The following is a 557,650-nucleotide window of genomic DNA, read 5'->3' as shown; positions in this document are numbered from 1 at the left end:
AAATATATTTTTTTCAAATAAGCATAGAGATGGTCCAAGACCAAAGACTCATAAACCTTAGCCAAAGCCGATTGGATCACAATTGGTCTATAATTTGAAATACTACTTCGGTCACCAGACTTGTAGATCGGTACGACAAAGCCTTGTTTTAAGGCTGATGGAAAGATACCAGAGAAAAGTAGGGCATTGAATAGGATGGCCAAATGAGCGGCAAGAACAGGAGAGCAGAGTTTCAGAACAGCTGGGGGTATGCCTTCTGGACCAGGGCCTTTGCATGGGTCGAGTTTGTCAAGCCTCGATTGGACCTCAGTGGCTGATATTTTGATCGAAGAAAGGGAGTCACCAGTAGTGAAATTGAAGATAGGAATTGGAACATCACTGACACCAAACACTGAAGAAAAGTGAATTTGACCTCACCCGTCGTTCTACAACATCCCAGTCCATCACAATTTTGACGCAAATAATCACCTTACGTAATTATAGATTACCACTTTACTCGCTGATATTAATAGTACAGATTAGGCACATAACTTTAGAAAAACTCATAACATAAGGAACGCTTTAACCACAAATGCAAATTGTGAATAACAACAATATGTAAACAAAGAAAAATCTATTAAATAACAATATAACAATCAGCTTTTAATATTAACACATGTTTCACACGATTAGATTATGCATACTGGCAACCCAATTACTGACATAAATATTTAAACAAAATCAAACTTTCATAACTATTTGCAAATCTACATGGATGAAGTTTTCGATTGACCTATTAATTAATAAAATCAGTCCAGCAGAACTGTAGATTTAATTGTACAAAGTCTAACAACAATGTATCTCTAATTCAGTATTTTTCTATACATTTGGAGGCTGCTTAGCTTTTTTGCAAATGACATTTAAATGGTGAGGAAATCGACCAAAGTGGATGTGATATTCTGAAAGAAAATAAATTTTCCTACAAATTGATACTATGCATTTCTTGAAAATACTTTATAAAGGCAGCCAAAAGTTGGCTACAAATAGAAACTTGTAAACAGAAACTTAAAAAAGCAGTTTTAATATATTTTTGTTATTTTTACTTTTTTACCACGAAAGTTTTATAATACCCCCGCCGCAGCAAACCTGCAGACTAAGCGAATTTCAACTTGTCTGATTAAATTTTTACTAAAATATTTCCATAAATAAGACATATTATTCCCTATTTTAATAAACATTAGATTTAACAAGTGCTTAGGTTTGCTGCTACGGGGAAGGTAAAAAGTGTTTTTTGACCATACATCAATAGTATACGGTGAAATAAATAAATTTGCCAAATTTTATCAATATATACCCATAAACAAGTAAACTACAACAATTTTCATTTTCTCCATAAGAATAACATGGGAATTTTTAATTACACTATTTTTGAATTTTCTCCGTGACCGTTAGGCATACAACAGCGCTTCAATATACTAAATTATTTCTTTTTTAAGCTCTACAAAACGTTTTAGAAAGAAATCGCAAAATTTTTTGTTTTTAGGTTCAAAAATGGGAAAAACCCATTTTTACCCCATAAAACCCCCCATAATCCCCCGTTCCCATGGTCCGATTATGCTGGATTGTGAACTCGTTCGAATAAACGTAGGTTTACACGTTTGTACCAAATTTCATCAAAATCGGATCATTTTTGCTCGAGTTATCGCGCTAACGGACACATATATATATTAGATCGGTCTCGGGTCCAGGTCTTACCATGAGTACTACGGTAATAGCTTATTCCCTATATGGGAAATTCGCTAAAATCACACATTTATAATTAATTATTTCCAAAATCTTCACAAGTTAGGCTTTCCAACGACCTAATAATTAACAAAATCGGTCCAGTAGAAGCCTAAGTTAGTTGTACAAAGTGTAACAAAAATATCTAACTCAGTATTTTCTCACTACTTTTTGCCCTAGGACGGTAGGCACGAGCCCGAAATTGTTTTTCACATTACTTCAGCCTATACCTAGGGGTTGCGGCATTATCACATGAATAAAAATCCATCGGCGATTTGGCGGGATTTGAACCCGAGACCTCTGGAACCGAAGTCCCGCGTTCTAACCACTAGACCAGCTTACTCCCCGGTATTTTCTCACTACTACTATACTATAATGCGTAGGTTGCTTAGCATTTTCGCAAATACTGTAAATAAAATGGTAAGGAAATTGACGAAAGTGGAAGTGGATATTCTGAAAGAGAATAAAATTTCCTACAAATTAATACTATAGGCCTACATTTCTTTAAAATACTTAAAAAAGGCAGCCAAAAATTGCATCCAAATAAAAGATTTGAAAACCCCAGTTTTCAATGTATTTCTTAGAGAAAACATGTATTTTTTATTTCACCATAAATCATACCAAACAAACTTTCATAATTATTTGCAAATCTATACGAATTAAGCTTTCTAACGACCATTGATTAATAAAATCGGTCCAACTGAACTCTAGTTTTACAAAGATTTTCAAAACTGAATTATAAATACAGTAAGTATATTACTACAGTATATGAAAGAATGAACTGTTGGACCTATTCATACTAGTTTACAGTTGTCCATCTATTTTCCTATGTGATTTGATAACAGGTTAGTTATAGTATAATTTTCATCAAGAAACTTGTACAATAAAGGTTTTTCATATTGATATGACTGAGCTTTTAAAATAGGTAGGTAGGTGAACTCAACTATTAAACCAAACAATACCCACAAAATGATTGAATTTACATTCTGAAGAAATAATTAATAACTGTACAATATGTAATCTACCTGAAATTGTTGTTGCTTTCCGTTTCAATTAGTGAAATACATTCAAACAAGCTTTCAAAACTATTCTTAACCTTAAAAATATATCCTAAAAATTGATATAAATGTTTTGATTAAATAAAACATCTAATAATTCTTGAAATACTTTCTTGAGAATACTTTAGAAATCTGAAAGATGTTAAAAAGTTTTAGATGCATAGTGTAAAACTCACATAGGGATCAAGCTTTATCAAAAACAATTTCCTCCTCATTTCACTTTTAAGATATACAGTAATTAAACACGATTAAATATCTTCATTGTTCTTGCACAGAGAATAATGTAGTCGATATAGAAGCGGTATGACGGAAGATACTGTCATAGCCTATTGTCCATCCTTTGTGTCGTTTATCAAATCTACCTCTGATGACGTTTACTAGAGTGTTATGTTATAGTGGACAGTAAGTCTCTGATCACCGGTATCGTTGGTAATCAAGGTCTCCATATGACTGTGACGTCATCAACAGATGCTGCAATATGACTCCTACAGTTGGAGAGTACATCACCATCACCATGTAGAAATGTGTAGTACACTTCTCGAGTCGAAAAGAAAGCCACCTCACGCAACCAAAGTAAACACAAAACACAGGACAGCTCCGATGACGTGAACCGGTGGCTGTGCGTGAACGCATGGCTCCGAGGCAGTGATGTACAAGTCAGTTTTGAACAATCTACTTACTTATTGAATAATATTTTTCAAATCTAACTCAAAATAATCGCAGTTTCGGATTTATAATTGTACGATGGTTAGTTAGCAAAGACATCTAACCCTTATCTAAGAAATCTATCCTTGATATTTTTTGATATCACATAAACGGAAACATTAAAAACATGGTCTTTTGTATGTAGGTATCAGGAGTTGGCCTATTTTCTAAATAACTCAATCGTGAGCTAACATAGTTTTATAAGTCGATGTTTTGTATAGTTTACTTTAGGTAACGAACTATAAACAATAGTGAACTTCGCCTTTAGACAGTAGTCGTGTACTCCCATAACATATCCAAGAAGATTATAAATCCTATAAATTAGTCGTATCCCACAATGGTTTTGGATTCGTGTTCAAGCCTTGGCCTAATTATCAGATAAGTGCCTTCTGAATACCATGCACAAATTTGTGCGTCATTTAGTCCCTACATGCTCGTCGAATTGGGATGTCTCGCTTTTATGCATTCAAAACCAACACACTGTGACTGCTAATTTTAAACGTAGGCTACTATCTCAGAAATAATAAAATTGTTTTTGCTTAGTTTGTTTTACACAAATTACACAGTATGTAAAAATAAGATTTTAAGTACCGGCACAAAACTCTTATACACCACTCAAACTTAACTGATAAAAAAATATCTAATTTAAATTCCTGTTTAGGATGTGCTATCACTGTTAGATGCATTCAGCTCTAAGTTTGGATTGCCACCACTATCAAGTTGACTATAAAGAAACTATTTAAATTTGACTATGATTCGCGGTTCGGATTAATTGACATTGGCAACTGTCCCGGAGTTTGTGGATCTGCAGACCAAGAGCAGAGGTAGTGAGGTAGTGGCTGCGGGTCGTGGGAATATTGACGCAACGGAGGGAAAGTTAGGACTGGGAACTGCTACAGATCACTGGTATCTCGCCACTCTCATCTCTGCTCTAGCAACAACGGGACTGACGTTGTGTAACATTGTTATGAATCAACTGTCATGGTGTTTTCTTTAAATGCATTTCTGTCGACTGTTTTAGCTTAGCTACAGTTCTCCAAGTCATCCGCCCGTTTGGTCGTAGGTCGTAGATGGGGTGGCTTGGTATAAGAGGTTTTATAAATGACTTTGCATAACGTTTTTCGAGTAGTTCATGGTATCTTCATGATAAATTTAAAACGATATGGATTATTTTTCACCTGTAAAGACCTGTGGTATCAATTAATTATGTCCAAACATTGTAATTGGTTTGTTATGTTTGTTTGTTAATTTTTATCAACTTAACTTGCATTTTTATACCCTGCAATTAATGTTTATTTGGTTGTTATCGGATTAAATATCGGATTAAACCAACTAACTGTTTACTGTTAGAACAATTTGCATTGTTGGTAACATATTAAGTAAAAGACAAGTTTAAAAAGATGAAAAGGAAACTAAATGTTAGAAAAAGTCGGCGTGGATAAAAATATATTGGTAATGTACGAAGGCGCAAATTCAGGAAATTATGTTTATAAATGTGCAAAGAAGTAGTATTCAAAATGTCACATCCTTTGACTAAAGAATGTAGTAAGAAAATTCAATTGCAAATGTTATAATTTTATTGAAGATTTTAGCTGAAGTAAGGGTTGAGCTGTTACAGATATTCACTCCACTCTATTGGCTGCAAACGAGTACGTCAAAGCACCTTTATTGAAGATTTTAGCTGAAGTAAGGATTGAGCTATGTTACAGATATTCACTCCACTCTATTGGCTGCAAACGAGTACGTCAAAGCACCTTTATTGAAGATTTTAGCTGAAGTAAGGATTGAGCTATGTTGCAGATATTCACTCCACTCTATTGGCTGCAAACGAGTACGTCCAAGCATCTTTATTTAAGATTTTAGCTGTAGTAAGGATTGAGCTATGTTACAGATATTCAGTCCACTCTATTGGCTGCAAACGAGTACGTCCAAGCACCTTTATTGAAGATTTTAGCTGAAGTAAGGATTGAGCTATGTTACAGATATTCACTTCACTCTATTGGCTGCAAACGAGTACGTCCAAGCATCTTTATTGAAGATTTTAGCTGTAGTAAGGATTGAGCTATGTTACAGATATTCACTCCACTCCATTGACTGCAAACGAGTACGTCCAAGCATCTTTATTGAAGATTTTAGCTGAAGTAAGGATTGAGCTATGTTACAGATATTCACTCCACTCTATTGGCTGCAAACGAGTACGTCCAAGCATCTTTATTGAAGAGTTTAGCTGAAGTAAGGATTGAGCTATGTTACAGATATTCACTCCACTCTATTGGCTGCAAACGAGTACGTCCAAGCATCTTCATTGAAGATTTTAGCAGAAGTAAGGATTGAGCTATGTTACAGATATTCACTCCACTCTATTGGCTGCAAACGAGTACGTCCAAGCATCTTTATTGAAGACTTTAGCAGAAGTAAGGATTGAGCTGTTGCAGATATTCACTCCACTCTATTGGCTGCAAACGAGTACGTCCAATTATCTTTATTGAAGATTTTAGCTGAAGTAAGGATTGAGCTATGTTACAGATATTCACTCCTCTCTATTTTCATAAACGAGTACGTCCAAGCATCTTTATTGAAGAGTTAAGCTGAAGTAAGGATTGAGCTATGTTGCAGATATTCACTCCACTCTATTGGCTGCAAACGAGTACGTCAAAGCATCTTTATTGATGATTTTAGCTGTAGTAAGGATTGAGCTATGTTACAGATATTCACTCCACTCTATTGGCTGCAAACGAGTACGTCCAAGCATCTTTATTGAAGACTTTAGCTGAAGTAAGGAATGAGCTATGTTACAGATATTCACTCCACTCTATTGGCTGCACAAGATTACGTCCAAGCATCTTTATTGAAGACTTTAGCTGAAGGAAGGATTGAGCTATGTTACAGAGATTCACTCCACTCTATTGGCTGCAAACGAGTACGTCCAAGCATCTTTATTGAAGATTTTAGCTGAAGTAAGGATTTAGCTATGTTACAGATATTCACTCCACTCTATTGGCTGCAAACGAGTACGTCCATGCATCTTTATTGAAGACTTTAGCTGAAGTAAGGATTGAGCTATGTTCAAATAAAATCAAATCAAAATCTCTTTATTCCTGAATAAGTGTTACATGTTTGTTACAAATTGTGTATGTACAGGAAAAATAATTTCCAAGTAGACTATTCGTCTGTGTTTGGGAATGAGTTGCTAATACAGCTATACACAGGTCCATAAACATTCAGGAGTACTTAGACACTTAATGATGATAGTAATAAAAAAATATTAACAAGATGAAAATAAAAAAAAACCTAACTGCATCGAAACATCCAAAACTCAAATTTAGTGATTATAAGTAGTATATAGCAATGAAGGAAAAAAAGTGATTTGGTGATGCATGAAACTGCACAAAATTATGAGTACAATGATTTGAGTAATCTTCTGATTGCTCCCTGCCGAGATTTAAAAGCCAGCTCATGACTACGCTTAAACACAGCGACGCTGTCACTCTCCGCCTCTCCGAATATGTGGAGGCAAGTTTTTATACAATGTATGACAAACATAAAAAGGAATAGTTTTAAGGGTTGAATGGGAGAGTCTGGGAAAAGAAAAGCCGAAGTTTATGTTACTTCTAGTCAAATAACGATGTTGAACTGGAGAAAAAACCGAACATTTATTAAGTTTTATGAAAATAAGAAGATTTTTTATGAACAATTGGCGAATGTTTAAAACTGGAAAGTCGCAAAACAGTTGCAAGGAAGAAAATCTAGAGTTTTTATTTAAAATAGTTTTTATAACAGTTCGTTGAACAACAGAAAGTGGTTCCAAAACAGTGGGAAGGGCACCACCCCAAGCCAGGATACCATACTGCAACATCGACTACACGTAGGCAAAGTACACGGTCCGTTAAAAATACTTAAAGAGAAATTGGAAAATAATATGTTTTGAGGGTTTAAAAATGAGAAACTCAATGTTTACCCCATAAAACTATGTTCCCATAGTCCGATCATGCTGGTTCGCGAACTCATTCAAGTTTATCCCACCCACCCTACACTTTTAAGCCAAATTTCATCAAAATCGGAAGCGCATAGCTTGACCTTGAAGCTATTAGCCGATATATTTTCATTGTTATGCTTCCATTTTATGTTTGTCAAATCAACCGTAATGTTTCAAAAACAATAATGTGGGAAACTACTGCATATAAATAAGGGTCAAAAAATTGTTAAATATACAATGCATTTCAACACATTAGACTAAAGAGACACAATATTTATAAAGTTGTCTTGGCATTTTAAATGGATAATGGGGTTATGTAACATAATTTTAGAGGCATCTATATTGACCATAGTTGATCCGCCACCTGGTCAAAGCTCAAAACAATACATATCCTACTGAAAAAACTGGACCTCACTGCTATTTACCTTATTATGTTAAGTTCTCAAGTGGAACTGTGCAAATGAGGTACGTTAAACAAATCAAATGTACTAGAGGGTATAAATAGCAAATCAACTACTGTACTTACATTTTTAGATAACATCTTACACTCGTTTTTTATGACCATTAGTTAATTTTTAAATGTCCCAAAAAAAGACCTTATTTTTTTTCTTATGTTACGGCTGTGGCCCTCAAACCCCCCTCCAGATCAGATATGTGAAAACCCCCCTTGACATAATCCTGACCACGCTACTGCTTTCAGTGGTTTATTTTTATGTAAACAAAAAGCTGCAGTTCGGCGAGACGTGATGTGAAGGTCTAGTGAAAGGGGAAGTTAGGAAGCTAGAGTCTGTGGGAGGGAGGGGGCGGGGGCGGTCAAAGGTCAGGACTTTCTCGCAGGATGGTCCGTGGTCCTCTGCCGAAGGTGAACTGGCAACCGCACATGGCGTAACCTTCGATCTCCTTACCTTTAACCTGATTATGAAACGAAATATTGGCGGTTCAAGGTAGAAATAATCATTGACGTCATTACACTGAATTTTGAAAAGGTATGCCTATATAAAGTTTAAATGTGTGATAGGTTAACCACGTACATGAAGGAAAAGGAAACAGTTTTGTTAATAGAAGCAATACACATTTTCAACAAATTTAGATAAACAAAAAAGTTAACGTCGTATTATCTAAGGAAGGGACCGACAAAGAAACCAGTCTTTTATGTTTGTTTATTCTGCGATATCCCTCCCCACCAATAAAACAGTGTTTTTGGTGGTAGTAGTGTTTTGTAATATGGGGCCAATGTAATTTGAAATAATTTGCTAACACACAATTAATTAATTCTCCCATTAAGTTTGTAAATTAGACCCTTCTGTTTTGGAGAGTACAGTATGATACATGGCCATTAACTCCGTGTAATCTGATGGCCCACATTATTGTCTGTTACAGAAAGAGGGTACTGTATACGGGTTCAGGACCTTTCTTTAGTCTTCCTAATATGGAAAAAATTGTCTTTCCCAGGACATGGAACTTACGAATCACAAACCTAACAAACCGGCAATGTGACAGATGTTTTGATTTGTCATGGCTTTTATGGAATAGAGTGAAACAAATTATGCTTAAAGATTACATAGATTTTATAAGTCCTGAAAATAATTTAATAGCCTAGATGGTTCTACAAATATAGCCATAAATAGACTTAATCATTCTTTACCAACGTAATAACAGTGATTTGTTTCCGAAACATCACTTTTGACGAGTAGGTATACGTTCAGAGAATTGTCCATGAATGAGCAGTAACTCGTCGTCAGATTACGATTATCATGTGCAATATGGTAATTTAATCGATTCGCAGCGTCATCCGCATTGTCGTGTTGAACACTACTACTAATAATGTTTACTAATGGTTAATATAATGGTTACTAACTATGTAATAATGGCTACTTATAATGTTTTCTCGGCAGTAAAGATTAGTCAGCCTCAAGCCATTGCAGTTTGGGACATCCTCTTCCTAATAGGTCTGTAGAGGTGCCGAGGTGGAGGTGCCCAGTTCAAGGGTGGCAGCAATAACGTCCGCAGGCGATGGGCGACCTTCCCGGCGTGAGAGGTTACCAGGCTCTAGCATCTCATTCATTCAGACTAGAGTCAGCTGCGCGAGCAAACCTAAACATGGTATAATCGAAGACACGTCGTAGACGTATATTTAAGTAATTTTAAGTGGAGTTGGCTAATAGTTTTGTTGAAAGGCAATGATGCACATAAGATCATGCATTTGTGCACAGCGCATAACCAGAACCGTAACCACAAGATATGAAATGTCAACGGGAAACAAAGTAACACTGGATTGTTCACAGTTGTAATTACCCTGTCAAAGATTTCGGCCAGTGGGGCGCTATCTCGCTCAATATTGACTAGGATGGACAATGTCTCGTTTCTTTGTACCTGGAGTGCATTGAGTAATGGTCCACAGTCTATTAATTTCACCGACACCAGAAGTGAAGCGAGTCCGCAAAACAACTTATATCACTGATAATAGAAATGAGGCAAATCTCCGAAGAACCCAAACCACTGGCACAAGAAGTATAGTGATTTCACAAACAATCAATACCAATTATGCTATAAATGTAAAGAGTTTACAAACACAAACCTTATGAAATGAACCTGTGATGGCTGATGCCCAATTGCACCGATGGTCAAGGGAATTCGCAAGGGTCGACAAAGTTCGAATGCTTTTATATACCTATCCTCTCTTTTAAGTTCCATCGTATACGGGTAAGTTTCTACTAAGTGCGTTAATTTTTACCAGTCATTCTACTCACTAAAAGGAACAAAAAATGACAAACAAAAATTTTCCATCCCCACCGGTTATGCTGTATGTTATCTCTCACATAACATAAAAAAGAAGTTTCAAAATTAATTCTTTACAACTTCAAAGTGGTTTTATAACTGATATATGTGATGTTTTGTCAAATTACGTAAAAAACTTTCCCATTTCGTGCCCTTTATAATGATGTAACCCATAAGGTTATTGTTGTATTAAAAGTTCAAAAAATTAGGTCAAAACCGCGTCAAGGTCAGAGTTTTCGGAATCAAAACATTGAACCAAATGTAATACAGTATCTTATAATCAGCTGACATCTGATCAGCTGGGTGTTAAACTTTGTTTACAAAACCAGCTGATTTCAATTGTTGGCTTGTAAACATTCAAATTATTAACTATTTCATTATTTTATAATTCTATGACAAAAATTCAAAATAAATTTGATAACAATCTAGGTTAATACATTTGTACAAATAAACAAAATGAATCCTGTAAAGTCTGGTTTCTGGATTTTTAATCAAAGTAAGTTTTCAAAATGTCCACCATTTTTGCTCTAATACATGTGGTCATAAATATGGTCTTTTCTGAAAGTTTCTCACTGTTGCCTTTAATTTTAGCTCCTCTTGAAGAAGGTTGGAAGCTTAAGTCCGATTTCTTAGCTCATCCGCTGTTTGAACTAGTGTTCGGTAATTTTCCTGTTTGAGGTAACCTCAATCGTAGTAGTCCATTGGAGTCTGGTGACTGTGGTGGCCAAGCAATTGATCCGCCTCTTCCAATCCACATTGGGAAAGTATTTCCAATGTAAATTCGCACACCATTATTGAAGTGGGGAGGTGCACCATATGCTTGCTAAACTATTCGCTTACGTACATCCAACGGGACGTCTTCAATGAGCCTTGGTAGAGTATCAGTAAGGACGTTGAGATACTGACAGCAGTTTAATGAATGTGGAAGATCAATGAAAGAGCCAACTAACTGGTTTTAGAGTAATCTATTACAATCTATCTTGTTTGGTTTCGACACTAGTGTATCACATGTGGGTTTTCTGTAGCATAGTGATGTCCATTATGGATGTTGTAAATACAATCCCGAGTAATTGTGTGTGTGTAATGTGGACTCGTCTGTCCACAAAATCGACTTGAGGAAGTCACGATGATCAAGTCAACTAACAGAGCGACATAACTGAAGTCACTGTAGACAATCTCTTGGTTCAATAATCTGTACTCGTGTAAAATGGTAGGGATGCAATTTTTCCTTTCTCAATAGCTGAGAAATACCTAAGTCGCGACAAACTGTCCTTGTTCTTGTCCGTGGATCGTCCTCAAACCACCCCAACACATCTGACACAGCTTCTTAAAAACACATACACAATACACATCTTGTATCACGTTCCTAACAGAATGATGTTTAGTGCCCATAGAAACTTGTATGGACACTGATGAATATTCGTTCATTTGAAAGACACCTATTAGGAAACTGACGACTGTATTCACGTCAGATTACAGCCGCATTTCAGAACACAACCCGGAAAATAAAATCATATCAAGCCACTTTGTTGGTGAACACCGACATAGCACTAAACAATTATAATATTTTCCAAGTATGTTCATGAAATAGTTAATAATTTGAATGTTTACAAGCCAACAATTGAAATTTGCTGGTTTTGTAAACAACGTTTAACACCCAGCTTATCAGATGTCAGCTGATTATAAGATAGCAAAGAAATTAACAGATACTGTATAACATTTTGTTCAATGTTTTGATTCCGAAAACTCTGACCTTGACGCGGTTTTGACCTAATTTTTCGAACTTTTAATACAGCAATAACCTTATGGATTACATCATTTTAAAGGGCATGAAATGGGAAAGTTTTTTACGTAATTTGACAAAACATCACATTAGTGTTAATAGTTGTAACACACCTTTGAAGTTATTTATTTATGTTATGTGAGACATACAACGGTGAAAATATGGTTGTATGTTAAAGGTGTTGCAATGGTTTTGTAGGAAATTTAACTCTCTTTTCATTGTTATAAGGTATTATGCTGTACGTGTATCGGCTTAATTTCTATGCTCGTTTTAGTGTAGCTACTACAGGTAATTTTAAAAATTCACATAATCGGCCATTACAGCATAACGGGTGGGGATGGAAAATTTTTCTTTGTTATTTTTTGTTCCTTTTAGTGAGTAGAATAACTGGTAAAAATTAACGCACTTAGTAGAAACTCACCCTGTATAGTCTGCGCTAAATATTTACCATATACACATTATACACATATGTATAGGGAGCTATATAGCAGCTAACCCTTTCTTAGCTACGGGGTAAAGAGTAACAAACAAACATTACAAACACATAGGCTGATACCAACACTCTATCCTATCCTAACCCAACCCAACTTAACCTAACCTAACCGTTTACCGTATTAACTACGTTTAACAACATTTCAAAGGGAAAGGAGGGTGTCAGGGATCTTTGACCACCGGTGCAACTGGGCATCACCCTAAAATGACCATCGGTGCAACCGGGCATTCGAGATTAGGGCCACCCCTGACCATCGGTGCAACTGGGTAACTGACCCTTTGATAGAACCATTTTAACGAATGTAACGTAATATTTAGAGCAACGTCCCATAGCGGTATAATGGTAGATTGTGTAAGGGGGTTTAACCACAACTACCAGCTTAGCTTATGTAAGTGAGCTAAGTGCTAAGTACTTGTTAGTTATGGTTGGTAACTAAATGATCAATAACTAGAAGTATATAAATTATGAGCCTTCATGAAATATTACATTAAAGCACATCAAGATGTACAAATGACATCGATTCACAATGTCAAGGGACTGTTTCACATAATGTGCGTAGTTGATGTTGATGAGAAATTTTATTTTTTTAAGTTTAGGATGATGAAATGAAGGTTTCATTATTTAACTAAGACCGTTAACGCAATATCTTTAAATAAGTATAATTATGTTGTTGAGGTTATCTATATGAAACATTTTAGTAACTCTTTTCAATTGACTTTTATTGAGCTGAGCGAGCTAAGCTCTTATACTACACTCCTGTTTTTGTTTTACAAATACAGTACTCCTCCTGAACGGCTGAAGGGATCCGCACGAAATTTTGCACAATCATAGTAATCACGTATGGGAAGGTATAAATCTGATATGGTACAAATCGGACTAAAGGTTTTTTATTCGTTAATTAAACTTTAAAAAAATGTAACATGGCTTTATTGGTCGCCATGACATTATTTGCAAGATGAATAAAAAGGTAAACAAATGAGTCGTAACATTTTTATGTTAGTCAACAAATTGTCTAAGCCAGCGCATTACGAAATAATACAGAACAAAAGGGAGTAACAATCCTATTAATAACGTTGAGCATAATTTACTACAAAATGAAAAACCAATATTATGGTCGCCAAAATTAGACTAATGCACCATTGACTTTGGATAGGTACTCCAAATAGCCATTCCATGCATGTGAACCAAATATACCATTATAATAATAATAATAATAATAATCTTTTTATTGCTTTTTGACAATTGTACATTGTATAGCAAACGTCAGTCAATACAAAAAATGCAACAAATAAGATAAAATATAACATGTAGCTGTGTAAACTAAGGTCGGATATTGGGTAGGTGTTTATTTATAAAATCTGTATATATATACTTTGTAAAAACAGTAAATGAATAAACTATTAATTAATAACAATAAATAAACTCCTATTAAAAGAAATAACAGTAATTATTTTAATAAACATTGACTAAAATCTAACTAAACCCCTGGGGAAGAGAATTTTGTGATCAATTCAACTCCAACGGTATTTAGTGAACTCATCCACCCCGTAGAACACAAGATTCGTCAACTCTCTCTTCAGTCTTGTTTTGAACAAATGAGAACTTTCCAGGCTTTTTAGTCTCTCAGGAAGAGCGTTAAGGAACCCGACACCTACTTGGGAAGGGAGTTTCGCAAACGCAGCTGTGCGGTGTTGGACAGTGCGAAAATCGTCCCTTGCTCTAGTTCCATAGCTGTGGATAGCATTGCCTTGAATTGGTAAGTGTTGGAAACGGCAATAAACCACAGTCTCCAAAATGTAAAGGGAAGGTAAGGTCAAGATTCCAAGCTCCCTGAAAGCAAGCCTACACGTCTCTCTTTCATGTTGACTTAGATTTGCAATAAGTCTGATGGCTCTTTTCTGGAGTATAAACACCCTTTCAAAATCTCGATTGGAACAACCACCCCATAACCTAATTCCATAGGTAAGGTGGGGGTGAACAAGGCCATAATAGGCCATGATTAGAACTTGTTTTGTGCAGGTCTGTTTGAGATTCCTTTATTGATCTCCATTGACTTTGGATACTCCAAGTAGACATTCTATTTAGGTGAACCAGACGTTCCATTGACTTTGGATACTGCAACTGAGCATTCCATTTATGTGAATCAAAGATACCAGTAAATTTGGATACCAAAATTAGACATTCCATTTACGTGTATAAAATGTACCACTGAGTTTGGATACTGCAAGTAGCCATAGGCTAGGCATCTCATAAATTTTATGAGAATCAAATGACCCATTGACTTTGGATACTGCCAAGTAGAGATCTCATTTACGAGAAACAGATGTAGCACTGACTTTGCATACTGCAAATAGACATCCCATTGTAAAGTATATGTACCATTTATTTTCGATATTTACGTCAATCAGATGTAGCATTGACTTTGGTAAAGTATTGGATTAATATGGCCGCTCCGTTCAATATTGCAAGCAGACAACTGCATTGTTTACCTAATGTTAGTTTTCTTTGTCTTCTGTTGTATAACTCTGTCTCCTGTACTTTTTTATCAATTTAATACTCTCTTGTATTTAGGTCTCCTTATTAATAAAACCTCAATTAACACTCAAAAGAGGCAATATTTTCCGGATAAGTATAGAGACCATCTCGTACATTTCAAGAACGCTATATTCTATAGAATTTAAATGCATTGTTTTTCGGAAAATGCACAACGACTTTAGAGATCGCCATTGACATCGTTATATTGTACTGATGTTCCATTTCTTTGACGTTGATCTTTAGAACCGGAAAATTCTAGTACTGAAGGATAAAATGCACAAGAGCTTTGAAGCCGTCGAGGCAGGATGACATTTGGCGTAGGATGAACTCAAGAGGTCGCATTCTCAGGGGTTACACAATCTGAGCAAGGTGTAACAACGATACAACACAATAATACACAGTACACGACCAGCGACCACCCGCAACAAGTTGTGCTACAGATAAGGAATAAGTAGCTATTACTTGTCTATGATTATTATACCCTTGTCTGTAGTAGTCGTATTCAAAAAGTAAATCTATTTAAAATGTATTTCATTATCAAACATTAACAGTTGAAATGAAAAAATAACTATTTTAAGGTACTTTTCTTTTCAATTATCATATATATTATGTCTACAGTCAAATTACATTTTTATCCGCCATTTATTATGTTTTATGTAGAGTGTGTACATGTAAAAGGCGGGGTTTGGAAGCTGTGACTGACAACTCGCATGCCTTTAATTGAAAGGTAAACCATTCCCATTTGAGACTAAAGCAAGGAACGTGAACCATGATTGAGTGAATGAGGAGATAATGAGTCAGTGTTATGGTTTCAACAATTAGCTGCCACTTAGGCTGGGGCCACACTTAGCGACCTTGTCAAATGACAACAAATTCGCTGCGGGTGGCCACAATAGGCGACAATTTCAACCATTCAGTTTACTTATTTCCCATACCAGTAAAAATAGAGTTTCGAGATGTTATATTGTATTTTCAAAATCGTGTCATTGATCATATAAATAAATAAGGATCCATGACAGTTTTTGTATGTTTTAGGGCCACCTTAGAATACATCGATGTGTTTACTATTATTTGCAGTATTACCTATACAATTTAAGCAAATCTTTTACAAATTAAATCATACTAGGTGAAAACCGTCGAAATCTACGGTTACTTTCAAGGTTTACGATAATTCATCTAACTGCAATAAATTGAGTGAAGATATACATATTTTGAGCATTTAGCATTGTTTAAAGAGTAATAGGTGTAAAAACAATAACTATATTATTTGCTTTAGTTACCGAATATGGTTGTTCATTCAATGAATAAAATATTTCCCATACCGTACGTCATCGGAGTTATTATTAGTATGTTAACTATCTCTTACTTTGGAAGAACCTTTAAATAGTATTAAAATTGTATTGGTGAATTTTTTGTAGTCAAACACTTCCGCGATTTCATCAGTGTAATGCAGATTAATCTATGATTTTATTTGAGAAAAAATATCTGTCCGTTGAGAAGACACGAACTAACTTCAAAGGGAGGTATATCCGGTACAGTGTAAGTTTGATTTTTCCTTCGTCACGTCGCGTTAGTTCTTATCGTACTTCTGTGCCAATGAACAACCTACTTTCATAGTTTTGATAAATTGGTTGTGGGGTTACTGTTTAAGCTGGAATTCCTTGACATGGGGGATGTCATTTAGTTGTCTCAGCCTTATCAATTACGTAAAGTTGTCAATATAATCTCTCTATTGAATGTTATGTGTAGTGGAATATACTTCAAGTGAAGTTGGTTAGGGACCTCATCAATTATCAATTATCAATTATTTAAGATCGTTTATATGGTCATGCGGCTTCATTTGCAACAAATAATGCAAATAACATAGCAATGTGCTATTTCCAAAAAGAAAAAAATCCTGTAAATTGGCTGTTACGTAATTATTGACGTTTACATGCATTGTTAATCAATGTATCTTACAAAGGATGATGTAATCTAGTTTAAAAGGAATATGACCTTTCTGTCATGACAGTAGCTGCTTAGATAGTATTTACTCTTTGTGCTATTGTTTACAGCCAAAATGTCGTGTTATTTTCAATGATGTTATCAACCCAGTGGGCCACGGTCCGTAAAATAGGCCACACTGCAAATAATTTGTCAAGATAGGTACCATTTTAGGCAAGGTTTCTGTGTTTGGATGTTATTAGACACGATAAGTGCACAATGAACTTCTTCTGCAGATGAATAATCTGTTGGAGAAATATAATCCGAATTATAAATGTACTTGATCTACAGCCATTGACCGATTAATTGCAGACGTCAATAATCTATTATCTATTATATTATTCAAGTGATACAATCAAATTTTATGTAAACGGTTAAAGCCATTTAGCAAATAAAAATATAGACATATGGCACACCAAAATGAAGCTTAGAGTGTAGATTTGCCGAAAGGTTGTATATACGTTTTTTTTTGTATTGCTCAAAGTTTCATTTTGTAATTGATAAGCTACAGGTAAAGAGGCTTGACTAGAATTAAAGAATTAAGGTAAAACATTACATTCATGAAGCATCAATATGAAGCAATTGATGCTATTGCTACACTATGTTGTCATATTCTTTTGGATCTATCAACATTAAAAGTAGGTGTTTGAAAGTAAGTAGGTTTACACTTTAAATCAGTTTTTATTTTCAAACTAAATCATAGAGTTGCTGTATTTTAAAACAACCGTTCACTAAACTCAATCAAACTAAAACAAGACAACCAGTAGTTTAATTGTTTTATAGGCTTTTGTTTATCACAAAAAACCCCATCATCACCACTTTAATAGCTCTCTAGGTCACATGTTCTTCCCGTTGCAAAGCACGGGTATAGAAGCTTGTCTCCTATTAATCTGTTGTATCTCATTGGTTGAATGGTAGAGTAGTTGTACCAAAGAAGTGAAAAGTGATCATAGAAAGAGAAGAAGTCAGGACACTACTAAGCGAAAAAGATTTCAATAATTTTGTAAATTAACCTTCATTACCTGAATTTTATCCTGTATGCGTTTTTTTCTTTAATTCTACAAAATTCATATAAAATGTTCACAATATATAGAGAATCATTGGCAATTTTTTTCTTTTCATATTAGAATAAATGTACTATTTCCGTAAGATGTACTTGTGAAATGGTCATACTATCCGAAAGATTAGCATATTTATTCCTTATAAACTGTTGATAAGGACAACAAAATTATAGTACTGAGCGATCTGTGTTTCATTTCAATAAGTGTTAATGAATAGGTACACACGTATTCTTACATTCCTTGGAAACGTTTTGCGGTAGAGTGTTAAAATGATTGTGGTTTTCCTAAATTGTAACTTTATATTAGGCTGGCTCATGAATTACAAATGACTAAAATGCAGCAATTACCGCCGCATTGTAACAGCAGAATGGCGCTTGGAGTTGGTATAAGGGTGATGTAAACGTGTAAACCGTATTTACAGTAACCGCCATCTTGGTTTCCATCGCAACAATGTGCTGTACGCAACAGCAAGCGCGGGAACACTGAAGTAACTAAGCGTGTGCAAAGCAATTCATTTCTACCAAAACTATTTTAATGTACTTCCAAAACAATACAGTATTACTTTTGAAAGCACCTTCATTTGAGAAATTGCTTGTATGGCTTTGTAATGGTATTCTAGTAACGTGTTTAAGAAAACTTCAACTCTATAATGTTAATGCTAATGTTGATTATATCACATCGGATTATTGTAAAGTTTTAAATATTTACTTAGTTTACAATTAGAATAAGTGGTAATTAAATGAGAATAGTTATGGGTACGTTTTTATATACGTACTAATATTAAGAAATTGGCTGAATCTTTATGCATGTAAAACAAAAAAGCCAAATACAATATTATTATTTTAACAGAAGTTTAATAGACTGCAAAACAATATGTTTTTGATAGCTGGCATTGACCAAAGAATACCCTCTGAGTATATACTAATGATTTTCCCCGAGCAAAGCTCGGTTCTCAGGTACTTTATTTGAAGAATGGTATAAGACAAAAATAGGTGACACATTTTGAAATGGGAGGACTGGGATTTAAAACGCACCTGTTCCGTTCAAAACCGAGTTTGGAAGTGTATCTTCTTATAGGGGACAGATCGGGACATTTTTCTCTACCACATCCCATACAACATTGAAGAATAGTTCTACTGGACCAATTTTATTAATTAATAGGCCATTAGAAAGCCTAATTCTATTGGATTTGCAAAAATTATGAAAGTTTGATTTTTTAAAGATTTACTAGGTGAAACCCGTCAAAGTCTGACAGTTGCTGTTGAGGTGCAAGGAAGACAGTTTGACTATAAATCGATGATAAATAACTCCATTTTTTTTTTTATTTAAGTTGTTCGTGATTTAGCAGTGTGCTTTAGGCACGTCCGATCTTAATAATCAGGTAGCTCAAATGAAAGCTGGTATTTCACTAAAGGTTAATAGACCAAAACATATAGGGTAATGTAATTAGAACTGCAGGAATACATCTTTAATTAAAGTAAACAATAAAAAAAATCAGAAAATATTTTTTTGTCGAGTAATACATTAGATAAATTAACTATGATACTTGATGACAAATATGTGCTTGCATAGCTTTGTGTTAATACAAAAATTATGAAAATCGGGCTGGTAGAAGAGCCAAACGAACTCGAAAAAAAAATTAACTCCCATAAGAAATGTACAGGGACGCATTTTGTGAATAACTCAAAATATATTTCAAAATTAATGCCGATGATTGATGGAAAATCTGTGTTGCGTCCATGCCTTTAGTTTAAGGCCAAAATTATGAAAATCGGTCATGTAGAAGACCTTTATCCCGACTCGGAAAAGAAAAACCAATAATTTTTATAGATGGCAATAATTGGTTTACCAGTATGCATAATCTAAGAATCCGAAACATGCGTTAATAATTTAACAGCTTATTGTTGGTTATATTGTTATTTAATTGATTTTTCTTTTGATTAAATGTTGTTGTTAACAATTTGCATTTGTGTTTAAAGTGAGTTCCTTATGTTAAGTATGCGATTCTAATGTTATGTGCTTAATCTGTACCATTAATATTAGTGAGTAAAGTGGTGTATGGATTTCACAAACATAATTTTACTAGAGCCCGTTGTATTTAACCGAAACGGGCTCTGTTGCTAGTTGTAAAATAGTTCGACATTTTGATAGCATAATGTACACTAACACAATCTAATCGTAATAGACGAAACAATTGAATCATTTAATAAACAGCTGCTTGTTTCCATCAGCAAATTAAATTTAAAACAAGTTAGAAGTAGCTTTGAGAGGCTATTATTAAAAGAAAACTTTTTACTTTTGTAACAATTAAAGTTTTTTCTAATAATTATGCAATATGACGAAAATATATATTTCATCGCACAAGCAAAATGTGTCTCTTCAACTGTCGCGCATTTTCCGACTTGGGCTCAGGTCGAAGAGAGTCACTTTTCGTTATAGTGATGAAATATACTCTTTCATTTAGAAAAGAAAATTGTTGTATTAAAAAGATTACTTAATAAACAGCAATCGAGATCAATCTTGGCCACTCCAATCGAAATCAATCACCACTTACCATCTTTTACATACATTTACCGTCTTGTGAGTTAACATAAGTGTAAATAAGTTTTCAATATTTTCTCCGTAGCCATTTAGCAAAATACAACGTTAAAATAACGTATACTTAATTATTTCTTTTTTGAGCTCTACGAAATAGTTTGGAAGGAAATTGCAAAGTTTTATGTATTGACCCTCCATATCAACTCCATAAAACCCCGTTCCCATAGTTCGATCATGTTGGTTCCTAAACTCGTTCGAATAAACGTACATTTACACGTTTGTACCAAATTTCTCATAGGATCACTTTTGCTAAATACATCGGCTATGAATTTGAACGGTTAGTGTTTTTTCCTCTGGGGTTTTTTTCCTCCAAACAAAATAGTAAATCGGTCCCGGGTCTATGTCTTGCCATGGGACCCACGGTAATGGATCATTCCCTAAATGGGTAATTCGCTAAAACCACCACGGAACTGCAACATGGGCACACACTTCGATTTGCCTGTTTGAGAACTGTTGTATAATCAGCTCGTCATTCTTATAATCGTTGTATTACAGTACTTTCTGGTAAATGTTTAAAAACGTGTAGATGGCTTTTGTGTCTACCAGTCTACCTGCTGTCAGAAATTTTCCGGTTCAAAACTGAACACAATAGGCATTATTAATTGGCTTTTAAATGCATAATACTTTCAGTAGAGTCATGTAAGCATGTTTCTTAAACACCTTTTTTCTCAGCTCGTGTGCATCGCATGGAAAATTACGCATACTGTTAGAAAGATATTATTCTGTAGATGTGCACTGTGCAGAATCCCTTTATAAATTGAAATAGGCTAAAAAAGAACCACAAAAGTTAACTTAAAATGTAAAATACCCCCGCCGCAGCAAACCTGTAGACTTAAGCGAATTTACATTTGTATGGTTGGTTTTCCACTGAAATATTTCCTTAAAATTGTCACATTTGTTTCCTATATAAATAACATTAATTTAAATGATTACTTAGGTTTGCTGCTACAGGAAAGGTAAATACCCCCGCCGCAACAAACCTGCAGACTTAGCGAATTTCCATTTGCTTGATTGGATTTACACTAAAATGTCTCCTTAAAAATATCACATTTGTTCCCTATTTAAACAGAATTCGTTTAACGAGTCCTTAGGTTTGCTGCAACAGGGAGGGTAAAAAAGTTTTTTTTAATGTAAAATGTTAAAAGGTACTGTAGTTTAGTAAGAAATTAATGTATTTTCCAAATTTTATCAAAATATGTTCATAAACAAGCAAACTACAACAGTTGACTTATTCTCCATAACAATAACATGTGAATTTTAAAATTACAATTTTTTTGAATTTTATCCGTAACAATTAGGCGCATAATAACGCTTCTATATACAAAATTATTTGTTTTTTAAGCTCTACAAAATGGTTTAGAAAGAAATTGTGAATTTTTGTGTTTTTAGGGTCCAAAATGGAAAAAAACCTATTTTTACCCCATAAAACCCCCCATAAACCCCCGTTCCCATACAGTAGTCCGATCATGCTGGTTCGCGAACTCATTCAAGATTATCCCGCCTTACACCTTCAAATCAAATTTTATCAAAATCGGACAAAAATTACTCAAGTTATCATGCGGATGAACACACTCATGTATATATATATATATATACAGTATATATATATATATATATATATATATATATATATATATATATAGAGAGAGAGAGAGAGAGATACAAATTTGAACGAATCGTGTTTTTGGCCTCTGGGGACATCAAAATGAAAAAGTAAATCGGTCCCGGGCCTAGGTCTTACCATGAGACCTACGGTAGCTTGGTATGGAATAAACAAATTTGCAAAATTCCATCAAAATATATCCATAAAAAAGCAAACTACAACAGTTTACTTATTTTCTCCTTAAGAATAACATGGGAATTTAAATTTTGTTGGAATTTTCTCCGTAACTATTAGGCGCATAACAACGCTTCAATAAACTAAATTATTCGTTTTTTTGACCTCTACAAAATGGTTTGGAAATAAATTGCAAAATATTACGACTTTATGAGGTCAAAAATGAGAAAAACCCCATAAAAATTTTCACCCCATAAAACCCCCCTTAAACCCCCGTTTCCATAGTCCGAACATAATGGTTCGTGAACTCGTTCGAATAAATGTAGGTTTACACGTTGGAACCAAATTTCATCAAAATCTGATCATTTGTGCTCGAGTTATCGTGCAAACAGATATATATATATATATGTGTGTGTGTGTGTGTGATTAATATACATACATATATATTAATTGGAACGGATGATGTTTTTAGGCTCTAGGGCCCTCAAAATGGAAAATGATTTAATTTTCTAACTAAACTAAATGATTTATTTCCCGAGTTCAGGTCTTACCATGAGTACTACGGTATAGCTTATTAGCGAATTTCCCATATAGGGAATAAACTATTACCGTAGTACTCATGGTAAGACCTGGACGCGGGACCGATTTTCATTTTGAGGTCCCAAGAGGTCAAAAACACCATAAGTTCAAATTCATATATATATATATATATATATATATATATATGTTTGAATTCGCAGCAGTTTGAAGTCAACTTGCACTGATATCCAGCACTTCGGCGTCAAATCGTGACGCCGAAAGCATGACGCCGAAATGCTGCACTTTGAGTTATTTCACAGTACTTTGAAGTCAGACTCCGAAAGTCTGTGACGCCAAAATGCTTTGTGTCTCGTGACTTCAAAATGCCATAGCACTTCGGAGTCAGGGTATATAACTTTTGTCCTAATTTAATCGTTAAAGTGGTTTTTATAAAAGTTAGTTTTATCACAGTTAGTTTTACTTCGTTTATTCCACTGACACCATACTTACACTAAGTTTTGTGTGATTCTAAATTTTATATCCAGACCTGGTTTTGTGAAGCTACAAGTAGGCTTTGCAAACGTGATTTTATACATAAGGTATAAAGAATTTTTTGTTTACGACATTTTGAGTTTTGGGAGCGAGTTGTGGGATTTAGTGGTTAGAGCGCGGGACTCTGGTCCCTGAGGCCCTGGGTTCATATCCCACCAAATCACCAATGGATTTGATGTAAGTGATATTGCCACAATCCCTAAGTCTAATCTGAAGAATTTTGAAAAGCAATTCGGGGTTCGTTCCTCGCGTACTTGAAAAAAAATTGAGTTTTAGTTTTGGCTAGAATTGTTTGTTTAGGCCCCCTTATTAAAGAAATGGGCTTCCAAGTTATGTCTGTGAGTGTGTGTGCATGTGTTTGTTTTTGGGTATATATAACTTTAGATAACAACAGATAATTTCTAATAGTTATCATAAGCGCTATAATTTGCGGATGCATTGCACGACGTCCAATGATATAAGTCAATGTCATGATGTCCAAAATACAATTATTGAGCTGTTAAACTACGTCCAATATAAACTATTTGACTGATGCACGACGTCCAAATCTCACCATGTCAAAAAGTACAGTAATAAACATAAGTCTTTCTACAAGCTCTAGCGTCATGAGATTGGTCGTCATTCTCTCCAATCTGCTGTCAAGATTGCCAACCTTATTCTGTATTAATTGCATCATGTATATTTTAGTTATTTTCTTTAAATCAATAATATTCATATAAATATAAGAATGTGTTTCAAAATATTATAAACACAGTTACAGCTTTTTAAAGTAATCGTCCTTTGGTTTTGTAATGTATGTGCAAAATGTACGTTTGCAGTATTCCGGTGTCATCCAATTATCAATTACTGATGTAAAAGTCCGAGGTATATTTTATGGGTTTCTTTTGAATTACCTATCAAATTGAGATATTTCTATTATGAAAATGTATTTCCTAGTACTGTATTTATATTACTAACGCAATTAGTTAATCTGTATATTAATACGCAAGCAGTTTTTTTTTCACAGTTATAACTCGATAAAAGCTTGACGGATTTTAACGTTTGAGGTGTCAAATTAAAGGTATTTTTATGTAGATGTGCATATATGTCTCGGAAAATAAAGAAAGGGCATCCCATAAGTACAGTTAAGGCCAAAAGTTAGGGAATGGCAGCGCTATCTGTTGGCATTGTATAAAACTCACTTCCCTTTGTTTACAACTAAACATATGAACGTAGTTTGAAATGATTTTTAAGGTTAACCACAGACTGCAGGGCTTATTACTTCTAGAGCAAAGCCGGAATTTATACTTTTATTTAAACATCTGTTAAATAAGTCTGGATCATAAATTAATAGTTTCTTAGCAAGACTTGACAACAAATCGTTTGTAATAGTTTAATTTATTTACCTTACATTGTATTTTACTGAATTATCGAGTTGTTTTGGTTACAGTTCGGTGTGATGAAATGGATGTTTGAAAGTGATTATTTACAGTGCAGTTACCCGTTATATTACCATATCATGTAATTAACAAAATTCTGTTGTAGTGTTTTCTGTTTTTTTATTAACCATAGTATTTTATCCAAATTTAAAATTAAATGCCACCAGTAAGATGAAGAACTTTGAGTAGCTGGTGGAAATTCGAACGTGGCCGCTTGCATCAATCTCCCAATGTATCATTTTAAGGTTACAGAGTGGCAGTACCACCGTGGTGATACATCCAACCTCGGAAAAATGAATGTTAAATGTTAACATTGTGGTGGCTTACATTTTAAGCAAAAAAAAAAAGACTGGCCGAGACAGTTCAATTGTTACTCTTTGTTGCCATAAATGAGAGAACCGTGTACCTTATCTGCGGTATTCACCACACTTTCAGGAACTTACTGGAAACTCCCAATCTGAAAACAGAGCTCTGAGGCTTAAATCTAGAAATTATTTGAAAAAAATTCGTCAATTGAATTCCGCCTTTGCCATGGTCAGCTCTGAAGCTCATTTATATGAGAGGATCACCCAGGGGATCTACAATTTCAAGATCCATGACAGGTTTTACCTCCGAGTAGGTAATCTAATTCCTTAAGAAGGTCATCCTGAACACACACAGATGTATAATAAGGACGATGTTGGCTCTGGAACCCAACAGCGCATGAAACACAATTCAAAGAAAGAATGCAATGACAAAAATATGCGGGAAATAGGGCCCATTTGCCAACCCATTTGCCCAATCTTTCAAAAATGTGACAGAAAAATGTGTAGGGACGAGAGCTCCGAGGAGTCAAGTGAGATTCTTATGTAGGTACATAATAAGACTCAAAAGAAGTGACTTTCCTCGCTACCAAAGGTGCTACCTGTATAGATGATGCAGCTATTTAAAGCTGAAAACAGAGCACCACCTGGCCGAATAAATCTTAGTTTCTTTTTTCATAAACTAATGTTAAACGCGAATCTGTTATAGATCCGTCGTCAGATCCACTTGCTAACCCTCTAATTTTCCCAACCGGAGACTTTGGTTGGGGCCCCTAATTTAAACAAGACAAAAACAGAACCTATCGTAGAAATAATTTAACAATGCTATAGTACGTCCCATACTGGTTGGCGTCAAGAGAGGAATTTAGCTTGCTACATTAGGTCTGAAAAACTCACTTTAAAGTGTGTGGTTGACATTTACGTTCTCATATGGCTACGTCAGCTTATGGCTTCTAATATGCATTTTGGGGGTTTTGTAAGTGCAATGCATTTCTTGTGAAATAATTCATTTAGGACTATATTCAGAATATTTTTTGCGATTAAAAAAACATCTGAGCCCTCATAAACTTAAAGTCATGCAAAACTTACTGCTTACTTAAAGTAAGCGTGTGTTTTTCAATACCAGTTAGAAGAAAACAATAAATGACTGTACATGATAAAGAAGTCAAATAAAAATAGCAAGCCTATAAAATAGCCTCAAAGTGCTGCGTAATGTTTTTCTCAAAACCCAATATGTCATAATTAAAGCAATGCTTATTTATTCTATTGTTATTCACTATTGTAAAACTATCAGCATATGATTCAAAAATACACGGGAATTTCTAAGTATTACTTTGAATATTAGAACAATAATATGATTTCAGCATTTTTATTTTACACCAACATCAATTGGCTCTAAGTAACTTAAGAAATTGAAAGTTTTTGGTGTCGTTGGTTGCAATATAAGCTATAATTGTCTATAATTTATTTTCCATGATAATGTTCTACGAAATAAATAAATGACGTCAATGTGATGCGTACAGCTATAGGGAACTAACAGCATTTTGGCGTCATAATTGCACTGTGGTTTCAAAGTGCTGCGAACGTTTTTGAAAAGTTGCAGCTATTTGGCGTCATTGATCGATTTACTTAGGTGATTGGGATTTGTTTGTAAGCAATGTGTCATCCATTCCATTACAAAACTTTCTCGTGTTATTTACCATTTTACAAATCCTATAGGCGTACTCTAAAATAAGCATGTTGACGGGCAAAGTTTTTTCGTTCTAGGATATTTGATTTTTTGTTTAAAATAGGGTATTTGGCCACGAAAAAACTATTGGAGTTGGTCACAAGGCTGGGAAAATCCAGTTACCGTCCTACACTGCTCATGTTATCGTCAATGTCTTTTTGTAGCTGTAGTTAACCAAATCAATTGTTTAAACAGGTAATATATTGTCCATGGATCATGCTCTACCAAATAAATGACTGACCTATCTGTGATTCGTACAATTAAAGAAGACTTAGAGTTTTTTTGCGTCATAAGCATTCACATATTTCCTAGTGTTGGAAAATTATTGAAATTTTACAGCATATAAGCGTTATTAATGCTACCCTCCTCTATTAGCTGTGCACAATATTAAAAATCTCAGAGATTTTGTGTTATTTGTTTAAATTTTTTACCTATACTCATTTTTTTACTATAAATCATTCAATAAATCTATAAATGTATGTCTATGGTTGATATGCCATGATAAAACCAAATACAACTGCTGACTTCAATGTGCTGCGTAAAATTTAATAAACTTACAGCGATTTGACGTCGTCAATGCACTCTGTTTTCAAAGTGCTGCGTAAATTGTAGAAATCTTACAGCATTTTGGCGTCATAATTTTACTATGTATATTATACTCACTTTTTATGCATACACTAATTTCTAAATGTTGCAGGAAATTATAGAATTCTCACAGCATAGTAATGTGATTATTGCTAACTTCCTCCATTAGCTGCGTACAATATTAAAAATCACAGCATTTTGGTGTCTTTAGTTTTAATTTATAACCTATACTTATTTGTTTTTACTATAAAACATTCAATAAATCTATAAATGTATGTCAATAGTTTATATTCTATGAAAAAACTAAATACAACTGCTGACTTCAATGTGCTACGTAAAATTCAATAAGCTTACAGCACTTTGGCGTCATCAATGCACTCTGTTTTCAAAGTGCTGGATAGTTTTTTTTTTTTTAAATCTTACAGCATTTTGGCATCACTATGTCATGGCGTCTCCTTTTGGCATCACTTTGTATATTATACACACTTTTTTATGCATACATTAATTTTTAAGTGTTGCGGGAAATTATGGATATTTTAGAGCATATTAGCGTTATTATTGCTACATTCCATTATTAGCTGCGTACAATATTAAAATGTCAGCATTTTAGCATTTTTAAATTATAACCTATACTTATTTGTTTTTACTATAAATCATTCAATAAATCTATAAATGTATGTCAATGTTTGATATTCTATGAAAAAGCGAAATACAACTACTGACTTCAATGTGCTGTGTAAAATTCAATAAACTTACAGCACTTTTGCGTCGTCAATGCACACTGATTTTGGAGTGCTGTGTGCATTTTAGAAATCGTATAGCATTGTGGCGTCATAATTGCACTCTAAATATTATACACTTTGTATATGCAAATACGGTAATTTCTAAGTGTTGCGGAAAATTATAGAAATCTTACAGCATATCAGCGTCATTGTATTTTGCCAGCTTATGTGGCATTTTCAGTGTTCTTCTTAAGTTATCTTCTTATTACGAACACTATGGTCTATAATTACAAAATATAGACGCCACATATCCAACTTTGAGTTGACCGATCAACCCAGCCACAATAGTCGTGACTGACTGCGCTTGTGTAAATATGATTATCCTCAATAAGACTCCTTAAGATGCTACACAAGCTGGCAAAATGCCTAGTGTGAAACAAAAATCTTACCTACTCAAGAAGTACAGGCAACATCAACAATCTCATATAATCAAAGTTCTTGAAATTTTGATAGAAAAATGGGTATATAGTAAATAATTGTTCATTGACATTGATAATCTACCGACTTTAATATAACTGTTTTTTGTCGGAGTGAAACTCAAATTTTCAAAACTCCTGAATAGTGTTATGTATTCTTTTCTAAGTCCATTTAACCAATACTAAAAGTGTCATGCAGTTTCAAACAAAATCTCAAACCAAAGAGGCAAAGCAAATATTTTGATTTTAACTGATTCATTAAGTCAAATAGATCAACACATGTTTCCATTATAAACAATCTAATTATAACCAGCTCTTTACAAAGTTAATAGTTTAATGTAAAAAGGTGCAACTTGTTAAAAAGTATACACCTATTTAAATGTAAAAAAAAATTGTTCTCCATAAGGATAGCCTACAAACCTTAAAGACCACTGGGGCAGAGCCCTGATAGATTTTTTTAAAGCTTAGTATTGCGTATCAATTGCTTTAAGTGAAACCTTAGTCAATTCATGAGCTCTTGCGGATTGTAGTTTTTGAAATATAGCCATCAGTGACTGAATCAGTCATTTGTCCAGTAAGTAAGTACATGGCAATTACTTTCTTTATGTATAGATATATTCTCTTTAGTTTCAAAACATGTGTATGTGTTTGTAGTATATAAGAAAAACACTGATCTCTATAAGTTTTCCATTAAATTATGGAAAGTTGGAGCATTTCATGTCGTAAATTTGAGGTTATATAAGCTTCCATTGCTTTCATTATTTATTGTATACTTATAAATGTATGTCTTTGGATCATATTGCATGAAACAAACGAAATAAAAAATACTGACTTCAATGTGTTGCGTGATACTATAGAAAACAAACAGCATTTTGGCGTCATCATTGCATTCTGAATCTGAAGTGCTGTGTAAATTTCAGAAATGTTGCAGAACTTCAGCGTCATGGATATAGAATTAGGAAAAGATTACAACTTAAACAATGTTTTATGTTTTCCATTATAAATCACGCTCTTTAATTTCCAACATACGTCTCTATACTGAAAAAAAATATTTCTAAGTTTAGTGTAAAGTTATGAAAACTAATTTCTGAGTGATGCATATAATCATAGAACAATTACAGTATGTCAGCTGATTATTGCATTCTGACCTATATTAGGTGCATAAAATACAGGGTCATCGAAAAAGGTGTCCGTAATTTTAAAGCTTAATAAAAAAGGCCCTATATATAGTAAAATATTCAGAGATGCATTAAAGCATGCAGAAACTCATAAACTTTTACCTTAATCTTACATATTTATAACGTAACCCTATTAAAACAATTGTTGTAAATTCATCAGATCGCTTAACAACGTACCGAAACCTAGATCGCATAGATCGACTTATTTTGAACTGGGGACTTAAGGTATTTAAACCATCACAATAGTTCTTATTTAATAAAATAGGATAGAAAAAGGATGGACTACTTTCCTTCTCAGGCTTCATTCATTACTTTATTTTCGACTTGAGTCAATATATAACACGATGGATTTGTTGTCTAAATTCGTATGTTATTTTGCGGCACGTTGAGCCGCTCGGGTTCACTAGTATTCAATAAACTTCTAAATGTATATTCACCATATTTTATAAAACAAAATAAATGCAAATACTGAATTCTATGTGCTGTGCAAAATAAAAAAAAAACCTACAGCATTTTTGTGTTATCATTGCACTCTCGTTTCAAAGTGTTGGGTACATTGTTCAAATGTTGCAGCATTTGCATTTCGGCATCATGGAAAGATGCATTAGGAATCAAAGATTATTACTTAAGCTACGTTTTTATCTTTTCCATTATAAATCCATTAAATTCCATATAAATTCCATTATGCTCCTTTATTTCTAAACGTATGTCTGTATATGGAAAAACTAATGTTTAAGTTTTGCGTGGAATTAGAAAAAAGTACAGCATATTGATATCATTAGTGCGTTCTCATCTCAAATAGCTGCATAAAGCCTTGAAGGTTGCAGCATTTCGGTGTTATAGTTATATTCTATATGAGCTATTATTATCTGTTTAACTATAAACAACTCTACAAATGGTATCTATAAAGTATTCCCACAATTTTGATTCTTTTTAAATGTAAATAATTTTAACTGGATTACATTCCACGAAACAAAATAATATAAAAAAAACCTAATTCATCTGATGAATGAATGTGATGAAACCTGCAACATTTTAGCTTCATTTTTCAATGTGCTGAGTAAATTGTTGAGAATTGCAGATTTTTGTTGTTAGGCCTATTTATACGTTTTTAACATTTTTATTACCATTATCAATCACACGGGGACATAGTTACAAAAACCCTAATGTACAGTTACAACTCAAGACAAATGCTCTTTATTGTGCCTAGAACAACAAATAAGTATTCTAAAAGAACAAGGGAATATTTGGTTCCATTCATGTTATAGTTTACCGATACAGCTGAGGAATATATGTTACTGTAGAGTTTTAAAGTTAAAGCTTTGACTATGTTAAGGTTAAAGAATTTATATCTAGATCTGATTTTAAACTAACTGTGTTTCGTTCCCTTAATATTTGTTGTTAACTGCTTCAAATGTTTATTATTGTTACTTTACCATAGTTTAATAATTTTTAAAATTCGTTTATTACTGTTACCTTATTCATTGCTTATCAATAATTGTTTATATCTGACTACTTGAAATTCTATGATTGGTTTGTTCTTTAATTTGGTATATTATTGTATTCTGTTTAATGGTACTAAGTTAAGTGTTTAATGGTATTTTACTTACAGAAGAACAAGGGAAGCAAAAGACTGATTGAAAAAGAAAAGACCGATTGAATAAAAAAGCACTGTGAAATAAAAATTTATAATAATTGCTACCAATAAGCCATTAAAAGCTTTTGTAGCTAAATTGTATAAGTTTTGTAATTTTGTATTTTCGGAAACAAATAAGTAAATAAATAATACTTTTACAGGAAGAAAACATCCACATCATTAGAAATACGGATTCTGAGACTAATAAACTTAATTATAAAGATAATATTGCAAACATTCTTTGGGAATAAGTAGATAAACTTAGTGTAGCATTGCAATGAAATTTAGTGGTTACAAACGAAAGTACAATCTCTCATAGAAGATATGGGTAGCGGTAGTGACTGTTAAGTCCTTAAGTCAAATGTAACATAAAATAGATTTTGAAAATTGGTTTATTGTTAGGTAAGTTTAGGGTAGTAAAGGCTAAAGATAACGTACGTTACTCGTCAAAAATGTGTTTACCGTACTTGTATCACACCCTCGACTTCGACTTACGCAGGAACGACCACACTTGTCCTAGTAAGCACTGACTTTCCGTACTAGTAACGTAATATACTATTTCACCATCTCATCAGTTATTACATTAACGAACAATAAAATAGTAATAAGGATTATCTTTCTGTTTAAAGCCTTTATGAGTCGTGCGGAAGTTATATCATTTTCTAATTTATTCTATACTTTTCTATTAATACAAAACTAACATTCCTTATGCAAGGAAAGTCACCTAATCTATTTGCATTCCTCATGACAAAAAAAATTAAAAGGTAATATAAAGGTAGGTTAGCTAAAGGTCGCATCATGGGTAAAACACTTTTATCACAGAATGGATTGGAATGATGGATACTTCCCATACCATGAAATAAAGAACGTTTTTAATAAGATTTTGGAAGACTGACTCTATTTACGTCAAAGGGTAGGAAAAACTAACTGTTATTAAAGGTATTTTGACAGACAAGAATAAACATGTTTTTGATATAGACACAATATTTTGCCCTCGAATAAACGAATTAAAAAAACAAACACGTTTTAGAAAATGCTTTTATCACATACAAAAAACAGATCAATGTGCTAGTGAAAATGTCCGATTGCTTCTAAACTGGTATACGGATAACGTTTTAAAAAAGTCCACACTTTTGCAAACTGAAGAAGGTGTCTTAAGAAAAATTGGTGAAATAATTGGTAAATTCAATAAACGTGATGAATATGGAAATCCACCATTATCGAATCTGCACATACCGGAAATATCATATTTCCCAAAGGAGTACATAGTCCATCACGTGTCACTGCCCGACCTCCAGTATGTGTGGGACTTTCTTCCGAGCTGCACGAAGAATAAACTGAGGGATCTCATCTATTGTACCGGTCACAATAATAAGCCTAAGGACGTGGACCACATCGACGGACCACCACCGAAGAAGGAGCATTGCCAACTATGTATGCAGCAGAACTAGAACTTTTCATCTCCGGAGATTCCCATATCACTCAACATTTTAATGGGATTTTTGACACAAGAGTAAATCTACATCGCTTCATCAAATATCCAAGTTCGTATATTTGTAATACTGGAAATCGTTGGGTTGCAGTATTTACCACTGTATTTATTTAGATTTTAGTATTAGTATTTATTTAAGCTAGGATACCATACTGCAACACCGACTGCACGTAGGCAAAGTACACGGTCTTTAACTGCTGCCCCGAAAGCACCTCCCGAAGCTGCGTGAATGCGTAAATGAGATTACGTACTTTGTTTTTGACGTATTGAACATGCGGAGCCCAAGTAAATTTACTATCGATCACAACCCCTAAATACTTATACTGCTCCACACGCTCAATCACTCCACATGCGCAGCCAATCACGAGTGCATCGCCGCAACAGTGCAGCCTCAAAGATCTCTCACCTAGTCCAAAGTTATTTCTAAGAAAAATAGGAAGACATTCTGTTTTTCCAACATTGACTGTAAGTGTATTATAATCAAACCATGATTTTAAATTGTGGAGATCTGTCGATGCAGAACCGTACACCTCGTCCCACGTACTGGTGGTCACAACCGCCGTGTCATCAGCGAACAGTATCACCTTGCTATTTAATTTAACTTTAGATATGTCATTTATGTAAATATAAAATAATAGAGGTCCGAGAGTACTGCCTTGAACCACACCATATTCTACCGGTGTTACATCACTCACAACTCCATTTATGGAAACTACTTGTTCCCGAGACTTAAAATAGTTCGCAAACCATCTTAGAGTTGGCCCTTCGATACCTATACACACTAATTTACTTATTAGCATGTTTCTGTTAATTGAATCAAAGGCTTTGGTAAGATCCAAAAAAGTTATAAGAATTTTTCGTTTTCACTGAATGATTCAAAGATAAATTTTGTAAGATCAAATAGGGCGTCTGAAGTATTTCTGTCGTTTCGAAAACCATACTGTGGACTGGAAACTATATTTTCTTGATTTAAGTAATTTGACAATTGGATTTTCACACATTTTTCAAGTATTTTGGAAAACACCGTTAGAAGGGAAATAGGTCTATAGTTAGATTTATCAGATTTTGGTCCAGATTTATATAAGGGAATGAATTTAGCTATTTTGAAGATATTTGGAAACTCCAGTTTTTAAACTACGATTGATAATATAGTAAAGTGGTTCAATAATACAGATAATAGATTCCTTTACAAATTTTGCTGAAATATTGTCAAGGCCTGGTGCAGAACCTCCTCTAATACTCCTGACGACCTCAGTAATCTGCTCCCTGGTGACCGGCTGGAATCGGAAGACAGACTCCTGGCTGGGATCGGCCCCCACCAACACTGGAGGAGGGCCATCAGGCTGTAAAGCTGTAGCGAGCTCTACTCCAACCGATGCAAAATATTTGTTGAATGAATTGGAAATAGATTTGACATGGTTGGGAGTGACAGCGTCGTTTGAATCTGCAAACTCCTGCACAGGGAATAGTTGTTTTCTAACTGGTAAACACAAGATGGCTTTTAAAACAAATACCCTGAACACATCTTTGATAAGTAGCTCGGATGAGCAAGAAAAGAAGTCGGAAGTAGAGCGAGACCCTTTTGTGCGAAGCTCCAAGGTCCAGAGATCGCCAACATTGAAAGGCGTGAAGACGTCCCCACCACCTGCAACTTTCAGGGGTACAAAAGACTTGACTTTGGGATCTCCCTTGACAAGTGGAGAAGGAAACGGTGGACCACCCTCTAAGTCTGGTGAAGGGATGCCGGAGGAATCCCTAACAGCAGCGTTAGATTTGGAAGTGTCGGGAATGGTACTTCTGCGTCAGCAATATCTTGACGCAGAAAATGACATTGAACACCGGCTTCGAAACATGGAGCAGACCATAAAGGCAATGCTTGAAACCTTTAAGACGCAGAGAGGAGTTAACCAAGTTGTTAAAAATGGTATGGCTAAGCTCGAGGACGACCTTGGTTTTGTCTTCGCCTGCCGGCTGGTGAGCGAGGCGGCCATGGAAAGGATCGCCGGGAAGGTGGTGTCCCTACCTGACGACAATGCGCGACCATCCAAGAAACGCAGGAGGCCTACATCAGAAAGCCCTCCAAAAAGAGAAGAGGTTGTTCAGACAGCAAAGCCTAAAGTTAAGGTCAAGGCGACCCAGACTTCTAGGTCCTTCTCTGACGTAGTTGCCGCTCAAGCGAAACCTCAACAGCCACAGCAACCTGCGACACCCATTGAGGGTAGCTCCCGAAAGGGATCAGTCGTAGAAACACCATCTGGGACTGTGTGGGAAAAGCGCCTTACGAAAAAGGAGAAGAGGAAATTGAGGCATGCGGAAGTCGGCTCCAAGACATATGTGGCAGTGAGGGTGCAGTCGACCGGCGTTGCCCAAGCTGTGCCTGGCTCGGCACTCGCTTCTAAAAAGTCGCGGCCCAAAAAGCCCAGGACTGAGGCAATTTTGGTCAAGCCTTTGGAGGGAAGATCATTCGCCGAAGTCTTAGGTGTTATCAAGGCTAAGCCAGAGCAAACCGACACGGTTGTACGGTCGATTAGACAAACCCGGGACGGGGACGTCCTCCTCAAACTGGGTAAGTCTAAAGATAAAGCCGCCTTTGCTGCCGAACTAAAGGCAGCTGTGGAAGGTCAGGGCACCGTTCGTGCTCTCGAACCCAAGACGTCCGTCGAGGTTCGGGATATGGATTGTGTGTCAACGGAGGATGACGTCATTGATGCCCTAAAAAAAGCTGTCCCCGAGCTTGCCGGACAAACGGCCAGTCTGAGGGTGTGGCTTACGAAACCAAACCGGAGTCAACAGTGGATGGCGGTTGCCGAAATGGCAGACGCAAACGCCGGTAAGGTTTTGGCACTCCAGCATTTGAGGGTTGGATGGGTTAATTGCAGGTTGAGACGGAGGGTGGAAGTAACGAGGTGTTTTAAATGCCTTGATTTCGGCCATTCCTCCCGAAACTGCGAAGGGCCTGACCGAGGCAAGTACTGCCTTCGATGCGGGGAGGTGGGTCACACTCGTAGGGACTGTAAAGTCGAGACCTGTTTCCTCTGTAAGGAGAAAGGCCTCAATGATAAAAACGCTAAACATATAGCTGGGTCTGGGCATTGCAGTGCATTTAAAGGCGCACTTCAACAAGCGAAAGCCCAACCACGAAGATAAGGATCCTCCAGTGCAATGTAGATCGATCCAGGACGGCTGACAAGCTTCTCAGTCAGCTTGCCCTCGAACACGGTGTTGACGCACTCTTGGTCAGCGAACAGTACCAGTACCGGGACAGGGACCCATCTCTTTGGTTTCCCGATACACTTGGTACTGCTGCGTTCTGGGTTCGTAATACAGCTAAAGTGCAGGTGAGGAGTCACGCGAAAGGCCGAGGATTCGTTTGGGTCCGGTGCGGGGATGTCACTTACTTTAGTGTATACCTCACCCCCAACGAGGCTATCCGTGACTTTCGTGGAAAGATAGACCGCCTGGAAGAGAGCGTGCGCGATGCCGCCGGGCACGTTGTCGTGGCGGGGGATTTCAATGCTAGGGCTGTCGAGTGGGGAATGACTCTCACTAATTCCCGGGGGAAGTACATCCTGGACTTTGCTGCCAGGGCTGGACTTGTTGTCATAAACGAGGGAAACACGCCAACTTTCCAGCGTCCCGGAATGAGGGGAACGATCCCAGACATCACGCTTGCATCTGAGTCCCTCTTGCCGAGGCTACGAGCCTGGAGAGTCCTAGAGGATTATACGGCTAGTGACCACCAGTACATCATTTTTGATGTCCTGGATAGTCATCAGAGACAAGCTACCGTGTCTCGGCAGGTGCCCGTTCGGTGGAACACCAAAAAGCTGGACGTGGCCAAATTCACCGAAGTCATACTACGGGGAGAGCCAGTGGTACCTGCTGCATCTGGCGTGGCTCACACAGAGACATTAGTTACATCATTGACGAGGCTGATAGTCTCGGCCTGCGAAGAGTCAATGCCTTGCAGGAGATCCCGGTGCGATAAGCGACCTGTGTACTGGTGGACAACCGAGATCGCAGAACTGCGACGGGCAGCATTGAGAGCCAGACGTCTTGCTACCAGGGCCAGAGAACCTGAAGATAGACGTCTTAAGTCTGACGCTTACAAGGTGGCTAGGAAGTCTCCTCGCCGGGCCATTAACCGGAGCAAACGCTGGGAGAAATTAATGGACGATGTCGATTCCGATCCGTGGGGCCTGGGTAACAAGATAGTAACCAAGAAGCTTGGCACCCGCTCTCCACCTTCCGTTATGGACGGGGCCTCTATGGAGAGGATCGTAAAGTCCCTTTTCCCGACTCACACACTGCGCCCATTGCGGGAGTTCGGAAGGGTGGACGACGTACCGCTGTTTAGTCTCGAGGAATTGGAGGCAGCCGTTCTATCCCTGAAGAACAACAAGGCTCCTGGACCGGATGGGGTACCTGGTGAGGCCCTGAAGAAAGTCTTTTTAATAAATCCACAAATCCTTTTGAGCACGTACAATGCCTGTCTGGCCGAGGGGAAGTTTCCCTTCTGCTGGAAAACAGCTAGGCTTGTGCTCGTGGGGAAGGGAAAAGGAAACCCAGACCTACCCTCCTCTTACAGACCTCTCTGTATGTTGGACACTGCTGGGAAAGTCTTGGAAAAGTTAATCCGTTCTCGGCTGAATTCAGCCGTGGTTGCTGCAGGAAATCTATCCCCTCGTCAGTACGGTTTCAGGAAGGGACGGTCAACGGTTGACGCTATTGAGGAGGTAAAGCGATCCGTAATGAGAGCTGAGGAGTTTAACAACTATTCTCGTCGGGTTGTGCTGCTTGTAACACTTGATGTGCGAAACGCATTTAATTCCGCGAGGTGGTGCGATATGCTGGACGCACTGGAGAACACTTTCCACGTCCCGGCATACCTCATGCGCATGATAGAGGACTACCTCCGGTACCGCCTCATCATTTACGACACTACAGAAGGCTCCAGGACGATGGATGTAACTTCTGGTGCTGCTCAAGGATCCATACTGGGCCCGGACCTCTGGAACGTCGCCTACGACAGCCTCTTGAGATCCGAGATGCCTGAGGAAACTGTCCTAGTTGGGTACGCAGATGACGTTGCGGCTTTAATAGCTGCACGTAGCATTGAGCTTGCCCAGCTGAAACTAAATCGAGTCATGCGAACCATTAACGCATGGATGGCAGAACATGGTCTCTCGCTCGCTCTGAGCAAAACTGAGATTGTGATTCTGACTAAAAAGAGGATTTACACCATCATGCCTTTGATGGTGTTGAACGTTGAAGTCCAAACCACTCGTGCCGCAAAGTACCTTGGGGTCATGGTGGACAGCAAGCTCAGCTGGCGAGACCAGATCACCCGTACGGCGGACAAGGCCGCTAAAATGGTTTCTTCACTTAGTCGGTTAATGGCCAATGTCGGAGGTCCGCGGTCCAGCCGCAGAAGGCTGTTGATGTCTGCGGTCCAGTCCGTGCTCCTGTACGGTGCGGAAGTCTGGGCAGACGCTCTCAATAAGCAGATATATCGGATGAGGCTCGCCCGAGTGCAGCGTCAGGCAGCACTAAGGGTAGCATCTGCCTATCGATCCCGAACCCGCCATCCTGGTGGTTGCTGGAGTCATCCCCGTCAAACTTTTGGCGGTGGAGAGGAAGGCAATTTATCAGCGCCGTGGGGAGGACCAGGCAAGAATTGAGGAACGCACCCGGACCTTCCAGCTGTGGCAGGAGAGCTGGGAACAGGAGACAAGGGGGCTCTGGACCAGGCGACTGATACAACAGGTCCAACCTTGGGTTAATCGGCGGTGCGGAGAGGTGAACTTCTACCTCACCCAGTCACCCAATTTCTGACGGGTCACGGCTTTTTCCGGTCGTACTTGTTCAGGATGGGCAAAGCCGTGTCACCCGATTGCATATACTGCCCAGGCATTCCTGATGACGTGGAACACACTTTCTTCCACTGCCAGCATTGGGAAAGGCCCCGCCTAGAGGTTCAACAGTTCGTAGGACTGCTGTCGGTGGACACGGTCATACCGATGATGATGGAGGGTGAGGACAATTGGACCTGTGTGTCACTTTACATCCAGGGTGTTCTCCGCGCCAAGAAGCTTGACCTCGACTGGGATGCGGTGTAGGTAAAAAAAAAAATAAGTAATACCAGAAACGGTGCGAGCCCTGTGGGCTTAGGTCACATGTTGGCCTGACTTGAAGTAATGTGAAAAACAATTCCAGGTCTGTGTCCAACAGAGTAGAGGGGGTTTTTTAGTGAGTAGTCTGTGATAAACTCAGGAGTCTCACACTACAGGCTGGCTACCTGTGTGCGTAAAAGCATTTTACCTCCTCACCTTAAAAAAAAATAAAAAATAAATAAATAACATAGAAACGGTGCTCGGCCTTGCTAAGATAAGAAACTAAAATGTTAGTCCGAGTGACAACCCAGAAAACAAATTTTTAATATGTCCAAATAATAAACAAAAATAATAATATAATAATAAAATTTAATAATACACAATATTTTATTTACCTTAATAAACTGTTTTACATTGGGCATAAAACAAAATATTTTTTAAATTTCTTCAGCTAGAATCAACTTTGTACTACTGATAAACCTTACTATTGTTTTAATTGTGTGTCCTATTGAAACTTGAAAGTTTGAACGAATTACTCCAAAATGCTGTAAGATTTGTAAAATTTACGCAGCACTTCGAAATCGGAGAGCATTGGTGCCGCCAAAGTGCTGTAAATTTATTGAATTTTATGCAGCACATTGAAGTCAGCAGTTGTATGTAGTTTTTTTCGTAGAATATGAACCATAGACATACGTTTATAGATTTATTAAATTATTTATAGTAAAATCAAATAAATATAGGTTATAAGTTTGAACTAATGACTTCAAAATGCTGTAAGATTTGTAAAATTTACGCAGCACTTCGAAATCAGAGAGCATATACGACGCCAAAGTACTGTAAGTTTATTGAATTTTACGCAGCACATTGAAGTCAGCAGTTGTATTTAGTTTATTCGTAGAATATGAACCATAGACATTCGTTTATAGATTTATTGAACGATTTTATTAAAAACAATTAGGTATAGGTAATAAATTAAGACTAATGACAGCAAAATGCTTAGATTTTTAATATGGCACGAAGGTAATAGAGTAAGGCAACAATAATAACGCTAATATGTTGTTGAATTTCTATAATTTCCTGCAAAACTTAGAAAGTAATGTGTGCATAGGAAAAGTGTGTATAATATACAGAGAGCAATTATGACTCCAAAATGCTGTAAGATTTGTAAAATTTACGCAACACTTCGAAATCAGAGAGCATTGACGTCGCCAAAGTGCTGTAAGTTTATTGAATTTTACGCAGCACATTGAAGTCAGCAGTTGTATTTAGTTTATTCGTATAATATGAACCATAGACATACATTTATAGATTTATTGAATGATTTATAATAAAATCAAATCAATTAAATATAGATGATAAGTTTAAACTAATGACACCAAAATGTTGAGATTTTTAATATTGCATGAAGCTAATAGAGGAAGACAGCAATAATAACGTTAATATGCTGTAACATTTCTATAATTTCCCGCAACACATAGAAATTAGTGTGTGCATAAAGAATTGTGTATAATATACAGAGAGCAATTATGATTCCAAAATGCTGTAAGATTTGAAAAATTTACGCAGCACTTCGAAATCGGAGAGCATTGACGACGCCGAAGTGCTGTAAGTTTATTGAATTTTATGCAGCACATTGAAGTCAGCAGTTGTATTTAGTTTATTCGTAGAATATGAACCATAGACATACGTTTATAGATTTATTGAACGATTTATATTAAAAACAAGTAAGTATAGGTTATAAATTAAAACTAATGACAGCAAAATGCTTAGAATTTTAAAATGGCACGAAGCTAATAGAGTAAGACAGCAATCATAACGCTAATACGCTGTTAAATTTCTATAATTTCCCGCAACGCTTAAAAAATTAGTGTGTGCATAAGAAAAGTGTGTATAATATACAGAGAGCAATTATGACTCCAAAATGCTGTAAGATTTGTAAAATTTACGCAGCACATTGAAGTCAGCAGTTGTATTTAATTTAAAAAATGTATTTAATTTTTAAAAACAAATAAGTATGGGTTATAAATAAAACTAATGACACCAAAATGCTGAGAGTACTCGTCTAATTGAGGTAGATAGCAATAATGACGCTGATATGCGGTACAATTTTCCGCAAAACTTAGAAATTCGTGTATGCTTATACAGATTGTATAATATACAGAGTGCAATTATATTGGTACAAAAAGGTGTTGACGATAACATGGGCACTTTAAAAGGGCCGTATGACGGTAAATTGATTTTCCCAGCCTTGTGAACAACTCCAATAGGTTTTTCGTGGCCAAATACCCCATTTTAAACAAAAAAATCAAATATCGTAGTACGAAAAAAATGTGTCTGTCAACTTGCTTGTTTTAGAGTATAGGATTTTGTATATGGTAAATAACTCGAGAATGTTTTATGATGGAATGGATAACACATTGCTTACGATAAAATCCAAATTCCTTAATAGGGCATAAATCGATCAATGACGCCAACGTGCTGCAAATTTTCAAAATGTTTCACAGTACTTTGAAACCACAGTGCAATTATGACGCCAAAATGCTGTTAGTCTTCTATAATTGTATGCATCACAATGACGTCAGTTATTTATTTTGTTGAACATGATTCACTGAATAGTATATTTAATAACAAGAGTGGAAAATGAGTCATTTCATATTTGAGACCTTGTTTGAAGTGTGAGATTTATCGGGTCGAGAATATGTTTAAACCCAATTTTACTCGTGTTTTGAACGTCACTTTTCGCTAAACTACAAAGAATAATTATTTTCTTCATTACAAGACTCATAGAGTTTTTTAGGTTATGCCTTCAATATAAAGTTAACATAAATAATTTATAGACAATTATAGCTTATACTGCAACCAATGACACCGAAAAGTATCAATTTTTAAAGTTTCCTTACGATCAGTTGTAGCTTCTCTCTCTTGCAGATTATATATGAATTTTCGCTTCAGAGGTCTTCCAAAGCTAAAAGCTAAAAACTGCAGCTATTGAGTTGATTATGCTACACTTTAATTCCGGAGTGTAAAGATGTCATAAACATACTGTAAATTATTTTAAAGGAGAACAATTTTATATAATGCATAAATCCAACGTTGCGATATAGCCTTTATTAAATATCATACTCATTGATTGTTCTGTTGGTAAGTAGTAACTGAAAAAAAAACTTTTTCGGAAAAGCAAGTATTCGGAGCAGGCGACTAATTGACTAATTGATTATTGAAAGTCAAAGGGCGTTCCACGTTGTCATTCATTATTAGCAGCTACAAATCAGTTAGGTTAGGTTTGGTTTGGTTTAGTTAGGCTAGGTTAGGTTAGGTTCTTTAAGTTAGGTTCGCTTATAGGCATATCTAGCACTATTTTAAACGCTAATCGTTTTACCGGAAACATAAAATAACTGACTAAACTTACCGAACCTAACCTCCAAATACTATCTTTCCGGCAAAAAATTCTCGCATTTTCCTGTTACTACTAGGTTAGGTTAGGTTAGGTTAGGCATATCTAGCAGTTTTTAACCCTAATATTTTTGCCGAAAACATAACATAACTGACTAAAATAACCTAACCTAACCTATACTCCAAATAATTTCATTCTGGCAAAGCATTCCAGCATTGTCCTGTTACTACTAGGTTAGGTTAGTTTAGGCACATGTAGCAGTATTTATAACCCAAATATTTTTACTGGATACATAAAATAACTGACTAAACTAACCTAACTTAACTTAACTGATTTCTAGCGTCTGATAATAAATGACACGGAACGCCCTTTGACCTCCAAATAGTCGCCTGCTCTGAATGCTTGCTTCCCGGCAAAAAAGTTCTTGCATTTTCCAGTTACTACCAACTAACAGAACAATCAACGGTAATATGAAAAAAATTTAAGTAGACCAATACTTGGCTAAGAAATTAACCCCAAACGGTAAAAATGTGTCGCAAAACATATACCTTCTTATACGTCTTCACATATCAATTCATTTAGAAAATAAATAATCAATAATGATAATATTGGTACACATAACCGTTCACCATAGCATTTTAAATCTAAAGACAATGGAGGTACGTTGACTATTATATGCTCGTACAAACAGTCTTCAAGACCAAATAATACAAATTGGCTTATAAAAAGGTTAGTAATCGCTTATAAAAAGGTTACTAGCATAATAAATATTTATATTTCTTGAAAATATAGGTATTTAAAAATTATATTTAGTGATTATGTGCAATGTAAGCGAGGACTTAATAATCCCGTTAACAATTATGAGCAAATAGGTATGACTTCAAACTGCTGGATTTTCGCAACGAAATCATACCATTTTCGATCCAAACTTTTAGCATTTTGACGTCATGGTATAATTGCCCGTGACGCCGAAGTTCTGTGAAAACGTCTATATATATATATATATATATATATATATATGTGTGTGTGTGTGTGTGTGTGTGTGTGTGTGTGTGTGTGTGTCCGTTAGCACGATAACACGAGCAAATGTGATCCGATTTTGATGAAATTTGGTATAAACGTGTAAACCTACATTTTTATTCGAACGAGTTCGCGAACCAGCATGATCGAACTATGGGAACAGGGGTTTACGGGGATTTATGGGGTAAAAATAGATTTTTCCCATTTTTGACCCAAAAAACATAACATTTAGCAATTTCTTTCCAAACCATTTTGTAGAGCTTAAAAACAAATAATTTAGTATATTGAAGCGTTATTATGCGCCTAATGGTTACGGATAAATTAAAAAAAAATTAAATTTAAAATTCCCATGTTATTCTTTTGGATAACAAGTAAACTGTTGTAGTTTGCTTGTTTACGAACATATTTTGACCAAATTTGGAAAATGCTTTTATTTCTTACTGACTATTAACATTTTACAAAAAAAAACAGTTTTACACCTCCCTGATGCAGCAAACCTAAGTAGCCTACTTGTTAAACTAATTCTATTTAAATAGGAAATAAATGTTTTTTTTTTTAAGTAGACATTTTAGTGTAAATCCAATCAGGCAAATGGAAATTCGCTTAGTCTGCAGGTTTGCTGCGGTGGGGGTATATCATTCTCTACATATGGAAAATTCGCAAAAAACACGGGCCTTATGACAAAATAACTCATGGAACGTAAATAGGAACATGGGTTGCCATTCTGGGGACTAAACAGAACATAAAAATAATGACAATCACAGAGTATTATCATTGTATTATACTCCTACATCGATGGTTTTATATACAGCGTGGGGTGAAAATAGAGAAAACTGTACATTACATATTTTTGGTCAAGCTTTCAACCACTGGAAGACTCCAGTACAGTTAAAACTACAATAAGGTACATTCAACTCATTTTACTTCGATAATCACGATTGGAGGAAGGAACCAAAGTATAAAGGAATTAATTAATAAAACTACACTTCAGTTGTTGTGTCCCTATCTTACATGTACAGTGGTTAAAAAACATTCGTTGATTTCCTATTAACTTTAGTTAGGCACTCTAATACGTTTAAACAAACAAATATATACTTTTTTACTATGTTTGTACTAAGTACTTACAGCAGACAGGAGAGCGGCAGGAGATCCATGGTGTTTCACTGCGCGCGCATCACTAACACTGGCGAGGCGCATCCTCCCCTCGGCGACGGCTTCCAGCAACCTTCACCACCACTACCACTAACACACACACACACACAACGGTGGTAACGGCGACGATTATCTCACGGATCATCGCAACCTTGCGTTCACAAGTGGTTTCGTTTCCTAAATGTGTGAAATATCCAGTTCCGAAAAATTTAATCACAAACATTCTGTTGAAAGTTATCTGTCATCAACAATTTTCAGGTCTTCATGAAATGAATGGATTCCAAGCTGGATGCAAAACCCCCGTTGTTCCGGTTCTTCATAGCTGTGTAGGATTCATAATCCTTGTAAATTAACTGTGATAGTCTTGTTATATGTTTAAACAGTTTATGTTCTCTTTTCCTTCAAGTGATACTAGATAAACAGCAACACTACTGTAGTTTCGGACTACTCGAGTACTAGTGTCCATCTTCAAGAGCGACAAAATCAGTCATCCATCCAATAAGTTTGGGTAGATCGTTTCAAAACCATGAACAAGGCACAAGATACAAACACAGAACCAAAATACACAAAACATAACAAAGAAACTGGCCGGTGCTATCACAGGAAACGCGTTTGGATCTATTTTTAACCGACTTCCCCACTACCAACAAAAGGAGGAGGTTCTCAGTTTGTCTGTGGCGATGTTTTTTTTTTTCTATGTATGTTCACCAATTTCTCTGTGATTCTTTTACCGATCAGTGTGGTTCCACCACCAAAATAACCAGGAGAGTTTCTATTTGGTACCTTATATATTATGTTTAAGTATAATATTAGTTTCGGTGAAAAATTCTGAAAACCTTAAATATTCAACATTTATTTTGTTTACATTTGTGCAGATTGTTTACATTTGTGCAGAGAAGGCAATAAATAATAATAACATTCCTACAGCTGTTAGTTGAAACCATTTAAATTAAGCTACAGACAATTCTTCATGAAACAGTTGCTTCATATTGATCAATAAACTATTTCTTGCCATGGAGCCTAAATTAATTACATTGAGAAAAATGATTTTTGTTTTGGTTACTGTTGTATTAAGTCTGTTCTTCTAGTCATATGATTTATTTGTGTTTAAATATCTTTTGTTGACAGATGATTTTTGTAAACATGTTTTTGTAAACATTGGTTTAGTTTTGAAATAGAGTTTGTTGAAACAAGATGTGTGTTTAATATTCTTGGATTAGAAATAGAACAGTTACTATAGAAAATGTATTTTAACGTTTGACCTGATTTGTGTATACAGTAATTCTGTTTTTAGTATTGAATATTCTGACTTACAAAAACATATATGTTTCAGTGAATAGCTGTATGATATCGACAAATAAAGGTGTATTGTGAAAACCAAAGCATTCGTAAAACAGGTCTAAATATAAATTAAATGCAATTATTCCTTACACGACCTAAGAAGTGTGACAGTGCATAATCGTCAATTGTCTTAAAAGTGTTAAATATTTTAATTACTAAACATGCATTTGCAGATGTGGAATGTTTATTAATATTCTCTACCCAGTTACTATTATCATATCAGTACTATTATGCCTGCTTTGGAAAGTTCTAGGGGAAGATGATTTGCAATTTCGACTAGGCTTTAAATCTTGATCAAACAAAACCCCCTACATGACTTACACCACTTTTAGCTGAACCAATCTTTCATATAATATTTTCCAAAGGTACTATACGTGTTAACGACCAATTTTCCACTTTTGAGAGATTGTTTAGTGCTGGTAGCTGAGGAATAACTTTCATATTGTTCCAAAAGGCTTGAGACGTTACTGTATTTCTTTTTATAATGTAGATGTACACCGATTGCAGGAAACGATGATGTCTGACATTTCAATGTATATAGAAAAGACAATCAGTTTTTCATCAGGCCTAATGTAATGGACAACTCTTTCTTTCTTAAAATGTTTATTTTCATAACCAATGATTATGTAACCTGAACAGGTGACTCAAGCAGTTTTAAAATAATTATTGTTTTGTGGAACTTTTGATTGTTTCAAACAGTTTTGCTTATCAAAAAACCTCAAGTGATTGATATATAAAAAATTATACAGTCACTAAAAATCATGAAATAATTTCTTTTTGTAAAAAAATACAACCGACTTCAAACGCTCTAAAAAGAATGAAATAATTTCAATAAAGTAAACTTTTGTATTAGGCAAGCTCACGTATTTCAAGTCGGCGCGGCTCAAAGTGCAAATATTATTGAAATTAAATATCGTGTGTGTATTTTGAAAATCAATAAATTGTAGCTGGATAACATAAATATATAAAAAACATACTGAACTGTTTTGTTTATATATTAAAGGAAATATTTTCTTGTATTTTATGTTTACCGTACTTCAGAATAAATGCATTATGAAAATAACACACACAAATGTTCTAGATGAATAGGAAAATAATTTAGTTTGATATTATGATAGGGAAAAGAAGCTAGTTTAGTATTAAAACGTTACTTTTCAAAGTTAGAAACATTTAAATGCGTTATAATCTTTTTAAAGATACTTTAAAGAATACCACATAATGCCGATCTCTGATTACGGTAATAAAATAACACTTAACGCATAACTATGAAAAACACATGCAGATTAACACCTTTAGTTATAGATAGTCACCTGCAATATGGACACCCTCTTTCAATTTTGTATCAAAAATCATCATAGAGCCGCGCCGACTTAAAATACGTGAGCTTGCCTAATACAAAAGTTTACTTTATTGAAATTATTTCATTCTTTTTAGAGCGTTTGAAGTCGGTTGTATTTTTTTACAAAAAGAAATTATGTGTTATAATGATTGTCATTACGATACCAGTATGCTGTTAAAATAATCACTGTCGTTACTTAACAGTCTAGTGAAAATAAGAAAGTACTGTAAAATAATTGCGTATCGACCAAATCTTAAGGGTGAAAATAGTTAGGAAAGTACGCTCCGTCGCCCCGAGAGGACAAAGTCTCAAAATGTTTGCTTTAGGCCTTCAAACATGGTTTAGCATCGCTTTTCTTGAACGGTAATGGGTTCACAATCGCGTACCTTTCCACCCGTAGCGACTAGACCATTCTGTAAACACAATCAGAAGTTTTGCCTTCCCTCTAAACTTTTTATTTTGAGACGTTATTTATATGCATTGAGGCTGCTTTATCTTACTGACCCACAGAGTCATCTTACTGGATTAAAGTGGCAATTGCCAGTTATAGTGTCAGAGGTGTGAGGATGATCCGTAAGATATGACGTCACTAGACTGAACGCCCACATCAATGTGTCCTCACTTTCACCAATAAATGCAGCAGCACCCAGACATTCAGCATACAGGAACATAGTGACAATTCCAGTTTTCAGAGGTGTGAGGATGATCCGTAAGATATGACGTTACTAGACTAAACACCCACATCAATATGTCCTCACTTTCACCCATAAATACAGCAGCACCCAGACATTCAGCATACAGGAACATAGTGACAATTCCAGTTTTCAGAGGTGTGAGGATGATCCGTAAGATATGACGTTACTAGACTGAACACCCACATCAATATGTCCTCACTTTCACCCATAAATACAGCAGCACCCAGACATTCAGCATACAGGAACATAGTGACAATTCCAGTTTTCAGAGGTGTGAGGATGATCCGTAAGATATGACGTCACTAGACTGAACGCCCACATCAATGTGTCCTCACTTTCACCAATAAATGCAGTAGCACCCAGACATTCAGCATACAGGAACATAGTGACAATTCCAGTTTTCAGAGGTGTGAGGATGATCCGTAAGATATGACGTTACTAGACTAAACACCCACATCAATATGTCCTCACTTTCACCCATAAATACAGCAGCACCCAGACATTCAGCATACAGGAACATAGTGACAATTCCAGTTTTCAGAGGTGTGAGGATGATCCGTAAGATATGACGTTACTAGACTGAACACCCACATCAATATGTCCTCACTTTCACCCATAAATACAGCAGCGCCCAGACATTCAGCATACAGGAACATAGTGACATTTCCAGTTTTCAGAGGTGTGAGGATGATCAAGATATAACGTTGCTAGATTAAGCCCATACACAAAATGTAACCCATTAAACCTGCACCATGCGTATGCAACTATCACTGTGGATTCGTTGGGTTGTAATTGCTAATTGTTAAATTACGCTGGAGTTGCCAATCCTTCAAAGTAATGAGAAATAATTAATCATTGATCTGCGAGGAAAAGCCGCAACGCGGAAATGCGGGTAGCGACATACAATGGTGTTGAAAGTGTGGGAGTCACTTGTGTCTGTGTGTGTAGCGAAAGTGGATCATTAGCACCGACCTATGGGAATCGGTAAACTGTGGATGCGCTTTGACTCTATACTCTTCACTCAGCACGCAGCACGCAGCTATTTGTTAACGTCAACTGTGCACCACCAGGCTCAGCGTGTAGAGTGTATAGAGACAGTAGGCGAGAGCTGTGCTATATCCACTCAGCACGCAGCTATTTGTTAACGTCGACTGTGCACCACCAGGCTCAGCGTGTAGAGTGTATAGAGACAGTAGGCGAGAGCTGTGCTATATCCACTCAGCACGCAGCTATTTGTTAACGTCGACTGTGCACCACCAGGCTAAGCGTGTAGAGTGTATAGAGACAGTAGGCGAGAGCTGTGCTATATCCACGCAGCACGCAGCTATTTGTTAACGTCGGTTGTGCACCACCAGGCTCAGCGTGTAGAGTGTATAGAGACAGTAGGCGAGAGCTGTGCTATATCCACTCAGCACGCAGCTATTTGTTAACGTCGACTGTGCACCACCAGGCTCAGCGTGTAGAGTGTATAGAGACAGTAGGCGAGACCTATGCGATATTTACTCAGCACGCTGAGCCTGGGGGTGCACAACAGTCCCGTCGTAAACAAATAGCTGCGTGCTGAGTGAATATAGCATAGGTCTCACCTACTGTCTCTACCCTCTACACGCTGAGCCTGGGGGTGCACAACAGCCCCGTCGTAAACAAATAGCTGCGTGCTGAGTGAATATAGCATAGGTCTCGCCTACTGTCTCTACACTCTACACGCTGAGCCTGGGGGTGCACAACCGTCGCGTCGTAAACAAATAGCTGCGTGCTGAGTAAATACAGTATAGGTCTCGCCTTCTGTCATTTACATTTGCATTGACGTATGTCCAGTCCACTGATAACTGAGGTACTAAATCTGCTTCATGGACTCGTTAAAGGTTGTGTACATAAAAATGCAGTGCTTTAGAACAGAAACATACTGTTGTTGGTTTGAACTTCATATACATGACATATTAACAATGTATAAAACTGCAAGATAAAATTCTGGCTTCCTAATCTTATGTTAAGATAGCTAATAAATGAGTGCTCAATGCATCTCAGCGATGAGACACGGTTACTTGGCTGGAGACTCTTCCTCGAGCTGCGGGAATGGCGGGCTGCTGAGGCCAGAAGGTCGCTCTCCAGCCTTGACATTTTTAACACCATCACTTAGACCAAATACCAACCAATGGGTATCAATTGTTCATTGGTATTAGCCGAGCGCACTCAACATGAGGCATGCAATCGTGCCACGACACCCGGAAATAATGAAAGACTGCACAAAATAACATTAGATCAATTGTCATCGCACAGTATGCTGTTATTATTGCAGATTCGCAGCAGAATGTAGAGTACTTTACAATGATGACAGCTCATATAATAATCATATAATAATGTCTAGTTGACGTCCCCATCTCATTGATAATCCTCCCCATTTATAATTGACTAGCTGTGTGCCCGTTCTACGCACGGGGATCTTATCATAGTCAGTTAAAACCTCCTTATTTAAAGCACAAAGCACGGCAGTTGGTTTGCATACTTTCAGATATGCTGACAAAACTATTCCTTCGCAAATACAGTATCTGACAGTTTCAAGCCAAAACTAATGCTTCGCAATTAAATGTCACCCGGATCTTGTTGGTCCATATGTTAAATCCAATGATTAAACTAAATAAACGGTATCAGCATTCTGACACATACTTTCTCCCATAAGTTTGTCAACAAACTTTATCATGTGTAAGTGGTCAGAGTAAATATACGGAAATGGGATTTGTACAATTTTGTTCAGAATTTAAAGGACAATAACATAATGGTTAAAGGTATTTAAGATACTACCTCAACCTCATAATTTAACACTTTATTCGGGTTGACATTTTCATTATCAAGGTGCTCTTGTCCTTTCCGTGAAACACTGAGAAATAAGGACATTAATGCGTTACCAACAGGCATACACACAAAAATACAGAACTTAATTAGGGAATTTGCTACGCTTTAAGCATAAAAAAGTACATATAAAATTAGTATTTGAAATCTTTGTTAATGTCATAAAATTTTATCATAACAATTTATATTTGCTTGGACCGGAGATGACCCGAAATTCTGTCGAAATGCTATCTGAATCGGTTTGCTATATGATATGAAGTACAGTAGGCCTACTATAGACGATATAGATTGGTGATTTATAATAAAAATTACCAAAATAGGCCACAAACTATTGATACATAAACAACGTTCAAAGCGTTTGAACAATTCATGATGGTTTGCTGAATAAATGTTTTACTAAAATGCGTTATCGTTTTCTTAGCATAAACTAACATTTTGGAATCCAGACAGAAAAAGCAAAAATTATACAGTAAAGACATCAATAAATTGAATAGGCCTACGCCTGTAATAAATAAGGTGCAACAGCAATGATAACTAATTTGTAAATTACTGTGATGTGTTGGTACGTAAAAATGATTCTTGCTGCTACCAATGGTTAAAAGGAAAAGAACCAGTACCGTACCAAAAACCAACGTTTACAGTTAAGAACTGTAGTACATCCGACCAATAGCCTTATATGCGTTAATCAAGGTTATTGATCTCTTGGTTTTGGATTTTCTCGTAAAAAGTTATCGGCAATCAAAGTTATTTCCCATTAATTGCTTTATTTGTACACAACTCTTAATGTAAACTTATCGGTGTCAGTTTGAAAAAAAAAACAACCTTATAGAACAAAACTTTCTGTTATTTAATAGATTACGTATTCTCTAAACAATGATTGCTGGTATATCTATTAACATTATAAGAAAATGTGACAAAAATCACACAACGTTGTGTTTTTGGACGTTTGTAATTTTATTTCTTAAGTACCTAGGTAGGCCGTGTATTCTATGGAAAAGTACCGGTATCATTGATCGTTGTCGAAAAGGTTGTTATAAATAATTGGGTAAGCGTACGTACCTAAGAGATGGGCTATGGGTCTATTGGCTGTATGGTCCAGCGATTGCATCACACGGTGAGTAGGAACTATTGACTATATAGTCAATGGTAGGAACAGAAAGTGACACATTGGAAAATCATCGAGTTTAGCATCATCCGTAAACCTCTGTTACAATCACCCTCTGCAGTTGTGATTTTTTACTTTACACTTTACACAACCACCATTGAAGAGCCGTCAATGAGTGGAACCTTGTTTCTAAGCTATTGGTGACGATCATTAGTAAATTTAAGTTTCCCAGCCGTATACAACACTGATTCAATGTCTTCTTTCTGGTTATCAAAACTCAAGAACAATTTTCTACACAAAGAATCTCTGGTACCAGACCTGGATGATGCCTAGTTATTTAATTTACGATTACACTATATTATTCCACTTGCGATTAATTAAATCCTTTATGTAAGAAAAACGTTTTTAATCTCACTTTGATGGGATTTGCCTTCAAAACGTGATCGGAAATGGTTGCGGTGTTTGTAAACAACATTTGTAAACATTTCAGTGACAGCTAGAAAAAAATAATCTTGATCCGAACAGCTGTTCATTATTTCATAGATGATTATGTGATAAAAATTGGACGAAAACTTGACAAAAATCACACAAAACTGCATTTTTGAACGTCCGTAATTTTAACTACAAAGTAGTTAGGCCATATTTTAATGGCTAAAGACACTCTCGCCAATCCAGTGAATACATTAAAATGACTTGGGTCTTGATAGGTACTCTCGTTTTCCTGGAGAAGATTGCGTAAAATGCCATCTTGAGTGTTGCAGAAAGACAGAAAGACAGACAGACAGACAGAAATTTAGATAAGACTTGTTTCGGCTTCTTTAATGTATAAAACGTAAAAATAACCTAAAAATTTATGATTCTGAGCAATGTACAGACAAAACTCTAATTTTATTTATATAGATAATGATAAATGATAATAACTATGATTTTGAATAAGTATAACTTTGAATTACCTTTACGTTACCGTTACTATCTCACGTCATATTGAGTTAATCCACGAATCCTAGAAAAGTTCTAACGAGTTAATCTATGAGAAAACTATTCAGCTTTGAATGAACGTGTGACTTATGCACATTAACACCAAAGCCGTTCAGTGATTTCCTTTATCCGCAAACAAATATCCATTCGCTATGATATAACCGTAAGACAATATACAAGTTATTTGTTTCGCTGAACTAAATTACCTAATAAGCGCTCCACTTTAACCGGTAGATTCGTGACGTAGAGTTCAATTAACGTAACTACTGTAGTACACGGTAGCTACAGTGCCTGGCCATGATACGATTGTAGAGGAACGTGTCACTGGGCCAATGTCACAAAATAACAGACCCAGTCTCATTTCAAAATTACACTCAACTCTTTTCACAGAAATGAAGCCACATTTAGAAATAGATTAAAAATTAATTCTCTCCGTGTGCAATTATAATTATCTCACCCGGAGAAAAGGTGTTGAAACTTTGATTGAGTCAGAGATTTAGTATAATTAAAAGTCTTAAAGGAATTTAAGAAAAAAACCAACAAAACAATTGAATTGTCTAGGGTAATTTAAAATAGTTAAACCCTGTTGGATTCTAGATTTGTTTTACAAAATAATAGGCCTATAGTTTTCCTTTCACCCAGTTACTTTTGACATTTACGAACAAAATACACAAGGCTAGATACTAACCGTCACACCATTGTTCGTGGGCCCTCTGGTCCTCCTTATCTGTCAGCAGTTGTTGTATAGATCGTTAACACGTTTTCTGCATATTAACATTCTACATTGTAAGGTAAAAGGGGTTATTTATGGTTTCAACTAATTTCTAATATATGTTTCATTAATTAATTGTCCTCGTTGATAGGAGAAGGTGACCATACAAAGTAGGTATTTTAGGCCAAGTAATAATGGAGATGAGTGTAGGATGAGTGGCGCGATCTTGTAGTCTTATTAGTGACTAAGGCCGACATATTCCTTAGACATATTCCACAGCTGTTAATTAATAGCACATACAGCTAATGACAACTAAGGCACCTACAGTTTATAGTGAAATCCGAACCACATTTTTGTCTATTAACGGTATTGACGAATTGGTCTTATTACCAGGATAGTAATGCATATAGTCGTAGTTCTCACTAGTGCGGGCACATTCCACATTGCATACCTATAAATATCCACAAAACTCCTACAAAGACGGCTGATGCAATCGTTATCAAATTTTGTATGGTGATAGAGACTATAGCGGTGTGTGCCAACACGTGGTGTTAAAACTTAAAACCGCCTAAGGGGGTCTCAAAGTTCCAATGTAATCCGTATGCAAGCAGTATTTGACGAATAAACAAATGCATGAGATCAGCTGTTTACTTAAATGCATGCAGTACATCAAGAAACAGGCGATGGAATTATTGTAATTAATTATTGTTAATCACGGATATTATAAGAAAAACAATACCCCCGCCGCAGCAAACCTGCATACTAATCGAATTTCCATTTGTCTGAGTTGATTTTTAAATAAATCTACTTAAATAACATAAGACTGAGTACCTAGGTTTGCTGCTACAAGAAAACTAATAAAATGTATTTTTTAGTAAAATATTCATAGCTTAGTATAAAATAAATAAATTTGCCAAGTTTGATCAAAATATATCCATAAACTAAACAAGCAAACAACAACATTTTAAAATATTCTCCATAAGAGTAACATGGGAATTTTAAATTTAAATAACAAAAACACTTTAATATACTAAATGATTTGTTTTTTTAAGCTCTTTAAAAAGGTCTAGAGAGAAATTGGGAAATTTTGTATTTTGAGGGTCAAAAATGAGAAAAACCATTTTCACCCCATAAAACCCCCTGTAAAACCCCGTTCATTCGCGAACTCATTCAAGTTTATCCCGCGTTACACCTTTAAACCAAATTTCATCAAAATCGGACAAAAATTACTCAAGTTATCGCGTTCACGGACGTATATATATATATATAAGTCTACATATATACAAATTTGAACGAATGGTGTTTTAGCCTCTGGGGACATCAAAATGAAAAAGTAAATCGGTCCCGGGCCTGGGTCTTACCGTGCCACCTACGGTAATAGCTCTTCCCTACTTGGAGGTCACGAATTGTGGATATTTATAGCCATGCACTGTGGATGCGATACTTTCTGACGTGGATTAACGTCCGCACTAGTGAGTACTACGACTATCCGCAGTACTATCCTGATAATTAGACCAATTCGTATATACCAAGGCAAAAATGTGGTTCGGATTCCACTATAAACTGTAGGTCCCATGGTTGCCATAGCTGTATTGGCTATTAACTTTCTATTAATTAACAGCTGTGTCTAAGGAATATGTCAGCCTTAGTCCCTAACAATACTACAAGATCGCGCCACTCATCCTACACTCATCTCCATTCATACTTGGCTTAAAATACCTACTTTGTATGGTCGCCATTTCATCGAAAAGTATAAAATATAAAGAATTTCAATGGCTTCCACACCTTTAGCACTTAAACATCTAATTCAAGCACACACTTCACAGCAGTAGCGTAACAGAAGGGCCCGCAGGGCCCGCAATGCGGGGAGGGGGCCGGGAGCCGTGGGGGGGCGCGAACCGGTGGAGCGGAAACTGGCGAGCAGAGAGGCCCGTGAGCGTGAGACGAGTGGGGCAGAAAAATTGGAGTAAATTCTTAATGAAATGTATTATAAATCATTTAATAATTGTATTGAACAAGTATTAACATTAATGGTATTATACGTTGTTATCGTTTAGGCCTATTCAGTGATAATGAACTAAGGGAACAAATGTAAAGTTTTATAACGTGGGTCATTGAATATTGTGCAATCTTACTTTCATCACAGAGAAGTAAGTATTTTACTTCTCTGTGCTTTTGTACACTGCTTTAAGTCTGAAAGCATTTTGAAACATTGTTGCCTGGTGCAGTCATGAACGTTAACTGGGCTTTTAATATTGTACTATTTTACATTTTAGTTTTGCCCTAATATTAATTTTATTTAGTTAAATACAATATTATTTCTACTCTATACTGACTTTGTTTGTTAGCCTATTATCTTATTTACCTTACAATTAATCATCAATACTAAAGACATAGGTTTGTAAGGCAAACGCATGAAATCCGTACAAAGATCAAACAAAAAATAAAATTGGCTATTTTAGCCTCTGTGATAAAAGTACGTTAATCTTTTAAATCAACCAACTTTAAGTGCATTAGTTAATTTTAACCATCGATATAAAAGCTAACCGAATAAATAACTGAAAACATGTTAAGAATTTGATTATTGACATACCAAGGTGTTTGCAGGACGAATGTTAAAACTTTTGATTGAAATCTTTAGATAGTATTTATGTTTCAAATACTTGCTGATGTTCCTCACAGTTAGATAACGAACATCCCAAAATTGGGTTTCAGAATAGTTTTGTATAACTTTTGTATTACAACTTATACTGACACAGCAAAAAATACCAAAATAAAAAAAATCTTCATTTGAAAATAGTATCATTGTCATTATTAAAGCAGAACCATGTTAACCACCAGCGGAGCGAAGCGAAGCTTTCTCTTAGGCTCGGCCACAGAGTAAAGAATAATACGGGGCGCCCGTATTGCGCCAGAGAGTCCAGGTAGCAGGCCCGTACTGCGCCAGCACTATAATCTACCACCCAAAATCAGACCTGTACTGCGCCAGAGCGGCTTTTTCTTTGTAATAATAGTTCTGAGAGAAACTGCCCTATTAATGAGTCTGGGAGTTCATTTAGCGTTGTATAAACACTCTGTGACTTATCCTACTAATATTATATAACTAAACTATTATATATCCTAATATATTATATAATATATATATAACAAAGTCGTTTTAGTTCAACAGTTTGTAACTTGAGACCGGCTGGATCGATTTTAATGATTTCTGATTTGTTGGATTCGAGCTTGATTCGAAGTTGATTTTTCAGAGCCAGATAATTAATTTAGTTTCCTCAATGCTGTTAGGCAACTTAGATTTCTTTTGGAACCCGAAAAGTTCCACTTATTAATTTATGCTAGGCCATGATGGTCATGGCTCTATTACATAGCAAAATCCCATTAGTTATTGGAAGAATTTGAACCTGGGACCTTGCGGACTAAAGCCCCGCGCTTTGCCACGATATCATCCCTCACATAAAGATATTCAGAGCGAATTAAACAAATCAGTAGGGAAATATTTTTTCCGTTAATTTCGCAACATATCTAAGCGTTTAAACTATTCAATAAATAGCTTAATTTTATCCAGCTTTTTTGTCTGATGGATCAGATTTTTCGAAAATTTACTAGCAACTGGCCTAATACTCAACTAGTCTTACTCAACTTAAAAATTTTTTAAAAATGGTAAAATTTGACTAATTATAATTATAATTATATTATTTGACTAAGTATAATTGACATTTTTTCGTAGAATTAGCCGTTTTTGAGTTATTTAAGTTATAAAAGTTCAAACGGCCGCCATTTTGAAATTTACAATCGGAACAACTTTAAAATTTTTTCTATTATAGGTCTTGTGTATGTTAACATGTTTACCAAATTTCATAATCATCGGATAAAAAACTTCACAGATAAAAATATGTTTGTATAAAAAACAAAATGGCGGATATCTGGGTTAATATGCATTTTCGGACATACCTTCCCATAAACTTTTTTCTTCCTTTTAGTATGGGGATTCATTTCCCAAAGTCCTGAAACGTTTTTTTATGGACACCCTGTATAATTCTGTAAGACCAAATTTTTACCAGAAAATTGAGGACGTCTGGTAAGTCGCAGAAACGTGGGAGGGGCCTTAAATAAAAGGTCTTGACCCCAGGGACTCGGGAAAAATAGCAGAATCCCCATAAAGTTACCAGAAAACGAGATATAACGTAAAATATCCACCATAAGAAATGCATGGTGACTGAAAAACGTCTGCATTCTATCAGCTGTTACTTATTTATTTGCAATGTTTACATTTATTCCGAAAGTCAATGTTGGTAAATAATGTTTCAAAATGAATTGTGTTTAATTTTTTTTTTTCCGTTTTATAATGACTAATGAGTGAAGTAAAAATTGGGGTTTTGAACTAGACAGGGTAGGGGAAGACTTGCAAGACGTGGAAGAGTGTCCAGGAATTCAACAGCCTTAAGAAATGCCAAAGAGAACGTCATGTAGGGCCTAATTGTGAAAGAAATCCAGAAGCTGTTTTACAACCTGTCTTTAGAAGAACGCTGGAAAATGAGTTGAGTGTTGTTTCTCACAATCTATGTCCTCTTAAAGCACTTGCATGTATTGTGGCGCATTTAACTTCGCAGAGGAGGCCACAAATGGACATTTCAACGCATGTTGCCACAATGGACATGCCACAACCACAAGTAAATGACGAACTAAAATAACTGTTTTTACATGATTCGAAAATAATAAAAAACATAAGGCAATACAACAGTACAATGGCTTTTGCGTCGCTTTGCGCTACACAAAAAGAGATTCCGGGAAATGGGCCTTACTGTCAGGGACAAATTCATAGATATATTTCTGACTTACTACTGTACCGCGAAATGGGGAGTTGCCATCATAATAATCAATAATAATTTTAACCTTTACATTTGGTTCTCAAAATGGAAACTATAACATAGTTCGTAAGATTACAAAACAAAACTTCAATTTCAAACTAAAAAAGATGTGCAATGTTTGGCTGTATGATTTCAGCTCTGATTCGTCGTTCTCCGGGCTCAGGCCAATTCGTGTGCACGTTTCCATTTGTTAATATAGTATGTTGTGTTATTGATTTAATCATTATTTTACAATTGTATTTCATTGACACATCAGAAGCAACTAATATACGACTCCAACGGAAGGAAACCCAAGATATAAAACCAAAAAACACTGTTAAATTTAAGTAACATAAAATTGATAATTTTAAAAACATATTTCGAATATTTGTCTTTTTATATATGGTTTTTTTTTACTGTAGTCTAAATTAGGGGCTATGGCCCCTACAGGCCACTAGTCTTGTGATTAAATCAAGAAGATGTTGTAATTCACTTATTGTATTACAAAATAATGGAAATAATGGATGGAAATACTTACGTTGCTAGTTTTGAATTGTCAATTAGAAAACAAATGTGAAGTTTTCATTGGAATAATTACTTTTTATATACCGAAACGAATACAAAGATTCAGAGAGCACAGTACAAATTATATTATTGTCTCTTGAGTTTTCTTTACTATGGTGATGACATTGACAAGAAGTTATAGTTCCAACATGTTTTCCTGAATTGGCTAGGTTTAAAGTACTGCTGTTAAAATGACACAAATCAAATTATGGACAGCAGTACACTCTCAGGCTGATATTAGGTTGTCGGTTTGATTCAATTTAATTTGATAATGCGAATTTTATTCCAAGAGTATGCTATTTGTTTTGTGCTAGACTAAAACAATACCTCGATACTATATTGAAACGCATATATTTCATTTTTCGAATACAAATTAAGGTTCAACTTGAATTTTTCATAAGGTTCTAGGATTTTCAAAGTTCTTGAAAGAAGCTTTCTCTAGACGCTATACACACCTAGTATAGTTTGGCAAACCTCTCATTTCATTCCCAACAATCCGTTGTATGTACGGTACAGGCCCAGTTGTCGACCCACCTAGTGACTGTGATGGCTCAAGAAATATTTCTTCTCTGGTTCATTTAGGTGTTTCCGTTGAAATTGAGGATCATTCAATAGAACTGCAATGTCCGATTACAAAGCCATCTTGGGAAAATAATTTACACAGTAAGAAGTTAGCAGTACGCAAGTACATCTACTGTAGTAGTTAGCATCTACTGTTTAATCTTCTAAATTAACACAGTTTTCACTGGGGACACACTTTATGTAGGATATTATAATTTCAATGCTACTGCGCTTTGAAATATTAAGAATTAAACTTATATGGATTTACAGAACCTGTCAGTAGTTCTAATTGTAAAATTTGTGATTGTTTGCCTGTTCTGTTTGTTCATGAAATGCCAATCGTACCACCACTATTAAACTACTACACTAAAAAAAATTAAACTATTAAACTACACTATCAAAGATTTATCATTGTTAGTCAACATTGCTCAGATTTTAGTTGTTGTTCTTGTTGTCTTGTCAAGTTCTCTCATTAAGTAGATTCTAAGCCCCTTTGCATGTTTGGCTTGACCCTTAGTTATAGGAACATTGAGTAAGCATTATATAAAAAAATAATTGTAAATTGGTTTGTTTGGACCGTTGGAAGCAAAATAAAATAAAATAAACATTTTGTTGCATTTGTCGTGTTAAATATGTGTTGTAAAGTTTAAATTTACCATAGAAAAGCAACTCAAGTGTTATTAACATGCTTACTGGAAGGCGTTTGAAAATAGCATTATTAAAATACGAAACACAATTGTTACAATTTTAACTGCTGAAATGCAGGTCTAATGTAAACTTAATATAAATGCTGTAAATATATAAAACATCACAGACTATTATGGCATAGTCCAATGGTCTATTGGCTGTGATAACATTCAATATTGTATTTTTAGGCTACGCATGAATGGTTATGGAAGGAGGTAAAATTTGACTTCTGAAAGTTGTGTGAATGTTAATTCATTTAATACAATAATTATATCAGTATTATCTGTAATAAAATTGAGGATTAAAGTTAATGTAACTCACCTAAGGTTCAGTTCAGAAATGTGTTGCTTTCAAATTTACATCATTAGTCAAGTTTTCAACACTTCCATCGATGCTGCAGTTTTGGTGTGACTCTCAACATACGTACACAAACATGAAATAATAAAAGTGTATTAGGGTTTACTCAAATTGAGAAAATGTTTCATTTCATATTTCTATAAATATATATATCTTCGTTTCTGTCAGTTTTAAGCTAATGCATATTAATTGAATCCTTATTGACCACATCAATCTTTAGATGGCAATTTGTAAGGGTAGCTAATTCCTAAACTAGCCGCCAGAGATATACCCCAATGCCATCTGGTGGTAAACCCCTGAACTATTGCAGGCCCAATGTAAACAAAGCAATATTTTGCATTGTGAGAGCTCTGTTTTATACAAGTTATACAATTTAAACAAACTTCTGCTATCGTTTATATAAATTTTAAAAGCTACTTAACTTTTTACTATTATATTTATTAAACTCATAAGAAGTTTTTTTACTAAAATACATAAAATGTAAGTAATTGCATTTGCCTCTCGCAGGGATGTAAGTGAATTAATACATCCATATGAGAGTATGGATAACATTGCTGTGTCCATTCCATTGGTGTGATCGTGGTATCACAAGTGTCAAAAGTATCTTTGCCAAGCTGTGACTCGACTCGAGGAGCGGCTTAAAATTCATAATGATAATTTAGAGAAAATAACATAATATACCGTACGTGTATACTAACTCCTCCAGTCTCTAGTCCAATCCCACTCCTGCGTTAAATCTGAGACAAATCATATTTTATTTTAATTTCTGACGTTTATTTTAGCATTTAAATTTAGTAATCTTTTTCAACAATATTTCCTTTAGAAGTCACAGTTTACATTTATAAAGCATAATTTCCCCAACTCGTAACATATTACAACTGAAGGTAATATGAAAGATTCGGAAGTAAACATATCACACACATTAGTCGACCTCTTATGTCTCAATGAGATATCCTTTGACAATATAATGCAAACGTTTAACCGGAAATTTTCTCTCAATTTAAAAAAAGGATAATATTTAACATGAAATCTGATGACAATACGACGTGGTAAAGTAATCCAAATTTCAAAATCCAGAGAGATTTGAGTTTACAAATTGGATAACAAAATATTTGATTTAATTTAATCAACATAATCATAATGGAGGGACTTAAGTATCCAATATCTAGGAATAACTTATCGTCTAATATGTCTATCCTTGTTTTGTTTTCTAGATACTGTAGATGCTTGGATCTAGTGCAGGGTGATGCCCAACACATAGTGTTACGACCTTATTGATATTACTAATCAAATAGATTACGTTATTATTACGCATCAAATTTACCAAATTGATATCTTTGTCGTCCAACTTCAAAGTCTCAAAATAATGTATTGCTTCCTAACGTTTTACTTCCTTCTGTAGATGTTATGTGCTAAGTTTGTATTTAAAACTACAAATACATTTCGAGCGATTTGTATTGCTTTAGATTTAGTCCTATTAATTGAACAATTACATTCTATTTATATGTAGGCTATTGCTCTGATATTAACACTCTATAGACGTGTACTTACTCAATCAAATAGTACAACGTAGCCGTGTATATCCAAATATTTGACGTGACGTGACAATCTCTTACTCTTGAACGTTGAGAGGTCAGATCCCATGTCTTCCGGGTTGAACAATCTTCTTAGGAGATGACAGATCCACTTGTTTATACAAAGAAGTTACTTATATAGGCATATTTTTATTAAACTATGTTTTGTTGAAATTACTGCGTGCATTGATTGAATTAATATAAATGCAGTTTTCAATATCCATGGTAACAAAAATAAATCGGTTGTATGAAAAACTATGGCAAAAGCGATAAACAAAGATACAACAATGATTCGAAGACACATTTAAGTTGATGAATTAGTAATTCAGTATTTTTTGCTACCGTATTAATAGAAAACCTTTCAAAATTTCAATTGCGATATAATGTCACGCTTTCCACGGTAAAATAATTAATTTAGCGTTCAACTAAAGCAAATTAGTTAAGTAAACATTCTGAGCACCATCCCACTAGCTAAAGTGATAAAATGGGAAGCAAATGCGTGCGTAACATCCGTGACAATTTTCTGTGATGACAGAAACGACCGATATTATTACTTGCTATCACGGAAACGCCTAAAAATGGAGAATAGTCGTAAGAAAAGTACCGATGGAAAAGTACCTGCTTCTGTATATGGTGTAAAGGCCATTTCACAGTAGTGTAGCAAAAAGTAATGTTTTTGTTTAGGCCTAAATGGGTGCAAAATTGATAGCAACACACTTCAAGAAACAAAGTAGGTCCAAGTCACCGGCTCTTAATTGATTAATTTTTGTTTTGACAAACTGTTGTCGAAGAAGCGTGGCTTTCTTTCTTGTACTTTTTTCATTTTCCAAAGCACCGTTGATTGCTAAACATGTATCTATTTGTGATTCTTCAATGGCACTGATTTGAGCAAGATTTGTTAAATTAGCGACAAGGGGTGTTGACCTAGGTGAAATAACGAAAGCTGTGATGTTTGTTTACATTCGCAATACCAATGATGCGTAAGGGTGTGGGTTAACCAGAAGGCGCCCCCTCGCCTACCTGGACTAGTGCTGGCCGCAGTACGGGCGTTTGCTAGAGAGGGATTTTTTAGACCTGGCGCAGTACGGGTCTACCCGAATAATAATGCAAACTTCCTAACACTATCACTCAATAACGGCTGAACGTAGCCTATTTCAGTCAAAAACTTACCAAAGTTGTTTAGACAAATGCTTGGAATGTTTGAGACGAAACAATTTTTGATAATGTCTATACAATTTAAAAAGTAACTCAATTGATGATAGTTGCAAAATAATGACGTAAATGTAAACAAAACAAAGAATCGTATCATACGTTTAAAATCATCTAGCGGCTTGTTTCATAGCCCCTTTATATATATATATATATATATATATATATATTCTAGTAATTATTTTGTACAAATTATTAGTATAATGGGTTACCGTACCCTGCCTTGAATTATCGTTTAACATTTTTGTATATTGTAATGTGTTAAATAGTTATTACATACATACATAATGCTTTTTGATGTCTGCTCTCTGTTTAAAATAAAAATTCCAAAAGACTGATCATGCGTGTGTTTGTTTATAATATAAACTTTCTAAACATAATACAACTAAGGAACATTTACAATAATCTTCATGACTATTAATTAAATATACTGTATATAAATTTCTTTGAATATAGACAAATTCACTTAGATAAAACGCAGATATAATGTCATCCTCCAAATTGTAAAATGCCAATTCTATAGCAAAATCTCTCTGGAAACACCATTTGTTGTACAGTATCATTGACTAGGTATATATAGTCAATGGTATCATTAGTCAATGATAGAATCCATTTTGGTCGATTCCTTGGTCTTAATTTGGTTCTAGTACTATTTTAACGTATCTGGCCGCTTTACCTGGCTAAAAGCAACATAAAGTTGACCATGGGTAAACACAGTTTTTCTTTTTTTTCAAATAAATGCCAACTTTTGTGAAGGTTTGGCCTTGCCCTTTAATAATAAGTAATAGTGAAAGCAAATTTCGATGGATATTGAATCCTTGTAAACTTAAACGTAATATTAGGATCTGTAGATATTAGTTTTATTTTTGGCATAAAAAATACGTTCCCTTTGCCTACTCCAGTAATTACTTTTAACTTTAAATGTTTTTCAGACATACCGAATACAACCAATCGTACTCCATTAACTAATCCAGACCCTTAAAATTGTGAAAAAGTATATTTCAGCTTTTTAATAGTATACATTTACCATATGCTTTAAATAAAGTTAAACCACATGTTTTAAAGTAAACAAAGCAGACATGACCTAAATTCCCATGCTATTTAAATGTGAATTATTTTACTCCGTAACAACCTTTTGGTAAAATACCCCCGCCGCAGCAAACCTGCCGACTAAGCGAATTTCCATTTGTCTGAATTGAATTTCAGTTAAATATATTTTAATAACATAAGGTTTAACGAGTACCTAGGTTTGCTGCTACAAGGAAACTAATAAAGTGTGTTTTTTAGTAAAATATTGATAGCTTAGTACAAAATAAATAAATTTGCCAAGTTTGATCAAAATATATCCATAAACAAGCAAACTACAACATTTGACAATATTCTCCATAAGAATAACATGGGAATTTTAAATTTACAATTTTTTAAATTTTCTCCGTTACTAATAACCGAACAAAAATACTTTAATATACTAAATTATTTTTTAAGTTCTTTAAAAAGGTCTAAAGAGAAATTGAGAAATTTTTTGTTTTGAGGGTCAAAAATTAGAAAAACTAATTTTTACCCCATAAAACCCCCCGTAAAGCCCCGTTCCCATGGTCCGATCATGCTGGTTCGCGAACTCATTCAAGTTTATCCCGCTTTACACCTTTAAACCAAATTTCATCAAAATCGGACCAAAATTACTCAATTTATCGCGTTTACGGACGTATATATATCTATCTAATATATAAAATTCTCGTGTCACAGTGTTTGTCTGCAAACTCCTCCGGAACGACTTCACCGATCGTTATGAAATTTGGTGTGTAAATTCTGTAGGTATGCGAATCGGACGTAAACTATTTCCCGTTTCGAAATTCTTAAAAGGGCTCCGCCCCAGTGGCTCTGGAGTTTCCCATGTTAACCTTATGAGAAATGGAATTAATGAAACTTAACAGCTGTTTCAATTAAACAAGTTGGTTCTGTTCTATGATGTTCAATAGCATTAAAGTTACAAGGATTACCAACAGGGTGCAGCACTATTATTTCTTTTACATTTATGACAACAGCTAATTTGCAACCAAAAGGTGAGTGAGCGTAGCGAACGAACTTCAACCTGGAGGCGAGTTAGCGTAGCGAACGAGCTAACCTGAAGGCAAGTGAGCGCAGCGAACGAGCTCCAACCTAAAGGTGAGTGAGCGTAGCGAACGAGCTCCAACCCAAAGGTGAGTGAGCGTAGCGAACGAACTTCAACCAGGACGTGATTGAGCGATGCGAACGAGATCATCTTGAAAATTAAACGTAACGGTACTTTCTTTCCATCGGTCTGTCTTAGGGGAAACCTATAACTTAGGCGATACGAAGTTCGCCGGGTCAGCTAGTATATATATATATATATATAAACATATATAAAAATTTGAACGAATGGTGTTTTTGGCCTCTGGGGGACATCAAAATGAAAAAGTAAATCGGTCCTGGGTCTAGGTCTTACCGTGCCACCTACGGTAATAGCTACTTCCCTATATGGAAATTTGCTAAAATTAAGAAGAATGAATAATTTCCCCCAAAATTTCATAATGAGACCTCTCCCAGCTTTCTACGGCCTCCCGTTCGCTCACAATTTCATTGTAAAATTTTGGGCTTACGGAATTAGATATATAGATATGAACGATATACATTTCATGTACAAATAATATAGAGATAGTATTACACGCCATTCGGAAACTACCACTGGACGAATAGGTACAGTATTTTACAGATTTTATTTAAAAATGTATTTTAAATTAGGTTAATATTTATCTCATGTGATTGGGAATTAAAACAACTACATGGACCACCAGTTTTAAATAACTAGATATTATCAAATCAATATTTTTCCTACAGTCACCCGACAAAGTTGGCTTCCTTGCACTGATTTTAGTACAGAAAGCTGCTAATTGTTGCATTTACTTACTTTGTCGCACCGTTTTTACTTTGTCGCACGGTTTATACTTTTGTGCACACCAGAATTCCAACCAAGCAACACAAAACAGCGTGGTTTTATTATGCACGTAATCCGTGTATGCTTGGAAATAGGTTGGCAACACTTAAAGATTACTATGATCAGCTGATTGTGATTGACTATTGATACTACGATTTAACCTGTCATTTTGTGTTTATATTCTATTTTCGTCCTACGCTTGGTTTGAACATAACCTAAAGTGTAGTATTTTAAAGACTGTGTTAGTGGGCCTAGCATGACGAGAATGATGAACTCAGTGATTGTGAATGTGTAGGCCTACACCAGAAGAAGTATGTAGCAGAAACTGCAAAACATGTTTCATTATACCTGTTTCCTAAAAAATAAAGAAATAAGTATAAACGAGCATACGAACTGTTTTCTTCTTGGCGCGTAAGTAAGAAAGTTACAAAATTACTTGTTTATTCTGCTTATACTGATTGTTACTATAGGAGAATATTGTAGTTTGCTTGTTTGTGGAAATATTTTGATTAAACTCGGAAAATTTATTTACTAAAAGACAAACTTTATTAGTTTCCTTGTAGCAGCAAACCTAGGTACTCGTTAAACCTAATGTTATTTAAATTTAACTGAAAATTTAGACAAATTAGTCGGCAGGTTTTCTGGGGCAGGGGTATTATAAAAGAGTTACTTATTGAACAAAATATGTTTTGCTTCTACCATTGTCCTGGTATCACTGGACAAAAAAAGGTGGTGAAGCCCACAAACAATTTTTATAAATGATTACCTCACCTCTCCTAAAATCATGTAATTTAAAAACGTAACGTAATCTGGATTTCATTCAAACCAAATCATCACTAATAAGTTACTATTAAAAATGCAATTATATTTTTACGGCACACTACATTATTTTGACGAACTTCCCACGCAAGGATTTAGTCCAGAAAACAGCTGTTTGCCGCCAGCTTATTCAAATGGGGTTTCATTGCGTAATACTGTTCTGCAATGAGTTTTACCGGACACCAATCAGCTGATTATACTGTATTTGCGTGGCAATGATTGGTTATAAACAAAAACGTAACCTCTCTTACAGGTTATGACTGACTGGTGATGTTTAGTCCTTTAGTTTGGTGGAAATATATAAGGATTTGTACGAATTAAGTAGTATGGCGTAAATTATCGTACGTAACTCGTCCAAAATGTGTGTACCGGACTCGTATGGTATAATCACGTACTCGACTTCGTCTCGCACGGGAACGACCATACTCGTCCGGTAAACACTTATTTTCAGGATTGGTAACGTAATATACTATTTCAAGTAGGCCTACCCATGTCCCATTAAAACAATTTTAACCAAGAGCCTAATATGTGTATGATAACTGTATGGCTAATAATGGTGACAACTTAATTGTTCACGCTATGTTGTCCCGTCCTATCAGATTGAAATCCCACGTTTTCGATTAGGGGACAGCCCAACTCCACGCGGTGATCACTTTTAGTGTATATAGTACTATTCCACATCCACACGTGGCTACATTTAATATCTACGCTACCTTGTTGTGTGGATGAGATATGAAGACTTGAATATACGAGGCATGTTTTTTAAGTAAGTACCGTTTTTAAATTTCTCCGTTCCAGCACTGCTATTGTAATTTTTGACATTTGCGCTGTGTATGGGCATCTACTGATAAGACCTAGCCAGAAATTCGAGAACAATCGGCCGTGTTTACATCCGGATTTGAGCATTCAAAATGGTGCCACCAATTGAGACTGCCACTGACTGTGAAGTGCACGCTGTAATTAGATTTGTAAGTGCTAAAGGTGTGAAAAACATTGAAAATCATCGACAGATTAGTGAAATGTATGGCAAGAACATTAAGAGTGACGGAATAGTACGCAAGTAGGTAAGGGCATTTTGACGGCCCCACCAACGTTCATGATGAGCAACGCACTGGGTACGGGGACAGTAATGACGCCGCTCAGTGCATTTATCATCATGAACTTTGGTGGGGCCGTATTTAACTGCCCTTATCCACTTGCGTACCATTATGGCAATCATAATGTTCTCGCCATAAACCTCACTAATCTGTCGATGATTTTCAATGGTTTTCACACCTTTAGCCCTTAAAAATCTAATTACAGCGCGCACTTCACAGTCGGCGGCAGTCTCAATTGGTGGCACCATTTTGAATGCTTGAAACCGGATGTAAACACGGCAGGTTGTTATCGAATTTCCGGCTAGGTCTTAGGCCCCGTTTATGCACCAAGAGCGGGAGCGATTTCTAACACCATTGAGTTAAATGGGGCTGTTTATGCACGAAGAGCGATAGCGATAGCGGTTGACCTCCCGCTGCGGTTTCTAATTCGCCCGCTGTGTAGTTAGAAATCGCAGCAGTTGCCTGGAATAGAGCGGTTTTCAACTACATTGAGTCAAATGGGACTGCTTATGCAAGGCGGGAGCGGGAGCGGTTGCAGCCAGGGTTGCCTATTTGACCCACGCGCACGTGCACTTAGGACAAATAGTTGAGTTAATTATTTGGCAGAGTTTGAGTTGGCAAGACTGTGTCCCCCTTCCATTCTCCTTTAGCCAACCGCTACCGCTATCGCTCTTCGTGCATAAACACTAAACAGCCCCATTCACAGCGGGAGCGGGCCCGCTATCGCCCCGCTCCCGCTCTTGGTGCATAAACGGGGCCTTACCAATAGATGCCCAGACATAGCGCAAATGTCAAAAATTCCAATCGCAGTGCTGGAACGGATAAATTAAAAAACGGTACTTACTTAAAAAACATGCCTCGTAAAATATTCCACATATACCGTGTGTCCCAAAAGTATAATGTTAAACTTTTATTTGATCATAGCTATTTTATTCATATGACAGGTTAGATTGGGCTAGGTTAGATAATGTAGTTCATGTTATTGATTATGTATTGTAGACTTTGGAACATATAAATTCACATCCACTCTTTCTCAGGGACTTTTTTTCAACACTGCGCGGAGTTGGACACGTGCCGCGAGGGACCCGAAGTGACCACCGCGCGGAGTTGGACAGTCGGTTTTGACAGATTTCTGACCACCGCGTGGAGTTGGGATAAGCCCTTCCATTCAAACTAATTCATCGCTAATAATATGGGGGCTAATATAAAAGCTAGTAAATTCCCTATTAGCTTAGGGAATTTCAATACAGCTATGGCAACCATGGGACCTACAGTTTATAGTGGAATCCGAACCACATTTTTGCCTTGGTATATACGAATTGGTCTAATTATCAGGATAGTACTGCGGATAGTCGTAGTACTCACTAGTGCGGACGTTACTCCACGCCAGAAAGTATCGCATCCACAGTGCATGCCTATAAATATCCACAATTCGTGACCTCCAAGTAGCCGGATTACAGGACGACACCACCCGTCCCAGTCAATTATTCATTGTCAGATTAGTGAAGTGCATGGCGAGAACATCATGAGTAAAGGAAACTCCTCAGATAATGATGAGATGGTAAACCGACTGTTCTCTCTCACTTTTTCATCGACTTTACGCACCAAGTCATTAGTAATTACAGATGGCCGCCCAGTAGCCGTTCATCATGAACGTTGGGTCAGGGTGCGGCCATCTCCTTTAAATGCCCTTATCCACTTGCGTACCATTCCGTCAATCATAATGTTCTGGCCATACACTTTACTAGTCTGTCGATGAATGTCAATGGCTTTCACACCTTTAGCACTTAAAAATCTAATTACAGCGCACACTTCAGAGTCGGCGGCAGTCTCAATTGGCGGCACCATTTTGAATGCTCAAAACCAGATGTAAACACGATCGATTGTTGCCAAATTTCCGGCGCAGGCTTGCCGATAGGTGCACATACAAAGCACAAATGTCCAAAATGCCAATCGCAGCGCTGGAATGGAGAAATTTAAAAACGGCACCTACTTAAAAAAAACATGCCTCGTATCCTATCGTAACAACCTGACGAGTGACTTTGTTCTGAGGAACACGTCTTTGGGAATTATGAATGAAATACGAGTAACGTTTGTGCACAATGAATTAAAATAGCTACTTCCCTGTAGGGAAATTCGCTAAAACAGCTCCAATGATTTCCTCAAAATTATTAGAATATCTTCGTAGGCATACTAATAATTTTGAAACTGTGGTGGAGCATGAAAGGATGTTTTGATAAGGTTTGGCCTATAATGTTAATCGTGGGGGGTATTATGGTGTCAGTAGAAACAAAAATCGATTCATACCATACTATAACTATCCCAGTAGTACTGTATGGTTGATGGTTCAGAAACTTGGGCTTATTCAGAAAAGTGGCAGGGAATATGAGAGAATGGGAGGTCTGAATCCTTGTAAGGTTTCAGTGGCCACGGATACCTAGGTACGGTAAGTGATAGTATGCAAATTTGATGGTGGTATGTAGTTACTAATCAAAAAAAGTGTTTGTGAATCGCCCAGCAATCTCACTTCAAGGCTCTTTAACAACATTGCTGTTTTATTGTAAAATTGTCGGATTTAAAATGCACATCGTAGGCCTATAAACGGGTGAAAGAAATATGGGTCACTTGACATTTGTTTACAAGATGATTTTCCCCATCACTGCCAGAATTTGACTTTATGCGTGTAAACCATAGATCTGTATATAATACCTTTAACTATTTCAATGATAATACGTTGTATTATAAAATATAGAGATCTATGGTGTAAACTAGCTGTTTTTAATTATATTAATTTTTAAATAGCTACTCGATTCCTGTACGAAGGATGGGACAACCCGGGGTTAACAGTTCGTAATTATTTAGTTCGTATATATATGCCTAATAGATTATTATAAGAATTAGGGTTATAATAAGAATCCAGGAGGCATCTTAACGAATAACAAATCAATACATTATCTTCCTATTATACTTCCAAATAAAAAAAAAATACTTGATATTTACTTTAAACCAAAGTCGTTGCTTATTTTGAATAATAAATCAATAACATCATGTAGCTATCTGTCTTATCAAAAATGGATAAATACGATCCAGACATAAAGAAATACGCATATCATGAAGACACACGCGTTTTATACTATATCATTGGTGGAAATATAAAATCAAAGACTAAGCATTCTTAGTTCAATGTTTGTCAGTATTCTCCCCGGACCTGTGGCGATGGGCACGCAACATACTGTATTATTGTAAAGTTATCTGTTTGGTTGCTTATTTACAACACAACAACACTGTATTTGAGTTTGATTTTTACATTCTACCTTTGACTGATTCTACTAAGTAGAAAAGTTGACATTAAAGATTTGTATTATTGTGAAACCTAAACTAATGTTTATAAACATGTTTTCTCTCTCGAAATTAGTCGTTCCCGCTGCGAGGTATGCTGTAGTACGTCCCAGCATTGCAAATGTAATGCCTCCAAGCATTACCAATTTGAGGCCTCAAAGCATTGCCAATGCAAGGCATCTAAGCATTGTTAATGTTAAGCCTATTAGCATTGCCATTACTGAAGTAGATCGGATGATGAGTCGACCCTCGCCAACACTACCCGTCAGTCTATTGCCCTCGAAGAGACAGTTCCAAACCTCATCCACCATCAGAGACATCGACTCGGCAGCCAAGTTCATCGGTGCTGGAACTGCGACCATCGGAGTAGCTGGTTCAGGAATGGGAATTGGAGTTGTCTTCGGTGCACTTATCATCGGCTACTCTCGCAACCCTACCCTCAAGGCCCAATTGTTTTCCTATGCAATCCTTGGGTTTGCTCTCTCAGAAGCCATGGGACTGTTCTGCTTGATGATAGCATTCCTACTTTTGTTTGCCTTTTAAAGACAGAATTGTAACACCTTTTAACTGTATCTCTATGAAATAAGAGTAGCATTGTCAAAAATAAAGTTCTAACATTTTATTATTTTACCCTAGGCTACTTTATTTATAACTTACTGCTTGAGAAGGATGGAAACTGTGAAACATTCCACTAAAAAGAAATTTCATAACAGGGTTCCCACAAAAATATCCTTACTCTTTCAGTGCTATGCAATGATATATCGTTAAGTGCGTCTTTTTCCTGAAAAGTAGTTCCATTTAAGTTACTTTTCCATCTAGTTGATGGAACGATATATCGTTGTTCGCGTTTCATCTGAAAAGTGCTAAGCGACGATATTGTGCCGGCGCGACTTTTGATCGTTTGAGTTTAAATGGGCAAATCTATCAGTTGACTCAGTCGTTGTTTCAAAACAGTGATGGTTTCTTTTGATTCCTCATACAATCTAGGCCTTAAGTTACTAAGTTAGCCTATAACTTATCGTTCCTTAGCACTTGAGAAGAAAAATTCATTTTTGCAGATTTTTTCTCGCAAACTAAGCTTAGACTTTGCCCCTGTGGCAAGCCTAGCACTTTTCGGACAAAGTAAAATAACTCCAACAATTTTCGGAAAATTAGGCTACCGGTACCTAAGTACGATAAAAATTCTAGCATCGAAAGGGTTAATTGAATTCACTGACCGTTTTCTCTTGATTTCCCTGACCACGGTTATTTTAGAAGCCTAACTTACTGTAAGTGAGATTTCTTAATATTTAGGTATTAAGTTAAGCAACTTATTTATCGCTTAAAAACAGCATTGATTTAATATGGCCTTCACCATCCCCATAGCAGCCCTTACACCTGCTTTTGGTTAATTTCCAATATTATAGGGAATTAGCAATTACCGCAGGTCTCATGGTAAGTTAAGACCTAATGTAGACCCAGGCCGATTTACATTTTTGTTTTTGCGAATTTGTTGAGTTCATACTAAGCTCTCAAGATTTAAATAAAAAAAAAAACACTCCTTTAAGTTTATTACATTCCATGTATAGCAGCAAACATCCTTATTAAAATGAATCTTAAGTTATTTGATTAGAAAATAATTTCAAAGGAATTAAGAAATCCAGCCAGGTAACTTAAATGGAAATTTGTTTACGCCTAGTCTGCAGGTTTGTGGCGGTGAGGGTATTAATATAACACCAAATAAGAAATCAAATTCTAAATACTTACAGCTCTTAACTAAGCAAATATATTGTAATAAAAATTAGATACTCAGATTTTTCAGAACTTGAATAATCTTTTCAGCAACTAAGTTAAGTAAGTATCTCATTTCAACATAACTAACTTAGTCATCCGAAAAATTAAAATGATCTACGACTAAGGTTTTAGTAAATTTCCCTGACTTAACACTATTCTCAAAGGTTTTTCCCTACCTTCCGGACAGTATTTTTTTTTAACTTTCCCTGACCCTCTACCTGTTTCCCTGACTTTCCAGGTCCATAGGAACCCTGCATAAGTATTTATAATTTTACCAAAAGTTTTATTCAATAATGCATTACTGAAATAAAACCATTTGATAACATAATGTACTAGGCCTATACCAAATTTGAGTTTTTTTTAGAAGCTTGATTTTGGTTTGATTCATTAAAACATTTAGATGCCAATTTTAAATAGCAATTGATACGATTTATTACTCGAGGACTGACAAAGCGAAGTAAAAATGTTACTTCAGGTTATTTTAGGAGTATTCATACCAGATAACTTATAAAATTGTCTAGTATCATAATTTTTGAGGATTTTAAAAACCTTTAAGTTTACTATATGCTAGGAAACTTGACAATAACTCAATTATTTTGAAGTAACCAAATAATACACCAAATAAGTGTACCCTAAGACTGAGTTAAGTTAGTTAATTGGCCTTTATCAACATTACTTTTAAAGGACACGTTCCATTCCCGGCACAACCACAAAACAGTTATTTAGGGTTGAATCGCTTATTCTAGAAGTTTGTGTACCTTTGATGGTGTGATAACATACCTCCTTTGAAAATTCTACAGATATAAATACGTTTTAATGAGGCAGACCATTTAAAAAATTTCACATATTTTATCTCCATATAAAAAACTATGAAGATCATGATTAAATAAATTAGCCTAAATATAGCGTGCATGGCTAGCCTTAGAAAATAATAAATTTAGCGTTGTGGTACTACCTGAGCATGTCCAAATGCTTCTTCCTGAAGTATTAAGAAAACTTGCACCATAGACATAATTTAATTTTGGCTAGAGGTTCAAAGTGTCTATTTATTGTTCATCAAAGTTTAGGGCATATTTTGTTTAGGGCACTTTTGAGGAGGAGTACGAGTGTCTATTGTAAAAAAATTATTGCCAGATTAAGCAAAAAATAGGCAGGCCTACCCAGTAACCAATTATACCCAGGGCAGAAAACCTTAAGAATTTGGTTTGACAACTCTGATACAAAATTTTGCGTGTATCTGATACAATGTTTGCATTGGGATTGGGATTATAACACTTAGAGGTTACTATTTATATGGAAAAATATTGTCTGGGTAGGCCTAGCAAAGAGGTTATAGTGCACGTCTTCAAATCATCATAGGTCATTGGTCCAATTCCTAACGAAATCATTAGGTTGCCTATGGACCCAGATGCCATTTGTAGTTGGGCTATAAATTATTTATGTTAGCTATATTCACATTGGTTGTAAAAAGACCAGGTTTTGGACCATTTCCTCAGAAAAATGCCATTTGTGTAGAAAAACAAATAAATACAGATTAAACTTGTATGACTACAAAACCTTTCACATTTATGTTCATCTCGTGTGGATTTCAGCTTCTTAATCTCAATTAGCTAAATGCATGGTGATTTTTTTAAATAAGCTTTTTGAACGGGCCAAATTTGGACTATTGTCCAATTTTAAGGGATTTAAATAATTAACTTAAAATAAATCATTAAATATTTAATATTTTATTAAATAGCCTACCAACGCATATCATTCAACATTACAAAATAAAACAAATATAAAAATATATTGCATCAATTTTGTATAAAAAAGCTAACCTTATTAATTTTGTTGTACTCAATATATTTTTATAGTAGGCCTACACAATATTTAATACAATTTACAAGCTCTTAATATAAAAAAAATTTTAACATACTATCAGTAACATCATAGCATAGACAAAATAATTAAATATAGACCGTCAGCTGTGCTGCGGTTACCATAGGTTCTGGCGAACACCGCTGGGAGCGCCATGTAGTTATGGCGTACACGCTACGTAAACTACACGGCGCTCCCAGCCGTGTGCGCCAGAAGCTATGGTAACCGCAGCATGGCTGATAGTCTATATTTAATTCTTTTTGTCTATGATCATAGCCTCCTCTAATACAAGGCCCCGGCGAGACATAAGTGGCAATGCCGCATTCCCGGCCTGAAGCAGCTGCTACAAAAATTCATAATGGAGCGTCTGCACAATTTGTTTACACGTTTTTTATTTACTGTTATTACCATGGCAATAAGCTGGCAGGTGCAATATGCCACACAACAACGATGCAGCCTTAGGTTAGAGGAGGCTATGCCCTATAGACATCTCAAATAATTGATAATACATAAAAATTAACAATGATAAATTAGCAACATCCAGCCAACAATAACTTAACTAACTTATGTGCATGTTTGTGGTTTATGATTAGCCTATATGGCATATGGACTGACTAGAGTGTTAAAGTTGCACTATTACAGTTCAATTAATAACTAAACAAATTTATAGTACAGAGCAACGTAGTATAACTAAAGGGTAAAGGCTCAATTAAACATGAGTTTACAAGCTAGCTACTAACCAGCTTTTACACGCAGCTCAATAGCGTAGTTTTCTCATCTCGTTACTTTGCTCATCACTCACCGGATTTTGAGCTGTTGCAGGAACTGGTTAGTTGCAACAGTTGTACATACTCACTGATAAGCCTGCTTTTTTACTCGTTTGCTGGTAGCTTACAGTAAACAAGCCTTGTTTAGCCCCTCCAAGTGACATGCAATATGTGCATCATTGCCATTGAAATGCTACACTTTGATTGGTTGTTGTTTTCATAACTAGGGTATTGGTTTAACGGGATAGGAAAAACTAATATAATAAACTGTTGTGTAGGCAAAATAATATCGTTATCAATTACAGTCTTCATTATTTGGACTAGCTAATATGACTGGGACCGTGTCGTCCTGTAATCCAGCTACTTGGAGGTCACAAATTGTGGATATTTTATAGGCATGATATCAGTGCCGGATTTACCACTAGGTCCATAGGGCCGCAGAGGAAACCACCAGTTTGCCGCGATCACAAGTGACCATAATGATGTCTCCGCGCACCGAGATAGATGATCTTGATTGTGCCGTGGCCGCGGATGATGTCCCCGTTATTGAGTCCTCATGATCGCAGTCCACGGGAGACGTTCAAGAATTAGCCGCTGTCGCAAGTTAACAACGATGATGTCCCCGTGATTGCGGCCCGCGGGAGACGTTCACTATTTAGCCGTGGTGGCCGCGGGTGACGGTGATGTATAATTTCAATTTTGTAGATAATTTCAAGAGCAGAAAATGTTATGTTTAAAGTCAAGACAGACACTGGACTCACTTGGACTCGTCACTCAGACCAAATACTTCCCTTACACTAAGGGGGGAGATTTGATGTAATTAAACCTTCCCGACAGGAACACCCCCCACCACCGCGTGGCTCTCATGGCGTGACGTCAGTCTCATCTCTTGAGGGAACACCATTACCGCAACGATACGGTGAAAAGCCATCTGCCTCGTTGGTGTAGTGGATAGCGTACCAAGCTGATGAACCAGTTCAGCTATGTGGCTATGCTCGGTATGATTCGGTAACGTTTGGCACGGCGCGGTGGTGGGGTAGACTGATCGAATCCTGTCAAAGACACTAACTTTTTGTCAATGATTTAGCTTAGAATGTGATTATGTTACTTCTTAACTGTACGTCTTTTTTTAGAATATGAGGCATTTATAATTTTATTTTATGAACAGAACTATTTTTTCGATTGGTAAACCTTCATTCAATTTTTTCATTATCAGCAAGTTTGGTTAGGTTATGACAGTTTAATTAAACTTAAATTCAACCTACAAACGAATAAAACGATACTTTTGACAGCGACAGTGATAGAGATATTAATTTGCCGTGAACAGTTCAGCTATGTGGCTATGCTCGGTATGATTCTGAAGCGTTTGGCACGGCGCGGTGGTGAGGGGTGTTCCTGTTGGGAACGTCTCGTGTTGATGTATAGTTTAGTTATGTTATTCTTACAAACATGTGTTAATTAATTTATTATTTACTATCAGAGGAGCTGTCCTTCGTCCGGGGTTGATGTATGTTTGATAAAAAGTTATTCATTATCAGAATAGAACGTGAAATCTACAGGAAGTGTCAAAAGTTATAATATAGATAGGTAGTAGCTACCTCTGGATTAGAAAACATCATAACTAATCTATGGGTAGTAATATGAAATTATGATTTAAAAATGTGTGAAAAGGCAAATGGTGTGAACAACACTTCTCTCAAAATGGCAAAAATATACAATTAATTATATCCTTGAGAAAAATTTCAATTTTTAAGGTGTGTGTGTCCTACTCTAAATATATTTTAAGTGTCCAAAAATGTTAAAATGATTCAAGTAAATGTGACTTTATAATTTCACTATTTTTTACACCAAAATCTTTCAATACAATTATTCACATTAGGGAATTTTAAAATAATTAATTAGGGTTGGATACAGAAACAGATATACAATCTCACTTATTTCATGAAATCAATAATCAATGAACCATCAAATATAAGAATAAATAAACATGTCACATGATCGTAGAGAATATTATATGCCTATTTATAAACCAGCTGTTGAATTGTGAATTAATGTGGTTTGACAGTTCAGCTTGTTTACATTTGGGTGGCATAGCAAATTTCAAACATTGTATGTGTACTCATGGCAGCCATGGAGACCAATCAATATTTACTTTTAAAATCCTCACCTCAGAACTTTTAAAGCCAAAGGGGCAAAGCCCACGGTCAGTATCGAAGTGTGAATAGTCCTATAAACAGGGCCGGTATAACCCATACGCGAACTACGCGGCCGCTTATGGCGCCAACAGAACACAATTTATCATAGTGAACAACGTAATTTTGTTTATTTTCGCCCAGAGTTCAAGTATTCAAAGGAACACAATAAAGACATTTATTCTGTTTGTACCAACATCACTTTAAAAATTTGTATATTTGTACAGCACTACAACTCAAGGACTCAATGCCATTTGCAGTTTCGATTTGTAGTGAGCTGACGCTCGGCAGCCGGCAGCGTGAGCGTACAGCGCGGCGCCTGTGGGGGTTTCATTTCATGACTCATGCTCGAGATAAGCAAGCACGCAGCTTGTCACAACAAGAAACTTCCCCCTCCCTTCTACCTCTGATAACTCTCCCCTCCTAGAGCAGAGCATTACATTGTATTGCACTCTTTTAGTTGTATACGAGTATATGTATACCGTATCGGTATCGTATTGGTATTGTTTCTATGATTCATGATTGTTGATAAGTGAATTTATAATTAGTGCATTAAATAAGAAGAAAGTATTATAAACTATATGAATGAGTAAAACATCTTGCAAGCCGATACTAAGAAAACAATGGCAGAAAATAGAAACCGTCGGGTACTTATTATAGAAAAAAATCCTCTCTTGTCATCTAACTACACCTGTTTTTCATTGTAATAGGCTTTATAAAAACTTATATCGTATCCAAGTTATCCTGTAAATATTGTTTTCACATTTAGAATTGTTAACTTTGGGTTTTGCCAAGCTAATGTTTATATGATGAGTAAAAGTGTAAAGTGTTAAATTTCTGTGAATAATAAACAGTCTTTTATTGCAAGTATTCTTCTAACCTAAACTAAACTTATAAACAAGTTTCACAAATAGAGTTATGTTCAAGGGTTGTGGGGGGTGGGGGGGGGGAATTCTAAGTGGCGCTGATTCGGGTGTTCGCTTAACTCTGAAAAATTCCTAGAACCGGCCCTGCCTATAAAGGTCCTTGGTATAGTAGCTATATTTTTGTAAAATTTAAGCCCAGTCAGTTCAGTAGTTTATAAAACAACAGTTTAGTATATCAAAGTGTTTTTGTACGGTTATAAGTAACGGATAAAATTTAAAAAATTATAAATTTAAAATTCCAATGTTATTCTTAAGGAGAATATTGTAAAATGTTGTAGTTTGCTTGTTTATGGATATATTTTAATAAAACTTGGCAAATTATTTTACACTAAGCTATTAATATTTTAGGTAATTATATCGACCTCCGGACCTCATGCGAAATTAACATTTTTTTTCAAAATGGTCGAAATTTCACGCTGATTTCAAAAATGATTGTCGTTTTTTTCGGAAACGTCCTGTTTTCCCAGAAAATGGGAATAACGGGAAAAATATTTTTTTGCTCAAAACCCATGGTGTGGGTACTCAAATTATGCGGAACTTCCTCCTGAACAAGAATATGTAGTTTTTATTACCATCGCTTTTTAGTAAAATATCACCGGACAGGTTAACTAACCTAACATAACCTAACTTAGGTTTAGATTAGGTTAGTTTAGGTTAGGTTAAGTTAGGTTGGTTTAGGTTAGGTTAGTCTAAGTTTGGTTAGGTTAGGTTAGGTTAAGTTTGGTTAGGTTAGGTTATGTTATGTTAGGTTAGTTTACTTACAATACTCATGTTATTAATAAACTAACCCAACCTAACCTAACTTACGAACTTAGGTTAGGTTAGGATAGGTTAGTTTAGGTTAGGTTAGTTTAGGTTAAGTTTGGTTAGGTTAGGTTAGTTTAAGTTAGTTGACTTAGTTTACTTACAATACTAACCTAACCTAACCTAAACCAACCAAACCTAACCTAACTTAAACTAACCTAACCTAAACTAACTTATCCTAACCTAACCTAACTTAAGTTCCTAAGTTAGGTTAGGTTAGTTTATCAATAACATGAGTATTGTAAGTAAACTAACCTAACCCAACCCTAAGCTAACCTAACAAAACTCAACCTAACCTAAACCAACCTAACCTAACCTAACTTAACCTAACCTAACCTAACCTAAACTAACCTATCCTAACCTAACCTAATATAAACCTAAGTTAGGTTATTTTAGGTTAGTTAACCTGTCCGGTGATGTTTTACTTAAAATGGATCGTAATAAAAACTACATATTCATGTTCAGGATGAAATTCCGTACAATTTGAGTACCCACAACATGGGTTTTGAGCAAAAAAGAATTTCCCCATTTTCCCGTTTTTCGGTGATATTTTACTTAATAGTGGTCCGATCGTAATAAAATTTACATATTCTTGTTCAGGAGGAAATTCCGCATAATTTGAGTGGACAACATGGGTTTTGAGCAAAAAAATATTTTTCCCGTTTTTCCCATTTTCCAAGAAAACAGGACGTTAAAAAAAAAAACTACAATCATTTTTGAAATCAGCGTAAAATTTCGACCATTTTGAACAAAAATTCGCGTGAGGTCTGGAGGTCGATATAATTACCATTTTGTACTAAAAAAACCCCACAGTAGTTTCCTTGTAGCAGCAAACCTAGGTACTCGTTAAACCTAATATTATTTAAATAGATTTAATTAAAAATCAATTCAGACAAATGGAAATTCGCTTAGTCGGCAGGTTTGCTGTGGCGGGGGTATTTATATAATAGTATAGATTTATAAACCAGCTGTTGAATTGTGAATTAATGTGGTTTGACAGTTCAGCTTGTTTACATTTGGGTGGCATAGCAAATTGCAAACATTGTATGTGTTCTCATGGCAGCCATGGAGACCAATCAATATTTACTTTTAAAATCCTCACCTCAGATCTTTTAAAGCCAAAGGGGCAAAGCCCATGATCAGTATCGAAGTGTGAATAGTCCTATAAAGGTCCTTGGTATGGTAGCTATATTTTTGTAAAATTTAAGCCCAGTCAGTTCAGTAGTTTATGTGCCTAGTAACAAACATACAGACAGACACCACTAGATTTTTATATAATAGTATAGATGTTTATCATTTTTTGTAAATTAGAAAGGATTCAGAAACCTAATGTGTATTTTGAATTGAATCTTATTTAAATATACAATAGTATTGATAGTTTCCAGAAATAGGCCATAGCACTTTGGAATGTCTACGTTAAGTATTTATGAAGTGAATAAAGATGTTCCTTTGAAAGTTTCAACACAAAACCATGTCTTCAACCTTTAACTATGTATAGGAACTTCAGTATCCTAAAGACAATATGATTCAACTTCAACTAATAAGTTAATCTACACCTAAAGCTACAATCAGTAAGATATGAATATTGAGACCATTAAAATAGGTAGGTAGCCTTAGAGCTTGTGGGATTTCTAACATCTCTCAATCCTCTATCTTTTCTCTTTTTTTCAATCTTTATCTTTCACTAACCTCTGATTTGCCCAAGGAACTTTTAATAAAGGATCGTCCAAAAGGTTTCAAAGGCATGTAACAGTTAGCCACTCTAAACATAAGTCTTGTCATTTTATGGGCTTCGGTGATAACAAAGTTTTGACTAATCTGACCAACTATTCCAGGAATTCTCAGAAAAATTTTTCAGCCATTCTCAAACCCCAATATGTCTAAAGTAAGTTATAATACTGTACTTAAAAAGTACGATTGTTTACAAAATGACTTCATAAAAACTTGATTGTCACCTAAATAATCCCTGTAAACAGTATGAAATACATGTTATCTTTAATAGAATACTTCTTAAAATATGTTCTTCTCTGGTTTGCTGATGTCAGGACGCCATAGCTACAAGTTCTGCAGCTTCCTTGGGAGGGTTGTATATACAGCGCTTTTCTGCAATAAAATGTTAAATATCATTAGTAAGTTTAAATTTGTTAGTGTTTGATATTTAGACAATGGTTAAAGAAAAGCTGAAACATGTATATTGAAGAAGTAGGTTCTTCTTTAACTATGTTTGTTACTTTTATGATAAAATGATTCAAGAAACTGACAGGAAATAGAATTTAATAGGTACAAGTGGTCGTCCAGTGGTTGAAAACTCTGCCAAAAATATGTCATGTAGGCGAGTGAAAATTTGAAAACTTATGTTTTCATGTCCCTGGCATTTTACTTCGTAGATACTGGATTTGTAGTTTATTATTATGTGTTTAATATTTGATGGGACGGGGTCGTTTGGGGTCGACTGGTTTGTGCCAGTCGTTTTATGTTGAAAGAAGTAGTTACAAGATTAATAAAGGTAAGTTTGTGTTTTTTGTAATTTTGGTGTGTCCATGACCGTACGTAGTCATTTGATGAAGTAGACGTGGTTTTAATTTTTGTTGATATGATATTTCAATTGCTACATTAACCTAGAAGTCCACTTTGTATCCTCGAACATGAGGTGCAGGGCTACCGCCAGAACAGAGCCAAATAACACGTGATGTCACGACCAAAGTTTCACGACCATCGCAGGTTTTTTCAAGACCAATCCAGCCTTATGGATTATACTGTGTTTGGTCATGACAATAACTTTAATATCAATATCATTGTAAATTGATCAGTTTAGTTAAATTGAAACACATGTTTTTATTATAACTAACAGTATAGTTGAAGGATTGTTTAGAAAGATTTAGATTATTCCAGACAATTCACGACCGTACCACTTGTCCCTGACCATCACGTTGACGATTTCTATCAAAAAATGTAAAAAATTTAAATATCAACATATTTTAATGATTTATACACAAAAGAAGCAAACCTCTACAAAAACATAACAATTTTTCAGGTCTCAGGTAAGTGTTTTCGGAGTTATACAAACTTAAAAGATTTTATTGGCTTTTTTATACTTTTTTAGTTTTTTTTAATTTTCTCTAGAAAGACCAAATATACCAAAAGCTTAGTGAGCTGTTTATTGTATAATGGCCATAAAAGTAAATTCATTTATAGCAAAACATAGTTATACAAATAATATTAAACTATTTTTAATATTCAGTTTTATGTCCGCGATGGTCGTGACAAAATTTTGTGTTTCTCCATCAAAGATGCTCGATTTATAAAAAATCACCAAAGATATTGCGTTACCATGGACATTTTATGAAACTTCAAATGTCAATGAAATAAAAAAAATAAAAAAAGTTTCAAAAAACGGAACAACAAATTTTAAAAGTGCTCTTCCTGAAAACGTACGTTTTTAAATTTTCACTCAGGTACCCTCATTGAATATTTTATACTGAAGAAGACATTCCATTTATATGGACCAGTTGTTGCCATTTTTTAAATAAAAACATGTAGTTGTGTGAACCATTCACAGTGTGCTTGTCTAAAGTTATATTTTCTATCTTATTTTTTGTTGCTGACATTTTTTATTGATGGGTCATAACAGTAGCTCTTAATAAGTCATTCCATAAGTTTGACTTGGTAAAAACCATCGTATATTCAAGAGAAATTTTCATTTAGATCAGCGCAATTTGTTGGTGGCTCACATCAACTACGACGAATTTAATTGAAACTGGCAACAACTTTAACATAGGGATGGAATGTCAGTTGTAAGTCAAAGGTACAGGCTTCTCTATTTTCACCCCAAGCTGTAAATAAAACATGTGATTGTAATTTCTTCCATTTGTTTTGATTTCTCGTTGTTATTTCTTCACCAGCATGGCAATCCATAAAACCCTTGTTAAATTTTTTAAATTTAAAATCCATTTTTTGGGCTTATATTTGAGCCTATTTGAATTTTTAAAGGGATTCTACACTTCTACAGGAAAATATCTTCCTAACGGTACGTAGATTTTCCCTGTGATGCACACGAGGTGAGAAAAAAGGTTTTAAAGAAACATGCTTGCCTATTAATATGTAGATAGATGACAAAAACATTAGTGTATAAATTACAAAAACCAGGAATGAACTAATTTGGTAACTATGGAAACTTATTAGAATAAATAAAAACAAAATTTAGACTATTTAAAACAAATCATTGTCCACCTGGTTTTGAACAGTCTATTGGTGCACTCACCACATATCTATTTATTTATCACCATTAATGTAATCTAGAGGCATTAAATTGCAGAAGGTTGTGAATTGTCAAATACAAGAAATCAATTACATCAAAATTCCATTAATCTGAAGTAGAAGTACTTGGGGATCCAGTTGTCAAAATTAATGTCGCAATGAAAGAAAGGCAGCACTATTTTAGAACTTTTAGGTTTATCTTGTGTACCTATAACCCTCCGAGTGTTATGTGTCATAAAAGCGACTTATAACACATCCGCTGTAGTGTTATGTGTCGCTTTTGCGACTCACAAACACTGTTTACGGCGACGTATAACATCAGCTTGTCTATTGTTTACGGCGACGGCTCTGGGACTGACTGAATCGGATTGAACTGGATCGAGTTAGGTATAGTTTTTTTCAGCAGATTCAGAGCTTTCTCCTGATGTCTGTTTCTATACGCTTTTCATTTTAGTTCCGTAAATATTGTAGTAGACAGCTGACGTGCGTATTTGTAAACAGCTTGGTTAACCTCGCACCGAAGACTGATGTGTTTTATTACGTTTATCATTGTTTTAGTGTTAAAAATCAAAAGTAGTGATATACGTGGTGCATTATAAGAAGATTTAAGTCATTTTGAAGGGCTGGTTGATGATCCTGAAGAAGTAGGTAGTGATATTGATGTAAATTATCAGCCAGATTCCTAGCTATTAACATTAAGAACATTAAGGCTATGCATTCTTTGCTAAACGCTATGTACCGAAATCTGTTTTTTGCCCATAACTTATTTATTTGCAAACCTACTTCCTTATATTATTATATTTTTGGAATCCTCATAAAATTTTGAACAAAGTGGCTATTTTAAAATATTTGTAGACCTATAAATTATAACAAGTTATTGAGCGCAAACATAATTTTTTTTCATTTATTTTATAATTTTTGAGAAATGTTAACCCCACAAAAATTGTTGAACATTTTTTTTGTAATGTTTTATATGTTACATTGAAGCCCATAATTTTCCAAACAAAATGATATATAAAATAGTATACTTTACATTGTTTTTAAGTTTCTAAGATACATTTTAATAAAACCCTGCGATTGCGCAATAAATGGGCGAACATTAAGACCAAAACTAGAGACACTTGGAGGGTGAGAGACACTTTTTACACACAACATAAGCTATGTTTAAGCTGATATTACAGAGCTAATAGTAATCATTTCAAAGGTATGTAGAGGCCTACACCTAATTTTGTTTTCACTGGTGTGATTGCACAGAGACTATTAGGCCAGACTAAACCAAATGTCGTGTTCCCAATTTATGTATTTTATAGTGATGTATTTCTTTCTCGCCTGTATGCAATTTTTACAAACTGCTTTAAATGCCTTTCTGGACAAACGCTGTAAAGTCCGGATAAATTTGCGTTTAGCAAACTGTAGGCCTATATAGAACTTAAAATATCCAATAAATAATATAGGCTAATACGAGTAATGTTTGGGTGTACAATGATTTCAAAAATAGCTACAAAAATTTTCTGCAAATTGTTAGAAATGAGAGGGTTGTTTTATAAGTAAGAGCTGTTTTTGCGTACAGCCCTGTAGTTTGTGTGTATCAATCAATCAATCAATCAATCAAATAAATCTTTATTCAACACATACAAAGAAAGAGTACATGAATGTGTACAAGAATATTTACTGCAATTTCTCATACACAATATTTTACATAATATTATTTGTTCACAGTTGAGAAATAATTAAAAACGATTTCATACATTAGCCCAAATCAACTATACAACAAAAAACATGTTTAAGTTATGTTTTTATGAATTCTCCTTAATTGCCTATAAAACTCAAGGTCAATCAGAAATCTTTTAATTTGTTTTTGAATTTGTTTAAGTTTTCCTTATTTTTTATACAAGGGAGGGAATGAATGAATTTAATTTCAACATAATTCCAACTTTTCTAGAATTTATTTTTTATGCTTTTAATGATAAAGTTTTGTTTGTTTCTTGTGTTGTAATTATGTATGTCTTGCTGTTTTAGTAATTTTGACTCATGGTTTTTAACGTGCAATATTGTTTTATAAATGTAGAGGACGTAAACTCTCAATAATCCAATTCTCAGAAATCATTTAAACAAGATACATTTTTATCAAGGTTAAGGATGCATGTTATAGCTCCTTTTGTAAATGTAAAATTGTATTTAAGTTTGCACTTACTTGTTCCTCCATAAATCTCTATTCCATAAGAAATATGAGATTGTATGTTGGTAAAGTAAACTGCTTGCAAAAAATATCTACTGCACAATGGATATAGGCGTCCAAAAGGCGGTTCACCGTTTACTGGCATCATTGGTGAACACATGGCTCCATTTTCAGCTCTATAGCTGACGTGAATGTTTCGCTGTTTTTTTAAATCGTAAAATCTTCCGCCACATGCGAGATAAGGTGAGTGATACATATTTTGTTTTGACCACAAGAAACATATTCGATGCCAACATTCATTGTCAGATGACTGAGGGTTATGGCCATAATGCAAAGAATGAGGATTAAGTGCGAAAATGGGTTGGGGTAAATATGATTGACCGTGAAAACCTTTTTCCTTTGTGGTGTTCTGTGAGAAGTCTGGGTACCCAATCAAAACACAATTACCTCCAAAATGGGTATTTTTAACCATTTTTGCACTTAACCCTCTATTATTGCATTAGGGAGAAAAAACTTCACAAATTTCTTGGCGATAAATTTTCAGCCTAAATGTTTCTTACAGTCAAACATATATCACTGACCTAATCTCGCATACGGCAGGATGTTCAATAGTTTTACAAATTTAAAAAACACACAGTGAAGTATAGATGTAAGCTACAGAGCTGCCGGTTCAACAATGATGCCAGTAACTAGTGAGCCACCTCATTGCAGTGTACATGTGATCCACAGAGCTATGCCCAAACACAGTGAAGTATAGATGTCAGCTACAGAGCTGCCGGTTCAACAATGATGCCAGTAACTAGTGAGCCACCTCATTGCAGTGTACATGTGGTCCACAGAGCTATGCCCAAACACAGTGAAGTATAGATGTCAGCTACAGAGCTGCCGGTTCAACAATGATGCCAGTAACTAGTGAGCCACCTCATTGCAGTGTACATGTGATCCACAGAGCTATGCCCAAACACAGTGAAGTATAGATGTCAGCTACAGAGCTGCCGGTTCAACAATGATGCCAGTAACTAGTGAGCCACCTCATTGCAGTGTACATGTGATCCACAGAGCTATGCCCAAACACAGTGAAGTATAGATGTCAGCTACAGAGCTGCCGGTTCAACAATGATGCCAGTAACTAGTGAGCCACCTCATTGCAGTGTACATGTGGTCCACAGAGCTATGCCCAAACACAGTGAAGTATAGATGTCAGCTACAGAGCTGCCGGTTCAACAATGATGCCAGTAACTAGTGAGCCACCTCATTGCAGTGTACATGTGATCCACAGAGCTATGCCCAAACACAGTGAAGTATAGATGTAAGCTACAGAGCTGCCGGTTCAACAATGATGCCAGTAACTAGTGAGCCACCTCATTGCAGTGTACATGTGATCCACAGAGCTATGCCCAAACACAGTGAAGTATAGATGTAAGCTACAGAGCTGCCGGTTCAACAATGATGCCAGTAACTAGTGAGCCACCTCATTGCAGTGTACATGTGATCCACAGAGCTATGCCCAAACACAGTGAAGTATAGATGTCAGCTACAGAGCTGCCGGTTCAACAATGATGCCAGTAACTAGTGAGCCACCTCATTGCAGTGTACATGTGATCCACAGAGCTATGCCCAAACACAGTGAAGTATAGATGTCAGCTACAGAGCTGCCGGTTCAACAATGATGCCAGTAACTAGTGAGCCACCTCATTGCAGTGTACATGTGATCCACAGAGCTATGCCCAAACACAGTGAAGTATAGATGTCAGCTACAGAGCTGCCGGTTCAACAATGATGCCAGTAACTAGTGAGCCACCTCATTGCAGTGTACATGTGATCCACAGAGCTATGCCCAAACACAGTGAAGTATAGATGTCAGCTACAGAGCTGCCGGTTCAACAATGATGCCAGTAACTAGTGAGCCACCTCATTGCAGTGTACATGTGATCCACAGAGCTATGCCCAAACACAGTGAAGTATAGATGTCAGCTACAGAGCTGCCGGTTCAACAATGATGCCAGTAACTAGTGAGCCACCTCATTGCAGTGTACATGTGGTCCACAGAGCTATGCCCAAACACAGTGAAGTATAGATGTAAGCTACAGAGCTGCCGGTTCAACAATGATGCCAGTAACTAGTGAGCCACCTCATTGCAGTGTACATGTGGTCCACAGAGCTATGCCCAAACACAGTGAAGTATAGATGTAAGCTACAGAGCTGCCGGTTCAACAATGATGCCAGTAACTAGTGAGCCACCTCATTGCAGTGTACATGTGATCCACAGAGCTATGCCCAAACACAGTGAAGTATAGATGTCAGCTACAGAGCTGCCGGTTCAACAATGATGCCAGTAACTAGTGAGCCACCTCATTGCAGTGTACATGTGGTCCACAGAGCTATGCCCAAACACAGTGAAGTATAGATGTAAGCTACAGAGCTGCCGGTTCAACAATGATGCCAGTAACTAGTGAGCCACCTCATTGCAGTGTACATGTGATCCACAGAGCTATGCCCAAACACAGTGAAGTATAGATGTCAGCTACAGAGCTGCCGGTTCAACAATGATGCCAGTAACTAGTGAGCCACCTCATTGCAGTGTACATGTGATCCACAGAGCTATGCCCAAACACAGTGAAGTATAGATGTAAGCTACAGAGCTGCCGGTTCAACAATGATGCCAGTAACTAGTGAGCCACCTCATTGCAGTGTACATGTGATCCACAGAGCTATGCCCAAACACAGTGAAGTATAGATGTCAGCTACAGAGCTGCCGGTTCAACAATGATGCCAGTAACTAGTGAGCCACCTCATTGCAGTGTACATGTGGTCCACAGAGCTATGCCCAAACACAGTGAAGTATAGATGTCAGCTACAGAGCTGCCGGTTCAACAATGATGCCAGTAACTAGTGAGCCACCTCATTGCAGTGTACATGTGATCCACAGAGCTATGCCCAAACACAGTGAAGTATAGATGTCAGCTACAGAGCTGCCGGTTCAACAATGATGCCAGTAACTAGTGAGCCACCTCATTGCAGTGTACATGTGGTCCACAGAGCTATGCCCAAACACAGTGAAGTATAGATGTCAGCTACAGAGCTGCCGGTTCAACAATGATGCCAGTAACTAGTGAGCCACCTCATTGCAGTGTACATGTGGTCCACAGAGCTATGCCCAAACACAGTGAAGTATAGATGTAAGCTACAGAGCTGCCGGTTCAACAATGATGCCAGTAACTAGTGAGCCACCTCATTGCAGTGTACATGTGGTCCACAGAGCTATGCCCAAACACAGTGAAGTATAGATGTCAGCTACAGAGCTGCCGGTTCAACAATGATGCCAGTAACTAGTGAGCCACCTCATTGCAGTGTACATGTGATCCACAGAGCTATGCCCAAACACAGTGAAGTATAGATGTAAGCTACAGAGCTGCCGGTTCAACAATGATGCCAGTAACTAGTGAGCCACCTCATTGCAGTGTACATGTGATCCACAGAGCTATGCCCAAACACAGTGAAGTATAGATGTCAGCTACAGAGCTGCCGGTTCAACAATGATGCCAGTAACTAGTGAGCCACCTCATTGCAGTGTACATGTGGTCCACAGAGCTATGCCCAAAATTATTTCCAAAATTAATAATTTCTTTTATTTTAATTAAATTTTAATATTTTTAACATTGGCCTTATGGGTTGCCTAGTAGCCATGATGGTTTTACGAAAATAGAAACAAAAGAAACATTACACATGTTTATGACAAACCAGCAATTGCAAAGTATTACAGGCGTTATTTCAAAACGAGTAACAGTCACAATTTCCGATGACTTAAAAGAGTCAACTCAAAGATAATGTAATCAATCACTCCAGTCATCAAAACTGAAAACGAACTCACTCTCAAAACGAACGCTCTTGTGTGTATCATGTGTGTACTATGAACAGCTGTAATAAATACAAACTATTCGTCTGTTTAAGTAAACAAGATCTTTTCTTCATAAGATACTAGCTGTACCCGCGGGCTTTGCCCCGTTTAACTTCATAAGTGAGCTCGTTCGCATGGCTCAATCAAGTCCTGGTTGAAGTTCGTTCGCTACGCTCACTCACCTTTTGGTTGCAAATTAGCTGTTGTCGTAAATGTAAAAGAAATAATAGTGCTGCACTCTGTTGGTAATCCTTGTAACTTAAATGCTATTGATAATCATAGAACAGAACCAACTTGTTTAATTGAAACATCTGTTAAGATTCATTAATTCCATTTAAATATGAGAACTCATAAGGTTAACGTGGGAAACTCCAGAGCCACTGGGGCGGAGCCCGAGAGTCCGATCAGAATAAAAACAGCTTAGTTTTCCTATTTAATGCCTAAAGAATCAGTGTACCAAATTTCAGCCTCCTAGGTAAATGGGAAGTAAGAGAATTAGTGATGAGTGAGTGAGTGAGTCAGTCAGTCAGTGAGGGCTTTGCCTTTTATATATATAGATGCCTTGTGATTTTGATGGCCTGTGGGGCAAAGCCCATGGACTTGTATTACGTAGGAATTGCTGAAAGGGGGTGTGCTAAAAAATAGCATATTGAAGTGTTTTTGTAAGGTTATTGGTTAGAGAGAAACCACAAAAAATAGTAAATTTAAAATTCCCATGTTATTCTTATGAAGAATAAGTTAACTGTTGTAGTTTGCTTGTTAAAGGATATAGATCAAACATGGTAAATCTATTAATTATTTACTTGCTCCTGCCTGTTCTGAAGTATGAACTGAGGAAAGTTGATTGGGCAAATGAAACAAGTATAGGCCTAACTCAGAACCAACTGCCTTTTGATAGCTTTATCAGTGTTTTTAACTATAAATTCAATTCTATCTTTCCTACAACAATTTTCAAAAAAAAGTCAAATAGGCCTTGTAATGCCAGGCGTGGATGTGCGCAGCAGGATAAACCATGGTATTCACCTTACCTACGTCATCTTAAAAACCTCGTTAAGATTATCAATGACCATGTCAAGTCCACCGAGTCACCGATTGAGAGAAATAAATTATTTGCCCTATATCTTAAAACAAATAGGCTGTACAGAAATAAAGTTTCAGAGGCCAAAAAGGCTTTCAATGTAAAAGTTATAGAGCAGTCCTCTAATAAATGCAAAGCTGCCTGGAGTATCGTTAACCAGCATCGACCAAAAAGGCCTAAAGTTGGCTGTTCTGCCAGCCCTGATGACTTCAACGGCTTCTTCCTTGATTCCGTGGATGAAATAGTGGCCAGCCTACCCTCCGTCAACTTTAACCCTCTGAACAACGTAGTGGGACCAGGTCTTCGAAACTGGCGTGAAGTAACCCCAGAAGAGATCTGTCAGATTGTTAAGAACTTAAAGAACTCTAAAAGCCCGGACATCTATGGGGTCTCATGTAATGTTCTAAAATCTGTAATCAGTGATATTGCCTCTCCTCTGTCATCGGCTATAAACAACTGTCTCAGGGATGGTATTTTCCCGGATTCCCTCAAGATAGCGCGGACAGTTCCAGTCTATAAAAAAGGTGAAACCGAAGAAATTAAAAACTATAGGCCTATATCTGTGCTACCAGTGTTGTCTAAGGTAATAGAGACTACGATCAAGAACCAACTATGCAGCTACTTTGAGTCGAACAACTTACTGAATGAAGCTCAACATGGTTTTCGTAGAGGGCGTTCCACAACAACTGCTGTTTTATCCTTGGCTTCCAGAATAACTGACACCTTTGAATCTGGAAACTCACTGGTTCTCACCCTCTGTGATTTGAGTCGTGCGTTTGATTGCGTGCCACACGACATTCTGCTTAGCAAGCTAAAATCATATGGGGTTGAAGGCACCACGCTACAAACAATCTCCAGTTATTTAACTAATAGGAGGCAAATTGTATCCCTGGAGGGAGCGAATTCGGCCAGTAAAGAAATCTCCTATGGTGTTCCCCAGGGCTCTGTCCTAGGGCCTCTCCTTTTCCTGATATTAATTAATGACCTAGGAATAGACGGACAGGCATTACTATTTGCTGATGACACAACATTGGTGACGGAAGGTAGATGTATTGAACGGGTTAAGAGGGAAGCAAGTACATTGCTGGAGACAACAATGGAGTGGTTCGCTTCAAATAAGTTAAAATTAAACGAGGACAAGACCCAACTCCTGATCTGCACTCTTGGGAGACAAATTGCTGCTGAAGAGAATCAACCAGTAAAGTTGCTTGGTTTCTGGCTTGACCAGAAATTAAACTGGGATCACCATATAGCCCAGATTTGCACCAAATTATCTCGAGTGATCTTCCTCCTCAGAAAGCTACGTCATGTGGTCACTGAGCAGTACCTTGTTACTGTCTATTTCTCGCTGTTCCACAGCCATATCTTGTATGGTATACTCATTTGGGGTCACGCTCCCGCATGCAGTAGATTGTTGATACTCCAAAAGGAGGCGTTGAGAGTGATAACCTCTACTGAAATAACAGGCAAAGATTTTACTCATAGGCCTATCTTTCAACGTCTCGGCATACTGACTGTTTATGGACAATATGTCCTCAATTGTCTGATACACGTACGCCAGAACATCTCTGAGTATGGAAGAAGACAAGATATACATCAGCATAACACCAGGAACGCTAGAAATCTCGACACCCCTCAATGCAGACAGTCCAAATCCCTGAATAGCTTCCCAGTGACCGCAATTAAACTCTACAATAGTCTGCCTGAAGAAGTCAGAAGTATGGATGTGGCTGGGTTTAAAACCTCAGTGAAGGAAAAACTTCAAAATAGGCCTATTTACACATTTAAAGAATTAGATGACGTGCCACTTTTTTAACTCGCCGCCATCTCAGTTTACTTTTTAAAATAAATTTGACGCAGTCCATCCGGAATCCCGGTCAGAGACGAAGCCTTCAAGTATCAAGTACAAGTATCAAGTATTAAGCTATTAATGTTTTACAAAAAAACACACTTTATTACCCCTGTAACAGCAAACCTAGGTACCTACTCGTTAAACCTAATGTTATTGAAATAGATTTAATTGAAAATCAAATCAGGCAAATGGAAATTCGCTTAGTCTGCAGGTTTGCTGCGGCGGGGGTATTTTAGTATTTGACAGCAAAACATTATACACTAATATTGACTAATACAGTAGACCCCTCTTATCCGGACACCTTTTAACCGGACATAGGTTTAACACCGTACATACACATAGGTTTAACACATAGGGCTACACTCGGCGGAATCGACATCTCTTTAACTGAAAAATTATTATTAGCATATCCTTTTAACCAGACTAGATCGGCAGGAAGTGGGAGGCACTGAAATGAATGTTCTCGTGGGATCGATATGAGACCAGTGATCACCTATCTAAATACAATGCTCTCCTAAATTTGTCAACTATTTGGGGTAGTTTTTGAGTGATTCCCGTGGTGTGCACATGTATCGTTAGTCGCATTCATACCATGTGTACAGTACCCTACAGTAAATTGTGGTTGTTGTGAATGTTTGTACCGAACGTTAAAGTACAGTATATTACCATGTCCAGTATACTGCTGCATGCATTTTCTTTTTTGTACGTAGGCTAGTAGTTTCAATGTGACTATCCATATATTTAGTGTGTTTTCTTTAAGAGAATGAGTGAGAAACGTAGGCTAAGTTGTGACAGTTGAACCAAAGCTTAATGCAACTGAACGCCTGGATAAAGGAGAATCGGTAAAAATAATTTGCGATGAACTGAATGTAGGAAAGAGTACAATTTACAACTGGCAAAACAGCAGCCTCTAAAATGAACACAAAGGACATACATTGGAAAACTGGCATGAAACAGGACGAAGTTTCAAAACAAGGTTTAAAGAGCACAGACCATTAAATACCTTTAAAATTATGTATAACATGAAATATGTTTACATTTTAAAATTTTGAGATTCAAACTAGTGACCCTCAGTTTTCGGCACAACTTATATTGGAAAAAAGTATATCAAGATATTTTTACGTTATTCCTTGGGGTCGATTTATGGGGAAATGATTTTATTTCATCCTTGTACGGTAAGCCGTTTTTCCGTAATCAATTTGAGACACCTTACTTGGGACACCCTGTATAGGCCTATGAAATTATAGTATGAGATTAACTACTTTTACCTACGACCGTTTTTTTTAAGAAGCCGTTTCAGTTCAGTTATTAGAATTGAAATGTTTCACATAACAGCATTGTTTACTTTCATAACAGCATAGTTTTACTCATAACAACACGGGTAATGGACCAATGAAGTTCAAGGATTGAGAGAGAAGAATTAAAATTGTAATGATTCGAACTTCAACTAATTAGTTGTTCAGGCCAATTAATTTAATTGTTGAGTGGTGCAATTAGGTTTTGGTACTGTTGTTTTACACTACACACCTACCTTCTTAAAGTGATGAAAACTATAAAGATAAAATTAGAAAAAAACTAGACTTTTTAAAACCACACTTCTATTTTCAACAACTCATATAAAACTATTATGACAACAACAAAACAAAACCATATGACAATTTAAATTAGTCAAAAGTAAATATGCATCAAATCACAGACTAGGAGATATAACATCCTCCCACCGAGTAGTATTACTACTCAAACATGAACCTTTTTTGAACTTTGATTTTTAGTCCAGCTTGTGAGACGTGCTCCCACCGTGGCGGCTAATAATTCCAACCTTGGAATCGTAGTTTTATTCAGAGGAGCAACTCTTGATTTTGCAGACAATAATTGGACTCTTACTTCATCTTCAATTTCAACTCTCAAGTAAATAACTGTAGCATAGGCATCTTTACTTGCGTCGCAAAATGTATGAATACTACAACCATTTGAATCCATAGTCATTTTACCTATCCATCGGGGTATTTTCACTTTTTCAACAGCGCTTAACTCATTATACCACAGTATGAATCGTTTACTGATGTCTGAACTTACTTCAGTGTCCCAGTCAATTTTCAAGTCCCACATACTTTGCAGAAGAAGTTTAGGAAACAAAGTAACAGGGCAAAGGATACCAATTGGATCAAAGATCTTGTGAGATATGGATAAAATGTCTCTCTTTGTGATTCGAGACACGTCCAAATCTTTAACCCTCCGAGTGTCCATAGTTTAGGCCTTAATGTCCACCTATTTTTGGCCCCTTTGCAAGGTTTTATTAAAACGGATCTGAGAAGCTTAAAACAATGTTAATTCTAATGTTCTATATACCATTTTGTTTGGAAAATCATGGGCTTCAATATTATATATAAAACATAAGGAACATTTTTTCAAAAAAAAAATTTTTAGGTAAAAAAAAATATAATTTCGAAAATTTTCAAAAAAAAAATAAGTTCGCGCTCAATGAAATTGTATAAATTATAGGCCTATAAATATTTGAAAATAGCCACTTTGTTCTAAATTTAATGAGGATTACAAATATATAATCATATAGCGAGGTAAGTTATCAAATAAATAAGTTATGAGCGAAAAACGGATTTCATTACATAGCGTTTAGCTAAGAATGCATAGCCTAACCATAGCTAGGAATCTGGCTGATAATTTACATCAATATCACTACCTACTTCTTCAGGATCATCAACCAGCACTTCAAAACCACTTAAATCTTCTTATAATGCACCACGTATATCACTACTTTTGATTTTTAACACTAAAACAATGATAAACGTAATAAAACACATCAGTCATCGGTCCGGGGGAACCTAGCTGTTTACAAATACACGCACGTCAGCTGTCTGCTACAATATTTTCGGAACTAAAATGAATAGCGCTTAGAGATAGACCTCTTTAGAAAGCTTAGAATATTACGGAAAGAACGATACCTAACTCGATCCAGTTCAATCCGATTCAGTCAGTCATAGAGCCTTCGCCGTAAACGATGTTTGTGCGTCTTAAAAGCGACGCGTGACCCTACACAAAGTGTGTTGTGCGTCGTTTTTATGACGCGTGACACTCGGAGGGTTAATACAGTTCGTCACGTTAAAAAACAGAACGTCCTCAATATAGTTCCATTGAACTCCCAAAACATTAGTGACGAACTTGTTATCTCCTTCTTCAATGACGCTCGTGGCATGCCATCCTCTTAAATCAAACTTAGCGGCAGCCATAACTTGTTTCGATTCTTCAACAAAGTGTTTTAGTTCCTCATAAGTATCTACACTGGTCGAAACATTGTCCACGTAAAAACTTTTACTCAGCTTCTTTACCACATTATCATCAAACTCCTGAGAAGTCATAGATTTTTGAAGATGCAGATCAATTACTGCCCCTAGAAGAAATGGACTACATTTCACTCCAAAAACAACTCTTTTATGGCGGTAAACAATACTTCGGCTTCTTTCATTGATGTCAAACCATAAAAACCGAAGAAAATTTCTATCTTGTACATTTAACGATATCTGTAAGAAGGCTTTTGCTATATCAGCAATAACTCCAAACTTCCCTTCCCTAAAACGCATCATAACAGAAGGAATCAGTTCAATTAAATTTGGTCCATTTTCAATACAGTCGTTCAATGAGGGTGAAAACTTGGTCTTTGCTGATGCATCAAACACTGGACGAATTCGTGTGGTAATACTACTCTCCTTCAATACAGGTCTATGTGGCAGGTAGTGAAAGTTGTTGTTCAAATCGTCAGAAGGTACAGCTTCAATGATGCCATCACTTAACCACTGTTTAAAAACTGAGTCATAGTCTTCGGTTAAATTGTTACCATCCAATTTCTTTACAACTGTTGATAACCTCTTTTCGGCTAACTCTCTGTTACTAGGCAAAGGAGGATGACAATCAACCCAGGGCAAACTTACTTCATATCGACCTTCTTCATTTATAGTGGTAGTTTTTATAAAATGCTTTTTAACTGCCAAAGCCTTTTGCTCTTTGGAAACTGATTCACTTGTATCAGTAATGCCTATAGTGTCTAATCTCCACAGTTCCGATATGTCAGCATCAATAATAAACATTGATGTTACAACAGTGGAGAGTGTAGTTGAACCTGTACTACAACTAATTATAGCCTTACCCATCAGTGTCCATCCCAGAAGAGTTTCCATAGCCACTAGTCCAGATTTCAGTTGAATCATATTTCCAGTGAATAGTTTACCCGCTATATCCGCTCCAATCAAAATACCAATTGGTAGCTCGGTCTCATGTATGTCAGTCAGAGAAACATTTTTCTCTAAAAGTTCCTGTATCCAGGGACCTTCGGTAACAGGTGGAATTTCCCCACATATGGTAGTTTGACTCAATACCTCAAAGTTGCAGTTGTAACTGTAATCTTGACTGGTTAGAAACACACGATGTCTGTTATGAATTACTTCACCAGATTTGACATTACCAAAAAGAGAGTGTATGATTGTTTCTTCTCCTAAGCTTTCGTAATTCATTTTTTCAGCCAAGTCCTTTAAAATGTAAGAACGCTGTGAACCAGAATCAAAAAGAATGTGAACAGTCTCAAATTGATTACTACCTGGGGTTCTTAATCTTGCCTTAACTGTTTGCAGAAACACTTTCACTTTGCTACTTGATTTATTGGCCAAAGCGGTATCTTCCACTACTGTCATTTCTTTAGATACCTCATCAACACATTTGCTTACACACTCATTCACTACTTCTTTGGAATGAATACTAGGACACATTATAGGATAATGTTTCCTTTTACAATTAGAACATGACAAATGAGCTCTACAATTCTTAATACGGTGACCAGGCTGCAAGCAAAGGAAACAGCACCTCTTTTCCTTTAAAGTGGACACCTTATGAGACAATGGCAATTTCTGAGCAGCAAAACAGTTACTACTCTTATGATTCTTATCACAAAAGACACACTTTGTATAAGAGTTTTGAGTTTTACCAGAGGACATGAGGCATGAAGCTGTTGGTATGTCTATCTTACCTGGTTGAGTTTGAGGTGACCTTTTAAAAGATTTCTCCTTCCCAGAGCTACTTATCCCAAAACCTGCCATGGCTAGACCGATTCTCTGTTCCCCTTCAACTTCAGACAACATAAACTTCATTAAATTGTTGAGTCTTTCCTGAGGGTCTGTACCTACTTTCAAAGGGCTTCTTTGCCACGCCCTTAAGAGATCTTCAGGCATACAACTTTCAACTAACGGGTATAACATGGAGGAACATTTATCTGTTGTAACTCCCAAGGTATCTAATGCACGCATATGAGACTCAAGTTTGTCATATAAACTTTGTAAGTTCATTGTGTTCTTGCCTCCTAGAGCATTTTGTAAAACAATTTTCAAGAGTTCCCTGACATAAACCTCTACCAATAGGTCATCTTTACCAAATCTGGCTTTCAAACATTCAATTGCTTTTGGATAGTTTGCACCAGTTGGAGGAAAACTCTGAACTACATCAAAAGCTCTTGATCCGGTAACTATGGATTGCAATAAATATTGAAACTTATCTTCTGAATCAATGTCTGAGTCACTATGAATTTTGCTAAACTGACTCCAGAAAGGTAGCCAATTGATCAATTCTCCATCAAACTTTTTGATCTCAATTTTAGGGAGCTTAAATTTCTTCTTACTAGCATTGTTACAGCAAGATCCAGAATGAGCACTAACTACATCGTTACTTTGTTGTAGTAAATTCTGGACTCTTAATTTTACAGCTTCAAACAAAGCTAAATATTCTCCAGCTAAGATTGTTTCAGCTAACAGCTCATCTTCAGAAACATTATCATTATTCAATAACAAATCAAAGATCTGAGAATTCAAAACCTGGAGTTCATCAACCTTTATCTCCAAAAGCTTTAGAGTGGTTTGAATTTCAATTTTGTTTGTGGTTTCATTTTCAACTAATCTGTTTAGTTTGTTCAATGTTTTAGAAAAATAAGCCCTATATACTGTTCTATTTTTCTTTAGATTTTCCATCATAGAGATAGGTGAAAAACAAGTCCTGTCACGGTCGCCAAATGTTGTTTTACACTACCTTCTTAAAGTGATGAAAACTATAAAGATAAAATTAGAAAAAAACTAGACTTTTTAAAACCACACTTCTATTTTCAACAACTCATATAAAACTATTATGACAACAACAAAACAAAACCATATGACAGTTTAAATTAGTCAAAAGTAAATATGCATCAAATCACAGACTAGGAGATATAACAGGTACAATGAGAGGTTACAAACGAAAACATAACCTCTCTTAGAAGTTATGAGTAGTGATAAAGTGATTAAAACACTGTCGTAGGTAAAGTAGCAACTCGCGTAAACAACATTCGCCAAGGCTCGTACCTTAAATTTTCTACTTGTGTCGTTAACAATATCTTTACGCAATTGTTGCATAAACTACTATAATAGCTTACTAAGACTTGTATAATGGACCAGTTTACAATAAATATTCAATTTAGTTAATAAATAGATGAATTATTAGCTTAAGGAAATTGAAAAATATAGTAGTTATTGTAAGACTTATTTTTAATGGTAAACCACATATGGCATGTGAAATTAGCTTTTTAAGTGTTAAGTTTGTGCTTAAAAAATGTTTTAATTAGTAATTTCAAAACTACGAGTACATTAGAATACCATCATGTAGGCCTATGTCAAATTTACAATAATGAATGTGTTGGTTACATGAATAGTAACAAAATGTATAAATTATATAGGAATCATAACTGCTGCTTACATTAACAAAGTCTACAATATTACTATTTTAACAGATTAGGCTATAGACTAAAAAAGAAGATTTGGCTGGATGACATTGATCAAAGACTGCTCAGAGTATACTAATAGTTTTCCCCTGGCACTAAGAATTAATGATTTAGTTTAGATTAAATCACGAATTACAAAAAAGAAATTAACAACTTATAAACTTAATAACTTATCCCACTTTGATGAAGAAATAAAAATGAGATACGGATGTCTCACTTGACTCTGCTTTGTCAAAAGTCTGATCTTCATCTTAAAAGTTCCGACCTGTAGCAAACAGAAATAATGCATTAGTAGGCCTAGGCCTACTACGACGGAAGCAAATATCTGACTCAGTTAAAAAAATGGAGTGTGAAGGCCTATTCGGTTTATTCATTGTAGATGGAACATCTGCCATCAGCACTTGATCTATGTGCAAAATGTAGCCCTTAACAACAAAAAATATCAGAAAAGAGGTACTGATCACCAAAGTGCTTACAAGCGCTGATAACCTAGATGTAACTCTGGTTGATTGGTCTGTACCTGTTGTGTGCTGTATAAATTGCACTGATAACTGGTAATCCCTACTTAAATAATGTTTTGTGTTCCTTAATTAATATGTTTCTATAAATTAAGCTTTACTAAACACAAGACATACCAAGTTTTTGTTCACTAACAGACTTTACGTTAGTTTCCTTGAAGAAAATGACATTAAGAAGCCAGTGTGAAATGCTGCATACTAAGGCAAAGACACTGAACACTCTGAAAGCTGAACTTCCTCCTAGAGACCTGTACAGGATTCCCCCCATCAGGCTGCCTACAGAGTAGCCTGCAATTCCAAACACAACATATTAGTATTAGACAATAAAAATGTCAACTGACTAAACTAGGGTTGCTTTCAGAGAGGTGAAAGCTAGTTGAGCGGAACAAACAAGATTTGTTATTTGTATAAGTAACTAAGTTAAAAATTCAATAGATGTACTAATGCTTGTTTTATTGATTAAAATTATAACTTAATTCAAATTTTTTTTACTACATCTTGTTATTCAGATACCTCTTCCAAAAGTGGATTATGGTAGTTTTGACCAGGAAAGTATTACAGTAGTTGGAATCCGATATTAACATCCAAAAAGCTAGCTTTGATGTTATATTAACATCAAATTCAACTGTAGCTTACAACAAAAACATTGGACTTCATTTTTCACCCTTACAATCGGTTAAAGTATTTAAGTATAAAATACCCCCGCCGCAGCAAACCTGCAGACTTAGCGAATTTCCATTTGCCTGATTATATTTAAACTAAAATGTCTCCTTAAAAATATCACATTTATTCCCAATTCAAACAGAGTTAGTTTAATGAGTACTAGGTTTGCTGCAACAGGGAGGGTAAAAAGTTTTTTTTAATGTAAAATATTAAAAGGTACTGTGGTTTAGTAAGAAATTAATGTATTTTCCAAATTTGATCAAAATATGTTCATAAACAAGCAAACAACAACAGTTGACTTATTCTCCATTAGAACTAGTAGTACGCTTATTCTGCGCGTAACAGGATGAGTGAACATGAGCGCAATAATGAAAGAGTCAACCTACACCTAGCACACTTACCGGTGTCACTGGTGTACACAATAATGTTATTTGTATGGGCAAATCAACCCATGAGTCGGGGCAAATAATGGTGAGTCGGTGACTCAAGTCGGTAGCGTCACGCGAACTTCGGGCCCAAGGCAGTGATGTCGTGAGTTCGGATCCTGGTCACTGCCACTAAATTTTATCAGTACAGTTCACCTTTGTACTGTACCGGCTCACCAATTGCTTTGCTGTAAACGATCCACGCACGGGCGAGGTTAAAAGAGGCTGGACCAACCTCTTAAAAAAACCAAATCTCAGTCAACAACAATCCTAACTTCTCGTCCATTAATTAACCAAAGTCATTGGTAATATACGTAATGTATTTCCTGTTTCCCTCTCTTCTCATAGCATTTTATTATTGCAGATACGTTAATCTAACTGTCACAAAGAGTTCCCACACCCTGGACTGTTCACCTTGACTACTTTCTTTACCACTTCCTACGTCGTGGACCTGTTTACCACTCCTCTCATAGCATTTTATTATTGCAGATACATTAATCTAACTGTCAAAAAGGGTTCCCACACTCCGGACTCCTCGCCTCGACTACTCCCTTCACCACTTCCTACGTCGTGGACCTGTTTCCCTCCCTTCCCATAGCATTTTTAGAATTGCAGATAATCTACATTATTCTAATTATCACAAAGGGTTTCTACACTCCGGAATGCTCGCCTCGACTATTTCCTTCACCACTTCCTACGTCGTAGACCTGTTTCCCTCCCTTCCTATAGCATTTTAGAATTTCAAATAGATTAATTTAACTTTCACAAAGGGTTCCCACACTCCTGACTGTTCACCTTGACTACATCCTTCACCACTTCCTACGTCGTGGACCTGTTTCCCTCCCTTCCTAGAGCATTTTAGAATTTCAAATAGATTAATTTAACTTTCACAAAGGGTTCCCACACTCCGGACTGCTCACCTTGACTAAATCCTTCACCGCTTCCTACGTCGTGGACCTGTTTCCCTCCCTTCCCATAGCATTTTAGAATTGCAGTTACATTAATCTAACTATCACAAAGGGGTGTTACACTCCAGAATGCTCGCCTCGACTACTTCCATTACCACTTCCTACCTCGTGGACCTGTTTCCCTCCCTTCCTATAGCATTTTAATATTGCAGGTATATTAATCAAACTGTCAAAAGGGTTTCTACACTCCGGACTGCTCGTCTAGACTACTTCCATTACCTTTTCCTACATCGTGGACCTGTTTCCCTCCCTTCCTATAGCATTTTAGTATTGCAGGTATATTAATCTAACTGTCACAAAGAGTTCCCACACTCCGGACTGCTCGCCTTGACTACTTCCATAACGGCTTCCTACGTCGTAAACCTGTTTCCCTCCCTTCCCATAGCATTTTCGAATTGCAGTTACACTAATCTAACTGTCACAAAGGGTTTCTACACACCAGAATGCTCGCCTCGACTACTTCCATTACCATTTCCTACGTCGTGGACCTGTTTCCCTCCCTTCCTATAGCATTTTAGTATTGCAGGTATATTAATCTAACTGTCACAAAGGGTTTCTACGCTCCGGCCTGCTCGCCTTGACTACTTCCATCACCGCTTCCTACGTCGTGGACCTGTTTCCCTCCCTTCCCATAGCATTTTAGAATTGCAGTTACATTAATCTAACTATCACAAAGGGGGTTTACACTCCAGAATGCTCGCCTCGACTACTTCCATTACCACTTCCTACCTCGTGGACCTGTTTCCCTCCCTTCGTATAGCATTTTAGTATTGCATGTATATTAATCAAACTGTCAAAAGGGTTTCTACACTCCGGACTGCTCGCCTCGACTACTTCCATTACCACTTCCTACATCGTGGACCTGTTTCCCTCCCTTCCTATAGCATTTTAGTATTGCAGGTATATTAATCTAACTGTCACAAAGGGTTTCTACTCTCCAGACTGCTCGCCTTGACTACTTCCATCACCACTTCCTTCGTCGTGGACCTGTTTCCCTCCCTTCCGATAGCATTTTAGAATTGCAGTTACACTAATCTATCTTTCACAAAGGGTTTCTACACTCCAGAATGCTCACCTCAACTAATTACATTACCACTTCCTACGTCGTGGACCTGTTTCCCTCCCTTCCTGTAGCATTTAAGTATTGCAGGTATATTAATCTAACTGTCACAAAGGGTTTCTACACTCCGGACTGCTCGCCTCGACTACTTCCATTACCACTTCCTACGTCGTGGACCTGTTTTCCTCCCTTCCTATAGCATTTAAGAATTGCAGTTACACTAATCTAACTGTCACAAAGGGTTTTTACACTTCAGAATGCTCGCCTCGACTACTTCCATTACCACTTCCTAAGTCGTGGACCTGTTTCCCTCCTTTCCTATATTATTTTAATATTGCAGTTACATTAATCTAACTGTCACAAAGAGTTCCCACACTCCGGACTGCTCGCCTTGACTACTTCCATCACGGCTTCCTACGTCGTAAACCTGTTTCCCTCCCTTCCCATAGCATTTTCGAATTGCAGTTACACTAATCTAACTGTCACAAAGGGTTTCTACACTCCAGAATGCTCGCCTCGACTACTTCCATTACCATTTCCTACGTCGTGGACCTGTTTCCCTCCCTTCCTATAGCATTTTAGTATTGCAGGTATATTAATCTAACTGTCACAAAGGGTTTCTACGCTCCGGACTGCTCGCCTTGACTACTTCCATCACCGCTTCCTACGTCGTGGACCTGTTTCTCTCCCTTCCTATAGCATTTCATTAAGGCAGATACATTAATCTAACTGCCACAAAGGGTTCTCACACTCCGGAATGCTCGCCTTGACTACTTCCATCACCGCTTTCTTCGTCGTGGACCTGTTTCCCTCCCTTCCTATAGCATTTTATGATGGCAGATACATTAATCTAACTGCCACAAAGGGTTCCCACACTCCGGAACGCTCGCCTTGACTACTTCCTTCACCACTTCCTAAGTGTCGTGAACCTGTTTCCCTCCCTTCCCATAGCATTTTTAGAATTGCAGATACATTATTCTAATTGTCACAAAGGCTTCCCACACTCCGGACTGCTCACTTTGACTACTTCCTTCACCACTTCCTACATCGTGGACCTGTTTCTCTCCCTTCCCATAGCATTTTTAGAATTGTAGATACATTATTCTAACTGTCATAAAGGCCCCCCACACTCCGCAGCGCTCGCCTTGACTACTTCCTTCAACATTTCCTTCACTACTTCCTACATCGTAGACCTGTTTCCCTATCTTTCCATAGCATTTAAGTATTACAGATACGTTAATTTAACAGTCATAAAGGGTTTCCATACTCCTTTCTTTTCACTGCTCACCTTTCCGCTTTCTTTACTACTCTCTACGTCGGGGACCTGTCCCCCCCCCCCCCTTCGCATAGCATTTTAGTATAAAAATATACCAACATTTTTGAATATTTAATATTCAATGCCAACATTAAATTGAATAATGTAAAAAGCTGCTTTGTTCTAAATACATACATATATACTTTTAATTAAAAGGCGAAATTTTAATACTGAATATAAACTGTATATAACTGCCGACTAATATTGTTAAGTTCAATTTATTATTATGAAAGTTGTGAAATTGAATTAGCTTAAATAACATTATTCTGAAAGCTGTGAAATTAAAATTATATATATTCATAGACGCCAAACTGTTTACTCCATGAATGAAAGAGCTTAGAGTAAAAGTCGTTCTCTCTGTCTTAAGTAGACAACAAAATTGTTGGTCGCAAAACGTAAACAAATAAAAAGAAGAAGAAGGTAGCTCCTAATGTTATTCTTATGGGACAAATTTAAAAATGTTTTTTAAGTATTTTATAATTACTACTGAGCGGAATCGTCTAGAATTTTAATGGTGTCTTTACACTGGTGTGATAACTATTTGTGCAAAATTTGAACGCTATAAGTGCAACGGTTCTTGAGTTCTAGGTGCGAACACACACACACACATACTCCAGCGGACAACTTTTCTCCGACTCCGCTATACACGATACATAGATTCGTTCACTTCGTTCACTCATCTATAACATGGGAATTTCAAAATTACAATTTTTTTGAATTTTCTCCGTAACAATTAGGCGCATAATAACGCTTCAATATACTAAATTATTTGTTTTTTTAAGCTCTACAAAATGGTTTAAAAAGAAATTGTGAAATTTTGTGTTTTTAGGGTCAAAAATGAGAAAACCCTATTTTTACCCCATAAAACCCCCCATAAACCCCCGTTCCCATAGTCCGATCATGCTGGTTCGCGAAGTCATTCAAGTTTATCCCGCCTTACACCTTCAAACCAAATGTTATCAAAATCGGACAAAAATTACTCAAGTTATCGTGCGGATGGACACATATATATATATATATATATAGATATATAAAAATTTGAACGAATGGTGTTTTTGGCCTCTGGGGACATCAAAATGAAAAAGTAAATCGGTCCCGGGCTTAGGTCTTACCATGAGACCTACGGTATTAGCTACTTCCCTATAGGGAAATTCGCTAAAAACAGTAACTATTAAAAAAAAAATAGTATTAAAGTATATTAACAGGAGGGGAAATTTGACATTTAAATTCAACTGTGCAACATAAACATTTGTCTTCATTTCAACCCTTGCAATCGGTTAAACTCAGCTTTCTTTGCTGGAAATAATTTATGATTGTTAATACCAAGTATTCTTGATGGAGGATATGATTGTAATGTAACTGGAATGTAGGTCTTCTACCAATATTAGGACGATTTAGAGACGGCATTTTAATACTGAAAACCATTTTGACTATTGGATACAGAAGGTTTTGATGAAAAAGATGGCTACAAATTTAACATGGGGATGGAATGTCTAGTTGTATTGATAGTCAAAGATACAACATAGGCCTACGAAAAATGTAGGGCTATTTTAATGTAAGACTCAAATGTATAACCCCTTTAAAAGACTAAAATGAACTGAATTTTCAATCATGTATTTCAATGTCTAAAAACGTAAAAACTGCAAAGACTAACTTATTGAACAATAAAATAAGATGGCTGAAATGTAGACCTCAACTTAAGTAATAAGTAAACATCGCATTCAGCTGATTTAAGTGAAAACAGAATAATAATAAGAACCCAACGGCTTTTAGAAGGATATGGCGGTAGTCTATAGTTTGTTTTGAAATTCATGAATGCTATCGTCATAGTTTAATTTTTTAAATGTCTATTTGCTCATGACAAACAACAGGTGAAATGGGAGTTTATGGACAATTGGGCACGGTTTTGTTTTAGGTGTTAAAAATGGCTTTAGAAAGTCATCAAACCGCTTTGAAAATTCCCGGAGGAGGACCCCCGGACTTGGCAAGGTCCTAGAACCGCCGCTGTAGGCTACTGTTATCATCATTTGAAATTACTGAATTGTTACCAAATTACTGTTTCACAAAATGCAGATTCCATTTTCAGCCGAGCCATTAAAATGAGGATTTGCCAAAAATTTTTTATTATTACAGAATAGTATTTAATGATATACAACTTTTCACATATCATAAATTATATGTAAGTTTTGCTATGGTCAAAGGTCCAAATCCAAATGTTCTTTTCTTTTGGTCTGTATGTAGTAATTTGCTAGAATCATTGGCTTTATACAGGGTGGCTGAAAAGTAACTTGCACCCCCCTTAACTTTTCAACCATTTGAGATATTTGAAATCGGTTTAAGGCAACCTTCTTAGATTTGAGGGGCTACAATAATTATGGTCAGTTTTGAAAATTTTGCCCTTAGGGGTAGCAGGGGTAGGGGTCCGGTAGCTCAAAATTTTCAAATGACAAGTATAGTCGAGTTTGGTATCATTTTACAGGTCTTGACGAAACATAAAAATGAACATAAAGAAGATATAAATCGGACCATTAATAACAAAATGGCAGCTAACAATTATTAAGACAATGGTTATTAAAAGTAATTTTTAACTGCCATTTTGTTTTTAGTGGTCCGATTTCAATTTTCTTTATGTTAATTGTTTAGTTATGTCAAGACCTGTAAAATGATACAAAACTCGACCATACTTCCTGTTTGCAAATTTTAAGCTACCACCAACCCCCACTACCCCTAAGGGCAAAATTTTTGAAATTAACCATCATTACTGTAGCCATTCATATCCAAACAGGTTGCCGCAAACCAATTTCAAATACTATCTCAAATAGTTAAAAAGATAAAGGGGGGTGCAAGTTAATTTTCAGCCACCCTCGTGTTTATTTGGATTTGATACGTTTTAGGGCGCCATTTTGTTATTAGTGGGCCGATTTTAGTTTAGCCCCGAAATTGGGCTTTCCTGGCGAGTATTGAACGATACTTTTCATCACGATGAAAAAAACAACTTCATCAGACTTAAAAAATAAAAAATAAACAGTTGTAACTTTGTTGACGTCAGGCAAAGTATTGTTCCTTTAGCAAAAGTAATGTTAATGTAGCAAAAGTAATGTTTATGTCAGGAAATGTCAGCTGATCACTATTTGTTTTTGGTGTATGGCAATTGACAATTTTCAAAGATCTCAGTTGTATGGAAATGGGCTATTTTTTAATACAGAGTGATGAACCCCTCTACCCCTCTCCTGTTAAACATTTGTTTGTTCGTTCACACAAAAAAATTAGCAGGTTTCAGCATGATAATTATTTATAATTTTAGCGAATTTCCCATATAGGGAATAAGCTATTACCGTAGGTCTCATGGTAAGACCTAGACGCGGAACCGATTTACTTTTTCGTTTTGAGGTCTCCAGAGGCCAAAAACACCCGTTAAATTTATATATATATATGTGTCCGTTAGTGCGATAACTCGAACTAAATTGATTTAATTTTAAGGAAATTTGGTACGAACATGTAAACCTACGTTTATTCCAACAAGTTCGCGACCTAGCATGATCAGACTATGGGAACAGGGGGTTTATGGGGTAGAAATTGGGTTTTCCCATTTTTGAAAAAAAAAACACAATATTTCAAAATTTCTTTCCAAATCATTTTGTAGAGCTTAAAAAAGAAATAAATTGAAGCGTTGTTTTATGCCTAACCTAATGGTTGTGGAGATAATTCAAGAAACTGTAAATTTAAAATTCCCATGTTATTCTTATGGAGAATAAATAAACTGTTGTAGTTTACTTGTTTATGGATATATGCTAATGAAATTTGGCAAATGTGTTGATTTCATACTAAGCTATAAACATTTTAATAACAACACACACCTGGATACCTTCTCTGTAGCAGCAAACCTAATGACTCATTAAAATCATGTTATTTAAATAGGAAATAAATCTTGACAATTTTAAGGGAATATTTTAGTAGAAATCTTGCCAGGTAAATGGAAATCCGCTTAGTCTGCAGGTTTGCTGCAGCGGGGGGCATTTGAAGAAAATGGTACAGCTCCTGGTGATAGATTGTCAAACCTGTATTACTATTACTCAGCATATTAGAGCAATACTGTTTGTGTAATACATTGAAATACATTCTTTGATTTTACATCACAAAACTGGAAAGATTTACCTGTTCTTTTTTGTGGATTTGATCAAACCTGCCTTGTAACCTTGGAACAAGGTTTCCATGCCATAAACCATCCTGCTTTATCATCTGATATGAATATTGTTGTATCTCTATGTTTCAAATGCTATGCATTTAATAATTTAATCACCTGTTAGTTCAAAAATGTGATTCAATTAATGTAAATAAACTAGTGACAAAATAAGGCTAATTTTTCATCTTACATTTATTTAACTATTTATTTCAATATATAAACTTACAATACATAACAGGAATGGCGACGAGGAGAGCCTAACGTGTGTTTTTTTATTTGTTTTTATAGTTTATTCTATATATATTTTCAAAATGAACCAAGAACAGTTTGAAATATTAATCAAGACCTTGTCTTCAGCTATTCAAGGTATGTCAACCAGGTATGGTTCAACAATCCAACATCACATTAATTTCCAATTTTGAACAATTTGACTCAAACAAAGAAACTTTTCAACTAGTATACAAAGAAAGATTTTAAAATTACCTAAAGATAAAGAATGCTTTTGATGATAAAACTATTTGTGCCCAGCTTTTTCTCAATAGTGTAGTTTCTAAAACATATGACCTTTTGTCTTCACTCTTAGCTCCAAAAAGTATTAATGAGCAAACCTATGATGAAATTACAAAATTATTAGACAATTACTTTCCAAAAACCAATGAAATTGTAGAACAACATGAGTTTTTATCCAGAATCCAGGCACAAAATGAATCAATAACAGACTATGTAACAGCTCTTAGGAAACAAATTGCAACTTGCAAACTTACCTGTACATCATGTGAAGCATCTGTATCAGACTTATTCTTAAGATCACAGTTTATCATGGGAATTCATGACTCTTCAATTAGAGAACAATTAATCCAGACCAAGGACTTAACATTTGACATTGCCGTAGAAAAGGCAATAGCAATTGAAGCTTCGAAAATAGACAGCGCAACTCTGAACAACTTTTCTAGTCCTCAAACATCGTCACAGTCGGAAGTCAACAAGTTATTGACAAGACCAACACACCAGAAGTATACACCAAGAAGGACAGCCTACCTCAACAACAGATCTAACAACAGACTAAATCACCCTTCCACAAGACGAAATAAGGTCGATTTGGCAACACTTGGAATTGGAAACCTGTGTTTAATCAAATCAAATATAATTTATTCCATAGAATTAAATGGTTACAGAAATTGCAATAATTCTATCCCTCCAAGTGTTTCTAGTTTTGGTCGCCCATTTATTGCGCAATCGCAGGGTTTTATTAAAATGTATCTTAGAAACTTAAAAACAATGTAAAGTATACTGTTTTATATATCATTTTGTTTGAAAAATTATGGGCTTCAATGTAACACATAAAACATTACAAAAAAATGTTCAACAATTTTTGTGGGGTTAACATTTCTCAAAAATTATAAAATAAATGAAAAAAATTTATGTTTGCGCTTAATAAATTGTTATAATTTATAGGTCTACAAATATTTTAAAATAGCCAGAATTTTATGAGGATTCCAAAAATAAAATAATATAAGGAAGTAGGTTTACAAATAAATAAGTTATGGGCAAAAAACAGATTTCGGTACATAGCTTTTAGCTAAGAATGCATAGCCTAACCATAGCTAGGAATCTGGCTGATAATTTACATCAATATCACTACCTACTTCTTCAGGATCATCAACCAGCCCTTCAAAATCACTTAAATCTTCTTAAAATGCACCACGTATATCACTACTTTTGATTTTTAACACTAAAACAATGATAAACGTAATAAAACACATCAGTCTTCGGTGCGAGGTTAACCAAGCTGTTTACAAATACGCACGTCAGCTGTCTGCTACAATATTTTCGGAACTAAAATGAAAAGCGTATAGAAACAGACATCAGGAGAAAGCTCTGAATCTGCTGAAAAAAACTATACCTAACTCGATCCAGTTCAATCCGATTCAGTCAGTCCCAGAGCCGTCGCCGTAAAGTGTTTGTGAGTCGCAAATGTGACACATAACACTACAGCGGATGTGTTATGAGTCGCTTTTACGACACATAACACTCGGAGGGTTAAAAATAATGGATGATCCCCAAATAGGCAAAGCCTGTGCGTGAGGAACGAGTACATCAGTCCATACATATTTAATAGCAAAAACATTGTTATATAGACAATACAAAAAGGAGGAGAAAAATCATTTACCAGGAAGCCACAGGAGATAACGTTAACACTATGAAAAATAACTAGCAAATGTAAATAAAAAGAAAAATCAAATTAAGAAAGTATTTAATAATGATGTCAAAAATCACTGGGACTTGGAAACCATTCATACACCTTTTACACACACGCACACACACACAATACACGCATGCAACGACTCACTACAGGGCCTGTACAGGCGGCTGGTAGCCCCAAAGGGCTGTCACTGCTCTGTCCCTGTAGGCCAGCGGCGAGCCGACTCTCTCTCTCTTTTCTCTCTCTCTCTCTCTCTCTCTCTCTCTCCCTCTCTCTCTCCCTCTCTCTGAGAGAAAGAAAGAAAAAAAAAAAGAAAAACCGATGACCCTAGTACAGAGGGTACTAGGTGAGGGGAGAGGTGTTGGTTAGGCACAGAATGTGCCTGGAAGGACATGGATTGAAGCTGACAGCAGGAAGAGGAATCCGAAGATATTTCAGGAAAGCGGCCTGGTGAATAAGTCTCTGTCTTAAACCAGGGGTGGTGGAGGGACCGCTGGGCTTCGGCCAAACACCTCTCTCTGAGAGAAGAGGAAGGATAGGAAAGCGCCGGGAATGGATGGAATAAAGAACGAAGTAGTAAAGAGAATGTTTGGAAGGATCAAGGGGACGCTGTTGAACCTGTACAACAAGATGCTGAGAGAAGGCAGGTATCCTGATGTGTGGAAAAAAGGAATCGTCAAAGTTTTTCTAAAGAGCGAGGAAAAGGACCCAAGTAAGGTAAAATCGTACAGGCCAGTAACCCTCTTACCTGTCTTAGGAAATTTAGGCGAAAGATTAATAGTGAAAAGGATGAAAAATGGATGGATAGGGAAAATAGGGCAAATCCACTGCAATATGGATTCACGGAAAGTGTTGGAACTGCAGACGCACTTCTGGATATGAGAAGAGAAGTAGAAGAGACAGATGAAAAGTACGTAGTAGGCTTGTTCCTGGATATTTCTGGAGCCTTCGAATCCGCCTGGTGGCCAGAGATTCTGAGAGTTTTGAGGAGATGGAGATGTCCGAACAACATCTACCGATTGGTAAGGGACTACTTCCGAGGCAGAACCGTGACACTAAGAGCTGGCAACGGAGAGGTGAACAAGAACATCACTAAAGGATGCCCCCAAGGGTCTGTGGTGGGCCCTCTGTTGTGGAACATCCTGTTCGATGGGTTTTTGCGGCTGCCTTTCGAGGAAGGTATCTCCACGAGAGCCTATGCGGATGACGGACTGCTTTTGGTGAAGTCGAACACAAGCCCTGATCTCATGAGGAAGGCATCAAGAACCTTGGAACTGGTCACTAGGTGGGGGGAAGACAGGAAGATGACTTTTTCGAGGGAAAAGACAGTGATGGTGCTCCTGAAAGGAAGGTTGGTTGAAAGATTCATCCGTGTCAACATGGGAGACGTGACAATTCGGTGTTCAAATGAGACAAAGTACTTAGGAGTCGCAGTAAGAAGTGGATTGAAATTTGCCGGACATTATGAGCAAGTAATCGACAAGACTATGAAGGCATTCGGAAAGTTAAAAGGACTGGCCAAGGCAAACAACGGCATGAGATGCGAGAACTTGAGAAGATTGTACATCGGTGCGCTTGAACCAATGATGCTGTACGGCTGTGAGATGTGGGGCCAACGAATGAGGGGACGAGGTGAGAAGTCTAAGTTGATGAGTCTGCAGAGGAAACTGTTGTTGGGTGTGATCAAGGGCTACAGCACGATATCCCACGAAGCTGTCCGAGTGATTGCCAGGGTCATCCCTCTTGACTTGATGGTTGAAGAAAGGATTAAGAGAAGAAGGGACAAAGAAGAAGGTATCAACATCAAGGATAGCATGAGGATCCGAAGAGAAGAAACACTCGTTGACTGGCAGAGACGGTGGGAGTCTAGAACAAAAGGAAGGGAAACCTTTGCGTTCGTTCCGGATGTGAGGTTCAGAAAGAAAGTCCATTGGGAAACCGATCACTACACGACACAGTTCGTCAGCGGGCACGGCAACTTCAAGGCAAAGCTGAAAAGTTTCAACCTCGTCGATGATGATCATTGCACTCATTGCGGAGAGCTGGAGACATCGCAGCACGTACTGATGGAGTGCCCATTCTATGAAGAAGAAAGAAGCGACATGAGGGAATTCCTCCAACAAAAGAGATGGGATTGGGAGAAGATCAACTTCTTGAGAACAAAAGAATCTGCGCTGGAGTTTGCTAGAATGTGCCGAAGGATAGGGAAGAAAAAGCATGAATTTGAAAATGCAGGAAGACAGGCTGGAATTTGAAAAGAAAAATGTTAGGAAAGAAAGATAAGAATTAAGAAGATTGGAAAGAAGAAAATAAATAATACGATGATCCTAGTACAGAGGGTACTAGGTGAGGGGAGAGGTGTTGGTTAGGCACAGAATGTGCCTGGAAGGACATAGATTGAAGCTGACAGCAGGAAGAGGAATCCGAAGATATTTCAGGAAAGCGGCCTGGTGAATAAGTCTCTGACTTAAACCAGGGGTGGTGGAGGGACCGCTGGGCTTCGGCCAAACACCTCATGCAACTCACTCACTCACTCACTCACTCGCTCTCCCCCTCACACACTCAAACACATCATCGACAAAACACGCACACGCACCCTACGAATACAATGACACAAGATAACGATCAATCTGGCCACGGCCTGCTTCCATTAACCATTTGTCTACTAGATTTTTATATGTTTTCAAACTGCAAGGTTTGGGATACTTTAAACTATTAGGTAATTTTGAGAACATTATTTTTGCAATGTATTGGGGAGAAGTTTTATTGACCGATTTATTAACTTTTGGAAATTGGATACCAATATTAACTGAAAATCTAGTTGGATAGTTGTGAGTTGGTTGGCAAAAAATATATTGTTTATTTTTAAAAATATATATTAGTAAGGATCTTGTATATAGCTGGGAAACATTAAGTACTTTGAACTCGTCGAAAACTGTTTCAGAGGGATATCGAATAGGTTTGTGGAGTGCAATCTTGATTATTCTTTTTTGAATAATTTCTATGGGTGAAAGTATACTTTTGTATCCTCCACCCCAGGCCAGATTTCCATATTGCAAAACAGATTGTACATAAGCATAGTACACATTCTTTAACAAATTAATTGGTAAATAATTTGATAGGTTTGCAAAAACAAAGATAAATTTACGTAGTTTGAGCCTGATTTGATTGATATGGCCAGACCATTTTAAACGTCGATCAAATATCACACCTAAATATTTAAATGTTTAAGATATGTTAAATATTTAAGATGTGGTAAAGCAAATCACACATCCAGGGAATGTAAAACCAACACATCACGCCTTCACTGCCAAAGCTGTGACAAGGATGGACACATAGCCAAGGTCTGTATATCAACTCTACTCTCTAAGAAATCCAGGCCTACAGTTAATACAATAAGTACTACTCCAAATAATTCACAGGACTTAAACTCACTTTATGGAATAGGGCAACTTCAAATTCTCAATGTATCTGACTACAATTCATCAGACACAGAAAAATTTGTCCACAACTATTCTTATCAATTGGAAACCACAAAAGTTTGCAGCTCATACCCTTCTACCAAAAGCTCAATTTGATAGACGACTTAATCTTCCTCAAAACACAATCCAGAATACAAATATAAGGTTTCGTTTTTACACAAATGAGGTTTTCCAACCCTTTAGGCTTAGTTAATGTTCAGGTTGAATACAACGGACGCTCATCTACACAGCAGTTGTTTGTAGTAACTGACATGTACAGCCCTCTACTAGGTACGACATGGATAAGACAACTGCACTCCGGGATAGAGCGGGACATGATCTTGACAAACTCGAACAAGACAAAATCATCACTAAAATCGAATCATGCGACTGGGGTTCACCCTTAGTTGTAGTGCCTAAGCCTGATGGTACACTTAGGCTATGCGCAGACTATAAAGTCACAGTCAACCCTCAACTCTACGATTCACACTATCCGATTCCTAGGATCGACGAAACACTCCACAAACTGAGAAATGCCAAGTTTTTCTGTACTCTCGACCTCTTTAAACAGGGTTGGTACTGATTTTGGAAAATGAAATTCCCTGACTTTCCAGGTTTTCCAGACTGATATTATACTTTTTCCAGGTATACCGTAGGACGATATCGAATAGTCAGAACCAAGAATTATTAGAAAAAATGTAGGCCTAAATAGTTTACTCATAAAACCAATAAGAAAAGAATTAAACATCTGGAATCTGGAAAATTAACAGTACCAACTAACTTAACCTCACACTTTATGTTCTACTTGGCCTTGACTTGACACTAGCAGATAGACGATACGGTGCTTCTGATACTGATATATATCGATATTTTGCTTGCGATATCATCGGCTTATATCAGAAGAAACATGTGATATTGGAAAAATAACTACCATGCTTGTACCGGAGACAAAAAGTAGTACCAAACTAAACTATTAAATGTTTCAACTAACAGAATAAATTTTTTTTTATAAACTCCTACAAGTGCAGTTTTTTTTTAGTTTATTAAAGAAAGGTTGAATCAGTATTGGTATAAATTCAATGAGGAATTGTATTCAGTATCGTATTGAAATTGAAAAGATGAATGTAGGCCTATCCTTCCGCGCATCGCGGTACTAACCGTGTTTCCATACGTGGGATTATTATCCCGAAAACAGGATGATTTTTAGAGCATGAGCGGTATTTGAACGGGCTGTGGGATAAAACAGGAGTTCTGGCTATGACATCCTTTTTTATTTACTATGCTTTATTTTAGTGAAAAACTAACCCCAATGGAAAAAAATACCTTAACAAAATATAATAGCAATGTTAAAACAACTATTTAAACACAATATGTCTAATTTAACACTCAGAATTTAACAAAAAAAATCTTAAGGGATTAAACGGGATTTCTTAACCCGGTAAAGCGACAACAGGACTGAATTTGACCTGGGCCAGCCTGGGCCCCCTGGGGCAGTCGTGCGGCATAATGTGAGGGTGCGACATTAGGACTGAATGGAATCTCCCCGTTCTCCCTGCCTAATTCCCATCATCCTACCCCCGAACACATAGTGAACTAGTGGGATAATGAACGGACCCGTCTCATGGAATCGTTCACGGAAATATTTACTCCGTGTAATTTGTTAGCATTCGTATTTATTAATATAATTTAGCCGCTATTCCAGTGCCTCGCAACGAGATCAAGATTCAGAAGAGACAATTTTGGTTCCTTTAAAATGCCGTAAAGTGGTTGTTTGATCAGCCATTTTAATTAGATACAAAATTCAACTGTACCACTTGACTTGATTCAAAAGTCCGTTTTTTTTTACTCAGATTGTGAACACTTATTTAAGACAAATAAATAAAAGGTTAAAATACCTGCTTGTCGCCTTGTGGTCCAAATTGTTGTCCTAGTGGATTATGTACGATTATGTACATTTCGGCCTGTTAAACGACAAAAACACCCTGCAATCCAACATTCTTTTTGAAACCTTAATACAGTTGAATAATAGCCGAAACAATGCTGCACTAGCTACGTCACCAGGACAAAGGTCAGATCACGACCAACTACCGTCTTCAGTCGAGTCTCGACACACGTCTGGCGCGCCTCCATATCCTGCCCGTGCACGCGTACCAAAAGTTAAAAAATGTTAATTAACGGTCGACCGATTTTTATGTGTCTTTTGTGTTGTGAACATCTTACGCACCTCTTCAGGGAAGTTTAGTGTAAACAGTTCTTATACGGATCCGACGATGGCGCTCGCGCCGAAATGTACATAATCCACTAGGACAACAATTTGGACCACAAGGCGACAAGCAGGTATTTTAACCTTTTATTTATTTGTCAATCAATTGGTCCGGAAACACCACAACAAAATATGAACTTATTTAAGGCCCGTATACACGTAGCTAGTTTACTAGCAGCTAATATTCGCTATTAGCACTAGCTGGGCACACTAGCGCAAAAATTTCCATCTACACGTAGCTAGTTGTTAGCGCTAGTCATGTAGAAATGAAGTGTTCATTGGTCACAATTTTCATTTCAGTTCTGCACAAAATGTCTTCTGTTCCCTAAATCGCAATGTGTTGAGACAAATTTTAAGAATTATTATTATTATTATACAAATTGGTATACACAAGTTGTGTGAACATGAAATTAATAAAAAGAGAAAAACTGTTTGGGGTCGTCGAATATAAAGGATAAAAACCCGGTTTTGATTTAACTAAGTACATTTTATAATTATTAAAAAATTGAATTTTTTTAAAAATTTTTCTTATTTTGATTTTTATTGGAAACTTTCCCTTAAATCCTGTAAAATAACGGAAGATCGGATTTTCTCAAAAAATAGCCTAAACGATTTTCTTAGAAATTTAGTATGTTATATACCTTTAAATTATGAACAAAATGGTACAAATTCCATTTCCGTAAACATTACAGTTCAAAAGTTATTGTAGCTTATGTTATTTTCCCCTAAAAACCATAAAAAACAAAAAAATATGATGTTTTAGAAAAGCTGGTTTTGATCCAAATTAATATGTTATGGTCCTGATAATTCTGAAGAAAATAGTACAACACCCTGTTGCTGTGTATCAATTTCGGTCCAAAAGTATTTTTTAACTTTTGTGATTTTTAACTATAACATATCACATTACTCTCACTGATTATGATAAAGGTTGTTGACAAGCTTATGGGAGAAAGTATGTGTCAGAATGCTGATGTAGTTTACCACCCCCTCCACTTATTAGCGCTAGTATTATCAAACATGTTCAAAATGACTAGCAGCGAGTAAAATGCTAGCGCACTAGTAATTTTTAGGCTAGTAGACCGTTTACAGGGAGCGAATTTACTAGCGCTAATCAACTAGCTGCTAATACTAGCCTCGAGTAACATCCTAGGCTACCTAGGATGGTACTTTCATGGGTACTTTGGGATTTATATGTGGATAACATTAACATATGATTTGAGAGTTTTATTTAAGTAATGTTAATAGTAGTTTTTATAGTCTCAAAAGCGACTTATTACGGAGAGTGATTGCACTTACCCGTGCATTTAGCCCGTGGGTAACAAAACCCCCTGTTGGGTAACTTCATTGCGTTGAAATTAACTCATAATAAGAAATAATTAAAGAGCTTTAAGTGGACTGTAATTGTGTATATTTAGAAAAACTTAGAATATAACAGATGTTAATTAAATCATTCCAAATACAAATGTCAGAGAGGAAACAAGCAATTATGAGAATATGGCAAAGAGTATCAAACACCCCTGGAGTTGCTAGTTAGTATAAGATTCGTTCAGTTCCGTCATTTGTTTATGCTAATCATCCATAGGTTACCAAATTTTATGAGAGTTATTAACCAGATTTATTTGTTTGGAAAAATCTATCGAGCCCCGCAATGGCACTTTTGAGGCGAGTATTTAACATTATTTTTCATTATGATATCGAAAAACGTGTAAACAACACGAATACCTTTATTTATTTAATATGGGGTCTGCACAGCAAAATCCCATACCGGTTACGTTCCGTGCACCACAAATGCACAGAAAGTTAACGTTATCTAATTTTGCTGCAGTAGCAGGAATAGCCTATTTTCTTAGCTCATTTTACGTTTAAAGGTCGATTCACACATATCAGTTCTGCCAAAGTTCCGCCACAGACCAGTCACAGTTCAGTCTCAGTTGAATCCACAATTTCTCAGTCAAATTATATAAGTATAGAGTATAGGAATGAGTAATTTTTACCATCGACTGTAACATAAATTAATGTGTTGTGGATTGTCAGGGTCATTAATTTGGTTTCAGTCAGACTTGCGTTACTATATTTACGGTGATGTCACGGTCAAAAATGGTAAATTTAAAACTTAATATTCTATCAACATTTCATCCTAAATTTTGTTCATTGTTACAAACAGTACTTAAAATATAAACACGATAATTTAAATAAAAATACCCCCGCCGCAGCAAACCTGCCGACTAAGCGAATTTCCATTTGTCTGAATTGATTTTCAGTTAAATATATTTTAATAACATTAGGTTTAACGAGTACCTAGGTTTGCTGCTACAAGGAAACTAATAAAGTGTGTTTTTGAATAAAATATTGATAGCTTAGTACAAAATAAATAAATTTGCCAAGTTTGATCAAAATATATCCATAAACAAGCAAACTACAACGTTTGACAATATTCTCCATAAGAATAACATGGGAATTTTAAATTTACAATTTTTTTAATTTTCTCCGTTACTAATAATCGAACAAAAATACTTTGATATACTAAATTATTTGTTTTTTTAAGCTCTTTAAAAAGGTTTCAAGAGAAATCTGGACATTTTGTGTTTTGAGGGTCAAAAGTGAGAAAAACCAATTTTTACCCCATAAAACCCCCCAAGCCCTGTTCCCATGGTCCGATCGTGCTGGTTCGCGAACTCATTCAAGTTTATCCCGCTTTACACCTTTAAACCAAATTTCATCAAAATCGGACAAAAATTACTCAAGTTATCGCGTTCACGGACGTATATATATATATATATATATATATAAGTCTATATATATATATATATATACATATATAAAAATTTGAACGAATGGTGTTTCTGGCCTCTGGGGACATCAAAATGAAAAAGTAAATCGGTCCCGGGTCTAGGTCTTACCGTGCCACCTACGGTAATAGCTACTTCCCTATAGGGAAATTCGCTAAAAACACTTCACTATTTTCCTAATCTCAAACACGTCCGACAGGAGGCCGAACAATCCAAAAATGTTGGTGGAAAGAAATCTGGAATTGACTGACGGACGCCGAGAGAGCGACTGACGGATTTGCGCCGGATGAGTGTATATAAAGCAATAGAAAATCCATTAAAGAATATTTTGGCTAACTGTGACGTGACTGATATCTCTGAACTGTGACGTGTCATAACTGTTATGTGTGAATCGACCTCAAAAAGTGTACTTTCGTGTGTAGAGTAATGAGAATTACTATTACATTTTGGCAAGCGACACCATTTATTTATGTTTATGATCCGTACAGTTTCTGTTTAAATATTTATGCTTACTAGCAGTTACCCGGTGCGCGTTGCAGACGCTAACAACTATTATTTTAAACTAGTGCTTCTGTTGCTCGTATTCTAGCATTGCAAAGTATTTCAGACATTATTTCAAAACGAATAACAGTAATAATTTCTGATGACTTAAAAGAGTCGTCTCAAATATGATGTAATCAATCACTCCACTCAAGTTATCGAAATTAAAACCATAACCAAATGAAATGACCATTTATATCGAACCTCGCGTTGAAGGAGGAAACTACATGAAATTTAAAATTACAATATTTTAAATATTTGTTCGGAATGTATAAAATCATAAATGTATTATGATACTATCTAAATATATAAATGACAATCAAAAGTGTGTCACTGATGTAGCATGTAACTTCAAGTAGTATAAATATTTTGTTACTTAAGTTCTAGCAATGTGATGGACAGTATCCTCTGTTAAGCAAAACTGGCTGCTGGAAGATTGAAATATATTAGTGACAGTAAAGAAATATTTTATTTCTTAAACAACACTTCACGACAACATTTAGTACCGTTAATTATCGAGATTTTCTATTATTTAGCAACTTCCCGTTCTCTTGACACATAGTTAACAAAGAGAAACGTCTGCGTCGAGCTAGGAATTCCAGGAAGGGTCACACATTCAGGCTTTAAACTAGGAAGCACTGATGAACCAAAGGCCCAGAATCAACTTTCCTCATTGTTTACACCTCTTTCACCATCAAACGATTCTTCAGTGCTTATTCCAAAAATCAGAATTTTACGGCCTTTTTCTTTATATAACTTTGAGAACAAATTTGACATTTTACCCAACATTAGCAACATTATGTGTGATCGGAACTTCTTACTCCAAGATGACTTAAAGAACACAAATAATTTTCTTGAAAATACTAATAATACTTACAAATGTCCTGAAATTAGTCTATTTGTAAATAATGTACCAACCACAGCTCTTTTAGATACAGGAGCAAATATAACTTGTATATCTGAACAATGGATATTAGAAAATAAAACAAGACTAGGACAATTTGAAGAGTTACCCCTGACAGGAGTTCATATAAAGACCGCAGTTGGCGAAAAATCTAAATGAGTATCAAAAATACTACTTATGAATGTCAGTATTAATGGTGTAAAAAGTACTTTACAATTAATCATGGTACCTAACTTAGTACACAATCTTATATTAGGAATGGATACGATTACATTATGGAAGATGGCAATAAACTTTAATGACTATATAATAAAATTGAATATAAATAACAATGTCATGTTATTGAAGTTTGACGGGAATTATTATGAAGGAATTTTGTGCTATTTAATGAACAACTATGATGATGATTATGATGATATATCCCTCCGAGTGTCACGTGTTTTGGCCTTAATGTCAGCCTATTTTTTGCTCATTTGCAAGGTTTTATTAAAACGGATCTGAGAAGCTTAAAAACAATGTTAATTATACTGTTCTATTTACCATTTTGTTTGGAAAATCATGGACTTCAATATTATATACAAAACATAAGAAACATTTTTTAAAAAAAAATTTTTTAGGTAAAAAAAATATAATTTGGAAAATTTTCAAAAAAAAAAAGAAGTTCGCGCTCAATGAAATTGTATAAATTATAAATTATAGGCCTATAAATATTTGAAAATAGCCACTTTGTTCTAAATTTTATGAGGATTACAAATATATAATCATATAGTGAGGTAAGTTATCAAATAAATAAGTTATGAGTGAAAAACATGTTTTGCGCGTTTGAAAGAAAATACCGAAATCGCCAAATGACTCAACACCTTTCATAAAAACACATATTGAACCAACCAGAGTATTTCATGTTGTATGAAATTTTATTTACAGTTAGTACAAAATCAGCCTACTAGTAAATGAGAAAAATACAGCATGGTTTTACCTTGATTGGGGCCAGAAATATGTGTTTTTATATTAGATTAAGAAATGTCATTGTATTTTTATTTATTTATATTTAAGTTTGTCAGGTTAAGTGTAAGAGAGGGCCATGTGGCCCTAACTTTGCCTGGTAAAATAAAGAATTTTTCATTTCATTTCATTTCATTTCAGAATCCTTTGCCGAACTTGAAGAATTTGTTTGCTGAACTTGATAAATTACAAAGTATCCAAAATATATTTACAAAAAGTCACAAAAGTTAGACAAAAAACTACGTAGCAAAGTTGTTGCTGTCAATAGTTTTCAACACTTGTAAATAAAAACCAAACACTTATGAAAAGAAATATTATATACAGAAGAATTAACACATGGGCCTAATCAGAGTCCTCACCGCTACTTTGGTCTAGGGTCACTTTGGCCCTTTTTCTGCCCCTCTTTAGCCTCAAAAAGTGCTGCATTTTGTGGAAGCATTCTCTGTGAACACCCACATTACAACTGGGGCACCAAAATCTATACCTGCCTCTAGTTTTGGTGTGACCACAAACGATACACTTTCTTTCTTGTCTTTGAGGCAGTTTTTCAAGTCGGTGGTCACCGCAATCTCCGTGGGGTCCAGGAACTGGTCCAGGTAAGGCATCGCAGGTTGCTTGGCCTACGAGGGATTCTACAATAGATATGTGGAAATCTCTTCTTGATACAGGTTTGTCAGTGCTCTCTTTGTACAGAATGTAAGCATTTACGAGCGCAATATCAATAAAATTGAAGAACAGCTTCTTCCAGTACTTAGAAGTGGTGCGGTTGCAAGACATATGGTACACAGATTTATCGCTTACATCGACACCACCCATAAACTGGTTGTAATGGTGTATCAAAACTGGTTTCATACCTCTCAGTCCCTTTTCACTGGTAACAATTTGATCTTCCGCATGGTATGCTGTAGAAATCAAATACACAATTTTCCTACTCAGTTTCTGACGGTAACCAACCAATAACAGATTTCCCTTTCTAAAGTATACTGTTTCCCTTTCTCCTAAGTAATAGTTTTTAATTCTTTTTGATAAAAATTTTGACTTTTTGTTTATGGTTCCGGTGATGAATGTTTGTCGTTCAAGGAGGTTCTCAGCCAACGGAATTTTTGTGTAAAAATTGTCTGTAAAGACATGATATCCTTTGTCAAACAATGAAGATTTTTCAACCAAGTTCTTTACTACCCTCTCAGTAAATAACTCTTCATCATAATTAGATTCAGCAAGGTAATCACGTCCACTGTATAGTTCCATGTGCATAACATAATTGGTGGCACTATCGCAAAGTTCGAACTTCTTAATTCCGTATTGTTTGTGTTTCTTATTTGGCATATATTGAATAAATATGCATCGGTTCTTTGTTCCTACTACACTTTCGTCGATGGAGAGTTCCTGATTTGGTACAAAGTGTTTTTTGAAACTTGAATTCAGATGATCTAACAACCACCTTACTTTTATCCAATGGTCATGTCCAGGCTGACCCCTCTCAACAGTGCGGGCCGATGTCAAATGCAAGAAACTTCTTATGAGTAAAAACCTATTTATCGCCATGGTGTTTGAATAAAATGCTATATGTTCTGTTTTTCTAGTGTCCCAATATGATTTGATGTTTTTTCTAACTGTCATTCCCATATTGATAAGAATGGCAAAAAACTTTTTCATTTCCTGTATGGAAACATTGGACCATTTTTTGAGCCTAGACTGTGGACTCAAATTATCTCTCTTTTCATCTAATGTTCTTTGAGCATAGGCATTTGTCTCTCTAGTAATGAGATTCCAAAAGGCAGCTGTCAAAAATAGGTTCAAATAATTGATAGGGGAAGAATTTCTGGGGGGTAAATCTTTGGGTCCTGTAGCCCTAACTTGAAACTGAGGTCTGACATCTTTCGGAGGTTCGGGGGGATACACCCTAATCCAAGGTTCTATCATAGATAAAACATACTCCCTTAGTAGATTTCTCATCCTAATGGAACAGCTGAAGACGATTTTATTGTTAGTTCTGTACGGTTTATGTAGAGGTCGTGTTTTGTTTACAATTTGTTTCCCGTTAATACAGTCATTTAAAACCTCGTTTAGCCAAATAATACTATGTAATCATAAACAATAAATTGTCCCCTAGTTATTTAACCAAACAGTAAAGTACAAATCAAGAAATTAACCCTAAAATAATACAGTAGAAACAAAATTTCGTCGACACTAGCGCCCAGTGTGGCGTACATGAACTAGACATGAAAAACGAGCTTCAAAATTTACAATGGGATGAGAAGTCTACTTGTGTTGGTTAGTCTATGGTTCTATGTTTTGCTGTAACTTACTGGTATTAGCCTAGGCCTACCTGCATTAGGGTCTTGTTCATTTTCAATTTCAAGATTTTCGTCAATATCTGACGTCTCTAAATCGTTCAAATCGGGCACATACTCCTCTCCACTCCCTGACGAAAAGTCTAGCAAAGATAGTTCAGAATCTGAATGATAATTAACATCAATGTCACTACCAACTTCATCCGGATCGTCAATAAGTCCTTCAACATCACTAATTTCATCTTCTAGTGCATTACGTATATCACTACTGTCCATTTTTACCACTAAAAACGACGATAAACGTACAAAAACACACAAGTCACCGATGTGAAATAACCAAGTTGTCTAAAACACGAACGTCAGCTGTCTGCTACCATTACGATCGGCTCAGAGAACATACAGCGCTGAGACAGACCTCTGGAGAAAGCTTAGAATATACAGGGTGTCCACAAAAAATTTGTCATTAATTTCCATGACTTTCCATGACTATCCATGACCATTTACCGTTGATTTCCATGACTCACGAACCATGACTATCCATGACCATTTACCGTTGATTTCCATGACTCACGAACTTTACACACAAATTATAATATAACATACACACACAAATAATACTGCCTGGACATGTTATTTTGCAGAAAATACTGAAATATGTAATAACAGATAACAATGGAGTACAATAGGTACAACAGTGAACTAAAAGAAACCGAAAACTCATAGAATAATACAACTGTAATAAATTGAATTGTCGAACATTTGTGAAAAATCCTGAAAAATGCTATAACAGTCCGGGTTACGGCTGACTAGAGCATTGAATGGTCCCCTCAAATCCATCCATAATAGGAAATTTCCATGACTTTCCATGACTTCTTGCCTATTTCCCTGACTTTCAATGACCAAAATTTTTTTCCATGACTATCCCTGACTTTCCAGAATGTGGACACCCTGATATAACGAAAAGAACGATACCTAACTCGATCCAATTCAATCCGATTCAGTCAGTCATAGAGCCTTCGCCGTAAACAGTGTTCGTGAGTCGCTGCAGCGACGCATGACACTCGGAGGGTTAAATGATTATGATGAAAACTCACATGAAAATAATATACTAAATAAATATGATAATTATGGTACATTACACCACTCCAATACACCAACACTCACAATTAATTCTGACACTATCACTGATACTATTGAACAAAACCAACTACTAGACACCGAACAGAAAAGTCAACTTGTCAACTTACTCCTCAAATATCAAGATACATTTTCGGACGCTCCAGGATTATGTAACAAATACCAGCATCACCTTGAAGTAAAGGAACCAACTACATTCCAAATGAAGAACCCGAAGAATAATCAAGCATTATTTACCCCAAGCAATGAAGAGATCTAATCACCTCAAACCTGTTAAGTGTATTCATGACCTAATTGTAAATATTGTATATAATATCATTCTATTCAAGTGAATTCGTATACCTCATTAATCTTCCAAGAACTTATAAACTTGTATTTGTTTCACCTTGTTCATTACTATGTTTTCTCTTATTCAGATGATATAACTTGTTAATTTTAAGTATTTTCCTGTTCAAATATTAATGTTTTCTATGATAATTTTGTTTACATTATTCGAAATCTAGTATTGGATACTCAAATACCAGATTTCTGAGGGGATATTTGAGATGTTCAAAAATTATCCTCATTGTTTACTTTTGAATTTGTATATATAAGTTGTTTATAAACCATGTGTTATGTATCCAAACACCTAGGCCTACTATTAGCTAAATTAATACCTCTAAATTATCACATGTTTACATACAGTAAGAGGGCAAAAGGTTTCACCTATTGTAAATTTCCATATTTCACATTCTCATCAACCACTTTCTTTTATTATTTAATAAGCTGGAATTTATGTAATCACTGGAAGTTATTTATACAGTTTGAATTATTTTACAAAATTATTCTTCTCTTTCACTTTCAAAAATATAATTAAAATACTCGATATAATACCAACCAATCATAAGTAACAGTGAATAGTGAGTGACATCAAGAAACCAGTGATAACCAATTGTTGCAACAGATGTATGAAATTTAACATCAAGATTTTCAATTGCATAGTAAGTGACGAAGAAGCAAGGAAGGAATCTGATTTGAAAATTTTAATTGGTGATTTAACTTAACAGTATTTAAACCTCAAGATCTATCTCAATTACTTAATACCTATCATTTCTACATCAAGAAATATTTTGTGATGAAGACTACTATAAACTTTTGGGTGAGATCAAACTGAACTTGACTTAGGCCTACTTTGCTAAAATACTCACATTGCAAAATTTCTATTGACTTTTGCCGTTTTGAACTTTAACCTAAATTATCATTTTACTAAATTCAAAATTTGAACTTTCATCTTTTCAAAAGTGTATACCTAATTGAACTGTAACTTTTGATGAACATTAGGCTTATGCCTATCCAAAATCACATAAGCCTACTTTGAGCCGGCCCGATACTCCTAGAACCCTGAGATAATAATTCCATCTAAATTTATAACCATATTTGTACAATTTGATAAATAAAAAGGTTTATATGTGTTCATTATTGTAAACCCTGGACATTTATTTATTTACCAACACACATAGACTAATAAAGAACTTTACACGCTATTGTATTTTCTATTGGAAAATTTTTCAACTACCTCTATAGAAGAAAGTTTGAATTGATAACAGATAACCAACCACTCACACGAATATTTCACCCAAAGAATGTTCCTCCAATGACAGCTGGTCGACTTTTACGCTATGCAGTTTTCCTTTAGAGGATTTGAATACAACATCAAACATCGGAAAGCAGAACAACACCAAAATGTAGACTTTCTATCCAGGATTTTTCAAACAACGGAACATCATGGTATCGACACAGCACTGAATAAAGAAGAAGATGAAATAGAACAGAACTCAATCCTTCAAATCTCATCAATCAACATCACAAGTGATTCAATTTCAAAAGAAACTGCGTACGATCCAGGAATGAAAGATCTTATGAAACAAATAAAAGAAAGTGCAAATGATCCAATCTACTCAACCAATCAAGGAATTGTATTCAGAGGAGAACGTTTCTACACTCCAAGATCACTACGCTCTCATGTTTTAGAAGAGCTTCATGCAACACACATAGGAATGGTAAGAATGAAGCGACTCGCAAGACTCCACTGTTATTGGCCCGGAATTGACCAAGACATTGAAAATAAAGTTCGATCATGTGCAGCTTGCTATTTACAGTCAAAACAGCCGACAAAAGTTTTTCACCCTTGGGAAATCCCTAAGGAAAACTTTGAAAGAGTTCACATGGACTACGCAGGACCATTTAATGGACACCATTTCCTATTAGTGATTGATGCTAAATCTAAATGGCCTGAGGTTCGAATAACCAAAAACACACCATCCACGGCTACGACAATAGAATTTCTAAATGATATATTCTCTACAAATGGATATCCTGCTGTACTAGTTTCCGATAATGCCACCATTTTTACTAGCCAAGAATTTACAGACTTTTGCCGACAAACAGGCATATTTCAAAAATTTATCGCCCCAGGACACCCAGCAACCAATGGGTTAGCGGAACGCTATGTGCAAACGTTAAAGACATCTTTGAAAAATTGTGCTGAAGATCCTCAAAAGAATATTAAATCACAAATTCAAGACATACTGCTTCGCTACCGAGCTGTACCTCAACAATGCGGACAATCACCGGCTGAACTGTATTTGAATCGAAAGATCAGAACAAAACTAGATGCTCTCAAACCACCTAAGAAAAACACATCATTACATCCAGGCTTTCAACAAGTAAGCCGCTCATTTAAAGTGGGGGAGAGAATATTAGTACGTTCCTTAGACGGCTGGAAGTTCGGAAAGGTGGAGCTTCAACTTGGAGCTCTGCACTACAAAGTCAAACTGGACAACGGTTACATTGGCAAGAGATGAGGTTACACTGATCAAGTTCAAGAAAACATCAGTTCCAGAAACAACAGACAACACACACTCCAGCTCATCTTCTAAAGAAAATACCAGTTTGCAACAACAGAACGTGACATTCAAGGACAATGATCTGGAAAATACAGAAGTTTCAGCAGAAATCAGGCTTAAAAGCAGAGAAGATAATAATGATCAATTTAAAAATGCAGAAATCAGGCTTCAACCCAGTGAACATAATAATCATCAAACAGATGACAATGCTTCAACAGATGTTCCTCGCAAATCAGCCAGAACAAGAAAGCAACAAAAAAGACTGGACTTATGAATCAAATTTAGTGGGGAAGAAACTGTGTATCTCTATGTTTCAAATGCTATGCATTTAATAATTTAATCATCTGTTAGTTCAAAAATTTGATTAAATCAATGTAAATAAACTAGTGACAAAATAAGGCTCATTTTTCATCTTACATTTATTTAACTATTTATTTCAATATATAAACTTACAATACATAACAAATATGGTTACTGTTAACAAATTGTTTGTATGTATGGAATTGTCTTAGTTCATTCTCATACATGACTTGTACTCCAAGTTCTATATTTGATTAGAAATTAAATAAAGTTACAATATTCTGGAGGTTATGAGTTTGCAATAAAAGTTGCTTTTATAACAAGACATATTAGATTATATCAAGGCCACACTAAAAAAACAGGCCGTAATGCTCGTCAAGCATGACGTCAAGATAGAAGACGGCAATGACGTAATTTTGCCGTTTGTGATCAGCTGCTTGATTTAATCTTTCAGTGGAAAATAAATAAATAAATATACGTCATAGCCGTCTAGAAGACGTCATGCTTGATGAGCATTACGGCCTGTTTTTTTAGTGTGGCCTTGATTATATCCTAAAAACTAGTACACTACTAGACAACTTACCGGTATAAGTAGTTTAGTTATGAATATTTGGATACCAGTACAAGATAGACAGTTATTGCCATTGAAGCCCTACGTACCAAAGCCATCGTCCATGCCAGCAGCAATGCCCTGCATAGTAGCAGAGGCGCCTGGGGGACTGATGTTGCTTGCATAGGCTACTACTGTTGTGTATCCAAGAGCGTAGCTTGGTCCTTGTAGTAGCTCCACACCCAGCACCCACCAAGGGTTGGATATCAGCGACAGAAGTCCAAGTCTCAGCATGTAGAACAGGAAACACAAGGACATGCAATGTTTGTAGCCTACTGCAGCTAATATATTACCTAGAACAATCAAACAAACCTAATACTATCAGCTATAAAATATGCACTTCAACTATTCACTTCACTTTTCAACAGAGGAAATTAAATCGGTAAAGCAATAAAACTATAGTTCGGCCACTTAGAAAACGACCTGCGCGCTAATGCTAAACCTATAGCAACTATAGGAACAAATTTTAGGTTATACATCTAAAACCTTCAGTTACACCTTCAGTGTTTAGACATGAATGCCTTAAAAAAGTGTCAATGGTTGAGTGAAAAGATGTACAAAATGTTGTTGTTAGCCTTATAGAACAAGAAAGGAATCTATCGAACTAGGCCTAGTCAGGACTATGACCAAAAGGTTGGTTCTTAAAACTCCCAATATCTATTTCGTTAGGTTAGAATCAATATGCAATTCAATACCAATCCATAATATTACTGTTTGAATTAATTGTCAAGTTAATTTTGTCATTACGTGTTTTCTTTGTTTAAAATTTAATTTAGTTCAAAAAGCAATCAAAAAAGTTAAAGAAGTAAAATCATATCAAAGTGATATGTTGTGAAGAACTGTGCTAAAATAAACTCAGTGTTGTTATTACTTGTTATTTGTAACTTTGCCTGTGATATCACTGGGTGTAGAGTGGAACGAATCGTGAAAAACCTTAACTTAGGTTACAAATTTAAGAATCACAAAACTTGGTTTTTTCTAACCTTAGAGCTTACCCCGTTAAATGCCTTATTTAGAGTAAAGATGAGCTAGATATTCTCATTAGGACAGACAACTATTTTAAGAGTCCTTGGAGCCTAGATAGTCTAACTCGTAAAACAATAAAAGAGCTACAAAGGAAATGTATAATGTTTGAAAAAATATTTTGAAATGGTAAATAACTCTTCAGCAGCTGTTTGGAATTAACAAAATTAAATTGCTCTTATGGTGGGCAAATCCAAGATGGCCGTTAGCTTCCATAGACTCCCTTGGTGACCAATTCAAAACTACAAAGAACATTTCTAATCACACAATATACTAGACAAGGTGAAACCCGTCGAAATCGACGGTTACTTTCAAGGCTTACGTTAATTCATCTAACTGTGATAAATTGGGTGAAATATACATATTTTGAGAATTTTGCATTGTTTAAAAAGTAATAAGTGTAAAAACAATAATGATATTAATTAATTGTGTTAGTTGCCAAATTTGGTTGATCATTCAATGAATAAAATATTCCCCATACCAAAAGTCATCGGAGTTTTAGTATGTTATATGGCATCTCTTCCTTTGGAAGAACCTTAAAATAGTATTGAAATCGTATTGGTGGATCTTTTGTAGTTAAACACCGTGATTTCATCAGTGTAATATGATTTTATTTGAAAATAAAATATTTTTTGGGAAGACATACTCTAATTTCAAAGGGAGGTATATCCGTTACAGTGTAAGTTTAATTTTTCCTTCGTCACGTCGCGTCAGTTCATATCGTACTTCTGTGCCTATGAATGAACCCTCTAGCATAGTTCTGAGACATTGACTGTGGGGTTACTGTTAAAGGTGGAATTCCTTGACATGGGGGATGTCAGTTAGTTTGTCTCAGCCTTATCAATAACATAAAGTTGTCAATATAATCTCTCTACGATATGTTAGGTGTAGTGGAATATACTTGAAGTGAAGTTGGCTTTTATTCTTGAACTGTTAGGGGCCTCCTAGTTCATATGGTCTTGTGACTTCATTGGCAACAAATAATACAAATGACATAGCAATGGGACATTTCCAAAAAGCAAAAATACTGTAAATTGGCTGTTACGTATATATTGAGGTTTACATACATCAACGTATCTTATAAAGGATTATGTGATCTAGTTTAAAAGGAATATGACCTTTCTGTCATGACAGTAGCTGCTTAAATAGTATTTTCTCCTTGTACCATATTTTACAGCCAAAATGTTGTGTTATTTTCAATAATGTTACCAACCCAGTGCGCCAAAGTCCGTAATGTAGGCAGGTGCAAATAATTTGTCAAGATGGGTACCATTTTAAGCAAGGTTTCTATGTTTGAATTTTATTAGACACGAAAAGAGCAGATATTTCTACATAAATATATGATATGTGTAGAATAATATGACTAGGGTTGCTTTCAGAGAGGTGAAAGCCAGTTGAGCGGAACAAACGTGATTTGATATTTGTATAAGTAACTAAATGTAAAAAAAGTCAATAGATGTACTAATGCTGGTTTTATTGATTAAAATTATTATAATAATTCAGATTTGTTTTTACTACATCTTGTTAATCAGATACCTCTTCCAAAAGTGCATTATGGTAGTTTTGACCAGGAAAATATTACAGTAGTTGGAATCTGGTATTAACATCCAAAAAGGGCATTAAAGTATAAAAAAGAGAAAGGAAATTTAACATTCAAATTCAACTGTAGCCTACAACAAAAACATTGGACTTTATTTTTCACCCTTACAATCGGTTAAAGTAGGCTATATTAAAGTATAAAAAAACAATAACTATTAAAAAAACGAGTATTAAAAGTATTACAACAGGAGGGGAAATTTGACATTTAAATTCAACTGTGCAACATAAACATTGGTCTTCATTTCAACCCCTGCAATCGGTTAAACTCAGCTTTCTTTGCTAGAAATAATTTATGATTGTTAATACCAAGTATTCTTGATGGAGGATATGATTGTAATGTAACTGGAATGTAGGTCTTCTACCATTATTAGGACGATTAAGAGACGGTATTTTAATACTGTCCTTAATAATACCATTGGCCATTGGATACAGAAGATTTTGATGAAAAAGCTGGTTACAAATTTAACATGGGGATGGAATGTCTCTAGTTGTATTGCTAGTCAAAGATAAAACATAGGCCTACGAAAAATGTAGGGCTATTTTAACGTAAGACTCAAATGTAAAACACCTTTAAAAGACTAAAATGAACTGGCTGAAATGTAGGCCTAAACATAAGTAATAAGTAAACATCGCATTCAGCCACAGCCACCTCTAATACTGTATTAGAGGTGGCTGTGATTCAGCTGATTTAAGGGAAAACAGAATAATAATAAGAAGGGAAGTCATGCCTTAAAAATACAATGTAGATAATATAATTAGAAATTAGTAGCCTACTTCTGGACAGGCCTAGACGATTATCCATACCTTGGTTAAAAGTGTACTTCTATAAGTCCAGGTAATTAATTATTTACTTATTACAGTTGTAACTGGACGTATGTATAGTCCGTGGCTTGGCAATCAAATAACAGTATTTATATAGGAGAGGCTACTGTTGTCAACATTTGAAATTACTGAATTGTTACCAAATTACTGTTTCACAAAACGCAGATTCCATTTTCAGCCGAGCCATTAAAATGAGGATTTGACGAACAATTATTAATATTACAGAATAGTATTTAATGATATACAACTTTTCACATTTCATAAATTATATGTTAGTTTTGCTATGGTCAAAGGTCCAAATCCAAATGTTCTTTTCATTTGGTTTTTATGTAGTAATTTGCTAGAATCATTGACTTTATATAAAGTCAATGCTAGAATACAGTAGATGGTTTGTTAAGACCATATGCAAACATTTTTGAAATCGTTTCCCCGTTTAACCAACTGTTCCAAAAGATAGAAATTATATGGTGCAACACAAATAAACAACTCGATCACCTAACTATAACCTACACTTTACCTCCCTAATCTAACCTTACTTCAAAACACTTAATGTAGTCACGAATACTCATAAACCCCGACCTACCTTCCCTACATGCCTAAATTAGATCAGTGTTCAATCTGCGTTTTATTAATAAGTGTAATAACTTACTGCACCGTCGATGTAATTCAACATAATATAACCTGTGATGTATTATCGGATTAAATATCGATTTCGATGCGGTTCGATATATCGCTTATTAAATCCTGATTTCTAACATTGGCTGTTATTAATCAGCTGGCAACACAAATAGTTTCCCAAGAAAGTAGTCACTGGTCCGTATCCCTCCGCTCCTTGTTTATGCTCCGCGCATTGAGAAAGTAGTTCCGTATATTTTCTCGATTTTCAGTGAATTCCGCGTCTTAAAAAAATGTTTTAACGGCATTTTCTTGTTTATTAAAATCATAGGAATGGTTTAAAAACGTTTGAAAGAAAAGTCTAGAAAGTTCAGAAATACCTTATGATTATCTTGTTTACATTTTTCTTGTAAACAAAAAACTTTCATATGGCTACTTTAGTCCCATAAGCCTAATGTTAAAATTTTGAAATTTTAAGTTAGTTTTAAATTGCGTTAGCATTATCTAATTGAAATTTGTTTGTTTATTAACCATCTCACTATTAGTCTGAGTAATCTTGTTAAATTTAGCTGAAATGTGTTCTGCCGTTATTGAGTGATGTTGCTTTATTTGTTGCATTGAAGTTGATCCCAAAGTGCTACGCTCAATAAAATGTAGGCAAAAGTGGTGAAAAAGGCAGACACCAACCCGTACAATAGATATAGGCCTAAGAATAATTTAAGAATTCAAGAATTGTTCTGATAAAAGGATTTTCTACTGATTTCATAATGGAACGTTATATTGCAAAACATGACATGATAAAGAAGAAAATCAATTTTAAAATCTGAAAATAATGTTGCAAATACTTATTTGGTAAGATTCGGTAACTCCCAATAAATGTGTGTTGTTTGAAATGCAATTTAAAAATGAACAGCTGTTTTATTAAAAAGTATTATTCACATGGCCAAAATGTAAACAACTCTGTGGAGGGATCTTTAAAGGCTCCTGGGGCAGAGTCCTAAGGGATTTTGCTTAGTTTTTCTTTTGATAACTTTGATCTACAGACCAAGACCTTTCTTTGGACAACCCTACCAAGTTTCTACGCCCAGCCGTTCTCTCAAATTAGTGGGGACAAAGTTTCCAATTAAATATTTAAATTCCCCCATGTTAATCTTATGGGAGAAACTCCAACTTTGGTGGCCTGTGGGGCAAAGCCCGAGGATTTTTATTACAGGAAATGGTGAAAGGGGGCGTCTACACAAAAAATACTTTATTTTGACACGTCGTTTGTAAAAATCCGTCCATTATTAACGGAGGAGCAGTGTTTCGTAGAAATCGCCTTCACGTATTATATATAAGGATATTTAAATTATAATCACTTTGGTGTTTGAAAAAAAAAATATTTTAGGACAATAAATAACTATTAAGCAGCTGTTTGAAACAATCCAACATGGCCACCAGCCTCCAAGGACTAAGTCAAATCAAATCAAATCAAATAATTTATTGTCCATAAACATATAAACAATGCATAGACAAAAGTCACAAATGTCAAAATAAAAGTCATAAAGCATTAAGCATAAAGCATAAAGTGTTCAAAAGCCTTGGGTAAAAGAGCAAAGGAGATGGGTACTTCTGTATTATATTGATGAAAAAATTCTCGTTATAGGTGTAAACAAGCAGCTTTTAAATATAGACAAACAGGTTTTATTTACTAAATCAATAAATAGAGTTACCTTCGTCAATCAGCTCATTGTAGTATTATATTGTTACGGCCGTTTCAGCATATTCGTGCCATCATCAGCCGTTCAGCCTTAGTGGCTGATATTTGAAATCAGAAGAAGGATTCAATACCAAGAGGGCAAAGTACAAATGATAATGCAGCCGCTGACACGACACCGCAAGCAGGGCCGGCTTAAGGGCCGGGCAACCCGGGCGGCTGCCCGGGGCGCCGTGGGTTAGGGGGCGCCGAAACGCCGAAAAATTTTTTTTTTTTTTAAATAATATTTTGCACACAATTAATTGTTCTGTCGCGGGGGCGAAAGCGCCCGCCATAAGAGATCATGAAAATAACTTGCATTACATTTTTAGAACTTAAAGCAACGTAAACTTTGATAATATGGGTCCATAACATAACAGTTGTTTAGTAGTTTTGCATAGGCTACCTCATATAAAATACTAAATATTTACAAGCTTACTCGAGCTCAATACATAATAGCGGCCAGGTTACGTTACGTGCGCCCCACCCCCTTTTAGAATCATAGACTCGTCCGATGACTCATGCAACCAGTGGTGAGTGAAACGTCAAATGGACAGCTCTTAATCCGCACGCTGCGTTGCAGGTTGAATTAAGATTACAATTAATTATACGTATCTAATTGTGTTAAGTGTGTGTGTATGTCATGTGAGTATTTACGTGTGCTACAAACAAATTGGAAATGTCCGGTAATAAAAAACCTTCGGGAGCATTTCACCGCAAAAGGAAACTAGAGCGTTCTAAAGAAGATGAGAAGCAATCCAAAGTGTTGCAAAAGTTCTTGACAACTGCATCATCAAGTGAGAAAATTGACAATACTACAAATAAGGTAACAAAACCCGATGGAAACGAAAAGGAGATATTATCTGAGAATACTTCGCTTCTTCCTGAACCACCAGTTATTGACAAATCCGTTGAAGTAAGTAAAGAGATCATGATATGTGTTTTTATTTTAGTACTTAGGATTAAGGGTGCGCTAGACCTGGGCTCAAAAGTCTCAGCACGATGTTGCTAACCGCCGCTAGGAACGGGGAGTACGAAAATCAGTCGGAACGCTGTACAGTACAGGAATTGGGGGGGGGGGGGGCGACTGAAAGAGCGGCGCGGACGGAGGGGAAATTGACAAGATGGCGGCGGTAGTCTGGAGCTCCTGTCGCCCCTATTCACCCGCACGCGCATTGTCACACCGATCCGTTCCATCCGCGGCCTGGTCTCCGATCCGGGCATGAGATCGGGGACTTCTTTTACGCTTATTGAGTACCGTAAAACAGAGAACCATTAACACTCGTAATTTGGGTCTATTATTTTTTTTATGTACCTGTAGGTTTCTTTTTTTAAACGTAAATTTAAAAAGGCTTAATTTTTATGTTAAAAATTCAAGCAAACCATTCAAAGGCAAATTTAGTTTGAAAATGTAAATGTCAAGTCACAGTAATTGTGTAATAGTTGTTATGATAATGGTTAACACAGTAAAACATATGGTTTTACATGTGTCTGATATCTCTAGATATTTATCACCAAGTATAATTGTTAATTTCTCCATGTTTATTCCAGTTTATCGAGGTAAATTTATAAATAATGGTTTGATTACGATACTGCTCTTTTAATCCAACTGCATTTTTTTGTGTCCATTTCCATTTAAACTTACCTACATTTGAAATATAAGTATAATTTTACTTTCTCCCCCCTATACATAGTATAAGGAGAAAGTATTGTTTTCGTCAGAATTAACAGTGATCCGGATGATTCGGGCCCGGATAATCCGAGGTTTACTGTAAATGCAAATTTATTTGCTGGTATTTTTTTTGAAAGATAAGATGTGAACGTTAAAATAATTGTAAGCATCAGAGTCTTAACTGCTTGTAGTCAAAACAATTTTGTAAGCCTTTATACAATTTTTATATGCTCGGGCTCGGGCTGGTACTTAATTTTTCTTATTTTTTCGCAGGAACCGAAACCTGTAGAAAACGAAGTTGTATCTCATGATCCCGGAAACTGGCCTGCTAACATACCGACCTCTATTAGCGACATCATCGTACAACGAGGACCTGAACAAGTATTTGATGTAGAATTCCCGGTTAATAATCAAGGACGTCGTTTCAGCGTAAATTCCTACCGTAGGCGCATGGACAATGGTGAAGAAATTTCGCGTCCCTGGCTTGTATACTCAATATGTAAAGACGCAATTTTTTGTTTTGCCAGAAAACTGTGGCAGCAAGCCTATGGACGTATTGAAGTACTTAACGAAAAACAGGTTGTGTGAAAACTTTCCTAACCTGTGTATTGCCCTCAGGATAATATTAACTATACCGGTAAGCGTAGCCTCGGGAGAAAGGAGTTTCTCCAAACTGAAGCTAATCAAAAACTACCTAAGATCTAACATGTCCCAAGAACGACTAGTAGGACTGTCACTAATGTCAATCGAATATGACGTGTTACAAAAAATAGATATAGACACTTTTATTAAGGACTTTGCGGAAAAGAAAGCTCGAAAAGTTTCATTCTAACTTTCATTTATCTCTGTCCGTGTCCGTAGGATTAAGTTTGTTTATGTAAAATAAAATTCTATGTTGAATTATACATTGTTTATAATATCTTCATCTAACCCCGAAAAATACTTTCGAACAACTCTTAAACGCAAAACATACACTTTAATGTTTGCACAAAATTGATGGACATTTTTCTACAATAATTTTTCTATTTTGCTAAAGTATTGTTTTTTTTTTTTACTTAAAACTAATTCAACTAAGTAATATGTTCAAATTGAAAACTATATCACTGAAAATTATTATAAACTCACTGTTAGTTTTAATGCTTCAAAAAACCAGTTGGAGGGTATATTTCTCCCATTGCTTGATTTTGATTCAACCGGGAGCATCACCGGGGAGGGGGGGGGGCGCCAAAACAGCAGTTTGCCCGGGTTAGTATTTTGCCTTGAGCCGGCCCTGACCGCAAGAATGATTCCAGTCAGCTACTTGCTTGAGTGCGGATATGTGTAATAAAAAGGCCTGTTTAGTTAAAAAAAACCCCCGTTTATGTTTATGTATGTGTACGTCGCGTGTGACAGTTTGTGTTTTTGTATATTAACAACGCCACTAAGGCTGAACGTCTGATGATGGCACGAAGATGCTGAAACGGCCGTAACAATTTAATACTACTATGAGCTGATTGACGAAGGTAACTATATTTATTGATTTAGTCACAGGATCAACTCAGGGGCTAAAAAATATGGATTTTAAAAAGGTTTTATTTAATTTTTTGTTAATAGAACAAAGCTTAGGATTGCCTAATGGACTTAAGTGCTAAAATAACATTCAGCCAGATCAATAGGTATCCTTACTGACCACATAAGAAAAATTAAATTAGAATGAATTTATTCTCATTAACAAAAATAAGAACGTGCAGTTTGTTTTTTACCTGATAAAGGAAAGAAAATTATCTCTCCAATGAGAGTTTCCGCTGCCACTGTTAATCCCTGGAGTAGTTTGATATGCTCCATCATTCCTTGAGCCAATGCCAGATCCTCTAAATACCTGTTGATGATCAAACGAATAATAAACTTATCAATTTTAAAACTAAACTCATTTTATCTTATACCAATTTTCTTTATACCAACAGTTTGGCTGTCTGTGCTGTATTTGTTATATGTTGCCAGGATTCAGAGTTATAGAACATAATCTTTGGCTTACTGTTTTCTAGGTCTATTTTATCTAGAATTAGATTTTATTGTTTCATGAAATTAGATAGTAAACTAAGGTATCCAACGAGATCCAGTCACCAAGAAACAGGCTAGTTGAAACCTGACACCCGTGCCATGATATTCGCTTCGCTCACTATTCCTCATCCCTCATCTAGTCAATTGCCATCCATGTGTGATAAAATGTAGGGGATAATCAATGCTCTGTCATAAAATAATGAAAAAGTGGCAAATAATGTTGTTGTATTTATATACAATTGGGAGCTCAGTTTATTAAGTCCAATAATATTCATCATTAACATATTCTTTCTAAAAGTCAAATAATATCAAGGATTTTGCAGGTACCAACTGCCTGAACTTTGGGTGGAAATGGTTAAATCATCATCACTTGCAATTCCTGATATCTTAGCACACTTACATTCAGAGGTAATAAATATCACTATACTAGCAGAGTACCCCTCCTTCGTACGGGGTTGGCATATAAGTAAAATGCTTATTGCAACTATGGGAGAGGACACGGTTCAAGAAAATTTGTTCTTTTAATTTATCGTCCTATAGTGTAGCACACATCTACGATAGCCCTTATGTTCTACCACTGCACCTAAACCATAGAAAAAAGTGAAGTTCTCATTGTGTACCACAACTTTTTGTTGCTAGTTGGTTCAAATTAGCTGTTGTCATAAATGCAAAAACATACTAGTGTTGCACCCTGTTGGTAAGCCTTATAACCTTTTGATGATATTTAATATCATAGAACCAACTTGTGCAGTTGAAACGGCTGACAAAATTCTTTAATCTATCTATAATATTAAAACGAAACAGTGTTTTTTTATTTCACGATTCTGAATCAACCACTAGACGGATTTTCATGATTTTTGTGTTGAAAGAAAGATAATTTTGAGAACTAGGGAATGTCGAAGCCATAATTTTAGTTTAGGGTCCCAGATTTTTATAAATTAAGTTTTAATTTTTAAAAAGTCTAGCAGCCGACGCTAAGATTCTAAGCTAGCTTTTGGCAAAAAATAATTTGCTTAACATAACAGCTGTAAACATTCAGCGTTTGTGTCACAAATTCAGCATTTGGATAAAAATGTAAAGACATACTTAGGGTTGACTTATTTATACTATGTGTAATGCTAATCATTGATATGTTCTATTCTTCTGTAAGAGCAACCTTTGTAATCTTCGATTTGTTTTAGAGCAATATAATTTGTTTTAACTAACAGCTGGTTAAATATAAACTATGGAACTATGAGGTTATTTTATTTACTCTTATTTTGTCATTGATTATAGGAAATAAGTAAAATTAGTAGAGATAATTAGACCACAGTTTAAAATAGTTTAGACCAAAATTAATTAAACCACAGTACAAATCGAGCCTCTGTACACGAGTCTTAATAAAAAAGGATAAATGCAAATTATTTTACTGCTCCACTTTTCAAGGAAAGAATAGAAAAATAACAACGTTTACATGTTTTAATTCTTCATGGTAGCTTTTCTTTACAATTAATGTTTGTCTGCTTTAACTTTGTTTGAATTATGCCTGGAAATATTGATGTCATAAAAAGAAGATCAATAATAATCAGGAATCAAATTTTAAATTACCACCACAACCTCAGCCGGGTTTTATGCAAAGATAAACAGATGGATGACATAGATTGAACACAACGTCAACATTGACCTAGGATACTGCAATTAGACAAACCATCCTTTTAAGAAATCGTGTTCAGTTGTGGTTACGTTTGGGGGTGCCTATATCAGCGCCCCCAAACGTGAAAATATCACTTTTATTTAAACTATGAATATATTGTAGTTTAAATTAACTAATATGGGAAATTACGATGTACATTTATTCAATGAGGGTGGTTAATTATCAAGGATAGAACTGATAATGGTATGGATAATAAACATTGACGATTACGTCATTATTTTTACTAGCGTGTTTACTTTTTATATTCCTGCTACATGTGACCAGTTCTTTTTTCAAATAAATGTTATTTGAACCAAACAGCTGTTTCAAAACAAACTGTTATTGTTTTTACTTTTCTTTGTTTACTTTCTTTTATTTAGCAATTAATGCAGAGAAATTGATATAAAGGATAGGTGTGACGATTAGTTTTGATGTTAGGACACCAAAGTTAAATTATATTGTGTACTGTGAATTTTATTGGATATTATCGTTTTATTTTAGGTCGTTTCTATTCAGACCTACTGGAAATTGTGTATAGTAGTTGTATTGTGGTGATAATAATTATGGAAGAGGCAGGTATGCTATGGAAGGTGGTATCGTTGACTAGGTCTATACACTTCTCAATTGACTATTACCACAGAAAACGTACTACTATAACCATTACTCTCTCTACTGTAGGCTACTTATAATCAGTGTGCGTCTGTGCGAATCTGCTGCAAATCTCACTTCAACGCTTTTCACTTCGTAAAAATTGCAGAATTGCTGTTTTATTGTAAAATTATAGGATTTAAAATGCATATCGTATAGGCCTATGATGGAATAAAAACATATTTGGTCACACAACATTTGTTTACAAGAGGATTTTTCACTTTAAAACTGTAAGAAACTTTGTCTTTATAAGTGTAAACTAGCTGATCTGAATTGTACACGGTTTTAACTGACTACTGAATTCCCGTGCGTAGGACGGGCTAACACCTCGTACTTATTTAATACGCAAGCAGGATTTTTGTGACAATTACTCCTCTGAAACTACTGAACCGATTGACATGTTTTTGGTGTCATTGGAAAGAGCGTAACGTGAAGTAGTGCAGGAAACTTTCTTTTTAGGGAAATAATTAGAGAGTGAGGCCCTGGGGCTCTTAAAAGTTTTGTATTTCTCCATAAGATTAACATGGGAAACAAACATTGTTTTGAAACTTCAGCTGTTGTCAGAAATTAAATATTAAATATCGGTCTCCATGGAAGCATAAGAAAATTCACAATGTTTAAATTTGCTTTGACATTTAAATGTAAACAACCAGAACTGTCAAATGCCTATTTCAGACAGCTGATCCAAAAAAATAAAACAACTATGTAGTAGGTTTATTAATCTTAAACTTTATGATGGATTATTTATTATAAATCTATTTCAATGATTATGAAACAGATTTTTGCCGTTGCGAACCAAAGATTAAAAGTGAGAAGAAAAACATGTGTTAATTGTAAACAGTCAATGTGCAAATTATCTAATGTTGTATTAAAAATGGGTATAGTTTTGGATGTTCATTTCAGAGTTCTGCCAGTTTTTGCCTAACTCTGTTCTGTAGAGTTTAAAGTAGCCTACACCTTATTGTCTACAAATTGGCTAAATAACTTAGGTACGGTACATTATAAAAGCTGACAGCCTTTTTACGTTGACTCAAATTGTAAGCTTACCATTTCCCGTCCATGGGCAGTTTGATAGTTAAAAATTAACCCTTTAAACTGGAATGGGACTGTTATGTAAATTGTGAGTATTTCAATTTGTTAATAATCTTTTAGTCGACTCTTTTAAAATAATCGGGAATTATGACTCTTATTAGTTTTTAAACAAGTCATTTGTTTATAGATAACTCCTGTACTTCTTTGCAATTGCTCGATTTCGAGCAACATGTACACTAGTTCCTTTGAATATGAATACTCATATTTAACTCATAGATTAACATGAGAAACTGAAGAGCCACCGGGGCAGAGCCCGAATGGATTTTTGAGGTAAGAATATGTCTATATGTTAATCGGGGATGTCAGCTATCACCATACCAAATTTCAACCTTGTCGTTTTAGTATTTTTCGAAGTTTACTTGTCACAAACATCCAACCATACATCCAAACTTTCTTACTTATAATATTAGTAGGATAAGTAAACTGTTGTAATGTTGCTTGTTTATGGATAGTACCTGAGGACCGAGCTTTGCTCGGAGAAAATCATTAGTTTACTCTGAAAGCAGTTTAGTATTGCAGATAGATTAATCCATTCCCAAATTAGCGGAAAACCCGTGCTTCGCTACGGAAACGTTCAAATTGGTTGACATTTTTAATAAATTAGTGTTTAAGTGCCAGATTATCCTATACTCTAATATGAGCAATGCTTGTATGTATGTATGCTTGCACCAATATCTCGAAAACGGCTCTGACGATTTTCTATAAATGTTGTAAATAGTTTATTCCTGGCCTAAAAACGAGTTTACTGCAGTTAGATTTGCCAACAAAAATCTAATTACGTAGAAAAATTAAACTGAAAGTCACATTTTTTTAACATTGGTCTTATGTGTTGCTAAGTAACCATCTTGGCTGAATGAAATAACAAGGAAAAAGTAAACAAAAGACTTGTAAAGTAGTAGTCTATCTACAGTATACTAGCAAATTACAAATACAGTTCAAAAGGAAAAACATCAGTTGTTACTATTAGACCAGGCCGTGGTTGGGGTTGAGTATGCAAAATTATTCGGACGCACTTTCTCTTTTGATTGTTGTCAGGGACACTTTGGACAGTAAGAAAACGCATGTTGCCACGATCGGCGTTGGTCGAGTACCAATATGGCTGCCATCCAAAATAGCGGACCACCTGACTTGACCTTGATTGAGAAAAATTCAAATAACTCCATTGTTTTTCGACTGATTTTAATAATTCTTTTATAGTTGAAAAGAAGAAGAAATTTCCTTTAAGAGTATCCATTACACTTATAGTGATACCCCGTTTAAAAAAGTGATAAATTAGATTTTAATAAAGATTTTACTTTTAAAACGGATTAAATATACGTTGAGGTGATTATATTTGAGTTTTTACTGACGAAATATGTCCGAAATCAACCCTGAAGCTGCTTGGGTAACAAAAACATAATTATTAATTATCATTTAATAACCAAAATCTAATAATTTGTAATGTAATTATCTATATTATTAATGTTATTAATTTACAACTAAACACAATTGGAGAAGATACGTTTTTAAAAAAGAGCTATGCAAGAAAAGTTTCATGTAACAATTGGGTAAACAGCTTTTTAGGATAATATCGACCCTGCTGAGTACAAATCTGCGTGTTGCCAAATCGAAATTTGAACCGGAAGTGCCGTATCCAAGATGGCGGCCAGACCCTGTTTGCCCCATTACTCTTTTGTTATTTGGCCTAAAATATTGGTTTAAAAATCTGCATAGGGGTTTTCTCAGATGCCAAACACATTGCAATACTCAAAATCTACTTACATCAACTTTTAGGGGCATATATTCCAAGATGGCACCCAAGATGGCGTTCCAAAACTCTGTTACGCATATCTCTCTTCTTAGTTGGCCTAAGATAATAGTTTTAACATCTGCATAGGGGTTTTATCGGATTCCAAACACATTGCAATACTCCAAATTTACATACATAAACTTTTAGGGGCATATGTTCCAAGATTGCACCCAAGATGGCGTCCCAAAACTCTGTTTACGCATATCTCTCTTATTAGTTGACCTAAAATAATAGTTTTAACATCCGCATAGGGGTTTTATCGGATTACAAACACATTGCAATACTCCAAATTTACTTACATAAACTTTTAGGGGCATATGTTCCAAGATGACACCCAAGATGGCGTCCTAAAACTCTGTTTTCGCATATCTCTCTTATTAGTTGGCTTAAAATAATAATTTAAACGTCTGCATAGGGGTTTTCTTGGAATGCCAAAAACATTTCAATACTCAAAACTTAATTACAACAACCTTTGAGGTCATATTTTTCAAGATGGCACACAATATGGCCACCAAAAAAAACTCTGTTTCCGTATACGTGCCTTGTTTGCTTGTTTGAAATTATTATTTAACCGTCCATAAAGGCTTTTCCTCTGATGCCAAATGGATTGAAACACTCATTATATGCTTCCTACGATTGTGTAGGACCTAGGTTCCAACATCGGCCACCAAAACTTCTGTCCTCGGTAGTTGGAAGAGAACAAGAAATGTGAGAAAAAGGCCATTTAAGAGAAATTAAATTGTTAATTGCAATATTTAAAAGAAGATATGAACAAAATGAATGAACCATTTAAAAGGGTCAAACATTGTCGAGAACGGTAGCACAATATGGCGCGAGTCTTTCGGTTCTTCTTGCGCGTTTACATTGTAGATATACACTTGGATAAACAATTACTTCCTAGGTATAATTACAATTATAGTATGCCCCTAATAAAAATCGTGTCTTTACCTAACGACATCTTACGAATTGTAGTCACCGTACACTACGTGTTGGAGGCAAGGCTTCCTGATTTTTTATAACAGCAAAAAGAAGATGCGTTTGAAGCGCCCCAAAATTATGATGGAAAATATCCTGAGAAAAGTTCCACTCCCGAAAGATTGGAACAATTTTTTAGCACTGAGGAAAACAAATCTGGTCTCGCCCTCTTCATCTCGCAAGAGTCCATCATAATTTTGGGACGTTTGAAGTTGTTGTATCCGGAAATCTCTCACCTGAACAGGTGGGCAAAGACGTAACCAGCAGGGATGAGGCTATACACCTTTTTTGTTGTTATGAAAAAAACCGTAACCCTAGCTTCCAAAAGGTAATGTACTGTGATTCCTAAGATGTCATTAGGCAAAGACACGATCGTAAGATACTATCATCAATGGTTTTACAAACTAAATGATTTGTTGTACTGAAAGATTTGAAAACGTTCCATTTGAACGTGTTGGAAAATGCTCATCTCGTCCGACCGGTGAAGATGGACTCCGAGTCATATAGCTGGGGGCTTCACTGACACCAGTACATCCCATCCTTGTGAGATTTGAGTCAGTCCCAAAAGCCTCCACAGATATCCTAGGGTTTAATTGTTTATGAAAGTGTCTATCTACAATGTAAACGCGCAAGAAGAATCGAAAGACTTGCGCCAAATTGTGCTAACGTTCTCGACAATGTTTGACTCTTTTAAATGGTTCATTGAATTTGTTCATATCTTCTTTTAAATATTGCAATTAACAATTTAATTTCTCTTAAATGGCCTTTTTCTCATATTTCTTGTTCTCTTCCAACTTCCGAGGACAGAAGTTTTGGTGGCCGATGTTGGAACCTAGGTCCTACACAATCGTAGGAAGTATATAATGAGTGTTTCAATCCATTTGGCATCAGAGGAAAAGCCTTTATGGACGGTTAAATAATAATTTCAAACAAGCAAACAAGGCACGTATATGGAAACAGAGTTTTTTTTGGCCGCCATATTGTGTGCCATCTTGAAAAATATGACCTCAAAGGTTGTTGTAATTAAGTTTTGAGTATTGAAATGTTTTTGGCATTCCAAGAAAACCTCTATGCAGACGTTTAAATTATTATTTTAAGCCAACTAATAAGAGAGATATGCGAAAACAGAGTTTTAGGACGCCATCTTGGGTGTCATCTTGGAACATATGCCCCTAAAAGTTTATGTAAGTAAATTTGGAGTATTGCAATGTGTTTGTATTCCGATAAAACCCCTATGCGGATGTTAAAACTATTATTTTAGGTCAACTAATAAGAGAGATATGCGTAAACAGAGTTTTGGGACGCCATCTTGGGTGCCATCTTGGAATATATGCCCCTAAAAGTTGATGTAAGTAGATTTTGAGTATTGCAATGTGTTTGGCATCTGAGAAAACCCCTATGCAGATTTTTAAACCAATATTTTAGGCCAAATAACAAAAGAGTAATGGGGCAAACAGGGTCTGGCCGCCATCTTGGATACGGCACTTCCGGTTCAAATTTCGATTTGGCAACACGCAGATTTGTACTCAGCAGGGTCGATATTATCCTAAAAAGCTGTTTACCCAATTGTTACATGAAACTTTTCTTGCATAGCTCTTTTTTAAAAACGTATCTTCTCCAATTGTGTTTAGTTGTAAATTAATAACATTAATAATATAGATAATTAAATTACAAATTATTAGATTTTGGTTATTAAATGATAATTAATAATTATGTTTTTGTTACCCAAGCAGCTTCATGGTTGATTTCGGACATATTTCGTCAGTAAAAACTCAAATATAATCACCTCAACGTATATTTAATCCGTTTTAAAAGTAAAATCTTTATTAAAATCTAATTTATCACTTTTTTAAACGGGGTATCACTATAAGTGTAATGGATACTCTTAAAGGAAATTTCTTCTTCTTTTCAACTATAAAAGAATTATTAAAATCAGTCGAAAAACAATGGAGTTATTTGAATTTTTCTCGATCAAGGTCAAGTCAGGTGGTCCGCCATTTTGGATGGCAGCCATATTGGTACTCGACCAACGCCGATCGTGGCAACATGCGTTTTCTTACTGTCCAAAGTGTCCCTGACAACAATCAAAAGAGAAAGTGCGTCGAATACACGTCGAGAAAGATTACTCGATACATTGTAGTCAAGGGTATCAGTGTGTAGTGTGGGATCTGTTTATGACGATTAGATTAAGGTATCTGTAACCCTAAATTACTATGGGAAGGGAGAGAAACAGGTCCTTGACGTAGGAACTAGTGAAGGAAGTAGTCAAGGCGAGCTGTGGAACTGGAAGTGCGTCCGAATAATTTTGCATACTCAACCCCAACCACGGCCTGGTCTATATTGATTGAGCAAAGATTATACTGAAGATTACTCGATACATTGTAGTCAAGGGTATCAGTGTGTAGTGTGGGAACTGTTTATGACGATTAGATTAAGATATCTGCAATCCTAAAATGCTATGGGAAGGGAGAGAAACAGGTCCGCGACGTAGGAAGTGATGAAGGAAATAGTAAAGGCGAGCAGTCTGGAGTGTGGGAACTGTTTTTGGCGATTAGATTAAGGTATCTGCAATTCGAAAATGCTATGGGGAGGGAGGAAATAGGTCAGACGTAGGAAGTGGGGAAGGAAGTGGTAAAGGAAAGTAGTGTGGAGAGTTGGAACTGGAAACGTTGGTAGCAGTTAGATTAATGTATCTGCAATACTGAAATGCTATGAAAAGGGAAGGAAATATGTCCACGACATAGGAAATGATGAAAGAAGTAGTAAAGGTTAGCAGTGCGGAGTCTGGGGAATGTTTGTGGCAATTATGTTAATCTATTTAAATACTAAAATGCTATGGAAAGAGATGAAAAAAGGTACACGACGTAGGAAGTGGCGTAGGAAGTAGTAAAGTTTAGCATTGCAGAGTGTGGGAACCGTGTGTGGCAGTTAGATTAATGTATCTTCCATCCTAAAATGCTATGAGAAGGGAAGAACACAGGTCCATGACGTAGGAAATGGTGAAAGAAGTAGTAAGGCCACCAGTGCAGAGTGTGGGAACTATCTGTGGCAATTGTGTATCTGCAATTCTAAAATGGTATAGGGAAGGAGGGCAAACAGATCCACGACGTAGGGAGTGGTGAACTCTGCTTTCAGAGTAAACTAAAAATTTTACCTGAGCAAAGCTCGGTCCCCAGGTACTGATAAAGTAAATCACATTAAATAAACATTTAAGTATTTTAGTTTTTATATTTCATTTTATGATAATGATTAAAACTGCAGTTAACAGTTTGTTCATTATTTGTACTATTTTTGATTATTTACAGAGAATTTCTTTGTATACAACATTTTTTGTTTTCTCAGAAGGTGCTAGCACCACCAGACTCGTGACTGAGCTGACCAGTGAATATGCAACATAAAATTGTCCATGTAAAAAACAATCCTCTCTTAAGTCTAGTCCTGCGATCTTAAGTGACTGTCCCTGCTCTTTGTTGATGGTAAGGGCGAAGTACACTTTCAAAGGGAATTGCAACCTTTAAACGGGTATTCCGTAGGAACCAGGGGAAGTCGTGGTATAAAAACTGATTCCCCTCGGCCACATGCAGGGTGATCACTATGGCTTCGATTACATTTTTGTCAAGATAAACGTTGAAGTGCCCGCTAGACAGGGATTGTGTAAATCTGAGTCTGTTTAAAGGATTACGTTCATCACCAAACTTGACATATAATTCACCATTTCGATAAACCTCAAAAACAAATGTGAATAGTTGTCAACCAGCTCACACAACCCACCAAAGGTAAACGGCTTAGACATTACATAGAAGTATTCCCTTAATTAATTGTTCCCGTCACTGTCGTAAGATAAGACTGAGAAGTAGACCCAGTTTCTCACAACATGTTCAACAATTGCTTTGTGCACAGTTAGTGTATGTATGTGTGTAAGGTATATTATTAATGAGAGGGAAGTAAATAAACACGCACCATCTCCTGTGATGTGAATGATATTGTGTGGAACAAACCCTCCATTAACATTTAAAACTTCATTCTCCGTACTATGAGACGGTTTAAACAACTACAAAAATATTAACAGAACAATATCATAAGTTCTTAAAAATTCAAATGCAATAAAAACTAAGTTCAATTCTACTTTCTGGGTGAGGTTCATAATATCCAAATTTCACAAACTCCAACGTCTAAAATATTAAATAAACAGTGCGTTTCATAACCTCCAAATTTCATAAACTCCAAAACTATAACTTTCAAATAAGCACCGTTTCACAATGTCCAAATTTCACAAACTCCAACGTCTAAAATATTAAATAAACAGTGCGTTTCATAACCTCCAAATTTCATAAACTTCAAAACTATAACTTTCAAATAATCACTGATTCACAATGTCCAAATTTCACAAACTCCAACGTTTAAATATCAAATAAACAGAGCGGTTCATAACCTCCAAGTTTCATAAGCTCCAACGGTACAGTCTCTGCCAGAAGTCGCTGCAGAGGTTGCCGTGGTTCGGTATGTAGGCGCTACACGTTCTACTGTTGTTGTTGTTGAGTTTTAAAAAATTAAAAATAATTTCAGGGTACTGAGTTAGTATGATTTCTTTAATATATATACAGACTGTCCCAAAAGTCCCGGACCGGTTTAATATTTTCTAAACGACAACAGATAAATATATAAGATTCAAAATTCAACAGATCGCTCAAAGATTCAAAATGGCAGATTCAAGAAATCTTTGAACGGCTGCCATTTTTTACTCAGTTATTCGTTTGAGTTCAAATTTGGGGCATTATATTCTGCTAGTAAAGTTCTTTAATTTGATGGACATTTCAACCTATGCTTCTATTTAAGGTTTCCTTCTGATTCCTTGTGGGACGTCCCCATGATATGACAGAAAATTGATAGTTCCTTACAAAAGTAGATTTTCAGGTAGTGGTGTTGATGTGCAAAATCTTATTGATTTATCTGTTGTCGTTTAGAAAATATTAAACCGGTCCGGGACTTTTGGGACAGTCTGTATATATATATGAATTTGAACTGACGGTGTTTTTGGTCTCTAGGGACCTCAAAACGAAAAAGTAAATCGGTCCCGGGACCAGGTCTTACCATGAGTACTACGGTAATAGCTTATTCCCTATAGGGGAAATTCGCTAAAATGTAAATTTGATTTGCACATTGTGTGCTAACACATATTTGAGTCACACAGCTGAGTATTCTTCAATCATTAAAATGTACGTATAATCAGTAGTTGAGCGCTGGCGAACGGTGCCTGCTATCTGACTGTGGCAACCCTGGTGGCATCCACTAGAGAGACTTCTGGCCCAGACTGTACCGTTGGAGGTTATGAAATTTGGAGATTATGAACCGCTCTGTTTATTTAATATTTAAACGTTGGAGTTTGTGAAACTTGGACATTGTGAAACAGTGATTATTTGAATGTTATAGTTTTGGAGCTTATGAAATTTGGACATTATGAAATGCGCTGTTCATTTAATATTTTAAGCGTTGGAGTTTGTGAAGTTTGGAGTTTATGAAACACTCCCTACTTTCTTCGACACTAATCACACGAATTAGAAGTTGATAAAACTAAAATGCCACAATTAATTATTCACTGGCACACAACTGTGATGTTTATATGGTCCGAAATAACCTTAGTAAACTTTTTTATTCTAACAGCTGATGATTAAATAAATTGCAGACAAATGTAAACAAAAACCCCAAAAAAATTATTCTTCCTATACAAACTCCATGCTAAGTTTGACCTTCTGTGGGGCCCATTGGGAATTTTGTAGGGGTCTGCGGGTCCCCGATTTTTTCGGGTCGGGTCAGAGATTTGATCGGGCCAAGATTGGGTCGGGCCAAAAAAAATAATTAAATTATTATTTTCAAAGTTATAATAAGTTATTTTCAAAGAAACACTCTTATATATATTATTACAGAGGAATTAAAACGTTAAAATTCGAATTAAATATTAAGTTTGCTCACGATGGTTTAAGAACAAAGACACAACAGAGCAATTATTGCCGTACTGTCACTAGCCAGAGCCAGTCGTCTACTGACAAAAGCCGTGACGCAACAGTGCAAAGAAAACAAAGTCAAAAGAAAGACTATTTATCCAGAGGTACCAGTTTAATTATTTATTGTTTATTCCATACCTAGTTTAAAATATATTTTAGTATTTTACATAATAAATTATAAACAAAAGAAATATCTGATATAGTGTACAGATCTGTATCTTGTTCTTTTATTTTCCTATTGTCCTTTTTGTCATTCAGTAACAAAACAAAACAACACTTCTGATCGTCTGGTTCTGCATTGTATGGTCACCATTTCATTTAAAAAAAAAGTATCAAGTATCAGCAAGTCTACAAAGAGGTTAGGCCTAAATATTTTATAATTTTTATGAAAGTTTTCATCAGTAAAATTATTTTTTCTTAAGTTAGATTGAGTTTTAAAAAGGATATTTCTAAGATCCAATACAATATTTACAAGACACATACTACCATGAATTAATTTCTTTGGAAATTATCTGTAACAGTTTTTTTTTATTTTTTAATAAAGAAATAATATATCTTTTTGTCTCTACTTACTTGTTTCGTTACTTGCATTTTGTCAGCAATTGGACAACCGGGTGGTGTAATGGGGCGGGGGAGGGGGAGGGTCTATGACCTTGAGTGTCCCCGAGCCGGGTTGTGCAAGAGGTGAGGGGAGGGGGAGGGTCTGTAACCTTGAGTGTCCCCGGGCCCGGACCTGGCTGTGAGTGTGATTCATGGTTTTTTGTTTACATTCTACTACCCTTCCTTCCGAGAAAAAGACCTTACAGTTTCAAAAACATTGACCTACAGTATAAAAACATTGAGTTGTGTTGCTAATTAGGGCACTATAATTTCTGTGCTGTCTGCTTATGTTGCCAAATTAGCATTTAACTTTCTTTTCTCTTGATTTAATATAATTTTCTATAATTATATTAAGAGTTCCTTTTCGGGTAGGCTACCTAATTAATTGTGATATTGTTTGACTTGACTTTATGGATTTTTAATTCTTTTCATTTATTAGCTATCAAAATCAGTTGTTTTAGGATTTTAATCTCTTGCAATACCGTAGGTCTATACTACTGTGTATGACATGATATGCAATTTTTACAGCCTTTACTATAACTATACCATAAACAATGTATGTGTGTTATTTACTGTTTTAGAGTGTTATAGTAAATTAGTTTACACAATATCTTTTCTTCAATGAGTTCTCCACTTGTCATGTTGCTTAGCCTATTACTATAAAAATTAATTCCTATGTAAAGCTGTAGGCCTAAATGCCAATAATAGATAATTCTTTATTTATGATGATGTAACTAATAATGCTATTGTAAATGTGAGGTTTTTATACTTAGAAGGTTAGGAGGCAGGGAATGAATGATTCATATTGCATGGTGGAAACATAGAATTTTTATTTTCTTCTTGCTTGCAGCCTTGAAGCCAGTCCACAGGCCCTAAACTTGTGATAAGGTTAATTGATTTGTTTATGACCCTTTTATATTAAGTTCCATTTCAAACTTGTTGTAATATAACTATTTAGATATTTCAACAGTTATGAAAATGGGAAAGAATGGCTTGATAAAAAAAATTATTTTCTTCTTTCTTGCAGTTGATTCAACTCCTAAGCTGTAAATAAGTTATGAACATGAAATAATATACATAAATACAATCTTTTTTCATATTTTATTTTCAAGTAATATTATAAACACAGAGTTAAAAGAAAAAAAATCCGGTAATTAATAATTTTTGGCCCGACCCGATTTTGGCCCGAAACCCGAGGACCAAAATTATCGGCCCGACCCGACCCGACCCGAACCAAAAAAGTCTGACCCGCAGACCCCTAGAATTTTGTAAAATTTCTTCTTATTGTCTGCCTTCGCTATGAGAGGAATATGTATGCAAAATCTCATACCTCTAGGTGCTATGGTTTGGCCTGTGTGTTGATTGGAATTTCACATTTGATATATAGAGCTGTGAGGTATATGTATGTAATCATAATATAGAAAACAGATAGTGTTGATAGTTGCTGTATAGTGAGATTTACTGAACAGTGAACAGCATGTTATTTTTTCAAAGGAAACATTAATGAGATACCAATGGCTTAATAAAAAACTGCTGCAATATTTCATTCTGATAACCTCAAAAAGATTACATGAACATTATCGTAAAACTGTAAAATTACTCTTGGACCACCAAGTATTTGAATGCAACCCAAATATTAAAGTGATTTGTCCAAGCTGAACTAATCAAGAAGTATTGGCAGTTGTTTGGTTAAAATTATAGGCCTATTTGATGAAATCCAAAATTAACTCTTTATGAAATACAATTTGATAAGGTTGCAAATAAATATTAAATCAGGGACAGTTTTTGAAGACGGAGATTTACAATACTAACTAGTACAGGGACAGTTTTGGTAGAGGGAGATTTTTAATACCAGTACAGAGAGAGATTTTTTGGGAGATTTACAATACCAGTACAGAGACAGTTTTGGAGACGGAGATTTACAATACTAGTACAGGGACAATTTTTGTAAAGGGAGTTTTTTAACACCAGTAGAGAGACAATTTTGTAGAGAGAGATTTTCAATACCACTACACGGACAGTTTTAGCATCTACGTCTCTATTTTACTTGATAAATGGACTTACAGAGTTTATGGCTGGTGGGTTGTTTTAAAATTTAGCTAAACGATATTCTTCATTTTAGTCCAGTTCTTTGCTATGAAAAACATCAATGAATTAAGTGCAGTATTTGTTTCATAAATCGTTAAATAAAATCCAGACCAAATGTCATGTACCGTACTTGTTAAAGACATGTTTGTGCCTAATTTTATATTCACAAATAGCACTGAATTTTGTTTACTACTCCATGGCAAGATAAACTGGGACGGGTGGGGTCGTCCTGTAATCCAGCTACTAGGAGGTTACGAATTGTGGATATTAATAGGCATGCACTGTGGATGCATTACTCCCTGGTGTGGATTAACAGTTAGTTAATGCGTGATTGAACTTCAAACAAACACACAAACTTTCACATTTATAATATTAGTAAGATTAATTAACAGCTGTGTCTAAGGAATAATCGGCCTTAGTCACTAACAAGACTACAAGATCGCGCCACACTCATCCTACACTCATCTCCATTCATACTTGGCTTAAAATACCTACTTTGTATGGTCACCACTTCATTGAAAAGTATAAAGTATAAAATATAAATCTGTCATACTCACCAAAATAGGAAAAATATTATGAAGCTTTCACAGATACCAAGAAATGCAGCAAATACTAAAAAGGTGGCGATGGAGAGATCTTTCACCAATGTTATAACATCTTTGATGATGTTTGCAGCCACTGGAAGTTCAGGCAACTAAGGAAAAACAAGATAATCAAGCAGAATATTTAAGCATTGGTTACTTTTAAAACCAATTTGTAGCTATAGGTCGGCCGTTTAGAAAACGACCTGCGCGAAATTTTTAGCGCATGTAGGGGAGGTAACGGCGAGGGAGGGTACGTTCCCCCTCTCCGCCAATTGCTGTTTTCACAAAATGTGTGCATAGTGACGTCACGTGCTAGCTGAACGTGTTTTATTTTACCAAATCATATGTTTTCTTGTAGTTTCCCAAAGACTTTCGAATGACAATCATTACGAATTAGCATTGAATATATAACACTATTTAGCGTTTTATATCCAATAGTGTTGTATTCAATACTGAATATAGTCATAGTGTTATAAAGTACAGGGTGTGGCAAAAAACCGATCCATTTTCTGCAGAGCACTGTTCAGCGACAGGTTGTCTGAAAGTGGTGGGAGTAAGCTCGTTGGAAAGTCTACACAATGCCATTTTTTCTAGTCACAGAGCAGTGGTCGCCTGAGCTACGTGAGGTTGTTATGGAGTTGTTTTTAAAAAGTATTGAATTCATTCATTGCAACTCAGCAGCATAAGCAGTTTCGTGCGTTCTTTCAATTAACACTACTATACACTAGTAATACCAACTATACTCATCCCCCAGTAACAGAGTAGTGTGACGGTCGGTAGGGAACGTAAGGCGACATGGAGAAGTTCCGTTGCGTATAACAATAATGCGGTGGGTTACTAACTTGAGAACAACGGCTTCTGCGTTGAAAAGGAAGCTGAAAGGCCGACCAAAGTCAGATCGGATGCCAGACAATGAACATTCGACAGAGTTCGTACTGCTGTGGAAAACAGTCCCTCGCAGGCCCGCCCGAAAACAAGAGGCTTGCCGAAAATGTCTGACTGCTCAGTTACACGAATTTTAAGGTTAATTTTCATCCCTACAGATTAGTTAGAATAATAATCTGTTTAATGGTGTTATCCATACAGATAATCACGACAGAACCTTTTTTGCAGCTCATACTTATGTTTTATATAATTGAAAATCTCTCATTTAAGTAGCCTTAGTGGAAAATAAATAGTTACAAATAAATTGACAAGATTCTTTTTACATATATTTAACAAAAACAGCACAAAACGACATATAGCGTAAGTTGTCGAGATTTTATTACACTAAAATGACATACACTAAACCCAAGCACTAAACTACTAAACCCTTAGGATCCCCTCGGACTATGGTTTTTCTTAATAACTTCAAAAATTTACTAGACGCTTACCGAATGGCCTCTCTCGTTTTAAGAAGTGGAAAATCATGACCTCAGCAAACAATCACGAATACAGGACCCACTGCAATGGCTGTTGCCGCGATAGGGACAATCATCACGAATCTCGCCGCGATTAAGATATAACGTGATTAACGTGATTGCAATTATAATGGCGTTGCCACCAACGATCACACATCTTAGTGACGGCCTTTTAGTGAATTTCCTATAAAGGGTATAAGCTATTACCGTAGTACTCATGGTAATACCTCTGGACCCAGGATGGCTAGGCGTATAAAAGAAGGTGTGTGCACGCACATCCCCCACCCCTCCAATCAGCCAATCAAGTATTTACTGCTTTACTGTTTTTCGGTTAAATGGTACCATATAACTGTACAATATAACTAACTGTGGTAGTGTTATATTGTATAACACTACTACAGTATATTCATTCAATGTTGAATACAACGCTATATTGGATATATAAAACTAAATAGTGTTATATATTCAATGCTGATTCCTAATGATTGTCATTCGAAAGTCTTTGGAAAAAAACAAGAAAACATATGATTTGTTAAAATAAAATAATGGGTGATGGTGGGGTGGTAGCGGAGTGGGGGAAGAGCCATATTCTGTCTCACTCCCACAGCTCGGTATCTCTCTCTCGCACCAATGCTACGAGGAGGACGCTTTCTAAGTGGCCGACCTATAGCCTTTTTGCTAATTACATTGAAGACTGTAGGCCTAGTTTGTATGTAAAGTTTAATAATTCATAACATCTAATAAATTAAAATGTATGCCACAATTCATATTTGAAGTCACATTCAATTATTTGGCTTTTGTTTAGTTTGATATACAAAAATCAAAGTCCACCCCATCAATACTAACACCTTTTTTATATAGCCTATTTAAACAATCTTTACAGATCACAGCAGAAAAAATTCCTATATAACTGCTGCTGGTAGTGCGGTTTGTCCACTTAAAATCCTGCTGACGTTTGAAAAAAGCTCTTTGGGTCTTTTGGGATCTCTAAAGTAAAATATTTTGATGAAACCTCCCAAACTGATGATCCAATCTTATTCTTCTTAAATCCTATTAACTAAAATTAAGAAATGTCGCAGAGTAATCTGAGTTGTTTCTCAATATTTCCTTAGAGCATTTTTATATTCAACAATTAGTAGACTTAAGTCTGAACAATTCAAACTATTTTTATCTATCACAAAAGTGTATAAAATATTGAGCAACAACTCTTAAGTGATAGGGAGTGCCATATTTAGGATACTGGCGGCCCTTGGCCAAATTAACCTGAGCATACATCCCCCTTAGGTAGCACTTCCCTGCTATCGTTGCAATATTGTTACCATCTTCCGCTATGACGGGAAATCATCACTGCCATTCACAATTGTGGAAAAATATTAAACACCTCCTGCAATTATGGAGACATCCTCATCGCCATCTGTGATCAAGAAAAATTTTTTTAAATTAAAATTTTTCTTTTATCCTAAAAAATGGTTTTAGTACATAACTCCGAGGCACTTTTGTTAGGATTATTTTATTTATAAAATTGTAGGGCCCATTGCTAGAAGTATAACAACATATAATAACCTGCAGTTTGGAGCAACACAGTACATCAACTGATGTGAATGTAATGGCCAGGAGGAAGGCAGGGGAGTAGTCCTTGAAGTCACCAGGGCCAGACCACCAGTCTATGCAGTAACCTCCTAGCAGGGCGCTCAGTCCGAACCCCACTGTGCCCCAGACTCTCTGCTGGCCGTACTTTTTCTCATTACCTCCACCTGTACATCAAAGTTATGTTAAACTTTAACCATTACATTGCTAGAACATTCACACACCTGGTAAAAATCTTTGGATAAACAAAACACAAAATGGAAGGGAGTAGAGAATCAATAAAAATAGGGAAATGTATGGGAGCATTTTGGAGAAATCGAATGATGCAATTCCTGAAGCAATAAGCTGATGATTGAAGTTAACAGTATATTGGATTAATAGGAGGGATGAATAAAACAAATAAGGAAGGAAATCTCAGATAGGTGAAACTCCTTGATGCCCAAAAGAGAGGTGTAAAGATGAAGTAGGTCAAAGAAACTAGAATATTGAGAGCCAATGGAGAACAGTATTGATGGCCTGTGGAACTAATATAACCTGTATATATAGGCCTACACAAACTACTAAATACAAGATAATTTGTATGTACCAGTAATTTCCCATTTATGGGTTCAACAATGTAGGTAAAGCTATGTTAATATAACATGAGTTAATATTTTAAGTAGATTATGTTACTACTTACTGCTGTATTTAAACTAATAATTTTCTCTTATTGTGTATTCAATAGGCCTACGGTACTCTAATCAGAAATTCAAATTATGTAAATAATAGGAAAAAACAATATAATGTTCAGGTAAAAGCCCGCAAATCCAGAATCCAATCGTTTGGCACTTTAAATATTCCGGCATCAGTCTAAAATGCTCTTTTTAACAGACTACCAACAAAAGGAGGAGGTTCTCAATTTGTTTGTGGCAATTTTTTTTTCTATGTATGTTCACCAATTTCTCTGTGATTCTTTTACCGATCAGTGTGGTTCCACCACCAAAATAACCAGGAGAGTTTCTATTTGGTCCCATATATATTGTGTTTAAGTGTAATACTTCTTTCGGTGAAAAATGCTGAAAACCACAAATATTCAACATTTATTTTGTTTATATTTGTGCAGGGAAGGCAATAAATAATAGATGAGTGAACGAAGTGAACGAATCTATGTATCGTGTATAGCGGAGTCGGAGAAAAGTTGTCCACTTGTCCGTGTGTGAGTGTGTGTGTTCGTTCGCACCTAAAACTCAAGAACCGTTGCACTTATAGTGTTCAAATTTTGCACAAATAGTTATGACACCAGTGTAAAGACACCATTAAAATTCTAGACGATTCCGCTCAGTAGTAATTACAAAATACTTAAAAAACATTTTTAAATTTGTCCCATAAGAATAACATTAGGAGCTACCTTCTTCTTCTTTTTATTTGTTTACGTTTTACGACCAACAATTTTGTTGTCTACTTAAGACAGAGAGAACGACTTTTACTCTAAGCTCTTTCATTCATGGAGTAAACAGTTTGGCGTCTATGAATATGTATCATTATAATTTCACAGCTTTCTCAATAATGTTATTTAAGCTAATTAAATTTCACAACTTTCAGAATAATAAATTGAACTTGACAATATTAGTCGGCAGTTATATACCGTTTATGTTCAGTATTAAAATTCCCCTTTTAAATTAAAAGTATATAGGTATGTATGTATTTAGAACAAAGCACCTTTTTACATTATTCAATTTAATGTTGGCATTGAATATTAAATATTCAAAGATGTTGGTATATTTTTATTCTAAAATGCTATGCAAAGAGGGGGTGGGAAACAGGTCCACGACGTAGAGAGTGGTAAAGGAAGCGGAAAGGTGAGCAGTGAAAATAAAGGAGTACAGAAACCCTTTATGACTGTTAAATTAACGTATCTGTAATACTTAAATGCTATGGAAAGATAGGGAAACAGGTCTACGATGTAGGAAGTAGTGAAGGAAATAGTGAAGGAAGTAGTCAAGGCGAGCGCTGAGGAGTGTGGGGGGCCTTTATGACAGTTAGAATAATGAATCTGCAATTCTAAAAATGCTATGGGAAGGGAGAGAAACAGGTCCACAATGTAGGAAGTGGTGAAGGAAGTAGTCAATGTGAGCAGTCCGGAGTGTAGAAACTCTTTGTGACAGTTAGATTAATATACCTGCAATACTAAAGTGCTATAGGAAGGGAGGGAAACAGGTCCACGACGTAGGAAGCGGTGATGGAAGTAGTCAAGGCGAGCAGTCCGGAGTGTAGAAACACTTTGTGACAGTTGGATTAATGTAACTACGATTCTAAAATGCTATGGGAAGGGAGGGAAACAGGTCCACGACGTAGGAAGTGGTAATGGAAGTAGTCGAGGCGAGCATTCTGGAGTGTACAAACCCATTGTGACAGTTAGATTAGTGTAACTGCAATTCTAAAATGCTATAGGAAGGGAGGGAAACAGGTCCACGACGTAGGAAGTGGTAAAGGAAGTAGTCGATGCGAGCATTCTGGAGTGTAAAAACCCTTTGTGACAGTTAGATTAATGTAACTAGAATTCTAAAATGCTATGGGAAGGGAGGGAAACAGGTCCACGACGTAGGAAGCGGTGAAGGATGTAGTCAAAGTGAGCAGTCCGGAGTGTGGGAACCCTTTGTGAAAGTTAAATTAATTCTTTTGAAATTCTAAAATGGTATAGGAAGGGAGGGAAACAGGTCCACAACGTAGGAAGCGGTGAAGGATGTAGTCAAGGTGAACAGTCCGGAGTGTGGGAACCCTTTGTGAAAGTTAAATTAATCTATTTGAAATTCCAAAATTCTATAGGAAGGGAGGGAAACAGGTCTACGACGTAGGAAGTGGTGAAGGAAGTAGTCGAGGCGAGCATTCCGGAGTGTAGAAACCCTTTGTGATAATTATAATAATGTACAGTATCTGCAATTTTAAAAATGCTATGGGAAGGGAGGGAAACAGGTCCACGACGTAGGAAGTGGTGAAGGGAGTAGTCGAGGCGAGGAGTCCGGAGTGTAGAAACCCTTTGTGACAGTTAGATTAATGTATCTGCAATAATAAAATGCTATGAGAAGAGAGGGAAACAGGTCCACGACGTAGGAAGTGGTGAAGGAAGTAGTCAAGGTAAAAAGTCCAGAGTGAGGGAACTCTTTGTGATTAACTCTTTGTGATGGGAACTCTTTGACAGTTAGATTAATGTATCTGCAATAATAAAATGCTACGAGAAGAGAGGGAAACAGGAAATACATTATGTATATTACCAATGACTTTGGTTAATTAATGGACGAGAAGTTAGGATTGTTGTTGACTGAGATTTGGTTTTTTTTTAAGAGGTTGGCAGCCTCTTTTAACCTTGCATTTGCCCGTCCACATAGACTAAGCGCCCGTGCGTGGATCGTTTACAGCAATGCAAGGGGTGAGCCGGTACAGGACAAAGGTGAACTGTACTGATAAAATTTAGTGGCAGTGACCAGGATCCGAGCCCACGACATCGCTGCCTTGGGCCCGAAGTCCGCGTGACACTACCGACTGAGCCACCGACTCACCATTATTTGCCCCGACTCATGGGTTGATTTGCCTATACAAATAACATTATTGTGTTCACCAGTGACACCGGTAAGTATGCTAGGTGTGGGTGGACTCTTTCATTATTGCGCTCATGTTCACTCATCCCGTTACGCGCAGAATAAGCGTACTACTAGAAATAACATTCCTACAGCTGTTAGTTGAAACCATTTAAATGAAGCTACAGACAATTCTTCATGAAACAGTTGCTTCATATCAAAACTATTTCTTGCCATGGAGAAAATATATTACATTGAAAAAATGCATTTTGTTTTGGTTACTATAAAAAAAGTATTTCAATGTTTGACCTGATTTATGTATACAGTAATTCTGTTTTTAGTATTGAATATTCTGACTTATAAAAACATATATGTTTCAGTGAATAGCTGTATGATATTGACAAATAAAGGTGTATTGTGAAAACCAAAGCATTCGTAAAAGAGTTCTAAATATAAATTAAATGCAATTATTCCTTACACGACACGACCTAAGAAGTGTGAGAGTGCATAATCGTCAATTGTCTTAAAAGTGTTAAATATTTTAATTACTAAACATGCATTTGCAGATGTGGAATCTATATATATAATACGCTAAGCCGATTTTTGTAAACAGAACTCCTCCCTCATTTTTGGACCGATTTTAATTATTAAAGTGTAAAAAAATGGCCCTGATCTGTAGTTTTGCAAAGTGTTTTTCATTTTTGGAAATCATCATTAGTTTGGGCAGGATCTTCCATCAAACTTGAGTTTTCTCCCATAAGATTAACATGGGGGGATCTAAATATTTAATTGGAAAATTTGTCTCCACTAATTTGACAGAACGGCTGGGCATAGAAACTTCGTAGAGGTGTCCAAAGAAAGGTCTTGGTCTGTAGATGATTTATCAAAAGAAAAACGAAGTAAATTCCCTTAGGGCTCTGCCCCAGAAGCCTTTAAAGATGCCTCCACAGATTTGTATACATTTACTTACATATAATTTTTAATGAAACAGCTGTTAATTTTTAAATAGTAAATCAAACAACACATATTTATTGTTAGTTACTGAATTGTCTAAAAGAAGTATTTGCAATGTTATTTTATGATTTTAAAATTGATTTCCTACTGTATCATGTCATGTTTTGCAATATAACGTTCCATTACGAAATCAGTGAAAAATCCTTTTATCACAGAAACTCTTGCAATTATTTCTTATAGAACTATCTTATATCTATTTTACGGGTTGGTGTCTGCCTACCACTTTTGCTTATCATATAATATGTTATAATATGTATAATATGTTAATATATATTATGTTATCATAATATGTTAGCTTAACTTATAATATGTTATCATATTATTTTAGACATATCATCATAGGTTCATGAAATTATTGTCATACATGAAATGAAATGAAATGAAAAATGAAATGAAATGTTTATTCGTCACATAAGTTTACAAGATTGTGATTTTCACATATAAACATATGACATGTCAATACCACTTTACTATCTAATAATACCTTATGCTAAATTCTTTGTTTTTATCAATCCATAAAACCTAAAGCTAAGTTTTTATAAAATCATCTAGGGAATAAGGAGACAAGAGAATGAGATAAGATTTTAGTTTTCTTTTAAAGGATGACATATTTTCTTCAGTTTTAATTTGATCTGGGAGGTTATTGTAAATTTTCCTACCCATGTACCATGGCGATCCTTCATACAGAGCTGTTCTATGCACAGGATATTGAAGATCATTCCTGTGTCGGGTGTTATATTGATGAGTGTAATTTTTCAACATAAATTCCTTATAATTTCTTTTTACAAAGATGCACAGTTGAAAAATATAAACTGCATAAATTGTCAAGAGTTTCATCTGAATAAAAAGGGGGCGGCAAGAGGAACGTGGTCTGGTATCAGCTAAAATTCTAACGGCAATTTTTTGTAAGATAAAAATATTCTTGGTAATGGGGGAGCTGCCCCATGAGATAATACCATAGGAAGACCTAGACATAAAATAAGAATGATACACAGCAAGAGCTGCATGCAAACCCGAAGACTTATAAACCACCCTTAGACCAAACAGTGCTTTTGCTAGAGACAAGCTAATTTGTATTTGATGATCAGACCATTTTAGATTTTCATTTATGTTTACACCCAGGAATTTAGTATTTGCAGAAGATTTTATGGAATCACCTGATTTTAGTTTGATTGTTATCTCACCTGCCTTCAGTTGTGGATTATGGAAATGAAGAAGATGAGTTTTGGAACAGTTTAGATGTAGTCCGTTTTGTGCAAACCAAGTTATCATGGAATCTAAATCTCGGGATGCAATGTTAGTTGCGGAAAAAATAGAAGGTGCTCTTACTAGCATTGTTGTGTCATCAGCAAATTGAATAATTTTGGAAGAAATTGAAAAAGACAAGTCATTGATGTAGAGGATGAACAGAAGAGGCCCCAATTTAGATCCCTGCGGAACACCATGGGTTACTGAGCTCCATTCAGAAAAATGTTTGACACCGGATTTATCTTTGATGACAACCTGCTGATATCTGTTAGTGATGTAACTAGAAAACCATGAAAAAGATGATCCAGATATCCCATACAATCTCAATTTCTCCAAGAGAATGTCATGCCTGACACAATCAAAGGCCTTAGACAAATCACAGAAAACACCAAACACATGTTTTCAATCATTAGAAAAATCTTCGATAATTAAGGCTGAGACAACTAACTGACATTCCCTTGTCAAGGAATTCCAGCTTTAACAGTAATCCCACAACCAATTTGTCAAACCTATGATAGAGGGTTATTCATTGGCACAGAAGTACGATATGAACTGACGCGACGTGACGAAGGAAAAATCAAACTTACACTGTAACGGATATACCTCCCTTTGAAGTTAGAACGTGTCTTCCCAACAATGCTAAATGCTCAAAATATGTATAATTTCACTCAATTTATCGCAGTTAGATGAATTAGTGTAAGCCTTGAAAGTAACCGTCGATTTCGACGGGTTTCACCTAGTGTTAATTAATATTCTCTACCCAGTTACTATATCATATCAATACTATTATGCCTGCTCCGGAAAGTCCTAGAGGAAAATGATTTGCAATTTCGACTAGGCTATATCTTGAGCAAACAAAACACCACCTACCCGGCTTACACCACTTTTAGCTGAACTGAACCAATCTTTCATATACATATTTTCCAAAGGTACTATACGTGATAACAACCAATTTTCTACTTTTGAGAGATTTTTTTAGTGCTGGTAGCTGAGGAATAACTTTCATATTGTTCCAAAAGGCTTGAGACGTTACTGTATTTCTTTTTATAATGTAGAAGTACACCGATTGCAGGAAACTATGATGTCTGACATTTCAATGTCTCTAGAAAACAATTTAGTTTTTAATTGGGCCTAATGTAATGGACAACTCTTTGTTTTTTAAGGAATATCTAAAAATGTTTATTTTTATACCCATTGATTATGTAACCTGAACCACCTGTTCAGTATGCTACTCAAGCAGTTTTAAAATAATGATTGTTCTGTGGCACTTTTGATTGTTTGAAACAGTTTTGCTTATCAAAAAACCTCAAGTAATTAATATATAACAAATTATACAGTCACTAAAAATCATAAAATAATTTATTTTTGTAAAAAAATACAACCGACTTCAAACGCTCTAAGAAGAATGAAATAATTTCAATAAAGTAAACTTTTGTATTGGTCAAGCTCTCGTACTTCAAGTCTGTACTAACTGGCTCTAACTACAAATATGATTAAAATAAAATATTGTGTGTGTATTTTGAAAATCAATAAATTGTAGCTGGATAACATAAATATATAAAAAACATACTGAACTGTTTTGTTTATATATCAAAGGAAGTATTTTCTTGTATTTTATATTTACTTCAGAATGAATTCATTATGAAAATAACACACACAAATGTTCTATGAATAGGAAAATAATTTATTTTGATATTATGATAGGGGGAAAAAGATAGTTTAATATTAAAACGTTACTTTTCCGAGTCAGAAACATTCAAATGCATTGTAATCTTTTTAAAGATACTAGTTAATACCACTATAATGCCAATCTTTGGTTACGGTAATAAAATAACACCCAACGCATAACTATGAAAAAGACATGCAGATTAACACCTTTAGTTATAGATAGTCACCTGCAATATGGACATCCTCATTCAATTTTGTATCAAAAATCATCATAGCATAATAAAACAAAAGCTTTATGGAATATTGTAAATAAACATAAAAATAAGTCAAGCAAATGTAGAGTAGATAATTATTTTAAGTCAGATGAATTTAATGAATATTTTGTGAATACTGCCTGTGATAATGTAAATTCTAGTCAAAATGTAGGAATAAGTAATTGTTGTAACTTTACTAATTATTTAAGGAAAAAAGTAGTACCTGATAGTGTTAGAGATTTAGTTTTTAAATATGTGACGGAAAATGATGTTTTAGATGTAGTAAAACAGTTAGCTCCAAAAAAAAGCACGGATCATTTTGGAATGACAAATGCTCTCAATAAGGAGACCATACCTTACTTAGTAACCCCATTAACAATTTTGATTAACAACTGTATGGCTCAAGGTGTGTTTCCTGATATCATTAAAATAAGTAAAGTTCATCCTATTTACAAAAAAGGGAAAAAAGATGAAATAGGTAACTATAGGCCTGTTGCCATTGTTCCTGTTCTGTCTAAAGTTCTTGAAATAGTTATTGGTAAACAGTTAATGCAACACTTAGAATCAAATCAACTCCTTTGTACAGAACAGTTTGGATTTCGTAAAGGGCTTTCAACGACACATGCCATTACTTCCTTGGTTGATGAAATTCTCGACTGTTATGAAAATAAGGATTTTGCTGCAATTACATTCTGTGATCTTAGTAAAGCTTTCGATCGAGTATCACATGAAATTTTGTTAAAAAAATTAGAATATTATAACATTAAAGGTAAAGTGTTAGATTTATTTAGATCTTATTTGTCAAACAGAACACAGTATGTAGTTTTGGGAGAGGATGCATCATCTATTAAGCCTGTGTATTGTGGAGTTCCCCAAGGATCTGTGCTTGGGCCTCTGTTGTTTTTGGTAGTAGTTAATGATTTAAGTGTTAATATCCCTGCAAATATTGTATTATATGCCGACGACACAACCATCATTACTAGACATGCAGATCATGAACAACTTTTGGTTGACTCTATGCATAATCTAAAGCTAGCTGAAAACTGGTTAATTTCTAATAATCTTGTTCTAAATAATGATAAGACAAAAACTGTTTTGTTTAACCTTCGTGAAGCACACAGTAGGCCAATGGATGAGAGAAATCCAACATTTTTAGGATTAACTTTTGATTCTACTTTGACCTGGCATGACCATGTTATAGTTTTAAAAAATAAACTGAGTTCAAGTATATTTGCTCTTAAACAATTATGTGGCGAACTAGAACGGCCTTCTCTCATACAGGCATACTATGGACTTTTTCATAGCCATATAAGCTATGGGTTGCTTGTTTGGGGGTCTTCTGCTCATGCAAAAGAAATTTTCAATTTGCAGCAAAAGGCAATTAGGGTAATAGCTGCTGTAGATAGGCACCATGATTGCACTGAATTTTTTAAAGAATACCAAATATTAACACTGTTTTCTCTATTTATTAAGCAATGCCTGTTATGCTTAAGACCACAATTAGATAAGTTAGATTATAGGAGAGATATACACTGCCATAATACTCGCCATAAATGTAATATAAATCTTCCTTATGTTAGACTTGCTAAAACTGATAAAAAACCATTAATTTTAAGCAGTAAATTTTATAATAAGTTACCAATAGCCATAAGATTACTTAATGATAAGGATTTCAATATTAAAATAAATAACTTTCTTTGTAATCAGCCATTATATTCAATAGAAGATTATATGTCAAGAACACTGACTCCACTAGATTTTAATTAATGTTATATTTTATGACTAATTTGACGTGCCAATGTATTTGTATGGATTATTAACTGGCAAATAAAAATCTCATTCTCATTCTCATACTCATTCTCATTCTCATTCTCATTCATAGAGCCGCAAAGACTTAAAATACAAATTAACGCTTGACTAATACAAAAGTTTACTTTATTGAAATTATTTCATTCTTTTTAGAGCGTTTGAAGTCGGTTGTATTTTTTTACAAAAATAAACTATAAGATATATTGGTGCGTTTGGCAGGGTCGATAGCGATCAGCAGACTTGGGAGCGATCCGCAGATCACAAGATTGGGAGACGAAGGAAGCAAACAGCAGACGTCGGTTGCACTCAGTTGAATTCAGGGGTGTTGAATTTAATTAAATTTTAGCATTTTATATCACAACTAAAGTAAGAAAAAGCACAGTTAAACACATAATAGTGGCTTGCCGGCCAACAATTTAACTTTGAAAATCACAAAAGTAGTATTTTGTCACCAGCCTTGTAATAATGTCTGGTTTTAGAAGCTGTTCAGTAATCCGGCACCATCAATGTCACGAAGGTTCCAGATTTGCGAGAGTCTAGAGTATTTAGTTTACTATTTGTTTTTACTAACCTAATAGATCAAAACAAATGGCATCGCTAACACTATTGGCAACGTTGTAACCAACGCTTCCTGCAGATAACAATATCACAAAGAGCCAAAACGGGTAGCTCTGGTAGAACTCTGTTGAACTTTGGCTGCAGCTCAAAGTGACATTCATTTGTGGGTCAGGACAGGTCAAACTATCCATGGAACAGAATGTTTGGTTGGCCAACTCAATGTGTTTAGTTGGAAAACTTCCATTGTCGTAACTCAACTTGCAGAAGCTGTTTCCCACATCACTCTAAAACACATATTAACTTTGTTAGCTGTCAAATAAATTCAAATTCTTTTGCACGGTCGTAATTAGGTTTTCAGCATTTATGCACACAGAGAATATTGGCACCCCTCTTCTGATGTTTAAATGATAACTTACATAATTTTGACACGATAATTTAGCACAGTAAAATTGTAAAACCCTAGTTCAGGAACTAATAGCATTGACTATTGGATAAAGAAGTAGACATCCCATCTATATGGACCAGCTGTCACTGATTTTTACAAAAAAAATAATGTAGTTGTGTGAGTCAGTCACAGAATGTGCTAGTGCCTAAAATGTTATTTTCAACCTTATTTTTCCTTGCTGACAAAGTTGATGGGTCATAACAGTTGCTATAGCCCATAAGAAGTCGTTCCATCAGTTTAACTTTGTAAACAACATTGAGTATTCAACAGAAATTCGTTAGATCAGCACAATCTGTAGGTGGCTCACATCAACTACAACAAATAATTTTAAAAACTGGTGCTAACTTTAACATGGGAGCTAATAGTACAAGGCTATCTTTGTTCCTAACCAACTGATGTTTGTTCCTGTTAAATGCCATGTCAGTTGATTGGCTGGTAGCCTACCTAGGCTAGTATATCTAGTACCATTGACTAGTCAAAGAGGGGTAGCGGATTTCTACCCCCGGATATTTACCCCCATGAAAAAACTCCTACGTCATTTTGACGTCACGAGGGGCGGGGCCTATGCACGGTCGAGAAACAGCCCGCGACTGGAAATTTACCCACAATATATTATTAAATAATCAACATGTAATTGTTTGATTATAAAGTGATTTGCCATAGCACGGAAATCTACCCCCGGACATCTACCCCCAGAAATCCACCCCCAGACATTTACCCCCGGATATCTACCCCCAGACATTTACCCCCGGATATCTACCCCCGGACATCTACCCCCAGACATCTACCCCCGGACATCTACCCCCAGACATCTACCCCCGGACATCTACCCCCAGATATCTACCCCCGGACATCTACCCCCAGACATCTACCCCCGGACATCTACCCCCGGATATCAACGGCTCTTTGGTTAAGCATTGTCTTGAAATATCCAGTATAAAGCATGCGATATGTCATTGTCTTGTTTAACATTATCTATCTTCCTAATTCAATAAGCTGTAACAGTCCTTTTTCACCCTACCTACTTCGCCGATTGTTACGATTTAGGTGTCATTTTAAAGCTTAAGATCTTGCGCAGAGCAAAATGGCAATTAAAAAGGATATTTTGATTAGGGCTTCAAAAGGTTGACCCCTAAGCCTTTGATTTATTCCTAGAAGGTGCTTCCAATGGTTGACCAACTTTCACACTATACAGTAACAGTTTTAAAGGTGAAATGTGAGCAGATTACTAATCAGTTCAATTTTTAAGTCAGGTTAAAAACAAGAATAAATCGTCTGCAACTGTAAACAAGAGATGGAACACTACCCCAAAACGACTTTTCGTTCTCAATTGGCCCTCTGTCAATAACCTGTGTTGCCTGTACAGCGAGGCATTTTGAGAAGAAGAAAACCGGCCGGATGAATGCTTTAAGTTTATCAATAACGAAGATAAACATGATTTTAGTTACACACCGGTAATCTTTGAGTTGACTCATTTAAACTCATTGTAAATATTCATTGTTATTCATTTTGAAATAACTCCTTTAATACTTTGCAATTGCTCGAACTTGAGCAACATGTACACTAGTTACATATTATTGCACTTACGATTTATTTGATCCGTTTATTTAAGTGAGTCACAACGTTTTTAATCTTACTTGGTTTTGGATTTTATTACAAAACGTGATCGGAAATGGTTGCAGTATTTGTAAACAAAATGTAATAACAAATTTCCAGTGACAGCAAGAAAACTTTATCCAGCTTTTCATCTTTCTCAGCTGTTCGTTATTTCATTGATGTCGTATTCTCCAAACAAACATAGGAGTAGCCTAAACTTGACAAAAATGCAAAAAATTGGGGGTTTGAACAAAATTTATTTTAATTCAAAAGTAGTGAGGCCATATTTTAATGTCACTTGTTAGTTACTCGTGTCAATCCACCGAATCCAAAAAGACTATTTAAATCGAATCACGATCGATGCTCTAGTTTTTGAGAAGAAGGCCACGTAAAATGCCTTCTGGGCCTTGACAGACAAGACAGAAATTGAGATAAAGACTTGTTTTGGCTTCTTTAATGTATGCAGCGTAAAAATTACCAAAAAATATATAATTTTAAGTAATGTTCATACTAAGCTCTAATTTCATTAAAATAAATTCGTAAAACCAAAGAACCATGAGGTAAAAATACCTTCCCTATCCCGAAATATCCAATTTTATTCTTTTACATTATTCTCCGTTATTTCACAACCAGCATTGACAACCAGAACCAATCATAAAATATGTTTATGTTTTATTTTTTACGATTAATTATTTGTGTAAACAACTAGACTTTTTAGTCAATGTAAAACTCCAGATAGTGTCTACGACGAAGGGATTATGCTATTTCGTATTACTAGGAGGTAAATTGATAGTGAAAAAATTATTAATTCATTAATCAACGTGTGGCAGGCTTTTTATCAACATTTAATTGCATTTTTACCACTAGTAATCAGAAAATAGCCTCCTTCAGTGATATGTTTTAAATTTCACGATCTGCGCTCGTGCATATGCCGTTAGCTATGAGTGTATGTGAAAATCACTGTCTGAAAATAAATCAAATGCTTATGGGTTAAATTTTTTGAGCCCTTTATCAAAATATCCTTTTTCTTTAACATTTGCGTTGCACTGAATCTTAAGCTTAAAAATGACACCTAAATCAGTTACAGCTTAATGAATTGGGAAGATGGATGGCATTAAACAAGACAACGACATATCACATGCTTAATACTAGATGTTAGAGGGTAATTATTAAACGAAGAGCCATTGATTTTTTTTATAAACCAATTACTAAAATCAACTACAACAATAAATATTGGCCGATACGTAGTTTAGCACAGGGGGGTAGACCTCCGGGTGTCGGAAATAAATAATTCCGGGGTCGGGCATTTATTATTTGACCACTGGGGGTATATTTCTGGGGGTAGATTTCCGGGGGTAGATGTCTGGGGGTAAATGTCCGGGGGTAGATGTCCGGGGGTAGATGTCTGGGGGTAGATGACTGGGGGTAGATTTCCGGGGGTAGATGTCCGGGGGTAGATGTCCGGGGGTGGATGTCTGGGGGTAGATTTCCGGGGGTAAAGTTCCGGTGTCAGGTTTATTAGCATTTTGATTAATTACAACTGTTAAGTAAACCGTGAAATGCGAGTTGATTGAATATATAATAATGTATCCATCCTAAAAGTTCGCGGCCGGAAATCTACCCCCATACATGTGACGTCAAAGTGACGTAGGCGTTTTTTCATGGGGGTAAATATCCGGGGTAGAAATCCGGCGACCCATCAAAGATAATAATCTTAGTAGTAATAGGCTAGTACTCTTGTATGTGAGTGATCCATAAGAAAACCGAGAGCACCGAGAATACATAGAATATTACTTATTCTATTTATCACTAGCAGCTGTACCCACGCTTTGCAACAGGGAGGACAAAAAATAATAATAGTGTTCCCCATTGTACACATATTACTAACTATTTTACTATATTTAAACTAATTTACTATACAGGGTGTTTTTTTAAAAACTTGCATCTTTATTTATGTAAAAACCGCAATAGATAGAAATATGCAGTTTGCGGGAATCATCTATTGACGTAGGGGGCCCAATTGTTTTGAATTCAACGTTACATTCACATTCCCTCCCTTTCCCCCCCTGCCCACAACTTAATTTTTTTAAATAGCAAGGTACCCCTTGTGACATATCAAATAAAAGAGCATGAAAAAGAAAATGTTTGATGAAAAAAAATTGAAAATCGGTTCATAAATTTGTGAGATATTTCCCCCCCCCCTTCCCCGGAACTTGATTTTTTTTAATAGCAAAGTACCCCTTGTGACCTATCAAATGAAAGAGCATGAAAAAAGAAAATGTTTTGTGTAATTTATTTTTCATTTGATATGTCACAAGGGCGGGTACCTTGCTATTAAAAAACAAGTTATGCGTAGGGGAAAAGGGGGGGGATTAACTCACAAATTCATGAGCTGATTTTAAATTTTTTTTCACCAAAAATTTTCTTTGTTCATGCTCTTTTATTTGATATGTCACAAGGGGTACCTTGCTTTAAAAAAAAAATTAAGTTCCGGGGGGGGGAGGGGGGGAATATCTAACAAATTTATGAATCGATTTTCAATTTTTTTTCATCAAACATTTTCTTTTTTCATGCTCTTTTATTTGATATGTCACAAGGGGTACCTTGCTATTTAAAAACATTAAGTTGTGGGCAGGGGGGGAAAGGGGGGGAATGTAAATGTTACGTTGAATTAAAAAAAAATGTGCCCCCTACGTCAATAGATGATTCCCGCCAACTGCATATTTCTATCTATTGCGGTTTTTACATAAATAAAGATGCAAGTTTAAAAAAAAACACCCTGTATAATTACAGTGGAATTACAAATTTAAATGATAGTCTTTTGGAGATATCTAAAAAATAGTAGCCACTGGCTTTCCTTTAAGGCCAGCCCATCCAGCTTGAACTTTTGTGTGACACTATCCAACACTTGTCAATTGTAGATTAGTTCACAACTTTTTCCAGCCGAAAAGCCTTTGTAAAACTAAAAAGCTAAATTTAGCAAGATCTTCAGATTAGCTAGTAAAGTTGGAAGGGTTTCCCTGCGATGTATGCATAATGCAATCGTACATGCACAAAATGGCATAGGAAAACCTACTTACTAGTGCACCAATTTTTTAGTTAAAAAATAATTTCTATACTTGGTATTACTGTAGATTTATAACTTAAAATTTTACACAGCTTTTTTTAAGTATTGTAAAAATAGTTTAATCAGTATGTCAATAAAATATTTTTTAAACTTATAGTTCAGTAAGAAGTTATGAGTTTAAACCAAGTGAGTTTATTATTTACTCTAATATTTCATTGTTTGTGATTTTCATCTATCTATAATATGCTAGGCAAATTTTTGCCATAATTGTTTTGGAGTGGTGGTGCTACCGATCACCATGTCCAAGGGGTCGTTAGAAAGGTCTTAGCATGTAGTTTTGCCATCAAACAAAAAAACTTTGGAATTCCAACAGGGCTCTGCCCCAGTGGCCTTCAAATTCCCCATAGGGAGAAAATGTTTGTTTACATTTGAACAGATGAATACTTTGAAATTGACACTAATATTTGAAGCAGCTGGTTATACAAAAATTTTGCACAAAATCAAAACATAACCAAAAAACATTCGACCTAATAGAGACTATAAGACATTGACCAGGACGCCCAATAGGAGCAGGCCAACAAACTTTAACTGGTAGACGCGAACGAAATACAAATAATACTATTATTGTCGTTGATAACCGAATACAGCAAGCACCCTTCCGTGTTGGGTTTAAGTGTGCTCTCCAACGGCCGCCTGAAGATTTCACATTCAATTTAGGACTGTTGGTTAATCGCTGCATAAGCTGTTGATTTTGGAAGACAAGGAGTACATTGGTAGGAGTACATTGGTAGGAGTACATTGGAAACAGAAGAGAGGAGATATTAGATGAGTGGCAAATGCGTTAGGAACAGAGTGTTTTATGTTAACGTTTTAAAGGTAAACGTTCGGATATATACCTAAATCAGAAAGAGACTGGAACAAGATTGGGAGACGGGCCATTATGAAACGCAGTTTGTCACAGAACATGGAAAATGTCAAGGCAAATTTGTGAAGATTTCACATGGTGGAAGAGGAAGTATGTAGATGTGGAGAAATAAAAACCGCGAGTCACGTATCTATAAATTTGTCACTTCAGGAAACAAATTGGAGAGAACCGGAATAAGTCTTGGATAAGATAGGTCTAGAGATGAGAAAATAAAACATGATGAGAGACATGAAACAATTGAGACGTTTAGGAAATTAGCTAGGGAAATAGGAAAACTCAGGGATACATACAGACGTTAAAAAAACAACCAACAAAAACTAAGAAAGAAAAGGAATGAAAACTTGCCCATAAAGGGAAGAGGAAATGTCGTGCTGTTAGGCTTTTGGACACATAATGTGTCTGGAAACATAATGCGGCTATGAGTAAAGGCCATTTGTAGAAAACACTATTTACAATAAATGTTGATTATATCGATCTGTTATGTACATCTTGAGTATTTCCATAATCTTTGAGTTGAATATTTTAACCCTTCGAGTGTCCCTAGTTTTGGCCTTAATGTCTGCCTATTTTTTGCGCATTTGCAAGGTTTTATTAAAACGGATCTGAGAAGCTTAAAAACAATGTTAACTGTTCTATATACCATTTTGTTTGGAAAATCATGGGCTTCAATATTATACATAAAACATAAGGAACATTTGTTTCAAAAAAATTTTTTAGGTAAAAAAAATATTTTGGAAAATTTTCTAAAGAAAAATAAGTTTGCGCTCAATGAAATTGTATAAATTATAGGCCTATAAATATTTGAAAATAGCCACTTTGTTCTAAATTTTATGAGGATTACAAATATATAATAATATAAGGAAGTAGATTTGCAAATAAATAAGTTATGGGCAAAAAACAGATTTCAGTACATAGCGTTTGTTTAGCTAAGAATGCATAGCCTAACCATAGCTAGGAATCTGGCAGATAATTTACATCAATATCACTACCTACTTCTTCAGGATTATCAACCAGCCCTTCAGAATCACTTAAATCTTCTTATAATGCACCACGTATATCACTACTTTTGATTTTTAACCCTAAAACAATGATAAACGTAATAAAACACATCAGTCATCGGTGCGAGGTTAACCAAGCTGTTTACAAATACGCACGTCAGCTGTCTGCTACAATTATGATCGGCTCGAGAAAAAAAAGCGCTTAGAGACAGACCTCCGGAGAAAGCTTAGAATCTGCCAAATAAAACGATACCTAACTCGATCCAGTTCAATCTGATTTTGTCAGTCATAGAGCCTTCGCCGTAAACAGTGTTTGTGAGTCGAAATTTTGACACAAAACACTACACAAATTGTGTTATGTGTTGAAGCTTCAACAAATAACACTCGGAGGGTTAAAGTCATAAGAAATTATGACTGCTATTCGTTTTAAAATAACGCCTTTAATACTTAGCAATTGCTAGAATCCTAGCAACAGGTACACTAGTACTTATTTAATACGCAAGCAGGTTTTTTGTGACAATTACTCCTCCGAAACTACTGAACCGATTGACATGTTTTTGGTGTCATTGGAAAAAGCGTAATGTGAAGTTGTGCAGGAAACTTTCTGTTTAAGTAAATAATAAGAGAGTGAGGCCCTGGGGCCCTTTAAGTTTTCGTATTTCTCCATAAGATTAACATGGGAAACAAACATTGTTATGAAACTCCAGCTGTTGTCAGAAATTAAAAGTGAGAAGAAGAACATATGTTAATTGTAAACAGTAAAAAAGTTTGCTAATTTAACAGTTTGCTACAAACTTGTACTGACTTGGTTGAAATGAAATATTTACTATTTGAATTTGTACATCTTGTTATGTACATCTTGAGTATTTCCATAATCTTTTTGAATCTTTTAAAATCATCAGAAATTATGACTGTTGTTTGTTTTAAAATAACGCATGTAATACTTAGCAATTGCTCGAATTCGAGCAACAGGGTCAGTAGTAATTGTTTAAATAATAGAAAAAAAACCATAGTACCTTTTTTTTAATAGTACCATATAGCGAGAAATAAATGTTATACATAAAAATACATAAACAAATGTTACTATTAAAGTATGATATATAGGGTGTCCCACGAAGGGGTTTAAACGTTTGATTTTATATTACGCGCCCATTCATGCACCAAACTTTTTGAAACTTTACACAGTTTACAAAGTAGGTTCTAAAAATATTCTGGAAAAATTTCAACTCCCTAACCTTAGTAGAAACAAAATGGCGGCATATTGAAAAAGTTACTTTAAAAACATTAAAAAAGGTATTTTTGGTTTTATAAAATATTTTTATTGTTACTTTCCAGGGCAATATGACTTTTAAACAACAAAAAATTAGAACATAGCCAAATGGAAAACTAAAAACTAATCAAATAACTAATAAATAAAAATAATAAATAAATAACTAATAATAAATCATGAAAGTAGTTTTTATAGAAAGCACATTGGTAAATTTGTCAATAAGCCGCCATTTTGTTTATACTAAGGTTAGGGAGTTGAAATTTTTCCAGAATATTTTTAGAACCTACTTTGTAAACTGTGTAAAGTTTAAAAAGGTTCGGTGAATGAATGGGCACGTAATATAAAATCAAACGTTTAAACCCCTTCGTGGGACACCCGGTATAACAGAAACAGTATAAGCCTTCATGGGTTTTTCTAAAGATTAACTATTCCACAGCTGATAAGATAATGCTTCATCTTGCCAAGATAATACAACTTCTGAGAGCCTGATAATTAACTGAGGAAGAATTCAATGTATTTCTTTATTGTGTAACAAAGCTATTTTGTAGATATATTTTAAGCAAATTGAAAACACACATCATAATCATGATACTCCTACAAATCATAAATGGGCTAAGCTATTTTGTTCTTACATTATTATGACATGCTGCTATTGATCCACATGGTGTTTGAACATGAACGTCTTTGTAATGAGGAACAAACTTGATTAGTGAGAATTGCACTGTGGTTGAAATTACTAAAGCTAAAAATACAGTTTTCCTCTGGTTTTGAAAGTAGTCAACAATAAATCCAAATACTGGTTTGGCAATCAAGAAAAATATTGGTATGACAGACATTAGTAAACCCATTGCAACTTCGGACACGCCAAGTTGTTTACCCATCACAGGCAAGAAGGGAAGTATAGGTCCCATTCCTAAAACAAATAGGCTATATCATCATTGTATCAAATCTAGGAAAACACTGAAATGAGCAAAATTCACAGCTACCGGTACCTAAGATGCAGTTTTAAGGGTTCTTAAGAAAAGATTGTCCACAGTTAAGTAGTACCATAAGATTGTGTCATCTTCCATTAACGCAAATTATATATATATATATATATAATATATTCATATTCTTAAAATACACCACAGTAGACAGTATATTTAAACCTTTAGAGTAGGAAAATAAAAAATAAAAAACAATTTATTGATTCTGGAGCCTGCTCTGAGAGGGGTCCTAAACCCAAACCAACTAGGATCACCACACAATATATATGTTACTCTCAAACTTACCAGGGTCACAACTCGATGTGTTGACTCAAACATACCAGGGTCACACATTGTTTCATTAAACTTTACAGTGGCTAAAATGTATTCTTTCCTTCGGCAGAATCTTATGGAGAAACTAATGAAGACTCAATTCAACCACGCGGAAGATAAATCCTACTAATTGGGGCTGGAAGTCATCTAAGCATGGGATACTTCCAAATCCAACATATGTTGAAGCTGCACCACCAGATATTCTTAACACAATCTCACGTACGTGTGCAAAAGGGTGTAGGGTGTGTTTATGTCGGAGCTGCGACTAGCGATAAGAGCAGCGATGCGAGCAGCGATGCAAGCTGTGATTATTTCTCTGCTCTCATACTGTGTTTATGTTGGAGCTGAGATAGTAGCGTTGTGTCAAGTGGTTGAAGATGAGTGACTCTGAAGAAGAAAATTTAGTTTTTTCTTCTTTTTCCATATAGGCCCTACTTTGTATAGAGAAAGAAAGTAATAGACCTTAGACGTTATTGGCTTTTACAATTCAAGGATTAACCAATCATTTTTGTTATAATTTTTCAAAAACCACATTTTATAATGAGTTTTGAATATTGATATGGTCTTATTTGTCAAGTTCTTTCATCTAATATTTTTTCTTTCGCAGAGGATACGCGACCGGTAACCGGACGTGGATTAGGCGTCCGGCAGTTACTGTCATAACCTAACCTAACCAACCAAACTTGCTGATAGTGAAAAAAATCAAATGAAGGTTCAATTCTCTTCATAACATAAAATTATAAATGCCAAAAATTCTAACAAAAGATGTACAGTTAAGAAGAAATTACATTCAAAGCAAAATCTGTGACAAAAAGTTAATGATACCGATGGGTTTCGAACCGGGGACCCCTCTCATATCAGCCGAGCACTCTATCCACTACACCACAAACACTGATGGCTGAAAATCGTATCATTGTGGTAATGGCGTTCCGGGACCCCCTACCGGACGCGTAATCCACGTCTGGTTACCGGACGCCTAATCCACGTCTGGTTACCGGACGCGTATCCTCTGTGTTTTTCTTTAGCCTTTTTAGAATTAATTGGAACAGCTGATGATTTTAAAATGATTCATATTGTACAAATAAAACATTCCTTTCTGTTCTTCTTGTAAACATGGTTTACTATTTTTTTCTCTCTAGGTGAAAACAACGATAGAGATCACAACGAACCTGTTGTGATGGTTTTTGTCCGGTTTCGTAAATATTTCCGCCACTAAACTTTCAATATCCATCTTTGCACGACCAACGACACTAGCTGAGAAAAAGGACTGAAGCATTGTCACAGCTACTATCGCTGGTCGGGACCCAAGAGAGATTTAAAGCGCAGCTCCAAAGTAAACAGACCCATTGAAATACACGCACTAATTGTCTAGGCTCTAATGGCATCGCTGCTCTTATCGCTAGTCGCAGCTCCGACATAAACGCACCCTAAAAGTGTTTGCAATTGTAGGAAGAACGGAGTCAAATGCACAACAATTTGCTACCACTGTAAATGTGTTTCATGCACCAACCAACCAGAGAAAGAAAAACCACAAATAAGCTATGACGCGCAATGTGACTTGGATGAGGTGTACAGTACAGAGGAGGAGGCAATATGACCTGCAATTCCGGATTCACCACTAAAGACACAAAAAAATCTCATGAGTTTTTTGTAATTTGTATTAATTACTTTGTGTCGCCTATAATAATGCACTTGGAATCCATTTTCTATAAGTATATAAATGTTAAATTATTTCTAAATAAAATAATTTAAATAAACTTTTTTAAATTATGATAAATCACTTAATATTGGTTTGATTTTTATCACCAGATGCTCAATGGATGTGAAATTTTGTGTTCTACAATTCTTTTACGATGTGTTTTTCTTTAGAATGGATGGTTTTTTTACGCTTTATAGCAAAAAATAAAAATTAACCCTAAATTTCAAGGTTTTTGTAGTTGCAGGTCAGAAGCTCGCCTGAAAAAATGGGACAAACATCAAATCCTTTTACTTCTATATAAAACAATTAAAACGATTTTAACCTTTCCAGGAATTATTTCCGGGCAAAAACCTATTTTTACTGGCCTAATAACCAATTTAACTTAACTGTGAAAAAACACTTCAATATAGTAAATTATTTGTTGTTTTTGGCATTTGAGTTAATCAGTTTACCCACAACACTTTCTGGGCGTTTTGCTTCGGTAATGGTTAAATAAAAGGTACTTACGTATTAAACGGAGGCCCCCTAACATGCGATTTTTTCACCATCAGCAAGTTTGGTTGGTTAGGTTAGGTTAAGATAGTTTAATTTGATAAAAAAACATATATTTATGATAACCCAACCTAACATAACCGCTGCAGCGCGCTGTTGACCAGACACAGTGACAGGCGATGACAGGTAATGGCGCACGCTCCGGTCAACGACCCTGACCTTGGCCTACTTGGAGGGGATTCTGCGAGTAGACACATGATTCATTTGATAACGCTCGACTCACAACAATACTAGAATAGTTCTACTACAACATCTATAACAATTTAACCCTCTATAAGTGCCGCGGCGCGTTTCGTAATGGTGGCCTCCGTTTAATACGTAAGTACCAAATAAAATGTCCATTCCGCATCATGAGTATTTCACACTGTCCACATCGCGACGTGGGTACGCATTTCGAACTTTTTCCGAATTCGGGGTTTGAGCGTAACATATACATTACAGTCAAGATTAGTCATCCTAATCTAAAGAACACCTTAAAAAAGTTTACCTATAGTTACTTAGATTTTTGAACACTGTGTACCATCAACTCAAAAAAATATTATACTTAAGGGGATGTTTGGGGTTTACAATTCAGAGTAAAATATTAGAATAATAAATGTAATATTACTTACCTGCCATGAAGAAAAAATAATGCGCCTTCACAGGGAGTAAATATGGATTTATTTTCACCATGATTGTGTTCTTATAGTCAATGACAAAAGGGGGTTATGGATAGATTAAGGCATCAACACATCTGGAAACAATAAAATTAAGTTTTAGTTCAAATCAACTGATAAAGAATTCTAATCATCACATTATGTAGTTATATTCAACTAGCTATTTTTGGTGTTGTATACTTATGTTGTGGAGAAACAATCACTTCACTACAACAATTTAAAATGATAAATACCAAACAACCCCGCCACAGCAAACCTGCAGACTAAGCCAATTTCCATTTGCCTAATTGGATTTACTCAAATGTCTCCTTATAAATATCACATTTATTCCCTACTAGCAGAGCACCCGTCCTTCGTACGGGGTTGGCATATAAGTACAAAATGCTTATTGCAGTTATACTCAAGCTTTGCGTTTGCAATGGGGAGAGGACACAGTTTGATAAAATTTGGTTAATAAATTTACGGTATGATATAGTATAACACATCTACTATTGCCATAATGTTCTACCATTGCACTTAAACAATAGAAAAAAATAAATTATCAAACATTCGCACAATATCACAAATCTATATATTAATTTGAAACTGTTTTTCTTTGTCATAGCTAAATTGAGAGAACGGCTGGGCGTAGAAACTCGGTAGAGGTGTCTAAAGAAAGGTCTTGGTCTGTAGATGAGCCATCAAAAGAGAAACGTGGTAAATTACCTTGGGGCTCTGCCCCAGTGGCCTTTGAATTCCCATCCCATGTTATTCTTATGGAGGAAAAACTGGGTTTTTGTCCCAGCAAATTTGACAGAACGGCTGGGCGTAGAAACTTGGTAGGGGTCTCTAAAGAAAGGTCTTGGTCTATAGATGAGCCATCAAAAGAGGAACGAGGTAAATTCCCTTGGGGCTCTGCCCCAGAAGCCTTTAAAGTTGCCTCTTCAAATTTGTTTACCATATGCATAATTCTACACTACTGTTTAATGAAACAGCTGTTAATATTTAAATAGTGATTTATTGAATTTTTCAAAATGAAGTACAGTATTTGCAATGGGTTTTTCTGATTTTAAAATCGATTTTATTCAGCATCGTGTCATGTTTTGCAATATAATGTTCTATTACCAAATCAGTGGAAAATCCTAATATCACAGTAACTCTTAAAATTATTTCTTATGGAGTTAACTTATATCTATTGTATGGCTTGGTTTCTGCCTTTTTTTACCACTTCTAGGAGATTGTACGTAGGTGATATTCTTTGGCGTATTGCATCTGTAGACGAAACTTGGGTTGGTGAAATTATTACAATGGAAAACAGCGAGAAATCCTGGACAATTTGATATAGGTAGGCTAAAAATAAAACTGAATTAACAATATGCTACATTTCTTGAGCAATCATTGAAATAACCGATTTGCAAACAATGGAAACATAGAAAGTCATAGAACACAACCAAGTAGAAGAAATGAAATAATGTTTTTTTTTTATTTATAATCGTTATTATAGAACGAACTACTAAAAACGAAACTAATGCAACTATGAGAGGGAAATTTTTTAGAAACACTAAAAAACAAGATCAGCTTTTTGAGAAAAGATAAGATATTTACAAAAGTTTTTGATTATATCTAACTGTTGCGTAAATTGTGAGTATTTCCATAATCTTCGTGAGTCGCCTGTAATGCTTCGCAATTGCTCGAATTCGAGCAACAGGTACACTAGTTATTCATTAAATTAAAAACTCAAACCTAACTGTAAACAATCCTACTTTGACAGTTCTCATTGTGTATCACAGCTTTTTATTGCTGCTTAGTTCAAATTAGCTGTTGTCATATATGCGCAAACAAAATAATAATAGTGCTGCACCCTGTTGGGAAACCTTATAACTTTTTAATGCTATTGCATATTATCATAGGCATATAGAATGAATATGCTAAACGTAGCACAGCTGGCGGTCTATATTTATTCTATTTGGCTATGATATTATAGAACCAACTTGTAAAGTTGAAAAAGCTGACTAAATTCTTTAATTCCCTTTAAATATGAATACTCATAAGGTTAACATGGGGAACTACAGACCCACTGGGGCGGAGCCCGAAAGGATTTTTGAGATAAGAATATGCCTAAATTTTAATAGGGAATGTGAGCTATCATCATGCCAAATTTCAGCCCAATCCGTCAAGTAGTTTATGCGTGATTGAGCAACACACAAACATACACACAAACTTTCAGATTTATAATATTAGTAAGATATGAATTTAAACGGATGGTGTTTTTGGCCTCTGGGGACCTCAAAACGAAAAAGTAAATCAGGCCCGGTCTAGGTCTTACCATGAGACCTACGGTAAAAGCCTATTCCCTATATGTGAAATTCGCTAAAAGCAAGTAGCCCCTACAAGATAAACGTATTAGTGACGAACAGGAGCAACTGTTGCGGGCATCATGACTGACGAGCGACTGGATCAGTTCCTGTCTTTAATAGCATACTAAATCATTTGTTTTTTTAAGCTCTACAAAGTGGTTTGGAAAGAAATTGCTAAATTTTATGTTTTTAGGGTCAAAATTGAGAAAAACCAATTCTTACCACATAAAACCCCCCATAAATCCACGTTCCCATGGTTTGATTATGCTGGTTTGCGAACTCGTTTGAATAAAAGTTAGTAGGTTTACACGTTTGTACCAAATTAATCAAAATCAGATCATTTCTGCTTGAGTTATCGCGGTAACAGACACACATATATATATGTGTTTGTGAAAGACTGTGACCATGACCTAAGTGTCGAAATGCATCAGTCATACAAAATTTTTTTTTTTTAAAAGGGTACTATGGTGTTTTGTTATTAATATTAATTACAGTAGCCCTACACATGAACAATATCAAATACAATATGTATATATATATACCTATATATCTTACTAATATTATATATCTGAAAGTTTGTGAGTTTGTGCGTTTGTGTGTGTTTGTATGTATAATATATGAATTTGAACGGTTGGTGTTTATGGCCTCTAGGGACCTCAAAACGAAGTAATTCGGTCCCGGGTCCAGGTCTTGCCATAGCTTATTCCCTATATGGGAGATTCGCTAAAAAGACTTTGGGTGCAAGAGTGCAAACTCAACAAAAAAAATAAATTGCTGAAACAAAATTTAATTTGTTTCTGAATACCATTATCAAGGAGAATAATTTTATTTGTTTTCGCTACACTACACAGTATGCAGCTGGTTTTAGCGAATTTCCCATATAGGGAATATTAGCGAATTTCCCATATAGGGAATATCAGCGAATTTCCCATATAGGGAATAAGCTATTACCGTAGTACTCATGGTAAGACCAGGACGCGGGACCGATTTTTTTTTTTCGTTTTGAGGTCCCTAGAGGCCAAAAACACCATTCGTTCAAATTCATATATATATATATTTATACAGGATGGAACGTTAGTGTTAAAAAATTTTATGTGTTAAACTACTAAGTATTGGTGACAAAATGGCACCAATTTAAGTTTCCATACCCTCACAGGTAAGGGATAACAGACAATTTAAGACTTTTTCAAAATATTTGTACTTACTTACATAAAATGGCCATAAGTGCATTAAACATTGTTTTTATTCCAAATTCATTGTCATTTTCAGAATCCTCGTTAAATTTCCAATAGTAATAGTACAAATTCATTGAGATTAAACATCTGCCCTATTAACATAAGCCTTTATTTGGCTATGGAAGTTTGAATTTGAGATTTTTTATAAAAAAGTACCTTTATTATAACCTTTATTTGATTTTTCCATTATCAGCACAATGGAAAAATCAAATAAAGGTTTACTAATCTAAAAAATAGTTTTGTTCATAAAATAAAATTATAATAAAATTATAATTGTCTAAAATTCAATTTTATAGGCCTAATCTTTTAATTATAAAATTAAACTGTCATAACCTAACCAAACCAACCAAACTTGCTGATATGAAAAAATTGTTGATAAAAAGTTAGTGCCGCCGGCGAGATTCGAACCCGGATCATTCGGATGATCAACCCGCAACGCTATCCACTGCACCACCGATGCCGATGGCTAAAAACCGTATCGTTGCGGTATTGGTGTTCCCTCAAAGTGACGTCAGCAGTAGTGACGTCAAACGGCACCTGAGAAATCTTCCGTGTGCCGTTTCGACTGTTTTGTAGGTTTGAATAATCACAACATTCTGTATTAGCATTAGTCATGATTTGAAATAGTGCCACAGTGTTTCTACAGAGTGCAGCACAGAAAACTATTTTACTTTTGAATAAGTCCAAATGTATTAAACCCCAATCGCAGCACACCTGTGCACTTAACAACGTTTAAATTCTCCAATGTTAAATATTAAAACATAAAAACCTTTATCAAAGTATTATAAACAATAAAAGGGATGACTTTTTTAAATTTATGACAACAGCTAATTTTCAACCAAAAGGTGAGTGAGCGTAGCGAACGAACATCAACCTGGAGGCGAGTTAGCGTAGCGAACGAGCTAACCTGAAAACAAGTGAGCGCAGCGAACGAGCTCCAACCTAAAGGTGAGAGAGCGTAGCGAACGAACTTCAACCAGAACGTGATTGAGCCATGCTAATACTTATGAAGTTAAACGGGGCAAAGCCCGTGGGTACAGCTAGTCTAAATATATAAAAGGCAAAGCCCTCACTGGCTGACTCACTCACTCACTCACTCATCACTAATTCTCCCACTTCCCATTTACCTAGGAGGCTGAAATTCGGTACACCAATTCTTTGGGCATTAAATAGGAAAACTAAGTAGTTTTTATTCTGATCGGGCTTTCGGGCTCCGCCCCAGTTGCTCTGGAGTTTCCCATGTTAACCTTATGATTTTTCATATTTAAAAGGAATTTCTTAACAGCTGTTTCAATTAAACAAGTTGGTTCTGTTCTATGATGTTCAATAGCATTAGTTACAAAGATTACCAACAGGGTGCAGCACTATTATTTTTTTAAATTTATGACTACAGCCAATTTGCAACCAAAAGGTGAGCGAGCGTAGCGAACGAACTTCAACCCGGAAGCGAGTTAGCGTAGCGAACGAGCTAACCTGAAGGTAAGTGAGCGGAGCGAATGAGCTCCAACCTAAAGGTGAGTGAGCGTAGCGAACGAACTTCAACCAGGACGTGATTGAGCCATGCAAACGAGCTCACTTGTGGAAAGTTAAACGGGGCAATGCCCGCGGGTACAGCTAGTTGTTACATAAAGGGATGTTTAATAGTAGGTATATTTCAACCTAGGGCCAAAAATGAGGTTTTGCCAGCTTGTGATCATTTTTTAAGTTCGAGGTCTGTGGTACGAACGCTATTTTTCACCACTCTATACATAATTAATTGAGATTGAGACTATATATACAATAAATGCACACAAGTACAACTTTAAGGTTATGTGAAGAAATATTTGGTGGAATCAATAAATAAATCATCTACAGGCACCCATTGTTCCAACGAATAACTCCCTTTACAAAAATAATAGCCCATACATATGCATGTATAATTATTTTAAGTCTTATTGGTAACATTGGGTACAGTTCCGCAGAGAACCTGCTTGATGATGATATTGATGAACCGGATTGATATTTAATCTGATAGGCCTAATATATCAAAGGTTTTCTGCGGAACTTTACCAGCAAGTTAACAGCGTGCCTGGTTTGCTAGATATTGTAAGTAGACCTACAATACAACATTCAAATGTGGAAGACTTGTTTGAGGAATAGCCAGGTTTCTTTGGTTAATTTTCTAAACAAAAGATTTTACACAGGACCAGATGGATAGGGTTGCCATATTCCCAGATTTCCCCGGAGATTATCAGATTACATGGAGATTTTCACGTTCAAAATAAAATTTACCTCCAGGGGATTTCTGCAAAAAGTGAGAAATCTCCTTTTTTACGCTCTATTGAAATAAGTTACATTATATAACATAATGGCATTTTTGGAATAAAATAAATGTTTGCGTTCACAAACATTGTTAGGTATGCAATAACTAAAAAATGCTATTACTCTCGTACTCTCTACTAACGTTTTCTTTTTCCTTGGTTTAACTTTGGCCAGCAACGTTCTTAGCCTGTATCGTCTGTTTCATTGCTCCCAGTCCCCCAATTTGCATCTGCGAGCCAGTCTGAAGGTATCCATGTTCACCACCAAAGCCTAGCAGACAGCAAGTTTTGTTGCCTTTATTCGGAACCGGTAATTATGTCGACCTCCAGTCAACGCTCTAAATTTTTTTTTTATCTGTTAGTTTTTTAGCACTTATTACAAAAAAGATAGTAATTTTTTGCGGAAAAGCACCGTTTTCCCAGAAAAGCGGATAGCGGAAAAAAACACTTTTTTTGCCCAAAATCCGTGCTGTGGGTACTCAAATTGTCAGTATTTCACGATGAATTCAACGGTATATTTCTCATTCTGATCCGAGAATTAATAACTGAAAAAGCCCGCAAAATGTTAGGTTAGGTTTGGTTAGGTTAGTTTAATTTAGGTAAAGTTACGTTTTAGTTAACCTAAAAACAACCTAAACTAGCCTAATCACAAAATGTTAGGTTAGGTAATGTTGGGTTAGGTTAGTTTAGTTAAGTTTAATTTAGATTAAATAATTAAGTTTAATGTTAATTAAAAACCTAGCCCAACGTGGGTTAGGTAAAGTCAGGTTTGGTTAGGTTAGGTAAGTATAGTTTAGTTTAGGTTAATAACCTAAGAAAAACACCCACAACAGCAACCTGTATTGACAACATCATAACTAATAATTATTTAACTTTTGATGAAAGTATGTGTAAAACAGTAGATTTTTGAATTTCTGATCATTTAGGTCAAATAATTTGCCACAAGGCTGAGATTGTAAATAGTAATGTAAAAAAGTATTCCTCAAAACGTATAATAAGTCAAGAAAATATCAGATCCCTATACAACTGCTTATCAGCTGAGAATTGGAATAATTGTATGTCACAGCTTAGATGTAATGAGAGTTTTAATTTTTTTTTCAATACTGTATATAACTCCTTTGTAAATAATTGTCCTATCACCACAAAAGTTGTTAATAAAGGGAAAAGTGCTTGGGTAACAAGGGGAATTAAAGTGTCGAGTAGGAGGAAATGGGAACTGTATAAAATCTCTAGATATAATTCGAATCCTGCTTTTATGGAGTACTTTAAGAATTATAAACGGGTGTTTAGAAAAGTAGTTTCTGCAGCAAAAAAGTTGTATAATGTTAATTTGATAAAAGAAAGTGACAATGTAACTAGAACAACTTGGAATATTGTTAAAAGAGAGTAAGGGCAATGTGTAGAAGATCAGTCGTGTCCAGAGATTAGAATTAATGGAGAGGTGGTAGTAAAACCAATATCAGTAGCTAACAGTATGAACAATTTTTTTACAAGCGTAGCAAAAGATTTTCATTCTCATGTTTCTGTTGCAGAATCTGTTAAGAGCGCAAAAAAGGCATCTTTAAAAGTTCCTAATTCTTTCAAGTTTCAACCGGTATCAGAATCTTTTGTCTTTTCATGTATAAAAAAACTCAAAAACAAAACATCCACAGGATGGGACGAAATTCCAGCACATCTTATAAAATCTTTAGCTCCTTGCATCTTAAAACCTTTAACTCATTGTATCAATATATCACTGTTAACAGGCTCTTTTCCAGACAAATTAAAATATGCACAAATCAAACCAGTATTTAAAAAAGGTGACTCCCATGAAATATCTAACTATCGACCAATCGCTCTTTTGCCAGTCATCTCAAAGTTGTTTGAAGAGGCTGCTCTATCACAGCTAGTTCCATTCCTTGAAACAAACGAATTACTCAACAAAGATCAGTTTGGTTTTAGACAAAATAGGAGTACCTCAGATGCAGTAGTTGAGCTTATTTCTGATACTGTGGAGGCCCTGGATAGATCCCAGAGGGCAATTGGTGTTTTCTGTGATCTTTCCAAGGCCTTCGACTGTGTGAGGCATGACATTCTTCTGGAAAAACTTAAACTATATGGAATTGTTGGTTCTTCCTTGGCCTGGTTCAAATGCTATCTTCAGGGACGTTATCAACGAGTTGTCATCAAAGATAAATCTAACATTAAAAATTTCTCAAACTGGTGTCCGGTTCTTCATGGCGTTCCTCAAGGGTCTAAAGTTGGACCTCTTCTTTTTATTCTCTACATAAATGATCTAGCTGCTACATTGGATTCTGTAATATATCTTAAGAATATTAATATCCGTTGTAACTATGATTTCCTTGTACATCACGCCACTGTGAATCGTATGATTTTCAATAAATCTCATTGGCTACAAACATCACCTGATCCCCTCTCCACCTACATCACACCACCGTCCATGTACGTCCGTCCCTACAACAGACAGTCTACCTCCAAAACTCAAACCTTAACCACCCGTCTGTAGCTGTGTGTTAAACATGTAAAACTATCGTATTTATTTTATCAGTCCACTTCCTAAGTCCAATTCAACCCACGAACACAACAAATGGCGACGAGGTCGGTCAAATTTACATACCGCGCAATGCAACTGTTCGATTGTGCCGCGTAGGGTAAATTTCGAACGCGTTTGTGAATGTCGAACGACGTAGTGGACTTAGACTTACTACCGTTGTTTGAAGATAGTAGTGAAGTGTCGGGTTACTCCAGCATGGCCGGGATAATTGGCAGCATCGGCGAGTACGACCAGAACTCCGAAACGTGGTCTTCATACATAGAAAGATTCGAACTGTTCGTCGAATGTAACAATATTAAGGAGGAGAAGAAGGTTAGCACTTTATTGACTGTTGCTGGTGTTAAAACGTATAGTTTACTACGGGATCTGTGCACGCCCGACGTACCATCGAAGAAGAGTTTTAAGGAAATAGTGACCATCATTAAGGATCATCTCTACCCGAAACCATCGTTCATCGCCGAGAGATACAAGTTCAGCAAAAGAATTCAACATGAGGGAGAATCAGCTGCGGAATACATCGTGCAGTTAAGGAAGATGTCTACACATTGCGATTTCGGCGCATCTTTAAATGACTACCTGAGGGATCGTCTAGTCTCCGGAATCAGGAACGAATCGACCAAACAAAAATTGTTAGCAGAAACCAGCCTAACTTTGGACCAAGCCGTCAAAATCATCACGTCTGCAGAAGCCGCTGAGAAAAATGCCGCAGCCTTGTCGATCAACGGAAGCCGCAACGTCGAGCGACTACAAAAGATGACGTCACACCATCGCAGAGTACCAGGCGGAAGCAGCGCACCATCAAGTGTCACCGTCACCGCACCTTCAGGTCACCACAATCACCCCAAAAGCAGCTCTTCGCACGACAACAAAGTGCAGTGTTCGTGTTGTGGAAGTTCATTTCATTTACGTAATCAGTGTCGATTGTTAGGTGTAACGTGTAACGCGTGTGGAAAGAAGAATCACATTGCTAAGGTTTGCCGATCTAAGAGTAAGTCACAAAAACAACATTCTCATCATTTTAGTAATAGAAATAACAGTAGGCATAATTATGTAGAAGCAGTAACGAGTGCAAGCGATGATAACCCTAAAGCTGAAAGCTATGAGGAAGATATTCCAAATTTATTCAAAATGAATGAAAGTAAAGTAGAAAATGCTAAAGTAAGCCCTATTAAATTAGAATTAACAGTTCAGGGAAAACCAATTCATTTTGAAGTTGACACAGGCGCAAGCGTAAGTGTATGTAGTGAAAACTTTTACAATGAAAATCTTAACTATTGTAAATTGTTATCCACTGACTTATCTCTGAGTTCGTACACAAATGAACCAATCGTTCCGTTAGGGAAAATTGAAGTAGATGTACAGTATCAAGGAGTAAACAAATGTCTAGAATTGTATGTAATTAAGAAGGGAGCTCATCCTCTGATAGGACGAAATTGGCTTCAGAGCCTTGGTGTGGAAATATCTTTCAAAGATAAAATTTTTGGCATTGAAAATAACGCTAGTATCGATCAAACTGTACATAGTAAACATTGCACTGAACTAACCAAAGAATTGTTTAAAGAATTTCCCGAGGTTTTCACTGATAAATTAGGTCAATACAAAGGTGAACCAGTTCAATTAAAATTGAAAGCTAACGCCACACCTCGGTACTTTAAGCCACGGTCTATACCTTTTTCACTTAAAGCTAAAGTAGAAAAAGAGCTTGAGAAGTTAACAGAAGAAGGTGTACTTCTCCCAGTCAAAAGTTCTGATTGGGGCACTCCCATAGTTCCAGTTCTTAAACCAGACGGTGGAATCCGTATTTGCGGAGATTTTAAGGTTACATTAAACCCAAGTCTAGAGGTAGAAAAGTACCCAATCCCTAGAATAGATGATTTGTTTACTAGTTTACAGAAAGGTGAAAAATTTAGTAAGATAGATCTGTGCCAAGCATATATGCAACTTGAATTAGATGAAGAGTCTAAAAAACTATGTACCATAAGTACGCATAAAGGGTTGTTTAGTTATCAAAGAATGCCGTTCGGAATCTCATCCGCAACCAGCATATTTCAGTACAGAATTGAACAATGCTTACAAGATTTACCTAATGTAGTTTGCTTTCTAGATGACATTTTGATTACAGATGTAAATGATGAATTACATTATCAAAAGCTTAGGGAAGTTTGCAGACGTCTTAAAGAAAATGGTCTTACCGTTAAGAAGAGTAAATGTACATTTTTTGCACCTAAAGTAGAGTATTTAGGTTTCTGTATTGACAAACAAGGTCTACACACTTCCGAATCTAAGGTAGAAGCTATAAAAAACGCTCCAGTTCCTAAAACAGTGACAGAAGTCAAAGCTTTGGTAGGTCTAATTAACTACTATTCGAAGTTCATTCCTAATTGTTCCACTATATTAAGTCCTATGTACAACCTGCTCAAAAAGGACACACCCTTCAATTTTGATAAGAATTGTATTGCAGCTTTTGACAAAGTAAAAGAGCTACTCTCTAATGCCCCTATTTTGGCTCACTATGACACCAATTTACCTTTAAAATTAGCCGTAGACGCTAGCTCAGTAGGCCTAGGCGCCGTGTTAAGTATTGTCTCACCAGATGGCGTAGAGAAACCGATAGCGTATCAGTCACGCACACTCTCAACAGCTGAGCGAAACTATTCACAAATAGAAAAAGAGGCTCTTGCTATTGTTTTTGCAGTCAAAAAATTCAATCAATATTTGTATGGGAGAAAGTTTGTTTTGTACACTGATCACAAACCACTTCTAAGTATTTTTGGCTCAAAAAAGGGATTACCTATTTTTGCTGCTGGTCGCATGCAAAGATATGCTTTGTTCTTGTCCGGTTACGAATTTGACATTCAATATGTAAAATCGGATCAAAACAACGCAGATATGTTATCTAGATTGCCGTTGAGTGTTAATCACAACAATGCTACTGATGAGTTTGCGTGGCAAGGTACTTATTTACATTGTTTACAGGAGAGTTCATTACCTTTGACATTTGAACATGTAAAGTCAGAAACACAGAAAGACCCAGTTTTAAGTAAAATTTATGGTTATATTGTAAACGGATGGCCTAATGTCATTCCAGAGGGAAACGAAGAACTTGCTCCGTATTTCCAAAGACAGAACGAACTGACAGTTGAATTTGGGATTATTTTGTGGGGCTATAAAGTAGTCGTACCAGTAACTTTAAGGGACTATGTACTTAAAGAGCTTCATTCTAGCCATTTAGGCATCGTGAAAATGAAGTCAGTTGCTCGATCCTATGTCTGGTGGCCGCGTATTGATGAACACATCACCAACATAGCTAACAGCTGTTCTTCCTGTCTTTGGGAACGGAACAATCCGTCCAAAAGCCAATTGGTTATATAATTAACAAAATAACCTAAACTAACCTAACCTAACCTAAGCACAAAATGTTAGGTTAAATTAAGTTAATTAAAACCTAACCTAGCTCAACGCTTGGTTAGGTTAGTTTAGGTTATTAGGTTAACTTAAACCTGACCTAAACTAGGTTGCACTTAAGTTTAATCGTCCTACATCTATCTATACTTATATAATACGCAAGCAGGTTTTTTGTGACAATTACTCCTCCGAAACTACTGAACAGATGGACATGTTTTTGGTGTCATTGGAATGAGGGTAACGTGAAGTTGTGCAGGAAACTTTCTTTTTAGGGAAATAATGAGAGAGTGAGGCCATGGAGCTCTTTAAAGTTTCGTATTTCTCCATAAGATTAACATTGGAAACAACAATTTTTATGAAACTCCACCTGTTGTCAGAAATCAAAAGTGAGAAGAAGAGCATATGTTAATTGTAAACCGTCAATAAGTTTGCTAATTTAACAGTTTGCTATAAACTTGCTGACTTGGTTGAAATTCGTTTTAAAATAAGCCTGTAATACTTAGCAATTGCTCGAATTCGAGCAACAGGGACACTAGTCTATACTTATTTAATACGCAAGCAGGTTTTTTGTGACAATTACTCCTCCGAAACTACTGAACCGATTGACATGTTTTTGGTGTCATTGGAAAGAACGTAACGTGAAGTTGTGAAGGAAACTTTCTTTTTATGAAAATAATTAGAGAGTGAGGCCCTGGGGCCCTTTAAAGTTTCATATATCTCCATAAGATTAACATGGGAAACAAAAATTGTTATGAAACTCCAGCTGTTAACAGAAATTAAAAGTGAGAAGAAGAACATATGTTAATTGTAAACAGTCAATAAGTTTGCTACAAACATTTACTGATTTGGTTGAAATGAAATATTTACTATTTGAATTTGGGTTGGCGTAAATATTACAACGGAAAAAAGCGAGAGAGCCTAGATAAAATTATATAATCTGTTATGTACATCTTGAGTTATTTACATAATCTTTGAGTCAAATCTTTTAAAGTCATCAGAAATTATGACTGTTATTCGTTTTAAAATAACACCTGTAATACTTAGCAATTGCTCGAATTCGAGCAACAGGGACACTAGTTTACTGTTAAACATTATACATTAACTTCCAGCTGATTATAAAATGGAACTGTTCTACACTAAGCCTAACCTTAAAAAGCCGCGTTTACACCGGAGTTTGAAACACGAGTTGCAAACAGAAATTGCATACATCTCTAAACACAACAATTTTTAGACGAAACTTTTTGCTGTTGCAAACAGTTTTTCAGTGTTTGCAACAGAATTTTTTGTTTCCACTTGAAGTCGGTAAAGATCAAATGGAGTTGCAAACTCTTTGTTTCCAACACTAGTTTCGGTCACTATGAGCCGTTGAAACACGAAACAGAAACATTTCTCCGCCATCCCCTACGCGACCACCTCCTGTCTCACTCACGTGATCACTCGCACCACCCTGTATCTCGACTCAGTGTTATTAACCTGTCTGTACTGATACTAGCCTGGCTACTAGCTACCTCCTGTTTGTTGTGACTTATCTCGTATCGTGCGTGTTGTGAGTAATGGAAAATCTACTGAGTGAGATGGAGAGGGGGAGATGACAATATTATTAAGTCAATTAGCTTGTACAGAGAACAGGAAGTGCTTTGGAATCAAACTATTTCTGACTATACAAACAAAAACAAGAAAAACTATGACATTTTACGGGAAATGAACTTAAGCAAGGCAGAGGTCCAAAATAAGATGAGGAACCTCATAATTAAATTTAACAGAGAATCTAAAAAGGGCAATAAGTCTGGATCGGGGGCCGACGATGTGAAAACCAAGCTGAAGTTTTTTTCAATCAATGATGTTTCAATCAAGGTCGAAATTATTTCAAACAATATCATGAAACATGGAAACAAAACCATGAAATAAAAATTGCAAACTTTTATTTGAAACTACTGTTTGCAATAAAAGTTTTCAACTTTTTGTTTGAAACTCCGGTGTAAACGCGGCTTAACCAAACTGCAGTATGTGAGTAAAATTAATATCTATGAAACCATCATCCATTCCTTAACATCAAACAACAATAGAAGAGAAGACATACATGACCACAAAACAAAAAGAAAACAACAATTTGACCTACCATACAATAGACTTAAAAAATCTCAAAACCATCCAAACTACATAGGACTAAAAATTTTCAACCACCTCCCAGATCAGTTAAAAAATATTCAAAACACAAACTGCATTAAAAATAAACTTAAAGACTTCTCCTTAACAAGACCCTACTACAAAATAAATGATTTCTTAGAGACTGTTGATGACTAGAGATGATGTGATGAAATAAATCCGGACGAGCCCCCTTTCTTAAGGACAGCGGAGGCGAACACCCACAAGTAACAAGTAAGTAAGTAAGTAGCAAGTGGCCCAAATGTATATAGCCTAGGCTAAGTGGTAACAACTGGTTTTGATGGTTTTGGACAGTTCCATTTAAAATAATAATAAAAACGTGTTTACTTTCGGGCCAGTGACATCATTTTGTTTAAGTTTATGATCCATACAGTTTCTGTTATAATATTTTTGGGGTACACTTCCATATCTGTTGGCACAAACAACCGAATGAAAATATCGATCGATACCGTATATCGTTTGGTTAAGTAGTTAGGTAAGGTTAACCTAACCTAACTAACCAAACGATATATCGAATAATCTATAATACTCATTCAGTTGTTTGTGCCAAATGATATGGCAGTGTACGGTACTAGGCCTAGGCTATTTTTGTTATGTACTAGGTATAACCATAGACTAAGCAACACAAGTAGACTCCTCATCCCATTGTAAATTTTGAAGCTTGTTTTTTGCGTCTAGTTCATGTACGTCCACACTGATCGCTAGTGTAGACAACATTTTGTTTCTATTATTTTAGGGTTATTTTCATGATTTGTGCTTTACTATTTGGTTATATAACTAGGAGACCAGTTATTGTTTATGATTATATCGTTTTATTAGGTTAAACGAGGTTTTAAATTACTGAAATAACAAGAAACAAATTGTAAACTAAACATAACCTCTACAGTTGGACGTACAGAACTAACAATAAAATTGGCTTCAGCTGTCCCATTAGGATGACTAATCTACTAAGGGAGTATGTTTTATCTATGGTATAACTTACAATTTTGCTAGCCCATTAATTTTTATCTAGGTAGGCCTAGGGCCGCACAATTTGTTTTTCAGGATTAATTTTGCCAACGTGTCATTTAGAGGCTTCTGATTGACTATAACGAAGGTTTAGCAATTGAAAAATTATTTTTGTTCGTAGAATAAAATTATAAATGCCTCAAATTCAGTTTTATATTTTTTTATTATGAAATTAAACCGTCACAACCTAACCAAACCAACCAAACGTGCTGACAATGAAAAAATCTAATGAAGGATTATTAATCGAAAAAATAGTTCTGTTCATAAAATAAAATTATAACCTAAATGCCTCAAATCATATTTTACCTATAATTTTTTTATTATAAAATTAAACTATCATAACCTAACCAAACTAACCAGACTTGCTAATAATGAAAAATCAAATGAAGGTTTAACAGAAAAAAATATTTCTGTTCATAAAATAAAACTATAAATGGGTCAAATTCAATTTCATAATGTTTTAATTTTAAAATTAAACCCTCATAACCTAAAGGCCTTTTCACACCGGCGTACTGGACGTACTGTACGTACAGTACGCGGTCCTTTCACACCGCACAGAAACTTCCAAAACGTACACTTGTTCGTTTGCAGTCAGACAAGTAACACTGGCTGAGCACGTGGTTTGGAAGTGTTCACTGCGCATGCGCGAGCCCATGTACGCCACGTACGTTTTAGAAAAATCGCTCTCCGAGCGATTCACACAAAATCATCGCGTACATACTGGACGTACAGTACGATCTGTACGCGCGGTGTGAACGAGCTCATATGATAACATGGACAGCGATTTGTTGAAAAAAAACGTACCAAACGTACAGTACGTCCAGTACGCCGGTGTGAAAAGGCCTTAACCAAACCAACCAAACTTGTTGATAATGAAAAAAATCCAATATAAAAAAATAGTGCTACGGATGGGTTTCGAACCCGGGTCCTACGGATCATCAGCCCAGCACTCTATCCACTACACCACCGAGGCCGTTGGCATCAGCCGTATCGTCGCTGTAATGATGTTCCCTCAGCCAATCAGAAGCCTCAAAATAATACTGTAGGCAACACTAATCCTGAAATAAAAATTCAGCCCTAGGCACTACTATTACAGTGGGGGCCACCAGCATAAATATCCTCTTTTTTACACATTACCATATGGCAACCCTACCTACAGACGAACCAAGTACAGTATTTTTTTAATTAATTAATTTGAAACTGTTTTTCTTTGTCACAGCTATTTTGTAAAAACGGCTAGGCGTATAAACTTGGTAGAGGTGTCTAAAGAAAGGTCTTGGTCTGTAGATGAGCCATCAAAAGAGAAACATGGTGAATTCCCTTGGGGCTCTGCCCCCGTGGCCTTTAAATTCCCATCCCATGTTATTCTTATGGAGGAAAATGGGGTTTTTGTCACAGCTAATTTGAGAGAACGGCTGGGCGTAGAAACTTGGTAGGGGTCTCTAGAGAAAGGTCTTGGTCTGTAGATGAGCCATCAAAAGAGGAATGAGGCAAATTCCCTTGGGGCTCTGCCCCAGAAGCTTTTAAAGTTGCCTCTTCAGATTTGTTTACATTACGACCATATGCATAATTCTACACTTTTTAATGCAAAAGCTGTTAATATTTAAATTGCGATTTATTGAATTTGTCAAAATGAAGTGCAGTATTTGCAAATGGATTTTTCTGATTTTAAAATTGATTTTCTTCTGCATCGTGTCATGTTTTGCAATATAATGTTCTATTACCATATCAGTGGAAAATCCTAATATCACAGTAACTTAACTTTTAAAATTATTTCTTATGGAGTTAACTTAAGTTATATCTATTGTAGGCCTATGGTTTGGTTTCTGCCTTTTTTACCACTTCTTGGAGATTGTACGTAAGTGATATTCTTTGGCATATTGCATCTGTAGACGAAAAATGGGTTGGTGTAATTATTACAATGGAAAAGAGCGAGAAATCCTGGACAATTTGATATGGGCTAAAAATAAAACTGAATTAACACTGTGCTACATTTCTTGAGCAATCATTGAATAACCGAATTTTTGAAATAACCGATTTGCAAACAATGGAAGCATAGAAAAAGTCATAGAACACAACCAAGTAGAAGAAATAGAAATATTTTTTTTACACTAAAAACACTAAAAGAACAAGATTAGCTTTTTGAAAAAAAGATAAGATGTTTACAAAAGATTTTGATTATATCTAACTGTTGTGTAGATCATGAGTAATTCCATAATCTTTGAATCACCTGTAATGCTTCGCAATTGCTCGAATTCGAGCAACAGGTACACTAGTTTTAATTAATTGTATTAAGTAAAAAGCAGAAAGAGTTTATTTAAGAATGGCTAGAAAATTATTCCGGAATAATATAGGCTACTGTATGGATAGAGGACAAAAAAAAACTTTAGCCTAACTAATTTAAAATCATATTGAAGCAGGACATTAAAAAAATTTAAGGTAAGTTACCAATAGTAATTTTTAAAATAACATAAGTTAGATCAAATCACTTCACTTGGCTGAATTGATATGCAAGTGCGTGTGACAAACACTCCACTAGAGCCTATTCTTAAAATTATTTAAGTAAGTTTAGCAAGACCTTAGTAAAGTTAGTTAAAATGTATGATCCATACTTAAATAGGTGACTTTTACCTTTGTTGTTTGTTTTTTTTTTAACAACATCAATCTCAATCACAAATTATGTAAACAGTAAACACAAACACTGCTTTTGAGTTTAGGGTTTGACATTTAATTCATTCATAAATTAATTATTCAACAAACTTGCTCAGCTGTAACCAAACCAACCACCAGACCAGTCACCAGACCACACACCAGTCAGGCACACCGGTGGGGCACACGGGAGGGACTAAGGCTAACATATCTTGTACTGTCAGCGTTCGCCGCTAGAACCGAGTTGAACAAATTTAAATTATTTTTTTTTTTTTAGTTATAAAATTAACTTTTCCTACAGTTACCTAACAATGTACATGTTCTCTCACTGATTTGAGAAAGCAAAGTGGCCAATTCGCTCATCAGTGAGACAATGTTAACATTGTCTCACTCTAATTACTTTGTCTCACTCCAGATTTGCAACGTGAAGGCACGAAATAGTGAGCGCGTAACATGCAGGCAACGTCATATGCGCGCGAAATACGTTGGCAGCTCTGGCTGTAAATCAGCTGGTCAGCTGTTGTACTGTTGTATTTGTCACTTCGCATTAAATGTTATATTAAAAGTTCACTTCTGTGTAAAAATAGGTTATGTTTCTTCACCAATTTATTTGTTTTATGGTAACTGTAGGAAAAGTATAATGTGCAACTCGAGTTCAAAGTACAATTGCCTCACTCGAGAAACCATTCCTCACTCGCCTACGGCTCGTGAGTAAGGATTTCTCTCGAGTGAGTCAATTGCTCACTTTTCTCACTAGTTGCACAAATAACTATTTCAATTATAAAATAAATTTAAAATTTTTAGAATTAAACTGTCATAACATAACCTAACCAACCAGACTTGCTAATAATATAAAAACTATATAAGATAAAATCTAATTAATGATTACTTATAATTTTTAATTATAAAATTAATTTTAAAATTAAGTATTATAATACCCCCGCCGCAGCGAACCTGCAGACTAAGCGAATTTCCTTTTGCCTGACTGGATTTACACTAAAATGCCTCCTAAAAAAATATTACATTTATTCCTTATTTAATAGAATTATTTTAACAAGTACTTAGGTTTGCTGCAACAGGGCGGGTAAAAAGTGCTTTTTTGTTGTATAATGTTAATAGTTTAGTAAGAAATGAATGAATTTTCCAAATTCCATCAAAACATGTTCATAAAATAAGCAAACTACAACAGTTGATTTATTCTCCATAAGAATAACATGGAAATTTTAAATTTATAATTTTTTGGAATTTTCTCCATAACCTTTAGGCGCACAATAACGCTTCAATATACTAAATTATTTGTTTTTTTAAGCTCTACAAAATGATTTGGAAAGAAATTGTGAAATTTTGGATTTTTAGGGTCAAAAATTGGAAAAAACTATTTTTACCCCATAAAACCCCCCATAAACCCCTGTTCTCATAGCCCGAGCATGCTAGTAGTCAGCCCAGCGACTTGGCAGAAATTGACCTTGAGATGATCTAGGTGTACTCTCAGCTGGTTTAACTACAGCTGATTAGTTGACCACGTGACATTAGTTGACCACGTGATGTCAGTAGGTGTTTATATTAAATAAATTATTAAATTAAATAATGGATAAAAAGTGTTGGCCTGACCGGGTTTCGAACCCCGGTCTTTTTGTTGGTAGTTGGAGTCGTTACCATATGAGCCACAACAGTAGTTATGGGTATAGAGTTTATAGTGGTAAATGACACCTTATACAGGGTACCTATACCCTTGTACCTATACCTTGCATATACAGGGTGTGTATTGGAGATTTGATTTTAACATGGAGGTTCACGGGTTTGAATCTAACCTATGTTAGAGGTTTCGAATCTAAACTGAGGTCTATGGGTTTAATGCTAACCTATCATTGGAGGTTCACGGGTTCGAATCTAACCTATGTTAGAGGTTCACGGGTTCGAATCTAACCAACCACTAATGGTAACTGAGGTTTACTGGTTCAATCCTAACCTATGCTAGAGGTCTATGGGTTTAATGCTAACCTATCATTGGAGGTTCACGGGTTCGAATCTAACCTATGTTAGAGGTTCACGGGTTCGAATCTAACCAACCACTAATGGTAACTGAGGTTTACTGGTTCAATCCTAACCTATGCTAGAGGTTTATGGGTTCAATCCTAACCAATCACAACTGTTTATTTCAGCTGATCACGTGATCTAGTTTAGAGGTTCACGGGTTCAATCCTATCCTAGTAGGATTTGTAAAAAAAACGTTTTATATAGTGTATAATGCTTAAACCTTACTGTTGATCATAATTGGTAAATGTTGGAGGTTATTTTATAGTGTATAATAAATATAAATCAGCTGAAAGAGGGCTTAAGTGGAATTTTACCGTTGATCATAAAAGAATGTTAAATGTGTAGTAGTATTGGAGGTTATGTTGATATTATAATTTGTATATGTGTATCTCTGTAACCTACATATACAGGGTGTGTAAGTATTGGTTGGAGGTCTGTGGGTTCGATTCTAGCCTATACTAGAGGTTTAATGCTAACTAATATATCATTGGAGGTTATTCTATATATGCTATAGTGTGATAAAACAAATGATAATTTATGTATCTGATGTTAAAAACAGCTGAAAGAAGGCTTAAGTTTACCACTGAGTATAAAAATGGTCTTTGTAAAGGCTATTAAATATCATATGTCAAACTTACATCTAATCTATGCTAAACGAGTTACTTAGGTTGTTTTTTGTATAGTGAGAGGTTCATAGGTTTGATCCTTAGCGGGTTATATGAATTTATGTATGTAACCACAAGTGAAACAGGTCTATTATACTAGAGTACTAGTGTTGATGCAGTAATAAATGTATAAATATATAAGATTTACTATGTATTACTTGTACTATATGTACATCTTGTATAAATGTTTTAAGTCTAAGTTGTCAGAGCTTTCTTTAATGTAGCAGTGATTCTTACTATCTTGGTTGATTACGTGACCTCAAACCAATGCTTTGTTAATTAGTAACAACTGATTATATGACATTGGAGCGACCTCTACAGTGTAGCTTGTTTGTGTAGTTCAACACTTGTGTAGTTCAATGTGAGATCAATGTTACAGCTTCTATTATGGGTAAGTGTTAGAAGTAACTATTTATTAAAACTATTACTATTTTGAAATTTGTATTATAATACAAATGTATTAACAATAAAGGGTTTTTGAGGTTAAATAAAAACAGTAGATTTTACTCAGAGAAATATATATTTAGCCTATCGGCTATAAATTTTCTGCAAAAGGGACATCTATATACCCTGTGCGCGCAATTAGGGCACAGGGTATGCCCACATGGTTGTAAAGCAACTGTGGGGGCATTCTCTAGGCAAATTTGACACGTTACCGAATTAATTGGGGGATTTGATGGTCGTGGAACTCGTTCTGATATCATAGTGTCTATTTGGCCGGTAGTCTGCCTCAATACACCTTCTAAAGTGTTACGGAGGTCCTCCCATAGAGCTGATATAACTGCTGGCTGTAGTCCACAAGCATTTGAATAACCCTCTAATGTATTTCCGGCTAAGCTAGCTACAGCTAGGAGTTCGGTTCGTAGCGTAGCAATCCTACCAGCTGCAGCTGCAGGTAGGGTAAATTCCGGGTTATTCATAGCCTGAAAGATATTATACAAGAATTAATGTTTTTATCTATTTATATAAAATAGTATAAACCATAAATCAGCTGGTTAGTAAAATTTATTACAGTAGTATATAATAAATCTCTCTCAAGTTGGAGGTAAACAATAGTTAAATTTTGTGTGGAAAGTTTAGTGTAAACATATTAATTTATTTATGCTTAATTTCTCTTTAAAGGATACCTACCCTTTGAAGTAACCTCCAGCGAAAGGTTTCAAGGCGAGCGCTCTGCCGGCAGCTGCGACATTCATGTGTTTCAGGTATAGTTGAAGTAGAATTCTGAAAATAGAAACATATATATTAAGCTGACTTTTATTTACTTCAATATATAGTTGATTTATCATCAAGGTAATATTATATTTGGATCACTCATTTACTAGTTAATCTGTATCATATAAAACTGGGGTAGCTTTCTCTTCTAATTTAAATTTATTGTTGAAGGAATAAAAATAACTGAATAAACCTCTGTTATAAAAACATATACTACAGATTTATATAAACATTTTGTAGATTTAATAATGTAGTGTTTAACTAATATTCTTTCTATAGATTTGTATAGGTGAAATATTTGTTTAAGTACTATATCAAGTCCCAATAAGTGGAAAATAATATGGATAAACCAGGTGTAGCCCACTGTTGGAATGTAAAACTTATTAGAACTAAAAATATATGTGTTGAAGTAACTTTGTGATTAGTTAACTAATGCAACTCTATTTAAGTGTAACAGTTTATTAGATTAATAGCTATAAAGATTAATAAGTTTGATAAATGTGGTGTTTTATTTTTAAATCTTTAAAAAAGAGATAAATAATAACAGAAAAAATCTAATAGCTGTAATTGTATCTCAACACTTTTATTTGTTGTATATATATAAGAAATTTATCATTAGTAACTAAAGCAAGCTTAGGAAGCTAATATGTTTAGTAGAGTTAAAACCATTGAAGTAATTACTTAACTATATCAGCAAAAATAAAAAGTATGTTGAGTTGAATGATTTGATTTTGAGTTTGTTCTTACAGGCTATCAGTATTACACTTATATGTCTTGTAATGTTAAAATACTTATTACAGGTTGTATATGTTGGGGAGGTTGGGATGGACCGGCTAATTCATCAGCTGTTGGCCGCTGTCTAGCAACATCAGCTGGGGTATTCACTGTTGAAGGTGTTTGGGATATAGCTGAAGTTGAAGGTATTGTAGGTCTAATGATATTAGTTATATCGGAAGATGGCTATTGAAAACAAAATAAGTATTAGTAATAGCTTAGGTAGTAATTACTTGATTACATCAGTAAAAATTAAAAAATGTCGAGTTAATTAAATTGATTTTGTTAAAATACTATAATAATTTGTACTTGTTTCTACATGTATGTTTTATTAAACAGAACCTTACTGTTGAGCATAAAAGAATATTAAATATGTAGTAGTATTGGATGTTTATAATAAATGTGGAACAAACGATAATTTATCTATCTGATGTTAAAAACAGCTAAAAGAGGGCTTAACTTTATCATTAAAAGCTACTAAATATAGTAGGTTTGACTTGAAGGTGGTTGATAATTATCTAACTTCTTTGGTAATTATCTAACTACATTAGTAAAATAAAAAGTATGTTGAGTTGAATGATTTGATTTTGAGTTTGTTCTTACAGGCTATTAGTATTACACTTATATGTCTTGTAATGTTAAAATACTTACTACAGGTTGTACTCGTCTGGAAGGTTGGGATGGTCCAGCTAATTCATCAGCTGTTGCTGTCTGCTGTCTAGCAACACCAGCTGGGGTATTCACTGTTGAAGGTGTCTGGGATATACCTGAAGTTGAAGGTATTGTAGGTCTAACGATATTACCTATATCGGAAGATGGCTATTGAAAACAAAATAAGTATTAGTAATAGCTTAGGTAGTAATTACTTGATTACATCAGTAAAAATAAAAAAATGTCGAGTTAATTAAATTGATTTTTTTAAAATACTATAATAATTTGTACTTGTTTCTACATGTATGTTTTATTAAACAGAACCTTACTGTTGAGCATAAAAGAATATTAAATATGTAGTAGTATTGGATGTTTATAATAAATGTGGAACAAACGATAATTTATCTATCTGATATTAAAAACAGCTAAAAGAGGGCTTAACTTTATCATTAAAAGCTACTAAATATAGTAGGTTTGACTTGAAGGTGGTTGATAATTACCTAACTTCTTTGGTAATTATCTAACTACATTAGTAAAATAAAAAGTATGTTGAGTTGAATGATTTGATTTTGAGTTTGTTCTTACAGGCTATTAGTATTACACTTATATGTCTTGTAATGTTAAAATACTTACTACAGGTTGTACTCGTCTGGAAGGTTGGGATGGTCCAGCTAATTCAGCAGTCATTGCTCGCCGCATTGCAACATTAGCTGACGACGACCTATCTACAGATAGCCAAATTCCATCGGTTGAGGATGCCTGGGCTACAGCTGAAGTTGAAGGTATTGAATGAGGTGTAATAGGAGGTACTACTAATGAGGGTCTAACAACAGAAACTATTGTTGGTGAGAGCTGTTGAAAATAAAATTAGTATTAGTAATAGGCGGGGTGTTATTAAAATAATATTAAATTGTTTAGGTAATACTACCTACATGTTCTGATGAAAACATTCGTAGAAAACTTGAAGGTTCCAGTATTATCATATTTGTAATTTCTTCATGTGGAAATCCAGAAATAGGGATTGAAGCTGAAGGGATGTTTGTTAGGTCCCTCTCATAAAACACACCATCTCTCTGAAACAAATAGTTTAAAATGTAAATAGGTATAAGATTCTCTTAAACTATAAAAATCTTTTTGTCTCTATATAACTCACCATAAGAATTCGTAGAACACAGGTAACATCATTAATCCTTGAAGTTATATAATAATCCTCAACTAACAGCTCCTGCAAAGCTGTTGTATAAAGCTCGCTTACACACCTCTCAGCATAATCTTGGTCTACTTGCCGGAAGTTGGTGGGTATAGCAAGTCTAGCTATAACTTCTTCCTGAAACACAATCTTAGCTAAATAATGATATACAGTATAAACATATATAATATAAATTATATTTTAATATTGTTTTAAAAATATTTAAAATGTATTTTACCGAAAAAATGTGAAGAACTATCCCTCTTGTGTGTACGAACCAAAGGCCAAAGTTATTTGATCTGTTAATCTGAAACATAAAATGGTTATAATATAATCCTAGTAAATATTTGTTGTATTGTTTTTGCTTGTATATTTTTGGACTTTTTAAATACTTCTTTTAAAATATTTCTTACTGAGTCTCCACGGGGTAAAAGCACTCGTTCTGTATTTAGCCGCCTACGTCTAGTGGGTGGTGGTGAAGAACTCTCAGATATCTGTAAAAATAAAGCTTATTAAAAATAGAATAATAATAACTAACTGTTAGTTTAACTATTATTGAAATCAACTCATCTGTTGGTTGCTAGACTTTTTTAAAATCACAACCTTAAACTAAAATTAAAGTTTTAATATTTTTTATCATAAAACTCTGTTACATACCTAGGATTATTTAATATCTAAGATATGTATTATATAAGGAAAACTATAACTTACATTATTTATAGCTCTTCTTTGTTCATTTTGTCTACTCTGTAAATAGAAGGAAATAATATTATTACCCTATTTGAACTAGTAATATTATATAACTCTAAAAGAATTTTTTGTCAAAACATTTTGTTGGTTAGGAATCTAAATATATACACCTGTGTGTTTAATCATGCTTAACATTATATGTTGTAGCTTTCTGAAATTATAAGGCTCTCTTATAAATAAAAATTAAATCACAAACTATGATCAAGTATATATATAGTATAGTTGAGATAAATAGAACTTGTTTGAAATGTAGAACTTTGTGATTGGTTTGTAATAGAAAAAAAGCTATTAAAATAAGTAGAATTTAAAATCTTGTTTAACAAACTCTAACTAATTCTAATCTATAAATATACTTACAGCTGATCTTAGAATATCACGATCATCTTGAAAGAAGGAATCTCTTGAACTCTGACTTGGTGGAACTACAGATCCAGGGCTTGAAGGTGGTGAATCTATGATGCTTGAATTTGGGCTTGATGGTGAACTAGCTGGTGAGTTGTTTTGTATAGGAGTTACTAAATAGTTATAGATGTGATCATTTATGTGTATCCAGTTTGTATTAGCTGTAAAACGCCTTGTTGTTGTTTGCCAAGCCCAAATAGGGTTGTCTTGAAGTGTATACATTCTGATCAATTGCCAATTATATCCATCAATGTTTTCATGTATGATAACTATACAATTAGAGGGACCTGCTCCTTGTATTTGTATTTCATGTGTTAGTTGTTGCACTGTTTGCTAAAAAACAAATAATTAAATTATATAGCTGATTAAAATATAAACAATAATCTAGAAACTTTTAAAACAGCTAGAGCAGAGCCTAAGAGTATAAGACTAGTTTGCAACATATTATTTATATAGATTATAAATATGTTTGTTGCTTAAATTATAAATACTAATAACTTTTAAAGAGTTAACTTAATCACCTCACTATAGTCATCAAAACTAAAAACAAATTCTTAAAGCTCTTGTGTAATTGATTACTGTGTAAAATCTGTCTAAATAAAAGGTTTAGTAAAATATATTTGATTTAGAGTAAAGTTTAAGATATGAGAGGTGACAAAAATACTTAATCTTGATATATTGTAAAAATCTAATTATATATATTCAAGTTATATAGCTTACCCAGGTAATTGGATAAAAGTTGCTTAATACATGTGGCGGGGAGCGAGGCGGTAAAAGCGGGTTAGCTTCTAAAATGAGAAGATGGCCAAGATCGTTTTGAAAAAAACTATCTGTCTCCATAGCAACAAATGGCTGAAAACATAAGTAGAATTAAAAACCTAATAAGTTTAATTTAACACTTAGATAAGTAGAAGTTTATCTATATAAAGCTTCTACTTACAACAAGAACAGAAGATTCAGCCTCTCTTAACATATCTCTTAAGTGTGAGTTAAGGACAATCCTTTTTGATATAGGTGCTTGCCGAACATTAGGTCTTGCAAGCAGTTGACGTTCTTCATTAAGAGTTATAGATGCACCATTTCTCTATAAAAAACATATTATGATTAATAAAAAATACTTTTTAAAAGAGACACATTATCTATATAAATAAAATTAGAGTTTTGTCTGTATATCGGATAAAATTATAAACTTTTTATCTTTTGGTTTTTTGATTTCTGATAACTAGGAAAAAGACTTTGAAATAGTGTTGTATATAGGTGGGAAATTATATTTTTAAATAAGCATTTTTAGTCAAGATTTAGTATATAATTGATAGATAAAACTGATAGTAAAAATAAAAGTAGGCCTATTATGTTTTATTTGTCACCACTGGTGGTTTAATTTTGTTAAAGTGCATCTCATGTGATAGGATATATTAGGGTTAACTAGTAGATACAGATAATTAATCCTTTTATTGATTATTATATTGGTTTAAAACAAACAACATAAATTAAGTTATATATAATAGTTAGCATATCTAAAAATACATAAACCAACTGTTTTATAAGGTTTTAACTAAATACCATAAAAGTTTTATATTACACAGTTAGTGATTATATATTTTTAAATAAAACCTACCATTAATCGAAGTAAAGTCCAGACAAGATTAGGATATTCTTGTGATGACTCTATGATATGGACTCCAGTTTGTTCGGGAGGGTTACTTATCGACCACATATCTCGAATCCTATTTTGAGCATATTCCTAAAAAACCATACATATATAGATTAAAAATAAAGAATTAGACAAACTACTTCTACTACTATTAGAGGTACTTAAACTACATAGAGACCTACATACCTCAGAAATTGTCCAGAAGCCCGTAGGTATAGGTGGTATTAGGTCTAGATTATCATAGTCTAATGTGACAAAGGAAAGGACATCCCCATGCACATTAATGAAGTAATGTTCCAAGTCAGCATTGTAGGGATATTGATCCAAAAAGGTCTCCAAACCACCGCCCCACTGTAATAACAAATATATATTTATACAAAAGTTATGAATTAACTATCAAATTAAACTATAATTTGGCTCACAGCCCTAATTAACATATAGGCAAAATTTTATAAATATTTAAAGTCAGCTGTTGGTAAAAGTTGGTTCTATGATATACATTAAAATTACCAATAGGGTGCAGTCTATTATATTTATAAAACAGCTTCAGCATAGACAAAAATATACAATGAGAACTAGTAAAATTGTTTACAGTTAGGTTTTTAAATTTGTGATATCTTTTTAGGCTAAATAATAAAACATTATAGTAAATGTGTATACAACAAATATAAATAAAGATGAATAATAGTTTACTTACAGTTTCCAAAATTGATCGTTCTCTTTCATCTCTTGTATCTCCTTCTATTGTTGCCCTATCCTATAAAAACATATTCATTGATAAAAAACACTAACAAAGAGCTTTTCCTAATTAAAAATAAATAATTATTTTATAATAAATATATTAAAAAACACAAAGCTACTTTTAATTATTTATCTAAAGTTGTATAATTATATAGTACTACTTACTTGACCATTTGGGGGCAGATTTTCATCAACTGCTTCAGAGCTGATTAGTAGTCTCAATACAAGTAGTATGAAGAATAATAACACCATATTAGCTATGATGAAAACTAACATAACAATAATCCATATAGCAGCTAGCAGCTACAGCTTATATATATATGATTGGAGGGAGGGAACATCTGAGTTAACCACATTTTCCACCTCCTTCCTAAGACAGTATTATCTGTCACTATTTCCCCTCCTCTCCAAAGCAATATTATCTGTTACTATCATCATTTTCTAACAAGATGCTCAACACTAAAGACTGTTGGAGCTGTCGCCGCACCGTCTTTTGCTGCTCATTCGAGTACCTCTGGGATAGTTGGCTTCCCCTTTGTTGCCAGTACGTATCTTTAAACTTAGTTTTTAAAATTTTTTTCTTAAAGGTTTTTAACTTTATGCTGATTCTAATACTCTTTTAAATGATTTATAGGTGTTCGGAGCTAGCTTCAGAGGAGGAGATCCTAACTGTCCATTATGGACAGTTTAGGGAATACGTGGCCGAGTGCAGCCACGAGATTGAGGAAGAGGACGAGGAGCAAGAAGAAGAAATAGAAGAAGATGAAGGAATTGTGGCCGATTTAGAAGAAAATTGGTAAATTTATTAAATATATTTTCACTTAGGTGACACAGGTTTAAGTTTATAGTAGGATCATTATTTTATATAACCATATAAAAACATATATAATGTCTAAAGTTTAAATATCACAAATATTTTTAGGTAGGTATCCACTTTTATTTTAGGGTCCACTAAATCCCGACACATATATTTTTACATAAAAAACATACACTTAACTAATTAACCCACCCCCGACTAAGTTATTTGTCCAGTTAAAACTAAGCAAATTTTAACTTATATTTTTACTAAAAATATTTATCCCTAATTTAAATATCATTAAATTTAACAAACACTTAGGGTTGCTACAGCAGAGAGTAGTAAAAGTATTTTTAACTTTAATTGTATAAAATAATACAAGCAAACTATAACAGTTTACAATTTTCTCCATAAAAATAACATAGAAGTAACTATTTGGCACACAATAATGTTTTAATCTACTAAATTATTTTTAGGTTAAAAACCTGTTTTACTTTATAAAACTCTTGGTTCAGCTATGTTGGTAGCCTCTAGGGTTATCAAAATAAAATTGGTTCTAGGTCTTATTATAATATATTAGCTTATTTCCTATATAGAAATTTTGCTAAAACCAAAATTTTTATACAACTTTTACTAATTTAAATGATAAAAACTTATTAACAATTAAACTAAGTATTTTAAAACACAATTGTTATACAAATTGTCAAACAGCTACTATAGTTTTAACAATAACTTTCCTTAAAGATGTTTTTTTTTACATAATAATAAATATAGACTATAATAGGGATCAAGATATATATCATTTTACTTTATTTATATTGAAACTATAATTATAATATCCTACTAAAAAATCAATTTCTTATCTATATTATAAATTTAAAAGTTTGTGTGATTATATATATTACTCTTAAACAACTAAATAGATTAAGCTAAAGTTTAACACAATAATAATATATAGCCTCAAATATATACATATTTTATGAGTATTTAAAGTTAGCTGTTAAATCTATACATTAAAAATTATAAAATTCTCTAATAAGGTATAAGGTATTTATCTTTGTATTTATAAAAACAGCTTCAGCAAAGACAAAAATATATAATATAAACAATAAGTAGGATTGTTAACAATTAGATTTTCAAAATTGTGATATCTTTTTAGGTTAAATAGTAATATTCCAACTAAATTACAAATTAACTTTTGTCCTTCATTAATGCATAACTTGAGTATAACTGCAATACACCTTATATGCTAACCCAAAATAGGTATTTTGTTAGTAAAATAAATCACCGAGATTTGCTTATAAATATTTTATACAATAGTATTATATTTTTAATTCCCCAATAAATTCTCTATAATTTATATATCTCAAGATTTTTTTGTAAAGATTACACAAAATCATATTCGACATTGGTTTTACCACAGATAATAGACCGGATAAAACATGATAATAATTGACCATTTTTATAATTCTTATCTGACCCTATGCCACTAAAGATATCAAAGTCCGTTACAAGAAACCATACATCCTGTTGTACTATCCTCATCGTTATCGAGTACACTTATCACAGCGGATGTGTGTTTTTATTTAGATAACCCTTTCCGCCTGACAAATAATTTATATCTAGTATAGTTTTTCCTTATAAAAATTATATATACACATCTTTTAGCTTTATATTGGATAGGGTTTGAGACTATCCCCTCATTAAGTGAGGCCAAGTTAAGCGTTATACAACCTATCCAGTTTATAATATTATATACCAGTTTATAATATTATATAATATTATATTGGTTGATGTCGTAAAACGTCCTCTCCTTTATTTATAAAGCTTTTTTTTGTCAAGTCTATAGATTTAGTTATATAACCCTACCAAAGTTAACATTCAAAGTTTGCGGGCGGTTTAGTTGGCCTCGCCAGTGACTTTCACTCATGGTTTACGGGCTGTTTAGTTGGCCGCGCCAGTGACCAATAACATTCACACAAGTACAAAGAGGGGCACAGGTTATATCCAATCTGAATCCCTCAGTGTACACATTCACACAAGTACAAGGAGTAGCACAGGTTCTTCTAAATCTGAACTACTCAATGTACACACACACTCACACCTTGGTCAGGTTACATAAGTATATATCTATAGACTTGTTTTTTTTTACTAGGAGAGCTATATACATTAATATACAGTGAAAATTACAAAATTATTTACAAAGAAGTTTACATTTACAATACACTTTATGTGGCCCTTTGGACTTTTCTATATCCAAAAGGTAAAGTATCATATTGACCTTCATACCTCCTTTTAGGACCAGTTATTTTAAACACTTTGCTCTCAGCGATGGTGACGATGTCTCTGTCTCTAGTCCTTCTGATTCTACTTTCTTCAATTTCAACAGTCTGTTTTGCTTCACTCAGAACCATCTCTTTTAATTTTTCAAAATTTACAACTTTTGATGTTTTAAAGTTAAGGGTGAGGCCCTTGATTTTACATATTGGGATCAATTTTTGTTGATTAGTTGACCAGACAAGGTACGCGTAAGTTTTAGGCCCCCCAGAGACAAACTCAGTGATATAAGAGCCAGGTCCATACTCTACTAATTCGTCAGTCATTTCACCGAGGTAATCTCCTGTAGACACCCTATAAAGACCGTTTCCATATATGTAAACAAAACTGTCAGTATCATAATATAATACTTGAGCTCCTAGGGCCTCAAGGTGTTCATAGAGCTTGAGTCTTGCCTGCGAGGTAGTGTAGGCCGCAATACAAACGTTTATGTTACCAAGACATTCACCTACCTCTGTTAAATATTCCCATGAAACTACAACAACCTCATCATTAACAATCTGAATTCTGTTTACTTTAATTTCGGGGCTAGAGAGCATTTGAAATAATGTTTTCGAGTCTCTAACAATAGTAGCCTTAGTTTGATTTTCCCTCTGTCCAAATTTTCCCCAAAAACTGTTTAGCATTAATTTTGCCAAAGATCTCAAACCTCCATTCTTAACAATCTTTTCTTTCTCCAACTTAATTCCCTCGTGTCCCAAATACTCTGCAATATACTTATTTTTGTCCTCCTCAGTCTTACACCATTCCGGATAGCCCGAAGCTTCCTGTTTCATCTTAAGAAATTTATTGATAAAATCGGTGAACAAACCCCCATTTTCATAAGTCGCTACCTGATACTCCCACAACTCATACATATCCAATACAATATACCCTTTCTCTACTGCCTTTCTGATTTCATCCATTGTCCATGTCCCAACTAATGCCCTATTATCACTGTCATGATTACACTCTCCCTGATACATCATTTCCCCACACGTTCTACACAACACAAACATCAATTTATCATTCATTTTTGTAGGGAGTACAGGGTGGTAGAGATCACGAGGCGGCAATACTTTACATTTTAACAAACCCTCTACACCCATACCTCTTTCACGACACTCCCTGTCTCCTACATAGATGGTTGGGTGGCCTATGGGGTACTTCCCATACTTACAAACATAAGGGTATAGGGAACAAACATCAACATACTGTATAGTTTCCCCCTCAACACATTTGTGATACGATTTTGCGTTGCCCGTCCTACCTCCAAAAAAAGCCTACCTTGGATCAAGTGGGAGATTGTTTAAGATAGGCAAACTATCCAGATATTTAAGCTGCTGATCTTTTTTTTGTTTACGAAATTCGCATTCCCACATCTCTACTAGTGCGTGTTCTGTAAACTTTGCATTTTTAGCCTTGGTTCGCTCATAGCGAAGATGTAGGCTATCAGAAGGATCCTCTTTTAAAGGAGCGTGACGGTTGTAAGGAAAACATTTAACACATCCGTGGAAATAACAACCATTAAATTCGTAGATGTTCCTGCCATCAAAACCATCTACTTTCATTCCATTGACTTTGACTTCTTTACCTCGACCTGCGTGGCCAATCCTAATCCCGTTGGTTTCCTCGACCCAAGAAAGCCATTGGAGCGCTATATTTGATTGATTGTCTACTAATCGATAGCCGTTCTTAGGGATAAGTCCGATAGTATTGGGTTTCAGGAAATTACGGCGGAAAGCTAGATTACAAGCACTCGCAATGGTAACAGCCTCGAGAAACGGGTCAACATTACACTCTTTTAGAAAAATTGAACGAAACTTTAGACAGGCTTGGGCTAAGATATCAACATCTGAAATACAATAGACTAGGATCTCATTTTTAAAGTTGAACTCATAGTTACTAATGACCTGGTCGCTGTACCATTTTTCAAAGTCATTGTGGGATTTCTCAAACATAGATTCGGGACAGTAGTACTTTTTGTCCGGCATAGGGCCTACATAGTCTTGATTTGCCAGAGTATTGAACAGGTGGGGAAAGTAGCCTTTCTTTTTCTCTGGAGGTAGGTCAAAGGCTTTAGGCAGAGCATACAGAGCCATAGGGAAGTAGCTAAGGGAGTCAACAAACCTCACATTATCAATTTCCATTAGAATGATTTTAGTTCCCCACATTACAAGTTCCGGTGTGAATTTTGTTTCTTCCAACAAGTACTTTAACAAAAATTGAAAGTCAAACCCCTGCCCATTATGTGCAATTACACAGATTTTTTTAAACTGTTTCCTCACTGACATGACATAGTTCATAAACTGATTGATAGGGTCAGAGTCAAACACTCGTGTACGATTTTTACATGCTATACAGAATTTCCCCTCAATACACTGATAACAAAATTGCTGGGACACACACAAGTTTACTTTATGCACTTTACTTTCAGGGTCAGAGGGCAGAGGCTCATCCTGACGGGTTTCCAAGTCAAAGAAAATAAAAGCATAATCTTTAGATTTAGGTTTACCCTCATTAGGTTTCATATAACATTTATGGTTAGGATCTTTAAATGCTCCACAAGGTTTACAAAATACTTCCCCACACTTATGTGGGGTTGATCGTTCCTTAAGCAAAACTAGTTTCCCGCAATCAAGACATTTCTTTACATGTTTACACCTATCAACCTGATGCGCAATGAAACAGCGTTGGTTTTTATAAGTTAGATTGCATTTAGGACACAAGATTCCCCCATACACCTCTACACAAGGAGGTGAGATAGTCTGACAACAGGGACAAATGTTTGAACAGCGGTGCTCACCTTTATGATCATACGGGACATAACAACCATCACAGAAATAGTTACATACAAAAGCAGCAGTCAGGCTAGTAATTACATTGTAATGTCCATTATGAAACAACAAGTTAATTTTAAACTTGGGGTTCTCTACATTTCCCTCAAAATACACATCCCGACCTTTAGCGTTGTAGTTGTACACAGTGATTTTATAGTCTTTAAGCAGATGTTGGAATTTTTCAAGCTCAGAAATACCTGCACCACCCTCAGGCATCACGACTCTTGCTCTACGTACAAGTTCCTGAGCCCTAATAGTCTGTCTTTTTCTATCATCTTGTCTCACAGCTTTGTATTCGGGATCTTTAGTTATATTAGCTATAGCCACTACAATAGCACGAGGAAGACACAGGTTATCTTTATTATTAATTACAACAATCCCTTTCCTAGCTTTACATTCTTCATCAAAAGTGTTGTACAAGCCTGGTCTTTTGCGGCACCCTGAACCTACAGGGAGATTAACTCGGGTACATTCAACTTGAAACGTGTCCGTGGACTTGATTGATTCAGCGTTTGATTGCACAATTCCCCCAAAAATTTGCCATAAGACATCCTCGTTTACTTCATTTGCAGGGCGAAAAGCAACAAACCCTGGCTCTTTACTTTTTAGGTTAAGTGAACGCAAAGTAAATCCCAATTGGTCGCCCTCCTGACAAACTTCTTTCATTTCATTTACAATTTGACCAAACCCTTGTCTTAGCCAGTCAATCTCACTAGTTTCTGGTGGGGGGTTAGAAAACTTAAAAACAGTATTAATTCCATGAATGCGAAATCTCTTTACATAATTTTCATGTTTATCTAGAATATTTACAGGGACAATTACTTCAACAGAATCTTCTACAACATTTACAGGTTCATTATTATCAACAGATTCATTGGAATCTACTGGAGCAGAGTTACTTACATCCGTCATCTTGAAGCACTGGGAGCAAAGTGATGCAATAATGGCAGGGTTGCGATAAGGGTTTATATAGGGACAAGAATGACCACAAATGTGGTTATCAAAGGTGACGTGGTACACAAGAGGAAGTGATAGCTGTTGTTTTAGATGATGCAATACCACAAAAGTGGTTATCAAAGGTGGTTATCCGGTTGTGATTTGGTACACAGGAAATGATAGTTGCTATTTTAGATGATGCAATACCACACAAGATGTCGACATTATATTTAATATTATATACTATATAATTATTATATACTAATTATGTTTATTATTTGTTTCAGATGGCTGCCCCTCTCCTCCTCCTCTACTAGCACTAAGTATTTAGTTGTAGAAATATCAAAATATGTATATAATATAAATAGAAATAATATAAGTTTGTATATATAAATAAATTCATATTTAGCTTTCACAGTTGTTTTTATTATTCTTTCAACTAAATATCCAACAAGTTTTAAAATTACATAATCTAATAGGGGGAGGCAATGGAAAAATTGGCGGGAAAGCATATAAGACAGAAGTGAGGTTATGTTACAAGAGCACCTAACCTGTAGTTGGCTAGACACTAGTGCTGTAACCTAGTAGAGAATTTGTAAACTAATACCTCAACTTAGAGTAACATACTGTTAACACTTAGTAATAAATTATTAAGTAAAAAGTGAGGTTATGTTACATATACAAAGTCACATAAGTGGCTAACAGTAGTTGGTAGCACTAGTGCTGCAACCTAGTAGAGAATTTATAAACTAATACCTCAACTCAGAGTAATCTGTTATGATGAATCTTATATCAAGTCATCAATCATAATTATAATCAAGTCATAAATTATAATCATAAGTAATCATTATTATAATTATACCATCAACACTAGCGCTCTAGTGGTGAATTAACAAAGTGGTTTGGGTAAAAGTGAGGTTATGTTACATATACAATAAAATCAGTAGTTGGTAGCACTAGTACTGCTACCTAGTAGAGAATTTGTAAACTAATACCTCAACTCAGAGTAACATACCATCGACACTTAATAATAAATTAATAAGTAAAAAGTGAGGTTATGTTACATATACAAAGTCACATAAGTGGCTAACAGTAGTTGGTAGCACTAGTGCTGCAACCTAGTAGAGAATTTATAAACTAATACCTCAACTCAGAGTGATCTGTTATGATGAATCTTATATCAAGTCATCAATCATAATTATAATCATAAGTAATCATTATTATAATTATACCATCAACACTAGCGCTCTAGTGGTGAATTAACAGACTGGTTTAGGTAAAAAGTGAGGTTATGTTACATATACAAGAGATCAAACCTCCAAGACTCATATACAAACAGTTAACTATACCAACAAAAAAAACACCCCTACCGGAAATGATTGGTGATTGGTAAGGATTAAACCTCTAAAACACCCACTACAATACAACACTATACAAAAAACAACCTAAGTAACTCGTTTAGCATAGATTAGATGTAAGTTTGACATATGATATTTAATAGCCTTTACAAAGACCATTTTTATACTCAGTGGTAAACTTAAGCCTTCTTTCAGCTGTTTTTAACATCAGATACATAAATTATCATTTGTTTTATCACACTATAGCATATATAGAATAACCTCCAATGATATATTAGTTAGCATTAAACCTCTAGTATAGGCTAGAATCGAACCCACAGACCTCCAACCAATACTTACACACCCTGTATATGTAGGTTACAGAGATACACATATACAAATTATAATATCAACATAACCTCCAATACTACTACACATTTAACATTCTTTTATGATCAACGGTAAAATTCCACTTAAGCCCTCTTTCAGCTGATTTATATTTATTATACACTATAAAATAACCTCCAACATTTACCAATTATGATCAACAGTAAGGTTTAAGCATTATACACTATATAAAACGTTTTTTTTACAAATCCTACTAGGATAGGATTGAACCCGTGAACCTCTAAACTAGATCACGTGATCAGCTGAAATAAACAGTTGTGATTGGTTAGGATTGAACCCATAAACCTCTAGCATAGGTTAGGATTGAACCAGTAAACCTCAGTTACCATTAGTGGTTGGTTAGATTCGAACCCGTGAACCTCTAACATAGGTTAGATTCGAACCCGTGAACCTCCAATGATAGGTTAGCATTAAACCCATAGACCTCTAGCATAGGTTAGGATTGAACCAGTAAACCTCAGTTACCATTAGTGGTTGGTTAGATTCGAACCCGTGAACCTCTAACATAGGTTAGATTCAAACCCGTGAACCTCCAATGATAGGTTAGCATTAAACCCATAGACCTCAGTTTAGATTCGAAACCTCTAACATAGGTTAGATTCAAACCCGTGAACCTCCATGTTAAAATCAAATCTCCAATACACACCCTGTATATGCAAGGTATAGGTACAAGGGTATAGGTACCCTGTATAAGGTGTCATTTACCACTATAAACTCTATACCCAAAACTACTGTTGTGGCTCATATGGTAACGACTCCAACTACCAACAAAAAGACCGGGGTTCGAAACCCGGTCAGGCCAACACTTTTTATCCATTATTTAATTTAATAATTTATTTAATATAAACACCTACTGACGTCACGTGGTCAACTAATGTCACGTGGTCAACTAATCAGCTGTAGTTAAACCAGCTGAGAGTACCCTATCTACACCTAGATCATCTCAAGGTCAATTTCTGCCAAGTCGCTGGGCTGACTGCTCATGCTGGTTCGCGAACACACAGAAATCTTTAAATTTTGATCCATTAATTCACGAAAATAATTCCAATCTGTATTTTTGTTGCACAAATGTGGTGGAATATGTTTAAATATAACATTTGAAGCGATCGTTAAAATTACAGGTGAGTGGTCTGAGGAAAGGTCCAGAGATTGCTCGATTGTCACAAAATCTCGGGATACACCTTTTGTAACAAAAAATGCGACGACCAATATTTACGACGTGGCCTTTGAGGCATGCTCAAAACAAATATAGCAAAACTGTTACTTCCATTGATAAACTGTTACATTACGACTTTAACCTAGGATGAAAGTAAACATTGAAATGTAAACAAAACAGTTACAAACAATTAACATATGTTTATCTTATTTAAATGAAACGAGATAAACCCATATGTCATAAACCCAATATAATTTTTCTTTCAACTTACATTAAAATAACAAGCGAAATTGCGTGACCCGTAAAATAAAATCCAGAAGGAAATTTGCAATAGTATATTACGTTACTAGTCCTGAAAATAAGTGTTTACCGGACGAGTGTGGTCGTTCCCGTGCGAGACGAAGTCGAGTACGGGATTACCATACGAGTCCGGTAAACACATTTTGGACGAGTTACGTACGATAGTTTACGCCATACTACTAAATCTCTACAAATCCTTATATATTACCACCAACTAAAGGACTAAAAATCACTAGTCATAACCTCTAAGCGAGGTTATGTTTTTGTCTACAACCAAACCACTCATTGCCACCCAAATACAGTATAATCAGCTGATTGGTGTCCGGTAAAACTCATTGCATAACAGTAGTACGCAATGAAACCCCATTTGATTAAGCTGGCGGCAAACAGCTGTTTTCTGGACTAAATACTTGCGTGGGAAGTTCGTTAAAACAGTGTAGTATGGCGTAAATATTTTTTTACCAAAACATTGTGCTCAGTATTCTTTAGCTGTTGGCCAAATTTCATATCAATTGGTCAAGCCATTACATTCTGATGCCCTTAAAAAGAAGTTACAAAGTGAGGGAAAGTGAGCTTCGCTCAATAATACGATTAGATACAAATTTGACATAGGATTATAACCTAAAAAAAGTCAAATCCAAAGTCCTTTATTTTTGTTAACCTGATTTTTGTTTTGATAAAAAATTTGTTTTTTCGCAAGATAATGACCATTGGTACCATTTTCCTCCGTTTAATAATTGATCAACGCTGTTTGGCGAAATAATATTACATTTGGATGGTAAAAATGTAACTGGCCTAAGCGTTTATTTCAAGTTACGGCCTGATTCATACCATAGATAAAACATTCTCATACGTTGAAGTACAGTCATAGATTAAACATGTACAGTGCTGCTAATTATACTAATATTACAAATGAAAGTTTGTGTTTTTGTTTGGGGTTCAATCGCTCAATAACAACTCATTGGGCACATCGGGATTATGCTGAAATTTGGCATGATGATAACACTTTCCTGATAAAAAAAATATTATACAGTATTATAGTACAGTATATTATAGTACAGTATAATTATACAGTATTATGGGTATTATACCAGGTATACACCTACAAAAAATCCTAAGAAACTAATAACTTATTTTTCAAAATTATTAAAGTTTCACGTTTTTGTCTTTAATAAAAATATGCTAAAACATAACAAATATTGTTATTTTAATTCTAAAATGACCCTTAATCGTTAATTTGTAGTCAGTTTATCTTAAATTTTTTTTAAACAATAACCGTTGATTAAAAGAAAAAGTTGTCTTGTTGTGTGCGTGGATGCGTGTACTTTATTTTTATGGCAGATCTTTAAAGGAAAAAGAAAATTAATGAATTAACAATACTAATGCATAGTTAACTTAACAGTAAACTAGATAACACATGTCCAGGTAAACTGCAAAAAGTGATGCATTTTATAATACACAGACAAAAGCGGCTTTTAAGCGGCTTTTGCCAACAAAGATGGCGGGTTGTCATGTACACCCTATGTTAACTCTCGTCAACCCGCCACCTCGCATGTAAGCGACAACGTGCCACCACGTCAACCCACCATCACTATTTTTATGAGGTGGCGGGTTGTCGTGTACGCTCAATGTTCGGTGTCGTCAACCCGCCACCTCACACGTAGACGTCAACCAGCCACCACACTAAAGAGGTGGCTGGTTGACGTGTATGAACACGTCTAAGCACCACCAGGACAACGTGCCCTCACGACAAACCACCACCACACATTTTTCCGAGGTGGCGGGTTGCCGTACACGCTAGAGTCAAAATGCCACTCCGACAACGAGCCACCACGTCAACCCACCACCTCAAACTTCTTCTTCTTTATGATGGCGGGTTGACGTGGTGGCGCCTTGGCGCGTTCCCATCTGAAGGACCTGGGTTCGAATCCCACCCGTAGCACTATTTTTTTATTGGTTTTTTTCATTATCAACAAGCTTGGTTGGTTTGGTTAAACATTAAAACATTATGAAATTGAATTTGACCCTTTTATAGTTTTATTTTATGAACAGAAATATTTTTTTCTGTTAAACCTTTATTTGATTTTTCATTGTTAGCAAGTCTGGTTAGTTTGGTTAGGTTATGATAGTTTAATTTTGTAATAAAAAAATTATGAAATAGGATTTGAGGCATTTATAGTTTTTATTTTATGAACAGAACTATTTTTTCGATTAATAAACCTTCATTAGATTTTTTCATTGGCAGCACGTTTTGCCAACGAATGAGTCACCCGAAGGTTGGTTTGGTTAGGCTATGACGGTTTGATTTCATAATAAAAAAATATAAAATTGAATTTGAGGCATTTATAATTTTATTCTATGAACAAAAATAATTGTTCAATTACTAAACCTTCGTTATAGTCAATCAGAAGCCTCTTAATGACACTGTTGGCAAAATTAATCCTGAAAAACAAATTGTGCACACTGCCAGCCAACCAATTATAGCGCAATAGCCTAACCACTCAGTAACAGTCACTTAAATAGTCACTGTTAAACAAGAACATTGATTAAACAAACACATTGCATAACATAAAGTATAATATATTATTTTACAGCATTTATTTCTGGTTCAATGAGGACATTATTCACAGAAGTGTTAACAAAATAAGAACAAGAAATTTACAATAATAACTTCGTGGGTTCGCCCAGACCCGATACCCAGACACCCTGTAACATAATTAATTTAGATTTTAAACATATTCAATTTTCTTTAGGCTTCATTATGTACGCGTCTAATTAATTGGCACCACGTCAGATTGGCACCCTTCCTTGAGGTGACGATCAGACGTGTATGGTAGCCGACAGATTGAAACCCGGAGAAAGGGGTGGTGCCAATCTGTCGTGGTGACAACCTGACAGCGGCCACAGAGGGTGACAATCCGTCGTAATAGCCCCGACAAGTTTGAACCCCGAGAAAGGGGTGGTGCCAATCTGTCGTGGTGACAACCTGACAGCGGCCACAGAGGGTGACAATCCGTCGTAATAGCCCCGACAAGTTTGTACCCCGAGAAAGGGGTGGTGGCAATCTGTCGTGGTGACAACCTGATTGCGGCCGCAGAGGGTGACAATCAGTCGTAACAGTACCCGACAGAATGGCACCCCTGGCCTCAATAGGCCATTCTTATAGTTTTACATGACCGAAGCAACCGAAGCAAACTAGAGAAAAAAAGAAGAAAAAAAACCAAAACCAGACCAAGAAAAAAAATAAAGAACTAAAAAAATGCAATGATGAATTACCCAATAACCCAATTACCTATAACCTAACCTACCCATTCCAACAAAATAAACAATAAACTACTAATAAAAATAAAATCATTTAAGACAAAACTGCTGACAGCTAGTTGAGTGGTAAAGAAATTAGTATCGTGAACTCGAAATTCTTACCTGTGGTTGCCTAATAAGTTATTACACTTACCTCAATATTAATTGTTTTGTCAATGTGACTAACCTCCAACATGTTCAAGTAACTAGGTGAGTGTTATGTTTTTATTTCCTAAAACCATTCTTATCCTTATTTACCGGTACCTTATACTTTGGTCATTTTATCACTATTAATACATAGGGCCAACATAGCACACGAATACACAATTTGCACAATTGGGTTGGCCCGACTAGGGATCGGGTCCAGCCGCACAGATGGATCTAGGCCCAGGCCTAGAGAATGATCCGAATGACATAGAAACCCAAAAAGCAGTGGCTAATATTAAACTTATAGGCGTAAAGATGGAAAACTTCAACACCACCGGTACTCATATTAGGCTACATCTGAGTAATGTTGAAATTGAAGACTTACAACTAGGAATAGGCCTAAATGAAATAGATAAGCTAGGTCTAGATCGAAGTCGACCAAAAAAAATTGAGTGTTGATAAGCCTACGTCCGATCAGGGTAGGGCCTATTTGATAATGTAGGGGCTTCTACAAAGTTTTGAAAAAAAATGGGTTTTCTCATTATAACTTATTTGGCCTATTTTTTTAACACTTCACATTTGGAACTTTTGGGACAAACGCCTATTTCACCCTAAAAATTGCCTAAAAGTGCAAACAAAAATCTGTGTTTTTTCATATTTTTAATGTGTTTTCGGCTGCACTTTACTTTAGGTCCTTACACTCATTCGATTGAAAATATCGATCGATATATCGATTAATCAATTGTTTCATTTGATATAGGCCTATCGTTTGGTTAGTTAGGTAAAGTTAACCTAACCTAACTAACCAAACGATACATCGAATGAAACAATCGAATAATCAATATTTTCATTCGAATGAGTGTAGGACCTAAAGTAAAGTGCAGCCGTGTTTTCTACTAAGTTAGGTATTAAGTTACTTTAGGACATTTTAACCCTAGCAGTGTTGGCCAATGTTAAGTGTGGAAAGGCTAGCCAATTTTGGTGATTTTGCAGACCTTTTTGTGAAAATTCGGCAAATATTTGATATATCTACAATGCGATATCAATAATAATAGTAATTTTTAGATGTCTACTTACAGCATATTTCACGCTGAATCCAAAAATGCAATCAGTTTTTGTCGGAGAGATTCATAAGTGGTCGTAAAACTAAGGTTATTCTGAGTCTAAGGTTCATTGAGCTATACTGATAGTAATATGGCGTGGTCTGGGCGGGTCTGTACAGTGGACTGTGGACTGAGTGAGGAGGAGAGCAAACAGCTGTTTATACTCGGCTTAATGCGGAATATAATCAATTCGTTTTGAAACCAAATAATCAGTTCTTATTTAGGCATGTGAGGAAGGTAGGTCGGGTTTTATGCGGATTCGTGACTGTATTAAGTGTTTTGAAGTGAGGTTAGGCCTAGATTAGGAAGATAAAGGTTAGGTTATAATGAACCGACTCATTAATTTATGCTTCTTCCAGACTGTTTTTGCACAATTAAATAGTAGGTGAAACACAATGAAATAACGATATCAAAAATGCGTAATGGCACCAAAGTACGAGTTATTGAATATTGTAACTCTGATTTTGCTCTCATAGCTTCGTGTGTGGTTTTGTCTGTTTAGTATCGAATGTAAACAACTGACAGCTGCTTCCACTCCACAAACCTTCCACCTGTTCAGTGTTAGTCGCCACTAGAACTTGGACTCGTCCAAACCACAAATAGGTGAATAACCCAACAAAACTGAAGCTTAATATTAATTATTTAACTGTAGGCCTACCGCAACTTAGGAATCTCTCCAACAAAAACTGATTGCATTTTTGGATTCAGCGTGAAAAATACTGTAAGTAGACATCTAAAAATTACGTACGACATCGCATTGTAGATACATATGTAAAATAATTACAGAATATTCATAAATATTCAACTAAAAGTAAACTTCGCCAACCTTATATTCCTTTTGTTCGGAAAGAACACGAGATTCTAGAAATAGTAGGCCAATTATAATAATGATTTAGAAAGTTTTTTTTTTCGGTAAAATGAAAAGAATACAAAAAATTTAGAATTTTCTTGTTGAAATTTCAAAAGCAGTCTGGGTTAAATTTTTTTAACAGATTTTTTATGGGAAATTCATTATATAGGCTACATTTAGTTATACAGTAATCTAATTCCCTAGGTAACATGTTAGGAAAATATTTTTTTTTTGTAAGTTTTTTGGGCGTAGTAAGTTATAATAACAAACGGAGAACCAGAAAAATGAAAAACCTTACAGTGTTAGGCCTAGTTTGTGTTGTAAAAAAGTTATATAATATATTTACGATAGGCCTATACTAATATAATGATTTACATATTTGTAAAGCTAATGAAGTAAGGAATCAGGAATCCAAAAAGTCACAAAGTTTATGGTAAAAATAATTTTTTATTTAGGCCTACCGGTACCTTTAAATAAAATAATTTTTTATAAATTATCTTAGCAATTTCGTGAGAAAAAAATCTCAGTAGGCCTAGGCCTATTTAGTAGCCCATAAAACTTTTGTACCAAATGTTTAATACTTCAAACTAACATAATCATCTTGTAGTGTATTCAATTACCTGCCGGTACATACAAATTTATAACACGTTGGGTAGCAATTTTTGTTTTTACGTGTTAGGGGCATAAAATCAAATCAAATCAAATCAAATCATGTTTATTAGCACATAAACGTACAGAGGTTTTAGATAAATGCACAGGTGCTTCGTCATTCTTCTTATAGTCTAATATTCTAATATTATATAATGTCCTTTTTTACAATGTATTTATTAATAATAAATAAAATAGTTTTTAATATTTGAGGAACTCTTTAAATAGACTAGTCAAAAGGTTTAATAAAACAGATAACGTCAAGCTTAAAACTAAATAACAAGATTTATAGAATTTAATTATAAATAAAACATAAAAAATGTACAAAACATGTAATTTTAGTCAATAACGAGGTCTTCATTAAAATTTCACAACAAAAACGATATATATAAAATATGTAACATTTAAAAATCAACAAGATTAACATGGAGAAGGAACTTTTTACCCTATAAAATATTATGGAAGTAACAGGACCTGCTTATAACATTTGAGAGTCATTTAGAAAATCGTCAACTTTATAATAGGCCTTTCTGATCAAAATACTCTTAATGTTATCTGCAAATTGTGCTGGACTCATTGCTGTATTTTTTAAGTCATTTGGAAGTTTATTGAACAATTTAATTCCCATGTAATGAATACTTCTTTCTAAAGATGTTGTAGAATGATGAGTGTATATAAGCAAATTCTGGTTTCTAGTATTGTAATTGTGGCTATTTTTTTCTATAGAGTACCAATTTAAATTATTTTTTACATGACACAGAACCTCAAAAATGTAGATACATGGTACTGTAAGTATTTTTAAACTTTTAAATACTTCTTTACATGAGCTTCCAGGCTGTTTGAGGGTCATGGCTCTTAGGCATTTCTTTTGTACTTTCAATACATTTTTTTTTAAATTTGTTGCGCCCCATAATGTTATCATAATGTTAGTCATAATAATATAATAAACGGAAAACCGCAAAATACAACCGCAAGAAAAATACAACCGTTTATAAACACAATTTCACACTATTAAGTAAATATTCATGCATAATAAAATGCATGAAGATTACCGTTACATAGGCCTACACACACATTTCTCTAACAATACGAAATAATAACGAATTTAGTAATAAATCGTGGATAACGCGAGAGTGAAAAGTCACCGGCAACAACACGCAATGGTGAATACAAGGCACTTTGTGTATGAGACCTTGACAGTAGTGACGCACTTTCGTTGTCTTCCTGAGAGAACGGAAATAATCCTGAGCGCAGGACTGCCACTACCACAAGCTACATTTCTTCCTCTTCAAAATGACATATTATATGACTAGTAATAATAACTTACACTGTATGTAATTCGTTTGCCGTACTAGCGTATTATGATGGTTGGCCATTTGTTATAAATTTCGAAAACAGCTGTTTTCATAAAATCGTACCCATTGTGCAATCAATATTTCGTTCTAAATATCAATACTACAATGAAGATAAAATCAATGGCTATCCAGTGGTACCACCCGCAACATCCCAAGACGAAAATTATCCGAGCAGGGTAATGCCAAACAAGTCGTGTTTTGACAGTTTCCAAGTGTCAGCTGCAAAAGTTGTGCTACGCCAAAAATTTATATGATTTCTAATCGTCGTGGCCTTAGAAACCTAGCAGGCTTCACCTTAAACAGAGACAAATGTTTGTTCTCTCAAACCTCCTTAACCTACTTAGGTCACCATCTATCCGAATCAGGAATCAAAGTCGATGAGACCAAAGTCGAAGCTATAAGAAAAATGGCACCTCCAACAGATATTTTGGGTGTACAAAGGTTACTTGGCATGGTTAACTTTATTGGTAAATACATACCTAACAAAAGTAGATTACTAATACCCCCGCCGCAGCAAACCTGCCGACTAAGCGAATTTCCATTTGTCTGAATTGATTTTCAGTTAAATATATTTTAATAACATTAGGTTTAACGAGTACCTAGGTTTGCTGCTACAAGGAAACTAATAAAGTGTGTTTTTGAGTAAAATATTGATAGCTTAGTACAAAATAAATAAATTTGCCAAGTTTGATCAAAATATATCCATAAACAAGCAAACTACAACATTTGACAATATTCTCCATAAGAATAACATGGGAATTTTAAATTTACAATTTTTTTAATTTTCTCCGTTACTAATAATCGAACAAAAATACTTTTATATACTAAATTATTTGTTTTTTTAAGCTCTTTAAAAAGGTCTAAAGAGAAATCGGGAAATTTTGTGTTTTGAGGGTCAAAAGTGAGAAAAACCAATTTTTACCCCATAAAACCCCCCATAAAGCCCCGTTCCCATGGTCCGATCGTGCTGGTTCGCGAACTCATTCAAGTTTATCCCGCTTTACACCTTTAAACCAAATTTCATCAAAATCGGACAAAAATTACTCAAGTTATCGCGTTCACGGACGTATATATATATAAGTCTATATATATATATATATATACATATATAAAAATTTGAACGAATGGTGTTTTTGGCCTCTGGGGACATCAAAATGAAAAAGTAAATCGCTCCCGGGTCTAGGTCTTACCGTGCCACCTACGGTAATAGCTACTTCCCTATAGGGAAATTCGCTAAAACCCATTAACGACCTTCTAAGTAGAAAAAACGAATGGTGTTGGGGGTTTGAACAACAGAAAGCATTCAATGAACTGAAAGAATTATTGGCATCTCCACCTCAACTAGCATTCTATGACAAGGATAAACCAACTATGATTTCTACTGACTCTTCTACACAAGGCTTAGGTGGAGTACTTTCACAACAACAAACGGATGGAAATTGGAAACCGATTTCTTTATATTTCACGTACTCTGAGCGAAACTGAACGAAACTACTCTAACATTGAACAAGAAGCTCTATCTTTAACATGGAGCTGTGACAAGTTTAAAGACTATATTGTGGGCAAGCACATCATGTTGGAAACAGATCACAAACCTTTGGTAAGTATTTTGACTACTAAAGAGATCAATTGACACCCCGTCTTCAAAGGCTCAGACTTCGAATGATGAGATACTCCTACTATGTTACATATACTCCTGGCAAACATTTAGCAACTGCTGATTGTCTCTCAAGAAGCCCTGTAGCAACTAATGAGAGTTAAGATTTAGATGAGGAAGTTGAACTAGCCATCCAAACAGTAACAAGAAACATTGCCTATGTAACTGACATGGTTCTTGATAGAATTTCCTCGGCACAGCGGGCTAGTTCAGAACTCAGGTTAATTAAATCTTACTGCTCAACTGAATGGCCTGATAAAACTAAGATTCCCGATAATCTTAAGCCGTACTTCACAGTTTGGGATGAAATATCTTTTTGTGACGGACTGTTGCTTAGAGGAGAACGTCTCATAATCCCGGAAACTCTTAGACAAGAAATGTTGACAAGAATACACACAGGTCACCTAGGAATTACTAAATGTCGACTTAGGGCCAACAATATTATGTGGTGGCCGGGAATGTCATCACTTGATATTGAGAAATATGCAAACCCTAATAACTCCCGGAAAGTAATCCATAGCTAAAATAAAAGTCAATAATTTGGTGAATTATTTAAGACTATAAAGAGTTTTGGGAGTTATTTAGAATTGGGGATATATGTCTTTAACTAAAGATAAATTTCAAAATAAATACATTTTAATGTTAAATTAAGAACCATGACTTATTTTAAAATTGTCAGATTTTGTTTAATGATCAATAAAATTAAAGCCAAACATTTACTGAGTAATTTGAGACCAGAAATAACTTTGTGACGTATTAACAACCCGAGTTATAAATCTTTTAATAAAAATATATTTCTAAAAAGTTAAATTTAATATTGTTCTGAGGTTCATCGCTGGTCTTCAACTCGTCTGATTTTAATTATCAAGAGCTCAAATGAAAGCCCTTACATTACTGAATATTTTAAGCCTAGAACGAACTACAAGCGTCAATAAGAACTGGAGATATAAGAAACATAATGTTAAAACAATTATCAAACTACGAAACGTCCATAAGAAATGTATGGTGGAGAGTTTTCGTTTGAATATAAATTTCTAAATGAATAAAGATATTTAAAAACGGATTTTGACTTTTAAATCAGTGTAAAAATGTAGTTGGTAACGATGTGTCACAACACTATCATTGCATTGAAAAAAAATTATGTATGTCCAATATGGCGGATCCAAGATGGCGGCCAAAAACATGTTCCCTATCAAAATGAAGTACTAACCACCCAATAAATACAGGCGGTGGTCCTAAGTCAATATCTCGAAAAATGTGCATAACAAATGCATGTGAAATATGTTTTTTTCAATTTGTCCAATGTTGGGAAAAGCCGCCATTTTAAATTCTGATTTTAGTCACTTTCCCATGGATGGATTTTGTGGGATTTTGGATATGTTGTAAAGCGACATTTGTTGAGTAGAATACCACTTCAATCGCTTATGAAGCAATTTTGCCCAGGTCAAATCATAATTTTACTAGACTAAAGATGTTCAACCTCTATGGTTATTTAATTATTATTTCACCATATGTTTTTATTTACTTTCTTTAATAATATTTTCTTGTATTTGTGTCTTGATTAAAAACCGTTTAGTTTCACACGATTAGCCGATATTTATACTATAGAAAGGATTTCATGTGTTCTAAATAACAATCTCTCTAGACATCAATAATCAATAGCATTCAAAGTCAAAGTCAAGTCAAAGTCAAATCATTTATTTTCACACAACGTTTTACAGATCCAGCATAGCTGGGAAACAGGTGAAATGGTCATGGACAATTAAAATACATAAAACTATAATAACTATACAATATGTTGTTCAAAGGTTTATTGCGGACATTTTCCATCACGAATGTAAAAAACAATACACAACGTTTCGGGATCTGGAATCTGATCCCGTCTTCAGGTGAAAAAAACTTAACTAACACATTACAACTAACAATACACAAACGCCCAACCTAAGTTGGAATACACTACCGAAGGTAGTAGTCAAAAAATATGCACTGTATAGCAGTCAAGTCATGATACAACATGCAATTAATAACAAATCACAAAACACTATAATCTATAAAAGGTTTACGTACAAAAAACTCACACAATGGAACACTAACAACACGTACGCTATGACTCCACCAATGAGACTGAACCAACATGGCTGACCAATCGGAAACACGGAGACAACAGAAATGGCTTCCGGTCCCTGGAAAAGTAAAACCAACAAAAAGGCGGAGCGATGTACGATGCCGCAAGATGGGTGTTAATTATGTTTATTCCTATCACGAGTTTTACTACGAGTTAACATAACGTGCGAATTTTGAGGAGAACTCGTTATTTCCCTATTTATTGAACAATTAAGTTCCCTATCCTTTAGTTCCTTGTTCAAAATGGGTAGCCAAAGTGGCCTTATTTCAACCGATGACTGACTGATTGGTTGGTCTGCTAATTTAATGTATGAGGCTTCAATGAGTTTACGTTTGAAAAAATGAGGTTCCTTATGGACAATTTTTGCCTCTTCAAAATTCATTCGATGATTTTCGGACCAGCAGTGATGAGCGATCTTAGATTTGTCCACTAAACCTTTTTTGGTGTTTTCTCTGTGTTCTTTGATTCTAATGTTCAACGGTCTTTTTGTCTCGCCATAGTAAGGCCTGGAACAATCATTGCAATTTATTCTGTAAACACAGTTTTTAGTATCCTGAGTGTCATTTTTGGGTTTTGTTTTGACGAGACTCTGCCTAAGTGTGTTTTGTGTCCTAAATGCTGTTTGCACATTAAATTTCCTAGCAACCCTTCTGATTTTTTCCGACAGTCCTGACACATACGGGATTGACATGTGGACGAGTTTTTCCTTGCGATTTTGTAAAGGTTCACGCGTAGCCCTATCTTTCTTGCATTTGTTTATAATGGATCGAGGGTATCCGTTACTAGCCAAATCCTGTTCTACTTTCTTAATTTCATCCTTTAACTCATCCTGATTGGAGCAAATGCTCTTAGCCCTGTCAAACAGAGAGTAAGCAACCCCCTCCTTGACAGAAATTTGGTGGTTTGATTGAAAGTTTAGATACTGCCCTGTGTGTGTCTTTTTTCTAAAAACAGATGTTCTAAGACTGTTCAAATGCTTTTCTACGCACACGTCCAAAAAGGGGAGTTTGTTTTGTGATTCCACCTCCATGGTTAGTTTTATGGAGGATGAAACGCTATTAAGATGCTCTAAAAACTCATTCAATTTATCATCTCCATGAGGGAAAACCACGAAAGTGTCATCGACATATCTCCACCATATCCTCGGTTTGAGCCGAGCTGAAGCCAAAGCTTTTTGCTCAAACTCCTCCATAAAGATGTTGGCAAAGATAGGTGACAATGGTGACCCTATGGCCATACCCTCATCTTGACGGTATAATTTACCCTCTAATTGGAAATAGTTACATTGAGTACACAACTCCAAAAGTTCCATTATGACGTTAACAGGGAGTTTAGTTCTGTTTGCTAAAGTATCGTCGTTTGTGAGACGAGTCTCAATTATTTTTAGGGTTTCCGAAACGGGGACATTCGTAAACAGACTTTCAACATCGAAGCTGACCAGCTTGTCAGTATCAGCCAGTACGATAGATTTAGACTTTTCTACAAAATCTTTGGAGTTTTTGATAAACGAATCAGTGTTTCCTACTAAAGGCTTTAAAATGTCCAGAAGGACTTTAGACAATTCCCTACAAGCAGAATCACGGGAGCTAACTATTGGTCTCAGAGGAACGTTAGGTTTGTGGATCTTAGGTAACCCGTACATGTGTGGAATTTTGGAATGGTGTGGTGTCAACCGAGTCCTTTGTTTGTCGCTAAAAAACTTTTTGTGTTTTCTTAGAGTACTGGCGATTTTACGCTCGAAAGTTTCTGTGGGGTCTTTTTTCAATTGGGTGTATTGGCCAGATTGCAAAGTTTCTAACATTTTTTCTTCGTATGTCACAGTATCAAGAACTACCGTGGCATTCCCTTTATCCGCGGGCAAAATCTTTACAGTACCGTCTTTCCCAAGGACTGATACTGCTTTGGTTTCCTCTTTACTAAGATTAGGTTTAGGAGTAGGAATTTTCTTTAGTAAAATACTAGCTTCACAACGGAACTGATCCCCCTGAGACTCAGGTAACTGAGAAACAGCAGACTCAATCCCTGTCACAAAATCCAGCGTTTTAACTGATTTAGGCACAACGGAAAAATTTAGCCCTCTGCTCAAAACAGAAATCTCAACTGGGTTTAGAACTTTAGAAGACAGATTCACAACTTGGTTTTTTGCATCATCACACTGTGAAATTTGAGTATTCCTATCAATGTTATCGGGAGGTCTGAGATGTTGTAGTTTAGCCTTTTGCCTAGCCTTCACATTTTCCGATTCTTTGTTGAACCTATTTTGTATGCTTTGAAAAATGTTTTGAAAATCAGAACCTATTATTAGTGCCAATTCAGCTTTTTTGTTCTCAATAGAGCTTTTCAGAAGTCTTTTTTCTAAACGGTGGTGTTCAATTCTTTCATTGATTAGAGATTTAGAAGCTAAAGACATTATTTTGCTGGCTTTGAAACTTTTGTAAGGAGGCTTTAGGTAAAAACCTTTAGGTATCAAATTATCACGTTTGCATTTCACAAGAAAGGTCAAATGGTTTGTGTGATTAGCCAATTTTAAATGCATTTGTTCCAATTCACTTATTTGATTACTTACTCCGGGTCCGTACCGAGAATCAATTCTTTGTTTGAAGTTCATTGTTGGTGATGGTGAGTTAATGTTGTTCAAAGGTTTATTGCGGACATTTTCCATCACGAATGTAAAAAACAATACACAACGTTTCGGGATCTGGAATCTGATCCCGTCTTCAGGTGAAAAAAACTTAACTAACACATTACAACTAACAATACACAAACGCCCAACCTAAGTTGGAATACACTACCGAAGGTAGTAGTCAAAAAATATGCACTGTATAGCAGTCAAGTCATGATACAACATGCAATTAATAACAAATCACAAAACACTATAATCTATAAAAGGTTTACGTACAAAAAACTCACACAATGGAACACTAACAACACGTACGCTATGTTAATTGTTCAATAAATAGGGAAATAACGAGTTCTCCTCAAAATTCGCACGTTATGTTAACTCGTAGTAAAACTCGTGATAGGAATAAACATAATTAACACCCATCTTGCGGCATCGTACATCGCTCCGCCTTTTTGTTGGTTTTACTTTTCCAGGGACCGGAAGCCATTTCTGTTGTCTCCGTGTTTCCGATTGGTCAGCCATGTTGGTTCAGTCTCATTGGTGGAGTCATAGCGTACGTGTTGTTAGTGTTCCATTGTGTGAGTTTTTTGTACGTAAACCTTTTATAGATTATAGTGTTTTGTGATTTGTTATTAATTGCATGTTGTATCATGACTTGACTGCTATACAGTGCATATTTTTTGACTACTACCTTCGGTAGTGTATTCCAACTTAGGTTGGGCGTTTGTGTATTGTTAGTTGTAATGTGTTAGTTAAGTTTTTTTCACCTGAAGACGGGATCAGATTCCAGATCCCGAAACGTTGTGTATTGTTTTTTACATTCGTGATGGAAAATGTCCGCAATAAACCTTTGAACAACATTAACTCACCATCACCAACAATGAACTTCAAACAAAGAATTGATTCTCGGTACGGACCCGGAGTAAGTAATCAAATAAGTGAATTGGAACAAATGCATTTAAAATTGGCTAATCACACAAACCATTTGACCTTTCTTGTGAAATGCAAACGTGATAATTTGATACCTAAAGGTTTTTACCTAAAGCCTCCTTACAAAAGTTTCAAAGCCAGCAAAATAATGTCTTTAGCTTCTAAATCTCTAATCAATGAAAGAATTGAACACCACCGTTTAGAAAAAAGACTTCTGAAAAGCTCTATTGAGAACAAAAAAGCTGAATTGGCACTAATAATAGGTTCTGATTTTCAAAACATTTTTCAAAGCATACAAAATAGGTTCAACAAAGAATCGGAAAATGTGAAGGCTAGGCAAAAGGCTAAACTACAACATCTCAGACCTCCCGATAACATTGATAGGAATACTCAAATTTCACAGTGTGATGATGCAAAAAACCAAGTTGTGAATCTGTCTTCTAAAGTTCTAAACCCAGTTGAGATTTCTGTTTTGAGCAGAGGGCTAAATTTTTCCGTTGTGCCTAAATCAGTTAAAACGCTGGATTTTGTGACAGGGATTGAGTCTGCTGTTTCTCAGTTACCTGAGTCTCAGGGGGATCAGTTCCGTTGTGAAGCTAGTATTTTACTAAAGAAAATTCCTACTCCTAAACCTAATCTTAGTAAAGAGGAAACCAAAGCAGTATCAGTCCTTGGGAAAGACGGTACTGTAAAGATTTTGCCCGCGGATAAAGGGAATGCCACGGTAGTTCTTGATACTGTGACATACGAAGAAAAAATGTTAGAAACTTTGCAATCTGGCCAATACACCCAATTGAAAAAAGACCCCACAGAAACTTTCGAGCGTAAAATCGCCAGTACTCTAAGAAAACACAAAAAGTTTTTTAGCGACAAACAAAGGACTCGGTTGACACCACACCATTCCAAAATTCCACACATGTACGGGTTACCTAAGATCCACAAACCTAACGTTCCTCTGAGACCAATAGTTAGCTCCCGTGATTCTGCTTGTAGGGAATTGTCTAAAGTCCTTCTGGACATTTTAAAGCCTTTAGTAGGAAACACTGATTCGTTTATCAAAAACTCCAAAGATTTTGTAGAAAAGTCTAAATCTATCGTACTGGCTGATACTGACAAGCTGGTCAGCTTCGATGTTGAAAGTCTGTTTACGAATGTCCCCGTTTCGGAAACCCTAAAAATAATTGAGACTCGTCTCACAAACGACGATACTTTAGCAAACAGAACTAAACTCCCTGTTAACGTCATAATGGAACTTTTGGAGTTGTGTACTCAATGTAACTATTTCCAATTAGAGGGTAAATTATACCGTCAAGATGAGGGTATGGCCATGGGGTCACCATTGTCACCTATCTTTGCCAACATCTTTATGGAGGAGTTTGAGCAAAAAGCTTTGGCTTCAGCTCGGCTCAAACCGAGGATATGGTGGAGATATGTCGATGACACTTTCGTGGTTTTCCCTCATGGAGATGATAAATTGAATGAGTTTTTAGAGCATCTTAATAGCGTTTCATCCTCCATAAAACTAACCATGGAGGTGGAATCACAAAACAAACTCCCCTTTTTGGACGTGTGCGTAGAAAAGCATTTGAACAGTCTTAGAACATCTGTTTTTAGAAAAAAGACACACACAGGGCAGTATCTAAACTTTCAATCAAACCACCAAATTTCTGTCAAGGAGGGGGTTGCTTACTCTCTGTTTGACAGGGCTAAGAGCATTTGCTCCAATCAGGATGAGTTAAAGGATGAAATTAAGAAAGTAGAACAGGATTTGGCTAGTAACGGATACCCTCGATCCATTATAAACAAATGCAAGAAAGATAGGGCTACGCGTGAACCTTTACAAAATCGCAAGGAAAAACTCGTCCACATGTCAATCCCGTATGTGTCAGGACTGTCGGAAAAAATCAGAAGGGTTGCTAGGAAATTTAATGTGCAAACAGCATTTAGGACACAAAACACACTTAGGCAGAGTCTCGTCAAAACAAAACCCAAAAATGACACTCAGGATACTAAAAACTGTGTTTACAGAATAAATTGCAATGATTGTTCCAGGCCTTACTATGGCGAGACAAAAAGACCGTTGAACATTAGAATCAAAGAACACAGAGAAAACACCAAAAAAGGTTTAGTGGACAAATCTAAGATCGCTCATCACTGCTGGTCCGAAAATCATCGAATGAATTTTGAAGAGGCAAAAATTGTCCATAAGGAACCTCATTTTTTCAAACGTAAACTCATTGAAGCCTCATACATTAAATTAGCAGACCAACCAATCAGTCAGTCATCGGTTGAAATAAGGCCACTTTGGCTACCCATTTTGAACAAGGAACTAAAGGATAGGGAACTTAATTGTTCAATAAATAGGGAAATAACGAGTTCTCCTCAAAATTCGCACGTTATGTTAACTCGTAGTAAAACTCGTGATAGGAATAAACATAATTAACACCCATCTTGCGGCATCGTACATCGCTCCGCCTTTTTGTTGGTTTTACTTTTCCAGGGACCGGAAGCCATTTCTGTTGTCTCCGTGTTTCCGATTGGTCAGCCATGTTGGTTCAGTCTCATTGGTGGAGTCATAGCGTACGTGTTGTTAGTGTTCCATTGTGTGAGTTTTTTGTACGTAAACCTTTTATAGATTATAGTGTTTTGTGATTTGTTATTAATTGCATGTTGTATCATGACTTGACTGCTATACAGTGCATATTTTTTGACTACTACCTTCGGTAGTGTATTCCAACTTAGGTTGGGCGTTTGTGTATTGTTAGTTGTAATGTGTTAGTTAAGTTTTTTTCACCTGAAGACGGGATCAGATTCCAGATCCCGAAACGTTGTGTATTGTTTTTTACATTCGTGATGGAAAATGTCCGCAATAAACCTTTGAACAACATTAACTCACCATCACCAACAATGAACTTCAAACAAAGTATACAATATGCTAAAAAAACAAATATATACATCATTTTAAAAAAATCATTAACTTTGTAATACCCTTTATTAAGCAGCAATTTGGTAACTTCTTTTTTGTATTTTTCAAGAGATTCTAATGATTTAATATTATCAGGCAGTTTATTATACAGTTTTTTCCCTAGATATTGTGGAAGGGTTTCAAGTTAGGTAAGGCTATGAATGGGCAGTTGTAAATCATTTCGATGTCGTGTTAAATAATTATGGTTATGGTTTTCATTCATAAAAGATTCAAGATTTTTTTTATCAAGATTATAAAAACATAAGCAAGATATAAACTGACGGAAGTGTTAATATTTTCAATTCTCTAAATAATAATTTACAGGATCGCCGAACATTCATAGAAATGTTATTTTCCTTTGTATTGTATTTTGTAATTTGTTACTGCGCTATAGATTATTTGTTACAAGCCTATGTTACAATTAATGTTTATGTTATGTTTGTTGGCTAAGGTAGCTGTGCTATTGTCAACAAAACACGTGGTTCACTACTGAGCTTAAACAACGCGTTCTATATAGATTCTATATGCTGCAGAGTGAATGTGGTACCTAACTTTATGTAAGTTATTGTACTGGGCCCAAATATGTATTTACTAACAATTGACTTGTCTATGCATTATATATGTAAAAGTGACAAATAAATGTCTTATGTCTTAACCCTATTGTTCTATTGATTAAATAATGAATAATTACTAATTGTTAAACTAGGCCTACCTTCTAGTCTTTTACCTTCGATCTCTTTACCACATTTGAAAGCATTAATGTAGTTAGTGACCTCCGAGTGCCTAAGTTTATGTTGCCAGTCTAAGGTAGATAAGTTAGGGTTAAAAAAGATCTACCATATGGGCACTAATCATCTTAATCTGAATTTCAACCCAAACATGAAAGATAGGCCTAGGCCTGAGTCATGTTGTGAAGCTGAAGTTTTAGTCAAGAGTTGGGTACAGTTCCACAGAGAGTTTACGATAGCCTAAGTTATATTTATAAATATAAGCTAATTTAGATATAACTATCTAATCTACGATTAAAATATTTCAATCAATATAAGTTAAATTGATTTATTTAAAGTTTTCTGGATGTGCCGGAAATTGAAACCGTCCCTCCAGCACCGAAGTCTTGGTAGGAAACTTACATATGTGCTCTGGTCTTTGTTTCAGAAGCGGCAAACTTACTTGGAGAAGAGATAATCTTTTTTGGACAATGAGTAAGAGCAATACAATTATTTGTGCTGCTAAAAACTGCTATAGTTCATTAGTGACACACCCAAATAAAAGTTTCTTTGGTTTTCCCACTGACACATCTTTGTAAGTACTGTAACTTATTTCAAAAAAATTTGTCATGGGAGTATTTTAGTTGTTTTTATTGATACTTACTATCAGCACTGTTTTGTGCACAAAATGCAATTTTGGTAATTGTATTAAGTATAACAGCTGCTTATCTCTAGCTCCATATCCAATTGCTGGTCAAGGATTTGCAGTGTTGGGAAGTAGCGTGCTACTTTTTTTGTAGCGTTAGCTGTAGCAGCCTACTTTTAAGATTTTGTAGCTTTATCTGTAGCTAGCTAGATTTCTTAGCTACTTTTCTCGCTACATTAACCCTAGCCTATAATTACATTAAACACATTAACATGATGCCTATAATGGCCACTATCGTAATGTGATAGTACGGGCCGAAATTTTTGTAACGGTAAAAAAACCACCAATAATCAGCTATACCCCTACTATAATTGCAAATTAGGTAGTATACTTTAATTTGGAATAAACCCTGTTAAGCAGGTAGTAGATGTGAGATAATAACACGTTCGCTACTGCAATAGTACAAAATTTTTCATCCACATGGACCAGCGACGCTCACATGCGACGGCCGGTTTCCACCCAGGCTAGTCACATTAAAATAGACCGCCGTCGCATATTTGCTGCAGGGCTCTAATGTTATTAAAATGGGATACGATTTTAAAACGATACGTACGATACTTAAAAATTCATAAAACAAAATGGCGGCCATTTAATGTTTTGTTTCTTAAATAACTCAAAAACCGTTGATTTTACCTAAATTTTAAATGGCTGCCATTTTGTTTTATAAATTTGAAAAATCGTCATAATTTTTTTGTAGCTTTGTCTACTTGTCATAAATGTTTGTGCAAAGTTTCCATTTCGTATGTTTAACCATCCTTTAGAAAAAAATTTATTACTGAAATAAACAAAATGGCGGCTATGTGAGTAACTAAGGACTTCCGGACAATTTAAATATGATATTTAGGTATGTTTCTTACCCAGGAGCAATGCCCTAAAATATTGGTAGAGAGTTCCGGGACACCCTGTATATACAGGGTGATTGATATAAGTGTGCCTGCTGTTTTTTTTTTTTTTTTTTGAAAGTTATAGGAGATATAAAAAAAATGTAAAATTGTAATATAAAAAAAAATAATTAATAAATAATAGCCTAAATAATTAATAAAATTAATAATGTAATATAAAAAATTGTAAGATGGCGGAAAGCAGTGGTCACTTGTAAATTAGCTCTCTATAAAAGTTCATATTTCAGTGATATTAGGAAGTATATTTTGTAAAATACAGTATAAGTGAATTTTTGAACATACCTTTGGCTGTTTCCAAGTGAATTAAAGGAGGAGTCAGTAGTGATAGGTTTTAAAAACTGATAATAAGATTGCAGTGGTGAAGGGTTCGGGATTAGACTGGTTTGATAAGGAAAGGAAGTCCAGCCAAGGCCAAGGTCAACTCAGGTACCCGAACTCTTATCAGTCAGCAGAGATAACAAGTGAATCTATGATTTTAACCTTCACTACTTAGAATTTTTCAGCTTGAAAAATAAACGTTATATTTCTTATTAATAATTTTTATAAAATAAAATAAAATTATTTTTTTAAGTTAATTTTAATACAATTATTTATTTAACTTATATTGACACTGGACTGAGAATTTCTATGAACAGAGTGTTTTAAGGCCTGAATTATAAAGGCATACATTTTGTTTTAAATTACATTTATTGTTGACTTCAGAGTATTTTTGAAATATGTCTAAAACTTTATGTGGCATTTGTTCAAAAGGGGTGAGGTCTTCAGCAATATTTTGTAATAGCTGTGATAACTGGTTTCATTTAAGCTGTTTGAATTTGGACTACTCAACGGTAAAAAAATTTTCAACGGAAGAAGTAAATCAATGGCAATGTACTGGATGCTTACAAAATACTAATAAAAATGAAACAGAACTGAAAAACGATATTCAACGAGAGGGGGTGTCTCTGGCAGAAGAAATAGACAGTGTGCTGTTGAAAGAAAATGAAAACCTTAGGCAACAGCTACATGAGGCAAAAAATAAAAGCTCTTTTTTCGAACTTCAACTTGAAGATGATTTAAAACAAAAAGAAGAAGAACTGGAAGAAATGAAAAAGTGTCATGAAAACCAAGTACTTGATTTAGAGGATAAAATAAAGACCCTTGAAGGTAAACTAAAAAAGGAAAAGGAATTGAAAGAAATTATAATATCGCAAGCAGAAGAGGAAAAAACGTGTCCAACAGAAAAACAGTGGTATTTCTAATCAAACAACAGTAAATAACAAATGCATGGAGTGTAACATACTTAGAGAAGAATCAAACAACATGATGTCATCTCTAAGAACCTTAGAAACCATTATATCACTGTTGAAATCAGAAAATAATGATCTAGAAAAAAAACTACAGTCTATGGAAAATGTTAAATCCACCTGTTTAAGTTGTTTTCCCCCTCTAGCTACTCAATCAAGCATTAGGGTTGAATCTGACAGTTTATCAGAATGGCAGGAAGTTAAAATCTCCAAAAAAAGACAGTCTCAAGTTCTAATGACAAGTACACCTACACTCAACATAAACAATCGCTTTGACGCTCTCTCAGAAACCCATGAGAACAGACAAGAAGATGACGCAGAATTAGTTCCTTCTACAACAATTAAACAAACCAATACAACTGCAAACAAAAATATTGGAAAAAACAAAATCAAGAAAAAAACTAAAATGCTTTTGTGTGCTGATAGCCATGGCAGGGATCTCTCGCATCATCTAAATGGAAACACTAAATCTCTTGAGGCAGTAGGTTTTGTAAGACCTGGAGCCTGTGCAAATGAAGTCTTAATTGAGAAGAATATTGACGGGGAGAAACTTAAAGAAGAAGATTTTTTGCTAATAATGGCTGGTTCTAATGACATTGCTAGAAATGAGGCCCAGCATGCCCTGGATAGTATATCAAAAACAATAAAAAAATACAGCAAGCAAAAAATAATAGTTGCAGATTTTCCATTAAGATATGACTTGACAGAATGGTCTTGCGTGAACACTGAAATCAGGATCTCGAATGAAACTTTGAAACAAGTGTGTTGTCAGCACAGTAATGTAACACTGGTAAAAGTGAGTTCAAGTGAGCGTTATCATCACACACGACATGGACAACACGTTAATAGAATCGGCAAGAGGTGGCTGGCCAATAAAATCATTGAGGCAGCATCTGAAACCCATGCAGCAACGAATGAGGCCCTTACATCCAAATACAATGATGAGTTCTACAAGCTACCGGAAGGAACATCGCAGGATGTCAGTCCCATCACAGACAGAGAGGTGAGCCACAGCAGTCCACAACCACAGGGAAACGGCCAAGAGATGACAACACCAGCCAAATTAGGTTAGGTAGCTCTAGATTAGATTTTAAGATTACGCATAATTTAGATTCATTAATGCACATAAACATTCAAGGAATAAAAGAAAAATTTGATGACTTGAGCTTAATTTTGGATCAAATAAATAAAAAAACTTTAATTATATCTTTAAATGAACATTGGTTGCCTAAAGAAAATATAGAACTGTTGAACAAAATCGATGGATTCTGTGTAGCTGACTACTATGCTAGGAAAAATGGTTCAAGAGGTGGGTCAGCAATTTTATTAAAACAAAATGCAGGTATAGAATATAAAATAAGAAATGACCTTAAAATTTTTAATGAAGATTTTTATTTTGAATGTTCCATCATTGAAATTCTGAACTTTGTAAAACCGACAATAATTGTATCGTTATACAGAGTACCATACAAGTTCACATTAGCTAGTTTTCTGAAAAAGTTACAGTATTTATTAAATAAGTTGAAAGGGAGGAAAATCTTAAATGTATTAATAGCTACTGATTGTAATATTAATGTCTTAGATAATAAGGCTTCAGATGGATTTTTGAATGTTCTATATTTTAATGGTTTCAAAGTCAATGTTATGGAGGTGACCAGACCTAGCAGTGGAACTTGCATTGATAATATTATTACTAATGAGAAACATGAGATAGAAGACATTCTCCTTAAAGATATAGGTATTTCCGATCATAGTGCCATTTGGGCTACATTACCCAGATTTAAAGAAAAGAAAAAAAATAAAGAACATGTCCTTAAAAGATATTTTGTGACGCAAAATTCTAGGGGGGAATAAACTGGTATTCACCTAAGTCAGGCTAGGCCTACCCCTAGAACCAGCCACACTCAAATTTCTTCCCCGGAGTGCTCAGAAGGAGCCGAGAAAAATCCAGGGGTCGATACGAAGTTGTCACGGCTTTGACTGATCAATTTATTAAAATTCTATCGAAGGCTCAGAGCTCCAGAAGCGCTCAGGAAATCCTGCAGACGCTCAGTAGGAGCTATTTCATCCTCACCTTCGCTAACGTGTTTTGGAGAATTTTGCCTAACTTTTATACTGACTCTATAGGACTGACGAGTATTCAATCTTAGCCAATGTGATTTAAATACTCGTAATAAACTGTGAACTATCTGGCTAAAGTCGTTGGTAAATAATATAAAATCGAATATAAGGTAAAAGTAATTCCTACAGAGTCGTCGGGCCTAATTAATGTAATTGGACGGATAATTTAACGTGAGTGGTTTAAAATAAATTTAATATTAATTTTCGTAGCTGATTGTTCAAATCAGCCTGCTCCCAAGACTTGATTCTTTCACCCGCCAAAGACGGGGTTTAGAACTTAGACGACAAGTCTCGGGGTATTAAAACGTCGAGTCAATTAAAATAATATAAGTAATAATCACGCGTTAAGTGAACGGAGAAATCGTAATTTCGAAACTAATTGATTAAAATAAAATAAACGGTCGCCACCGCTAGTCACTGGCAGGCAGGAACTGGCGGGTCAAGACTCAAGTTACGATATTAAATTTAGATAATTCGAATCGGTAATTTAAGAAAACGAAGAAGTAAAATAAGTTAAGTATGCGTATAATAAAGATAAAACAAAAATAACGTGAAACGTAAAAAGGAGCCTAACTGGTGTGTTAGCTAACCTCCGTAATCGAATCGTAGGGTCGTATTCGTAAGTCGTGTGTGAGCTAGTCGGCGGTCAAATAGCGAATAATCTTGTCCGGCTCAAATCATGATTTCCTCGGTCGAGGCTTAATCGCTCTGGTGGTGAGTTCGAGAACTAGCCAACAGCTGATCGGAAATTCACCTGTTGAGCCGGTCTAGTTTCGTCTGTCGTCTGTCAACAAATAAACACCAGTTTGGGGTTATGTCGTCGTCGGCGTTAAATACCTGTAAAATCGGCCGGTTTAACTTTATTATGTGAAACGAAGTGCTATTATGAATAAATATGTAGTTGTGGATGTGTTTGTGTACTTCACTGTGAATAAAAATAGGCCTACGTTCTTTGGCCCATAGCCCAAGCTATGGCCAACACATAGGCCTCGGAGTAGGCTATTGTGGTTAAAAATCGGGTAAGTTCTGGTGTTCATTTATTCATAGTACGTTTTTACCCCCCTCAAAATTTGGTACCTTACACCCCTTACCAACTTCAGCAAAAAAAAGAAAAAAAAGATCTTAAACGTAGGGGTTCGGACGGGGTCGGAATGGTCTCGAAGAAGGGGTGCCTGTGTAAGTCGTCGTTTAGTCGTAATCGTTCGTATCGTATCGCGTCAACCAACGGGAGGGATATCACCAGCTCCGTCGGGGCGTGCGTCGGAGTTCGTTGCGTTGTTCGATCGGCTGTTCGGTTTTGAAGAATCTACGTCGTGTCGGGCGTCGTCCACGAGGCACGTCGGCCACCTCCGATGTGAGGTGACTCACCACGACAAGGCCTGATTGGCCGTCGTTCGTCGCGGTTGGCCTCGATGCGTCATCTTTCCGGTCTCGGCGAATTAGTACGTTGGAACGTTCACGAGGCACGTCGGCCACCTCCGATGTGAGGTGACTCACCGTGGCCAGGCCCGTTTGGCCCTCGTTTGCCACGGGTTGCCTCGGGAAAGCGTCCTTTACGATAAATTGCGTTACAGGATTTCTGGGGTACCTCTGTTTGACAGGGGTTGCAATTGCCCTGAGCCACTGCGTCTGCTCAGTCAACGCCGACTACCCCTAATCGTTGTAAAACAGCGGTATTTCGCGTTCCAGAAATTCTGCAAATTTCGTGTTTGTTTTTCGTGTAATTTTGAAAATTTGGATTTCGTGGTTGATGTTTTTGACCAGAAAGGGCGGGGAGACATCGTCGTTGTGAAGGTTTCGTACTGCGGTGTGTACTCTGACGAGAGCGAGGTCAGCAGTACACCGAATGCCGAGTACCACCTCCACACTTAGGCCAGGGACGTGGATATCCCGTGAATAAGGTTGGTCAGCGATTTCGTCGTCTACTCGGTATCGATCCGAAACACACGCTCCGTTGGCCATTCGTTGGTTGACGTCAGTCTGTTCGGGTACGACGCCGCACGTCCGAAGGTGACGTGCGATCTCCAATCAGACTGACTGACGAGCCGGTATCGACGAGGGCGCTGAACGTCTCACCTGAGATGACCGCGTCGACGAAGGGTCGGTCATCTCTGGGGCGCGTTCGCGGCTGACGGTTCCCGTGAATTGCGTTATGAAATGGAGCAAACGGCTCCACTCGGAGGTCGTACGGCGTCAGGTAAATCATTGCGTCTATCGAACGTTATGTGGTGATCGTGTTCCGTCGTTGGACCGAAAAACGTGATGCGCGACGGAATATCTTGCCTGCGCGATGGGATGTTGGCTGGCAGCTTTACCAACACTTTGAGGGTTCGTTGAACAGGTGAAGAACGTTCGGTGGGAGTCCGAGTATCTCTCGCGCGCTGGCCGTCTCCTTTTGCGTGGAAGGAGGTTCCAGCAACTGCGGTCGAATTCAGATATCATGGGCCGCATAAGCGGTAGTCCACGACATCGTAGTCACCGTCGGGTTCATCGGCTGACCGATGCTTCCCAACGGGTTTCTCAAAGACTCGCAAAAGCGTTTGCGAAGCTCGGCGACGCTACTCCCAGTTCCCAGCTGATACTTCGTCGTCTCAGCTATTACCGTCCGCTCAAAGTGTGGATCTAACCGACGCGCGGGTCGTCTATCGGCGATCTCGCTAAGCTCTCCATCATCGAAGACATTTTTTCGGGAATTTCATCGTGGTTGTTATCGTAACGTGGCTAATCGATAACGTATCGGGTCGAGTAATGGTCGTCGTAGTAGTCGAAGTCGTCGTATATTTCGTTCATCTCGTCATTTCGTTTGAATGTTCGAGTCAAAACCGTGTTTTCGAGTCCAAATGTTCGGGCGCCAGAGATGTGACGCAAAATTCTAGGGGGGAATAAACTGGTATTCACCTAAGTCAGGCTAGGCCTACCCCTAGAACCAGCCACACTCAAATTTCTTCCCCGGAGTGCTCAGAAGGAGCCGAGAAAAATCCAGGGGTCGATACGAAGTTGTCACGGCTTTGACTGATCAATTTATTAAAATTCTATCGAAGGCTCCGAGTTCTAGAAGCGCTCAGGAAATCCTGCAGACGCTCAGTAGGAGCTATTTCATCCTCACCTTCGCTAACGTGTTTTGGAGAATTTTGCCTAACTTTTATACTGACTCTATAGGACTGACGAGTATTCAATCTTAGCCAATGTGATTTAAATACTCGTAATAAACTGTGAACTATCTGGCTAAAGTCGTTGGTAAATAATATAAAATCGAATATAAGGTAAAAGTAATTCCTACAGAGTCGTCGGGCCTAATTAATGTAATTGGACGGATAATTTAACGTGAGTGGTTTAAAATAAATTTAATATTAATTTTCGTAGCTGATTGTTCAAATCAGCCTGCTCCCAAGACTTGATTCTTTCACCCGCCAAAGACGGGGTTTAGAACTTAGACGACAAGTCTCGGGGTATTAAAACGTCGAGTCAATTAAAATAATATAAGTAATAATTACGCGTTAAGTGAACGGAGAAATCGTAATTTCGAAACTAATTGGTTAAAATAAAATAAACGGTCGCCACCGCTAGTCACTGGCAGGCAGGAACTGGCGGGTCAAGACTCAAGTTACGATATTAAAATTAGATAATTCGAATCGGTAATTTAAGAAAACGAAGAAGTAAAATAAGTTAAGTATGCGTATAATAAAGATAAAACAAAAATAACGTGAAACGTAAAAAGGAGCCTAACTGGTGTGTTAGCTAACCTCCGTAATCGAATCGTAGGGTCGTATTCGTAAGTCGTGTGTGAGCTAGTCGGCGGTCAAATAGCGAATAATCTTGTCCGGCTCAAATCATGATTTCCTCGGTCGAGGCTTAATCGCTCTGGTGGTGAGTTCGAGAACTAGCCAACAGCTGATCGGAAATTCACCTATTGAGCCGGTCTAGTTTCGTCTGTCGTCTGTCAACAAATAAACACCAGTTTGGGGTTATGTCGTCGTCGGCGTTAAATACCTGTAAAATCGGCCGGTTTAACTTTATTATGTGAAACGAAGTGCTATTATGAATAAATATGTAGTTGTGGATGTGTTTGTGTACTTCACTGTGAATAAAAATAGGCCTACGTTCTTTGGCCCATAGCCCAAGCTATGGCCAACACATAGGCCTCGGAGTAGGCTATTGTGGTTAAAAATCGGGTAAGTTCTGGTGTTCATTTATTCATAGTACGTTTTTACCCCCCTCAAAATTTGGTACCTTACAATTTTACTCCAAATGATATAGCTGAGTTTAAGAATAAAATTAAAAACTTGAAATGGAAGGTAGAGCTTGGGAAAAGCGTAAATGATAATTATAACAATTTTTTAAACGACTTCATTTTGACCATGAATGAAGTATTTCCACCTAGACCTCAGAGAGTAAAAAACAAAAAAGAAATACAATGGGTGACAGAGGGGATCAAAGTTTCAAGTAGAAACAAACGACGTCTTCACAGAGAGGCAAAAGAGAATGGAAGTGCTGAAGCAAAACATTATTACAGAACTTACAGACAGGTGTTTAAAAAAGTGGTTAGAGCAGCAAAGCGAAGGGCAAATGATCAATATATCAAACAAGCAAAGTGCAAAAGTCAAGCATCTTGGAAAGTGATTAAAAATGAGCTAGGAATGAATACAAAGAAAAATAACGATTTTACAGAAGTACTAATTAACGGAACCATAGTTAAAGACCCCAAAGTTATTCCAGATTATTTCAATGATCATTATCTAGACATAAGAAAGAAACTGAATATTAAAAGTTCACCAGAAAAAGCTGTTAACTGTTGTAAAACAGGGATAAACTCAAAAAGTTTGTTTTTTGAGTTCAGAGAAGTACATGTTAATGAAATTTTAAAGATCATACAATCACTACCAAATAAGAAAGCTACTGGTTGGGACGAGATTCCTGTAACCTTAATCAAGGAGTGTAAAGATCATCTTGCTTTGCCAATCTGCACATTAATAAATCAATCATTGTTAACTGGTGATTTTCCATCAAAACTTAAAATTTCAATTGTTAGGCCAATTTATAAAAAAGGTGATAAAAATTTAATTGAAAACTATCGTCCTGTCTCACTGTTACCTGTTATTTCAAAGATATTTGAGAAAGCTGAAAACTTACAATTAAAGGAATATCTAGAGAAAAATAAATTAATAACTAAAAGTCAACACGGTTTTAGAAAATCCCATTCTACCAACTCAGCGCTCATCTCTTTAACAGATAATATTTACAGAGCATGGGACAGATCACAAACTACTGCAGCAATTTGTTGTGACCTGTCAAAGGCATTTGATTGTGTAGACCATGATGTCCTGTTAAAAAAATTAGAAGTATACTAGCTGACCCGGCGAACTTCGTATCGCCTAAGTTATAGGTTTCCCCTAAGACAGACCGATGGAAAGAAAGTACCGTTACGTTTAATTTTCAAGATGATCTCGTTCGCATCGCTCAATCACGTCCTGGTTGAAGTTCGTTCGCTACGCTCACTCACCTTTGGGTTGGAGCTCGTTCGCTACGCTCACTCACCTTTAGGTTGGAGCTCGTTCGCTGCGCTCACTTGCCTTCAGGTTAGCTCGTTCGCTACGCTAACTCGCCTCCAGGTTGAAGTTTGTTCGCTACGCTCACTCACCTTTGGGTTGGAGCTCGTTCGCTACGCTCACTCACCTTTAGGTTGGAGCTCGTTCGCTGCGCTCACTTGCCTTCAGGTTAGCTCGTTCGCTACGCTAACTCGCCTCCAGGTTGAAGTTCGTTCGCTACGCTCACTCACCTTTGGGTTGGAGCTCGTTCGCTACGCTCACTCACCTTTAGGTTGGAGCTCGTTCGCTGCGCTCACTTGCCTTCAGGTTAGCTCGTTCGCTACGCTAACTCGCCTCCAGGTTGAAGTTTGTTCGCTACGCTCACTCACCTTTTGGTTGCAAATTAGCTGTTGTCATAAATGTAAAAGAAATAATAGTGCTGCACCCTGTTGGTAATCCTTGTAACTTTAATGCTATTGAACATCATAGAACAGAACCAACTTGTTTAATTGAAACAGCTGTTAAGATTCATTAATTCCATTTCTCATAAGGTTAACATGGGAAACTCCAGAGCCACTGGGGCGGAGCCCTTTTAAGAATTTCGAAACGGGAAATAGTTTACGTCCGATTCGCATACCTACAGAATTTACACACCAAATTTCATAACGATCGGTGAAGTCGTTCTGGAGGAGTTTGCAGACAAACACTGTGACACGAGAATTTTATATATTAGATGGAATCAGAGGGTACAGTTTGAAATGGTTTAGATCGTACTTAACTAATAGAAAGCAAAAAACATCTTTAATAATAGATAACATGAAATATGAATCAAAATATGATACTGTAAAGTCAGGAGTTCCTCAGGGATCAATTTTAGGCCCAGCTTTGTTTGTAATATATGCTAATGACCTTCCAATGAATATTAAGGCAGAAATAGTTATGTTTGCAGATGATACTACAGCATTAATTAGAGATAATAGCACGAAAAAAATAGAATTTACAGCTGTGACAATAATAAATGAATTAGAACATTGGTTTAAAATAAATGGACTATTGCTGAATGCTGACAAGACAAATATAATTCACTTCAGAAGTATACAATATAGAGAGGGTGAAATAAAGATTAAAGTTGGCAACGATGATTTAAGTAATCAGAAATCTGTAAAATTATTAGGTGTAATATGCGATGAAAATCTAAACTGGCATGAACATATTATACCATTATGCAAGAGACTAAATACAATTTGTTTTAACATGAGCTGCCTTGCACACTGTACCAGCATAGAAACTAAACTAATATTGTACTATGGCTATTTTTATCCGTTTGTGAAATATGGAATAACATTATGGGGTTCATCTAATTTAATAAAAAACGTCTTAAAAGTACAAAAGAAATTCCTAAGAGCCATGACCCTCAAACAGCCTGGAAGCTCATGTAAAGAGATTTTTAGAGGTTTAAAGATACTTACAGTACCATGTATATACATCTTTGAGGTTCTGTGTCATGTTAAAAATAATTTAAATTGGTACTCTATTGAAAAAAATTGCCACAATTACAACACTAGAAACCGGGATTTACTTATATACCCTCATCACTCTACGACATCTTTAGAAAAGAGCATTCACTACATGGGAATTAAATTGTACAATAAACTCCCAAATGCCTTGAAAAGTCTAGCAATGACTCCAACACAATTTGCAGATAATGTTAAGAGCATTCTGATTAGAAAGTTAGTGATTTTTTATATGATTCTCAAATATTATAAGCTGGTCCTGTTCCTCGCCATAACATTTGATGATAGGTAAATTTGATTTTTCAATGTTAGCCTACAAAGATAGATATTTTTTTTTTTTGTTATGCAATTTTACAAATATTTTATTGACTACCGTAAACTTTTTGTTCATTTTTGATGTTTTACAGATATGTTTTATTATTAAATTATTTAAGTCCTGTTATTTAGTTTTAAGCTTGACAATATCTATATCTTTATAAATTTTCAGATAGACTATGCAATGTTTTTAGATGTTACAAATTTTTTTTGATTATTAATACTAAATATACGTTTAAGTCTGTTATTTAGTTTTAAGAAAGGACTATTTTTAAATGTTATAAGAAGATGACGAAGCACCTGTACATTTACCTGTAAACTCTGTACGTTATGTGCCAATAAACATGATTATGATTATGATTATGATTATAATACCATGGGTTTTTTATTTACACAATTTTGGGTCAAGTTAAAAAAATAATTTTAGCCACTATTTTTCCAATATGGCCACCAACTTTGATTTTTCTTATAGCATACCCTATATAAATGCCATTTTAAAACTTTTATTGTTGAAATTTTTCTCTAAAGCTACTCATGTAGGAGTTACAACCAGGGCCGGATTTCCCAATACTGTAGGCCCGGTAGGCCCGGGCCTATGGGCGCAAGGTCCCAGAGGGCGCACGCCCAGGATTTTTTTTATATCTAAAAATGAAAATAAATAGTCTTAGTTGATAAAAAAAAAAAAAAACTGCCTATTAAAACATTGTGATTCTGAGGGTCATAAGAAGAAATAATTGTTAGGTAACTTAAACTATTTTTCAGAACTACGCATCAATTTCGTTACAAAATTGGTAGCGAACACTTGTTATACGGGAGTAGGCTGTAGGGATGTTGACGTTGACGAGCGCCCAAGGGGTACGCATCATATTGCCACTGCACTGCCACACTATGCTGGCTCGGGCTCGGTACTAACCGATCAGAGTGATTGGGGGCGCATGCATGGTAGACATTGTTACCACCCTCACAAAACAAAACAAAAGTTATTAGCCTAACTAATAAAAATATAAAGGGTGGCTGAAAAGTAACTTGCACCCCCCCTTAACTTTTCAACCGCGTTGAGATATTTGAAATCTGTTTGTGGCAACCTTCTTAGATATGAAGGGCTACAATAATTATGGTCAGTTTTGAAAATTTTGCCCTTAGGGGTGTGGTGGTAGGGGGTAGCTCAAAAATATCAAATAGCAAGTATAGTCGAATTTGGTATCATTTTACAGGTCTTGACGAAACATAAACATTAACATAAAGAAAATAGAAATCGGACCATTAATAACAAAATGGCAGCTAAAAATTATTAAGACAATGGTCATTGAAAGTAATTTTGAACTACCATTTTTTTATTAATGCTCCGATTTCTATTTTCTTTATGTCAATTCTTCAAGACCTCTAAAATGATACCAAAATCGACTATACTTGTCATTTGAAAATTTTGAGCTACCTCCTACCCCCACACCCCTAAGGGCAAAATGTTCAAAATCGACCATAATTATTGTAGCCCCTCATATCTAAGAAGGTTGCCGGAAACATATTGCAAATATCTCAAATGGTTGAAAAGTTAAGGGGGGGTGCAAGTTACTTTTCAGCCACCCTGTATAATACCATAAGACATCCCATCTATATGGATCAGCTGTCGCCAATTTTTTACTAAAAAAGAATGTAGTTGTGTGAGCAAGTCACAGATTGCGCTAGTGTCTAAAACTCTATTTTGTACCTTATTTTTCGTTACTGACATAGTTGCTGGGTCACAACAGTTGCTATAGCTCATAATAAGTCATTCCATCAGTTTGACTTGGTAAAAACCATCATGCAATCGGCAGAAATCAGTAATTTAGATCAGCGCAATCTGTAGGTGGCTCACATCAACTAAGACAAATTTTATTAAAAACCTGGCTACAACTTTAATATGGGGATGGAATGTCTAATACGCTGTGTTGAATATTAAAACAACGACGAATTTACCTTTAAAATTTACAAAAAAATATTAATTTCAGTTTGCATTAGATTTTAGAAAAATGCAATTTCCTCCAAAGCACCATTAATGCTGTCATTTTCTCCTCAGACCTAAGGATCTGTTGGCCAGAATATTGCTATGTTTTGCTTTGGAAATATAACCTAGATCATTTAATAGTCAAAGCCTAGATGCAGTACAACCATAGATTAAATATAACTCACTCAAGTCGACTTCTTATGACATTGTTAATTAAAAATTTTTCAATGTCTAGTTTATGTTGGTGAAACTTGACGTTACTTATCACGTAATTTTGTTTCTATTATTTTAGGGTTAGTTCTATGATGTGGGTTTTAATTTCTTGTAATATAAACAGGAGACGATCTATTGTTAATGATTAGATTGTTTTATTTTGGATAAACTAGGTTTAAACATAGATAAAACATACTCCGTAAATAAAAAGAATTGTTTTCAGCTAGGCTAATCCAAAACGATGACAAATCTACTAAAGGAGTATGTTTAATCTATGGTATCACGTACTGTATGGAGTTCATATTTTTGGCCCTGAATTGGAATCAATGGCCATGTTTTTTTGCATGAATGCTCGGTGAGTTGAGTTGTTTTGTTTCGTTTCAGTCCCACGGCGGCCACAAACGTGAGCATTTAGTAAAGGCACAAATTTGCTAAAAGTGTTTAAGACGGCATTTTGTTAATGCAAACAAGTCAATTCTTAAAAAAAACTTGCAATGCAATGATTCCGACGAGGAGTGGTATTCAAGAAATTAACTTAGGCATATGGGCATGATATAGTTTTTAATAAAGGTTTGAAGGAAAGTAACTGTGACCAGACCAGACCAGACTAGGGGGCGGAAAATTGTTTTCAGCCTAGGGGCGCAAAAATGCTAAATCCGGCACTGGTTACAACATGTTAAAACTAAAAAAAAGTGACTTGCAATGTACATCCTGTGCCACTTAGCTCCTAAATTAGTAAGTTTAGAGGGAAAATGGTAAGAGTAAATAAGTCATAAAATTGCATCTACATTCCAAAAAGATCATTTAAATTAAAATATTGGTTCCATTATATCAATAATGGCCACCATTTTCCAAAATCGCAGAAAAAAAAGAAGAAAACTATCTATTTTATGGGGTTTATAGAATGTAGATGCAATTTTAAAACCTATTTACTCTTACCATTTTCCATCTAAACTTACTCATTTAGGAGCTACAGGGAAGAATGTACATTGCAAGTAATTTTTTCTTAGTTTTAACATGGTGTAACTCCTTTTTAATGTGTAACTAATTATTGTTACACTTGTTGTGTTACTAATTCCTTTTTTGGTGTAACTAATTATTAATGCCTTAAACTGGAAATTCAACCTATCAAGTAAGATTCGTATTATGGAAACCCACATAGAAAAATCAATAAAGAAATTCCATGACAAGAAGAACACTGCATTTTCACATTGCATTTCAGCCGATGTCCACAAAACAGCAAATGAGTGCAGGAGTGGCTGTGGTGTCTAGGGATCATTTTGGCAAACCTAATACTACGGACTTCATTCACAAACACTTAACCCATCAAAGAGCTAAACACGGTGCCTCAGTCTATGGCCTGGTAACAAAAGCTAAATATAATGATAAACCCACGCTAGAAGACTACGATGCTGCCTTTCAACTGCTAACAGAAGATTTCAAGAGGAAAAACCTGGAAAGGCTTATTTGCTCTCCCATGGGATGCATCCGAGACAATATTCCCGTTGATCTATTTGTCCACAACCTGGTTAAATTTCAAAAGGAAACCTCCCTCCGCCTTGGTTACGATCGTTGTGTCCAATGAAAGAGAAAGATGGCCGAAAAAAAGGAACAACATTTTCTCAGTTTGTTGAACAGCTGCACACTAAAATCAAGAATGCTTTATCCTTAACAAGTCAGGTGGAGGGGTCTACTTTGCAGATGGACAAACAAGCCCTACCAATGCAGGAGAAACATCTTATGTTGAGATCTGGACCTCCTACACCTTCCTGCACGGCTGATGAATCTGCAGAGAGTCACCCCAAGCTACCCAAATCTACTGAGACATCTGTTACAACATATCCAACAACCACCAAAGTGAGCCAAGCTGTTTCTACAGCCTCAAAGGACCCCAGCTCTCAGCTTGACGTGGATAGTGTCACGTGCAGTTCAAAAAAGCAGTCTAGTGAAAGTGTAAATAGTTGCAGGAAAGAAATCAGAATTCTTAGCAATAGTAATAGCAATAGTCCAAGCATTGGTAGGGATCTTTTTTTAGAAAAGTAAAAAATCCAACAAAAAATAATAACATAAATATTTTGTTTTTAAATATTCAGGGACTAAAAGATAAAGTCTTCCTGCTGGAAGGATTTTTAATTGGCCTAGATATTCACATAATTTGCCTGTCAGAACATTGCCTTAAGTCAAATGAAGTTGATTTTTCAAATCCAAGTGAATATACTTTAGGTAGCTCCTTTTGTAGAAGTGATTTTAAAAGAGGAGGCTCCTTAATATTCGTTAATAATTATTTTTTGTCATGTTTTACTGAATTGGATGTAACGTTTCTTTGTCAAGAATTACATTTTGAAATATCAGCTATTATTTCACTAAAATTAAAATTAATTGTACTCTCTGTATACCGATCCCCTGATGGTAGTCCAGCCATTTTCTTAGATAAGCTAGATATTTTGTTTAACTTTCTTTCTCAGTGGCTTGATTACACTGTTGTGATAGGTGGAGATTTTAACATTGAATTTGATGTCACTAAAGATAAACATACTCTAAAAGAATTTTGAAATTTATTAAGACAATTCAACTTTTTCTGCCAGAATTTCAATCCTACTAGAGGTCCAAACTGTCTGGACAATTTGTTTATTAACCGTACTAATAGGGAATCTGTCCATTTTTGTGCTATTGAACTATTTCCTTTTTCAGATCATGTCAGCCTAAAATTTACCATAACCCTAGATATTAAGAAAAACCCAACTGCATCTAATGGTACCAAACCAAGTATGTTTAAAACAATTTTACCACAACGTAGGTTAAGTGATTTATTGGAAATGCTTTTTTGTACTGACTGGGAGCAGGTTATGTATGGTATAACTGACTCTATATCTTTGTTTTCATGTTTTTTCCAGAAAATTTGCAACTCAATCTATTTCTATTGTAAGAAAAAATCATAAATAGTTCTGATAACAAAACAATTGGGTTACCAAAACAAAAATGGTACACAACCGAACTTGCAGGTCTTAAGCAAGAGATTTTAGTTGTAAGTAAGTTCCTTAAAGAATCTTTTTCTTTTAATCCAAGGGTTTGTGAACAACTTAGAAATCTAAAAAAAATTATAGACAGAAAAACATTAAGGCAAAACTAGACTTTAATCAAAGGCAGATTGAAAATAGTAGTACTTAAGAAGTGTAAAGCTGCTTGGAATATCATAAAATCAAACACCCAAAACTTAAGAAATGAGCCTTCACCAAATATTACACCATCTCAATTTAATGCATATTTTGTTGAATCAGTTCAGACTATAAAACGGAACATAGGCAACCCAAATCTTTTCCCAAAGCATTTTGTCAATAATATTCAGGCTGCTCCAGTAAAATTCAATTTCAAATTAGTAAACCAAAAATGTATCATTGATGCTATTAAAAAATTGAAAAACTCAAATTCATTGGACTGTTACAACTTGTCAAATAATATTCTCAAAAAAATAATCCCTGCTATCGTACACACTTTAACTATAGTAATTAATAGTCTTTTATCTGATGGACATTTCCCAGAACAATTAAAACTATCCCGCATCTGTCCTATTTTCAAGAAAGGAGATAGAGACAAACCTGAAAGCTACAGGCCGATTTCAATAGTTCCGATTCTATCTAAGGTAATTGAAATAGTAGTTTTTGAACAAATTTATGAGTTTCTTGAAAACAATAACCTTTTTTCTACTTCACAATTTGGTTTTCGAAGTGGTAGATCAACTTTAGATGCCATTGATACCTTAGTTTGTGATGTCATTGAAGCCTTTGAGTCAAGGGCCTTTGCTTGGGCCACTCTGTGTGACCTGAGCAAGGCTTTTGACTGTGTGAATCACCAGGATCTTTTGATGAAACTTCAACACTATGGCTTTGGAGATACCGTTCTTCAGTTTCTTAAATCTTATCTCAGTAATCGAAGACAGATTGTCTCTGTTAACGGTGAGATGTCAAATGAGATGATAGTGGATTACGGAGTGCCTCAGGACTTGGTCAGTACTTGGACCACTCATGTTCTTAATTTCTATTAATGATCTTCAAATCAAATCAAATCAAAAGATCTTTATTCATATTTGTAAATACATGTTTACATGAATAGTGTCAAACAATTAACATAAAAATAATTACATGAATAGGTAGGCTACAATCAAAATTATTAGTAGGACAGTATTGATCACACTACTCCAGGTTGCAATGGTTGGTCTGAATTTTAAGATCTATTATCTGTTCTAAACTTAAAAAAGTCATCAAATGAATAAAGTGCCCTCTGTATCAAAAATTCTTTCAATTTCACTTTGAAACCTCTATCATCCTGCATGCTTCTTATGTGATCTGGTATGTGATTTAGGAATCTGATACCGTTGTATGAAGTTTTTCTTTTGAACAATTATAATTTATGATTTGGTAATACTACTTTATTTTTATTCCTAGTGTTATAGCTGTGGATATCTTTATTTGTAATAAAACTATTTATATTATTTTTTACAAACATTATGCATTCTAAAATGTATAAGCTGTAAACAGTCAAAATTTCAAATTTAGTAAAGAAAGTTTTGACAGATTCATTGTTCTTAAAGTTTAATATGGCCCTTAATGCTCTTTTCTGTCCAATTAGTATCTTTGTCAAATTTTGAGCAGATGTTCCACCGTAGACACAGATCCCATAAGAAACATGGGATTGAACATTGGCAAAATAAACACTTTTTAATACATTCGTATCGCAGAGATAATACAGTCTTCTGATGGCATAGATTCCTGAGTTAATTTTCTTTAAGACATTATCCACGTGCAGATCCCAACTTAGATTTCTATCAATGATAAGGCCAAGAAATTTAGTATTTTCAACTTGCATAATTTCTTCACTATCTATGTAAATATTTATTTCCTCTTTAATTTGTCTTTGTTTAGTGCAAAATGATATGCAGTTAGTCTTTTGAGTGTTCAAAATTAAATCGTGAGTGATAAAGAAATCTTTAATTTTTGCTAACTCCACAAAGGAGTGAATTTCTAATTCTATACCAGTTTTTGCAGACATTATAAGGTTTGAATCATCGGCGTACAAACAGAGCTGATTTTTGATAGAGTTTAATTTACTTAGGCAATTCGGCATATCACTTATGTAGCAGATAAATAATAATGGTCCAAGTATTGACCCTTGGGGTACTCCATATTTAACTTTTTCTGATGTAGACTGAAATTTAATGACTTGATTTTTCTCAGTTCTTGATACTTCTACATATTGTTCTCTATCAGTTAGGTATGATTCAAACCATTTTAAATATGAATTCCTGATTCCTAGACTATTAAGTTTGTCAATCATTTTTGGGTGGGAAATAATACTGTCAAACGCTTTGGATAAGTCCATAAAAATTCCGGTGACTTTCTCTTGCTTATCTAACGACTCTATGATTGATTCAACAAAACTTATTAAAGCAGTGGTAGTGGATTTATTTTTCCGAAAGCCATGTTGTTCGTGATTAAAAAGATCATATAGTTCTAGGTGTCTTATGAGATTTAATTGCATTGCTTTTTCAAAAATTTTTGATATAGATGGAAGAATAGAAATTGGTCTATAATTTTGAATATCTGATTCTTCACCCTTTTTGTACACTGGTATGACCTTAGAGATTTTAAGTTGTTTTGGAAAAATACCTGAAATAAAGGAAGAATTTATTATATGCTTTAAGGGTTTTAATAGGGACTCCTTAGCATATTTAATAATCTTTATTGGAACTTCGTCAAAGCCACTGGACCATTTATTTTTAAGAGCGTCGATTATTTTATTTATATCACTTTCGTCAATTGGCGGACACCTGAAAGTTGGGATCTGTTTATTACTTTCCTTCATAGAACCAACAGCTTGATTTGATCTATCATCTAACATATTTTCAATTATACTGACAAAAAAGTTATTAAAACTATTGGCAACATGCAATGGGTTTGAGATTTCACAATTACCTAGTTTTAAAACATGATTTTGTTGTAAGTTGGCTGGAGTTTTTCTTGTCTCCTTATTAATAATTTCCCACACAGTTTTACTTATATTTTCAGAGTTTTTAACTTTATCACTATAATAATTACGTTTTGCACTCATGACATTTAATTTATATTGCTGCGTTTTTTTCTTTAATTGAGTTTTAAGAACCTCCGACCCAGATTCTTTAACTAGATTGTTTAATTCAATGAGATCATTTTTGTTCTTTTTTAGATTCTCTGTAATCCAATTTTTGCTGTTTTGGTGCTTGTAAATTTTTTTCCTGACTTTTGGAAAAGATAAATTAAAGTAATATTGAAAAATATTGTGGAACGTGTCATATTTACTCTCTATATTTGAATTAAAAAGAGTTAACCAATTTTCTTTTTCCAATAATGATTTGAACAGTTTCATATTGTCTACAGAAAAATTTCTACCCCAGTAATTTAGAGTATCTTTTTAGGACATGTGAGTAGTTCCATGAGTTGACCGTCATGATCTGATAAGGCTGTTACAATACCCTCAGTTTTAATTTGATCCTTATTAATGTTAGTTAAAATATTATCTATGCAAGTTTTTGAGGTATTTGTGACTCTTGTGGGAAAATCTATTATATAATTCATACCACATCTCAGGAGAATACTTTTTAACTCTTTTAGCTCTGGTGAATCTTTAAGAGTGTCAATATTAAAGTCCCCAATTATAATCAAATTTTTTTCTTTTCTTACTAGATTATTAATTAGTTTATTTAGTCGGTTTAAAAACTCTGAGTTTTCAAACTGTGGGGTTCTATAAATTCCTACCAGCAAAAAGTGGAAATTATCTACTTTAAATTTAACACAACAAAACTCCAACAATTTATCTTGGCAAAGCTCTTCTCCCATTTTTAAGAGCAGTGGTTTCCCCTTTATGCTCTCCTTTGATAAGATTAAAACACCTTCTCCAGTTGTTGTGGTGCGAGAATAATGAGCTATTTTTTTGTAGTTATCAAGGTTAAATCTTTCCATATCATAGTTATTCATGTTATGTTCTGTTAAAACAATTATATCAGGATCTATCTCTGCTAATGATACTTCCAATTGTTCAATTCGAGTTATTAAATTTTGAATATTTTGATGAAAAATCTTTAGATTTTGAGATTTAGGTTGTTTTTATCTAACCGGGACTCTGAGATGTAATTTTTTGAGAGTTTAAAGTTGAGCTTAAAGGGTTCACATCTGCTGTTTGTGTATTAAATTCATTTCCCTTGATCACTTCACTTTGCACTATGCTCTGCTTTTCCACAACACAATCACTAAACTGCTGCTGGCTTGTCTCGCTGCACTGAAGCCTGCTGTGGGACGAAGATGCTGGCATGGTTGAAGGGAGGCTGCTGGTGATTGGGTTGTGTACAGTGGCTGATTGATGCTGTGCCCCCTGACTTGTGTTGCCAGTAGGTTGCACTTTGCCACCATATGGGCATATACGTGGATCAGTCTGGTGAGGATGTTCTGGCTGGCTGCGCGACCCAAAAGTGAGATCAGTTCCTCCTGCGTCTACTGTAATACCTGCATCGTTGTCAGTCGTCAAAACCACTTCTACAGGAGGATTACTACTTGTGAGATGTTGGTTGTAAGAATCTCGAGGCATGAGCTCTGTTGTATTTGAGCAGTCCACTTCATCGTACTCCTTCACCGTTCTTCTCAGAGCACTAACAAAGTCAGGGTGAGAGAGACCATTCCTCAAAACCCGAGCCGATATTTGATTATAACACACAATATAAATTGTGGCATCTGTAGCGCGTTGGAATTCAAAGAGGTTGTTGATGAAATGGTCTATTTTGATTAAGTCCCTCACGCATCCCATCGGGGAACAAACTAATGTCTTTAGTTCTCTTTTTGTAAAATCGTCTGTCAATTGCCTGAAAGCACTGTCATATTCTTGAATTGAGGGTTTACCATAGTAATTTGGTTTGGTTACCAGGCTGTATACTACTGGTCCATTCAAAATCTTTTGGCATGTTAGTCTTTCAGATATGTAATCTGATTCTGTAGGCTTACCCCATTTACGCCTGAATTTGACCGCAACTCCAGCAGACATGTGACGAGGATGAGTAAAATCAGCAGATATTGTGTGCGCAAAAGCTGCTGAGGCGTCCGTTTCCCATTTACTCATGGCATCAAACATGTCATTCTCAACTATGTTGATTTTTCTTGTTGAATTGATTTTTATACTGTTTACTTCTCTATATTTTCTTGTAAAGATCTCTTTGTTGGTGGTTAGCATGGAAGAAACTGCTTTAGCAATACTGGTTTTCCCTCGTTTATTAAAGTGTAAACCATGGTTGGTATATAGATGCCGTGGAAATAAATGTAATGGTAGAAGTCCCACCTGTGTACAGTCCTCAACTATCCTCTCCAATTCTGAATTTATTTTTGAAATTTTAATATCTAAATCCGGTCTATCGTGTCTCATTGGTATGGAAGCTAGTATTAAGTTTGTGTGTGCTGATTCTCTTATAAGGCTATGAATTCTGTCGGTAAGATGTATTGTTTCCCTAGATTCTACATCATTTGTACCCCCTATTACTAGAAGGTAGTCGTTTGTTGTTAAACCTTTCCCAAGGCTCTTAACCTCTTCTACTACTTGTTCAAATTGAGCTCCTGACCTGACATAAGAGCAAACATTCAGTGATGTCCGCTGTTCAATCAGAGTTCCGAGGTTTTTCCCATGGCTGTCACTTAAGATCACGAGTTTAGATTTTAAGTTTTTTGTGTTTGTTTCAGTATGTTTTCTTGTATTGTGTAGCTTATTTTTAGGACCCGTAGAATTTATTTTTTTAGTTAGTAAGTTACTACCGGTACCCATGAGTGAACTTTCTTCTGTTGTGTTTTCTTGCATAAGTATGTCATAGTTATTTCTGCACTCTAGAGCTAGATTGATAGTACTAGAACTAGACACAGTTTTTGATTTCCCTTTAGTTACAACTTCCTGCCAGGAGTTATCTATGGATAGATTTCCTAAAGGTGGATAACAGTGTAGACACTTTCTGTCATTCTTTTTTATTTAATCCTCTAACTTTCTATTTTCGTTTTGTACAATTTGAATTGCTGCCTGAAGATTTTTGATTTCTAACTTACTTTGGTCTAGTTCTTGTTTAAGAATCTTTGTTAAATAGTCTTCTTTAAGAGATTTCTTGAGTTCATCGTCAAGAGCTCTTTGTTGTATTAACTGATTTTCCAATTCAACACACTTATTCGTCAGTGTTAACAAATTTAAATTATCATTTGAGTGTTCCTCATTTACAGATGTAGATCCACAGGATTGATGGGATAATGGTGTAGAGGAATGAAAGATAACATCTTTTTCATCTTTCCTATTGCTTGGTAATCTTAACCCGCTTGAGGATAAGGGACTCATTGTTTTATTTGATTTTACAAGCTCCCAAGCATCTCTGATTTCAGATAATGCTCTTTTAAACATTTCCTTGTGTTTTTTTGCCACTGACTCTATCGTGAAATGCAATCTTTTGTCACAATAGTGATACAAGTCACCTTTGTTTAAATTTGCTGTTTCATTAGATGCAAAGAATTTAACCTTGTATTTGATGACATTTCGATAAGTTTCTCTATCCACATTAATTATTTTACCTGGCCAATATGGATAACCCTTAACTTTGCCAAAAACTAAATCATTTTCTTTAAATGTCATGTTGTTGCTCATTTTTATTATTATTCAGATAGATATATTATATAGGCCTATACGTAATATTTTCCATATGTTAATTTTACTAATCCTTTATTTTAAAAATGACAGCTCTTTATAAGTAGTCCATAAGCTTTTAGAGTACTAAAGTATATACTATGTACTAAGTATGTACTATATACTATATATTATCATAATAAACTCCTCAAGGATTAGGATTCAAAGGAAACCTCTTATCACTGATAACAGTTCTATGCCTTTGACCTAGGCTGAGTTTGAGGCTAATCAGTAATCAGTTTGTGGGATACCACCTTTGCAGTAGTGTGTTATCTCTAGGATGTAATGTAGTTTATTTTTCTGTTTAGTGATTATATTACTTACATTGTTATTTAAAAAACAAATAAATTGATTAAATTATTATTTTGTAAAGTGCAATGGTAAGTCCTATCTATGATCTGCTTGTAGGTATATTCTTGTGTTACTTGCCTGTATTAATGCCGTTTCCTAGGTTTACTAGTACTTTAACAGGTTTGTAGTTTTCAATTGCACAATTCAGTAGCTTCTTTAACACTTTGTTCAATAAAAATTAAAATTAAAACAATTTTTGTAAGCAAAAGATAGGTTAACTTTATATCCAGTACTTTAAAACCAGTTATCTCCAGTGTTAAAAGCTGTTTTCAAAAAGTTATTTACTTAAAACTAGTGGCTTGTAGGGGCAATAGCCCCTATATACAGTATATGTAATATATTCTAATAATTATTTTGTAGAAATTATTTGTCTCATGGGTTACCGTACCCTACCTTGAATTATCGTTTAAATTTTGTGTATATTATAATAATGTATAACAGTTATCACATACCTGCATAATTCATTTTTATGTCTGCTCTGTTTAGGATAAAAATTCAAAAGGACTCTTCATGTGGTGGGTTTGTAACATAAATTTTCTAATCATAATACAGCAAAAGAACATTTTCAATAATCTTCACTATTAATTAAATATATATACATTTTTTTTAATATAGACAAATTCACTTAGAAAAACACAACACATAGAGATAATGTCATCTTCCAAATTGTAAAATACTAATTCTGTAACAAAATCTCTCTGAAAACAACATTTGTTGTGTAGTATCCATTTTGGTCCATTCCTTTGTCTTTATTTGTTTCTATTTCTATTTTAACGTCATCTGGCCGCTTTACCCGGCTAAAAGCAACATAAAGTTGACCATGGGTAAACACTGTTTTTTTTTCAAATAAATTCCAACTTTTGGGAAGGTTTGGCCTTGCGCTTTATTTATAGTAATGGTGAAAGATAATCGCAATGGGAATTGAATCCTTTGTAAATTTAAAGGGCATATTAGGATCTGTAGATATTAGTTTTATTTTTGGCATGAAAAATATGTTCCCTTTCCCTACTCCAGTAATTACTACTAACTTTACACTTTTTTCAGACATACCCAACACAACCAATCGTACTCCATTAACTAATCCAGACCCTATTTCTTATGAGCATCACTATTGAACCAACTTTTAAAACTAATTTGTGTAGTGGCATTCCAGATGGTGTAATTGAATTTATAAACTCAATTGGTATGTTCAACCTCTCTGTAGGGTCTTCTGAAACTACTTCATAATTACTGTAGTAGATTTTTAATACTTCTTCATTTAAATTATCACAATGTTCATTTAAAGGACATACAATTATTTGATTGGAGTAGTTTTGAATATTTTCTGGATTTATTAAGTTGCCATAAACAATTGCACAATCAGAGAGAACAAAGTTATCTGGAATGTCAATTGCCGGTGTTGCCCTATTGCTCTCTAAGATTCCATTACCTAATATAAGCGTAGAAGCCAATCACAAAATGCTGTTTCATTTTCATTTGCACGCATGTTTACTTTCAAATGCACTATAGTTACATACAATACATATATTACATACTACCTTTAACACTATTAATACAACTTTTGTAGCCAATAGTCAATGATATTACCATATGCTTTAAATAAATCTAAACCACATGTTTTAAAGTAAACAAATCGGACATGACCTGGATTCCCAAGCTATTTAAATGTGATTTATTTTATCCTGTAATAACCTTTTGGTGCATAAGTAAGAAAAATTAGTATTTTTCCCCAAAACTTCATGCCCAGACCTTTAAAATGAGACCCCTCCCAGCTTTCTACGGCCTCCAGTTCGCTCACAATTTCATTGTAAAATTTTGGGCTTACGGAATTAGATATATAGATATTTTAAAGTACTATTAAAATCACTTTGATTAGTTTTTTTGAAACTATACACATTTAAAATCACTTTTAAAAGACTTTAAAAATCAGATATTGTAATGCCTGTCCATTCAAGTTGTAGGTTAGGTTAGGTCTCCCTAACCTAAACAGCTCAAAACAGTTCTTTGGAAATCTTCCAAGTAACATTTCAAAACCTACTAAATCTATTTTATAAGCAGATGATACAACTTTCTTTTCAAAGAGCAGAACAATAATTGAATTAGAACAAATAACCCAAACTGCAATGAGTGATGCCTCAGCATGGTTTCAGTCAAATAATTTTCTTCTGAACAACAATAAAACTCAAAACATTCTTTTCAGTTTAAGACCCACGGATCACGTGTTTCATAATATACAACACAGTGTGAAATTCCTAGGTATGCACATTGATAACCAGCTCAGCTGGGAATCCCACGTAGATTATCTATCAACAAGATTATCTTGCGTTTTTTATCTAATTAGAAGACTGATCTCACTTGTTGACAGTAGCTATGTAAGAATGTCTTATTTCGCCTTTTTTCAAAGTATTTATCGCTATGGCTTGATATTTTTGGGAAGCAGTTCAGGAATTCAGGATATTTTACTGATTCAGAAAAATATTGTTAGAATTATATGTAACTAGCTGTAACCCGTGGGCTTTGCCCCGTTTAACTTCTTAATTTTCAAGATGATCTCGTTTGCATGGCTCAATCACGTCCTGGTTGAAGTTCATTCGCTACGCTCACTCACCTTCAGGTTAGCTCGTTCGCTACGCTCACTTGCATTCAGGTTAGCTCGTTCGCTACGCTCACTCGCCTCCAGGTTGAAGTTCGTTCGCTACGCTCACTCACCTTTTGGTTGCAAATTAGCTGTTGTCATAAATGTACTTACTTACTTACTTACTTGATACTTGTGTCCTTAATCCTTGACCGACAATGTCGGATAGATTGCGTCAGTGGCATATTAACATACTATTTACACATTAATTAAAAACTAATATTTACAGACTTCTTGTATAAAATACACTTAAAAAAATTTTTGTTTTTTGGCTGTGGCGGTTGTATTCCTAACCTACTGGAGTGCTGTTTTCAACTGACTTTTAGTGGCACCTCCTTCAATTCCTCTAATGAATAGAGGGGTCTATTTACCAGTTGGCCGTGCAGTACTGCCTTGAACTTCGCACTGTCCAGCCCTCTCACTTCTTTTGGCAGCGTATTAAAAATCTTAATAGCTGAGCGAGGGTAGCTCTTGATGGAGTGGCTAAGCCTACACCGCGGCAGATCAAGGTCTTGGGCCTTACGGGTGTTATGGCTATGTTGGTTTTCCCTCAATTCAAAACGGTGAAGGTTTTCTTTCAGGAGTAGCAGGCTGCTTAGGACATATTGGCTGTGCACTGTTAGTATTCCTAACCTCATGAAGAGAGGCCGGCAGTGTTCATCAATGTCTGAGGATGTTATGATTCTTACAGCCTTCTTCTGTAAGAGGAGAATGTCCTGAGTTTGTGGTGCGTGTCCCCACATTGCTATGCCATAGGTGACATGGCTATGGAAAAGTGCATAGTACACATTTAGTAGATAGGTCGTTGAGATGACGTAACGAAGCTTTCTTAAAAGACACAGTACTCTCGAAAGTTTAGTACATACCTTATCTATATGTGTATTCCAACTTAGCCTGGGGTCCAGCCAAAACCCAAGAAGTTTCACGGCCTCATCTTTGTGCAAGTCAAGCTTCAGGGTGCACAGCAGCGATTGTGTTTTGTCTTCGTTCAGCTTGAAACGGTTCATGTTGAACCAGTCTTTGGCCCGTTCCAGTAGATGGTCGGCCTCAGTCCGAACCTGTCCAATATCCTTTCCTTGTGATATGAGGGTGGTGTCATCTGCAAATAACATGGTGGATCCATCAAGCCACAGGTCATTTATCATCAAGGTAAAGAGGATTGGGCCTAGCTCCGAGCCCTGAGGTACTCCGTGTGGAACGTCTCTAATACAAGAGGAAGCACCATTCAGGGAGACAACCTGCTTGCGGTCGGCCAGGTAGCATGACAAGGTATCAAGGACAGCACCTCCAACTCCATACTTCCTAAGCTTCGCTATGAGCAGATCATGACCCACGACATCGAAGGCCTTGCTTAGATCGCAGAGTCTCAGAAGGACTGACTCGCTTTGCTCAAAGGCTTCGGTGATTTTCTCAACAAGGAACGTCAATGCAGTGGTCGTTGAGCGCCCGCGCCTAAAGCCGTGTTGCGCCTCAGAAAGTAAGTGATTGTTTTCAAGGTAGGCCATCATTTGGATTTTCATGACGGTCTCAAAGATCTTGGAGAACACTGGTAGTATAGAGATTGGCCTATAGTTAGACATCACTGAAGGATCTCCCTTTTTGAAAATTGGAATGGTTCTTGCTATTTTAAGACAGTTTGGAAAAATACTATTGCTTAGGCATAAATTTATCAGGTAAGTTAGGGGTTTTACTATTTCATTAATCGTACTCTTAAGTATGGAGGTTGACAGGCCATTTATATCTTGGCAAGTTGAGTCTTTAAAGCCCTTGACTATACTAGTAATTTGTTTTTCACTCACCTTGCTCCAATGGGTTAGTGTATGGTTTGAGGAAAAATCTTCAAGTTGGTCTATGGGGTCCTGATGCTGTAACAAAGGTAAAGTAGAGATTATGTCATCCGCAACTTCAACAAAAAAATCATTAAATTCGTCAGGTGACACTACAGCAATGGGGCCAGGAGTTTGTTTGCGGTGTTCATTAACAATCCCCCACGCGGCTTTACAGGCATTTGTGGATTCTGAGATCACTTTAACATTGTGAGCCTTCTTTGCATTCCTAACTTCAGAACTATAGTGCTGTTTTATTTTAGTATAGAGTAGGAAGTAGCGATTTTTTTTATTTTCATCATCGGCAAGTTTGTTGAGGGGTATACCATGATTTATTGCTATTTGGGGGCTTAGGCTTATTTGAGGTACTAGATTTAAATTTGCAAACTTTTAGCGGAAAAATCTCATCAAATTTATCATGGTATGCTTTAGAAAAGACGGAAAAAGCAGATTCGGCATGTTGAATATGTTGAATTGGGTCCCAGTTTACTTTCCCTAGCTCTTGGCACAAAGAAGGCAGATAGGTCTTATCTACAACTCTCTTTTTAATGTAAAAGAAATAATAGTGCTAGTGCTGCACCCTGTTGGTAATCCTTGTAACTTTAATGCTATTGAACATCACAGAACAGAACCAACTTGTTTAATTGAAACAGCTGTTAAGATTCAATAATTTCATTTCTCATAAGGTTAACATGGGATGGGAAACTCCAGAGCCACTGGGGCGGAGCCCGAAAGGATTTTTGAAATAAGAATATGCCTATATGTTAATCGGGAATGTGAGCTATCATCATGCCAAATTTCAGCCCAATCCGACCAGTATTTTTCGCGTTTACTTTTCCCATACATACAGCAACCACCTCTTTTTTATAATAGTATAGATGAACATCCTGATACTCATTGTAAACCTCTTTTTATTAAACTTGAATTCCAAACGGCTATTAATTTGTACATATATGATATCATGGCTTACAGCCTTAAAAAATTACCCTTTCAAACCTTATGTAATGATATCCATAGTCACAATCCGAGAAACAATTTAAATATTAAAAGAAGTTTTTTTCAAATTAAATTTGACTCTAAAAAGCCACATAGTGATGTCACAGGTAATATATAACAAACTCAGTAACATTGTTCTATCATATCCAACACACTCAATGTTTTTAAAACAAATTTATAATTGGCTTTTAAAATATCCCTTTTATTCCCTCTCAGAGTTTTTAGAGAAGAAGAAAATTGTATTTGAGCTTGTAAGCTTTATATTAAATTTTTTGACCTATGACTAGTTATATTCTTGACTGTTGCTAATACATGTATAATGTCAATGGCAAATAAAGATTTCTATTTCTATTTCTATTTTAAATGAGTAGCTTCAGAGAAAAAATCCCAAGAATAAGAATGTTTTAAATGGCATTTACATTCAAAAAAATCATAAAATATAGGGTATTCCATAAGAAAAATCAAAGTTGGCGGCCATATTTGAAAAATTGCGGCTAAAATTATTTTTTTAACTTGATCAACATTTTTTAAAATAAAAATCCAAAGTCAGTTACAATTTAACTTTTTTTTTATCTCTTATAACTTTTGAATAAAACAGCTGGCACACTTGTATCAATCGCCCTGTATATGTGTCCGTTTGCACGATAACTTGTACTTAAATGATCTAATTATAATCGTGTAAACCTACATTTATTCGAACAAGTTCACGAACCAGCATGATCGGACTATGGGAACGGGGATTTATGGGGGGTTTTATGGGATAAAAATTGGTTTTTCCCATTTTTGACCAAAAAAACATAAAATTTTGAAATTTATTTACAAACCATTTTGTAGAGCTTAAAAAACAAATAATTTAGTATATTGAAGCATTGTTATGTGCCTAATGGTTACGAGGAAAATTCCAAAAAAATTGTAAATTTAAAATTCCCATGTTATTCTTATGGAGAATAAGTAAACTGTTGTAGTTTGCTTGTTTATGAACATATTTTGATCAAATTTGGAAAATGCATTTACTTCTTACTACACTAATTACATTTTACAAAAAAAATCCAAACACTTTTACCCTCATTGTTGCAGCAAACCTAAGGCTGCAACCTCGGGCATGGTCGCACTGTATCTAATGGATACAGGAATGTGTAATTGAGAAATGCTTAGACAGTGTGAAAAATGTATGAAATCTATAGGTCAAGTGTTGTTATATAAAGTAAAATAAAAATTAGGGGGGAATATAATGTCTCAAGTACTCAAAAAAATTTTTAAGGAAAAATGTATCTGAGAGATATAGTGTGACCAGTCAGGTTAAAAAATAGGTGCGACCGACAGAGGGTTAAGAACTAGGGGAAGAATATGGTTGTAATTTTAGGAATAGATCATTTTGGAGCTAACAAATTTACTGGTGGACCAAAAAGTGAAAAATCGTTGTCACAAGTAATTTTGAAACTAATATGTTTTTGTTTATATCATATTTCTACCTGCTTTCATTGGTGAGGGTAAAGGCCAAACAAGGAGTTCTAATGACTAGAGAGCGGAGAATAATTTGGTGTGAGTAGCACTTAAACCAGGAAAGTGTCTTAATTTTTGTGTCCATCTTATTTTTGTTTAGTTGCATACATTTACATTACATAGTTGTTATTATTTAAGCTATCAAATATTAACATGTTTAGCCTCTGAATCACGTAATTTACTAATAAAAAGGTTAAATACCTGTAGTACTTGTCAGCGACCCAGGTTTCGAGTCAAATGTAGTCTATAATAGAGCAATAGATATGATAGATGGCAGTGTCAACGTAATGCGAGGATCTGACAAAGACAACGGGAGTGGGAGGGGGCACATACGTCATGCTCCGACATCGTCGCGTACGCGTGCCCAGTCATGACTCATCTTTGGCCGGCTACACCACGCCCCCTACCGTACCAGTATTATATTAATTGGCCAATTTTATTTAATGTTTGTGTTTTCTTGTTCGTGTTTGAGTGTTTAACGACTCTTCACAGTTATGAAGAGGACTTGCCTTTGGCTCGCTGGGGGCTCGCCCCCAGGCCCCCTTTTTTGGTTGGGGGTAAATACGAATAGGCCGTGGCGCAAGACCTACAATCGTGCCAAATTTCAGACATCCAGTTAATCTAGAAATGGGTTAACGTGATTTTGACTTGTGAACCTGTAAGAATAACATTGCGGCGGGGGGGGGGAAGAATGTATTTGTAAAATTTACCTTTCCGTAATGGGCGCAATACCTACAATCGTGCCAAATTTCAGATCTTTAGCTAATCTAGAAGTGGGTAAAATTGATTTAGACCGATGCACCTGTAGTAATAACATTGGGGGGGGATTCTATATTTCGTGGGGGGGGGAATTATATTTGTAAAATTTCACTTTTCGGAAAGGGCGCAAGATGTACAATCATGCCAAATTTCAGATATCCAGTCAATCTAGAAATGGGTAAACGTGATTTAGAATTATGCACCTGTAAGAATAACACTGGGGGGATTTAATATTTGGGGGGGGGGGGGTTGTAAATACGATAGGGGGATAAAACCTTAAGTAAACCAGAGTAAATCTATAGCATGGACGGACCATGGGAACGGGGATTTATGGTGGTTTTTATGGGGTAAATGTTATTCTCCATAAGAATAACATAGGGCTAGTAAAAACTTTCAAATTTTGACATTAAACCTAAGTTTTGGGGGTCAAGGAGTAAAGTTACGAAGAAACACGAAATGTGTAAAATTTAAAGTGAATTAAGGAGAATACAAAGAAATATTAATTTTTGCAAAAACAAATTATTTAAGTATGAAAAAATGGCGAAAACCGGTAAAAATTTAAAAAAATTACCAAATTTTGAAAGTAGGGCGTTTTTTGAAGGTTAAGGAGTGCGATTTTCGGAAAACGCCTCTGAGGGATTTTTAGGAAATTTGATTCCCGTTCATGAAAATCCTTTCAAATCTTTTCTATCTCTTACCGTTTGCGAGCTATAGGCGATTGAAAAAAAATGTGTTTTGTCGTTTTTAGAGGTCCGCCATTTTGGATTTTTAGGGTGGTTAAAATTTGAAAATGGGACTTTTGCAAAATTCACCATAAACTTATGATCCCTTACTACAATAGTACCAAATTCCAAGTCTCTAGCACGTTTCTAAACGATTCATATGACCATACCAAAGTCATTATATTTCAATCTTATTCTCCATAAGAATAACATTGGGCTAGTAAAAGTGGCAAAAAATCTTCAAATTTTCAGATTAAAATTAAGTTTTGGAGGTCAAGGAGTAAAGTTACAAAAAAAACAAGTAAATAGTAAAGTTTAAAGTAAAGTAAGGAGAATACAAAGCAATGATAATTTTTGAAAAAAAAAAATTATTTAAGTATGAAAAAATGGCGAAAACCGGTAAAAGTTTTATAAAAATTTACCAAATTTTGAAAGTAGGGCGTTTTTTGAAGCTGGAGGAATGCGATTTTCAGAAAACGCTGAAGAGGGTTTTGTAGAAAATTTAATTTCATTTCGCTAAGATCCTTTCAAATCTTTTCTAGCTCCTACCGTTTTCGAGCTATAGCCGTTTGAAAAAAACCGTGTTTTTCTCAAAAAAGGGGTGATTTAAGGGAATTTTTTGGGGGGGTTAAAATATGAAATTGCTACTTTTTTTGATTTTTCTAGGTGGTTTGGGACCGAGACGGACACTCCACAAAAAATTTCAGCTTCCTAGCTACTCTAGAAGTGCCTTAGAATTAGTATACCTGATGAGTGAGTCAGTGAGTGAGTGAGTTACACATGCGGCTGTATATTTAATTAGACTAGTTAACCGCCCGTGCTCCGCCACGGGAATATTGTCAGCAATAAAAGAAATAATAATTAACAAATAGGCTACTATTTATCTTTGTATTTTATTTAGGGGTTGTTAAATTTTTTACATGAAATAGAACTGATAGTTTGCCTGTATAAACTATTTTATGTTAATCAAACCGATATATTATTTTAACCAAATGAATGTTTTATTCGAGTTTCATTTGAAAAATAAATAGTATACCAACTGGTCGATGCTGATAACTTAATAAGCAGCTATTTATGCTATTTAGATAATTTGCTCAAGTATACAGTATTCCTATATTCGTCGTTTTTTTTTTCATTACATTTGTTGTATGGAATCAAGATAGTCACTTAGCCTACATGTAAATCACGCATCAGCAGTTGGTCGCATTTCACAAATCTTTGACCCACTGTGAGTAAAAGCTGTGTTTACGCCGTATATATAAAGTTGGGCATACTTTGTTCAATGTTAGAGGGTATTAACGGTCTAATTTGATGGAAAAGGAGTCGTGGATTTTAAAACTATGTAGACTACCACTACCAGAAAGATGTTGATTCAAGCGAGACTTAGAACTGGCCATTTCAAATGCAGATTTGTATTATATTTTACTCAAATAGTTTTTTTATCTCTTTTGACCATTAATACTTTTTTTATAGTCGCTGTTGAAAAGATTTTCCATAAACTCACAATGTTGATAAGGAGTTCATTTTACCTTCCCCTTGTGACAATATAAGGAAAAAATATTTGTGTCCCAGTTAGTCTGCTCTGACTCAAAATTCATAGATTTGCCGTACTGACAAATCCAATCTAACGACCCCAATTTAAAAAAATTGGTATTTTTTAGAAGGGACTTCCAGAGCACATTTAACACCATCACTGCTCTTTACCTTTTTAGTTCGATGGTTCTCTACATGTTTTTTTTCGTTCTGTATGTCTCTTTACGCCCAGTTAATGATTACCTTTTCTTTTTCTTTTTGTACTTTTCACATCCTGGGGTTAATGATAAAGTTTTATAACGCTATAATGACCCGAGTCAACATTGCCATTAAACATCAAGTCAGATACTTCTTCGCCAGAACCAAAATCGTAAGTCACAGTTTTTCAAGCAACTTCCCTGTGTAGGCCTACTCGAAAAAATATAGTTAGGGTATAGTTCGCTGATAAATTGTAGTTCCAAATATCCCAGCATACTCACCATCTCGAGAAGGTAAAATTTGGACATCGAACACTGATCTTGAGTAATGAAATGAAATGAAATGAAATGAAATGAAATGATTTATTTGCCGTTGATCATGTACATGAAATGGGCATTGTCATATGATTAATGAAATTAATTAAAACAGATTGTCATATATCTATAAAGACTAACTAAAATCTAATTTCTATACATGTATTAAGATATTCATATGTATTGTAAAAGGGATTGTCTAAAAGCCAAGCAGTTACCTTTTTTTTGAAGACTTTAGGTGTGCAGGTCCTTGATGATTCATGTAGTTTGTTAAAAAATTTGATGCAATTTGCCTTGTGTGATATGCCGAATTTTGTCAATCTGTGCTGTGGAATATCTAATTTTGTCCTGTTGCGTGTTTCATGTTCATGTATTTCTTGCCTGGTGGGAAAAAGGCACATCGTAAGATTATTCACTTACGATAAAATGTTTGTATGTTTACCAATCATTAGCAATTATCTATACAACTTGCAAGCGGATTTCCCTATGATTGTTCTGGTGGCTACAGAGAATAAATTGTATTGATCAAAACAATAAGTTTCCGTCCCCTACTATGGGTATTATTTCACATTCCATACTCAAACTTAAACTCAATTACCACTTTCCTTCAGATCACTTTGCAGGAAAACTAAAACATTTTTGTGTCCCAGTTAGTCTGTTCTGACTCGAAATTCATAGATTTGAAGTAGTGACAAATCCAATCTAACGACCCCAATTCATAAGAGTTGGTATTTTTTGTAGGGACTTCCAGAGCACATTTAACACCAACACCAACACTGCACTTTACCTTTTTAGTTCGATGCTTCTCTACATGTTTTTTCGTTCGGTATGTCTCTTTACGCCCGGTTAATGATTACCTTTTCTTTTTCTTTTTGTACTTTTCACACCCTGGGGTTAATGATAAAGTTTTATAACGCTATAATGACCCGAGTCAACATTGCCATTAAACATCAAGTCGCATAGGCTACTTCTTCGCCAGAACCGAATGGTAAGTCTCAGTTTCTCAAGCAACTTCCCTGTGTACTTGAAAAAAATTCACTGATATATTGTAGTTCCACGTATCCCAGCGTACTCGCCATCTCGAGAAGGTAAAGTTTGGTACCACTGAACGTCTAACACTGATCTTGAGTAAGATTCGTCACTTACTATAAAATGTTTGTATGTTTCCCACTCATTAGCAATTATGTGTACAACTTGCAAGCGGATTTCCCCATGATTATTCTGGTGGCCGTAGAGAATAAATTATATTGATCAAAACAATAAGTTTCCGTTCCCTACTATGGGTATTATTTCACATTCCATACTCAAACTTAAACTCAATTACCACTTTCCTTCAGATCACTTTCCAGGAAAACTAAAACATTTCAAAAATAATTTAACAAATACACTTTCCTTGATCAAAATCGTGTTTATAAACAGAAACTCCAAGTTTAATAATTGCATACTGAAAGTGAGGTTATAAAAATAATAACAAATGTCTGACAAACATTAAACAGCTGACGAATAATTTATAAACTGTGTATTATATTCTTCAATAAGAATTGTATTGACTCGGCCTTTAAAGGGCTGTAGGTCTTAGCCCTTAGAAAAAACGTAAATTCTAAGGAAGTTCGGCAAATCTACGCACTATCCCCTTTAATTTGAGACATAAATCTTGTAGATCGGTCCAGCAATTACTGAGAAAACAGTGTTACAACTGTGTATTAAATATATAGATTTGTGTGTTTAGAAGGAGTTTAACCAAGGTATCAGCTTGAAAATGAACCTTTAGGTTCGAAACCTGGGTCGCTGAGTAAAACCAGGAAGTACTACGCGTATTTATCCTTTTTATTACTATCAAATATCTAAACTTACTTATGGTTTGTAAATGTAATACAAATGTTTTTTGTAAGCTATAACTTAAAATGTCTGTTTACGATTAAATCAATTAAACCCAATTAACCACAACGGAGCAAGACTCTGTCCCCGATACTAATTATTAATATGATACAATTTACCTCGTCACCATCAGGAATGTTGGTGGAAGTAACCGGCCACCTGACTTTTGTCCTACTGATAACATGGACGAGGAAGGAGTGTGACACTACAGTCTGCTAGCTGCGCCGGGGCCATCTGTATCGAGTGATAGTCCTATCAATAGTAATTAAATGTTCGTTTCGTGTTATTTATTTTTGTGTTACAGCAATGACGTATATGTTAAATAACCCTGATGATTCCGTATTAACGGCGAAACATGTAGGTTATTAACCTGACATCTACAACAATTTGGATAACTTGACGAGGTAAATTGTATGAAAATAATTATTAGTCATTATACAGGGTGGTAAAAAAGTCCCAGGACAGTTAAATATTTTAAAATATAATGCAGATAGAGCTACAATACTTGGTACAAAGTTACAGGGCTTAAAACTCTATTTTATCACATATTCAGTGATCCAATAACTCTGCAGGGGGACGGCCCACAAGGAGTCGGAAGAAAATCTGAAATGGAAGCATAGGTCACTATGCACATCACATTAAAGGTCTTTTTTAGTAGAATACAATGCCGCAAACCGCACTTCAAAAGGTTGATCCTGCGCAAAATGACAGTTGTTCAAAGATTCATTTAATTTACATTGCTATTATACGCTTACTCCTCAGGGGAACGCTTAGCCCTAGGAATCGGAAGAAAATTGTTAACGTAAGCATAGGTCGATATGCAACCCTTATATTATTATTATTATTATTATTATGCACATCAAAATAAAGGTCTTCACTAGTAGATTACGATACCGTAAATTCAAGCTTGAAAGAATGCCTGAGTAAAAAATGGCAGTCGTTCAAAGATTCAAAATGGCGGAATCAAGAAATCTTTGAACATCTGCCATTTTGCGCAGGATCAACCTTTTGAAGTGCGGTTTGCGACATTGTATTCTACTAAAAAAGACCTTTAATTCGATGTGCATATTGACCTATGCTTCCATTTAAGATTTTCTTCCGACTTCTTGTGGGCCGTTCCCCTGAAGAGTTATTGGATCACTGAATATGTGTTAAAATAGAGTTTTATGCCCTGTAACTTTGTACCAAGTATTGTAGCTCTATCTGCATTATTTTTAAAAATATTTAACTGTCCTGGGACTTTTTACCACCCTGTATAGTAATTCAAGGGCCATACACATGGAACTATATGATCTGAAAATATGCTCTGTCATAGGAGGGCATGGACATTGGTGTGGTGTAACGCTACAACAGTGTTAAGCTACAGAAATTTTTAGCAGTTAAACTTGTATCACAAGACTGTCATGGAGATTATTAAATACAACTTGTTATCAAGGTTGGCAATAACGATCAGGGGTTAAATAAATTCAAGGGCACTGAAAATTACATTTGTTATCAAGGGTGACTTGTTATCGAGGTTCTACTATACCATACTTAACTTTTTAGGGTGGTTATTTCATAAAGTTGTGCTATTTATTGTTGATAATATGCATTTATAGTGATTCAAGCATTTTATAGATTTGTGTGTGTAGTAAGGGCCTACTTTGGTGGTTACAGATGTAAAGTATGGTTGGAGAATACCGGAAGAACTGATTTACAAACCAAACAAGTTAGCAAAAATAGATATTGGAGACTCTGTGAAGACCACTTTGAGGATAAGTGGTTTACTGATGGCACTAAAAAAGTTTTGAAAAGAAGACTCAACCCTATACCAACTGTTTTAGTCAATAATATTTGCAGTTTGGTTCCATCAAGGTCTGAATCGCTAGTCAATAATATTTGCAGTTTGGTCCCATCGAGGTCTGAATCACAGTTATCACAGTATAAAGGTAGGAGGCTTTATATCTCATTTTATTAAATTAGTCAGGTTGGGTAGCAGGAAAATATTTCAGTTCTGGCAGAGAGGCTGCAATTTTAGGTGGTTATAGTATACAAGTTTCTGAACCTAAAACCGCCCAGACCCCAATTTTTAAGGACCTCGGTCGTCCGTAATGACGTCATCAAAATGGCGGCCGTAAGAGGATGCTGGGTCCCCATGAATTGGCTATAACGACCGAATGCCTGAACCGATTTTCATGAAATTTGGCACACAAGTGCTTGAATACATTATCTCGGCCTGGGTTGAAAATGGTCAAGTTTCATCAAAGTCATTTCAAAATGGCGGCTGTGTTTCAAACAAGACTTTTACACTGAATACGATGCTGCAATCCGTTAAAAAAAATGTTTATCCATTCTAAAGTTATGATAACTTTTTATAACTTTATTTTTAGTCCATTATAACATTGTGCATTTACAAACTAAGGCCATAATCTCAAAATAGTGCTGGATAAAGATAAGTGGACACCACCTTTTATTGTTGACCTATTTTCACTCGGTTATGAAGGATGCATTTTTTTCAGCTGCCATCTTGGATCCGCCATTTTGAAGTGTGATAAATTATTTTAAATATGAAGGTGGTGTTGTGACCCATCATTGTGAACTACTTTTTTATGTTGAATTCAATGCCGCAATCCGTTTTTCATTGTCATATTTGGTTTTTGAAATATTGACATTTTAAATCAAAATAATTGTTATATTTTATCAAGAAAGCTTGATAACAAAAAACGGATAAAATAAAACCCAGTCAAAATTAAGTACTCGCTACTCTACAATTATCTGACCTAGTTCGGAGTTGATATCTTAACCCTCCGAGTGTCCATAGTTTAGGCCTTAATGTCCACCTATTTTTGGCCCCTTTGCAAGGTTTTATTAAAACGGATCTGAGAAGCTTAAAACAATGTTAATTCTAATGTTCTATATACCATTTTGTTTGGAAAATCATGGGCTTCAATATTATATATAAAACATAAGGAACATTTTTTCAAAAAAAAAATTTTTAGGTAAAAAAAAATATAATTTCGATAATTTAAAAAAAAAAAATAAGTTCGCGCTCAATGAAATTGTATAAATTATAGGCCTATAAATATTTGAAAATAGCCACTTTGTTCTAAATTTAATGAGGATTACAAATATATAATCATATAGCGAGGTAAGTTATCAAATAAATAAGTTATGAGCGAAAAACGGATTTCAGTACATAGCGTTTAGCTAAGAATGCATAGCCTAACCATAGCTAGGAATCTGGCCAATAATTTACATCAATATCACTACCTACTTCTTCAGGATCATCAACCAGCACTTCAAAACCACTTAAATCTTCTTATAATGCACCACGTATATCACTACTTTTGATTTTTAACACTAAAACAATGATAAACGTAATAAAACACATCAGTCATCGGTCCGGGGGAACCTAGCTGTTTACAAATACACGCACGTCAGCTGTCTGCTACAATATTTTCGGAACTAAAATGAATAGCGCTTAGAGACAGACCTCTGGAGAAAGCTTAAAATATTACGGAAAGAACGATACCTAACTCGATCCAGTTCAATCCGATTCAGTCAGTCATAGAGCCTTCGCCGTAAACGATGTTTGTGCGTCTTAAAAGCGACGCGTGACCCTACACAAAGTGTGTTGTGCGTCGTTTTTATGACGCGTGACACTCGGAGGGTTAAGAAATGTATAAAAAAGTAGGGGGGAACTCATTTGAAACTCACCCTGTATAAAACAATTCACAATTATTTTCCTCATATTTTTTTTAGTTTTGAACAGCCGCCATTTTGAAATGACTTGATGAAACTTGACCATTTTCAAACCAGGCCGAGATAATGTATTCAAGCACTTTTGTGCCAAATTTCATGAAAATCGGTTCAGGCATTCGGTCATTATAGCCAATTCATGGGGACCCAGCATCCTCTTACGGCCGCCATTTTGATGACGTCATTACGGACGACCGAGGTCCTTAAAAATTGGGGTCTGGGCGGTTTTAGGTTCAGAAACTTGTATACTATAACCACCTAAAATTGCAGCCTCTCTGCCAGAACTGAAATATTCTGCCATCATATGCAGCTATACGACCCCACTAAATAGCAATGTGTTTTAAGAAGAACCTTATCAGTTATTAGTGCATTGCATAACAATATTATTCACCACCTTGATGAAACTAATAACTTACTATTAGAAAATATAAACAAAATAATCTTGTCTAATCCATCTGTTAAAATTATAGTAACTTTTATTTTATTTACATTAGACTCTTGATTATCCATATCCATGATAATGTGTGGCTGAGTGATCGTGGATAATCAAAATTGCTAACCCAACCTAAAATGCCTGGAAATCAACTAAGAGAATGTATAAGTAAGCTTTAATACAGGTTTAGGTAATAATACATGTAAATCCATATCCTCTCCCGTTGAGGTTATCTCTGGGTCTGGATGTTTACTAGGCCTCTCCATCTTCTGTCCCTTCACGATTCCTCTCTTCCTCCACAAACTGCCACTGCACTCCTCTTGTTTCAACATCTCATCTCACCTCGTCTTTCCACCTCCTTCTAGGTCTTCCTCTTGGTCTTCTTCCGTTCGTGTGAAGTTCACTAATTTTTCGGGGATTCTATCATTTTCCATTCTTAAGTGGCCAAATCATCTCAATCTCGATTTCTCTACTCGTTCTCTCAAACTTTCTTCAACTATTCCTCTTCTCAACTTTTTCATTGCTAATTCTATTTAGGCCTAATCTTTTTTTCCTTGAATACCTCTTACAAACTTCATTTCCCCCCGCCTGAACCCTACTCCATTCCTTCTCTGTTATATTCCAAACTTCTACACCATTGGGAACTATCGGTATAAAATAAGTTTTATAAATGGTAACTTTTGCAGTCTTTTGTCCTTATATCTGCATCTATATTTATTAGATAATAATAACACATTTTAAACACCATATAGGCTACATACCTTTTTCCAAAATAAAAATTATTGGAAAGTCTCTGCATAGGCCTAGTACCGTAGTTAAAAAAAATCAAACAAGTATAAAAAATGTCTCATCGATTTGTCAGTTGTAAACAGTGGTTTGTCAAGTAAATAACAGTAACTTTGCAGTCTACTTGCGAGATGATGGGCCTCCTCATGTTTAATATATTACTGTAGCTGTCGCTGTATAACGTAAATTTAAGATGCATAGTATTTTGTTAAATTCTGATTTTTTTATTGTGGTTAATCCACACGTGGATAATCGATAGTCTACAATACTAGGTTAATTGAAGACTAAAAAGCTCACAAGCTACAGTTAGGCTACATTACCAAAAAGATAACAAATAGGTTTTTAATGTGTATTAAAAATCGCAAAGGCTGTTCATATCCTATGAAATTTTATTTTGTATAAGTTTACTTATTTTGTTTCCAGGCCTGTGGATTGTAATAGTAAAAATATATTTATCCTAAAAACAATTTTATTGGTGAACATGGTGTTTTACAGGAAAAATCATAACCATGTAATCAATCATTGTTCTAAAAACTAATGAATCTACGGTCACGATGAACATAAGACATATTGAGCTTCCCCTCAAGTTGCTAAATAATATTAGGTAAATCTCAAGATCAAAAAGACCTATTTACTAACATGTGGATTGCTTTGAGAATATTGCTGACAACACCCCTTACTGTGGCAAGTGCAAAGTTTTAGCAAGTTGAAACTAATCAAAACGTATCTACGATCTACAATAACACCGAATTGAGCCAAGCTAAATGCGTTGGCAATTTTATCCATAGATAATAAAGTTTCAAAACAGTTGAACATTTTAACATTTTTTCAAAAGCCAAAGCAAGGAAAAATACATTGTGTGTTAAAATTTGTGTAGTGATTTTAATGCTGTTTGTTAAGTCAAAAGGCTTGTTAACGCAAGTTTTGTTTGTTATATTTTATTTTCTCTATTATAATTAGTATTTTTTTTTAATGTAAACAAAGTGATGTTTTTAATTTGCATTCTTACCAATACAAATATCTCTAGCCCTTTGGCGGCAGCACCTAGCGAGACGGTGTTCCAAAACGGTAGTGTAAAAAAGGAATAATTAGTAGGCATTCAATATATGTGCAATACAATTTTTTTAAACCAATTTCAAAGATGTTTTTCTGTTTTATGCTCTTCTATGGACTTTTATTATGTTGTGTTAGTGAAATGTTGACATTTGAAACTAGTATTGTTTTACAGAGAAAACATTTTTTTATTTTAATTTTTTTTCACTTTTAGCAAACAAATTGTGTTTGAATAAAAATATGGATGTTGTCGGAAGTTTGTGTATTTTGAAAAGCATATAAATGAACTTGTATAAAAAATGCTGGTCCATATACTAAATATGAAGTTTTATGTACTAAAATCTTGAAATGTGTGTACTGCAGAACAGTCTAAGGGTAGAAACACACATATGCAACTGGGAGCGGAGCGGTGCGATTTAGAGCGACAAAATCAAACCTATACATACAATCAATTAGTAATGTGCACACAAACAGCTGTTGCGAAGTGGATAACTTTGGAACAATCTCGTTTGATTTTCTAGCTTTTGGGAGCGGAGTGTGCAACGATCTTGTGAACATTTTTAGTTACACTTTAGCCAGTAGGCCGCTCTGTATGCCCATTCTACCAGAAAAGGAACTTACACGGAGCGTTTAGGAACCTTCTCGAACTTTCGAACCTTCTCTTTTTGAAAGAATGTATTCAAAGGTCAAGGTAGACATGTATTGCATGAATCGCGATTAATGTTTCTTAAGAGCTGGAAACAAATGTACCTCCATTCACTCCATGCAACCAGTCATATCGGTTTGAAGCGTGCAAAATGAATGTTTTTAGCCACGTACTGCAAATTGCGTGCAAACTTACTATGTGATATCTTGGAAATGATCGAGCTCCCGTTCGTGTCGCTCTCGCTAGTCGCTGCATGTGTGGCACGTCAGTCGCGCTGCTACAGCTCGCTCTGTATCGCCCCTCCCGCTCCGCTCTGAATCGCTGTATGTGTATTTTTACCCTAATCTGTTTAATTATGGTAGAGGAATGCCTGCAGTTTAGGCCTAATACGAACAGCATAACTAACATTACTAACATTGTTTACATTGACCCCATTCTTATTGTTAAACAGTCTCAATACAGTATGTATTAGGTTTTATAAAAATTACTTACAAGATATCTGATATATCGGATGTTAGGTCTACTGGCACAAAAAAATGCAAATAGGCCTACCCTTTTGTAGTGTGAGACACGGATTGAAACCTCGACCCGGGTGTCTAATTACGCTTGGGGTTGTCCTGGTTGTTTCGTTGTTATCACACATACAGTCTCAATAACCAACAATTCTTGATAGCTAATGTATTTCAGACCACTGTACCTCTACTCCTGATGATTTCCTAAGCATTGAATTGCTTGAAGGAGACGTTATGGATAAGTGTATTTTTGACTTTGGTGAATTTTCTGTTGAGAAGCCGCAGTTTCCTCTAACGTATTGTAAGTATTGTTAAAATTAGTTAAAAATGGTTTGTACATTAACAAAAATATTAAATAGTTGTATTATAAGCTTAGTAATATTTGTTTTGTTTATAAAAAAAACTGATTTAAATCTTGACTCTGTTATGTTGTTCAACTTAACCCAAATTAACAAGCAGCTAGATTATTGCAAACTCTATCCTAACTTAACTATCTGTCGTTACACTTACTTAAAGTCAATTGGATGTGGTACACATTCGATTTTGATACTAATCTCAATCCATACACATCTTTCACATCAATCCTAGATACTAAGTACGCCTATGGTTATCTTTTTCATAAGTATTTTTTTTCTTTTCAATATCAACCATAATTATTTGTGATTGCAGATCAACCAAACCCAGCACACTTGTATGGATATTAAAAACTAACATTTTTTTGTTACTGTACTTTAATAAATTAAGATACACCATTAATAACACCCTTTTCAAAAAGAATTTTCAGTTTCCGATTCACCGATTAAAATTAATAGGAAAAACACCAAAATATATGGAAAAGAAATTTGTTAATAAACTGTAACCAAAATATAAAGATTTAATAAACAAAACGTCTTTTAAAAGCAGCCTTGCCTCATTTCTTGTAAACAAAATATATTACAGTATTGACAAATTTTTTAAAAACCTTTATGTGACAATAAAGATATATTTATTTATTTATTTAAGACTATGGGAGGCTTACCGGTGGTGCCCTTCTTAAAAGTAGTCTTAATAACTATTCTCAAAATATTTTATATCAATATACAATAAAAGGATTAATCCGACTATCAAAGTCTTTAACTTTTACTGATTTTATAAATTTGTCATTCAAATAATAATTTCAATGTTGATTTTCTGGCGTGTAGCACACTTTTGACAATGTTGCATTTGCAAGGAAACTAGTCAACATCATAGATGTTGATACAATTTTTGGACTACAGACGGAAGTAAAAATTGACAAATTTGTCCTAAAAGGAGTCCCAGGGCTGTGATATGGATTGTAATAATGTCAAATTATCAACTAAGTAATTTGTCAGTAAACATTTTAAGGTTTGTGGAGGTACTTCTCACTTCTCAAAAATAATATTTCTTAGTGAGTAACTTCAACCAAAAAGGGACCTTAAGTTAAAAATTCATCCCATCACATTTATAGGATTAATGTTGATTTCTAAAAATAGCACTACACTCAACCAGCAGACATGGCTCTACAAAAAACAGTGAAACAATACACAGAATTAGATTAGTGCATTTATTTGTACATGTCTGAAAAGAAAACCCGGAATGCCATTCCACTCTGTTCTCGCTTTTAATTGTGACGGTATCTGAGTAATGATGTTTTCGCCACAATACACAGTAAGCAGATAGTTTATGTACTCCTTTTAGATCAGAAAGTCGTTTTTTATAGAAAGGGCAAAATCAAACCCCCCCCCCCTACCAAAGCTATGTCAGCTGGAGTATGATAAATTTATATAAATAATTCAGTAGTTTGAATGACTTCCATTTGACAACGCCCATTGTGTAGAGTATTGTATCATTTACAAATGAGTTTATTACAGAAGATGCATTACAATAGAGTCCCCACCACCCTTGCGTTACGTAACTCGATTGTAGTAGATTTTAATAACAGCTTAAACATAATTTTAAATTTTACTAATAGAATACTGTATGGATTGAAATAAATTATTAATCTTGTAATGACTTTTGTTTAATAACATTTTTATAATCAAAGCGAAATTGATACAAACAAACAAGATTGTTACTAATAATATAATAAACAACAAAATAAGTTATCCCAAATAAAACAAAGCTTTAATTTATAACCACAAAACAATTACAAAAAACAAAGCTGTACCGATTATTTGTATGGTATCTTAACTAACTGATTTGGATATCAATTTGATTATTTTTGTATTTTTAAAGAGGAATGTGTTCGTTACGTAGCATAAGCCAAACCTCCCCCCCCCCACCACCATATAACTCAGCGTAACGCTGTGCCATACCCCTTCCCCCCCACCCTACAAGCGTTACGTAATATGTGTATGGCCCCTAATAGTTAAGTCAAAAGAAATCAGCTCAAATCTGTTGCATGACATATCCTAAAACAGGTATGAGTTAGAGTATTTAGTGTTTTCAAAGTGGCGAAATGATTGAAATATTAGTAAAATTAATTTATGATGTTATGTTAGTCTACATGTCTAAATTGGCAAAACTTGTAAAAATTAATGCTGGTAGTATGGGAAAAAATATTTTACGCAACTCATCTTTGAAGGTGTAAACTCTCCTCACGTGAAATCCTATGCAAGGCTTGCTGAGCAGGAACTAACCATACCATTATCACGTCTACTATCCGGCCTTGTAGTTGATAGAAAAAGTGTAATATACTGTACTTAACTTACTGCGGTGTCCACTGGTAGCCTTAGAATAGAAGTGTAATATACTATTTAAAAAAATATGGTTATTTTTTTTTAACTATTTAGTAAGTATTGTTGAATGTTGCGATGTTGTTATGGGTTTTAGACACCAAGCCACTTTTGGAACCTAAAGAGTTGAGGAGTCTAACATTGAAAATATCAGAAAATCCATACAGCGGACAACATGATCTGCTAATTTTATGCAGATTCTGTATGAATGAGGCACCTCATTCCTATGTTGAACTTTTCTCTAACACTGCTGATGCAAAGGAAATCAGAAAAATTAGTGATATAGTTCTACTAAAAAAGGTAATAGCAAATTGTTGTAATCAATTTAGTAAAATAATCTAAATACCTACTTAAAACCGTAGCGGGGATTGAACCCGTCCCTCCTGCACCGAAGTCCGAGACGCTAACCACTAGGCTAGCAACACAACCTTAACTCAACCAACCAAACAACCACAACCCCTCTTTAACTGATATAGGCCTATTTAAGATTGAGGTGTCATTTTAAAGCTTACCATCCAATGGAGTGACAATGGTAGTTAAAAAGGCAATTACCATTTATGCTCTACCCTTTGTTCTATTTAAGGAAAGTGCTTTCAAAGGTCCAGTGTTAAAGATTAACTTTCTTTATAACCGGTTTAAAAGTGGACAAGTTGCTCTACCCGTGCCTCGCAATGGGAGGAGAAGGAGGCAGAAGAGAATAATGCTGTTTTTTTTATATCTGCTGTATGAAAATATTGTGCAACTAGGCTATTATTAATTTCAGAAACAAAACTTAATTTTACCTCTTAGTGTAGTAACATTATTTTCCTTATATGTTAGAAGAGGGTTCAATTTCCCAAGCAACCATTACAGTGTATAAATGGTGTTGTGTGTTTAAAAATACTGTAACTCTATGATTTAATTTGAAAAGATAAACGATAAACCTATTTAAAAGAGTGGGCCTACTTACTTTCAAAACCTTATATTTTATGTAGGGTGAATCCGTATCAAATCAACACAATTTAAATCAAAATCTGACCATCTCCGATTTTTAAGAAATTTGATATACATCCTGTAGAGACTAAGAAAAAAACCAAAATTCAACTTGATATCCCAACTAGTTTCAAAATTACGCCTGGCTAAAATATACAAAAAAAACGCTAAAATACGACCCGTAAATGAAACTTTAAACAGCTCTCAAAATTAAGCTAGGAAGATTATAGAGGTGTCATTTTGAAGGCCATAAAAGTTGAATTTTGTTTCTAAAAGCATTGGCGGATGTGTATAACTATTATATTAGTGATAGGCGGATCCAAGAAAATGTCGGTACCGGATCCGGATCCGGATCTTGAAAAATTTGGAGATACACACTGTCATAAGGGCTTGTTAAAAAACGTATTTAACAGAATGCCAATTTAAATCATACTGTTTAAAATTAAACTAGTAAAGTTTAAAGGTTAATATATCTTATATATAGAGTAATCTCCAGTTGAGCCCATATTCCCTAATTTTTTGGGGACACTAAAACTTTTCCAAATTTTAAAATAAAACTATTAGTTGATGATATTAGTTGGGCAATGTCACAATACAGTTTATTACGACGTCAATAACCTGTATGGTTAGGCAATGACACAGTACTGTATATTACGATGTCAATAACCTCTATGGTTAGGCAATGTCACAGTACTGTATATTACGACGTCAATAACCTGTATGGATGGGCAATGTCACAGTACTGTATATTACGAAGTCAATAACCTGTATGGTTAGGCAATGTCACAGTACTGTATATTACGACGTCAATAACCTGTATGGTTAGGCAATTTCACAGTACTGTATATTGCGATGTCAATAACCTTTATGGTTGGGCAATGTCAAGGTACTGTATATTACGACGTCAATAACTTCTATGGTTGGGAAATGTCACAGTACTGTATATTACGACGTCAATAACCTCTATACAGTATATGCCTCATAATTATATTCTAAAAAAATATATTCTCGAATCCCGATCTTTTCTTAAGATTCGGTGAATTGGAGATCCGGATTCGACACATCCCTAGTCGTAATATACAGTACTGTGACATTGCCTAACCATACAGGTTATTTACGTCGTAATATACAGTGCTGTAACATTGACTAACCATACAGGTTATTGTTATTTTATGTATTATATTATTTTTATGTTGGTATTCTTAATAATTGACACTATTCATGTATATATTGTACATTATGAATAAAGGATGATTTTATTTTATTTGATTGACGTCGTAATTGTACAGTACTGTGACATTGCCCAACCATAGAGGTTATTGACGTCGTAATATACAATACTGTGACATTGCCTAACCATACAGGTTAATGACGACAGTACTGTGACATTGCCCAACCATACAGGTTATTGACGTCGCATACAGTACTGTGACATTGCCCAGCCATACAGGTTATTGACGTCGTAATATACAGTACCGTGACATTGCACAATTATAGAGGTTATTTACGTCGTAATATACAGTACTGTGACATTGCCCAACCATACAGGTTATTGACTACAGTACTGTGACATTGCCCAACCATACAGGTTATTGACGTTGTATACAGTACTGTGACATTGCCCAGCCATACAGGTTATTGACGTCGTATACAGTACTGTGACATTGCCCAGCCATACAGGTTATTGACGTTGTAATATACAGCACTGTGACATTGCACAACCATAGAGGTTGTTGACGTCGTAATATACAGTACTGTGACAGTGCCCAACCATACAGGTTATTGACGACAGTACTGTGACATTGCCCAACCATACAGGTTATTGATGGCGTAATATACAGTACTGTGACATTGCACAACCATAGAGGTTATTGGCGTCGTAATATACAGTACTGTGACATTGCCTAACTATAGAGGTTATTAACGTCGTAATATACAGCACTGTGACATTGAGTAAAAATCGGGAAAAAATCGGTCTTTTACATGGATACAGACAGCTTTGTGACAGTAAAAAAAATCGGGGAAAATCGGAAAAAATCGGATCTATCAAAACCAGATCCAGCCCAAGATCCGGAATTTTTTTGGATCCGATCTGGTGCCGGTTCTAGCTTGGATCCGGCGGATCCGGTAGTCCGATATCCGGATCCGACCATCACTATATTATATGCAACAGATGTAAAGATTAAAATGTATCTAATATGTGTCCTCTTCCTGTTGCAAAACACGGGTACAACAGCTAGTTTTATTTATAAAAATAACAAAATACTTAAAAATTGTTACTTGATACAGTAGAACCTTGATAACAAGACTCTCGTGGGGATTGTGAAATAAGACTTGTTATCAAGGTTGACTTTTTTTTCGAGGTTTGTAATAACATGTGATTAGGGGTAAAATAATTTTGAGGGGATTTGAAAATGACACTTGTTATCAAGGGTGACTTGTTATTGAGGGTCTTCTTATCAAGGTTCTACTGTACTTAACTAGTAATACTGTCGTTTTAGACTTATAAATTTGATATTTTTCAAAGTTGAACCATATACTAAACTAACTGATATCTCCATGTTTCCTATGCCGAAGCGAAGAGTTATATTTAATAAGTTAGGGCTTTTTTTGTTTTTTAATAAAAGATTTTTAATTTTTTGTCTATTATTTTTATTATTATTATTATTATTTTATTTAACCAGTCTGGCATAAATCAGTAGGTATTTAAAAATGTAAAAAAGAATCAAGTGTATATAATACTATTTATCTTTTATGAAAGACTATGTATTTTTTTAATGAATTAATGCTATTTTTCAGGTATCAATTTGTGATGGTCTACCCCACAGAGTGTGCCAACAATGTACAATTGATCTTAAAAATTGTGCAAATCTAATCGAGAAATTCCAGAAAGCTGACGAATATTTTAGGTCCATTACAAAGTATTGCTTGTTTATTGAAAATGACAATGTCTCAGAAATACAAATTGAAAAGGTATTAATATTTAACTGTAATCATATACAAATTCAACATAGGAGTTTTATCTGAAATTAAATTCTTTAATACAACGACACACACTTGGGTCTGTATCTTAAGCTGAATTCGAATGAAGGGTGAATGTAGGATGGAGTGAGATGATCTCTGTTGCTTTGTTACTAAGACCAGCTGTTTCTTAGCTAGACCCATTTATTCAAAACACAGTTATCAAGGGCAGCTGGGTCCAGTTTCAAACTATCAAAAAGCTATTGACTTTTTAAAAAGAGGAAGGAATACTTGTTTAGTCCATGAGCTAGAAGAGAACCTGAGCTGACCTGCAAGTCAAGGCATTGACACTCACTGTTACTGTTACCCACTGGCAGTATTTAGCCAATCAGAACACATCATAAGACAATCAGAATTTATTAGTTAACTAGCTGTTACCCCCGTTTGACTTCATGAGTATCAATAAAACTATTGATTGGTAAGATGAAATATAAAATACCCCTGTCGCAGCAAACCTGCATACTAAGCGAATTTCCATTTACCCGGCTTGATTTCTACTAAAATATTATGTATAAATTTTCAGATTTATTTCCTATAACATTAGTTTTAGTGAGTAGTTAGGTTTGCTGCTACGGGGAAGATGTGAGGTGTGTTTTTTCAATTGAAATATTGATAGCTTAGTATGAAATAAACCAAATTGCCAAATTTGATTAAAATATATCCATAAACAAGCAAACTAGAACAGTTTATTTATTCTCCATAAGAATAAGTTGGGAATTTTAAATTTACAATTTTTTTAATTTTCTCCGTAGTCAATGAACATTCAAAAACACTTCAATATACTAAATTATTTGTTTTTTTAAGCTCTTCAAAATGGTCTAGAGAGAAATTTAGAAATTTAATGTTTTTAGGGTCAAAAATGAGAAAAACCCATTTTTACCCCATAAAACCCCCCATAAACCCCTGATCCCATGGTCCGATTATGCTGGTTTGCGAACTCGTTTGAATAAATGTAGGTTTACACGTTTGTACCAAATTTCATCAAAATCGGATCAATTTTGCTCGAGTTATCGCGCTAACGGACACATATAAATATATATATATATATGAATTTGAACGGATGGTGTTTTTGGCCTCTGGGGTCCTCAAAACGAAAAAGTAAATCGGTCCCAGGTCTAGGTCTTACCATGAGACCTACGGTAATAGCTTATTCCCTATATGGGAAATTCGCTAAAAAACAGAATACAGTAATACAAACAAATAATCACACCTGATTTTAATAAGGTAATGAATTCAAAGAGGTGAAGTATTTTTTAACATTAGGTATATGGAAAGTTCCCTTTAGAAAGGAATTACGCCCTCTTAAAGTGCAATTTATGAAATAATGGATAGTTTTGCGCAAGGTTTCTCGCCATGACAAACATTTTAAAAGTATAAGGTTTATGGGGGTGTGACTTTAAGTTTTCTCAAAAGTTCATAGGTTCTTTGGAATTTATATATGGATTTTAGCAAATTTTACATGTAGAAGATTACTGTCTCATAATAATACCTAAATCTGTGACCAATTTACTTTTTCATTTTGATGTCACTAGAGGCCAAAACACAAGTAGCTAAAATTGATATTTAAATAAATATTTATGTGCGTGTGGGCATAGGTTTGATAACCCCATCAGTTCAGTATAATCAACATTTTATTCCTATGAAGTATTTATGACCATCAGATTATGTGAAAGATTTGTTTATTGTTTGCCGTACTTTATTCATTGCCTAGTACCTAATAAATTTTTATCACTTACCTGCATTTAAAATAAACGGTATCAGCATCGTTCACATACTAACTTCCTCCCATTAGCGTGTCAACAACCTTTATCATGGGTAAGCGGTGAAAGTGACAAAGATATTTTATGAGGAAAATCACAAAAGTTGCAATAACTTTTGAACTGTAATTCTTGCACTGATATGGATTGTACTACTTTGTCTGGAGTTATAAGGACCATTTCATACTAAATTTGAACCAAAATTGGTCAAACAGTTTATTTTTATCTGATTTTTACGTTTTTTTATAGGTAAATTGCAAGTTAAAATGAAAAGTTAAATGTTCTAATAACTTGTGAACTGTAATTTTAACATCAGTGAGGAGTGTACCATTTTCTATGTGTAAAGAAAGACTGTAACAACTAAATTTTAATAAAAACCATTCAAGTCGTACAAATTTTTACCGTACAAATGTGATTTTTCCCGTTGTTTTATGAAACAAATTACCATTTAAAATAAAAAAATTTTTAAAAAATCCTGGAGATATATACTATAATACTTTTTAATACCATAGATTAGTACATATAAAAATTGCATCAAAATCGGACCACGTGTGGTCTGTAGCTCTGTACACATACAGACAGAAACCACTCCAAAAACTACTTTTTTGGGTTCAGGGGGATCCAAAACAGATATATCCACTCAAAACTCAATCTCGGAAAATTTTGACGAAAATAAAACTGTCTCCGTACCGTATAGGCTATGTATAGGGGGAGAAAGTAAAAATGATACTTTTTATACTAAAATCAGTGCAATTGAATTTTTTTCCAAAACCGTTGATAAATCTGTAATTATTTCATGCAATAAAATTGAAGAACCAACTTTTTCTCTTCCATGTCATCATCCCTGATGCAAAGCACAGGCATATCGGTTAGTACAATAAATAGTATTTTTGACCTCCCCACATCGAAATGGTAAAAGTAAATCAGTCTTCAGTCTAGCTCTTCTAATATTGAAATTGGCTTAGTCTGCAGGTTTGCAGCGGCGAGGGTGTTTAAGAGTGTTACTGGTCAGAGGTTTTCGAACATACACACACTTTTTAGTAGTGATGGGCGGATCCATGAAAATGTCGGTACCAGATCCGGATCCAGGTACGGAGTTAAGGACGGGTTTAAAAAAAAAACTTAATATTTAAAGAAATCCAATTTATATCATAACTAGCTGTCCCCGCGGGCTTTGCCCCGTTTAACTTCATATGTGAGGTCGTTCGCATGGCTCAATCACGTCCTGGTTGAAGTTCATTCGCTACGCTCACTCACCTTTAGGTTGGAGCTCATTCGCTGCGCTCACACGTCCTGGTTGAAGTTCGTTCGCTACGCTCACTCACCTTTACGGTTGGAGCTCGTTCGCTGCGCTCACTTGCCTTCGGGTTAGCTCGTTCGCTACGCTAACTCGCCTGTTGTCAAATATTAAAAAAAATAATAGTGCTGCACTCTGTTGGTAATCCTTGTAACTTTAATGCTATTGAACATCATAGAACAGAACCAACTTGTTTAATTGAAACAGCTGTTAAGATTCATTAATTCCATTTAAATATGAGTACTCATTAGGTTAACATGGGAAACTCCAGAGCCACTGGGCGGAGCCCGAGAGTCTGATCAGAATAAAAACCACTTAGTTTTCCTATTTAATGCCTAAAGAATCAGTATACCAAATTTCAGCCTCCTAGGTAAGTGGGAAGTGGGAGAATTAGTGATGAGTGAGTGAGTGAGTCAGTCAGTCAGTCAGTGAGGGCTTTACCTTTTATATATACGAGGTGTTAGCCCGTCCTAAGTACGGGAATTCAGAAGTGAGTTAAAACCGTGTACAATTCAGATCAGCTAGTTTACACATATAAAGACAAAGTTTCTTGCAGTTTTAATGTGAAAAATCATCTTGTAAACAAATGTTGTGTGACCAAATATGTTTTTATTCCATCATAGGCCTATATGATATGCATTTTAAATCCGACAATTTTACAATAAAACAGCAATTCTGCAATTTTTACGATGTGAAAAGCGTTGAAGTGAGATTTGCAGCCGATTCGCACAGACGCACACTGATTATAAGTAACCTACAGTAGAGAGAGTAATAGTCAATTGAGAACATCAATGTATAATAACTCTACATAATAACGGGAGTTATTATACATCGATGATTGAGAAGTGTATAGACCTAGTCAACGATACCAACTTCCATAGCATACCTCCCTCTTCCATAATTATTATCACCACAATACAACTACTATACACAATTTCCAGTAGGTCTGAATAGAAACGACCTAAAATAAAACGATAGTATCCAATAAAATTCACAGTACACATAATTTAACTTTGGTGTCCTAACATCAAAACTAATCGTCACACCTATCCTTTATATCAATTTCACTGCATTAATTGCTAAATAAATAAGCGTAAACAAAGAAAAGTAAAAACAATAACAGTTTGTTTTGAAACAGCTGTTTGGTTCAAATCATTCATTTGAAAAAAAGAACTGGTCAGATGTAGCAGGAATATAAAAAGTAAACACGCTACGCTAGTAAAGCTAATGACGTAATTGTCAATGTTTATTATCATCCATACCGTTATCAGTTCTATCCTTGATAATTACCCACCCTCATTGAATAAATGTACATTGCTATAATTTCCCGTATTAGTTAATTTAAACTACAATATATTCATAGTTGAAATAAGTGATATTTTCACATTTTGGGGCGCTGATATAGGCGCCCCCAAACGTAACCACAACTGAACACGATTTCATAAAAGGATGGTTTGTCTAATTGCAGTATCCTAGGTCAATGTTGATGTTGTGTTCAATCTATGTCATCTATCTGTTTATCTTTGTATAAAACCCGGCTGAGGTTGTGGTGGTAATTTAAAATCGTGATTCCTGATTATTCTTGATCTTCTTTTTATGACATATTTCCGGGCCTAATCCAAACAAAGTTAAAGCAGACAAACATTAATTGCAAACAAAAAGCTACCATGAAGAATTAAAACATGTTAACTTTGTTATTTTTCTAATCTTTCCTTGAAAAGTGGAGCGGTAAAATAATTTGCATTTACCCTTTTTTATTGACTCATGTACAGAGCCTCTATTTGTACTGTGGTGTAATTAATTTCAGTGCCGGATTTGCCACTAGGCCGATTAGGCCGCGGCCTAGGGCCGCAAGCAAGAGGGGGCCGCAGAGGATTGCACAACAATTTTTTTAGATAAACAAATAATTTTTTTAACCATTAGTTTGCCGCGATCACAGGTGACCATAATAATGTTTCCGTGATTGCGGCCCACAGAAGATGTTCACAATTTTGCCGCGGCCGTGGGTGTTGATGATGATGTCCCTGTGATTGCGGCCCACGGGAGATGTTCACGATTTTGCCGCGGCCGTGGGTGTTGATGATGATGTCCCTGTGATTGCGGCCCACGGGAGATGTTAACGATTTCGCCGCGGCCGTGGGTGTCGATGATTATATCCCCGTGATTGCGGCCCGCGGGAGATGTTCACGATTTTACTGCGGTCGCGGGTGACGGCGATAATGTCCCTTTTTGCAGCCCGTGGGGGATGTTCATGATTTTGCCACGCTCTCGGATACCTATGATGGCTTTGACTTGATTTAGGAGAGATGTCCACGATTTCATCCATGATCACGGGTCTCAATGATGATGTCCCCTTGATGCATAAGAGATATTCACGATTATTTCCGCGATTGCAAGGAATTTCCACCACAGGGGGAGGGGGAGGGCCGCTCAAGTAATTTGGCCTAGGGCCTCAAGTACCCTAAATCCGGCACTGATTAATTTTGGTTAAAACTGTGGTCTAATTATCTCTACTAATCTTACTTATTTTCTATAATCAATGACAAAAATAAAATAACCTCATAGTTCCATAGTTTATATTTAACCAGCTGTTAGTTAAAACAAATTATATTGCTCTAAAACAAATCAAAGATTACATAGATTGCTTAAAAAATAATTTGAACATCCTAGTATTTTACTGTGTATATTTAATAATCTGTCATCCTCTTACAGAAGAATTAAACGTATGAATAATTAGCATTACTTATAGTATAAATAAGTCAACCCTAAGTATGTCTTTAAATTTTTATCCAAATGCTGAATTTGTGACACAAAAGCTGAATGTTTGCAGCTGTTATGTTAAGCAAATTATTTATGCCAAAAGCTAGTTTAGAATCTTAGCATCGGCTGCTAGACTTTTTAAAAATTAAAACTTAATTTCTAAAAAACTGGGACCCTAAAATAAAACTATGGCTTCGACATTCCCTAGTTCTCAAAATTATCTTTCTTTCAACACAAAAATCATAAAATATCCGTCGAGTGGTTGATTCAGAATCGTGAAATAAAAAAACACTGTTTCGTTTTAATATTATAGATACTGTAGATATTTAAAATTAAATTGGAAATGTTTAAAGGTTGATTTACTAAGATATAAGATTAATATCAGAAAAATATAAGATGGAGTGGTTTTGACTTTTTATTCACCGTGTATGGACACAGTCTTGTATATGGACACTGACAGTCTTGTATATTTACACTGTTAGTCTTGTTCATTGACATTGACACAGATAGATTGTCTTGTATATCGACACTGACAGTCTTGTACATAGACACTGACAGTCTTGTATATGGACACAGATAGTCTTGTACATGGACACATATAGTCTTGTACATAGACATTTGGCAGTCTTGTATTTTGACACTGTCAGTCTTGTACAACATGGACACATAAAGTCTTGTATTTCGACCCTGTTAGTCTTGTACAACATGGACACAGGTAGTCTTGTATTTCGACCCTGTTAGTCTCGTACAACATGGACACAGATAGTCTTGTATATTGACACTGATAGTCTTGTACATGGACACAGATTATCTTGTACATGGACACTGACAGACTTGTATATGAACAGAGATAGTCTTGTATTTCGACACTGTAAGTCTTGTACAACATGAACACAGATAGTCTTGTATATGGACACAGATAGTCTTGCATATCGACACTGTAAGTCTTGTACAACATGAACACTGATAGTCTTGTATATGAACACTGGTATTTCGACACTGTTAATCTTGTACAACATAAACACAGATAGTCTTGTATATGGACACAGATAGTCTTGTATTTCGACACTGTTAGTTGTAACAGGCCAAATGTGTAGGGGGGTAAAATAACGGTTTGTTGGTATCTCGTCACTACCATGAAACTTAAACAGCTAGAGGTAAGCTGTTGTGGAGGCCTAGTCGCGACACTAAACTGACATTATACATAACCTTTAAATCCAAGACCGCAGACGACGTCTGTTAAGTGCCCGCAGCAACCAAATTCTTATGATTGTGGCATTTTTGTATGTTGGTTTATCGGATACTTAGTTAATGACATTATTACCAACAAAGCTGTAGATATTGACTCTATTCAAAATGCAAACTCGCTAAAAGACATAGATTTGATCAAATTTCGCTCTACGATGGCATATTTTTTGCTTAATGACTGCTGTGACAACCTTTTCTATTCTGCAATGATAAAATCCCCTAGTAAACAGAAATTGCATCAAATTCATCTAATTGAAAGTAGTAAATTGCCTACCGACAATGTATGGAAGGAAGTCAGCTCAAATAGAAGATCAGCACAATTCACTACAACGCCAGGTATTTGCGTACAAAATAGATTTACAGTCCTTCAGGATTCAAAAAGTAGTGAAGACACAAGCTCATCTGAACATTATAACACTACTGGAACTTTCAAGAAACCAAACAAGAGAAAAAAAAATGTCAATAAGAAGTTAGTGCCTAAAATCAACCACCATCCAAAAACTAGGAAAAAAGGCTCAAAACAATTGAAACAGTTTCCTAAAATTAAATTAACAATCTGTGCTGATAGCCAGGGTAAGGATGTGGCAAGTAAAGTGGAGGTTTTAAGCCGAGGGAATATTAGAACCTTTGGATATGTTCAGGCAAACAGAACATTAACAGGTATAGTGGACTCCATCTCTTTTGAAGAGAAAACCCCGGTGGTAATTATAGGCGGGACAAACAATTCTTTGGACTGTGGCTTAAACAGTATTTAACAAGATCTTGAGAGAAAGCTGAAACTGTTGAGTAGAGAGAGGACTGTTTTCATAACTACAATACCTCTTAGACATGACAAACCATCTCATCATGTTTGCAAACAAAGAGCTGCCATTGGTGAATGAATATTTGGAAGAACTATCATTGAGACTCAACAATGTCTTTTTGATTGATATGAGGAATCTGAATCGGATGGACCACACTAGGCCTACACCTGAATAATAGAGGCAAAACTAAGTTAGCTTATTACATCATCGGCAATTTAAAGGGGAGATCAGTAAATACCATGCCAAACATAGCCAATGATCAGGAAAGAAATAAAATAATAAGAATTTTACATCAAAATATTAATTCACTGCCTTGTAAAATTGAAGCACTAGAAATTACACTTGAAGAGATTCCAGCCGAAGTGGTGGTGATCACTGAACATAAAATGGCTGAACAGGAATTAAAACGGTTAAATATTCTTAATTATCAAGTAAAGTAATTTTTTTACAGGAAGAATAAATTTGGTGGTGGGGTTGCTATTCTTACAAAAAATGGATTTAACATAAAAGAATTAAGCTTTACCTTCAGTACAAGAACTATTAATAGAACAAACTTTTGAGCTATCTCTTGTAGAATTAAAACTTAATAAAGATAAAATACTAATAGCAGGTATTTACAGATCTCCAATAGCAGCTAATTTGTCTTTGTTCTTGGAAAAATTAAGAAATTTTTTAGATATAGTTCACTCAATGTACAGAAACATATTGGTAGTAGGTGATGTAAACATAAATACCATGGCTGAAACAATTTCTGTTGAATCAAGAAAACTTTATAATTTGTTAAGACAGTTCAAAATTATACATTTAATAGATTTTCCTACTAGAATTACAGCTTATTCAAAATCAGCTATCAATAATGTATTCACAAACTTGAGTCGGTCAGAGGTTCAAGTTGAAGGATATAACACAATGCTGTCAGACCATGATGCACAATTGATAAAAATAATAGATAAGAGTAAAATGTATAAAAAACAACCTAGAATAGTATATATGAAAAAAAGAAAGTTTACTGATAACATTAAACAATTTATCCAGGATTTAAAGTGTGAGAATTGGTTTGAACTGTACTATACTCCAAATGAATCAAAGTTTAGTACCTTTTATGACATCTTTATGTTTCATTTTAATAATAATTTTCCGGTTACAAGTGTTAGAGAGCATCTTGATAAAATACCCTGGTTCACAAATGAGCTAAAAAACGAATATAAAAACTTACTGATGGAAACTAAGAGCTACAGAAATTCAGCTTCGGACCAAAAGAGAATAACCACCAAAAGTAAGTTTAAATCATACAAAACTACATTGAGTAGTCATAAAAAATCCTTTTATGAGAATAAAATAAAAAATCTACTAATATAATTAAAACATCATGGAAGGTCATAAATTCAGAGGTGGGTAACAATTCTTAAGTTGTAACACACAACATAGAGCTTAACCACCAAGGTTCAATAGTAAGCAATCCTCAACAAATTTGTGAATTTTTTTAATAACTTTTTTGTAAGTCAATCACAAAATAAACTTCACAAAAATGATAAAAAATATACAGCTAAAAAATTTAAGTTTAGGGAAATAAATGAAAAAGAAACCGATAAAATAATAAGCAATCTCAAAAATAGTTTTAGCACAGGGTATGATGAAGTTCCTCGACCAATAATTAAAAAAGCAAAAGAAGTATTGATTAAACCCATTACATTTTTGATAAATTCATCATTGATAACTGGAATTTTTCCACAAATATTGAAAATAACAAAAATTAAACCAATTTAAAAAAAGGGAAGTCATCAGAAGTGGATAATTTTAGACCAATTGCTCTAATTACTATATTTTCAAAAATTTTTTAAAGAGTTGTTGCGAACCAGCTGATTGAGTACCTTGAAACTAACAAGTTGTTTGATTGTTGCCAGCATGGTTATCGTAAAGGAAGGTAACTGCAGCAACAGAGTTTATTGAATCTGTGATCGACTCAGTTGATAAAGGCAAGAAAGTTGTAGGCATATTTATGGACTTGAGTAAAGCCTTTGATAGCATTAATCATGGGACTTTATTACATAAATTGAAATTGTTTGGGATTGAAGGGAAAGAATATAATTGGCTTAGTACATATTTATGTAACCGACAACAGTTTGTAGAAATTTTAAATTTCAAAAACAATAGATTGCTCAAATACAAATCCACTCTTAAACAGGTAATAAGAGGTGTTCCTCAAGGGTCCATATTAGGACCTTTGTTATTCACATGCTACATAAAAGACATGCCAAAATTACATAATAATTATAGCTTATGTCTTTATGCTGATGACACTAATCTTCAAATAAATGGGCACTCTATTGAGGAGGTTGAGTCGTCATCATTTTCAAACCTGGCTCTTTTAGATCAGTTTTTCCAAAATAATAGTTTAGTACTAAACTCTACTAAAACAAATTTCATTGAATTCAAAACTTATCAAAATAATAAAAATATGTTGACACCTACCATCATTCTAAATGAAACTGAATTAGAGAAGGTGTATGAATCTAAATTTTTAGGATTAACTATAGACAGCAACTTGTCTTGGAACAGCCATGTCAATAATCTAGTTTCTAAATTAAACTCTGGGGTATATGCACTAAGGAGGCTCTCAAAAATTTGTTCAACAGAGACTCTGAAAATAGTCTATTTCGCCTATATTCATTCAAATATCGCCTTTGGTCTTTCATTATATGGGGCAACTTCCATTCAAAATTTGAACAAAATACTAAAAATTCAGGAACAATCTATTCAGATTATATTAAGATTAAATTATAATGAATCGGTAAAACTCTTTTTTTCTAAAATTGGTATCATGACTTTATATGCAATGTACATTTATGAAACTATAATTTCTGTGAAAAACCGTCAGGACCAACTTCATTTTGTTGGAGATACTCATAATTATAATACAAGATTCAGGAATAGAATTGGCATTGACAAACATAAACTTGGATTTTATGAAAAAAAGCCAATGTATATGGGGTCAAAATTTTATAATATGTTACCAAAAGCCATTAAAACTGAGAAAAATATTAATAAATTCAAAAATCAACTAAAAAAATATCTTATTGATTTAACATTATATTCTTTCTCCGAATTCCCATGTAAAAATGACGTGTAAAGAAAGTTTTTAGTTCTGTTTTCTTTTCATGCATATAACTAAACTATCTTTTGTTTTGACAGCCTTAGTATTAATCAATCTTAGTTATAATGTATCTTAGTATTAATTAATATTGACACCATTCTATGTACAGAGTACTAATATTGAATAAAGATTTTATTGATTGATTGATTGATTGATTGATTGACGTCAGTGCCAGTGTATGGTTGTTTGATGGTTCGACTACGTCTGGGACAGGCTCCGGGAGAAAAAAATGAGGACAAGCCACCTTTCCAGTGATTTCGCTGCTTGGATCAGCACCTGCCTTCGCTTTCAGTTTTTTTCTGTTTTCTGTAACTCGTTGACCAATCAGCGAGTGATTTAGCCTTCGTCTAGAATTATGACAGAGGTGAAGAAAGTCTGACTCTCGTCCCGGCTATTCGTTCGCTCGTTTTGAAGTGATTTTGTTTGACCCGTACTTCGTAGTTTTGATAAATTCGTATTAGTTACATTTCGCAAGCTCTGAATACTTGAGTTTAGATTTTATTTCGTCGTTTGGTGAGTGGTGTAGCAACACTTTTGTTGCATTATTTAAATTTTAACTTATACCAGTTAAAAATTTGTTGAAACTTGAAGGCCTGCCTCTCGGACCTAGTCCTACGTTGTAACCAACCAATTTAGTGGGTAAATTGGAGTTGGTGTCTCTAGTATTAAATTAACATCTTGAAATTTATGTTGGGACTTATTGTTTTTTGTGTTTTTATTTTTGTAATCGGAAATAGTTTGGTTCCACAGGACTTGCTGCTCTCTGTAGAAGCTAATTAACTTTAGAATGTTTTCATCTACCCACTCCATCTCATTCAGTTGATTTTCCATTGTCACTCACCTCTGATCACTCACAACAAGCACGAGGTAACTAGTAGCAGTTAGCAGTCCAGACAGGGTGATGACACTTGAGTTGAGACACAGGGTTGTGCAAGTGATCAAGTAAGAGAGAGTGGAGGTGGCAGCGTAGGGGATGGCGGGGAAATGTTTCTGTTTCGTGTTTCAACGGCACATAGTGACCGAAACCAGTGTTGCAAACAAAAGTTTGCAACTCCCTTTGATCTTTACCGACTTCAGGTGGAAACAAAAACTGAAAAACTGTTTGCAACAGCAAAATGTTTTGTCTAAAAATGCGTGTTTTCAAAGATGTCGGCAGATTCTGTTTGCAGCTCGTGTTTCAAACTCCGGTGTAAACTTGGCTTAAAAAGCATAAAACTTAATTTATTAGAATTTATTTACTAAAAAAATTAATAAATCTGTATTCTACAGAGGCTTTGCAATTATTTTGCATGCAAAACTGACTGCAAAGTTTACTTTTAAAGTCAAATTAAAGGCAAATAGGGCCTAAGGACTTACCTCCCAGAAATAGTCCTCCACTTGATTACCTTTCCCTATTTTTGACCGCTCCTTTTTGGCAATTGTTAGCCAGAGAAACTAACTCTTATGCCAAGAGTTATCGCTGCAAAGTTTGATACACTGAGCCCAAAATCACGTTTTAGAAAATGGACAAATGTCACTGTTATCGAATTGAAAAAATGCTTTGCAATTCTAATGGCTAACAGTGAAAAATAATGTCAGACACTACTGGGACACAAGGAGCTTACAATGCTGTCCATTTTATGGCAAGCAAATGACAGTGAACCGCTTTGCCCTGATAAGTTCTTTTTTGCACATGACCTCAGCTCGAGATGTTCCTAGAGATGACCCCAACTACGATCCGTGGTTGAAAGTGAGATGGCTCTTGGACCATGTAAATTCACAGTTCAAGAATGCATATTGGTTACATATTAAAGCTATGTATTACATATTGAAATCTATAGTAGCAAAGACTACATACCTGCAGATCCTGACAATTCAGATGAACTGTTCACTGAACGAGTGGTGATGGAGGTGATGACAAAAGGCAACTTATTAGACAAAGGTCACCATTTGTACACGGACAATTTCTATACCAAAATTCCGCTTGCTGAAGGTTTGCTTGAACGTAGTACATTTATTATTGGTACATTAAATAAGGAATCAAAATTTTGGTTAAAAACAGTAAAGAGAACTAAACTTGGTGAGAGGGAAAACTTTCGCGAGGGGAAATTGTTAATGGTCGGCTACAGGCAAAAGACAACTTGCAAACCAGTCCTAGTCATCTCAACCGGTTATCATGCTGAAGACGGAATTGTAACAAGCAAGAAGGGGTTAGTTGGAGGGACGCCCTTGCTCATCCACAATTACAATCAAAATATGGGTGGAGTGGATGTGAGTGATAAGTGTGTGTATGCCTTATCAATAAACCGACAAACCAGCAAATACTGGAAGAAGATATTCTTCAACTTGATCGATCTTGCCCTGTTCAATGGGTATATCTTATACAGGGTGCGGCAGAAAGAACTCCCCGATTTCTAAGGCTAGCGGTAGCGAGCAGCGGCGAGGTAAATTGGTGGGGTTGTGTCCTTGAATAGATGCGTACGTGCCGTTTTAGTGTACGCCATGGCTTGGTCAGGGCAGCATCACGCGTTTGTTGTGGAGCAGTTCATTCAAAATGGCAGATCGCCTGTAGCCACTCAACGCGCCTTTCGCGTTCACTTCACGCTTGGTCAACGGGAACCTGTTCCCGATAAAAAAACTATATACTCGTAGGTTACCAATTTTCGACAGACTGACCGAGAACTGGTCAAGGACGACCGAGAACTGTTACCGGCCTAGAAAATGTTGCTGCTATTCGGGAGTCAGTTGAACAATCCCCTCGACGTTCCACGAGAAAACACGCAGCGGCATTACGAATGTCTGATCATAGTGCCAGAAGAATTCTTCATCGAGATTTGAATATGCATCCCTACAAGATCGTCGTGGTACAGAAGCCGAATGATCGAGACTTTGATATGCTTACACCATTGTGTCAACATGTTCTTTGACTCATTCAGGAAGAAGATGTTGTGATCTTTTCAGATGAGGCACATTTTCATCTCTCTGGTAAGGTGAACAAGCAAAATTGTAGGTATTGGGCTGAAAACAACTCCCATGAACTTTACCAACGACCACTTCATAGTCTAAAGGTTACAGTGTGATGCGGTGTGTTTAACAGGGGTATAATCGGGTCGTAATTTTTGGAAGAAAATGGTGCGACTGTGACTGTGAACAGCGATCGTTATTGTACAATGCTCCATACTTTTTTGCAGCCAAAACTAGCTGAAATCTTTCGTGATCTGGCCAATGTATGGTTCCAACAAGATGGTGCTACTTCACACACGTCCCGTCAATCATTGACATTGGTCAAGGTAATGTTTCCTGGTCATGTCATTTCAATGTGCGGTGACATCGGATGGCCACCGCGATCGCTAGACTTGAGCCCGTGTGACTTTTTTTGTGGAGCTATCTAAAGGTATACAAACATCGCCCTCAAAGTTTGGAAGCCCTCAAGGAAAGAATAAGGCATGAAGTTGCAGCCATCTCACCCAAGATGATCCGAAAGGTAATGGACAACTACTGGGAACGTTTGAACCAATGTGTTAACACTGGAGGCCACCATTTAAATGTCATTTTATTTAAAACACGATAATTTTTAATTATCGGTTACTAAAACAACGTTTTATTTAAAGCACTATAATTTTATATTTTTTTTAAATGGCATAATGTGTGTTTTTGGCTAATAGCAATAAAAATGTCATGTCTTACTTGGTTTTGTTTTTATTACCTTTCCTAATAACGGAGCTCTTTCTGCCACGCCCTTTATAAGCTCCACAGTGACAAACCAAAGAACAGGAGGGAGTTTCATATTTCTGTGTTGGATTCTCTTGCAGATGCAGGAAATGAACAAGATGTAAAGCCTGGACCTGGACCTGAAGGTGACCATCCCCACTGCCTTGACCACTTACCACGCAAACAAGAACGGAAGTGTGTATCATGTGGTAGAGGAAGGCCAAGCTTTTGGTGCCCTGGTTGCAATTCTGGCATCCACAGGGAGTGCTTCCACAAACTGCAACATTATTGGAGGCCCAAAATGGGGGTAAAGAGAACTCTGGTTCCAGATGACCCCGACTCCGACTAAGCTCCTAGTGCGTAATTGTGTTCTTTTCGTATGTATGGATTTTCCTAGGAGTCGATAGTGATTAGGATAGCTTCAGTGTTGATAGCCTCGGTTATCAGAGCTCGGAACAAACCTAGCAGGTTACCAGATACCAAAATTTTAATCACCGCTCTAGTCATGGGAGTTTGTGGGGAATCGATAAATTTGGTGGGACTCTGTGGGTAATTACTACTTGACACGCTACTAACTACTTAATTAGGCAAACAGTAATCTAAGTAGTCACCCTGCTTACCTACAGGGTTAAGGTACACGTGATAACCTGAAACAGACAAGGTTAGCTTAAGATAGGCCTAGCCTACGTCCCACGGAGTCTAAATTTACGAAAAAAAAAACAAGCTGGCTTAAGTTGCCTTAGAAACGAAACGAGAAAAATAGGAACAAAAAATAAAACTGCTGCATGAGCTCAAAAACAAAACTAAAACTTATACTTACTTGCGTGGTCAACTTAAGCAAACGTCTGCAAAACTAGTTCAGCAGAAACCTGTCTGCTGGGGCAAACTTAGGGACTTCAACGAACTTTAAAGATTTAAAACTTAGAAGAAAGTCCCAATATAAATTTCAAGACGTTAATTTAATACGAGAGACACCAACTCCAATTTACCCACTGAATTGGACTAGGTTTGAGAGGCAGGCCTAGCCTTCAAGTTTCACCAAAGTTTTTTTAACTGGTATAGGTTAAAATTTAAATAATGCAACAAAAGTGTTGCTGCACCACTCACCAAGTGACGAAATAAAAGATAAACGATGTACACGTTCACCACAAAATGGTAAATCTAAACTCAAGATTTCAGAGCTTGCTAAACGTAACTGAATTTATCAAAACGACGAAGTACGAGTCAAACAAAATAACTTCAAAACAAAAGAACGAATAGCCGGGACGAGAGTGAGACTTTCTTCACCTTTGTCATAATTCTAGACGAAGGTTAAATCACTCGCTGATTGGTCAACGAGTTACAGAAAACAGAAAAAAACTTACATCGAAGGCAGGTGCGAGACGCTGATCCAAGCAGCAAAATCACTGAAAAGGTGGCTTGTCCTCCTTTTTTTTCTCCCGGAGCCTGTCCCAGACATAGTCGAACCACCAAACAACCATACACTGGCACTGACTTACGAGCGTTACTCTTACGGCCGCTGCAGGCCCGGCGGCTGACTTACGAGTGCCACTTGTCTCACCGCCATGCAGCGCAACTAGCTATTTAACCCTTTCAGTGCTAGGCCAATAATTCATATTTTGTAAGACTTTTTTGTTTGCCTTTTAATTCCATTACCCGTTGTTGAATTTTAACTGTCATGTTGTCACTATTTTATTAATTAGGCTAATTTTGAATAATAACATAATAAGAAAATATATAAGAAAGATAAATCCCGGTATTTGTAGTAAACATAAAAGAAAACTTAGTTTTTGTTGTAATTTTCCTGGTTTTCCTATAAGTTTTTATGTTCTGATAGCATTATTTGAAACCAAAATCTTACAAAATCAAAAGACATATACTTTACAATGTAATATTGAATTTAACCCTGATTTAGTTGGACGAGGTTATTGTAATATAGCAATTTTAGGGAAACTAATGTTTTGCAGCAAAGTCTCAGGAACACATTTACTACTACTAAAACTAAAAGATTGCATCTAAATAGTCCATGACTAGCTGGTGCTGCTACCTAGTAACGCATTGAACAACCATCTGCAGCGCCATCTGTTCGCAATCGGTGGCGACAGCTTAAATACCGGGTTTTGACTCCCCAGTCTTCAAGCACAGATAGCCGAGAAGGCTAGGGCGTGTGTCACTTGGCCAGTGGCATTCGTCTGCTCGGGTTCGAATCCCGTCCTGTGTGGCAAATAATTGGTGACCTGTGTGTTTGTAGCGATATACTACAACCACTGGGGCATAGTGAGGTGTTCATAATCCTTGGTTTAGACATACACCTCGAAATCATCGGATTGGGCGAATCTTTTAGCTAAGTGGTTGGTAGTGTATCCTATGAACATGCAGGTCACCAATGGCCGTTTTGCTATTTTTTTTTAAATAACCTTCCTCTCTATATCCCTTAGAGTTTTTTTAAAACAACGATATATCGTTTCATAGCACTGAAAGGGTTAATTATTATTATTTTTCCCCCTTTTTGTGTCTTCTTACTTTTTTGATGTTTTTTAATATGCTTCTTGTTTTTTCATATTTCTTTATCTATTTTTGCAAATAACAAACAAGGTTATGTTGCCATGGAAACCATATATCACCCAAAATCACCTTACCGCAAGGTAAAACAAACATTTTTTCGTTTATACTTAAAAAAGTAAATAACTTGTGATTATGTAGGGAGTAAATTGAACTTTATAACATTGTTGTCATTTGGTGTCTGGATTAATCTTGGAATTTGTAAATAAAGTTTACTTTTAAAAAATTGTTTTAAAAGATTTTAATTTTATAATCTTCATAATTTTATTTTTTTATTTTACACTTTGACTATCCTATTACCACTTTTTTCGTAGACAAATTTTACTGTGAACAAAATGGGGAAAGAATGATTAATTTATTACCTAAGGTTTTCTTTCTATAACAATTAGAGTAAAAGTCTACACATTTGGTAAAATTAATTGCCGACAGAGGGCACTGCAGGCAGTGCATTAATTCCTTCCCCAATGGGTTAATGTTTCTGGATAAATTTCGCAACACACATTCAATGCATCAATTTCATATTGCAGGAAAATACAACGGACGTATCAAGTAATAATGTCATTGTTCAATATCTACCAAAAACTACTAGTCTAAATCTACCAAAAACTGTTATGGGTTTGCCTGGAAGCTCTGTTAAAAGAACTTCAGAAGAACCTTACAATATTTCAACTGGAATAGATGTTTCAAATTCTTCAAAATTCAAGGTAAGGAAAAAAATGTAATCATTTTGTTTTAAATTAATAAATTATAAAACTTTGAGTTTGCAAGCTGCAAGAACTTTACTAAAAGTTGTTGCTTATAACTGTTCTGTCTTTTCTAATTTATTAAGTTCTTTCCAGGAATAAATTCCATCCTAACAATAGAGTTTGTAAAATTACATTCTGTCCTTTAGTGTTCTTACACTAGAAGTCCAAACTGTACAATTTATCTGTTAAATACCACCCTTTAACTTACATTTATTTATAAAAATATTTTGTTGGAAGACCATATTAATAAAACAATAAAGAAATACACAAATATTAGTCTTGGAGTTACAAAAATTATTAAAGTATTAAACATTTAAATTGTATTAAATCCTGGAGGCCTTCAGTTGCAGATAATGGGTCTATCAATCAAAGTAATTAGTGAACTAATTGTTTATGATAATCAAAAAACTATATACCTTTACTCCAGTTAATTATTTTACTCTTCAGGTACCACTCCTAAGTGACAACTGTAACTACTCTAGCCGCACGGTTAAGAGTTGGCAGTACCGCTGGCCATCTTGGATTGTATGCCCATAACAGCAAAGTTAATGGTTGAAGCATATTAAGGCATTGTCTATTAAGATAAAAAAGTTGCAACAAATCTTATTTTAAAGCTTTTGAAACAAAAAATTTGTTTTGCTAGCTACTTTTTAATTTTAATTGTTATTATTTTGTTAAACTACATAAATATATTGACTTAAACTGTGATTTTTTCAACCTCTACAAGTTTTAAAAATCGGAAAAGAAATTCACATGGAAAATATATTTAAGAATCACATTCAATTTTCTGCTCGGTAATTAAGCTTACGGTGCATGATTAATATGCTTCAACGTGAACGCATGTTTTTGCCGATTGGTTCTCGGACAACCGCTGTTTCGCCTGGCATCTGACGGTCAACAATAATGCAAAATGATTGACTCCTGCCAAGGCTTAAGGCTTTGTGTCTACGACTCATACTGCTTAACATGTAAATAAACAGAACCCATCCCTACGACCGGGGATGCAGCGGATGCGGCTCTAGTGAGGCGGCTCGAGCAATTCAGCCGCGTCAGCCGCTATGACTAAAGCTCTGCTATAAATAATTAGTCTGGTAACCAACCTTCTGCTTTATCAGGTTTTCATAATGTTTTTTTCAAATTAAATACTGATCCAATAAAATATATTATGTTTTAAAGGGGTTTCTACTTTATTATATTATTCTTACAATCGATTCTCTTCCCTATTTTTTCTGTAGGATGATATGCTGCTTCACTATGGTACATGAGTTAATTAATATTCAAACCACTTATGTTTGACTAACAATAGTACATAGTTAAAGTTAACTCTGTTGAAACAAAAAACGTTATAAACATTGAATTTCAGATCTCTCCAAACCAGTTCGCCAAAGCATGTCTTCTTCCTCCTGTGACGTCGCCAGTCACTGTCATGGAATGCCCCTATAGGCTATAGCCCTTAAAGCTCTGTGCAGGTTATGGCCGTGCACCTACACCTTACGGCTAGAGTTGCTACAGTTGTCCCTAAAGGGTTCTACCTTTACAATTCCCACTTTATATGGTTTGCTTCATATATCATTTTGTCAGAATAGTGAGCACTACCTCTACCTGTAAATATTTATACAATTGTTGTGCTTTATAGTTGATTCTTCAGCATAACTCACCATCATATTTTTTCTAGATTGATCAAAATCCATCCAAGTACCTCCAAACATATATGAACAGTGAATTAAAGTAAGTAATGTGATGTATTTGTAAGAAATATTACATTTGAAAGTAGTTAGTGATCTCTGTTAGTAAAAACAAATATTGTTAAAATCTGTCAATACAATGGTGAATACTAAGAAGTTTCCATTCCGCATTTAGAATATCCTATAAAATCCTATCCTATACTCTAAAACAGGCGCGTGTACAGACAAACTTTTATTTTTGTCCGAGTATTTGAATTTCGTTGTTGTTTATTATGGGGTCCTGTAATCCAGCTACTAGGAGGTTAGGAATTGTGGATATTTATAGGCATGCACTGTGGATACGATACTACCTGGTGTAGATTAACCATCGAAGTATATAACACAACTGGAGCACGGGGTTAAATTCCCATGTTATTCTTATAGAGAATAAGTAAACGGTTGTATTTTGCTTGTTTATGAACACGTTTTGATCAAATTTGGAAAATGTATTAATTTCATACTAAACTATTAACATTTCACACAACAAATATTATCCTCCCTGTTGCATTAAACCTAAGTACTCGTTAAACCAATACTACTTAAATTGGGAATAAATGTGCTATTTTTAAAGAGAGTTTTTAGAGTAAATCCAATCAGGGAAATGGAAAATCACTTAGTCTGCAGGTTTGCTGTGGTGGGCGTATTTTACGTGGTGTAATTGCAAAGGAGAACCCCAAACCCAATTAAAACTATGGTTCCGCTGTTAACAATTTTTTTTCCTTTTATTTATTTATTTTAATTGTCTGTTTATACTGCAGATGATCAATTTGAGCTATAAATGTTAACATAGTTTATCGTGTTAAATCAAGGCTATAAAAATAGTTTTTGCTTAGAAGATACAGTACCTACTTCGAGTCGTGGGAATTATTTGTAACGGAAGCTCGGAGAGATAAGTAAACTCGCCAGCAGTTGTTCATTATTCCATGAACCAATGGTCATTGTTGAAATAGGTCATGGTTTTCTACAGAGTAATTTTGTATTTAATTGTACAACGGCCAATTAATATGATTTCAATCTTAACTATAAATGCCAGTATCATAGGAAAATAATAGGATATGAAAAATGTTGAACATCCAGTAGTACCAATTAAACCTCTATGAAATCTAAATATATAGATTTCATAGAGGTTTTAAGTCTGTTTTCTCAGTCATTACTGGACCGATTTACAAGATTGATGTCTCAAATTAAGGGGGATAGTGTGTAGATTTGCCTAACTTCTTTAGAATTTACATTTTTTTTTAAGGACTTCGACCTACAGCCCTTGAAAGGTTGAGTCAATTAAATTCTTATTGAAGAATATAATACACAGTTTATAAATTATTCGTCAGCTGTTTAATGTTTGTCAGATATTTGTTATTATTTTTATAACCTCACTTTCGGTATGTATTATTAATCTAGGAGTTCCTGTTTATAAGCACACGATTTTGATCTAGGAAAAGTGTATTTGTTAACTGTTTGAGTTTAATTTTGAGTACGGAATGTGAAATAATACCCATATTAGTGGACGGAAACTTATTGTTTTGGTTTTGATCAATATAATTTATTCTCTATAGCCCCCAAAACAATTATAGGAAAATCCGCTTGCAAGTTGTACAGATAATTGCTAATGAATGGGAAACATATGAACATTTTGTCGTAGGTGATGAATCTTACTCAAGATCAGTGTTTGACGTTCAGCAGTGTACCATTACAGCATTATAAAACTTTATCATTAACCCTAGAGTGAGAAAAGTTCAAAAAGAAATAGAAATCCGGGCGTAAAGATACATACAGAATGAAAAAAACACGTAGAGAACCATCAAACTAAACAATACTTTTATTAATACTTTTATGATGTCAAAAGGGGGTAACAAAAGGGGAAGCCCGTGGGTAACAGCTAGTTTGAATAATATAAGATCATAGAACTCTGCATTTAAAATGGCGAGTTCTAAGTCTCACTTAATTGAATCAACATCTTTCTCGTAGTCTATATAATTTTAAGATCCGGAACTCCTTTTACCATCGGATTGGAACGTTAATACCCTCTAACGTTGATCCAAAGTATGCCCTTCATGCAACTTTATATATATGACGAAAACACAGCTGTTACTCACAGAATAGGTCAAAGATTCGTGAAATGCGACCAACTGCTGATGCGTGATTTACATGTAAGTGACTATCATTATTCCATACAACAAAATGTAATGAACAAAAAACAACGAATATAAGAATATACATAAACAAATTATATCCATAGCATAAGTAGGCTATTAGGTTATCAACATTGCGCAGTTCGTATACTATTTATTTTTTCAAATGAAACTGGAATTAAATGTAAAACATTCATTTAGTTAAACTAATATATCGGTTTGATTACCATAAAATAGTTTATACAGGCCAACTATCAGTTCTGTTTCATGTACAAAATTAAGCAGCCTCTAATTAAAATACAAAGATTAACAGATTTGTTAATTATTATGTCTTTTTCTTTTATTGCTGAAAATATTCCCGTGGCGGAGCACGGGGGGGGGGGGGGGGGGTTAACTAGTTAATCTAAAATACACGCAAGTTTTCACGGAAAACAAGTTTAATCGTGATGTCATAATAAATTAAAACCATTAATTGATACAGTCATTAACCATTGTAACTTTCATAACTAATTCATAGATTTAAAATTAAAGGTTCGTCGGTGAATCGTCCAACTTACGTGTACAAATATGACATAATTGATTTGCTTTGATTTGATTGACATAGGCTACGTTTTATAACAATTTATAGAATAAAGCATTGTGGGCCTACTAGTAAATGCTAGTAGCGAGTTCTAAAATTTGTTGAATTTGAATGTTACATGTTTTAATAACAGTTTTTAGATTGTAAACCTAACTAAGGCCCACTAGTAAATAATAGGAGAGGATAAAATATCTCTTATATTAATACGTGAGGGCTGTTTTTTGTAAACACTACTCCTCCCTTATTTGTGGACCAATTTCAACGTTTAAGGTGTCAAAAGATTCGGCCCAATTCGTAGTTTTGCATTAAGATTTTAGAATGTAAATGTTCCTACCCTTAAGGTCGTGAGACCCTTTGAAAGGTCGGGTTTTCACCATACGAATTACATTGAACAAATTTAAAACAAAAAACAGCTGTATATAAAAAAGAAACTGAAACTGGTGAGGACATCTAGATGAAAGATCACAAAAGTGCTTCCTATTTATAAGAAAGGTAAAAAAGAGGATATAGGTAACTATAGGCCTGTTGCGATTGTACCTGTTTTATCTAAGATAGTGGAACTAGTAGTTGGTACACAATTGATGGAATATTTGGAATCCCATGATTTGATATGCAAACAACAGTTTGGATTCCGAAAAGGTTTATCAACAACTCAAGCAATTATTTCTTTGGTTGATAAGGTGCTAGATTGTTTTGAAAAAAATGACTTTGCTGCAATCACTTTCTGTGATCTAAGTAAAGCCTTCGATCGAGTTTCACATACAGTACTGTTAGAAAAATTAAAGCACTACAATATCAAAGGTGTGGCTTTAGATTTATTTAGGTCTTATCTGCAAAATAGATCTCAGTATGTGGCATTAGGAAATAACCTGTCTCAATGTAAACCTGTAACCTGTGGAGTCCCTCAGGGCTCGGTACTTGGGCCATTATTGTTCTTGATAGTGGTCAATGACTTAAGTGTAAATGTCCCTACAGATATTGTTTTATACGCAGATGACACCACGGTAATCACCAGGAGTTCAGACTATAGTCAACTTTTAGAAAACTGTGAGTTGAATAAAAATGTTGTTGAGAACTGGCTCACAGCAAATAATTTAATTCTTAATAAAGATAAAACATCAACTGTAGTATTTAGTCTTAGAGAAATTACTGAGATGCCAAATGAAAATCTGCATCCAAAGTTTTTGGGACTAACTTTTGATACTACTCTAAATTGGCAATATCATGTTCATTTGGTAAAGGCAAGACTTAGTTCGAGTATATTTGCTATGAAATGTTTGTGTGGTGAATTGAATCAGAATTCTTTAATACAGGCTTATTATGGACTATTTCATAGCCATTTAAGGTATGGTTTGATTGTTTGGTGATCTTCTCCTCATGCAAATTAAGTTTTTATTATGCAAAAAAAAGTTCTTAGAGTCATTGTTGGTGTAAATATATATGTGTCATAGTTGTAAAAATCTATTCAAGGAGTTTAAAGTTTTGACTTTGTTTTCTTTATTTATACAACAATGTCTACTTTATATTAGAGCCAATATTCATTTATTAGACTGTAGAAAAGATGTGCACAGTTATAATACTCGTTTTTGTAATAACATTAATTTGCCAAAAGTAAGACTAGCCAAGACAGATAAAAGACCAATGATGATTGCAATTAAGTTGTACAATAAGTTACCATTAGATATAAGACTGCTTAGTGATAAGGATTTTAAAATAAAATTAAATTATTTTCTATGTAAAGGATCCTTTTATTCTATAGAAGAGTATATGTCAAGACAATGGACTGTTAAGGACTTCTGTTGAATATTATTTATTTATAAAATTGACGTGCCAATGTATTTGCATGAAATATTTTCTGGCTGAATAAAGTTCTTATTCTTATTCTTAACCACAGTCTGACTTGAAATTACATCTTATAAATTCTAATTTGTTTGTTGGAGCTGGTTTTAGGTCAGTCATTATAGGAAGTTGTTTATTGCTTTATAATCTCCAACCAGACTCCAAGGGTGATAGGGTGGAAAATTTGGTGGAAAACCCTCATGCTGTGATATTTGGCAGCAGCTGAGGTAGGTGGAAGAGACTGAGGCTGCACAGCTTGTGTCGTTCTCTTACTTGTTCCCTTGGCATAAAAACGTTCATAACGTACAGGGTGTCTAGTAGTCGGGAAAATCGGGAAAGTCGGGAATTAGTATTGAATTTCAAAATGGTCTTGAAAAGTCGGGATTTAGTCTTAAATTTGATTTCAAAGTCGGGAATTTTCATGATTTTGCCGCGATCGTCGTCTTGCGTTTACGTAACCGCGAAAGCCAATGATGATGATGTCTACACGGCCTCGAGAAATGTTCACGATTTTGCCGCAATAGTGGACGACGACGATAACGTTTCCGAAACCGCGGGAGATGACGATGATTTTTCCGTGACCGCGGGAGACGACATTGATGTCTACACGGCCGCGGGAAATGTTCATGATTTTGCCGTGATCGCGGACGACGACGATAACGTTTCCGTGACCGCGAGAGATGACGGTGATATCTAAACAGCCGCGGGAAATGTTCATGATTTTGCCGCGATCGCGGACGACGACGATGACGTTTCCGTGACCGCGGGAGACGACGATGACGTTTCCGTGACCGCGGGAGACGACGATGACGTTTCCGTGACCGCGGGAGACGACGATGACGTTTCCGTGACAGCGGGAGACGACGATGACGTTTCCGTGACCGCGGGAGACGACGATGATATCTGCTCGGCCGCGGGAAATATTCATGATTTTATCGCGATCGCGGACGACGACGATGACGTTTCCGTGACCGCGGGAGACGACGATGATATCTGCTCGGCCGCGGGAAATGTTCATGATTTTGCCGCGATCGCGGACTACGACAATGACGTTTCCGTGACCGCGGGAGACGACGATGATATCTGCTCGGCCGCGGGAAATATTCATGATTTTATCGCGATCGCGGACGACGACGATGACGTTTCCGTGACCGGGGGAGACGACGATGATATCTGCTCGGCCGCGGGAAATGTTCATGATTTTGCCGCGATCGCGGACTACGACAATGACGTTTCCGTGACCGCGGGAGACGACGATGACGTTTCCGTGACCGCGGGAGACGACGATGACGTTTCCGTGACCGCGGGAGACGGCGATGATATCTGCTCGGCCGCGGGAAATGTTTATGATTTTGTCGCGATCGCGGACGACGACGATGACGTTTCAGTGACCGCGGGAGATTGACGGTGATGTCTAAACAGCCGCGGGAAATGTTCATGATTTTCCCGCGATCGCAGACGACGACGATGTCGTTTCCGTGATCGCGGGAAACGACGATGACGTTTCCGTGACCGCGGGGGAAGACGATGATGTCTACACGACCGCGGGAGATGTTCATGATTTTGCCGTGATCGCGGACGACGACGATAACGTTTCCGTGACCGCGGGAGATGATGGTGGTGTCTAAACAACCGCCGGAAATGTTCACGATTTTGCCGCGATCGCGGACGATGGCTATGTCGTTTCCGTGACCGCGGGAGACGACGATGATATCTGCTCGGCCGCGGGAAATGCTCATGATTTTGTCGCGATCGCGGGAGTTGACGATGATGTTTCCGTGACCGCGGAAGATGACGATGACGTTTCCGTGACCGCGGGAGACGACGATGATATCTGCTCGGCCGCGGGAAATGTTCACGATTTTGTCGCGATCGCGGACGACGATGGTGAAGTTTCCGTGACCGCGGGAGATGACGATGACGTTTCCGTGACCGCGGGAGATGACGGTGATGTCGAAACAGCCGCGGGAAATGTTCATGATTTTGCCGCGACGCGGACGATGACGATGACGTTTCTGAGACCGCGGGAGACGACGATGATAACTAAACGTACGGTACACGGAAGATATCATGATCAAAAAAACCAAATTTGCTAGTTAGAATTTTTTATTGCTGCATTATTTCTTTACTTGAAAACACCACATTATTATAATAGGTACTACTTTATGACAAAGACAGGGGTTGGTGTAGTATTATTTAGAGAATTTGGTTAAGCTATAAAAATTGGTATCGGTATCAGGAATCGAGAATCGATACATTTTGGTATCAACACCCACTTATTGTTGAAAAAACTAGTCTTGAAAAATCTGGAATTAGTCTTGAAAAGTCTGGAATTAGTCTTGAATTTGATAATGGAAATAAACTAGACACCCTGAACGTATGTCATCGAGTGTCTCAGAAACCCTTCCACAATATAATGACACTAAAGCCTTTTTCCGGCAGAGATGGTTTCATCTTTCGTGAAGGTACATCAGAATACTGCCTGAATAAAGGATTTTTCATCATCATTGATAATCCTTGGCCTTTTCCAATGCCATGAAGTTGTGATGTTGTATCACAACTAGGGATGGACGGGATTTAATTTTTAGTTCAGGACGGACGGGATTTTTATTTCCTTCCCGATTTTTGGGACGGGACAGGATTTTTTCCTGTGCAAGTAAAGGGTTTGTTTTAAAAGTCTTAAGTATTCCAGTTACCAAAAAAGACAAACAAAACCAATTTTTACTGTTTGTGGCACGGATCTATAAAAACTAATAATTAAAACTTGTGACTAAATAATGTCATATCTGGTCCAATTTAACTGTAAATCATCAATCTCATTATAAAATACCTAACCTAACCACAAAAAGGTATTGAAACAGAACTTCATTTAAAAAACTGTGTAGATTTTTAAGGCCTGAATTGGTTATGAGTAGAAAAACAGTTTTGCTTAATAAATCCTAAACGTTGACATGTGTATAGCAATATTGCTACCTAACACAATGTCATCATGACTTTAATCCGCAATAGCGGCATCATTGTGTTAGCAACTACCATGGTCACAGCACTGTCGTCAACATATGTGCCTTCAAAATGACTCGCCGTCACCGCAAGATCATAGAAAATACTCGTGGTCACGGCGCGATCTTCAAAATGACTCGCGGTAACAGGGTGATCATCAGTATGACTCCATGGTCATGGCGTGATTGTCGGAATGACTCGCTGTTACGGTGTGGTCGTCGGTATGCTCGGGGTCACGTGATCGTCTGTATGCTCGTAGTCACAGCGGTACGGTATCGTCGAAATTATTCCGCGGTCATGGTGCGATCGTCGACATGACTCATGGTCATGGCGCGATCATCGACATGACTCATGGTCATGGCGCGATCATCGAAATGACTCGGGATCGTCAACATGTCAACTTGTATAAAGAATTTTGATTTCTGATTAATTAATATAACTGTAAATAATCACATAACGAGAATATATCATTACTAAATTATATCATATAGCAAGAGAAAATCTAATATCTCCTTTTAATTTACCCTACTCAACAAACTATTGGACAATAAGCATAAAAGGATATTATCAGAATTCACTTTCCTATTATGTCTGGGTATTAATTTATATTAATAGAATTATTTTGTTACGTTAAAATAATATCCTTATCCATAAGGCCAAACTACATGTTTCGCGGGAACTGCCACACCATCAGGTTCATCCTCTTCTTTGATTCGTCATACATTTAAAATTGAAAACACACGTTGACATGAAGCATTTAACAAAAAACTTAACATTAATTAAAACAACCGTGGCGGTGCATGCATGCATTTGTTGGGGCCGACGGCGACTCGCCAAATAAGCCAAATATGGCATCCACAGTAAATGTGTATATTTAACTAGGGTGGTCTGCCGTTACACTTTAGACGCATAAATGAGCGAAGCATTATTTAAAGATTGTCAATGGCTAAAGCAGCTAACAACCTACAATATGTTCCCTATCAACAGATTAACCGTTTGTTTGCCCGATATTATTTAAGTTCTAAAGAATATGACAAACTTATCTGATAGTATGTGAACAAAATCATTGACTGGTAGTTGGTGTAGCGCTTCATCACTAATGGTTATGTCAAAATAGAATGGGTTATTTGCCTTCAGCCAAACAAGTGCTTGCTGTAGTTTCACTTCGAACTTTGAAATCTATATGGCCAAAGACACCTTGACGTTGGACAATGATTACTTTTAAGTTTTCGGGCAATGTAGGTAAGACAGATGCTATTTCATTAATATCTTGCTCAACATTAATAATGTTACCTCTGTAGTGAAACTGGCCATCCTGACCATTTGCTTGTACTTTTTAAATGTGCATAGCGCGATGTACTCATGCAATCAAAATTTGTTCTACAATCGTCAGGTCAGTTAATTCTTTCGGGACACTTGACACATCCATATTATTTAACGCCGAATTTAGCATTTGAACGACAACGCGAACAAATCGGCGATTGGTTTGAAGCTGTTAGTTGTTGGCGATGACAGTTAGTGCAAGTGTAAAATTTTAGTTCATCTAATTCATGTTGGAATTGATTAGCCAACTGCCTATCAATATCAGCTTCTTCCGCCACTGCTTCATCTGGTTCTTCTTGTTCACGACACCACTCTCTTACAATATTTGCATTATTGGTGCAACGACCAATATTACGACGTGGCCTTTGAGGCATGCTCAAAACGAATATAGCAAAACTGTTACTTCCATTGATAAACTGTTACATTACGACTTTATCCTAGGATGAAAGTAAACATTGAAATGTAAACAAAACAGTTACAAACAATTAACATATGTTTATCTTATTTAAATGAAACGAAATAAATCCATATGTCATAAACCCAATATAATTTTTCTTTCAACTTACATTAAAATAACAAGCGAAATTGCGTGACCCGTAAAATAAAATCCAGAAGGAAATTTGCAAATATTTTTTACCAAAACATTGTGCTCAGTAGTCTTTAGCTGTTGGCCAAATTTCATATCAATTGGTCAAGCCATTACATTCTGATGCTCTTACAAAGAAGTTACAAAGTGAGGGAAAGTGAGCTTCGCTCAATAAAACTACTGAGTAATAATACAGCGTAAACAAGTACCTGGAACATTATCTTTCAACTAACATTAGAAGCAATATTAAGCTTTTTACCAAGCACCATTATACTGTTTTAAAGCCCTTATTTTTGATACGGATGGTGAACATACCGTTTTGTTCATTCTTCTAAACCCTTAACTTGTTTTTTTTATGTTTCAGAAACTTCAACTGGCCAGAAAGAAGTTTAAATATTGATGACACTGAGAGTCAAAGTCCACTTAATTTCAACAAACCAAACCATTTACATTTAGAAAAAAACTTGAAGTGTTACAAGAAAAGAAAACTACTTCCAGATAAAGAAATTCCAAGCAAAATAGCTGTGTTGACCCAAGAACATTTTGATAATAACGGAACACAGGATTCAACAATTCATATGTCTAATTATAAAATTGTAAATTTTGAAGAAATTGATTATATAAATCGTCCATGTTCAATTTGTTCAGAAGTATTTAATTCAGACCAATCATTAGAAAAGCATTTGAATGAAACACATAATATGTAATTATTAATCACATATACGCTACTTCCAACTTCATACAATACCTCATGGCACTATTTTGCTTGCCAAGTTTTTACATTAAAACTATAATTCTGTTAACTTTAAACCACTAACGTATTGAGATTCTATGTTCTTTTATTTCAGTACTTGTATATTTCGATTTGAGTCTAAAGATTTTGTGGGTTTTATTTTAATTGTAAGGTAAATTGTACCTAGCATTTAAATTAAAATCGACACCAATACTTGGTTAATATCACAATCAACCTGGAATAATCATTGTTAATATAGGTGTTTGTGTAAACAGTGTGTGCTGAACAAGTCATTTTTTCATTTTATATATTCAGCATTTGCTGATTTGCTCATAATCATGATATTTATAAAACTGCAAATCAGTTGTGGTTTCTGTATCTGTTGCAAGTACATTATCTGAACTTTTTAAACACTTGAAACGGATGGCACCTGTACCATAATGTAACAGCTGTGTGCAAAAACATACCTAGCAATATGATCCTGAGTCATGCTAAAATGCCATAAAAACTTAAACTTTCATGGCACTAGGGTCAAATTTCTTTTGTATAACAAATAGAGAATTTGTATTTGTAACAATATAATTTTTACACAAAATGTTATTGCGTTTTATTCATCTGCCTACTGAAAAGAATATTTCTTTCTAAACAATTTTGCAGAGTTTAAGAATTAAAGAATTTGTCCTACAGTTACCTGACGAAGTGTGTCTTCTTGCACTGATAATATCATGCAAAGTAATTGATTCCTGAATTCCCACACTTTCCCACACTCATTTAACTTTCTCACTATCCCGCACTCCGGTATTTCAACCTATCAACACAAAATAGTGTGCATGTATTAGGCACGTTAGTAATAAAAAATACCCTCGCCGCAGCAAACGAATTTTCAGAATTCACTCTCAAAAACTGCCTGATATATTTGTAGAAAATGAAGATGAGCAATAACGCGCAAAACGCACAAACAACTAATCCTGGCAATGTTTTGAGATGGTTGAATGTAGAACACTGCTTGAAAACAATGCTTTTCATAATTATGTTAAATTTACAAAATTTAAGAAAACAAACCTCGTAAAGGTATGGTGACAACTATTTGTGCAATTCTCTCTAAGCAGGCAAGTCTTCAAAAAGTTACATCTGCTAATTGTATGGATCCATGCAGGATTATCTCTGCCTGAACTGCAAAATCTGGCCTTGATTGAGAAAATGTCGATTGGATTAGGATCAAGGTTGGAATCAACCAGAACTGTGGGTTCACCAGATGACATTAGCAAGCAAACACAGGAAAAATACCCATACAAAGGATGTGTATGTAATGTCCACATATTTACTAATGAAACTTGTTATAGATGTTGATAGTTCTTAGCAAAACTGATAAGTTAAATTAATTGATGAAATAGTTGTATTTTGTAAAACCTGATCATAGCATTAAGTATTTCAGATACATTAATCTAACTGCCACAAACGGTTCCCACACTCCACTTGTTTATGAACATATTTTGATCAAATTTGAAACATTTATTTTATTTCATACTAAACTACAAAAAAAATGAAAACTGACTCATGGTGTTTGAAAATAAAGTCCTAAGAAAAATATTTGGTCCAGTACAGGAGGGACAAATGTGGAGAATGAGGAAAAATAGAGAGTTAAGATCACTATACACCGACCCAGATATTGTTGCAATAGTTAAAGGAAGAAGGTTAAGTTAAATATGGCATGTGCTAAGAAGAGAGAAAGGAACAAGACTGTATGAAGTTTGGAGAGCCACACCTGGAAGTAAACGTCCATTGGGAAGGCCGAAATTGAGATGGACTGACCAAGTATTGAACGACATCAGGACAATGGGTGCAAATGTCAACTTGGCAGAAGACAGAGAAGGGTGGAAGAGGCTGGTACACAAGGCGAAGAACCAACTGAGATTTGTGGAGCCACGGCAGTAAGTAAGTAAACTACAAAAAACACTGTGTTATTTTGCTAAAAACACTATTATTTATTACCTCAAACCAAACATCAGCAGCAAACTTAATTACTTGTTAAAATAGTTATTTAAACTAGAGGTCGTCCAGTGGTCGAGAACTCGGCCAAAATAATGTAATGTACAGGCTTCTCTATTTTCATCCCTCGCTGTAAATAAAACCATAGACAAAAAGAATTAAATATAGACTGTCAGCCGTGTTGCGGTTGCCATGGTTACCATAGGTTCCGGCGCACACCGCTGTAGTTTACGTAGCGCGTACGCCGTAACTACCGTGGTGCTCCAAGCGGTGTGCGCCAGAACCTATGGTAACCGCAGCACAGCTGACGGTCTATATTTAATTCTTTTTGTCTATGATAAAACATGTGACTGTAATTTCTTCCATTTGTTTTATTTTCTGTTTATATTTTGTTCTTATTTCGTCACCATTATTTATTACCTCAAACCAAACAGTAGCAGCAAACTTAATTACTTGTTAAAATAGTTATTTAATACTAGAGGTCGTCCAGTGGTCGAGAACTCGACCAAAATAATGTAATGTACAGGCTTCTCTATTTTCATCCCTCGCTGTAAATAAAACATGTGACTGTATTTTCTTCCATTTGTTTTGATTTTCTGTTTATATTTTGTTCTTATTTCGTCACCAGCATGGCAAGTAAAGCCAATGTTAATTTTTTTTAAATTTCAAATTCAATTTTTGTGCTTATATTTGAGCCTATTTTAATTCTTAAAGAGATTCTGCACATGTACATGAAAATATCTTTCTAACAGTACCGGTATGCATAGATTTTTCCTGCGATGCACACGAGCTGAGAAAAAAAATGTATTAAAGAAACATGCTTGCCTATTAATATATAGACTAGTGTACACGTTGCTCAAAATCTAGCAATTGCAAAGAAGTAAAGTAGTTATTTAAAAACAAATAAAAGCCATCATAATTTCCGATGAGTGTAAAAGACTCGACTCATAGATATGTACCTAACAGTTCCATATAATCAACATTTCTTATAAATATTTTATCATTTTTCAAAAGCTGATCTGGTTTTTAAATGTTTCCCACTTATAGTCGTATTAGGTTATAGGTATTAGGGTCGTATAGGTATTAGGTGTATTAGGTTGTCCATGTTGATCTTGATCAATGATAATGTAGTCTGCATGGTACCACCCATTGTCACTAGTACGTTTACGTTTACAAATTTCAGTAAATTTTTTATATCGAAAACATTTTGTTAACATGACTAAGAACTACCTTATTTTCTACATAACCTCGCTGTCACAATTTTATTTGCATCAATTGGCATTCATTTGGCTAGTTACTGTTATATCGTAAATTATATTTACCTGAAAAAATGCAGAATTGAAAGGCCTAATGTCGTTCAGATGGTTTTTTTGTTTCCCTTAAATGTGAATAATAATATGAATCTTTCAATGAAAGTTTTATTAAAATTTCTTGGATGTAGTCACATTCTTTTAAAACCACTTGACTTTTATGAAAACATATATTTAATGATTAATGTCCTTGCTGTACCAGTTTAATTCAGACTTAGAGGGGGTTCCTTTGCCAATCATTAAAGTTAAGTCCATGTTTCCTACAAAATAGTAGCACTTAGGCTAATTATCCTTGTTCATTGATTGTGGGAATCTTCATATTGTAGCTGTAGGTGTTCTTCATTATATAGGTTGATAACAATAGTAAATTTTTTTAAATCTATATTATTTTATACTTGGTGGCGTTCTATGATTTTGCTACGTTTCCATTGTTAACAAATCGGCTCTTTCAATGATTTCTCAAGAAATACAGTACTACATCAATTCATTTTTCTTATTTGGTAAAATTTATCAAATTGTCCAGGCTTTCTCGATTTTTCACATTGAAATATGTACGATTGTAAATTAAAATAGTAATTATTTAATTTCAACAAAATCAGTAAATGTACCCAATGCGTTTCATTGAATTGAATAATAAATAACAGCAATTAAATTTTACAGCTGATCAAAATGTAAACAATTATGCTCTTCATAAGGATAACATGGGAACTTTAACAGCCACTGGGGCAGAGCCCAAGGGACTTTTTCAAAAATGTAAGGTTAGTTTATAAATCTACACGACATGCTCTTTCCAACGAGACGTCAATGGATAAAATCGGTTAAGAAATGGCGGAGGAGTTCATCCGACAAAGATTCATGTAGCGTATTAATTTTATAGATAGGGGATAAACAAGGCCACACTAAAAAAAACAGGCCGTAATGCTCGTCAAGCATGACGTCACGATGGAAGACGGCAATGACGTAATGTTTGCCGTTTGTGATCAGCTGCTTGTTTTAATCTTTCCTTGGAAAATAAATAAATAAATACCCTCTGTCACAAAAATATCAAATATTACGTCATTACCGTCTTCTATCGTGACGTCATGCTTGACGAGCATTACGGCCTGTTTTTTTGGTGTGGCCTTGGGATAAATCTGACATTTTAAAGGAGTTGTTTTAGAGAAAATCGAATTACCAAATGGAAATTAGCTTAGTTACCTAATTTTCAACCAAAATACTGAAGTAAAGCTACAACTAACAATGTTTATTCTAAAGTATCAATGTGTAACGATGAATCAGCTTTTCAGATATTATGAATTAAAATCAACCTTAAAAAACATTATGTGGGGTCAAGGAGGGGGATGTGTTGGTGTTACCATGACAATACTGTCAACTAGGTTAGAGATTGGAGTTGTATTCATCACTGGCATTACTAGCAGTACCTTTTGTTTTGTGAACAAATCTTATTATTATTTACATAATTCTTAAATTTTAGGTAAAAAGAAACACAATTTTTTTCAAAATTTTAAATACCTGTATTTTTGCTGATGTAGAGGTTTACAACATGCAGTTGTGGAATTTATTAGTGGTGGAAAAGAGGTTTGGCCAATCGAATAGAAAAATGGGTCGATAAATATTTACTCAACATAGGCTGTTATAAAAAAAACATTAAAGCTAGAAACTATTTAAAGAAGGGCAAAATCTTCTACAATTTAAAATATTACGTAACTTATTTAATAAATATTGTAAGGTAAAAATATATTTGTAAGTGGGATCTATCATAGTTGTAACCATTAAAATCAGTAGTCTATTATAGTTTAAATGTGCGGCAAAGATGGATCCTCTAAGGCTAACATATGTATCTAACACTCGACACAGCATAACAATGTCCTGGCAACCAATCAGAGAGGAAGGTGTGGCTTACAGGATGCAGCTAAAAGACCAACACCATGGCTGGCTGTCCAAGTATTGGTAAGTCTATTGCAGTATAGACTGTCTGTAGTAGTGTGGTGGCTTAGCAAAATGATCGTGACCTGGTGGATTAAAGCTACAGACTTTGCATGTTTCTTCCATACCCTAATAAATAGAAACAGTTTATGGGGGGTGCCCGATTTTTTGGTCCCCCATCTTGAAATACGATGTGATCTTTGTTTTCTTTAGAGGAATTGAACTATTCATTGAAAATGACCTAATATCACCCAAAAGGACACATTTACGCCATTTTGTATAGGTACACAACATGTTTTGTCCACAATTAAATTTGCTAAAAAATGAGATAAAAACCACTTCGATAACTTAAATAGTCTTGAAGATATAAGCTGTTAAAGTAGAAAAAATGATATATTCCTCTACGCTACATGTAACTTTTGCTATACCTATATCACCCAAACGGTCAAGGCTACGTATCTATTATAAGAATATATTTTATTTGTAATTAAATATGGTACAAAATGAGATAAAAATCTCTTATGTAACTTAAATAGTTTTTAAGATTGAAACTGTTAAAGTTATAAATCAGGTCCGTGCGTTAAAAGTCCCCGCCCCTTTGTTTTTCAAGAAGACTGCAACTTCACACATCAATGCTGGACCTAAAATAGTACTTTCTAAAGTACTTCTTGATCCCCCCCCCCCCAAAGGGAGGTCAGCCCACAAGGAGTAAGTTGAAAATCTTAAATAAAAGCATAGGTACCAAAATATGACCAATTTACTACTTTCAAGCTCCATATCTCCCTTAATATTCAACATAAAAAATTATTACTTATATATTTGTATCTCTAATTTTTAGTCTAATTTAACAATAACAACAAATCCGAGATAAAATTTTTGACCAAACACCCTTAATCAGTAAAACATGTTGCCGCAATCTGGAGTTCAAAAGAACGATCCAGTCATAAATGGCTGCCAGTCAAAGTTTGCATGAACACTCCATAAGCGTTGCTAGATACAAGCATTGCTGGATATATAGGTTTGGCCGCTCCCTGATATCCAGTTAAAAAAAAGAGTGGTGGTGGCTGTAAACAGTCGATTGTCTTCTTGGAGTGTCGATAGCCAAAATTGCTCTGTGCATTTTCGTTGCCGTTAAGCTACCTCTTCAGACACTTATTGTAGGGGAAGTATATTTGCCTCTGAATCGTCCTGATACCCAGTACTGTAGGGCCTACTTAGATTTCTGTTTAACTTTTGAGATCATGCTTGGAAATCCACTAAAAAACCATTAACTGGCTGGGGACTTCACTCTCCCACATGCAAACTGGCATGACATGGAAGGCTCTTCTTGCTCTCAGGCAGTCAATGTTGTCTATGAGATCTGCCGTCTTTTTCAGTTACAGCAGCATAACCTGATTGTGAATTAGCATGGTGCCCTTTTGGACCTTGTATTCTCTTCTGTTGAGCATACTAAAGTATATCGAGCACTGGACCCTCTACTGCCAAGCGAATCACAACATCCACCTTTGGAGATAGAACATGAAACTACTCGTACAAATTGCCGTGTCAATGGCACAATGGTCCCTGACTTGAGAAGATGCAATTCCCAGGAGATTTTTGACCTTATACAGAGATGACCTTACTCTCAATTGCATCCTGCTAGTGATGTCGCCCAAGAATTTGCAGATCTATGTAAATATATTGCGGAGATCGTGAGAATGTGTTCCCCCCTCAAGAGCACCAAGAGAAGTTTGTTCCGTGTTGGTTTTCTCCTGAATTGAAAGAACTATTTTTTTTAAAGAAGAGATTACATAAGCGATACAAACAGTACTCGAATGAACACGTGTACATAGAGTTTTGTAATGTCCGCAGTCGGTGCAAGATCCTGTCTCAGTCCTGCTATAAACACTATATCAACAGAGTAAATGATAATCTCCAAACAAATATCAAGGCTTTCTGGGGTATCCTTAATAGAACCAAAGGAAGACAGTCAACTCCAACGGTAGTACTACTCGGCGATGATGTCACTGAAAACCCTGAGGAGATGTGTAATTTTTTCCGTACCTTTTTTCACCTTTGGGAGTGAAAATTTAAAAACGTACATTTTCAGAAAAAGCACTTTGCAAATTTTTTTCCCCTTTTTTCAAAACTTTTATTATTATTTTTATTTCGTTAACATTTGAAGTTTCATAAAATGTCCATGGTAACGCAATATCTTTGGTAGTTTCTTTTTAAAAGAGCATCTTAAGTGGAAAAACACAAAATCCTGTCACGACCATAACGGACGTTTAAATGAATATTAAAAATGGTTAATATTATTTTTATAACTATGTTTTGCTATAAACTAATTTACTTTTATGACCATTATACAATAAAAAGGTCACTAAGCTTTTAGTATATTTGGTCTTTCCAGAAAAAAATAAAAAAACTCAAAAAATTGAAATAAAGCCAATAAAATCTTTTTAAGTTTGTATAACTACGAAAGAACTTACCTGAGACCCGAAAAATCGTTATGTTTGTATAGAGGTGTGCTTCTTTTGTGTATAAAACATTGAAATATGACGATATTTTAATTTTTGAAATTGTTATGATAGAAATCATAAACGTGATGGTCAGGGACAAGCGGTACGGTCGTGAATTGTCTGGGATAATTTAAATCTTTCTAGGCAATCCTTCAATTATACTGTTAGTTATAATAAAAATATGTGTTTCAATTGAACTAAACTGTTCAATTCACAATTATATTAAAGTTATTGTCACGACCAAACACACTATAATCCATAAGACTGGATTGGTCGTGAAAAAACCCGCGATGGTCGTGAAACTTTGGTCGTGAAATTACGTGTTATTTGGCTCTGTTCTGGCGGTAGCCCTGCACCTCATGTTCGAGGATACAAAGTGGACTTCTAGGTTAATCTAGCAATTGAAATATCTTATAAACAAAAATTAACACCATGTCTACTTCATCGAATGACTACGTACGGTCATGGACACACCAAAATTACAAAAAACACAATCTTTCCTTTATTAATCTTGTAATTCCTCCTTTCAACTCGAAACGACCGGCACTACAATCCTGACGTACACCCCGAACTAGTCTCTCAAACCAACTGACTCCATCGACGCCAGGCTTGCCACTGTCGGGCTCCAAAGTTGAAAATTTTTCCCAAATGGTCGTGACGCCAAATCGAGGGACAGACTTTTTTTGTCATGGTAGTCAGTTTGCAATGACAATAAAATTATAATATGCTCCTTTTTTGTAAGTTTAATAACCATTGATGACATAAAAATATGGCTTTATATATTTCGGCATGAATAATTAGTCTAAAAACAGCGTGAAAGTTGGAAAATGTACCCTAGGGACACGTCATGGTCGTGAATTTTGAGACTTTAAAAATACGAAAAAAATACCTAGAACCTATTTAAAACCAAATAAATGTGTGTAACGTGTTGCCCCCGTCCCAAAAAATATTAAAACACATAATAATAAACTACAAATCAAGTATCTACGAAGTAAAAGGCCAGGGACATGAAAACGTACGTTTTTAAATTTTCACTCTTATATCAAGAGGAATCAGTGGATATATTACCTTCAAATTAGAATTTGATCTCTGCTTGACTGACTTTCATGTTACGTGTGGTGAGGTTTTGGAGCGCTTATCTCATCTAGATGCAAGGAAGGGATCTGGCTGGCCCGGATGGCATTCCACCAGCAATACTAAAATACTGTTGCAGTGTGAAATGAAATGAAAATCCTTCTTTATTGAGGCGAACTTAGGACCTCACGGTCCTTTCTTACAGTTATCCTCAGTGTGCTTGCTCCACATATTACTGTGTATTTCAACACCTTGATGAAGCTTGGAAAGTTCCCTCGGGTTCTTAAAAATGGTTTTTTGGTACCAATTTTCAAGAAAGGTGACCCATCTGATGTCAAGAATTATCGTCCCGTGGTGATACAACCTGCATTGGCTAAGATCTTTGAAGCAATTGTACTTCATAGACTCTCTTTCCCTTTGGTCTATGTCATCGTGCCCTGTCAGCATGGCTTCAAGAAAGGGTGATCGGCCTCGACCAATTTCGTTCTGTACCAGGATGACATTTTGCAAGCCTTTTCTCGTAACCATCAAGTCGATTCTATCTATTTGAACCTATCCAAGACCCTGTATGTCACACTTATCTCGTGGCAAAGCTTGGTGGATTGGGGATCACTGGATCACTACTCGCATGGTTTGAGGACTATTTGCAGAATCACTTTTTAACTGTGAAATTTTCTGGAGTGAAGTCTTGTGAGTTTGAAGCTTCTTCTGGTGTACCTCAAGGATCGCTACTGGGACCAATTTTATTTTCAATTATCATTAATGATATGGCTGATAATGTCAAAAATTCAAGACTATTTGTTGTTCGCTGACGATGCCAAAGTATACATAGAGGTGAAGTCATTGCAAGATTATCAGTGCTTGTTGATGTGCTTGTTTTTTATAATCCTTTGAGCATTATAGAGTGGCCCTATGATCCAGTTTGTTATTGCATTTCTTGTTTGCTTTCATATTTATTAAAATGTTGATGCAAGTTGATAGAATTTATAAATGTTATTACTTTTAATTAAACCGATCAATTTATGGAATTCCAGATTTATTTTATATCTTTTTATTCAATTCTTGTTAAAAAGTTAGTTATACATTTATTCTTGTTGGTCATTGTTTTGCTTGTTAATATTAGTGTTGGTTATAAATTATCCTAGTTATTAAGTTCCGCTATGTTTGTTATATGATATGCAATGAGATGAAATGGTGTAGACCATTGATTAATAAATAAATAAATATGCAAAACTATAAAATGGCATAGCTTTTGGCCCACTTTCCTTTTAAAGTGCAGTTTGTGGTAACGTGTTCTACTAGTAAATCCCTTTAATTTGATATGCATCATGACCTATGCTTTTGTTTAGGATTTTCAACTTACTCCTTGTGGGCCGACCTCCCTTGGGGGAAAAAGTCAAGAAGTGCTTTAGAAAATACTATTTTGGGTCCAGTATTGCAGTGTGAAGTTGCAGTCTTCTAACGCAATATGTGGAGGAAAAACAAAGGGTCGGGGACTTTTAAGACACACGGACCTATTGCATACAGTAAGTTAATAAATCAAATTCATAACATTAACAGTTTCTATCATAAAAACTATTTAAGTTACTTAAGAGATTTTTATGTCATTTTGTAGCAAATTTATTTACGAATCAAATATATTCTTATATCAAATAAATAGCCTTGACCGTTTGGGTGATATATAGCAAAAGCTACATGTAGCGTAGAGGAATATGTCAAATTTTCAACTTTAACAGATTATACCTTCAAGACTATTATTGAAGTGGTTTTTATCTCATTTTATAGCAAATTTATTTGTAAACAAAGCATCAATCAATCAATCAATTATTTAAGATGGGGACGCCATGTGCGTGTTTTAACCGAAATATAAATGAAGGATGAGTGGCGCGATCTTGTAGTCTTGTTAGTGACTAAGGCTGACATATTCCTTAGACACAGCTGTTAATTAATAGCCCAAACAGCTAATGGCAACTTAGGGACCTACAGTTTATTGTGGAATCCGAACCACATATTCTTGCCTTTGGATAATGAATTGGTCTAATTATAAGGATAGTACTGCGGATAGTCGTAGTACTCACTAGTGCGGCCGTTAATCCACACCAGGGAGTATCGCATCCACAGTCCATCTCTATAAATATCCAAAATTCGTGACCTCCTAGTAGCTGGATTACAGGACGTCCCCACCGTCCCAGTCGTTGTATACAAAATGGTGTAAATGTGTCCTTTGGGTGATATTAGGCCATTTTCAATGAAAAGTTCAATTCCTCTAAAGAAAACAAAGATGGCGTCGTATTTCAAGATGGCGGACATGAAAATTGGGCATCCCCCCATAAATTGTTTGTATTTAGAGTATGGAAGAAATGTGCAAAAGCTGCAGCTTTAATCCATCAGGTCACGATCCTTGCTGATATATTGTCTCTAAACCACCACACTATAGCTAACACCCTTCACAGAATAATCATCTCAAATCAAATCATGAATCAAAAAAATTGAAAATAAATATCAATTTTTCCTATTTTTGACCCTAAAAACAAAATTTCATAGTTTCTCTCCAAACTATTTTGTAGAGCTTAAAAAAAGAAATAATTTTGTATAGCGAAGCGTTGTTGTATGCCCAACGGTTAAGGAGATAATAAAAAAAATTGTAATTTATAACTCCCATGTTATTCTTATGGAGAATAAATAAACTGTTGTAGTTTGATTGTTTATGGCTACATTTTATTTAAATTTGGTAATTTTGTTTATTTCATAATAAGCTATCAATATTTCAGTAAAAAAACAAACCTCAATATCTTCCCGTAGCAGCAAACCTAAGTACTCACTAAAATTAATGTTATTCAAATAGGAAATAAATCTGACAATTTTTAGGGAATATTTTAGTAGAAATCAAGCCAGGTAAATGGAAATTCGCTTAGTCTGCAGGTTTGCTGTGACGGGGGTATTTTGATAATAGGAGAGGATATATATTAAGGCTAATTTAGTGTCCCTAGTAAATTAATTATTACCGTACAAAAACATTATATGACAATGACAGTAGCCATTTTGTCTAAAAAGATTCAATGAAAATTAGGCAATACCGGCGTAGAATGCTACTTATATTTTGTAATAAAATGTCAGTAAATAGAGAACTAAGTGCCAAAAGTTAATTACTAGTCTTATTAAGTTTTTCAAGAGTGAATAGTGTTTAATCAATTATGCACTACAAAATGATAATAAAGTGAGAGTACATAAAGGCAGTACCGGTAGCTAAAAACTATTAATATTGCAATATCCTCACTTAAATAATAATACACTAGGTACACATTATCTATAATTGCAGTAATGGTAACTAGTGTAGGCCTACATGTTGCTTTAAATCGAGCAATTGCAAAGAAGTAAATTTGTTATTTAAAAACAAATAATTTTTTTTTACGAATAAAAGTCATAATTTCCGATGAGTTTTAAAGACTCAACTCATAGATTACGTACCTAACAGTTCCATATGATCAACATTTCTTGTAATATTTTCAAAAGCTGAACTGGTTTTTTAGTGTATTCTACAAATATTTCCCACTTATAGCCCGCATTATGTTGTCCGAGTTGATATTCGTCAAGTTTTATTAAAGTTTCTTGGATGTAGTCATATTATTTTAAAATCACTTGACTTTTATGAAAACATATATTTAATGTCCTTGCCGTACCAGTTTAATTCAGCCTTAGAGTGTTTTCCTTTGCCAATCATCATTAAGTTAAGTCCGTGTTTCCTACAAAATAGTAACACTATCGGCTAACATCCTTGTTCATTGTTTGTGGGAATCTTCATATTGTAGGTGTTCTTCTTTATATAAGGAGGTAAAATATATTTTAAATTGCCCAGGCTTTCTCGATTATTTACATTGTATATTAAAGTAGGACATATTTAATTTCAACAAAATCGGTAAATGAACCCAATGCATTTTGTTGAAATGAAAAATAAATAACAGCAATTAAATTATACAGCTGACCAAAATGTAAACATTATGTTCTTCATAAGGATAACATGAGAACTTTCGAAGCCACTGGGGCAGAGCCCAAGGGACTTTTTCAAAAATGTAAGGCCAGTTTGCAAATCTACGCGACACGCTCTTTCCAATGAGACGTCAATGGATAAAATCAGTTAAGAAATGGCGGAGGAGTTCAACCGACAAACTTTGTGTTCCCGTATTAATTATATAGATAATAATTACATTATTAAAAAATTACATAATATACTGTACGATACAATGTTCTCTACTGTAAACAGGTATCAGCTGAGTTCTGTGTACAAACAATAGTATATTAGGTTACCGGTACTGGAAAACAGGTGTTAAACACATTTTGAACGATTGACGTATGATATTTTTTGCCATACTATCAACTAACCTAACAATAAAAAGACTACAAATCCACTATATATTCCCACCAACTAATGGACTTAACATATTATACTACTCTTAACTTCTAAGAAATGTGTAAACTCAATTGGCTACTCAATTGGTTTCAATAGGTACAGATTCAAATTTTTTTTTTAAAGAGGTTGGCGGCCTCTTTTAACTTTGCATTTGCCCGTCCACATAGACTAAGCGCCCGTGCGTGGATCGTTTATAGCAAAGCAAGGAGTGAGCCGGTACAGTACAAAGGTAAACTGTACTGATAAATTTTAGTGGCACTGGCAGTGACCAGGATCCGAACCCACGACATCGCTGCCTTGGGCCTGAAGTCCGCGACGCTACCGACTGAGCCACCGACTCACATAACACAAATAATTATAATAATTATTATAATTATAATTGGATGACAAAATTTTACTATATACAGTTATGATCAAACCAATTTGGACTCGGCATTCAACTTTGGGGGACCTCGAGCAAATCCTACATCAAAATTCTTGAACGATATCAGGCTAAGACTTTAAGAAGAATTATTGGCGCACCCTGTTTCGTATCTAACACTACAATTAATTAGGAATGATTAAAAATTAAATCAGTGAAAGAAGAAATTACAGACCATAGCAAAAAGTACCAAGAAAAATTAGAATATCATCCAAACAGTCTGGCTGTTAATCTGCTGGACAATATAGTCAGTGTATAACCAGACTAAAAAGTGTTGTTCATATTTTGGACCTTAACTACAGATTTCTTTAAAATATTGATCAAATATTTGGCAAAACTTGTTGATGAACAGGTGCTTGCTTCCTGCCATTTTAAAAAAATATTTTACTCATTGTTCTTGTATTCTTATGAACAGATTGTAAAATAAATTCTGAGTTTAAAAAAATCTTCTAAGAGAGGTTATGATTTTGTTTATAACCACTCATTGTCAATTATTAAATCAGCTGGTATCCAGTAAAAATTAACTACAGTACGTGGATAATGAAATCCCATTTGATTAAAGTAGGCGGCAAACAGCAGTTTCCGGACTAAATCCTTACGTGGAAAGTCTAAAGCGGAAAGTATAGTGTAACGAAACTTGTTTACAACAAAGTACAACAGTATTAGTTTTATGTCAGCATATGCTTTTAGAAATCGTGTTCTCACAGTGCCTGGGAATGCCCAGGACACCGATCATAATTTTGTGACCTGAGAGAGAGGTGTTTGGCCGAAGCCCAGCGGTCCCACCACCACCCCTGGTTTAAGTCAGAGACTTATTCACCAGGCCGCTTTCCTGAAAAATCTTAGGATCCTCTTCCAGCTGTCGGCTTCATTCTTTGTCCTTCCAGGCACATTCTGTGCCTAACCAACACCTCTCCCCTCACCTAGTACCCTCTGTACTAGGATCATCGGATTTTGTTTTTCAATCTTCTTTAATTTATTTCATCTTTCCTAACTTTTTTCCATTTCAAATTCCAGCCTGTCTTCCTGCATTTTCAAATTCATGCTTTTTCTTTCTTATCCTTCGGCACATACTGGCAAACTCCAGCGCAGATTCTTTGGTTCTCAAGAAGTTGATCTTCTCCCAATCCCATGCCTTTTGTTGGAGGAATTCCCTCATGTCGCTTCTTTCTTCTTCATAGAATGGACACTCCATCAGTATGTGCTGCGATGTCTCCAGCTCTCCGCAATGAGTACAATGATCATCATCGATGAGGTTGAAACTTTTCAGCTTTGCCTTGAAGTTGCTGTGTCCGCTGACGAACTGTGTCGTGTAGTGATCGGTTTCCCAATGGACTTTCTTTCTGAACCTCACATCCGGAACGAACGCAAAGGTTTCCCTTCCTTTTGTGCTAGACTCCCACCGTCTCTGCCAGTCAACGAGTGTTTCTTCTCTTCGGATCCTCATGCTATCCTTGATGTTGATACCTTCTTCTTTGTCCCTTCTTCTCTTAATCCTTTCTTCAACCATCAAGTCAAGCGGGATGACCCCGGCAATCACTCGGACAGCTTCGTGGGATATCGTGCTGTAGCCCTTGATCACACCCAACAACAGTTTTCTTTGCAGACTCATCAACTTAGACTTCTCACCTCGTCCCCTCATTCGTTGGCCCCACATCTCACAGCCGTACAGCATCATTGGTTCAAGCGCACCGATGTACAATCTTCTCAAAGTTCTCGCATCCCATGCCGTTGTTTGCCTTGGCCAGTCCTTTTAACTTTACGAATGCCTTCATAGTCTTGTCGATTACTTGCTCATAATGTCCTGCAAATTTCAATCCACTTCTTACTACGACTCCTGAATACTTTGTCTCATTTGAACACCGGATTGTCACGTCTCCCATGCTGACAGAATGTTCCACAACAGAGGGCGTACCACAGATCCTTGGGGGCATCCTTTAGTGATGTTCTTGTTCACCTCTCCGTTGCCAGCTCTTAGTGTCACGGTTCTGCCTCGGAAGTAGTCCCTTACCAATCGGCAGATGTTGTTCGGACATCGCCATCTTCTCAGCACTATCAGAATCTCTGGTCATCAGGCGGAGTCAAAAGCTCCAGAGATGTTAAGGAACAATCCTACTACATATTTTTCTTCCGCCTCTTCAACTTCTCTTCTCATATCCAGAAGTGCGTCTACCGTTCCAACACTTTCCGTGAATCCATATTGTAGAGGATTTGCCCAATTTTCCCTATCCATCCATTCCTTCATCCTTTTCACTATTAATCTTTCGCCTAACTTTCCTAAGACAGGTAAGAGGGTAACTGGCCTGTACAATTTAACCTTACTTGGGTCCTTTTCCTTGCTCTTTAGAAAAACTTTGACGATTCCTTTTTTCCACACATCAGGATACCTGCCTTCTCTCAACATCTTGTTGTACAGGTTCAACAGTGTCCCCTTGATCCTTCCAAACATTCTCTTAACTACTTTGTTCTTTATTCCATCCACTCCCGGGGATTTCCTATCCTTCAGCAGTGCAATGCATGCAGTTAGCTCTCCTTCCTTGAAATCTTCCTCATCTGTTCCTGTGCTTTCATCAGCCATCCTACTTCTAATTCTTGCTTGTTCCTCTGTATCATCTTCTTCCCTATCGTCTGGCAGCAATCCTTGTATCATTCTCTCCAGGGTCTCTTGCACTGTCTCCATCATTGTACCATCTTCTTTTTCCAGGCTAACCATCACAGTATTTATTTTTTCAGCTTCTCTGCAGCAATCTTATAAACCTTTCCCCATGGGTCACCCTCTTCCTCCGCAATTAACTTTCCCCACATCTTCTCCTTTTGCCTCCTGATTCCCCATATGTAATCTGTCATTGACCTAACAAACGCTCTCCTGTCCACTTCACTCCCTGTCCTTCTCCAGATACTACTTTTCCTTCTCATATTTAATTGCAATTCATCCAGCTCTTCTGTCAACCAGTATACCTTTTTCGTACCTACTTTTGCTTTTGGGAACTGTTCCTCCATCAGTTTGCACATCATTTCTCCATGACCATCCTTTCTGCATGAACTTCTGCTGTAGCCATCTCAACTTCCATTTCCTGAATGCTTCTCTGTAGAGTCTCGTCAAATTTCGCCCAATTTACCTTCCTTAAGCAGTATGATCCTTGCCTCTGTTCATTCTGGATTATCCGATTACTTTGATCTCCTCGCAATTTCATTGTAATTAGCCTATGATCACTTAATGTCTCTTCATGAACTAACCAGTCCTCCATTTTTCCTAAAAGATCCCTTGTCGCCAATGTCACGTCAATGTTTGATTTTCCTCCCTGTGTATTTTCAAACGTCGTCCACCTACTGAATTTATTAAGAACCTGCAGATCCCAAGCCAGTGCAACATCTTCTACCTTAGATCCTCTCTCATCCGTTGATCCACTGAGCCATAACCCTGACCTTGCATTCAAATCCCGACCACACAACACTCCTTTGTTTCCTTTCTTTCTAATGATGTCAGCTACCCAAGTCATATGCCCGTCGATGGGTTCCGATGGCCTACAGTACAAACTGATCACTTGTATCGCCTTTCCATCATGTTCCAGCATAACACTGATGCATGTTCCATTTGTTTCTCTGGCTTCCATGATAGCTCCGATCTTCTCATTAAACACAAGAATCACGCTCCAAATATCCTCCCTTCCGCTTCGATCATGAAAAACCTTACATCCTGAAATCTTTACCTTTCTACCCATGGTGTATGGCTCCTGGACCAGAAGAACATCAATCTTTTCCTGTAAACACCTCCTAATTGCCTCATTTGTAGCTGCCTTTCCCGTACCTAAATTCCACTGGGCTATCCTACAATCCATAATAAATCTTCTTGTTGTTCCTCTTCACTGTCTTTTCATAAGCAGGACACTTTCTTGACCCTGCGTCATGCCTCAGATCACCTCAATTTTCTCTTTTGCAGTTGGCACAACAGACTGCTTCTTTCTTTTTCTTATTTGGACAATCCTTGTAGTCATGCTCACCAGCGCAGTATGAGCAGCTAGGCGTTGTCGCTGTACAATGCTTCGCTATGTGGCCAAACCTTTGACACTTGAAACATCTGGCTATATCTACGTAGTCCTTAACCCTACAGCATTGCCATTCTACAAATATCTTGTCCTGCCATCGTAACCAATTGTATACTCTCACAGAGCACTCCACTACGATGTGATTCTTCTTCCCAGCTAATTTAACGTGTTTGTACTTATGTCGCACCTCAGACTCCTGTATGAATTGCTCCTGCTCAATTTCACTTCCTTGCATATTTCTGTTGAAGACTTCTTCCTTAACCTCGTTTTCTGCCAGCTCAGCGTTCACGTCATAAATCATTATGACGGGTCTCTTCTTTGTCGGCTTCTCAACTTTTAATCCTGCATCCGCCAGAGATTTCTCTTTCATCTGATTGTCTATTCCTTCTTCGTTCTCTGCTTCCACAATGACTCCATTCCGGATGTTAACTATCCTTCTAACCTTTAATCCTATTTGCTGCGGTTTCACTAACCTCTTGAGGGGGCTTAGAACTTCGGCGCTCTCCTGGTTGTCACTCTTCACTGTTACAATCTTAGGCAGTGGAAGCACGGGGCCTTTCACACCTGTAACCTTTGGCACCGTTACTCTGGGAACGATTGGGGAATCTTTCTTCAGAGCTGCAGAGTAGCTCACTCCACCTGTGCCTGATCCGATCTTATCCTTCAGATTTTCCATTTCATGCCGCACAGTTGAGCTCACGATCTTCAAAAACTCTCTTCGTTCCTCCAACCTTGTCTCCATCCTGACTCTATCCTCTCTAGCCCTAATCAGCTTTTCCTGGAACTTGTTTAGGTACCTCCTGAACTTCTCCATCTGAGGCTTTGTCACCATTTTTATGATGGTTGGCTGCTTGAACCATCCCTTAATCTTCTCCAATACCAAGCTCAAGCCTACTAATGGTTCCTCATCATCCTCCTCAATTTCCTCACCCGATTCCAAATCCTCAGTCTTCCTGGCTTTCCGCTTTTTCTCTTTCTACTTTTCCTCCGGACTTCTAATTCTCTTACTTCTTAGCTTCTCCGCCTCGGACTCCGACTCCGCCATACTGCTGGTCCACGAACGATATCCTTCTCCTAACCCAGGCATCCTGGAGCTACTCAACCTTCTTTCCCTCTCATGTCTCTCCAGGAACTCCTTTTCCACCGCTATCCGGTCCTCATCAGCCTTTCTGGCTTCTTGTTTCCTAGCCTCCTCTTCCTCCTTACGTCTTATTTTTTCCTTCTGTATTTGATCCATGATTTTCTTAAAATTCAAAATGCTATTTAGTATGTCAAAAGTTTTTTTTTCTATTAAAAAACCTGAGAGAGAGAGAGAGAGGGAGTGAACGAGAGAGCAGGGAATAAGTTGTCTGATGCATGCTTTGAAATCTTCCTCCATCTTATATTGTTACTGCGTATTGGAGGGCTGGGTCCTGAGGAGAACTAGCACTCACAGTAAGAGTGACCTGGCCTGGGGAACACAACCCTTGTATGTGTTGTGAGACCATGTTAGTGTTTGTGTTACAGGGGGTTCAAGACCCATGTAGAGGTAGGAGGGCTGGGTCCTGATGAGAGCTGCCACTTCAGAGTGGGGGTGACCAGGCCTGGGGAGGACAACCCTTTGTATGTGTTGTGAGACTATGTTAGTGTTTGTGTTGCAGGGGGTTCAAGACCCATGTAGAGGTAGGAGGGCTGGGTCCTGATGAGAGCTGCCACTTCAGAGTGGGGGTGACCAGGCCTGGGGAGGACAACCCTTTGTATGTGTTGTGAGACTATGTTAGTGTTTGTGTTGCAGGGGGTTCAAGACCCATGTAGAGGTAGGAGGGCTGGGTCCTGATGAGAGCTGCCACTTCAGAGTGGGGGTGACCAGGCCTGGGGAGGACAACCCTTTGTATGTGTTGTGAGACTATGCTAGTGTTTGTGTTACAGGGGGTTCAAGACCCATGTAGAGGTAGGAGGGCTGGGTCCTGAGGAGAGCTATCACTTCAGAGTGGGGGTGACCAGGCCTGGGGAGGACAACCCTTTGTATGTGTTGTGAGACTATGTTAGTGTTTGTGTTGCAGGGGGTTCAAGACCCATGTAGAGGTAGGAGGGCTGGGTCCTGAGGAGAGCTATCACTTCAGAGTGGGAGTGACCAGGCCTGGGGAGGACAACCCTTTGTATGTGTTGTGAGACTATGTTAGTGTTTGTGTTACAGGGGGTTCAAGACCCATGTAGAGGTAGGAGGGCTGGGTCCTGAGGAGAGCTATCACTTCAGAGTGGGAGTGACCAGGCCTGGGGAGGACAACCCTTGTATGTGGAGTAAGGTCTTGGCAGCAAACACTAAAGGTAACTCACTACAATCACCCATTGTTATTCAAGCATGTGTGTATAACTATTTGTTTTCTGTGGGTATACAGTTGGTCTAGTTTTACATACCTATTTAATATGCTACATGCAATTTTTGTTCCGATATGGCTTTTTGGTTTTAACACGTTCGCTACTGACCGAGGTATACATTTGAATCTTACACATAGACCGGCTGTCACTTGGATAACAGTACACACAGACCACGGGCGAAAACCTGTAAAACAGTGATCATTTACATTGTAATACGCTACAATCGTGTTTGTAAATATTCTAAATATTTGTAAATTATTCTTGTTTCTTTGTATTTTTTATAACCTTTTGTAACATCGCATATTTGCGACGCCCGGTCTACAGCGAAGACAATAGTGAAAATTATCACAGTTTTCTTAAAATAGACTAAACGTTGCATATATGCAACAGTTCATTTTTTTTGTGTTTTAAGGTAAAAGTAAGTAAAAAATAAACAGACTATTCAAGAACAGTTTATAACTGAACAAATATAAAAGCTACATAGGATTATGCAGCATATATACTGCATACATACATGAGTGAAAATTTAAAAACATACGTTTTCAGGAAAAGCACTTTTAAAATTTTTTGTTCCGTTTTTTGAAACTTTTTTTATTTTTTTAATTCTATTGGCATTTGAAGTTTCATAAAATGTCCATGGTAACGCAATATCTTTGATGATTTTTTATTAATAGAGCATCTTTGATGGAAAAATACGAAATTTTGTCACGACCATCACGGACATAAAACTGAATATTAAAAATAGTTAATATTATTTTTATAACTATGTTTTGCTATAAATTAATTTACTTTTATGGCCATTATACAATAAACAGCCCACTAAGCTTTTGGTATATTTGGTCTTTCTAGAAAAAAATAAAAACAACAAAAAAAATTTAAAAAAAGCCAATAAAATCTTTTAAGTTTGTATAACTCCGAAAAAACTTACCTGAGACCCGAAAAATCGTTATGATTTTATAGAGGTGTGCTTCTTTTGTGTATAAAACATTGAAATATGACGATATTTTAATTTTTGAAATTTTTATGATAGAAATCATCAACGTGATGATCAGGGACAAGGGGTACGGCCGTGAATTGTCTGGAATAATCTAAATCTTTCTAAACAATCCTTCAATTATACTGTTAGTTATAATAAAAATATTTGTTTCAATTGAACTAAACTGTTCAGTTTGCAATGATTTTTAAGTTATTGTCACGACCAAACATAGTATAATCCATAAGGCTGGATTGGTCGTGAAAAAACCCGCGATGGTCGTGAAACTTTGGTCGTGACATTACGTGTTATTTGGCTTTGTTCTGGCGGTAGCCCTGCACCTCATGTTCGAGGATACAAAGTGGACTTCTAGGTTAATGTAGCAATTGAAATATCATATCAACAAAAATTAACACCACGTCTACTTCAAAAAATCACTACGTACAGTCATGGACACACCAAAATTACAAAAAACACAAACTTACCTTTATTTATCTTGTAACTACTTCTTTCAACACAAAACGACCGGCACAACAAACTTAAACGTACACCCCGAACTAGTCTCTAAAACAAACTGACGCAATCGACGCCAGGCTTGCCACTGTCGTGCTCCAAAGTTCAAAATTTTTCCCAAATGGTAGTGACGCCAAATCGAGGGACAGACTTATTTTGTCATGGTAGTCAGTTTGCAATGACAATAAAATTATAATATGCTCCTTTTTTGTAAGTTTAATAATATTGATGACATAAAAAAATGGCTTTACATATTTCGCCATGAATAATTAGTCTAAAAACAGCGTGAAAGTTGGAAAATGTACCCTAGGGACACATCATGGTCGTGAATTTCGATACTTTAAAAATACAAAAAAAAAATACTTAGAACCTATTTAAAACCAAATAAATGTGTGTAACATGTTGCCCCGTCCCAAAAAATATTAAAACACATAATAATAAACTACAAATCCAGTATCTACAAAGTAAAAGGCCAGGGACATGAAAACGTACGTTTTTAAATTTTCACTCACATACGGTGATGCAGAAAAGTAAAGACCAGTTTTCCAACTATTATATGACGTCACCAATCATCATATCCACAGACCAAGCGACGCAGTTGTGCGTCAGACATCTCTGTAGACCACTGCAGGGTATTCAGTGCCTTCAAATAGACCACTACAAATATATAAGCATTTTAATAACATTAGAACTCCGACGCAAATATGCGTCGGCCGGCAGTCTATTTTAATGTGACTAGCCGTCGCATATATGCGACAGCAGTCTATGGGTGGAAACCGGCCGTCGCATATGTGCGTCGCTGGTCCATGTAAATGGAAAATTTCGTACTATTGCAGTAGCGAACGTGTTAATTTCCACATATTACACATAAAAGCACACTCAGACTGTAAAGCAGATTTGCAAACTGGCTTTCTATTTTCCATTTAAGCCATAAACCTAAAACAAAATGTGAAAAACACATTTATTTATTTAGATCAGAGCCATATTTCCGAATAGGCGGGTTAGGCGCGAGCCTAGAGCGGCAAATTTTAGAGCTGCCGGCCGCTGTGTACGTGTAGAGTAGGCTACCTCCCCCTGCTATTGTTTGTTACCATGCAGTGGCAGCGTATGACATAAGTAATATGGACCTACGGATTTTGCATGAGTTTTGCATGAAAACGGTTAATCAAAAACGTTTTTAAAATACACCCGCCGCAGCAAACCTGCAGACTAAGCGAATTTCCATTAACCTGATTGGATTTACACTAAAATGCCTCCATAAAAATAACACATTTATTTCCTATTTAAATAGAATTAGTTTAACGAGTACTTAGGTTTGCTGCAACAGGGAGGGTAAAAAAGATTTTTTTTTATAAAATGATAATAGTTTAGTAAGAAATAAAAGTATTTTCCAAAATCGATCAAAATATGTTCATAAACAAGCAAACTACAACAGTTGACTTATTCTCCATAAGAATATCATGGGAATTTTAAAATTACAATTTTTTTGAATTTTCTCCGTAACAATTAGGCGCATAATAACGCTTAAATATACTAAATTGTTTGTTTTTTTAAGCTCTACAAAATAGTTTGAATAAAAATTGTCAAATTTTGTGTTTTTAGGGTAAAAAATGGGAAAAACCTATTTTTACCCCATAAAACCCCGTTCCCATAGTCCGATCATGCTGGTTCGCGAACTCATTCAAGTTTATCCCGCCTTACACCTTCAAACCAAATTTTATCAAAATCGGACAAAAATTACTCAAGTTATCGTGCCGATGGACACACACACACACATATATATATATATATACTAGCTGACCCGGCGAACTTCGTATCGCCTAAGTTATAGGTTTCCCCTAAGACAGACCGATGGAAAGAAAGTACCGTTACGTTTAATTTTCAAGATGATCTCGTTCGCATCGCTCAATCACGTCCTGGTTGAAGTTCGTTCGCTACGCTCACTCACCTTTGGGTTGGAGCTCGTTCGCTACGCTCACTCACCTTTAGGTTGGAGCTCGTTCGCTGCGCTCACTTGCCTTCAGGTTAGCTCGTTCGCTACGCTCACTCGCCTCCAGGTTGAAGTTCGTTCGCTACGCTCACTCACCTTTTGGTTGCAAATTAGCTGTTGTCATAAATGTAAAAGAAATAATAGTGCTGCACCCTGTTGGTAATCCTTGTAACTTTAATGCTATTGAACATCATAGAACAGAACCAACTTGTTTAATTGAAACAGCTGTTAAGATTCATTAATTCCATTTCTCATAAGGTTAACATGGGAAACTCCAGAGCCACTGGGGCGGAGCCCTTTTAAGAATTTCGAAACGGGAAATAGTTTACGTCCGATTCGCATACCTACAGAATTTACACACCAAATTTCATAACGATCGGTGAAGTCGTTCCGGAGGAGTTTGCAGACAAACACTGTGACACGAGAATTTTATATATTAGATATATATATATATATATATATAGATATATAAAAATTTGAACGAATGTGTTTTTGGCCTCTGGGGACATCAAAATGAAAAAGTAAATCGGTCCCGGGCTTAGGTCTTACCATGAGACCTACGGTAATAGCTACTTCCCTATAGGGAAATTCGCTAAAAGGGCTCAAAATTGTATTAGATTTGTTGATGCAGCATGCAATTGCCAATTACTTTTCTACAAAAATCAGCTGTACAACAGGGCATGTATTGGGGTAATCTTAGTGACGATTGGTGGTGGGAGGGGGTGGCTAACTTCGCTGCCTAAAGGCGGCAGATAGTTAAATACGTCCCTAATTAAGATAGGTACTTATAATTATAAGCTTAGAAAGCCCAGCCGTTTCAATTAATTATCCTCTATAACCAAACCCAGATTCTCATATTTTTTTTATTGACAATTGAGATGGGGATGCAATTATGAAAATGTTAACCCATTTTTGAGTGAGGTATCACTGTGGCATTTTTTTTTTAGGGGACCAGACCAAATTTTTTTTTTTATTTACACAAATTTTGTTTTTGGCTTATGATTGGTTCTCGACAAATAAACTATCTTGTAATTTGGAAAAAACACAACATATAACATTGAGTTTAAAAAGAGAAGTCAATATGGAATCGGTCAAGCTTTTAGGAATACATATGGCACATGTAATATATGGATTGCTTACATGGGGTCACTCACCACATGTTAATGACATCCTATTGCTTAAAAAGAAAAAAAACTATTTGTAATATGGCAGGAGTAGATCACCTAGCACTCTGTAAGCAACCTTTTGTAGAGTTCAAAATTCCTACAGTACCTATTCAATCTATACATCTTTTAAGTTCTGGTTTATGCTAAAACTAACTTAAATATGTTTCGTACTAGGCAAAATATTCATAATCATTATACGAGGGAGAGGAGGAACTTGGATGTAGTACCACATAGGCTTACCAAACTAAAACTTCTTTTTGAGCGAAGCTCATATACGTCGACATTTATGCATTTCGTAATACGCAAACTCCTCCTAAACGGCTGAATCAATCGTTTTCAAATTTTGCATGGCGATAAAGACCATATCGGTGAGTGCCAACATCTATATAGCGTTAAAAAAGTCTCTCAGGAATCCGCCCCACTGGGTCTCAAAGTTTCATTGTAATCCTTATGGAAACAGTATTTGACACATAAACAAAGACCTCAGCTGTTCAGATCAGCTGTTGACTTTTTAATGCAGTAGATAAATAAATAGCTGATAGCATTATTCCACAGATATTAGAACATAAACGATGGTATGGATCATAAATATAATCAAATGACGACACTAGCTTGAGGTCCGTGACGTGGTGAAGGAAGTACTAAAGGTCTGGAGTGTGGAAACTGTTTAAGACTGATTAGATTTAGGTGTAGGTATCTGCATTCCTAAAATTCTATGGGAAGGGAGGAAAACGGGTCCGTGACATAGGAAGTGGTGAAGGAAGTAGTCAAGGCGAGCTGCCGGTTTTTTGTGACAATTACTCCTCCGAAACTACTGAACCGATTGACATGTTTTTGGTATCATTGTAAAGAGCGTAACGTGAAGTTGTGCAGGAAACTTTCTTTGTAGGGAAATAATTAGAGAGTGAGGCCCTGGGGCCCTTTAAAGTTTCGTATTTCTCCATAAGGATAACATGGGAGATAATTTTTATTTACAGAAACATATGTTTGTTACTTGTAAATTGTCAAAGTATACTACATAATAATAATTGCTGTGTATTATGACTCTTAATGTATACCTACTACATTTCAATCAAAGATTGTGTACCTTAAAGTTGACCCATAATGGATCTTACTACTTTATTTTAATGCTGGGAATAGTAAAATTTAGTGGAGAATAAGTTACAAATCAAACAAATCATCTACTTAATGTGAATAATGTTATTACACAAACATAGTTTTTTTAACCAATAACATGATTCCTTTTTACTTGTGGGTGTATTTTGAGTTTGCAGTTATGAAAGCACCAAGCCAAGTAACTTTTATCTAATTTTCTTTATAAACTAACAGTATTAATGAATTACTACATGAACTTGACAAGTCAGGTAATTAATTGTCAGTATACCAAGGGGAAGAAGAGTGGGTCCTCGAAAACAGCCGAATGCGGAGATATCCATCTAGAAAATCCAACTGAGTTTTTTTAATATAGAGGTCAGTGGATTGCCAAGACACAGATTAGACTAATAAAAGGGGGCAGTGGTTTTATTGATGAGGAATATTAATACACCAAAAATGGCCTCATTAATGGCACAAGGCTTCATGTGATCAGAATGGTTAACAACTTAATAGAATGTAAAGTCTTAACTGGAACAAGTGAGTGGGGACATATTTTGATTTTGAGGATAAAAATTTACCCGTCTGAAACAAACTTACCTTTTAAAATGGAAAGATGCTAATTTCTGTTATCTTTGGCATTTGCAGCATGGTTCTACCTTCTACCCAGACCAATTTCAGTCATGAGCAACTATATTGTACCGGTATGTTGTTTTAAGTAAGGTTACATCTTTTAATAGGATACGCATATTCGTTACGGAAAGCTCTGACCAGGGTAATCTTCCTGAAGGTAAATTTAAGAGTAAAATCGTAGTATTCATGGAAGTGCTTTTGTGATAAAAATATTGTTTTTTAGTGTTTGTTATTAAAAGTGTTTTTTCTTCAAGCAGCATTTTTATGACCCTCAAAATATGCTTCATTGTCCAATTATTGGTTTGATATGATAAAATGTTTTGTTAAATGTGTTTTAAAAATCTTTAAAAAATGACTAAGTTTACCCTATAACCTTGCTCGCTGCCTATAACATAGGCTACTTGAACTTGAACACTTATTAATTTACTAAATATAATGCACATACAGCTAAAATTGGCTGGACTGCTTCCCTTCTATTATTATTACTTTATTATTACTGTATTTAATTTTCGACGTCGAGTCAATATATAACACGATGAATTTGTTTTCTAAATTCATATGTTATTTTGCGGGGCATTGAACCGCACCGGTTCACTAGTACTTATTTAATACGCAAGCAGGATTTTTGTGACAATTACTCCTCCGAAACTACTGAACCGATTGACATGTGAAGATTTTTGGTGTCATTGGAAAGAGCGTAACGTGGAGCTGTGCAGGAAACTTTCTTTTTAGGTAAATAATTAGAGGGCCCTGGGGCCCTTTAAAGATTCGTATGTCTCCATATGATTAACATGGGAAACAAACATTGTTTGGAAACTCCAGCTGTTGCTTTGACATTTAAATGTAAACAACCAGAACTGTCAAATGCCTATTTCACAATTTCAGACAGCTGATCCAAAAAAATAAAACAACTATGTGGTAGGTTTATTTAATCTTAGACTTTATGATAGATTATTTATTATAAATGTATTTCCATGATTATGAAACAGATTTTTCCCATTGCGAAGCAAAAATTCAAAGTAAAAAGAAGAAGAACATATGTTAATTGTAAACAGTCAATGTGTAAATTATCTATGTTGCATTAAAAATGTGTATAGTTTTGGATGTTGGTTTGTGTTTAATGATGTTATATAATTATAGAATTTTTATTTTAAGGATTGGCATATGAGTAAGCCTATGATAAATAACACCATTTCAGAGTTCTGCCAGTTTTTGCCTAACTCTGTCCTGTAGAGTTTAAAGTATTCTACACCTTATTGTCTACAAATTGGCTAAATAATTTAGGTACGGTACTTTATAAAAGCTGACAGCCTTTTTACGTTGACTTAAATTGTAAGCTTACTTTTTCCCATCCATGGGCAGTTTGATTGTTATAAATTTACGCTTTAAACTGGAATAGGACTGTTATGTAAATTGTGAGTATTTCCATTAGTTAATAATCTTTTAATTAACTCTTTTAAAATCATCGGAAATTATTACTGTTATTAGTTTTTAAACAAGTTATTTGTTTATAAATAACTCCTGTACTTCTTTGCAATTGCTCGATTTTGAGCAACATGTACACTAGTAATTTAATATGTTAGGTGTATAATTTTGTGTCATTGGCACTTATTTTTAAAGGCAGACGTGTTTATTTTATTAATAAATTTGTTTCTCTCAACCAAAGAAATTTTTAATCTCTCACAAAGATAGAAGACCAAAAAATACCTGTAAAGCAAGAGATCTAAACAAACATGACACTATTGTATTTCTTGAAGAAAATAATAGTAAAGAAATTTGTCTATTGTGTTTGTTTACGCTTTTGGCCAATTTTAAAATTTGTTTTAAAGTGAATCATGCTAACGCTAACCCCCTTCTTGTTACTATTTAGTGTTGATCTTTTTAGATAGCATCATTATTTGTTAGTCCAATGACAAATTCTGGGTCTGGAATCTGGAAACGATCTACATGTGCAGATGCTTAGAACAGTGTAGCTCTTTAGGTGAGAACAGAAAATTCAGTGATTATTGACTCTGTTTTCTCCAATCTTCTGCATCCTAAAATGTATACACATATTATATGAATAGTCAATGGTAAAATTCATTAATTATTAGTAGTTGCATGTGTTACCTAAGCATTAATTGTAATTTAAGCCGCATTTACACAAAGCCAGTTGGCGGACTACCTGCCTCGTCTAACTTGAAAGCAATTCCTTCCCCGTAAACTGCCTGCTCTACTGGCCTCTTGTAAACACGGCTTTATGGATAACCTTGTAATACTTATTACCTTAATTTGTTTTGTCCAGATGACTTCATTCTTGTCGCCAACCTTCACAGATCAGTAAAGTATGGGAATGTGAGTGCTGTTCGAAAGTTCATAAATAATAGGTAAATATATCTTTTAATTTTAATAAGGGCTACCAGCCACCTGTTTGTTTTTGTACAGGGTGGTGCAGAGACACGGACAATTTTGAAATCATTGTAATAAACCAAGAAAATTGTAAACAAAAATTTAATGCTGAAAATGTATTGGTCAAGAGTGGAAAAATACATGAGAAATGTTGAAAATAAGAATAAAGTTAAAAATATTTCTTTTTTTAAATCATATCAGTAAAGTGCTATCCATTGCGCTAACACATTCGTTCAATCGATTTTGAAGACTTAGCATTGTGTGGCGCAATGTGTCCTCTGAGATGTTGGCGACGTGTTCTTCTATCCGAGTCTTGAGCTCAATAAGTTTTCTTGGCCTTGTCTGGTACACAACTCTCTATAGATGTCCCCAAAGAGAGAAGTCGCATACTGAGAGGTCTTGACACCGTGGGGGCCAATCGATGTTAGTGTTCCTTGAAACTATGCGCTCCCCAAACAAACGTCTCAATGCAGCCATTGACAGATTGACAGTGTGTAAAGTGGCTCCGTCCTGTTGAAACTAGGTTTGCTAAATTTCAATATCTGGAAAAACATGAAGCCGTGGAGTAAAAAATGTCTCCAGCATATGAATGTAACGTTGAGATGTGACAGATACACTGGAACCATTTGCATCCTCAAAAAGTAAGGTCCAATCACACCACACAAGACACTGCACACCATACAGTAACTTCGGGGCTGTGTAACGGACGTTGATGAAATTTAGTGGGATTTCGTTGAGCCCAGTAAGGCATGTTCTGCTTCAGTGGCGTAGCCAGGTTTGGAGGGATGGCCCAAGCAAAGGGGGGGGGGGAGTTTGTGGTTAAAATTTGAAAAATAATAACTGTAAACTAGCGTTTTTGTGCAAAGAAATAATAATTTTAAAACATAAATTGGAATTTTAACTGGGTTTATTATATTTAATTTATTTGATTAGGGTGTTCAAAAATAAAAACATGAATTTAAATTAAGTTCATTGGACGGAACTTATCCTTAATTAGAAACCTCCTCAAAACATGATAGCTTTACCAAGTGCACGTAAACAGCGGGAACTTAGCAAAGGACGCAAATTTACAAATGGCGGGTAGATGTCAGTGACATTTAAGCACTTAGTTAGGCCCGACTGGGCATTATCTAAGGCATGATTGAACAGTACAAACATAAATCCTTTTCTACTTTTACAGGATTTTTGACATTGTGTAATAACTAAATCGGGTTTTGGCGGGCCTAGCAGCTTTAACTCAACTATCTGTTCAAAACTTACCACCTGACCACTCGCATACTTTGTAGAATTTATTTAACTTAATTCATAGTTCATTATTAGCACTAATCAACACTTCTAAAGAAACAGTGGTATATTAATAAATTAACAACTCGAATACCGGCGTGAGCACATACATATATGTAAACATAACTTCACGAATCAGTACTGGTACAGTGGGTCGCCGGAATTTTATCCCCCTCGAATTTCACCCCCTGGGCAAAGCTGACGTCACTATGACGTAGTAATCTGAGCGCTCAAAAGTTTGTTCGCGTGCAGAATTTTACTCCCGCGGATTTGGAAGTCTAATGAAAATAGACAGAGCGTGATTAATTAGATTAGCAATAAAAACCGGAATTTTATCCCCTGTCAATATAACTCGCGTTTAGACAACTGAAGATGTACAGGCCGGATTTTTACCCCCCAGAACTTTACCCCCAGGCCGGATATAGAAGTTATTAAGAATGAATCGACTATCAACACACCAAATTGCAGCCCAATCCGACCAGTATTTTTCACGTTTACTTGTCACAAACATCCATCCATCCATCCATACATCCAAACTTTCTCACTAATAATATTAGTAGGATATTGTGTACCTATATAAGATAAACTGATGTGTTTTTAATGTGTACACATTGGCAATACTGTTTCAGCAACTCTACCATTAGACCTGAGGAAACTCTCACTTTCATAGTTGTATAATGTACCAGTGACAGTGGAATATTCTAATGTTCTATAAAGTAAAGTTTTGTGTTGCTCGTGCCAGTTTGGACTCTTTCCCGTTAAGGTAAGCCTATGTTGTCCTCACAAAAAATCCTAAAAACCTAGGTTTTTGTTATGACACATCCCTAACAAAAAATCCCTTTACTCTATCATCTTTTTTGTGAATATCTTGCAAACCAGGGCCGGATTCCTGATGAGTTGGTGTTTCTCAATTGACTGACAGGATTCCAGCATATTTTGTCCTCCATGGTTCATCAATATATATGAAGTAAGTCAGTACGAGTACGGAGTAAGTCAGTATGGAGTTTTATGATACAATCAGATCTCTGTGTTCCAGACCACATGCTCTTGATAGTTACAACCAGCTGGGACAGCCGACTGTATCCATGGCCTCTAACCCACAGATCACAGCTCTGCTCCTCAACTCTGGTACTACTGTGGACCAGGCTGCTAGGTGTGCAATATATGCAATATATGCATTTATATGTCCACAGTCATTTTTGTACATAACCGTTATAATAAACAATAGAAAAATTTGCTTTATACAGGGTGAAAGCACCCCAATTTTATTTTGCTGTCACATGATAAGTAAAGTAAAAGTAATGCAACAAAGAGAATATCTACGTTTATAACATCAATTAATTAAACTACGCCATATTACATAAACATCATGCTATGGGATTATTGACACTGTGATTTTGCTGTAGCTGTGGAAACCTAATTTAAATAAACGGTATCAGTATTCTGACACATACTTTCTCCCAGAAGTTTGTCAACAACCTTTATCATGTGTAAGCAAAAAAAATATAAATATCTTATATCTTATTTATATAAATATAAATATAAAATATATAAAATATAAATATAAATATAAAAATATAAAAGTATAAATATAAATATAAATAAAATATCTTGCAAAAGAAATATATGGCAGTATTCAAATCTGATGATGGTTCTCCCAAAGATTTTCCTGAGTTTGTTATATACCCAAAAATAGAGTTCCAGAGAATTTAACATATTGCTCTGATCTTGACCCTGAGGCATATCCTTTTTTGTTTCCCAATAGATATGAAGGCTGGTCTCTACCGGTATGCCTTAAGTTGCCAACGGTCACAGTAACACACCACAACACCGCAACATAGCAAAACAGTTGCAGTTCGCAGTCCTAAAATTCTCTATCAGACAAGACTTATCACCTATCATACCTGGTTGTATATTATTTCTTCAATACATTGCTAATATGTTAAAAAAGAAGACAAAGATACCTACTTATTAGTGAATTTCCCATAATAGGGAATAAGTACTCATGGTAAGACCTGGACCCGGGACCGATTTACTTTTCGTTTTGAGGTCCTTAGAGGCCAAAAACACCATCCGTTCAAATTCATATATATATATATATATATTTATATATTTATATATATATATATTTGTGTCCGTCAGCACGATAACTCGAGTAAAAATGATCCGATTTCGATGAAATTTGGTACAAACGTGTAAACCTACGTTTATTCGAACGAGTTCCCGAGCCAGCATGATCGGACCATGGGAACGGGGTTTTATGGGGGGATTTATGGGGTAAAAATTGGTTTTTCTCATTTTTGACCCTCAAAACATAAAATTTCCCAAATTTCTTCTAGACCATTTTGAAGAGCTTAAAAAAACAAATAATTCAGTATATTGAAGTGTTTTTGTATGGTTATTGGTTACGGAGAAAATTATAAATTAAAAATGCCCATGTTATTCTTATGGAGAATAAGTAAACGTTTGTAGTTTGCTTGTTTATGCATATATTTGGATCAAACTTGGACAATCGATTTATTTTATACTAAGCTGTTAATATTTTACTGAAAAACACACTTTATTACCCTGTAGGCAGCAAACCTAGGTACTCGTTAAACCTAATGTTATTTGAATAGATTTAATTGAAAATCAAATCAGGCAAATGGAAATTCGCTTAGTCTGCAGGTTTGCTGCGGCGGGGGTATTATTCCCTATTTAAATATATTTAATTTAACAAATACTTAGGTTTGCTGCAACAGGGGGGGGGGTTAAAAAAGTGTTTTTAGCGAATTTCCCTATAGGGAAGTATTTAGCGAATTTCCCTATAGGGAAGTATTTAGCAAATTTCCCTATAGGGAAGTATTTAGTGAATTTCCCTATAGGGAATTTAGCGAATTTCCCTATAGGGAAGTAGCTGTTAAGCGAATTTCCCTATAGGGAATTTAGCGAATTTCCCTATAGGGAAGTAGCTATTACCGTAGGTGGTACGGTAAGACCTAGGCCCGGGACCGATTTAATTTTTCATTTTGATGTCCCCAGAGGCCAAAAACACCATTCGTTCAAATTTTTATATATGTATATATATATACGTCCGTGAACGCGATAACTTAAGTAATTTTTGTCCGATTTTGATGAAATTTGGTTCAAAGGCGTAAGGCAGGATAAACTTGAATGAGTTTGCGAACCAGCATTGAGTTCGGGGTACCTCAAGGAAGTATTTTGGGCCCAATCTTATATATAATATATGCAAATACACTCCCAAAATATATAAAAGAAGCCACGGTTTTTATGTACGCTGATGACACTGCAATTGTCGTATCAAACAAAAATATAATAGAGGCAGAAAAAAATATGCAGAATGCTGTTAACAACCTTTTAGAATGGTGTCATGACTATGGATTGATAATAAATTACAAAATGTCCAAGGTCATGCATGTGCATTCACCTGCATTTAAATGTTATAATGTAAGCATTACTTACCATAATTTTGATTGTTTACATAATCATACTTACTCACTTATCCCAAAACGTTGTCAATGTAAGAGTTTTAGAGAATGTGCATGATTTTAAATATTTAGGGGTTCATGTTGACCACAATTTTAAATGGGATATACATGTTAATTATGTTTGTAAAAAAATCAGGACATGCGTTTGCAAAATTTTTTATTTAAAAAGTGTCCTGCCATTTAATGTTCTATTGGTGATTTACCAGTCCACTGTGTGAATCAATTTTAAGATATGGTGTGAGAGCATGGGGCAATGCTTCAAAGACTTGTCTGAGGAAAATTGAGCATCTGCAGGAGCAAGCGCTCAAATGTATTGTTCCAGTGCACATTAAGCAGTTACCAATAATAAAGATTTTACATTTTGTTAGACTGCTACCTGTTAGTAAGTTGTATGTTTTTAGCGAATTTCCCATATAGGGAATAAGCTATTACCGTAGTACTCATGGTAAGACCTGGACGCGGGACCGATTTTTTGTTTTGTTTTGAGGTCCCTAGAGACCAAAAACACCATCCGTTCAAATTCATATATATATATATATATGTCCGTTAGCACGATAACTCGAGCAAAAATGATCCGATTTTGATGAAATTCGGTACAAACGTGTAAACCTACGTTTATTCGAACGAGTTCGCGATCCAGCATGATCGGACCATGGGAACGGGGGTTTACGGGGGGGGGGGTTTTATGGGGTAAAAATAGGTTTTTCGTATTTTTGACCAAAAAGACATAAAATTTAGCAATTTCTTTCCAAACCATTTTGTAGAGCTTAAAAAAAAGAAATAATTTAGTATATTGAAGCGTTATTATGCGCCAAATGGTTACAGAGAAAATTCCAAAAAATTGTAAATTTAAAATTCCCATGTTATTCTTATGGAGAATAAGTAAACTGTTGTAGTTTGCTTGTTTATGAACATATTTTGATCAAATTTGAAAAATGTTTTTATTTCTTACTAACTATTAACATAAAAAAAAAACAGTTTTACCTCCCTGATGCAGCAAACCTAAGTACTTGTTAAACTAATTGAGCGGAGCGAGCGAAGCTCTTTGAGATCGGACCTTATGCAAACTATGTAATCAATTAACTCAATAACGGCTGAACATATTGAATCCAAACTTACCAGGGGTATTTCGACAAATATTTTTGATGTTTCGAAACAAACAAATTTCAATTTGATGATACCTGTACAATTTAAGACTGACATAAAATTTGCAATGTTTAACATGAGTCTTATGAGTTGCCATGATGGTTACGAGATAACAACGTAGATGTAAACAAAGCATCGTAGCGAATGCGACTCGACATTCTGTACCCACGGGCACCTCTGCTTGCACATGCACATATGGCCTATTTACAAAAGACAGTACAAAAGAAAAGGAGTCCAATGAATGCCATTAAGCGTTGATTAACAATACACCGATTCGCATAATTACTGGCGGCCTTACTGAATTATTCCAAGCAGATTATTTCTTTTAATTGTTGTTATTAGTTTTGTGGTAAATATTAGTCCGGAGTGTGGTAACTGTTTATGAAGATTAGATTAAGGTATCTGTTATCCTTAAATGCTATGGGAAGGGAGGGAAACAGGTCCGCGACGTAGGACTTCGTGAAGGAAGCAGTAAAGGTGAGCGGTCCGGAGTGTGGGAACTGTTTATGACGATTAGATTAAGGTATCTACAATTCTAAAATGCTATGGGAAGGGAGGGAAACAGGTCCGCGGCGTAGGAAGGGGTGAAGGAAGTAGTAAAGGCGAGTAGTCCGGAGTGTGGGAACTGTTAATGACGATTAGATTAAGGTATCTGCAATCCTAAAATGCTTTGGGAAGGGAGGGAAACAGGTCCGTGACGTAGGAAGTCGTGATGGAAGCAGTAAAGGTGAGCGGTCCGGAGTGTGGGACATGTTTATGACGATTAGATTAAGGTATCCACAATCTTAAAATGCTATGGGGAGGGATGGAAATAGGTCCGCGGCGTAGGAAGGGGTGAAGGAAGTAGTAAAGACGAGTAGTCCGGAGTGTGGGAACTGTTTATGACGATTAGATTAAGGTATCCACAATCTTAAAATGCTATGGGGAGGGATGGAAATAGGTCCGCGGCGTAGGAAGGGGTGAAGGAAGTAGTAAAGACGAGTAGTCCGGAGTGTGGGAACTGTTTATGACGATTAGATTAAGGTATCTACAATTCTAAAATGCTATGGGAAGGGAGGGAAACAGGTCCGCGGCGTAGGAAGGGGTGAAGGAAGTAGTAAAGGCGAGTAGTCCGGAGTGTAGGAACTGTTAACGTCGATTAGATTAAGGTATCTACAATCTTAAAATGCTATGGGAAAACAGGTCCGAAACGTAGGAAGTGGTAAAGGAAGTACCCATGTAGCACAGATGGTTGGGCCAACGTTGGTAAATTGTGGAGCCACACAGTTGGCCAACGGTAGAAATGTCACCTCTTTAAACTGTTTTCCAGCCAACCATTGTCCAACAATGGCCCAACCATCCAAAAATACTGATGGCCAACTAACCATAACACAACTGATATCCAACCAACCGTTTTATTTCACACAAAATAATAAAGATTTAGTACGAAAAGCATAATTATTAGTTGAGTAAATTGATTAAATAGTTCATAAAAACACATTTTGAAAATCACGTTTTAGATAATCATTTTCTGGAAATCTATAATATTTTATTTGGGAGTCTTTAGTTTTGCGATAGTAATTTTTACAACCGGCAACTGCACAAAACGCCATTCCACTATTTTGAAAACATTACAAAAACAATAACAACCAAATCAAAACAAATACATAGCCTATACTAATTTGACAGTTACAATCAGGTGACCGTTTGTTTGCAATCCGAGTGACGTCAGAATTGACGGGAATAGCACACCTAAGTTATTTTGTTTTTTAGTTAGAGAGGATACTGGTATTTGAATATAGATTAATTAATTACCGTTAGATTATTAATGCTATTATAATTGACTGTTATATGATTAATTACTCTTTCCCCTTAAATTGTTGCAAATAAGTTAAAGAATATTAATTTAAAAAATATTTGCATTATTATAATTATTAAAATTCATTGTTGTAGCCCCGGAACTGTAATATATAAAATATCTGGTTTTACAATACCTTTATCAGTTCCAAAAACTTTTGGAAACTCTTGGAACTGATAAAGGTATTGTAAAACCAGATATTTTATTATAATTATGTTGTGAAAGCTAGACCCAGAGAATGAAAGTCGTGTAAACTCAACTATGGACCATCGTTGGTCCAACAAAAGTATCTTTTGTTGGTCCAACGGAGTGAAAAACGGTTGGACAACGGTTGGCTTGATGTATGATACCCAGCAATTCATATTAATGTATTTCATTAACAATGAACCAATGTTGGTCCACTGGTCCACAGTTGTAAATATTGGTTGGCCCAACTACGAGATATACAGTTGGACAACGGTTGGTTGGTTGTGGAAGCTCCAACCAACCATCAACCAACTGTCCCACAGTTGGCCAACGTTGGCCCAACCATCTGTGCTACATGGGTAGTAAAGGCGAGCAGTCCGGAGTGTGGGAACTGTTTATAAGGATTAATTTAAGGTACCTATCTGCAATCTTAAAATGCAATGGGAAGGGAGGGAAACAGGTCCGCGGCGTAGGAAGAGGTGAAGGAAGTAGTAAAGGCGAGCACTGTGGAGTTTGGGAACTGGAAACCATTTGTTACAGTTCGATTTCTGCATCTGAAATTGAAATACTGAAATGCTATGAGATGGGATGGAAAGATGTCCAAGACATAGGCAATGGTAAAAAATGCTAGCAGTGCGGAGTGTGGGAAATGTTGTTGGCAATTAGATTAATGTATTTAAAATACTAAAATGCAAAGGAAAGAGATGACAACATATGTCCACGACGTAGGAAGTAGTAAAGTTTAGCATTGCAGAGTATGGGAACCGTTTGTGGCAGTTATATTAATGTATCTGTAATACTTAAATGCTATGAGAAGGGAATGAAACAATGACGTAGGAAATGGTGAAGGAAGTAGTAAAGGCTGGCATCGCAGCGTGGGGAAATGATTTAATATTCCTATTTTTTCCGTAATACTATAAGATGAATTATTACAGCTAACAGAACAGCATGTTGGCATTTTTATGTCAGGTTGAAAATTTAGTACAACCCAATAAATAGGCTTTACATCAACACAGTGCAGGTTCTCAAATTAAATTGCCATAGCCTAATACACTGTATAAAAACGTCTTTTATATTTGATTTTAATAATTTTGTTGTACAGTAGTTTATTATGCATATACAATATTTTACTTAATCATGCTGTAATTTAGCACGAGGAATAAATATATTCTTGTTTAATTCATCAAATTTCTATCCAGTGCCGTCTTTAAAATCCAATCTATTTATTGAGTACAGTAAGCCTATTTTGGCAACGGGCCGGAGCTAGCGCAAACGTCACCAATTCAATGCCACTAGCGTCGCGGCAACCACCATCTTTTTCAGGATATCATCAGTTCGTGAAATTAGCCACGCCTTATTTCCTGTGGTGACCATTGACTATGGTATTGCTATATATAGTCACCTTCTTCTGTCATTCTGTTCGCTGTGCAAAGTTTACTAATTGGCTAAATGTTTCAGTTGGAGAAATAGAGAAGGAAGCCTATAGGCCTATTACATAAATGGGAGCTAAACAAACATTAGGATATTGACAAAATAATACTTATATTTATGCTATTACAAACACACAGTTTTACTATTACTCATATATACAAGTAAAAATCAATGACTTAATATAAACAGCTGACTGGATTCATATTTCCTTCAACTCTTCCAACCAACCACGAGAATTCAATTGGATTGTTGCTATGGTGACGTCATCATGTATTCAATTTGAATCATGAAAACAAATTAAAGTTATTTGTTTATATCAAAGCTAGCTTACTCCGCTCAATATGCGGACCTGAGGCCGCATGCCTAGTTATATTTAAATCGGGAATAAATGTTATATTTTTAAGTAGACATTTCAGTGTAAATCAAATGGAAATTCGCTTAGTCTGCAGGTTTGCTGCGGCGGGTGTATTATTATTACTGATACGTATTTCGGCACTAAGGCCATGATCACAGTATGAGCTATATAAAAGTATGTAAACAAATAAAATAAATAAATAGTTAATAACATGTGTTTTGAATTCATATTAAATTTTGATTAAATGGTTAGGTGTATTTTTTAACATGTGAATGTGCAAGATTCTTCACTGATTTGTCTAATTTTTTCATGTATTGGATTTTGCTTTTGTTTTTGCATTACATTGAGAATTTGGTCCCCATGTTCTTTTGAATGTAGGTATATTTGCAGCTCTTCTTTTATATCAATTTTTTCACCCTTTTTCTCATAATTTAGAATTTTGACACATTCTTCTAATTTACCATAATTATGATTACTAGTTTACATGTTGCTCGAATTCGAGCAATTGCAAAGTATTACAGGAGTTATTTCAAAACGAATAACAGTCATATTTACAATGAGTTTAAAAGAGTCAACTCAAAGATTACCGGTGTGTAACTCAGACCATGTTTATATCATTCCGGCCGGTTTTCTCCTTCTCAAAATGCCTTGCTGTACAGGCAACACAGGTCATTAGATAGAGGGCCAATTGAGAACGAAATGTCGTTTTGGGGTAGTGTTAGGGCGCATTAATTTGTAAGTGTAACCTAATAGTTGAGATTGTCCCGGGTCAGGTGCTGACTGTGATGAGTTAAGCCTTATTACTGTACGCGCCACTGTTCTGTAGCTACGGTCGTTATCACAATTACGCCTCCTGTCTATGTTTCGTTGTCGTCACGTCGGAGGCATTTAAAAGAAAAAAACAACAAATAAACAAATTATAGGTACACAAAACAACGACAAATGCACAAATTTAAGTTACAATCATGCTAACACGATCCGTCATAGCGACACAAAACAACGATAAATACATAAATTTAAGATACAACCATCCTATCACGATCCGTCTTGGAGGTTATGTTTTCACAAACTCAAATAGTAAATAAATGTACTCAGTGCGTTTCATTGAATTGAAAAATAAATAACAGCAAATATACAGCTGATCAAAATGTAAACAATTATGACCTCCATAAGGATAACATGGGAACTTTAACAGCCACTGGGGCAGAGCCCAAGGGACTTTAAAAAAAAATGTAAGGCCAGTTTGCAAATCTACACGACACGCTCTTTCCAATGACATCTCAAAATGGATAAAATCGGTTAAGAAATGGTGGAGGAGTTCATTCGACAAAGTTTCATGTATCATATTAATTATATAGATTTTCTAATATGTGTTCTGCATACATTGAGCGTTGGGATGTTTTATTGTTTGATTTTACGCCTTGGATATGTTTTTTGAATCTGCATGAAAATGCTCTTCCAGTCTGACCAATGTAGAATTTGGGACAATTTTGACATTTAATTTTATATATTCCAGATTTGTTATATTTGTCAATTGTTTGTGGGTTCTTGTTTGATAGTTTATTAATTAAATTGAATGCGTTGTTTCTAGATCTGGTTCTAGGTTTTTCCCATTTTTGACCCTAAAAACACAAAATTTCACAATTTCTTTCCAAACCATTTTGTAGGGCTTAAAAAACAAATAATTTAGTATGTTGAAGCGTTATTATGCGCCTAATGGTTGCGGAGAAAATTCCAAAAAATCTTAAATTTAAAATTCCCATGTTATTCTTATGGAGAATAAGTCAACTGTTGTAGTTTGCTTGTTTATGAACAAATTTTGTTCGAATTTGGAAAATACATTCATTTCTTACTAAACTATTAAGATTTTACAACAATACCCCCGCCGCAGCAAACCTCCCGATCAAGCGAATTTCCATTTGTCTGAATTGATTTTTAATTAAATCTATTTAAATAACATTAGGTTTACCGAGTACCTAGGTTTGCTGCTACAAGGAAACTGTGGGGTTTTTTAGTAAAATATTAATAGCTTAGTGTAAAATAAATAATTTGCCAAGTTTTATCAAAATATATCCATAAACAAGCAAACTACAACATTTTACAATATTCTCCGTAAGAATAACATTGGAATTTTAAATTTATAATTTTTTGAATTTTCTCCGTTACTAATAACCGTACAAAAACACTTTGATATACTAAATTATTTGTTTTTTTAAGCTCTTTAAAAATGTCTAGAGAGAAATTGGGAAATTTTGTGTTTCGAGGGTCAAAAATTAGAAAAACCATTTTTTACCCCGTAAAACCCCGTTCCCATGGTCCGATCATGCTTATCAATCAATCAAGAAATTTATTTACACAATAATTAACAATACATAGGTTACAAAAGTGCAAAAACCACAAAAAATATGGTTTGTCTGCACTAAAAATATTGTTTCCTTTTTTACCATACAGTTTTGTCAGTTTGAATCAGTAGCATGCAGTTTTATGAGTCCTTGATTGTCTCTTCAAAGAGTGATTAATAACAAAAAAAAAGACAACAAAGACACAAATATCTGTAAAAATTAAACAGTAACAATAATAAATAAACTATTAGAATAAATAACAATAATATATTACTTTAACTTCAACTAAAAATGTAAATAAATTAAATGCATATTATTGTCATAAATGAAACTTGAAACTAATCATTCCAAACAAGTTCCTTTAAATAATTTTCAAACATGCTATAACTATTTACAAAAACCATGTGATTTGTGAGGTTATTAAAACATTTGGGAACAAAAACTTCAAGTGTTCTACTTCCATACTTATTCCTGTGCTTTGGTACAAAATAATAGTTCCTTCTAACATCATATGGGTGATTATTGACAATTTTCAAGCTGTCATCAAATAAATGATCAGTGGATATCAAAATACCCCCGCCGCAGCAACCTGCAGACTAAGCGAATTTCCATTTGATTTACACTGAAATGTCTACTTAAAAATATAACATTTATTCCCGACTAGCTGTTTGCCCGTTCTATTTACGGGAATCTTGTAGTAAGTTGAAACCTTATATTTCAGAACAGGAGTTGGTTTGCATATTTAGTGTGCATTTTTCCAGATATGCTGCCAAAACTACTACTGTATAGGAATACATATAAACCTTCGCAAATACAATATCTGACAGTTTCAAAGCCAAAACGAATGCTTCGCAATTAAATGTCACCCGATCGTGTTAGTCCATATATTATATCTAATGATAAAAGGACTTGCTTTATAGATATATGAGGCATAGCCCTAAGGTAGGCCTGTAATTGAAAGTTACTTTTCACACTGAAAATACCACCTCAACCTCACTACTGCACACTTTATTCGGGTTGAAATTTTCATTAACAAAGGTGATATTGTCTTTTCCACGAAACACTGAGAAATAAAGACATTAATGCATTACCAACAGACATACACACACAAATGCAGAATTTTATTAAGGGATTTGCTACGCTTTAACCAAAGCAAAGTAGTCTACAAACAAAATAATTATTTGAAAGTTTTGATATTGTCATCAAATTTTATGATAATGGATTTTTCAAACTGCTTAAAAAAATCATGATGGTTTGCTAAAAAAATCTTTCACTAATGTTTGATCATTTTCATACGATAAACTAATATTTTGGATAAATATATCTATGGTTCTTACCGTCAGTATAATATTTTGGAGTCCAGACAGAAAACGCAAAAATTATACAGTAAGACATCAATTAAATTTAATAAGAAATAAGGTGCAGCTCTACCGATAACTATAGTTGTAAATAGTGATGTGTTTGTACGTAAAAATTATTCTTACTGCTACCACCGGTTCTAAGAAAAAGTAGCAGTACCATAAACCAACGTTTATATTTATGAAAAGAACTATAGTACTTAAGAACAATTCAAACTGTCCATGTAATCAACCTGTATTATTTGTGTTAATCCGTTGGCAAATATATAAATAAATAAATACACAGGCCACAAAACATGTAACATTTATGTTAACAACGTAAAGCTTTAAAAACTCCCTTTGGTTTTCTCAAAAAAACTTTCACTTGATGTGGTGCAGTACCGTAGTTATTATAATCTCACTTGGTTTTATATTTTTTAAGTTTTCGAAAATCAAAGTTATTTCCCATTAATAGCATTATTTGTAATTAACTTTTAATGTTAACATATTATTGCCAGTTTGAAGAAACCACCTTTATCCAAAACAAAGGTTTCTTATAAAATATTACGTAATCTCTAATCGATAATCGATACATATACCTAGCAAACATTCGGAGGAAATGAGACAGAAAACTCACAAATCTGGGGTTTTGGACGTGTGTAGTTTTACTTCCTAAGTAGAAAAAATGTACCGATATCGTTTTCAAAATGTAAGTAGACACAAAAATGACACTTTGGAAAAGCGAGTTTAGCTACATCTGTAAGTTAAACCTCTGTTACGATCACAGTGAAATCAGAAAGTTCTTCCAAGATCGCAGCAACATCCACGATCACCCACTGCAGTTGGGGTTTTTTACTTTGCACTTTACACAACTGTCCTTGAAGGGCCATAAATGAGTGCGGAAACATTTTTGTAAGCATTGGTGACGACGATTTAAAAAATTTAAGTTTCCCAGCACTAATACAACACCGATTCACAGTATTTTCCCCGGTTATATAAACTCAAGAACACTCATTGCACTTGCGATTAATTAAACAGGTTAAGTAAGGCACAACGTTTCTAATCTCACTTGGTTTGGATGTGCTAACAATACTTGATCGGAAATGGTTGCGGTATTTGTAAACAACTTTTAATGTAAACATATCAGTGACAGCTAGAAGTGAGAACTAATCCAAACAGCTGATCGTTATTTCATAAAATGTAATAGAAACAAGAAAAAATTGGGAGAAATTGTTCATTGGGAGAAAATTTGACAAAAATCAAACAAAATTGGGTTTTTGATGGTTCGTTATTTTGTTTTCAAAGAAGCGAGGCCATGTTTTTATAGCCCAAGACACTCTCACCAATCCAGTAAATACAGAAAAATGATTAGAACCTTGATCGGAACTCTAGTTTCCTAGGAGTAAGCCGCGTAAAATGACAATTTGGCGTTACAGACAGAGTCACAGAATGGACAGACAGATATACAGACAGAAATTGAGATAAGAGTCGTTTCGGCTTTCTTAGGCTATGAAACGTAAAAATAACCAAAAACTGCACGATTCTAAGCAATGTACAGACAAAACTGTAATTTTATTTATATAGATTTAAATATAATTAGTTTAACAAGTACTTAGGTTTGCTGCATCAGGGAGGTAAAACAGTTTTTTTTTATGTTAATAGTTAGTAAGAAATAAAAACATTTTTCAAATTTGATCAAAATATGTTCATAAACAAGCAAACTACAACAGTTTACTTATTCTCCATAAGAATAACATGGGAATTTTAAATTTACAATTTTTTGGAATTTTCTCCGTAACCATTTGGCGCATAATAACGCTTCAATATACTAAATTATTTGTTTTTTTAAGCTCTACAAAATGGTTTGGAAAGAAATTGCTAAATTTTATGTTTTTTGGGTCAAAAATGCAAAAAATCTATCGACCTCGAAACAAAACAAAAAATCGGTCCCGCGTCCAGGTCTTACCATGAGTACTACGGTAATAGCTTATTCCCTATATGGGAAATTCGCTAAAAACATACAACTTACTAACAGGTAGCAGTCTAACAAAATGTAAAATCTTTATTATTGGTAACTGCTTAATGTGCACTGGAACAATACATTTGAGCGCTTGCTCCTGCAGATGCTCAATTTTCCTCAGACAAGTCTTTGAAGCATTGCCCCATGCTCTCACACCATATCTTAAAATTGATTCACACAGTGGACTGGTAAATCACCAATAGAACATTAAATGGCAGGACACTTTTTAAATAAAAAATTTTGCAAACGCATGTCCTGATTTTTTTACAAACATAATTAACATGTATATCCCATTTAAAATTGTGGTCAACATGAACCCCTAAATATTTAAAATCATGCACATTCTCTAAAACTCTTACATTGACAACGTTTTGGGATAAGTGAGTAAGTATGATTATGTAAACAATCAAAATTATGGTAAGTAATGCTTACATTATAACATTTAAATGCAGGTGAATGCACATGCATGACCTTGGACTTTTTGTAATTTATTATCAATCCATAGTCATGACACCATTCTAAAAGGTTGTTAACAGCATTCTGCATATTTTTTTCTGCCTCTATTATATTTTTGTTTGATACGACAATTGCAGTGTCATCAGCGTACATAAAAACCGTGGCTTCTTTTATATATTTTGGGAGTGTATTTGCATATATTATATATAAGATTGGGCCCAAAATACTTCCTTGAGGTACCCCGAACTCAATGCTGGTTTGCAAACTCATTCAAGTTTATCCTGCCTTACGCCTTTGAACCAAATTTCATCAAAATCGGACAAAAATTACTTAAGTTATCGCGTTCACGGACGTATATATATATATACATATATAAAAATTTGAACGAATGGTGTTTTTGGCCTCTGGGGACATCAAAATGAAAAATTAAATCGGTCCCGGGCCTAGGTCTTACCGTGCCACCTACGGTAATAGCTACTTCCCTATAGGGAAATTCGCTAAATTCCCTATAGGGAAATTCGCTTAATAGCTACTTCCCTATAGGGAAATTTGCTAAATTCCCTATAGGGAAATTCACTAAATACTTCCCTATAGGGAAATATGCTAAATACTTCCCTATAGGGAAATTCGTTAAATACTTCCCTATAGGGAAATTCGCTAAAAAACACTTTTTTTACCCCCCCCCCTGTTGCAGCAAACCTAAGTATTTGTTAAACTAAATATATTTAAATAGGGAATAATACCCCCGCCGCAGCAAACCTGCAGACTAAGCGAATTTCCATTTGCCTGATTTGGTTTTCAATTAAATCTATTCAAATAACATTAGGTTTAACGAGTACCTAGGTTTGCTGCCTACAGGGTAATAAAGTGTGTTTTTAAGTAAAATATTAACAGCTTAGTATAAAATAAATCGATTGGCCAAGTTTGATCCAAATATATGCATAAACAAGCAAACTACAAAAGTTTACTTATTCTCCATAAGAATAACATGGGCATTTTTAATTTATAATTTTCTCCGTAGCCAATAACCATACAAAAACACTTCAATATATTGAATTATTTGTTTTTTTAAGCTCTTCAAAATGGTCTAGAAGAAATTTGGGAAATTTTATGTTTTGAGGGTCAAAAATGAGAAAAACCAATTTTTACCCCATAAATCCCCCCATAAAACCCCGTTCCCATGGTCCGATCATGCTGGCTCGCGAACTCGTTCGAATAAACGTAGGTTTACACGTTTTTTACCAAATTTCATCGAAATCGGATCATTTTTGCTCGAGTTATCGTGCTGACGGACACATATATATATATAAATATATAAATATATATATATAAATATATAAATATATATATATATGAATTTGAACGGATGGTGTTTTTGGCTTCTAGGAACATCAAAATGAAAAAGTAAATCGGTCCCGGGACTAAGTCTTACCATGAGACCTACGGTAATAGCTTATTCCCTATAGGGAAATTCGCTAAAATGTGATATTTTTAAGGAGACATTTTAATGTAAATCCAATCAGGCAAATGGAAATTCGCTAAGTCTGCAGGTTTGCTGCGGCGGTTGTATGTTTGTTTATGTAATAGTAATTATTTAATCTTTTGTTGTATGATGCAGCAGCCTTGACTATCCAGTGACATGAAGGGGAGCAGATTGCACAGAGGGCCAAAATACCTAGCTTCTCCTCTGAGTTTTCTAACCTTCCATGTTATCTGACCCTCCTTGTGAACGATTACTACTTATGTGTTGTATTACTAAATGATATCAATTACGTCATCTTGGACCATCGCCCCACCTATTTTAAAAAGACATTCACAACATCTATAAACTTGATTGTACTTTTTTATTGTAGCCTACATATTAACACGCTGCATCCTACACAGTTAGTCAACTCCTCATGCATGAAATATACATACCCCTCTGCTACACCTCAATAATCTGTCTTGAAACTAACCAAATGAATAGTGCAAATATTTTTTAAATTCTTTTCTAGTTGTGTAAATTCAGTTATAAGTTCAAAGTTTTTCACTAAATTTTAAGAGTCGGCAGGACCACCGGCCATCTTGGATTATCTGCCCATAAGGGCAATGTTAATGGTTGAAGCATATTACGTCATTGTTTATTAAGATAAAAAGTTGCAAATTATCTCATTTTAAAGCTATTGAAACCGTGAATGTGATTTGCTATCTACTTTTTAATTTTATTGTTATTATTTTGTCAAACTACATAAATATATTGACTTAAACAGTGATTTTTTCAACCTCTAAAACAGGAGTTTTAAAAATCCGAAAAGCAATTCACATGGAAAATATATTTAAGAATCACATACAATTTTCTGCTCGGTAATCAAAAGCTTACGGTGCATGATTAATATGCTTCTACGTGAACATATGTTTTTACTGATCAGCGCTAGGACAACCATTGTTTAGCCTGGCATCTGACAGTCAACAACAATGATTGAAGTGGCTCCACACTTTTGTTAAAAAAAAGTGTGTTGGATGGCCACCTATACTGGCCGTACGAGCTGACGGGGAAATTAGTAGTGGCCAGCAGTGCTGGCCGTACGACCTGTGAGGCACGGCACCGTGTAAACATGACAAGCTGATATAGAACGTAGCAGTGTCCAGCAGGGCTGGCCATTCGAGTTGAGAGGCACTTTTCTAAAATGGCTATGAGACCGCAAAGGGTTAAAAGAGTCAACTCAAAGATTATGTAATAAATCAGTCCACTCCAGTTATCTAAACTGGAAACGAACTCACTCTGAAAACAAACGCTCTTATGTGTGTATCATGTGTTTACTATGAACAGCTGTAATTAATACGAATAATTCGTCTGTTTAAGTAAACAAAATCTTTTCTTCATAAGAAATACATTGGGATTCTTATGGCCTGTGGGGCAAAGCCCGAGGACTTTTACTACATGATTTGGTGAAAGGGGGCGTCTACATAAAAAATACTTAATTTTGACACATCGTTTGTAAAAATCCGTCCATTATTAACGGAGGGGTAGTGTTTCGCAGAAATCGCCTTCACGTATTATATATAAGGATTTGGAGTGATAAATATAATACTGTGGAAACAAGACAAACAATAAGAAAACAGTACATGTGATGGACGTATGATAGAGCTAGGAACAAAGATAAATAAATAGTACCTACATTGAAATGGGATACCTAATAATACATAATTATTTAATACTGATATAAGGTGTAATTTGCTAGAACTTTATGCTTGAAAGATGCAATCGACTCATTAAAGAAGTCTAGATGAGATGCAGCATCGCTTCCAATCCTCAGCTATAACGTGATAGTCCAGTATGGTAAATCTGTACAAATGATTGATTGTGGAATGTTTGCCAGATTCACTGGGAGGACAGCTCTCATGCAGGCTGCAGCAGACGGAAAGTTGGAGGTGGCTACTGTACTACTAGAGAGAGGAGCCAGCTGGCTGACACAGGACAGGTAGTGTACTGATTGTTGTTCCTAGATCAATGTTTGTCAGATTCACTGGGAGGACAGCCCTGGTGTAGGCTTCAGCAGACAGCCAGGTGGAGGTGGCTACTGTACTACTAGAGGAGCCAGCTGGCTGACACAGGACAGGTAGTGTACTGATTGTTGTTCCTAGATCAATGTTTGTCTGATTCACTGGGAGGACAGCCCTGGTGTAGGCTTCAGCAGACAGCCAGGTGGAGGTGGCTACTGTACTACTAGAGGAGCCAGCTGGCTGACACAGGACAGGTAGTGTACTGATTGTTGTTCCTAGATCAATGTTTGTCTGATTCACCGGAAGGACAGCCCTGATGTAGGCTTCAGCAGACAGCCAGGTGGAGGTGGCTACTGTTCTACTAGAGAGATGAGCCAGCTGGCTGACACAGGATAGGTAGTGTACTGATTGTTGTTCCTAGATCAATGTTTGTCTGATTCACTGGGAGGACAGCCCTGGTGTAGGCTTCAGCAGACAGCCAGGTGGAGGTGGCTACTGTACTACTAGAGAGAGGAGCCAGCTGGCTGACACAGGACAGGTAGTGTACTGATTGTTGTTCCTAGATCAATGTTTGTCTGATTCACTGGGAGGACAGCCCTGGTGTAGGCTTCAGCAGACAGCCAGGTGGAGGTGGCTACTGTACTACTAGAGGAGCCAGCTGGCTGACACAGGACAGGTAGTGTACTGATTGTTGTTCCTAGATCAATGTTTGTCTGATTCACTGGGAGGACAGCCCTGGTGTAGGCTTCAGCAGACAGCCAGGTGGAGGTGGCTACTGTACTACTAGAGGAGCCAGCTGGCTGACACAGGACAGGTAGTGTACTGATTGTTGTTCCTAGATCAATGTTTGTCTGATTCACTGGGAGGACAGCCCTGGTGTAGGCTTCAGCAGACAGCCAGGTGGAGGTGGCTACTGTACTACTAGAGGAGCCAGCTGGCTGACACAGGACAGGTAGTGTACTGATTGTTGTTCCTAGATCAATGTTTGTCTGATTCACCGGAAGGACAGCCCTGATGTAGGCTTCAGCAGACAGCCAGGTGGAGGTGGCTACTGTTCTACTAGAGAGATGAGCCAGCTGGCTGACACAGGATAGGTAGTGTACTGATTGTTGTTCCTAGATCAATGTTTGTCTGATTCACTGGGAGGACAGCCCTGGTGTAGGCTTCAGCAGACAGCCAGGTGGAGGTGGCTACTGTACTACTAGAGAGAGGAGCCAGCTGGCTGACACAGGACAGGTAGTGTACTGATTGTTGTTCCTAGATCAATGTTTGTCTGATTCACTGGGAGGACAGCCCTGGTGTAGGCTTCAGCAGACAGCCAGGTGGAGGTGGCTACTGTACTACTAGAGGAGCCAGCTGGCTGACACAGGACAGGTAGTGTACTGATTGTTGTTCCTAGATCAATGTTTGTCTGATTCACTGGGAGGACAGCCCTGGTGTAGGCTTCAGCAGACAGCCAGGTGGAGGTGGCTACTGTACTACTAGAGGAGCCAGCTGGCTGACACAGGACAGGTAGTGTACTGATTGTTGTTCCTAGATCAATGTTTGTCTGATTCACCGGAAGGACAGCCCTGATGTAGGCTTCAGCAGACAATCAGGTGGAGGTGGCTACTGTTCTACTAGAGAGATGAGCCAGCTGGCTGACACAGGATAGGTAGTGTGATTGTTGTTCCTAGATCAATGTTTGTCTGATTCACTGGGAGGACAGCCCTGGTGTAGGCTTCAGCAGACAGCCAGGTGGAGGTGGCTACTGTACTACTAGAGGAGCCAGCTGGCTGACACAGGACAGGTAGTGTACTGATTGTTGTTCCTAGATCAATGTTTGTCTGATTCACCGGAAGGACAGCCCTGATGTAGGCTTCAGCAGACAATCAGGTGGAGGTGGCTACTGTTCTACTAGAGAGATGAGCCAGCTGGCTGACACAGGATAGGTAGTGTGATTGTTGTTCTTAGATTAATATTTTTGTCAGATTCACACTTGAAGGACAGTCCTTTTAGGCTGCAGCAAATGGCCAGGTTAAGGTAACTACTATACTATTTTTTTTATGTCCCACCTTTACATCCTAGGATGCTTGGTTCTAGCCTGCAACTGTTTTACACATTACTGCAGGCTAGTCCTAGAGGGTCGCGGCATGATCACACAGATAAATGTTTTTTGGCGGGATTTGAACCTGGGATTTGGGGCACCGAAAACTCTCGCTCTACTACTAGACTAGCTTGCTCCCAGCTGTACTACACAGGACAGGTAAAGAAACATGCCAATAGTCAGTTTAGAATAAGTTATATTTGGTTAATATTGTTCATGGAAAGGATAATTGCTTTACAGAGTTGGATGTACTGCTGTCCACTATGCTGTGGATACTTCTCAAATAGCAATCGTGGACCTGGCTGTTGCTAGTGGAGCAAACCTTGACATTCAAGATAACTGTGGCTGGACACCACTTGTCAGAGGAGGCAAGTATAGGTCATGCTTTGCCAATTATTCTTATAAAGCTCTTTTGTCCTACTGCAGCAAATACGGCTGTCTTCAATACAGTACATGCATTGCAGGTGCAAAGTAGTGCCTCTTTTTCTCCCTAGGGCAAAAAAGAATCAGCTTGAGTCAATGACATCGGCTGTAAATTTGTCTGTTGATGTTCCTGAATGAAATTGTTCCAATTAATAAATTTATAATCGTATCAAATATTTTGTTTGTGTTTATTATCGTTTTATATTGTATATTTCACTTCTGTAGAAAGTAAATAAAAGAATCGTCTTATAACACTTAAAACAATTTACCCTTATACTGTTTCTCACAAGACGGTAAATATACAAAAAAGATGGTAAGTGGTTAGTCAAGACCACTTACTATCTTTTTTGTACAGGGTTAGGCAAAAGTCTGGAACCCCTCAGTTAACTTTTTAATGCGTTGCAGTAGGAAAACCAAACTCGGCACATATTTACAACATAAGAAATTGCACTTTTTAATCATAGTTACAACTTTGCCCCAGCCCTTAAAATGGGGTATTTTCGGGGCAGTCCCAAATTTTCAAATGTAAACACCTATCATATGACCCCTCATTTTAAAGGGTTTCTCAAGACAAATTGAATGGCGCAAACTAGAGGTCAATATCGCACCCCCAATTAAAATGGCAGTCATTTTGAAATATATATACCATATTAACTTTTTAACAGGTTATAGCAGGAAAACTAAACTCAGCATACCTTTATCAAAAAGAGGATTCACCTTTTGGTCAGTATTAAAATATTAAATTTTTAAAGTTAACTGGGGGTGTCCAGACCTTATCTTGCTTGCTCATCTTAAATAATTAAAATGGCTACAATATTGACCTCTGGTTTGTGCTATTCAATTTCTCTACATAAACCCTTTAAAATGAGGGGTCACAAGCTAGGTGTTTACATTTGAAAATTTGGGGCTGCCCCAAAAATACCCCATTTTGGGGGCTGGGACAAAGTTGTAACTTTGATGAAAAAGTGCAATTTCTTATGTTGTTAATATTTGCCGAGTTTGGTTTTCCTACTGAAACGCGTTAAAAAGTTAACTGGGGGGTTCCAGACTTTTGCCTAACCCTGTATATTTACCGTCTTGTTAGTAGTAACAATATAAGCGTAAATATGTTTTAAGTGTTATAAGTCATTTCTTTTATTTACTTACCGTAAACTTAATCAGGCACGGCCCTAGGGACTTTGCCGCCCTGGGCGAGATTGGTGACCGCCGCCCCCCGTGGGGTCTGGGGGGTATGGAATTCCCCTCAGCACATAAGGGAGGTTCCTGGGGTCCTCCCCCAGAAAATTTGAGAAAAAATAACTTCTCTAAACACTATTTTTAAGCGTTTAGGAAGTGAAATCTGGTGTTAATACTTAATACAATTTTATGCAATTTTGTACTTATGAAATTAAACTTTGTGCTTTAATTGCATGTGGACTAGTTTTTATTACATTTATTTTTTAAGTTCTTATGCTAGGCTTTTTGTTATATGATAACATTTGACGTTATGTTTCTCTATCCTTTAACACTGAATATTTTGATTAATATGTTAACAGGACTTGGCCTATTTATCAAATTTTATTTGAAAGGCGAGTAATTAAATCACTTAAATTCGTTGTTCCATTGCCACACCAGCTAACGCCATCAAATTTTTCTTTTCGGGGCGAAAAACCCGATCAGTTTACTTTGTTTCAACATAAAATAACTCTCATGAGACACCACGGAATACGAAAATCATAAAAACACACTGGCACAATAATTAACACCAGACGACAGATCAAGCGTAGTGTGGGTGACGGGGTAGAGGAGGAGGGTGTCGATGGGCGGTTGAACGCGGAACGTCCTGTGACTCACGTCTGTTTGGCGCGCAAATATCCCACCCCACCACTGCTACCGGCTACTGGCATGTAGTTTATCTGTTACCATTTATTCATCAATAATGAAAGTATACGTACAAACAAACAAGCTTAGTACAATAGGCATGACATTTGATTAACTATTTTATTGCTCACGTTAAAACGATTAATTTCAGGTAGGTGTAAAAGGTAAAGTGGTGGTGGTAGAGGGAGGGGCGGATAGGCTGTTGACCTTCCGTGACTTGTGTCTGTACTCTGTTTCGCGCGCAAAAACCATACTACTTTCACTGGCATTGCAGTTTATTTACGATTTATTGATATTGAAAGTATACTTTCGAAAAACAAGCTTAATACAATAAAGAAAATTAAAAAGGTTCACTATTTCATTACATACGTTTAAACATTATTTTTTAAATGTTATTACAATTTTTTACCCATTATCGGTTGAAGGGGGGATATATCCCCCTGATCCCCCCCCCCCGTATCTACGTCACAGTCCCGTCTAATTGTTTACTCCTGGGCTCCACCCCTTCCTTGAGCGATCGCCGAATTATGGTGTCTCCCTGAACTCTGACTTAATTATGTACTAAGGGTTCTAAGTGTAAATTGCACATTTTAAAATTATTTTCATTTCATAGGCTGGTTTTTGTTTACAGTTGCAGATATCAATTATTTTTTGGTTTTTGTTTAAAATCTGACCTAAGAGTCGGCAGGACTTTCGACCATCTTGGATATCCCCCAAAACGGCAATGTTATTAATTGTTGAAGCAAATTACGACATTGTTTATTAAGATAAAAAGTAATAAAATATCTCATTTTTGCAACTCCTCTCTCTCGGAGGGAAGGGAAGCCCATTCTACCAAAATAATCAATAATAAAGTAAACACAACTTCGTGGGAGGGGGCAGAGAGAGAGAGAGAGGAATACGTCGAGGTCAATCCCAACCGCTGCAATGTTGCTTTGACGCTGTCACTCGTCCTGGGTAACGTCGTAACGTGGTAGCGACGGTTGTTCGATACACAAGCCAAGTGGTTTGTTTTTTATATTTGGGCTTAAATTATAATTTTAAATCGATGTTTGAATTGCCGTTTATATTCTTAGGCTTGTTCTTTGTGTAAAATGTAATATAGATAATTGTACTCTTCACATTCACTTAATGAATTTATTATTTTATTCGTATTAAAAATTTACTGTTCTCTAAAATTTTTTTGTTGCCCTGGCTGTGCCGCCCCAGTTCCACTGCCCCGGCTTCCCGGCCACGGATCCGCCGCGGCCACCCCGGCTCCGCTGCCCCGGCCCCACCGCCCCGGCCCCGCCGCCCTGGGCGACCGCCCGGTCCGCCCACCCCTGGGGCCGGCCCTGAACTTAATAACACGTACAATGCTGATCAAGAAGTTATTTATTTTACTTCAAGTAAACCCCTTTAGACCAATTGAATTGTAAAAGCATTTCAAAGTTACATGACATTATTATTGTTTGGCTAAAGACCACATTATACTGCATCTAAAAACAAAAAAGTCTCTTTACATAAAATAGCGGAAAAAAGGAAACCATTTTGGAAGCTACCTACTTAAAAAAGGTTAACAATGTACAAGATCTATGCTACTGGGACTGAGATGACTCGAGTGGAATATTTGAATAGTAAAAAGACAGAGTGTTGAGATAAAAGTAAACTGTGTTGTATTAAATCAGAATAGAAAGTAAACATCATTGAATAATAATCATAACAGGTTGCTAGGGAGACAATTAGCTTCATGCATCTAAATATATAAAAGGCAAAGCCCTCACTGACTCACTGACTCATCACTAACTCTCCCACTTCCCATTTACCTAGGAGGCTGAAATTCGGTACACCAATTCTTTGGGCATTAAATAGGAAAACTAAATAGTTTTTATTCTGATCGGGCTTTCGGGCTCCGCCCCAGTGGCTCTGGAGTTTCCCATGTTAACCTTATGATTTTTCATATTTAAAAGGAATTAATGAATCTTAACAGCTGTTTCAATTAAACAAGTTGGTTCTGTTCTATGATGTTCAATAGCATCAAAGTTACAAGGATTACCAACAGGGTGCAGCACTATTATTTATTTTTAATTTATGGCAACAGCTAATTTGCAACCAAAATGTGAGTGAGCGTAGGGAACGAACTTCAACCTGGAGGCGAGTTAGCATAGCGAACGAGCTAACCTGAAGGCAAGTGAGCGCAGCGAACTAGCTCCAATCAAAAGGTGAGTGAGCGTAGCGAACGAACTTCATTTAGGACATGATTGAGCCATGCAAATACTTATGAAGTTAAATGGGGTAAAGCCCGCGGGTACGCTAGTCTTCTATATATATATAAAATCCAATGTAGCCTATGTTTGTCCTTTATGGGCTCCGAAACCGCTTGACAGATTGTAATGAAACTTTCAGGCATTATTAAGCATTATATTCAAGGATGGTTTGTGTGAAGTTTGGTGCAGATCCGTGAAAAGGGCTCCGCTCCGCCCCAGTGGCTCTGGAGTTTCCTATGTTAACCTTATGAGTTCTCATATTTAAATGGAATTAAAGAATCTTAACAGCTGGTTCAACAAAACAATTTGATTCTGTGATGTTCAATAGCATTAAAAAGTTAATAGCTTTACCAGCAGGGTGCAGCACTATTATTTTTTTTAATTTATGACAACAGCTAATTTGCAACCAAAAGGTGAGTGAGCGTAGCGAACAAACTTCAACCTGGAGGCGAGTTAGCGTAGCAAACGAGCTAACGTGAAGGCAAGTGAGCGCAGCTCCAACCTAAAGGTGAGTAAGCGTAGCAAACGAACTTCAACCAGGATGTGATTGAGCCATGCGAACAAGCTCATCTTGAAAATGAACGAGCATTGACATAAAACCACATTAGTACAGGACAACGTCTGTCGGGCCAGCTAGAATGTTCAAAAAATTCTCCCCCACTTAATTACTGGAGAGCAAAGTCCTTAAGATAGGATGAAACCTTGCGTTGTCTGGAAGGACAAGATGATTTATTTTCTTTTTGTTTGCCTATGGTTCTGTGGCTTGAGGGTTGTCTAGATTTTCTTCCCTTAGAGTACTGTCTAGTTCTGTTAGATGATTTCAGATTTGTATCTGTTTCAGACTCTGGATCGATCTCCTGTGGTGGTGCTTGACAGTCTATAATAGGTATCCATCTTGGAACAACAGAACTATCTTGATCGTTGTGTGTTGTAAAGGTAACCAATCAAAATCAATTGATTGATGTGCCGTTTTCAACTTTGTCCAGAATCCAATTCAACAATGTAATGGTATTCTCCTAATTTTCTCTTGACTGTACCAAACTGTCATATGTCTTTATTTCCCAGGTTTACTCTTGCCTGAACCCTCTCCCCCACTTAAAGAGAGCGGACGCGAAGAGGAGCAATTGATTTTGATGGACGTTTTGCCTTTGGGTTTGGGAGAAGTGTGTCAAGTCCAATCCGAATATTCCTGTTCAAATACAACTCTGCTGGAGTCTGGCGTGATGCCAAAGGTGTTGCTCAATATCTGAACATAATGTTTTGTAGCTTTGTGGTAATTGGAGTTGGATAATCGGCAGCAGCAATATAGCTTGTATATTTCGTTCCGCCATTCCATTTGTTGCAGGATGTTTTTGGCAGTAAATTTTTGGAAAATCCCATGTTTTTTGCAGTAATTAATGAAATCTTCACTTTTGAATATAGTTGCATTGTCCAAGACCAAGAACGAGGGGTACCCATGGACCGAGAAAATGTTTTCAAGTAGTGTCATCGTCGTTGCTGAGAAAGGAGCATTTAGAAGAATGTGAACTTCTGCCCACTTAGATTTAGTATCTACACACATGAGGAAATAATTTCCATCCAATGGACCGGCATAATCAATATGCACTCTTTCTCAGTTATCATCGGGCTGATCCCATGGATTTACCGGAGCTTTTGGTGAGTTGTGACGAACTTTAGTACAAGCTTCACAGCTTTTCACTAGTCTTTCTATTTCTTTGTCCATACCTTCCCAATATACATATTTTCTAGCAAGCTGTTTCATTTTAGTAATTCCGAGGTGTGATTCATGAAGCTCATTCAGAATTAGATTTAAAAGACGTTTGGGAATTAGAACTTGATCTGATCGGAAAAGTATGTTATCTGAGATCATGTAAGGGCTATCTTTGCGACTATTTTTCAGTTCATACAAAAGAACCTGTAGCTCAGGGTATTTTGCTGTTTCTTCTTTGATTGTTTCTGTGGTCATCACTGTGCTGGAGATTTGAAACAAGGTTTCTGCATTTATTGTGTTTATTTCTTTGTCGAATGTTAGTTCAGATGAAATTGATGAGTGAACTGGGCTACGAGACAAACAGTCTACGTTTTCATTGTCTTTCCCTTTCTTGCATCGAACTGTATAGTCAAGACTACTAAGGAATGAAGAATAACGCAATAAGCAAGATTATGTCATTCGTTGTAGGGCACGTCCTGGATGAAAGGATATGTGACAATGGTTCATTATCGGTGACGAGAGTGAATCTTTGACCAAAAGCGTAATTGTAAAAATGGGTGACTATGTAGATGATTGCTCAAGTTCTTTATCAAGTTGGCTGTAATTGGTTTCAGCCTGAGTCGCAATTGGTTTTTCTTGACCATCAATATCATGACTCAGTATTGCATCAAATCCCTGTAGTGAGAATAACTGGTTTTGATGGGTCGAAAGGAACAAGAACTGTATCACAACAAAGTTCAGATTTCAGATTCAGAAATGAGGCTTCAGCAGCAGCTGACCAAAAGAATCTTTCTCCTTTCCGAAGCAAACATCGTAGTGGATGTGTTTTTGCATGTGTTTTTGCAGGGATGAATTTTGCATAGTATGTAACCTAGCCAAGAAAGCGTCTTAATTCATCAACATTTCTAGAGCGAGGCATCTAAGGGCATTTTTTGAATGACACCACATGTCCAAGGTAATTAATACTTTCCTTGAAGAAAACACATTTTGTTCTGTTAAGATGTAGATCGTTCTTCTTGAGACATTTCAAACATGCAATGAGGTTCTTCATACACTCTTCAAGAGTTTCTCCTTGACAAATGATATTATCAAAGTATGCTTCTACCTTTGATAATCCATTTAACAGTTGTGACAACATTCGATTAAACTCAGAAGGTACTGTTTTTATTCCGGAACTGAGACAATTCATGTTGAACATTCCTTTATGGGTTGATATTGTTTGAATCATACTTGGGCCTTTTCATCGACTTTTAGATGCAAATAAGCCTTATGAAGATCCAGCTTACAGAATATCTGCGGGGACTGTGTAGAACATCATCTATGCGTCGAATGGGGTGGTTAGATGAGACAAATTTTGAATTAACCCCACATTTGTAATCCTTGCATAGTCTGACTCCTCCATCTGGATTAGGGATAACAACCAATGGTGACCCCCAATCACTTGATGCAAGTGGAGTTACGATTCCTTGAGACTCGAGGTTTGTAAGTTCAGTGGCGGCGATAAGAACCCGCGGGCCCCCCCGCAAGTTTGTTTGCCGGGCCCCCCTCTCCCAATGATCTCTATAAAAACATTTTCCCATGTATTACCGCCTAAACTTGCATTTTGCAATAAACTTGACAAGGCATCTCCCGAGGCGTCATTATCGTCTTCCATGATCGCGGCAAAATCGTAAATACTTCCCGTAGTCATAAGTCATGAAAGAAACATTATCATAGTTTACCGTGATTGCAAATGCAACCAAACCTATGACATCATTAGATAGTAGCATCATCGTCTCCTGCGTTCACGGCCCAATCTAATATCACGGCCTAATATCTCCCCGCGACCCGTCGGTGGTGACGGGTAAATCATTTTTCCGTAATCGCGACTAAAATCCTACCTCTCGCTGAAAAAGAAACGTCATTATCGTCTTCCGCAATCGCGGTAAAATATTGAACATCTGCGGCCGCGGAAACATCGTCATCGTCACCCGCGGGGAAATGTTCTCGTCGATATCCGCGATCGCGGCAAAAGCATATGCCTAATCTTTCATTTTCGTGAGCGTGATCCTCACGGATATAAAAGCTTTTACTTTTAATTGTGCATTTATTGTATTGAATACTGAGAAAATCGGTTCGAGCTTGATTTTCTGACTTTGTGATTGATCTCTCAAGCTTGTAGTCCAGGCTCTGCTCGGCTCGAAAATCGACATTATATAGGCATATTATAAAAATCAACCGTTTCCAAAACAACCTGATTTTGAAACGATCTGATTTGGCCTGAGGCCCTTAGTAACATTTTTAGTGCGTTCAAGATCAGGTTGTTTTGGAAACGGTTGATTTTTATAATATGCCTATAATGTCGATTTTCGAGCCGAGCAGAGCCTGGACTACATGCTTGAGAGATCAAGCACAAAGTCAGAAAATCAAGCTCGAGCCGATTTTCTCAGTATTCAATACAATAGTGCACAATTAAAAGTAAAAGCTTTTATATCCTTGAGGAGCACGCTCACAAAATTTAAAGATTAGGCCTACGCTTTTGCCGCGATCGCGAATATCGACGAGAACATTTCCCCGCGGGTGACGATGACAGAGGCCACATTGGTTATAAATACGGCCCTATTATTATGCAACCAATTTTGACTGCGCCTTCACACAATCCACGAGGACACTCGTTTCCCGCGGTCACGGAACGTCATCGTCCGCATGCGCGATCGCGGCAAAATCACTAACATATCCCGCGGCCGGTTGGACATTATCATCGCCTCACGCGGTCACGGAAACGTCATCGTAACCCGCATGACTGATGACAATTCTTTTACTTAGGTTGGTAGATAATTTATATCGATCGGTCAAGTAATAGTGTTAGTTTAGTTGTTGTAAACTACTTGAACTATAGGTTTGAACAAATTTTCATCATAAAAAAAACGTAGCCTATGTTAATTCTCATATAAATATTGTTATGATTGGGGACCCGTGTGGATGAGCCTGTCACACTATCGCGGGTCCGTGTGCCGGTAAAATTAACCGAAAATCCCGGCCAAGGCTCACGAGCCCCCCAGGCTCGCGCCCCCCCCCGCACCGCGGGCCCTGCGGGCCCGCTATCGCCGCCACTGTGTAAGTTCCTTTTCTACTCACTCTGGTAAAGCAAAAGGGACATCTCGTTCCCTGGTAAAAACTGGGTTTTCATTATCTCTGAGTTGGAGTTTGACTTCAACATTGGGAACACATCCGATTTTTTCTTCGAAAATTGCTGGGTACCGGTATTTTTTGAATATATCCTCTAGTGGCGGAATTAAATTAACATCAACTGTATTCATTGGTGATATTTTTCTATTGCCTACCTCACTGAGTTCAATTCCAAGTCCACGAATCCTAATTCGTCGTAACAAAGCAACATGACCCGCAGGTACTATAAATAAATCAGCATTTAGTGATTTTGTATTGTAAGAGACTGAAACAGTTACTTTACCTTTAGATTTTATTATATGATCAGAGTAGGAGCGAAATGAGATAGGAGTTGGTTGAAGTGGCACTTTAAGTCCATGTTTATCAAAGTCCGTTTCTGAGATTAAGGAAAATCGTGCACCAGAGTATACTTCAAATGTTTGAGGCTTGTTGTTGGTAGTGACTGTAACCATGTATTTGTCTGAGTTTGGTCCTACGATGTAAAGATCTTCCACATCGTTGATTTGTGTGATTCCATACTCATCTGGGTGACTGGATTCATCTTCAGTGTAATGAGACAAAAGGGTGTTTGTTCTACAGTTCTTTAGTAGAGAAGAGATACAAAATTTTGATACGTCCTTGTTTTCCACAGGAAGTGCAATTAATTAATGTTATTCCGACTAGTTTTGCATTCATTAGATTGATCGACCACATTTGAAACAAAGTCCATCAATACCCAAAGCTTTGTAGTCAATGTGTAGTATTTCTTAATCTTTTGTTACGAAAATGTTGTGATTGAGATCTATTGGAACCGCGGTCATCATATTTAGGAGTCTGAATTTGCTTGAAACTTTGATATTCCTTTTTCTCAGACCTTGGATGCCTAACAAATTTGTGTGTATCTACGATTGTGTGACAGGATTAAAAATTGTATTTGATTCATAGCGGGAAGCTTCTAGGGCAATTGCTTTATTGAGGAGTGCGTCAAAACTGTTGAGATTAGTGTCTTGTAGAAGTTGTTCTCGTACCCAAATGTCTTTTAGTCCTCTAATAAGTTGAGGGCGAAGAAATTCATCAGCAATTGAAATTTTACTTTCACATTCATTGCAAGAAGTGTAAAAGTTACAATCATTCAGGTTACCTTTCAGGACTGTGACAAAATCAGAGATAGATTGATGTATATATATATAAATTAAAAATTAAATTTATTAAATTATTTTCCTTAAGCTGGGTTTTCCTAGACGCGGAGTCGGCCAGCGGAGAGCGGACAACGGAGAGCGGAATTGAAATTAACATGGCATTCCGCTCCGCTGCTAGGAAAACAGTAACATTAAATTGCCTAAGACCAGCTGAGTCCGCTCTCCGCGTTCCTCTCTCCGCTGGCCGATTCCGCTGCTAGGAAAACCCAGCTTTACGATCTTAAGAACATTAGAAAACGTTCGCTGACCCCTCATACGAATAAAATACCCCCTCCGCAGCAAACCTGCAGACTAAGCGAATTTTGCCTTATTGGATTTACAGTAAAATGTCTAGTTAAAAATATATAATTTATTTCCTATTTTAATAGACTTAGTTTAACAAGTAGGTACTTAGGTTTGCTGCATCAGGCAGGGTAAAACTGTTTTTTTTTTTCGTAAAATTTTAATAGTTACCGTAGTAAGAAATAAAAGCATTTTCTAAATTTGATCAAAATATATCCATAAACAAGCAAACTACAACAGTTTACTTGTTCTCCATAAGAATAACATGCGAATTTTAAATTTACATTTTTTTTTTATTTTCTCTGTAACCATTTGGCGCATATTAACGCTTCAATATACTAAATTATTTGTTTTTTTAAGCTCTACAAAATGGTTTGGAAAAAAATTGCTAAAATGTTATGTTTTTTGGGTCAAAAATGGGAAAAACCTATTTTTACCCCATAAAACCACCGTTCCCATAGTCCGATCATGCTGGTTCGCGAACCCGTTCAAATAAATGTAGGTTTACACGTTTATACCAAATTTCATCAAAATCAGATCATTTTTGTTCGAGTTATCGTGCTAACGGACACACACACACACACAAATATATATATATATATATACAGGGTGATCAACTCAAGGAGGCCACCATTGGGATATCGAAAACGGTAAGAATTAGAGAAAACTTGAAATGGGGGACATTCCTTTATTTTTTGTGGGTGTTAAAAATATGATTTTATTTTTTCGAAATTCAGCCGCCATTTTCCAAAATGGCGGCCAACTTTGAAATTTCTTATGGAACACCCTATATTCTATCATGTTTTCAGATAGAACAGGCAATTTAAATACTTTTTTATTCCTGGCATTTTTTCGATAAACTCACTCGTTTAGGAGTTACAGCCTATGGAAAAATGAATTCCGGTGTACATTTTACATCATGTACTGTAGCTCCTAAACAAGTAGGTTTATAGCGAAAATGCGATGAGTAAATAAGTCAAAGAAGTCTTAATATTGCATCCACATTTCATAAAGACCATAAAATACACAATTTTCCACTTTTCAAGTTTGCCGCCATTTTGGAAAATGGCCGCCATTTTTAAAATAATAGAATTAATAGTTTTAACGAATTTTATGATCTTTTTGGAATGTGGATGCAATTTTAAAACTTCTTTGACTTATTTACTCATCGCATTTTCGCTATAAACCTACTAGTTTAGGAGCTACATGATGTAAAATGTACACCGGAAGTCATTTTTCCATAGGCTGTAACTCCTAAACGAGTGGGTTTATCGAAAAAATGTCAGGAATAAAAAAGTATTTAAATTGCCTGTTCTATCCGAAAACATGATAGAATATAGGGTGTTCTATAAGAAATTTCAAAGTTGGCCGCCATTTTGGAAAATGGCGGCTGAATTTCGAGAAAATAAAATCATATTTTTAACACCCACAAAAAATAAAGGAATGTCCCCCATTTAAAGTTTTCTCTAATTCTTACTGTTTTCGATATCCCAATGGTGGCCTCCTTGAGTTGATCACCCTGTATACAGTATAAATCCTAATATACAGGGTGTCCCGTAACTCTCTGGACACTTGTATATAGCGTTATTCCTTAGGTCAAGACAAACACATTTCACCATAGGAACATGGGTCTGTGGTGTCTAGTTTACCGACTGTCGGTATTTATGTGTTTTTTACAAAAAAACTAATAACTCCTAAACGGTTTGAGATACAGCTTTGATATTTTGCAAAAATGTTAATCTTATTAAGACCTATTATCGTTAGAAATTATACTAAAAAATCATTAACCGTTTCAAAATGGCGGCCATTTAAAATATTTGATGCCAAATTTCACGAAAACCGTTAACTTAACAAAAAAATTGCAAGAGACAAAAAAGTTTGTAAATTTTATGTAGTTTTCAATGATACCTTATTTGTTAAGGTTGGATAAATAATAACAGAGAAACGTGTTGTTTTCTAAATGTATGACCACTTTTCTCCATTTAAACAATGCTAATACTCCTTTTACGTTGTTTAGCATTGTTTAAATGGAGAAAAGTGGTCATGCGTTCAGAAAAGAAGACATTTCTCTGTTATTATTTATCCAATCTTAACAAATAAGGTATCATTGAAAACTACATAAAATTTACAAACTTTTTTGTCTCTTGCAATTTTTTTGTTAAGTTAACGGTTTTTGTGAAATTTGGCATCAAATATTTTAAATGGCCGCCATTTTGAAACGGTTAATGATTTTTTAGTATAATTTCTAACAATAATAGGTCTTAATAAGATTAACACTTTTGCAAAATATCAAAGCTGTATCTCAAACCGTTTAGGAGTTATTAGTTTTTTTGTAAAAAACACATAAATACCGACAGTCGGTAAACTAGACACCACAGACCCATGTTCCTATGGTGAAATGTGTTTGTCTTGACCTAAGGAATAACGCTATATACAAGTGTCCAGAGAGTTACGGGACACCCTGTATAAAAGAAAGTTGTGTTAGTTACAGCGTTTATAACTAGAAAACTACTAAACCAATTGGCATGAAAATTTACAGGGATATTCCTGAGGTGTACTAGAATAACATAATAGCCTCTTTCCGTTTAAAAAACCCTTAAGGGAAGCGTCCTATGGCCCTTTGCAGTTTACATGTTAATCTTATGGAAGAATGTTTTATTTTGTTTGCCATGCCATGTTTGTCATTTCTTGATTAAATTAAATTAAGGAAACAGCTTTTGTAATGATAACCTAATATTTAAAAACAAATCTATGCATAACAAATGAGAGCTATCAAATAGGTTTCTATTCCATTTGTTTTTTACGAATATTTGTTGTCAAATGTAACTGAAGGCAAGTGAGCGCAGCGAACGAGCTCCAACCTAAAGGTGAGTGAGCGTAGCAAAACGAACTTCAACCAGGACGTGGAGCCATGCGAACGAGCTCATCTTGAAAATGAACGAGTATTTTACATAAAACCACATTAGGACAGGACGACGTCTGTCGGGCCAGCTAGTATATATATGAATATAATATATGAATTTGAACGGATGGTGTTTTTGGCCTCTAGGGACCTCAAAACAAAAAAAAATCGGTCCCGCGTCCAGGTCTTACCATGAGTACTACGGTAATAGCTTATTCCCTATATGGGAAATTCGCTAAAAAGAAAAGATAAACTTGAGATCTCAAGTCACGCTTCCACGGGCAAAGGCCTGGCTGAGAACAAGCCAGGCAAATATTGAATTTCTATCTCAAATGCATCGTCGAAGAAATTCTAACCCATGGGAACAATTGGCAAGAAACAATATTGTTCCCAGCGATTCCAAGAAATTATAGCATGCATAGAAAATAAATTTACTTACGGTCAGCACCACGCCCTCTGGAGGCTGGTCATGAGGGGAGAAGCCATTGAGGACGCTGATCGGAAATATTCCACCGATAATTGGAGGGTAGGCGTTTCCCGAAGACATTGGGGAAGAACCGAGAATCAAAGGGGGAAAGGAGGTCTTGAGGGTAGGAAAAGTTTTGATCAGTCTTGGAGAGGTCTCAAGAAGTATGACATCGAAGAAGAAACTGTCGGGATTCCCGGATCGAGTAGGGACAGTGACTTGACAGGATAGTCTGCTGAAGCACCTGTTAAGATCCCGACCAGACTCAAGATCACGAGGACACAAAAACCCCACGGATATATTCTAGACCAAAGGCCGAACAGGATATAATATGATGCAAGCATCTCTCTTGCCGAGTCTCGACTGGCCCACTTGCATCATATTATATCCTGTTTGGTGTTTTAATAGTAGGCCTACATGTATTTAATGTTCGTTTTGTGTATGTGTTCGATTTTAAACTCTGACGTGACCATGTGTGTCGAAGAATCAAGATGTTAAGCTTCAAGTTCTGGATCTGATGATGGCAATATATTTGCCGAAACGTACGTAATACTACTGGATTAACAAAAACCCACAAGGCAGTCTGCAGGTACTGTAACCTTTTATTGATTAGCTAACGTGGTTTAGAAAAACAACTACATTATGAAATTCATTCATTCCTTTTAAATGTGGAAAATCATGAGGTTAACATGGGAAACTCCGGAGCCACTGGGGTGGAGCCCGAAAGCCCAATCAAAATAAAAACTACTTAGTTTTCCTATTTAATGCCCAAAGAATCGGTGTACCGAATTTCAGCCTCCTAGGTAAATGGAAAGTGGGAGAATTAGTGACGAGTGAGTGAGTCAGTGAGGGCTTTGCCTTTTATATTGTGTGGAAAGATAAAAATATTAAGGGATTGTCATCCCTTTTATTGTTTATAATACTTTGATAAAGGTTTTTATGTTTTAATATTTAACATTGGAGAATTTAAACGTTGTTAAGTGCACAGGTGTGCTGCGACTGGGGTTTAATACATTTGGACTTATTCAAAAGTAAAATAGTTTTCTGTACTGCACTCTGTAGACACACTATGGCACTATTTCAAATCATGACTAATGCCAAAGATTACATATGCTAACGCAAAACGTTAGCATATGTAATCTTTGCTAATGCTAATACAGAATGTTGTGATTATTCAAACCTACAAAACAGTTGGTGAAAGTAAACATCTGCTTTTAAATTATATTTATTTGTAAACATTGTAGATCAAAAAGTCTGACATTGGCCCACTTAAAAGTTAAAACCCTCTGGGGCGTTAAATCCCTTTTGACGGATCTGCACCAAACATCACTCGAACCATCCTTGAAAGATGCTTAATAATGCCTGAAAGTTTCATTACAATCTGTCGAGCGGTTTTGGAGTCCATAACGTATATACATACACACATACATACATACATATTTCCTCTTTTATAGATATAGATATTACTGCCTCGTTCATTATTATAAATTATAATGAACAGCTAGTGGCCCCAACAATGATCTGGGGTTTCTCTGTTGTGTATAAATCACTTTTATATCTACATAAGACGTTTTTGAGTGGTTTTTAATAGTGATCACAACATGTTTTCTAATCAAGAATATGCAGAAATGCATTTCGTGTATGGTTCCTGCAACGGAAACTCAAGTGAATCTCAACGAGTGTACTCTCTTCGCTATCCTGATCGGCGCGTCCCGAGTGCGCAAGTATTCACCAGACTTCACCAGCGTCTAGCAGAACGGGGAACTGTGCATCGAGAGAAGCCTGTGGTGGGCGGAGCACAGATGGAAATCTATGGGGAGGAAGATATTCTGGAGCGTGTGGAGGAAGAGCCGGAGATCAGCAGTAGGAATCTTGCTAGGGCTACTGGTGTAAATAAAACAACTGTCTTGAAAGTTTTGCAGAAAAATAACTTTCATCCCTATCACTTCTCTAAGGTTCAATGCCTTTGAGCCTAACGATTACGTCCCTAGGGTAGACTTCTGTCGATACCTCCTGAACTGTAATATCTAACAAAATCACTTTTTCAAGAAGATTTTGTGGCCAAATGAAGCTCTGTTTACTGGACAAGGTGTGTTTAACTTCCACAACATGCTAATGTGGGAAACAGAAAACCCAATCGCACTAAGGGAGATGCCCTTCCAAAATAGATTTACCATAAACGTATGGGCAGCAGTGGTAGGGTATAGATTATTAGGCCCTCAAATTTTTCAGGGCAATCCGAACGGAGATGTCTACCTCGACTTCCTACAGCATAATTGGCCTCAAATTCTGGATGCTATTGACCCTGCTCTTCGTCACGAAATTATCTTTCAACAAGTCGGAGCTCAGCCTCACTTCACCAATCAAGTGAGAGAATGGCTTCACTTCAACTTCCCTTCCCCACTTGGATCAGACGAGGAGGCACTGTTTCTTGGCCTGCCAGATCTCCGGATCTTAACCCTATGGATTTATTTGTTTGGGGGTTTATGAAATCCGTCGTCTACGCAACCCCTGTAAACACTGAAGAAGAGTTTTTGAACAGGATCATTGGAGCAGCAGAAGTGGTCAGGGGAAAGATAGGGGAGCCATAGCATAACTGTTCAATCGATGAGAAAGAGAGCCAGAGCCTGTATTAGGCAGAATTGCCATCATTTCGAAAATTTTCTTAGGTGAATGCCGAGCTCCTCTCTTGTTTCAAATATCCACACAATTTTCCACTTCTCCGACAGATTTTAAAATGTATATTATCCCCAAAATCAATTGTGTCTTTCATAGCTTTTTGTTTATTTTAATCCATTATTTAATCTTTTAATTTTTCCATATTTTAGGGCTTAACTTTATTTTTTAATTTAAATTTGATCAAATGTCTGTACAATCTATCCAAAATGTTAAACATTTTTATCACCTGAAACTAAATAATTTGTCTCATGTGTTCAATTTAATCCCCAACTACTGTAATAATTTCATTTTGCCATATTTTAAGGCTATTTTTATTTATGAAGTTGAGGTTTATCAAATACTAGTGGCCTGTAGGGGCCATAGCCCCTAATTTAGACTACAATAAAAAACATATATAAAAAGACAAATATTCTAAATATGTTTTTAAAGTTATCAGTTTTATGTTACTTAAAATTAACATTGTTTCTTGTTTTATATCTTGGTTTACCTTCCGTTGGAGTCGTATATTAGTTGCTTCTGGTGTGTCAATGAAATACAAATGTAAAATAATGACTAAATCAATAACACAACATAGGCCTATTAACAAATGGAAACGTGCACACGGTTTGGCCTGAGCCCGGAGAACGACGAATCAGAGCTGAAATCATACAGCCAAACATTGCACTTTTCTACTTTAAAATTGAAGATTTTTTGTAATCCTACGAATTCTGTTATACATTAGTTTTCATTTTGAGAACCAAATGTAAAGGTTAAAATTATTATTAATTATTATGAAGGAAACTCCCCATTTCGCAGTAGTAAGTCAGAAATATATCTATGAATTTGTCCCTGAATTTTAAGACAGTAAGGCCCATTTCCCGGAATCTCTTTTTGTGTAGCGGAAAGCGACGCAAAAGCCATATTGCACTGTTGTAAAGCCTTATCTATACAGGGTGTCCCGTAACTCTCTGGACACTTGTATATAGCGTTATTCCTTAGGTCAAGACAAACACATTTCACCATAGGAACATGGGTCTGTGGTGTCTAGTTTACCGACTGTCGGTATTTATGTGTTTTTTACAAAAAAACTAATAACTCCTAAACGGTTTGAGATACAGCTTTGATATTTTGCAAAAATGTTAATCTTATTAAGACCTATTATCGTTAGAAATTATACTAAAAAATCATTAACCGTTTCAAAATGGCGGCCATTTAAAATATTTGATGCCAAATTTCACAAAAACCGTTAACTTTACAAAAAAATTGCAAGAGACAAAAAAGTTTGTAAATTTTATGTAGTTTTCAATGATACCTGATTTGTTAAGATTGGATAAATAATAACAGAGAAACGTGTTGTTTTCTAAATGTATGACCACTTTTCTCCATTTAAACAATGCTAATACTCCTTTTACGTTGTTTAGCATTGTTTAAATGGAGAAAAGTGGTCATACATTTAGAAAACAACACGTTTCTCTGTTATTATTTATCCAATCTTAACAAATCAGGTATCATTGAAAAGGTATCATTGCTTTTGAGTCCATCTTCCTTCTGTTCTCTTTAGGTACATGAACAAAACATTTGCAACCAACTATTCTCAATTGATTAATGTTAGGCTTCTTCCCAATCCACAACTCATATGGTGACATCCCTTTTATCGTTGTCGGACCGGTTCTATTCAGAATGTAAACAGCTGTTGTGACTAACTCTGCCCACAAATTTTGAGGCATGGCTTCATGCTGTGAGTGGAACATACATCTAGCCATTTCTACTATTGTCCTGTTGTCCCGTTCACTTGAACCATTTTGTTGTGGTGTGTACGGCATCGTGAATACTTGCCTTATACCCTTTTGATGAAATATGTTGCTCACCTCTTTATTCTTAAATTCACCTCCATTGTCACAAGAAAATTGCTTAACAACATGTCCTGCAGCTTCAACTTCGGCCAAAAATCTTTTGATAGCTGAGGCAACATCTGATTTTTCTTTAATACAATAGATATACCTAAATCGTGAAAAATCGTCTTTAAACAACACAAAATACTTTGAGCCTTGATACGACGGAACTTGGAAAGGACCACACACATCAGAATGTATGAGTTCTCCAGGTACGCTGGACCGATCTCTTTCCCCAAAAGGCAGTCTATGCAATTTCCCATTCATACATCCTTGACAAATTCTATCGTCCAATCCAACCGAGACACCTAAATTTTGCTGAATTACTTCACTTACATGTTTCTTGTTCTGATGCCCAAATCTTTCATGATACAACTGAAGCAAGTCAGATTTATTTGTGCCTACAGTATTTACCTCATTACAAACACGTTTCATTTTTAAGTTCAATTTGTAAAGGCCGCCATGCATCTCCCGGTAACCCCTCAGAACCTCTTGTCCATTTACATATAACTTACATTGATTTTTGTTGGACTCAAAAAAGCTGTTGGAGTTCTTATCATGGGCAGACAACACTGAAAAAAGGTTTTTCCTAACATTTGGTACGAACCAAACATTCGTAAGTGTAATATTTCTCGTTATTCCCATGATGATTGACTCACAAGCTATGTCACCTTTACCAATTGCCTCCAATACTTGCCCTCCAGCACCAAGAATGCCATGAGGTTCTGTGAACTTTTCAAACCTTAGGAAACTGTGCCCCATATTCGTAACATGATTAGTTGCACCATTGTCAACAGACCAATCTTCACAGTTTTTGGAATAGCTTAAAGATTTTTCTGAAAGCAAAAGACATTGATCATCTTTAACTGTATCGAAGTTTGAAATTTCTGTTGACTTCTGTTGACTATATGTCCTCTTTTCCCGTTTTCTACAATATCTTGCTATGTGTCCAACTTCATTGCAGTTATAACAGATCAATTTCCTGCTACCATCGGCTTTTCTTTGGTATCCTCTTTGGTATCCTCTTGAACCCAACGTTTCCACAGCAGTGTTTTCTTTATCGTCATTTTTCTTATGATATCCTCTTGATACCAATGCTTCCACTTCAGTATTTTCTTTTTCTTGTGACAATGGAGGTGAATTTAAGAATAAAGAGGTGAGCAACATATTTCATCAAAAGGGTATAAGGCAAGTATTCACGATGCCGTACACACCACAACTTCATTGCAGTTATAACAGATCAATTTCCTGCTACCATCGGCTTTTCTTTGGTATCCTCTTTGGTATCCTCTTGAACCCAACGTTTCCACAGCAGTGTTTTCTTTATCGTTATTTTTCTTATGATATCCTCTTGATACCAATGCTTCCACTTCAGTATTTTTTTTTCTTGTAAAGTTCTCTCAAAGGCACACAACTGCTCCGTTAGGTTTTCAATGTTCTTTTCTTGCTTGGACAGCAAAACCCAACTGGATCTAAAATTAAAATAATTATCGGGCAAAGTTCCTAAAACCTTACAGATGAGCAAAAAGTCAGGCAAAGCAGTTATATGTTCATTTAAAAGCTCTTTTTGCATATCATACCACATCTGTTTTAATTTACTCAGATGAGTAGATATATCATCATTTTCAAATTTCTTATACTGAAAGAACTGCAGGCCTAGATCATATATTTTGTCTTCTGACCTCCCTTCAAAAATCTTATGTAGTTCAGCCCATACCTCTCTTGCTGTTTCAAATCGCAAAACCTTTTCTAAATTAGCATCACTTAAGTTGGTTGTTATGATAATGAGAGCCGTACCATCTAACTTGTTATATTGAGCTAAATCTTCTTCATATTTTCGTTTTACCGCTACCGATGCTTCAGGCGGTACGATTAGCGGCTTGGTAATTTCTCCTTCAACAACTTCCAATGCATTAGGTACAGTTCTTAACAATGGCTTTACTTTGTACTTCCATGCAGTCCAATTCTTCTTACTTTCTAAAGGCGAAATATTTATGTTAGTAATATCCATTTTCTTTACTTCAAAAACAATATTTAATACTGTGTGTCTGGGCCCATAACCATTGTCTTTTAAACTACTTTTTCTTTAAATAAATCTCTGCTTTTATCAAACATAATTATGAGCACAGGAGTTGAGCTTTCATCTTGTCTTCACTAATGTTCTTCACATTGCAATAATCTTCATAAAACGTTCCAAATATGATTAGAATTGATCATTATTTGAATCAAAATGTTCAAAAGGATTGATTTGAGGAGTTTAAGTTTTATTACCTAGAGCTGTAGCCAAAACATTCATGAGCCTTTCGAATTGTTCTTCATTTATTTTAAGTTATTGTTTAAGAAAATAAAATATCTTGAATATAATAGAATAAAACAAGAATATATAACCGTCGCCAACTGAGATGACTTGAGTGGAATATTTGAATAGTAAAAAGACAGAGTGTTAAAATAAAAGTAAACTGTGTTGTATTAAATCAGAATAGAAAGTAAACAGCATTGATTAAAAATCATAACAGGTTGCTATGGTAACAATATTGTCACCCTGTTATGAACATTGAAGCTAATATTAGCTTTATATGTTCAGTACCTGGAGACCGAGCTTTGCTCGGGGAAAATCATTAGTTCACTCTGAAAGCAGTCTTAGTATTGGAGATGCATAAATCCATTCCCAAACTCCACACGGTTCGCCTTTACTACGTCCTACACCATTTCCTATGTCATGGACCTGTTTCCCTGCATTCCCAAAGCACTTTAGGATTGTAGATACCTTAATCTAATCGTTATTAACAGATCCCACACTCCGGACAGCTCACCTTGACTACTTCCTTCACCACTTCCAACGTAGTGGACATGTTTTCCTCCCTTCCCATAGCATTTCAGAATTGCAGACACCTTAATCTAATCGTCATAAACAGTTCCCACGCTCCATACTACTTGCCTTTACTACTTCCTTCACCACTTCCTACGTCGCAAACCTGTTTCCCTCCCTTCCCATTACATTTAAAGATTGGAGATACCTTAATCTAATCGTCATAAACAGTTCACACACTCCGGACTACTCGCCTTGACTACTTCCTTCACCACTTCCTACGTCATGGACCTGTTTTCCTCCCTTCCCATAGCATTTTAGGATTGCAAATACCTTAATCAAATCATCATAAACAGTTCCCACGCTCCAGACAGCTCACCTTAACTACTTCCTTCACCACTTCCTACGTCACTGACCTGTTTCCCTCCCTTTCCAAAGCATTTCAGGATTGCCCATACCCTTATCTAATCGTCATAAACAGTTCCCACACTCCAGACAGCTCGCCTTGACTACTTCCTTCACCACTTCCTACGTCACGGACCTGTTTCCCTCCCTTCCCATAGCATTTTAGGATTGCCCATACCCTTATCTAATCGTCATAAACAGTTCCCACACTCCGGACAGCTCGCCTTTACTACTTCCTTCACCACTTCCTACGTCACGGACCTGTTTCCCTCCCTTCCCATAGCATTTTAGGACTGCTCATGCCCTTATCTAATCGTCATAAACAGTTCCCACATTCCGGACAGCTCGCTTTGACTACTTCCTTCACCACTTCCTACGTCGCGGACCTGTTTTCCTTCCTTCCCATAGCATTTTAGTATTGCAGATACCTTAATCTAATCAACATAAACAGTTCCCACACTCCGGACTACTCGCCTTGACTACTTTGCTTCATCACTTCCTACGTCACGGACCTGTTTCCCTCCATTCCGATATTATTTTATGATTGCCTTTACAACTTCCTTCACCACTTCCTACGACGCTGACCTGTTTCCTTCCCTTCCCATAGCATTTTAAGATTGCAGATACCTTAATCTATTCGTCATAAACAGATTCCAGACTTCGCACTGCTACCCTTGACTACAATGTATCGAGTAATCTTCAGTATAATCTTTGCTAAATATTAACAAGTGATGTTTTTCCTTTTGTACTGTATTTGTAATTTGCTAGTATACTGTGGGTAGTTGGCTTATTATGAACACATGCTACAACTTCAAGTCTTTTGTTTACTTTTTCCTTGTTATTTATTTATTTTTTTTTACAGCATTTATTTCTGGTTCAATGTAGACATTATACACAGAAGTGTTAACAAAATTAAAAAGAAATTAACTATAATAACATCGTGGGTTCGCCCAAACCTGGTACACCCTGTAACATAATTAATTTAGAGAATAATTTAATCGTCTTTAGTCTTCATTCATCCAATAGATCTTGAGGGAGCCTTCGACGTAGCCTCCTGTTCTCAGTTGCTTCACCAAGATGAAAAGTTAATGCACCAGGAACATCGTTTAAAGATTTTAGAAATTTTGAGGTGGTTTTTTCAATAAAGGCCGAGATAGACTCCACTCCTAGTTCTTCATGTATATGCCTGTTTCTAACAAACCAGGGAGCATTCACCACTATTCTTAAAATTTTGTTTTGAATCACTTGAATTTTGAAGAGTTTGTTTTTTGATATAGCTAATCCCCAGATAGGAGATGCATATGTAATCAAGGGCCGAATTATTGATTTGTAGATTAGAACTGTACAAGCTGGCTTCAGAGTAGATTTCCTATTGATTAGAGGGAAAAGCTTTGCAAGGCGTGCATAACCTTGGGACAGTTTTTGATTAACGTGGTAGTTCCAATTAAGTTTTTTGTCCAGCCATACTCCAAGATATTTTATGGCCTGGTCATCAGGGTTCCAAGGTAGAAAGTTACCATATATTTGAATTTCATGTGGCAATGTATGTTTTTTCCTTGTTATTTAATTCAGCCAACATGGTTACCTAGCAACCCATAAGACTAATGTTAAAAAAAATGTGATTTTCAGTTTCATTTTTCTACGTAATTAGATTTTTGTTAGCAGTTCTAACTGCAGTAAACTCGTTTTTAGGCCAGAAATAAACTATTTACAACATTTGAAGAAAATCGTCGGAGCCGTTTTCGAGATCTTGTTTGCAAGCAAGCAAGCAAGCATACGTACATACAAGCAAACATTGCTCTATTAGAGTATAGGATAACAGGGACTAATATCAGTAATATCCATGGTGAGACCTGCCTACTTCTGTCTGTGTTGTCTCACCACTATCAAATCACTAAGATTTGTTGAGTTTCTGATTGTTTCCAGTGGTTCTTGGTGTTGATGAGGAGGTGTTACAAAGGCTGATAGCTGCTGGGGTTGATATCCATGGTGAGACCTGCCGACTTCTGTCTACGTTGTCTCACCACTATCAAATCACTAAGATTTGTTGAGTTTCTGATTGTTTCAAGTGGTTCTTGGTGTTGATGAGGAGGTGTTACAAAGGCTGTTAGCTGCTGGGGCTGATATCCATGGTGAGACCTGCCTACTTCTGTCTGTGTTGTTTCACCACTATCAAATCACTAAGATTTGTTGAGTTTCTGATTGTTTCAAGTGGTTCTTGGTGTTGATGAGGAGGTGTTACAAAGGCTGATAGCTGCTGGGGCTGATATCCATGGTGAGACTTGCCTACTTCTGTCTGTGTTGTTTCACCACTATCAAATCACTAAGATTTGTTGAGTTTCTGATTGTTTCAAGTGGTTCTTGGTGTTGATGAGGAGGTGTTACAAAGGCTGTTAGCTGCTGGGGCTGATATCCATGGTGAGACCTGCCTACTTCTGTCTGTGTTGTTTCACCACTATCAAATCACTAAGATTTGTTGAGTTTCTGATTGTTTCAAGTGGTTCTTGGTGTTGATGAGGAGGTGTTACAAAGGCTGTTAGCTGCTGGGGTTGATATCCATGGTGAGGCCTGCCTACTTCTGTCTGTGTTGTCTCACCACTATCAAATCACTAAGATTTGTTGAGTTTCTGATTGTTTCCAGTGGTTCTGGGTGTTGATGAGGAGGTGTTACAAAGGCTGATAGCTGCTGGGGTTGATATCCATGGTGAGACCTGCCTACTTCTGTCTACGTTGTCTCACCACTATCAAATCACTAAGATTTGTTGAGTTTCTGATTGTTTCAAGTGGTTCTTGGTGTTGATGAGGAGGTGTTACAAAGGCTGTTAGCTGCTGCGGCTGATATCCATGGTGAGACCTGCCTACTTCTGTCTGTGTTGTTTCACCACTATCAAATCACTAAGATTTGTTGAGTTTCTGATTGTTTCAAGTGGTTCTTGGTGTTGATGAGGAGGTGTTACAAAGGCTGTTAGCTGCTGGGGTTGATATCCATGGTGAGACCTGCCTACTTCTGTCTACGTTGTCTCACCACTATCAAATCACTAAGATTTGTTGAGTTTCTGATTGTTTCAAGTGGTTCTTGGTGTTGATGAGGAGGTTTTACAAAGGCTGATAGCTGCTGGGGCTGATATCCATGGTGAGACTTGCCTACTTCTGTCTGTGTTGTCTCACCACTATCAAATCACTAAGATTTGTTGAGTTTCTGAATGTTTCCAGTTGTTCTTGGTGTTGATGAGGAGGTGTTACAAAGGCTGTTAGCTGCTGGGGCTGATATCCATGGTGAGACCTGCCTACTTCTGTCTGTGTTATCTCACCACTATCAAATCACTAAGATTTGTTGAGTTTCTGATTGTTTCCAGTGGTTCTTGGTGTTGATGAGGAGGTGTTACAAAGGCTGATAGCTGCTGGGGCTGATATCCATGGTGAGACCTGCCTACTTCTGTCTGTGTTATCTCACCACTATCAAATCACTAAGATTTGTTGAGTTTCTGATTGTTTCCAGTGGTTCTTGGTGTTGATGAGGAGGTGTTACAAAGGCTGATAGCTGCTGGGGCTGATATCCATGGTGAGACCTGCCTACTTCTGTCTGTGTTGTTTCACCACTATCAAATCACTAAGATTTGTTGAGTTTCTGATTGTTTTCAGTGGTTCTTGGTGTTGATGAGGAGGTGTTGCAAAGGCTGATAGCTGCTGGGGCTGATATCCATGGTGAGACCTGCCTACTTCTGTCTGTGTTGTCTCATCGTATCCAGACCACTCGCATGTTATTGGATGCTGGAGCGATCACCAGTGATTCTCAACATCTCATCACAGTAGCTGCATCTCAGGGAGACACTGTTAGTATGAGATATTGAATTCAGCACTAAAAGTAACAGTACTGTTTGAGTGCTGGGAGTGAGCTGTAATGTATAGAAATGTTGTTGATAATGTAGAGGCATACAACGTCAAACTATTGACGCAATGAAAATGAAGAAATCCCATGAAAAATGTAAATATAACAGTATTCTAGTTTAGTGTATGACTACACCCAACAATGGATTAATCTCAGAAACGGCCTTAGTGTCATAACCAATAAGGATTGCGAAGACAGTAAGTACATATATATTTATTTATACACACGCAACCTGCCACACTGAAAAATCATTAGTATATTTATCTGTCACTGACGGCATTTTTAACTAGAAAGATAATTTTCTTTATGGTAGCCAGGGAGATTATAATAACAAACAAAACGCCAACTATGTGAGGGTTTCAGATTTTTAATACTGTATTCAGATAAGTCTACTTTAAAAAATAAAATTATGTTTTGGCTTGAAAACACTTTACTAAATGCCTAAAAGAGTTCTAAAACACCCTGTATATCATATATTTGATTCAAAAATTTTTTTTATATCTCTATGTTTTTGATTCATATTCGAATATTAGCACTTAATATACGAGGTATTTTCACGGAAAGCGTTGGAAAATACGCGAGCCCGGTTGCCGGATAGCTAGTCGCGCTGGGTTGCGGTCCCAGGGGTCGAAATTTTTAACGAATTGACAGTAAAGGGCGAACTAATAATCCGAAAAGAGAACGGATGGCTCAGAAAAAGGGTATAAAAAATCTCCCACAATCGAACCCACGTTATCATCATTGCCATATTTGTTCTCTATATGAAAAGAAACTATCGGCGAACCACAGTTCGGGACGGAGTGCTGCGGGCAAACCACAGTTAGGACGGATTGCTGTGGGAAAACCACAGTTAGAACGGATTGCTGTGGGCGAACCACAGTTAGGACGGATACGTCGATCTTGGGGAAAGGGAAGAAGCTACTCTGGAAAATATGATTATATCACACCAAAACGTACAATACAGTTAAATAAAAACACGCAAGTATTAGTAAGCACTAAACCTACACCACCGACCACATAACGCATGCACTAGTAACCTCTAAAACTACAATCACCTAAAATACCGTTATTCAAGACACACACGTATTAGTAAAATCTACACTACAACACCTTAAATATCGTTATTCAAGACACACGTATTAGTTACTACTAAAACTGCACCACCTGAAATGTAGTTACGGTGTATAAAACACAAACGTATTTGTAGCCTAATTACACATGCTGTGGGCGAACCACAGTTAAGGATCGCGGAGTGCTGTTGGCGGACCACAGTTAAGGATAGTTTATTATTGCTAAGGGCTGTGTGCGAACACAGGGAAATATCGTTAACTATAACTAAATGCTGTGGGCGAACCACAGGGAATTAAAGCTAACTAAGGCTAATTGCTGTGGGCGAACCACAGATAATTGTCGCTAACTAAAACTAATTGCTGTGGGCGAACCACAGGGAATTATCGCTAACTATAACTAATTGCCGCGGGCAAACCACAGGGAAAGGGGTTTAAAGTTAACTATAGCTAAGTGCTGTGGGCGAAGCACAGGGAACTAAATCTAACTAAAGCTAATTGCTGTGGGCGAACCACAGATAGGATCGGAGGATGCTGCGGGCAAACCACAGTTAAGGATGGTTTACACAGATATTTACACAGATTATACAAATAAGCTAGTATCTCAATTATTTAAGCAGATCACTCGTCTTCATGTCGCACAGCATCTACCTGTTTACACTACAGATAATTCGTCACACAAAACGTTAGATATCTTCGATTATAGCTGTTTAGTTGAGATAGAACTACACTTGATGTCGCACAGTATTTACCTGTTTAAACTACAGATAATTCGTCCCACAAAACGTTAGATAACTCTGATTTTAGCCATTAAGTTAATTAAAACCACACAACACACAGTAAATATGCTTACAACAGCTAAATGGTTTCCTCCTATGTGGGAGGATGAGAGTGACTGTAAATTCCTTTGAATGTAATCAAGTTCAATAAATAATAATTACATGTAAAAATATCGAATTATGTGAGAGACGAAATGTCAATGTATGTCTGAATTGATGTTTACTCTCGATCAGTACTAAATATACTGAACAATATAGTGAAGAATAAATATAGGTACCACATATAGGGTTTGTTTAAATATTTTTCGTTGATTTTTGATTTTGTATGTTTTAGAATTGTGTGTGTTTATAGGTAATTTTGGAATGTTAATGGACATTGGTTGTTTCAATTAGGTAGCGCAAGCAGGTTTTAACGTTAAGCTGACTTTATCAGAATATTCGATGAAACTTGATCTTGTACTAGACTTGAACGAATGGTACGACAAATGTCTGATTCAAGGCGATGACTACCTTACACAGAGTCGTGGGGTCCTTAGTCCTCGTGGAACCGTGCGTGGTTGACAGTCGTCTGTCTCGTGCACTCGTAGTTGGTAGACACTTCCAACCGACTCCCTGACTCGACTGTCAGGTGACGTGAATTTAACTCTCTCACGTCCTGGCCTCGACTGTCTCGAGGAGCTGCATATGGTATAACGCTCGGGGACGGCGCTTCTGCGCAGGTCCAGTCGGGCATGCGCAGAGCGCCCGGTGCTGTGCGAATAGAAGCCACCGACTCAAACGTTGGCGGGATTTACAAATTGACATTTGTATCACTGCATTGGAGCCAAATCGGCCCCTTACATAAAAAAATCTCATGGCAAAATTTAACATGTTACAACTGTTTAGTTGGATCTTGTCAAATCCCATGTTTAGAAATTGTTTACTTTCTCCCCATATACCATAGTATATGTTGGTATTGCTATAACCAGCTGATCTCTAGTTGTTGATTTTTATGTTATGTTATGAATTTGGAGAATAAACACTATCTTGTTTAGAAATGATTATTTAATTAAAATAATTTAATTAATAGATAAAATAACATGGTGTCAGTAGTACCGAATCCACTGGACTTAAGTAACCCAACGCGAGTAAGAGAAAACTGGGAAGTGTTCAAGAAACAATGGAAGAACTATTTGATTTTAGCTGAAGCAGGAGCATTAGGTGGTACACGGTTAAGTACACCTAAACTGAAGATGGCCATGTTTTCAACTGTAATTGGCCGCGATGGACTATGTTTGATTGAAAAAATACTGGGCTCCAATGAATTAACCCTGGATCAGGTAATTGAAGCTTTGGATAAGTATTTTTTAGGGACAAACAATCCTTTGTATGAGAGATTCATTTTTAATGGCATCGTTCAAAAGACTGATGAAGCAACTAAAGACTTTATAGGTCGTTTAAAAGAGCAAATACGATTGTGTGATATTGATTCTTTAGCAAATCTGGGCAAGATAGGCCTTGAAGATACTCTAATTTGTGACCAACTTGTTGTAGGCATAACCAATACTGAATTAAAAAGGACACTTTTGCGTAGAAAAGACCTAAAACTTGATGAAGCTATAGAAATATGTATGCATCATGAAACAACTGAAAGGTTTGTTACAAAAATGACAGTGAAATCAGAAGAGGCGGCATTTCAAGCAAAGAGTAGACACTTAAATAACAAATGGACCTGTCGAAGACTATCAGAAGTAGCAACACCGATTAGAAATTTGCTGAAAGATGATAGTGACTGGGTATGGGACAGCCCACAGAAAGATGCTTTTCAAAAGTTGCTCAAGATGGTTCAAGAAGCTCCAACATTAAAGTACTTTGACCAGACACAGAGTTGTGTTGTGCAATGTGATGCTAGTCATAATGGCCTAGGGGCTTGTCTCATGCAGCAAGGTAAGCCCGTTGCCTATGCTTCAAGAACATTAACTAAGACTGAAGTTGCCTACGCACAAATTGAAAAAGAGTGTCTAGCTATTGTGTTTGGACTTGAACGCTTTGAACAGTATTTGATAGGACATAGAGATATTATAGTTGAATCTGATCACAAGCCCTTGGAGACAATATTCAAGAAGCCCTTGATTTCAGCTCCTAAGAGACTGCAAAGGATGCTTTTACGACTTCAAAAATACAGCTTTTGTGTACAATACAAGCCAGGCACATCAATGCATGTCGCAGATTTTCTGTCCAGATCGCCTCTTAAAGTAACCGGCAGAGAAACAGTTGACGACCTAATCTTCCAAGCAGAGTTAGAGAACATTAATGATTTAGACAACATTAATATTACCGATGAGAGGATTAAGGAGATAAAAGAAGAGTCAAGCAAATGCCCTGTAATGAATAATCTTGTGGACACAATTAAAAAAGGGTGGCCTGATAAACTTACTCATGTTCCTCAAGACCTACAGGAATACTGGAGTGTTAGAGATGAACTATCAGCGATAGATGGAATCGTAATAAAAGGAGACCGTATTGTAGTTCCACGTTCTTTGAGACCTGCCATGCTTAAAATTTTACATTCTTCTCACCAAGGAGTTGAGTCTTGTTTAAGAAGAGCAAGAGAGGTGTTATTTTGGCCGGGAATGGCTGGAGATGTCCAAAGAACTGTTGAAACATGTTGGCCTTGCCAAAAGTATGCTCCAGCTCAGAAATCCGAACCCTTACAGCCTCATAATACTCCAACTAGAGCATGGCAAAGAGTTGGAATTGACTTCTTCCAGCTGGGCAGTGACCACTTTCTTATAATGACGGATTATTTTTCATCATTTTTTGAACTAAAGAAAGTGAATTCACTGAAAACAGAAGGCCTGATTCAGTTTTGTAAAGAGCAATTTGCTCGCTACGGAATACCAGACGTTGTTGTTTCTGACAGTGGTACCCAACTAGTTAGCCAAGACTTCAAGCTTTTTGCCCAGACTTGGATGTTCAAAATTGTTGTTTCTTCACCGCATAATCACCAATCCAATGGTAAGGCAGAATCAGCGGTTAAAATTGCTAAGAGAATGTTAAAGAAAGTAAAAGAAAGTAAAGAAGACTTTCAAGCAGCTCTATTAGAGTGGAGAAATACACCACTGGCTGACTTGGGTGCAAGTCCTGTGCAGTTATTAATGTCAAGATCAACAAAGACTCGTTTGCCAGTAACAGAGATGAAACTAAATCCAAAGATACACATAGGAGTCACAGACAAGTTGAAGGAAAAACAAGAAAAATACAAGAAGCACTATGATAAAGGCACTCATGCATTGGACCCACTTAAAGTTGGGCAAAAGGTATTAATACAGAAGAGACCAGACATGAAAGCAGAACCGTGGACGCCTGGCGTAATAGTAACTGTGGATGGGTTGAGAACTTACATTGTAGCAATTGAAGGAAGACTATTTAGACGCAATAGAAGATTCATTCGTCCATTTAAAAGTTAAAGAGGGAGATGTTGGTATTGCTATAACCAGCTGATCTCTAGTTGTTGATTTTTATGTTATGTTATGAATTTGGAGAATAAACACTATCTTGTTTAGAAATGATTATTTAATTAAAATAATTTAATTAATAGATAAGTATATATGGAGAAAGTATTGTTTCCGTCAAAATTTTCGAGTTTGAGTTTTGAGTGGATATATCCGTTTTGGGCCCCCCTGGACCCAAAAAAGTGGTTTTCGAAGTGATGTGAATGAATGAATGAATGTATTAATGAATATATAGTTTATTCCAAAAAACATTGGCTACAACCTATGAAATAAAATACATTAGACAGAGACTTTTGTCACTAAAAATACGTACGAGTTTTAATAAGCCAAAATATTTAACAATAGAACAAAAGAACTAGCAGACAGGCACTAGGCAGTGCTATCTGATGTGTGTCTGCTAAGTTGCTGTCAAATAGAAAAAAAATTATTGAATTTGTGGAATGGCAATTAAAAAAGACAATAGGTCTAGGTCGTTATTATTATTAGTGATGGTAACACAGTGCTGGTAAGCTAGCGCTTTATAGATTTTCGTGGTGGCCAGGAGAGAGAAAGAAAGAGAGGGAGAGAGAGTGTGTGAGTTTCATGTGTAATGTCTGTGTGTGTGTGTGTGTGTGTGACTGGATGTGTACAGAGCTAGGGACTACACCTGTGGTCCGATTTCGATGAAGTTTGGTGTGTAGGTTCTAATCCATGGTATCTCCAGGTCTTTTTTATTTTTTTTGTTGATTTTCCCATAAAACCCCATAAAATACGGAAAAATTGAATTTTCTCAAAAATGGCCCAAAACAATTTGGATAAAAATTTAGTATGTTGTAGCCCTTTAAATTCTGAACAAAATAGTATGACTCCCACCTGAATGAACCCCATAAAATAACGGAAAATCGGATTTTAGAAAAAAGCCGGGTTTGATTTAACTAAGTATGTTATAGTCCTTAAAATTTGGAAAGTTTTTTTATTCTTTTGAAATTTTGATTTTTAATGGGGATTTTCCCCTAAAACCCCATAAAATAACAGAAAAATCGGATTTTCTCAAAAGTGGCACCATTGACTATGGTGGCAATAACAATTTTCTTAAAAATTTAGTATATTATAGTCCTTTAAATTCTGAACAAAATGGTTAAAATCCAATTTCCGTAAAAATTACAGTTCAAAAGTTATTGTAACTTATGTTATTTCCCCATAAAAACCATAAAATAACAAAAAAATTTGATTTTTTGAGAAAAGCTGGTTTTGATTAAAATTAATATGTTATGGTCCTTAATTCTAAATAAATAGTACAACACCCCATTGCTGTTACAATTACGGTTCAAAAGTTATTGCAACTTTTGTGATTTTAACTACCCATGATAAATGTTGTTGACAAGCTTATGGGAGAATGTATGTATCAGAATGCTGATACAGTTTATTTTAATTTCTCCTCCTATACATAGTATTGTTGGTGAAAGTATATTTTTTATCAATATTTTTGAGTTAGAGGTTTGGGTGAAAATATTCCTTTTGGGTCCCCCTGGACCAAAATAGTGGTTTACAAAATAGACTAGCCTAGTATGTGTGTGTATGTAAGTGTGTGTGTGCGTGTGTGTGTGTGTGTGTGTGTGTGTGTGTGTTTAGATGTATTACAGTCTACACTACTCGTGGTTTTATTTTGATGAAATTGTGTACCTAATCATGGCTTCTCCAGGTGTATTTTTTTTTAAATAGTGATTTTCTTACACAAACCCATAAAATAATGACAAAATTTGATTTAAACAAAAACGGCTTGAAAGATTTTGATTAAAATTGAATATGTTATGGTTCTTTTAACTCCAAACAAAATGGTACAAACCCTAGAGCTGTAAAAAATGTGGTCAAAAGTTATTGCAATTTTTGAGATTTTCCTCATAAAATATCATAGTTGCTACCTACCAGACTAGGAGGGTTTGGGGAGAGCACACTAATAGGAATACACATGTTGCGGTGAAGCCAGCCCCAGCAGAACACATTATAGAGTGGAACGTAGAACCGTAGAGTGGAAAAAAAGCTGCCGCTATAACATGAGAGGGATAGGCAAAATTGTGACGTGCACGGCGCTGTTTCAAATTAAAAATGCCACTAAACTAAAACACCTATGTTATTCACCAATGGCGCTCTTAAAGTAAATTTGATTTCCTATCGAATGGTGTAATGTTTTTGGGTGAACATTATTGTTTATTATTTATTATTGAAGATCAAAGCTGGAAGAATTGCTCTGGATTTTGAACATATGATTACTTTAATTGAGTTTTGAAAAATGTGATGTTCCTATACAAATTAACAATTTATTCATGTTCTCTAAGAGTTACTCGAAATAAAAATAATATATTTTTACTCATATTTAACGGGAATATAAAATACCCCCGCCGCAGCAAACCTACAGACTAAGCGAATTCCCATTTACCTGGCTGGATTTCTACTCAAATATTCCCTGAAAATTGTCAGATTTGTTTCCTATTTAAATAACATAATTTTTAATGAGTAGGCCTACCTAGGTTTGCTGCTACAGGAAAGGTTCGGTTTAGTATTTTTGTCATGACAGCTGCCCAGACAGACAGACAGACACCACCTCAGTTTTATAACATGTCATAGGTATTGAGCCATGAGAGCATGATATTAAGAAATATCAAATAAACGTTGACTAAAATGTGAAAACTTTCAATTCTTGTGTCCTCAGACCCAATAGTGCGTTTATCACTTGTTTACCTTTTTATTGTTATCTCGAAAATAATGTCATGGCGACCAATTAACCCGTAAGGCTCATGTAAATTTCTAAAAGTGTAAATTCACGTTAGGAAAAACTCTGTTGTCCAATTTGTACCATTTCAGATCTATACCTTCCCATGGTTGGTTACTATGACTGTGCTAAACTTCGTGAAGATCGCTTCGGCCGTTCAGGAGGAGCATTTGTAAAACAAAAGCAGGGGTGTAGTATAAGAGCTGCTCAATAAATACTCCTAGCTTCCACCGCTTACCCATGATAAGTGTTGTTGGCAAGCTAATGGGAGAAAGTGTGTGCCAGATTGTTAAAACCCTTTATTTTCTAGGAGACAGAAATTCTTCTTAGAACCAGAGCACACTTTCAAGAGGAACATACCAACAAGATGAGAAATTCACCACCATGCTGACAGATGACAAGACCAGGTTACTAGGACCATTCCCTTAGCAACAGTGGAGCACTGGAGCTGTTACTCCAGGGTGAAGGCCTACAAGGGGGGTGGCTCTTGTTGGAGAAAATACTGTTTGTGTTTTAAATATTTAACATATTATAAACATATGGAAATTTTAAATTAAATTTATTAAATTATTTCTCTTTACGAACAATAGAAAACGTTCGCTGACCCCTCATAGAAATAAAAAGTAAAGATGATCGCAAGATCTCAGGTTCAAGTCACGTTCTCATGGGCAAAGACATGGCTGAGAACAAGCCAGGCATAGATTGAATTTCGATCTGGAATGCATCGTAGAAGAAATTGTAACCGATGGGAACAATCGACGAGAAACAATATTGTTCCCATCGATTCCAAGAAATTATACATGCATAGAGAAATTATTTTACTTACGGTCAGCACCACGCCCTCTGGAGGCTGGACATGAGGGGAGAAGCCAATGAGGACGATGATCGGAGATATTCCACCGATGATTGGAGGGTAGGCGTTTCCCGAAGACATCGGGGGAAGAACCAAACATCGAAGGAGGGAAAGGAGGTCTTGGAGACGAAAATTGTTAATCAGTCTTGGAGAGGTCTGAGGAAGTAACACTTCAAAGAAGAAACCGTCGGGAGTCCCGGATCGAGTAGGGACAGTGACTTAGCGGGTTAGTCTGAAGCGCCTGTTAAGATCCCGACCAGACTCGAGACCACGAGGACACCACAACCCCACGGCTGTTCTACAAGACCCAAGGCCACCAGGACACTACCACGCTACCAAAGACCAAAGCGACCCGAAGAGGACGGCCCAGGACGAGCGACCGACGACGAGAGGAAGGACTGCGCTTCGATCAACCCTTGTGTCTCGAGCGAGCAACCCCGGAGTGTACGCCCGCACCTAAGGAACGCCCGGGGGAACCTTTCAATCGTCGCCCAACTGCCTCGTCTTGTGGTATGTCAAAATATCTTCACTCGTTTGGTCCTAGTGTGCACAACGTAAATGTGAGGGAAAAACTCCATAAAATATAACAAAATATATATATATAAAATGAAATAAATAAACTATTAGAAAGAAAAGTTAATTAAAGTAAATATATATAAACAGAGTAAATGAAGTAGAATTACGTTAAAGTTCATATAAATATTAACCCTTAATTAAACTAAAAGGGGTTAGCCTAAACTAGAGCCATTTGAAGTTTGAATAAACAGGATTCAAATCGAATCCAAATTAAATAAACCTATTAGTTGGACTACATATAGACATGTATATAATAAAAGAGACAATTTCAAATATGTATAAATAATAAAAAATCAGGGTGTTAAACACGTATTTTAAATGTTTGTTTAGTTTGTATATATTATTAGAAGGATGCACTAACTTGTATGTAAATATCGGTTTTATTTAGGATAGGACATTGTAAGGATTTACAACTTATATTTTAAATACATTTAAGTGACAAGGGAAATATTTCATTTCATATCATTATACAGATAATAAACTCAAAACATAGGGTGTAAATATTCAATCATATAATTTCAATTGTATTTGTGATTTTGCTATTCTCAATTATTATTATATCGCTGTATAACAATTATTTACTCTTTATTAATTCTTTATTTTATGTACTTATTTTATGTGTGCACTTTTAGTTAGACTTATTAAATCATAGTATTATACTGCACTGGTGTTCACTTATTCCACGATCCTAGAGGTCCTCCATTTAGAGAGTACTCTGCCCTAGCTACATTTTTTCCCCCTTTGAAGTAAGTTTTTGTTTGGTGAAAGTTTTCGTAAGTTTCTTTTACCTCTACAGAGGAGTAGAGGCTAGAGAGCTTTACAATATTTATAGATATACAACTACTCGTGCTTTTTTTTTGTTAATGTTTCCATTTCGCAAAGTTTTTATCATTATTGTAAATGGTTGAACTGTGTTCAAATATAATCTATATATATAAAATCCGATGTATGTTTGTTTGTCCTTTATGGACTCCGAAACCGCTCGACAGATTGTAATGAAACTTTCAGGCATTATTAAGCATTATTCAAGGATGGTTTGTGTGAAGTTTGATGCAGTGGCTCTGGAGTTTCCCATGTTAACCTTTTGAGTACTCATATTTAAATGAAATTAAAAATCTTAACAGCTGGTTCAACTAAACAATTTGACTCTGTGATGATCAATAGCATTAAAAAGTTTATAGGTTTACCAACAGGGTGCAGCACTATTATTTTTTTAATTTATGACAACAGCCAATTTGCTACCAAATAGGTGAGTGAGCGTAACAAACATACTTCAACCTGGAGACGAGTTAGCGTAGCAAACGAGCTAACCTGAAGGCAAGTGAGCGCAGCGAACGAGCTCTAAACCAAAGGTGAGTGAGCGTAGCGAATGAACTTCAACCAGGACGTGATTGAGCCATGAGAAGGAACTCATCTTGAAAATGAACGAGCATTTTACATAAAACCACATTAGGACAGGATGATGTCTGTCGGGCCAGCTAGTATAACATAAAATACCCCCGCCACAGCAAACCTGCCGTCTAAGTGAATTTCCATTTGGCTGAATTGATTTTCAATTGATCTATTTAAATAACATTAGGTTTAACGAGTAGGCTACCTAGGTTTGGTTTGCTGCTACAAGGAAACTAATAAAGTGTGTGTTTTAAGTAAAATAATTATTGCTTAGTATAAAATGAATATATTTGCCAAGTTTGATCAAAAGATATCCATAAACAAGCAAACTACAACACTTTAAAATATTCTCCATAAGAATAACATGGGAATTTTAAATTTACCATTTTTTTAGTTTTCTCCGTAACCAATAACCGTACAAAAACACTTTGATATACTGAATTGTTTGTTTTTTTAAGCTCTTTAAGAAGGTTTTTAAGAAAAATTGGTAAATTTTGTGTTTTGAGGGTCAAAAGTGAGAAAAACCAATTTTTACCCCATAAAACCCTATTCCCATGGTCCGATCGTGCTGGATCGCGAACTCATTCAAGTTTATCCCGCCTTACACCTTTAAACCAAATTTCATCAAAATCGGATAAAAATGACTCAAGTTATCGTGTTCACGGACACATATATACATATATAATATATATCACATATATAATATATATAGATATACATATATAAAAATTTGAACGAATGGTGTTTTCGGCCTCTGGGGACATCAAAATGAAAAAGTAAATCGGTCCCGGCCTAAGTCTTACCATGAGACCAACGGTAATAGCTACTTCCTTATAGGGAAATTCGCTATAAGACTGAATGTACGGCACCAGTATAGCTATTATTATAGCTGGCATAACAGAAGGGCCCACAATGCTAGGGGTGAAGGGGGGGCAGCCAAGGGGGCTCGCGAAACGGTGAGCAGGAAACGTTGAGCGGGTCTTACTTACCTATTTGTTATAATCAATGACAAAATCACAGAGTAAATAAACTAATTAACCTCGTAGTTCTATAGAATATTTTTAATATTCAACCAGCTGTTAGTCAAAACAAATTATATTGCATTAAAACTAATCAAAGATTACAAAGATTGCTTTAAAAAATAATTTTAACATCCTAGTATTTTACTATGAATATTAACATTAATCTATCATCATCTTACAGAAGAATTGAATGTATCAATGATTAGCATTACACATCCTTATACAGGGTGGCTGAAAAGTAACTTGCACCCCCACTTAACTTTTCAACCATTTGAGATATTTGAAATCGGTTTGCGGCAACCTTCTTAGATATCAGGGGCTACAATAATTATGTTCAATTTTGAAAATTTAGCCTTTAGGGGTAGCGGGGGTAGAGGGTAGCTCAAAATTTTCAAATGACAACCAACTTCCCCAAATTATTAAATTCACTAAGTCTATACCCAATAATAAATATTTTACCATTAAAATGACATGAGTGAAGATAGGGCAATAACCTTGACATTACAAAAGGACGTTTACCGACTCAGTAAAGAAGAACTTCAAAACACTTTAACTAAATTCAACATAAAATATAGGGATAGTGACACTGTAGCTGATCTTAGACCAATAATTGCCGACTTAAAATCCTACATAAAACACAACCTAACCGAAGAGAAAAAACACATACTTAGAAAACTATTAGGAAGACAATACTTAATAAATACATTAAACACCGCCCACACTTTATTTTCATATATTTAGGGAAATATTTCTCACGAAGTAATACAGTGCATAGTAGATACGGGATGTAATTAAGAAATATCTCACGAACGTAGAATTAATCAAATACCCAGGTCTACTCCGAGTACAAAATTTTATAGAGGATAGGGACAATTTATACGACACCGCTGAAGATCAAACCGAAGAAGCAGAGTACGAGGAAATTCACTTCCAATTAGGACCGGAACAAGCAAAAATGGCAGATAGGAAAGAAAAACTTCCCCTAATATCCGCGGGAACATATCACGGGCTACCAACTGAAAATCCTAACGAATTTTTAGACCGATATGAACTTGCGGCTCTGTCGAATCACTGGCAGGAAGAAACTAAACTTAATCTATTTCCGGCCCATTTAACCGGCACAGCCCTTTCGTGGTACAAACATCAGATCAGAAACAACGCACCGGTGAATTGGAACAATCTCAAAGAAACATTTGTATCTACATTCACCCCGGCAGCGCAGGCAACAAATCTACAAAACATTTTAGATAAAAAAATTCAAGGGAAAGATCAACCCGTTATAGCTTATTATTTCGAAATTTTAACCTTGTGTAGGCAGTACGACCCCGAAATCACAGACAAACGTATCGCGCAATACATAATCCAAGGATTAAAGCCGGAATTTTGTGACAAGATTGTTACCGAACCCTGTGACACGCTGGAAGACCTCGAGAAAAGCCTAAAGAAGGTCGAATTACAACTAGAAATTAAGGCAGCAAATAGGGAAAAGCACAGTAGATTAGATGCCCATGCCCCAAGCCAAAGCAATATTAGCACAGGTAACAGGACGGAAGAAATACATCTTCTTCAAGAAGAAATAAAAAGCTTAAAGGAGCAAATCAACAACATGGCCATCCACAACAACCCTCAACAACAAAGGCAGCCATCAACTAGCTACCAACAACAGAGGGTCAACAACGACAGGGGAATGCGGAACTACACACACTCAGCACCTCCACCCACGCATCGCGGCCCAGCTGGCAGCACGGCACCCTGGCAAGGTCGTAGCTACAACACCAACATGCAGACACACTACAGGGGTAGGAACATGTTCTGCCAAATCTGCAAGAGAAACAACCATGACACCCACCAATGCAGATTCAGGTCCTACGCACCAGTCCACACCAACACCAGGAAATACTGCGACCACTGCAAGATGACCAACCACTCGAGAGAAGAATGCTTCCGACTGAAACCTAAAATGTACAAAAATGACCGAACCCAACAAAAAAACTAATAAGAAGGGGGCCTTTCCATACTAACAACACAACCATTCAGTATTAGGCCACAAAATACCCAAAATACATATTTTGAAATTACAAATTACAAACAAGAATTCCCTACCATACAAACTTTTAAACACATGAAACAACATAAAAGACAGATAAAAATTGAGGATGAGAAGAAAGAGGATAGATCAAGACACTACACTAGAACAGAAGAAAATTCTAGAGAAAGTAGAGGATCGAAGATAGACCAAAGAAATTGGAGAACTCGTTCGACCGTAGAACCATTGTTTACTAGGACGACACATTGGAGGAGAGAAACGGATAAAGAATGTTACGAGGATAAGAAGAGAAATGAGAAGAAGAAGACTGAAGAGAAGAAGAAAGCAGAAGAGGATAAGAAGAAGAATGAAAAGGAAGTGAAGGAGACTGATATAGAACGAGATGAAATTTTAGGAGAACAAGATAAGAAGAAAATCTGCAAAGAATTAGAAGAACAGGAAGAACAACACATTGTTAACGGTTGTGAGATGCAACGTATAGCTCCCGACAGAATACACAAGGCAAGGAAGAATCGAAGATCAGATGATAAGGAGATATACGAAACACTATTCAAGATGGGAAAGCAGGAAAATAATACGGCTCCAGTTTTGACGTTAAAGGCTAAGTTAACAAACCATCACAACGAAGTAATACAGTGCATAGTAGATACGGGATGTAATATTAGCTTAATAAATTCAAAACTAGTAAATGAAGGAAACATTATTAAAAGTCAAACACATAATGTGTTATCAGCAAATAGTACACCAATAAACATTTTAGGGACAACAGAAATCATGTTGGAAATAGATAACATAATTATTAGAGAGACACTTTACGTGTCACCGGATATAATTAATGACATAATTTTAGGAAACCGATTCTTAAACAAGAACAAACTTGAGCTAAATTACAACACAAAAGAAATCATTTTCAATTTAGGTGACTACAAACACAAAATTAAAATGAACAAGAAGTGGTTATTTCAAATTGAAAATGTAAACTGTCATTTTACTACTCAATCTGACAAACAAAACATTATCGATATTAAATGTGATAGGGACCTGATTATTGCTCCACATCAACACATAAGGGTAGAACTAAAGGCAAATGTTAGTAAGGAAGCAGTTTTTGAACAAGAAAAATCTTTAAAAGAAAAGAAGAAATGTCATATTTATCTCATAGAGGGAAATAAATATTTAAATATCTACAATGCTTCAAATACCCACAAACATATAAATGCCAACACAACATTAGGTTACTGCACAGATGAAATTACTGTTAGCGTGCATCACACAAATAAACATACCCAGGAGATAATTCATCCAAGAAATCCAAACAAACAAATCCTTAAGGATAAAGATAACGTAAATTTCAACATCTCTCCCCACTTAACAACAGATCAACACAATCAGGTCGTTAAAATGTTAAAAAAATATTCCGATATGTTCACAACAAATATCAAGGATTTAACCCCTGCAAATTTACCACCAGTATCGCTAGAAACAATTCCCAACGCCCAACCAGTAAATTCACCCCCGTATAAACAAAATAAACAAGAGCGAGATGAACTAAATAAATTATTAGATGAACTGTTAGAAGCCGATATTTTAGAAGAATGCCCGGATTTCTGTGAATACGCAAGCCCAGTATTTATAACACGGAATAAGGACAAATCTCCACGTCTTGTTGGCGACATGAGAAAAGTAAACCAAATTTTAAAACCATGTATTTATCCCACTCCATCCGTAAACTTGGTACTAAACAGCTTAAATAATGCCAACACGTTCACTAAATTAGATTTAAAGGGAGCATACCACCAATTATTGGTACGAGAACAAGATAGACAATTATTAACGATTAAAACTCAGGACAGACTACTTAGATACAAAAGGCTTACCATGGGATTAAAAGTATCTTCAGCATTGTTCAGTAAAGCGATCCTAGCTTTACTAAACAAACATCTATACAATAAAGTCGTTTGCTACATTGACGATGTTATTGTTTATGGGAAATCGTTTGAACAAGATCTACAAAATTCGGAAACAATCTTAAAGATTCTACACGAAGCTAACTTGAAATTAAATACACAAAAATGTAAATTTTTATATGAACAAGTGGACATCTTGGGATACACAGTAACAAACCAGGGAATATTACCTCAAAAATCTACAGTCACAGCCATTCAAGACTTTAAAAAGCCAAATTGTATTAGAAAAGTTAGGCAATTTTTAGGCTCATCATCATTTTTCCGAAAACATATAAAAAATTATGCTGATATAACCTTACCTCTTACAAACTTAATTAAAGACTCGAACAAAAACATAGCATTCACATGGACAGAGGACTGTGAAAAAGCATTCACAAAAATTAAGGAGATTCTAACAAACCCACCCCTATTAAAACATTGGAATGATGATTGGGAAGCATCAATCTATGTAGACTCAAGTTTAAGCGCACTTGGTGCTTGTCTTACTCAAACAAATCCGGACACGGGCAAGCAACATCCGATCGCTTATTTATCAAAAAAGTATACGGACACACAACAACGGTATTCAAACGCCGAAAGAGAAATGATGAGTTTAGTTTATGCAGTAAATTATTGGAGAGAATTCACATTAGGACGGAAAACTACTATTTACACAGACTGTCAAGCTCTAGTACACTACAAAAATTTCAAACACACGTCTTCTCGCCTAAACAGATTAGCGTTATCACTGGTCGATTATGACATTGATGTAAAGTACAAAACGGGCACAAGTAACTCATTAGCCGACAGTCTCTCAAGAAACCCACCTCAAGACATACTTGACGAAGATCCCTTTGAAATTATTCTAAACTTAGAAGAAATCAAGACAGAAAACTTTGAAGAATTACAATCTAAAGACCCATATTTAAAACAAGTAAAATTAGCAAAAATTTCACCTGAAGCAGTTCCTAAAAAGATTAGAAGCCAAAGTAGGAAATATGAAGAGAGAGATGGCTTATTATACTACAAACAGTTTAACGGCAAGACAAATGACTATTTACTTGCAATACCACGTGAAAAGGTGAATGACATTTAAAAAATCTTCCATGACAATGTTTATTCAGGAGGACATTTTTCAAGCTTCAAAACAACAAAAAAGATTAAGCAACGTTATCACTGGCCGGGATGACAAAAGATATTCAAAATTATACGGACACATGTGTACAGTGCCAATTAAAACGAACACCCACTTATAAACAATATGACAAGCTAACCCCACAAGTTCCCCCCACCACCCCTTTTGAAAGACTAATAATCGATTATATGGGACCAATCACCCAAAGTAGAGGTTACAAGTATATTTTAATGATTACTTGCCCAACCACGAGAATGGTATTTGCAAAATGTACCCGATCTGCCGATGCGAAAACAACTGCAAACGTTTTACTCGATTTATTTTGTCAATACGGCTGTCCTAAAGTCATAACGCACGATCAAGGAACCCATTTCATGGGAAATGTACTCAAGGAACTGTTATTAAGTTTAGGCATAGCTCAACGCGCCAGCCCACCATATATGTACAGAATACAAGGGTTGACGGAGAGAATGAACTTAATTTTCAAAAAAACAATTAGTCACTATATTGAAAATGACCCAAATAAATGGTCAGATTATGTGCGCTACGCTACATTTAGCTACAACACTACCGTAAACAAAAGTACTGGATATTCACCGTTTTATTTAATGTACGGCCGTGAAGCAAATCTCTCATCAGACTATGTACATTCACAAAGATCAAGACCCAGATATCGTCAAAGAGATAAGAAATATTCAAAAGGTACGCAAGGAGATTCCACAAATTCTTCAAAAGGCTCAAGGAACCCAGAAAAAATATTTTGACGCCACAAAACGAGATTTACAACTACAAATCGGAGATGAAGTACTAGTACAAAATCCCCCAGACTTTAAAGGCGAATACAACAAATTTAACAACATTTATAGAGGACCATACTTCATTACGGATAAAATTAATGACACAACTTATATGGTGTTACTTGAAAGGAGAGGCAAAATGGTGAATCAACCTGTACATATTACAAGAATGAAACCATTTCACCGTAGATAGTTTAAAAATTCTTATACGTGTAAAAATATTCCTCCAGATCTCACGCACACACATCACTTTCTCACACCTTAAAATTAAGGCGTATAAATACGCCGGAATAGAATTCCTTGACTTATAGTATTCATAACTATAGAAACCTGCGCCAGCGGTTAAATTACGACCAAAGTCGTAAAAAGCAGCTTAACTAGGGTTGGTTGGCGAGGAAAAGATGGGCAGCCACCTTTTTATCCCTAACTTAAAAATAATTATAACTAATAACAAATACCACTCACACGTTTTGAAAGGCCTTTACCTGAAGAAATATCTTTGTCACGTATAAGTTCATCTAATTTACCAAGAAGCAAGAATACTATTTATATTAAAACAAACTACCAACATATAAATTTATTAAATACAATTTAAAATGGATAGAAACAGCTTGGGAATTAAAAACACGGATACAAGGAAATATTGCCGAATTGAACAGGAACTCTACAGCTCTACGCTACTGTTAAACAATGCTACCTCCCCCAAGAATTTTCTCAAGATTTATCTAACATTAAAATATACCTTGTAAAAGTATAACTCAAGAATTATACAAGAATAACGCACCCAACGAAATTTGAACGGACTAACGCAACTATTGATGCTTACAAGAATATAAAATACTAGTCATTATATCTTTGTGACAATCAATAGTTACCTACTCAACTAATAATTAAGTATCATATATGGTGGACGAGGCAACAAAAAAAAAAAATATTTATTTATTATGTTAAAAAATAAAATTAATATTAAATGGAACGCTATATTTGACACGCCTACGCAAATAAAGAAAATTTTAAACCTTGTGACGGAAATATCCATAAATTTAAGGACCTCCCGATTCAAAATACCTTCACAATGGTATTCCAATGTATTCCAAGAGTTTTAGGAACCAACACTAAATTCGTCACTGCCCCTACCGCACTAACAACGGACCGAAACACGACAACTCACAAACTGAGCAGTTAGAAACTAGAACAAGAGTGGGTGTTTAATACAAGATGGCCGAATACTAAGAACATACGTGCATTCCTCCAACATCTGTACATTTTATAAGATAAGAGCACCGAGAAACGCAGCTTTACAGCCTGGACTCAGCAGATCCCACGCGCTAGTCTGCAGCACTTCCACGGAAACTGGACAAAGTTAGAATATTCATCTCAACTCTTCAGAATACTTCTAGAACATTTACATGAAAACCACCAATTACTGTCATTTACAGCCATATTACGGACTGATCACCCGTGTTATGTCTATAAACCCACAGTAATAGTCACTACGAAAAACAATACAACCCACCATTAATTTATCATCAAAGTTACGATTTTAGATAGAAACAATAATATCCTTATAACCAGGAAGTCATATTCTTAAATATAGCATGAGCTAATCTAATTTAGTATCACAATGTCAAAATATTGAATATTACTAATACAATTTTGCGGTCCAGATATCCTACGGCCTAGAAATGAAGTATCGAAAGCTACTACTGTTATTGATGTTAATAAGTGGAGCCAAGACGGTGACGGCTCAATCACAAGACAACTCAACACAATTCCAAATTTTCTCAGGACATCACTTTCAAGAAAGAGCAGACTACATTCCTTACGAAGCTATAATACCGGCAATATTCACTACAACTATCCTTACTAAACCTAAAGTAGACCCTTGGACAACAACTGAAACAAATTTCTCGGACTGCAGCGAAACTCAAGATTTGTGTACAATACAAAATAATCTTGCTACATTACATAATCTAATCATAGACCAGATAAACTCAAATTACCTAAATACTGAACTTTCCAACCAATCTTTCTCGGAAACTAGAAGCAAGAGGGGACTATTATTTCTACAAAATTTCTTTGAATGGTGTTGCGACCTCGCAAATAAACAACAAATCTCAAACATTTACGAAAACCAAAAAGGTATCGAAGAGCATACTAACAAAATCATCGATTCCGTAGGAACTCAGTATCAAGATTTAGTTAGAACAACAACTAACCTAAACAACTTTGCAAAAAATGTTGAAAACCTAGCCGTCAAGATACATAAAGGATTTACAATTGTTGAGAATAACCTAAACGAAATCAAATCTCAGCACAATAAAAACATTTTACAACACATCTATGCTACAATACAACAGTCGTGGAGCCACATTTTATACAACTACATTCAAGATAAGCAGCGGGAGATAATAGAAAAATGCAATCAAAATTTACTCTCACAAAATCTTGTCAACCCACAAAATTTAACTACAACGTTAAAACAGCTCCAAGAAGACGCAAAACTCAAGCAGCTTAAACTTGACATTCCCCTATCGAAATTACATCTATACTATAAACTTAAACTTACCCATTGTACTATATTTGGAAGTACACTAGTTGCTAAAGTACACATTCCTTTAATTAACTCCAATATCGAAGGAGAAGTTTTCAGAACTATAAACACCCCATTGATTTGGAAAAACAAAATATGTTCACTACACATGGAAGAAAACATAATTTTCAAAACTGCAACATACACCAAAGTAATAAGCACTTCAGACAAGAATTGCAATACCCTTTATGCAAAATTCCACGTATAACAATAACTGCAAACAACATGCAATTATGTCTTCACATGATTCTTTCTTCAGCTTCTTTTGACAAACTACAACAAAATTGCCATTTTATATGTGAAAATCAACCAAAATATCCAATAATCACAGAACTATTACCAAATAAATATCTTATTACGAACATACAGCAAGAACTAAATTTAGTTTGCCCAGTTGACACATCTTCGAAATTATTGCCAGCCACAGCTATTGGAACTATTCAAATCAACATCCCATGTGACTGCCAACTAAAATTGGAAAATTTAATCCTCATCACTACAGTGAGACCATGCGGTAAAGAAGATAACACAACAAACATTATAAACCTAATCCCAGCATCTTGGACTAAATTAAAAACAATCAAACTATTTCCCCTACGCAAAGGAATCAAACATGAATTTGACAACCTTTCAGAGATACTTGATTCAAACTGGACCTTCAATAATCCAACCTTTGAAGTCACCAAATTAAAGAAAATGGAACACCTCGTCTTACCAAATACCGACTTTGACCTTTTTGGAAACACTAAATTATTATTTTATATTTTGCTAGGATGGTCCACAGTCCTAACTATAACATGTCTCGTTTTAATATATTGTCTGAGCCTTCAAGCAATACAAATAAAAATGCTATTACCTAATAGAGACTATAATCAGCGCCAAGAAACCCACTAAGAAAATATCATTCACAAAAGAAGGACGATAAAAACTTTGTTCTAAAGTACATGTATATATCTGTAAATATCTGTAAATATTTTATATGCTTACAAAATACAATAAATATATATTAATTAATAGAATTATAATCATAAAGAAAACCATAATCTCTACTCTACTTGAAACTACATAACAGTCGACACAGTGACATACAGTAGCAAGGTCTGTTTACAAACACTACGATAGCGCACAGCTGACTCGTCACAACAATCCACAGCTGCGCGTTGAGGAAGGAGAGCTCCGTCCCACCTCAGCGCCACAGCGTTCTACACAACCACCTACCCTCCTACAACAAAACTAACAGAAAAATTAATTAATAACTTAAAACGAAACTTGAAGAGGAAACTTGGGGACCAAGTTAAAAGGCAGCGGGGGAGTATAAACATATGGAAATTTTAAATTAAATTTATTAAATTATTTCTCTTTACGAACAATAGAAAACGTTCGCTGACCCCTCATAGAAATAAAAAGTAAAGATGATCGCAAGATCTCAGGTTCAAGTCACGTTCTCATGGGCAAAGACCTGGCTGAGAACAAGCCAGGCATAGATTGAATTTCGATCTGGAATGCATCGTAGAAGAAATTGTAACCGATGGGAACAATCGACGAGAAACAATATTGTTCCCATCGATTCCAAGAAATTATACATGCATAGAGAAATTATTTTACTTACGGTCAGCACCACGCCCTCTGGAGGCTGGACATGAGGGGAGAAGCCAATGAGGACGATGATCGGAGATATTCCACCGATGATTGGAGGGTAGGCGTTTCCCGAAGACATCGGGGGAAGAACCAAACATCGAAGGAGGGAAAGGAGGTCTTGGAGACGAAAATTGTTAATCAGTCTTGGAGAGGTCTGAGGAAGTAACACTTCAAAGAAGAAACCGTCGGGAGTCCCGGATCGAGTAGGGACAGTGACTTAGCGGGTTAGTCTGAAGCGCCTGTTAAGATCCCGACCAGACTCGAGACCACGAGGACACCACAACCCCACGGCTGTTCTACAAGACCCAAGGCCACCAGGACACTACCACGCTACCAAAGACCAAAGCGACCCGAAGAGGACGGCCCAGGACGAGCGACCGACGACGAGAGGAAGGACTGCGCTTCGATCAACCCTTGTGTCTCGAGCGAGCAACCCCGGAGTGTACGCCCGCACCTAAGGAACGCCCGGGGGAACCTTTCAATCGTCGCCCAACTGCCTCGTCTTGTGGTATGTCAAAATATCTTCACTCGTTTGGTCCTAGTGTGCACAACGTAAATGTGAGGGAAAAACTCCATAAAATATAACAAAATATATATATATAAAATGAAATAAATAAACTATTAGAAAGAAAAGTTAATTAAAGTAAATATATATAAACAGAGTAAATGAAGTAGAATTACGTTAAAGTTCATATAAATATTAACCCTTAATTAAACTAAAAGGGGTTAGCCTAAACTAGAGCCATTTGAAGTTTGAATAAACAGGATTCAAATCGAATCCAAATTAAATAAACCTATTAGTTGGACTACATATAGACGTGTATATAATAAAAGAGACAATTTAAAATATGTATAAATAATAAAAAATCAGGGTGTTAAACATGTATTTTAAATGTTTGTTTAGTTTGTATATATTATTAGAAGGATGCACTAACTTGTATGTAAATATCGGTTTTATTTAGGATAGGACATTGTAAGGATTTACAACTTATATTTTAAATACATTTAAGTGACAAGGGAAATATTTCATTTCATATCATTATACAGATAATAAACTCAAAACATAGGGTGTAAATATTCAATCATATAATTTCAATTGTATTTGTGATTTTGCTATTCTCAATTATTATTATATCGCTGTATAACAATTATTTACTCTTTATTAACTCTTTATTTTATGTACTTATTTTATGTGTGCACTTTTAGTTAGACTTATTAAATCATAGTATTATACTGCACTGGTGTTCACTTATTCCACGATCCTAGAGGTCCTCCATTTAGAGAGTACTCCTCTGCCCTAGCTACATTTTTTCCCCCTTTGAAGTAAGTTTTTGTTTGGTGAAAGTTTTCGTAAGTTTCTTTTACCTCTACAGAGGAGTAGAGGCTAGAGAGCTTTACAATATTTATAGATATACAACTACTCGTGCTTTTTTTTTTTGTTAATGTTTCCATTTCGCAAAGTTTTTATCATTATTGTAAATGGTTGAACTGTGTTCAAATATAATCTATATATATAAAATCCGATGTATGTTTGTTTGTCCTTTATGGACTCCGAAACCGCTCGACAGATTGTAATGAAACTTTCAGGCATTATTAAGCATTATTCAAGGATGGTTTGTGTGAAGTTTGATGCAGTGGCTCTGGAGTTTCCCATGTTAACCTTTTGAGTACTCATATTTAAATGAAATTAAAAATCTTAACAGCTGGTTCAACTAAACAATTTGACTCTGTGATGATCAATAGCATTAAAAAGTTTATAGGTTTACCAACAGGGTGCAGCACTATTATTTTTTTAATTTATGACAACAGCCAATTTGCTACCAAATAGGTGAGTGAGCGTAACAAACAAACTTCAACCTGGAGACGAGTTAGCGTAGCAAACGAGCTAACCTGAAGGCAAGTGAGCGCAGCGAACGAGCTCTAAACCAAAGGTGAGTGAGCGTAGCGAATGAACTTCAACCAGGACGTGATTGAGCCATGAGAAGGAACTCATCTTGAAAATGAACGAGCATTTTACATAAAACCACATTAGGACAGGATGATGTCTGTCGGGCCAGCTAGTATAACATAAAATACCCCCGCCACAGCAAACCTGCCGTCTAAGTGAATTTCCATTTGGCTGAATTGATTTTCAATTGATCTATTTAAATAACATTAGGTTTAACGAGTAGGCTACCTAGGTTTGGTTTGCTACTACAAGGAAACTAATAAAGTGTGTGTTTTAAGTAAAATAATTATTGCTTAGTATAAAATGAATATATTTGCCAAGTTTGATCAAAAGATATCCATAAACAAGCAAACTACAACACTTTAAAATATTCTCCATAAGAATAACATGGGAATTTTAAATTTACCATTTTTTTAGTTTTCTCCGTAACCAATAACCGTACAAAAACACTTTGATATACTGAATTGTTTTTTTTTTAAGCTCTTTAAGAAGGTTTTTAAGAAAAATTGGTAAATTTTGTGTTTTGAGGGTCAAAAGTGAGAAAAACCAATTTTTACCCCATAAAACCCTATTCCCATGGTCCGATCGTGCTGGATCGCGAACTCATTCAAGTTTATCCCGCCTTACACCTTTAAACCAAATTTCATCAATATCGGATAAAAATGACTCAAGTTATCGTGTTCACGGACACATATATACATATATAATATATATCACATATATAATATATATAGATATACATATATAAAAATTTGAACGAATGGTGTTTTCGGCCTCTGGGGACATCAAAATGAAAAAGTAAATCGGTCCCGGCCTAAGTCTTACCATGAGACCAACGGTAATAGCTACTTCCTTATAGGGAAATTCGCTATAAGACTGAATGTACGGCACCAGTATAGCTATTATTATAGCTGGCATAACAGAAGGGCCCACAATGCTAGGGGTGAAGGGGGGGCAGCCAAGGGGGCTCGCGAAACGGTGAGCAGGAAACGTTGAGCGGGTCTTACTTACCTATTTGTTATAATCAATGACAAAATCACAGAGTAAATAAACTAATTAACCTCGTAGTTCTATAGAATATTTTTAATATTCAACCAGCTGTTAGTCAAAACAAATTATATTGCATTAAAACTAATCAAAGATTACAAAGATTGCTTTAAAAAATAATTTTAACATCCTAGTATTTTACTATGAATATTAACATTAATCTATCATCATCTTACAGAAGAATTGAATGTATCAATGATTAGCATTACACATCCTTATACAGGGTGGCTGAAAAGTAACTTGCACCCCCACTTAACTTTTCAACCATTTGAGATATTTGAAATCGGTTTGCGGCAACCTTCTTAGATATCAGGGGCTACAATAATTATGTTCAATTTTGAAAATTTAGCCTTTAGGGGTAGCGGGGGTAGAGGGTAGCTCAAAATTTTCAAATGACAACCATAGTCGAGTTTGGTATCATTTTACAGGTCTTGACGAAACATAAACATCGACATAAAGAAAACCAAAATCGGCTCACTAATAACGAAATGGCGCCCTAAAACGTTTCAAATCCAAATAACCATGAGGGTGGCAAAAAAATTAACTTGCACCCTCTTTGACTTTTGAATTATTTGAGATATTTGAAATCGCTTTGCGGCAACTTGTTTGGAAGTGAAGGGCTACAATAATTATGGTCAGTTTTAAAATTTTTGCCCTGTTATGTTAAGCAAATTATTTTATACCAAAAGCTGGTTTAGAATGTTAGCGTCGGCTGCTAGACTTAAAAAAAATTAAAACTTGATTTCTAAAAAACTGGGACCCTAAACTAAAATTATTGCTTCATCATTCCCTAGTTCTCAAAATTATCTTTCTTTCAACACAAAAATCATGAAAATCCATCGAGTGGTTGGTTCAGAATTGTGAAATAAAAAAACCCTATCACTTTTTAACACTAGGTGGCGTTCGTAGAGGCATCCACAAAATTGAGCGGAGCCATCAAGGGTTTATATTATATTGTTTTGGTCATACTGTAGTAATACCAGTCGTTTTTAATGCATGCGTTGCGGGTCTAAAGTAACATTTTTACTCTTTAGGAAGTAAAAATAGTCTTTATCCTCTATGGAGTAAAAATCAGCTGTTGTCATCTCAGATGTAAATTACTATTGTAAACGACAGCATGTATCGAAATATGTATCAATTCGTGCTTCGTAATCATTTTAACCTACAGTCTACAGTGTCTTCCCATAGCGTTTTAGCATTGCAGATACATCAATCCATTCTCACACTCAACACCCTCACCTTTACTGCTTCCTTCACCACCCCCTACGTTGTGGACCTATTTCCCTCTCTTCCCATAGCATTTTAGGATTGCAGATACATTAATGTAATTGCCAAAGACAGTTCCCACACTCTACACTGCTAGCCTTTACTACTTCTTTCACCATTTTATTTGTCGGGGGGATGATTCCATCCTCTTCTCATAGCATTTCAGCATTGCAGATACATTAATCTAACTGCTACAAACGGTTTCCAGTTTCCACACTCCACACTGCTCACCTTACTACTTCCTTCACCTCTTCTTACGTCGCGGACCTTTTTCCCTCCCTTCCCATAGCATCATAGGATTGCGAATACCTTAATCTAATCGTCATAAACAGTTCCCACACTCCGGACAGCTCACCTTGACTACTGCCTTCACCGCTTCATACGTCTCGGGCCTTTTCTCTCCCTTCCCATAGCATTTTATGATTGCAGATACCTTAATTTAATCGTCATAAACAGTTCCCACACTCCGTACTGCTCGCCTTTACTACTTCCTTCACCACTTCCTACGTCACGGACCTATTTCCCTCCCTTCCCATAGCATCATAGGATTGCAAATACCTTAATCTAATCGTCATAAACAGTTCCCACACTCCAGACTGCTCGCCTTTACTACTTCCTTTGCCACTTCCTACGCCACGGACCTGTTTCCCTCCCTTTCCATAGCATTTTTTGATTGCAGATACCTTAATCTAATCGTCATAAACAGTTCCCACACTCCGGACAGCTCGCCTTGACTACTTCCTTCATCACTTCCTACGTCACGGACCCGTTTTCCTCCCATCCCATAGCATTTTTGGATTGCAGATACATTAATGTAATTGCCAAAGACAGTTCCCACACTCCACACTGCTAGCCTTTACTACTTCTTTCACCATTTTATATGTCGGGGGGATGCTTCCATCCTCTTCTCATAGCATTTTAGCATTGCAGATACATTAATCTAACTGCTACAAACGGTTTCAAGTTCCCACACTCCACACTGCTCACCTTACTACTTCCTTCACCTCTTCTTACGTCGCGGACCTTTTTCCCTCTCTTTCCATAGAATTTTAAGATTGTAGATACCTTAATCTAATCGTCATAAACAGATCCCACACTCCGGACAGCTCACCTTGACTCCATGCCTTCACCGCTTCATACGTCTCGGGCCTTTTCTCTCCCTTCCCATAGCATTTTATGATTGCAGATACCTTAATTTAATCGTCATAAACAGTTCCCACACTCCGTACTGCTCGCCTTGACTACTTCCTTCACCACTTCCTACGTCGCGGACCTATTTCCCTCCCTTCCCATAGCATCATAGGATTGTAAATACCTTAATTTAATCGTCGTAAACAGTTCCCACACTCCGGACTGCTCGCCTTTACTACTTCCTTCGCCACTTCCTACGCCACGGACCTGTTTCCCTCCCTTTCCATAGCATTTTATAATTGCAGATACCTTAATCTAATCGTCATAAACAGTTCCCACACTCCGGACTGCTCGCCTTTACTACTTCCTTCGCCACTTCCTACGCCACGGACCTGTTTCCCTCCCTTTCCATAGCATTTTATAATTGCAGATACCTTAATCTAATCGTCATAAACAGTTCCCACACTCCGGACAGCTCGCCTTGACTACTTCCTTCATCACTTCCTACGTCGCGGACCCGTTTTCCTCCCTTCCCATAGCATTTTATGATTGCAGATACCTTAATCTAATCGTCATAAACAGTTCCCACACTCCGGCCTGCTCGCCTTTACTACTTCCTTCGCCACTTCCTACGCCACGGACCTGTTTCCCTCCCTTTCCATAGCATTTTTTGATTGCAGATACCTTAATCTAATCGTCATAAACAGTTCCTACACTCCGGACAGCTCGCCTTGACTACTTCCTTCATCACTTCCTACGTCGCGGACCCGTTTACCTCCCTTTCCTTATAATTTTTGGAATGCAGATACGTATATCTAATCGTCATAAACAGTTTCCACACTCCAGACTGCTCACCTTTAGTACTTCCTTCACCACTGCCTACGTCGCGGACCCGTTTTCCTCCCTTCCCATAGAATTTTAGGAATGCAGATACCTAAATCTAATCGTCATAAACAGTTTCCACACTCCAGACTGCTCACCCTTACTTCCTTGCTTCCCGTACTTCCTTTAGCATTTCCTACGTCACGGACCTCAAGCTAGTGTCGTCATTTGATTATATTTATGATTCATACCGTTTTTGTTCTTATATCTGTGGAATAATGCAATCAGCTATTTCTTTATCTACTGTATTCAAAGGTCAACAGCTGATCATATGTTTTTGTTTATGTGTCAAATACTGCTTCCATAAGGATTACATTGAAACTTTGAGACCCAGTGGGGCGAATTCCTGACAGTTATTTTTAACGCCATATAGATGTTGGCACTCACCGATATGGTCTTTATCACCATCCAAAATTTGAAAAGGATCGATTCAGCCGTCTAGGAGGAGTTTGCGTATTACGAAATGCATAAAAGTCGACGTATAAGAGCTTCGCTCGCTCCGCTCAATTATAGATTATAAGGTTTAACAAGTATGTATTTCCTGCCACATCATGTTTATAAAGTCTGTTTTTTGGTAAAATATTAATAGATTAGTATAAAATGAATAAATTTGCCAAGTCTAATAAAAATATATCCATTAACAAGCAAACTACAACTGTTTACTTTATTCTCCATTTTAAATTTACTATTTTTTAAATTTTCTCCATAGCCAATAACCGTTAAAAAACACTTTAATATACAAAATTATTTGTTTGTTTAACTCTTTAAAGAGAAATTGGGAAATTTTATATTTCGGAGGTCAAAAGTGAGAAAACCCCATTTTTACCTCATAAAACCCCCCACAAAACCCTGTTCCCATCATCCATCCAATCATGCTGGTTTGTGAACTCATCCAAGTTCATCCTCCCCCCTACATCTTCAAGCCAAATTTCATTAAAATCGGATAAAAATTACTCACGTTATCTCGTTCACGGAAATATATAATTTTTTTTATTCGAAGGCAACTTTGGCTAAATTTATTCATTCAACCAATCAATCATATCATTTATTTGTCTTATGGATTTTCACAAATCATTGACAAAGTCAACACATCAGCCTATGTCTAGGCCTACGTCATATACTTACATCCTACACATCTACAATACAATATAGTATAGGATTAAATATCTAGAGGATGTAAAAATTAAAATGATAAATTAACTTAACTTTTTTTTACGCTATTTATTACGACATGAAAACATTTAAGAGCTTAGTAAATTTCTTAAAATGAAGGAAAAAGAAGAAAAAACAATGAAATAGTATTAATTAGGAATAGTTAGCTTCCAACAACAGTAATTAACTACAAACAAAAATTTCTTCAAGTTTTTTTGTCAAGCAATCAAAGAGGTTAGACAAAGTTGTGTAAATCATTTAAAAAACAAATTTTAAATAACTCTAAAAATCTCATGTAAAATACAATATAATTAATATTAAAATATAAGAGTAGGTTAATAACATAAATAATAATAATAATAATAAAATAAAAAATAAAATAAGTGCCAAAGATTACATTATGTTAGAATTTGATTTCACCAATTTAGAAAAGTCATCTAATGCATAAAATGGGTTTTTAGTAACCAATTATCAAGTTTGTTTTTAAATTGATTTATTGAATATTTTCTAATCATAGGCTCAAAGATATTGTAAATTTTTAAAGATATCACCACATGGCTATCCAACGACTTAGTTAAGCGACAATACCGGTATTGAATCGCTGCTTTAGTTTTGTTTCCGGTATTATAATTATGAATTTTAATGACGAGAGTTTTTTAATATATAAACTGTGATTTCAAAAATATATAAGTCTATGACGGTTAAAATCTGAAGATGCCTAAAATGTGGTTTGCAATGTTCCCTAATGAGTATTTTCAAGACATTAATTATGGTAATTTGTAGGGAATTTTATTCTCTTTCAGAATATCACCTTCCACTTTGGTCGTTTTCCTCACCATTGAAAGCTATTTGCAAAAAAGCTAAGCAATTTCCAAGCAACTTTGTACAACTATATCTACAGTTTTACTGGATTAATTAATAGGTCAATGGAAAGCTTCTACCATGTAGATTTGAAAATAATGATGAAAGATTTATGGTAGTAATGGGTTTGGGTAATGGGTGGTAATGGGCATACCGTTATCATATGGAACATGTGTTGATAATTTAACTAACAGCTGATTGTTGTATTGTTATTTCCTTGAATTTTTTTGTTTACATTATGCTGTTTACAATCTGAATTTGAGGAAGCATATAACTTGCCCCCCCCCCCCCTTAACTTTTGAACCTTTTCAGATATTTGAATTTAGATTGTGGTAAACCTTCTTAGATATGAGGGGCTACAATAATGATGGTTGTTAATTTTGAAAATTTTGCCCTTCAGCGTAGGGGGTAGCTCAACATTTTCAAATGGCAAGTATAGTCGAGTTTGGTATAATTTCACAGGTCTTGACAAAACAAAATAACCACAAATAACCAAATTGTGCCCTAAAACGTTTCAAATCCAAATAAATTTGAGGGTGGCTGAAAAGTAACTTTCACCCCCCTTAATTTTTCAACTATTTGGAATATTTCAAATCGGCTTGTGGCAACCTTTTTATGAAGGGCTACAATAATGATGGTTAAATTTGAAAATGTTGTCCTTGGGTGTAGTGGTGGTTGGGGGTAGCTCAAAATTTTCAAATAGGATGTAAGGTGGAGTTTGGTATCATTTTACAGGTCTTGACAGAACTTGAAAGTTTTGAAACTTGAAAAGAGAAGTGACAGTACGTTTATTTTCTGATAATGTGGGATAGTGTTTAAAACTTTGAATTCTGTTTTGATTGTTTACTTATTAGTTCAGTATATAGCCTATTTTAAAAACACAGCAATTGATGCTGCAGACAAATGTTGTGTATTAAGTGACACGAGAACCATAGACACGCCTCATGTGTTCCAACTGGGAAAAAACACATCTGTAGAGTATTTTTCCTTGTGACATGGACATTGATAATATTAATTTACATCAAGAAAAAGCCCTTAATCATCCAGCAGTTTGCAGTAGACGAGGCAGTGAAGAATTACCATATCTTCCCTACGTTCTCACCCCGTGGCGAGGCACAGGCAGAACTACTATCATTTAATTTTGTTAGGCCTATTCAGTGATGGTTGTGGTTAAAAAAATATCCGGGTTCACCTTGTTTTATTCATGAGTCCTTTTGGTATTTAAATATCAATCAAGTTATTTGTAAATTTTGCTAAGCTAAGCCTCTTTTCTTATTAAACTACGACTTTAAATTATAACATTTCAAATGAGAAAAGAACATGTTTTTAGAGATTTTCTGACATAAACTACCGGTACTTATAACACAAAACTACCACATCAATAGTGAACGTATGTTGTTATCAGCTTGTAAAATATACTGGGTGTCCCATAAGTAAGAACAACAAATTAAGTATAGTAAAATTAATAAATTTACTATAGGTTTTATGGTTAAAATAAAATGCAACTTGAGAATAGAGCTTTTTCTAAAAAAAAAACAACTTGTTAACAAGATATATCAGCTATTTTTTTTAACCCTTTGAGTGCTATGCAAAGATATATCAGCGTTTCCAAAAATCTCTTGGGGATATAGAGAGGAAGGTTATTTAACGACCATTGGTGACCTGCATGTTCATAGGATATACTAACAACCACTTATACCCCGCGCCAAAGCTGGTGGCGGCTGAGGGATTAGGACGGCCAGGTCGGTGAGCAGGTCCGACCTATGTAGTCCTACCTGGCGGTCCTAATCCCTCAGCCGCCACCAGCTTTGGTGCGGAGTATAGCTAAAAGATTTGCCCAATCCGATGATTCGAGGTGTATGTAAAACCAAGGATTATGAACAAATCATTATGCCCCAGTGGTTGTAGTGTATCGCTACAAACACACAGGTTTTAAAAAGCAAAATTAGTAACCAACACTTTATAAGCATTTGGTTAAAAAATATTTGTAAAAAAACTGTTATCCAAAGGTAGAAGTTTTCGATTCTAGTTGATTCTTTGAGATGCTCAGAGGTATATATGTATAATGTATACTCTTCATGTAATTTAACTTAGCATGTAAAAGTTCTTAAGTATTAATTGTTTTTTTGTGTTTTTTTTTTCAGTAAGTTAAATCTAGTAAGTTGATTAATGGATTATTTCAATTAATTTTTAAATAGCTTTGAGAGAGCTTTGATGTAATTGACCATAAGATTATCATTATTTTACCTTATTGTGAAACTATTTATGTATTTATATACAAGATAAATAAATAAATTTGACTATGACTATGACTAGGTCACCAATTATTTGCCACACAGGACGGAAATCAAACCCGAGCAAAGGAATGCCACTGTTCAAGTGACACACGCCCTAGCCTTTTCGGCTATCTGTGCTTGGAGATAGAGGAGTCAAAAACCGGTATTTAAGCTGGTGTCAACGATTGCGAACAGTTAGCGCTACAGCAGGTTATCTAATGCGTTACAAAGGTAGCAGCACTAGTTAGTCACGGAAAACTATTTAGATGATATTTTTCAGTTGAACCTCAACAGTGATCATACATAAATGGTATTACTGAGGCTTTGCTGAAATAAAAACTATTTTTCCTAAAATGTATATGTTATAATAACCTTATCAAACTAAATCAAGGTTAAATTCAATATTACATTGTAAACAAGATTTCTTTCCATTTTATGAGATAATTTAAGTAAACTTGGAAATTTACAACAAAAACAAAGTTTTATTTAATGTTTACTACAAATGCCCGGACTTTTCTTTGTTATATATTTGTTATTGTCTTATATTATTCAAAATTAGCCTAATTAATAAAATAGTTACAACAATACAGTTAAAATTCAACAAAAGGTTATGGAGTCAAAAGGCAAACAAAAAAGTCTTACGAAATAGGAATTATTGGCCTAGCACTGAAAGGGTTCATTTAAAATTGATGTCTTATGAAACTTGGTATACGGTTATAAATAGCAATAAATTAAATGCAAAAAAATATCATTAAAAATATTGTTTTGTTTAAAAAAATAGTGACCATTTTTGTTTTTTATACTCGTTACTTAAATTACGTAAGGGTGTGGCTGTGTTGGGCACTACTCCTGAGGCAGCGGAGAATAGGGAAGAGTGGATAAGCATCGTTGGCAAGGCAAAATCCTTATAAGGTTTCAATGGCTAAGGAGGTAAGGTAACTTTAATTACTAATGGAAGATTGTATGAAACAATTTCAAAAATTAAGTTGTGGATTAAATAAAGATGGGTTTGAAAAAAAGACAAATTTGAGATGTAATTTATCTTGTTTTTTTTGCATGATTCTATTAAAATTATAAAATATATTTTATCACACTTTAATTATATCATAAACAAAAATCAGTCTTTACACAGAATTCTGACAGAGAAAATTTCAACATTATAAATACCAAGTCAATCACTTGAAGGGTGAAAGAAAAGGGAAAGGGTAATTTTGTAAAATATCTTCTGTTAGAATAAAAAAAAAGTTCCTTAACAAATTTAACATTTATTTGAAAATTAAATACTTTTTCCATGTCAAATCTTTACAAGACAACGAATTGACTTTGGCCAAAACCCATTTTCTTTTATAGCCTTTGCAAAACTATAAGTGCTAAACTACTAAGAATAGTGTCAAATTTTTGCCTTTTGATTTCTTTATTTGTCCTCATTAAATAGCTGTTGAAGGTATTTCTCAGCTTTTTTAGTATTAAGAAAATGTTAAATTGTGTATGCGGTTGAACATATAACCACTAACAATCTGAATTATTCGGTAAATTTAAAAAAAGTCTATATCAAATGGTCCAATGTACTCTCAGGCAGTTGGCAACTTCTCATAATACTTTGGCACTTGTTTCCTGTCCACCAAACAGCTGCCTCCTTCCATGCAAGTGATATGGAACTAGACATCTGAGAGATCCTAATACATCATTACATCTTAACTTAAATACATCTTACAATCCACAATAAATAACTTAATCAATAATAGGAATTTAACAATAATTTACTTATAAATACTCAGCTAAATAATTATTAAAATATGATATTTTCGCTAAACTACAGTGAAATGACCGGTTTTCGTTACATATTTATCACCTTCGAAAATTAACCATTACATTGATTACTACGGAAAAAGAATGTTTACTATACAAAAATAATGTTCATTGTTTACTATCTTTTTTCCGACGTAAACAAACAAAGATTTTTTATTGCTTTGTCAACTGTTACAATAATTTTCAACAGCCAAAACTGTACAACCAAAGTAAATACAGTACTAACTTTAAATTGAAGGCATAACCTAAAAAATACTATGAGTTTTGTAATGTCCGTAACTGTAATAAAGAAATATCCTACGTCTGTTTTGATGAAGAAAAAAGTAGTCTTTGTAGTGTATTAAATGTATAGTAACGTTCAAAACACGAGTGAAAGTGGATCTACACATATTCTCGACCATTTAAAGTGTTCGATAAATCTCGCTCTTCAAACAGGTCTCAAATATGTAATGACTCACTTTGTACTCTTGTTATGAAATATATTACCTGTAATGTACTAACTACAGAAATATTTACAATCAGTACTCTTATAACAAAATGTAAACTGTTTAGTTAAAGAAATCATTTGATTGCAATGTATTGAGATTTTAAGATATCTTGTGGTTTATTTACACACGGATTTTCAAAACCACTTGTCCCATCTAATAAAAACTATCACAGTTTTGAAATCATTCTATAATTTCTCATTGTTCTAAATTACATTAACTCTAAATTAACATTTAAGTTAACTTGTAACTGTACTAAAATCTAATTACAGTACATTTAAACATATATATATATATCTATCAACATTAAAATGGTCTCAAAGATAGGTAGAAGGAGTAAAATAAATTAAGTGATTCACTGAAATCGTTAATGTACATAACGGAGGAGGCAGGACTAGAGCTCTTGCGTCGCTGTTGCTGGTGGTTTTGGTTGATGCCGAAGTGAGCGATTCCGGTTGATTAGGCTTGACCTGTACTGCTCTCCTCGGATAGAAGCCCTGAATGAAGTCTTGGACACTGTTGACACTACGTTCCTTTGGAACACTGGGACTTCTTTGGGTTTCCTGAAACATTTTAAGTTTTTTTTATGAATAAGTTTTTTGTTTATTTATTTTTAAACACAAAATATTAATAAATTAATAAACAAGGATTACACAGAAATCAGTAATATTTACTTGCCATAGACGCAAAATCATCTAACACTGAAATAGGTTTTGTCCAAGCATACTTAAACATAACACAGCTACAACTATAAAAAAATAATTGCTTAAAAGAATAATTAATTAATTTAAAATAATACAACTAGTTAATTTATATATAATAAATGTAGAAGAATTGAAATTTCATCGTCAACCAACCCATTTCGTACTCATCCTGGAGGTTATCTTTGAGGTATGTATTAAGCAAATGAGTCATTGTGCTAAAAAAATAGTATGATTTTGTTTGTGTTTTTTCCGTATTTAGCAATTTGTATTCCTCAACGAGCAAAACCATCATACTTAAAACTAATGTTTAGTTTAGTCACAAGTACCCTTCTCCATAAAAAAAGTAAATTTTAAAAAATGTTATAATTTTAACTCATATTTTTTCTTTGCTTGGGTAGTGTCCCCCACCCTAGGGGGGGTCAGTGCTGCATTTAGGGTACTTGCGGCCCCAAGCCAAAGTAACCCAAGCAGCCCCTGCTCCTTAGGTTGAACTTCAATCCCCACAGCTGCGGCGAAATTGTGAATCGTGAACATTGCCTGTGATGACAGGACATCATTATCCTCACCTGTGATCGCGGGACATCATCATCGTTACTCATGATTGTAACGAAATTGTGAACATGAATTGATCACGGAACATCATTCTCGTCACCCATGGTCAAGGCAAATTTTCAATGTTAAGAAGTTAAAACTAAATTTTTGCCATGAATAATAATGTCTTTTACAATACGTTGCAGCCCTTTTTGCTTGTGGCCAAGTAGTAAATCTGGCACTGTGTGGGGTCTAAGGTTGCCTTATCACCACCACTCGCCCTAATTACGATTAGGTAAAACTTAGAATACACTAACTTAACACATGGGATGTCAAAGAAACTCTGATCTCTGCCAAAGTTCTCTCCGTCAGCCATCGTCTGAGGTAGTTCCTCGTCCATGGTCTCAGGCAAAAAGAGAGCCAAGACTCCGCCCAGGATACCCAGGACACCGAGGACCAGCAGAGGCAGGTGTGCACTGATGTTGGCCTACAAGGTACAAATATTACATTGTAGGACCATACTGACACAATTCTGTGTTCATGGCAAATAAATAAATTCTGCATTGTGCAGGAATAAAATGAAAGTCTAGGATCTAACTTATTCATAAATATTCTGGCAGTAAAAAACTGTTCTAATAATAAACAAATTTATTTTTATCTGAAATATCCTTAGAAACAGTTTTAGCGAATTTCCCATATAGGGAATAAGCTATTACCGTAGTACTCGTGGGAAGACCTGGACCTGGATTTACTTTTTCCTTTTTGAGGTCCCTAGAGGCCAAAAACACCATCTGTTCAAATTCATATATATATATACTAGCGGAATACCCGTGCTTCACTACGGAAACTTTCAGATTGGTTTAAATTGTTTTTAAATTAGTGTTTAAGTTCCAACAGCCTTTAGTCAACAATTCAGCTACAACCTGTTTTGCTCCAATCGATGTCATATCAAAGCAGCTATTATAATGTCTCACCCGGTCCATAAAGTGTGTTTGCTCCATCGATGTAATAACTCTACTGGATAGCGCGCTGTGTGGTGGAAAAACGGTCCGTTCCCACCAGTCTAATTGGTGGGATACCGAGGTGGACAGGCCGTATGAACCTCTGTCTTTTACACAAACATACTTTCACTCAACCTGCCCTGCTTCACTTATTTGCCAACGTAAAAATTTAAAATTTTTATTTTTATTTTCTGGAAAAGACAGTGCTTTTTACTGTATAGTTTGTGTTAACCTAAACATATTTTTTATAATTTATTTAGGCAAATAAAAATTGATGATCGTTTTTTAACACAACTAAAAATATGAAAAATGTAGTAAGCGAGGAACTTTTTTGGTCAGGAAAAAAATTCCTGCGGCAAAGTTTTAGATTAAAGTATGAATTTTATTTGTTATTTGAAGCTTTTTTCGATACGGAGTTTTCTTCTATCATTTTTAAGCGATTGAAAGTAGGCATAAAATCGCTTGGCGCGACATTGGCGCTAGGAGTTTGACCGGCTAGGCATCAGTTTACGGGATTTGGATACTGAGTTTCTGGCATTTAATTATCATTATACACATTAAATATGTCATTACATTACGAAGGATGGGTAACTAAATTTACAAGCGTATGTTTATGAATTTTATTGCTTAACGTAGTCTATAGTTTAAAAAAAAATCGTTGAATCAAAGAATACATTTTGGATTCACAGTACAGTAGTAGAGTGAAAATTTAAAAACGTACGTTTTCAGGAAAAGCACTTTGCAACTATTTTTCCCCTTTTTTCAAAACTTTTATTATTTTTTTTATTTCATTAACATTTGAAGTTTCATAAAATGTCCATGGTAACGCAATATCTTTGGTAGTTTTCTTTTTTAAGAGCATCTTTAGTAGAAAAACACAAAATCCTGTCACGACCATAACGGACGTTTAAATGAATATTAAAAATAGTCAATATTATTTTTATAACTATGTTTTGCTATAAACTAATTTACTTTTATGACCATTATACAATAAAAAGGTCACTGAGCTTGTGGTATATTTGGTCTTTCTAGAAAAAAATAAAAAAAAGCTCAAAAAATAGAAAAAAGCCAATAAAATCTTTTTAAGTTTGTATAACTCCGAAAAAACTTACCTGAGACCCGAAAAACCGTTATGTTTGTATAGAGGTGTGCTTCTTTTGTGTATAAAACATTGAAATATGACGATATTTTAATTTTTGAAATTTTTATAATAGAATTCATAAACGTGATGGTCAGGGACAAGCAGTACGGTCGTGAATTGTCTGGAATAATCTAAATCTTTCTAAACAATCCTTCAATTATACTGTTAGTTATAATAAAAATATGTGTTTCAATTGAACTAAACTGTTCAATTTACAATTATATTAAAGTTATTGTCACGACCAAACACACTATAATCCATAAGGCTGGATTGGTCGTGAAAAAAACCGCGATGGTCGTGAAACTTTGGTCGTGAAATTACGTGTTATTTGGCTCTGTTCTGGCGGTAGCCCTGCACCTCATGTTCGAGGATACAAAGTGGACTTCTAGGTTAATCTAGCAATTGAAATATCTTATAAACAAAAATTAACACCATGTCTACTTCATCGAATGACTACGTACGGTCATGGACACACCAAAATTACAAAAAACACAATCTTTCCTTTATTAATCTTATAATTCCTCCTTTCAACTCAAAACGACCGGCACTACAATCCTGACGTACACCCCGAACTAGTCTCTAAAACCAACTGACTCCATTGACGCCAGGCTTGCCACTGTCGTGCTCCAAAGTTGAAAATTCTTCCCAAATGGTCGTGACGCCAAATCGAGGGACAGACTTATTTTGTCATGGTAGTCAGTCTGCAATGACAACAAAATTATAATATGCTCCTTTTTTGTAAGTTTAATAACCATTGATGACATAAAAATATGGCTTTATATATTTCGGCATGAATAATTAGTCTAAAAACAGCGTGAAAGTTGGAAAATGTACCCTAGGGACACGTCATGGTCGTGAATTTCGAGACTTTAAAAATACGAAAAAAATACCTAGAACCTATTTAAAACCAGATAAATGTGTGTAACGTGTTGCCCCCGTCCCAAAAAATATTAAAACACATAATAATAAACTACAAATCCAGTATCTACGAAGTAAAAGGACAGGGACATGAAAACGTACGTTTTTAAATTTTCACTCAGTATTTATTATTAATGTGAGAAAATATTTTGCAATTATTTTACTTTATTGAGAATAATCAATGAATTGGAGATATTGGCATAAAATATTATACACTCCTTTTATTTAACAACATATAATATATTTTACAAACACGTACGACAAAGAAACATACTGTAATATAACCAAAATGTACCTTACATGTTGCTAAGTCTCTGAATAATAATTGGGGCTCACAGCAGCAAATGATGACATGCTTATGTGATAGAATAATTATTGTGATATTTTGTTCTGACCAATGTTCAAATAGGTTATAAATAAATCTAACTCTTTCATAACATCACTAAATTTCTTCTGATATTTACTTGTGATGCATAGTCTGTAAAGTGTGAGCAAGTAATTAGATTAATTATATCTGTTTACAAACCTCCTTAAGTTCGTTATAATAAATTTTACTCGTAATATGTCCACAAAACTAACATAGCAATACACGGCGAGAGCGGGCACGACGCTCGGCACTAGGGTGACTCATGCCTTTTATCCCCACTCCTCGCAGACAGAGCGAGGAAGCGGCGGACCATTTTTCGAGCCCTACTTCAACCTCAGCGCGCAATCCAGGGAGTTATTATACATCGATGGTTTGCTCAGGGTGGTGGCCCATGACCAGACTGAATAAAGGTTTAGGTAGGTGCTGCAAAGGTAGTATCTGCACCATTGCAGTACATGCCCGGTGTTTCTTCTTTCCATTTTAAGGCTTTGCAGTACTTACAATTGAACATCATAATATTCACCTATCACCACCGAGCTATCTCCTTCATAGTCTCTTTTCAGGATTATATGTCATTATTTATAGATGTTTCACCATCCATTGAATCTTTGGCAAATGTATTTCAGGATGAGTTTGTTCATACCTTTTGCTTGCGTTTTTCAGCTGCTCTCTTCTTTGTTTGTCTGTGCACCTGCTACACAGTTTACGCCTTAATGTATTTTATTGAGATTCCGGAATCGGCTGACGATTGGGAGAAGCGGGCTTTTTTTGTGGCTCTAAAACGTCGAAGTGCCCGCTAGACAGGGATTGTGTAAATCTGAGTCTTTTCACGGGATTACGTTTATCACTAAACTTGACATATAATTCACTATTCTGATAAACCTCGAAAACAAATTTGAATAGTTGTGAAGCTACAACCAGCTCACACAAACCACCAAAGGTAAACGGCTTGGACATTTAACAGAAGTATTCCCTTGAATTGGGGTAATTATTCCCGTCACTGTCGTAGAATAAGATTGAGAAGTAGTCCCAGTTCATCACATTTTCAACAATTGTCAACACAACACGCTTTGTCTCCTCTGATGTGAATGAAAGGCCTATGGTGTGGAACGAACTTGCCATTAAAATTTAAAACAACAGTGTCCATACAGTAGACCCCCTCTTAACCGACCTCGTATTAACCGATAATCGGATTATCCGCCTTCGATCGTTATACAGGGTGATTACCGAGAAACGCATGTTTTTCAAATAACGAGTACTCAGGTAATTCAGAGCAAAAAATGTATTTATGAGTAGAAAAACAGTGTACACAATATGCAATTTCAGAATAAAATTACTTGCAATTTAGCATTTAAAAATTACATTTCTAACGTGGTGGTTAGAGAACATTGATAATTTTACGGGTCGCCTTCTGCTTTGATACAGCGTTGAAGGTGTTCCTTAAACCTTTCTACGGAATTCGCTAACATATCTCTAGGAATGGCGTTGATTTCCTGGCGAATAGCTTCTTTAAGTTCCTGTATTGTTTTGGTTTGTTTATGTAAACTCTAGATTTTAAAAATCCCCATAGAAAGAAATCTGGAATTTTAAGACCTGGTGAGCGCTTGGCCATGTGACACCACCAAAACGTGGGATAACTCTTTTAGGTAATGTTTGCCGAAGGAATTCCATTCTAATGCGAGCTGTATGGACTGTTGCCCCATCTTGTTGGAACCATACGTCATTACGTATCTCGACACGTTGATGGCGCAGTTCCGGCAAGAAATGTTCTTCCAACATGTCTAGGTACCGTTGTTAATTCACTGTCACTGCTCTGCCGTCGCGGCTAGGACTCTGAGCTGTTGCTAGGCGCACTCTTTCAACTGTCTCAGGGGTACTAACTGTCCTTGCCAGTCCAGGAGGTTTTCTCTTAAGCAGAGATCTAATTGAGTTTTACATTATGTATCAAATGCAATATCGTGTTACGATCAGGGGTAGCACCATGCTGTGCAATGTTAAAATGTGTATGAAAGTCTCGCCGAGTCTGAGTGACTGATTCACTATTTGCGTAATATCGTCGCATGACAAACATAAGATGCTCAAGGTCCCACATCTCGGCAAAAATTGAAACTGCACACTTTCTTCTACACATCGCAACAACTTCTGGCCGTCGCCGAACGATATTCCTTATGTACTACGAATGTCAAAAACATGTGTTTCCCAGTAATCACCCTGTATAATACAGTTTGTTTTAACCGACCTTGCTTTGATAGCAGTTCGGCTTAACCGCCGCTTTCTAGGAATCTCAGCATTTCCGCTCCCACGCTGGGCGATGAGAACTGAACCATACGCTTATCTCCACAGGATATGACTAAGAATAAGTTATTTTGTATTTATCACAAAAAGTATAGCATAACCTATTGTCAGTTTGTCATCATCGTTTGTGGCTCGAGCACATCTGATCTGATTTGTTATCTGTGCGGCAAATTTATAACATCATAAAGCGCGTTACGATTTTGAGAACTGATTATCTTATCGCTGGAGTAAACAAACAACACAACTTCTAGGGAGGGCAGGGAAGGGGGGTTAACAACTCCAAGGTCAAGATAGTTTTTGTGCCTGCCTCCAGTGAGAGGCTATAAATAAACATCCTGTCTTGTAACAAAATGGTTGCTTGTATCTTTAATTTTGACAAAAGCTTCTATACTGTATTGCGATGGATTTGGAAAGCATAAATGAATACATTACACTACTAAAGTTATTTAAATAGGAATTTTTATTGACTCTTGCCTAGTATTATAATATATTCCACTGAAAGTAGGCCTATTTGACCAGGGCCGGTTCTAGAAATTTTTCAGAGTTAAGCGAACACCCGAATCAGCACCACTTAATTCACCCCCCCCCCCCCCAACCCATGAACATAACTTGTGACCGTATAACCGTATTTGTGAATTTTTTCCCAATAATTTTGGGTTAGAAGAATACTTGCAATAAAAGACTGTTTATAATCCGCAGAAGTTTAACATTTTTACACTTTTACTCATCATACCTTAGCAAAACCAAGGCCACACTAAAAAAAAACAGGCAGTAATGCTCGTCAAGCATGACGTCACGATAGAAGACGGCAATGACGTAATGTTTGCCGTTTGTGATCAGCTGCCTGTTTTAATCTTTCTTTAGAAAATAAATAAATACGTCATTGCCGTCTTCTATCGTGACTTCTTTGGGCTGACTGGACTCGCCACCAGATAATTTCAACAAAAATCTACTCATTGATTTGGCTTGTTTTTTTATCTTCCTCTTCCAAATTTGCCTTACGCTTTCTATAATAAGTGCCAGACATTTTCTTTTTTTATGCCATTGTTTTCTTAGTATCGGCTCTCAAAGATATTTTACTAATTTATTCAGTTTATACTTTCTTCTTATTTAATGCACTAATTATAAATTAAACTTAAAACACTCGTAATCATTCACTTATCAACAATCATGAATCATCAAACGCCAATACGATGCCGATACGGTATACGTATAAAACTAAAAGAGTGCAATACAACGTAATGCTCTGCTCTAGGATAAGAGGCAGAAGGGAGGGAAGGAAGGGGAAAGTTTCTTGTTGTGACAAGTGGCGCTGCGCGCTTGCTTATCTCTATCTCGAGCATGAGTGAGTCGTGAAATGAAACCCACAGGTACCGCGCTGTACGTTGCCGTCGTTGCCGAGCGTCAGCTCATTACGAAACTGAAAATGGTATTGAGTCCTTGAGTTGTAGTGCTGTATACACATTTTTCAAGTGCTGTTGGTACAAACAGAATAAATGCCTTTATTGTGGTGCTTTAAAAAATTGAACTCTGAGCGAAAAAAAACAACAAAATTACGTTGTTCACGTAAAAAAATTTGTTCCGTTGGCGCCAGGGCGCCACTTTTTCATGGCGCCATATGCGGCCGCGTAGTTCGCGTATGGGCTAAACCGGCCCTGTATTTGACTTAACCGTGTTTTGTGTTTATTTGTGACTTTTCTATCAATACGAAAAAGGAGATAAGATTAGTTTATTTAAAATAATGAAAGTATGACTTTAAAATAATGATTATGTAATTCCAAATAAATAGCACTTCATTATGTTATGATTTTAGGGATTGCCCGTTTTGAGTTATCCGACCTTTTGAGTTATCCGACCTAGGTCCGGTCCCATTAGGGTCGGTTAAGAGGGAGTCTACTGTACTATGAAACGGTTTAAACAACAACAAAAATATTAACAGAGCTATATATCACAAGTTCTTGCTTAAAAAGTAAAATGCAATAAAAAAACTAAGTTCAATTCTACTTACTTCAACACTAATCAAACATATTAGAAAGTTGATAAAACTAAAATGACACAATAAGTTAGGTTAATTTCACTGACACACAACTATGATGTTTATATGGTCTGAAAATAATAACCTTAGTAAACTTAATTTTTATTCTAACAGCTGATGATTAAATAAATTGCAGACAAATCTAAGCAAAAACCTAAAACAAATTATTCTCCCACGAACTCCATGCTAACTTTGACCTTCTGTGGGGCGGGGCCCATTGGGAATTTTGTAAAATCGCTTCTTACTGTCTGCTTACGCTATGAGAGGAATATGTATGCAAAAACTCATGCTTCTAGGTGCTATGGTTTGGCCTGTGCGTTGATTGGAATTTCGCATTTATATATACTAGAGATCGTCCAGTGGTCGAAAACTCGACCAAAAATATGTAAATTAAATGAAATGAAAAAAATAAAATAAAATGAAAAATGCTTTATTTATTCAGGCAAAGTTAGGGCCACATGGCCGTTTCTTACACTATGTAATGTACAGTGTAAACCCCACACTGTAAATAAAACATGTGATTGGAATTTGTTTTGATTTTTGTCTAAATTTTGTTGTTATTTCGTCACCATCGTGACAATCCGTAAGGCCCATGTTAATTTTTTGAAGTTTTCAAGTTCATATTTTGTGCTTATTTTTGAGCCTATTTTAAATTATAAAGGGATTCTGCACATCTACAGGAAAATATCTTTCTAACAGTATGCGTAGATTTTCCCTAAGATGCACACGAGCTGAGAAAAAAGGTTTTAAAGAAACAGGCTTGCCTATTAATATATAGATAGATAGATAGATGTGTCCGTTAGCACAATAACTCGAGAAATAATGGTCCAATTTTGATGAAATTTGGTACAAACATGTAAACCTACATTAATTGGAACGGGGTTTGCAAACCAGCATGATCGGACTATGGGAACCGGGGTTTATGGGGTGGGGTAAAAATAGGTTTTTCCCATTTTTGACCCTAAAAACACAAAATTTCAAAATTCATTTCCAAACCATTTTGTAGAGCTTAAAAGACAAATAATTTAGGTATGTTATTTGTTAATGGTCACAAAGAAAATTCCAAAATTTTGTAAATTTAAATTTTCAATGTTATTCTTATGGAGAATAAGTCAACTACTGATGAAGTTTGCTTGTTTATGAACATATTTTGATCAAATTTGGAAAATACATTCATTTGTTACTAAACTACAGTATTAACATTTTACAACAAAAACACTATTTACCCTCCCTGTTGCAGCACACCTATGTACTTGTTAAACTAATTCTATTTAAATAGGGAATAAATGTGACATTTTAAGGAGACATTTTAGTGTAAATCCAATGAGGCAAATGGAAATTCGCTAAGTCTGCAGGTTTGCTGCGGTGGGGGTATTTTTAATCTTGGCAAAGAAAAGGTGTTTAGGTGTTAGACATTAAGCAAACAATGTTTTATTCTTTAATATTATCTATATAATTAATACGCTACATGAAACTTTGTTGGTTGAACTCCTCCGCCATTTCTTAACCGATTTTATCCATTGATGTCTCATTGGAAAGAGCGTGTCGCGTAGATTTGCAAACTGACCTTACATTTTTGAAAAAGTCCCTAGGGCTCTGCCCCAGTGGCTGTTAAAGTTCCCATGTTATACTTATGAAGAACATAATTGAACACTTTGATCAGCTGTATAATTTAATTGCTGTTATTTATTATTCAATTCAATGAAACGCATTGGGTACATTTACTGATTTTGTTGAAATTAAATATTTACTATTTTAATTTACAATCGTATATATTACAATGTAAAAAATCGAGAAAGCATGGGCAATTTGATATATTTTACCAAATAAGAAAAATGAATTGACATAGTACTGTATTTCTTGAGAAATCATTGAAAGAACCGATTTGTTATCCATGGAAACATAGCAAAGTCATAGAACGCCACCAAGTAGAAGAAATAGAGATTAAAAAAAAATTACCATCGTTATCATCCTATATAATGAAAAACACCTACAGCTACAATATGAAGATTCCCACAAACAATGAACAAGGATGTTAGCCAAAGTGCTACTATTTTGTAGGAAACATGGACCTAACTTTATGATGATTGTCAAAGGAAATCCCTATAAGTCTGAATTAAACTGGTGCGGCAAGGACATTAATCATTAAATATATGTTTTCATAAAAGTCAAGTGATTTTAAAAGAATGTAACTACCATCCAAGAAACCTTAATAAAACTTTCAATGAAAGATTCACATTATTCACATTATTATTCACATTTAAGGGAAACAAAAAACCATCTGAACGACATTAGGCCTTTCAATTATGAATTTTTTTAGGTAAATATAGTTTACGATATAACAGTAACTATAGCCAAATGAATGCCAATTTATAAAATTGCGACAGAGAGGCTATGCAGAAAATCAGATAGTTATTAGTCATGTAAACAAAATGTTATCGCTATGAAAAATTGACTGAAATTTGTAAACGTACTGGCGACAATGGGTGGTACCATGCAGACTACATTATCATTGACGAAGATCAACATGGACAACCTAATACGGCTATAAGTGGGAAACATTTAAAAAACCAGATCAGCTTTTGAAAAATGATAAAATATTTACAAGAAATGTTGATTGTATGGAATTGTTAGGTACGCAATCTATAAGTTGAGTCTTTTAAACTTATCAGAAATTATGATGACTTTTATTTGTTTTTAAGTAACTTACTTCTTTGCAATTGTTCGATTTCGAGCAACAAGTACACTAGTAAATCATTCATTTGGTTCCCCACCAATCCATCAACTCAACTACCCTTCTCTTTATCATTATTAGACTTCTTTGGATATACACATTTAAAACAAAAGTGTGAATTTAAGAATTAAGATATACACATAACTTACCAGATATACCACGAAAGGTGCCAGGATGCTTGCCACGTATCCCATGATGTGTATTAGAGCCACACCCTGAGCTCTGACCACTGTAGGCAGTAACTCAGCAGCGTACTGCAGTCCAATGTTATACGAGATGTTGACACTGAATCTTCCCATGATGGCTAGTGATGCTGAGGGTACACCTGTAGTTAAAGTAGCATACATTGGTCTTATGCCTTATTTAGACATTTTGTATCTTACTGCGCTAACAGACAGTAATTATGATAGATTCTGAAATTATGGCGAGCCAGTAACTCCAACTCTTTTGGTAGTGCACCACCTGTGAAACCAAGGCAGCCATGCTGTAAGTTAACTTAAAAACTTAAAATTTATCAGTACAGTATATTCTCATTCAGAACCATCTCATCTTTTGCTTTGCTTGATACATTACATGCACAGAGAGGCCCATGTTTAGTGGCAAATGCAAGGTCAAGAGAGCATTCCTTTACTAAAAAAATATAAAAAATTAAATGTTATTAGCTTTTTACACACAGGTAACTTATCAAGCAGCAGCAAGCAAACCTCACACTCTTGAAATTAACTTTTGTCTGGTCCAAAGAAAATGTCGAAGTGGATATTTTATATTGGAACCAGCTTCAATTATTTTCTGAAGTGACAACCTCTTTAGGTGACAACCTAATTGATCAATTTATTTCTAGGTTATCCTTTAAAATTGCGTATAGAACACCCCCACCAAAAAAAACCCTGCAGAATAAGCGAATTTCAATTTGTCTGATTGGAATTTTACTAGTGGCGTGAATAACACCCCTGCAACCCCCATAGTGCGGGGGGGGGGGGGCGCTGAGGTCTGACTGTCACCGCTCACTGCCATCATAGAAAAGGTGACGTTGTTTCCGTGACCGTGGGAGGCGTTGATGATGTCTTCAAGAGCAAAGGAGATATTAAAGATTTTGCCACAATTGCGGAAAAAGACTTCTCCGTTTTCGTGACCGTCGGAGACGATGATTATGTTTTCAAAACCAAAGAAGATATTCATTATTTTACCGCAATCACGGAAAAAGATGTCGCCCTTTCCGTGACTGCGGGAGACGAAGATGATATCTTCAAGACCAAAGAAGATATTCGTGATTTTGCCGCAATCGCGGGAAGAGATGACGTTTCCATGACCGCAGGAGATGATGATCGCAGGATATACAAGATTTTGCTGCAATCACTTAAAACGATGACGATGTTTCCATGACCGAGGGAGACGATGAAAAAAGTCTGCAAGAGGTTTTTTTATTTTAACACAATCTCGGTTTTGCTGTGGTAAACGATTTAAACATAAGAAAATTAAAATTCATTTTCATAGCCCTAGCGTGATATGACATATAATGATTAAAACATACCTCGTCAGACAATCCTTAACATGTAGTCTCGAAATTGCTACATATGTTTCGGCGGTTATTTACTGATCTCCACCATTGTTAGGCAAACAAAAGGATCCACTTTATGTGTTGTCAGAATAAATAAATAAAACACACATTTTACAAAACATAAAAACGAAAATGATAGGCCTATCAATTACACGCACTGCCGTGGACATGGCAGGAAGCAGACTCCTAAACATCAGTGGTGATGTGCTGTGGGGGAAGGGGCGCCAACCGCTTGTACTGCAAGGGGGGGGGGCACCGCTTGATATACTTTCGCCACTGAATTTTCCTAAAATATTTCCATAAATTAGACAAATAACAAATATACCCCATTTAAATAACATTTGATTTAACGAGTGCTTAGGTTAGGTTTGATACTACAGGGAAGGTAAAGTGTTTTTTTTTTATCAAAAGGTGAATAGTATCTATAGGATGAAATCTATACTATTATAAAAAAGAGGTGGTTGCTGTATGTGTGTATGGGAAAAGTAAACTCGAAAAATACTGGTCGGATTGGGCTGAAATTCGGCATGATGATAGCTCACATTCCCGATTAACATATAGGCATATTCTTATTTCAAAAATCCTTTCGGGCTCCGCCCCAGTGGCTCTGGAGTTTCCCATGTTAACCTTATGAGAAATGGAATTATTGAATCTTAACAGCTGTTTCAATTAAACAAGTTGGTTCTGTTCTATGATGTTCAATAGCATTAAAGTTACAAGGATTACCAACAGGGTGCAGCACTATTATTTCTTTTACATTTATGACAACAGCTAATTTGCAACCAAAAGGTGAGTGAACGTAGCGAACGAACTGCGACCTGGAGGCGAGTTAGCGTAGCGAACGAGCTAACCTGAAGGCAAGTGAGCGCAGCGAACGAGCTCCAACCTAAAGGTGAGTGAGCGTAGCGAACGAGCTCCAACTTAAAGGTGAGTGAGCGTAGCGAACAAACTTCAACCAGGACGTGATTGAGCCATGCGAACGAGATAATCTTGAAAATTAAGAAGTTAAACGGGGCAAAGCCCGCGGGTTACAGCTAGTCATAAATAAATAAATTTGCTAAATTTGATCAACATCCATACATCCATGAGCACGAGCATTTTCCACTACAATTTTCTTTTTCTCCATAAGAATAACATGGGAATCTTAAATGTAACCATATAAATAATATTATACTAGTGGTTGTACAGTGGTCGAAAACTCAACCAAAAATATGTAATATACAGCAGAATTCTCTATTTTCACCCCATGCTGTAAATAACACATGTGATCTGAATTTCTTCCATTTGTTTTGATTTTCTACTTAAATATTTTGTTGTTTTTGTCAATCACCAGCATGGCAACCCATAAGGCCCAAGTTAATAAAAAAAATATTCATTTTTGTACTTATTTTTGAGACTATTTCAATTTGTAAAGGGATTCTGCACATCTAGAGAACAATATCTTTCTAACAGTATGTGTAGATTTTCCCTGTGATGCACAAGAGCTGAGAAAAAAGGTTTTAAAGAAACATACTTGCCTATTAATATACAGGGTTAGTAAAAAGTCTGGAAACCCCCTGTTAATTTTTTAACGGCTCATACTACAATAACTAAACTCGGCACACCTTTATGGCATGGTATGAAGTGATTTTTGGGCATAACTGCCACTCGGTGTACATCCCCAAAATGGGGGATGTTGGGGGGAACTAAAAAATTTCAAACGGTAAGACCCATCAAGTGGCCCCTCATTTTGAAGGTCCTGGTAAAAGAAAACTAACAACACAAACTAGAGGTCTCTATCTCAATCCAGTAAAAAATGGCAGCCAATTGAAATTCTCAGAAGTTAAAATTAACTTACAGCTTTCCAAGTCTGGAGACCCCCTGTAAATTTTGTAACGGCTCACACTAGGAAAACTATACTCTACACACCCATATAGAATGTTATGAAGTACTTTTTGAGCCTAAAGCTACTTGGTTCCCAAGCCCAAAATGGGGGATTTTGGGGGGAACTAAAAAATTTTAAATGTTAAGCCCCATTGAGTAACCCCTCATTTTGAAGGTCATGATAAGAGAAAACGAACAATGCAAACTAGATTGTTCTATCACAGTAAACTATGGCAGCCAATTGAATATACAATTCCAAGTTAATTCTGATTTATACAGATTTTAATCAGCTATCAATTTTTACTGGATCGAGATAGAGACCTCTAGTTTTTGCGTTGTTAGTTTTCTTTTTCACGACCTTCAAAATGAGGGGTCACTCGATGGGGCTTAACGCTAAAATTTTTGAGTTTCCCCCAAAATCCCCCATTTTGGGTTTGGGAACCAAGTAGCTATTAGGCTCAAACAGTACTTCACAACATGCCATAAAGGTGTGTAGAGTTTAGTTTTGCTAGTGTGAGCCGTTACAAAATTTACAGGGGGTCTCCAGACTTTTTACTTACCCTGTATAGATAGATACCAATATATTATAACCAATCTACAGTTTTTTGGAATTTTCTCCGCAACGTTTAATTGTGCAACAACGCTTCAATAAAAAAATTTTTTAAGCCTCACAAGATGGTTGCATTAAAAATCAAGCATTTCCTGGTTTTAAGGGTAAAAATGTTCAAAAAACAATTTTCGAACATTTCAAGCCCCCATAATACCACCTTCTTGTGACCCATGAGAATCTGACCAAAATTACTTGAATTATCGTGTTCACAGACACACACACAGACACACATATAAATATATAAATTAAAATTAAAATAGGTCAAACATATTTTCTACAAGTTTGAAATTGTTAACATAGCAGCCTTTTGTTCCCACTAAGCATTTATCATTTCTGTAGCATGATTGGTAATGGTAATATACTGAAATACCTACTGTAAGTGAAGTGTCAAATGTACCTGTGGGTACAGCTGTGGCTAAGAGACTGAAGATACCACTAAGCACCATGGAGCCACAAGCTAGCCAACGTCTGCCCCAGCGGTCCAGGACCAAGGTGAGGAGCGTGTCAGCTGGAAGCTCTGTAGCGGAGGCTAATGTGAACGTCAGGAACACATCTAGGCCCAACGCTCCCACATTACGAACATGTCCATCAAACACCAGCGATATAGCCATCCTTTATTGGGATAATGTCTCATTAAAACAGGTTTTATTTCTATAAACGGTAGCATTAATGTATTATTTGTAATTTTTATTGTAATTTCTTAAAATGTTCTTTTGCTGAATCATCTCGATTAAGCTTAAGCATCTGATAGCCTCTTTTTGCCTCTTCAGAATGCCATATCCATATTACATTTTTTTTCTTGACCCATATAATGCTAAACCGAATGAAATATGAGAGTGAATGTGAGCAAAATACATACTTTTTAGGGTTTTCAAAATCCAATAAAAGGATATTTAAAGGATAGGATATAATTTAAAATCATTTTCCATTCAAATAAAAAAGTGGTTATTTGAGAACACAAATATAGATTTTTTAAATAGTGTTGTAACATAAAGAATTTTTTATATAAATATTTGCAAATTTAACGTTTTGTGTTGTAATTATTGAATCTGCATATATTGTTTTAAATTGCTGATTTACATTAGTTTATACTGCTTATATAGGATTCATTTTTTAATATATTTTTATTGTGATTATCTATTATTTTTATAACTAGTGTCCCTTTTGCTCGAATTCGAGCAATTGCTAAGTATTACAGGCATTATTTTAAAACGAATTTCAATCAAGTCAGCAAATGTTTGTAGCAAACTGTTAATTTAGCAAACTTATTGACTGTTTACAATTAACATATGCTCTTCTTCTTACTTTTGATTTCTGACAACAGCTGGAGTTTCATAACAATTTTTGTTTCCAATGTTAATCTTATGGAGAAATACACAACTTTAAAGGGCTCCAGGGCCTCACTCTCTAATTATTTCCTTAAAAAGAAAGTTTCCTGCACAACTTCACGTTACGCTCTTTCCAATGACACCAAAAACACGACAATCGGTTCAGTAGTTTCAGAGGAGTAATTGTCACAAAAAATCTGCTTGCGTATTAAATAAGTATAGATATTGTTATTTTGTTTAATTTAACAACTGTCATCAAGACGCCACAGAGAGCGGCAAGGTGTTTTTCATGTGTGGGCTGGACTGAAAATTTATAGAATGTACATTATATTTTTAATTTTTATTGAACGTTGTCACAATTAACTCTGTGGCAACGTAATTCCGAGTTTTTATTTGATTTGTATTTTATGTAATTATGGTGGAATAAATCATTATTTCATTATTTCATATTTTTGATAATGCGAAAATTCCGGAGTTTGTTTTGGTTAAAACTTTCTGTGTGTGTTTATCCCAATTAAAATTTTCATCTATTGTTAAAACCAGAAAGTTGATTTGATTTTCCTTTTGAATGTAATTTGAGTTGTAAGTTATTTTTGGCTCTTTTGTAATTTTCTTCTGTGCTGTTCTGAAATTTATAAATTTAGTTTTTTTGTGAATTTAATAATAAACTATGATTGTAGAAATAGTTTCCAATATTCTCTAATTCTAAATATGTAAAAATTTCAGTTTCTTCTGGAGAGTTAGATGATACAATCAAATTAGAATCATCAGCGTAAAGACATAATTTAGAATTTTGCTTGTAGGTTAAAGTATCTTCCATGCCCTTAAGGTAACACAAAAAAGCAAAGGCTCCAAAATTGAACATTTGTGGCACCCCAAATTTAATTGGTTGATAAGTTGATGATGATTTGATAATTCTATTATGATTTGTCAAACGGGTAATTTCCACGAATTGAGATCTATTTGTCAAATAGGAAGAAAACCAATTAAGAGCTCTTTTAGATATTCCAATTATTTTAAGTTTTTATAGTAATTATCTATTTTTTACACTATCAAACACTTTAGAAAGGTCTATAAATATGCCAATGTCCTTTGTCTACTGATTCAATGACTGATTCGATAAAAGAAACAGCTGCGCTCACAACTGATCTTCGATTCCAGAATCCATGCTGATTATCATCCAAAATATTACATTTTTCCAAATACTCTGAGAATTATAAGTCAATAAGGCATAATAATAATAAATAATGATAACTAATCGTAATAATAATGATTTTTTAAAAATGGTAATGATAGATAATTATAGAAGGCTTTTTCATACACTTTAAAAATTGAAGGAAGAACAGATACTGGGCGATAATTGGATATATTTTCAGGGTGATTTTTTGATGTAAAGGAATTATTTTTGCCTGCTTTAATATGTTAGGAAAAATGCCTGAAACAAACGAAGAATTGATCAGATGACATACAATTTTGCTGATGTAGGTTTTTGCAGCCTTTATAATTGTTACAGGAATTTCATCATGCCCACTGGAGTGTTTATTTTTTAAAGATTGAATGATTTTTTCACCTCCCTTTCAGTGATCGGTTTCAGCTCAAATTTTGGCTTTACAAACAAGTCATCGATAAAATCAGCTTTCACATCAGCCGTCACATTCTGACTGTTACAATTTAACCTTCCATCGGGCGCATCACGGAAGTTACCTCCGGGTCACTATTTTTTTTTGTTATAAAAACCATAGTATGTGTTCGGCTGGTCTGTGGCCTGATTTACTTCACGAACCACTTACAATAGGTGTTTTATTTCAAACACCATTGCATTTTTTTCTAAAGAGCTTTGACAAAGTAAGTTGTCCTTGTGAAATAATTATCTTTTAACGAATTTCCCATATAGGGAATAAGCTATTACCGTAGTACTCATGGTAAGACCTGGACCCGGGACCGATTTAATTTTTCATTTTGAGGTCCCTAGAGGCCAAAAACACCATCCGTTCAAATTCATATATATATATGTAAAAAATATTGATAGTAAAACACAGTTCAGATCCACTCTGAAGACCTGGTTAAAAACAAACATTTTTTTTTCTATAGAATGTTATTTAAATAGGGACGTTAAGTTAGATTAATAATTTAGTAAGACATTTTTGTTATTTCTTAGTTTTAGTATATCCTGTATATGACTTTATGTCCTGTCAAAAAATGATGTAATGACATGTAGTAAATAAATAAATATGTGTCCGTTAGCGCGATAACTCGAGCAAAAATGATCCGATTTTGATGAAATTTGGTACAAACGTGACGTTTATTCGAACGAGTTCGGGATCCAGCATAATCGGACCATGGGAACGAGGGTTTATGGGGGGTTTTATGTGGTAAAAATGGGTTTTTCCCATTTTTGACCCTAAAAACAAAAAATTTTGCAATTTCTTTCCAAACCGTTTTGTAGAGCTTAAAAAAATAAATAATTTAGTATATTGAAGCGCTGTTGTATGTCTAACGGTCACGGAGAAAATTCAAAAATAGTGTAATTTAAAATTCCCATGTTATTCTTATGGAGAAATTGAAAATTGTTCCATTGCCAGGGAACGTTGTAATTGTTGCCAGCCTGTAGCGTGGAATGCCAGCTTTATTTTAGTGTTAGGTTGGTACTAAATATTCCCCTAAAATCCCGTCTGGCAATGCTTTTGTCCCGTTTTTGGGGATTTTCTCTATTCAAGCCATATTACAAAGACTCTGGTCAGAGGTGCCCATAACCCCCAAACCCAGAGGCGCAATCCCCCCCAAGCCAAAGGAGTAGTCCCCCCCCCCCCCCAATTTATGCTGCCGTCTATTTAAACCTACCCTCCCCTCACCAATTTGTCTGACAATTTTCCCTTTACCTCATAAAACAAGCATTTAAAGTATTTAGTAAACTTGAGGTACGAAAAACAAACTTGCTGATAATCAAAATTAAATGTTTAATATAAAACGTCATTTAACAATACATCAATATAAAAAAATCTAACTAATGGACGAATTAGAAGTTTTTAATTTACAATTCAGAATCTGTATTGTCAGCCAATATGTGTGCTCAGTATTGCAATAGACAATGTCTTCAAAACGTACAATATAGGCCTACTCGGTGAATTACTCTACTCCAACACAGTAGGTACTGAAACTGTACACTGTAACTGGGTAACTGGAACTGTACGGTGGCGTTAATTTTTACAGGGCTTAAGAATTCAAACAGCTTTAAGTGCATTGATAATACTTTGGCAAAAAGTATATTGTTTCACAATTACAGGTAGAGTCACGAAATAAGACAGACTTGTTGTTCGCCACTCCCAGGCTGCCTTCTAAAAAAATCGCCGGGCAAAATACCCACAATATCTCTTAATTGCCACCAGTAGGCCTACAAAAGGTTTTTGTGACGAAGTAATCTTATAATTCATTTTGATAGCCCCAGGGTTGCCTTTTATGACTAATAATGGTAGAAACGCATCTTGTCAGGCAATCCGTTTGTACAAAAAACACGAAACGATAACAGATAGGCCTATCAATTCACGCGTGTATATATTGCCGCGGGCAGGACTGGAAGTAAACTGAATCAGGTAATGACGGAAAGACATGGTCTCTGGATTGGTGTTTGTGTTATCAAAAGCTGACATTGGACTAATTCTAGTGACGGAGGAGAGTATTGAAAATATAATGGGATTCATAATTGATTTTTCCATTCAAAATTATTGACAATTATAACCAATTTATATGCTGGATATAAATGATGGTCTCGACATTCTACATTACTGCAGAAAAGGAAATTTATTAAATACTTTGAGGAGTTTGAAATATACATAAAACTATTGACAGCACAAAATCTTTTAGTGAAAACACTCAATTAATTATGAATCCCATTATATTTTCAATACTCTTCTCAGTCACTACAATAGTCCAATATCAGCTGTTGAAAACGCAGACGACAATCCAGAGACCACGTCGGTCCGTCATAACCTGAACCTGATTCAGTTTACTTTACTTACTTCCAGTCCTGCCGACGGCAATGTAGAAATTGACAGGCCTATCTGTAATTGTCTCGTGTTTTGTATAAATATAAAATGTTTGTCGTATTCTGACGACACCTCCAGAAGTGGATCTTTTTTAAATCCTGACGATGGTGGAGTTAAAAAACCACCAAAACATATGTAGCAAGTAAAATTTGACACTGGTATATTAAGGATTGTCTGGCAAGGTCCGTTTTTACCATTCTTAGAAGCTATCTTAATTACGAACGGCAAAATGTTGTTGGTGGTATTAGTGAACTACTTAGAAACACTTTTTCGGGCTGCTTATACAAAATTATACATTCATTATGACAGCTAGCAAAAAATTATCCCCCCAAAAATCTCAAAATAAGTTCCCCCCAAAAATTCCTGTGGCGCAAACGCGCCACAGTAACCCCCTCTGGGCACCCCTGACTCTGGTTATTGATCCAGGCAGTGCTGCTACCTTTGGGTGTTCAGTGAACTACGTCCACTTTTGGGGTAACGCAGAACAATCACCACTGCTCTTTTGCGAATCGTCTTACTGAGATATTTCAATGCCAATCGCGATCGCTGATTCAGTTAGCGTGCCGGGGCTCCGCCTGGGCCTCGCTGCAGTTTAGGAGCGCCTGTATAAAGGTTTTCAGCAGTGAACGTGTTAACAAAGAAACTTTTAATAAATTTGTAAATCTGTCATTAACAATAATTATGGTTATGATTTTTACCTGTCTAAAAATAAAAAGTGGAAGTTTATATCGTAGTTTTAGGTTTTACGTAGATATTTTAAACATGTTTGTATTCACAAATTGTTTGGAACTGTAACCTATTTAATGTGATTAGTACCTATTTATGTCAATATTCGTATCTTTCCAAAAGAGAGGTACCAGGACTCCGTTCCGCCATGTTCCCCCAAAAATCAAGCACTGTGCAACAGTTCATAAAATTTTGTATAATTAAATAATATATAAATAGCCTATTACCAGTCAATTAAGCCTATTTCAAACACAAGCTAAAGTAAAAATAATTATATATATCTAAACCAAATCTCAAAAAGTAATTTACCCAAATTAAATTTCATATAATATTAATTGGCCTGAGTGACTAAAAGTGAACTTCAAGATCTAGAAGACCTTGAAGACCTAGAAGACATTGTTGCTAAAAAAACATGTGTTAGGTAACAACTGGATTTTTTCTTCTACCATTAACTAGCCTGATGAAAGTGTAAAAACTAGTTTGTATGATTTTTATATTATAATATTGTCTAGTAAAAAGTGAAAATCTAAACCAAAACAGTCTCATTATTTCAAATAGTTTAAACAAGAAGAAATGTGGAAACTTGGAAGAAACTTGGTAATCTCCATCTTATTATTACAGACAATTCTATTTTAAGTGTTGGACAATTTGAGAACATTAGCCTAATTCTGAGGTGGATCGAGTAGCCTCCTAGCTGTTAAAATTTATATTCTTGATTCAAGTAAAAACTTTTGTTTTAGAACAACCTTATCCAAATTCTATATAAAATTATTTAGTAAAAAAAAAGAAATCAAAGGCTAACTTTATTATCATAAAAAAAAAAATTTCAAATTAAAATAGGCTATTAGCAAGGAAATTGGTAATAAAAGAGAGTTCCAAGCACGAACCTAAAAACCCTGAGGTTGCAATTGGCGCCCAACGTGGGGCTCTCTTATTGACCAAACCTTGCTAATAATACAAGTAGGCCTAGCTCATGTGTTTGAAATAGTGATTTTTAGGTTAAACTAAGAATAGCCTATAAGAGTGTTGTACTATTACAAAGGTATCTAAGTTAAGATTCCCACCTGTTTCCCCTTTCATAATTAGCCTATTAGTCACCTGTTAGTTAAAGATATCCAAGATGACGAGTCAATACAATTTACGCCCAAACCCTAAACCCTCTAGGAAACTAGTCGAAAATAGCGGGGATAGTGACGATCATAATCAAGACGACAACAACATTGAAATTCACACAAACACTAACACCAGCGATATTAGTGAAGATGAATCATGCACACTAACAGCGAGAAGCCCTGAAACATTATCACAACAAACACACTCAGAAAACAAATCCTTCGACGAGCGATCATTCCACGGTTCCGAGTCATCAGAAATTGTAGCCCTAACCTCAAAGCAAACAAATTTTACTGACCAAACCAACGTCCCGGTGAACGATGAACAAGGAATGATGGGAATGAATATGACAGCTGATAGGCCTACGTTCCTTACGACGGCAACAGAAACACAACAGCCAATCACAACACAGTTTCATGACGATCAATCACAGCGAGCTTCTCAAAATGCTACAACAAGCACCGTCACTCAACTACCCGACCCGAAACCCGACTTTATGGCCCAAATTCAAACGCTATTCCAATCTTTGGATAATAAAATGATATCGTTGGAAACCAGCATTAAAGATGAAATAAAGACCCACTATAAAATCCTTGATACTAAAATTGAATCTATCACTGAATCACAAAACAAACTACAATTGGAATTAAACTATGTGAAGGAAAATCAACAAAAACAATCAGAGGAAATGAAATCAATTGAATCTAAATTAACTACCCAAATTGCCGAAAGCTCCTATAATCTAAAAATGGACCTGATAGCAGATCTAAATGCCCATAAAACTGAAGTAAATAGCTTAGTCCATACCCAAAATCAAATTATTAGGGAAGAGATGAGCCAGACTATGAATACTAATTTAAATAATGTTAAAAGTCAAATTCAGGAAACATATGAAACACAAAATAAACAACTCAGACACACAGTAAGTGAAAATACTCAACGGATTCAAGAACAGCTAGAACCACAGATTAAAGCAAATCAAGACAGAGTTGAACAAAACATTGAATTAATAGAAAACATGAAAACAACACTAAGTGAACATCATAACAAGATAGAATCTCTACAAAACGAAGTCACTGTTAAACAGAGTACATTCACCCCTAACATTTATGTATCTTGTGGTAGCGGAACTAATGTTGACTCAGACGTACCTAAATTCACTGGACGAGCACACAACCCCAAAGAGTTCTTAAACAAACTACAAAAATATTACTGTCGCAATTTGGTTCGCCAGAGTCCCACAACCGACCCTAAAGAATTCCTAATCGATACGATAGAGATGAGTTTAGAAGGGAGCGCTTCACGATGGTTTTATCTTATCAAAAGTAATATTAATACATGGGATGAGTTTGAGAGCATGTTTCTCATGAAATTTTGGAGCCAATCAGTACAGCGTGGAATTCGTCATAGATTGGAAAATGAGAGGTACCGTCCTGGAGGAAAACTGACCCGCTCAGAATACTTTATAGAGAGAGTCATAACGTTGAAATCAATGTCCCCACCTTTGACCGATGAAGAAATTATTACATTGTTAAGCGATCACTTCAGTGAACTAATCCAAGATGCCCGCATAGTACAGAATGCCAACACAATATTTGCATTTGAATCGATCCTCCAGCGTGAAGATATAAAAGACGGAAATCGCCGGAATAAACAAAACCATTCCCCATCACACAATACACCAGTGACAAACCGAAATGAACCAAGGCCTAACTATAACACACAACCACAAAACAGATATCCTGACCGCACTAATAACATCAACCAAAATGCATACCAACCAAGATATGACATAAAGTATCAACAAAACAATCGACCATACAACCACAACCAACAATACCATAACCGGCCAAACCAACAAAACTGGTTCCCATACCCACAAGGCAGATTTCCACAAAATTCAAATAATTATCCCACTAGGAACGTAAACCGAACTGAACCCAATTATATGACCCCAGAACAAGGACAAGTCTGTACCACCATAATCGATAAAACCGACCAACCCCATGAGTCGGATTTAAACTAAAGAGCACTGAGAGCAAAAATGGCCTACACACCACTTCCCCTCAAAATAATATTCCCTCAATTGTCTCTTCAGTGCAAGAAAATCCCCTCGGAAAAATAAGGCCAAATGTATATAATGAATTAAATAATTGTTATGAAACTGATGTTATCTGTTGTGACAGAGAATTTTTATTAAGTGAAGAAGATGAATCAATCAATGATTCCCACGAGATTAAACAAATTGATTTTCCAGAAATTAGTGTTAAAATTTATAAATCGAAGATAAATGCCCTAATTGACACCGGCTCTAATGTAACTTGTATATCGGAAAAATGGTTCCTAGAAAATAAGCACCACATAGGTCATTTTGAAGAATTGCCAATTACAAATACACATATTAAAACCGCTACAGGAGATCGATCTAAGCGCATAACTAAAATCATAATGTTACCTGTAATGATAGAAAATGAAGAAACTCAACTACAAGTTTTACTCATACCAAACTTAGTTAGGAATTTAATAATTGGGAATGATGTATTAAATAAATGGCAGTTTGAAATGAATTTTAAAGAAAAAGTTATTAAATTGAAGATTAATAATAATAATATTACTTTGAAGTTCGGAGAGGTATCTGTTGAAGGTATAAATTGCAATTTTGTATTTGAGCAAAGCCCAAGGCGAAGCATTGAGAATGAAAATAGTGATGATAAATATTATGAAGATAATTATGATAGTATTAATGATGATATGAAAACAAACTATTACAATCCTAACTTATAAATATGAGTAAAAATACAGGGAGTCTACGAAGGCGCATTCAAGATCAATACAATTTTAGGACATTCAACTTATAATGTAAGCACTCTAGATGATAAGAAGACATTTGGGCCATACCATATTTCAGCACTAAAAAGATATATTCCTCCTCAGCCGAAGATACAAGTTTAATAATCAATAGTATGTCTATGAAAAATAACAGTGTATTTGAAGAAAATTTTAAATTGAAGAAAATTAAATGAAAAGTGTGTGTAGAGAGACCTCAAACCCAAGTAAATAGTTAAATGTAAATAAAATAGACACTCCACAAAGTGAATTAAATACCAGAAGAAATATGTAAATTGAAAACATAAAATAGACGCTCTGCAGTGTAATGAAATATTAACTTAAAAAGTGTGAAGTGAGAAAAGACGTTAAGGAACAATAACTCATATGAACTATAATAATAGTGATGAGAAAGTCATATTACCCCATTGTCCCCAATACATAAACAATAGTACTTCCTTCTCCTATCTTTAATGTTATTAATTGTTATAATTTTGTTGTTATATTGTTCATGATTCAATAGTTGTGTTGATTAAGTATTTGTATTTCAATAACCATGTTCTACCCATCGTTCTTCATTAATAGTTAAGTCTTTTTTTATTAAATGTTCACATTTCAAATCAAAATTTAGTTCACTGTGTATCGAAACCTCATATTACATGTAATATTCAGTTTCTGCGGGGATATTGCAACAGTTCATAAAATTTTGTATAATTAAATAATATATAAATAGCCTATTACCAGTCAATTAAGCCTATTTCAAACACAAGCTAAAGTAAAAATAATTATATATATCTAAACCAAATCTCAAAAAGTAATTTACCCAAATTAAATTTCATATAATATTAATTGGCCTGAGTGACTAAAAGTGAACTTCAAGATCTAGAAGACCTTGAAGACCTAGAAGACATTGTTGCTAAAAAAACATGTGTTAGGTAACAACTGGATTTTTTCTTCTACCATTAACTAGCCTGATGAAAGTGTAAAAACTAGTTTGTATGATTTTTATATTATAATATTGTCTAGTAAAAAGTGAAAATCTAAACCAAAACAGTCTCATTATTTCAAATAGTTTAAACAAGAAGAAATGTGGAAACTTGGAAGAAACTTGGTAATCTCCATCTTATTATTACAGACAATTCTATTTTAAGTGTTGGACAATTTGAGAACATTAGCCTAATTCTGAGGTGGATCGAGTAGCCTCCTAGCTGTTAAAATTTATATTCTTGATTCAAGTAAAAACTTTTGTTTTAGAACAACCTTATCCAAATTCTATATAAAATTATTTAGTAAAAAAAAAGAAATCAAAGGCTAACTTTATTATCATAAAAAAAAAAATTTCAAATTAAAATAGGCTATTAGCAAGGAAATTGGTAATAAAAGAGAGTTCCAAGCACGAACCTAAAAACCCTGAGGTTGCAACTGAGTTTGTAGCAACACACTTTTGAAATTGAGCTATGATTTTGGTCCAAGAGGTTGTGAAGGGAGCCTTGACCTGTTACAACGTTCTAGAGTACATAATTAAGTGAGATTATATGATTATATTTACTATTTACTTGCAAATATAATCGGAAATGTATATGTAGAAATGTGTGATTTTCACTTCAATTTATACAAAAATTTCTGGGGGAGAACCCCCGGACAACCCCTTTTACAGTTTTCTCAAACATTCATGAGTACTTTAGGATTTATACTGGGTTAATAAAAAATCTGGAGACCCCCTGTCAATTTTTCAATGGTCCATACTAGAAAAAACTAAATTCTGCACACCTTATGGCATGTTATGAAGTACTTTTTGGGCATAACCACCATTTCGTGTACAGTCCCAAAATGGGGGATTTTGGGTGAAACTCAAACATTTCAAATTGTAAGTCCCATCGAGTGACCCCTCATTTTGAAGGTCCAGATACAAGAAACCCAACAACACAATTTAGGGGTCTCTATCTCAACCCAGTAAAAAATGATAGTCAATTGAAATTCTCAGAAGTGAAATTCAACTTACAGCATTCCAAGTCTGGAGACCCCCTGTAAATGGCTTCAAAAATTTTAATGGCTCAAACTAGATAAAATAAACTCTGCACACCTTTATGGTATGTTACGTAGTAATTTTTGAGCCCACTTGGTTCCCAAACCCAAATTGGGAATTTTGGGGAAAACTAAAAAAAATTTTAATTCAAGCCCGATAAAGTGACCCCTCATTTTGAAGGTTGTGATAAAATAAAACAAAAAACGCAAACTAGAGCTGCGTAACATATAACTCTATCTTAACCCAGTAAAATATGGCAGTCAATTGAAATCCTTAGAAATCTATATAATTAATACGCTACATGAAACTTTGTCGGTTGAACTCCTCCGCCATTACTTAACCGATTTTATCCGTTGACGTCTCATTGGAAAGAGCGGGTCGCGTAGATTTGCAAACTGGCCTTACATTTTTGAAAAAGTCCCTTGGGTTCTGCCCCAGTGGCTTTGAAAGTTCCCATGTTATCCTTATGAAGAACATAATTGTTTACATTTTGATCAGCTGTATAATTTAATTGCTGTTATTTGTTTTTCAATTCAATGTAACGCATTGAGTACATTTGTTTACAATTTGAGTTTGTGTAAACATAACCCCCAAGACGGATCGTGTTAGTATGGTTTTATCTTAAATTTGTGTATTTATGGTTGTTTTGTGTACCTATAATTTGTTTATTTGTTGTTTTTTTTCTTTTAAATGCCTCCGACGCGACGAAAACGAAACATAGACAGGAGGCGTAATCGTGATAACGACCGCAGCTACAAATCAGTGGCGCGTATTAGGCTTAACTCATCACAGTCAACACCTGACCCTGGACAATCTCAACTATTAGGTTACAAATGCGCCCTAACACTACCCCAAAACGACTTTTCATTCTCAATTGGCCCTCTACCAATGACCTGTGTTGCCTGTACAGCGAGGCATTTAGAGAAGGAGAAAACCGGCCGGAATGCTGAATGCGGAATGGTTTATCAATAACGAAGATAAACATGGTCTGAGTTACACACCGGTAATCTTTGAGTTGACTCTTTCAAACTCATTGTAAATATGACTGTTATTCGTTTTGAAATAACTCCTGTAATACATTGCAATTGCTCGAATTCGAGCAACATGTACGCTAGTCAGAATTAACTTACAATTGTCTTTATGTAACATCAATTGACTGCCATATTTTACTGTGTTAAGATAGAGACCTCTAGTTTGCGTTGTTAGTTTTCTTTTATCACGACCTTCAAAATGAGGTCACTCGATGGGGCTTAACATTTCAAATTTTTGAGTAGTAGTAGTACCAATGAATTAGGCTCAAAAAAGTACTTCATAACATGCAATAAAGGTGTGCAGAGTTTAGTTTTTCTAGTGTGAGTCATAAAAAAATTTACATGGGGTCTCCATACTTTTTATTAACCCTGTATATGGATTTATAATGAATTCCAAAAAATGGTTAACAATTTATGGTGATAAGAACAGAGTGAGGGGTATTCATCATGAAAATGCCATTGGTTATGTTTAAACATAATAATCCAGTAACCAAATGCTTTTTACCTTGCATGCAATCGGGTAGTAGGTTTTGTTTTTTGTGTTGTATGTGATAGTACCAAGATGCTTAATCCAAATTTTTTACCTCGGTGACCTTCTGGATCACTGCCAAAAAGCTTAAATATCGGCGGAATTTGACACTTTTTTTACGTTTGTCAGATTTACCATGAAGCATAACTTTTACATAAAAAACAACTATTATCATTTTAAAAGTAGATTAAATCACCTCAGGGGTGCCCATCCCCCCCAAAGCTCACGTCGCAGAATCCCCCCCCCCCAAATTCGTTGTTTAACCCATGCCGGAAGGTCTGGGGGCTAACACATAGTTATGTTTATAATGCGGGGAGGGAAGGGGTGCCCCCGACACTTCTTTAATTTTATGGGAATTTAAGCGTTTGAATCAAACTTTTAACCCAATTTAAATGGACAATTTTGCTTTAAAACTCTAGTAGCAAACAATTTGTTAGTTTAGTTTTAATTTAAATGAGTTGGATTTTTAACATGCACACAATTTGAATCAAAATTGGCCATGTAGTTTTTTTTATCCGATTTTCCATGAATTAATAGGTTTTAAAAGGGAAAATCACAAAAGTTGCAATAACTTTTGAACCATAATTTTTACGGCATAGAGGGTTTATACAATTTTTGTCATAGTCAAAAAGTATAACATGTCATTTTTAATCAAAATCGTTCGGGGCAATGCTGAGAAAATTTTATTCATCCATTATTTTATAGGGTTTTATGGAATATCACTATTAACAATCCAAAATGAAAAAAAAAAAAAACATCTGGAGAGACCATGGATTGGTACCTAAAATACCAAATTTCATCAAAAAAAGGCTCGGACCACAGGCGTGGTCTGTAGCTCTGTACTATACATACACATATACACACATACAGACAGACAAACACATCACTTCGAAAACAACTTTTTTCGGGATCAGGGTTTTTACATAAACAATTCTTTTACCATATTAAATTGTAGGGAGAAAGTACTTAAAGTTATGTCAAAAAGTTTTAGATATTTTCTAAATTGCCCTTTAATCCACTTCTGAGTTTGGTCCTTTTTAAATAAGTGTAAAATTTTCAGTCTCAAAAATATTTTAGGCCTAAACTTAATAGTATATTTCGTGCCTAGTGCCAAAAATGAGGTTTTGCTGTTTCGAGATAGTTTTTAAGTTCGATATGAAGTCGAGGACTTAAAACGATCGAGAACTGCAAAACCATTTCAGTCTGTGGTACGAACGCTATTATTCACCACACTATACCCTATTACCACTAATTCACCTCAATTGATAATGCACTGCACACTGATATAGTCAACACAACTACAACTTTAAGGTCATGTGGATAAATTATTTGAGGAATCAGCAAAAATAATAATAAATAGTTGCTAGGCAGCGGTGACAATAAAACAACTCTATTGCAATGCTATGGATACTGATTGTGTATTTAATATGCATTCATGTTTTAAGAAAGTAAGCGGGCAGCTGATTTTGCGGCCCTAGGGATGTAAAAACCTGCTCGATCCCCGAATGACGATGACAGCTGGCATGGCCTGCAAAACGTAACTTTCAGCTACCAATTAATGTACCTATATGTAAAACAGTTTAAAACATCATAGTGTGGTAAAATAGTATGACGAAGTCGAGAAGTGGTTTTTTTATAGGAGTCCGGCCAACACATTTTGGACGAGTGACGTACGATAGTTTACGCCATACTACTAAATCCGTTCAAATCCCTATATATTACCACCAACTATAGCGAAACGGCACACGGAAGATTTCTCAGGTGCCGTTTGACGTCACTAACTGCTGACGTCACTTTGAGGGAACACCAATACCGCAACGATGCGGTAAGAGCCATCGGCCTCGGTGGTGCAGTGGATAGCGTTGCGGGCTGATATTCCGAATGTTCCAAGTTCGAATCCCGCCGGCGGCACTAACTTTTTATCAACATTTTTTTCATATCAGCAAGTTTGGTTGGTTTGGTTAGGTTATGACAGTTTAATTTTATAATTAAAAAATTATAAAATAGAATCTTAGGCAATTATAATTTTATTTTATGAACAAAACTATTTTTTAGATTAGTAAACCTTTATTCGATTTTTCCATTATCAGCACGTTTGGTTAGTTTGGTTAGGTTATGACAGTTTAATTTAATAATAGAAAATTATAAAATTGTCTGTTTCTTCAGACGCAGCAGTTAGTGACGTCAGCAGTTAGTGACGTCAGCAGTTAGTGACGTCAAACGGCACCTGAGAAATCTTCCGTGTGCCCCACCGCCAACTATAGGACTAAAAATCACTAGTCATAACCTCTAAGAGAGGTTATGTTTTTGTTATAACCACTCATTGCCACCCAAATACAGTATAATCAGCTGATTGGTGTCCGGAAAAACTCATTACAGTACAGTAGTAGGCCTACTGTATGAAACCCCAAATTTGAAACCCGAGCTGGCAACAAACAGCTGTTTTCTGGACTAAATCCTTGCATGTGAACTTCGTCAAAATAGTGTAGTGTGGCATAGAAAATAATTATATATCTATTCTAATACTAGTAAAATTTGTTTGAAGCTCTTTCAAGAAAAGACAATAACAAATACAATTTAATTAATCCAGAATCATGTGTTTCAATTCTTGAAGTTAACGTAAACACATAGCCTATCGAAAACCTTAATTAAATTGTCACAGTACTGTATGTCAATTTCTTCCAATGAATAAATGACCCAGGCATAATTATTTGGGAGAGCCAAAATATTATCACAAGCTTTCATGTTGTTGTTCATGTTGTAAAAATAGCAAAATGATTATCAGTATCATAATACTGGTTTTTTATGAATCAAGTATATATTATAATAAACAAACCTAAAAAACCATCAATAGGTCCTCAAGGCAATGAGACTATTTGAGAATCTATATATAATTCCGTAAGTCAAATTTTTGTAAAGAAATTGTGAGTGACTGGATGGCCGTAGAAGGATGGGAGGGGTCTTATTTTAAAGGTCTTGACGTGAATTTTGAGGGAAAACTATTCATTTTTCTTATTTTTTTACCATAAATTAGCAACAGAATAAAACTTTTCCCATTAAAACAACATGGGGTTTAATTTGTTTACATCTTTTGAAATTGAAACAGCTGTGCCACAGATTTGAAAACAGTGATCAATACACGCATTTGGTTTACTTTTAGCCAGTCAACTATGAAATGTATACTAAAATAAAACTGAAATATTGAAGATTAGTCGGGAAAACGTCTGCATTCTTTGTTTATATTTAAATCATATTCTCAAGTTTCATTTTTTCATGCTTTTACGTTATTGTCGTGTTAAAGGAATAAACGACATAGAATAAATATTCTGTATAAATAATCAAAGAGTCGAAATTAAATCTAACTTCTGTTTTGTTTTTATTTTTAAATCATATGTTCAAGTTTATTTTAAATGATGTTGTTTTCTTTATATTTCTACACATTTTAAGGTTAAGGTTGTGTAAATATATACAACAAAAATAACCTATAAATGTTATTGGTTCTAAAATGGTGTATTTGCATTCCTTCGTAAGTAAATTGTTTTAGTGCAGTGAATATACAACGTAGAGTAATCATATTCGATCATACTTTTATAAAATCACCAGGGATTCAAGATGTTTTGGTATGTAGGCTGCTGGATATATATTATTTTTATTATAAGTACTGTAATTAATATGAACGCCAGGGGAATACCACAAAGGCGGGGAACTGTTCATAGGAATGACAGTGCGCGTAGGAGAGCAAGAGTAGATAATGACGAACTTAATCAAGATATGTTACAACCCCTTTTTAGGAGACCCATGGTAGACGAGAGAAATGTAAAGATCCGTGATGCAGGATTATTGGACCAAGAGTGCATTCAATGTGTGCTCTTCGTTTTAGAGAAGAACTAACGAATAATCATTTTATTACATGTTGCCATAACGGACTTATTAACCTTCCTCAGTCAAAAACTAATGTAGAACTTAAAAGTTTGTTTGAAGAGAGCCCACAACTGTATAAATTCATTCGACAATGCAACAGTGCGATGGCTTTTGCTTATTTTTCAGCCAGTAAGAAAGATATTCCAGGAAAAGGACCATACTGTTTCAAAATTCAAGGACAGATTTATCGTTCAATCTCTGATTTGCTGCCTCGACATGATGAAGACCCCGTGTATGGCCAATTGTACATTATTGACACATCAACAGCAACAGAAATTCGTCAAAGGCGTCTAGAAAATAGTGACTTAAAACCTGAAATATTGTCAAAACTAGCTGAAATTCTATTAGAAAATCCATTTGCACAAATTTACAAAAGAGCTTCGGAAGAAATGGTTGTACAAGGTGACAGTGAATTAGAACTTAAGTTTGTAGACAGGATAAATATGGATCGTCGTAGGTATAATAAGCCTACTGCAGATGAAATTGCAGGCGTCTTCAATTCATCTGAAGGCGAACCTCCAATGAATTTTTAAAATTCCAAACAGGGAAGCTTTTATTTATCCTCATTAACCACAAGACCAAAGCTACCTTAGTAAACCAGTATTTATTCACAAACAATGATATGTTTGCTGCCTTTTCATGTTAAACCACTGGAGTGATTCAAATTATTTATTGAAAATGACATCAACAAAAGCAAACAAAGAAGAACAACAAACTGGTTTTTACACAAAAGATATGGTGTAGGGATGCCTATTCTGACACATAGATATTGTTATTCTGAGTTTGTTTAAATACCGGTATTGCAAAAAGTTGTTTTACATTTGAGCTTTTTTAGGGACTTATGTCCCTACAAGCCACTAGTGAGTTCATAATGAAAGAAACTCAAATTGCAGATAGGTACAATTTTATAAGCCAACCATAATCCTTTGACAGCAGTTGGCATGGAGTTGTTCTCACTGTCAAACATAAGAGTCAGAAAGTGGAAATCCACATAAAAGTATCTATATATTTTATAGCAATTATAAAATGATTCATTAATCAAGATAAAATGTCAAACGAGATTTTGATTGCATAATTACCCCAGTAATAAATTAAGGAGGTCGTAAAAATTTTCTGATTATTCTTTTATGTGCTTTTAACCAACCACTGGCTTGAATCCCCCCCAAAACCATAAAATCCCCCCCAAATAAATTTCTGATGTCGCATTTTGCGACATCAAACCCCCCTGTGGGCACCCCTGAATCACCTAAAATTCAATACCAAACTCGTTATTACCGGCCTAATAGCTTCCAAGATATGGCTAAGCAAATAATGGTTAAAATTGCCAAATTTTGAACTGTTTTCAAGGTTGGAAAACTTTTACCTTAGAGCATCACTATCTCATCATTTTTCATTAAAACAACCATAATTATTTAAAAACGACATTAAATTTACCAATACAATTTCAGACCAAAATGGGGATTATAGGCCTAAAAAAACAGTGTTAAAAATAGGGCTCTTCAATTTTCATAAAATCTTCCATCAATGCTTAATTGTATTTCGAGTTTCAAGCTATTCAATTTAGCCAAATCTTTAAAAGAACTATATAAAGAATATAAACAAAATTATTTCATTTCAACAAACGATTGTAAGTTTTATTCAAAAATAAAATTGTTAAAATGGAAAGATATCTAACGTACAGTAATTAAAATGTTCATACTATCAAGAGGAATTACTATAAAGAATGGAAAGGAAACGGTTAAAACAGGTTTTAATAACTTTTCTTGGAATTCTTGGAAGGTTTATGTTGAAGATACTCTTCAGCATCCGAATCCATATTCCATTCTCCGGTATTTTTTCAGCCAAACCATTTTTGTTATCAGGAAGGCTGTCAGTGTTTACAAGGATGCCATCTACTACATCGTAATCTAGTAGGTCATTGGCCACATACCATAGAGCAACTCAAACCTGCTTTTCTAGAGCTACATGCATAGCCACATATTAAAGATAAAGTTTATCTTGGTTGTAGCCTTTGCAAAGAGCTGATAGCACAGGTCATTCAGGCTTTTTAAGCTACTTCCACCATACAGCGCAATAAGAATAAGCTCTCCTGCATCAGCTACTTCGTTAGGTGTGACATGCTAATTTAAAAAAATGCTACTTTCTCCTTGATTGCTCTCAACATCCCAATATCTCTAGTCATATGACAGTTGACCCCTTCCCCTCCAACAGTTCCACTGTTTAATGACATGACAAAATCAGTATTAGGGAATGGAGGGTGACAATATAACCAGTCACACAGCTTCTCCGTATCCGCTTCATCACGATTGATTTGTGAGGGTCTCATTTCTACACGCTGCTCAGTTGTATGCATCTTAACATTGCAGTAGGCCTACTCCTCAACCTCAGCACATATTCTGCATTCCTAGTGTCCATCGGGTGAGCACGGCGTCAGTTACAGTGCTTTTTAAACTTTGGATCTCACAATTTCATGCCGTCTAGTATAACATTGATGGAAGATTTGGATTTGATGAACTTCAAAGAGCCATACCTACATCAAAAAATGTTAGGGGTATAATGACAATTTTGGTCTTGAATTGTAAGTTATTGAATGTACTTTTAAAATTATGTCTCAATGAAAAAGTGATTCTTCAGGATAAAAATTGACCAAACTTTAAAAAACTCAAAATTTTGCAATTTTAGTCTTTATTTTCTGAGCCATATCTTAAAAACTATTAGGTCTGTAACAATGATTTTGGTCTTCGATTTTAGGTAATTTGATATACTTTTAAAATGATAATAGTTGTTTTTAATGAACAAGTTATATTTCAGGGTCAAAATCGGACAAAAATGTAAAAAAAGTGCTAAATTCTGCTGATTTTTTATTATAATAGTATTGTATTTATAGTTAGTATTTTACCTGAGTTACTCTGTAAAACAGTTATATTTGTACTGAGAGACGCTCAGAAATAAAGGCATTTTTATTTATTTATTTATTCTGGCGGTGATCCGGAAGGTCAAAAAATTGGATTTAGCATCTCAGAACATCACAAAAAACATAAAAAAAGAAACCTACTACCCCATTTTATGCAAGGTAGACCCTACTTTTAATAAAAAGGTTACTGGGTTATAACCAAATTAACATAGGATATACTCATTGCAGAAGTGAAAATTGTACAAACCAAATAAGAATGAGCAGAACAGTCATGTTTCTCAGACGAGGGCTTCTGAACAAATCTAAAACAGAGTATTTCCCCCCACTCTCCTCTTCTATTTGTGCAGCAAGACAGCTTTTCTGAAATAAAATAACAACTTTGAGCGCATATTTAGTTAAAGGCACTGTTGTTTAGGTGAATAACTAACTTTATCTTATAGAGCTATACTACTAACACATTAAAATACCCCCGCCGCAGCAAACTTGCAGACATTAACAACCCAAATTTTGGTAGTATTACGGAAAAGTTCATAAGACTATTTAAAATCTCAGAGGAAAGATGCAGAGAATAGCTTTAGCTTGAGTACCTACATCCAGTATTTCAGGATAGTGTCAGCAGTCCTTAAGCAGTTTATCGAGGTTAAAAGAACTGTGAATTTGTTGAGACTCCTGCAGAGTACCACAAACATGATTCCATATTTCCACGCAGGCCCACTTTTATAAACAGGCAGACTGGGCATATGAACAGGGGCGCCGGTGGTGAACCACCGCCCGCACTAGGAAAAATAGGTTTTTTTTTGTTTTTTTTAAGGGAGAGGAGGGAAAATGCTTTTACGCACACAGGTAGCCAGCCTGTAGTGTGAGACTCGTGAAACTATCACAGACTACTCACTAAAAAAACCCCTCTACTCTGTTGGACACAGACCTGGAATTGTTTGTCACATTACTTCAAGTCAGGCCAACATGTGACCTAAGCCCTCAGGGCTCTCACTGTTTTTGGCATTTAGATACTTTATGACCTACACCGCATCCCGGTCAAGGTCGAGCTTCTTGGCGTGGAGAATACTCTGGATGTAATGTGACACACAGGTCCAATTGTTCTCACCCTCCGTCATCTTCGGTATAACCGTGTCCACTGACAGCAGTCCTACTAACTGTTGAGCCTCCAGGCGGGGCCCTTCCCAACGCTGGTAGTGGAAAAAGGTATGTTCCACGTCATCGGGAATGCCTGGGCAGTATATGGCTTTGCCCATCCTGAACAGGTACGACCAGAAAAAGGCGTGACCCGTCAGAAATTGGGTGAGGTAGAAGTCCACCTCTCCGCACCGCCGATTAACCCAAGGTTGGACTTGATGTATCAGTCGCCTGGTCCAGCGTCCAAGAGTCTCCTGTTCCCAGCTCTCCTGCCACAGCTGGTAGGTGCGGGTGGGTTCCTCTGTTCGTGCCTGGTCCTCCCCACGGCGCTGATAAATTGCCTTTCTCTCCGCCGCCAAAAGTTTGACGGGGATGACTCCAGCAACCACCAGGACAGCGGGTTCGGACAATGTTCGGTAGGCGGATGCAACTCTTAGTGCTGCCTGACGCTGCACTCGGGCGAGCCGCATCCTATATACCTCCTTATTGAGAGCGTCTGCCCACACCTCAGCACCGTACAAGAGTACGGACTGGACAGAAGACATTAACAGCCTTCTACGGCTGGACCGAGGACCTCCGATATTGGTCATCAACCGGCTAAGAGAGGAGACCACCCTAGCGGCCCTGTCCGCCGTACGGAAAATCTGATCCCGCCAGCTAAGCTTGCTGTCCACCATAACCCCAAGGTACTTGGCAGAACGAAAGGTCTGAACTTCGACGGCCCCTACCCTCAACGGCACGATGGTGTCAATCAGTTTTTTTGTTAATGAGTGAAAATTTAAAAACGTACGTTTTTAGGAAAAGCACTTAGCAAATTCTTTTCCCCTTTTTTCAAAACTTTTATTATTTTTTTATTTCATTAACATTTGAAGTTTCATAAAATGTCCATGGTAACGCAATATCTTTGGTAGTTTCTTTTTAAAAGAGCATCTTTAGTTGAAAAACACAAAATCCTGTCACGACCATAACGGACGTTTAAATGAATATTAAAAATAGTTAATATTATTTTTATAACTATGTTTTGCTATAAACTAATTTACTTTTATGACCATTATACAATAAAAAGGTCACTGAGCTTTTGGTATATTTGGTCTTTCTAGAAAAAATAAAAAAACTCAAAAAATTGAAAAAAAGCCAATAAAATCTTTTTAAGTTTGTATAACTCTGAAGAAACTTACCTGAGACCCGAAAAATCGTTATGTTTGTATAGAGTTGTGCTTCTTTTGAGTATAAAACATTGAAATATGACGATATTTTAATTTTTGAAATTTTTATGATAGAAATCATAAACGTGATGGTCAGGGACAAGCGGTACGGTCGTGAATTTTCTGGAATAATCTAAATCTTTCTAAACAATCCTTCAATTATCCTGTTAGTTATAATAAAAATATGTGTTTCAATTGAACTAAACTGTTCAATTTACAATTATATTAAAGTTATTGTCACGACCAAACACACTATAATCCATAAAGGTGGATTGGTCGTGAAAAAACCCGCGATGGTCGTGAAACTTTGGTCGTGAAATTACGTGTTATTTGGCTCTGTTCTGGCGGTAGCCTTGCACCTCATGTTCGAGGATACAAAGTGGACTTCTACGTTAATCTAGCAATTGAAATATCTTATAAACAAAAATTAACACCATGTCTACTTCATCGAATGACTACGTACGGACATGGACACACCAAAATTACAAAAAACACAATCTTTCCTTTATTAATCTTGTAATTCCTCCTTTCAATTCGAAACGACCGGCACTACAATCCTGACGTACACCCCAAACTAGTCTCTAAAACCAACTGAATCCATCGACGCCAGGCTTGCCACTGTCGTGCACCAAAGTTGAAAATTTTTCCAAAATGGTCGTGACGCCAAATCGAGGGACAGACTTATTTTGTCATGGTAGTCAGTTTGTAATGACAATAAAATTATAATATGCTCCTTTTTTGTAAGTTTAATAACCATTGATGACATAAAAATATGGCTTTATACAGGGTGTCCATAAAAAACGTTTCAGGACTTTGGGAAATGAATCCCCATACTAAAAGGAAGAAAAAAGTTTATGGGAAGGTATGTCCGAAAATGCATATTAACCCAGATATCCGCCATTTTGTTTTTTATACAAAAATATTTTTATCTGTGAAATTTTTTATTCGACCATTATGAAATTTGGTATACATGTTAACATACACAAGACCTAAAATATAAAAAATAATAAAGTTGTTCCGATTGTAAATTTCAAAATGGCGGCCGTTTTAATTTTTCTAACTTAAATAACTCAAAAACGGCTAATTCTACGAAAAAATGCCAAGAATACTTTTTTTTAGCATTTTTAATTCCCTATCAAACGATACCAAGATCAAAAAGATCGGACAAATGATAACTGAAATATAACGTTTTTTGTGTAAAAATAAGGCAAAGTTAGTCGGGGAACCCTTAATTTTTGCCTTATTTTTACACAAAAAACGTTATATTTTAGTTATCATTTGTCCGATCTGTTTGATCTTGGTATCGTTTGATAGGAAATTAAAAATGCTAAAAAAAAGTATTCTTGGCATTTTTTGTAGAATTAGCCGTTTTTGAGTTATTTAAGTTAGAAAAATTAAAACGGCCGCCATTTTGAAATTTACAATCGGAACAACTTTATTATTTTTTCTATTATAGGTCTTGTGTATGTTAACATGTATACCAAATTTCATAATCGTCAAATAAAAAATTTCACAGATAAAAATATTTTTGTATAAAAAACAAAATGGCGGATATCTGGGTTAATATGCATTTTCGGACATACCTTCCCATAAACTTTTTTCTTCCTTTTAGTATGGGGATTCATTTCCCAAAGTCCTGAAACGTTTTTTATGGACACCCTGTATATTTTGGCATGAATAATTAGTCTAAAAACAGTGTGAAAGTTGGAAAATGTACCCTAGGGTACGTCATGGTCGTGAATTTCGAGACTTTAAAAATACGAAAAAAATACCTAGAACCTATTTAAAACCAAATAAATGTGTGTAACATGTTGCCCCCGTCCCAAAAATATTAAAACACATAATAATAAACTAAAAACCAGTATCTACGAAGTAAAAGGCCAGGGACATGAAAACGTACGTTTTTAAATTTTCACTCTAATATCACGATCTCAGTTTTGCTCAAAGCAAGCGAGAGACCGTGGTCTGTCATCCATGCGTTTATGGTACGCATAACTCGGTTCAGCTTTAGCTGAGCCAGCTCAACGCTACGTGCAGCTATCAAAACTGCAACGTCGTCTGCGTACCCAACCAAAGCAGTTTCCTCAGGCATTTCAGACCTCAGGAGGCTGTCATACATGACATTCCAGAGGTCTGGGCCGAGTATGGAACCTTGGGCAGCACCGGAAGTGACACTCATCGTCCGTGGGCCCTCTGTAGTTTCATACATGAGGAGGCGGAACCGGAGATAATCCTCTATGATACGCATGAGGTATGCCGGAACGTGGAAGGTGTTCTCCAGAGAATCCAGCATATCGCACCACCTCGCGGAATTAAATGTGATTCGCACATCGAGAGTTACGAGTTACGAGGAAAAATAGGGTTGTATCAGCCGGGATTTCAAAAATAAAAAGGGCGATTTCAACTTGTAGTTAAGTAATGAAATAATGATTTATTCCACCATAATAACATAAAATACAAATGAAATAAAAACTCGGAATTACGTTGCCACAGCATCCAGTTAATGTGACAACGTTAATTTGCAATCACCAAAGTGATTTTCCCTTATTGCAAAAGTAAATAAATACAACAAAATTGAAAATACTCGACCTTTAGGTTATACCTCGTGTAGTCAGGGAAAGGCAGGCAGCAGTGTGAACCGGGCGCACTCACTATACTATCAGAGGCAGGGAGGCCTGCATGGTGGAAGGAAAATATATAGGTGTGCTATTCCCGTCATATTATGCTGACGTCACTCAGATTGCAAACACCATTTTACCATTGAGAAAAATTATAAAAACAATAACAATCAAATCAAAACAAATATATACTTATATGGCAATACATCAGCTGGTTTTTTGTTTGCAATTTGGGTGACGTCAGCAAATTACGGGAATAGCACGTAGGCCAGCTGTAGTCTACAGGCCTACGGTTGACGTGCACCTCCTATCCCTCCCAGTCCCAACCCCATCCCCACAAGCCACAACTACCAACACTACAAACTACCGCGCAGCGCCAGTCCAGTACAGTACTCCTCCCTCAGTAGTCAGTAGGTTGTGTTCGTTTTGTGCCTGTTGCACAGTCGTCAAATCAGTCACAACACAACCTAAACTGTGACAGTCACTAGTCAGTGTTAACACTCACACTGCAGTTAGTGAACCAGTAATAAATAAATAGAGAAGTGTTGATACAAGTAAGTAGGCCTAGAAACAGTAAAAAAACCTAGTGGAGCCGAGAGCCGCAAGCGGTTGGCTCAAAGAAAACAAACTCAAGAAGCAGTTTTAAAGAAAGTGAAATGTATTAACCAGTATTTCCACTGATACGGAATTGAAAACTAACTCCCTCCCGAAACAAAACTGGTAAAAAAAACACGCTAATGTATAAATATATATAAATATAATGTTTGAAATTTCCAATAGTTTTTGAATAAAACAGCTGGCATGCTTGCTTGGCCTTTATCGAAACTCTTATTTATGCCGAAATTTCAAAACTTTAACCATTATTATCTTTGAAACGGTTAGGTTTATGAAAAAAAAAAACACAAGAGTAAAATCCCTGGGGCATTCCTGGCATATTCCCTTTTTTAGGGTTTTTAAATATTTTTTTTAAGTATTGCGACCATTTCAGCTGTCGGCTCCTCTTTAACCGCTTGAAAACTATTAATATCAACAATCACAAATAGCTCAAGAGGTAAGGTAAGAGTTTCATAAGTCAAAGGTACCCAGTTCAAAACTCGTCTGGGCAAAAATATTTTTGTTCCTATTTTTCCCAAAATTTGTTTTTATGAGCTATATTATTAAAACACTTTACTGGTAAAAGTGTTTTTCAGACTAAATATTTATTATTTTGTGTTTTTATGTATAATTTCCTGGTGGGATCCCAGGGATTAGGATTTGGACGGACATAGTGATATCCCAGGGAGTTCCCCAGGATATCCTGAGGACATTGCGAGATATATATATATATATATCCCCCAAATGGGATATCCCCAGGACATTCTAAGGATATTCTTGTGTTGTGTGGGTAAATGGCTATAACTAAAGGCTGTCTCATGTTATGTTGAGGCAGACTACCTGATCAGAGGGTAGAGAAGAACAATGGCTAGGCCGGTCCTTCGACGGACCCTCCCGACCCTTGGAGTAAATCCCATTAACCACGCTTCACTGAATACTTCACTTAAAAGCGTAACTATATTGATTAATTGAAAATATAATCAATTTGTCATATCTGAAAATAACGTATTCTAGGTTATAAAAAAAAAATTTTCATGTTTGTCCCATGTAAATCGGCCGACTTTAAGTATACACAACAAACTTTTCCCCTTATAACTAAGTACAATATTTAATTTTAAATTACTAATAATTGATATTCTGTATTATACTTCGTTCATAATACTTAGGTGGTTTTAGGGGAACAAATCACCTCCACTTAACCCTTACCTTTAAAAATAAGCATTCGAAACGCCGTTAATGAGTGGAAGCCTCGATTGTAGGCTTCTGGTGCCGTTATCAAAACTCGAGTAGGATACAACTTGACACACTGATTCTCCGGTTCCCGGCATGGATGGTGGCTAGTTATTTGATTTAATTTACAATTACATATTGCCCTTGCGATGAATCAAACCCGTTATTTAAGCCACGCGGTTATTAATCTCACTTCTTTAATGTATCAAATGTAAAAATAACAAAAAAAAAATATATAATTTTAAACAATCTACAGAAAAAAACTCTAATTTTATTTATATTGATGGATGCACTATTAACAGACTTATAAATTACTTTGTGCTACAACACAAGAGACAAATTAGCAGTTTGTTGTAATACTTCAAGTCGGCCGATTAGCATGGGACAAACATGAAAAATTTTGTTTTTTTTATAACCTAGAATACATTATTTTCAGATATGACGAATTGATTATATTTTCAATTAATCAATATATTTACGCTTTTAAGTGAAGTATTCAGTGAAGCGTGGTTAATGGGATTTACTCCAAGGGTCGGGAGGGTCCGTCGAAGGTTCGGTCTAGCCATTGTCCTGCTATACCCTCTGATCAGGTAGTCTGCCTCAACTTAACATGAGACGGGGAATACCTATACTGTATATGCTTATAATCTTAAAACAAAACTTACATGAAATTCACCATACACATTTTCGGGAACTTTAGATTTGTTTATGCGTTCAAACTTTTTCAAAATCTTGATTGCCTTGTCTATCTTTCCTTGTGAAACCAGCCATCTAGAAGTAAAAACAGGTGAAATATAGGGAAAAGTACGTACTACAATTTAGAAACCATATCATGTTCTTTTTAGATTCCTACCCTTTTGGAACAATATTTGAGAAATACATCGTTATATTTTTTGTGATATTTTTTAATGTTTGGGGACAGCTGCTGGCTACTGCCATCAGTGATATTAGGTAAGATATTTTATAGTCTGTGTCAAAATATTAAGAATGAATGAATATAAGATAAGTGAGACTAAAATATTCATCTTAAACATAATTATTATTAAAGTCACAGACATATTGTTCGACAATCAAAGGCCAGAAAAAATTAAATAAAGTCCTGTAGTTATTTTAAAAACCAACATAAAGTTAAATGGAAAAAATTTACTCAACTGAAGTAAAAATATTTCGCTTGAAAAACTGTGCTATTAAAATGTTTATTAAAGTGTAAAACTTACCTGGCACTTTCTGGTACAAAGAATGGACTCATGAGACCAATGGCAAGTGGGAATGAGGTAGCAACACAGAGCCATCTCCAGTCAGCCACCCACAGAGATAACCACGGCAATATACATGTCGCCAGAGTGAAGAAGATGGCGATGCTCATGTTGGCAACAAACGTCCGCCACTTGGGCCCAACATACTCCAACACTGCAACAATGTCAACAAATAACAACCTTTACTTCAATACTTTCCCCTCCCACAAAGAAGTAAGGTACAGGGGAAACTTCTTGATAGGATGAACCGCTTTCAGCTCTGGTGTGTTGTGCCGGAAATTTACTTGTGACGAGCAAGGAAGGAGCCCAAGCAGCGAGCACTGTGCAGAAATTCCTATTGCACAGGGCGAAAGGGTCTTCCTCTTTCGTGAGTGTTGTAGAACAAGCAAGGGGGGCGGTGTTGGACTTTGCCCTAGACCCCATAGTGACTAGTACTAGGCACCACTTAAGTTTACTTTTCAATATTTCCTCTGTACCTTACTTGTCTGTGCCCCTCAAAGAACTTTAACTTCATCACAACAAGTGTAAACATGATACGTGCATCTTAATCCTTGAAGCATATGACAATAAACTAACAAAGTTCATTGATTCAGCAGGGGTAGCGGATTTTTTCCCCCTGGAATTTTACCCCCTGGGCGAACGTGACGTCACAAACCAGGGGGTAAAATTCCGGCCGCGAACTATTGAGTTTCGTAACATCAGTTCGATGGATTAAACGCGGAATTAAACGTATATTTTCACGGTTGTGAATTTAATCATAAGACATCAAATTATAAAAACCTAGAGTGTACGGGCCGGAATTTCACCCCCGGACTTTTACTTCCTTCATGAGGTCAGCTCAAAATGTACCGCCCGGAATTTTACCCCCCGGATTTTTACCCCCGAAATTTTACCGCTGGAATTTTAACCCCTGGTCAGATATTTAAATTAGTGAGAATGGTTAATTTATCTTCATTCAGTTTTAATTTAATAGTAAACATTTTTAGCCTATTTTAATTTATTTGCAAGATCAACTAATCGAACAGGTTTTTAATTTAATTATGAGATTTGAGTATCAGGATTCGATCTTTGAAGCTAACTGTTGGTTATGACGTATAAACAAACATCAGAATGGTAATTGATTCGAAGATTTCTTTAACGATTTATTATACAACCGTGCTAAACAATGTTTTTCGTTTGTATTGTAACAATAACTAAATATGCCTTATTGTTTCTTTACGCCCACCCAATTCACCCAATATCATTCAAATAAGTTACTCAGTTTATTTTACATACATACTAACTTATTAACAGTTGGCCCCAAACGCAAATCTTGAACATCAAAATTAAATAGTGAATTCTGTTTACTTAGAAGAGATTACAAATTAAATAAATAAAGATAGGCTATTCAATAATAAAATTCCATTTTTAGCCCCTGAAATGCTTATAGACTAAAATAAAACGTACCTCGTCTTGCAGTTCAAATAGTGTGTTTTTGTTAACATTGAAGTTGTAGAAGTTGTACATAAAAATGTTTTGTTCGTGCGCGTTAAATGTATATACTGTTTTATGTGTAAATGGAAACTTCTACAACTTGACAAGTCTAATTTGGATGTTATAACGTTTCAATGTTTCTGTGTACCACTTGAAAATGCCAACATGGCGAAACATGTAGTGGATTAACAAAAACATACTATTTGAACTGCAAGACGAGGTACGTTTTATTTTAGTTTAATAATAAAATGTTTACGATTAAATAAAAACAGAAATAAGAAAATCAATCATTCTTATAATTTCTATATCCGGCCAGGAGGTAAAATTCCGGGGGGTAAAAATCCAGGGGTAAAATTCCGGGGGTAAAATTCCGGGGGGTAAAATTCCGGGGGTATAAATCCGGGGGTAAAACTCTGGCCCGTACATCTTCAGTTGTCTAAACGCTAGTTATATGGACAGGGGGTAAAATTCCGGTTTTTATTGCTAATCGAATTAATCACGCTCTGTCTATTTTCATTAGACTTCCAAATCCACGGGGGTAAAATTCCGCCCACGAACAACCTTTTGGGCGCTCAGGTTACTAAGTCATAGCACAGAAAACATACTACTATAACCCAGAATGCCAACCGCATGGTAAAAAGCATTAAGTGTTTTGAGAGAGCTTTGCCTGTCAATCGTAGGCAGCGCCACTAGCGTTGCCATGCACTCAGCATAGCAACGCTGGTGGCGCTGCCTACAGATTGACAGGCAAAGCTCTCTCAAAACACAATGCTTTTTACCATGCGGTTGGCATTCTGGGTTATAGTAGTATGTTTTCTGTGGTCATAGTGACGTCAGCTTTGCCCAGGGGGTAAAATTCCAGGGGGATAAAATTCCGGCGACCCATTCAGCAATGGGAGAAGAAATATAATAATGTTAGTTAGGCCCAATTAGGGTCCATTGTTTTGGCTTAACTTGGTCTAACATTTTTAATGCAGTAGGCTGAAACAAAGCATTTGACATGAAAAAGAGCCAATGAATAACTATTAATTAACAAACATGATGGCAATATTATGAAAACAGCCATTCTTAAGCTGCCAGATAATTGCACCATTTAAGCATCAAATTAAAGTCAGTAATAGAACAATACCTTGACATGACATATCAATTTGGTTAACCTTCCAGAGGTTGCATCACGGAAGTAACCTCCAGGGATGCTATTTTTTTGCGATTATATTATTTTGAGTGGTGTCGGCAGTGTGAGTGTCACTGTACCTCACGCACCTCATTCCTAGAATAGAATGAAGGTCAAAACTCACCTCTACTATTTTATATTTGTTAGTTTTGTAAGAGGCTGGAACATCCGTATGCGCCCTGCCGATTCTCGTACAGCCTGGAGGCAACTTCCGTGATGCGACCTCTAGTTTAGTGTGTGCGTTGATTATTGCGTGTAAACAATTACTGTAAATAATTTTTTTTTTACGATTCATGTCATTATTTAGTAAATATATAGTTTTTACTAGATGACAGAAGAAGTTAAATTTTGAATTGCAACACTCTTAGCCATGCTGAAAGGGGAGATTCACGAACGACATATGTACAGAGCCATTTAGTATTAAAGATACCCATTATGTTAAATTACTTAAGACATCAGGTATTGAGAGTGTTATCAATCAAACCCACATTATAGGACATTGTGGTAAAATTTAAATTAACTTCTTGGAATATATTCTTGTAAAAGATTTCTCCATATACTTTTATGTTAGAACATTTGATAGAATAATAGTTTAATTTTATATACAGGGTGTTCATTTGAAAACTTTCCATATCTGTTGTGTGCAAAGGTAAGGCTTTTAACACTTGTTTGTTCTCATTTCCCCCTAATTTGGACATGCCAAATCCAATAAAATTATTTTCAATTTCGAAAAATGCCCCAAAAGGGCCCAATTTGGGGGGTAGGGGTGCTTTTTGAGAAATTTTCAAATGTAAACATGGGTTGTCTGATACATCAATTTAAAGGTCTAATCACCCCGACTATTTTGGTGCAATAAAAATGTAATTATCTTTAACTACTGAACGGAACAGCGCCAAATTTCTTTCCAAGCTTATTCTTGATCTACTCTTTAAAATAACTTGTAATAAGGGCATTTTCCATGTTATCTTCTAATTTTTAAAAAATCTCAAATTTTAAGAATAAAAGAAAGGTGAAAACTCAAAATTCTTAAATAGCAAGGTATAACAAATTTCATACCACGTGAAAGGTCCTTTTTTAACAAACATTTTACGTATTTAAGTTTTCTTTCTATCTCTTACCGTTTAAAAATTGCAGTAGAAAAACTGAATTTTCTATGGTAAAATTATAACTAGTTTTCTAACAAAACACATTGCACTTTGCTCAACGATGTATTATGATTAATTACAAATTGATCAACTACTTTTACTTGTGTCAGTTCATCTTGGACCCTTCATCCTGTTTTTTTCTCATTGGGAACTGAGCCAGTTTCAGAAATTTCTTAACCAAATCATTTACAGCTTTATGACTTAAGGTCTTACCTGGATATTTATTGTTAAACACTTTGCAGTTATCCTGAAACACTTTTGTTCTGCCCAATAAGTAAAAATAAAGTCTATTTTTTAAGTGTACACCATATTCGATTAGATGCTACAGAAAATAGTACTTTTTGAAATTAGGTACTACCGTTGACTAGTCAATGGTACTACAGAAAGCAGCCCACATGTAGGTTGTCCTCATCAGCTATAAGACTTGTTTTTCACAAATTAAAACGTAACGACTTGTTTCTCAATCATGTTATCAATAATTATGAATTGTTTCCTTCAGTTAATGCACCATTAAATGTGTCTAGAGACGAATTTTGGCTGTTTTATTAGAAAACTAGTTACAATATTACTATGGAAAATTCAGTTTTTCTACTGCAATTTTTAAACGGTAAGAGATAGAAAGAAAACTTAAATACGTAAAATGTTTGTTAAAAAAGGACCTTTCACGTGGTATGAAATTTGTCATACCTTGCTATTTAAGAATTTTGAGTTTTCACCTTTCTTTTATTCTTAAAATTTGAGATTTTTTAAAAATTAGAAGATAACATGGAAAATGCCCTTATTACAAGTTATCTTAAAGAGTAGATCAAGAATAAGCTTGGAAAGAAATTTGGCGCTGTTCCGTTCAGTGGTTTGGGTAATACGGCACTTAACTTCAAAGTCCTTTTTAAAAACGTTTTGACCCACCCTGTAAATACGGTTAAAGATAATTACATTTTTATTGCACCAAAATAGTCGGGGTGATTAGACCTTTAAATTGATGCATCACACAACCCATGTTTACATTTGAAAATTTCTCAAAAAGCACCCCTACCCCCCAAATTGGGCCCTTTTGGGGCATTTTTCGAAATTGAAAATAATTTTATTGGATTTGGCATGTCCAAATTAGGGGGAAATGAGAACAAACAAGTGTTAAAAGCCTTACCTTTGCACACAACAGATATGGAAAGTTTTCAAATGAACACCCTGTATATAAAATCTAAATTAAATTATTATACATTTAAGAGTTCACTAAACATATTTTTGATGGTTAAAATTTAAAATAAAACTTAATTTGTGCACTAAAATACAAATTTTACTTCATAAATGTTCGTTTTTATTGACCTGGAAGTAACCTCCGGGTGGGCCCTCTCCCGTTTTAAAAACCAATGCGCCCTCTGAAAGGTTAACAATCAATACGCAAGCAGCATGCATGGGAGGTGAGTAAAAATTATAGGTAGCGATTATACCAACAAACGTAATACTTCTTGTACAAGCTTGTAACTAGTGGTGGGACTTTACTGTAGGAGGAGCATTAACCTTTAGAAGTCGAGTTTTACTGTAGAACTTGACTCCTATCAGTCATGCAATACTTATAAAAGTATAAATTTTATTATCAACCACAGCAAAAGGATGGACACTATATAGTTTAATTTCCACTTTGGATAGTAGGCCTAGCTAAGCTAACTGAATTTTGCTATACTATAGCATATTATACAGCATGTTATACTGAACTGTGTCAGGTATGTTCAGTTATGAAAACACACTTCTACCTAATAATAAATAATTATCAACCTTGTAGTTGAGCAAAATAAATTCTAGACAAGTCACCATAAAGTTGTAAACTAAAATTTTAATTATACCTACCCAGGATGTACATCATTGTAAAACAGTTGTCGAAAGCAAAACCAACAAAGAATCTGCATAGTGTGAACTGCCAGAAAGATGTGGTGAAGGCAGAGAGTACTCCAGCAATGAGACCGGTAAGATTGGTTCCTACAAGAGCTGAGATGCGGCCGTATCTGTCAGCCATCCAGCCGAAGATTAGGCCTCCCATTATAGCACCACAGAAGAATATGGACTGGGCTATAGTTGGCAGGGCTTTCAGGTCACATACCCAGTTTAACTGAAAACCAAGTCTAATGTCAGAAAAACAAAATTTAACATTTTCTCTTTATCATAAACTAAACTTTACATACCTCGTCTTGCAGTTCAAATATAGTGTTTGATGTCCACTACATATGTTTCGCCATATATGGCATTTTCAAGTGGTCACAGAAACATTTTATCCAATTTGGACTCGTCAACATGTTACTTCAAATACAAAAATATTTACATTATAACACCAAAATAAATAAAACTAATAAAAACATTGAAAAATGTAGGCCTACGACACATAACCCTTAAAAAATGGATTTTTATCATAAACACTTACGTTAGAGTATATTACTACCGTAACTGTTGAAGAGCATGCAATATTGTGCATAACTCAAAGAAGTAGTGGAGTGGTTAACGCATGAAAGTCAGAGACAATATTGGGAGCAAGGTAGTTATACCTAATTAACACTTTATTATAGTGTTCATGGCAATGGGAATTTTGTAGTTAATATGTATTTTTAGTGAAATCCTAAAGTGAGTGGCTAAAGAAAAAAGTATTATGTTATAGGGAACCCCCCCCCCCATCAGTGACTGCGGTAGGATATGGCACATGTTATTATACTACACACCCTTGCTTTTGTTTACAAATAAAGTCCTCTTGAACGGTTAAAGCGATCCATACAAAATTCAGCACAAACATAGTAACCGACTATGGGGAGGTGCAAATCGGATAACAGGGCTTTTTCTTGACGGCTACGAGAATGTAAAGCTTTAGAAATTTAACATGGGCCTTATGAGTTGATTGGTCGCCATGGCGGTTTTACAAGGTTACAATATAAACATAAACAAAAGAATTGTAATCAGTGCAGTTATAGGACCTTGTCAGGGCGGGGCAGGGGCCGTAATAAAAAAGGCAGAACATTTGGTATTTTTGTTTAGTCATTTGGTGACTTTCTAAAGCCATTTAAAAATCTAGGACTGTGTCCCAAAAACCTCTGTTACTTCTTCAGGACGAAATTTATTTCTCGGGTTCCAACGGGGGGGGATATCTGTAGACCCGCTGGAGCGTGGATTAATAAGGATGAGCATATTATACTACAAAATGAACCGATTAGAGCCAATGCACGATTAACTTTAGATACTACAAATACGTCCCATTATATATGAACTAGATGTAACATTGACTTTTAATACTGCAAGTAAACATACCATTGACATAAACCAAATCTAAATCACCTGTACCTCATTGGCTATGGTGGAATATGGCATCTCAGTAGAGTTGTATATCAAGCCTTGGTCGCAGGCCTTGGTGGGCCAGGATACATTAGCTTGTTGTATTCAATGAAAGGTTAAGTTACCTGTGTCCGCCAGTCGATCCTTATGTGCTGTGTCCTATTACAGGATATGCATTTCGGCAGAATAAATTGCCATCATCAGTCCTAACACAAGTTTTGAAACACGTACACGAACTTTACACTTATATACATTACGAATAACAGACAAATACACAAAAATACACAAATACACACGGTAGGCCTACTTTTATTTTAGTTACTACGGACATGTAGACGCGCGTCGGTCGTGTGTCGAGTCTCGACTGGGGTCAGACGTTACTTGCAGAGTTGACCTTTGTCCTGTCTCTGTCCTTTGTAGCTACAGGTGGCGTTTCATTCAATTTTAACAATGATTGGAATAATATGTTGGATTGTAGTGTACTTTTATCGTTCAGGAGGTTGTGGGGGCTGGTTTTAGATGCTCTATAAATTTCATATCTAGTGATGACATTACTCGACTTTTTCTACAAATGTGTAAAGGTTTTAAATTTTCATTCAGGCTGGAATAACTGTGATTGCTGCTAATTAGGTGCTCGGCAAAATTGGATTGTTGTGTTAAACTATTTTTGGGAAGGTGTTCTTTAAACCTCTTGATGAATGGTCTGCCAGTCTGTCCAATATAGAATTTATTACAGTCACTGCATGTTATTTTGTACACTCCGGATTTGTCACTCAGGTTTTTAACACTTTGTTGGGCTCTAGGTTTAAGGAGATTTTGGACTTTATTAGATGTTCTAAATGCTACAGTTTTTCCAAGTTTTTTCAATTAATTTTTTAGAGTGTGGGTGATTTTTTCTCCGTATTCAACTGAGACAAATTCTGTTTTTAATTTAGGCTTTGGATCTGCGGTCTCTTTACTAATTTTCTTTCTATGTTTGCTGATTAATGTGTCGATGATGTTAGGATTAAATCCATTATTGACAGCTATATATTTGATGACATTTCTCTCATTCTAGAAGTTTACGGCACTAAGTGGTACTGAGTATTCTCAAGAAGACGCTTCACAAGAAATATAAGATATCTTTTAACATGATTGACTACCACAACTTTAGCGTCATTCGGGACCGATGCAGGGCTGTATCCAGGGATTATCGTTTGAGCTACGTCAACCGTGTTAATACTACCATTTCCACTAATGTCAAGATCTTCTGGAGTTTTGTGAAGAATCTCTATCGAACATCTTCCATGCCCTGCTCCCTTAAACATGGTCCAACTGAGGTTTCCCACCCACATGAGATGTGTGAGCTGTTTGCTGAATATTTCTCGTCCGTCTACTCTCATGCGTCCCTTGATGAGCTGCCAGTACCCTCATTTGATACTCCATTCACCATCTCAGAATGTGCTATCTCCCTAGAAGATATCAATAAGAAGCTTCTTCACTTGGACCCCCCCCAAGGGTAGTGGACCTGACAACATCACGCCAGGAGTACTCAAATTCTGCCACTCTGAGCTGGTACATCAGCTCCATTTCCTATTTAACCTCAGTTTGTCTACAGGCACATTTCCCTCCACACTGAAATATGGTTATGTGGTTCCAATCTTTAAAGCCGGTGATCGTTGCGATGTTACAAATTACAGGCCCATAGTAATCCAGTCCGTCCTCAGTAAAGTTTTTGAAGGGCTTATTTTAGACATCGTACAGCCTTTATTTAAACATATCATAATTGATGAGCAGCATATGGCTTTACCTCTGGTCGCTTCACTGTGACGAATCTTTTATCACTCCAGTGTCTAGTGTTGGAAGCTTTTGGTCGAATAAATCAAGTTGACGCCATTTACATTGACTTTAGTAAAGCTTTTGACAAGATAAACCATAGTCATCTGCTAGCAAAGCTCCAAGGCTATGGGTTCGCTGGAAGGATTCTACAATGGTTTAAGAGCTACCTTACCAATCGACGGCTTGCTGTACGCCTTGGTTCTGAAGTCTCTTCTTTCTTCGCTGCAAGTTCTGGTGTTCCTCAAGGGTCTCATCTTGGACCGTTCTTGTTTTCCATCTTTATTAATGACATTAAGAAGGTCATCAAAGTCATTTCTTCTATTTGCGGATGACATTAAGCTACTCGTTGAAGCTCCCCATCGTTGAAGCATCCCATCATGACTGCCAGTCCTTGCAGGACGCCCTCGACGACGTATTTGGCCTCTCCAATGACATGGCTGTGAATCCCACAAAAACCAAATTGATCACGTTCAGCAGGAAATTAAATACAGTGTTAGCTGACTACTCTCTTGATGGTAACCGGGTTGAAAGATGCAATACCATCAAGGATCTTGGTGTTCTAATTGACTCCTTATTCGAGTTTGGACCCCACATAAACCAAATCTGCACCAGGGCCTCTCGTATGCTCGGATTGGTATTCCGCTCTGCTAGACATGGTTTGAGCAACCATGCCTGTATTATCCTGTACAAGTCTCTCATCCTGCAGCTACTCGAGTATGCTTCCTTGGTTTGGTCACCATACCATCTTGGCAATATTTACCATCTTCAGTCGGTACAAAGACGCTTCATCAGGTTCCTGGGATGTCGTGCTGGACTTGACTTTCGCGACGTCCGGGTTGACGAGCTCTCTAATATGTATGACATTCCGAGTCTTGAAAACAGAAGGCGAGTGGCTGATGTAACCTTTCTTCACAAACTGATAAATATCCAAGTCAACTGCCCCTTCTTGCTGGAAAGGATAAACTTCCATGTTCCTTCGAGAATCACGAGACATCAGCGTGTATTTGAACTTAACCATACTGGGACTAACTATCGCCAGATCCAGTCCCTTTCTCCGGATTATGCGCCTCAGGAATGTGATAAGCAGCTCTGTTGACCTTCTAACTGCCTCCTTGGGAGTGGTTCGGCGTTCTGCGGCTGACAGCATCCTTGAGGGTACCCCGTAAAAGCATTGTTGTTGTTGTCCCTTTGTTGTTGATTTTTCTCATGTTAATTTTGTGATCTATTTTGTTTGTATTCTTGTTAATGATATATTCATTGTTATATTTTGTTATTGTTATATTTTTTATACATTGTTATATTTTTCTGTAACATCAATATCCATTGTTTTGTCATGTAATAATTAGTTTTAAATATTGTTTTCTACTCCTCTGTTAATTATTAAATTTTTATAATATTTTCCTATTTGTAGCTACTTAATGTATAATGGTGTTTGCCGTTGGTGTTCAGTAAATAAATAAATAAATAAATAGGGGAGGCTTATCTCAGTGGCTATGGTAGAGTATGGTATCTCAGTAGAGTTGTATATCCAGCCGTGGTCACAAGCCTTGGTGGGCCAGTAGGATACAATAGCTTGTTGTATTCCCTGAGACATCCCTGGTATCCCTGGTTAGGATTGAGGGGCAACCCTCTTTCCGAAGGGTCTGCTTCGGCAGCCGGCGAGCCTGATGACCTTAAGTCATCCGCCCATGATGTGCCAAAGGTTGGTGCGTAAGCTTCAGCCTACATCATGAGGGTGTGGTAGAGCCGTGGTCGCAAGCCTTGGTTGGCCAGGATACATTATCTTGTTGTATTCCCTGAGACAACACCCTCGCCCAGTCCACATCATACACAACACACTAATATGGCATGTACACTTAATAGGGAAGGCTTACCTCAGTGGCTATAGTAGAGTATGGTATCTCAGTAGAGTTGTATAACCAGCAGTGGTCGCAAGCCTTGGTGGGCCAGGATACATTAGCTTGTTGTATTCCCTGAGACAACACCCTCGTCCAGTCCACATCATACACGACACACTAATATGGTATGTACACTTAATAGGGAAGGCTTACCCAGGAGGGCTCAGTGGCTATGGTAGAGTATGGTATCTCAGTAAAGTTGTATATCCAGCCGTTGTCGCAAGCCTTGGTGGGCCAGGATACAATAGCTTGTTGTATTCCCTGAGACATCCCTGGTATCCCTGGTTAGGATTGAGGGGCAACCCTCTTTCCGAAGGGTCTGCTTCGGCAGCCGGCGAGCCTGATGACCTTAAGTCATCCGCCCATGATGTGCCAAAGGTTGGTGCGTAAGCTTCAGCCTACATCATGGGGCCCGGGTATGTCCTCAAGGATAGGTACCGGGTATGCAGTCAGGGGGTTTCGGCTCTCATGACAAAATTGAAATTGAAATTGATGAAATTGAAATTGAATTCCCTGAGACAAAACCCTCGCCCAGTTCACATCACATCGTACATGACACACTGATATTGTATGTTCACTACAGGAAGGCTTACCTCAGTGGCTATGGTGGAATATGGTATCTCAGTAGAGTTGTATATCCAGCCGTGGTCGCAAGCCTTGGTGGGCCAGGATACATTAGCTTGTAGTATTCCCTGAGACAACACCCTCGTCCAGTCCACATCATACACGACACACTGCTCATAGCTGCCCTCCGTTGTCATAGGCACAGACAACACCAGCCTGACAATAACAAACGTTAAGAAAATGTTTTCTTCCAGTAATGCAACTACATTTTTTTTATTGTGGTTTTAGTCGATTGTTGAATTTTTCATAATTTTTTTATGGTTGAGTAATGACAAATCCTGAGCTTATTCCATATTTTTTCAACCATATATATTATAGCATCTACTTCAAAATATTTTTCGTCATACTGCAGCGAAAACAGTCGTTTTTAATGCATGTGTTGCGGGCCTAAAGTAGCATAGAGAGTAAAAATCAATTTAAAAGGCTCTAGGGAGTAAAAATCTGCTGTTGTAAACAGTTGTGAATTTTAATCGTAGCAATCGTATAGATTGAAATAATTTATCAATTGATTTATTGGGTAATGTTTTTTAGCCTGTCGATCACTCGACATAAGTATACAGCCACTCAAAATAGTTTTGAGTACCAAGGTGATAAAATGTACAATTTCTTGCCTGCATCGATCCATCAAAAACATGTGTGTTTTTAACAAGTTTTAAATAACTACTCTAACCCAGGCTTGCCTGTACATATATAGGGATGTTGCGTTGCGATACCACTGTCTTTCCGATATTTGGTATTGATACCGTATCGCAAAAAAGTATCGATACCGTATCGCAAAAAAGTATCGATACCGTATCGCAAAAAAGTATTGATACCGGCTCAGTATCGGAACTAAAGTATCGATACCGGCAGTATCGTATCCATTCGATACCAGTGACGTCATATTCTGATTCATTGATCTTCGATTAAAGTTTACTCGCTCCAGTACTGTACAGCCAATAAAGGACTCGAATTCGAGCTGCTAAAGAACTACCTAATTATGTAAAAATTTATAAAATTAACCAAACATATAGCCAACCTTTGTTTTCAATATTATATATTACCTTCAAGTAAAAGTTTAAGTACCTGTTGTTCTGAGCCTATATAATTTATCTTTTCAAAAGACAATTTTATTACATTACCAACCAATACACACACATTTGTGTTTACCATCAGCCTAAATTGAAAAAAAAGATTTTGTTAAATAACTTTTTTTTAAATAAGAGTTGGTACGCATGCAGTAAACGGTACTTTCCTGTTAAAGGGAACATTCATTATTATCGATTATTTTTTTCTCGATATATCGATGTTTTTGTTTTCCGATCCATTACAAATTGACAACAAGAAATGAAACTGTTCTAAGCTAACCTAACATAACCAACCATACATGCTGTACCATTATCATAATAATGATAATAATGAATGTTCCCTTTAACAGGAAAGTACCCAGTAAACTAATGAAATCAAAACTTTTAACGAGAAAGACAAAAATTAGAATCTACAAAACTATAGTAAGACCTGTACTTTTATATGGAGGGGAAAATTGGATCCTGAGCAAGAACTCAGAAAAGAAAATAATAACTTTTGAGAACAAAGTTTTGAGAACTATATATGGGCCAGTATGTGAAGATGGAATATGGAGAATCCGCCACAACCGGGAGCTAAGAGAATTATTTCAAGACCCTGCCCATGTAGCACAGATGGTTGGGCCAACGTTGGCCAACTGTGGGACAGTTGGTCGATGGTTGGTTGGAGCTTCCACAACCAACCAACCGTTGTCCAACTGTATATCTCGTAGTTGGGCCAACCAATATTTACAACTGTGGACCAACATTGGTTCATTGTTAATGAAATACATTAATATGCATTGCTGGGTATCATACATCAAGCCAACCGCTGTCCAACCGTTTTTCACTCCGTTGGACCAACAAAAGATACTTTTGTTGGACCAACAATGGTCCATAGTTGAGTTTACACGACTTTCATTCTCTGGGTCTAGCTTTCAGAACATAATTATAATAAAATATCTGGTTTTACAATACCTTTATCAGTTCCAAAAGTTTCCAAAAGTTTTTGGAACTGATAAAGGTATTGTAAAACCAGATATTTTATATATTACAGTTCCGGCGCTACAACAATGAATTTTAATAATTTTAATAATGCAAATATTTTTTAAATTAATATTCTTTAACTTATTTGCAACAATTTAAGGGGAAAGAGTAATTAATCATATAACAGGCAATTATAATAGCATTAACAATCTAACGGTAATTAATTAATCATTCAAATACCAGTATCCTCTCTAACTCCAAAAAAAAAACTACTTATGATGCCTTAACAGATTAACAGAATCATATTATACTGTGTAGTATCAAAAATGTTTGAAGTATTGCGACCATTGCAACTGTCGGCTACTCTTTCACCACTTGAAAACTCTCTATATCAGCAATCACAGATAGCTCAGTGGTAAAGTAAGAGGCTCATAAGTCGAAGGACCCGGGTTCGAGACCCGTCTGGGCCAACAAAATTTTGTTCTAGTTTTTTTTCAAAATTTGTTTTAATGAACTATTTAATCAATTTACTCAACTAATAATTATGCTTTTCGTACTAAATCTTTATTATTTTGTGTGAAATAAAACGGTTGGACAATGGTTGGCTGGAAAACAGTTTAAAGAGGTGACATTTCTACCGTTGGCCAACTGTGTGGCTCCACAATTTACCAACGTTGGCCCAACCATCTGTGCTACATGGGTGATATCATTGGAGAAGTTAAGAGTAGAAGATTAAGGTGGGTTGGCCATATCCTAAGGAGAAAGGAGGAGAGTCTACTGAAGATAGCACTCAGAGGAAATCCGAGGGGAAGAAGACCAATAGGTAGACCGAAAGCCAGGTGGTGGGGTCAAGTACGAAAAGATTTGGAAAGGATAAGGCTTGTAGAGGAAGATGCATGGGACCGAGACTATTGGCGACAGCGTGTTGGCGAGGCCAAGTACCAGCTAGGGTACAAGTGGCCATGGCAGTAAGCAGTAAGTAACTTTTTTTAAGTGTCATCTTTTTAGTTTATTTGATTTTGAATAGTCCATGGTTTCATTTTTTTTCCTAACACAACGTTGCTAACATTGACTTGAAAATAACTCTGCTACCAAACCCTTAGTTTTACCATTGACTATATATATCAATGGTTTTACTTATAGTTATGTAAAGTTCTATGAATGAATAGTGAATAGTGAATCATAATTTACTCAAACCAGACAACAATAACAAAATATTTAATTGGGTTAAAGTATGTTTCTTTTTTGGGTCACTGTTGCTCCAGCCTTGGAAAACAACTGCTCAGAAGGCACGAGCGAGGTCATTTTACTCAGATTTGTCAGAAATTACCTTCCGATACTTATGATACGATACTGGCCTCTTGGTATCGATGCCAAGTAAATATTGGAACAACCGATACCGATACGATTCCAGCAGTATCGCAATAAAAGTATCGTTACCTACTGGTATCGATAGTATCGCAACATCCCATCAGTGATGCGACTATCGACTATTTTCCTCTATCGACTAGTGACTAGTCGAGTACTTTAAAACATCGACTAGTCTAGTCGAATAATCTAGTCGACTAGTTTCCTCCACCAAATGATATGACTTATACAATGTTTTTCAAGTTATGACAGGTTTACTTGATTGCCAGCAGTTTCGCATTCGCACTCACAGTTGTGTTTAATACAGGACCAAAGCTAAACATTATTTTTGTTTATAAGTCGCTACATCGCGTTACTATTTAAGTTTTTTAGTTTTTCATTAATAATAATTTGAAGTGTGATGTTGAAGTGTTAATGTTTAAGTGTGAACAAGTGTGTATCGATGTTTGATTAATTTGCATGTAAAATGGCTCCAAAACGGTCAATAAAGTGGGAACATTTTGATAGACTTGACAAAGAAACTGTCTTGTGTAAATTATGCAGGAAAAAGCTAAAATGTGTTAACATGACCAGCAATATGCGCCTACACTTAAGGAGCAAGCATCCTACTTTGTTGTGTGTTGAAAGTTTTGGTGTTTCTCCGGAAGAAAGAAATGTTGACGACCCTGCAGAGGTTGTATGCCATCTACATCAACCGCTGAGGCTGGTACGAGCATCTAACTTTGACAACTCACAAACCACCGGTAAGAGTACATCCTGCTTCTGAAAAAATACACACCCCAACTAACCTATCTCCAGCGTTGATTGTCCGCCCAAAAAACGTTGTAGACAGCTGAAATTAAATACAAGAACCATGACTTTTACAGATCAAGAAAAGTGTTCTATTGATAGGGCTCTTGTAAAAATGGTAGGGATCAAGACCTGCAACCTCTATCTGTTGTAGAGAACGTGGGCTTTAGGGAATACACGGAAAAACTTCATCCAAACTATACATTACCATCACAAAAGACCCTGACCAACACTAATCCCAGAAATTTGAGATGAAATTACTCAGAAAATTACAAATATGTTGAACCATACTGAAAGTGTCGGTATAACTACAGACATCTGATCATCGGACTCTAACAATTCCTATTTAACTGTCACATGTCATTTCATTAATAACATATAATAGAAAATGATAATAGAAATGAACCTCTTGATACTAAATAAATCCCCGGCAGTCATACAGCAGATGCCATAGCAGCAAACGTCCAGAGCATTTTGGATGCATGGAATATTTCTGATAAGGTAACAGCCATTATCACTGACAATGGGTCAAACATGAAAAAGGCTGTTACAGACATCTTAAGAAGACCCATATACCTTGTATCGGACACAAATTAAATCTGTGTGTTACAGGATGTGATTGAATCAAATGTTGGTTTCAAAGAGTCGCTGAAGAAGTGCAAAAAGATTGTAACTTACTTCAAAAGTATGTAGTAATTTGGCAGCAGACAAATTGAAAGAAGTACAGACCCAAATGAACTTAACTACTCTTAAAGTCAAACAAGAAGTTACCACTAGGCCTAGATGGAATTGAGTGAAAATTTAAAAACGTACGTTTTCATGTCCCTGGCCTTTTACTTCGTAGGTACTGGATTTGTAGTTTATTATTATGTGTTCTAATATTTTTTGGGACGGGGGCAACATGTTACACACATTTATTTGGTTTTAAATAGGTTCTAGGTATTTTTTTCGTATTTTTAAAGTCTTGAAATTCACGACCATGACGTGTCCCTAGGGTACATTTTCCAACTTTCACACAGTTTTTAGACTAATTATTCATGCCGAAATATATAGAGCCACATTTTTATGTCATCAATGGTTATTAAATTTACATAAAAGGAGCATATTATAATTTTATTGTCATTGCAAACTGACTACCATGACAAAATAAGTCTGTCCCTCGATTTGGCGTCACGACCATTTGGGAAAAATTTTCAACTTTGGACAGTGGCAAGAATGGCGTCGATGGAGTCAGTTGGTTTTAGAGACTAGTTCGGGGTGTACGTCAGGATTGTAGTGCCGGTCGTTTCGAGTCGAAAGGAGGAATTACAAGATTAATAAAGGAAAGATTGTGTTTTTTGTAATTTTGGTGCGTGTCCATGACCGAACGTAGTCATTTTATGAAGTAGACATGGTGTTAATTTTTGTTTATTAGATATTTCAATTGCTTAACCTAGAAGTCCACTTTGTATCCTCGAACATGAGGTGCAGGGCTACCGCCAGAACAGAGCCAAAAAACACGTAATTTCACGACCAAAGTTTCACGACCATCGCGGGTTTTTTCACGACCAATCCAGCCTTATGGATTATAGTGTGTTTTGTCGTGACAATAACTTTAATATAATTGCAAATTGAACAGTTTAGTTCAATTGAAACACATATTTTTTAACTAACAGTATAATAGAAGGATTGTTTAGAAAGATTTAGATTATTCTAGACAATTCACGACCGTAGTGCTTGTCCCTGACCATCACGTTTATGATTTCTATCATAAAAATTTCAAAAATTAAAATATCGTCATATTTCAACGTTTTATACACAAAAGTAGCACACCTCTATACAAACATAACGATTTTTCGGGTCTCAGGTAAGTTTTTTCGGAGTTATTCAAACTTAAAAAGATTTTATTGGCTTATTTTTTATTCTTTGAGATTTTTATTTTTTTCTAGAAAGACCAAATATACCAAAAGCTCAGTGACCTTTTTATTGTATAATGGTCATAAAAGTAAATTAGTTTATAGCAAAACATAGTTATAAAAATAATATTAATCATTTTTAATATTCATTTAAACGTCCGTTATGGTCGTGACAGGATTTTGTGTTTTTCCACTATAAATATGCTTTTTTTTAAAAAAAACTACCAATGATATTGCGTTACCATGGACATTTTATGAAACTTCAAATGTTAATGAAATAAAAAAAGTAATAAAAGTTTTGAAAAAAGGGGAAAAAAATTTGCAAAGTTCTTTTCCTGAAAACGTACATTTTTAAATTTTCACTCAATTCTAGCTACATGATGTGATGATCGAACGAAAGGTTATTAGAAATAAGAGAACCTTTATCTGTAGCTATGTCGTAGGCCTACTTGCCTAATGCTCCAGAACCACTTGATGCATATGAATGGCTACACCTCAAAGAATGTGTTAACGTTCTAGAACCTCTTCATACATTGACTGAAGAAATGTCCGGAGAGAAATAGGCTACCTTACTTTGTCCATGGTGATTCCCTTGTTAAGGAGTATTCAGCATGAGCATGCCCTGAGATGTACTGAGACTTACACTGATGTAGGGGTATATTTGAAAACCAAACTTATTGAAGTTATTTCGAGAAGATTTAGTGGGTGGGAAACAAAATAAACTTACAGCCAAAGCAACGTTTCTAGACACTCGCTTCATTAGTTCATTAAGGCTGCATTTTTGGACTTTCAGAAAATGCTAAGAAAGCAGAAGAATATGTCATCGACGAACTCGAGTACATAAAAAAGAAATCCCAGCATATCGACGACGCCAATGAAGAGGATTTAAATGCCCAAGGATACCCCCTTCCCACTAGTCAGCTACATGGATAAAAAAGACCTAGCTCGAAAAAAACTTTGGGAGTGGGTTGATGCTAGGGTGGAAGAAAAAAAGAAAACATCCACGTCTTCTGTCACAGCAAGCAGTGTTCTTGTCGTAAGACACTATTTAGAGTTGCCACAGCCAGAAAGATGGAAGAGCACTTTTGCTTTTTGTGTAAAGCACAAGGAAATTCTTCCAGAAATCTACAAACTACAAAAAAATATTTGTGTTTACCGGCAACCTCGGTCCCTTCCGAAAGACTTTTTTTCTATTGCTGGCTTAGTCACTAACGACCGTATAAACATACTAGATCCTATATCAAATGGCTATATTAAACAACTGTGTTTTGGTCAAATGATCAGTCTAAGTAGATGTATTTCAATTAAATAACAGAAGGAATAAAATATCCAACAGTCTACGCCAGAAGCATACTGTAAACTGTCAAAACATATAAGTAAATAGAACTACGGCATTTATTAGGCTTGCAATATTTATTACAATACATACTATAAACATCTACAGTAACTAATCTAATGAAGAATCAACTAGTCGCAATATGTGTATGCCACTCATAAGTCCTTACCTACTTTCTATACCGACTAGTACATTTCAGTCGAGACAAAGATGTACAAGGACTAAGGAGTCGAGTAAGCGTACGCCTTGTCGCCTTCACTACCTACTATTCGACTAGTCAACTAAAAATATCGACTAGTCGACTACTTGGACAACTGGTCAGTTAAACGACTAGTCGACTAGTTCACATCACTAGTTCACAAACTCAGAACTACAAAAAAAGGTAACTCCGGGACCCCGGGGCGGGGGACCTGTACAAACATGAAGAGTACTTTCACTTTGGTTTAGAGTTTTAGTTATTTTAAATTCCAGAGCCATCTTGATTGTTTTGTTTTTCTTTTGACAATTGTCATGAACTTTGTACATCTAGTTTTAACGACAATAAATCATTTTATTTAATCTCATTAGTTATGGTGGTTTGGTTAAGAACATTGTACCTCTCTAGACATATCCTCAATCTCAAAATATTTAAAAATAATTTGTTCTGTCACTGCTGCGGTGGGGCACACGGAAGGGACTAAGGCTATAACATAGGTATACCTATATATACCTATATATATAACATAGGTATCTTGTAGTGTCAGCGTTCGCCGCTAGAACCGCTGAAATGAACAATTTTAAATACATTTTTTTAATTTTTAGTTATAAAATTAACTTTTTAATCATAAAATATTTTTTTATTTATTATAAAATAAATTTTAAATTTTAAAAGATAAACTGCCATAACCTAACCTAACCAACCAGACTTGCTGATAATATAAAAACTATATAAGACAAAAATCTAATTAATGATTACTTATAATTTTTAATTATAAAATTAATTTTAAAATTTAGTATTATAAAATTAAACTGTCATAACCTAACCTAACCAACCAAACTTGCTGATACTATAAAAAAGATATAAGAACAATCGAATAAAGGTTCAATATTTAAAAAAAGTTCTGTTCATAAATAAAATTATAAATGCATCAAATTCTAACAAAAGATGTACAGTTAAGAAGTATTCGCATTCTAAGCAAAAATCGTTGTAAAAAAGTTAGTATCCCCGGCTGGTGTCGAACCCGGGACCTCCTGAACCCCAATCCGAAACGCTACCAACTATATACCACGAACGCCGCTGAAATCACATTGTCTCGTTACGGTAATCGTGTTGCCTCAAGAGAAGACATTAGCCACCAGAGATATTACGTCACTACACCTTTAGCCTTAGTCCCTCCCGTGTGCCCATTCCGTCACCCGGTGTCCCTATCACTGATGTCCCCAACTTTATCTTTTGGAAAGGGGACAGCAGTGACAAATGCAATAAGGATGATTAGGGAGACGCAGACGTCTTTACCTACCTATCTTTATACATACTTTAAACTGATCAATTTACTGGCAGCGAGTGGCAGCAATGGTAAGTGGGTAGATGAAACATCCTCTGCACCAATCATCAACACTCTACAGTATCTGATTGTTTTCAGGAGGAATTAAATAAGTGGATGAACTGCTAGTTGAAAAATTAAGAAAAGCTTAAAGGCTTGAAGAAAACAGTTGGGAAGTTAAAAGTTCAGCAAGAAAAAGTGGAAGAACAGTCCCAAACTAGTTCCCCAGTACAAATAAGGACGATTATTCAGGGCGACCAGAAGACTGAATAAGATTACTAATACCCCCGCCGCAGCAAACCTGCAGACTAAGCGAATTTCCATTTGACTGATTTGATTTACACTGAAATGTCTACTTAAAAATATAACATTTATTCCCGATTTAAATAGAATTAGTTTAACAAGTACTTAGGTTTGCTGCATCAGGGAGGGTAAAACTGTTTTTTTTTTTTTTTTGTAAAATGTTAATAGTTAGTAAGAAATAAAAACGTTTTCCAAATTTGATCAAAATATGTTCATAAACAAGCAAACTACAACAGTTTACTTATTCTCCATATAGCCCAGGCAAATTAGACATATGCTCCCCAAAAAATCGTCTAAAGCTGGAAAGTGTTTTAATACCTTTTGGGGGTCCCAAATAAGACTCCTGTGAGTTTGCGACGGATTCTGACGTCTGCTTAAGTTTTGGGAGTCGAAAAACTATGAAAATTTTGCACTTTTTTCAGTTTTTCGCTTATAACTCCTAAATAACGAATCCTAAGGAAAATGTTGTTCAAAGGTGTCTTTTAGTGCATTATATTCCGCGTCGATCGATGTTAAATACGTCAAAATCGGCAGAGCCGTTTAGCCGCTGTAGCTTTTCAAAGTTGGGATATTTTCAATAACATGGCCAAAAGGTTGATTATTGACCAGTTTTCGGCTTACAACTCCTAAACGACGCATGCTATACAAAAATGCACCTGTAGTTAGTTTGGAAAACACAAAATTCTGCGTATGATGTTTATTTATTATTAATCAATAACGGCAATTGATTGTTACCTACTTTGTATGGTCGCCATTTCATTGAAAAAGTATTAAAGTTAAAGTTGGGAAATTTTACTAAAATTTGTAACAACATATATCCTGTCCTTAAATGGATTATGAATTATTAGATAGTGGTTTATTCCATGATGGTCATCCAGAGGTTTATCTAATAAGGTGTGATGAGAGTAAGACACCCTATGTAATTTTAAGTCTAATATTTTTGTCTGAGGTCTCGAAAATTCTAGTATTCATATCCCAACCACCCATTATACAGGGTGAGTTTTAATTGTCCCCCTCCAACTTTTTTCTCCATTTTTTCGAATATCAATCCCAGACCACTTCCAAACATTGTTGGGTAGTAAGTACTTCATTTTGACAAGGTGGTCATTTCCGGCCGCCATCTTGGATCCGCCATATTGGATCCAAAATATTTTTTTCAAATGTAAAGGTGGGGTTGTGACCCAATATTTCGAACTAGATTTTTACCCTAATTACAATGCCACAAACCGTTTTTAACAATCTTGATTCATTCTAAAGTTATGGAGGCTTTTTAAAACTTTATTTTTACCCCATGTTAACATTGTGCATGTACAAACTAAGACCATAATCTCAAAATAGTGCTAGATAAAGATAAGTATACACTACCAGTCATTGTATTACTTACTTTTTTAAGTTAAACTCCATTCCATGATCCGTTTTTCATTTTCATATTTTGATTTTGAAATATACACATTTTTAACAAAAAAATTGCAATATTTAATAAATAAAACTTGGTAACAAAAAATGGATTGCGGCATTGACTTAAGCTTAAAAAAATAGATCGAAATTATGGGTCACAACACCCCCTTCACATATAAAATAATTTATCACATTTCAAAATGGCGGATCTCAGATGGCGGCCGATAAAAATACATCAGTCATAACCAAGTGAAAATAGGTCGACAATGACTGGTAGTGTATACTTATCATTATCTAGCACTATTTTGAGATTATGGTCTTAGTTTGTACATGCAAAATGTTAAAATGGGGTAAAAATAAAGTTGTAAAAAGCCTCCATAACTTTAGAATGAATCAAGATTGTTAAAAACGGTTTGTGGCATTGTAATTAGGGTAAAAATCTAGTTCGAAATATTGGGTCACAACCCCACCTTTACATTTGAAAAAAATATTTTGGATCCAATATGGCGGATCCAAGATGGCGGCCGGAAATGACCACCTTGTCAAAATGAAGTACTTACTACCCAACAATGTTTGGAAGTGGTCTGGGATTGATATTCGAAAAAATGGAGAAAAAAGTTGGAGGGGGACAATTAAAACTCACCCTGTATAATGGGTGGTTGGGATAAGAATACTAGAATTTTCGAGACCTCAGACAAAAATATTAGACTTAAAATTACATAGGGTGTCTTACTCTCATCACACCTTATTAGATAAACCTCTGGATGACCATCATGGAATAAACCACTATCTAATAATTCATAATCCATTTAAGGACAGGATATATGTTGTTACAAATTTTAGTAAAATTTCCCAACTTTAACTTTAATACTTTTTCAATGAAATGGCGACCATACAAAGTAGGTAACAATCAATTGCCGTTATTGATTAATAAAAAAAAAACATCATACGCAGAATTTTTGTTTTCCAAACTAACTACAGGTGCATTTTTGTATAGCATGCGTCGTTTAGGAGTTGTAAGCCGAAAACTGGTCAATAATCAACCTTTTGGCCATGTTATTGAAAATATCCCAACTTTGAAAAGCTACAGCGGCTAAACGGCTCTGCCGATTTTGACGTATTTAACATCAATCGACGCGGAATGTAATGCACTAAAAGACACCTCTGAACAACATTTTCCTTAGGATTCGTTATTTAGGAGTTATAAGCGAAAAACTGAAAAAAGTGCAAAATTGTCATAGTTTTTCGACTCCCAAAACTTAAGCAGACGTCAGAATCCGTCGCAAACTCACAGGAGTCTTATTTGGGACCCCCAAAAGGTATTAAAACACTTTCCAGCTTTAGACGATTTTTTGGGGAGCACACCCTATATTTGATCTAATTTGCCTGGACTAATAAGAATAACATAGGAATTTTAAATTTACAATTTTTTGAATTTTCTCTGTAACCATAAGGCGCATAATAACGCTTCAATATACTAAATTATTTGTTTTTTTTAAGCTCTACAAAATGGTTTGGAAAGAAATTGCTAAATTTTATGTTTTTTTGGTCAAAAATGGGAAAACCCTATTTTTACCCCATAAAACCCCCCGTAAACCCCCGTTCCCATGGTCCGATCATGCTGGATCGCGAACTCGTTCGAATAAACTTAGGTTTACACGTTTGTACCAAATTTCATCAGAATCGGATCATTTTTGCTCGAGTTATCGTGCTAACGGACACACATATATATATATATATATATATATATATATATAAATATATATATATGAATTTGAACGGATGGTGTTTTTGGCCTCTAGGGACCTCAAAACGAAAAAAAATTGGTCCCGCGTCCAGGTCTTACCATGAGTACTACGTTAATAGCTTATTCCCTATATGGGAAATTCGCTAAAAATGAAAAAATAAAACTTATTCTGAAAATAATAAGGCTGAATTTGAAATAATAAAGACACATGTAGCCAAAAAGAAAACTGAGATTGCAAAGTCAATGTCTGAATGGCTGTAAAAATGACTACTCAAAATCAAAATATATGAATAATGGAAATGAAAGACACAACACAAAGCAAAGCGATGCTGAAAACACAAAGCCTGAGGTGAAACATAAAAAGTAAAAAAGAAATCCTTTAGTACTAAAAACAGATCACCTGGAAAGAAAGATCCTTTGCCTCTAATTCCTGAATTCCACACTAAGCCTCACCATTGCTGTCATTGAATACAAAATAGGGTCTGGTCTGAAAGAATATCTTAGTCACTGACTGCTGTCCCTAATTCAGTCACTGCTGTTCACCTTTTTGATCACATTGCTCATAAACACTACATAGAATCGCCATAAACTAAACAAAATATAAAGAGAAGCAGAAAGAAATGTAATGTTATTAATAAATGAGAAAAAATTATAAAAAATACCAAGGCTTATTAAATTTGATTATTATATAAATAAAACTGAATTTAAAAAAAATATTTTGAACTAATTCAGCATTAGTACATAGTTTGTCAAAGAATCCCAAAAGAGTTACAATAATGGTTTTTTGGGAATAATAAGCATTGAGAAAAGGCAAGGTATCCTACTAATATTATAAATGATAAAGTTTGGATGTATGGATGGATATATGTATGTTTGTGACAAGTAAACGCGAAAAATACTGGTCGGATTGGGCTGAAATTTGGTGTGATGATAGCTCACATTCTCGATTAACATATAGACGCATTCTTATCTCAAAAGTCCTTTCGGGCTCCGCCCCAGTGGCTCTGGAGTTTCCCATATTAACCTTATGAGTAACCATATTTAAAAGGAATAATAATTTTGTCAGCTGTTTCAACTACTGAAGTTCATTCTATGATATTAAATAGCATTAAAAGTTATAAGGTTTACCAACAGGGTGCAGTACTATTATTATTTTTGCATTTATGACAACATCTAATTTGAACCAACTCGCAACAAAAAGCTGCGAAAAATAGTAGAATCGCAATAATAAAAAATGTTTCTATTTTGTGTCCTCTTCCCGTTGCAAAGCACGGGTACAACAGCTAGTAGTTTATAAACACAGAATTTCAATAGGGGAAAGCAGAGACAAAACTGTGTGTATTTTGGGTATAAAAGTACTTACTAATGACAAACACACAATTTGGGATCGTAACGTGTATGATTTCCTAATAGGATACAGGAAGGTATGATAAAAGAAAAAGCCTCAAGCTTTACTGTAAATTAATGAAGTTGAAAATAAAAATTGACAAACTGAAAATCTAAGTTATGGGAGAATTGCCCTTTTTCATTAGCAGAATTGAAAACAAAGCTGGAATCCGTTTTGAGAGGTTATCTTTACATACAAATTATTTCGTTTTCTAGCTTAGTTTGTTAATTAATGATACAATATGACGAAGAATAATATAGGTAGTTCGCCACACGGGCAAAAAGCGTCTTTTAAACCCACGCTCATTTCCCGACCTCGGCTTCGCCTCGATCGTAAAACTTGACCTCGGGTCAAAAAGAGTCACTTTAGGCCCTAGCGATGAAATATACTATTGTGTTTTAAGGACTTATTAAATATATATGAAAATGAAATATGTATAAATTAATTATATTTACAAACCAATTCGGCTAAGTATTACATAATTAGGGGGCCTTGCAATAAAAAATGATTTTAAAGATATTTAAAGAGTGAACATGTAGATGGCTAAGCAACATGCAAAATAAACAGTTTTACAGTTTTGTAATAGCTCAATTTTAATCTGTCATGTGCTTGAGTATTACAGAGTCAAATTAACATAGAGGCAGTTAATCCCCAATTAAATACAATATGAGTCACAGTTCCCGGTTTTCTTGACTCTCTATGTAGATTCCTTGGCCAATTATCGCATTCTGTTGATTCACCAAATAGCAACTATTGGACTCAAGGACGCGAGATATAGAACTCCTTCGGCTCAGCTAAGGCCTCGGCACATCTCCACGACATTGACGTGGTGAATGTGTCATTATCATTTAACTGAGCACGCGATATGCAGGCGCAGGACTAGGTTATCTTACTACACGAGACGGCGACAAGGTCGACGGCCGACTTTCACGCTCACTGGACACCACTGACTAGATCTAGAATAGTCTAGTTCACTATAACAGATACTTGGGGAAGGATATACGTCCTGGAAGAAATCCATTTGTAAATTTATTATCATTAACATAATTAGCTATGCTTCCTACAGTAGGTTGATGATGTATAACATAGAGCTGAAAGAGTGATTGCCGGTAAGTGTTTGCCTGACAACATGAAGGTCATCAATTCTATTCTGAGAAAAGTCAGTCGCATTTTCATGTGTCAAAACTGGATCTAGGTGTCCTTGACAATTGGGTTTTCAATAAATTATCTTAGCTAAAGAAATACGGTAGTTGAGTTATTCGGTAACGAAACTACTAAAGACGTCTTACTCCGTTCTACTATAATCATTCATTCATATTTTTGGTTGTAAAGATATCCAGTTGTATCTCCATCGTCATTGCTATTAAGAAGACTATGTTTTGGACAGTTTTGTTAGTAAACCGTAAAAAAAGGATATACAGATCCAAAAATATGTAAAATAGAGAGATCTGATCTCCAGCACCTCACTGAACTGGCTTATAAGGTCACGTTTGAGATCACAATAAGATGTTTTTGTTTACACATATCGTTGACGCTGGTGCTGGGAGTGAAATTTGTTTCCTGTTGCTGAGTTATTTCCTTTGGCATCAGTAGCATTGCCATGATAAGATTAAGATTTCATAGTCCAGTTGCGATTTTTGGTTGCCGTTTGCTATTGATGGGTGCCCTATATGCTATGCTATTGGGTTGCAAAGAAATGTAAAGTTTCAGTGTCATAATGCTAAACCCCCTACAGTTTTAAATAAAATAAATAGCTTAAATATTAATAAATCACATCACATTATGCACGTACATGTACTTTTAACCAGTTAGTAAAATAACACGTATAAATGTAAAATGTACGCCACTGTAAACCGACTAACTGTCGAGTAGGGACCTGGCCTATGTGAATGTCCTTTGGGTTTCCCAGTATTCTAGAACAGAATTCAGTCCCGATGAGTCGTGTCCGACCACGTTTCCAGCAATCAGGTCAAGTTTACGCGACCATACACATGTCTTGCGATATTCCTCGTCCGTGCATTACGTAATTCTGAGTTGCAACGAGATTGGACTGTCACAGCGGAGTACATGGACGGTGGTCTAGGTCTAGGTCGTCACCACCAGTGTGTTTACTAGGTGGTGATTTGAATTATTGACTGATAGTGCGACAAGTCACTCAAACTGCCAGAGACAGCAGCAATATGACGGTGACGGTGACGGTGGTGGTGGTCTCGGTGACTGACCAGTGGCTACACAGCGGTGCGGTGACGCGAAGGACGAGGCCTTCGGTAATTACTGCACAGCTATCGGCGGATTGCGGGTTGTAGCTGTAGGCCTAATCACTCTGGCCTCGCACGTTCCCGAACACCTCATTGATTACATCCTCAATACAGCCAAACCACCAACCACTGCTGCATTGTCGGGGTAAACGTGCAACTATACAACTGGAAGTAGGTTATGGTTATGGTTGCAAAAATATACGTTAGCACTACTGTACTCTGTTAATAAACAAAGGAATATGCAAACGCAAGAATATCCAAAACTTGATTTGAAAAAGTACATTGTGAAACGTTTCTATCGACACTTTGTGCTCAACTTACAATACAGTACCTTAGACATCACGTCGTGTTTTATAGTACTTTATAGCGGATGGGGGTTCTGACTTAAAACTACAAAAGCTGATGAAATTTCACTATTTTGCAACTAATTTAAAAAATGATCAAATTTTGAACATTTGTCCGAAGTAGGCTTGAAGGATAAAGAATTATCCCTCTAAAGTTACTCTTACTACGAATTCATTTTTCTCTGTGTTTCCAGGCAATTGTGGAAAATATAGTCTCTAAAATATATTCAAATATGTTCAAAAATGACTTAGATTTACGAATCTTTAATCATAAAGTTTAATTTAATTTAAAGTTTAATTTAAGCTTCATCATTTAAGTTAAAACTTGCTCAATAGGACGTATGTCCATTGACCCAAATACCATTAGCAATGAAAAACAGAATTGGATAGAAAGCATCTCGCAATTAACATTTCTGCAAATAATATAATAATTAACAGCTAGTAACGGCGACGTGTAGCAGTTGGAGCGAGCAATACATGGAGGCTATCTCGCGTCCACAGGCGACACACACCAATGCGCGCTATTATTATATACGCAAATAGCTTTGTCAGGGGTGTAGTAAATTGATGTGCATTCACTCAACTGTAAGAATCAGTAAATAGTAGAGTTACAACACGTGCTTCTCATATAACTGTAGTCAGAATTCCAAAAGGTAGAAACCACAGATAGGTAGGTAGTGGTTTCCTATATGTTTACTGAGCTATGAAAGTGAAATTACTAGACACGAGACATCAAGTTTTTGTTGATGCATTCATTGGTGACATTGGATACGCAATAACGAAATTGTTCATATCCGTTCATATGATATTAGGTATTTAACCTTTGATCGATATATGTATTATATGTCTAGTAAAATTAGTTTTCCGTAAATGAGGGTCTCTTGATATATTATTAAAAATCCAATACAGTACGAATCACTCCAGTACACTATTTGAGACCCAGTATTTATATCGTAGCTTGGTGTTAGTTAGCACCATGGGTTGTCTAGAAAAATAATAACCGAGCGGAGCTCTTTGAGATCGGAACTTGTACAAACATTGTAATTAATTAGATCACTAAAAAACGGCTGAACATAAAACCAAATATCCAGGATTATTTTGACAAACAGTCAACATACTACTAAAACCTCAATTTCAAGTTGATAATGCTTGTACAATTTAAAACTAACATACATCAAACTTTAACATTATCCTTATGGATTATTATCCTACTAGCCACAGAGCCCGTTGTGTATAAATACAACGGTCTCTAGGAAAATAACAGTTATGAAATCCATGCACCACTTTACTCACTAATATTAATGGTACAGATAACATAAGGAACACACTTTAATAGTCCAGTAAATAGAAACAAACATGGGGGGCTAACTTACAAACGGTCCGGTAGTTCTTAATTTTTTATATGTTGTCTAGGATGGTAAGTAGGTGTTTGAAATTTAAAATAAAAAGCAGGTGTCACTGTTAATTTGACATTTGTAAGTATTTGTAATTATTGTTAGAATGTAATGTATTTATTTATTTAATTTATTGACTATGCCAATGTCTGTATATGTATGGATCAAAGGCAATAAAGATTCTTGATTCTTGATTCCTAAAATGTTCTTAGCCATTTAGCCTTAAGTGGTATACACAAAATTCTATCGTATATTATAGAAAACTAGGTGAAACCCGTCAAAATCGACGGTTACTTTCAAGGCTTACGCTAATTCATCTAACTACGATAAATTTAGTGAAATTGTACATATTTTGAGCATTTAGCATTGTTTAAAGAGTAATAAGTGTTAAAACAATAATGATATTAATTGCGTTAGTTACCAAATATGGTTATCATTTAATGAATAAAATATTTCCCATACCGCACGACATCGGCGTTATTATTAGTATGTTAACTGATATCTCTTCTTTTGGAAGAACCTTTAGATAGTATTGAAATCGTATTGGTGGATCTTTGTAGTTGAAAACTTCCACGATTTTATCAGAGTAATAAAGATTAATCCATGACTTTATTTGAGAAAAAGTATCTGTTTGTTGAGAAGACACGTTCTAACTTCACAGGGAGATCCATCCGTTTCAGTGTAAGTTTGATTTTTCCTTTGTCACGTCGCGTCAGTTCATATCGTACTTCTGTGCCAATGAATAACCCTCTAGCATAGTTTTGAGAAATTGGTTGTGGGGTTACTGTTAAAGCTAATAAGACACTTCTGAACTTGTATTATTTTGTATTTTATTACACAATCAAAGCTTTTTCCAATGATTGAAAACATGTATGACAATAATATCATGAACCTATGATGATCTGTCTAGAATAATATGATAAAATATAGCCAAAAGTGGTGAAAAATGCAGACACCAACCCGTACAATAGATATAAGATAGTTCAATAAGAAATAATTGTAAGAGTTACTGTGATAAAAGGATTTTCCACTTAATTTCGTAATGGAACGTTATATTGCAAAACGTGACATGATACAGGAGAAAATCAATATTAAAATCAGAAAATAACATTGCAAATACTTCTTTTGGACAATTCAGTTCCCAATAAATGTGTGTTGTTTAAAATACAACGAGAGGTCGTCGAAACTCGACCAAAAATATCTAATGTACTGTACTCACTTATCTATTTTCACCCCACACTGTAAATAAAACATGTGATTGGAGTTTCTTCCATTTGTTTTGATTTTCAGTTTATATTTCGTTGTTATTTCGTCACCATGGCAACGCATAAGATCCATGTTAATTTTTTCAAATTTTTAAACTCATTTTTCGTGCTTATCTTTGAGCCTATTTAAATTTATAAAGGGATTCTGCACACCTAGAGGAAAATAGCTTTCTAAAGGTATGCGTAGATTTTACCTACGATGCACACGAGCTGAGAAAAAAGGTTTTAAAGAAACATGCTTGCCTATTAATATATAGATAGATGATTCACCAATTAACAGCTGTTTCATTAAAAAGTATTATCCACATGGCCAAAATGTAAACAAATCTGTGGAGGGATCTTTAAAGGCTTCTGGGGCAGAGCCCTAAGGGAATTTACTTCGTTTTTCTTTTGATAACTCATCTACAGACGAAGACATTTCTTTGGACACATCAACCAAGTTTCTACGCCCAGCAGTTCTCTCAAATTAGTGGAGACAAAGATTCTAATAAAATATTTAGATTCCTCCATGTTAATCTTATGGGAGGAAACCCAACTTTGATGGAAGATCCTGCCCAAACTAATAACGATTTCAAAAAATAAAAAAAACACTTTGCAAAACTACAGATCGGGGCAATTTTTTTGACACTTTAATCATTAAAATCGGTCCAAAAATGAGGGAGGAGTTCTGTTTACAAAAATCGGCTTAGCGTATTATATATATATAGATTTAATTGTATACAACATTGACTACCCATATCTGCCTTTTCACTAAAACGGATAAAAAAACCGAGTTATAGGCGAAAATCTCAAGAAATTGTCGATTTTCTTCGATTTTTTCAATATGCTGGCGGGCGCGGAGGGGGGGTATTGTTTATTTTGCATTTTACACATCTACTTACCATCCTAGACAACATAGGCCTAACTTATAAACAAATAGAACTACCGGACCGTTTGTAAGTTAACAGACCTATATTTACTGGATTATTAACAACATGCAAATGTGAACAACAGCTTGCAAACAAAGAAAAATTACTGAAATAACAGTACAACAATCAGCTGTTAAATTATCAACTCATGTTTCATATGATTAGATGATACATACCGGCAAACCCATTACTGTCATTAATCCTTAAAACAAGCAGACATTCATAATTACTAGGGGAAACCCGTCGAAATCGACGGTTACTTTCAAGGCTTACGTTAATTCATCTAACTGCGATGAATTGGGTGAAATATACATATTTTGAGCATTTAACATTGCTCAAAAAGTAATAAGTGTAAAAACAATAACAATATTGCGTTAGTTGCCAAATTTGGTTGTTCATTCAATGATTAAAATATTTCCTATCCTGTACGTCATCGGAGTTATTATTAGTATGTTATATGGTATCTCTTCCTTTGGTAGAACCTTTAAATAGTATTTAAATCGTATTGGTGGATCTTGTAGTTTAACACTTCCGCGACTTCATCAGTGTTTGAGAAAAAATATCTGTTTGTTGAGAAGACACGTTCTAACTTCAAAGGGAAGTATATCCGTTACAGTGTAAGTTTGATTTTCCTTCGTCACGTAGCGTCAGTTCATATCGTACTTCTGAGCCAATGAATGAACCCTCTAGCATAGTTTTGAGGAATTGACTGTGGGGTAACTGATAAAGCTGGAATTCTTTGACATGGGGGATGTCAGTTAGTTGTCTCGGCCTTATCAATAACATAAAGTTGTCAACATAATCTCTCTACGGAATGTTAGGTGTAGTGGAATACATGAAGTAAAGTTGGCTTTTATTCTTGAACTGTTAGGGGCCTCCTAGTTCATATGATCTTGGTGGCTTCATTGACAATAAATAATGCAAATGACATAGCAATGGAACATTTCCAAAAAGCAAAAATACTGTAAAATGGCTGTTAAAATACTTTAATCCTTTAATACGTTTTTTTATGGCGACCATTCATAGTAGGTATTTTAAGCCAAGTATGAATGGAGATTAGTGGCGCGATCTTGTAGTCTTGTTAGTGACTAAGGCCGACATTCTTTAGATACAGCTGTTAATTAATAGCCCATACAGCGAATGGCAACCAAGGGACCTAAAGTTTATAGTTGAATTGGAACCATTTGTTTGCATTGGTATTTATGAATTGGATTTGCAAATCTACATGGATGAAACATTCCATTGACCTATTATTTAATTAAATCTGCCAAATATATCAAAGTCAATTCTACAAGGTTTAACAAAGTTATTTCTAATTCAGTATTTTATAACTATAAATTCAGAGGTTACTTAGCCTTTTTGAAAATAACTTTTGAATGATGAGGAAATCGACCAAAGTAGAGTGATATTTAGAAAGAGAATAACATTTCCTACAACTTAATACTCAATAAAGGCAGCCCAAAGTCAGCTACAAATAGAAACTTGAATACAACAGTTTTTAAAGTATTCTTGATTTTTTACTAAACATGTTTAATACAATCAAATTTTCAATATTGTTTGCAAATCTACACGAATAAGGCTTTTTAACAACCCATTAATTCCCAAAATCGAAGCAATAAATCTATAGATTTAGTTGTACAAAGATTAAAAAAATATCTCTAACTCAGTATTTTCTCCCCACTATAAATTCGGAGGTTGCTTAGCTATTTTGGAAATAACTTTTTAAATAGTGGGGAAATCGAGCAAAGTGGGAGTTGATATTCTGAAAGAGAATATAATTTCCTTCAAATTAGTACTATGCATTTCTTGATAATACCGAAAAAGGCGATCAGAAGTTTCCTCCAAATAAAAAAAATTGAATAACACAGTTTTCAATAGATTTTTTCATGAAAAACATGTTTTATTTTTAATTTTCACCATAATTAATAACAAAAACAAAAATCCATAACTATTTGCAAATCTACACGGATGAAGCTATCAATTTACCTATTAATTAATAAAATGGGTTCAGTATAACTGTAGATTTAGTTGTACAAAGTTTAACAACGATATCTTTACTTAGTATTTTCTCACCCCTATAATTTGGAGGCTACTTAGCTTTTTAGGTTCTTAGGTTAAAACAAATAGGATAACGTAATTAGAATTGAGTAAATGTATCTAAAACTAAATTCCATATCCAAGATATAATCAAGTTTGTGTTCCCTGATTGAGCGATGCAGTATCTTGAACTTAACTGATTAAAACTATCAATATCTCAATAATGAAAGCCTTTATTTCTAGAAGTATTTTACGACCAAGACATAACTTAAATAAAAAATAGAGTTGGTAATGCAATTAGAACTGCTGGAATACATCTTTAATTGAAGTAAAGAATCAAAAAATCTAATTTATATTTTTTCGTCGAGAAATACATTAGATAAATTAATGATGATGCTTGATGACAAATATGTCCTTGCATAGCTTAATTTTAAGACCAAAATTATGAAAATCAGGCGGGTAGAAAAACCAAACGATCTCTAAAAAAACAAATTTAACTCCCATAAGATATGTACAGGGAGGCAGTTTGTGCATAACTCGAAATATAAGTCAAAATGAATGCCTATGCTTGATGACCAATCTGTGGTGCGTCTATACCTTTAGTTTAAGGCTAAAATTATGAAAATCGGTCGGGTAGAAAAGCTAACCCGACTCGGAAAAGAAAACCAACAATTTTTATAGATGGCAATAATTTGTTTACCAGTATGCATAATCTAATCACACGAAACATGTGTTAATAATGTAACAGGTTATTGTTATACAGGGTTAGGCAAAAGTCTGGAACCCCCCAGTTAGCTTTTTAACGCGTTGCGGTAGGAAAACCAAACTCTGCACATATTTACAACCCCAAATTTTCAAATATATACACCTATCATGTGACCCCTCATTTTAAAGGGTTTATCAAGAGAAATTGAATGGCGCAAACTAGAGGTCAATATCGCATCCCTAAAGAAAATGGAAGCCATTTTAATTTAAGATGAGCAAGCAAGATAAAGTCTGGACACCCCCAGTTAACTATATAACGTGTTCAGTGGGAAAACCAAAATCGGCACATGTTTACAACATAAAAAATGCACTTTTTCGTTAAAGTTAGAACTTGTATCTGGCCCCCAAGGCCCCAAAGTGGGGTATTGTGGGGGCAGCTCCAAATTTTCAAATGTAAACAGCAATCATGTGACCCCTCATTTTAAAGAGTTTCTCAAGATAAATTGAATTGCGCAAACTAGATGTCAATATCGCACCCCTAATCAAAATGGCAGTCATTTTGAAATATCCCCTATTAACAGGTTATAGTAGGAAAACTAAACTCAGCATACCTTTATAAAAAAAAGAGAATTCACCTTTTGGTCACTATTAAAAAATTAAATTTTTTAAGTTAACTGGGGGTGTCCAAACTTTATCTTGCTTGTTTATCTTAAATAATTAAAATGGCTGCCATTTTGATTAAGGATGCGAAATTTACCTCTGGTTTGCGCCATTCAATTTCTCTTGATAAACCCTTTAAAATGAGGGGTCACATGATAGGTGTTTACTTTTGAAAATTTGGGGCTGCCCACAAAATACCCTATTTTGGTATTTTGCCTATAACCATTAATTTACTAGAGACCATTGTATTTAACCACAACGAGCTCTGTTGCTAGTACTCTTATATGATAAGAACATTGTTTGATTATACAGTATGTATGCTTACACAAAGATATCTAAAACGGCTACACTAGTAATAAAGTAAACTGGTTGTAGTTTGTTAGTTTAGGGACATTTTTATCACAATCGGCTAGTTTATCCTACTAATATTATAAATGAGAAAGTTTGGATGTATGGATGTATGGATGTATGGATGTATGTTTGTGACAAGTGAACGCGAAAAATACTGGTCGGATTGGGCTGAAATTTGGCATGATGATAGCTTACATTCCCGATTAACATATAGGCATATTCTTATTTCAAAAATCCTTTCGGGCTCCGCCCCAGTGGCTCTGGAGTTTCCCATGTTAACCTTATGAGAAATGGAATTATTGAATCTTAACAGCTGTTTCAATTAAACAAGTTGGTTCTGTTCTATGATGTTCAATAGCATTAAAGTTAAAAGGATTACCAACAGGGTGCAGCACTATTATTACTTTTAGATTTATGACAACAGCTAATTTGCAACCAAAAGGTGAGTGAGCGTAGCGAACGAACTTCAACCTGGAGGCGAGTTAGCGTAGCGAACGAGCTAACCTGAAGGCAAGTGAGCGCATCGAACGAGCTCCAACCTAAAGGTGAGTGAGCGGAGCGAACGAGCTCCAACCTAAAGGTGAGTGAGCGTAGCGAACAAACTTCCAGGATTTCCAAACTAACCAGGACGTGATTGAGCCATGCGAACGAGATAATCTTGAAAATTAAGAAGTTAAACGGGGCAAAGCCCGCGGGTTACAGCTAGTTTATTATAAAATGCTATTAACATTTCACTCAAAACACGCTTAACTATCATCCCTGTAGCAGCAAACCAAAGTACTTGTTAAAATTAACGTTAGAGTATTTAAATAGACAATAAATCTGGCATTTTAAAAGGAATATTTTAAATAAAGATTCAATCAAGCAAATAACAATTCGCTTAGTCAACTTTCAACAGGTATGCTGTGACGGAATCATATAGATGTAGGCATATCCTGCAAACCTCTAATGAGGCTTAAGATACAGTACCTACCTAGAGTCAGCAGTTTCTAAAATTAAACAGAAGTTATATTGCATTAGGCAGTTAAACGTATTAGCCATAACATTATGTTTACAGAGTGTATTTTCCAAAGTATAAGTTTAGGATTTGTAGAACTCATTGTTCTACTTCTGGATTTAGATTTTTATTGTTTTTAAATAAATGAAATATCGTATAGGCCTATGACAAAACAATCAATGAACAATGGATTTATGATACAACCCTTTAATGAATGATGTGTCTCGTTTGCTTTTTACCGATGTCAGCACACTTTCCCTGTCCTTGAGCGCAAAACAACGCAGGTTGTTGTTGGTGTCGTGTTGTCAATAGATCTCCCGCCAACCACCTCGGTGTCACAATGAGTTGATCCTCATAATGTGTCACTCTTTATAAAAACCTGTATACATGTTTATTTATTACTTACGAATTTGGCGTTAAACTTATAACATGTGTTTCTGCACATAAACAAAAATTCTTACTATTTGATAAACTGTTGTTTGAAGCTGATGCTCTATTGCCCAACCCTATTGTACCAGCGTAAAAGACACTTGCAGATGGTTGTATGTTTTTTTTATTTTACTTTCCCTTTAACCATAGATAAAACTTTAACTATCTGAAATGTGTGAGATATAAAATATAATGACCATGCACATTGCGCTTCCACAGTGAGCCATGTTCAATAGTACAACAGAAAATTAATCTAGTTCTTACAGGTTGTAGGTAAAGTTTTTTTTTTGTTGGGAATTTTGATGGGCTTCATAATATATTACTACACAACATCTATTATATTTCGTAGACAACAAATTCGACTATTAGCTGAGTAGTGGCGAACTACCGGTTTAAAATCACTTGGGGCGTTTTTTCCCATAAGAATAACATGGTGATCATTTTTTGGCCACCAATTCCAAAAATCCTGATCTTTCCCTAAACATCCCTATATAATTGTCAAACCTTATTTATTACTTATTCCCCATAAATATATTCGATATCAAGCTAAAAAAGCTATTTCTTATATTTATTGACCCTTACAGGTGTAAATGTAAAGTAGTGGTAATAAAGCGGTATGAAGCCACTTTAGGCCCGTTTTCCCCATAAGAATAACATGGTGAGCTTTTTTGACCACTTTTTAAAAAAATCCAGCTCTCGGCCTATACAAGCCTATATTAATGTTCAATACCATTGTACAAATCCATTACTATTTCAAATCCACACCCATTCACATGTATATTCTCAAAATCGAGTGAGGTTTGTACGCGAACTCGGGTGAGCTCCGGACCCATGGTCGGGCTCCCGGTCCTGGCCTATAGTCAGGCTCCCACTTCTCGTCTCAAGTGGCGGGGCTGTGAAATGGTATCTTTTACGGAAATCCATGAATTCTGGCTACTTGGGAATCTAAGCCATTTGACGTACAATAAGTCACCCTTTCTCCTAATTACCTCTTCTCTACCAAATACATGTCTTTATACTTGGTCTTTAACAACTCCTCTGCATAGAATCCTCCCCTGATTATATTACCATTTTTATCTTTCAAGATATAAGTCACAGGCTTTGTATTCTTAACTTCTGCTATCCATTGTCAGATTTCATTCATTTTTTATAACATCACTCTTTCCTTTAACTCTAAATATATCACCATTAGCCCCAATCAATAGATTATCTTCCATTCTTTTAAATACATAGTTTTCTGGTATATATGGTCTATTATCTATATACTTAAATCCACTCAAAGATTAAAATTCCAATAGCCTGCTTCGATTTTTGGAACTTGTGAAACATTCACAGCATCTTTACTATCTGTACCTTCCATCAAATCGCTAAGTTTCTGTTTCTTAGCATTCCAAACACCATTCTCTGATTCTAAAAATTCATAATTATCATCGTTTTGTATAAATTTACCATCTTTTCGTATTAAAGTCTGTTGTAAAGTGGGCACATCATTTAAACTTTCACCCTTTTCCACATTAGTAATTTTCTGTTTCTTAGCATTCCAAACACCATTCTCTGACACTAAAAATTCATAATTATTATTATCTTGTACAAAATGTCTTTTTATTTATCTTTTTATTTATAATTGACATTTTCAATTTCAATTTTGAAGTTGCAAAAATACTAATTATTAAATTTAAATAAACATTTTTTGTTATTTCACTCTTCTTCATATTAAATCACAAATCCTTCCATCTTCAGTTTCTTCACTCACAATAAATCATTAGCAAAACTAAGTCAGCTGTTATAAACTTTATAAATATTGCTGTGCCTTATCAATACAGTTTTTTGAAATATTAAAGAAACTATATCTATAGGTACTATAAAAAAAATGTAAACAAATAATTTAGCATTAAAGACAGCAGACAAAACTAATATGATTATCAAAGCATCAAGGACTAAAAAATGTAAATAGCAAATACAGTACCGGTATATGTTTCATTGCATCTCTGATTCTACTCTACAAAAATATCAACAAACAACTTAATATACAAACCAGTTCTTTTAATCAGTTCCATCGCCCATTGCCTTTAAATTTTCACACTTACCATTAAGTAAACACAGTAACAGATATTTCATTGATTTTAGAAACAAAAGAACACTGTGTACTGCTTAGTTTTATGATATTTTCCTCGGTTTAATTTAATCAATGGTGTGGCAAAACACAAATAATAAATGTATCAAATAAAGTTAATGTGAACTGAAAGCTATGTTAAGATAAAATAAGAGTATGTATTATTACAATTTGATAATTAAATATAGTTACACATATACAACAAATTTTAGAAAACAAAAATCAACAACGTACAATTTAGTTATTGATGATATTCTTTAGTTTAATTTAAGCATAGGTTTAGCAAAACACAATCACTCAATTTACCTAAATATACATATAAAAAACAATGTGATTTGCAAGTTATGTTAAGTTAATCGAACACATGTTAAGCAGTTCGAATTTTTAAGTAGCCTCCAAATTCATACAAAACATCTATACATTGTAATTTTCATACTGTTTCCATGAAAACATCGTGTGTTGGAACTGTGACAGTAGTGGACACATGTTTCGAGAATGCCCTAAGCCTCGTAAAATCAGATGCTTCCATTGCAAGCGAGAGGGACAGTTAACCACCACCTGCCCTTGCCGTTCGGGAAACGCCACCATGGCTCTGGGGGAGAGAAGTCGTCAGAGCCAGTGAAGAAAGAATCTTCTCAAGGTTGGTTAGAATGGTTGGACATTATCGCCAACTTCCACTTGAACTTCGTACAGACCAAGAAAACCCTTGATCAAAGAATTTATGTTGATGTAAATATCTATGGCCAACAGTTTTCTGCGCTACTTGACACCGGCGCCATGCTAACCTTTATTTCCGATACTGTCGCTACATATCTGAAAGAAATTGGAATCCAACCATATGCTTCACAAGTATTCGTACATTTGGCTGACCCGTTATTAGAAGAATTAAGAGAGTTCATAGACTCCGGGGAAACGGTAGTCAGTCCATTCCCACATTCCCCTAAGCAAAATACCGTCATTGATAGTCTGGCGAAAATGAAGTTGAGCCCTGTGAAGAAAGAAGATACAGAAGTACCTCAGTCATTTGGGAGCACTTTGGTCACCAACGAAAAACCGATGGAAGTCGAAGCCACGACCAAACACTCTGCGACTACACCAGTGGAAGATCCCCAACTCACGCTACAACGACCGGCACACAAAAGAAGAGGAGCAAACACGAAGAGAAAAAGAGTCTTTCTTCCGGACGGGACCTATGTCAGACTAAACAAAAGAAAAATTGAAAATTTCGATTCCTACTATCCTGGCCTGGACATTGCCACTCTGGCGAAGATGAGGAAAAATGAATAGAAGTAACTATGGTAGATTTAAGTTTGTTTTTATATTTTTCTGTGATAGATTCGTGATATTTTATTTTATATTTCTCTGTAAAAAAAAAAAAGTTTGAATATTCATGTGTTGATTTAGAAAAATGAGTTTTGTTACCATTGTTAACAAGAGGTTTTGAAAAAAAAAAGAAAAAGACTGATTTTTATTTAGAATAGTTAAGTACAAAAGAAGTTTTTAGTTTAATTTTGAAACAGTATTATTTTGTTTTGTTGGAAAATAAATTTTATGTTGTTTTCATATTGTTAAATAAAGTAAACCTTGTGTTCGTTGACAAAAATCCGCTTTTTTTTCTTTTTCCCTTTTCTTTTTTTTTTCTCCCGAAGAAAGAGGGGGACTGTAACGTGCCCGAATTACAAATGTCTGTTTTCCCCATTTTGTTATATTAAATTGTCCCTCAGTCCCCTTGACTCCCTCAGTCCCCTTGTCGCCTTCCGCTTCCTTACGTCACCTTCCGCTATTCCCCGTCGTCTTCCAGACCCTTACCCGACCTTCCCCTTACCTTGCGTCGCCTTCCACTATCCCACGTCGTCTTCCAGACCCTTACCCGACCTTCCCCTAACCTTACGTCTCCTTCCGCAGCCTCACGTCACCTTCCCAGACCCAGCGTCTCCTTCCGCTACATCCTCCGACCTTCCCCTTACCACACGTCTCCTTCCAACACGCCACGTCTCCTTCCGCAGCCTCACGTCGCCTTCCCCGACCCAGCGTCTCCTTCCGCTACATCCTCCGACCTTCCCCTTACCACACGTCTCCTTCCAACACGCCACGTCTCCTTCCGCAGCCTCACGTCGCCTTCCCCGACCCAGCGTCTCCTTCCGCTACATCCTCCGACCTTCCCCTTACCCCACGTCTCCTTCCAACACGCCACGTCTCCTTCCGCAGCCTCACGTCGCCTTCCCCGACCCAGCGTCTCCTTCCGCTACATCCTCCGACCTTCCCCTTACCACACGTCTCCTTCCAACACGCCACGTCTCCTTCCGCAGCCTCACGTCGCCTTCCCCGACCCAGCGTCTCCTTCCGCTACATCCCTCGACCTCCCCCGACCCACACGTCTCCTTCTCCAATCCTACGTCACCTTCTATCGCCCTGCGTCGCCCCCTGATACCACCGATACTATTCAGCAGTTTCCATTCCTGTTCAATCCTGTTCAGCCAAACATAACCTCAAAATGTTCCCAAAAATCAATTTCCAATGCAAATAGATTGTCCGATCCTCACCCCTAAAAGTCCAAGACATGACTAACCATTTCAGGACTACTGCGCATGCGCGGACTACCCCCACCAGGCTGACCAGGTTTTCGCATAAAAGGAGGGCTGCTCGGGACATCATTCTCATTCGCTCCCGGGCAGCTGACCAGTACACTTCGATTGTAAGGTAAGCACACGACCCGCTCCTGCTAGAGCAATCTTAGCACACGACCCATTCCTGCTAGAGCAATCTTAGCACACAACCCGATCCTGCTAGAGCAATCTTAGCACACGACCCGTTCCTGCTAGAGCAATCTTAGCACACGACCTGTTCCTGCTAGAGCAATCTTAGCACACGACCCGTTCCTGCTAGAGCAATCTTAGCACACGACCTGATCCTGCTAGAGCAATCTTAGCACACGACCCGTTCCTGCTAGAGCAATCTTAGCACACGACCCGCTCCTGCTAGAGCAATCTTAGCACACGACCTGTTCCTGCTAGAGCAATCTTAGCACACGACCCGTTCCTGCTAGAGCAATCTTAGCACACGACCCGTTCCTGCTAGAGCAATCTTAGCACACGACCCGTTCCCGCTAGAGCAATCTTAGCACACGACCCTTTCCTGCTAGAGCAATCTTAGCACACGACCCGTTCCTGCTAGAGAAATCTTAGCACTTAACCCGCTCCTGCTAGAGTAATCTTAGCATAATCATAGATCCTGTTAGTTGGAAGTTTAGCACTAATTCAGACATCCTACCAGTTCCCTATCCACAACCTTTCCTTTGTGGCTGTGATGACATAGGCTGTTTGAAAATTGGTGTGCCACGAATCTGAGCCATTCCTTTGCTTCCCGTTGTTTCGACCCCTGGAACAGATACCCAGCAAGCACTGAGCTATCCCAGACCTCACTTGAGAGAGAGAACGTCACAAATTTTGGCGCCCGAACAGGGACTGATACAGCATCAGCATCGACTTCCTCGTAACATCGAACGAAGATGATCGAAGAAAACCAAGCGACCACAGGTGAATTTCTGCCTCAAAAGGATTTTCCGCCATTGCCTGCACCACATGTTACGACAGTTACGACTACTACTACAACCACCACAACCACTTCGGCACTTCTTAATCTACCCATCATGTCATCTAGCACCACGACCTTCCAGCAGAAGGCACCACATCAGGATGAACGTGTTGGTTGGATCTACACACTTAACAAAATACAACTACAAGATGAGTGCCTGCTTAGAGGTATAGACAACTCAGGAAACGTAAAAGAACTGAGAAAAAGGCTTGTTGACAACTTAAGAAACCCCGTTGATACTCCTGAGGAAGACTGGGAAAACTATAAAGACATCGAAGCAACCGCTTCAGGGCCTTCCTATAGCACGAACCTTCTTGGAACTATTCCCAAAGTTCCATCCCAATCTCGCATATCCTCAAACAGAGATGATGACTATAGGATACTAGTAGACAACCTGAAAGAGATTGTTGGATTATCTCCCCAGGGTAGTAATAATACCCTCAGACACAAACTAATTGAACTCATGAGAGCCGATATGAGTAAAACTGAATTGATCCCTCCTCCCTCGAAGGGAATCGACAAACATCCGATGCAAGATTATGGCCAAAGTCACCAATCTATTATTTCCTCCCAACCAAAACTTCGAGACTACGAACCTACAGGAGGCCGACATCTCGAACGTCACCATGACCTGTACCAACGAAGAGAAGTCCCCGCTGAACGGAATTCTCCACCCGATTATCACCTACGTCAACAGGGTCAAAGCAACGAAGTTGATTTAAGTACACCAGGAATCTGCAATCTAGTCCGCAAATGGAATTTAAAGTTCGATGGAAGAAATGATTCTGTGTCATTCTTGGAAAGATTGAATGAACTCATCGAGTCCTATGATATTCCCCCCAATCGTATTCTACGCTCATTGCCCGAAATTTTTAAAGGCCAAGCTTTGTTATGGTGGAGGAACAATAGGGATTTGTGGAGAACTTTTGAAGATTTTTGCCAGGATTTTGAACAGCAGTTTCTACCACTTGGGTACTACCGCAACCTTGACAAGGAAATCCAAGAAAGAACCCAAGGCGAACGAGAGACCTGTCGAGAATTTGTAGTTGCTATCTCTACGCTAATCCGACGAAGAGGAGGATTCAACAACGCAACTCGCCTGGACCGAATTTATAACAACCTGAAGCCCAACTACAAACTATACATTCGAAGACACGAAATTGCTGGTCTCTCGGACCTATTGAGAAAAGCTGAAGAATACGAGTCAGTTCTAAGAGACAAAACGACCTATCGCCCACCCCCGTCCCCAGCCCAGGCTCTGAATCCAGAAACAGCTTACCAATCCAGAGAAAGACGTAAAGTTGATTGGAATGATCGTGTATATCTTGAAGAATTGTCTCCTAAGTGGTCTAAGCCTGAGAACCTGCCATCTTTTCATCGAAAAGAAATCCGTCCGAATCCAAGAGACCCAGTAAGAAACTTCACCAACAGAGCTACACCTGTCCCCCAAGATAATCAGCTTGCTCCCAATGAACGCAGCTACGTTAGACCACCGAACCAACACCAGATTGGAGCTATTAATAGACCACAAAATGCATTCGTGTGTTGGAACTGTGACAGTAGTGGACACATGTTTCGAGAATGCCCTAAGCCTCGTAAAATCAGATGCTTCCATTGCAAGCGAGAGGGACAGTTAACCACCACCTGCCCTTGCCGTTCGGGAAACGCCACCATGGCTCTGGGGGAGAGAAGTCGTCAGAGCCAGTGAAGAAAGAATCTTCTCAAGGTTGGTTAGAATGGTTGGACATTATCGCCAACTTCCACTTGAACTTCGTACAGACCAAGAAAACCCTTGATCAAAGAATTTATGTTGATGTAAATATCTATGGCCAACAGTTTTCTGCGCTACTTGACACCGGCGCCATGCTAACCTTTATTTCCGATACTGTCGCTACATATCTGAAAGAAATTGGAATCCAACCATATGCTTCACAAGTATTCGTACATTTGGCTGACCCGTTATTAGAAGAATTAAGAGAGTTCATAGACTCCGGGGAAACGGTAGTCAGTCCATTCCCACATTCCCCTAAGCAAAATACCGTCATTGATAGTCTGGCGAAAATGAAGTTGAGCCCTGTGAAGAAAGAAGATACAGAAGTACCTCAGTCATTTGGGAGCACTTTGGTCACCAACGAAAAACCGATGGAAGTCGAAGCCACGACCAAACACTCTGCGACTACACCAGTGGAAGATCCCCAACTCACGCTACAACGACCGGCACACAAAAGAAGAGGAGCAAACACGAAGAGAAAAAGAGTCTTTCTTCCGGACGGGACCTATGTCAGACTAAACAAAAGAAAAATTGAAAATTTCGATTCCTACTATCCTGGCCTGGACATTGCCACTCTGGCGAAGATGAGGAAAAATGAATAGAAGTAACTATGGTAGATTTAAGTTTGTTTTTATATTTTTCTGTGATAGATTCGTGATATTTTATTTTATATTTCTCTGTAAAAAAAAAAAAGTTTGAATATTCATGTGTTGATTTAGAAAAATGAGTTTTGTTACCATTGTTAACAAGAGGTTTTGAAAAAAAAAAGAAAAAGACTGATTTTTATTTAGAATAGTTAAGTACAAAAGAAGTTTTTAGTTTAATTTTGAAACAGTATTATTTTGTTTTGTTGGAAAATAAATTTTATGTTGTTTTCATATTGTTAAATAAAGTAAACCTTGTGTTCGTTGACAAAAATCCGCTTTTTTTTCTTTTTCCCTTTTCTTTTTTTTTTCTCCCGAAGAAAGAGGGGGACTGTAACGTGCCCGAATTACAAATGTCTGTTTTCCCCATTTTGTTATATTAAATTGTCCCTCAGTCCCCTTGACTCCCTCAGTCCCCTTGTCGCCTTCCGCTTCCTTACGTCACCTTCCGCTATTCCCCGTCGTCTTCCAGACCCTTACCCGACCTTCCCCTTACCTTGCGTCGCCTTCCACTATCCCACGTCGTCTTCCAGACCCTTACCCGACCTTCCCCTAACCTTACGTCTCCTTCCGCAGCCTCACGTCACCTTCCCAGACCCAGCGTCTCCTTCCGCTACATCCTCCGACCTTCCCCTTACCACACGTCTCCTTCCAACACGCCACGTCTCCTTCCGCAGCCTCACGTCGCCTTCCCCGACCCAGCGTCTCCTTCCGCTACATCCTCCGACCTTCCCCTTACCACACGTCTCCTTCCAACACGCCACGTCTCCTTCCGCAGCCTCACGTCGCCTTCCCCGACCCAGCGTCTCCTTCCGCTACATCCTCCGACCTTCCCCTTACCCCACGTCTCCTTCCAACACGCCACGTCTCCTTCCGCAGCCTCACGTCGCCTTCCCCGACCCAGCGTCTCCTTCCGCTACATCCTCCGACCTTCCCCTTACCACACGTCTCCTTCCAACACGCCACGTCTCCTTCCGCAGCCTCACGTCGCCTTCCCCGACCCAGCGTCTCCTTCCGCTACATCCCTCGACCTCCCCCGACCCACACGTCTCCTTCTCCAATCCTACGTCACCTTCTATCGCCCTGCGTCGCCCCCTGATACCACCGATACTATTCAGCAGTTTCCATTCCTGTTCAATCCTGTTCAGCCAAACATAACCTCAAAATGTTCCCAAAAATCAATTTCCAATGCAAATAGATTGTCCGATCCTCACCCCTAAAAGTCCAAGACATGACTAACCATTTCAGGACTACTGCGCATGCGCGGACTACCCCCACCAGGCTGACCAGGTTTTCGCATAAAAGGAGGGCTGCTCGGGACATCATTCTCATTCGCTCCCGGGCAGCTGACCAGTACACTTCGATTGTAAGGTAAGCACACGACCCGCTCCTGCTAGAGCAATCTTAGCACACGACCCATTCCTGCTAGAGCAATCTTAGCACACAACCCGATCCTGCTAGAGCAATCTTAGCACACGACCCGTTCCTGCTAGAGCAATCTTAGCACACGACCTGTTCCTGCTAGAGCAATCTTAGCACACGACCCGTTCCTGCTAGAGCAATCTTAGCACACGACCTGATCCTGCTAGAGCAATCTTAGCACACGACCCGTTCCTGCTAGAGCAATCTTAGCACACGACCCGCTCCTGCTAGAGCAATCTTAGCACACGACCTGTTCCTGCTAGAGCAATCTTAGCACACGACCCGTTCCTGCTAGAGCAATCTTAGCACACGACCCGTTCCTGCTAGAGCAATCTTAGCACACGACCCGTTCCCGCTAGAGCAATCTTAGCACACGACCCTTTCCTGCTAGAGCAATCTTAGCACACGACCCGTTCCTGCTAGAGAAATCTTAGCACTTAACCCGCTCCTGCTAGAGTAATCTTAGCATAATCATAGATCCTGTTAGTTGGAAGTTTAGCACTAATTCAGACATCCTACCAGTTCCCTATCCACAACCTTTCCTTTGTGGCTGTGATGACATAGGCTGTTTGAAAATTGGTGTGCCACGAATCTGAGCCATTCCTTTGCTTCCCGTTGTTTCGACCCCTGGAACAGATACCCAGCAAGCACTGAGCTATCCCAGACCTCACTTGAGAGAGAGAACGTCACATTATATTTTCTTATTTTCTTGTAAAATCTAAAGCCTTTTTGAACTGTATTTCATGAGTGGTTTCGATTTAGTGTCGTGATGGTAAAATAGGTATTTAATTTCACATAACTTGCACTTCACATTACCGTAGCTTTTTTCATATTTATTTAAAGAAAATGTGTTGTTGTGTTTTTCTACAACACTGCTTTAATTTTACTATGAAGAATATCACAAAACTAAGCTGTAGGCTACGCAATTCACTTTTGCTTCTAAAATCTATTAAATATTTGTAAGTATATTCCTTTACTCTAATGTTGGCGTGTAGATTAATGAAAACACACTGAGTTAAGGATCTGACTAGCTTCTGCCTTATTCTACCCTACCCCATTTTACAACTAAAAATCGCAATATTTCAGCCATTTCTTATTCGATCTTCTTGAACTTGGTATCGTTTTATAGGGAATAAAAATGCTAAATAAAAGTGTTCTAGAAATGTTTTCATAAGTTAGCCTAATTGAGTAATTTAAGTTTAAAAAATTAAAATGTCCGCCATTTTGAAATTTTAAGTTGAATCGAGATGATTTTTTTACTGACATGAAGCTCTTCTACCTTAACCTATATAGGTACTAAGTTTTATAAAGATTAGTTGAAAATCCAAAAATAAAAATGTTTATGTATAAAATACAAAATGGCGGATATCTTGTTAACGAAGCGATTTTGGAAAAAAATGTTAGTCTTGATTTTCTCTTAATTTTGACCCATAGAACCATTTCCCGGAGTTTTGCTGTTTACGTACGGGACACCCTGTATATTGTTTTTTGCTTTAATACACTACAGTATGTTGTGCAATTCTTTTTTACCTGTCATCTTTTAGTATGTGAGTTGTTTCAACTAAGTAAAATTTTAAGTACGCGTAGGCCTAATATTTGAAAATTAAATTGTATGTTACAGTATTTTCATACAAGCATCAGCGTCTCATATAATATTTACTAGGAAGCCTCATAATTAACCTAGCTTGAAAGAAAGATATTTTTTTTCAAACTAAGAGGTCCAATGAAATTAAACTTCAATATTTTATCTTCAGTGTCCTCTCTGTTGCAAAGCACGGGTACAGCAGCTAGTTTATAATATTAGTAACATATAGATCATTATTTAATAACAAAAATAGCTGAATATCATTTGGTTTTGTTGATTTGGAATAAACTAGTTAATCTCTTAACGACAACTTCTATAGATAACAGATGTATGGTTGCTCCTTATTCAGTAAACTGACGATTGGCGTACAAACAATAACCCATTGTTTTGCAACGTTGAGTCAGAGTCGTAATGGTAGATACAAGAAATTGATTTTTTTTTATGTTTGGAGGGTTAAAGATGAAAACCAATTTTAATCCCATAAATTTCCCAAAAACCCTGTTCCCATAGTCCGATCATTCTGGTTTGTTAACTAGTTTGAATAAACGTCGGTATTATTTTTTTACAATTCAAGTTTTGTACTAAAATTCATCGAAATCGAATTCGGCTCTGGGGACATTAGAACTAATAAAAAGTAAAGAAGACCCGAGTCTAGGTCTACCATGAGACCTACGGTTATAGTTTATTCGCTATATAGGAAATTCGCTAAAAGACGTTCTCAATAATTAATATATTTAATTAATATATCTTGTTAACGAAATTAAATTAACTGGCCCAAACCTTACTTCTTTTAAAACAATTCTTGTTGTAGTATTTGTAGGGTATAAATTATTGATCTATTGTGTTGTAATTAAGTACCGTGAAAGTACAAACATTCTTTTATGCCAAACTTTATGTTATATACCTATATAAATGTTTGTACTTTGTATCGTAATTATTAGGTACCTACCCAAGGCTTTATAAAAGTAATTAGTATCTCCAAACAGTGACGCGGTGTAAAATAGGTAGGTTTACAATAGGTACCTCCACCGGCCGCAGCAAACTTGCAGACTTTAAGCGAATTTTTCTATTTGCTTGGATTTTTACTAAAATATCTCCTTTAAAAGTGTCATATGTGTTCCCTATTTAAATATCATTAGTTTAATGATTATCTACTTAGGTTTGCTGCTACGGGGAAGGTAATAAAGTGTGTTTTAGGTAAATGTTTAATACCCCCGCCGCAGCAAACCTGCATACTACGCGAATTTCAACTTGTCTGATTACATATTTACTAAAATATTTCCATAAATAAGACATACTTATTCCCAATTTAGGTAACATTAGATTAAACGAGTGCTTAGGTTTGCTGCTACGGGGAAGGTAAACAGTTTTTATTTTACCAAACGTCAATAGTAAAGGATGAAATAAATAAATTTGCCAAATTTGATCAAAATATATCCATAAACAAATAAACTACAACAATTTTCATTTTCTCCATAAGAATAACATGGGAATTTTAAAATTGCCCTTTTTTAATTTTCTTACTAACCCTTAGGCATACAACAATGCTTCAATCGACTAAATTATTTATTTTTTAAGCTCTACAAAATGGTTGGAAAAAAATCCTAAATTTTAAGTTTTAGGGTCAAAAATGGGGAAAACCCATTTTTACCCCATAAACCCCCCCCCCTATAAACCCCCGTTCCCATGGTCCGATCATGCTGGTTTGCAAATTCGTTCGAATAAATGTAGGTTTACACGTTTATACCAAATTTAATCAAAATCGGATAGCCTAGTTTTTGTTCGAGTTATCGTGCTAACGGACACATATATCTATACTATTATATAAAAATATAATTGTGTCTGTCTGTATGTGTGTTACTAATAGATGCAAAAACTACTTAACCAACTGGGCTTAAATTTTACAAAAATATAGCTAACATACCAAGGACCATTATAGGACTATTCACATTTCGATACTGACCGTAGGCTTTGCCCCTTTGGCTTTAAAAGTTCTTAGGTGAGGATTTTAAAAGTAAATATTGATTGGTCTCCATGGATGCGATTAGAACACTAAATAATGTTTGTTTACATTTGCTTTGACATTTCAATGTAAACAATAAGAACTGCTAAATTGCATATTTCACAATTTCAGACAGCTGATATATAATATTTTCCATAACTATGAGGTAGGTTTATTTTAATCTAGCGTTTTATCATGGATTATTTATTCCAAAACTGTCAATGATTATAGAAAAAAAAGATTCTATAACCGTTGCTGTAAAAACTCCGGCTCTGCTTTGGATTTTTTAAAGCGTCTCGGTTATGAAAATGATGTTATTGATATGTTTTATGGAAACAGTTTAAAAATTATGTATATATGTTTTGTATGAATTTGGAGGCTACCTTAAGTAAATTCGAACTGTTTAACATGTGTTGGATTAACTTAACATAACTTGCACATCACATTGTTTTTTATATGTATACTTAGGTTTATATTTAGTTATTGTGTTTTGCGTAACTAATGCTTAAAAAACTAAAGAATATCATCAATAACTAAATTGAACGTCATTAATTTTTGCATTCTAAAATCTGTTGTATATGTTTAACTATATTTAATTATCAAATGATAATACAAAATACTCTTACTTTATCATAACATAGCTTTCAGTTCACATTTACTTTATTTGATAAATTTATTATTTGTGTTTTGCCACACCACTGATTAAATTAAACCAAGGAAAATATCATAAAACTAAGCAGTACACAGTGTTCTTTTGTTTCTAAAATCAATGAAATATCTGTTACTATGTTTATTTAATGGTAAGTGTGGAAATTTAAAGGCAATGGACGAAGGAACCGATTAAAAGAACTGGTTTGTATATTAAGTTGTTTCTTGATATTTTTGTAGAGTAGAATCAGAGATGCAATGAAACATATATGTACTGCATTTGCCATTACATGCATTTTTAGTCCTCGACGCTCTGATAATCATATTAGTTTTGTCTGCTGTCTTTAATGCTAAATTATTTTGTTTAGAATTTTTATAGTATAGATATAGTTTCTTTAATATTTCAAAAGACTGTATTGATAAGGCACAACAATATTTTTAATGCTTATAACAGCTGACTTAGTTTTGCTAATGATTTATTGTGAGTGAAGAAACTGAAGATGGAAGGATTTGTTATTTAATATGAAGAAAAGTGAAATTAAAAAAAATCCATTTAAATTTAATAATTAGTATTTTTGCAACTTCAAAATTGAAATTTAAAATGTCAATTATAAATAAAAAGATATGTAACTAAGGGAGATGAAGGTAAATCGTATGTGAAAGTTTTATTCGAAGATTTGGTCAGTTTTTCTCATATCAGCCTACACAAGATTTAAAATTAATCCAAACCAAAATGGTGGTATTCACTACGTACCAGATTTAAAAGTCATAACTTAAACATTTTCTATTAAGGCCATAAAAGTTTAATTTTGTTTCTAAAAGCGTTGGCGGATGTGTAACTATTATATGCAACAGATGTAAAGATTAAAATGTTTCTATTTCGTGTCCTCTTCCCGTTGCAAAGCACGGGTACAACAGCTAGTATACCATATTAGTAGGCCTACCATATTAGTAAGATATAAATATATAAACATATATGAATTTGAATGGATGGTGTTTTTGGCCTATGGGGACATCAAAACAAATAAGTAAATCGGTCCCTGTTCCAGGTCTTACCATGAGACCTACGGTAATAGCTTATTCCCTATATGGGAAATTCGCTACAAAAGATATTAACTGCATGCACGTTTAAAGGTAAGCATGATGTTTTTGGCCTTTGGGGACCTTAAAACGAAAAAGTTAATCTGTCCTGTGTCCAGTGTCCAGTGTCTTATCACGAGTCTTACAGTCCCTAGCTCGTTGGGAAATTAGCAATATTCCCTCTTAGGCCTACCCAGGTCCTGACCTACAATAATACTACAAGACTCACTGCTGATCCAGAGGTAAGTGCTCGAGCTCGGGGACTCTGCACCAGTGGCCCTCGGGTACCAGTGTGATGAAGATCTGGGAGAAGTAAACAAACGACACCATGAACGCGAACGGTATCATCATTAGGAACAAGAGCTTCTGGTACAACCCGAACTCTCCGATGTGGGGGAGGATGTCGTCAAAGTCCATCTCTGGCTTGGTAGGTAGTTTGTCGCTGAGCGGGAGTTGTTGACGCCGCAGAGTGTCTGGTAGGTAGCCCTCGTTGGCCGACATGTCGCTGGTGCGGTAGACGACCGGTAACGCACTGCCGCCGCCGCGGCCGCGACAGTCAAGTAGCGGAGGGGGTGTCGGTGCCCTTCTCGCAACACCTACCACAACACACACTTACGTAATACACCAATATTGCAGGAAGTAATCAAATCTGTTTCGTATTTCTTGACCTTCTGTGTGGATTAATTAGTGAAGCATACAGATAAAAAACAAATAGCTTTACCGGAAAAAATGTAATTAAATAAGACATTATTTCAAAACAATAAATTATTTTAAATGTTTTAAAATATATTACGTTATTTTAAACTGGTGGTGCCTAACGCTCAACTTGTCTTAGATTTAAAGCGCTGATTTGCCGTATGAGTTTTTTTAAGAGGTTTACTTTATGGCTGCAAGCTTTGAACTGAGAACTGTCATTTATTTTTTTACTGTATTTTTAAAATTATTATTGCAAAATGAGATTGTCTTAAATATGACTATTTAAAGAATACTATTAATGAAATGTATCTACTTTACTTTTACCTATGTTTATTTAAACTTACCGTGAGCCCCAGCGAGTTGATGAAAATGTGGGCTAAACTGCCAGACCCGAGAATAAACTGGTACGATCACTTATCGGTAGATGGTAGTAACCAACTGTCGCATACCTTCATTTCATCTTCAAGAAACATCTTGCCTTAACCAATACATGGCGTTTTAAAAGTGTGACGCAGATGAACTAGCAAACTATATTTTATATTTCTTTGCTGCATTCTTCATGTTGAGTCCCAGCAAATAAATTGTAATTTTAACACTTTGCGTACTCCGAATCACTTACATGTTAGTGCACCCTGTCAATAAAAAATGAGCATGTTCATTTTGTTTGTTTGGCTGGAAACATTTATAAATACATACTTGAAAATTCTATATTTGAATCAGCTGGTTAAAGCAAACACAATTCCTCAACGTAAACGTCAGTACGGTTTGAGCCAGATAAGTAGAGAGAAGATATTGTCATGGGTTTTATTTTGTTCAAGAAAACCAAAGATGCACCTTCCAACAAATATATTTGATTCAACAAAATATGTGTTGTACCGTACTTATTAGTATTGTAGCAAAAATAACAATAAATTCGTTGGATTATTTGGGGGGGGGGGGGCATCTCATATGAGAGCTTACAGAGCAGACACGTTACTCTATTTAACTTAGCGCACAGTGCTTCAATGTGGTTACTCCACCCAAGCTCAGAGTCAAGGATGAAACCCAAAAATGTTACTGCCTCTTGCTTATCCACATTCCTACCAAGACTGAACAGGATTTCCTGAATTTTCCCTTGGTTAAGAGTAAGTCTATTACCCGAAAACCAATCAGTGGCAGTATTAAACATTCTGCTCACAGATAGTTTAGCAACTACAGGATCTGAATCACAAGCAAACAAGGCTGTGTCTTCTGCATATAGCAGGACATCATTTGACACATTGTAATAAATGTCATTCATGGCCACAATGAACAGGAAAGGTTTTAGTATCAAGCCCTGAGGGACTCCATGCTTCACTTGAAGCTGACTGGAATTGTCACCAGCCCAGCTTACCACCTGAGACCTATCTTCAATATATGATCGGACCACTCTGAGTGCAAACTCCCCCAGTCCGTGTCTCTCAAGATTTGTTAATAGAATACTATGTCTTGTCCCGCGACGCGTTGTGTGGCGCGCAACGCGACGGTGAAAATGCGCGAGCTGGAGCGTCGGTGCGCGTATAGCTACACTCACGACCTGTCCCACGACGCGTTGTGTGGCGCGCAACGCGACGGTGAAAATGCGCGAGCTGGAGCGTCGGTGCGCGTATAGCTACACTCACGACCTGTCCCACGACGCGTTGTGTGGCGCGCAACGCGACGGTGAAAATGCGCGAGCTGGAGCGTCGGTGCGCTAATAGCTACACTCACGACCTGTCCCACGACGCGTTGTGTGGCGCGCAACGCGACGGTGAAAATGCGCGAGCTGGAGCGTCGGTGCGCTAATAGCTACACTCACGACCTGTCCCACGACGCGTTGTGTGGCGCGCAACGCGACGGTGAAAATGCGCGAGCTGGAGCGTCGGTGCGCTAATAGCTACACTCACGACCTGTCCCACGACGCGTGTCGCGGCGGTCAGGGGGTCACAGTGGATAGTGTACAAGATAGAGACCTCCGTACTACACTGTATTATTGACAGCAAGTACAGTATACCTATGCAAGAGCAAATTGCTGTTTCCTTGAGATTTCTTGTCACTGGGGACAGCTATGTTAGTCTTGTCATTTTTGTTCAGACAAACTGTATCAAGATTCGTCGATGAAGATTGTACTGCGTTAATTGAAGAACATAAAAATGAAATAAAGTTAAATAATGTTCGTATATTATTCGTATATTACGTTGTGTACGTATCTGACAGCCATGTTCAACATCAGCAACCTACGTATCTATATATTGTGACGAGCTGCAGGAATGTAGAGTAGCCTTGATATACACTGATGTCGTCTTAATGTCCCACTGTATCAACTGTTGCTCGTAGTATTTTATGCAAGGGAAGGAGCGTGAGTTGTGTACGTATCTGACAGCCATGTTCAACATCTGCAACCTACGTATCTATATATTGTGACGAGCTGCAGGAATGTAGAGTAGCCTTGATATACACTGATGTCGTCTTAATGTCCCACTGTATCAACTATTGCTCGTAGTATTTTATGCAGAGGAAGGAGCGTGAGTTGTGTACGTATCTGACAGCCATGTTCAACATCAGCAACCTACGTATCTATATATTGTGACGAGCTGCAGGAATGTAGAGTAGCCTTGATATACACTGATGTCGTCTTAATGTTGCACTGTATCAACTATTACTCGTAGTATTTTATGCAGAGGAAGGAGCGTGAGTTGTGTACGTATCAACTGACAGCCATGTTCAACATCAGCAACCTACGTATCTATATATTGTGACGAGCTGCAGGAATGTAGAGTAGCCTTGATATACACTGATGTCGTCTTAATGTCCCACTGTATCAACTGTTGCTTGTAGTATTTTATGCAGAGGAAGGAGCGTGAGTTGTGTACGTATCAACTGACAGCCATGTTCAACATCAGCAACCTACGTATCTATATATTGTGACGAGCTGCAGGAATGTAGAGTAGCCTTGATATACACTGATGTCGTCTTAATGTCACACTATAGCAACTGTTGCTGTCATTATGACCGTTCTTGTGACAGCCTCCATTACTCTTGCAAGTAACTATGTCGTGAAAGTGGTATGTAAGTTTATCGATGTAGTTTGTCCAACCGAGTGCGGTATTTAAACTTATTGTTAAACGTCACTGATATGAATTACGGTAGTTCCCTATGACATTTTAGCCTTAAGTCTTCAGTAAACAATTTTAAAATATCCATTCTGTACCCGGAGTGAAAGTGGTTAAGGAAATATTAATGTGACATGTGACTCCTATACAGACATTGTGTTACTGTCCAAACAGCTATGTTTTCTTTACACCATTTAATTTTGAACATTAAAAGGAACCGTCTAAAGTATTAATATCTACTGGATACTGTTGTAGATTTACACTTTAAACTATGTATTTAACATAATTGTCCGACCCATCGCAAAATCCACGTTCCTTTGGTTTTTGGAAAGCGAACCTTCCGTAGTTAGATTTTCAGGGTAGTGTTACTTGTCTGTTATTTTCCTCTCAAGTAAAGTTGACCTGTCTTAACGGTTTACTCAACTCTCCTCATAATTATCGTTGCTCATTAAGATTGTACTAAGGTTTCATTATGGAATCTCATGACTAAGTTATAGAAGCGCTTAAAGCTAAAGCCAAAGTCTTTTTCCGGGTGCAGTATTTGAAGTGTACAAAACTGAATTCGTTTGAACTAGATATGATATTGCCTGATGCTAGACGTTTGATCAGGAATGTATTGTATGTCTTTGTCTCACTCGGAGTAGGTGTATTTAGCATATGATTGTACAGGAGCTCGAGCTGTGTACAACCATGGATTAAATAAGTACTAGTGGTCGTCCTGTGGTCGAAACTCGACCAAAAATAATTAATGTACAGACTTCTCTATTTTCTCCCCACACTGTAAATAACCCATATGATTTGAATTTCTTCCATTTGTTTTGATTTTCTGTTTACATTTTGTTGTTATTTCGTCACCATCATGGCAACCCATATACTCCATGTTAATTTTTTGAAGTTTTCAAATTAATTTTTTGTGCTTATTTGTTAGCCTATTTTAATGTTTAGATGCATTCTGCACATCTACAGGAAAATATCTTTCCAACAGTATGCGTAGATTTTCTCTGCGATGCACACGACCTGAGAAAAAAGGTTTTAAAGAAACATGCTTGCCTATTAATATATAGACGAGAGGTCGTCCAGTGGTCGAAACTCGACCAAAAATATGTAATGTAAACTTACTCACTTCTCTATTTTCACCCCACACTGTAAATAAAACATGTGATTGGAGTATCTCCCATTTGTTTTGATTTTCTGTTTATATTTCGTTGTTATTTCGTCACCAGCAAGGCAACGCATAAGATCCATGTTAATTTTTTCAAATTTTTAAACTCATTTTTTGTGCTTATCTTTGAGCCTATTTAAATTTATAAAGGGATTCTGCACACCTACAGGAAAATAGCTTTCTAACGGTATGCGTAGATTTACCCCACGATGCACACGAGCTGAGAAAAAAGGTTTTAAAGAAACATGCTTGCCTATTAATATATAGATAGATAGATACGTATACTCTCCTTTAATCTATGTTATAACTATCAGGACCAATTAATCAGATAGATAAGAGGTTGGAAGCAGATGGAACACCCGAGATTGTTACTTCCCGCACCACTAGGACAAGGCCGCGGCTTCCCGGCGTGGTTCCTGCTGGGTTGCCTCAATTTAATCTTAACCTTAATAATATTATTAATATAGGTTTAAATAGGGTGTTAAATTCATTCATTTTCAAAAGCAGTTTTCTAAATTGATTTCAATTTTGTGTGAGAGGATAAACCCCGTGATGGACAGGATATCTACACCTTGATCTAGACCTGCAATCGACATCTCTAGGACGCACGAGCCTTCACCTTACTAACCTTCGGGTTTTCCTGTCTTCTATAGGTAAAATCCCTGGCATTACTGAACGTCCCTCCATCACAATTATGGTATGTAACATTGTAAATCATCTCCTAGGGCTATGCGGAACTTCGCACTTGATGCCTGACCGTATATTCCATTTGTATTGGGTTAAAAAGGTCCAAAACTATTTTTACTGTATAAAACGAAAATTTGTCAGATTGACTGCGTGAACTAAGTACTCATACATGAACTGAGTAAGGTACCAATCGGGCATGCTATCTGGCACTATGCTGGTTAGTTGTGGTATCTAAGACCCAGTGGCCAGTATGACCCCGGCTTAAGACGCTATATAGAAATGTCATGTGGTCTAATCTGGTCTAGTCTATGCGTTGGCGATATTCAAATGTGGAAGTCCAGAATCACATCCGGTTGGTCAATTTCAAGGACACACTCCCAGACAGTTGACAATCACTGCGGAAGTACGCATACAGCAAGTTACGTAACTTAGCTTCCCTTGTTCGCACAGGTACGGTCCGGTGTCCGCCGTTCCAAGCCGACCTCAAACGTTTCCTTGCATCATTAGAAAGGAAGGCCGAGGGTGAGGAAGTAAAGTAGATCGCTCCAGTAGTTTGTAAGTAGATTGGCCTCATAGATCTGATGTTTGGTATCAGCACGCGTGGCCGTTGAATTGGCTTAGTACTCAGTTAGTAGCTTCCCTCGAGCGGAATTCAATCGACCCCGTAGTTTCTAGAAATGGAACGATAATTATTTGTAATGAGGAAATCGATCCTGAACCGCGATTACGATAATATTCAATGGATCTGAAGCTTTCTTTATGGTAAACTACCCTTATCACAAAACCTGTATCTGTTAAAGTATAGATGTAATTACCATATCAAAAAGTAAGTACGAATACTTTTCCATGTTTATAGAGTTGATTTATGACAAGGATATTAAATTAATTCTAATAGAATTTTAAAGTAGCCCCACAATCCATGGAGGTGCCAGACTCTGATAGCAAACAAGCATCCCCACGAATGCTATGTGAAAACGAGTCATCTAATTGAGCGGAGCGAGCGAAGCTCTTTAAGATCGGACCTTATGCTAACTATGTAATCAATAACGGCTGAACATATTGAATCCAAACTTTCCAGGGTCATTTCGACAAACACCGTTCGCGTTGTTAAACAAACAAATTTTAATTTTGATCATGTCTGTACAATTTGAAATACCCCCGCCGCAGCAAACCTGCAGACTAAGCGAATTTCAACTTGTCTGATTACATATTTACTAAAATATTTCCATAAATAAGACGTATTTATTCCCAATTTAAATAACGTTAGATTTAACAAGTGCCTAGGTTTGCTGCTACGGGGAAGGTAAACAGTTTTTTTTTACCAAACGTCAATAGTATGAGATGAAATATATAAATTTGTTAAATTTGATCAACATATATCCATAAACATGTAAACTACAACAGTTTTCATTTTCTCCATAAGAATAACATGGAAATTTTAAATTTACACTTTTTTGAATTTTCACCGTAACTATTAGGCATACAACAATGCTTCAATGTACTAAATTATTTATTTTTATAAGCTCTGCAAAATGGTTGGGAAAGAAATTCCAAAATGTTATGTTTTTAGGGTCAAAAATGGGAAAACCCCATTTTTACCACATAAAACCTCCCATAAACCCCCGTTCCTATGGTCTGATCATGCTGGTTCGCGAACTCGTTCGAATAATGTAGGTTTACACATTTATACAAAATTTAATCAGAATCGGATAGTTTTTGTTCGAGTTATCGTGCTAACGAACACATATATATAAATAAATAAATAAATATATATATATATATATATATATATATATATATATATATATATATATATATATATGTATACATATGAATTTGAACGGATGGTGTTTTTGGCCTCTGGGGACCTTAAAACGAAAAAGTAAATCGGTCCCGGGTCCAAGTCTTACCATGAGACCTACGGTAATAGCTTATTTCCCTATATGGGAAATTGGCTGATAACATAATTTTATAGCAATAGCCTTATGTGTTGCTATGATGGTTACGAGATGTCAACGTGGATGTAAACAAAGAATCATAGCATTTATGCTTGTTAGGTGTTAGATCAGTGAATACTCCTTGGTTTGTTAGAAATAAACACATAGGCTACACGAAGAGCTTGGAATAGAGTCTGTCTCGGCCTTCATTGAAAAATCCACCTTCAAATTTCTAAATTCTCTAGATAATTTTCCTGGAGCACTGGCACTCAATCTTAGCGAAACCACAGAAAATAGAAGATTGCGCCGAATGCTTCCCCAAGACTTCTTGTTGGACGAAGCCTAAAGAAAATTGAACATGAGACATGCATCTAAATGTACTATGTTACAGGGTGTCTCAAGTTTGAGCGAATCAGCAATGTTATTTATGCTATTTTCTTTTTTTCTATTTTGCTAAAACTTCTGCGAATAATGTATTGAACCATAAATAAATGTTGTAAAAAAATGCTTGTTAGGTTGTTAGCAAACTAATATACGATCTAAATACAACACAAAGGAAACCCCACTCAGGTGAAAACCATTGATCAAAGAAAACAGAAAGTATTACAGGAGTATGTTTTGTGTGATTACAGGGCTTTGGAGACAACCACTGTATTTCAGGTATACTATATAAAAGATTTTATTTATTTAGTCTGAACTGTATCTAAAATAAAATCATTTAATTCAGCTGTTTTAACTTACTAGCCAACATACAAGCAATTTTCAATCCAAAGCAAGAAATATGCTATTAGAATAACTTTGTTTTACTATTGGCTGAAAATAGTTATTGGTTTTGAAGCATGATTCATGCTGCGCTTGTGTCGATTAAATCTTTTTTCGTCATACTGCAGCAGAAACCACCGTTTTTAATGCATGCGTTGCGGGTCTGTAGCATTTTTACTCTCTATGGATTAATAGTATATTTCGTACCTAGGGCCGAAAATGAGGTTTTGCCGGCTCGAGATAGTTTTTAAGTTCGAGACGAAGTCGAGAACTTAAATCGATCGAGAGCTGCAAAACCATTACGGTCCATGGTACGAACGCTATTTTTCACCACACTATACCCTATTACCACTATTCACCACTATAATAATGTACACTGATAGTCAACACAATTACAACTTTAAGGTTATGTGGAGAAATAATTTGAGGAATCAGCAAAAATAAAATAAATAGTTGCTAGGCAACGGTGACAATAACACAATTCTATTGCAAAGCTATGGATTTTGATTGTGTATTTAAAATGCATTCATGTTTTAAGTAAGTAAGCGGACAGCTGATTTTGCGGCCCCGGCCTGTAAAAACCTGCTCGGTCCCCAAATTACGATGACAGCTGGCATGGCCAGCAAAACGTAACTTTCAGCCACCAATTAACGTATGTAATACACCCAAAAACATCATAGTGTGGTGAAAAAATCATTTTTAGTCTCTAATGAGAAAACATCAGCTGTTGTAAACAGTTGAAAATTTTGATAGTGGCAATCGTATCGATCGAAATTATTTAACAATTGATTTATTAGGTAAGATCTTAGCATATTATAGTCAATTGCTCAACATTTCGATGGAATAACGTACTGTAACACAATCGAAATAGACGAAATAATTGAATCACTTACTAAGCATCTGCTTATATGCATCAGCATAATTGAAAACAAGCTGTAAGTCGTTTTGAGAGGTTATCCTCACATAAAAATTTTTTTATTTTCTAGCTTTGTTTGGTAAGCCTAATTAATTAATTATGCATATGACGAAAAATATAGTAATCTTTGAGCGAAGCTCTTTTACGTCGACTCTTATGCATTTCGTAATACGCAAACTCCTCCTAGATGGCTGAAGCAATCATTTTCAAATATTGCATAGTGATAAAGACCATTATCGGCGAGTGCCAACATCTATATGGCGTTAAAAATGCTCTAAGGAATCCACCCCACCGGCTCTCAAAATGTCAATGTAATGGAAGTCCTTATGGAAGTAGTTTTTGACACAAAAACAAAGGCAAAAGATCAGCTGTTGACTTAAAGGAAAAAAATTGATGTCACAAGCTTGAACCAATAAAAACATAACCATGGTTTGGACGTTTTTGACAGTTTAATTTAAAAACAATAATGCCATCATTGCTTTCGGGCTAGTCACGTCATTTGTTTATGATCACTACAGTTTTCTGTACTAAATATTCGTGCTGCTTGATTAATTCTAAGTTTCAGTTGACTAGGTGTGTTTATATAAGTGTTCCATTAGTTTTATCTTGCAAACATTTTTATGGCTGTAGACAAAATGTCAGTAGTTATAAATTAGATTGTAAATACAACGGAATCAATCTATGATGACGGCGGTGTTATCGTATTCCCTGGATGAGCTGCTTCTAATGTTAATGGCCAAACATTTCACTCAGCACTAAGATTTAATATACATACGAAATTTTAATTAACTACAGGGGGAAATAATCTAAATCTCCAGATTTTGTCCAAAAACGTCGGTGTTGTAGTATGCGATGAAATACTGTAGCTATGTGTGAGCAGAGGCTACTAGCAATGATCGACAAACGCTGACCCTTCGACAAGCGAAACCTGACAATTAAAATTAGGCCCAAGTTTTGGTGATCTTATTGTATATCTGTGTGGTGATATGGCTCAGCTACTACCGGTGCAGGATCTATTCATGCCATCTTGTCTTCCAAATCAGTGGTATACACAAGGATGTTTCGAACACATTCAAAACAATTTTCAACTAAAAACTATCATGCGTCAGTCCGGCAAAGATCAGACATTTTCGTATTGCAATTACGCTATTACTAATAAAAATAATGCTTGTACCAATAAAAGAGGAAGATTATATTCTTGTCATTACGATTCATATAAATAATACCAACACAATCGTAGAAATATGCAACGCTGTTCATATCATGGAAAGAAAATAAGAGGTGCTAACGTAGCTACTGACACCCTTAATTAATTTATTTATTTCAATTGCAATCACCAATATACAAAATAATACATGAGAAATGTCATTCGTGCAACAAGATACATAAGAAAACGTGATATGGATGCGTAAGAAAATACATGATGAGATTACAATAGTGTTTGAGAGATAGATATTTGCAATCGATGTGAAGTAACACTATTAATTGATCAATGAATTGGCTAAGCTGTACAGTCCTTGTAGCATTCATTCGTGTAATAATAAACCTTCACTGTTGAGTTCCAGTTAGTGCTAATCTTTTGAAAAGATCCTCATATTAACTAAAGGGTGTAGAGTCATGTAACGCCACAACCTTTGGACCGATGCAGGATTAGTTTATGGCGCTGTTAGCACTGTCCACAATATTTTATACTGAACGTGAAGAAGTCTTATCACGTTTGAAAATGCAGCGTTTATGTGCATTAGTTGAATTTAGTAATTTTAGAGGACCCACATTATACATTAATGTGGTACAGAATTGTCCCTATTGTTACTAAACTAGTGTACACGTTGCTCGAAATTGATCAATTGCAAAAAAGTAAAGTAATTATTTAAAAACAAATAATAGTCATCATAATTTCCGATGAGTTTAAAAGACTCAACTCATAGATTACCGGTACGTACCTAACAGTTCCATATAACCAACATTTCTTGTAAATATTTTATCATTTTTCAAAAGCTGATCTGTTTTTTTTTTATGTTTCCCACTTATAGCCGTATTAGGTTGTCTATGTTGATCTTTGTCAATCCAAACCGCCATGCCACAATGTTTTTGTAGTGTTGTAAATATTAGTTTTGTATAAATTTGTATACAGTAATTAATTGACGCAATCTATCCGATAATGTCGGTCAAAGATGAAGACATCAAGTATCAATGATAACGTAGTCTGCATGGTACCACCCATCGTCGCCAGTACGTTTACAAATTTCAGTCAATTTTTTATAGCGATAACATATTGTTCACATGACTAAGAGCTACCTACTTGATTTTCTGCATAACCTCTCTGTCGTAACTTTATTTGCATCAATTGGCATTCATTTGGCTAGTTACTGTTTTATCGTAAATTGGCAAATTTATTTATTTTGTACTAAGCTATCAATATTTCACTCAAAAACACACTTTATTAGTTTCCTTGTACGTAGCAGCAAACCTAGGTACTCGTTAAACCTAATAGTATTAAAATATATTTAACTGAAAATCAATTCAGACAAATGGAAATTCGCTTAGTCGGCAGGTTTGCTGCGACGGGGGTATTTTTATCTATGATTGTAGTAAAGGCTAGCAGTAAGGAGTGTGGGAACTGTTTATGACGATTAGATTAAAATATCAGCAATCTTAAAATGCAATGGGAAGGGAGGAAAACAGGTCCACGGCGTAGGAAGTGGCGAAGGAAGTAATAAAGGCGAGCTGTCCGGAGTGTGGGAACTGTTAATAAGGATTAGATTAAGGTATAGGAAAATTAAAACCTAAAATGCTATAGGAAGGGAGGGAAACAGGTCCGCGACGTAGGAAGTGGTGAAGGAAGTAGTAAAGGCAAGCAGTCCGGAGTGTGGGAACTGTTTATGGCGATTAGATTAAGACTAGCTGTTGTACCCGTGCTTTGCAACGGGAAGAGGACACAAAATAGAAACATTTTAATCTTTACATCTGTTGCATATAATAGTTACACATCCTCCAATGCTTTTAGAAACAAAAATCAACTTTTATAGCCTTAATAGAAACGTTTAAGTTATGACTTTTAAATCTGGTAAGTAGTGGATACCACCATTTTGGTTTATGCTTTTAAATCTTGTGTAGGCTGATATGAGAAAAACTGACCAAATCTTCGAATAAAACTTTGACATACATGATTTACCTTCATCTCCCTTAATTATATATCTTTTAATTTATTATTGACATTTTAAATTTCAATTTCGAAGTTGCAAAAATACTAATTAATTATTAAATTTAAATGAACATTTTTTTTAATTTCACTCTTTTTTATATTAAATCACAAATCTTTCCATCTTCAGTTTCTTCACTCACAAAAAATCATTAGCAAAACTAAGTCAGCTGTTATAAACTTTAGAAATATTGCTGTGCCTTATCAATACAGTCTTTTGAAATATTAAAGAAACTATATCTATAGGTACTATAAAAAATTTCAAACAAATAATTTAGCATTAAAGACAGCAGATAAAACTAATATGATTATCAAAGCATCAAGGACTAAAAAATGTAATAGCAAATACAGTATATGTTTTATTGCATCTCTGATTCTACTCTACAAAAATATCAACAAACAACCTAATATACAAACCAGTTCTTTTAATCAGTTGCATCGTCCATTGCCTTTATATTTTCACACTTACCATTAAGTAAACATAGTAACAGATATTTCATTGATTTTAGAAACAAAAAGAACACTGTGTACTGCTTAATGGTTTTATGATATTTTCCTTGGTTAAATTTAATCAGTGGTGTGGCAAAACACAAATAATAAATGTATCAAATAAAGTTAATGTGAACTGAAAGCTATGTTAAGATAAAATAAGAGTATGTATTATTACAATTTGATAATTAAATATAGTTACACATATACAACAAATTTTAGAAAACAAAAATCAACAACGTACAATTTAGTTATTGATGATATTCTTTAGTTTAATTTAAGCATAGGTTTAGCAAAACACAATCACTCAATTTACCTAAATATACATATAAAAAACAATGTGATTTGCAAGTTATGTTAAGTTAATCGAACACATGTTAAGCAGTTCGAATTTTTAAGTAGCCTCCAAATTCATACAAAACATCTATACATTGTAATTTTCATACTGTTTCCATGAAAACATACCAATAACATTATTTTCATAACTTAGACACTTTAAAAAATCCAAAGCAGAGCCGGAGTTAATACAGCAACGGTTATAGAATCTTTTTTTATAATCATTGACATACAGTAGTTTTAGAATAAATAATACATGATAAAAGGTTAGATTAAAATAAACCTGCCTTATGGGAAATATTATATTTAATTTCATTGTATCAGCTGTCTGAAATTGTGAAATATGCAGTTTAGCAGTTCTTCTTGTTTACGTTTAAATGTCAAAGCAAATGTAAACAAACATTTTTAGTGTTCTCATTGCAGCCATGGAGACAAATCAATATTTACTTTTAAAATGTTCACCTCAGAACTTTTAAAGCCAAAGGGGCAAAGCCTATGGTCAGTATCGAAATGTGAATAGTCCTATAATGGTCCTTGGTATGGTAACTATATTTTTGTAAAATTTAAGCCCAGTTGGTTCTGTAGTTTTTGCACCTATTAGTAATACACATACAGACAGACACCATCAGATTTTTATATAATAGTATAGATATCTGCAAACCTAAAATGCTATGTGAAGGGAGGAAAACATTTCCACGACGTAGGAAGTGCCGAAGGAAATAGTCAAGGCAAGCTGGGCGGAGTATGGGAACTATTAATGACGATTACATTAATGGATTTACAATCCTAAAATGCTATGGGAAGGGGGGGAAACAGGTCCGCGACGTAGGAAGTGGTGAAGGAAGTAGTAAGGGCAAGCAGTCCGGAGTGTGGGAACTGTTAATGACGATTAGATTAAGGTATCTACAATCTTAAAATGCTATGTTAAGGAAGGGAAACAGGTCCGCGACGTAGGAAGTGGTGAAGGAAGTAGTAAAGGCAAGAATTCCGGAGTGTGGGAACTGTTTATGGCAATTAGATTAAGGTATCTGCAAACCTTAAATGCCGTGGGAAGGGAGGGAAACAGGTCGGCGACGTAGGAAGTGGTGAGGGAAGTAGTCAAGGCGTGCTGTCCGGAGTGTGGGAACTGTTTATGACGATTAGATTAAGGTATCTGCAATCCTATGATGCTATGGGAAGGGAGGGAAACGGGCCCTTGACGTAGGAAGTGGTGAAGGAAGTAGTAAGGCCAAGCAGTCCGGAGTGTGGGAACTGTAATGACGATTAGATTAATGTATCTACAATCCTAAAATTCAATGGGAAGGGAGGAAAACGGTTCCACGGCGTAGGAAGTGGCGAAGGAAATAGTCAAGGCAAGCTGGGCGGAGTGTGGGAACTATTAATGACGATTACATCAAGGTATTTACAATCCTAAAATGCTATGGGAAGGGAGGGAGGGAAACAGGTCCGCGACGTAGGAAGTGGTGAAGGAAGTAGTAAAGGCGAGCAGTCTGGAGTGTGAAAACTGTTTTTGACGATTAGATTAAGGTATCTGCAATCCTAAAATGCTATGGGAAGGAAGGGAACCAGGTCCGCGACGTAGGAAGTGGTGAGGGAAGTAGTAAAGGTGAGCAGTCCGAATTGTGGGAACTGTTTACGACGATTAGATTAAGGTATCTACAAGCCTAAAATGCTATGAGAAGGGAGGGAAATGACGAAGGAAGTGGTGAAGGAAGTAGTAAAGGCAAGCAGTCCAGAGTGTGGGAACTGTTTACGACGATTAGATTAAGGTATCTACAAGCCTAAAATGCTATGGGAAGGGAGGGAAACGACGAAGAAAGTGGTGAAGGAAGTAGTAAAGGCAAGCAGTCCAGAGTGTGGGAACTGTTAATGACGATTAGATTAGGGTATCTGCAATCCTAAAATGCCGTCGGAAGGGAGGGAAACAGGTCCGCGACGTAGGAAGTGGTGAAGGAAGTAGTAAAGGTAAGCAGTCCAGAGTGTGGGAACTGTTTATGATGATTACATTAAGGTATCTGCAATCCTAAAATGCCGTTGGAAGGAAGGGAAACAGGTCCGCGACGTAGGAAGTGGTGAAGGAAGTAGGTAGTAAAGGTGAGCAGTCTGGAGTGTGGGAACTGTTAATGGGGATTAGATTAGGGTATCTAAATCCTAAAATGCTATAAGAAGGGAGGAAAACAGGTCCATAACGTAGGAAATGGTGAAGGAAGTAGTAAGGCTAGTACTGCAGAGTGTGGGAACTGTCTGTGGCATTTGTGTATCTGCAATTCTAAAATGGTATAGGGAAGGAGGCCAAACAAGTAGGGAGTGGTGGAGTTTGGGAGTGGATTAATGTATCTGCAATACTAAACTGCTTTCAGAGTAAACTATTGATTTTCCCCGAGCAAAGCTCGGTCCCCAGGTACTAGAGATTTAATTTCAACAAAATCAGTAAATGTACCCAATGCGTTCATTGAATTAAAAAATAAACTAGTGTACCTGTTGCTCGAATTCGAGCAATTGCGAAGCATTACAGGCGACTCAAATATTATGGAAATACTCACAATCTACACAACAGTTAGATATAATCGAAATCTTTTATAAATATCTTATCTTTTTTCAAAAAGCTGATCTTTTAGTGTTTTCTACAAATTTTTCCCTCTCATAGCCGCATTAGGTTGTCTATGATAACGATTATAAAAGAAAAAAAAATCATTATTTCTATTTCTTCTACTTGGTTGTGTTCTATGACTTTTTATATGTTTCCGTTGCTTGCAAATCGGTTATTTCAATGATTACTCAAGAAATGTAGAACAGTGTTAGGCCCTAATTCAGTTTTATTTCTAGCCTATATCAAATTGGCCAGGATTTCTCGCTCTTTTCCATTCTGATAATTACACCAACCCAAGTTTCGTCTATAGATGAAATATGCCAATGAATATCACCATAGATAAAACATACTCCCTTAGTAGATTTCTCATCCTTATGGAACAGCTGAAGACAATTTTATTGTTAGTTCATGTACGGTTTATGTAGAGGTCGTGTTTTGTTTACAATTTGTTTCCCGTTATTACAGCCATTTAAAACCTCGTTTAACCAAATAATACGATCTAATCATAAACAATAACTTTTCCCCTAGTTATATAACCAAACAGTAAAGCACAAATCAAGAAATTAACCCTAAAATAATGGAAACAAAGTTTCATCGACACTAGCGCCTTTGTGTCACGTACATGAACTAGACACGAAAAACGTGCTTCAAAATTTACAATGGGATGAGAAGTCTACTTGTGTTGGTTAGTCTATGATATCACCTACGTACAATCTCCAAGAAGTGGTAAAAAAGGCAGAAACCAACAGATACAGTAGCTATAAGTTAACTCCAAAAGAAATAATTTTAAGAGTTACTGTGATATTAGGATTTCCCCCGGATTTGGTAATAGAACATTATATTTCAAACATGACACGATGCAGAAGAAAATCCATTTTAAAATCAGAAAACCCCATTGCAAATACTGTACTTCATTTTGACAAATTCAATAAATCACAATTTAAATAAATTAACAGCTGTTTCATAAAAAAGTAGTGTAGAATTATGCATATGGTCGTAATGTAAACAAATCTGAAGAGGCAACTTTAAAGGCTTCTGGAGCAGAGCCCCAAGGGAATTTATCTCGTTTCATGATACCATGGCTCATCTACAGACCAATACCTTTCTTTAGAGACCCCTACCAAGTTTCTACGCCCAGCCGTTCTCTGAAATTAGCTGTGACAAAAACCAGTTTTCCCCCCATAAGAATAACATGGGATGGGAATTTAAAGGCCACTGGGGCAGAGCTCCAAGGGAATTTACCACGTTTATCTTTTGATGGTTCATCTACAGACAAAGTCCTTTCTTTAGACACCTCTACAGAGTTTCTACGCCCAGCCGTTCTCTCAAATTAGCTGTCACAAAGAAAAACAGTTTCAAATTAATATATAGCAAATTTCAAATTTAATAGCAATTAAATTATACAGCTGATCAAAATGTAAACAATTATGTTCTTCATAAGGATAACATGGGAACTTTAACAGCCACTGGGGCAGAGCCCAAGGGATTTTTTCAAAAATGTAAGGTCAGTTGCACATCTACGCGACACGCTGTTTCCAATGAGACGTCAATGGATAAAATCGGTTAAGCTAGAAATGGCGAAGGAGTTCAACCGACAAAGTTTCATGTACCGTATTAATCCTATACTCTAATATGAGCAATGTTTGCTTGTATGTATGCTTGCTTGCACAAAGATCTCGAAAACGGCTCCGACGATTTTCTTCAAATGTTGTAAATAGTTTATTTCTTGCCCAAAAACGAGTTTAATGCAGTTAGAATTGCCAACAAAAATCTAATTACGTAGAAAAATGAAACTGAAAGTCACATTTTTTAACATTAGAAATACTCATCTTAACGTGGTCTAACAGCATAGAAAAATCCAGCTTTCCCAGAATTACTTACAACATAAAACCGATATTGCCCTGGGCTACTTGCTGTCCCTTGCGCGCACGAATAGTACTGCGAATTTTCCACGTCTACTGTAACAGAACGTAGATCTGTTGTTTTTGCAAAGATTTCCTTAAACTTGGTGTTTGTGTACTACTTGTTAGTTTTTCTAACCATAAATCTTCTGTAGCATGTTTTAAACGCGTACAATATTTCCGGTATTCGATTTTAAAATAGTTTCAAATTTTCCATTACAAGAAACGTTGGTTGGGGCCTAAAGCATAAGAGATAGAAGAAAAGGTTGTAATAACCTTTTTGAATGAAATATATTTAGGCGTAGATAGACGCTTACCTTTCTTACCTTCTTTACCTTTCTCTTTTTTTTCACTTTGACTTTTCTATCATTAACCGTTTGTAGACGCGGAAACGTAAACCACTCACGCAACTCCCCCCCCCCCTCCACACCGAGTTGTGACAACCCTAGAAATGCAACATCATCGATTTTTTAAATCTACTATATGTCCCCAACAATAATCAAAAGTCAAATATTGTCAGACATTAAGAGTATACTCAACCCGTTTAGCGCCTGGACTAATTATTCACATGGGGTGTTATTATTAATTTTAAATAGTGTAGTGCAAGTAGACTTCTTGTTTCTATGGCAAACTTAAAATCTGAACCCTTTGTAGATGCGTGTTTAATGTGGAAACAATTGAGTGGGGCGATGCAGACTAAAACAAATAAATATGTTTTTAGCAAACATAGTATTGATCCTATGTAAATAGTAGTTAATATGTAATCATTTAAAGTAGCAGCTGTTTAACTAATTGAGAACATTGTCAAATCATTGTTCATTTTGATAGGCTAATAGAAACCATTAGGTTTTACCATTGAATATAAACTGTGCAATAAACTTCTCATCCTGCTGGAAACCTGTTGATGATGAGTGTATGTGTTGGCATCATTTTACAGTGTTGATGTTAACTAAAATGTTTCACTCTGATTTTAAGCCATATCTGTGCTCTAAACTTTAAATATATCACTAGAAGACATGCAATAGATTTGTTGATCCACAAGGATTAGGATTAGGTATATGTCGACGTATTATTCTATGGTGTAAGTAAGAAGTATGTCTAAAAATATTTCACGAATGTTTCATCAATTTTTGCCTCACGATTTATAAAACATAATGTTAAAGAGAGAAACAAATTCAAAAATAATATACTTATTATTACGAAGAAAGGAATTTATTAAGAACAAACTAACGTACTTTTTGCGTGCCCTTTGCCATGAATAGCATGACTGCTGCTAACGCGACATCATATGACTGCCAATACCTCAACAATATTACTTAAAAAGGTTGTCGTTTGGTACTACGGACTAATCTTTGGACCTGTGCATGCCTATGCATTGGTAGCATAGGTGTAGCCTACTGCAGCTTACATCATGTATAAATTGTTGTATTTTCAATTTGAAAAATGCATTGTAATAGTTTTGTACAACGAGATGTTACATCTTAACGTTAGAAGTATAATTAATAAAATTGAAATTATTGAACAGTTTTTGCTCTCAGAAAAACCCGATTTATTTTTAATCAACGAGCATGGATTCGACTGGGTGAGCCTAAGCGCACTAAACATATCAAATTATGAATTTCTAGCTGGATATGGCAGAACAGATAGGGGCCTAGGTGGAGTAGCTATATTTAAAAACATACACTGTGATATTATAGAAAATATTAAACCAACAACAATTGGCAATAACCTTATCAAAGAAACAGTTTTTGAATGTTCCGAAATACATTTTACCATAAATAAAGAACTTTTTACTGTTGCATCAATTTATAGATCTCCATACCAGAATAACCTAGATGAATATTTCAACAAACTCAATGAATATTTAATGCATTTGGATACAAAAGACAGGCATATAATTGTAGGATCAGACTTAAATATAGATTTATTAAAGAAAGACAATAGTTATCATAGATTCATTAATGAAATAGAAAGTTTTAACTTGAGACCAAATATAACAGAGCCTACTAGGATTACAAAGACCTCTAGCACTTGTACTGTATAGACAATTTCCTCACAAATTTTAGACCATTGCAAGCTTTGACAATTGAACCTCATATCTCTGATCACCCATTTCCATTAAAATAAATGTAAATTCAGATGATTCTAAAAGACACTATTCAAATCAAACAACGATCGAAAAGAGAAACATAACGACAGAAAATCTTAGAGAATTAAAATTTAGACTTAAATATAAAAACTGGAATTCTGTGTACTTGGCAAATGATGTCCACGAGATGTATAATAGCTTTATTGACACGTTAAAGTATCACTTTGATATTAGCTGTCCACTAGTTAAAAATAAAATAAAAACAGGAAATATGAAAAGGTCCAAGTGGATGACAACGGACATTCAAAAGTCGAAGGTGGATATGTTCCAGCAATACTCAATATGGAAGCTTACAAAATCAGCCCATGATAAGAAGAAATACATAGAACTCAAAGACAATTATAGGAAAAAAATCCAAATAGGAAAGTTAAATTGGGCTCAAGAGAGTATAACCACAGCAAAAAATAAATCAAAGGCCTCTTGGAATGTGATTAACAGCTTAGGAACACAAAAAAGACAATAGCACCAATATAAGCTTGAAAATAAATGACAGAACCATAGAGGATCCTTGCCTAGTCACAGAAACATTTAACACATATTTTGCAAACGTATCAAACCTTGTAAATGGCAACCACCTAGGCTTCCAATTCTCAGGTTTTCCTAGTAAAGATAATACAGTCTGCAAAATGACAGATTTTTCTGAGATCACACCTCAAAAACTTGATGATATCCTCTCCAAAATGGAATCTAAAAAATCTAATGGAGTCGATGAAATCAGCATGCACACACTGAAATTTAGCAAATCTGAGATTTTACTGCCGTTGACTCACATAATAAATTTTTCCTTAAAAACTGGATTTTTCCCTGAAAACTGCAAAGTAGCTAAAGTCAAACCTCTTTTCAAAAAGGCGGACAGAACCGATCCGGGTAACTATCGTCCAGTCTCGCTTCTTCCGTCAGTCTCAAAATTAATCGAAAAAGTTGTTTCGGAGCAACTTACTGAATTCATTGAAGTAAACAATATTGCCTGTAATAGACATTATGGTTTCAGAAAAAAAAACAGATCTAAAAAATTGGCTCTCATGGATTTTGTTAATGATTGTATTGATGCGGTTGAGGCTGGTGAGACAGTGGTGGGTTTGCTTCGCCGACTTGTCAAAAGCATTCGACTGTGTCAATCATATGATTCTTTTGGAAAAATTGGCTTCAATTGGCATTTCCGGAATTGTTTTCAAATGGATTGAGTCGTACATGACAAACCGATACCAAATTACTGAAATTAGAGGAAAATCAAATCACAAAATTCAAAATGTCATGTCGACTCCTAAAAAAATCACAAGCGGAGTTCCGCAAGGATCCGTCTTAGGACCTCTCCTATTCTTGGTTTACATAAATGACATCACCAACGCGATTCCAGAGTCTGATGTCTACCTCTTTGCCGATGATACAACATTGGTCATGAAGGGTAAGGATGTTGAGACTCTGGAGGGCAAAGCAAATGAAAAAATTTCAGATCTTTCTAAATTTTTTGAAGCAAACAAACTCAGTTTAAATTCCCAAAAAAAGAACTATTTGTGTTTTCAAACAGCACAAAAGCAAAATTCCAAAAATAATAGGACTCCGAACCTATTTATAGGAGAGAATAAAATTGAACAATCAAAAACAGCTGACTTCTTAGGGGTGAGGCTGGATGATAGACTCGGCTGGGACGAGCACATTTATGGATTAGAGAGGTCGCTTGCTCGGGGACTGTTCATTCTACGTAGGATGAGGTCATACGGCGGCGATTCTCTGTCCAGGCTCGTCTATCACGGACTGTTCGAGCAGTACATTTCATATTCTATCATTTTGTGGGGTTCTTCCACCAAATAGAAATTGGAAACAGTTTTTGTCTGGCAAAAAAAAAGCAATAAGGACCATCCTAGGTAAGCCACCAGATGCCAGCTGCAAAGATGCATTCATCCAGCTTGGACTCTTGACTGTCCCTTGCATATTCATCTACGAAGCAGTAGTATACATAAAATCACAAAACATTCAACCTCATTTCATAGATCACAAATACAACAATAGAAACAAAGGAATCCATGCTCAACAACACAGACTAAAATTGTTTGAACAAAAACCTCATTATTCCGGTTTAAAAATTTTTCAGGCACTGCCAAAACAACTTCAAAATGGCTAGAGATTCAACTGGATCTGGAGATAGAACTGAATGAGTTAAAATTGCGAGCTACCAGTCTCTCCGACACAGCTCTCTCAAAGTTGGAGAAACTTGTATTCAATGAAAAATTTCGGATTCATCCTAGTATTAAGTGTTAACACTATTGGTTAAAACGATTGATCATTTCAGTTAAATTGGGTGTATGTTGGATGTCCCAACTAACAGACACACTTGCGTTATTACGTAACATAGGAAGTAACTTCGCCCTTGCTTCTCCCTCGTTGAGCAAATGTTGACCTTGATCGGGAGAGAATTTCCGTACTTCAATTTCCTTGTGAAGTTACCGAAAAATTGCCAATTATATTAGATTTTCACAACGCAAACACACCAGGGCTTAGCCTCTATTCATCGCCAGTATCCACTGCTCACAAATAGCTACAGTATTTCATCGTATACTACAACACGGACGTTGTTAGACAAAATCTGGACAAAAAAGTTTATTTTCCCCCTGTAGTTAATTAAAATTTCGTATGTATATTAAATCTTAGTGCTGAGTGAAATGTTTGGCCATTAACATTAGAAGCAGCTCAACCAGTGAATACGATATATGTAAATACGTTGTATATGTTGTCGTTGTATATTGTCGTGTATATGTTGTTGTCCGTTGTATCCGTTGTAAAGTAAGTAGTTATAAATTAGATTGTAGATACAATCTAATTTATAACTACTGTCATTTTGTCAACAGCCATAACAATGTTGGTTTGAAAGATAAAACTAATGGAACACTTATATAAACACACCGAGTTAACTGAAACCAAGAATTAATCAAGCAGCACGAATATTTAGAACAGAAACTGTATTGATCATAAACAAATGACGTCACTAGCCCGAAAGCAAAGATGGTTGCATTATTATTTTTAAATTAAACTGTCAAAAACGTCCAAACCATTTGTTATGTTTTTATTGGTTCGAGCTTGTGACATCAGTTGTTTATGTTTATGATCCATACATTTTCTGTTCTAATATCCGTGATAACAGTTATAATCATTCCTTTAAGTCTACAGCTGATCTTATGCCTTTGTTTATGTGTCAAATACTACTTCCATAGGTGAGCACTTTTTCGTCTAAAAACGCCGTGTAATTTCGCGACCCTCGTCAAAATCACGTGACCCCTCATTTTAAAGGGTTTATCAAGAGAAATTGAGTGACACAAAACAGAGGTCAATATCGCACCCCTAATTAAAATGGCAGCCATTTTAATTTAAGATGAGCAAGCAAGATAAAGTCTGGACACCCCCAGTTAACTTTATTACGTGTGGCAGTGGGAAAACCAAACTCGGTACATGTTTACAACAGAAAAAATGCACTTTTTCATTAAAGTTAAAACTTGTACCCGGCCCCCAAAATGGGGTATTTTGGGGGCAGCCCCAAATTTTCAAATGTAAACACCCCTCATTTTAAAGGGTTTCACAAGACAAATTAATTGGCGCAAACTAGAGATCAATATCGCACCCCTAATCAAAATGGCAGTCATTTTTAAATCAATTATCAATCAATCAATTATCAATTTATTTAAGATGGGGACGCCACTATGTGCGTATTTTAACCCAAATATGAGTGAAGGATGAGTGTAGGATGAGTGGCGTGATCTTGTAGTCTTGTTAGTGACTAAGGCCGACATGTTCCTTAGACACAGCTGTTAATTAATAGCCCATACAGCTAATGGCAACTAAGGGACCTACAGTTTATTGTGGAATCCGAACCACATTTTTTCCTCGTAATTAACGAATTGGTCTAATTATTAGGATAGTACTGCGGATAGTCGTAGTACTCACTAGTGCGGACGTTAATCCACACCAGGTAGCATCGCATCCACAGCGCATCCCTATAATTATCCACAATTCGTGACCTCCTAGTAGCTGGATTACAGGACGACGCCACCCGTAAATATCACCTATTAACTTTTTAACAGGTTATAACAGGAAAAGTAAACTCAGCATACCTTTATAAAAAAAGAGAATTCACCTTTTGGTCAGTATATTAAATTTTTAAAGTTAACTGAGGGTCTCCAGACTTTATCTTGCTTGCTCGTCTTAAATAATTAAAATGGCTTCCATTTTGATTAGGGGATCGATATTAACCTCTAGTTTGCACAGTTCAATTTTTCTTGATATATTCTTTAAAATGAGGGGTCATATGATAGGTGTTTACATTAGAAAATTTGGGGGCTGGGGCAAAGTTGTAACTTTGATGAAAAAGTGCAATTTCCTATGTTGTAAATATGTACCGAGTTTGGTTTTCCTACTGCAACGCGTTAAAAAGTTAACTGGGGGGTTCCAGACTTTTGCCTAACCCTGTATAATAAAATTAAACTGTCATAACCTAACCTAACTAACCAAACTTGCTGATAAATGAAAAAATCAAATGTAGGTTTACTACGGACGAAATGAGAGCATCTATAATATTAAAACGAAACAGTGTTTTTTATTTCACGATTCTAAATCAACCACTCGACGGATTTTCATGATTTTTTGTTGAAAGTAAGATAATTTTGAGAACTAGGGAATGTCGAAGCCATAATTTTAGTTTAGGGCCCCAGATTTTTAGAAATTAAGTTTTAATTTTTAAAAAGTCTAGCAGCCGACGCTAAGATTCTAAACTAGCTTTTGGCATAAAATAATTTGCTTAACATAACAGCTGTAAACATTCAGCTTTTGTGTCACAAATTCAGCATTTGGATAAAAATGTAAAGACATACTTAGGGTTGACTTATTTATACTATGTGTAATGCTAATCAGTGATACGTTCAATTCTTCTGTAAGAGGATGACAGATTAATTAAATATACATAGTAAAATACTAGGATGTTCAAATTAATTTTTAAAGCAATCTTTGTAATCTTCGATTTGTTTTAGAGCAATATAATTTGTTTTAACCAACAGCTGGTTAAATATAAACTAAGGAACTATGAGGTTATTTTATTTTTGTCATTGATTATAGGAAATAAGTAAGATTAGTAGAGATAATTAATTAGACCACAGTTTAAACCACAGTTTTAACCAAAATTAATTAAACCACAGTACAAATCGAGGCTCTGTACACGAGTCTTAATAAAAAAGGATAGATGCAAATTATTTTACTGCTCCACTTTTCAAGGAAAGATTAGAAAAATAACAATGTTTACATCTTTTAATTCTTCATGGTAGCTTTTTGTTTACAATTAATGTTTGTCTGCTTTAACTTTGTTTGGATTAGACCCGGAAATATTGATGTCATAAAAAGAAGATCAAGAATAATCAGGAATCACGATTTTTAAAATTACCACCACAACCTCAGCCGGGTTGTATACAAAGATAAACAGATTGACCTAGGATACTGCAATTAGACAAACCATCCTTTTTTGAAATCGTGTTCAGTTGTGGATTCAACTATGTATATATTGTAGTTTAAATTAACTAATATGGGAAAGTACGATGCACATTTATTCAATGAGGGTGGGTAATTATCAAGGATAGAACTGATAACGGTATGGATAATAAACATTGACAATTACGTCATTAGCTTTACTAGCGTGTTTACTTTTTATATTCCTGCTACATGTGACCAGTTCTTTTTTTTTCAAATGAATGTTATTTGAACCAAACAGCTGTTTCAAAACAAACTGTTATTGTTTTTACTTTTCTTTGTTTACGCTTATTTATTTAGCAATAATTAATGCAGTGAAATTGATATAAAGGATAGGTGTGACTAAAGTTTTGATGTTAGGACACCAAAGTTAAATTATGTGTACTGTGAATTTTATTGGATACTATCGTTTTATTTTAGGTCGTTTCTATTCAGACCTACTGGGAATTGTGTATAGTTGTTGTATTGTGGTGATAATAATTATGGAAGAGGCAGGTATGCTATGGAAGGTGGTATCGTTGACTAGGTCTATACACTTCTCAATTGACATTTACTCTCTCTACTGTAGGCTACTTATAATCAGTGTGCGTCTGTGCGAATCGGCTGCAAATCTCACTTCAACGCTTTTCACATCGTAAAAATTGCAGAATTGCTGTTTTATTGTAAACTAGCTGTACCCGCGGGCTTTGCCCCGTTTAACTTCATATGTGAGCTCGTTCGCATGGCTCAATCACGTCCTGGTTGAAGTTCGTTCGCTACGCTCACTCACCTTTACGGTTGGAGCTCGTTCGCTGCGCTCACTTGCCTTCAGGTTAGCTCGTTCGCTACGCTACCTCGCCTCCGGGTTGAAGTTCGTTCGCTACGCTCACTCACCTTCTGGTTTCAAATTTGTTAATCCAAGGGTTGAACAAAATGGGGGAATGGGCACACGGGAGGGACTAAGGCTAAAGGTGTAGTGACGTCATATCTCTAGTGGCTGATGTCTTCTCTTGAGGCGACACGATTACCGTAACGAAACGATGTGATTTCAGCGGCGTTTGTGGCATAGTTGGTAGCGTTTCGGATTGGTGTTCAGAAGGTTTCGGGTTCGAATCCCGCTGGCAGCACTAACTTTTTGTCAACAAATTTTTCATATCAGCAAGTTTGGTTGGTTAGGTTAGGTTATGACAGTTTAATTTTATAATACAAAATTTTAAAATTAATTTTATAATTAATTAAAAATTTAAGTAATCATTAATTAGATTTTTATCTTATATAGTTGTTATATTACAGTATCAGCAAGTCTGGTTGGTTAGGTTATGTTATGACAGTTTAATTTTAAAAATTAAAAATTAATTTTATAATTTTAAAACAATATTTTATAATTAAAAAATTAATTTTATAAATAAAAATGGAAACAAATTAATTTAAATTTACGCTGACACTACAAGATATGGCTCCCGTGTGCCCCACCGCAAAATGGGAATGGGATACACTGCAACAGCTGATCGTAGTCGTAAGTGTTGCCAACTTTTTTTCAAGCGTACACGTATTACGTGCCTAATAAAAGCATACTCTTTTTTGTCGTTTGTTTGGAATACTGGAGTGCGGCAAAAGTAAGTAAATGTAGCAATTAGCTACTTTGCGTGCTATATTCAGTACAAGAAAGCCCACTTTGTCAGGTAACTGTAGGAAATAGTTATTTTCCTACAGTCACGCGACAAAGTTTGCTTCCTTGTACTGTTTATAGTACAGAAAGCTGCTAATTTCTGCACATTTATACTTTGCCGTACGGTTTATACTTTGTCGTACGGTTTATACTTTGCCGCACATCAGGATTCCAACGAAACAACACAAAACAGCGTGGTTCTATTATGCACGTAATCCGTGTACGCTTGGAAATAGGTTGGCAACACTTAAAGATAATAATACTATGAACAGCTGATTGACTATTATAACTACGATTTAACCTGTCATTTCGTGTTTATAGTTTCGGTATTTCTGAACTTTCTGGACTTTTCTTTTAAACGTTCTTAAAACATTCCTACGATCTTAATAAACAAGAAAATACCTTTAAAGCATTTTTTTTAGGCGCGGAAACCACTTCAAATTACAAAAACATACGGAACTATATTCTCAAAACGCGGAGCACATTTCTTGCCGAGGAAAAATAGCGGAGTGATACGGACCGGGTACTACTTTCTCTAGGGCAACTATTTGTGTTGCCAGCTGAACCTAAAAACGTGTTGTATAGTGTTTGAAAGACTAATTATTTATATGCTTTATAGTGACTGTAGGTAAAATATAATGTGTAACACGAGTGCAAAAGGCCTTTGCTGCACTCGAGATCATTCCGCACTCGCCTGCGGCTCGTGCAAGGCAAAGTGCCACTTTGCCCACTAGTTATACAAAATTTATTGTTTCCACCAATCTATATTTGGCCAGGTGGTAAAATTCCAAGGTTAAAAATCTGGGGTAAAATTCCTGGCCTACATTTACAGCAGTTGGGGCAGTTACAGCATCCAGTAATTTTGGTAATATGCGCAGGGGTTAAAATACCGGCTTTATTGCTAATCGAATTCATCACGCTCTGTCTATATCCACTTAGACTACCAAGTCAACGGAGGTCAAATTCCGCCCACAAACTTTTGAGAGCGCTCAGGCTCAGGTTACTGCATCAGTGACGCCAGCGTGACTTGAAAAATCAGGGGTTCTATTCGGTTGATGAGTAGGGTACACTGCGCACCGTTGGAGTTAAGGGCACAGCATTATATTCCCCATGGGTTAAGAGTTAAATGTTTTGAGACTTTCCTGATAAATGTACAATGTTTTGTAGTTTTCCTCTGTTTCTTTAATGTATTAGTTTATTTGTAAAAAATTAACTTTTATTTAAAGTGTAATTTGATTAAATAAAACCTCTATGTAACTATAAATATTATTAGAATAATTATGCTACACAATGTAAGAATTATTAAGAGCAATAAATAAATAAATCATTTCGTTCAACGCTTGGATTTAACCTAACCTAAAACCGTGTTGTATAGTGTTTGAAAGAACTGATATTATATTTAAATTTGATTTGGCATATTTTGAAATTTTACACCAACGTTAATTATAGTATGTAATATGAGGTTCTTTTTATGTTATGTTAATTTAACATTTTATTTTCAGTTAAAACGTTCGTTAGACCAATAAAACATATTACATAGGATTTATTTTTATTTAACATTCAACATTTTATCAACATTATATTCAACATTATTATTTTTATTTAACATATTTGTCTGTGAAGTTTCAAATCAAAATCAAAATTTTTAAATATCAATGTTAAATAAACTATAAAACCAATAAATAATTGTTTTATTGTGTTCTTTTGTTGTTAGAACGTTGTTTACTTGCACCACTAGCATTTCCCCACTTCTTTTACATTATTTTTCTCAGCGATGTTAAAACATCGATGTATCAAAAACATCGATGTTTAGGACTCGATATTTTTATGACATCGATTTCTTTTGATCGATACATCGATGTATCGAAACATTTATGCTCAGGGGGTAAAATTCCGGTGATCCATTTATTATCATTGAATAGTACAAAACACAAATAAGACACACATTGTAGGTTTATAATATGCCCCAAAATAAGAGAGAAACGTTTAGTCATCATCAGTGCAGTCTAGCGTAACCAACATGAAACACATATATAGACATGCTTAAGACACCGGTTAAACATACTTCACTGCAAAGCAGCCTCAATGTAATAATACCCCCGCCGCAGCAAACCTGCCGTCTTAGCGAATTTCCATTTGGATGAATTGATTTTCAATTGATCTATTTAAATAACATTAGGTTTAACGAGTACCTAGGTTTGCTGCTACAAGGAAACTAATAAAGTGTGTGTTTTAAGTAAAATAATTATTGCTTAGTATAAAATGAATATATTTGCCAAGTTTGATCAAAAGATATCCATAAACAAGCAAACTACATTTTACAATATTCTCCATAAGAATAACATGGGAATTTTAAATTGACCATTTTTTTAGTTTTCTCCGTAACCAATAACCGTACAAAAACACTTTGATATACTGAATTGTTTGTTTTTTTAAGCTCTTTAAGAAGGTTTAGAGGAAAATTGGGAAATTTTTTGTTTTGAGGGTCAAAAGTGAGAAAAACCCATTTTTACCCCATAAAACCGCCCATAAAACCGCCCATAAAACCCTGTTCCCATGGTCCGATCATGCTGGATCGCGAACTCATTCAAGCGTATCCCGCCTTACACCTTTAAACCAAATTTCATCAAAATCGGATAAAAATTACTCAAGTTATCGTGTTCACGGACGGGTGAGTTTCTACTAAGTGCGTTAATTTTTACTAGTTATTCTACTCACTAAAAGGAACAAAAAATGACAAACAAAAATTTTCCATCCCCACTCGTTATGCTGTAATGGCCGATTATGTGAATTTTTAAAATTACCTGTAGTAGCTTCACTAAAACGAGCATAGAAATTAAGCCAATACACGTACAGCATAATAAATTATACCAATTAAAAGAGCGTTCAATTTCCTACAAAACCATTGCAACACCTTTAACATACAACCATATTTTCACCGTTGTATGTCTCACATAACATAAAAAAAGAAGTTTCAAAATTAATTCTTTACAACTTCAAAGTGGTTTTACAACTATACATACTAATGTGATGTTTTGTCAAATTACGTAAAAAACTTTCCCATTTCATGCCCTTTAAAATGATGTAACCCATAAGGTTATTGCTGTATTAAAAGTTCGAAAAATTAGGTCAAAACCGCGTCAAGGTCAGAGTTTTCGGAATCAAAACATTGAACCAAATGTAATACAGTATCTGTTAATTTCTTTGCTATCTTATAATCAGCTGACATCTGATCAGCTGGGTGTTAAACTTTGTTTACAAAACCAGCTGATTTCAATTGTTGGCTTGTAAACATTTAAATTATTAACTATTTCATTATTTTATAATTCTATGACAAAAATTCAAAATAAATTTGACAAAAATCTAGGTTAATACATTTGTACAAATAAACGAAATGAATCCTGTAAAGTCTGGTTTCTAGATTTTTAATCAAAGTAAGTTTTCAAAATGTCCACCACTTTTGCTCTAATACATGTGGTAAATATGGTCTTTTCCGAAAGTTTCTCACTGTTGCCTTTAATTTTAGCTCCTCTTGAAGAAGGTTGGAAGCTTAAGTCCGATTTCTTAGCTCATCCGCTGTTTGAACTAGTGTTCGGTAATTTTCCTGTTTGAGGTAACCTCAAGCGTAGTAGTCCATTGGAGTCTGGTGACTGTGGTGGCCAAGCAATTGATCCGCCTCTTCCAATCCACATTGGGAAAGTATTTCCAATGTAAATTCGCACCCCATTATTGAAGTGGGGAGGTGCACCATATGCTTGCTAAACTATTCGCTTACGTACATCCAACGGGACGTCTTCAATGAGCCTTGGTAGAGTATCAGTAAGGACGTTGAGATACTGACAGCAGTTTAATGAATATGGAAGATCAATGAAAGGGCCAACTAACTGGTTTTAGAGTAATCTATTTAACTTAAATCTTATTTGGTTTCGACACTGGTGTATCACATGTGGGTTTTCTGTAGCATAGTGATGTCCATTATGGATGTTGTAAATACAATCCCGAGTAAACTTGGATTCGTCTGTCCACAAAATCGACTTGAGGAAGTCACGATGATCAAGTCAACTAACAGAGCGACATAACTGAAGTCTCTGTAGACAAGACAATCTCTTGGTTCAATAATCTGTACTCGTGTAAAATGGTAGGGATGCAATTTTTCCTTTCTCAATAGCTGAGAAATACCTAAGTCACGAGAAACTGTCATTGTTCTTGTCCGTGGATCGTCCTCAAACCACCCCACCCCAACACATCTGACACAGCTTCTTAAACACATACACAATACACATCTTGTATCACGTTCCCAACAGAATGATGTTTAGTGACCATGGGAACTTGTATGGACACTGATGAATATTCGTTCATTTGAAAGACACCTATTAGGAAACTGACGACTGTATTCACGTCATATTACAGCTGCATTTGAGAACATATCCGGATATAAAATCATATCAAGATACTTTGTTGGTGAACACCGACATAGCACTAAACAATTAAAATATTTTCCAATTATGTTCATGAAATAGTTAATAATTTAAATGTTTACAAGCCAACAATTGAAATCAGCTGGTTTTGTAAACATAGTTTAACACCCAGCTGATCAGATGTCAGCTGATTATAAGATAGCAAAGAAATTAACAGATACTGTATTACATTTGGTTCAATGTTTTGATTCCAAAAACTCTGACCTTGACGCGGTTTTGACCTAATTTTTCGAACTTTTAATACAGCAATAACCTTATGGGTTACATCATTTTAAAGGGCATGAAATGGGAAAGTTTTTTACGTAATTTGACAAAACATCACATTAGTATGTATAGTTGTAAAACTACTTTGAAGTTGTAAAGAATTAATTTTGAAACTTCTTTTTTTATGTTATGTGAGACATACAACGGTGAAAATATAGTTGTATGTTAAAGGTGTTGCAATGGTTTTGTAGGAAATTGAACGCTCTTTTAATTGGTGTAATTTATTATGCTGTACGTGTATTGGCTTAATTTCTATGCTCGTTTTAGTGAAGCTACTACAGGTAATTTTAAAAATTCACATAATCAGCCATTACAGCATAACGAGTGGGGATGGAAAATTTTTGTTTGTCATTTTTTGTTCCTTTTAGTGAGTAGAATAACTGGTAAAAATTAACGCACTTAGTAGCAACTCACCCTGTATATATATATACATATATAAAAATTTGAACGAATGGTGTTTTTGGCCTTTGGGGACATCAAAATGAAAAAGTAAATCGGTCCCGGGCCTAAGTGTTACCATGAGACCTACGGTAATAGCTACTTCCCTATAGGGAAATTCGCTAAAATGTAATGGATGAGCTTTTGGAATTTTAGATTGATTTTCTCTACAAAATGGAATGAGTGTGTGTCCTTCCTCTCAGATAAAATAACATATACTTCGTTTTATCATAGCATAACCAACACACAATAGACTTTTCATCCCATTGTAAAATTTGAAGCTCGTTTTTTCATGCATAGAAGTGTTGACGAAATTTTGTTGATATTATCATAGACTAATATGTTTTATCTATGGTAATATCCCGTAATTAACGAGCAATACATGTGATAAAAAATAAGATGGCTAACGATGGTGTGGCGCGTAATAACATACACAACATTTTTGGGTTGATTTTAATTCTAGGCCCGGGACCGATTTACTTTTTCATTTTGATGTCCCCAGAGGCCAAAAGGGGGTTTACGCTCATTTTTGACACTCAAAACAAAAAAAATCCCAATTTCTCTATAGACGTTCTTAAAGAGCTTAAAAACAAATAATTAAGTATATCAAAGTGTTTTTGTACGGTTATTGGTTACGGAGAAAACTCAAAACATTTTAAATTTAAATTTATCATGTTATTCTTATGGAGAATATAGTAAAATATTGTAGTTTGCTAGTTTATGGATATATTTTGATCAAACTTGGCAAATTTATTGATTTTATACTAAGCTATAATTATTTTACTTAAAAACAAACTTTTTTAGTTTCCTTGTAGCAGCAAACCTAGGTACTCGTTAAACCTAATTTTATAAAAATATATTTATTGAAAATCAATTCAGGCAAATGGAAATTCGCTTAGACGGCAGGTTTGCTGTGGCGGGGGTATTATTTGGTTAAACGAGGTTTTAAATTACTGAAATAACAAGAAATATATTTTTTTTAACAAGCATTTATTTACAATCTATTCTATAATAGAACAATATAGTATATTTCGTACCTAGGGCCGAAAATGAGGTTTTGCCGGCTCGAGATAGTTTTTAAGTTCGAGACGAAGTCGAGAACTTAAATCGATCGAGAGCCGCAAAACCATTTCGGTCCGTGGTACGAACGCTATTTTTCACCACACTATACCCTATTACCACTATTCACCACAATAATAATGCACACTGATAGTCAACACAACTACAACTTTAAGGTTATGTGAAGAAATAATTTGAGGAATCAGCAAAAATAA

General features: G+C 35.8%; 5 protein-coding genes and 1 long non-coding RNA gene across 23 annotated transcripts; 3 read left to right on the top strand and 3 right to left on the bottom strand.

Moving 5' to 3' along the window:
* Positions 1-71,759: 71,759 nt before the first annotated feature.
* Positions 71,760-72,459, top strand: LOC129005831 (ATP synthase lipid-binding protein, mitochondrial-like). Its single transcript, XM_054434845.1, has one exon. The coding sequence runs from the start codon at positions 71,872-71,874 to the stop codon at positions 72,370-72,372; it is 501 nt and encodes a 166-aa protein (XP_054290820.1). The 5' UTR covers positions 71,760-71,871; the 3' UTR covers positions 72,373-72,459.
* Positions 72,460-80,881: 8,422 nt separating this feature from the next.
* LOC128983604 (major facilitator superfamily domain-containing protein 6-A) lies at positions 80,882-198,035 on the bottom strand. Of its 7 annotated transcripts, none has more exons than XM_054402960.1 (10): positions 197,930-198,035; positions 180,250-180,371; positions 176,722-177,002; positions 167,802-168,072; positions 157,660-157,850; positions 154,670-154,806; positions 138,949-139,064; positions 129,791-130,033; positions 100,856-101,026; positions 80,882-82,254 (listed from the first exon to the last, which is right to left on the bottom strand). In XM_054402960.1, the coding sequence occupies exons 2-10, from the start codon at positions 180,308-180,310 to the stop codon at positions 82,193-82,195; spliced, it is 1,533 nt and encodes a 510-aa protein (XP_054258935.1). In that variant the 5' UTR covers positions 180,311-180,371; positions 197,930-198,035; the 3' UTR covers positions 80,882-82,192. The 7 variants fall into 7 exon arrangements, with proteins under 7 accessions (XP_054258935.1, XP_054258934.1, XP_054258936.1 ...); XM_054402959.1 differs by lacking the exon at positions 197,930-198,035 and adding an exon at positions 191,247-191,402; XM_054402961.1 differs by lacking the exon at positions 197,930-198,035 and adding an exon at positions 181,499-181,601.
* Positions 198,036-201,010: 2,975 nt separating this feature from the next.
* Positions 201,011-215,322, top strand: LOC128983064 (uncharacterized). Of its 3 annotated transcripts, XR_008489789.1 has the most exons (8): positions 201,011-201,040; positions 201,772-201,854; positions 202,665-202,784; positions 203,295-203,417; positions 203,928-204,071; positions 205,588-205,719; positions 208,660-208,821; positions 215,201-215,322. It is a non-coding gene; the product is annotated as an uncharacterized LOC128983064 (long non-coding RNA). The 3 variants fall into 3 exon arrangements; XR_008489788.1 differs by lacking the exon at positions 201,011-201,040 and having other exon boundaries at positions 201,721-201,854; XR_008489790.1 differs by lacking the exons at positions 201,011-201,040; positions 203,295-203,417 and having other exon boundaries at positions 201,721-201,854.
* Positions 215,323-221,389: 6,067 nt separating this feature from the next.
* Positions 221,390-317,953, top strand: LOC128983602 (uncharacterized). 9 transcript variants are annotated; one of them, XM_054402953.1, is made up of 10 exons: positions 221,390-221,624; positions 236,973-237,119; positions 275,188-275,459; positions 278,984-279,092; positions 280,875-281,000; positions 283,532-283,734; positions 287,206-287,379; positions 305,226-305,402; positions 307,120-307,172; positions 316,990-317,953. In XM_054402953.1, the coding sequence occupies exons 5-10, from the start codon at positions 280,934-280,936 to the stop codon at positions 317,330-317,332; spliced, it is 1,017 nt and encodes a 338-aa protein (XP_054258928.1). In that variant the 5' UTR covers positions 221,390-221,624; positions 236,973-237,119; positions 275,188-275,459; positions 278,984-279,092; positions 280,875-280,933; the 3' UTR covers positions 317,333-317,953. The 9 variants fall into 9 exon arrangements, 8 of the variants coding, with proteins under 8 accessions (XP_054258928.1, XP_054258927.1, XP_054258930.1 ...); XM_054402952.1 differs by lacking the exon at positions 278,984-279,092 and adding an exon at positions 273,836-273,935; XM_054402955.1 differs by lacking the exon at positions 278,984-279,092 and having other exon boundaries at positions 236,973-237,019.
* Positions 317,954-365,454: 47,501 nt separating this feature from the next.
* LOC128998023 (uncharacterized) lies at positions 365,455-367,768 on the bottom strand. The gene is made up of 5 exons (XM_054423959.1): positions 367,729-367,768; positions 367,209-367,369; positions 366,714-367,009; positions 366,016-366,591; positions 365,455-365,893 (listed from the first exon to the last, which is right to left on the bottom strand). Exons 1-5 carry the CDS (start codon positions 367,766-367,768, stop codon positions 365,455-365,457), a joined length of 1,512 nt encoding a protein of 503 aa, XP_054279934.1.
* Positions 367,769-428,278: 60,510 nt separating this feature from the next.
* Positions 428,279-525,379, bottom strand: LOC128983599 (organic cation transporter protein). Of its 2 annotated transcripts, XM_054402945.1 has the most exons (11): positions 525,147-525,379; positions 524,336-524,702; positions 484,093-484,279; positions 478,320-478,578; positions 472,644-472,836; positions 472,092-472,197; positions 464,893-465,005; positions 444,586-444,800; positions 440,307-440,482; positions 429,984-430,153; positions 428,279-428,994 (listed from the first exon to the last, which is right to left on the bottom strand). In XM_054402945.1, exons 2-11 carry the CDS (start codon positions 524,605-524,607, stop codon positions 428,826-428,828), a joined length of 1,860 nt encoding a protein of 619 aa, XP_054258920.1. In that variant the 5' UTR covers positions 524,608-524,702; positions 525,147-525,379; the 3' UTR covers positions 428,279-428,825. The 2 variants fall into 2 exon arrangements, with proteins under 2 accessions (XP_054258920.1, XP_054258921.1); XM_054402946.1 differs by lacking the exon at positions 524,336-524,702.
* Positions 525,380-557,650: the final 32,271 nt, after the last annotated feature.

Source organism: Macrosteles quadrilineatus, unplaced genomic scaffold (genome assembly GCF_028750875.1).
Source record: "Macrosteles quadrilineatus isolate MER2022 unplaced genomic scaffold, UCM_ALF_1.0 Scaffold_1__1_contigs__length_201487025, whole genome shotgun sequence".
Classification (NCBI taxonomy): Eukaryota; Metazoa; Arthropoda; class Insecta; order Hemiptera; family Cicadellidae; genus Macrosteles; species Macrosteles quadrilineatus.
This window is presented reverse-complemented; position numbering and strand designations above follow the sequence as displayed.

Bases quoted from the DNA above. Each gene is read 5' to 3' on its own strand.
- LOC129005831 (XM_054434845.1), top strand. From the start codon at position 71,872: ATGTTTATAAACATGTTTTCTCTCTCGAAATTAGTCGTTCCCGCTGCG.
- LOC128998023 (XM_054423959.1), bottom strand. From the start codon at position 367,768: ATGTTTCTTTACCTGTCCTGTGTAGTACAGCTGGGAGCAA. The intron at 367,370-367,728 runs GCTAGTCTAGTA...TGTCTGCTGAAG, and splicing joins TGTAGTACAGCTGGGAGCAA to CCTACATCAGGGCTGTCCTT. The intron at 367,010-367,208 runs GTGAATCAGACA...GTCCTGTGTCAG, and splicing joins ACACCAGGGCTGTCCTCCCA to CCAGCTGGCTCCTCTAGTAG.
- LOC128983599 (XM_054402945.1), bottom strand. From the start codon at position 524,607: ATGTCGGCCAACGAGGGCTACCTACCAGACACTCTGCGGCGTCAACAA. The intron at 472,198-472,643 runs GTAAGTTTTACA...TTTTACTTCTAG, and splicing joins TTTGTACCAGAAAGTGCCAG to ATGGCTGGTTTCACAAGGAA. The intron at 430,154-440,306 runs GTAAGTTATGTG...TGTACCTTGTAG, and splicing joins CACCTTTCGTGGTATATCTG to GCCAACATCAGTGCACACCT.
- LOC128983602 (XM_054402950.1), top strand. From the start codon at position 237,016: ATGAGTAAGAGCAATACAATTATTTGTGCTGCTAAAAACTGCTATAGT. The intron at 281,001-283,531 runs GTAAGTATTGTT...TATGGGTTTTAG, and splicing joins GCAGTTTCCTCTAACGTATT to ACACCAAGCCACTTTTGGAA. The intron at 287,380-305,225 runs GTATTAATATTT...TTCATATTGCAG, and splicing joins CAGAAATACAAATTGAAAAG to GAAAATACAACGGACGTATC.
- LOC128983604 (XM_054402960.1), bottom strand. From the start codon at position 180,310: ATGGTGAAAATAAATCCATATTTACTCCCTGTGAAGGCGCATTATTTT. The intron at 139,065-154,669 runs GTGAGTATGACA...GATCATCAACAG, and splicing joins ATAATATTTTTCCTATTTTG to GTATTTAGAGGATCTGGCAT. The intron at 130,034-138,948 runs GTAAAAAACAAA...TGATTGTTCTAG, and splicing joins AATTTTCTTTCCTTTATCAG to GTAATATATTAGCTGCAGTA.